Source organism: Ursus arctos, chromosome X (assembly GCF_023065955.2).
Source record: "Ursus arctos isolate Adak ecotype North America chromosome X, UrsArc2.0, whole genome shotgun sequence".
Classification (NCBI taxonomy): Eukaryota; Metazoa; Chordata; class Mammalia; order Carnivora; family Ursidae; genus Ursus; species Ursus arctos.
Genome location: NC_079873.1, coordinates 10,848,798 through 11,425,513, shown reverse-complemented (window position 1 = coordinate 11,425,513; position 576,716 = coordinate 10,848,798). Strand labels below are relative to the sequence as shown.

The window sequence follows — 576,716 nt, the reverse complement described above, 5'->3', positions numbered from 1 at the left end:
TGCTCTGATCCAAAGTCTTGGTCTGAGCTTAGCCCTGGATGGCAGCCGACCTGGAGGGCGGGCGCAAATGGCTGAAGATTAGACAGGGAACGTCAATTACGAGCTGTGTTTGTGGTACTTACATTTTCAAGCAAGAGAATTCCGGCCCACACTGGCAAAGAAAGGAGATTTGCTAGTTATTGTAACCTGAAATTAGTAATCAACACTTTACGAAACAATGCCACATGTATTATTTCACTTTATCCTCAAATAATCCTCTTAGGCAAACTTGGCAGTCCCCGAGATTTCAACAAGGCAAGTGCAGTTCCGAAGGTGGGTTGCCAATGACCATATGGCCACTAGGTGGCGCAGTGGGATTCAGATCGAGGCTTAGGATCTGCTGATCTACTACCCCTCCTTGCCACTCCCAGGTGCTTTTAAGTGAGGATTGAAGTGGGAAGGAGTGAGCAGAAAATGCAGAATAAGATGGTAGGGAGAGAGGAAGACCCTGGCACATTTCAATCAAGGGCAAATTTTATAGAACTGGGTAAAAAAAAAAAAAACAACAATTGAAGGGAAATCCCGAAGAGCAGAGAGGGAGAGGTTGCTGCGGGGATCTGGCTTTCCTGAGGGAGGGCACTGGGAGAGAAAGGAAATGGGGCCACCGACAGGGGAGAATGTTCCAAAGTGTCAGTGCCCCCTCTTCACGGTTGGATCTCGGACTGTCATGCAATGATCCAAGAGACTCTGCCTGTCCCAATGTGCTTCCTACATACGGAGTTCTGTTTGCTTCCATTGACATAGGTCTCCGTGGGTTCCAGTGCGAAAATATGGTTTCCTATTTGCAAAGACAATTGTCTGAAGTCACACAAACCATTTTCAGAACCCAGGGGCTCTGGTCTCATCTCTCATAATAGAAACACTTTCATTTAGAAGCAAAGAATCCAAGTGAGAAAGGGCAGGAAGGAGTCACCCTTTATACTGAATTGTATGAAACGAATTTGGCTAGTCTCCTGAACTTTCCCAGGGCTGCCTTCACAGCTGACGACAGCTTTTGGTTTTCAAGTTTCATTTTGCTTGAAAGGCAAAAAGCAAAAACAAAGCCCCTCTCGTCCCAGAGTTGTAGTCAATTCAGGTTGAGTCTGTTCTGCTACTTCTGTTTTTCTGCCTGTTGATGCGGTTTGTGGTCAGATGCCAGATTAAATAGTGGACGTGCATCTTGAAGATCTCGTAGCTACAGAGAGATTGTGGGAAGATGGAGGAACAGAAAGCACTGGGAAGCGGTTGTGTAAGCCACCCACATGATACAGCATGACTAGGTGAATGGTGTGGCATATTTGATGAAAACCCTTTCCAAAATGAATTGTTCTCTACTCGTCCTGTGCATCTTTCAGGACCGGAGCTAGAAGGCCTGATAGGAAAGGGCAAACCTTAAGAGCTCTTTTGGAGGGCGATAAGCTTGAGAAACATGCAGACCCCTGATGCAGTGCTTGGAAGGCGCTGAGGAGAGGGGAGATCACAACAACACAAAAATCTTGAGGGCTGACCAGGCTGTGTGTGTGTGTGTTGGGGGTACATAGAGGAGACTTCCTTAATCTCTACCCTGCTCTCGAGTGACAAAAGCTGGTGATCCAGAGGCGTCAAACATACGCATGTGCTATAATTTCAGCTTAGAGGAACTCAACTCTTAGGCTAGGAAGCTATTCCAGGGACCCGAGCACATAGATTCACATTAATATACACGTATTCTCCCATCTGCAGGTCTGTCTCCAGACCTTTAGTGTGGACATCTTTACTTATTTTCTTAAATGTATTTGCAGTGTGGGTTTGATGAAGGTGAGCATTTCAGAAGTATTCCCTGAGAAGAATTTTTATATATTTGTCTCACCGAAACTTAGAAAGCTGGTCAAGAGAAAATCTACAAAAGGATGATAGGTCCTTATATACTATGTTTTTGAGGAGCCTTTGGGAACAACTTCCAGTTATTTTTTGAAATTATATCCAGTCATCGGACTATGACCTTTTCTGTTAGCGGTTGCCATCTTAGTTTCCGATTTTAAAACAAAGCTAGTGAGTCCAGAGAGACAGGGAATCTTTCATTGTAACAAAAATATGTGATCCCCTCTCTGCGCCTAACCCTGGGACTCACATTGCCTAAAGCAAAATAGTTTTCTCATTTAGAGTGATTTTTTTTTTCAAATTTCATGAGAAGATTACCACCTAAAATGCTAAAGGATAAAAAAAGCTACACCTTGTGGCTTTTTTAAAGTGTAGCTTTGTAGATTGACATTCTTTCCAATTCCTTTCTATAAAAGGCCGTTGGACCCCGAGCAGAGGTGGGAGGGAGGAGGGCACACTGAGAGGCCCCGAAGGGCAGAAGTCATGATTATATCTTGAGTTTCACGTCAGCAGAGCCCAGGATGACCTGGCACTTGGAAGACTTCCTCATCGGGGCCTCTATTAAAGAAGGGAGGGCATTACCATGTGAAGATTAATTATTTTCTGTTCTATTTTTGTTTCTCAGCTACCTCTTTAACTCTCTAAGTATCGAACATTTTTTTCCTTCTTCCACCTTCTGGAATCCTTTCTCTCCAGCTTCTGTTATGGTGTATCAGGCGCATAGTGCCACAATACTGCTAAGTAACAAACAGCCCCAAAACTCAGTGACTTCAAGCAGTCATCATTTTTTCTCTGTGGTTTGGGTGCATCTAGCCTGGGCGAGGCTGGTATCCAGGCTCCAGCTTCTGAGCTCCAGGTTCCAGACTTCAGGTCCCAGGCTCCGGGTCGAATCTAGTTCTGCCCGGCAGGCCTCTTACCTGCCATGGACCAGAAGTTACCCAGGGCGTGTGGTGAGCTCAGCACATCTCATTCAGGGACCCAAGATGAAGAGGCAGTGTGTCTGTCGGGCGTGTACTTCTCATGACAGGGCACCGGGCTGAAGAAGGACAGCCTGACAGAGCAAGCACACATCGAGCCTCTGGTTGAATCGTGTCTGCTCCCATCCTGTTGTCCCAAGCAAGCTGCACAGCCAAACCCAAAGTCTGGGGTGCAGAGAAGCAACTCTGGCCTTCAAGAGGATTTGGTCAGGGTGAGGAGATATAATGTACCCTCAGAGGAGTGAAGAATTGGGGACAAAGAATTCAATCTTCTGTAGACAGGAAGTGTCACAATGTACAGAAATAGTTTGGTTGCCTATATATCTATTTAATGTGGACTGAGGAAATTGAAGACAGAACCCAATTCTTGCTCACCTCTGAATTTCTGCATCTGGCATAAGACTTGTATTGATCTGAGGTACCAGATAGATTATTCTGGAAATAAATTGCTCAATAAATTATTTCAGAGCCAAAGAAAATAGAAAGGATGGAAATCTTTCACAGCTCCATTTAAAAAGAGAGAAAGTGAAAGAACAGCAAGAAACAGCTATTCCTTTTTTGCTGGTGACTCTTACAGGGCTTTTTTCATTTCTCCTTTATTCATACTTATTTCTTTGGCAAATGTTAAGTTTCCTTGGTTCTGAAGCTATTGGTTACTCTTGCAAAAGCCCATCATGGCAGGCACCGTCCTTACTCTTATTTTCATCTCCCTATATTACCCAACACCTGTGTGGACACTTGCTGGTTTTGTTTTCATAAACCGAACAGTAGTGTTCCCCAGGAAAAGACATTTTTGGTTTTTGGTGAAACTTCTTGAAAATTGGATGGCCCCCTAAAATAAGATGTGATTGTCTTGAGGCTTTTTGTTTCCCCATGAAACGGACAAGAAATGGAAATTCAGGCATTCTGTTTTCCTCTGTGATCCCGGGCCTGGAAACGTGTTAACGCTGACGGCAAAATAGCAACTAGATGTCCCCCTTGATATTATGTATATGAGGCTTTTGCCACAAAGGATGTCAGTTGAATAAAAGGAACAGTTATCTATGCAGCACCTACTTTTTCTTGCCACAAAGTATTCAAAGGCTAATTAACCACATTCATCTTGCAAAGCCCTACCTTTGTCTGGGAGGAAACACCATCAGGGCCCCACATGATCCCCTGCGCATTCGATAATCTTGTGTCACCTGGGGTAGGTATGGAACAGGTAGTCCTCAGATGTCCCTGTGCTCATTTCCAGAACCTGCGAAGGTGTTACCTTACGTGGCACAAGGGACTTTGCCAATGTGGGTTGGTGAAGGACCTTGAGATGAGGTAATTATCCTAGGTTTTCTGCATGGGCCTGATTTAATCACAAAGGTCCTTACTGGAGAGAGTAGGGAGGGTCAGAACCAGGGCAGGAGATCTGGTGACAGAAACAGAGGCTGGAGATGTTATGCTATTGGTTTGGAAGATGGAAGAAGAGGCCATGAGGCAAGGAATCCAGGTGGATTCTCGAAGCTGGAAAAGGCAAGGAAGAATGCAGCCCTGCCAATGAATTTTAAACTTCTGATCTCCACGATAAATTCTCTAAAAGCCTGAGGACTTTTTCTGGCTATGAAAGCAGATTTGTTCACGCACCGGGCCGGCCACGTGTGCCAAGCAGTTGAGCCTCTAAGAACGCCCTCAACCATTGACTGACAAAATGAACACGCTAGCTTCCTTGCCCCTCAGGTAGGATGACTCCAAGACATGTTCTAGATGTTCTCTGGCAGTCTCAACTGGAGAGAGACTGCTATGCCCCTGGCAGTGAACTACCCAATGACCACATTGTGTGTCTCCCCTTTCCTGTCTCCTTTCTCCACTCTCCTACCAGTGTTTCTGGGGGATTGCCTCCCTAATATTTTACAGGTCTCGGAGTCCATTTTTAGGAGATCACAGCCTAAGACACCCACACACATGCCTGGAGAATTAGTAGGGTGGGGAGGAAGGCATGGCCGGGAAAGAGCTTGATAAGACAACTCTCTGAGCCCAGATAGTTGTATGCTTGGGGCCTTGTCCAGTGGGGATGAAGGGGTTTCATAAAAAATCTTCCTGGTATTTTTGGGAGAAGACAGCAAGTTTTCATCTGTAAAAAGTTTGATAAATAGGAAGCTATAAATGACAATATAAGATTAGTTGGAGTGCTTGAAAACGAAATAATTAACTTATTTTAAAATTTGCTCATTAATCTTATGATAGTAACTTACCCCATAAGATTTCTACAAGCCTTTAAAAAAAACAACCCGCCACGCATAGGTGTTGTTTTCTTCATAGGTCAACGAGAAAACAAAAGATGACCCCCAGCTAAGTGAAATAAATGGGCAAAATAGCTGTACTATTCTGGGTTTTCACTTTGCAAGTAAGTAAAATGGAGAGGTTCATACGGAGATTCTGAAGCTGGCCTGTGAATAATAACGTAGGGCTTATGGCCATTCCTGTCTTTTATCTCGGGCAATCCAAACGCTACCTTCCGAAGCACACTTCCTATGGTGCGAGTGCTTTCTCACTCACGGTGCAGGAGTGCTAATGCTACCGAGCCAGGGGTGTGGAGTGTTCCAGCATCTCTCAGAAAAAGCAGCCTTAACCACCATTCTTTTTTTTTTTTTTTGAGTTGGATTTTTTTTTTGTTAAAATAATATTTTTTTATTATATTATGTTAGTCACCATACAGTACATCCCTGGTTTCCGATGTAAAGTTCGATGATTCATTAGTTGCGTATAACACCAGTGCACCATGCAGTACGTGCCCTCCTCACTACCCATCACCAGCCTATCCCATTCCCTCACCCCCCTCCCTCTGAAGCCGTCAGTACCACCATTCTTTCAACTACTTCATCTTGTCAGCAAAAGCAGTTGGCAGCTTTGCTCTTAGCAGGAGAAGTGCTGTCATTATAAAGGGATTTTTCTTATTTTCTTAAAATTTTGGAATGAGGCCCATTGCTTCTTCAGGGTTAGAATATTTTAGCTGCAAAATGTCAGTAGTTTGACATTTAAATATTAAACGACCAAAACATGATAATTGTAAAGCTTAAGAAAGTAATATTTCTATTATTGCACTTGATAGCCATCTAGAAATCTCTCCTGTTTTAAATGGCTGATTTAAATATTTGAGAACCTTTATCAACAGGTTGCCTCAAAGAGTTAGAAACTAATAATTAGAACTTTCAATATGTTATTTTAATATTCACTATAGAGAAAAAGGTACATTTATGTAAATAATTCAGAAGAATAGAACCACCCTTTTACAGAGATAAATGTATTTTTTACAGAGATATTTTCCTTTTGTTGATTTGGATCTCTTTTAAAAGAAAGAAAATAGTAAAAATAGCATTAAATCTCTTTCCCTCTCTCTCATCCTTTTCTCCTCCTCCTTTTCCCCGACGATGGTGTATCTGGTTCCTATAAATGTTTGTATGCTTTTACTTTCATGTATAGGTCCTTAACATAATGTGCCGCTTTGTATGTTTTAAAATGTCCACCAACCATAGTTTATTTACGCAATGATGTTCCTTTATTATAGTTAAAGTGACTAAACTTAATCACTATTCACTTGAAGTATATTTGGAAAACATAATATGAAGTAAAGATAGGCCTTTAGTAGCGCTGTCCAGTGAAACTTCCTGTGATGATGGAATGGTTCTGCGGATGCACTGTCTGCTCCCCCACATGTGACTAATGAGCACTTGAAATGTAGCTGGGGAGATGGAAAAATTCAATTTTTTAAAAGAGGGATAAAGAGCTAGAGTGCCTGTGCACACATACCAGTGGGGGGGGGGGCAGAGGGAGAGGGAAAGGGAAGCAGATTCCAAGAAGCGGACTCCACACAGCACGGAGCCCAACCCGGGGCTCGATCCCATGACCCTGTGATCATGACCTGAACCAAAATTGAGAGTTGGACGCTTAACTGAATGAGCCACCGAGGCGCCCCTGAAGAATTGAATTTTTTATGCCAACTGATTTAAATTTAAATAGTCACATGTGGCTAGTAGCTACTGGCTAGTGAAGTGAGGAGTGCCTGGCACAAAAGAGCCACTCGACCACTACTCATTGAATGAATGGGTCAATCGTTTTGTGTATTCCTCTAAGGAACTTAGAGTCTAATTATTAGACAAAGAAGAGCCCTTTCAGGGTTGTGAGCAAGGAGGCTGACGAGATAAATTTTGCATTTTAGAATGAGCATGCTGGTAGCCAAGGGCAGGAAGGATGCAAGTGCCTGAGAGATCGGGAGATCAGTACGTCCATTCTAGCAATAAAGGGTGCAGACTTAAATTATGAAGACGTTGGGGATGCAAGAAATCCTTAAGAGCTTGGGCATTCATTAAATATGAGGCATAAGGGAAGGAAAGGGAGTTTCCTTGTGTCTCCCCATCCCCTAAAGCAAACGAAGGCTTGGGTGCTAGCAGTATTTGGGAGATGGTTCCAGAAAGTACAAGTGAGGGAGGGGACATATGAGCCTGAGAAGGATGACGAGCCAATAAAGGGTGAACTAGGGATCAGGCTACTGCTGGGGGGCAACTGGGACCCAGTGCCACTGGGACCTTCTGAGGAACTGTGTGGAACCTACCTCACAATTAGATGATGAGAAGGCAGGGGCCTTTACTCATGTCTGTCCCTTATAGAGGGTTTTCCCTGAGGCCGTTAGCTCCCCTGTGCGTCTGTGTGAGGCGTTTGTGGTCCCGTGAGCTCCTCTACCGTCAGAGGACGTGCTCAGACAGAGAAGCAAGATGCGGGGACTCCAGGAGGGACGCTGTCAGCCAGCCAGGAACCATGTCCTTCTGTGGCCGCACCGAGGAATGTAGAAAGGGGCATTGACTGCATCTGTCCCAGATGGTTCAAAAGATACTTTCACAATTCTGAAATGGTGCACTATTCCTGAGATGGGGGGGGGGATGTTCAAGAAGATGGGGAGAACTTAGAAGCAGGTGCCATGCCCCACTTCTTTGGCATTTTCACCCATGTCTCCCCTGCTTCCCAATGGGTGTGGCAGGGCTGGGTGGGCAGTGGCACCATCATGGCCCCATCCCCCAAACTCTCCCTACGGGAGGTGGTTCCAGGATGAATTAGTGTTGTTGATTATTCCCACATCCTCTTTCCTAACATCCAATATGCTTGTATTTAAATAGGGAGATATGATGCATAGAATTCTAAAATGGTCCCTAAGAGTCCCACCTCCTGGTGTCATGCCTGTATAATCCCCCCACCTTTTGAGTGTGGGCAGGACATATGACTTTGATGCAATATCACTGCCACAATTCACCTATGTTATATGGCAAAGGTAAAGAGATTTTGCAGATGTAAAAGAGATCCCTCATCAGTTAACTTTGAATTAATTAAAATTCAGATGACTTTGGATGGGCCAGAGCTAATCAGTGAGCCTTCTAAAAGAGGATCTAGAGATTAGAGTTTCTACTGCTTGCCTTGAGGACATAAACTGCCATGTTGTGAGAGACGGCCACTTGGCAAGGACCTTAGGGCAGCCTCAAGGAGCTGAGAATGGGCCCTACTTTATTTTATTTTTTTTTTTAAAGATTTTATTTATTTATTCAACAGAGAGAGACAGCCAGCGAGAGAGGGAACATAAGCAGGGGAAGTGGGAGAGGAAGAAGCAGGCTCATAGCGGAGGAGCCTGATGTGGGGCTCGATCCCGAAACGCCGGGATCACGCCCTGAGCCGAAGGCAGACGCTTAACCGCTGTGCCACCCAGGCGCCCCGAATGGGCCCTACTTTAAAGCTAGCAAGAAAATGGGGGCCTCAGTCATCTAACATCAAGAAAATGAATTCTTCTAAAAACCTGAAAGAGCTTAGAAGTGGATGCTTCCCCAGTCAAGCCTCCAGATAGGAATGTAGCCTGGTTAACACCTTGATTGTATCTTTTCAAGATTCCAGACGCAGGACCTAGCTAGGCCGTGCCTAGACTCCTGACCCTTAGAAACTGTGAGATAATAAATGTATGTTGTTTTAAGCCACTAAGTTTGTGGTAATTTATTATACAACAATAAAAAAAAAAACTAATATAGGTAGTAATTAAAAGGAAGAGTCTGGCATTTAACCCACTTTGTTTTAATCAAGGACCTTGGGCTGAGAATTTGTGTGTCTCAGTTTCCTCATCCATAAAATGAGAATAAATATACGAGTTACAACACAATTGTTGTAAGTATTAAATTCAGTGCCTGGCATTAAGCCAACGCTCAACTAAGTCAGCTATTATTATGGCATTATTTTTATTATCTACTTTCTTGCTAGGTTATAGATTATCTGACAGCTTAACAATTAGATATTGAATTAAATGAAACTGAATCTAATTGATGTTTTTTTTTTTTTTAGTAGTAAGCTATGGGGGGCTGACCCAAGCAGAATGGAACAACTTTATGTTCGAATTTATGGAAATTAATTAGACATCTACTATGTGCTTGGGAGAGGAAAATGAGTAAAACTAAATCCTACTTAAGGAACATATGGTGAAGATTTATTGAAGAAAAATGTTAGGCAAGGTAGCTTTTACTTACGTATGGAAACATAGCCTAGATGCATAAAACCGCACGAATCCTAAGCATACAGCTGAAAACAAATTTGAGTAAACTTCCATGTAACCGACACCTGGATGAAGAAAACATAACATGACCAGCATCTGGCAGTCCCACCTTGTTCCTCCATCAAGTGATTACCCGAAGGCAACCCTTCTGATTTCTCCTACCACACACTAGTTTTGCACGTTTTGAGCTTTGTATAAATGGAAGCACACAACAAATACTGTTCTATGAACATGCTAAGAGACGTGTTTTAGTGACTCTATATACACATTTCTGTTGGAAATATACATAGAAATGGAATCACACTTTGCGTTTTGAAATAGTAGTATGACCAACCAATATGAACAGCAGTAAAACGACCCAGGTGAGAGCAAAATGGGACATTCAGCAGCATGTCGGCAGGCAGGCAGAAAATATGGGTGGTTGTGTATCCTGCAGTAGTACCGGAAGTCAGTAAAGACTGACCTGGGCGAGCCTGGGTGGCTCAGTCAGTTAAGCGTCTGACACTTGATCTCAGCTCAGTTCTTGACCTCGGGGTTGTGAGTCCAAGCCACGCTGGGTGTGGAGCCTACTTTAAATAAATAGATAAATAAATAGATAGTCTAGATTTAAAAAAAATGAACCGAATGGAGTAGATTACCCCTTCCAGCATGGAAAGAATGGAGACCACACACTAAGCTTCTAGGGACAGACACATAATTAGTGATTGAAAGAGTATTCTCAATATTGAAGGACTTTGAGACATACCTGTGAGTGTGACGTTGGGTGGAACCTATACGAACAAGGGAGAGAAACAAGAAACTTATTGAGCCAAAACATAAAACTCAGCAGTTTCTAGTAGTAGGAGTATGAACTGTGGCAGAGGGCAATCCTTTCTTGACCAAGTACTGTTACTTTCTGGGTACACGGGAAGCTATGTTTCCCAGCCTTCCTTACAGCTCCCTGAGGCCATATGACTGCGTTCTGGCCAATGGAATGTAGGCTTACATGTGCATATTACTTACTGGCTTGGATGTAAAACTTGGTATGTAATCTTCCACTCAGTCTCTTTTCCTGGGACAAGAGTAAATGAAGAGAGTCTCTCCCAACTGTTGTTAGACTGTGATGACAGTGAAAAATAAACCTTTGTTGGAACTGAGATTTTAGGGTTATTTTATTGCTGTTGTGTGGCTTAACCTACCATGATTATAACTGTAGGTAATAAGAGAGGCTATAGAGAAATTTCATAACTTTGAGCTGTTTGAAACCTGGGAGTATTCAAACTATGACTAGACTGCCTTTGACTGGGTCTGTTAAAAATCATCACATGCTGGCACCCCCAGGCCTTTCTTATCACCTGCCCTTCTAACAACTCTGCAAGGTAGTCAAGTAACAGGAGGAAACTCGGGCTCAGAGAAAGCCTGTACCTACGTGGCCGGTTGAAATCTGAGCCAGGGTTGTCCAACACCAGAACCCTTTTTACTTGTTCACCTGTCTTTTTAGGCTTTTAAAAGGTATCTTTGTTTGGGTTCCCTCTGAGACAAGGATTCCAGTACACGTAGCTTATTTGGGAGGTGACCCAAGAAAGTATCCATAAAGAAGTGAAAGGAAACAGAAGGTAGTCCATAAAGGGTATGTTATCAAGCCAGTTACCATTAGAGGCAACTGGGTCTCATTTGGTGAGGGAAGCTCTGGGAGTAAGTGTCGAACACATTCCTCAGGTCTTTTCTCCCTAGGGGTGAGAGAGCTGGGGTATGGATACAGCCCTATTCCTCATTAGATCTGAGGTGGAACTTGATAATTTGCATTTCTAACAAATTTCCAGGTGCTACTGATGATGCTTGTCCAGGGACCACATTTTGAGGACTACTGTTATCATTGTTTCCATGTGGGATTTCTTCCCTGGACTTTCCCTAGGACACATATGTGTTTTTCTGAATTCCAAATTCTAAGATGAACCCATTGGAAAAATGGGGGTGTTATAATTCTCCTGTAAGAATTAAAACTTAACTCTCAATCCAGAGATTTTATGATTTCAAAGGATTCTACTGGTGTTCAGCCAAAAGGAAGAGCAAAAGTGTAAGCAAAAGCTTACTCATGGAGTGAAAGTTTAAGGCCAACATTTCGAGGGACAAAGACAGGAGCACGTGGAAGAGAAGTGGTTATGATCTAATTAGTCTCATATGTATTACCATGTTAAAAATGTGTAGTGTGTTCATACCCCATCAGTTGTTAATGGTATAATACTCTTGCAAATAAGATATTCATAAGTTTATATCAGTGACTACACTTTGTACAAATCCTATGATTTGTACATCAGAATAACATGTTTTAGAAGCAAAATAAGTCCTTAAATTGTCAGTGAAATATGTGATTTTGGGTAGTGCTCTTAACTTTGTTAAGCAATCAGAATATTCAGATAATATTCAAGAAATATGCAATAATTTTGTTGACATGTCTAACCTTTGAATATTCACGATAAGCTATGTTCTTCGTAAATACTACTAAACTTAATATTTATCATTCATTAAAGTTTTTAAAATATCTGTAATAATGAGTAAAGAGTGTGAAGAACATTAATGTCTTTAAAGAATAATTTATAATATGGGGAACTCCTGAGAACTCGCAACTATTTCAATTTATTGTTTCAAATGTTGAAGAATTTGGAAACACCGTTGTACGCAAATTCCCATCCCTTATTATCAGAGAGTATACATAGAGAGAATTAATTATCTGACTTTCCTTCTTGTGGACAGCATGGGCAAATCCAGCTCTCTCAAAGAAAGCCAGAGGAGATACGGTGAGGGAACAGATAAAAGAGGATACAAATATTGGGGGGAGGGTTGGATTGAATTACTTTAAAAAAATAACTTCATTGGTTAAGCGTCCAACTCTTGGTTTCTGCTCAGGTCATGATCTCATGGGTTGTGAAATCAGGCTGCGTGCTCAGAGGGGAGTCTGCTTGGGATTCTCTTTCTCCCTCTCCTGCTACTCCTCCCCCTGCTCTCTCTCTCAAATAAATTAATCTTTAAACAATAACTTTATTGAGGCATATTTGATATATCATAATTTTCAGCCATTAAAAGTGTACAATTTAGGGGCGCCTGGGTGGCACAGCGGTTAAGCGTCTGCCTTCGGCTCAGGGCGTGATCCCGGCGTTCTGGGATCGAGCCCCACATCAGGCTCCTCCGCTATGAGCCTGCTTCTTCCTCTCCCACTCCCCCTGCTTGTGTTCCCTCTCTCGCTGGCTGTCTCTATCTCTGTCTAATAAATAAATAAAATCTTAAAAAAAAAGTGTACAATTTAACGATTTTTAGTAAATTTATAGTGTTAAGCAACTATCACCACAATTCAGTTTTAGAACATTTTTATCACCCTCAAAATATCCCCCATGCCTATTTGCAGTCAATCCCAGTTACCCAGCCCAAGTGCCAAATGACCATTAATCTGTTTGAATTACTTTTAAGGGCTCTGCCAACCCTAAGAGTCTATGAAACTAGAATTCTGCGTCTTGGGCACAGTTACCCTGCGGAAAACGCGAGCTCACTCCAGGGAATTCCAAAGGAATTTGCTTTTCTGAGAACACATGCCTTCAGTGAACTTGCCATTTTGACACTTAGCAGCTTTCCTCGTTAGCACAACCTTTCACACTGAGCAGCCTCAAAGACACCTGTTGATTGTTTTGCTGTTAACTAGGACTTGGCATCCTAGGACTACTGAGGGCAAAGGAGCTCTGTCACATGTTGAAAACATCAGCTGCTTTGTTTATGTAGGCACTTTGCTTCCAGGTTGTTCTTAGATAAAATCAACAGAAGAGAAATCTTTTAAAACTTTGAAGTACCAGATGTTTTCTTCTGGGCTTTCCTTAGAATGCGGTCTTGTCCTGACTTCATAGAAGAAGCACATTTAGGGGCGCCTGGGTGGCACAGCGGTTAAGCGTCTGCCTTCGGCTCAGGGCGTGATCCCAGAGTCTTGGGATCGAGCCCCACATCAGGCTCCTCCGCTGGGAGCCTGCTTCTTCCTCTCCCACTCCCCCTGTTTGTGTTCCCTCTCTCGCTGGCTGTCTCTCTCTCTGTCGAATAAATAAATAAAAAAAATCTAAAAAAAAAAAAAACAAAAAAAAAAAAAACACATTTAAAGCCAGTTCTCTCCATCCCAGTGGTAGAAATTGGTGGTGCGACTAGAGATACCTGGAGTTTGGCTGATCATCCCTAGGAATGTGCACTTAAGTTAGGCAATGAGGTAACCTCTCCAGGGCTGGGAAAATTTTGTTATTGTGTTCTTTAGCTCTCTTAGAAGTCCAGGAGTCCAGTGTGGTTCTGAGAGATAACTGCAGTTGGGTCGGATCCTTGATCAGAGCCCTAGTATCAAATAATTATGACTAGAGAAGTCATAGCCATCAAAATTAAGAAATACATTTCAGTTTCCAAGGTGATATAAGATAGCAAGTTCATTCCCAAATCCTATAAATGAATATATATTTTTCATGAGCCTCGGTTTTCTCATCTGTAAAAATAGGCCCAGTCATAGCGCACTCTCAAGTGTAAGGTCTAAACGTGTTAAAGTTTAAGAAAGTATCTGGAATTGTGCAGAACAGTTAATGTGTAATGCACCCTATTTCCTCTTTTTTGACTTGTTGACATTGATTAAATGATGAGTTGCACTCTGCTATTCTGCATAAGACATAACAAATTACAGATTCTGTTGCATTTCTATCTATGACGGCAAAGACTGAAGCTATAAATTTTTGAAAAATGGATTAGGATGACTTCATAAAGTAGGACAAAAAAGCTTTTGTCAAGAAATGCCAAAAAGCATAAAGAAAGGGGGGGGTAATCAGAAGGGGGAATGAAGCATGAGAGACTATGGACTATGAGAAACAAACTGAGGGCTTCAGAGGGGAGGGGGGTGGGGGAATGGGATAGACTGGTGATGGGTAGTAAGGAGGGCACGTATTGCATGGTGCACTGGGTGTTATATGCAACTAATGAATCATAGAGCCTTACATCGGAAACCGGGGATGTACTGTACGGTGACTAACATAATATAATAAAAAAACACTAAAAAAATAAATAAAAATAAAAAAGTCTTTTAAGCAAAAAAACATAATTTTTAAAGCATTTGATCAATTAGGAAGCATGTTTGCAGCATACATAATAGAGAAGTTAATAGTATTAATATATAAAGGATACTAACAAAACAATTTCAATGAACATTAGAACAAAAAATGTAAATAAGAAATTCACCAAAAAGATGCACCTATAAACATATTTTAAAAGTTCACCCTTGCCAAATTTTAAAAAGTACAAATTGCACCTACAGGAGGATCTTATTTTCCACCCACAGGATTATAAAAAATTGAAAGGGTTAGTAATTTTCAGGGATAAGGACAGGGTAGGTAAATAGACATGCTCATACACTGCTGGTGGGAGTGAAAATTAACACAACCTTTGTGTATGAGGAATTTATTAAACACACTTAAATCTGTTGACCTCACAATTCAATTTCTAGGACTTCTTCCTAAGGAAATAATAATAATAATAATTTTTTTAATCAGGTAAGATTCTTTTTTTGTAGAAAAAAATGTTTTATTCAGCAAATAGTTGTTACATAATTTTTTAAATAATTTTTATTTTGTTATATTCGTCACCATACAGTACATCCCCAGTTTTTGATGCAATGTTCCATGATTCATTATTTGCGTATAACACCCAGTGCATTTCCATGGGTATTAAGGAGGGCACATATTGCATGGAAATAATTATTTTTTATTTTATTTTATTAAAAATTTTTAAATTTCATGGGACGCCTGGGTGGCTCAGTCGTTAAGCGTCTGCCTTCAGCTCAGGGCGTGATCCCGGCGTTCTGGGATCGAGCCCCACATCGGGCTCCTCTGCTATGAGCCTGCTTCTTCCTCTCCCACTTCCCCTGCTTGTGTTCCCTCTCTCACTGGCTGTCTCTATCTCTGTCAAATAAATAAATAAAATCTTTAAAAAAATTTTTTTTTAAATTTCATTGTAATTAACATACAGTGTTATATTAGTTTCAGGTGTACAATATAGTGATTCAACAATCCTATACATCACTCAGTGCTCATCACGATAAGTGTGCTCTTAATCCCATTCACCTATTTTACCCATCCCCCCCCACCTCTGCTCTGGCAAGCACCAATTTGTTCCCTATATTTAAGAGTCTAGTTTTTGGTTTCTCTCTTTTTTTCTTTGTTTGCTTGGCTTTTTCCTTAAATTCCACATATGAATGAAATAATATGGTATTTGCCTTTCTCTGAATAACTTATTTCCGTTAGCATTATATCCTCTAGATCCATCCATGTTGTTGCGAATGGCAAGATTTCATTCTTTTTTATGGCTGAGTAATATTCCTGTGTGTGTGTGTGTGTGTGTGCGTGTGTGTGTGTGGTGTATATATACCACTTCTTTATCCATTCCTTTATTGATGGACACTTAGGTTGCCTCCATAATTTGGCTATTGTAAATACTGCTGCAATAAACATAGGGGTGCATATGTCTTTTCGAATTTGTGTTTAATATGCTTTGGGTAAATACCTAGTAGGAGAATTACTGGATTATATGGTAATTTCTATTTTTAATTTTTTGAGGAACCTCCATACTGTTTTCCACAGTGGCTGCACCCGTTTACATTCCCACCAACAATTCACAGAGCTTCCTTTTTCTCCACATCCTTGCCAATACTTGTTGTTTCTTGTGTTTTTATTTTCGCCATTCTGACGGGTGTGAGGTGATACCTCATTGTGGTTTTAATTTGCGTTTCCCTGATGATGAGTGATGTGGAGCATCTTCTCATGTGTCTGTTGGCCAGCTGATGTCTTCTTTGGAGAAATGTCCGTTCATGTCTTCTGCCCATTTTTAATTGGGTTATTTGTTTCTTTGGTGTTGAGCTGTATAAATTCTTCATATATTTTGGATATTAACCCCTTACTTGCAGATATTTTCTCCCATCCAGTGGGTTGTCTTTTTGTATTGTTGATGGTTTCCTTTGAGGTACAAAAGCTTTTTATTTTGATATAGTCCCAATAGTTTACATTTGCTTTTGTTTCCCTTGCTTCAGGAGACCTATCTAGAAAAATATTGCTATGACTGATGTCAGAGAAATTACTGCCTATGTTCCCTTTCAGGATTCTTATGTTTTTGGGCCTCACATTTAGGTCTTTAATCCATTTTGAGTTTATTTTTGTATATGGTGTAAGGAAATAGTCCATTTCCTTTCTTTTGCATGTAGTGGTCAAGTTTTCTCGACACTGTTTGTTGAGGAGACTTTCTCCCCATTGCATATTCTTGCCTCCTTGTTGTAGATGAATTGACCATATAATTGTGCATTTATTTGTGGGCTCTCTATTGTGTTCTATTGATCTATGTGTCTATTTTTGTGCCAGTACCTTTATTGTTTTGATTACTACACCTTTGTAGTATATCTTGAAATCTGGCATTGTGATACCTTCAGCTTCGTTCTTCTTTTTCAAGATTGCTTTGGCTATTCAGGGTCTTTTGTGGTTCCATACAAATTTTAGGATTAATTGTTCTAGTTCTGTGAAACAATGCTCTTGGCATTTATGTAGGGATTACATTAAATTTGTAGATTGCTTTGGATAATATAGACATTTTAACAATATTCGTTCTCCCAATCCATGAGCATGGAACATCTTTCTATTTGTTTGTATCATCTTCACTTTCTTTCATCAGTGTTTTATAGTTTTCAGAGCACAGGTCTTTCACTTCCTTGGTTAAGTTTATTCCTAGGTATTTTGTTCCTTTTGATGCAGTTTGTAAGTGAGGCTGTTTTCTTAATTTCTCTATTTGCTACTTCATTCTTAGTGTATAGAAATGCAACGGATTTCTGTGTATTGATTTTGTATCCTGTGACCTTACAGAATTCATCTATCAGTTCTAGATGTTTTTTGGTGGTGTCTTTAGAGTTTTTTATATGTAATATCATGTCATCTGTAAATAGTGAAAGTTTTACTTCCTCCTTACCAATTTGGATGCCTTTTATTTCTTTTTTCTTGTCTGATTACTGTGGCTAGGATTCCAACACTATGTTGAACAAAAGTGGTGAGAGCAGACATCTTTGTCTTGTTTCTGATCATAGAGGAAAAGCCTAAGAAAATAATTATAAATATGCATACAGATTTAGCCATTTAATGCTCAAGATGTTCTATATGGGACTTAAAAAAATTATATCTAGAACTCCAGCAACCCTAGATTGTCAATAGGGTGGATGAAGTAATTGCCATAGGCATTCAACTGAATATTATGTAGTAAATAAAAATTACAGAAAAATAATTAATGACGTAGGATGTGTTTTTCTTTAAGGCAGTAACTTAAGTCAAGATGACTACTAGTTCTATGCATCAGAGCATCCCATGTCCACATTCAAGGCAGGAAGAAGAGTGAAGGAGCTGTATCAGAAAGTACTGTTGGCATATTTATTCCTTTATAAAGAAAAAAAGATCTTTTCTAGAAGTTCCCAGCAGACTTCCTTTTCCCTCTAGTTGACCAGATTTGTGTCACATGGATACCTGTTTCTATAGGAGAGACCAGGAATATAAGCTTTTTTTTTTTCTTACCTTTTTAATAGAAAGTGGCAAGGGAGAAGAGGGTTGGCATGGCTATTGTATACCAATTGACACCATCCATCATACTTTATTCACTGTTCTGAGACATTATTCCAGGGCTGCATAACCCTAACTTTAGAGTCTCAACAATTTTCCAGATTTCCAGATGCCTTGAAAGAGGGGGAGGGGTTAATTCCTTTTCCCAGAGAAGTCCTTGTTTAGAACTCCTATGGGCTTATTAATTTAATAGACTTTTCTCACCACTTTTGGATTTTATTTTTCATTTTGTTGGTTTTGGAGTTTATTATCCCAGGAACTATAGTATAACTATAGTGTTGAGGAAATTCTATAATTATTTTGCATAACTGAAACAGACAAGAAAGCACTCCAGAGACTTTAGTTTTTTTTTTTTTTTAAAGATTTTATTTATTTATGTGACAGAGAGACAGCCAGCGAGAGAGGGAACACAGCAGGGGGAGTGGGAGAGGAAGAAGCAGGCTCATAGCGGAGGAGCCCGATGTGGGACTCGATCCCGGTACGCCGGGATCACGCCCTGAGCCGAAGGCAGACGCTTTAACGACTGCGCTACCCAGGCGCCCCTAGTTTTTGATCATATAGTAAAGGCATTTATGTGTCATCCTGTTGAGTATTTTTGGACGGAAGCTATAGGGTGCTATGTTAGCACCAAGTAAGAATTTAAGGAGGTCGGAGCCTTTATTTTTAACAGCCAGCAATGTACTTAGAATATCCAGTTGGAATGGAATTTACTGTGGCTCTACCATTGAAATATAACTGGGCTGTTATTGAGCTCCCCAAATAGCAAACACTGAAAAGAAAGACTCAATTTTAACTAATACCACATCTATACACAAAAGCCTTTTGCCTGACCCTCATTAATACAACTAAAATCTATTTCCACTTACTTGTGGAGAAAAAGATTGATTTTCTCATTTCTTCCTTAATAAACACTGAACTACACCCTGAAAAAATACCATCCACATGCAGCGTCTTTTCCCCAGGGTCCCATCAGATTAAAATTACTCAACTCCCCCAGTGCACACACAAATTTCTCTTGTCAGAACATATAAATTAGGACCAAAAATACAACCTGAAAATTAGAGTAAGTAGTAAAGAACACTCTTGCCCACATGCCTGTAGACAAAGTTCTAAAAATTGGCAGCTCTAAAAATGTTTTCATCCATATATTATGAAGGAAAATGAAAAGACCCAAGAAACAAAAAGAATTTTTACTGAAATTAATTTTATTTTGGAATTTGAATTCATGATTAATTCTTAATTTCTGTGTCTTATTTTTAAGGATACAGAGGAAACTGATGAGCAACCCTTAAGTATATCTGCTTAACATACTCATAGAAATGGAAACCCATCACTTCTTCAATGAGGCCATTTCTATCTATGGCCAACCCATACTGCATAGCAATACCAGTGTGGTTCATTACTGACTACTTCAAAGATCAGTCCAGTTTGTTCCTTGAGAACCTCAATTGTTCCACTCAGTTGGTGACCCATGGTGCTAAGTTGTGACACGATAACTAACACTTATCAAGTTCTTACTCAGTGCCATGCATTATTTTAAGTGTTTTATATGTGCCTTCTCATTTAGTCCTCAGGACAATGCTATAGCCATGTGTTATTATTAATTATGATCATTATATCTATTTGGGGAATTCATACCTTAGTCAGTAGGAAGCAAATGTTTCTAGATGCCCTTCTCCAGCTCTATTTCTTGTCCTTACAAATTGTAAGAAAGGTGTACTCAAGACTAAAGTACCATATACTCACCCACAGATGTGCTATAAGGTGTGGGCCAAGGGTGGATTGGCAGTTATCAAGTACAGGGGTGGGATAGAATGTGGGGCCGGATTAACCTTGTTTTACTTTATTGTTGCCAACTTCCCAAAGGCCCAAATGGGGTATAGGTAGATTTTAAGAGTAATGTAAATAGATTTTATCTATGTGGATTTTGTGATTTTAAGATGTAACACAAACATGTCTTTATTTCAACTTGAAATTCAACATCTAAATCCACTAGAAGAGAGAGTATCGTGTTTTAACAAAATGCCATACAGCCACCAATTAGGGTAGGGGTTTGAGTAGACTGCTTGGGGTAGATTTGACCTGCCCGTGAAGGTGCACCCCACAAGGGTGACAGTCATATCACTTCTCTGTGACAGGTGCGTTATTGTCACTTCCAGCTACTGGCTACTGCTGAATATTAGAGAACAACGTATTTTCTAAGCTAGGGCAACCAAATTCACTGTTACAGGAATTAAGAATCAGGATTCAGAGAAGGAGAGGAATCCTGTGTGTCTGGCTTGAACTGAGGACATGGAGATTTAGGGTCTGTGGAGGGATGGCTCTGAGCACAGAGAAACAAAGATAACCGAGGAAAGAAAGAAAAGAATAAAATACAGAAGCAGGGAAAATCAGTGCCGAGAGACCCTATGGTATAATATGGTAGGAAAAAGGAAGAGACTGCCTTTCTATGGGTTTGGACGAATGTATAATGACGCATATCCACCATTATAGTATCATGGAGAAAACTTTCACTGCCCTAAAAATCTTCTGTGTTTTACTTATTCATCCTTCCCTCTCCCTCACCCTTGGCAACCACGGACCTTTTCACAGTCTGCATAGCTTTGCATTTTCTAGAATGTCATATAGTTGGAATCAAACAGTATATATAGCCCTTTCAGATTGGTTTCTTTCACTTGTTAATATGCATTTCCGTTCCCACCATGTATCTTCGTGGTTTGATAGCTCATTTCTTTTCAGTGCTGAATAATACTCCATCATCTGGATGGACCACGGTTTATTGATCCATCCACCTACTGAAGGACATCTTGCCTGCTTCCAAGGCTTGGCAATTATAAACAAAGCTGCTAGGGACAACCAAGTGCAGGTTTTTGGGTGGACATAGTTTTCAACTCCTGTGTGTAAATACCAAAAAGTGTCATTGGTGGATTGTATGATAAGAGTATGCTTAGTTTCGTAAGAACCTGCCAAAGTGTCTTCCAAGTGGCTAAACGATTTTGCGTTCCCACCAGCAGTGAGAGTTCCTGTTGCTCCACGTCCTTGCCAGCATCTGGTGTTGTCAGCGCTCCAGATTTTGGGCATTCTGATAAGTGTGTCGTGGTATCTCATTGTTTTCATTTGCATTTACCTGATGACGTATGATGTGGAGCATCTTTCTGTATGCTTATTTGACGTTTGGATAGCTTCTTTGGTGAAGTCCAGCTTGTCAATGATTTCTCTCATGGATCAGTGTCTTTGGTGTTGTATCTAAAAAGTCATCGCCAACTGTTGGTGCGGAAACTGCAAGAGCATCCCAGGTGCAATCTGAAACTGGCTCCCACACTCGCAGGGCAGAGGCCAAAGAAAGGCAGGCCGTTCCAGGTTGGTAACTGACAAGTTTAATACGCAGAGGAACTTACCTGCAGGGCTTGTCTTGAGCAACAGCAAGATGAGTAGATCTCCACACCTGCCCGTCAAATCTAAAAAGCTTATATACAGGAATTAACTGGGTGCAGTCATGTATACTGTCTGGATGGTCTTTTTTTTTTTAATAATAATATTTTTTTATTATGTTAGTTACCATACAGTACATTCCCAGTTTCCGATGCAAAGTTCCATGATTCATGTCTGGATGGTCTTAACACCGCGCCACTATCTCAAAGCTGTGCTCTTGGAGCAGCGTCTGGGAGTGGGGAAGGCAAGTGAAATCCACGCTCCAAGGGTAGGGGAAGAGGTGTGGAGCTCACGGCTCAACTGGCGATCAAGTCCTCTCAGTGATTTCCCCCAACACCCAGCCAGAGGGTTTCTCCTATGCTGTCTTCTAGGAGTTTTGTAGTTTTGTGGTTTATATTCAGGTTTGTGATTCACTTTCAGTTAATTTTGGATGTGGTTATAAAACATAAGGCGTCCTTGTACTTGTGGTATTGGAACGTTCTGCATCTTGGCTCTGGTGGTGGATATACAGATCTGCACTTGTGATAAACTGTATAGACTCAATACCCATACAAGTATAAGTAAAACTGAGGAAATCTGAATAAGATCAGCAGGTTATGTCACCATCAATATCCTGGTTGTCAGATTACATTATAGTTTTGCAAAATATTGCCATTGGGGGAAATGGGTAAAGTGTACATGGGATCTCTCTGTATTAGTTCTCCTAATTGCATATAAATCCCTAAAATTATCTAAATAAAAAAGGACGACAGGTTAAGCCCGAATACTAAGCTATGTGGTCTTTGGAATCGCAGAATTAGTGTTAGACTTGGGAAAGTCCTTAAAACAACATTTCCTACGTCAGGTTCTCAGAAAGGTATTTCCATAACATGGTCCGTGAAAAAAAAAAAAGTGAGTTCATGTTCAAATAAGGGAAAGATGCTGTATATTTTAAATTCCCTCCTGGAGATTTACTATGCTTGTGACTTTAATAATGAAAATTCTGAAAATTTCTGCATATTAGTCATACGTGGCTTTGACCATACTGGGTTACAAACACCCACAGGATCTCAATTGCATAAAAAGTAAACAGCTGAGTGGCTGGGGCTTTGCTGATCTAGGGTGGGCTTGGCTAAGATGATCTGCTTCGGTTCCATGGGACTCACATCCTCTTTAACTCTGTGTTTCCCCAAATTATTTCATTGTGCTGGGGGCTGGGAATAATGGTGATCAAAGTAGACAAAACCCCAACCATCTGGAGAGGGGGGCACACAATCACATTATCACAGAAACAAAATATAAATGCTCAGTCTGATAGGTGCTTTCTGAAAGATACACAAGACTCTGAGTGCACACAAAATCGGGATTCGACCTTGTCTGAGAGAGTGAAGTTGATGAAGGAAGGTTCCCAATCGATGTGACATTAGAGCTGATAGCTGGAAGATAAGTAAGCATTAGTCAGGAGAATCATGACGGCAACTATGTCCCAAGCAGTATGAAGCCTGTGGCTCATTTGTAGTCTTTGTGGCTGGAGTGTAGATAGTGAGAAGAGAAGAACTGTGAGGAAAAAGCCAAAAGGAGGGGGGTGCCTGGGTGGCTCAGTCAGTCAAGCATCTGACTTTTTTTTTTTTTTTAAGATTTTATTTATTTATTCGACAGAGATAGAGACAGCCGGTGAGAGAGGGAACACAGGCAGGGGGAGTGGGAGAGGAAGAAGCAGGCTCATAGCGGAGGAGCCTGATGTGGGGCTCGATCCCACAACGCCGGGATCACGCCCTGAGCCGAAGGCAGAAGCTTAACCGCTGTGCCACCCAGGCGCCCCAAGCATCTGACTCTTGATTGTGGCTCAGGTCATGATGTTAGGGGGGTGAGATGGAGCCCTGCATCGGGCTCTGTGTTCAGTGTGGAGCCTGCTTGAGATTTTCTCCCTCTCCCTCCTCCTCTCCCCCACTCACATGCATGCTCTCGCTCATTAATAAATAAATAAAATCTTAAAAAAAAAAAAAAAACAAGCGGCACCTGGGCGGCTCAGTCGTTAAGCGTCTGCTTTCGGCTCAGGGTGTGACCCCCGGAACCCGGGATTGAGCCCCGCATCGGGTTCCATGCTCTGCTGGGAGCCTGCTTCTTCCTCTCCCACACCCCCTGCTTGTGTTCCCTCTCTCGTTCGCTGTCTCTCTCTGTCAAATAAATAAATAAAATCTTTAAAAAAACAAAAATAAAAATGAGGGCTGGGCTGAACTAGATAGAGCCTCAGGGTTCATGGGGGCAGATTCAGGGCTTCGCTGTAAGATGCTTAGGAAGCCACTGAATGATGCTAATTAACAAGGAACACCACCAGTTTTGTGAATCGAGAGGCCCTTTGTGGCCACAGTGCAGAGGTGGGGGGATGAGAGGGAAGAAGGGAAAACCAGTCAAAACACTTTCATTCTCATTTCTTGTAAGTTCTGTAAACATCCCTTAGTGCGTGTTTATAGAAATTGTATAGCAAACATAGGTTTGCTGGTATATCCTAAATTTTTTTTGTAACTACTGCTGTAGAATCATTTGCAGCATTCACAGTCTGGGGATATTCATACTGTGCCCTTAGGCTCGAGGAAAGGACACACATTGGGCTTCCCTCAGGGGTGGGTTAGGGACTGTGTTCTATACTTTTAATTTGCTTTTACATGCATGACAAGATTTCCTCCTTAAGATAAACCTATTATGATTGTGATTTTTCATTTAGTAAAACTTAGAAAAATTAGATTCAGCTGTGATTCTAAATCGGTTATTATTATGTCCTCAAGGTTTTGGAACCCTCTGTGACATCTCAGCCGATTTTTCTACTTAGACTGAAAATTCAAGCATCTGCCATTCTTTGTGGCTGAACCATGTACTAGTCCCAAGAGAATAACTGGGTATGTCCCCAATAAGAGGATAAATAGAAGAGGCACTCATCCAAAAAAAAAAAGGCATTATGAAGGGCCTGACAGAGACATCAGACTGGGTGGCTAGAAATAGTTCCCAGGAAACGCTGGAGGGAGAAACAGCTGGAGCAGGAGGTGAGGTAAGATGGCATCTTCTAAGGGTTGGTGGTGGGAAAATGGCTGCTGAAATGGAAAAGAAATAATTGCCCTCCCCTTGGTTCATGAGCCGACTTCTTCAGAAGAAGAGAAGCTCTCTCACAGCTGAGGTTGCCAGCAACTCTTAGGCGTGTGGGAAGTATAGCACTTCCATCCAGCCCCATCGCTTCTCATTTCTGGAAGACTCAGAACTTTGGGCCGGGCAGGGGCCGGGGGGAGGGGGCCGACCATGGTGAGGAAAGAGCCAGAATGGAAAGGCAACCCATGCGCTCTTATTGATGTAAGGCAGCTCTAACTCTGTAGGCGGCCTAGCTGCTGGGGATGTTGGCCCCTAACAGCTCACAACTGCCCCTTTCTCTGAAGATTTGCCCTCAATTGCACGGCAGCTGCCCCACCTGGAAGTGAAGCCCCCCACCCCCCACCCCCAGAGGCCAGCGCTAATGATTTCTTGGCGTGGGATCCGACTGAAGCTGGTCTTCAGCCAAGCCCACTCCCCCGCACCCCACCCTGTCCTGCTTCCGTCTGTCCCTTTCTCCTTTGATGAAACACATACCTTCAAAATTGTCTCAGGCCTGCCTTCTAGGGAACTGATTCTAAGACGGGGGCTTGGCAGTGATCAAACAGTTACTTAAAATTTTTTTTTGAGAATAATTCACTGATTAACGTAAGTCAGGTAAAAATACCTTCTCTGCCTTTCAAACACATCAACGGCCCGTCTAGAGGTATTTGCCAAAAACTGATGCTATCCAATGAATAAGACATCTGGGCGGCTTGGCTCAGGCACGGGTGTTAAATCTCAATGCCCAGTACCCTGGGAAGGTTACGTTAAAGCCCCAGACTGTGGTTCCCCAGGAGAATTCCTACAGAGCAGGGGTGGGCAAACTACGACCCAATGGGGCAAATCTGGTCCACAGCCCATTTTTGTATAACCCATAAGCTAAGAGTAGTTTTATATTTTTAAATGCCCCCCCAAAATCAAAAGAAGAATATTTGTAGGGTGTGAAATTATGTGCAATTGAAATTTTAGTGTCTGCAAATAGAGTTTTATTGTCCCCCAGCCACACCCATCTGCTTACTTATTATCTGTGGCTGCTTTCCCCTACAGCAGCAGAACGGAACAGGCACAGCACAGGCTGTATGGCCAGCAAAGCCGAAAATATTTACTATCTGCTTTTATAGAGAACATTGCTGACACGGGCTGTAGAGGAACGAGGGGCTTGAGTCCTGCTCTGTTTGACACTGTTTGCTCTGGATAGCTAGTTCCAGCTGTTAGACAATTTTTCTATTTTTTTCTAACAAGTCTGAGCTGAGCAGAGCACAGGGGAGTCGCTGTGTCTGTGGCTGATGGAGTAGGGAGCAGTGAGCCAGAGGTATAAACCCACAGTGAGCACTGCAGCCTTGAGAGGAGACCCACACGCAGTTTTTGTCACTAAGAGGAATGAAGAGGCTGACTTGCAGCAGAAAGGACTTGGAGAGGTGGGGACGATGGCGTGGGCCAGTAGGGAACTCATTCATAGAGCTAAAATAAGTGAAAATTGGTCATTGCATCTGTATAGTGTCTAAGCCCCAGGAGCCCCACTGAAGCAGCCAAAATGGATCGAATCTCTGCTGGGGGGCAAGGCTTGCTATTGATCGCGCAGACCCATCCACCAATCCTGCATCTTTGCAGAAATCATTACTCTCTAAGAAATCCTGTCTAGAAGTAGGCTGCTCCATCTCTTCCCTGATGACTTGAGAAAGCGTTCTAGACAGGATGAAGTCAGCGGGATGGATCCCTGCAAACTAAGCTAAGGAGGGGAGCATGTGTGAAGGTGAGGGGGAGCCCATTCAAATTCAGCTCACACTTGTTCGATACAAAGTTTTTGCGTACGTTATCTGTCCATTATGAGCCCCAATTTGTGGATGAAGAAACTAAGACTCCAACAGTTTTAAAACATTTTTTTGTAGGATCACAGCACTAGTGAGAGAAATTAACTGAAAATACCAATGTTGGCGTCAGGGAGTGAGAAGGGGAAGAGGGAGGTGGTGGGGGAATTCCACTACACACAGGGACCCAGGTGGCCAGCCCTGGAGTTTGGCCTTGAACTCTGTAGATTCAGACCAGTTATCAGAGTGGGCCTGGGACCAGGGTGAGCACATTAAGGAGTCTGGAGACAATGAAAACAACTCATGCTGTAATTATGAGCGAAGGTGTGTTTTCAGGAAAGGAAAGGCTGCATACACCGTGAAAAAGAGCATGGAGCCTGAGACCAGGCTCCCCACCTACTAGTTACGTGAGCTTGGGAAAGTCACTTAACTCCTCTGTGCCACGGTAAAATGAGGCCAACAATAGTACCTATCCCGTAGGGTTGCTATGAAGATTAAAAGGGGTTAATATTTGTAAAATGTAAATATGCCTTCATTACATAAGGTAGATAATGGAGATCATTAGTGCTTGTAAACATTGAACAACCAGTTCTCTAAAAAAATGTTTAAAGAAATCTGATTTATAGCATTTGTTAATTCGTATAGTGTAAGTACTGCCCTGGTGGCAGGTATGAAGCTACTGCTGTAGCATTGCACGGAAAATGGGAAGAGGTAAGTATATTAGCATACCGTCCTATGGTATTTCCAACGTACGGATACAATAGACGTACTTGATCTCAAGAGCACGGTCGTATAATGCAGTACGATAATTAGAAAGTGAGGAGTTTTGTGTATTAACCTTGTTTTTAAAATAATTTAATTGTAAGTTTATGTAATTTAATTTTTAATATAGGCTGTGTTTAACAATTGACTCTCACATCCTGACTTTTTTGGGGGGGGGGAGAGAGAGAGAGAGAGAGAGCATGAGCAGGGGGAGGGACAGAGGGAGACTCTTAGGCAGCCTCCACGCTCAGCACAGAGCCGGATGCGGGGCTCAGTCTCACGATGCTGAGATCATGACTTGAACTGAAATCAAGAGTCGGACGCTTAACCGACTGAGCCACCCAGGTGCCCCTCCTTATCCTGACGTTTTAACAACTGGCCTTCTCAAGCAGGTATGAGGCCAAGTCGACATGGCCGTACTGAATGGCATGTACTTTAGAGGCTGCAGTCTGTGGCGAAGGAGAGGCCTGTAGGATGAGTTGCTAAGTGGAAGAGCCAAACCTCTGTGCTCCAGCGGCCGGGGACATTGGTTAAAATGTGGGGTGCAGGTGACTGCGTCTTTACAGGTAGACCCCTCCTGGTAGCAGCAAGAGGTGCTGCCAACTCCGAACTGTCAGCTCCTGGCCGCCATCCCAGACCACACATCTGCTCTTGCAGCTTCCCCCTTGAAAGGGGGCGGATTTGTGGAAGCCTTTCTTTATTGCGGAACACAAAGGAGCCATGCTGGATTATGCTGGCAGCACAACTGAACACAATGAGGGCTTAGTTTGGGAATTTGGGTAGTGCTTGATCAACACGGGGATAGTTCAAATGTATAAAGACAGGAAAACAAAGCATGTTGTCATCCCATCCATGTTTTCCCCTGCTCTCCTTGTATTCTTCCTGGAGGATTATCAGGATGTTGAATCATTGTCCCGGAGAGGATGGTACAGGATGTGTTAGAGCTGTCCTCGAGGAAAAAGGTCAGCCTCTGAATATAGTTGGAGATTTATTCTGAGAAGTACTTTCAGCTTTCCCATTTCCCTCCTACACACACACACACACACACACACACACACACACAGCATTAGTAGATGTTCAATAAAGTGTTTTTTAATGAATGAATGAATGAATGAATGAATGGAACAGTTTGCCTTAGAGCAAAGATTTTTTTTTCAAGAAAAAGATTTAAACCTTGATGCGAAAAGAGTTCTACAAAACTGTGATAGAATTATCGTTCATGACATACTCTTCCTTTTCCCCACCTCCACTGGAGGAATACATTTTGCTGTTCCACTGATGTTGGGCCTAGTCATGTGACTTACTGTGGCCAATGAGGTGTTAGCAGGCATGATGCAAACAAAGTTTTTAAGCGTACTTGAGGGTTGGGTATGCACACTTGTGCCTCTGCTGTCAAAAGGGCTCGCCCTGGGGAGTTGTACATCTTTAGCCTGGGCTGAAGAATGAAATATATTTGAACGGAACAGAGCCTAGTCCACAGCAAGGCGAGCCTGGCTGGGCCCACAGCTTGAAGCAGAACAGCCTTTTAGAGGCCTATCAGTCCAAACTCAGGCAACTCCTAGACATATGAGTGTAGTTGTTTGTTATGCAGCAATAGCTGACTAATACAGCCAAAGGTGGACCTTAAGGCTAAATGCTTCAGGGCCATACAGTGAGTCATGGTCCTGGTAAGAACCGGATGGGATTAATACCTTTGTATCAAGACGTTATAGGCAGATGGAATGCTTTTTCAATTAATCTCCCATCCATTATCTTTATTGAGAGCCTATCATGTGCTGGATACTTCGTTAAATGCACAAATACAACATGGCATTGAAAACCCAAATCCCACTCTTGAATTCGAAGGACCAGTACTCTACCTTCATATAAGAAGCTTGGGTCGTGGTTATTCTGAATATATGTCGTCCCTGCCTGCATTCTCTCCATTAAGGGAAATATGAACCTCTTGAAATTTTCTACTGACACTTTTTTTGAGAGAGGAAGGGTTGGAAAGGAACTCTTTTCCTCTCTTTGTTTAAAAAGCCACTTGGTTTATGCATCATTTAGGGCTCTTATTGCTGTAAGAGATGGAAACCCAACTCAAAGTGGGTTAAGCCTAAGAAGAAACCTACTAGTCACTTAACTGAAAAGTCCAGAGAATGCATCATGAAAAGATGGACCCAGGGCTTCAATTTATCCATTAGGATTATTTTTCTCTCCATCCCTTGGCTCTTCTGTTTTCTGTTTTGGCTTTATTCCTATAGTCCTTGTGGCAAAAAGATGGCAGCCAAAAGCTCCAGGTCTTCATCATCCCAGATTCAGATCCAGAGGAAAAGATTTTTTTCTTCTGTGGCTCTTACCAAGTCCAGGGATTGACTCTTATTGGGAACTATTGCTTCACTTGAGTCACAAGCATATCCCTAAACCAGTCTATGTGGCTGAGGGAATGAAATGTTCTGATTGGCCAGGGATGCATTACGTATCACGAGTGTGACTTTCTCCCTTAAAGAGTCACAAGCCAAGAAGGAAAAGAGAAAATGGGAGTATTAGAAATAAGGTAAAAGAAAATTTTGTGGATAAAAAAATATATAGGTAGGTTACTTTAAAAAGTAGATATGTTGGCAAATTGATTTTTGACAAGGATGCTACATGTAAAAGAATGAAGTTGGACCCTTACCTCATAGCATATACAAAAATTAACATGAAATGGACCAAAGACCTAAATGTAAGAGCAAAGACTATAACACTCTTAGAAAAATACATGGGACTAAATCTTTGTGGTCTTGGATTTAGCAATGGATTCTTAGATATGGCAACAAAGGCATAAGCAACAAAAGAAAAACTAGATAAATTCAACTTCACTAAAGTTCAAAAAAATTTTGCACTTCAGTGATTATCAAGAAAGTCAGAAGACAACCCCACAGAATAGGAGAAAATATTTCCAAATCACGTGTCTGATGAAGAACTTATATATAGAATATATAAAGAACTCTTACAACTCAGTAATAAAAAGACATAACCCCCTTTAAAAAAAATGGGCTATGGGTCTAAATAGACATTTCTCCAAAGAAGATACACAAATGGCCAATAAGCACATGAAAAGAAGCTCAGCATCAGTAGTCATGAGGGAGATGGAAATCAAATCCACAATTAGATATCACTTCACACCCATGAGGATGGGAATAAAAAAAAAAGACAATAAGTTGGCAAACATGTGGGAAAATTGGAACCTTTATACACTGCTGGTGGGAATGTAAAATGATGCAGCCAGTATGGAAAACAGTGTGGTAGTTCCTCCTACATATATACCTAAGAGAAATGAAAACACATCCCCACAAAAATTTGTATGTGACGGTTCAAAGCGGCATATTCATAATAGCCACGAAGTGGAATCTATCCCAGTGTCTACCAACTAGTGAATGGAGAAGCAAAATGTGGCACATCCATGCAATGGAATATTATTTGACCACAAAAAAGAAATAGTGATACACGCTAGAACATGGGTGAACCTTGAAAACATTATGCTAAGTGACAAAAGCTAGTCATGAAAGACCACAGATTATATATATATATATTTTTATAATGATTTCTTATTATATTATGTTAGTCACCATACAGTACATCCCTGGTTTTCGATGTAAGGCTCGATGATTCATTAGTTGTGTATAACACCCAGTGCACCATGCAATATGTGCCCTCCTTACTACCCATCACCAGCCTATCCCATTCCCCCACCCCCCTCCCCTCTGTAGCCCTCAGTTTGTTTCTCATAGTCCATAGTCTCTCATGTTTCATTCCCCCTTCTGATTACCCCCCCTTTCTTTATCCCTTTCTTCCCCTACTGATCATTCTAGTTCTTATGTTCCATAGATGAGAGAAATCATATGATAGTTGTCTTTCTCTGCTTGACTTATTTCACTTAGCATTATCTCCTCCAGTGCCGTCCATGTTGTAGCAAATGTTGAGAACTCGTTCTTTCTGATAGCTGAGTAATATTCCATTGTATATATGGACCACAACTTCTTAATCCAGTCATCTGTTGCAGGTCATCTCGGCTCCTTCCACGATTTAGCTATTGTGGACATTGCTGCTATGAACATTGGGGTGCATATGGCCCTTCTCTTCACTACGTCTGTATCTTTGGGGTAAACACCCAGTAGTGCAATGGCTGGATCATAGGGTAGCTCAATTTTTAACTTTTTAAGGGACCTCCACACGGTTTTCCAGAGTGGCTGTACCAACTTGCATTCCCACCAACAATGTAGGAGGGATCCCCTTTCTCCACATCCTCTCCAACAATTGTTGTTTCTTGCCTTGTCTATTTTTGCCATTCTAACTGGCGTAAGGTGGTATCTCAGTGTGGTTTTGATTTGAATTTCCTTGATGGCTAATGATTTTGAACATTTTTTCATGTGTCTGTTAGCCATTTGTATGTCTTCATTGGAAAAGTGTCTGTTCATATCTTCTGCCCATTTTTTGATTTGTTTATTTGTTTCTTGTGTATTGAGTTTGAGAAGTTCTTTGTAGATCTTGGATACCAGTCCTTTATCTGTAGTGTCATTTGCAAATATCTTCTCCCATTCCGTGGGCTGCCTCTTAGTTTTTCTGACTGTTTCCTTGGCTGTGCAGAAACTTTTAATCTTGATGAAGTCCCATAAATTCATTTTATCTTTTGTTTCTCTTGCCTTTGGGGATGTATCATGAAAAAGGTTGCTTTGGCCGATGTCGTAGAGGTTGCTGCCTATGTTCTCCTCTAGAATTTTGATGGATTCCTGTCTCACATCGAGGTCTTTCATCCATTTGGAGTTTATTTTTGTGTATGGTGTGAGAGAGTGGTCAAGTTTCATTCTTTTGCATGTAGCTGTCCAATTTTCCCAGCACCATTTATTGAAGAGACTGTCTTTTTCCCACCGGATGTTTTTTCCTGCTTTATCAAAGATTAGTTGCCCAAAGAGCTGAGGGTCCATTTCTGGGCTCTCTATTCTGTTCCATTGGTCTATGTGTCTGTTTTTGTGCCAGTACCATGCTGTCTTTGTGATCACAGCTTTGTAGTACAGCTCGAAATCCGGCATTGTGATGCCCCCAGCTTTGTTTTTCCTTTTCAACAGTTCCTTGGAGATTCGGGGTCTTTTCTGGTTCCATACAAATTTAAGGACTATTTGTTCCAGTTCTTTGAAAAATGTCATCGGTATTTTGATCGGGATAGCATTGAAAGTGTAGATTGCTCTGGGTAGCATGGACATTTTAACTATGTTAATTCTTCCGATCCATGAGCATGGAATATCTTTCCATCTTTTTATGTCTTCCTCAATGTCTTTTAAGAGTGATTTATAGTTTCTAGAATAAAGGTCCTTTACGTCTCTGGTTAAGTTAATTCCAAGGTAACGTATGGTTTTTGGTGCTATTGTAAATGGGATGGATTCCCTAATTTCTCTTTCTTCGGTCTCGTTATTCGTGTACAGAAATGCAACTGATTTCTGAGCATTGATTTTGTATCCCGCCATGTTACTGAATTGCTCTATAACTTCTAATAGTTTAGGAGTGTCTTCTTTTGGGTTTTCCATATACAGTATCATGTCATCTGCGAAGAGAGACATTTTGACTTCTTCTTTGCCGATTTGAATACCTTTGATCCCTTTTTGTTGTCTGATTGCTGTTGCAAGGACTTCTAGTACTATGTTGAATAATAGTGGTGAGAGTGGGCATCCTTGTCGTGTTCCTGATCTTAAGGGAAAGGCTTCCAGCTTTTCCCCATTGAGAATAATATTTGCAGTAGGCTTTTCATAGATGGCTTTTATGAGATTGAGAAATGTACCTTCTATTCCTACACTCTGAAGGGTTTTAATCAGGAAAGGATGCTGTATTTTGTCAAATGCTTTTTCGGCATCGATTGAGAGGATCATATGGTTCCTGAGTCTTTTCTTGTTGATATGATGTATCACGCTGATTGATTTGCGAATATTGAACCACGCTTGCATCCCAGGTATGAATCCCACTTGATCGTGGTGGATAATCCTTTTAATGAACTGTTGGATTCTATTAGCAAGTATCTTGTTGAGGATTTTGGCGTCCATATTCATTAGGGAAATCGGTCTGTAATTCTCCTTTTTGAGGGGGTCTTTGCCTGGTTTGGGGAGACCACAGATTATATGACCCCACGTATATAAAATGTCAAGCGTAGGCAAATCTACAGAAGCAGAAAGTAGTTAGGGGGCACCTAGTGCTGCAGGGAGTGTGAGAATTGGGAGGTGATAATTAAAAGGCCTGGAGTTTCCTTCTGGAGCGCTGACAATGTTCTGAAATTGGGCAATGACCACACAACTCTGTGAATGTACTAAAAACCATTGAATCGTATATTTTAATTTTGTAGTATGTGAGTTGTATTTTAAAAAAATCTGTTACACGAGAGGAGTGAATCTCTATCAACATGAAATCGTCCAGTTTCCTCAAACTAATAGTTTATAATCCCAACTGCAAAGTAGATATTGGAGTTATGTATTCATAAGATAGCTTATTTGATATTTTTCTTCATAAATATTTGAGTATGTACATCTAATTTTCCTTTTTTCCCCCATTTTGTTTCTTATTAAAGTATGTTCTGTATCATGAAAACTTCCTCTTGTATGAAAAATAATAATAAATCATAATCATAACAAAATGAGAAAAAAGTGGACTGATTTGGGAATTATTTCTCAATTTACACTTCTATTATGTTTGGAATTTTAGATTATGCAAGAATGATTGCTATCATTTATTAATAGAATAATCCATATAAAACAATCAATATGTATTAGGTTTGGTAATCTTTTACGGGCATGCCTAATTAGCATTTTCTACTTACATTTCTTTTTTTTTTTTTTAAGATTTTATTTATTTATTTGACAGAGAGAGAGACAGCCAGCGAGAGAGGGAACACAAGCAGGGGGAGTGGGAGAGGAAGAAGCAGGCTCATAGCAGAAGAGCCTAATGTGGGGCTCGATCCCATAACGCCGGGATCACGCCCTGAGCCGAAGGCAGACGCTCAACCGCTGTGCCACCCAGGCGCCCCTCTACTTACATTTCTTAATAAAAATAGAATCTCCTAGCATTCTGAGGATTGCATTAATTTGTAACACATGATGGCACAAAAAGAAAGGAAATTTTAAGTCTTCATTATGGTCTGAAAGAGAGGATAAATAGCAGGCTCATTAAAGTTTCCACTGATACCCAATTAGAAAGTTTTCTCACACTGGGGAGGCCAATAAAGTTATCAAAATAGATCTAGAGAGTTTGAGTTGATGTGGATAACAATCAAACGATGGGGGCTTTAACCAGTTCCATGACAAAGTGATGTGTTTGAAAGAGGTAAAATAACTGACAGTAATATATTTGGAAGGTAGTGTGGCCAAAGAATTACAGAATAAACACAAGCGGAAGTAAACAGTGTGATATAAAGAGACTGTACTCCATATTGGAGAGCAGATCACAGCATAGGAATTTAAATGACCGAAATTGAATACATTTTAATCAAAACTCCACTCAGATAGTGGGTAAGGACTTGGGACCTGGAGTCAACTTGAGTCTCCGTCTCACTTCTGCCATTGACTGGACAAGTTAATTTACCTTATACTTCATTTCCCTCATGTGTAAAATATAGATAATAATTTCTTTTCTCGCAGGAATAAAGAATATAATCCTAACTGAGGAGCCTAGCAGAGTGTTTGGCACCCGGGAACCAATACATGCTAGCAATTTTAATTATTATTTTTATTATTTTATTATTTTAACAGCCTCCTAATGGTTGTTCCTGACTCCTATAACATTCCACTTTGCCACTGAGTGAACTTTCTAATAAACAGATGTGAAACTTATATTTTGGTACTTAAAATGTGTATTGGCTGCACGAAGCCTATGAACCAAAGTTCAGATCATTTGCATGGCCTAAAACACTCTTCAAGGTCCAGCCCCTGTCCTGTTCTCTATCTCTTTCTCCACGTATTTCCCTTTATTCACTCCCCCTTTTAAGTTTACCCAAGCTTTTGCTTCTCTTAGAACCCCAAAGCTTTACATAAACTAGTCCTTTTTCCCAAAATTGGAGAAAAGAAATCTTCTTGTCAAGAATTGTGACGATTCTGTAATTTTTGCCCTACCAGCAACCTGACAAGTTAGCATGGATTTCATGGATGCAGTCAGGAGACAAGAAATCCCTGAGTCAGACGGAGACCTTTATTACTCACAGAACAGCAAGAAGCATGAGCTTCGCACTTGTGCCAGCTTCCCTTGCCCACTGGGTCCCACAAAGGCAACATGGAGGGGCCCAGGTGGATACTGCGTACAGAGTGGGTTCATGTCACAGCTGAGGAACCCTGATCTTAGGAAACAAAAATATTCTGTAATGGGCTGCAAGCAAACATGACTGAATTTTGCCCCAGATGGAGATATTATCTTTATTGTATCGGACAGTAAGTGTCCAAGTATATTGAACAGTAGGTGTCCAAGTGTATTGGACATCCTTGTCTTCCAAGACTATAAAAACATCCTTGCTTGATACCACAGGTCCTAAAACAAACAACAGCAGCCTGTCTTTATTTAAAATTTTGATATTTTTCATCATGAAAATTCTGCATTAATTATGATTTTTAAAATACTGCATTGGGACACCTGGGTGTCACAGACAGTTGAGCACCTGACCCTTGGTTTTGGCTCAGGTCGTGATCTCAGGGTCGTGAAATTGAGCCCTGCAAGGGGCTCCATGCTCAACGTGGAGTCTGCTTAAGTTTCTCTCCCTTTGCCTCTGCCCCTCCCTCTCATGCTGTCTCTCTCTCAAATAAATAAAAACAATATATGGCATTAAAATATTATTTATTTTGATGACTAAGTTTTTTGATGTCCTTTCGAAGTGCCTCACTTCCCTTACCCTAATCCCAGCCTTGCAAAAAATATTCTTTTTCTATTTCCTTTTCTACCTATATTTAGAATATATAATTTATATATCTGTGTATCTAGCATATAATCTTTATAGCAATATTGACACAGATGTAGACACACACTTTTCTTCAGTGACACCAGAGGAATTCATTACATAAGCTGTTCTATACCTTACTTTTTCACTTCATAATATTTTTTCTCCACATTTCACATAAGCACATAAATCTACCTCATCCTTTTAAAGCTCTGTAAAGTTTCTCTCTCTCTCAAGAAAGAAAGAAAGAGAGAGAAAGAAAAGTGCCTGGGTAGCACAGTGGTTAAGCACTGACTCTTGGTTTCGGCTCAGGTTACGATCTCAGGGTCATGAGATTGAGCCCCGCATCAGGCTCCATGCTCAGTGCAGAGTCCGCTTGAGTTTCTCTCTCCCTCTCCCCCTCCTGCTTGTTCTCTCTAAATAAATGAATAAATAAACAAATAAATCTCCATAAAATTCCACAGGATCGATGCATTAGACTTTCTTTAATCGGCACCCTGTTGATGGACTTTGAAGTGTTTCGAGTTCTTTGTCATTCAAAGAAATGGTGTCATCAACATCCTTCTACCTGCGTGATGAGGCAGATGCATAGGACAAATTCTGAGAAAAAAATCGCTGGACGAAAGAGCCTACATAATTCTATATTTGATACATACTACCAAGTTGCTCCCCCAAAACTCTTCATACTCCCGCTGACAATATATGAAAATGCATGTTTCCCCTACACTCTCAAAAATATTGGGTATTAACAAACCTATGAAATTTTTGCTGACTTAATGCATGCAAAATATTTTTACTTGCGTTTTTTAAATTACAATGGAATTTCTGCATGTTTTCACGTGTTTATTGGCTATTTATAATTTGTTTTCTGGAAACTGCCTGTGCGTGTGTGTGTGTGTCTCTCTATATATATTTTAAGCAGGCTCCATGCCCACTTTGGAGCCCAGGGCAGGATTAAACTCACGACCTTGAGATCAAGACCTGAGATGAGGTCAAGAGTCGGATGCTTAAGCAACGGAGCCACCCAGGTTCTCCTCCTGTTCATAAGCTTTTTCTATTTTTCTATTATCTGTTCTGCTTTTTCTTATTAATTAATGCCATAATGTAAATGATGTACATATATTTTATTTTTTATAGCACAACAGTTTATTTTTTTCATATTTTTTATTACATTATATTAGTCACCATACAGTACATCCCTGGTTTTTGATGTAAAGTTCGATGATCCATTACTTGCATATAACACCCAGTGCACCATGCAATACGTGCCCTCCTTACTACCCATCACCGGTCTATCCCATTCCCCCACCCCCCTCCCCTCTGAGGCCCTCAGTTTGTTTCTCAGAGTCCGTAGTCTCTCATGGTTCATTCCCCCTTCTGTTTACCCCCCCTTTCTTCTTCCCTTTCTTCTCCTACATATATATATTTTAAAATTCTTCTGTTTGGAATTTTCCCATGCAGAAGTTTTTTTAGATTTTTTTTAATAGTCAAATTTAATGACCTTTGTCTGGGTTTTGTATCTTTCCTTCAGACTCAGTAAGTTTTTAAATTTGAAATAATACATTATCATTGTCCTCAAGCAATCAATTTTAAAAACCAATTCAAAAAATAGACTTATAAAGTAAAAAGTTAAAATAATACCATACTTCCCACTCCTATCCCCTGTCCTCAGGAGTAACCATTGTTAACTGCCTCCTAGTTGGTGAATTAGGAATAATCCTAGACCTATATAGCAGGGCACACACATACATACACACAGCGCTTATATGCAGAAATATGTAACACATAATATATGATGTATACTATATAATGGCCAGGAACTTACTAATTTTATTAATAATTCTATTACTTTTCTTTTCCCTGTTCTCCTAGGCAAATTACTTCACCTTTTCACCAAGAATTTCCTCATCTTTGGTGATATCTAAAGTCTTTCTCACCTCTGTGGTTTGACATGATTTTTCCCATATCCTACCTTATGGAAATTCAACTCTTATAACACCCAGCTTATAATATTTCCTGTTATTTGCCTTATGAAATTGACATAGCTTCTAGGACACCTCTTTTCTATGATGTGCAGCTCTGATCTCTATCAACTTCCTGTATTTCTGCACCTATTGAATAGTGAACCAGCAAAAATCTATACCTGCACTCCCCAGTGAATATGTAGAATTAAAGTCAGTCGGGTATTTGCTTAATCTATTGATCTATTGCTTCTATATTTTGAGATAACCAATATCCACCTAGAGATAATTTTCGAATTCATGGGGAGGCGATTCTGGTCACAATAGTCAAAAGCCATTGAGATTTCTGAGGACAAAATTTATACTGACAAACTTGGTTCTTTCAACCTTTGTGATATTGTGGGTCATTCCACTGATGCAGTGAGGGTGGGGTGAAGGCAACCTGAGATGGAATGTGAGTATAAAATTGCTACATGAAAAATGGATCCTCTCTCCCTCCCTTCCTTCCTTCCACAATCCCACATAGAATTAATTACAGACACCTAAAAAAGTAAACATGAGACCAGTGTAAATTTCCTGAGAAATCTATACTCCATAGTGCAACAACACGATTGATTTGGGGGAAAATTTTAAATACGTATAAGCTAACCAGTCTCGTATATAACCATTTACTTAATTGCAGGCTAAATGAGACATTTTGCCAAGTGAATATTAAAGAATGCTTAATTCATTTATTTTATTACCTATGTATCTCCAGAGGGAACAGGGCAATGAGAACAGAAACAGCTAATTAAATGTCTTGGTGAAATGGCAAGTAGCTGAAACTTGTTTACCAACTTGGTATACTGCATAATGAGATTGCAATTTGGGGAAGGTAAGATCCCCAAATGCTTAAGATTCTGATTTCTCTCCTTGGGGATAAACCTATAGGTGCATACCATTGGTGGGAAATAAACAGGGCTTACTTTCTGGAAGGAACATGTGTGACACTCGCACCTGGCTTCTGTTCGATAGCTTTCTCCATAACTCTTTACTGTTGGCAATAGCATTATGAAGTCGAATGACTCAGACATTTATAACTTAACTGCTTCACAGGGTATCTGAACTTCTCAAAAGGAAGCCCTTTAGTGTCTTCTCACCCTAAACAAATGCCTATCTCATGAGCCAGCAATGCTATACTCCCAGACATACACGTAAGACAAATGAGTGCTTATGCCCATCAAAAAACAAGAACAAACAAACAAAAACAAAACATGACCAAGGAAGTTCATAGCAGCTTCACGGATAATAGTACCAACTGGAAGCAATATAAATGTCTATCAAGAGTAGAACGAAAAATAAATTATGGTGTATTCATACAATGGAATACTCCACATGCAAAAGAAAGAACTGCTGATATCCACAGCAATATGGAGAACCCTTCCACACACAGCGGTGAATGAAAGAAGCCAGACACAGAGAGTGCGTTCTATACACGCTACTCAGAATAGTGCTTACTGCTGTGGAGTGTAGGGAGGGAGAGGGCTATTGACTGAGGGAGCCTCCTGGGCTGTTGGAAGTGTTTTTGATTTGGGTGGTGGTCACTCAGTGTGTATGTTGGTAAAACTCCTTTGAACAGTACATTTTTGCATACTTTACACAGCTTACTGCGTATGCGTTAGACGTCAGGAAAAAAACACTAAATAAATCCATAAATAAAATCGTACAAGGGAAATGCTTTTTCTTCTTACTAAATAGCACGTACCCGGAGAAAGACCACTGGTATCCTGTGACTCTCGCAGATTTAGCACGTGACCTGGATGAAGCTATGGCCAGATGTCCATGGCTGGGGGTAAACAGAGGCAACCGTGCCCGGAGCTCCCAGCCTCTCCCCTTGTTTTTAGTGCATATCCCTTATCTTCTTTGGCCCTGTCGAGCATCTGAGTAGCTACATCCTATGGAGAGGGATGTTGCAACCGAAAGGTGGGAGGACAGGAACAGAGACTTAGTTTCATAAGCTTAGGTCCTGAGGGGCCTTGGAGCACAGACAGAAACTAAGCTGTGATAAGACAGAGCTAGGCTTCTGGCCAAGCAGACTAGATAAAGACTTGCCAGATAAGGGAGAGTACAAGAGATGGAGGGAAATCAAGGGGTGGGAAGATGTGGGTCCTTGGGACAGGGCTGGTGGCGGTGGGGGGAGGGCTGTTCTTCATGGAACTGCCAGGTAGGATAGTGGGGTCTGAAGGGTATCTTGCCTTGCTTCCCAACCTCTTTTTTCTGAATACTTGGCTGGTTCCCAATTTTCCTTTCCTTATAGACTACGAGTGTTCTCAAATGATCAATCTCGAGTCTTCTGTTTTCCTTTCCCCAGAATCCATTGGGCCAGAAACATAAATCTATCTATTTAAATAGTATCACAAATGAACAAAGTGATTTTGATATTCATACCCACATTCTCCTTATGAAATTTAATTTTCAAAAATTTGGCTCAAAACTCTACCAAAGGTTCTAACACCAAGGATTTTCTCTGGCATAAGCATTCCTTTAAATTTTATGGCCGATTGCTATTATTATCCCAACTATATATTTTCTTTCAGTGAAAGAATAAATTAAAAATACAGATAGGGGAAAATGAAAAAATTTCCTGCTAACAGATATTTTAGTGCTGGAAAGTAAGATAATTTTTGGCTTGCCTATAGGAGACAGTTGGGAGAGTGATTTATTCATCTCTGCTATGATAAATGTCCTCTGTGTTCCATTTGTGCTGGGAGAGACTCAACAGCTTGTTTACAGCATTTGTGTCTTTTGATTTTGGCACCAGAAATAGATAAAACTAGAGACATGGGTAGAGTTTGGTCTTTGCTGAAAGCCTGTTTAGGGAGGCCAACATTTATTGATTCGTGTACCTGAAAGGTTTTGGATTTGGGAATACCGAGGGGAGCAAGCCCAGGGCAATTAACCTTAGATGTGAGGATTTTCCAATGGACCAATTAATGCTGGATTGCGAGACATGGTTATGCTTTGACCTAAAAGTTACCATTTTCTCGGCCCTGTGTTAGCGTTCTTCTAACATTGCAGTTCTCATTTCATTGAGATAATGACAGTGTTGTAACACAGAGCTTCATGTTTGTCTTCATTCTGAAGCACAACATGATCGAATTACACATACGCATCAGGCTGCTCTCGGAGCTCTCGGGCCACATTGAGAGCGTCTCTGCGTTTGTGAAATCCACCGTGCATTTCAGATTCGATACTTCACGCATCATCAAAAGGTTGTCAGCAAGTCAGGAGACACCGAAATTGAGAGCTAGAATATCACATTTCTGCATCCCTGTCAGACTAGTCAACTTTTTGTTTCCCAGACATTGTGGGAAGAAAAGCTTAGTGGTGTGATGGGGAGAAATCTCTGTATTGAAAAGGTATGGCAGTGTTTTCTAGTATTACAGTTAATAGTCAGGTTGTGTTTATATTGTACAAAGTATCTCCACTTGGATATCACAATATTTATGTCTATGGAACCAAAGGCCACATGCTGTTACTGTCGTTTGCCTTCTTCACAAAGTCTATGGAACAGGAGCTGGAAATTTCTAAGCCGGTGACGTGCACATTCTACTCCAAGTCCTAGCCATTGATGTGAATTCTTTTGCAGATGTGGCAGGGGAAAAGTTAACGCCATGACTGATGGAAACCTTCTGTAGTTTAATTGCACGACTATGAGCTAGTAGCTGTTTTTCCTCACCATCTTTTCTAGAATGAGAAGAACTAGAGGCATAACAGTGTCTGTCATGTTTTTGTTTTTGTTTTTGTTTTAAACTGTTGATGTTCGGGAAAGGAAACATCACCTGTTTATTTAGGCACTGTCTACGGCCTACCTATCAATCGTTGCAGATTTATTTCTGGTTAGTGATGCTTACATTTGTATTTCTGATGTATAGGCTTAAAGCCATAGAGTTATTTGTCCTCCTTCTTGCTTCCTGGGCCATCCCAGCATTTGCCATGGCTCAAATCATGGAAAAGCAATTGCACACAAAGACTCATTAAAGAAATCAGTAATGCTGAATTGGTTCCTCTTGGAGACTGTGGTTTCTGATTTTCCATTGTCTGCCATGGCACTAATGTTCAGTGTATAATCTCCGCCTTTGAGGATATAAAGTATCACTAGGAGTACCTTATGGTACCAGAAACCTGAGGGTCTGCTGCTCCTTCCCTTCTGCCCCCAGGAGTCTCCTGGGCACCCTTTTCAGGTCCTTGAAATAGGAAAGGAATCACACTCTTCATGGAATTCCCACCTGCCATTATCTATTTGAGACAGGATCGGGTATTGAAAAGGACCCGGTCTTCGGAGTCTGGGCAGTTAAAGTTTGACTCATGGCTCTGCTTCTTGATCTTGAAGGAGTCAGTCTAACTTTTCTGAATATCATCATGTTCCTCTGAAAAAATCAAGCAGAAAAACATCCGCCTACACAAGGCTGCTGCTGTGACCGAAAGTACTAAAACATTGTGAAGCCGTAATCATCATAGTACATCCTCAACCAATGTGATTCTAAACTTTGTCCGTCTTCACACAAGCTTAACAAACATCAGTTGAGCATCTGTTTGGGGGTTCACTCTGGGGAAGGTCGTAGGGAGAATACACAGATGAATAAGACAGTCTTGTCCCCAAGAAACAAAATTCTAGCATGTTATTTAGCAACCTTGGCTCCCCCTTAGAATCACCAAGGAGCTGGAAAGAATGCCGGTTTCCAGGCCATGTCCCAGATCAGTTAAATCAAAATCTCTGGGGGTGTCACCCCAGGAAGTGTATTTCTTTTATTTATTTATTTATTTTACCAGGCCAGTCATAGAGGTTGTGAGCCTCCTTGCTCACTTTATTTAATTTTTAAATTTCAATGCCAATGTAGATAACATACAGTGTTCTATTCGTTTCAGGTGTATGACATAGTGATTCAACAATTCTATACATCATTACTCAGTGCTCATCACATGAGTGTACTCTTTTTTTTTTTTTAAAGATTTTATTTATTTATTTATTCAACAGAGATAGAGACAGCCAGCGAGAGAGGGAACACAAGCAGGGGGAGTGGGAGAGGAAGAAGCAGGCTCCTAGCAGAGGAGCCTGATGTGGGGCTCAATCCCGTAACGCCGGGATCACGCCCTGAGCCGAAGGCAGACGCTTAACCGCTGTGCCACCCAGGCGCCCCCACATGAGTGTACTCTTAATCCCCTTCTTTCTTTTTTTTTTTTTTAAGATTATTTATTTATTTATTTGACAGAGATAGCCAGTGAGAGAGGGAACACAAGCAGGGGGAGTGGGAGAGGAAGAAGCAGGCTCCCAGAGGAGGAGCCTGATGCGGGGCTCAATCCAAGAATGCTTGGATCACGCCCTGAGCCGAAGGCAGATGCTTAACGACTGCGCCACCCAGGCGCCCCCCCTTAACTTATTTCAACCAACCCCCCACCCACCTTCCCTTTGATAACCATCAGTTTGTTCTCTGTACTTAAGAGTCTGGTTTTTGATTAGTCTCTTTTTTCTTCATTCATTGGTTTTGTTTTTTAAATTCCATGTATGAGTGAAATCATATGGTATTTGTCTTTCTCTGTCTTACTTAGCATTATAGATCCATCCATGTTGCAAATGGCAAGAATTCATTGTGTTTTATGGCTGAGTAATATTCCATTTTATATCTATCTATCTCACCACTTCTTTTTTTTTTTTTTAAAGATTTTATTTATTCGACAGAGATAGAGACAGCCGGCGAGAGAGGGAACACAAGCAGGGGGAGTGGGAGAGGAAGAAGCAGGCTCCTAGAGGAGGAGCCTGATGTGGGGCTCGATCCCATAACGCCAGGATCCCGCCCTGAGCTGAAGGCAGACGCTTAACCGCTGTGCCACCCAGGCGCCCCGCACCACTTCTTTATCCATTAATCTATGGGTGGACACTTCGGTTGCTTCCTCGATTGGCTGTTGTGAATAATGCTGCCATAAGCATAGAGGCACGTATATCTTCTCAAATTAGTGTTTTCATTTTCTTTGGGTAAACACCCAGGAGCAGAATTAGTGGATTGTATGGTAATTCTATTTTTAATTTTTTGAAGAACCTCCGTACTGTTTTACATAGTGGCTATTCCAGTTTGCGTTCCCACCAACAATTCACAAAGCTTCCTTTTTCTCCCACATCCTTGCCAATACTTGTTGTTTCTTGTGTTGTCGAGTTTAGCCATTCTGACGGGTGAGGCGATACCTCGCTGTAGTTCTGATTTGCATTTCCCTGATTATGAGTGATGGGAGCCTCTTTTCATGTGTCTGTTGGCCATCTGGATGTTTTCTTTGGAGAAATGTTTGTTCATGTCTTCTGTCCATTTTTAATTGGATTATTTTTTTTTCGTGTTGAGTTGTATAAGTTCTCTATTTAGATATTAACCCTTTATTGGATATGTCACTTGTGAATATCTTCCCCCATTCAGTACGTTGTCTTGTAGTTTTGTTGATTGTTTCCTTTGCTGTGCAGAAGTTTTATTTTGATGTAGTCCCAATAGTTTACTTTCGGTTTTCTTTCCCTTGTGTCAGAAGACATATATAGAAAAATGTTGCTATGGGCAATGCCAGAGAAATTACTGCCTGTGCTCTCTTCTGGGATTTTTATGGTTTCAGATTTCACACCTAGGTACTTAATCCATTTTGAGTTTATTTTTGTATATGGTGTAAGAAAATGGTCCAGTTTCATTCTCTTGCATGTAGCTGTCCAGTTTTCCCAATGCTATTTATTGAAGAGACTGCCTTCTTTGTCAAAGATTAATTGACCATATAATCATGGGTTTATTTCTGGGCTCTCTATTATGTTCTGTTGACCTGTGTATCTATTTTGTGCCAGTACCGTATTGTTTTGATTACTACAGCTTTGTTGTATATCTTGAAATCTGGGATTGTGATACCTCCAATTTGGTTCTTCTTTTTCAAGATTGCTTTGGCTATTCGGCATCTTTTGTGGCTCTGTACAAATTTATTATTATTTGTTCTAGTCGTGAAAAATGCTGTTGATATTTACACATTCAATTTGTAGCTTGCTTTGTGTAATACGGGCATTTTAACTATATTTGTTCTCCCAATCCATGAACATGGAATATCGTTCTATTTGTTTGTATCATCTTCAAATTCTTTAATCAGTGTTTATCTTTCGCTTCCCTGGTTAAGTTTATTTCTAGGTATTTTATTGTTTTGGGGATGGGATTTGTAAATGGGATTGTTTTCGTAGTTTCTGCTCCTTCATTATTAGTGTATAGAAATGCAACAGATTTCTGTATACTGATTTTGTATCCTGTGACCTTACAGAATTTATTTATCAGTTCTAGTAGATTTTTTTTTTTTGATGGATTCTTTAGGGTTTTCTATATAGAGTATCATGTCATCTGCAAATAGTGAAAGTTTTACTTCTTTCTTACTAATTTGGATATCTTTTATTTCTTCGTGTCTGTTTGCTGTGACTAGGATTTCCGGTACTATATTGAATAAAAGTGGTGAGAGTGGACACTCTTATTTGTTCCTGATCTTAGGATAAAAGCTCTCAGTTTTTCACCATTGAGTGTGATGTTAGCTGTGAGTTTTTCATATATGGCCTTTATTTTGTTAAGTTATATTCCTTCTAAACTTACTTTGTTTTTATCATGAATGGATGTTGTACTTTGTCAAATGCCATTTTTGCATCTGTTGAAATGATCATATAATTTTTATCCTTTCTTTTGTTAATGTGATATATCATTGATTTGAGAATATTGAACCATCCTTGCAACCCAGGAACAAATCCCGCTTGATTGTGGGGATTGATTTTTCAAATGGATTTTTAAAAAATTTATTAAAGATTTTATTTATTTATTCGACAGAGATAGAGACAGCCAGCGAGAGAGGGAACACAAGCAGGGGGAGTGGGAGAGGAAGAAGCAGGCTCACAGCGGAAGAGCCTGATGTGGGGCTCGATCCCGTAATGCCGGGATCACGCCCTGAGCCAAAGGCAGGCGCTTAACCACTGTGCCACCCAGGCGCCCCGGGATTGATTTTTTTAATGTATTATTGGTTTTGGTTTGCTAATATTTTGTTGAGGATTTTTGCATCTATGTTCATCAGAGTATTATTAGCATGTAGTTCTCTTTTTTAGTACTGTCTTTATCTGCTTTTAGCATCAGGGTAATGCTGGCCTCATAGAATAAATCTGGAAGCTTTCCTTCCTCTTCTATTTTTTGGACTAGTTTGGGAAGAATGGGTATTAACTCTTCTTTAAATGTTTGGTAGAATTCATCTCTTGGAACACCTTTTGCTGTATCCCAAAGATTCTGGACCATTATGTTTTCATTTTCATTTGTCTCCATGCATTTTTTTGATTTCTTCTTTGATTCTTGGTTGACCCATTCATTGTTTAGACGCTTATTATTTAGGGGTGCCTGGGTGGCTCAGTCAGTTAAGCATCCGACTCTTGATTTTGGCTCAGGTCGTGATCTGAGGGCTGTGAGATTGATCCCTGTGTCAGGCTCCATGCTGGGCATGCAGCCTGCTTAAGATTCTCTCTTTCACCCTCTCACTCTCCCCCTCCCCTTCTCTCTTTCTCTCTCTTTCTCTCTCTCTCTCTCTCAAAAAGAAGCATGTTATTTAGCCTCCAAGTGTTTGTGGTCTTTCCAGATTTTTTCTTCTGGTTGATTTCTAGTTTCATAGTATTGTGGTCAGAAAAGATGCATGGTATGACTTTAATCTTTTCGAATTTGTTGCGACTTGTCTTGTGGCCTATTTTGTGATCTATTTTGGAGAATGTTCAATGTGCGCTTGAAAAGAATGTGTATTCCACTGTTTCAGGATGGAATGTTCTGAATATATCTGTTAGCTCCATCTGGTCAATGCGTCATTCAAAGCTGCTATTTCCTTGTTGACTTTCTGTTTGGATGATCTATCTATTGACGTAAGTTGGGTGTTAAGGTCTCCTACATTTATTGAATCACTATTGATCACTTCCTTTAAGTTTGTTATTAGCTGCTTTATGTATTGGGATGCTCTCCTGTTGCGTGCATAAATACTTGCAACTGTTATATCTTCCTGTTGGATTGTTGGCTTTATGAGTATATAGTGTCCTTCTTTGTGGGTGTTACCGTCTTTGTTTTAAAGCCTATTTTGTTTGCTATTGGTATTGCTACTCCAGCTTTCTTTTCACTTCTATTTGCATGATAAATGCTTTTCCATCCCTTCACTTGCACTCTGCATGTGTCTTTAGGTCTGAAATGAGTCTCTTGTAGACAGCATATAGATGGGTCTTCCTTTAAAAAAAAACAAACCATTCCATCACCCTATGTCCTTTGATTGGAACATTTAATCCATTTACATTGAAGGTAATTATTGATAGGTATGTACTTATTGCCATTTTGTTACTTGTTTTATGACTGTTTTTGTAGTTCTCTTTTCCTTTCTTCTCTTGTTCTTTTCTCTCATGGTTTGCTGCCTTTCTTTAATGATATACTTGGATACCTTTCTCTTTATTTTTTATGTATCTATTATAGGCTTGATTTCTGGTTGCCATTATATCTATCTTTCTTTCTTTCTATCTATCTATCTATCTATCTATCTATCTATCTATCTATCTTATACAGATAGCAGTCTATATTACCTTGATAGTCCCTCAAGTTTGAACCCATTCTTTACTTGTCTCCCCACCATGTTTTAGGTATATAGTATCATACGTTACATCCTTTTACTTTGTGAATCCTTTGACTAATTTTTATTGATATACTTAATTTTACTGACTTTCTGCTTCCTACTTTTCTTATTCCTACTTAAATATATATTTTCCATTCAAAAAAGTTCCCTTCAATACTTCTTGTAGGGTGGTTTAGTGGTCATGATTTCCTTTAGTTTTTGTTTGTCTAGGAAACTGTTTCTCCTTCTATTCTCAATGATAGCCTTGCTGGAAAGAGTGTTCTTGGTGGCAGGTTTTTCCCTTTCAGCACTTTGAATAGATCATGCCACTCTCTTCTGGCCTGCAAAGTTTCTGCTGAAAATCAGCTCATAGCCTTATGGGGCTTCCCTTACATATAACTATTTTCTTTTCTCTTGCTGCTTTTGAGATTCTCTATTGCTACTTTTTGCCATATCAGTTGTTATGTGTGTTAGTGTGGATCTCCTTGGGTTGATGTTGTTAGGAGTGCTCCGTGTCTCCTGGATCTAGATTTTGATTTCCTTCCCCAGATTAGGGAAGTTTTCCCCTATTATTTCTTCAAATAAATTTTCTGTCCCCTTTTATTTCTCTTCTCCTCCTGGGATCTCTATGATGTGAATGTTGTTATGCTTGATGGTGTCACTGAGTTCCCTTAACCTGTTTTATTATTATTATTATTATTATTATTATTACTCTCTCCTGTTTAGCTTGATTGCTTTCCATTACTGCGTCCTCCAGGTTGCTGATCCATTCCTCTGCTTCCTCTGGTCTACAGTTTATTCCATTTAGTGTATTTTTATTGCATCACTGAATTCTTCCTCTCTTATTGTTTCTTCTTTATGTTTTCTGTCTCTTTGTTGAGGGTCTCACTGAGGTCCTCCACTCTTCTCAAACCCACTGAGCATCTTTATGACCATTACTTTAAGTTCTCTACCAGGCATATTGCTTGTCCCCATTTCATTTAGTTCTCTTGCTGTGATTTTGTCCTGTTCTTTCATTTGGTATATATTCCTCTATCTCATTTTGTCTCTCTGTATTCATTTCTATGTATTAGGAAAGTTAGCTACGTCTCCTGCTCTTGAAAGTAGTGGCCTTCTGAAGAAGAGGTCCTGTAGTGCCCTGCAGTGCAATATGCCCTGTTCGCCAGAATGTGGCGTTTCAGGGGTGTCTCCTATGTGTGTTGCATTCGCCCTACTATTGTGATCGAGCTACTTTTGCCTTCAGTCCAGTCATCTGCAATGGCTCTCCTTGCCTGTTGTGGACAGGGTTTGGTCCCTGTGTTGTTAGTTGGCCAATCTGGGGCCACTTTGGACTTGAGTTGAGTCAAACCAGGTGTTTGCCAGGGATGCAGTAGCACTGGACTGCAGCGTGCTTTCTTGTGTGGTTGGGAAGGACCTGCAGGCAGACCAGTTGTCTGCTCCCAGCCCACTGCTGGGGCTACAGTCAAAGTGGCTTCTGTGGCAGCCCAAACTTCACTGGACTCTGGCCAAGGTATTATTGGGGGGGGCAGGACTGGAGGACTATGGAGGGCTGGGGCACACAGTGTTAGCAGGGTTTGCACAGGTCTGTTGTGGGAGGGGAACTGAAACTGCTTTAGAAAACTCCCGCCACAGGCTGGAGGAGGGGAATCCACAGGAGAGCATGGTGGCAGAGTGTGTGGTACTAGCGAGATCTGTACGTGTCCACTGCACGAGGGGAACTGCAGCTCCCCAGGAGGCTGGCGTTGCAGGGGGCGGACTTGCAGAAGACCATGGGAGTGGGGCATGTGGTAGTAGCAAGGTTTTCAATGGCCTGCTGTAGGGGGAGACCTGGGGCCCAGGCCTGGCTGGAGGGGTGTGTCCACAGAAGCATGCAGAAGCAGGCCACGCCATTAGCATGCCAGGTGGAGAGTGTTGTGTTGTGCTGGTTCCCACAGATGTCCATGTGTCTAGGCTAGTGGGGAGGGAAATGACACCTGCCAGTTCCTTTGTTCCTGGAGAAGTCCCCTAAAGATCTCTGCCCCTGTAGCACATGCTCTGAAATCAGTAAATAAACCTCCTGCCTGTATCCTCCAGATGTTTCTTCAAACTGCTTTCAAAGGCTGGGGACTCGCTTCCCTCTCACCTTCCTGGCTCTCCCATAGCCAAGGCTGCTGATTTTCAAAGTTTTGGGTGTTAAGCCCCACTGATTGTAAGCACTCATAAAATTTGGCCCTTCTGGGTTTCAAAGCCAAATGTTAAAGGGATTCATCTTCCCCACAGGGATTCCCCGTGCCTTGTGGTACTTTGTGGGAAGGTCTGTTTTCTCTCCCTTCTTTGTGACCATGTGTTCCTCCCTCCCTCGGACGGTCCTGCCAGTCCATTTAGCTTCCAACCATGTCTCTGCCCTTCCTACCCTCTTCGATGTACCCTCTTCTCTACATTTAGCTGTGAAGAGTATGCTGGGCCAGTCTTTGGGTCATTTTGGGGGTTATTTATGCTGAGGTGGGTGCTATCTAGTTGTATCATAGGACAAGGTGAATTTAAGATCTTCCTGTTCCACCGTCTTCCCCAGAAGTCTCCAGGAAGAGTATTTCTTGAAAGCTCCCTAGGCAATTCTAACATGCATCCAAGTTGATAATCACTGTTCTAGAGGTAGTTTGTATGTGAATCTTAGAGGTATAAAGTCCAGTTCTGTTTGATACAGAGGATTCAGGACCAGTGGGACGGATAGTACTCAATCGTGGAGCATCTGGTATGCCACCTTATAGAACTTGGCTTTTATCTTAAGGACAAAGGAGAAATCAATGAAAAAATGCTCTGATAAACTCTACAGTGACTCTTCTGGCATTTATGTGAAGGATGTTTAGCAGATGCTGTCCTACCTATATACCTTGGAATTTACCACTGTAGACTTCTGACCAACTGTGTGATGGCCTTCTCTAACCTTATTCTATCCCTGCTCCTTTACACAGCAGACTAGAAATATGGGAGAATTAGACAACTCATACTTTGACTGCTGCAGCACTCACAGATAACTTTCAGTGGTTGATATATAAATACCCTTGGTCCCACACCTCTTGTGTAGGATAATTCTGAGGCATGTGGTCTACACTGTCTCCTAGAGTAGCAGGACTGAGCTATGGTTGCCCACAGCGCTAACTAGCTGGATAATATACTTTTATTTGGCTTCTTTCTCTTCCTTATTTCACTTTCTTATCAACTGCAGGGTGTCTCAACATGGGCACTATTGACATTTGAAGTTGGCTAATACTTTGTTGTTGTTGTTGTCGTTGTTCTTGTTGGGCTGGGGGGGGAGTGTCCTGTGCATTGAAGGAAGTTTAACAACATTTCTGATCTCTGCCCACTGCAGTCCAGTAGCAACCCCCCCAAACGGTAATAAACAAAAATATATTCAGATATTGCCAAATATGCCTGGGGGCCTAAATTGTCACCCCTTGTGGGTTAAAACTACTGCCCTACTGATGTTTTCTGGGTTCACCTCCCCCAAAAAACTATTTGTCTTTGGTTTTTTTTTTTTTAAGATTTTATTTATTTATTCGACAGAGATAGAGACAGCCAGCGAGAGAGGGAACACAAGCAGGGGGAGGGGGAGAGGAAGAAGCAGGCTCATAGCGGAGGAGCCTGATGTGGGGCTCGATCCCACAACGCCGGGATCACGCCCTGAGCCGAAGGCAGACACTCAACTGCTGCACCACCCAGGCGCCCCAAAAACTATTTGTCTTTGAATCCTTGTCTTTGGATCTGCTTCTGGGGAACCTAAACTGTGATAGAGAAGTTGAATAAGGACATACCAGGGATATAGAGACCAACCATGAGATAATTGTGTCAGTCTCAGAGAAGTTAACGATCTGAACTTCAGATGAGGCTGAAGTAATAGGGAGAGATGGTTACACGATACCAAGATGAATATCAATTGATGGAGCTTGGAGCCTCAGTGTCTGTGAGGAGTGAGGCCGAAGAAGAAATGTAGAATGACACTGATGGGGTTATTCAATAGTCCGAAATCCAGAAGAACTGAATTTTACAATAAAATCTGGTTTTTTAGGGGATTTGTGGGAAGATAGTGACGTTCAGTTCTATATGGTATCTCAGCTAGGAGCTGTATAGTAATGTTAGCATTTCACTAACTTCCCAGGAGAAAGGCCACTTTCGATCAGTAGTTTTGAATCTTGGCTGCACGTTGGAATCCCTTGGGACTTTGAGAAGATTCTGATGCTTCGGATCCTATGCTCTGAAACTTTGAATTGGTCTGGAATGTAGTCTTGGCATTAGGATATTTAAATCCCCCCAGGTGGTTCCAATGTGCAGGTCAAGAATCCACTAAAATTTAACAAGATTACAAAAATTGTTTCGAGAGACGATTTCTCTTACACGTGTGTGCATGCACAGACACATACACGCCGCCGCCATTTCATCTTATACTTTCCTTTTACAAATACGGCAATGCTATTAGTCTTCACATTATTAAAATGATGCTACAGGTGATGCTTAAACAGTTAAAAGTATTGAGCACTTCCTCTGTCCAGGTACTTTTCTAAGCACTTCTTACGCTTTAGCTCATTTAATCTTCACAAAAACCTTACGAGGTAGGGCTATTATTATATCCATTTTACAGAGGAAGCAACTGAGCCTCCGGGAGTTTGGCTTGCATAAAATCTGGCGTGCAGCACCAGGGCTTTGTGACTCCAGAGCCTAACTTCTCAGTCATGACACTAGATAATCAGTCCAATTTCCTCATTTTTTGCCTCTCAGCTTATTGGGAAATTCACTTAGCATGTGAATGAGAAGGTTTGTAGGAGAAAATGCAGTATTTTAAAATCCAAGTGGCAACCAGGAGCTTTTCTGCAGGTCACACCAATCAGAAGGCTTTAACCTGATCGGGACAGAAAATGACCGTTACTGTCCCAGGACTAAACATACGTTTCTGCTCTCTCAAATCCACAGTGGAGCACCTGACAGTTTATCTGAGCAAGACTGATTCGGGTAGAATTTTAGAAAGCTTTATGAGATTGTGTTGTTTTATTTAACTTTCTTTTTAGTAGATAAATTGATGACTGTAATCATTTGTTGAAAGTTCTGTGTGAATTTGAGGAGGGGGAGGCTGATAAAGTAACACCTACCCTGTTTCTCAGCCATCGTAGTTTCTAAGTGTCTATACCATCCCATGATGTTTGCAAGCTTCCACTGTCTTTTGGTGTCCAGTCATAAAGAGAATAACTTGACTGGCATTAGACACTTCACTTTTTTTTTTTTAAAGATTTTATTTATTTATTTGACAGAGATAGAGACAGCCAGCGAGAGAGGGAACACAGCAGGGGAGTGGGAGAGGAAGAAGCAGGCTCCCAGCAGAGGAGCCTGATGTGGGGCTCGAACCCAGAACGCCGGGATCACGCCCTGAGCCGAAGGCAGACGCTTAACCGCTGTGCCACCCAGGCGCCCCTAGACACTTTACTTTGAAGCATATGACACATGACCTATTTACCTATTTCTCTGTGCTTTTTTATAGTATCTTTTTTGCAAGGAATGTGAAATACTTCACAGCTATTTATTTTTATTACATTTCTGTGATGTTCAGAGTGGACAGGCGTATTTGAGTTTCCTATTTTCTTTTTATTGCATTGATGTTAGAGAACAAATTTACCAAGCGGCCTTCATTCCTTAAGAAGTATTGAGAATTATGACTTTTATGCTAAATTCTTTAAGCCTGGTGTCCACATTGTAAAAGGTACCCATTTGAGCAAATGGCGTTTACTGCTCTTGTCTCTACATTAGTTTGCGGACCGAGACTGCCAAGGCCAGGGGCCAACCAACTTTTTGTATAAAGGGCCAGATAGTAACTATTTTAGGCCTTATGGGGCCATCCAGTGTTGGCTATAGCTACTCAACGACTCTGTTACAGCATGAGTGCGGCCATAACCGGTCTGTGAACGAGTCAGCCTGCTGGTGTTCCAATAGATTTATTCACGAAACTAGAAGATGGTCTGAATTTAGACTGTGGGGCTGTAGTTTGCTGACTCCTGGCATAAAATCATACAAGAAAGGCTATAATCTTGGGCTTTACAGTTCCTGAGTACTCCTTCCATTCTTCATTTGTGTGCGCCGTTCAAGGCTGTCAGCTAACCATCTCTAAGTAAGAACGGGTAGATGGGGTAAACAAAACAAACACAGCTGCGAAAATTCTATTAGCTTTATCCCAAATGACTTCAACCACCTCGCCAGTCTTTGTTTACTCGGATTCAGCCTCATCTCAGAAACCGGGAGAAAGTTGGGCTAGAAACTTCACCCAAGTGAGGGAGGTCTGAGTGTAGTTTGCTGTCCCAAACAGCAATATGCTTAAGGAAGCCAGATGATTTTCCAGATTCTTCCACCTCCAGCTTTCCAGGGTATGTGTAAGGCCATCCACTCATCCATTACAGAAAAGGACCACTGGCCACCAACACAGCCTATGAGGTGACTGCCCTCAGAACATCACTAATTTAATGCTGATAAGAATAATGGTTACTTTATATTGAGCAATCTGCCATTTTTCTCGTGAACGTCATCAGTACTTCTGAAGTATTCTTATCCCCTTATAGTTAAGGCCACTGAGACTTAGTTTCCCTCGAATCCCTCACCAAGTGAGTGGTGGAATTGGAACCCTGGCCCATGTGTTCTGTCCGCAAAGCCTATATGCTGTTCACCTCGAATGCCCCCTCCCCATACAGTGCTCTGGTAGCAGTAATAGTATCAGCATGAACAACAGTAGCTAATATTGACTGAGCTTACCAGGTGCCTGGCACGGTTTTAAGTTTTTCATAGGTGTGAGCACATGTATCCCTCCGGACAGGTCTGTGTCCTCCTGCCACCCCCATTTTGCAACTGAGGCACAGATAATGACCCAAACGACTGATCTCAAGGCCATTCCTAGAATGGGAACGCACCACTCACTCCAGGTGGAAATGGCCCAGGCAGGAAATGCTTCCTTCATTTTCCAGTGTCAGAAGGGGAAGAACCCCCCCCCCCCCAGGTCTAGAGAAGCAGTTAAGTCCCAGCCTGGCTTTGTATTCTGACCGCATCCCTCTTCTCTCACCCTTTCATGTCAGTTCATTCTGTGCTGATAAATTCCAACCTCCCTGGAGGCTTTACTAGCTGCCAGACGAATCTCACAACAAAGCCACAGTTTGGAGAAGCCTCGCGTGAACAACAGCAGAGAATAGATTTGTCTCTCTGTCAAAGTGTGAGATAAGCCAATTACTGCCTTCTGTCTCTCACTTCCCATTGCTTTGCTGAAAGCCACACAATAGAGACACCAGAGCAGCTCATGCAGCATTTCGGAATCCAGGTATCCTGGACATGTAAGGCACATCACAGAAGGAGAAGGCAAAATGGACTCTACGGATCACCCACTGGGTCAAGTAGCTTCAACTATGAACATGGAGGTACCTTTTCAAAATGTCTTCATGGCAGATATGGGCTTTTCCTTGTTTTTACTGTTGTCAGTGATAATAATGATGACATCAAACTCCAATCTAATCCCTGCTGTGAAGGAAATTTAGATATCCTGGGGATCCTCTTTCCATTAGCGGATTTTGAGGGGACAGGAGTTACCCATCGTTTCTTTCTTTGCAAATTTTCTGCAGTCCCCTGTCTTTCTTCCTGTATTCTGAAGACCTTTTCCCTGCCCGAGGACAAGAGTTGCCAAGCATGGAAGTGCCAGATTAGCTGAGGCCACTTGTGAACTAACCGATAGCTGAACGGAAGTGACAGTTATAGGTTAGACACCACACTCACAACATTGCTCCGGATTACAGTGTCAGACAAAATGCCACTACACAAAAAGGTCTTTTAAATGTTTATTTTTTAAACTTTTTACTTGTAAAAAATTTGGGACATAGAGAACAGCTCCTGGGATAGTACAGAGAGTTCCCAGATAAAGCCTTTACGCAGCTTCCCCTAATGATTACATTTTGCATAGCCATTATATGACAAACCCGGGAAATGGGTGGTTCCTGGGTGGCTCAGTTGGTTAAGTGGTTAAGCCTTCGGCTCAGGTCATGATCCCAGGGTCCTGGGATCAAGCCCCACATCAGGCTCCTGCACTCCCTCCCCGTCTGCCTGCTATTCCCTCTGCATGTGTTCTCTCTCTCTCTGTCAAATAAATGAAACTAAAAAAACAAAAACAAAAACCAAAAACCAGGAAATCGACATTGACACAGCACTATTAACTAACCTACAGCTTTTTTGTGACTTTCTCCAGTTTTGCCACTAATAGCCTTTTCCAGTCCTGGATCTCACATTGAATTTAGTTCTGTCTCCTTAGTCTCTGTGATACAGAATGGTTAAGTAAGGTGCCAAAGGTTTCACCATTATTAAGTTGTAGAGTTGAGGTTTTGAACCCAGATGTCTCCTTATGAAAACCACTTTCTTAATCATAATACCATTATCCTAGGTTTCCTTTTGGCCATTGACTGGACCGTATATGAGTAAAAAATGAGTGTCTAACTCCTATGCCTTTAACAGTTTAAATATTTGTTTCAGTAACTGGCATTATAGGAACTAATATCTGGACCCTCTATGGGTCCATATAGTATAGTATAGTAGTAAAGAGTTATACTAGTAGCTTAATAGTATAGTATAGGATTAGCTAGTACTTTACTATCCTTAACACAAGAAAGCAACATAGGTGTACCTGTCCTTTAATCTAGGCCTTTGTTTTTTATACACCTTCATTTATCTTTGGTTACTTTAAGGACTAATCTATGTTAAAAGTACAACTTTAAAATAAATTTACTTTTCAAATAAAGAGATGTTACAAATACTTTTTTTTTTGATGGCGAAGAGGATGGACTAGAGGTTGTGTATTAGGAAACCCAATATACTTAAAGTATTAGGCACCATCTTATTTCATAAAGGTGGGGAATCTCTATTTTTAGCATATGGTTGAGGCCAAGGATTTTTAGACTTTCTACTATGTGTGTTTTTTAGGTCTCGTATCAGCAGATTTGATAATTAAATTTTGAAAGTTCGAATCATCAATCAACAGAATGAAGCTAGAGCTAGGAAATTTGTGTAGGAGCCAATTAGGGCATAGCCTGTAGGATAAAATTTAATAAAAATTCAACTGTGGGTATAGCACCAAACAGAACGTTTTTCCCAGAAGAAACACCTCATAGAAGTGACTTCATCATTTCTAACATCATGTTTGGTCAAGGATTTGGAAAACAGCCCAATATACTATAAAGGAGCATTTACTAAAACAAAACAACAACAACAAAAAACTTGACCTGTGTAAACATATGGGCCTTTCATTTTCCAAATAGTATTTGGTCATAGACCAAGTACTCGATGAGATGCAAGGAAGAGAAAAGCATCTGAAAAATTGAGAGAAGCATCTGTGAAGTCGGGTTTTCCTTCTGTTTTTTTGTCCCCACGGTGGGCTCATGATTTACGCCCTCAGTCTTCACTGTTTATAGGCTGTGTGCTGCACAGATATCCCTCCATACTCGGCAAACAGGTAGCTGGGCTGCTGTGTAGGCATTGAAGGTGCTGCTGCAGGCCTGTGCCAGCAAATTTATTTACAATTGAATGAAAGGCAGGAATGACTTCACTTATCCTGGTGGCCCTGAACTCACACAGAACCGGGCAGCCCCTGGCAGCTTTGCCTATTGTATTGCTGTAGTGACCGTGAAAACGTACCTCTTAGATCTCCAACTGCAAAGAGTGATGGCCTCAGCTTCTGCGCTCTGAAATCCATCACAGCATTCTATAAGACCTTCATTGCCTACTGCTTCTGAGTCATGATGCTCATTTTTTAAAAATCCCACTCACCATTTATGCAAAAGTTTTTGTTGTAACTTGGTTATTAATTTCCATTTTCCATGATACCAATCACTCTTTGCCAATTTATGAAAATTTTGCATTTACATATATTTTAATGGTCTTAAAAGCCAGTCAGCCTTTGCATTTTAAAGATTTTTTTCGGTTTAGAATATTCAATTTCAAGGCTTTTCTGTATATATTTATGATAATATTTTTATAAGTGATATGCTTATATAATTTTTGGTGGCAAAATACATAAGGCTGGACGTTTTCTTAAACATTTCTTTTGAAAATGCTCTCTCCATAAAATATCTCTGAAAAAAAAATCAGCTGCTTTTCACACTTTGCTAAAATGTTATTATGTACCTTGAAGAGACACATTAGTGCATTAATTTTAAGTCTGCTAAGTAGCCAACTAATGACAGCCACTTGTCATCATGCAGAGCTTCTGTTCTTTCCCAGAAAATGAGACCAACAGGCTTCTTATGACAGAAAAATAATTAACTAAGTTTTAGGTTAGTAACTCTTTCAAGTACTTTGCTGCGAGGTAACCAGTAAATTCTGTAACAAACACAATGGTACGTGTATCATCTTGTTTACAAAGCTTTATAAAGATTCTACCATTAAAGGTCTTGTTTTTATAAAAGAAAACTCGATGACATCCTGTAATACATAAACTGAAATGTCACAAAGTGCCAACGCTGAATAAAAGAGTGCCAGTCCCTCAACATTTTTATATCCCCCTCTTCCTTCGGGACATCTTATGGACTGACTGTGACCATCTGACACATAACTGAATGAACACACTAGTGTCAGCATTTATATAAAATGTTAGTGATGCTTAATTTCTTACATAGATGAAAATAACAGAACTTGTTCTCATATTTCCCATGTATCTCTGTGATGAAAATTATAGTCCGGATGGGAAGCACGTAACTGGCTGGTGGGTAAGGAGGCTCTCAGTCTGGCTAAGCTAAGGGTTTGAATTTTACCACCCATGCAGTGACTGAATATAAGGTCTTCAATTTATGCAAGGCAGATAGATAGGAGGAACCAAAATCCCTGCCTAAAGCCAAGATTTTTACAGGGCTGCATATATAGCGATGAGGTTGAAAAGTTCCATCTATTTTCATAATAAGGCAACAAAGAAATTGTTTTGCTCGTGCATGTGTTTTGGGTAAAAATAAAAATTGTCTCCCTTTAGATTGTATCAATGGCGGGTCTGTATCTCACATGATTTAGGGTTAGAATTTAAACTATTCTTCTGGATCAGGGATTCTGGAGCTGAAAACTAACACCGAACTTGAGTCTAGACCAGTGATACCCTTAAGTCATATGTAGAAAGCAAATGTAAAGCTTCTCTCGATGGGTATGCCCACCCCTCCTAAGCAACAGGAGCTTCTAACACATAAGACAACACTGAACACGAGCTTACAACTGTGCCCAGTGTCCTCCAGTTGTCCCTCTACATCCTGGCTCCATCCTTCTCCACCCTGCTTTGTTCCCCAGTGGATCGACCTTTATATATTGCATTGCCTGGGCTTCCGGGCTTTTCCCTGGGTTCAGTCAGTGGGAGGTAATGGCAGGAGATTGAAGGACAATAGATTAGCAAGGTCATAGTATTTGTTTCTCCAGCCACATCTGTTCAGTGTCACTGGTTGGCAGCTTCCAAAGACCACGGCTCCTGTCAGGCAGCCCTGTCTTCTAACCACAGGTCTGGCAATCACTTCCTCCTTGTGCCACTCATGGTGGGATAGCAACAACTTCATGTTTCACTATTGTTTGGCTGCTCTTAACCATGCCCATACATTTGGAAATTGTCCTTTTATAAAATTCTCCATAAATACTCTATTTGATGTGTCCTATGTTTCCTGCCAGGATTCTGACTGCTCTATAATGAATAGTTTCAAAACTTAATGATAATAATTGAGGACAAAATCCACCACGAGCCAAGAGTCCACAGACCTACCAGATAGGTTTATTAAAGCTCAAAGGACTTGAAATGATAGAATAATTAATGGAAGACTATAAATATATGTTTAACATAATGTAAGACAAAAGAAGTGATCAAAATCAGAAAAAGAACAAGATACTTTTAAAAGAGAACAGACATTTGAAAAATAGCCAGATAGAATTTCTAGAAATTAAAAAATGGTTATTGAAATTAAAAACCCATTGGACAAATTAAACAGTAAACTATATATGGTCAAAGAGAGGCTTAGTGACAAACAAAGTAAATATGACTATATTGATCAGAATGGAGCATGAAGAGATAAAGGGATGGGAAATAAGAAAGAGGGGTTAAGAGACTTTGAGAGATTGGCAGAGAGGCAATATTTGCAGGATAATAACAGAACTTTCCATAATGAATTGAAGACATGATTCCTAAATTTAAAAAAATACAACATGTTCTGGGTAGGGTAAGCAAAAATAAGCCCACGTCCAGACATACGTAGTGAAACTGCAGGCAAAGAAACAAAGAAAACATTTAAAAAGTAGGAGAAAAAGCCAGATTATCACAATACTAACAATAAGACAGACAGTGGGCTTTGCAACAGCAATAATACAGACCAAGTAACATTGGAATGATATCTTCAAAATAATAAGAGAAATTAACTGTCATCTATAATTTTACGCCTAGCTAAAATAGCACTCAAAATTAAGGACAAAATCCAGACTTAGAAAAATCATTCATTTCTTACTAAAACATTTAGGTTATAAAATTTACTTACGGAATAGAAAATATAACCACTAAAGAAGTAGAATCAATAATCTGAAATCTATTTATAAAATGAGCACTAGGCCCGGATGGTTTTACAGGCAAATTTTACAAGGAAAACAACCCCAAAGAGACATGGGCAAAGGATGAGCAGATAATTCAGAGAGGAGAAATTCTCAGTAGTTAATAAGCCATATGGAAAGTTTCTCAGCCTCATTTATAATCAGGGGGATGAAAATTCAAATAATAATGAAATATCATTTCACCACTCTCAGATTGGCAAATATTATTCAAGTCTGAAAACAGCAAATGTTGGTAAGAGTTCAACATAGAGAAACAGGAACACAAAAGCATTGGTGGTGGACTACACATTGGTTTACTTAGTTTGGGAAGCATTTTGCAATCTTTCATAAAGATGCAGTTAAATATAAACATTAACTGGGCAATTCCATTTCTAGAAACTTTTACCCCTGTGCACGAGAAGACCAGTACAAGATCATTTAGTGAAACATTGGAGATAATCTGCCTCTCTCCCTCAACAGAACAATGGATAACTGTAGTATTCAGAAAATACATGTCATACGATAGTGAAGGTGCATGGAGTAGGTCTGCATGTATTAACATGGAGAAGTTTAAAAAACGAAATGTTGAGTGAAAGGATCAAGGCACCCGACAGGCATCATTACATTATTATGTAAAAATTCAAAACAAAAGAAAACAATGTAATTTGCTTATGGACATATATTTATGTTATTAAATTTAAAGTATACAGGAAAATAGACATCAGCTTCGGGCAGAGGGGAAGGGATAGGGTGACTATAGCTGTGTTGGTAACACTTTGTAAAAAAAGAGGTGGATATGTAAATCTAGCTCTTTAATCTCGGTGTATGAACAAAGACATAGGATATGATTTTTCTATACTTTATGTTGGAAAATGTTTTCTACTTCTAGACAAAATAATACCAGTGTGTTCTTATACATCGCCACGATGTTTTTCCTGGGGATTACATTCTTATTATTTTCTTTACACCTGTAGCAGAGAAATAGGATAGACAAATCTAGTGCTAAACAGTTTTACCGTACTTAAAATTTATACTACATACATTAGTATTCAGGGCTATTTTAAATCTGCTTCCTGCCCTCTGGGGTATAAGTAGGGATGAAAATGATTAGCTTTGAATTCGAGGATGAGCAGCTGACAATAAACGTTTCCTGTGAGACTCCGCCAACGCTTGCTGTATAGCCTGTTAACAAGCTTAAAGGAAGCCACAGAATTATCATGTTTCCACTTTCCCCCCTGAGACACTCCTTGCTGTTATTTATTCTGGCTGCTGGGTTTCCAGCCCTCTCCTCTCCTATTAAAATATTGGCTAGTGATGCTAACTTTGAGAGGAGGAAATGTGGAAGGAAATCCACCTGCAACCAATATATGGGTTCTTAAGAACTCCTTTGAGTACATAAAAGTTAGGGATGTTGATTGAACTCAGCTCATTGAATTTCTATTTCTAACTTTTTCTGCACTAAGGAGCCTGTTCTGTGCACACGCTGGCAGTTTCAAACTGCCTTGAAGACTTTGCTACATCCCAGAAGGGGAGGTTGACAGTTGTGTCTGGGAACCTGTTGAAATTCAAAAATGAGTATGAATAGAGGCTTGGACCATTGGGTGAGAAAGAGCCTTGAACAGTATATTTCGTTATATAATACAACATATTTGCTTTAGGGAAATAAAAGTATTCATCTTGTAGGATTGAAAAAAAGTTTACAACCACATTGTCTAAATGAAAAATTGCAACCCACAGATTTTTTCAGTTTCTAGAAAGACACTGTACCAGCACTGGCAAGAAATAGGGAGGAAAAAAGTTGAATAAAGCCATGACTAGATATGCGCTTCCTTCCATCAAGTACTTTCAAACCTGGCTGGGGAAAGAGGACACAGGTATGTAAAACAGAAGAGCAAGCAGAAAACGCGATGGCATTCCCACGTTTGTGTGTGTTAATGTCCAGCTTGTCAGTGAGCTTGTTCAGACAGCACTGATTGTATGCCCATTATGTGCCAGGCATTGAGATAAGCACGAGACAAAAATCAAGTCAAAGTCCTTGCCCTCATCCACAGGTGGAGGCGACGCTGAGATGAATTGTTCAAGATAGTGTGAAATGTGCTAGGTGAAGACCTATTGGGGCACAGAAGAGGGAACAGGGTGGATGGAATCGTGAGACATAAGGAATCTTTAGCCGGGAAAAGAAATTTGTTCTAGACGCAATTAAAAGCACGAGTTGAAGGTTCTGAGGAGGGGAACTTCGTGGTGATGGAAAGAGAAGTCCTTTTATTTTTTCATCTGAATTTTAAACAGTGGCTCTTAAACTGGGGGAATAGAGGGGCGCCTGGGTGGCTCAGTCGGTTAAGCATCTGACTCTTGGTTTCAGCTCAGGTCATGGTCTCAGGGTTGTGAGATGGAGCCCATGTCGGGCTCTGTGCTCAGTGCGGAGTCCCCTTAGGATTCTTTTCCCCTCTGCTCCTCCTGCTTGCGTGCCTTCTCTCTCCCTCTCTCTCTCTCTCTGTCTCTCGTTTAGAAAAATAAATAAATAAATAAAATCTTCAAAATAAAAAAAAGTGGGGAATAGAATGCTTGGAAACACTTTTTGCAAAATTGTGTTCTCCCTTATTCCTGGCACCATAAGCAAGATAAAAGGAAGAGGATAAGGGGATGAGAGAAGACATAATTTCTTTGGCGCTTCAGTGCCTAGCTCATTGGTATGGATGAGCTAAGATAAACGATAGATATATGAATGGACGGATGCATGGATGGAAGGATACAGAACACAGAAGCTTTGTACAAACACGCACACACATCTATATCTAATCTATCTATCTGGAAGGCTTGCTGAATTGAAGTGAACCACTAGTTAACGAGCACAAACTAAACTGTTGTTTACTTCAGTGCTTGGAGGTAAGACAGAAATTGCTCAATTTTATAGGTCCTTCCATCAAAGCTAGATGCCTTATGAGATTGAGAATTTGGAGGCACCAGGTCTACAGGCTCAGACGTTATCTCCGTGTACAGAGGGAAGGAAATTCCCACTCCCTCATCAGCTTACATGTGTGCTGGGTTTCCCGACAGAAACCTAAACTTTTTATAAGTATTGACTGCTCTCAATGCCAAGTATTTCTTTTTTTTTTTTTTAAAGATTTTATTTATTTATTCAACAGAGATAGAGACAGCCAGCGAGAGAGGGAACACAAGCAGGGGCAGTGGGAGAGGAAGAAGCAGGCTCATAGCGGAGGAGCCTGATGTGGGGCTCGATCCCACAACACCGGGATCACGCCCTGAGCCGAAGGCAGACGCTTAACCGCTGTGCCACCCAGGCGCCCCTCAATGCCAAGTATTTCTAACTGTTAAGTTTATTACTTTAAAATTTCATCCTGTGTCTTGGTGCCTGAGGCAAGCTGGGAACACCCACCAAGATGCGGATGTTTCACTCTCATCCAACTTAATTGAGCTGTTTTTCAACGACGTCTCTATACTCCTGACCCCATGGGAACAAAATAATTTCCTTCTCACACAAAGGTGATTTCACTCAATGTATTAATTATTAGATATGTTGACAATGATGTGCCTACATATAAGATCTTTTACTTCCACAGGGTAAAAAAATTATTTGACTTCTCACATTTTGCCTTCTTCACTGCTAATATAATGTGATCTGTCCTAGATCTTCAGTTTCTTTTCTCCTCAGATTACATTCTCTGGTGGACCAAATTTAATTACTTTGGTGAAAGCAGTCTTTGAGTTTTTATACTCTGAAAACATTGATAGTTATTTGCGCTTAACCTGGTTTTGCTTTCTAATTGCTGCTAAGAGGGGCACTTCATAAAATATCGTTTGAAGTTCAGATCTTTAGAGGGCAGAAAAGTCTTAAAAGTAGTGGGAAGAGCTTTGGTATAAGCGAAACTAATTTTAAAATAAGTGTATTTATTTATCTCAATCCTGGGTAACTTCTGCTCCCCCAAAGTAAGGTTATCCTGAAAAGGGGCAAATATCAGGGAAAACCCAGTGTTAGGAGAGCTAGCATGAATCCACATGGCCAGTAAGGAAGTCTTTTTCTGTAGGTAAATATCAGGGTCCAGTCAGGAGACAGAAATCACAGGAGTAATTTTAATAGAATTTAACGTAAGGAATTTTTTTTAAAAGATTTTATTTATTTATTTGACACAGAGAGACAGCCAGCGAGAGAGGGAACACAAGCAGGGGGAGTGGGAGAGGAAGAAGCAGGCTCTGAGCGGAGGAGCCTGATGTGGGGCTCGATCCCAGAACGCCGGGACCACGCCCTGAGCCGAAGGCAGACGCTTAACGACTGAGCCACCCAGGCGCCCCGTAACATAAGGAATTGTTAGCTAGGTATGAAGTGGTAAGTGAGTAACGAGGAAAGGTATTGTAGGGACAGCAACTGCAGGAAGCAGCTACTACCCCTGGGGGAGCAAAGGGAAGGGGTTGGGATTGTGAGATTTTAGACGATTAGAGGAGGAGGGGCCCATGGAGTTAAAACCCTGAGCCCTGAAAAAGGCACGGTGCTTGGCAGGTATGGATGCCTCAAGGTGTTGGTGAGCTGCCGTGAGTCTGGCTCTGCATGTGTTGAAAGAAAGTGAAAACTGAGTTCAGCTGCTGCTACAGGAAGGCCTCACCACTGCCAGGGTAAAGAAGTGAGACTGGGGTGATGATGGTAGAAATAAGAATCCAACAAGAAGCCCATAGGAAGCAAGCAGGAAACAGGAAAAATCAAGGCCCTCTCCCTTCTCTAGCCTTACAGTCTGGTACTGATGCTCCCAGTGGCAGCCTAACTGGGATCGGTGGGCAGCCTAACTGGGATCGGTGGGCAGCCTAACTGGGATCGGTGGGCAGCCTGAGGCGACGTAAAGACATGTTTTATAAAGGCCCAGCCCCAGCATCACAGAGCAGAGAAAGGAAGGCTCGGAGCTGAGTGCCAATAGCTTAGTAACTGACATTGAAGTTTGCAGAAGTCACCTCATCTACAGTGTGAATGCTTATGAAACTTAAGCTCTTCCTACAGACCATCCTGATGGCCATGCTAATTGATTCCACATCATCAATGGTCCCTAATGATTTGTCTGAGCCCAAACCCATACCCCTGGCTAGTGACTGGTATGGAAATGACTTTCTCACATCTTATGTGTAACCTAAGAGTTTTATATGCCTTTCAGCAAATTAATTACATTGTTCCAATGCCAGTATTTTTAATAAGCCACCGCCATTGGCATCAGGGCTTAGATCCAGAGAGATGTGACAGATTTGGTCCATATCAGAGACCTAGAAGAATTTGTCAAGACTTTTACAAAGTCACTTAAACGGAAAAAAATAAATGCTGAAAAAGGAGCAAGAGAAGTTTGGCTGCTTTCACATGCTCAGTCAACATTATTATGGGATGCTTAGCCAGTGTATTTAGACAAGAAAAAGAAATAAGATGTATGGATATTAGAAATTGTCATGATTTGGGGGCGCCTGGGTGGCACAGTGGTTAAGCGTCTGCCTTCGGCTCAGGGCGTGATCCCGGCGTTATGGGATCGAGCCCCACATCAGGCTCCTCCGCTATGAGCCTGCTTCATCCTCTCCCATTCCCCCTGCTTGTGTTCCCTCTCTCACTGGCTGTCTATGTCAAATTAATAAATAAAATCTTTAAAAAAAAAAGAAATTGTCATGATTTGGAGTTTTTATCATTATCCACCTAGAAAAGCTCTTTCAACCAACTCAGACCTTAACAGAAAATTTGAGTTCAGTAAGTAAGCCAGATGTAAGATCAACATATATAAACCAGTAGCTTTCCCCTTCAAACCAGCTACAACCAATTGTAAAACACAATAATGAAAAGAATTTAAAGAGTTTATTCACAGCACTATTGAAAAAGAAATACTATTTAGGATGAGGTAAGCAGAATGAAGAACATTCTTTAGGAGAAATATATTCTCTGGGCTCTTCAAGAATCTTTCAATTTTGAAAAAAGAAATCTTGTAATTCTGTATTTTAAATTCTATGATAATCCATAAAAATAAGTACATTCTGGATCATCTGTACCAGGGTTTAGCAAACTATAGGCCATGGCCAGACTTAGGATACCGTTCATTTTGTAAATAAAGTTTTATCGGAACATAGCCACACATTCATTCATACGTGTATCATGTATGGCTATTTTTGTACAATGATAGAGTTCAGTAGTTGCAACGGAGACGCCACGGCCCACAGAGTGGAAAATATTTATTATCTGGCTCTTTACAGAAAATGTTTGTTGACCCCTCATCTGTTTGATCACCTTATAAATGAGCCCAGTCCATATTTGCATTTGTGTGTCTAATCACATCCACACCTGAAATGACTGTATTTAACTCTTAATACGCTGTCTGATAAGCAAAGCTAACTACTGCCAGGTTAGAATATTCTCAAGTCAAAATAGGCACAACTGTCTTCTGACCATCATCGTGCCCTTGTTAAATTCTGTCAACAGTGACAAGGACAAAACTTATCTCTTGCAGTTATTACTTACATTTATAACACTCTCATAGAATAAGACCTGTTTTATAAGTTATTTAGTAAATTGAAAGTGGCTCGATATAATCAAATCAACATAGTAGAGATCAGGAATATACTACCTTAACTGTCATGAGAGATAAAGAAATATGCAAAAGAGGACTTAGGCAAAATGATGTTTTTGCCCAATAATGTCACAGTGTGTGTCCATGCAAATGACTTACAGTAGGGCTATTCACGAATACTGGGGAAGACCTGGGTCATCGCACGCACGGCAGAACATACTCAAAAACAACCCTATCCTAACGGTAAGCGCCGTTGTTGTTTTATGACCAGGTGGGATGTGAATATCACATTTTTTATACTGACCAACAGGCTTATTTTCAGGAACTATAACACTGAATATGCAATAAATAAGTATTTGTTAAGAAGCCTTTTAAAATAATTGTATTTTGCCTTTTACGTTTTAATGAGTTTCCCTAAGAGGATACAGAACTAATAATTACAAAAACATTTGTGGTGAAAAAGGAAAATTAGCATTAATGCTAATGACAAGGGCTAAAGCCATGGCCCACTGCCTTAAAATAAGATAAAATAAGATCATGTTGACCACCAGGATACCACGAAACACGTGAATGTATCTCTCAGCCATAAAATGTACGTTTCAGCAAAGTTACATCATTATTAACTTAATGTTGTGCAATTAAAGTGTTCTAGCAGCTTGAATTTAATTTTTAAGTCTATTTTGGTCTTATAATTATATAAAGCCCAGATGTACAGAAAGTTTACTTCTATATAATGTTACTTAATTATGTTCAAACATAAAACTGGATATAATTAAAGTCAATACCGGGGCATTGTTAATAATTTTATTTTATTTTATAGAGGTTATTTTACTTTTATTTTTATTTTTTTATTTGAGTATAGTCAACTCACAATGTTATATTAGTTCTAGGTATACAACTTAGGGATCGACAAGTTTCTATGTTATGCTGTGTTCTCCACAAATGTAGCTACCATCCAACCCGTTACATTGCTATTACAGTGTCATTGACTGTATTCCTTATGCTGTGCCTTTTGTTTCCATGACTTATTCATTCCATTAGAGGTGAGTTTATGCTGAGGTAAAGCTATACGTTCAGATGTAGAAAGTATCTAAGATATATTATTAATAAAAAATAAAGCAGGATAAAGAATAATATATGATACCATCTATATAAAAACAGATACAGATATAAAACATATGCTTGTATAAGCATACAAAAACCTAGATGAAATATACAAGTCTTAAAAGCAGTTTCTTAGTTGAATACACCGGGGAGTAATGGATGGGTTGAGGGAGAGTTTTAGTGCCTTTACATCTTTCTGGAACACTCAGAGTTTCTTTTACTGGGTGCATACTACTTTCATAATAAAAAGCATTTTAGTTTAAAAACAAATGAGCGAGAAATAGAGATACTATTGTGCCATTGATTGGCAAAAATATTTTTCTAAGATTTATTTATTTATTTGAGAGAGAGAGAGAGTGTATGTATGGGGGCGGGGGGAGGAGCAGAGGGAGAGGGAGAGAGAAACTTAAGCAGACTCTGCACTGAGTGTGGAACCTGGCGTGAGTCTCGATCTCACAACCCTGAGATCAGGACCTGAGCCAAAACCAAGAGTGAGACGCTTAACCAACTATGCCACCCAGGCACCCTGGCAAAAATGTTTTAAATGATAATATACAGGGGTGACCCAAGTGTAGAAAAGCAGACACTCCCATACCTTGTCAGGGAAGGATAGCTATGCCTCACGTGTGCAACTAAAACACACAAAACAGAATAATGTAGAGTAATAATGGCAACACCTTGTATTTTATTATTTTTTTTCTAATCACTTTGTTTCTGCTTATGAAAGTAAGAAATGCTTACAGGGTTAAGGTTGTCAGATTTAGCAAATAAAAATACAGAATGCTCAAATAAAATTGAATTTCAGATAAATAAATAATGTTTTCATACAGTATACCCCATAAAATATTGGGGACCTACTTATAATGAAATATTATTCACTGTTTAAATAAAATTCAATTGAACTGGGCATCCTATACTGATCTGACAACCTTGCTCAGGGCGAATATTCAATTCTAGAGACAAGTATGTAAAGGACAGTGAGAAGCACCTCTATCCCATCCCCCTGAAAACAATGATTAGTTGTCTGCCCGCCTAACTCTTGGAGTCCTTTGTAACGACTACTCACATCGAGCACTCACTCTGAACCAGCCAATACTTGCGAGAGGCTAAACATTTAGTAAGCAAAGAAAGTGGGGAACCAGAAAACCCTGTTCAAAAGACATGGGGCAAATTTATTTGGCTGAGTCTCCATGCCCAGGAATGGAGGAGCTAATGTCAGAGATTTCTGGTAGGACCAGACTGTTAAGGTCCTTGAGTTCCGGGAAATGGATTTTAGACAAGGAGTCGGTAAACTATGAATCATGGGCCAAATCTGGCCCACTGTCTGTTTTTGGATAGTTGTAACAGAGACCATATAGCGTCAAAAGTCTAAAATATTTATGATCTGGCCTGTGGTGGGTTGGATGGTGACCCCCAAAAGGATATGTCCACATCCTAATGCCCAGAACTTATTAATGTGAACTTATTTGGAAATCGAGTCTTTGCAGATGTAATTAAGGATCTCGAGATGAAATCATCCTGGATTATCTAGGTAGACCCCAAATCTGATGACAAGAATCTTTATAAGAGACAGAAAAGAGGCACAGACACAGAGGGGAAGGCCATGTGAAGACTGGGTGTCGAGATTAGAGTGATGTGGCCACAAGCCAGGCAACTCCAGGAGCTACCAGGCGCTGGAAGAGGAAAGATTCTCCTGTAGAGCCTTGGGAGGGAATGCAGCCCTGCCAACACCCTGATTCTGAACTTCTGATTTCCAGAACTGTGAGAGAATGAATTTCTGTTGTTTTAAGCCACCACATTAGGGATAATTTGTCAATGGCAGCCCTAGAAAACTCATACATGGTCCTTTATAGAAAATGTTTGCTGACCCCCTGGTTTGCATATTTTTTTGGTAGAACAGAGTTTCTAGTAAACTAATCACAATTTGCCAATTGATCTTAAAGCCTTTTCTGGTTGACCTTTACCCTCCTCTCACCCAATACACACACACACACACACACACACACACACACACACACACACACACTATGCTCGTGCAGACCCTCACACGCACATAGTCCACAGGCACTCTGCGTGGGGAGGGAAGACCAGCGAGTAGCCTCTCCTCATTCCTTCCCCTTACTGCCCGCCTAAATAGCTTATATTATCAAGTTTGATCCCAACCCCCAGCCTTTGAGGGGCTTTGAGGGGAAAAGCAACCCAGCGGCTAGCTAGGGTACCCGAATGTATTTTTTAAATAGAGCACATAATATAACTATCACAGTATTATGTGTATTTACAGTCTAGGAAAAGTCTGTTTTAGAAAAAAAAAAGAAAGGTAAGGTACGTTAAAATAAATTACCCACCAACGTCTAAAGCAATGGTTCAAAAACCCCTGCAAATGCTAACTGGGTTTTTTCGCCTGTATAATTTTCTTTTAATGACTACTTAGGTAAGGAAAGAACAGAGAGACTGGTGCTTCCAGAAGAAAGCTACGGGCAGCTTTAGCCAACATGAAATTATACTGTTAGTAGAAATAAAAATAGTTACCATAGTTACCTTTCTCCCACTGGAAAAAATTGAACTGCCTATAGCTATCCCTTGTAGGGGTTTTGTAACAAAGCAGATAGGCATGGTTTGATCTGATAACCGCAGAATAGTTTGGGGTTGTTAAAATGTACTGTGAGTGATGTTGCTATAATGGTGTCCCTATACGCATCCTGTCCTTAAAAGAACAGAAATCTCTCTCTTAAGATCTGTGAGCATCCGGTAACGAATGGAAGGAGCTGATGACACAGAATTCCAACTCCTGATACCAGCGAACCTCTTATTTTGTGAAAGTTCAGAGTAGTGAAACTTCCCTTTGGTTTAACTGACAATTTCTTGGAGGTAAAAGGGACAAAGGGAAAAAGATTTGGTTTAAAATGGAGTTGTGATCATTTTTCATCTCCATCAAAAAGTGCAGTAAATGATGGCAATTGGAGGATCGTGGATGTTTTTCAAGTGAGTTCAGCTCCAGGTTCCTTTAATAGAGAATTACTGACCCAGGCTACGTGTTTATTATTATACCAAATGGGTGAAGGTACTATCCTGTGAGGTCACTCAGGGTGTAATCACTGGTTTCAGAGTGGTTTAATGTACCCATTTGATATTTGGCTGACGGATTTACATTTTTTCACAAATAATGATGCAATTTTCTCTAATTACCTCATTTGCATTTTCATACTGCTAGAAACTTACTTTATTTAATAGGCGCAAAGCGTACAGGCTTTACTTTTAATATTTTTCTGATGACATGAGTAATAGGTGTTCATTGTTGAAAGTATGTGAAAAAATTTTAAAAGCCCAAAGATAAAAATAAACTGTTATCCATAATAAAAGCCCTCAGTTTAACATGTGGGTGAATCTACTTCCAGTGATTTCTACACAATAGCATATATATTCACAATCCACATATATTTAGTTTATCTGTATACGATGTATGAATATGTACAAATTTTAAAAATACAAATGTATTTTGCATGCTGCTTTGTAACTTACTGCTGTCACTCAACGCTAGGTTAACTATTTTTCATGACATTGAAAATTCTATACATCCTCATCTTTTAGTTCCACCTGGTAGTTCACTATATGACTAGACCATAAGTATTTTACATCGTTATTTCTTTTTTTTTTTAATATATTTTTTTTATTTATTTATGTGACAGAGAGACAGCCAGCGAGAGAGGGAACACAAGCAGGGGGAGTGGGAGAGGAAGAAGCAGGCTCATAGCGGAGGAGCCTGATGTGGGGCTCGATCCCAGAACGCCGGGATCACGCCCTGAGCCGAAGGCAGACGCTTTAACGGCTGCACTACCCAGGCGCCCGTTACATCGTTATTTCTTTAACCAAGTCCCTATTGTGAAAAATTTAGGTTGTTTCCAGTTTTTTCCAATTCTAAACAGAGCTCTGAAAGAATGTTGATGCTAAATCTTTGTGTCTAATCATGGTTATTTCTTGACGAGAATTTCTAGAAGGGGAATTGAGGGTCAATAGATGTGTACATTTTGAGTTTAACTGAACCCCCAAATCCTTTAAGTATTCCTTCTCTTTGCAGTATTTTTTAAAGGGTTCTTTACACTGAAGTTTCCAGATCGACATATCGAACGTTTTCAGCCCTCCAGAAGGTTCCTTTATGCCTCCTACCAGTCTTTACCCACTCCCCACATACCCCAGAAGTAACTTTTATTCTGATTTCTATCAGCGTGGATTAGTTTGCCTGTTCTTAAACTTCACATAAACAGATTCATACTTTACCATCCTGTGTGTGGCTCTTGTACTCGTCACTGTGTCTGTGAGATTCGTGTGTGCCGTGTTGTATGTAACAGTACTTTATTCTCTGTAACTGCTACATAGTAGTCTGTTATATGAATTTGTATACCATTTATATATCCGCTTGCCTTTTGGTGGACACGGGGTTTCCAGTTTGGGGCTATCACAAATAAGGTTGCTCTGAACGTTCTTATACATACCCTTTCCTGGACATACACACTCATTTCTCTCGGACTTGCTGGATCAAGGAGTGGGCATATATTTAGAACTACATACTCATAAATGATGGTAGGAACCCACACGAGTAAAGGAAACAATTGGTTAAGGCCCTGAGTACAGGAGCGGATGCTGATAGGTGCAACAAAGAGGGCGATCTGGTCCCGATCACCTCTGTTGCCCCGGGCACTGAGGCACTGGAAGGATGTGTCACGGTGACAGAGTATTCACAAGGTGATAAAGAGCTTGGTCAATAATATCATTACAAGAAAATTGCCCCAGGCAATTTCAAGACAGCCAATTCACTGTAAAATGTATGTTTCTTTGGGAAGCAGAAAGAACATTCAAAATGACCGGGAGGTTTGGAAGTTTTGGAGCAGACTCCCTAGAGTAGTAGCTAGGAGCCTCTGAGTCACTTGTGTCTCAAGACAAGCGAAGTCCCCTTTAATAGTCTTCCTCATAGATGTGAAAGATACAAGGCTCTACAGTCATCTAAGATATTGTCTTTCTAGGAGTCAATGTCGCTTGAGCGCAGGGCTACACGCAGTGCTGACTCACGATGAGATATGAGGCGGCACTAGAATGTAAATCGATACGCTGCTTACTCTAGTGAGAAAATTTGGATACCCCCCCAAAAATTTGATGAATTAAACAGTGTTCTTACTGATGCACTTGATTTATATTCTGGCACAAGCTCCTTATCTCATCAGAGATCAATAACAGTGTACTAATAGGCAGCCACTCTGCAGAGCGCCTAGACTGTGGGGTAACATGATCTGCATTCAAATGGCCGCCGTGCCACTCCCGACGTGCTGTTGCCTACGTTTGTGACCACCTTAATCCTCAGTTTCCTCATCTGTAAAGCAGGCACGATGCCAGTACTGACCGTGTGGGGGCCTATGAGGAATTGATTACAAACATGCAAAGTGCTTGTTACACAAAGGAAGTGTTTCTGTGTGTATGCAGGCCAGGATGTAGGACATGTGATGGGCTCGATCCTAGCTCTTTTTTTTTTTAAAGATTTTATTTATTTATTTGACAGAGATAGAGACAGCCAGCGAGAGAGGGAACACAAGCAAGGGGAGTGGGAGAGGAAGAAGCAGGCTCCTAGCGGAGGAGCCTGATGTGGGGCTCGATCCCATAACGCCGGGACCACGCCCTGAGCCGAAGGCAGACGCTTAACCGCTGTGCCACCCAGGCGCCCCCTCGATCCTAGCTCTTAACCATGCAGCTCAGGCACCGCAAGCAATGGATGAGAACAGTTTTATTTTTTTTCTCTTTTTAAAAAGTTTTTATTTTAATCGCCCAGTGCTCATCATAAGTGCCCTCCTTACTCCCTATCACCTATTTCCCCCATCCCCCTCGCCCCTCCCCTCTGGTAACCATCCTTTTGTTCTCTATAGTTAAGAGTCTGTTTCTTGCTTTGCCTTTCTTTGCTTATTTGTTTTGTGTCTTAAACTCCACATATGAATGAAATCATATGGTATTTGTCTTCCTCTGACTGGTTTATTTCACTTGGCATCATACTGTCTAGCTTCATCCATGTCATTGCAATCTATTCTATGTTTTTTTTTATAATAATATTTTTTATTATGTTATGTTAGTCACCATACAGTACATCCCTGGTTTTTGATGTGAAGTTCCATGATTCATTACTTGCGTATAACACCCAGTGCACCATGCAATACGTGCCCTCCTTACTACCCATCACCAGCCTATCCCAATCCCCCACCCCCCTCCCTCTCTGAAGCCCTCAGTTTGTTTCTCAGAGTCCATAGTCTCTCATGCTTCATTCCCCCTTCTGTTTACCCCCCCTTCCTTCTTCCCTTTCTTCTCCTACCGATCTTCCTAGTTCTTATGTTCCATAAATGAGTGAAACCATATGATAATTGTCTTTCTCTGCTTGACTTATTTCGCTTAGCATAATCTCCTCCAGTGCCGTCCATGTTGCAGCAAATGTTGAGAACTTGTTCTTTTTGATAGCTGAGTAATATTCCATTGTGTATATGGACCACATCTTCTTAATCCAGTCATCTGTCGAAGGGCATCTCAGCTCCTTCCACGATTTAGCTATTGTCCACAATGCTGCTATGAACATTGGGGTGCATATGGCTCTTCTCTTCACTACATCTGTATCTTTGGGGTAGATACCCAGTAGTGCAATGGCTGGTTCATAGGGTAGCTCAATTTTTAACTTTTTAAGGGATCTCCACACTGTTTTCCAGAGTGGCTGTACCAACTTGCATTCCCACCAACAATGTAGGAGGGATCCCCTTTCTCCGCATCCTCTCCAACAATTGTTGTTTCTTGCCTTGTCTATTTTTGCCATTCTAACTGCCGTAAGGTGGTATCTCAGTGTGGTTTTGATTGGAATCTCCCTGATGGCTAATGATTTTGAACATTTTTTCATGTGTCTGTTAGCCATTTGTATGTCTTCATTGGAAAAGTGTCTGTTCATATCTTCTGCCCATTTTATGATTTGTTTATTTGTTTCTCGCGTATTGAGTTTGAGAAGTTCTTTGTAGATCTTGGATACCAGTATGTCTTTTATCTGTAGTGTCATTTGCAAATATCTTTTCCCATTCCGTGGGCTGCCTCTTAGTTTTTTTGACTGTTTCCTTGGCTGTGCAGAAGCTTTTTATCTTGATGAAGTCCCGCAAGTTCATTTTTTCTTTTGCCTTTGGAGATGTGTCATGAAAAAGGTTGCTTTGGCCGATGTCATAGAGGTTGCTGCCTATGTTCTCCTCTAGGATTCTGATGGATTCCTGTCTCACATTGAGGTCTTTCATCCATTTAGAGTTTATCTTTGTGTATGGTGTGAGAGAGTGGTCAAGTTTCATTCTTTTGCATGTAGCTGTCCAATTTTCCCAGCACCATTTATTGAAGAGACTGTCTTTTTTCCACTGGATGTTTTTCCCTGCTTTATCGAAGATTAGTTGCTCAAAGAGCCGAGGGTTCATTTCTGGGTTCTCTATTCTGTTCCACTGGTCTAAGTGTCTGTTTGAGAAGAACATTTTTAAATTGGCTAGGCATTCGTATTACCTTCCTACAGAATAAATTCCACATACTGTATAGCCCACCCAGTGTTGCTTTGCCATCCCATTTGAGAAAATATGCCATCAAATTAGCATATGCCTTCTCCTTATCTCTATGCATTAGGACTATTTATTTACCTGTCTTTCTATGAATTCTTCAAGGTCAAAGGCTTGGATTAATTTTCTTAGTATTTCTTGCACACCTGGCACATGGTAGACAGTCAACACATTTTTATTGAATGTGTGGAATGGCAGATTCCTGACATTATTAACTGGGAACATAAGACAGTACAAGCCTTTGTCTACTGTAATTGGGCTGACCTTTCCAAATGAATAAGTAATTTCTCTGCATTGTTTGGCCTTCCATGAATTACAGTTGTTGGTATTTGACAATTAATTAGGATATGCTAATGTTAAAATGTAAGCACAATTAGGTATGAGTCAAAGAAAGAAAAAGATGGACCGTCAGGAGTGGTACATGATGTATTCAAGATTTAGAATCTCCTACTGCTTCTTTTTCTCTAACCAGGCAGAATTTTGATAATGGATTTCTGCACTATTGGACGACAGCCTGAAGTTTGGTAGAGAAGGATTCTGGACTAAAAGGTACTCCTCAGTGAAGGTGGTAGATCTCACCCAATGTATGCACCTCCCCATTTTCTCTTGACCCCTTCTGCCTTGCCGAGCCTTGGCTGAACCCTGGACAGGAGAGGCCTGCTGCCATCCTATTGGCCTCACCTTCCAACATCGGCTCAGCCTCACTAGCCAGGAGGTCAGGACACGTTGAGCCACTTCAGTGCCTGATGGGACTAGACTAACAGAGGGTCTGACTCCTCCCAGCTCTTTGGAAGTCAGTTGAAGGGCTGTGCCTTGGGAGCTGGGGCCTGGGAGAGTTAATATTCTGTGGGAGAGGTGTTGTGAGGAGACCAATGCATTTTATCCCTTTTGGCTCATAGTTCCATTGTCAACTAAGTTTCAACAATGTAAAAAACCCTGTTATTTGCCCTTTATCCTAAAAGAGACATTTCTTTGTATCTTTGGGTCAAATTTTTCAACTTGAATTTTTTTGCAATGAAGAGCAGAGAGTTGGGGTCGGTGATAGAGATGTATGCAGAAATCACAATTCCAAGCTACTCATTTTAATTCACATTCTCCAGAAACCAGAGTCTATGAACTATATGCCGTAGACTGTCTATAGTGTATATGGGGCACAAGAGTGAAGGGAAAAGTGAGGGGCACCTGGGTGGCTCAGTAGGTGAAGCGTCTGTCTTCGGCTCAGGTCATGATCCCAGGGTCCTGGGATGGAGCCCCGCATCGGGCTTTCTGCTCAGTGGGGAGCCTGCTTCTCTCTCTCCCTCTCCTGCTCCTCCCCCCTGCTTGTGCTCGCTCGCACACGCTCTCTCTCTGTCAAATAAATAAATAAAATCTTAAAAAAAAAGAAAAGAAAGTGAAGCAGGAAATGAGAAAAGACAGCGAGGTGTCACCAGGGGGGTGGTGCAGTGGGCACAAGAGCCAGTTGTGTGCATCTCTTTCCAAAGCCACGTGCAGGGACATCTGCACTGCTCTGCCCGGACCCTGGGTCCCATCACCTCACACCCACCTCCTGCAACAGCTTTCTCTGTGGCCTCCCACCCGCCTCTCCTCACTCCAGCCCAGCCTCCACACCATTGCCAGAGTGCTACTCTTGCAGCTGAGTTCTGATCACGCCCTCCTCAGGCTCAGAAGCCCCCAGCTGCTCCCCACTTCATACAAGTGACCATTCAGCCTCCCCCTCTCACTGCTGAAGACCACCCGCAAGCTGGCCATGCCTCAGGATCCCGGCTCCATCTGACTGCCTGCTTAACTCTGAACCTGGGAACTGTTCTGTCCAGAAACCATTGCTCCCCTTATTCTGTCTATGGGGGACATCTTCTTAAGCTTTATTCCCCCCTTTGTTGACTGCTGAAACCCACTCTCCTTTAGCGAAAGCTCCTGGGTTGTCTGGCCATCTCCACGCAGCTCCGCGTTGCTCTGTGGCTCACGTTCTTTGATCCGGTGTGGTCCGTGTTGGTGTGGCGTTTTGTCTGTACACTATGGCCTTTTGGGGCTTCTAATTTAATGATTTGCAGTCAGCGATGTGTAAAGGAACGCATCTTCCCCGCAGGCTGGAAATTCCTTGAAAGCAGAGATGCTTCCCAGTGATCCCAGTGTCATCTCAGACCGGCACAGTCCCCGGCACAGGTTAAGTGATTGAATTAAACTCTAAGAAATACCTTTGAGATAGGCTAGTGTGATGTAGATGTTTCCTGTGTTACGTGGTAAGAACTAAAGCAAGCACAAGACCACCTCCCTAAGAGCATCCCAACATTGATGAAAGTTTCTGAGCTCAGGAGTAAGAGCAAAGCAAATTTTTAAGTACAGTTTTAAATGCAGTTTAAGTATAAAATGGAAGGTATCCAACTGTCCATGACCAATTCCTTTTAATGAAAGAGGATACTTTCTAGTTCAATAAAAAGGAAAAAAACTTTACAGTGTTAATTAAATCGCTTATCTAGTATCAAGTAGCCAAAACGTTGTATTGTCTGTAGTCATTTATTTTTTTCTGAGCCCTATTGAGTAGTTTTTGTAACCTTGAGGGAAGAAATGCTATGATTTCAATCTCTCCTGTCAAAGTCCTTTAGCATTAAACTGTGAAAACCATTATTGAAGTCAGTCTCCGAGTACTGTCCATTTTCAACTTGGAGCTTAGATTATCTTTTAGAAAAGGAAGCCAGAGGTTGTATTGACATAAAGGAAATGTCATTTGTGAAATCCCTGCATTAGCCGGGCACTTCTGGGAAGTGACTCATGCTTGGATTTCAGAGGTAAATGTCTATCTTTGCAGGGAAATGCACATTTATGTCATGTCATAAAGTCCCCTAACAGTAAGTGACTGAGGATGCCGTCAAGTGATACATTTTAAAGAATCTTTGCAGAAGGGGGTGCCTGGGGACTCAGTAGGTTGAGTGTCTCACTCTTGATTTTGGCTCAGGTCATGATCTTAAGGTCCTGAGATCGAGCCCCTGTCCGGGTCTACACTCTGTGGGGGGTCTGCTTGGGATTCCCTCTCTCCCTCCCCCCTCCCCCTGCTCTCTCTCTCTCTCTCAAATACATAAATAATTTTTTTAAAAAAGGGATCTCTACAGAAGGACACAATCAACATAGTCTAACAAAGAAGTCAAACATCACAACGGAAGCCAGCCTCATGTGGGAAACAATAAGAGTTTATAGGGTTTAATTGGATAGACTGGTGAAATAGTACATTTGGACATTCATTACTTTGGGCAAATAAGGTGCCATGTTTTCCCACTTTGCTATTCTAGTGTTGAATACAAAGCACTTTTGGTGGGATGTTTTCCCTACTGATTTCAAGAATAATCATTGTGGAACTTTTTGGAAAATCATAAAAAGCATAAACAGAAAATGACCTGCAATCCCATCTCTCAAAAAGAACTCTGTTAACATTTTGGAGCGTATCATTTCAGTCTCCCCCGCCCCCACTGGCCCCTTGCAAATACATACTTTTAAAAAGACAATACTATTGTAACTGCCCGTTAGTTACCTGGTTTTTTGTTTGTTTTCCCACTTAAAGCAGTGGGTCTCAGCTCTGCCTGTACACGACAATCCCTGGGGAGCCATTGGGGTTCGTTTGTTTGTTTAATCTTTTTAAAATTTATTTTTCACTTCTATTTTTTAATTGAAATAGAGTTGACATGCAACATGGTGTTCGTTTCAGGCGTGCAACCTAGTGATGACTCTTGGTTTGAACCAGACTCTCTCAACCCTGGGTGCACATTAGACTCTCCTGGGGAGGTTTTCTTTCTTTTTTTTTTTTTTTTTAAAGATTTTATTTATTTATTTGACAGAGAGAGAGACAGCCAGCGAGAGAGGGAACACAAGTAGGGGGAGTGGGAGAGGAAGAAGCAGGCTCCCAGCGGAGGAGCCTGATGTGGGGCTCGATCCCAGAACGCCGGGATCACGCCCTGAGCCAAAGGCAGACGCTTAACCACTGTGCCACCCAGGCGCCCCCTGGGAAGGTTTTCTATCCAGGCCACGTCTGCACCAGTTGTGTCGGAAACCCTGGAGATGGCACCCCAGTGTTTTTCAACGTTCCCCGGGGATTCCAGGGGGTGCTCAGACGTTAAGAACCTTGGCTCTGGATGTGGCCACGCATCGGGCTTTCTTAAAAGTCTCCCCGGTGGTTTCAGTACGTATCTGGGATTAAACACGTATAGAGCCAAGACTTAAAATTTGCTCGGTGCCATTTGAAGCTATGACTGTACGTCGGTCCATCTGCTTGTTCTCCTTTCCACCGAGGTTGGTCCATCATTAGGTCCACTGCCCTACGGTTCCAAGGAGCCTGTGTGGCAAACGCACAAGAGAGGCAAGCCTAGCTGGGGTACGGCGTCATGATAAAATCCACCGACGTGTTGATTCTGCTTCTCGGTTGAGGGCAGTGGATGCACGTTAGATTGCCTGGACCTATAATAGTCCTGTTGCCCGAGGCTGCACCCCAGACCACTTAAATCAAAAACTGTGAGGAGGGGGCACTTAAGCTGCAGTGATTTTCCCACTTCCAGATGATTCCAATGATACATACAGCCATGATGGAGACTCACTCCTTTGCAGCTAGGCTTACCAGAGATGGGTTCCCGAACCAGGAGCCTCAGCATCACCTGGAATGTGGGACAGGTGCCAATTCTCAGGTCTCCCCCAGACCCGCTGGCCAGGGCGAGGCCTGATGACCTGCATTTTAACAAGTCCTCCACCAGATGCTGATGCTCACATCGGGGAACTGCTGGTTTAAAGATTTCCCGTCACGTGTTCTTTAATTTTTTCCTTTTCTAGTTTCCCTGGTCCTCGGGAGCAGAGGTTTGAGTTCATCCTACTCGTCAGCTAGTGTCCCATGGTCAGTGTGTTTTCTTATTGTTTTATTTATTTTATCACCTTTAATCCCATTACATTTTCTCAATGAGCCTGGGATAGGGATAGGTCGGCGTTGTTCTTCACGGATGACAAGAGCTGAGGGTCCAGAAGGATCATTTCTTTCTTTTTTTTTTAAGATTTTATTTATTCATTTGACAGAGAGGCAGCGAGAGAGGGAACACAAGCAGGGGGAGTGGGAGAGGAAGAAGCAGGCTCCCAGCGGAGCAGGGAGCCCGATGTGGGGCTCGATCCCAGAACGCTGGGATCACGCCCTGAGCCGAAAGCAGACGCTTAATGACTGAGCCACCCAGGCGCCCCAGAGGGATCATTTCTGAAGAGAGGTCTCCTGGCCCCTGAGCCTTGGACCTGTCACACCCCGGTCTGCCTTCGAACATGACCAGTGAAAATGCAAGTGCCCAGAGTTAGACTAAGCCTTTCAACTGTTACCCGCCAACATTTCTGGGACCTAGCTGGCATCGCACGTGATGGAGGCTCGCGGCTAGGAGGCAGCAGAGGCAGGACCAAGGGCAAACGTTGCCTCCCTGTGCCATTTTGTTCAGGGCCACTGATGGTGGAGGGCCACTCGGATGCAGGAGGCGAGGTACTGTAGGAGCGGGGAAGATGGGGTGCTAGAGGAAGGTGAGGCGGAGATGGGGGGGCTCAGACCCAAGTCTGTCTCACCTGGCGGCAGCTGCTGTTCCTGGCAGCCTCAGGCCCTTGGGCTCCCGTTGCCACGCAAGGAGCCTTCTGTGTTCTCCAAGAAAGGTCTTTTGGGAACACGCCTGCAGAGGTTTGTGGTGTGTTCTGAGAGAAGAGGCCACTGCTAGGCGGTGGTGTTAGGAACCTAGCATATGGCGTCGCATGGCGTTATCCCCTGCAGTACATGGAAAATACTGAGAGCATAGAAATGTCTGAGTAGTGCTCTTCGGGGGCAATGATTACCCTTGTTAAAGGGGTCTTGAGAACGTGCTATTAAATTTCTAGTTCCAGGGGCGCCTGGGTGACTCAGTCGGTTAAGCGTCCAACTCTTGATTTTTTCCTAGGTCATGATCTCAGGGTCCTGGGTTCAAGCCCTCAGTCCCACCTCCATGCTCAGTGGGGAGTCTGCTTGAGGGCTCTCTCTCCTCTCTCCCTCTGCCCTCCACCTCAAATAAATAAACCTTAGAAAAAAATTCTAGGTTCCATCTTTTTATGAAGCTTACTGTCATTATAGACTTTCGCCTTTGGGTCTACCTGTCAGCACTACATTCACGGCATTGCGTTTTGGTAAAGAACAGTATTTCTCAAGTTGGGGTTCGTCGGTGTCTCGGGTTCTAATATTGGCCTCTCAGGGGAGTTAAGTTCTTGGTAATAACTTATTAAACTCAGGCCTTATTTTTGGTGATAATCTTAACGTTAATGTAGGCACTATGTGGATTATCAGGATAATCACCTTTAAGAAATGTGTTGAGTTCTTGACTGTTTCGAGTTACCATTTTATTTTGGTAGCTATGGAAATGCAGTGAGGCAGATTTATTGTTATCTCCCTTTTGAAAATAAGGTTTGCACAGAGAGGTGAACTAATGTGCTTTGAATTAGTAAAAGGAGGCACCATTAGTAACCTAATCTTGACAATGTTTTAATGCCAATTTCAGTTGTCCTAGACTAATGAGCCAAAACAGAGACTTAACATAAATCAATTACACTTGAATAAAGGCTGATTACATCCCAGTGTGTGGTGATGCACGGTGGAAAATTTAGTGAATCCTAACAGAAAAAGTTTAACCTCAAATTGAGAATTAAGCAAACTGAGTATTCAGTGTCTTGGGTTGCTGGAAAAGTCTGCTAATAGCTGTGTGGAAGAAGGAAGCAGGGCCTTTGTCTCCACTGGTTGGCTTTTGCTTGGTACCTTTTGGTGCCATTATGCTAATTGCCTCTCTGTCAGGGGACACAACCTTGTTACTTGGCACGTCCAGTCACAGATAGTTGGCTTATTGTTTATGTCTTGTCCATATTGCCTGTTATTTCTGACTAATCACACACGTCTAGCAATTAGGGAACGACAGTCCTAAAGACCCTATGCCCTAAATATGAACCTCCGCCGCATGGTAAAGGAACGGCCAGTTTGGGGCTGTGATAAGGTGAGCACTCTAGGAAAGAAACCAGTGGCGTCACTTAGCAACTGAGCTGTGTGTGAAATCAGTCCCCCATTTAGAACCTATGTCTGTGCACCCCATTTTTTCAAACTGGCATTCTCCATCTGCTAGTTCCTTTGTTAATAAGTAATAAACCTTGATGTACTCAGATTAATTTGTTTGAGGAATTTTGCTGTAACAATCCTCACAAGTCACATGGAAGGAGAGGAGGGCCCAACTCCAAAGCGTTAGCACCCTGGGAGTTGACTCCTTATTCATGTTTCAGGTGGCTATTTGACTTCAGCGAAAAGAAAAGGCTCCATATATCTATTACATTTATGTTTTTATATTTTTAATTTGTTCTTTCTAGGAGCTTTTTGGGGCATGTGAATTTGTCTTGCTTCTATCATGCATTGGTTGATTCATTAATCCAACAAACATTTCCAGAGAGCCTACTCTGTGCTAGGCATTGTACTAAGAACTTGGGAAATGTCAACAATGAAACCGGACAAAGTTTCTATCCTCACAGAACTTATGTTTTAGAGTGAGGAAGCCAAGCAATAAACAGGAACACTTTAAGAGAAAGAAATGTGCTGGGTAGAAGAGTAAAGCAGAGGGCAAAGGGGCGATGGGCCCTGTTTCAGACAGGGTGACAAGAGAGACCTCTGGAAGGAGGTGACATTTGAGCAAAGACTTGAATAAAGTGAGGAAGAGAGCCAAGAAAGGGTATAGGAGAGAAATGTTCCCGTTAGAGAGTAGGGGAGAATGTGTGTTTCACTGGAAAATGACTTTCAGCCGGGGGTGAATTTCACCCTCCTCCCTCCGCCATGACATCTGGTAATACCTGGAGACATTTTTGGTTGTCACAAGTTTAGGTGGAGGGTGCTGTTAGCATCTTGTGAGTAGAGGCCAGGGATGCTGTTCAACATGTCACAGCGTACAGGATGGTCCCGCCTACCCCAACCAAGAGTTATCCAGCCCATGTCAGTGGTACAGAAGACGAGAAATCCTAGTTTGAAGCATACCCTTCCATGTTATTTGATTCTGATTCTATGGGGACTCTGTGCCTTTTATTGCCTTTGAGTTTTTGAACAATTCAGTACGTTACAGGTAACTGATAGGAATGCAAAATAACACTGGTCTGTAGACATGTAATAAATTCTTTCTCTTGGAGGTTCAAGTCACTGTCCTCCCCTACCGAGGAAGAGGCTAATTTTGCCTCCATGTGCACATTCATTTCAACATCCCTGATCTATTAATGTGTCTGTCTTTGGGATCCTCATTTGAATTGGTAACATCTTCCTAGTTTCCTCATTGATAATAAGTTCAGTATAATCTGGAGCACCTGTTCATTTTACACCTATATGAGAGTCATGATTTTACCTTTGCTTGAAAACTGTCCTGTAATACACGCAAGTGTAAGAACCCTGAAGTGTAACCTTGGCTTTCTTGGGAAACAGAGGAAGGAGAGCATGAAGCTGAGAAAATAAAGGAGAGACTGGTAGGAAATTGAATCAGAGCAGTAGTCAGGGGCCAGGTAATACGGGTCTTGTCATCCATGGTGAGGCTTTTATGTTTTAGATTATATGCGCTAGGGGCGCCTGGGTAGCGCAGTCGTTAAGCGTCTGCCTTCGGCTCAGGGCGTGATCCTGGCGTTCCGGGATCAAGTCCCGCATCGGGCTCCTCGGCTGGGAGCCTGCTTCTTCCTCTCCCTCTCCCCTGCTGTGTTCCCTCTCTCGCTGGCTGTCTGTCTGTCACATAAATAAATAAAATCTTTAAAAAAAAAGATTATATGCTCTAGTTCTCAGCCACAGGCTGGTTGAAAAACAGGGAAGGATCTTGAAACCATTTCCAATTGATCTTTAAGGATTAGAGCTTATTGTAGTATGATTAGAATATATTGAGCTAAGAGTTCAGTGAAAGAGACCAACTATGAGGCTTTCAAAATGATCTAGGGGAGAGAGAATGGTGGTTTGGACCCAGAGGTATTGATCAAGATGGTGAGAACTGTTCAGATCCAAGATGGTGGATCTCGACTTTTGGGCCAAGAGGACTTACGGAAGCCATGCTGTTCAGTTTGATACCCCCAGTTATATGTGAGTATCAAGCACTTGAAATGTGGCTAATTCCAAATGAGATGTGCCAGATTTTAAAGTCATAGTTAGGAAAAAAGTGTAAAATATCTCATTAATAATTGATTATATGGAATACATGTTAAAATAATATTATTTTGGATATTATCATTAAAATTAATCTTACCCATTTCCTTTTACTCCTTTTCAACACAATTACTACAAATTTAAAAATAACCTATGGGCTTGTATATCTCTGTTAGACAGTGCTCTGCTGAAGAATGGTAAATAGGGTAAAAAGATTGTCTGCAAGGTTGTTTAAACTGAGCAGAATCATTAAAGATAAACAGTTGATCCTAGGTTTTTTTTAATCCTAGTTCTAATTTATGTAGCAGTCACTCTTCCACTGTGGGACAGGGGAGTTAATTGATCCTAGTTTTCATTTGTGTATGATAAATCATAAACACATAAACACGTAACTGCATAAATAAATTTATGTCGAATAAAACTAGGGCATCCCCTAAGAATTTTTAAGGAAGAAAACGGTGGTCACTACCTCACTCATGTTTGAGAGATAAGGGAAAGAGAACTGGGCTGGTAGTTAGAAGACCTGAGTTCTCCATCTTAACTGTAATTCTCCAGTAAACTGCATGACCCTGGAAAGGTTGCTCCCCTTTGTGAAACAGTTCACGCTTTCTCTCTTACCTACCCCACGAGGTCACCCGGAAGTCTTCAAGGACGGGAACTATATCTTATTCAGCTTTGTATCTTCCATAATAACGTCTTGCCTAATTAAAAAGAAACATGGTAGTCCTTCTTGAATTGAAGGAGGTTCAAATGGCAGTCCTGCCCTCCGGGAGTGAATTAACCTCCCTAAGTCTCAGTTTCTTCATCTTTGAGACAGGGATAATAACAGTACATGACTTTCAGGGCCGTTGTAAGCCTTAAATAATTTGTGGTAGGCACTGTCTCAGTTCCCTAGGGTTGCCGTAACAAAGTACCACAAACTGACGGGCTTAAGGCAATAGAAATTTATTCTTTCACAGTTCTGGAGGCCTGAAGTCTGAAATTAAAGTATTGACAGGTCCGTGCTCCTTCTGAAGCTTCTAGAAAAGGAGGCTTCTTTGCCTCCTCTAGTTCCTGGTTGCCTCAGGCATTCTTTGGCTTGTGGTAACTCCCATCTCCATCTCTGTCTTCACGTGGCCATCTTCTGTCTCTGTCTGTGTCCGACGTTTCCTCCTCTTATGAGGAAACCAGTCATATTGGATTAGGCCTTTTAGACCCTATTTCTTTCTTAAAATTTTTTTAAATTTTAATTAAAAAAAATTTTTTTAGACCCTATTTCTAAATGAGGTCACATTCATAGGTATCAGGAGTAGGAACTCAACACATATTTTAGGGAAGACACAGTTTAAACCATAACAGGCATTTTGTGGAGAACCTGCCACACAATAAACACTTTATTGCTATTATTAATAGTCTAGCATGGGGTTCAACAAACGATGGCCTATGGGCCAAATCAGGCTTCTACCGCTTTGTTTACATATTATTTGCAGCTGCTTTTGTGCTGCAAGAGCAGAATGGTGACAAAGACTCCGTAGTCTGCAAGGCCTAAAGTATTTACCATCTGGCCCTTTACAGAATAAGATTGTGCCGATGCTTGGTCTGGAACCTTGCTCTTTAACGTGCGATCTACGGATCAGAGGTATCAGTGTCACATGGAAGCTTGGCAGAAATGTGACATTTCAGGTCGCATCTGAGATCTACTGAATCAGAACCTGCGTTTTAGCAAGATACCCAGGCAACTTATATCAACATTTATATTTGAAAAGCATCGATCTAGAAATGATCTTTTAATGATGTAGTTAGTTGTCGTCAGCCTCTAGTTTTTTAAAAAGTTTTTCATCCTTTTTTTTGTTTGTGGAAGTTGTAATACTTTATACTAAAAACTTCCAGTAGAACAAACAAAATGTAGGGAAAATATATAGAATTCTTTTCTATTCCTTGTTTGGACCCGCAGGAGCCAAACTGTATATACGTTGTTCTGTAGCTCGTTTTACACACAGCAACATACTTTAGAGAGAGTCTCATCAGTTCATAAATTCATCCCAATCTCTCACATGGCTCATGGTGTTCAATGTTGCATAGATACAATATTTAATTGAACCAGTCTCTTTACAAAGCGTTTTCAGTGATAAAACTTTTCATTTACGGAAGTTATTTTTTCAATTTATTTGTTTGAGAGAGAGAGAGAGCATGAGCGGGAGGGGCTAAGGGCGGGGGGGAGGAGAGAGAATCCTAAGCCAACTCCATGCTGAGTTCAGAGCCCAATGCAGGGCTCAATCTCATGACCCCGAGATCACAATCTTCGCCGAAACCAAGCATCAGATGTTTAGCCACCTGGGCCAGGCAGGCACCCTGAAGTTGTTTTTATTATCACTGCTTCTCTTGGAGCAACTTCAAGGGCATCATTGTTTTCTAGGGTGTGCTTAGCCCGAAACATGATCCCTATAGGCTCCCCAACCAAATTGGCGGTTTCACTGAACTCATCGGGAAATCTTACTATAGAATCAAATATGGTAGAACGTAAAGGTGTTTTCGAGTTGTTGAGAGAACCTGAATCATCACAGCTTCACCAGGATCCTTGGGCTGGAATCTTTCCCATTGTCTCTCCAGATCCACATTCCCCCCTTTTCTTTTCTGCTTTCTGCCATCTTTCTTCCAATTTAGCCGATGAGGAGCCCTGAGAGAGGCTGGAGGAGGGGGGGAGAGTGAAATCTGGGTTTTTCCTCCCTGGCTTCTTCCTAGACTTCCACTGAAGGTCAGTGTTCTTCCTTAGGTGGCTTTTTCTGCATGACACTCAGCTTTCTTTATTCTTGTTTTTTAAAGATTTTATTTGTTTTTTTTTTTTTTTTTTTTTTTTTTTTTAAATTTATTTGACAGAGATAGAGACAGCCAGCGAGAGAGGGAACACAAGCAGGGGGAGTGGGAGAGGAAGAAGCAGGCTCCTAGCAGAGGAGCCTGATGCGGGGCTCGATCCCAGAACGCTGGGATCACGCCCTGAGCCGAAGGCAGACGCTTAACGACGGAGCCACCCAGGCGCCCCTAAAGATTTTATTTGTTAATTTGAGAGAGAGCGCATGAGCAGAGGAGAGGGCAGAGGGAGAGGGAGAAACAGACTCCCCGCTGAGCAGGAATCCTGATGCGGGGCTTGATCCCAGGACTCTGGGATCATGACCTGAGGTAAAGGCAGACGCTTAACCGACTGAGCCACCCAGGCGCCCCTCAGCTTTCTGTATTCTTAATCTCACCTCCTCCCTGTAGACCTAAGAGTGTTGTAGGCTGCCCTGCACCCAGACCTGTGCTCTGCTTATGCTTTGTGGTCCTTTGACACCTCCTCCACAACTTTGTAAATAATCTCTTTGTAAACAGATTTTCTCAAATTATCCTAAATTGAGAATTGGATTTCCTGTTGGGTCATTAATACAGTCTCTTTCCCTCCTGCACTCCCCAGCAATGGGAAGTGATAAATGGACTAGGCTTTGCATGCAATTAATCATTTTGCTATTGCAGTTTGAGGGACACTAGAAAATATTTTGCTCTCTGGTCCCAAAGACATTTCATCTTTGACTCCTGAATCAGCTAGGACTTTTTGATTGCAGTAACGGAAAACCAACTCACACTGGCTTAGAACCAAAAAGGGACTAAACTGACTCATGCAAATGAAAAGTGCAAGGGGCATTTTGGCTTCAGGGTCAGCTAATCACTAGGAGTTGCTCCTTTTATATCTGTCTCTTCAATCTGTTCTTCCTTGTATGGGCTGATGTTCAGTCCCCCACCGTGATCAAGTCATAGTGTTCAGAACCACATTCTCCTGTTTTAAGATCAGCAGGAAGGAGTCCTCTCTAAAAGTTTTGACAGAAGTCTTACCCCTCATTCTTACTGGCTTAACTTGGTCATGGGCTCATCCCTGAAGCAAACGGTATGGGCATGATCGTGGAAGAATAATGAACATTAATATTTATTGAGTACTTAGTGTGTGTCAGGCATGGTTCCAAGTACTTTTCCCATGTGATAGGAATAATTTTGGGGGTCTATTTTGCTCAGGAAGAAAATGAGACATAGAAGGACTATGTCCCCGAGCTAATAAGTCGTTTTGCTTCAGCCCCAAATATAAACCATTCTACTCTGTTCTCTCTCTGGCTTAAACCTGGGGCCCATGTTCACCTCGAGAGCTGGGGTGGACTCACCTTTACATAAACCTCAAGGGACTTGGAATCGTGAAAGGGTGCTCACCGAAGAAAATGTTGGGAATTGTTACCAAAAATTAAAAATGGATGCCTGCCAGCTATAATCAGTAAATTTCTGCTTTAACAAGTCACACTATTTTGTTAAAGTCATAGTTCTGATTTTTTCCCAATCAACACACCTTAAGGCTGCTGCATGTCGCCACCAATAAGAATGATAATCATTCACCTTTAGGGGTACCCCCCCAAATACTCTGTGTTAAAAGATACTTTTCAGAAAAAAGTAAAATCATGACTCTTATACATATATAAAAACGAACATGGGCTAAAGATTTCATTTAATTAATTCATTAGGAAACTGCAGATATTAAAACCAGTTTGAAGTAAAAGTCAGAAGAGCACACATTTATATGCAACAAAGAAATGTTTAATTGAATGTGTAAGTGGACGCAAAACTGGTGTTTCCACAAGGGACAAAGAAGTCAGATCTCAATCAGGACGGAATTTGCATGTCTATAAAAATAATTTTCATTGGTATCTCTTAACTACTTTTTACAGAACTGTGAAAAAGCTCAAAGAAAATGACAAGATAGAATCTGATAACGAACGGGTAAGAATGCATAGTTGCTCATTGAAACGACGTGTTTCTATAATTTTTTTTTTAAAATTGTACTATGGTAAGAACACTTAATAGGACATCTGCCCTCAGTTTGGTATGGCTAACTACAGGCATAACGTACAGCAGATCTCTAGAACTTACTCATCTTGCATCACTGAAGCTTTCTGCTGATTAACAACCTCTCGTTTCCCCCCAGCTGCAGACGACCACCATTCATTCCATTCTCTGTGAGTCTGATTATTTTATATACCTCATATAAGTGAAATCATGCAGTTTCTCTCCTTCTGGGACTGGCTTACTTCACTCAGCATAATGTCCTCAAGGCTCCTGCGTGTTGTCACATATTGCAGAATTTTTTCTTTTTAAAGGTTGAATAATATTCCGTTGGATGTGTATACCACATTTATTTATCTATTCAGGACTCAATGAGCATTTAGTTTGTTTCTGTCTCTTGGCTCTTGTGAACAGTGCTGCAATGAACGTGAGAGTGTTAATATCTCCTTGAGACCCTGATTTCAATTCTTTTGGATGAATACCCAGAGAATCCCAGAGGTGGGATTTCTGGATCACATGGCAGTTCTATTTTTTAAATTTTTGAGGAATCTCTCTACTGTTTCCCATTCCTATTGACAGTTTGCAGGTGTTCCAATTTCTCCATATCCTTGCCAATATTTGTTGTCTTTTTTTTTTTTTTTAAAGTAGGCTCCATGCTAGGTGCGGGGCTTGAGATCAAGACCTGAGCTGAAATCAGGGTTGGATGCTTAACTGATTGAGCCACCCAGGCACCCCTCTTTTGTTTTTGTTTTTGGTTTTTTTTTGAAACAGCCATCCTAATGGGTGTGAGGTGATATTTCATTGTGGTTTTAAATTGCATAGTACAGAGATCAGGAAATGTGCCAAATGTAGAGCTTCCATTGCCCTCTCCCCATGGAGTCATGGGCAGTGTTACTTTCCCAGCATTAATGTGTGAAAATATATATGGAGTATCACCAGCCAGGGAAGCTCACCCGAGCTTTGGGGTCTGGAGTTTTTATTGAGGTTTGATCACATACTGATACCTCATGGTCCGAAGCTCCCATCGTAAATCACATTATTACACTGTCTGTTGGCCAAGGTTCCAGGCAAAAAAAGATGTTCCAGTGAGGCATGTTTTCCAAAGGCCTAGCTATCCCCTCCCAGTAGCCAAGAACAAAGGCCAAACCTCCTTTTGGGTAAGGTTAACTCTTCACTGCGTAGCAGGAATAACCAAATTCTTTAAACTACTTTAACTCTCGGGTCTGCAAATTACAAATACGAATAACAATATGAAACACTCTCACACGTTCAGTGCTTACCAAGTATGATACCTAGAGTTAAGACTTCTACATATATTGCTCGCTCTTGGATTGTATCATTCAATTCTAGGAAGCGGGTACTGTTAGCCCTGATTTATGCCTGCGGCAATGATACTCAGAGAGTTCGGGTAATTTGGCAGGGACTCATCGACATTGATAGAATTCAATTCCAGTCTGTTGGACAGACTCCAAGCCCTTTCTTTTAACTACAAGATTCCTTGCCTTCTAGTTAGCATGCTTTGAATGCAATAATTCAGGCTAAAGTGTTGGCATCAAATACATTAAAAAAAACTAATTACACTAGTAAAATGACTTCTCATAGCCTATCAACGTTTGGATGGACAGAAGATGATCCACCGCTAACCACTGTGCCTGGGACGACACAGAAAGCTCGTAGGCATTCGAATATCAGCTTTGTGGGGGAGAGATGAGAAAAGCAGGAAGGTGGGGGAATTGTTTCTTTTTTCTTAAGCTGTTGGCAGAGTCTCGATCATCACAAGGAAGTTGAAATCTAATCTGTCCTATGAGGTAGACATAGTGGGCATTTGTCTGTCTCCATTTGGGAAATTTCAGTGTTATAATTTTCACCTGCCAAACTTCTACAGGGAGATTATGAGAATAAACCATGTGATGTGCAAGAGCTTCTAGCTGTTGTTCGTAAGGGTGAGGAATAAACACAAAGCGTTCTCAGAGAAACTAGTAAATATGCATGTTGCTCAAAGGTGCGTTTGCTCCACTAATTCATGGGCTGGTAGAATTATTTTGGTGTAGTGTCCCTTTGAATGTCATCTGAATAATACATGATTTTGGCACTTTTGCTGTCTGCACAGTTGTGTATCTGAGAGTTTTAAAGGAATGAGATGTTTTCTACTTTTAAAAAAATAGTGTGAAGAGGCAGGCTAACAAGTTGAGCATTCACAAGAATAGATCAGAAATGAAGAAAGCTCATATTTTATTTAAGTGGTACGTTTGGAGAGGATAGAAATGCTATTAGAACCTAAGATTAACGCCCCATACCAGGACATCCTCTCTTTTCCAGAAAGAACAAGTCAAATCCACAATGTCCTTGGAATATTCGACACCCATACCTTAAGCGATAGGCCATTTTTGGGGAGGCCGGCACCATCACTAATGAGCATCACCCTGTTTTAATATAGAACAGTGTAACCCCACATTTTGCTATGATTTGAAACTAATATTCAAATGCTCTCTCTTTAGATATTGATTATTTGTCCATCAAAAGCTTCCTTTCAGTAAGATCTCAAAAGAAAATTGAGCATGTATCTAAAAATAAAGTAGCTGTGATAAGAGTATTAGTGTTATGCTGTTTATGTTGTTTAACTAGGTTTTCCCCAGCAACCCCACTTCTGAGAATCTATCTCATGTGCACACGAGCAAAAATATGAAAATATATGTGCACAAGACTGTTCGTTGCAGCTCTATTTATAATAGCAAAAGAGTAGGAAACCCAAATGCCCATCATTAGGAGGTTGGTGGAATGAACTAGGATGGACCACACAGCAGAGGACAGTACAGCTGTGAAAAGGAATGTGGTTTATCTGAGATATGACTTCGGAATGATGGCCAGGACATGTTACCAAGTGAAAAAAAGCAAGGTATAAAAGGTATATACAATGTTCTACTAACTAAAGAAAGATAAGAATACACATATTTGTTTATAATAAGAAAAATAAAAGCAAAACAAAAACTTTTTAAAAGTATGTTACCCATAAGAAAGAGATGGGAAAAGGAGCAGAAATATAAGCTAGGCCTTGTTTTGTAGATTTGATAAAAATGTAATGTAAAATAATGGGTATGTGGGGTTTTTTTGGGCTGATGGAAACGTTCTAGAACTAGTCCCAAATGAGCCTCACTGGGCTTAAGCCAAAACGTCAGCAGGGCTGAGCTTCCTCTGGAAGCTCTAGGGGAAAATCTCTTTTCTTGTTATTTCCCTGGTCCTGTAGTTTGGTTTGTTGGGATTTTTTTAATATACTGATTCAGTTTCATAGCTGGTAATGAGCCCGTGCCAATTATCTATTTCTTTCTGACTCAGCTTTGGGGTGTCATATGTTTCTAGGAATGTATACATTTCTTCTAGGTTGTTCAGCTTCTTGGCGTATAATTTTTCATAATACTGTCTTATAATTGCTTGTATTTCTGTGGTGGTGGTTGTTATTTCTTCTCTCATTTCTGATTTTGATTTGAGTCTCATTTCTGATTTCACTCTGATTTGAGTCCTTTCTCTGTTTTATGTTTTTTCAAAAAAGATTTTATTCATTTATTTGACAGAGATTTGGTCCCTGTGCTCTTAAGGAGCTAGTGTGGCCCCACCTTGGGCTTGAGTTGGGTCGGACCAGATGTTTACAAGAACAGTGGTTGCACAGAACTGCAGTGCGCTCTCCCTGCATTGTACCTTGAGAGACTCTCATTGGTGGGAAAATCCTGCAGTCATCTCAGATGTCTGCCCCCAGCCCGTTGGGGTTGCCATGACCCCCAAGTACTGGGCTGTCTCTTCGTGCCGCCCCTTGTGAAGTTTTTGTTGATGGGTGGTGCTAGCAGTCAGATCAGATGTCTGTCCCCAGTCCACTGCTGGGGCTGCAGTCTAACTGGTGTGTGTGGTTATCTTCCCCTCTTCCTAAGGACAAGGGTCACTTTGGAGGGGTGCTGGCCACTCTTGGGGCTGCTTGCAGAGTGCCATGCTCTTGGCACTGCTTTGGATGGACTCTTACCAAGTGGGGCAGGTTAGATGGGGTGGATCTGCAAGAGAGCCTAGGATGGAACGTGTGCTGTTAGCAAGGTATGCACTGGTCTGCTTGTGGGAGACCTCGAACCACCTTGGAAGAACCCCTGCGTAGTGGGACAGGTTGGACAGGACACATCCACTAGAGGTGGGGACGTGTGCTCTTAGCAAAGCTGGGTGGAGAGCAGTGGCATTGGGTCCTGCACCAGCCAGCTCTTTTGTTCACGCAGAAGTCTCCTAACGATCTCTTCCCCTTCTGCACATGTTCTGAGATTAGTAAAGAAATCTTCCCGTTATACCCCAGTCATTTTTCAGAGTGCTGCTTCTATGCTGAATCTCAGCGGCGTTGATTGTGATGTTCTTTTTAAAGGTGGGGGCTCAGCTTCCTCTTGCCCTCTGGCATTCCCTGGGTTGATTCTGCTGATTTTTAAAGTTTCCCAATGCTGAGCCCCACTGATTGTGAAAACTCGTGAAGTTAAGCCCCTCTGGTTTTCAAAACCAAATGTTATGGGGATTTGTCTTCCCAGTGTCGATCCTCTGTGTCTGGGGTGCCTGGTGTGGTGTCTGCTTCTCTCCCTTCTCTGTGCCTGTGGTGTCCCTCCCTTTTGTGGCTGATCTCACAAGTTACTTTGGTTCCTGACCGCGTCTCTGTCCTTCCTACCATTTTCAATGTGGCCTCCTCTCTACGGCTAGCTGTGGAGAGTCTGTTTTGCCAATCTTCGGGTAATTTTCTGGTTTGTTTACACTGATGTGGGTGTCGCCTAGGTGTATCCGTGGGACAAGGCAAGATTAGAGTCCTTCTGCTCTGCCATCTTCCCCTATTTCTGACTATTCTTAATTACACTCTTAATTGCAAGTCATGTTGCTTCCATATTCCCCTGAGTGACGTACTTAGTACTGTGAGTAAAGTGCTCAAGGCCGGAGGCATGAGATCTTAATGAAGGCTCTGGGGACAGCTAGGAGCAGAGTGCAGGGGTTAGATCAGGCTTAGAACAGGGGGACCAGAATGGCTTTTTTGTACAACTCTATGACTTGGGCCAAACGTTAACCTCCTTGCACTTTGGCTCTCTCAGCGAAAAGGGAGGGTAAGAACATTACCTACCCCACAGGGTCGTGTGGGAGAAAACGAGATAATCCGTGAAAAGTGCTTTGCATTTTGACACTGCCCGCCATCATTGACACATCCTGGCAAATGCTAGCCATACCTCCCTGAAACAAACTCCATTTGGCTTCCAGAACATCAGTCTTCTGTGTTTTATCCTGGATTCCTGGCCAATCCATTTCTTTTGCTGACTTTTCTTTGGATGCTGGTGCTTGTCTTAGTTTGTGTTCCTCTCAAAATAGAGCCTGAAACAAGAACTCGAGAAAGAGGGAGTTTATTTGGGAAATGTTCCCAGGTTAAGGTTGCCAGATTTAGCAAATAAAAATATAAAATGCCTCGTTAAATTTGCATTTCATATAAATAATACTTTTTAAGTATTTTTAATAATAATAAAAAAACCTGAGAACCCTGCGTGTTCTGTATGTTATCTGGCAACTATCCTAGGAGGTATTGTAGAAGAAATGAGCAGTAAGACATAGAAGAAAATCTGCTAACGGGCATGTTAACCAATCATTAAGACCACTGTTAAACACCTGAGGCTCAGCCCCACCATGGGTCCTCCGAGGGATCGTATAGAATAAGGCTCAGAATTGCCTTTTCCGTGAATGATGGAAGGTAGAAGGTGAGGCTGGTGCATTGCTTTGGAAGCTTGCCTCAAGGGGGACAGAACTCTCTAGCACTCTTCTATTTGGGCTAAGAAACCTCTTGCAGCTTTAGAAAATGCCCTGTTCGAGGTTCCAGATGCCCTTGCATATTTCCTTTGTAGCCTTTGTCACAAATGCCATAAATAATTTTTGTGATTATTTTTTAATCCCCTTATTTCCCTTCATCCAACTAAGCTGAGAATAGGATCTTGTCTTTTTCACTGCCGTAGCCCCAGAGCTCAGCCATGTCAACAGGTCTTAGCAGAAAGACTATGTTTTAGTTGCCATTGCTGTGCAGTGGATGTCGTTGACGTAGGGAGTTTACTCTTGGGCCCCGAGTGATGACGGCAGCGGGTGGTAGCGTGGAGAGGCGCATGAACACTCCACTCGGGGGAAGGAAGGGCTTCTGCTAAGCAGCTGAGTGTTTCAATTCCCCTCCTTTCATCGGCCTCTCAATCTTAATGCCTGTTGTTCTGACTGGTGGGCTGATACAGGCAAGGAATCTGTATAATCCCCTCGAAATTAAATCTGCTGCTGTAAATATCTTTTGAGCTCCTAGACCGAGCACATACCATAGTAGGTGCCATGGGGAGACCACACGTAAGTTGGACGGGGTGCTCCTCCTTGCCTCTACGAACTAACCATAGTATATGAGACATACGTGTGAAGCTTTAACAGGAGGTAGTGTTAAAGCATATCGATGACCTGTCTCTGTCTTTCCTACCTCCCCGGGAGCTTTACGCACCGCTCCCCAATACCTTTGTCAGAAATATTTAGATGCTTCCAGAAGACTTTTATGGTGAAGCCCTTGGAATTCCAGAAGGCCCCAGCAGCTTTGAAATTACTTGGGAAAGAATTGCCGTCTAGTCTGAATTAAAAGGGTCACTCCACGATGACATCTTTCATTATCCTGATTTTTTTTGGGATATGAAACATTGTGTGGCATTTCTTTCTTTTTTTTTTAAAGATTTTATTTATTTATTTGACAGAGAGAGAGAGAGAGAGACAGCCAGCGAGAGAGGGAGCACAAGCAGGGGGAGTGGGAGAGGAAGAAGCAGGCTCCCAGCGGAGCAGGGAGCCCGATGCGGGGCTCGATCCCAGGACCCCGGGATCACACCCTGGGCCGAAGGCAGATGCTTAACGACTGAGCCACCCAGGCGCCCCTTGTGTGGCATTTCTTTCACAAACTAACTCTTTCGGGTTTTACATTCATGTGCAAATATTACACTTTGGAATCTGTATGCAGCTTATCAATTAAATTTTTTTGCAGAGCCAAATTAACTGTGCAAACATACAATATATTTGTAATTTTTGCTCATCTTAATTATGGTTTCAGTCAGCCCTGAACGGCAACATTTGGTTGCCTACCACAGATAGTCTGCAAAGCATAGAAAAGTATGTTTTAACTTGGTCAATTGCATTCACATATTTCCAGGAGGTAGGAGGAGTGTTGTTTTATTCCATTTAAATTGAATGTTTTCTTCTGATAATTTTGTATGGAAAGACATATCCACCATGCTGTTTTAATAAAAAAAATTTTCAAAAATATCTACTCCAAATTACCCCATCTTCCTTCCAGAGAAAACAAGTTTACTTACAGGAATCAAATACTGTAGATTTACTACTTCCTATCAGTTTTTTTTCTTAAAAGCTGAACAAGCATAATGCTTATGCGAAAAGGGAGAAACGTATTTGCTATTATCATTGTTACATCGATCTACTTTTTAGGAGTACCACTTTAAAATGAATTTTTGAGATGTAAATTTCTTATATCATTGTATGAATTATTCTGCTTCTTAAAACGTATACATTATATCCATTCAATATTTTACATTTTTACCTGATCCAAAATGATAAGGTAGGAACATCGACAGATTCAGGCTTTTATGAAATCTGATCTAATATCCATGGACTGGTGACTTGGGTTTAAAAACTAAAACAAAAGGAATCACTATTGTGGTTTCTTTGAAATGAAAACTACTGTTGAAATTTACCCTTACTGGTGTATTGTGTATGCACCCAAAATTACTCTACGATATCCAGGAAAAAGGAAATATATTGAGGTGGAAGATACTTGTAGACTGGTACCATCTTGAGACTGGGTTATAATGGATACAACCTCACTGGGATCCTCCCAGCAGGACGGAGGAGTCCTGAGTTCATCTGGTAGCTTCTATGTGATCTGGGAAATTCAGAGTTGACCAACCCCTCTCCCCCAACATCTGTAAGTAGAACTCCAGAAGAAAAGGAAGGAAGGAAAAGGATGGTGTTACCATCCAGGTTCCTGCCCTCCTTCCTCCACAACCAGTTTCTTTTGTACAGAGAATGAACAGACAGAGCACAAACCCCAAACAAGGCAAGATGGAATTTATAACTTTCCTCTCCCTTTCTGTCACGTGTCTTCCAGCCGAGTCAGAGCCCTGTCCTTAGCACTTAGTGCTCGACTGAAATCATGCTGTTCGGGTGAGAAAGAAGGCTTCCTAAAGCTAGCCCGAAAATCAAGTATGGTTTTCAGATGGGGGTGAGGAGGCAGGCTAGGGGACATGCATTTCCTTCTCAAATGCATCAATCAAAGTATATCTACCTGTCCGAAGGCTCTTTAGATTTAGTAAAAATCAGTAGCCTCATGTGTCCACACCATATTTCCTCATGAGCAAGCTTTCAAGTTTCCTGTGGGCCTCTCCCCAGGCCCCCCTCTCAGAACTTGCATTTTCCTTTTGAATGCACCGTTTCACTGGAAGTCCAGCCACGCGGGAGAGCGTTGCGTCACTCAGGTAACCTCGGTGCCGCAGGCAAAGGCCTTTCCTCTGTTCTGCGATGGGCCCCTCTTCTGCCCTTCCTAGTTAACCCCTCGCCCCTTCAAACTTCAAGTAGAAGTGCTACTACGGATGCTTTTTCCCCTCAGTGGCAAAGAAATGCTGTCCAACTAGTTTATGCGAGGTGTGAAAGGTGGTAGGGAGGCATCACAGAATGATATTTGAGAACCTACGGGTATCTGTATATCTTAGCCTGGGATGTTCCAAAAGCAGAGCCTGAGAAAGAGGTTTGTGTGCAAAGAGTTGATCTGAGACCTGATCCAAGGGTAAAGTAAAGACAGAGGCGGCAGGGAAGCTGCTACATCAGGGAAGAAGGAGGAGCCAATGCACAGATTTGCTGTTGAGTTGGCTCCCAGTATAGGCTCCTTGTACCTGATCACCCAAGACCCTCTCAGGAGATTTATGAGATGCATCTCCAAACTGTCTGCTCGGGCCACAAAGGAAGGAGTCTTTCTTCTTCATTTGCCAACCCCACTGGCCAAAGGGTGGACCTATCTGTATTCATTTCTGGTTGAAATGGTTTGCATTTATATGAGGGCCAAGTGGGTTCCCGTGAGTGGCTGCAGCTGTGGTATCCCCGAAACCTTATGGTAGGAAGCAAGACGTAAGAGACACAACGTGTGGCAAGCCACTGTCAGGCTGCATCTGTGTGAAACTGCTGGATACCACGGTATATAACACGTGACCGAAACATCATGCTTCCTTGGGTTTCTTTGTTATGAAAAGCAAGCTGCTTCCTAAACCTACATCTGTCTCCGCTTTGCAAAACTGTTTTTGTTAGCTCATAAGGACTCTTTTAGAAATTTACCTTAGAAATTTTACAAAGCTATCAAAGAATTGCCTGTAATATAAAACTATCCAATTTGTTCCCATGCCAATAACAATGTTCTGCATAATCTCTATAAAGTACCATCTCATTATGTCCACTGTTGATGAATTCACTATTATTCTGTATTAGGATCTTTCTGGATACCAGCGAGAAAAACATCATTCAAATGAGTGGAGGCAAAGAAAATAAAAGAGGAACTTTGGTAGTTTGCATAATAGTTGAGAAGTCTTAAGATGAAATAATTTCAGGCTCAGCTATACCCAGGGTCTCAAAAGATGCCATCAGATCTCCCTCCTTCTTTCCCCTCTCTCTCTCTTTCCCTCTTTCTCTCCAAGTATTGATAATCTTTCTGTGCTATTCTTTGCATGCTAACTCTACTCTCTAAATGGATGGGAACAGTAGCCAAAGGCAGCCCAAACCTTTCAACCTCATAGCTTGTGATTCAGAGTCTTACATAAGTTTTCTATTTGGCCCGTAGGCCAGTCACTGTGGGGAGGAATATGGGGTACCATGATAGCAAGGCTGGTGTCAGATGGCCACTCTTGCGGTCTAGGTGATATTCTGGACTTGTCCCATCAGAATCATGTAGGCTGGGAGACTAGCAGGTCTCAACAGAAAGAGACGCGCCAGGCATTTAACAGCAATGCAAAGCTTCCAGTAAAGCCTTCCTTTTCAAGCACCAAAGAAAGCGTTCTGTATTTTTACTTTTTATCAAAATTTTTACAGAAATACATAAAAGTATTTACCACGCTCTTATTTTTATGTGTTTGCTCCCCTCACTCCTTTCTTTCTCCCCTCAACCTTTTCTACTCTTTATGTTCTTATCCCCATAGATAACTCATGTTGACAACCTGGTATACAATCCTTCCATGCTTCTTCACGCTCCTGGAACCATAGCAAATATGCACGTGCATACTTAGACACATACAGATACGTGATTCTTAAATAAGGATGAACTTTTGCCCCCGGGGGACATTTGGCAATGCCTGGAGACACTTCTGGTTGTCACAGCTGGGGGGGGGGGGCTCCTGGCATCTGGTGGGGAGAGGCCAGTGATGCTGTCAAATACCCTCAGTGCACAGGACAGTCCCCACCACAGAGAGTGATCTGGCCCAAAATGTCAGCAGTGCTGAGGTCAAGAGACCTTGAGATACATACATGTATATGAGTTTACTTATTGTTTGTTTATAAAACTGAGATCGTATTAAACCTAATTGTCTACATTTCGTTTCTCTCACTCAGTAATACCTTATTAAAATAACTCAATATCCACTAATACAGCACGAATTAGTTCTGCATGATGGTTGCTTAATCTTTCATTATGTGGATGTAATCTAATCTCTTTAACCCTTCACTCACTGACAGATTTCATTTTGTTTTCTGGTTTGGGGCTGTTTTTTTCCTCTGCATCCTTGTCTTAGCTTGGGAATCCCTGAAGCAAACCCCGAGATGATGGTTAAATGTGATAGTTTCTTTTGAAAGCAGAAGGAACACAGTAGGGGAGTGGAAAAGTGAGACAGAGAAGGGAAGACAGCCCGTGAAGGGTGCATCATCCAGGCTGCTATCCCTGTGGACAATTGGAACTTAATTCCATTAGGGAGCTCTCAGAGCCAGGATAGAAAATGTGCTTCAGGATTTTTCTACCCAAGGATGAGGGAGCAGGGGTATTTATACCTCCCCACACCAGTGATTGGTTGTGGGCTACACCTCGTGAGCCCTGACTCCCCAGTACTTTGTAAGTTGGCCAAGTGGGTTCCGGCAACAGTCTCAGGCAAATGTATGCACTGTCTGTTGAAAGACAGATTGGTGGGCACTGATGCAGTGAAGTGAGCGTATAGGGGCTGGCCACGGCTAACTCGCTGCCATAACCCTTGACATACATATCTTTATTTTTAGTACTCTTATTTCGGTGGGATAGTCTTTTAATGAAGGTTTTGCTCGGTGGAAGTATACATTTATATTAATTTTGATAGGTGCTACCTAATTACCTTACAAAATAAATGTCATAATTTACATTTCCACCAGCAAACTTGAAAGTACTCTTTTTCCCACATCCCTGCTAGCAAGAAATGTTATGATCCTTCAAAATTTTTGCCAGTCTGATAAGGGTAATATATAATATCTTATTACTTTAAAAATTATTTTCTGGACTAGGACTTTTGTTTGTTGGCCCAGTGAATTTACCCTCCTGTAAAATATCGTTTCAGATTCTTCATGTATTTTTTGTAGGTTTTCCCCCCTCTTTGATAATTTTTAAGAGTCCTTTATACTAATCCACTGTCTGTTCTCTGTCTTAGAAATATTTTTTCCAAGCCTATTGTTTGCCTATGAAAACTTTATGAAAATATTTTTATCATATAGATGTTTTTATGGAACATTTTCTGGATATACTATATTTTGATGACTCAAAGATGTCAAAAACTCATTATTATGTACCACTAAGAGTGGGAAAAAAGCCACTGTCAATTAATTGCTACAACCCTTTCTCATGAATTGAAGTTTATACTTGTAGAAGGGACATTTTTTGATGTTTAGTATTGAGACTGTCATCTTGTGGCACACTGAAAAACACTGGGTTTTGTTAGCATGGCTTACTTGACTAATTCTCTTATTTTTCCTCTATCAAACGATATGTAGCTGGAAGTTTATCCTCAGCTTCTGTTCTGAGTCAGCAGGAAGTTTCTGACACATTGATTTTCAGCTCCTTCATGATAGTGCTGCATAAATTGGTCACAGTGGCCTCTTCTTCCTTTGAAAGCTCTTTCACTTTTTCCGAGACATGTGGCAATTTCTTCAGTGTCTGTTTCAGGGTTTGGTGTTGATAGGCAATATGTTTCATGTATCTCAGCCACAAAAAGTAATAGAGTGTTACCTGTGTGTGAGAATCTTCCCTGTTGGTCCTACAAAGCGGTTGGCTGTGGCTCTAAGTGAAGTATGGAATCGGTGGCGATTCCTCCAGTTGTCACAAACATTGCTTCCCTAATAGCGGAGTCATGTCCCTATACCATGCCTTGCTGTGTACCAATTAACTTTTCATCTCAATCCCCAATCATAGTGTAAACCTCTGAAGTGATTTAAAAAGTAGCGACTATACTCAACACGTAGAAACCAACAATGCGCGTATGTGACTCCGTCAAAGCAATAATAGTGTGACCAGGTCTGAGCATGGCTTTGACATATGAAACTATGCCACCAATTGGCAGCTACATCCGGGTTCAGAGACATGAAATGGGAGGAAATATGTACATCTTGAAATCAACAAAATAAGATATATTTTCTTGTCTTTTTAAGTAGACTACAACGAGCATAGTTTAAGTCTCCGTGAAGGCCCAGTTTCAGTGAGAACATCTATCTTTGTACTGTATGACCAAACAGAGATAACTTCTCTGAATATTAAGATGGACGATGGTAGCCCCAGGTCATGCCACTTTGGGAATGCTTTGTCTTTTCTTTTTCTATCTTCTTGCTGAGTATCAGGCAATCATGAGTCAACACTGCACGTAGCTATCTACATGGTCTCACTTTTTACATTTACTCTACTGTGGGCTAGAAAAACACGATACCAGGAAAAGCTGCTTTCCAGGCTCGCAGCCTGAGGAAGGACAGTCACAGAATGTGGGTGGTGTAATAAAAATTACAATAGACAGTGGTCATCTCCGAGGGGCAGGAAGGGATGGGCACGGGGACAGGTGAACAGGGACTTTTAAAGCAAGAAGTGTTCACATGTGCTCATCTTTTCGTAATTCTTTATAAGAAACCCCTGTGCCCATTTTCAGTCACTCTATATTTCTCCTAACCCCAGCCCTAGACAACAACTAATTTACTTTCTATCTCTCTGTATTTGCCTGTTCTGAACATTTCATAAAAATGGAATCATGGGCCTTTTCTGCCTGGCTTCTTTCTCGTACCATAATATTCTTAATGTTCATCCATGTTGTAGCATATATCAGTATTTCATTTCTTTTTACTGCCAGATAATATTTCATTACATGGACAGACCACATTTCATTCATGCATTCACTAATTAACGGACATTGAGTTGTTTCCACTTTTTGGCTGTTATGAATAATGCTGCTATGAACACTTATGTACGTTTTTTTTGTGTGGACACATGTTTTCATTTATCTTGGATATAGACCTAGGAATGGAATTGCTGAGTCATATGGTAACTCTCTTTAACCTTTTAAAGTATTGCCATCCCACAAGACATTGAAGGTAACACCTTTAGGAAAGGCAACAGAAGGAAGAGGCAGAAAGACAAGGTGAGGGGGATCAGGGTGTTAGGGTAGATATGAAACAAGACATCTATTGAACACTTCATTTCTTAAATAGTGATGAGCATCTGCCACAGACCAGGTACTGATCTGGGTACCAGGGCAACTGCAAGAAAGGATAGACAACAAATAAATTAGGAAATAAATAACTGACTATTTCAACTAGTGAAAAGTGCCAAGAAGAAAATAAAACAGGGTGGTATGATGACGGTGGGGGGAGCACAGCGGAAGGTAATGTTAGATAGGATGATTAGGGAAGGCTTCTAAGGAAATGTCTTTTGAAACTTAGATCTGAAAGGTAAGATGGGGACCTCACTGCACCTTGCAAAACAATTGCACTAACTTGTTGAAATATTTTATCTTCATTTGAGAATGTAGGGAAGAACAAAAGATGAGCAATGTTATATCATTGCTACCGTCAATTTAAGTGGAAAGTAGGAAATACCTTTTAAAACTTCTTAGAGAGTGGAATAGATTGCCTTTTGGATGCATATTTCTCTCCCTCTTGTTTTCTAGGCACTGTAGTCATTACATTTGGTGGGGCGAGCTATCATGTCTCTCTCTTTACCGTAAAGGGAACTGCATGGTTGCGGAATCCTCTCTATTCTCCTTACTGTGTATGTATCCATGATCTGTGGTTGACATTTTTTGGTATGTTGTTTGTGGAAATTCCCAGTAGGAGAGACAAAATAAACTCTTTCTATAAGTAACAAACTCAGCTAATGAAAATATGATGTACTCTAAGCATCCATTTTTGTCCAGAGATATGGGCAGAAAGGCCAAAATAATTTGAGTGTTCACTAGCAAGGAAAGATAAACTTTGTCCTGGGTAGTTGGTTCTTTTAAAAAAAAGTTAGGTTTCTGCCAGATTACCTTGCCCGACACTGTTGGTGAAATCTTTATGAAATGCCCAGGATGGTTTGGTTAAATCTGGAGCCTCTCGGAAGCTGTGAAACTATTTAGATGTGGAACAGTCTGAAGATAAAAGACAATAAACTGGAAAGTAACCATGACTCTATCTTGGTCTGTCTCACACTGCCTATTTCCGTCCTCTCCTCCCTGCCACCACCCTTCTCTTTCTGGAATTCATTTCTACAAAGAGCATTTTGGGAAGCTTTTGTGACCACACCATGTGTTCATTCATTATTCAGCAAATGATTATTGAACATCTTCTAAATTTCTCCCTACACAGATCTTACATTATTACCATGGTGGTGGTAGGGAATAAACAAATAAACAAATAACATACTTTCTAAAAGATCTCAGATATAAAGGAAGACAAAAAAGAGCAAGATCATGAGGAAGAAATTGAGGAGTTGGGATAAAATTTAGGTTGGCCATGGAAAGTGTCCTCAGCAGTATTAATTGCCCTCACAAGAGCCATACCAGCCTCTTCTTTGCTAAAAGAAGCCTGGTTTCCCTCCCAATCAAGTGGCCGTGTGCTTCAGTGAAAGGCAGGCCCATCTCTACCCCAGCAGGAAAATATTGATTAGTTTGAGCCAATTGTGGTGATTCTGTCGCACTGGCCAGTGATTGGTTTAGGAATGGGACAGGGAGGAAATTTTGGCCTTTGAGATCCAAAGGAAAGTTGGCTGGAGACTATTGGAACCATTTTGCTCCATTTTACACAAGGACATAAGGAAAAGAAATTTTCTGCTTTGGATGTTTGAGAAGTGATGCTTGATGCTGGTGGAGGCTACTCGAAACTGCGAGGGGAACACCTGAAGATGACAGAGCAGAACGATGGAAAGAACCTGGATCCCACGAGTTGTCGAGCACTTATTCAGCCTACTCTGGAGCCCACACTACCTCCAGACTTCCTGTTGTGTCAGATAATACATCCTCTTATTATTTAAGCCATTTGAGTTAGTTTGTCTATTGCTTGTAGCCTGAGGCATCTCAATAGAAACAGCCTCCCTGAGAAGATGACATGTGAGTGGAGATGGAAATGACAGGAAAGCAATCCAACTGGAAATGATCTGGCCTTGCTCTCCCAGTTCATCCCTGTGTGATCTTCTTCCAGAAGAGTCACATGACCAAAATATGGGCAAATTTTCTGTTGTATGACCCTAGGTATCAAGGCAAGTGTATGCTCATGTTTGCCACATGGAGGAATCCTAAGACCTGGAAAGCTTGGGAGTTAAGAGTGTTGAACACGCTTTCAAGCCTAAAGTTCCCTGCCTGATGGCTAACCTCTCAGTGCTATTGGATTTTCAGCTGCTTCCAGGCCAACTAGAGGGGTCCTGTGTCGGGTTTTGAGCAAGCTCCATGAGTTGGGACCAATATCAATTCCCATACAATCATGATGAGCTTTGAGAAATCAGTCATCATCCATTAGCTGTGGGACGGGCTCTTCCATGTGTTGCTTCTGTCATTTAGACCACCAATGGTGCCTTTTACAGGTGAATGACTTGAAACCGCATCGCTCAGCTAACATTGATTTTATACTGAAGTTAAAACTGTTCCCTACTTCATCCTGCCATGATCTTAACCTGTACATGCCATCGTCACCGCCTGGTAAAACTACTCTTGTCCTAATGTTAAATAAAATCAAATGCTGATCTAAGGATAGAGGCCTAGGCTAATGGTACTCAAGTGATTACAAGTATCCGTACCTGAAATTGGAATTAAAGCAAGGTCAGTGGCTACGGCATATGCCGTTAGTGTCTAGGCCAAATCCTTTTGGCCTTTCCTGGGGGTTATTTGCAGAGAATTCCCTTACATATAGAGGACACAACAGATGAAGTGAACAAATGCATGCCGATCTACAGTTATACAAACATGTCTGGATCATTTATTGTATTTTTATTATTCATTATTATATCTAAAATACACATATTGACTACCTCTCAAGAAATACTTAACAAAATTATTGAGTAATAAATGATGAATAGGGATGAAAATACAAAAACCAAAATCTAAGATAAACCTTAGTGGATATACTTCGACGATTGTTCTATGAAACAATGTATCTTAATGTCTAAGATCAGCAAGTATTCAGAGATGTTGCAAATTGCCAAACACATATTTGATTTGGTTAGACGTGTTAAATTTAAGAAATGGAATGCAAATAAGCAGAGACTAAAAGCTTTTGCTGGCTCCGACATAAGGTACTTTGGCAGGGAAAAAACTCAATAGTGGGACTAAAATAAAGAATGCAGTGTAAATTGAAAAGACAGGTCTAAAAATTCAGCTTACATCATCCTTTAACGTAACTCAATCACCCAGAAGAATATGTGTAACGTTACGAAGAGTATGTTGACTTATTACTCCCACTTGAAAATGAAACTCTCCTACAGCAGCCCGGCGTGCCTCATCACTTAGTCCTTCCCAGTTAGCCTCTCGGCACATTGTCATATATTAAAAACTGTACAGGAAGTCATTTAATGCATGTGATGATTTTTATCTTGTTTACAGAAGTTTCTGCCTGCTGCTATGTATAGGTAGTAATCACGATTACAAATGGTGCGGAAATGAAGACAATATGGACTTCAGAAGTTGACACATCTATCAACCATGCTCTGAAAGATGCGTAGTCAGCTTGTCTGATTATCCTTTCTTTTATATGCTAATCTCTCTCTCATTCATTTCCTTCCCATGAACTTTTTTTTAGTATAGTTGACACTCAGTATTACATTAGTTTCAGGTGTACAGCATAGTGATTTGACAAGTTTATAGATTATACTATATAAACCACAAGCGTCACTACCATCCGTCCCGTTACATCACTATTACAATATCATTGACTATATTCTTGATGCTGTGTCTTTTATTCCTCTGACTTATTCATTCCATGACTGGAAGCCTGTATCTCGCTCTCCCCTTCACCCCTTTTGCCCATCCCCCCACGCCCCTCCCCTCTGGCAACCATCAGTTTGTTCCCTGTGCTTAGACGTCTGATGCTGCGTTTTGTTTGTTTCTTCATTGCTTTTTGTTTTTGTTTTAGATTCCACGTATGAATGAAATCAGATGGTATTTGTCTTTTTCGGTCTGACTTATTTCACTTAGCATAATACCCTCTGGGTCTATCCATGGTGTCACAAATGGCACAATGATATATCTGATAAGGGGTTAATATCCAAAATATATAAAGAATTTATACAACTCAACACCAAAAAACCAAATAATCCAATAAAAAATAAGCAGAGAACCTCAATAGACACTTTTCCAAAGAAGACATAGAGATGACCAAGAGACACATCAAAAGATGTTCAACTTCACTAACTCTACGGGAAATGCAAGTCAAAACCACAATGAGCTATTACTTCACACCTGTCAAATCGGCTAAAATCGACAACACAATGAACAAGCGTCGATAAGAGTGTGGAGAAAAAGGAAGGCTTGCATACTGTTGGTGCGTATGTAAACTGGTGCCGCCACCGTGGAAAAAATATAGAGGGTTCTCAAAAAATTAAAAATAGAAATACTAGATGATCCAGTAATTCCACCGTTGAGCATTTACCCAAAGAAAATGAAAACACTAATTCAAAAAAGTATTTGCTCTCCTATGATTATTGCAGCGTTGTTTACAATAGCCACGATACGGGAGTATATATATATATATATATGTCTATATATAGACACATACGTCTGTCAGTGTCCACTGACAGACAAATGAATAAAGATGTAGTATGAACCCACACACACAACAAATACTACACAGCCATGAGACCCTTCCCGTGAACTTTGAAATCTCTCCCTTTTAAACAACAAAATAATCTCTCTCAACCTTTCATCTCACTCCAACAAACTCTAAATTTCCGTCCAATTCCTCATCTCGAATTCCTTGAGCTGTCTGTACTACCCGTACTGCCTGTATCCTCGGGCTCGACTTCTCTCAGCACTCAGCTTCTGGAACAGGTCAGTGGCATCCTAATTTAAGCACCTGGGACACCCCCCGGGCCCCCAGCCCCGAGGGTTCTCGCTGGTGCAGGGTACACCAGAAGTGTTGGGGAATTTGTGTCCGTGGGAACATCCCTCAGCAAATGATGGATGGGAGTTGGAAGATAAATATGAAACTTCCTAGTTCCTAGGTGAGATGAGCGTAATTCTGAGGTATGTTCTGCACTGTGTCCCAGAGATCCCCAGTAGGACTGAACAGAAGTTGTCACAGCAATAAATGCTCAGTACCCCACCTTTTTACGTGCTTCCTTCCCTTTCCTTCCCACTTCCCTTCTCCCTTACTGTTGCTTCCTGGGATTGTCTCCCAAATAAACCACGTGAAGTTAAATCCTGTCTCAGAATCTGCTTCTGGCGGAGCCAAACCCAAGACGTACCCATTTCTATTTCACTACCTCTCATCAGTCTCCAAGCATTCCCCTGTGCATTCGGCCCCATCGGGTCACTGAAGACCTTCATGTCAATGAATACAAAGGGCATTTTCAATTCTTAGTCTCTTCGGGACATTATACAAATTGACTGCATACACTTCTTGAAGCACTCTTGACGGCTTGACACTGTGGTCCTCCTTTTACTCCTCTGTTTGTTTCTGCCTGGGCTCCCTTGCAGGTTCATCCGTCTCTAATTGACCATTAAATGTTAAAGTCCCTCAAGGCTTGGTTCTACACCTACTCTTCTTCTCACTCTATACTCTCTGGCTGATTTCATCCACCTCTTCATCTTCAGTTGCCAACTATAAAGAAATAAATCACATTTGTATCTTTTGCCCAAACCTTTAGTCTGCACTCCAGACTGGCATATCTGTCGAATTTATACCTCTTTGATATCATAAAGGCATCTCAAACTCAACAGGATCCACTGGAAAACATGGCATTTCTTCCAAACATGACCCTATACTGTCCTATTGATCTCTATCTCCGGGAATGTTACCACTATTCATCCGGTTTTAAAAGGGCAAACTCTAGTAATTATTCTCAATGTCTTTCCCTTTATCACCATTCCCCAACACACATGTATAATCTATCATTAGTCTAATCTTTTTATTTTACCTCTTAAATATTTTTGAACCTGTCAGTCTCTTTTGTCTCTCCACCATCTCGTAAACCTCCGCAAATACCTCTTAACTTGCTTGCCCACTTCCTCTCTACCACGATCCATGATCTATTCTCAAAGTCATAAGATTACTTCCACCCTCATCCCCCTCCCCAGATTTGTTTTTTAAGATTTTATTTATTTATTTATTTATTTATTTATTTATTTATTTGGGAGAGAGAGTGCAAGAGCAAGAGAGTGAGTGGGGGGAGGGGCAGAGGGGAAGGGAGAGGGACAAGCAGACTCTCCACTGAGCGTGGAGCCTGACTGGGAGCTCAATCGCATGTCCCTGAGATCACGACCTGAGCCAAAACCAAGAGTCAGATGCTCAACCGACTGACGCACCCAGATGCCCCCCCCCGATGTAAAACACTTTAATTTTAGGGGCACCTGGGTGGCTCAGTCAGTTAAGCATTGGACACTTGGTTTTAGCTCAGGTCATGATCTCAGGGTTCTGGGATGAGACCCCGTGTCGGGCTGCATGCTCATCTGGGAGTCTGCTTAAGGATTCTCTGTTGTCCTCTCCCTCTACGCCTCCTCCCCTCTCTCTCTCTCTCTGAAATAAGTAAATCTTTTTCTTTTTTTATAAAAAAGGATTCTCTCTCCCTCTCTCTCTGCCCCTCCCCTACCACTCATGCACTCTCTCTCTCAAAAATAAAAAATAAACACTTTAATTTTAACATTTAAAAATCATTACTTATTAAATAGACACAAAATCTTTATGCTACAAGACCCTACCTGTATGGCCTCTACCTGTATGTCCATTCTTCTCTGGTCCCCGACTTCCTTTCCATCTTCCTGATCTGGCTATAGTGTCCTTCTTTTGCTCCTTCACACATACTCCTTGACACAGGAGTCTTCTTATATACTGTTTTCTCTCTAAAACACCTTCTCCCCCATTCATTTGTTTCGTATCTACGAATTTTTCAAACGTTGGTTGAATTGTTATTTCCTTAGGTACATTTTCATTCACCTCTTTGGCCAGGCTAAACTCCTAATGTAAGCTTCCATCACCCTATCTTGAATTACAGTTATTGAAATTCACACTTATTTGTTCATTTTATGAATAATTGAAATTTAATGAGTGAATGAAGAAAAGTTACATTCCCAAAGCTAGAAGAATTTTGTTATCTCCTGCTGTGGGCTGAATTCTGCTCCCTTAAGATTCATATATTGAATCCCTAATCCCTAATACCTCAGAATGTGACTGTATTTGGAAATAGGCCTTTACGGAGGTAATTAAGTTAAAATTGGGTCATTGGGGTGGCCACAATACAGTATGGCTGGTGTCCTTAGAAGAAGAGAAGATTACGATACAGCACAGAAGGATGACCATGTGAGGACACAGTGAGAAAGTGGCCATCTGCAAGCCAAGGAGAGAGGCCTCAGAAAAAAAAAAAAAACCCAAAATCCTGCTGACATCTTGTTCTTGGACTTCTAGGCTCCAGAAGTGTGAGAGAATGCATTTCAGTTGTTTAAGCCCCTAGTCTGTGGTGTTTTGTTATGGCGGCCCTAGCAAACTATTACATCTTGGATTTCTCAATGGGTTAGTGTATACTGTCTTGGAATTCATCCATCACGTCTCATCCCTCAAGAACTGTTCTCATATACTTTACCACTATGCCAAATACAGTTTTTGACTCTGCCAAGATGATCCCATCTGCTCTAAATGAGGCAGCATTCATCATTATCCCATGTGTTCGGCTTGAAAGCCAATCTTTATAAATTGAGGGACAAAATGACCTTGGTGTTATGTGCAGTACCCTCGCTATATGGGCAGAAATCAATAGTAATACAAAAGACAAAGTCTTTTTGAAAGCAAGAAGCAGTACTTTTTAAGGAAGCTGCCTTTGAGCTACTCATGATACCTTTGTTGGTAGGGAATTTACAGTTTCTCTCTTTTTAAAGAACATACAACATTTTTAAATAAATCTTGTGGCCAATAACTCTAATATTTTTCCTCTTTCTGTTCATTTTCCTTAGAGGAGGTGTGACAACTCGTAAAGTCTCCTGTTTGAAATGATAAGATGATTTAAGTGGGAAAATGGCATTATTTAGTAGCTGGAGATACGGTGTTGTCTATTTGTTTAGTTTTAGAGAATATTGCACCTTGGTTTATTAATTTTTATATGATAGTACTAATTGTAGGATGATTCTCTTTGAGTATTTTGTATCATTTTATTAAGTAGTGCTGTAAGTGGTTAATGGCCTAACAAAAAAGCTAGGCGTGTTTTCAAATATGATTAATATTTCTCGTTTTCTTAATGCTCCATTAACTAGTGCAAAGTAAGTGTCCCACTGCCAAAAGCCTTTTCCATTAAATGGAAAATACATTTACTCACTTTGTGAATTCATTAAAGCCATATGGAATTTAGAGCAGGAGATTCTAACTTACACATTTTGTTTTAGAGATTTAGAAAATATAGAGCCATTTGTACCCAACAGGACTCCCATATGCTTTCATATCTTAAAACAAAAATACAGAAACAAGTGTTTCAACTTTTTCTCAGTGATCTCAGTTTTCATGTGTATGATTATTTCATGTATATGATCACGTGTCTATGATTCCAAGGCGGATGCGATTGATGGCAATGAGCTATACTATCAAAACCTTTGGATGGAGGGAGATTTTTCAGTGGGTTTTCTCCTGATTCCATAAATCTCTAATATTTTAGAAATTTGAGTATGGGAATGGGGTGCTGGCCACATGGGTAGTTTAGGCGATGGATGGCTATATCCCTAGCCTGAAAGGAGTCATGTGCCTGTTCAGTTGAACAGCTATGCCAAGCCCGTCACACGGGTGGACAGTAGGGAGTCCCACACATGAGAATTCCCTGTTCCAGGATCTGCGCGAAAAGGGACTGTGGTGACATAAGCAATGGAATGTATTGAGAACTTCTGTCCTCTGCACAGACTTCCTTTCTCTTTAGCTCAGTAGCTATTTATTGAGCACCTACTGTGGGCCAAGCACACACAGAGTAACTGAGCTGCATCTCCGCATTATGATGTGGCATAGAGAGAGGTGGCACTGGTCCTCTCTCACCGCTTGCCTCAAAGAAGGCCAGCTCCAGGGCTGATGTCCATTTATGGACATCCTTGAAGAAATTTGCTGGGAGTCACTTGTCTCCAGAAGCACTATTCCCCATCCAACATGAAACGTTTAAGATTGCTTTCACGCATGCAGCAGAATCGTCTGAAGGACTTGCTGAAACAGATCGCTGTGCCTCAGCCCCAGAGTTTCAGATTCAGTAGGTGTGCGGTGCAACCCAAGAATTTGCATTTCTAAGAAGTTCCCCGTTGTTAGTGTTGGGCTCCAGCCATTATTTAAGAACTCCTGGGCCAGGACACAGCCAGTCCCAAGCAGCCAGAGCCCCCATTATTCTTACCCAAACACTACTCCAAGCTCTCTCAGCTCTTCTGTCCCAAAGGCTCCTCCTAAGACGGCTCCTTCACCTCCGTGTTTCACCACCCAAAATGCCCCATTCAAGAAGGAAAAGAGAAGCATCGTCAGAAGGAGGAGGTCTTCTGTTAATGTTTCATTACTAATGGCAGGAATTGTATCTCCATCTTAATAACAACTGGATGAACACTTACTATATGCTAAACATGGTGACCAGACTTTGAATAATAATGAGTTAACTTATACTGAGCACTTACCTGGGTGTTCAGCTCTAGCTATAGTCATTTAAATAGTTGTTTCATTTGATCCTCACTATAGCTCATCTTACAGGAGAGGAAATGGAGGTATATAGAAAATAATAACTTACCCAGGGATGTATGACACAGAGCTAGTGAATAGTGGAGCCAAAAATATGAAACAAGAGAATGTGAGTTCTTAACCATTAAGATATAGTGCCTTTCAACATATATCTGTGTGTCTATCTAAATTTCATTTAATCTTAACAAGAACCCTGAAAAGTAAGCATCGTTAGCCCCATCTGTAGATGAGGCAACTGAAGCTTAGAGACATTAACTACTTGCCCACAAGACTAGGGATGGATGGGAACGCAGGCTAGCTGACTCCTCCGCTCACGCTTCTGACGTATACAGGATTATATTCGCCTTAGCAAGTAGGACAGCTAATATCCTCCCGAAGCTCCTTGTGTACCCTTGGCTTGGCCAGAGCCCCTCTCCAAAGGGGCTGAAACAAAATAGGAAGATGAGTTGGAGCCACCAAAATTCATATCACCTGAACAATGATGTATTCATATCAAAGGGCTGGCGCAGCTCCTCAGACAGATGGTTGGCCGCAATGTCCCTATGTACCAAGAACTTAGCAGCAGCATCTGTTGGGGGTGGCATTGGGTATCGGCCCTTTGGTTTTCCAGATTCAGATGACTGCTCCGTGAGGGACTAACTGGGTCCATGTTTGGATGCATCAATATGCATGGACTTTCTAAGAGCCCAGAGTGTAACTTATTGCAAAATCAGCCACCTCCCAGGACTGCCTCTTTCAGGAAGGAAGTGCTCATTCCTCCTCCAGCTGCTAAAAGAGTTGGTAACTGACAGCTCACCGCCGAGTCCCTCTCCAAACGTTGCCCTTGGCTAAAGAGACCTACCTCATTCACGGTTATGCTTCCTTGGGGGTTAGGAAGACATCCCCTACCTAATGAATGGTTGATGCAGGGGCTTCAAGGCCCAGCCACCTGGTTATAATTCAGGATATCTCAGCTGGGACATCCCAGCTCCCGAGGGCCTAGGGTGACCGACCATCCTGGTTTGCCTGGGCCTGAGGGGTTTCCCAAGGTGTGAGACTTTAAGTGCTAAAACTGGAACAGTCTTAGGCAAACTGGGACATGTTGAATACCCTAAAAGATCCCCTCGTCATTGTCCGAGGCCCATCTTCTCCTTTTGCCCAAGCCTAACTCCTTCCCTTCCCTCACAGGTGATGTTTCCAAGAGCATTTCCCAATAATTTCTTTCATGCTAATTCCCATCTCAAAGTTTGCTTTTCAGGCTTTCCCTAAAATCTGACAGGTTTCTCCTAACAACGGTGACACCAGACTTTAGAGGAGATACTAGAGGCTACTACCACCTCCTGTAATTTCTCCTCCTTCCCTTACCTGCTTAATCACCCATAGGAAGAATCTGGAAAGATGGTGCCAGAGATGATGAACAAAATGAAGCTAACTGGAATTAGAGCCAGACGCTGACTTCACTCAGCATCTCCAGTAGTTTCGATCCATTTGTCAGAGATGAAGTCACAGAACCTGAAACAGACTGAAGTGAAGCTGACTTGTGCTGTAATGAATGCTTCTAAGTTTAATTTGTGGGAAAATCTATTCATATTGAAAGAAATTCTTTTTTTTAAAAGATTTTATTTATTTATTTGACAGAGAGACAGTCAGCGAGAGAGGGAACACAAGCAGGGGGAGTGGGAGAGGAAGAAGCAGGCTCCCAGCGGAGGAGCCCGATGTGGGGCTCGATCCCACAACGCCGGGATCACGCCCTGAGCCGAAGGCAGATGCTTAACCGCTGTGCCACCCAGGCGCCCCCATATTGAAAGAAATTCTTAAAGACTCTCTACCCCGAAGTCTAGTCAGTCTGTCTGTCTGCCCTCCCCTACAACCTTTTTGCTTTTGTCAGGACTACTCCCTTTGCCAGAACTTTTAGCTAATAAAAATACGTTTGCCGAGCCTGATTCCCTGAAGCTGGATGCAACATTATTGAATTCTAAATTTTATATAACGTGGGCTATAATCAAGGTGGAGATCCTTACCAAAAAATAATTAGCTTTGGGGATAGAAAGCTCAACAGAAGCAGAATAATTAAATTGGCTCTCTGTTTTTATTTTATCGGGAACACTAAGCTATATTGATCTTCTTTCAAACCAGATGCTGATTCATGCAGCCCCTTGCAAATCTTTGCTGAAGTGCTTAGGGAAAAAGGAATAAACTTGAGAATTCCACCCCAGTACTCTAACAGATTTTGGAAAATTCCAATACTTGGAGCTTCAACGTGCCTGGGTTGGGGTGCTGAACTCCTTCAAGTGGGATGACTCAAGTGGAAGATGCTGGTCCTTTAACTATCTGGTGGGTCTCCCAAAATGGAGGGGAAATCTAAGAAGAGAAGGTGTGTAGAGTTTTAGTTCTGCAAGATGAAAAAGTTCTAGAGATCTGTTACACAACAGTGTGAATATGATTAATACTCCTGAACCATACAGTTAAAATAGGCTAGAAGGCTCTAGTGAGGAGATCTAGGCCAAGCATGAAGTAGCAGATGACCTCCTTACTGGTTCTGCTTGTAGCTCAGACCTGATCCTTACGGGAGGCCTGAGGAGAAACCATGGAATTCTGAATGGCTGCCACTCTCTCTAGATGATTTCTCCCAGACCCACTCTTCTTCCTAATATTCTGACCTTTTGACCTCTATACTCCCAAGAGTATATCTCAACTGTTACTGTTCCGTTTTTATCCCTCAGGACCACCATGCTCCTCTGCACCTCACTGAATGTGCCCCCTCCCTGTCTAATGGCCTTTCCTTGGCCTGGCATTTACTTTGTGTTGGACCCCCTGTGTCCATCTGTATACTGAGCTAGAGGCTACCAGCAGCTCACGCTTTGGTGCTTCCAGAATCCTGGTCTTTCAGAAGGGGGTTCTCTGCCTGAAATGTCCCCCTCTCATCCTCAGGAAGTTAGACCTACCCTCTGTTTCATTCCCAAAGTCCCATTTGGACCCTGGCCATGTTTCATTCTAATTGTCTGTTCACATTGTATCCGCTCACATTTTTGTCTCCGCAGCTAATACCAAACTGTGAGCAACCCGAGGGCTTCACCTCATATTCAGCTGACTAGAAAGCTATTTTATTTTTATTTCTGTGATAACACAAGTAGTTAATTTTTAATTTCACAGTTTTCGATAATACTGATAACGATGAGTTCACTCTGAGAAAGAATTAGTTGGAGAGAAAAAGATTTTCTTGAGTACTTATCAATTTTCGAAGGCATTGTTCTGATTTTGTATACCATAAGAGTCTAAAACTTATTAAATAATTGCTGTGAGGTAATTTTATTGATTGTACCAAGTGAAAAGTATAATAGTTTTCCAGTATTTATCTACTATGGAAAATCAGGCTTTTAAAAAATAAAAGGCTTGTGTCGCATTAGTATATTATACACCTGAAACTAATATAAGACCATCTTAACTAATCGGCATTAAAATAAAAACTCTAAAAAATAAATAAAAATAAAAGGCGGGCGTTCGTGTAAATAAATTGGCTATGGCATAAAAAGATTTGTTTTACTGTCAGCATGCTTTATTCAGTCTCCTTTTTATTTATGTCGCTCTTACTAAATTTACTTCTTAGAAGAAAACAAAAAACAAATCTATTTGCTGTCACCCTCTTCTAGCTAGTTGTTGACATGAAAGCTGTCAGTTCCAAGGAGAGCGAGAGCTTAGCATTTCAAAGAGTAGAGAATGAACGAGGTAGAGCATAAGGTTTTTTTTAACTTCTACATTTATCAAAGTTACGTTTCGAGGTGCGAAGTTATAATGTGTATAAAATGCACGTTTTTACAGACTTGTATAAAAACCACATCTGCCTTGCCATTTGCCCCCTTCCAGAGAAAAATCACCTTCTCCTCTTCTAAGTTATTTTTATTTAACTATTCTATTTCTCTAAATAACGTGTTTCTCTTAATAATTGCTGCTTCTTAATTTTTCAGCATTTAACATCCTCCCCCTTTCTCGGTATTCTTAGATCTTAGTTCCAGCTAGACCAGTACTGTTCTTTACCTTTTTATGGCTATATAAATACTATACATGGGTGTGCTTTGTAGTCAAATATGATGACTTTTCCTTTTAAACACTTTTGATTCTCCTATGATTAATAATTATCTCATGTTTGCATAGCAATGCTAACTTTTCTACATACTTAGCATTAAACATTAATTAAATTCCATATTTTCTGGCAAGTGTCTGAATCTCCTCTCAAGAGGTCCAGTCACATCAACTATTTTTTGTAATGTTCATTTTTCTTCTAGAAATATCTCCCAGTGCTTTTCCATCTGTGCTACTCTGGATAGGTTGCCTTCTTTGCCTCTGTCTTGCTACTGTGCGGAAGAACATCTTTACCTCTCTCCTGTGTGGGATCTCCTGGGTCCTGTATTTAGAGATTTCTTCATTGGTAAAGCACACCCTGCAGTGACTTCCTAATAAGAGTATGTTTGGTAAGTTTTTTAAAGACTTTTATGTCTTCCCAATTGGCTGATAATTTGGTTGAGTATAGAATTCTAGGTTGGAAATCATTCTTAAAGCATTGTTCCATTTTCTTCTAACTTCCAACAGTGTTGTTAGGAAGTCTGAAATTATCCCAATTCCTGATCATTAGTTTGTGACCTATCTATATTCTCTCCATCTCTATTTATACATCTCTCTTTCTCTGTCTCTGTCTCTCTCAACTTGTATGTAGGACATTTTAAACCCAGGATCCTGAATTACTTGATGATGGGTCCTAGCGTGTGTTTATTTTTATCCGTTGCCCTATTTGCTTTGTGAGTTTTTTTTTTTTAATTTGGAAACCTATCCCTTTGATTCTGAACATTTTCTTGAATTATTTTACTGATGATTTTTGCCTGTTGATTTTTTTCTCTTCTCTCTTTTGGAGCACCTGTTATTTGGATTTTGGACATGCTGGACTGGTTCTTTACTTTTCCGTTCTCTCTTATTTTTCTCTCTTTATTTTTTAAAGTTACTTTCTGGAAGAGTTTTGAAAATATCTCTCCTTACCCAACTATTGAGGTTTTCATTTGTGCTACCATTAAAAAAAATTGAAGAGGCATAGTCATCTTCTAAATGTTCCTTTTTAATAATATCCTGTTCCTGTTTCACACTTGCACTGTCTTCTGTGGTGAGATTAATGATAGACTTCAAAGGTTTTTGTTTTTTTAGTTGTCTTCTCCCTACCTAGCTGCTGTAACCTCTAACTTGCTTTTTCTCTGATGGGTTCTTTTTGGTCTCAGTATTGTGTATTAGAAGCTTTCCTCAGGGCGCCTGGGTGGCTCAGTCGTTAAGTGTCTGCCTTCAGCTCAGGGCGTGATCCCAGAGTCCTGGAATCGAGCCCCACATCAGGCTCCTCTGCTGGGAGCCTGCTTCTTTCTCTCCCACTCCCCCTCTCTCGCTGGCTGTCTCTCTCTCTGTCAAATAAATAAATAAAATCTTAAAAAAAAAACAAAGCTTTCTCAAATCCCTGGAATTCTTGGTGTCTGCTCCTATTTGAGAGTGTGGGATTAAATATCTATTTGGCAGCTCTGGCCAATCAGATTCCCTCATCTCCCTGGCTGAGTGATTAGCTCAGCAATGAGCATATTGTCACAGGCCAACTTAATAAGTATCTTCCTTTGATGTTTAAAAAAAAAAAAACCTACTTCCTATTCCTGGTGTTCCTAAGCTAGGAGGACATGAGTTGACTTACTGGTGTCATCTTGACCAATGCATGGGGAGAACTTTCAAGAGATAGAGAGACATCTACAGAATGTAGATAACATCTCTTAAAGCCCTGAATTTGATTAATTACTTAACTTCTCTATACCTTCAGCCACTATAGCCCCCTGGGGTTTTTTTCTGCTTAAATTATTTTGAGTTGGGTTTCTTTTTCTTTTTTTTTGAAGATTTTATTTATTTATTCAACAGAGATAGAGACAGCCAGCGAGAGAGGGAACACAAGCAGGGGGAGTGGGAGAGGAAGAAGCAGGCTCATAGCGGAGGAGCCTGATGTGGGGCTCTATCCCAGAATGCTGGGATCACACCCTGAGCCGAAGGCAGGCACTTAACCGCTGTGCCACCCAGGCGCCCCTTTGAGTTGGGTTTCTAGGACTTTCAACTGAAAGGGTGTTTTTGACAAATACATTTCACAGTGTTTCTATGTCTGACTGAAAATAATATAATTTGTGCCACCTACAAATGCAAAGGGTCATCAACTATTCATCATTTCCTTCAGCTTTTTCACAATGGCTTATATACCTTGTGAGTACCAATGTCTCATCCAATCCAATATATAGCAACATTGAGAATGGATGATATGGGAACAGTCATAACAATATCATCTACAAGAAACAGTGATGATAAGTTCACATTTTCTCTGAGGGCTATCTCCTCTCCTTCAAATCTCCATTCAGTCCCTGGCTACTTAAATATGGGGAAATTGTGCTGAAGTTTGTTCTAGGGTAGCTTATTTCTCACTTTCATTGATTTCCTCTTGATAGTATGGTATTATATCTCCTTTTTGGAGTTTTTCTGTACTTAGCTTGTTTGTGATAGTGATGTGAGCATCCCTTATTCATAACGCCCTTAGTTCCCAGATGCATCTATTCTTTTTTTTTTTTTTAAAGATTTTATTTATTTATTCGACAGAGATAGAGACAGCCAGCGAGAGAGGGAACACAAGCAGGGGGAGTGGGAGAGGAAGAAGCAGGCTCATAGTGGAGGAGCCTGACGTGGGGCTCGATCCCAGAACGCCAGGATCACGCCCTGAGCGGAAGGCAGACGCTTAACCGCTGTGCCACCCAGGCGCCCCCAGATGCATCTATTCTTAATCTTGAAATTTTTACATAACCATTTTAAAACTCATACTGCTTACACAATTTCTAGTTACTCTTTTTAGCAGGTGGGAAATAACTTCTCAATTTGAATGTTATGTCTGTTATTTAGTAAATTCTGGCTTAGATTCCTCTAAGATAAAGGAGAATTTAGAATACCATAATGACAAGAATACCATAATGATACTCACTTTTCTCTCGAGCCACATCTGAATGTAAAATACCCTTTAGCTTTTCAGTGTTTCTAAAGATCGCTCTCATGAACTTCACATTCCTGCAAAATCAGGTTGCTTTGGAAAGCAGTTACAAGTCTGTGTCTCACACTGCCGTATCCACAGGGCCTGATGCATTTTCTAGGTCCCTAAAAAGAGGCCAGAGAATAATGAGTAATTTTGCTGGGGAGCAGTTTGGCCTGTCAAAAATACTTTCAGAGATTTGTATAATCAATGTGCCTAATTTTGAAAACATCGGGGAAATGGTTTCTCATATTTATTAGTCAGTTCCATCACACGTGAGCCTCTGGGCATGCTTACAAGATGCTAGGGCTGCACGAAAGAGAAAATCGTTTATTGTGTTTCATGCTCTATAGTAAGTATCATAAAGGCAAGAAATACACACTCATCTCAGAGCCAAGAGCTGCTTGTAGGCCCTGAATTTAAAACTAAGGAACCCCAAGAGAGACAATACATTTGGAGGCCCTAGAGGGAAGAACCAGATATCTTTCAAACATTACCACTTGATGGTTAAGGCCCCAAAAGGACTCTTCAATCCTTGCCTATCTCTCCTCCTACCCCCCTCTTTTTCTGTGGGATCCATGATTTTATCCCACTTCTTTTCTTTTTTACCTTTTGTCAATTTTTCCATTTTGAATACTTGTACATGCTCTCTCTCCCAAAATAGGACTCTACAGCTAAACACAGTCTGATTATTTTTTTCTTTGAGCCTTGTCTAATTCGAAAATCCTTGTTAGCTTTTCAGTCGTTTGTTCTGGAGGCAAGTACAGTATGCATCTTAATTTAAGGACAACTTGCTATCATCACTACAGTGAAACGATACATGGAATGTATCATGGAATGTATCATGGAATGTATCAAAGGAATGATACATGACCACAAACACACATTTAATAATTGAGACAGACTCCAGTCTAAAAGTTTCCATTATGGCGGCGCCTGGGTGGCACAGCGGTTAAGCGTCTGCCTTCGGCTCAGGGCGTGATCCCGGCATTCTGGGATCGAGCCCCACGTCACGCTCCTCCGCTATGAGCCTGCTTATTCCTCTCCCACCCCCACCCCCCCGCTTGTGTTCCCTCTCTCGCTGGCTGTCTCTATCTCTGTCAAATAAATAAGTAAAATCTAAAAAAAAAAAAAAAAAGTTTCCATTATGTTTTCTCGAGGATTCTATCTCTCCCCACTTGGACAATATCCAGAAGGTGGAACAATGAGACATTTTAAAAAAATCCATCCCTTCTTCTTCCTCTAGCTAGTGGAAAGGTTTTTACAGAGCGTGATCTATAAAATAACGTCAAATTTCTTCTTTTTAGAAAACAAAATGTCCACGGAGTCTGGCTGCACAAAAGAAGCAGGTTCAGGGACGCCTGGGTGGCTCAGTCGGTTAAGCATCCAGTTCTTGGTTTGGGCTCAGGTCACGAGCTCAGGGTTGTGAGATTAAGCCACACATGGGGCTTGTGCTCACTGTGGAGATTGTTTGGGGCTCTCTTTCTCTTGCTCCCTCTGCCCCTCTCCCTGTTCATGCTCTCTCTTGCTGAAATACATAAATAAAATCTTTTTATTTTTTTTAAAGAAGGTTCATCCACGTCACATTGTTCTTATTTTTCCTAGTGGCCCAAAGGCAGAGGGTTTCTAGTTGCATGATCATGAGGCTACAATTCTAAGTAGATGTTTTCCTTGAAGTGACCATGTGGTTCTTAATAAGAGTGATAGCCTTGTGGGCGCCTGGGTGGCGCAGTCGTTAAGCGTCTGCCTTCGGCTCAGGGCGTGATCCCGGCGTTCTGGGATCGAGCCCCACATCAGGCTCCTCCGCTGGGAGCCTGCTTCTTCCTCTCCCACTCCCCCTGCTTGTGTTCCCTCTCTTGCTGGCTGTCTCTATCTCTGTCGAATAAATAAATACAATCTTAAAAAAAAAAAGAGTGATAGCCTTGGCATCAAAAGGCTGTGTTTCTAGATTTATAAAATTTAGATTGTATCATTTTAAGGTCTTTTCCAGCTGTAATATTTTATGTTGTGTATCAGTAGAGCTGTGCCCTCTTGGAAGAATTTCTTTTTGTCCTTCTTCTTTTTGAAAGAAAATATCTTATTTTGTGAAAAGAGCTTTGTGAAACCCCCACTTTGTAGAATATGATAAGTCCGTGTACTTCAATCCCTCCATTACAGCTCTTTCCTTCCCGGGATAGTGAGAAGGTTAAATTGACTAAACCCTATAATTCTGAGCTTTCTTGGCTTAATATTATTACATGGGGTTAAGAACTCTGAACAGCTCTACAGACACTCTCTCATCTTGTTTTTTTCCGAGAAGATTTTATTCTTGACCTTCAAGAGTTGAAATAATTTGACAATAAAACGCTGAGGATTTAGCAGTAACGATTTCTCTGCACCACAGATAGTTTTCCTCAGTGCCAAGTTTGCATTCGGGAACTTCCAATGTAGTGGTGAACATCCTCACAGACGAACGTTTTGACTTTCGCTCTTGGAACGGTGTATGGGGAGACAGGAGTTGGATTTCTGTTTCAGTATTAGTAGATAAGTTTTTCTGCCATTTTTTTGTCCTTGAGGTTAAAACCACTCTAACATGGGCACTTGAGTTTTATTCATCTCTGAAATCACTCTCATAACCAGTTTATTGAGAAGAGGGTATAAAAAGGATTGGATTTATGTTTCCCTCGATCACTACTTTCAGCCATGTGCTATCGTATCTCCCTTTCATGGAAGAGAGTGAATCACTTAATACATATCTTGGAAGATTCCACTGCCTTCTGGTGGCTTTCAGTCACTTTAAGACCAGCCCAGGTGAAAACTTCAATCTCAGACTTGATTTGTAACTCACTTCCTCCACTGCCCACAACGCAAGTTTAAGCTGGGACAACGACCGCAACTAGTTGGAGGAGCTTAATCAGCCCTGAAACATGGTTTTGCCCACTCTACTCCCAGAACTAACTCTAGAGAAAGGCAGGCAGGAAAGACAAGGAAGAAGACAAGTGCGTCTTGACTTAAAATGGCTGTTGTCATAGTGTCACTGGCTAACACTGTCTGATCATTGATACCCCTGTGGCAAACGTCCAAAGAAGCCAAATACTGGCTCTCTGGTGAAGTGAGTTTGAGGCTATAAGCTCTTCGGGATGGAGGCCTTTAAAAGGTCTCTATGCTGCTGCCCAAGCCCCTGAAGATATTGAGAGGTTTAGCTTCGGCCCCTTCCAGTCTCTCCTCAGCTCCCAGAGCTTCTTGTTCCAGAGGTTGTCTCACTGAGTAGGTAGCCATCTTGGGTGGGATATCAACAGGATAGATCAAATTCACTTATTGTCTTAGCTTGGGTCCCCAGAAGCATACTCTCAGACAAGAAATGCAGAAAAGGAGTTGGGTAGCGAGGCAGAAAAGGGAAGATAGCCAGTAAAGAGTATCTTAGAAGCAAGTTACCCCTTCGGGAAGCTGGAGCTCAGTTTCCTGGGAAACTCTGGGAGCTAGATTAGAATGTGGGTCTTAAGAGTTATCTTGCCTGAGGGGCAAGGGAGAGGAGTGTTCTATAGCAATCCCTTCGGTCATTGGTTGAGGGTTACTCTTAAGGATGTAAACTTCTCAGCATGTTTGGCCTATGAGAAAGCTCTTGGAGACACAGATGCTGGGCGTTGGTAGTTCCCTTCCTGGAGCCATCTCCAATCTCATACCCACAGGTCTACAGTTGGCCAGGGCTGCATTGTTTTAGGCTGCAGATCTGTGGGGTACCGGGAGAATTTCTGTGATACATGCCTTATTCCCTGACTCGGGTTAGAGGGACAGCAGATTTGTGGGCACATTGTCCTCATGGCAGGAATTGAAGACTCACAGAGGGGTGAGCGGAAGCACTCAAGGCTTCTTAAAGCCTAGCCTTTGAGCTCATTCCCTGTCACTTCTGCCCTACTCTTCCAGTGGTCAAGTCCAACATCCATAGGGAGATGGGGGAAATACTATTTCTCCCCTGAAAATAAAGCAGGGGGCAAGGGAAGTGAATATTTGGTAAACAATAATGTCATCTACTATACATGGCCTTCGAGCATGGAAAACAATTTAAGAGCCTCAAAATGGATAGTAACAAATGTCTAGAGAGAACAAAGAAATGGCTATTGCATTTGGTGGTTAAAGATACTGATTACTTTCATGTATATATCTTCTCCAGAACAGAGGAGAGCAAAATAAGACTTCAGGTAGCAATTAGAATTTTTAAAATAATATTAATTTATTATTTAATAATAAATACTTATGTAATAGTACCTGTATTATAATAATTTATGAGTTCCAGTAAATTAGTAAAAAGTAATCACTGAGACAGCTGGTGTCTGCAATTCAGTTCCTAAGAACTCGGCAGTGAGAAAAATAAGGTTGGACAAGAGCCAGAGAAGAGAGCCAGAAAATATCATAGGAAAAACATGTGACTCTTTGATGGAATGGAAGAAAAAACATTATGAAGACAAAAAGAGAGGGTCTAACTACAAAAGAAAATTTCCCCAGGAGGCGAGAGTTCATTCTGCCAAAGAAAACTTTAAGGCCAAAAATAAGAGAATGCCAAATTTGATGAGCAACCTCAAAAAGGGGAAAAAAAACAAACAACCTTTTCTGGGGACATTTTGGGGAAGATCCCAAACTAATTGTTAGTTAAAATAATTATTAACTGTGTTAATTTTGTCATGGGATGAATATCTGGAGTTTTCACTCCCTTCATTTTCAGTGTTCTCTTCTCCTACACTCTTACTTTGACAAATCAAGCCCTGAAATAAGAATAAAAATAATAAGTGTGGTAGGCTGAATAATGGCCCCCAAAGACATTCGCGTCCTAGTCCCTGGAAGCTGTGACTGTGTTATCTTCCATTAAAAGGGGATTTTGCAGGTATGATTAAGTTAAGGCTCTTGAGTTGGCAGATTATCTTGGATCGTATAAGCAGACTCAGTGTCATCACGAGAGTCCTTTTAAGAGGGAGGCAGGAGGCTCAAAGTGGTAGGAGAAAGAAGGGGTATGTGAAGAAGGAAGCAGAGATGGGAATGATGCAGCCAGGAGCCAAGGGATGAGGCCAGGCCTCCAGAAGTTGTAGGAGGCAAGGAACAGATTCTTCCCTGGAGCCTCCAGATGGGTCCATCCCTGCCAACACCTTAACTTCAGCCCCTTAAGACTCATTTCAGCCTTCCGCTCTCTAGAACTGTAAGACAATACATTTGCGTTGTTTCGAGCCACTCCGTGCTAATTTGTTACAGCAGCAAAAGGAAGCTCACACCATAAGTGGCAGTTATTGGGTGCTCCCTGTGTGCCACGCACAGTGCTAAGTGCTGTGAGGTACCTTGTCTCCTCACCTCATGTTACACTGTGGGAACTTGCTGCCTGCTACACAGCTGCTATGTGCTGGGAGCCAGGACTCACATCCAGGCCTCAGACCCTATGCTGTTCCCATCATGTTAAAAGTTAGGGATTCCACTAGAAGTCACTAGAGCTTCTTAGAGAAATTGCGGATTCTAGAACTGGAACAGGAAAGACAAACTAAGACAAGACGAGCATTAGAGCATCTTGTAGTGCCGGAAATCAAGAAGTATTCAAGAAACAAGAGGAGAGAGGCAAGTCAAAGAGACACAGGAACCAACCAGAACATGCTCCCAATAGTCAAAACTGGAACAATTTGAGCAAGAAAATAAGGTCATACAGGATTATAACCCAAAGTAGAAAATAAATAGCCATGCATCCATACTGGTATAAATAAATGATAAAAAAAAAAAAAACAAATGAGAGAGAAAGGACCTACCTTCCTCACAAAAGAGTTGTAAATAATATATTTAGATATCCACCCCCACCCCCATCCCAGTGCGGACTAGGTTTAGTGACTTGTCCTAATGAATAGAGAATGAAAAGGGAAAAGTAGTAACTTTTTGGTGGAGAAACCTAGCAGACAGCACTTTTCCAAATAGTCAAGGTTAATGTAACCAGTGAGAAGTCATGTGGACATCACGTGTGTCCTGATGTGATGAAAAGGGCACTTCACTTCAGAGGTTTTTTTCCTCCAAAATCTGTATCTCCAGGCCAAATCACAAGAAAACATCACATCAACTCAAGCTGAGGAACATTCTACACAATATCTAACCAGTAGTCTTCAAAACCGTTAAGATGAAGGAAACTGTGAGAAACCGTCACAGACCAGAGAGCCTAAGGAGACCTAACGACTAAATGCAATGTGGTATATACTGGATGAGACCGTGGAACAAAAGGACGTTAGTGGAAAAATACAGAACACCGTGGTTTTGTTTATTATTCTTTACAATAGCAACAGCAATTTGATGGAGTAGCTTACCCTTTTCCATATGTCACAGCACCCCAAGAAGTAAAGGAAGGAAGGTTTTATTGTCTTCATTTTACTCTATCATTCAATGCTCACAATTTATTGGGCACAGTCCTAAACAGATAAGATATAATATCATGTACCCCATTTAATCCCTGTGTTGGCCCCATGGAGTAGTTACTATTTTCTTTTCTTTTTTTTTTTTTAAAGATTTTATTTATTTACTCGACAGAGAGAGAGAGACAGCCAGCGAGAGAGGGAACAGAAGCAGGGGGAGTGGGAGAGGAAGAAGCAGGCTCCCAGCGGAGGAGCCTGATGTGGGGCTCGATCCCATAACGCCGGGATCACGCCCTGAGCCGAAGGCAGACGCTTAACAACTGAGCCACCCAGGCGCCGCAGTAGTTACTATTTTCATCCTCATTTTCCAGAGGAGGGTACTGAGGCACAGAGAGGTTAATTGACTTGCTCAGCTTAACACAGCCACTAAACAGGGGAGCCTGACTATGAGCAGAGATGTTTAGCTCCAAGTCTTGCCCATAGCCACTAAGCTTCAGTGCCTTAGGTCTTTGGGTTCAAAGAGGCTAAGTAAGTCATTGGCTCAAAATCATCAAACCAGTTGGTTCAGAACTGAGACCAGCGTTGAAATCCCCTCATTTCCAGTCCACCATTTGCCCCTGTTTCTACATACCGCCACCCACTTGGTTTTCCTTTCCCAAAGCACAATGAAATTCTTAGAATTTCAGGAGCGAATCTGAATGTGTTCTCAATGGCCAAAACAGGAACAATTTAACCAACAAAATAAAGTGGTATTGGATTAAACCCCAAAATATAAAATAAATAGCCTTTCATCCATATTAATGTAAGTATATGATTGAATATATAGACAGAGGAGAAAGGAATCCTTTGACCTTCATTCTATCTTAACAACTCAAAACAGCTAAGAAGTCTCCATGACGGAGACTTGGGGTCCCAAGCTGAAAGCTGAATAGAGAGAAAAATTTTGTCACTGCTTTGGTTTCCTGACAGGATTCTGATGATTGTCTCAGAGCTGATGACACTTCAAAATTTCTTAGGCCTGGCGGATATTAGCGGGACAGTTCTTGACCTTTTTTAACCCTTGAGGTTTAACTTTGTTTACGCTGACTTTATATCTAATATCTCTTGGCTGCCTTTGGAGCAGTACTTCGCGTATGTTCTCTGTCGTTGGACAGTAGTGTTGATTGGCATCAGTTTTCTCCTTCAAAATACTTGGTTTTAAAAGAGAAGAATGACTCTTAAGATTTATAGACTTTAGGGATGCTTTTATGATTTTTTTCAAATTCTGAAACTTTCCGGGTGTAGTATTCAGATCGAATCTGAAGGAGAATGGAGAGTACTGTGATCATATTTTCTTTAAAAATATGTCAATATTGGGCGCCTGGGTGTCTCAGTCAGTTGAGCGTCTGTCTTCGGTTCAGGTCATGATCCTGGGGTCCTGGGATTGAGTCCCATGTCGGGCTCCCTGGAGCCTGCTTCTCCCTCTCCCCCCTGCCCCTCCCCTAGCTTGTGCTCTCTCTCGCTCACTCTCTCTCTCAAATCAATGAATGAATCAATCAATATCTCATAGTTTCTTGGGTTCTCATGGAAAGGGGGATGAAAACTCTTTAATTCAGAAAATCACCAGTTGGAATCATGAATCAATTGTACTCTGGTTTGAAATTGTAAAACCAAGGAAAAGCATTTCCAAATTTAGTAGCAATTGGAATAACACATACAATTTGTAAAGGGCATTTCCATTTCCAAAGTGCTTTTTTTTTTTTGCTTGAACTTTATTCCTTTTTTTAAAATTTTTTTATTATATTATATTAGTCACCATTCAGTACATCCCTGGTTTTTGATGTAAAGTTCGATGATTCATTAGTTGCGTGTAACACCCAGTGCACCATGCAATACGTGCCCTCCTTACTACCCATCACCAGCCTATCCCTTACTCGGATTTTCTCTCTAGAGTCCCACAAAACTCAGTGAGTTTGGTATTTTATTACCTGTCTTTTATAAGTGAAGAAATTGAGACCCAGGTTCACTCAGCTAATTGTGGGCTAAACTGAGATTCCATCATTTTGTGTTACCTTGAATCCTTAAAAAGAAAGGATGGTCGTAGGGAAAAATCTTGCCAGTATGTCAATAATCATTGCTTTGATAAGGACTACATATTAATTGATTCTTCCTAGATATGCCACTTCCATCAAAATGACAACAAAACACATTCACTAGTTTATTAGAGTAATAGAAGATGAAACAAGATCAATACTAATAGTGACCATTTATTATCATCTTACCCACATTTCAGAAGCTGGAAGTGAAAAAGCCATTGTGAGGCAAAAATCTACCATAACATAGTGAGATAATAGATCAAATCTCTCAAGGGTAAGTTTTTTAAAAAGAAAAGACCGCGGTGCCTTAAAAGTGACTAGCTCAAAAATTAGTATTCAGTGTTATTTTTATTAACCAGCGTAAGTAATAGCCACTATTTATTTGGAGAGGTTTCTCTTTTCTTGGCAGAAAAACATTATAAATGAAGTCAGCGTGGTCACCATAGGCTTAGTTCTATCCAGGAAAACCTCGCCTAGACAGAGGTCTGCAACCTCCTAAATCTTGGGGACCAGCATCAGGACTTCACAGGGAACTCGGGGAGCTGTGAGCAGGAAGTCTCCTGCAGGGCAGGAAACTGGCAAACTGATCCTGCGGAAATCCGTACATGGCTCCCCACTGCTCTTACCGTGGCTTTCCTGGCCCCAGCACAGTCTGGCCCCGGGAAGCCCCCCCGCCCCCACTCCATCTCTTGCCTTTGCACATGCTGTTCCTTTTGAACACTCCTGCCCATTCTTTGTATGGCTAATCCTCCCTTATCCTCGGGTCTCATTGTAGAGGTTCCTTCCCCTAAGTTCCTGAATCTGGGTAAGGAGTCCCCTCGGGCGCTCCAGAGCACCCCCTGGTTTCCCTCTCATAGCGCTCACCGATCTGTACCACAGGCCCTCACCGAATGTCAGCTTCTTGAAGGCAGCGGCTCATCTGTTTTCTTCCTTGTTTTATTTCTTTTGCCTGCGAGACCCGGCACCTGGCAGGTGCTGAGCAAATATTTGTTGACTGAATGAGGCAAAACAAGGAAGCAGAAGAGGAAGGAGAAAAAAGGGGATGAGAGAGAGAGAATGACTTTTGAAGGAGCAGGGTGAACTGTCCATAGCAATGATGTTCTACGTTTGAGCGGCGTCATTGGTTTCTGCGCAGAAGCTGTATCATGACATAGCCTTCTTTTCCTGCTTGTAAATTACAAAGATTACACACCTTCAGTTTTCTTCAGCAATAGGTAAGCAGATAATGAGATCCAACCAACAACAGAAGTAACAATAGCCCCTTGCATTTTTATGCCATTTTATAGCTTTAATTTTTTTAAAGATTTTATTTATTCATGAGAGACAGAGAGAGAGGGAGGCAGAGGCAGAAGCAGGCTCCCCGTGGAGCAGGGAGCCCAATGTGGGACTTGATCCCAGGACTGGAATCATGACCTGAGCCGAAGGCAGATGCTTCACTGACTGAGCCACCCAGGTGCCCCCCTTTTCCAGCTTTTAAAGAGTGGTCATGTAACTCTCATATCAATTCTGGGAGTCAGGCAGGACAAGGGTTATTATTACTCTCATTGTATGCATGAGGAAACTGGGACTCTGTGACACATAACTTGCCACTTAACGCATGACATTGGCAGGTCAGTAATTATTTTTTAAATAATTTTTTAAATTAAAAAAAATTTTTTAAATAAATAAATAAAAATTTTTAAAATAAGCGAGGCATGGGTTCGGGTGGGGGTTGGGTTTTGCACTCCAGCCTTTGGGACTTATTAGTTGGGATGTCTAATATCCATGATAAAATCTTCTTTGCAAGGTTGTTGGGATTATTAGGAATGAGAAAATTTATGTCCCTTGCATAATACACTATCTGGCACTCAATAATTGCTATATTTTTGTTGATATACGTATTTTTTGCCTTCGTGTGTTGGTTTTTCTTTACCTTGCCGGTAGTTGCATCGGTGGTCCTCCTGTGGTCCACACAGAGTTGGTGACGTTCATTTAGGATGGTACAATTTATGGGCTTAGAGTGAAAGGTTGATGTAATTTTCTTTTCTTTTTTTTTTTTTTAAAGATTTTATTTATTTATGTGACAGAGAGACAGCCAGCGAGAGAGGGAACACAGCAGGGGGAGTGGGAGAGGAAGAAGCAGGCTCCCAGCGGAGGAGCCTGATGTGGGACTCGATCCCGGATCGCCAGGATCACGCCCTGAGCCGAAGGCAGACGCTTTAACGACTGCGCTACCCAGGCGCCCCATGATGTAATTTTCTTCAGACTTGTGCCCAGGAACATCAGTAAGGTTGGAAAATACCAGGTAGCTATTCCGCGACTTGCCACAGAAAACGGTGAACAGTATAGGAACCTGCAAGCAGGATATCAAGCATCTACCCCCACAATGTTTCAGGAGTGGAAGAAATCTGGTGCCAAGTTGTACGTCACAGGGTCTGCCTATGATCACCATGGATACCACCAATACTGAGCACACGGATGATGTGGGTCTAGTTTATAGTCAGTGGGTGCCCAGAGGGTGAGGGGTATGGTTGGTAAAGACTCATATAACTGTTGTTCAGTCATACATTTACTGAGCATGTATTCATTAAGGACTCAACTGAAGACAATGCAAGATGGTAGGTCCCGTAGGAGTTACAAAGTGGAATGAGATTAGGGTCCTACCTTTAAAGAATTTACGCTCTCTAACATGGATAAGGAACGCTTCTTGTGCTCTCCCCTTGTACCAGGCACTGTTCTAAACACTTTCCATGTATTTGCTCATTTGATCTTCACAACAAATGAATAGGTCACATGGTATGGCTAACAATCTCATTATGCAAGCGGGAAAACTAACGAAGGGAGATGAAGGCGCTTGCCCACGTCCCTAGAACATGCACTCCTGGCGGGGGAGGGAAGCAAAAGTCACAAGTGTGCAAATCCAGCAGTGCCTTCTGCCGCAAATTCGGCACCTTCGGCTCCCAGCCCAGGCCGTTCTACTGACCGGCCAGGGTGGCCAGCAACCCCTCCCACAAGACCGTGGTGGCCGACAAGGAGAATCGTCACAGCCAGACCTTCACCTTTGAGGGCTAGTTCCTCTTCAGGTTTGTTTATATGTTTATTAGAAGATTGTACCGCTGTCTGCTTTTTGAGAATCTATGGATAAAAGCCTCCTTTTCCCTGGAGTAGAGAATATCAGCCTTGAGATTTGTTCTTTCCCCATGCTTGCCATCCTCCAAAGCTTTCAAAATTTATGTACCAAAGAATTACTTGTTTTATGCTCATAAAACCACTTCTTACGCTATTTACTTGGCAATGAATTCCATGCAAGGGAATAGGGCAATAGGGCAGGAGGAGAATGTCTTCTAAATACGATATCAAGGGAGTGTGATAAGTATTGAATCAGCAGGTACTTCAGGTGAAGAAATACATGCCTTTCGAATGACGACGAAAGCCATTTGAAGCAGAACGGTGGCGACAAGTCCGATTTGTTAAACAATCTTAAGCCGTAGAAGTCTGAGTAACACTTCAAACATATTTACACATAGAAGGAGTTTTATTCCAGTAACCATGGTTACGTTCTGTCCTACTCAGGTACTCACAAAGTGAAAGAGATGAGTGAAGAGTGAAGTTAAACGCTACTGAGATACACAGAGCTGTGACTGGTACTTTAACGAAATTTCCTTTTGCTTCGAAGATTTAGATTTGTAGGTACACTGATCTAGTTATTTCTCTGTATGCATTTTACCTTTATCAGGACTATGCTTTGACCAGGTAGATAATAATGTCTTATAATCTAAAGTAGTAAAACTTCTCACAGAACAAAAGTGTACTGACTCTGGTGGGATAATGGGAATCATTTGGGGGGGTATGGATGTGGGAGTAAGGGGGAAATCAATAAAGAGTAGCCTATAAATCCGAAGAAGCAATATAAATCACAGTGTTTATGAGAAGGACACATAATTATAGCGAAGGATAAAAAAAAACAAATACAGGAACTTCTCTCCAGTATAAAGTAATAAGTGAGTCCAAAAAGCTCAGTTGTGTTACTGCATAGTTAAAAAATCATTTGGGACAAGCTTGTGCAGCTAGCTGACCAGGGCTTCCAGGAGCCTGGCTGTAGGAAATGAACCCGTTCTTGTCCTGGCTATGGTTTAACATCACCTGATGGTAGCTGTCTGCTCCATCTTTTTTTTTTAAAGATTTACTTATTTATTTTTGAGAGAGAGAGAGAGCGAGAGGGCGAGCGAGCACGAGTAGGATGAGGGGCAGAGGGCGAGACAGAATCTCAAGCAGATTCCACGCTGAGTGTGGAGCCTGACGCAGGACTCGATCTCATGACCCTGAGATCGGGACCTGAGCCAACATCCAAAGTGGGACTCTTAACTGACTGAGCCACGAGGCACCACTAATTTTCATTCCTTTAGATCTATCACATCTGTCTGTCTCTCTCTGTCCCCCTTGAGAGAGGCTTCTAGGTTCCCATCTTTATTCTTTTGTGGTAAACACATTGTTTCATTCTCACCATCTGTTTCTCACGCTCCACCTTTTAAATAACCGTCTATGTCCATTGCATACCCGTGGGTTTTCTCCCAGTCGCATGGGTCAAACACGTGAATGAGGACAAGCCAGTGAGAACGCGCCATCTTCCTGACCGTCTCTTTCTGGGTGTGTGCATCCACTACGCCTGTTCAATCTGACTGAATCTTAGGAGCTTTTTTGTGAACTCTGAATCAGAAACCCTCTTTCCTTACGGACTCTGTGGTATGCAAATGTGAAGCCTGGAACTTCTGTCACCATTTTGCCACCATGGGGAAAGCCTATCTGGGAAGAATGCGGACTCCTGAAAAAGGGAAGGGCTGCGGGAAGGACAAAGAAACAATACGGGAGCCCTGCTCAAACCACGCACAGAAAGCATGACATTTAGTCAGGTGAACGCTCTTTCTCTCCCACAAGTTCAGCAGATAAGTTTTCCTTTTATTTCAAAGAAAAAATAGAAATTAGATAGCCCATCACCAAATTTGCGAGCCAAATTTACATTGATTTCTTCATTTTCCTCCCATGCCTCACATTCTCATTCCGCTACTTCCGCATGATCAAAACTGCTTTTGCCAAGATCACTGGTGTCCTCCATGTTGCTAAACCCAATCGGCAGTTTTCAGAATTCTACCTTCGCATCTCACCACCTACGTTTGACATAATCGTCCTTTCTTGAAGCACTCTTTCTTTGGTTTATGTACACCGTGCCTTTCTGGCTACTCTAAGCCCCTCTCCTTTTAATCAATTCTTACATGTTGGAGCTCTTGAAAGACTGACCCTGAGTCCTCTTCTCTTAATCTTTATTGTCTTCCTAGATAGGCTCACCAGTCGCTACGGCCTCATTATCATCTGTGTGTCCGTGGCTTCAAACTGGTCCTTCATTGTTTCCCATCCTAGTACATGGCCTCCACAGTCTTCCCAAATGCTGAAGGCAGAAACCTAAAGAGTCAAAATTGGATGATTACCTCACCCTCTCTCAAGCCACGTTACAGGAGCAAGGGAAGGAAATAACCATACCATAGGAGGTTGTGACCTGAGATGGTACTTCAGAGTCCAAGATTTTATTTTTTTAAAGATTTTATTTGTTTGTTTGTTTGAGAGAGAGCACAGAGGGAGGGTGAGAGAGAGAAGCAGACTCCCTGCTGAGCAGGGAGCCCGATGCGGGGCTCAATCCCAGGACCCTGAGATCATGACCTGAGCTGGAGGCAGATGCTTGGCCATCTGAGCCACCCAGGCGCCCCAAGAGTCCAAGATTTTAGAAGTGGAAAAGTTTCAGGCAATGTTATGTTTTAAGAAACAAAACAGATACACTTAAGGGAAGGGAAGGAAAAATAAGACGAAAACAGAGAGGGAGGCGAGCCATGAGAGACTCTTAACTGTAGAGAACAAACTGAGGATGTCTGGAGAGGAGGTGGGCAGGGAACAGGCTAAATGGGGGATGGGCATTAAGGAGGGCACTTGTTGGGATGAGCCCTGGGTGTTGAATGTAAGTGAGGAATCGCTAAATTCTACGCCTGAAACCAACACTACACTCTATGTTAGCTAACTTGAATTTAAATAAAAACTTGAGGGGACAAAAGGTGACTAGCAGCGTAGAAGGCTTAAGTGGATGTGGAAGTAAGGGTCACTAGATTGAGAAGGTTAAGTCAGCTATGAGATTAGCTTATGGGAAGTTTCCACATCTTTCTAGAAAAAAAAAAAAAGCTTAACCATCTGCATACATTTAATCAAAGCACAGGTATTAGTTTTTCTTAATCTAACATTTCCCTGGTGCAAAATGTTGGCCAGGAGTTAGTGAGCACATGGTTCTCAATGACTTCAGCAATATACAAACAAATCCTGAGACAAATAGTGACATTCTATACTGTTAAACGTTAAACTTCCCAATTAGGAGAAAATGAGTTTTTCCTCCAACCTTGCCCTTTGAACTAATTTAAAAGCTGGGTCCCTTAGCAACCATTTCTGATTCACACAATTAGTGTGGATGGTAGATGTGCTTTTCTGAAAAGATTTGAAGTTCCTATCTAAGCTTTCCAGAGAATGTTTTTAAAATATATTTAAGCAGCATATAGCAAGGTATTTTAACAGAGATAAGAGTACTTTCATCTCAGTAGTCATACCCTGCTCATAATCTTCACGACAATTAAATCTATTCCAAGTTTCTTGACTGCCCACCCTTGCCTAGCTATGGTGGTAGAATATATGCTTGCTTGCATTAATTCAGGGATTTGCATTCAAATTTGGTCTTCTTTGCTACTCATGATAAAATTTTACTAAATCGTGACTCATTACAATACTGTTCTTCTAGCCACTATTGTGGCTGATGCACAAGTACATTCGAACTGAAGTCTTACTACCTTGTTCAAGATTTAACGTTTAAACTTCTTAAGTCAAGAGTCACGAACTTGGGGCGCCTGGGTGGCTCAGTCGTTGAAGCGTCTGCCTTCGGCTCAGGTCATGATCCCAGGATCCTGGGGTCCAGCCCTGCACTGGGCTCCCTGTTCGGCGGGGGTCTGCTTCTCCCTCTTCCTCTGCCCTTCCTCCCTGCTTGTGTTTTCTCTCTCTCTCTTTCTCTCTCTAATAAATAAAATCCAAAAAAATTTTTTTTTTAAAGAATCACAACCTTTGTTGAAAAATTTCTTGTCAGACTCAAGGTTATAAATTACAGTAGTAGAAGAAGCTGTCGAAATGGCATGTTAAGCTGTTTGCAGGAAATTTAGTTGTGGCCAAGTGTTTTTTTTTTCCCCGGGCCAGAGATACAAATTCATGAAATTGCTTTTAAAATACATCAGTGAGAGGAAGGTCAAGAGGTCTCAAGTTTGATTTTTGTATCTACCCCATAGGCCCTAACACTTAGGGGCTTTCAAATGGATTGAATTTGATTTCTTTTATTTTCCTCCAAATAATAAATGTTAGAAGTGCTTGGTCAGTAGTTTAAGGAAATTAATGAAAACACTCCTACGGGCAATGTGGACAGAGCACAAAGATTAGGAGAGAGAAGTCAAGCAAGTTTCAAACAAGCCAGAGGATAGAACTCAAATCTGATAGGAAAATTCATTAGCAAATAAAGTTCCTCTCAGAAGAGGTTTCTGGCACCATTTACAGCTTTTTGGCTCTATTCGGTCGTCTACTTTTTTGTTCCTTCCATCTTTAAGTCGCGTGTTTTCCAACCATGTTCCTGTTGATAATTCTAACTAAATAAAAGAAGTGAAACTTCCTTAGTCTGCCTTTGTTCCTTTTTGGCTCACCTGGCTTAAATTATGAGCTCGCTCTCACACAGGCCCAGGTACGCTGTAAGATTTCATTAAATATTTATGGCAGAACCAAACCCATCTTTCTGGAATACCAGTGAAATAAGTTTCTTTAATATTTTATCTTGTGATACAACTTACAAAATGTGCATAAGACACAAATATTTGGTTTGACAAATTACAGATCGTCCTCAACTTATGCTGGGGTTATAAAATATTGTTAAGTCAAAAATGCATTTAATATACCTACCGTATCGAACATCATAGCTTAGCCTAACCTACCTTAAATGCGCTCAGAACACACACATTAACCTGCCGTTGGGCAAAATCATCTAACACAAAGCCTATTTTATAATAAAACATTGACTATCTCATGTAATTTATTGGATACTGTACTGAAAGTGGAAAACAGAATGTCTGTATAGGTATGAAAGGGTTGTCAGTGTATTGGCTGTTAACCCTTGTGATCGTGGCTGACGGGGAGCCGTGGCTTATTCCCGTGGTCCAGCATCACAAGAGAATATTGTACCACACGTTGCTAGCCTGGGGACAAAAATTCAAATTCAAAATTCAAAGTACGGTTTCTGCCAAATGCTTCTAGCTTTCACACCATCGTCAAGTCAAGGAATCATATGTTGCTCCATTGTAAGTCAGGGACCGTCTGTATTGAAAAACACCAGTGTGTCTTCCCTGCAGGTCGAAGCATAGAATGACATCCGCTCCCTTGAAGGCCTCCACCTGTCTCTTCCTGAGCATAACCCTAACCTGCCGCTACCGGTTGCTGCTCTCCTGACTTTCATTGTATTGACGGTTTGCTTCCTGTGGAGTTCTATGGCACAATTATGATATATATAACTATATTATTGTTGTACCGTATAATAACGGTGTCATTTTGGCCTATTTCTGAAATAAGTAACTTTGGGATCATCCAGTATGCAGTCTGGCTTCTTTAGCTCAATCTTGTGTTTAAGATTTATCCGTGCTGTTGTATGGAGGGGTAGTTCATTCATTTTCTTGCTGTATTGTACGGTGCGGACCTACTCCATTTGTTTATCGGTTCTTCTATTGAGTTGTTCTTGTTTGGGGCTTTCTACTAACAGTGCTGTTGGAATCATTCTAGGGCATGTTTCCTGGTGCACGTAAGCATGCATTACATGCATGGGGATGTGCCTGTGGGCTATAGACAGCCAACAATGGAATTGCTAGGTCACAGACTGTGCACTTTCTGCTTTACTGTCAGACATTATTCGGAAGTGATTTTACAACGTATACTCCCATCAGCAGCGCGTAAGGGTTCTCATTGCTCCATAGCCTTGTTAACATTTGGCAAAGCCACGTATTTTTATAATTTTTGCCACCCTGAGACATGTGGATAATCGGACGTTTTATTTTTGTCACTCGGATGCGTATGTAGGCATCTCATGATGGTTTCAAGTGGCATTTACCTAATAGCCAATGAGGTTGAGCCCCTTTCCATATGATTTTTGACTATTTGAATTTCCTTTATTGGGATGTGCCTGTTGGGGTGGTTTTCCTGTTTTTCCCTTACATTGTCTGCCTTTTTTCTTATTCATTTTTAAAGGTTTTTATATAACAATAGGAAGGTTGATCTTTATCGTCTAGTTCACTCTTACCAGAGGCTGACGGCACTACAGTGTACATTTCATCCGTATGTACTTTATGGTCTCAATTTCCTTGGTGATTCACAGTGGGCTACCTGTAACACTGAAAAAGATTAAGATAATGAAACTAAAATTTATTTAATCTTTTTAAAGTAAGCTCTATGCCCAAGGTGGGTCTTGAACTCATGACCCTGAGATCAAGAGTCACATGCTCTAGCAACTGAGCCAGCCTGGTGCCACTAAAATTTATTTACTTTTTTAAAAGATGTATTTATTTATTTTAGGGGGGGAGTGGCAGAGGGAGAAAGAGAGAGAGAAGCTAATCTGCCATTCATGATCTAGTCTTAAAAAATCATACAGCATCACTTTTAATCACATTCCATTTGTCAGGATGGTCCCAAAGACCTGCCCAACTTCAAGAGGAGGGAGAAAAACCCATCTCTTTTTATTTTTTAAAAAGATTTATTTATTTAGAGAGAGAGAAAGAGCAGGGGGAGGGACAGAGGGAGAGGGAGAGAGAATCCCAAGCAGATTCTATGCTAAGCACGGAGCCTGAGGCGGGGTGATCCCAGGACCCCGAGATCATGACCTGAGCAGAAACCAAGAGTCAGATACTCAAACCGATGGCACCACACAGGTTCTCCTAAAGTTTATTTAATTTTTTAACATATTTGCTATTTTAATTTTTTTAAGATTTTATTTTTAAGTAATCTCCACATCCAACATGGGGCTCAGACCTACAACCCCAAGATTAAGAGTCACGTGCTCCACTGAGTTAGCCAGCCAGATGCCCCCTGCTATTTTAATTTTTATGTAGTTCTCTTGTCAATATTTTCCTTCTCTTTTTCATTATTTGTAATAAGTTTACTTAGCAATCATTTTATTCCTTGAAAATCTCAATCAATCCATCTTCTCTTTCCTAAAGACAAATTAAAGTATATTTTTCAAAGGAACCATGTTCGACAGTATGTATAATATTAAAAGTGAGAGTATTCTAAAGTGATTAGCACATAGCAGTAACCCAATAACACTAGTTATTAGACTCTATTTAAGAATATCATTAATATTACCTTCCTGAATCCTGATTCCTTAAAAGTAATAATCTGTATCTTATTAAATTTCTGGGAACCAGAACTTTGATTAATCAGAATACTTTATTTCATCTAAAATATTACATATGTGTACTCACATTCAAAATCTAGAAGAGAAAATCTTTAAATTGCCTTTTATATCTGACTTACAAAGTTCCATTTTAATACACCTTCAACTGTCTTTTATCTTTGCAAACATTCCTTGTATTTTTCCTCCTCTGAGCTCTTTCAAAAGAGGAAGCATTTATCTGAGAACAGTATCAGTCCTCGAGAGGGCTTGGTGTAATATGGAACCCTGCCTCCTGTGGTTACTAACAAATTGCAAAAGGATATTCACATAAATGAAAGCATAACTCAAATTTCAAGAAATTATAAATTTCTGTTCATTTTGCAGCTCATCAGATTGAAAGCTTGCAAGACTAAATATAAAAAATTTAGTATTAGCTGTAGATGATCATTCTTGGCAACTATCTCTGAAGATAAAGAATTCTAATAAAGAGGAATATTTCTGTTTGCTTTAGAACATACTTGGGACAGAAAGCCACCAAGGGCTCCAATTACTGATGGAGTCTCGGTGGCATTATTTGAAACTGTGCTGGAGGAAACTTAGGGACTCCAAAACCTCCTTCTTCAGCAGTCACATCTTAAGGTGCCCTCTTAGGTATTTTACAAAATGTAAATCCTCAGTGCTTTGATAGACACCATCAGTCTTAGAGCAGTACAGGATCCTTTCATCATAAATGGTCTCTGAAAATCAAAGGTTCACCATCCTCAATGTGAAGACCTGTAAGGCTAACACCTAAAGTGATTTAGTAACTTTTTCTAACTTACTACCGTAGCTCTAGGGCACTAGATTTTTTATTTCTCTTTCTTTTCAGAGAACAAATTTTATAATGGATTTAAATATTATAGCCTCATACAAATTCAGCAGGACGGAAAATGTACAGACTCTTAGAAAAGCTTTGAATTTGATGGGATCCATTCATCAACCTTATGGCACTTGATGTTAACAGCATAACCTATATTTTCACTTGGAGCTGAAGAATATATACTATGATTGTATTGGGCCAAACTCTAGTAGGACACAGACAATCTATTAATAAATGACTAAACTGTAAGAAAATATCTTCGCTGAATTTATATTACTATTCTAGGTTTAGATATGATTTTTGTAATTGTGAGAAAAATGGAATGACCCAAATCCTCCCAGTAGTATTCACGAATTACCGACATGGAAACTTAATATTGAGATTATTAATTTAAGTAGGTGTGCTTTAAAAAAAAAACAAAAGAAAACTAAAATTAGGTATTTCATGGTAAATTAACTCACACCTAACCTAACAGCACCTATCAATGTCTCTTTTACTAACAAGCAGAGAACGGCTGCTTATAAAACCTGCCCAGAAGGGTCCACATCTTAAAAAAAACAAGAGGGAGAAATTTTCTCTGAGGCACAAGTATAAGAGTTAAGAGCACAGGTTCTAAGAGTCAAATTACTTGGTATGAATCTCAGTTTCTCTGCTTGATAAGATGGGTCTTCAGGCAAATTATTGTCCTCTGTTATTTTTTCAAAAATATTTTTGAAATACCATAGAGATACATAAAATAATATTAAAATATCATATACTCATTTCTCAAAATATATATTAAATTTTTGCATTTTTTTAATTTAAATGAAACTATGGAGATAAAAATTGAAATCTCTGTTTCCTTCCCCAGGCCATCCCTGTCCCTCCCTCTCCAGATGTAACCATTTAAATGATTTTGATATATATTCTGTTCAAGAGTCTATAATAATATGCTTTTGGGAGGACTATATGTAAAACAACTGGATATGTAAGAATTTGAGTTTGGCATCAAGGGGGCTTTTGAGCTGGTGGATCACAACCTGATGTGAAGAAGTAAACAGTATAGGGGCCAATGTACAGGGGCCATATTTATCTCACTTATATAATAGTGAGTCAGAAAAAAAATCTGTGCCCTTTTCCTTCATTGTTCTTAATCTCAAACATTTTTCCAAAGTGGTTGTTTTCCTTTTTTTTTTTTAAAGATTTTATTTATTTATTTAACAGAGATAGAGACAGCCAGCAAGAGAGGGAACACAAGCAAGGGGAGTGGGAGAGGAAGAAGCAGGCTCATAGCATAGGAGCCTGATGTGGGGCTCGATCCCATGACGCCAGGATCACGCCCTGAGCTGAAGGCAGACACTTAATGACTGCGCCACCCAGGAGCCCCAAAGTGGTTGTTTTCTACATAAAACCCTTTGATGGCTAAGAGCAGGAACTGTGAATTCAATGAGCCTGAGTCTAGTTCTAGCCTTTCTTTCTTTTCTTGTTTTTTTTTTTTTTTGCATGGGAGAAAATATTTTATTTATTTATTTTTTATAATAATATTTTTTATTATATCATGTTAGTCACCATACAGTACATCCCTGGTTTTTGATGTAAAGTTCCATGATTCATTATTTGCATATAATACCCAGTGGACCATGCAGTACATGCCGTCCTTACTACCCATCACCAGCCTATCCCATTCCCCCACCCCCCTCCCCTCTGAGGCCCTCAGTTTGTTTCTCATAGTCCATAGTCTCTCATGTTTCATTCCCCCTTCTGATTACCCCCCTTTCTTTATCCCTTTCTTCCCCTACCGATCATCCTAGTTCTTATGTTCCATAGATGAGAGAAATCATATGATCGTTGTCTTTCTCTGCTTGACTTATTTCACTTAGCATTATCTCCTCCAGTGCCGTCCATGTTGCAGCAAATGTTGAGAACTCGTTCTTTCTGATAGCTGAGTAATATTCCATTGTATATATGGACCACAACTTCTTAATCCAGCCATCTGTTGAAGGACATCTAGTTCTAGCCTTTCTATTCCAGCACTTTCTAGCCATGAGACCTCAGGCAAGGTACATAAACAGTTTACATTTCAATTTCCTTATTGGGAAAATGCAAATAATAATAGTGACCTTACAGGTCTGATGTAAGAAATAAATAAAAGAACATGTGCAAAATATTGGCCCACTGTGAAGAATGTAGTAAGCCCTCAATAAAAACCTATTATTATTTTTATTTTTTGCATATATATAAAAGTTCAACAATATGAAGCTGCCATTTTTGCCAATAATGGTCAAAATCATTACTATCATATAGTTCAACCTAATACACACCATGAAAACCTCTTTGATCTTGGTACCTGGTGGTTTACCCTCCAGCACTTTGACTCAGTGAGCTGGAAACCAGCACCTGTTTTCCTAACTCTTAGCTACACTTACAATTCTTTGAGCCTAAAAGCATTTGTCATTTTGTACTATTTCTTCCATAATTGTGGGCAAGGGTCTTCATGTCAAATACCCCTTGTGAGAAACTGGGCTTTTGCTGAACTTACCAAGGGATGGGCAAACTATAGCCATGAGCCAAGTTGGCTGCCGCCTGTTTTTGTAAATAAAGTTTTATTGGAACACAGCGATGCTCATTCATGTATGTATTGGCTATGGCTGCTTCTGCACTGTAATGGCAGAGTTGAGTAGCTGCAACAAACACCGTATGGTTCATAAAGCAGAAAATATTCACTCTCTGGCCCTTTACAAAGTTTGCTGACCCCTGGTCTAGACTAGTGATCTACCAAATAGAGTATACCTCTCAGGGTTGGACAAGATGTTCTGTTGTAGTGCAAGGGAAAGAACTGTACTGTTATTTATGGTTATTTTCCCCTTTTTAAATAAAGGAACAATTTGATCTTCTAGTATGTCATATATGGGCTCACACTGCCCCCCCCATTCCTTCAATTCCTGTCCCTGAGATATCTGGAGGAAATATTGGTATCCCATTTGGGGAAGGAGTGGACAGTGGCCCCTCTACCCTCATTTTCTTGCTGTCAGTGTATTGTGAAATAATGGGCTCAACGAATGCCTGTTCAGTGTGTCTACAGATTGTATTATCTAGTGGTAACTAACTTAAACCCCCAAATGGACAACTTAAAAAGATACCAGTAAACAATAATATTAATCAGATAATGCTAATAATGCAAGCCCGGGGGGGAAATGAGATCTCTGTTAGTTATGTGAAGAATGAAAACCAATCAAATCTAATTTTTAAAAAATCAACTAAGAGAAATCCAAAATTTCAAGATTACTTGAAATAAAGGTTCTCGTGCACTGCGATTAAGAATAAACTCATATTAAGTATCTGTTGTGTTTAGGATATTGGTAACATAATATAATAAAAAATCATTAAATAAAAAATAAATAAATAAAAAGATACTGGTAACTGAAAATATGAAGCACCTTAATTAGCAAGACTTTTAAGATCTGTTTTTTTCATCTGTGTCATCTTAGGTTTGCAAATTTGCCTTCTTTTTTAACCTATGCACTACATGCAAAATATAATATACACATACAATTTAATAATAAATATATAACCAAGTATATAACAGTAGAATGTACTCGAATTTCCCTTTCTTTCCCCCTTAGAGCTTTGTATAAATGGCAACTGGGTACCACAGTCCAGGCTTCTATACGGTGGAGATCCTTTCGTGAACTACAAGCAAAGACTGTATTCACCACCCTTTCTGTGGGTACCCCTCTCTTTTCTTCTCGTGGCTGAGTTCGTACATATAATCTCCTTGTTCATCTCCTAACCTGTGGAAGTCTCCAGGCGCTACTGGATGATTCTTTGGGTAAATTTTTTACTTTTAACGAATTTCCTCCAGGCTCTATCTTAAATAACTGCAGGGGGAGAAAAAAGCTGTAGCTGGTTGGGAAGCAATGTGTTAGAATAGAAAAGTCATGCAAGTCCTAGGGATATGGTGTTAATATAACACAGAGTTTCCCATCTAGCCCAGTGCCCACATGTGCCAATACACTTGTGTCCCCAGCCTCCAAGGTGGAGAAGAGTCTAGGGCAGCCAGAGACCACAGGTTGGTGGCCTCTGGCCAGAAGTAACCTCTTCCTCTGATTATACCGGTTTCTCTTATACATACCATTTTTCTACTTGTGTCGTGATACAGAAAAAAGGTTAGGAAGCAATTAAAAACCACAGGCAAACTCCTGACCTCATTGAGTTTGCATTCTAGTATATCGCCATACATAAAACCGTAATTTGTATAGTTGTTATGTAGGACTACCTCATTCCTTTTGTGATAAGTGCTAAGAAATCATGTAATAAGGATCTAACCTATCTGGGAATCGGGGAAGGTGGAAAATACTTAAACTGAGAGCTACATAATGAGCAGAAAGTTTTCTATGTTGGGGATGGAGGATGGGGGAGTAGTAAGAACATGAAATACCATGATAAGAGTTTTGAATTTTATCCTAAAAGCAATTGGAAGCCTTGAAAATGTTGAAACATGACCACGTTTGGGTTTTAAGAGGATATCTTTAGAGAAGTGATTGAAACGGGCAAATCATTTTTAAGGAGGACTGGACTGTTTTTGAGCCCAGCACTAGGGTGGGGCAATAGGGATGGAGCAGAGTACGGAGTGTCAGATGCATGACTGTCTGGACTTGGGATATATATGAACGTGAAGAAGGAGGTGTCAGGAGTGATTCCTGGCTCTCTGAGTTTTCCATACTGGGTGGGTAGGTGATGGGGCCATTCCCAGAATGGGGACTCCCTAGGATGAGAGAGCACACACCCAGTCGACAGCATGTTAAGACTGAGATGCTTCTAGGATGCCTGGGTGGCTCAGTCGGTGAAGCGTCTGCCTTCAGCTCAGGTCATGATCCCGGGTCCTGGGATCGAGTCCCGCATCAGACTCCTTGCTCAGCCGGGAGCCTGCTTCTCCCTCTCCCTCTCCCCCTGCTTGTCTTCTCACTCTCTCTCTCTCTCTCTCTCTCACAAATAAATAAAATCTTAAAAAGAAGATTGAGATGCTTCTGTGGCAACTAGGCGAAGATGTGGAGAGAGAGTCAGGCATATAGATCTTTAACCGTGGCTGGGGACGTACATGGATAAATCAAGCCAGAGAATGAATGACATGGGTAAAAAATAGAGGGAAGAAGAATGGGGAGAAACAAAGAGGAGGGACTAGGCTTCAAGGTCAAATAGAGAAGATAAGGGGAATAGGAAGGACCTTCCAGAGCCTTAGAAGTACAACCAAAACACTTGGCGTCATGCCAGCAACATGAAGCGGCTGCTTCTGGAAGGGAGTGGCCATCCGGGTCTCACGATGCCAAGAGCTCAAGAAGAATATGAGCAGAAGTGAATAAATGTTAGGAATAAGTATTGGGAAATGAAGAAATGATGAAAGAAAGATCAGACACAAATTTATTTTAAAGGAAGAGGGAAAAGGGGGCAGTTTCTGGAGATAGGAGGTAAGGTAGAAATAGGTTGAAAGGAGGTTTTCTTTCTTTTTCTCCGGATGAGAGAGACTTGATCATGAATAAAAGCTGAAAGAAAGGTCCTTTGCTCAAAAGACAACTGTGTTCTCATGTTAACGTGATCTTATTCACATCGGGAACACTGACCACCCCCTAAACGGCTAGATTACCGTCACCTGGTCCCTATGTGTTGAAATAGTTAAATAATAGCACATGCTTTCTAATTCCAATTCTCTGTTCATATCTCACATCCATTCACTACTCAGCAAATACTGAGCATTTACTAAGTGCATAAGTCTAACAGAAGCTCAGGTTACAGAGGTCACCAAAATCACCAAGGGAGACAGACTATAATCCAATTAAAATAAATAATTGTATGTATTAAACTATTATTTACAATAATATAATATTTTTATAGTAATATAAAAAATAAACAATGTACTTTTACATAGGGTTAAGTGCTCTGCAAACAATAAAACAGGGTAAAGGTGTAGAGAGACACTGAGATGGCGAGGGTAGGAGCATTTGACAAGGGATGGTCTAGGAAGACGTTTCTGTAAATCGATGTTGGTCAGAGACCTGAACTATAAGAAGGAAGGGGGCAGCCATGGAAGGACTTGGGAAGAGAGCATTCCCAAGAAAAGGACCATAAACGTAAGTCTAAGAAAAGCGAGAGAAGGGAGCAGGGTACGACCTGTGTGGTGCCCCACCCTGTGACACAGCCCGTAAGGCACAATAAGGGCTTTATTATACATGCTACCGGAGGTCCCTGGATGGTTACTGGCAGGAAAGTGACAGAATTTTACCCACACTTCATTATAAACCTTGCTCGGCTTTTGCCAGTAACCCGTTTGCCATGCCAACTTTAACAAAGTATCAGCTTGGTTCCAAGGATCCGGATGTCTGTCGTAGAAGACCTTACGTGGGATTAGAGTCTGGCTTGGCTATTGTTGGTGTGCAAAGCAAGCTTATTGTTGAGTGCAGCCTTGGAAGGAGGAATTACAGTATGTGACGATATCGCGATTTCTGCCTATTTTCCAACACCCACTGAAAGCAGGTGGTTTGAAGGGTGACAGGAGCCACAGGGAACTGCCCTAGTGGTTCTGTATCTGGTCAAGGTGACAGAGGTGCACCGGCAGTGTCAAGATGTCCATCACCTTAGATGTCTTAATTAACTGGTTGGGGGGAACCCTTTCACAGTGTATACATGTATCAAATCGTCACGACACACACCTTAAATATCCTACAATTTTATTTGTCAGTTTTATCTCCATAAAGCTGGGGAAATAAAGAGATACCCATCACCTGCTTGCTAGCTGACACGCAAGGGAGAGAAGGGGACCCCCAGGAAAAGAGTTAAACATGACATTGAATTCAGCTCGAGATTGTATCTGAATTCCCATGAGGGCTAATCAACTTCAAAAGAGACCCCTGAGATTCCCAGGCCAGATAGCAGATGTTTGTAAGAAGCTGACCTCTCACAGAAAGACACTAAACCAGTGGAGTAGAAATTAGACTTGTGGGGTTTGGGCACTTGGAATATGTCAAAACATTTGTAATCATGCCATCATCCCCCTCCCCAACCTGGTTCTGCTGTATTCACTTTGCTTAAAAGGTCGCCTCTCACTTTAGATTTAAATCTGTTGATAGGAAAGGATGGCTCAGAGCTGGCTTCTGGCATCACTGTGCGGCTTTTACAAGGAAACTTCATAGCAATCGTAGTAAAATTTCTTCAGGAAAATTACTGGGTCTGGAAATGACAGAATGGCCCTAGAAATCTCGACAGAATGCGGAGAGGGCATGTGACCACTGTAAGTTCAGCCTGAGACTGCGGATGATGCTTCTAAGACCAATGCCTCTGATTCTCTACACAGAGCAAAAGGGATTCTTCTGGAACCAGGCTCAGGGATAGATGTGTGCTTAATGGTGAAGTTATTCAGTTAGATAATGAACAGGGAATGCAGTGGGTGAGGGAAATGCTTGAGGGGTAATCACCTGTGGATTGTGCAGAAGCTCTGTGTGCACTGGGAAAGATAATGGTTGGCTTCTAACTGATTCTTGAGATATTTCATTGCTCAACTCCAAGACTTCTTAAGGTTACCAGCCTGATCAGTTCATTTCCAAGAATTGCTTCTCTTCTTTCCTGGAAGAGAAAAAGTGCACTTCAGTTCTAATAGTCCTGATCATAGTCCTGGAAAGATGAGTTTTAGAAGTGCACTGCAAAAATCTACAAAAGCAAAGGGGAAGGGTAATTAGGAATCCCAAGAACTAAGGAAGACTTAATATGGCTTTTACCCTGGGGGTGTCTGGTGACCCTCATGGTCTGTTTTAGAGGCTGCATGGGTCCTGGGGAACAAAAAATAAAGCCTAGAGAATGCTAAGGTGGAGACCTTAACAGGAGAATGCTCTATAAAGCTAGGACCCTGAAGAACTTCACCCTTAGAGTTGGGGTGAACAAAAACTCAACCCATAATGCAGAAGAGGCAGCTCAGAAACTTCTCTGCCTCCAGAGAGAGGGATTGGGGGAATTAGGCATTTTGCTATTGTGGAATACGATTCGGCAGATAAAATGAATACACTACAGCTACATGCCCTAACCTGGGTAAATATCAAACATATGACACTGATCGAAAAGCAGCAAGTCATAGAAAAGTACATGTATGACTCCATTCATGTGAAGTTATAGGATACCAGTCATATTGGATTAGAGACCCACCCTATTTCAGTATGACTTCATCTTAACTAATTATATCCACAACAGCCCTATTTCCAAATATGGTCACGTTTGAAGTACTGAGAGTTAGGACTTCAGTGTATCTTTTGAGGGGTATAAGTCAACTCAACAGCGTAGGATGGTCTCCCACAACAAAAGATTATTTCATCTAAAATGTCAATAGTGCTGCTATTGAGAAACCCTGGGGTAAGGCAATAAAGAAAGTGTGGGGGCCGAGGGTGGGCTGCCCCAAGATGGGCCACTGTGGCATGTGGATTATTTTGAGCTGAAGGCACTTGAGACCCTTCAGTCTCAAGAGAAACATTCACCCTCCCTTAACCACATAGACGATACTAAATTGGAGGGTCTTTCCGGAATAAGGGTCATTACTGGAGATAGATTTTATCCCAATAACCTATCTGTATGGCAGGGGAAACATTTGTTTACCAAACATTCAGTCTTTTTCATCTTCCCGTGTATTGTATTCCATCCTTCTGAGGTCCCAGATGCCTCCCCCCTTCTCCTTAGTTCGGAGTGACATGTAGACCTCACTGTGCCTGACTGTCTTTGGAATTTCCAAGTCTGTGTGGATTCCCTGTACCTATGCTGTTAACTTTGACTTTCTCCTTGTGTCAATTTGATTCTTAGTCCAGCCAGAAGGACCTTTGAGAGGGCAAGAGTTCTTGCTCCCCAACAAAAGCAAAGAAATAATTAACATATAATTTTGAATACCTTTTGGAGATGGGGGAGTAGAAAAAGACGGGAGGAGAACACAGGGCACTTCCCAGATCTTGAATGTTATCTATCTTTAGCTTGGTGGTGGGTACACAGATGAGCATTTCATGATCCTCAAATATACGTATATATTACATATACTTTTGGCCTGTATAATTAAACTTTCTCAAGATAAGAAAATTCTAAAATTATGAGGATACGGATAAGTCATAAATATAAGGCAGTAGGCATGGAAGAAATTGAGCCTCTTCTGAGACACACATACATGCATTCATTTAAGGCTTACATGAGGTTCTGTGTAAATGTGTTACTGTGGGTCTCAGCCAGGAGCAATGGCGAGAAATAGCCCATGGAGTTTGCCAGGTGTGAGCCACCTGAGGGCTGCTTATAACGATGCCACATGTGTTGAAGTGTCCCCAGTCGCTAGGGTTCCCTGATTCGGCTAGATCCCTGCTTTCTCTGGCTGCAGTTTCAGTCCCGAGAGAGAGGAGAAACTACAGACACGAGCCTACCTGTCACCGGTGGTTGGACCTTCTCTCCCAGACCCTGGAACAGCACAGGCCAGGGGTTAAGAGCGTGTGATCTGAAGGCAGACTGCTTGGGTTTGCGTCTTGGCTCTGGCACTTGCAGAGTGGTCAAGTTAATCTCTCTGGGCCTCTAGTTTTGCCACTGTGAAATGAAAATATTAACAGTACTTAATGATAGGGTTGTTCTGAAGAACAAATGAGGTAATGTGTATAAAATGTTCTGGCAGCGGTGGCAGGTGTTAAACACTTCATAATATCAGTTATCAGCATCATCATCACTGTTATTATCCCTGCCTTGTCTCCTTGCTGACATTACTTGGACAACGTGTGAATCTCTATTTTCATCATTCTCATTCTTAAAGCCAAGATAAGAAGTAGACTTACGCAATCCCTTTCACTTCTCCTTGCTTCTTCTTTGGCTCCCTGTATCTCTTCTCTTAGCAGAAGGACTCTCCCAAGCCCAATGACAGCAGTCTAACAGCAGAAAGGCATAGAGAAAGGCATCCATGAAGAGGAAGAGAAACTCGACTCCTCCACAAACACCCTGCTCCCCGGGGTGGGATGGGGGCCATACTGTGTGTCCTAAACGACTAATGATTCTCTCTACATATCCCCACCTTCTGCATCTCCGCCAAGGGTGGAGTTGGGATGGTTGCGGGGTATGTTAGTTAAAATGTGACTACCAGCTGTAACAAATCATGAAGGGTAGAATGGCTCAAACACAAAAGAAGTGTATTTCTTCATAAAGTCAAGTCAAAGAGAGGTGCTCCTAATTAGCGGGAAGTTCCCCTTCCTTCTTATGGCCCTGCCACCTGGGACACATGGCTTCCAAATTGCCATGTTCATTTGCCCCAAGTTGGCAGAAGGGAAAGTACTTGAAAGATCACATGGGGAGAGATTTTTATGGGCCAGGTCTGCATGTGACACACATATTTCTACTTACGTTCCACTGGCTAAAATCCAGTCACGTGACCACACCTAACAGCAAAGGAAGCTGAGATAGGTAGACTAGGAAGATGATGGGGTTTGGTGAACGGCCAGCTTGAGACGCAAGAAGAGAGTATGTCATTGACTAACATATGCCCAGTGTGAATCACATATTTTACAGAATTTTGGCACTGGGGGAGAGGGGAATGCCTGATTACTTGGAAAATCATTGGCAAGGCTTAGCCCTATGCACATAATATGGAAGAGTATCCTGTGTGCTGAAAACTGATTTCACCGAGTAATACTAAACATAGGATTGCTGAAGGCTCACTGGATCTGACAGTCCATCCAGAGGGACATACTATGCTATTCTAGAAGATCCTGGAGCCTTTCATAGTAGTGAGGCGAGGTAAGAGAAATGAGGATTTCAGCTTTTCTGGAACTTCCTGGCCTCCTCACCAGAGACAGGATATTAACACTCTCAATAGGGCTGAGTAGCGGATGTTCTGACATTTTCTGGTACTTGCTATGAGTCCAGGCAAGCAGGAGAGTCTCCATGCAACACAACCTTCCCATTTTGCTACTTTGCTTACACGAGAGATACACTGCAGCCTCAGCACACGTGGGAGCCGGTTAGAAATGCTGACTCTCAGGCCCCACCCCAGACTCACTGAGCCAGAATCTGCAGTTCAGCATGATCCCCAGGGAAATCCTATGCAATTTAACTTTCAGAAGTGCTGCTTTGGAACACTGACTCTCGAACTGGGCTGCACATTGGTATCAGCTGGGAAGCTTCCACAATGCCAATGCTTGGGTCCACCTGCAGAGACTGTTGTAATTGGTTGGGGCTGTGGCCCGGGTATGGGGGGGGAAAAAAATTACAAAAGCTCCCCAGGTGATGCCATTTTCCAATTAAGGTTGAGAGCTACCACTTTCAAGGGGCCGGTTCTTTTAAACCAAAGATTCTTCCTTGGTCAGTGTGGGCACGTGTTGAAAGGGCCGTTCCAGCATCTATTTGATATCTAATCCAACAATCCAGATCCGCTGACCTTCGACTCAGAAGGATTAGGCGTATTGTGTGGACCTTGGTCAGCAGAGCGGCAGCTGCCTAGAATGTCACAGCTGGAGGCTAGGTTTTTGCAAAAGGCTTGCGCAGGTAAGCACACATTTCTTGTTTCCCCCCTAAAGGCCACTACAGGTAACCCCGACCCCTCCCCCCACCTTCTCCCTGGTTGCCACAGGCTTGGCTAGAAAAGAGTTTCAAATGCGTTTTCCCCTGTTCCGCTGTATCATTTTCACAGAAAATACAGTTGATAGGAAGCTCTGATAGGAAACAACCCTGTATTTCAGCTTTGAAATCTGCACAGAAATAGGTACTTTACTGGCGATTTTTTTTTTCCATCTGCTAAAGGACATCCTGTGGTGTCTAATTGTGGTGTCTGTCCGATCAGATGGCGGCCTCCAACATGGGGCGATGGCCTGGGCGGTGAAAGAATTCACCCCCTGAGGCAGAACAAAGGAGACAAGTTTATTGAATGCACCTGCAAGGGGGCGGTGGGCAGGACAGGAGAGGGGAAGCTTCCGCAGTGGGTGGGGGCTGTTTTTAAAGGGAGACCGTGAGGCGGTAGGGAACTTCCCCTTTTTTGGGAACTGTGCCCCGGTGTAAGTAGCCCCTTGGTGAGTTAGGGCCTGTGAATATTTGGGGGGGGGGTCACCTGATGGGCCCTTTCTACATTTCCATTGCTCAAGCCTGTTAGGCCTAAAAGCAGCCTCTACACTTCCCTTAATTTCAAGCTCTGCCCCAGTCCCATCATACACTTAATAACCAATGAAAGAAGAAACCTGGGTTGCTTGTGTCTGCTTGGTAAAAACAGAAAACGTACAGGAAGCCCTTGGTGTTTAGAGCTTGGCCTTCATTTGTTCTTAGGTCATGTTGCCCTGTGTTCGTTTTGTTCGCCAGTAATGGAAGATACTGACAAGAAAGGCAGGCGGGGCAAGGGCCCTGTCCTAAGAGGAAGCTACCCTTAAGAGGAAAAAGACCCCATCCTGTTATTCCACACCACGCTGGAAGGAGCCCCCGCCCTCTCCCACGTAAACAACTACCTGATACGTAGATGAGCACGCGGACAAAACCTGACTGGGTGACAGGCTCGAGGGTTCATCGGATTAAAACAGCCCGCCAACAATCTCATAAAAACCCCTAGACTTAAAACTCCAACCGCAACCCTCTCCAGTCCCCTCCTTCTTCAGGTGTGTAGTTTCGCCCAGTAAACCTGGCTTTGCTGCCCACCACTCTTCATCTGGTCTACCTCTTCCTTCTTCCAAGCAGGGTGACTGAGAACGTTGAACACTAAAGGCGGAGAAACCCTGCCGCACTAGAACCCAGATCAGTGGTTCACATGTGGACCTCATCATCCCTGGAGAAACTGCCAGAAACGCAAACTCCACAACCCACTCCACGGAGGTGGGGCGTTGACCACCCCTGCAGGTGATTGCGATGAACGCTCAAGTTTACAAAATGCTGGCCTAGAGGTTAAGAGCTTAACGCAGGAAACAAACCAGGTTCTGCTACCTTCTGTCTCGCTGACTTTGGGTAAGTTTTTCAACCTTCGTGAGCGTCTGCTTTCTTATCTGTAAATAGTAGTAATACTGTACTTGCTCTGTGGAGTTGCTCGGAGTTTTATACGTGATAATGCAAGAAAAGTAACTTTCAGGCATGTAGCCAACATCCTATGTTGATCGCCATCACTTGCTCTTTGTCAGTTAGGTATGTAGCTATTAGGGCTTTTTATAAACGGTTTTCTATTGAGCACATTCCCCACGCCAGTGGGATTATCTTAGGTGATACCAGTGCAAAGTGGGACGAGACCCCATCCTCATCCGCAACACGTTCACAATCTGAAGAGTTAGGAAAAGCCGAGCGTTCCTGACTGGAGTAAATAGGGTTTGGATGGCCTTGGCTTTGGGGAGCCAGGCATGGGTGGAGAAGGGTGGCGACAGGAACACAGGGGTTTGGATAGGTCGTATATACGTGGTGGTGAAGAACATAAAGGGGGGCTGAATATGCCACCCCAGAATATGCTTCTTGGGCATGGGGGTTATTTTGAGCGGATTACTTCGGGAAACAGACGCTGGAGGAGTGCTGAAAGCCAAGTAGAAGTTACACTTTGGTGAAGGCCATTTACGTGGATAAGGGAAATCTCCCCTTGTATGGGCGTCCCCCTCTCTGCACCAAGGAGGGGAGAACGACTAAACCTTTAGTAACCTCATCAGTGGAGAAGGCACTGACTGAAATCGGCAGAATAGCCCTACCCTGGTCACAGTGCTTTGCAGCTCACCTCCCAGAAACGGTTCTCCTCCCCCACATCTCTTGTCTTCAGCTGGAAATGATATTGAAGGTGGTGTCTTGGGCCATTGGGGGGAGTTACTCAGTTTTTCTGAGTTCCTCGCAAGTATAGAGCAGTATACATGTTATTCAACTTCTGTTGGTTTTCGGATGGAAAATTTTTTCCTACCCTGCTAACAAGACCTACAGCAGAAATCCGGAAGCAGAAATTCTAGGCCCGGGTCAGGCCCCGCACCTGGCTGTGAGGCCCCAGAGCCCTTCAGTTATCTCTGGGCATTGGGTTCTTCAGCACAACATGAGGGGGTGGCCCGAGAACATGGCTGACAGTGCTTGTAGAGGCCGCTTTTAGGCAACAGGTCTGAGCAATGGAGACCTGAGCAGGATAAAAAGGCCCACAGTGACCACCGGGCTGAACGCAAACAGGCTTATCAGGCGACCCACCTCAAGAGCCATAAGCCCTAACTGTCCAATGGGCTACGTAAAACCAGCCAAAAAAAAAAAAATTCCGTAGGTCTGTGTACTCCCTTCCTCCCCCGCCCCATAAGTATAGCCCCTCCTCTGCTGTCCTGTTCGCTGCTCCTTTGTTGTGTTTTCAATAAACTTCCATCTCCTTTGTTCTGCCTCAGGTGAATTCTTTCACCGCCCACACCACTGGCCCCCACCCAATTGGGGCACCCCACACTCCTGCTACAGGTACCCAAGTTTTAAGACTCAAAACAAAGGAAACCGGTTGCTGTAACCAAAAGAACAATCCAAAGGACAGACACCTTTCTAGATCAAGAATATTAAAATGTGCAAATGGGGGCTGTTGTACCATCAAGAACTTGGCTGGACTTTGTTCTGGTGGTTCTTGAGAGGTAACTTTGAAACCTGTGGAATTTCATGGTAGAAATGGCTCGGTTGCCTATGGTGGGCCCTTGGACCACACCTTTATGCTAAGGCCATGACTCAGTATGGCGGCCAATTGTGATTAGACTGACCGAGTGATTAGAAGGCTGGGGCTTTGAACCAGGTGATAGCAGACTGGCCTTCCAGATCAGGAACTGAATCGAGTTCAGTTCTGTGGCCTATGTAATGAGGGCTGGACCGCAGACTCTGGGGAGCTTCCTGCTTCATGATGTGGGGACAGGACGATAGTCCCTTCTTCCCTACTAGGTTCTTTGGCTGGTCTAGTAAGTTGACATAGACAGATTAACAGGAGAAAACAAATTTTGTATGTATGGGATGCCTATAAAACTATGGGCCCCACAGGACAGGTAAATGAGACTCCTTAAATAACATCAGGAGCTCAGGAGAAGGGCCAGGCTGTGTGGCTACAAAGGGAAGAAAGGCCGCTCACAGGAATGGAGAGGAGATGTCTGGAAAACAAAGGCTGCCCCATTCAGATAACATTTCTTAAGTGAAAATACCTATCTTTGGTAATAGCTCTCTTTCTGGAACAGGCCCCTTTGCATGGTAAATTTTGGCAGTTGGAGAGGAGGAAAAGAGCTTTTCCTGAGTCTGCTGGGTTTGGATTGCCTTTAGCTCCGGGTAATCATTATGCCAAAGGGACTTACTTTGGGGTGGCGAAGTCTGCTCCCCTTCAGTGAACACCTATGTGTGCTGAAAGGGTGACATTCCCTGATTTCCTGGGGAGAGGACACAGTCGTTCTGTGTTGGAGATCCTCCCAGACCTCACCCTAGGCGTCTGTCTGTTCCTGTGCGGGTCCTCCTTGTACCCTTGACAATAAAAGTGGAATCCTAAGTATAGAAGTTGCTGGAGTTCTGTGAATCATTCTAGTGAATCATTGAAGGTGAGGGCGTAGTGGGACTCGAATTTGTAGCCAATTGGTCAGGTGTGCAGGTGGCTTGGGGACCACCGAACTTGGAGCTGGCATCTGAAGGGAGGACAGACTTGTGGGGACCATGGAGTTGGCATCAGAAGGGTATTGCAGAGAGGTAGAGACAAGTGGTGGGGGAGGGAAGAAGATGGACCCTCCAGAGAGCGAATTTGCGCGTCTGTAGGCAGGAACGGTTTTGTTCTCAGTTGTCCACAGCATAGAGTTGTAGAAGAGTTTGTATAGACTCAGAAAGAGGTAGTGGGGGGGCGCCTGGGTAGCGCAGTCGTTAAGCGTCTGCCTTTGGCTCAGGGCGTGATCCCGGCATTCCGGATCGAGTCCCACATCAGGCTTCTCCGCTGGGAGCCTGCTTCTTCCTCTCCCACTCCCCCTGCTGTGTTCCCTCTCTCACTGGTTGTCTCTATCTCTGTCAAATAAATAAAATCTTTATACAAAAGGAGGTAGTGGGGAAGGGGAAGAGAGAGACGGCGCAGAGCTTCCCAATGAAGCATTCCTTCCTCTACCTGTTTACAGAAAGAAGAAATGGAACTCAAGATATCATTAAATCCATTTTTCTGCATCTAGGAGAGTCTGGGTAAAACCAGTCCTGGCTGACCAATAAACAAGGGTCAAGTCCCAAATGTAAGTCTTCAGGGAAGACAGTCCCCCCCCCCCGCCCCCCGTCCACTGGCACCACATCCCAAAGTCACAAAGCTCTCAACTAGGAAATTCTATCACATGTGTCCTGCAACACAGTCCCGTGCACCCTGTGGTCATTAATAATTATGAATTAGTAAATAACCAGAACTCTCTTGCTCAGTCTCTCAAGGATGGTCTGTCCACCATATAAAAGATGAGCATCTCCTCCACAAAAGAACATTCCTTCATCTTCCCTGTCTCTCCTCACCCCCAGCACACACTTTCTGCATTTAGGGTTTGGTATTTCCCTTCAGGTTCCCAACAGTGTTTCTACATTATTTTTCTTGGCTTGTGGTCAACTGCTGTTCTGCTTGTGAAGCCAGGACTTCCTGTCACACGAGTCCCATCGTGGGCCTCCGGAGTCAGCATCTTCCATGTGACTCCAGATCCTGTGCTAACTTGACCTACTAGGGAGCTGAATATCTACACCCAGCGGTACTGGGTGTAAGACCTCAAAGTCCTGTGCAAGTCATCCTTTAAGGTTAAAAAAAAATACCCAGAGTTCTTCTCAGAGCAGTGGCTCGCAGAGTGTGGTCCCTGGCACCTCAGCATCTCTGGGAACTTGTTAGGGATGCGAAATCTCAGGCCCCACCTCAGACCTGCAGAACCAGAAGCACTGGGTGGGGGGTGTTAACAGGCGCTCCAGGGGATTCTGGTAGTATGAGAACCACCCGTATAGGTTTTTGTTGTTGTTGTTATTTTTAACTTTCCTGGAATTTGAAACAGTCCAGAAAAGCCAGTGCACGTAATGAAATGCAATTGCTTCTTGTCTCTGTTTCTGGACCCGATCGGGAGACACAGCTTTGCAGGCAGAGTCTTCTGAGCCTTGAGGTTGAACATAGCAGAATTGTTTGACTCCCTGGTGTAGGGATCTCTTTACCCCAGGACACACTGTCCCTCGTGTGGGAAAAGAACCATATAGAACCAACAGGAAGTTTAGAGGTTCCAATTTTTCTTAGCCACATTTTTGCTGACTACCCGTCACCGTCAGCATGTGGAAAGAGCTTCCAGTGCGCTCAGCTGGACAAAACCACCAGTGTCTCCCAGATGTTTGAAATGTTTGCTTCCCAATCCGTCAGCCCAAGAAAATCTGGGGCAACAAGCATTCATCCCACTTGTTCGCCTACCTTTAGCCAGGTTCCGAGGGCCCCGTCACATACTGTCCCTGCTATTGACATTCTCCCCCCCCCCCCATCAGAGTGACTCATCTTCTGGCACTCATCCCTTTCAGCAAGAGAATGGACTTCTAATCACAATGCAAAGCGTATGACCGTTATTTCAACTTCCTTTCCAAATCTCCCTAAAGATTGCTACCAGGAGTGGTGGTTCCTCTCAGAGGCTCATTTTGAAACTGAAAGTGCCCTGGAAGAGGGTGGAGAGGAGATTTTTAACTTGGGAAAATGTCTTCCGCTACTGTGGAGTCTGGAAAAGACCGCAAGCAGATCTCTTCAAAACCAGGCTGTATAATTATGCACATCTGATGAAAATGGCAGTCCGCAGGTGGCACGCGCTTTGGAGGTGTGATCACGAACACCAGCCCCCTCAGGAGTTAAGGTAGAGGCAGTTAGTACTCAAATTGGCTTAGCTTTAATTTGCATTTGATGATGGGGTAAAGTTTGCCCACCAGGAGGTCGAGCGTTGATGAGAGTCCCTGTTTTGCATAAGAGCTACTTTCCATTCTGCGCATGTGTAGAACCGGTGTGGCCAGGAATTCCGGGCGTTCGCACAGGAGACTGTGGGCCGAGGTAGGGACCTTCGCTGTGAGAGGGGCCATCTGAGTTTGGAAGACCGCTTTCCCGGTAACGATTCATCTACATTCTCCATGGCACTTGGAGACACGGCACCGTGTTATAGGAGTCCTTAGCCTGGACATGAGACCCGCTCTGCATGACTGCTTCCCTTGAGATAATTCAAAAAGGTACGCGTGTGTACCCAAAGTCAGTTTCCCATCACTAAGTAAAATACCACTTGAGCCATTGGTTTTCACATTTAGCTGAACATCTGAATCAACAAGGATTCTTAAAAATTGCAGTGCCCAGTTTGCGCCCCAGACCAATCACATCAGACTGTTTGGGGGGGGGGGGCAGGACTTGGTATTTTTTGGTAAGTCTCCAAGAGATTCTACTATGCCGCAAATTTTGAGAACCACTGACGTAGTAATTTACACGGCAATTGGATGGGTGGTGAGGAAAGTTCTTATGGGCTCAGAGTAGACAAATCCATTTTGTAAGGGAAAGGGAATATTGTACTGCGCCCTGGTAACGGTGCTAAGTGGAAAAGTTTCCCAGCCCTAAAAGCATACAAAGTAATCCGAGATTTTAGAGAAACTGGAGGGGACTCTCCCCATGCTCTCCTACCTGTGAAGTTTTCTCCTATTATAGCGTTCAGTCCTGAGTCCTAAGTATCTGTGTGGTAAAACATGGCTGGTATCTCTGTGAAAGATAAAGAAGGACGAATGCCTAAACTAGTAGTTTTCAGCCTTGACTATCTGTTAGAAGTACTTGGCAAGCTTTAAAAATCCCCGTGACCTGGGCGCACCCCTCAGAACAATCAAGAACAATCAAGTCAGGATTTTTAGATATCAGGCAGGAGGATATTTAAAATCTCTCCCCCGTGGGCGGGGTGGGGGGGGGGCGCCTAGGTGGCTTAGTTCGTTCAGCGCCTGACTCTGGATTTTGGCCCAGGTCATGATCTCTTCATACTGAGATCGAGCCCCACATGCCCGGCTCCACGCTCAACACTGAGTCTCCTTGAGATACTTTCTCCCTCTCCCTCTGCCCTTTCCTCTGCGTGCACATTGTGGTACGCATGCATTCTCTCTCTCTCTCTCTCTCTCTCTCTCTCTCTCTCTCTCTCTTTAAATAAATAAAATCTTTTTCAAAAATAATAAAATAAAATCTTCCCCAGGTAATTACAACTCACGGGTAAAGTTGAGAACCAGTGACCTAAAACAATGATCCTCAAATTTTTGTTGCTGTACAGGAGGAAAAATAATTTCCCCCATCCTTCTGTGCTCTTAGCAGATAACCATTGTAATTAAACATTAACAGGAGAAACACAAAGTTTATTAACATGTATACCTCATGCGTATATGGGGAATACTCCTCATGCAGGAAAACGAGTAAATCCCCAAGATGGCTTCAGCCACCACCTTAAATACCATCTTTAAGTTAAAGCAAAGTGGGGAGTGGGTGGTGAGGCAGGAGGCAGGGAGGCCAGTAATGGGAGATCACCAAGAGAAGCGAGATAATCTGCATCATCGTCCTTTATTGGCTGGGGTGGGCCCATGTGGCTGACTCACAGGCACTGATAATAAAATTCCTGACCAATTAAGACTGCATTTCTGAATTTAAATTAGGTATTAAGTCCTGATTTAAGGACTTGGCCTAAGTGATGCCATTTTGGACGGGTGGTTTTCTTTTTAACACCTTCATAAAAGATTGAAAAGGAAGTTAATGGGGGAAGGAGAGCTATAATAGGAAAGCATCACAATTTCAGCTACCTGGTCAATTTGCCCAAATCCTGTTCTTTCCAGTGAATAGAAATAGTTGAATCTCTGGCTAGACATTCTGCTGGAATAAAAAACATCCTGAGAACAAGCTGCATTCTCTTATTTGGGGATCGAGTGCGAAGATAATCCTCAATCAGCCCGAAGTCAGCACTTTCCCTCACCTGCCTTCAGGCTCTGTTTTATAAATTCCTATTAAGCTATATTCTTTGTCCTGGAAGAATCGTTCTTGACCTTGGCTGCACATTAAAACCGTGGAGGGGAGGGAAGAGGGGATATTTTAAACTCTGAATGCCCAGGCCATACTCCAGACCATTTTAAATCAAAATCTAGAGGAGTGGGGGGGATGGGAGGAGATGGTGTTAGTACTTTGTTAAATTGAAACTTGTATCTAAGTAATTGTCAACGACAGGCAGTGGTTTTAATTTGCATTTCCCTAATGGCTAATGATACTGAATATATTCGCATTATTTGCCATTTATGTATCCTTCTTGCTGAAATATTCATATCTTTTGCCCATCTTCTGACTCGATTATTTGTATTTTTGCTGTTGAGTTTTAGCATTCCTCGGTTGTCTAGATGTTTCAATAGATAAGGGGTTTGCCGATATTTTCTCTACTGCAGCTTATCTTACCCTCTTCCCATGGGCATCCACAGAGCAAAAGCTTTTGATTTTGATGACGTCTGGCTTGTCAGTTTTTTCTTTTATGGGTCGTATTTTTGGTATGAAGTCTGAAAATTTGCTTCCTAGCTCTAGATCCTGAAGATCTTCCCTGATATTTTAAAAGCTTTACAGTTTTACATTTAAAACTGTTAAAAAAATAATTAAAGAAAATATATGATACAAACCTTAACACTTCAGAAAGTGGACCATCTCCTTATGCTAGAACAGAGTTTTGGAGGATTGCCAAGTGGGGCAAAAGGCAGAGAGCTTTTCTAGGGTAAATAACAAGGAAAAGACAAATTATGTTTGGCTGGGGCCACATAACCAACCTTGTTCGGGGTGAGAGGGCCCCAGGTTGGCTTGGCACTTCAGGATTGGCTGGCTGGATATACTGCATTTTTGGTCAAGTGGAGTATTTGCAAGGACATGGGAGTTATCTAACTTCTGGTTTGCTGATGTGGCAACCTGGGCAGGAGCACTTCATCTTGGGCCTAGAAATGATTTCAACAAACCTACAATCCATTTTGAGTTAACTTTTGTATAATATGTGGGGGTTTAGGTCTAGGTTTTTATTGTTGTGGCAGTGGTGGGTTTTTTTGTGTGTGTTTTGTTTTGTTCTGTTTTTTTGGCCTATGGATGTCCAAGTATCCGTAGTTTTTTAACAGCGCTCTAAGGTGATCTCAATGCGTAGCTACAGTTGAGAACCAGTGGCCTGCTGATCAAAGGACACGTGTGTGAGAAATCTGAACTCTGAGGCTCCTGGGTGGCTCAGCCGGTTGAGCAGCCACCTCTTGACCTTGGCTCAGGTCACGATCTCTGGGTTGTGAGATGGAGCCCTGCATTGGGCTGCATGCTGGGCGTGCAGCCTGCTTAATATGCTGTCTCTCCCTCTCCTTCTGCCCCTCCCTGCTTGCGCGCGCGCGCGCGCGCGCTCTCTCTCTTTCTCTCTCTCTCAAAAAAAAGTAAAAGAAATGTGAACTCTAAGGTCTTTTCTTGAGTATCACAATAAAATTAAAAAAGAATGACCGAAGTATGTTTTTAGAACAGCACTGTCCAATGGTGCTGTTATATATAATATATATATATATATAATATATACCAATATAGGTGTGTATATATATTGGTATAATATACACATATATAATTTAAAATTTTTGGGCAGCCACATCAATTTCACCTATTTTTTATTTTTTTTAATTTTCAGAATGTAATTAACCTGGGGTGCCTGGGGGGCTCAGTTGGTTAAGCATCTGACTCTTGGTTTCAGCTCAGGCCATAATCTTGTGGCTGTGGGATTGAGCCGTGCTTTGGGCTCGGTGCTCAGTGCAGACTCTGCTTCAGATTCTTTCTCCCTCTCACTCTCAAATAAAATTTAAGAAGAAAAAGAATATATTTAACCCAATATAGCCAAAAATTATTTCAACTCATAATCAAAACATTATTATAAACAAATTATTGAACTTTTGCTTTTTTCTGGAATAAGTCTTGGCAGTCCTTTGTGTATTTTACATTAATAGCACCCCTCGATGGGACTCCCCACATTTCAGATACTCAAGAGCCACATGTGCTAAGTGGCTACCAAATTAAAAAATACAATTTTAGATAAGAACACCCCAGTTCTTTCCATGTTTGCTGACTGAATATTTCTATACAGTTTATACCTGGTACAAATGTAATGTAGGACTAGTCCTTTCAAATAATACAGGCTGTATTTAGAAAACTTGGCTTCTGCTTACAGAGGGCTGAAACAAGTTTCTTCCAGACAAATGTGCTCATAGTGCAATGTGCTGCCATAAATATTTACATTGGACTGACATTGATGGGCCCAGAGCCTCGGAGCTATGGTGTCCTCCCCCTATGCTTTGATTCTTAATCTTATTTTCCCACAACTAAAGTTATTAAATTCGCATGAGTTTGCACAGTGTTCGAAATTCACGGGGGCTCTGTTTTATAGATGGAGCTATGCGGCAGTGAGCGTGGGACAAGGTAAATTTTACATGTTATCATTTAAACTGTCTAAGGAACAAAGAACTTGAGTAGGACTGATTTCCATTCCACAAATGAAAGCACGCCAGTTTAAATAAATGTACCCTTAGCCGTATGGCATGGATTAGAACAGGTTTTTGCCTCCTCATCAGTGTTGACATTTTGGATTGGACCATTCTTTGTTTTGGGGGCAGTCCTGCACACTGTAAAATGTTTGGCATCATCTCTGGTCTCTAGTGTCCACATATTTCACAGGTGTGACAACCCTAAATGTCCCCAGACGTTGCCAAATGTCCCCTGGGGGGTCAAAATCATCCCCTTTGATTCACTGGGTTAGAATGAAATAAATTTGATTCATATGTTTGTTTTTCTTTTTTTGGCCTAATTTGAAGTTTTATGTGACTAATTGCATTCAGATGGTTAAAAGATAAACTGAGGCATATTAAAAAATTTAAGAGTTTTTTTTTTTTTTTTTGAGCAAAAATCGATTTGAACCAGACAGTATCCAATTTGGCAGATAGAAAAGAGCTCTGCGGAGCTGTACAAAATGAAAGGCTTTTATAGGCAGGAGGGAGCAGGAACGAGAAAATTACACTGGCAAAAAAGCAGGTTAGTTATTGCAAGGTTACTTTCCCTTAGGGGATGGCAGGGGTCAATCAGGCGTATTACCTAAGTCATGCTGACCGGATGATTCCTGATTGATTTGTTACAGAGTGATCTATCCTAGCCGTTAACTCAGGAAACAAAGGGGTGAGCCCCGGCACTGCCTTGGCTCATCCCCTCTGTCACGGGGAATTCTGAGTGGGCTGGTCAAATCAAAAGCACAGCTTGTGTCTGCGTTTGCCAACACTGTTGCCGAACAAACTCAGATAAACTCGTCGCAAGACAAGCCTGTAACTCAAGAGACACAGGTTTGGAAAAGAGAAAGGGAGAGATTTATTTCAGGTTCTGGCAGCCAGGGGAGATGGCAGGCTCAAGCCTTAACAACAGACCTCTCCTGGCAAGATGGGCACCTAGAGTTTGATAGAGAGAGGTTCATGGGGTAATGTGCAAAAGAGCAGTCAGGGAGCATGTGATCATGGGTGGGGGTCTGTATGTGTTCAGCGTGTGATCTTGGGCAGGGAATGTGGTCTTCTAGGCATTCCGTTGCTTGCAGGGCTTTTCTGGCCTGGTGGTTAGAATGGTCTAGTCATTGTAAAATATCTTTGTCAATGCCTCGAGAAAGTGCAATGACAAATAAGAACACTTGATTTCAGTTAGAGCACGAATTAAGTGGTCTTGTCTTTTTCTGGTTTTAACTGTTGGGGTCTATAGTTGAACAAGAGGGCTCGCTGACAGATTAAGAATCTGTTTTGGGGATGGGGCGCCTGGGTGGCACAGCGGTTAAGCGTCTGCCTTCGGCTCAGGGTGTGATCCTGGCGTTCTGGGATTGAGCCCCACATCAGGCTCCTCCGCTATGAGCCTGCTTCTTCCTCTCCCACTCCCCCTGCTTGTGTTCCCTCTCTCGCTGGCTGTCTCTCTCTCTGTCAAATAAATAAATAAAATCTTAAAAAAAAAAAAAGCTGTTTTGGGGAGAGCTGAATCTTTTTCATTTTAATTAAGTCTCAGTTTGTTGATATAGGGCTTAGCATAAGTTACTCCATTTTGGGCCTGTTGTCTTTTTCGACACTTCAACATTATGAAATATTCTACTCCAACTTGTTTTCTTTGGAGGGAGAAATTGTATTCATAAAAGTGCATGTGATGGTAGGGGGAGGACACCTCTTTTAATTACTGAGAAAATGGCACTGTTTCAGGTCATGGTACATGACCTCCTTGAGACACAGAAATAGGAAAGATTCTCATCTAATCTTTGATAGTGGATTTATCATCAAAATAGGCTTCTGTTCTCTGCTTGATGGATTTCTATTCCACCTGTGAGGCCGGCTCAAATGCCTTCTCATTTGTGAAGACTTTGCTAATGTGGAGGGGGAAGAAATTTCTCTTCTAGGTTCTTTGGCTGGTCTAATAATTGACAGAAGGCAGACTAACAGGAGAAAAACAAATTTTATATGTAGGAGAGCCCCATTAAAAATAGGAGACCCAAAGGCAGTCAGGTAATTGAAGCTTATATAACATCCTGAGCTAAAGAAAAGGGTAGTGGTCTGGGGATGCAAAGGGGGAGAAGGGCCATTCACAAGAACAGAGAGATGTTTACAAAATAAACGCTGCCCTGTTATGCAACTGTGTTTCTTAAGTAAAATATCTTTTATAATAGCTCTCTTCCTGGCACAGGCCCCCTTCCTTCCAAGATCAGACGAGATCAGGCGCGTTCAGGGTGGTATGGCCATAGACCCCCTTTCTGATATAAATTTAAGCAGTTAAAAGGGAGGTGTAAAGAGCTTTTCCTGAATCCTGTTGGGTTTTGATTGCCTTTAGCTCCAAATGGTCCTTATGCCAAAGGAACATATTGGGGGGGGATCTGTTCCTTTCACTAATGTCCCAAGGCAGAAGACTGGCACCTTTATCAGTGGTGGTCTTGGTTTTTGCCAGAGTCCTGCTGAAAGCATCTATTCATGATTGCAGTCATCCCCGCAGAGTGAGTGAGTGAATGGTTACAGGTGACATTACAGGTAGAAGCTGCAGGTTGCGGCACAGCCAACTCTGGTTAAACCAAGAAGCATGTTTCGTGTACACACAGATGACGGACAGACCAAAAATAACTAGTAAGTAGATGCCTGATTGGAACATTGCCAAGGAACTCTACAAAAAAAATTTTGAAGTTAACAGAGGATTAACGGTATCATAAAGGGAACTCCAAAGACCAAAGTAGTTGTGAAAACAGCCATTAGTACTGCTCATACCCTTAAGTAAACTAGAATCCAATCGTAAACTCCTGTGATCCCTGGCTTTCAAGATGTATAAATTGACATTCACAGTGAATGTCCTTTACAGTCAAGAATCTTTGAATAAGAAGTTACTGGATTGATATTGAAATACTCATTTACACAAAACATGACACTATTGTCACCGGATTGAAATTTTATAGTTTTACTTGATCTCACTGCACACCTGGAAGAGGTCTAAATTCTCCAAGTGGTTCTGCTTGGCTAAACTGGAATCTTTGGAAGAACCATATATCAATTCACTTCTACCTGGGATAAAGAACAGGATCCCAAACAAGCCAAACTTTGCTTTAGTAAGTACCAAAGACAAATTCAATTTACCTTTAATAAGAAATACTCAATTCAGTTCATCTCCAACTTGAAGGCACTTAAGAATTTCAGACACTAACAAACTTCCTGATTTCCTGAAGGATTTGGATCCAGGAGCCTGAGTGGGGCTGAATAATCTGCTTTTTAAGTAAGCTCTGTAGATATTATGGCAATTAATAGCTCAGAAAATTGCAGATGCTTCATTTCAAACACCGATCTCGTTGCAAAGGGAATGCATTGTTGCTTCAGATTGGGAGGAGCCCACTTTATTTTAAATATTACTTCCTTAAACATAAGAACTAGGAAGATCAGTAGGAGAAGAAAGGCATAAAGGGGGGGGGGTAAACAGAAGGGGGAATGAAGCATGAGAGACTATGGACGCTGAGAAGCAAACTGAGGGCTTCAGAGGGGAGGGGGTGGGGGACTGGGATAGGCTGGTGATGGGTAGTAAGGAGGCCACGTATTGCATGGTGCACTGGGTGTTATATGCAAGTAATGAATCATGGAACTTTACATCAGAAACCAGGGATGTACTGTATGGTGACTAATATAATATAAAAAATATTATTAAAAAAAATACAAGTCAACAATAACCAAAAAAAAAAATTACTTCCTTAGCATGCATGCCTTTCTGTATCTTCTTTGCTTGCTTCAATGAACTAATTTACATAAAAAAAATCAAAAACACAAGTGAATGAATGAATGAGTGAATAAGCCCTATAGATGTTTCTGATGAGGGTTGGCTTATAATCATTGTTGGAGAGAGAATGATGAACTGTAACCCAGTGGTTTTCTTTTCTTTTTTCTTTTCTTTTCTTTTCTTTTCTTTTCTTTTCTTTTCTTTTCTTTTCTTTCTTTTCTTTCTTATTTTATTTATTTCCTTAGCACGCACATAAGCAGGGTGAGATGGGAGAGGGAGAAGCAGGCTCCCCACCGAGCAGGGAGCCTGACTCGGGGCTCAATCCCAGGACCCTGAGATCATGACCTGAGCGGAAGGCAGATGCTTCACTGACTGAGCCATCCAGGCGCCCTAACCCAGTGGTTTTCACCCGGGGGTGATTTTTGCCCCCTGGGACATTGGCACTGTCTGGAACCTTGGCTGCATTGTGGAATTACCTGGGAAGCTTTAAAAAATCTTATGCCTATGTCTCACCCCCAGAAAGTCTCATTAGTCGGGCCTATAGCTTGCAATGTGGACTCCTACAACTCCTAAGGTAATTTTTAATAAGCAATCAGAATTGAGAATCATGAATGTAGGGCAGTGGTTCTCAAACATGACCATGCATCAAAATCACCAGGAAGATTTTTAGAAACACAGATTGCAGGACCCCATCCTTAGAGTGTCTGACTCGGCAGGTCTGGGGTGGGATAAGAGAATCTGCATTTCTAGAAGATCCTAGGTGCTGCTGCTACTGGTTTAGAAACCACCCTTTGAGGATGTCTTGTGAGGCACGGAAAAGTCACTCTTACTCTTTGGTTTCATTCTGACCTGCCATTTTAATTTGGGGGCTGCTAAGCTTCAAATGGTGCTGATGACATGAAGAGAAGAAGAGGAGGAGGAAGAGGAAGGGGAGGAGGGGGAAGGAGGAAGAGGATGAAGAAGAGGAGGAGGAGGAAAGGGGAGGGAGAAGTCGGAGGAGGAGGTAGGGGGAGGGAGCCTAAGACTTCCCATCCAGGGCTGAACAGCAAAGCTGTTCCAGATTTTTCTTTTCTTTTTTTAATATCAGAAAAAGTAGACTTTTTAAAAAAATTATGTTAGTCACCATACAGTACATCCCTGGTTTTTGATGTAAAGTTCAATGATTCATTAGTTGCGTATAACACCCAGTGCACCATGCAATACGTGCCCTCCTTACTACCCATCACCGGTCTATCCCATTCCCCCACCCCCTCCCCTCTGAGGCCCTCAGTTTGTTTCTCAGAGTCCGTAGTCTCTCATCCTTCATTCCCCCTTCTGATTACCCCCCCTTTCTTTATCCCTTTCTTGTTCCAGATTTTTCTTATAGCCTTCTTGAACTTCAGCTCCCACTATCCCTTCCAGGGACAAACAGGCAACTAGTAATAATGAAAGAGACCACAGTACAGATGTGTGACTGGCTCATGGGATGTCCTCAGGGGCTTCCCAGGGAGAGAATGCATGGTTTTGCAGTTACTGGTTTCAGACCAAACTTAGAAATCACAAAGGGAGAAGATGGGGTGAGTGGAGAAGAACGAATACGTAGGTGACCAGCTTACAGTGTGAGGCAAATCTACAAATACCAACTGACCACTTAATCTGTGAGTGAAACAAGGAGAGGTGAGATGCAGTCTGAAAGATACGGAACTTCATTACCTTAGTTTCCATGTGGTGCTTCTCAGGAAGACAGATGATGGCTTTATTTTTTAATTTTTATGTTATGTTAGTCACCATACAGTACATCCTTAGTTTTCGATGTAATGTTCCATGATTCATTGTTTGCGTGTAACACCCAGTGCTCCATGCGATACGTGCCCTCCTTACTACCCATCACCAGCCTATCCCAATCCCCCACCCCTCTCCCCTCTGAAGCCCTCAGTTTGTTTCCCAGGGTCCATAGTCTCTCGTGGTCAAATGATGGCTTTTGATTTCCTACTCTACTTGACTTTCTTGTTTACGTGACTTTTAACTTGCAAGAGAGGAAGGAAGCTTCTGGATCCCGTGTGCTTGAGTTTGAACTTTAGCCCTGCTGCTTAGTACTTTTATAGACTTGACCAAGTTCCATCACCTCTATGTGCCTAGGTTTCCTCCTGTGTCAAGAGGCAACAACGATAATGCCTATAGTGTAGGTTTGTCACCATGATTAAATGATATATTAATATATCATTAAAGTGCTTAGAACAGTAGCTGGCACATGGTAAACAAAATGTTAGCTCTTATATCAATCAGAACTTTTATTGTGGAATATAAGCTTTATAACCAGCATTTTGGTAAACCACCAAAATAAAACAACCATCTCCTTTCTGAAAAATAATACCAGGCAACAGCAGGAGAAGGAAGATTATTTTTAGGATGGCTTCAGTAAAGATCTCAAAGCCCTCATTTGTATAAAAGAACTCCAGGAAATATGTCGGGTTCAATTTAATTATTGACAGACAGTTATTAGCCCACTTGCCAGTGACCATGTTTATCTATAAATAGCCCAGGTGACCCTGCCAAAATGACAAAGGATCAAGTCATTGAATGAGAACTGAAATTAAATGATTTCTAGTAGCAATGCAAATCAGCATAAACAACAGCAGATACACTGTTTCATATTTTTCTTCAACACTCGTGAGAGCCTGTTCGCATGTGTTTGAAAAGTTATTTTCCAGAAAGGTTGAACAGCAACTGCAAGTCCAACGAGAAGAGTTTTAATTTAATCCTGTAAGAGATGGTGGCCAGAAGGGTCAGCAGAGAAGTTTTCGTAATGTGAATGTCTCAGCATTGCTTTCAGATTAGTCCTAACACACATTCTGAATGCAAGATGGAGAGACCAAAGAGCTAAGTGTCAGAAAAACTGATGATAGGGGGCAAGAGGCATGAGACCCTCTTGCAGCGTAATAATTCTGTTGTGCTTCTCTTTTTGTTCTGCCATTAAGGAATCAAGGGTGTCGGGAGGAAGAGGGAAAATTCTTTGACCTGAAGAAGAGCAGAAAGTTCTTAGCAAACCTAACTATGTAAGCATGTGAGCATGTGATTTTTCTGTTTGTGGTTCTGGTGGGAAGCAGCAGCTCATCAGCTGAGAAGAGGCAAAAGAAAAAAACGTCTTTGGCCATAAACTGGTTTTGGCTTCTGGGTTTAGATCTTTAGATCAGCATTTCTCAGCCTCAGCGCTATTGCCATTTGGGGCCAGATCGATCTTTGTTGTGGGGGTTGAATAGCATCCCTGGTCTCTACCCACTGGATGTCAGGGCAACCTGCCCCAACTCTGCGGTTGCGAGGATGAAAACCGTCCCCAGACATTGACAAATATCCCCTGGGAGGCAACGTTACTCCCAGCTGAGAACCACTAAATTAATTATCTGTAGGGAAAAACAGTTTGGAAGCATGATAAAAATGAATTATTCTTAAAAAGTAAAGTAAGAAAAGGGCATGAAATAGAAGCGACTGTTTTTATGGTTAGAGTCAAATGAAATAAAATTATTCTGTAAAGTGAGCAAAAAGGTTTCCAAGTGCTCAGTCCCCATTTCTGTACTTCTCTCATGTGGACCAATAATGAACAGTAAATGGGCCCAGTCCTGAGTAACCCTAATTTGGGGGACATTAGACTTAGAGAAAGAGAATGCATTAAATCAAGGAATCCTTCCAGCATAGTAAGAAAGAGTCCTTAAGTTTTTATATTTCTTATGTGCAACTCTTGTTAGCTTTAAATTATATGATTAGGTTAGCTTTAGTGGTTTCTCTTGGCAACTTCTATTTAATTTTTAAAAGGAGTATATGCCTTTGGAAAAGCATGATAATTTATAGCTGTCATCCACAGGAAAGCTGGCTATGAAGACTCCAGCTAAGACAGAGCATTTGGCTTGTAAATATCTTGTCATTTCTTTGATTCATTCATTGATTCATTTAACATGTATTTGTTCAGCAAACCACTGTGTCCCGGGCCCTGGGGATCCAAAGATGAGTGAGGGAGAAATTCCACCTGGGAGGGAGGGTAGCGGCATCCAGAAAATCTTCCTGGAGGAGGTGATACCCAGTGGGATCCAAGGTGTGAATAACAGCCCCTGGGGTGAAGCAGGGGAGGCTGAGAGCATGTCTCAGACAGAGGGCACTTCATGGGAGACAGTCAGCAGTTAGTCATGACCCTTCCAGGGAATTGAAAGTAAGACATGGCCAGAGCTGAGTGGAGAGGAAGAGGCAAAAGATGATGATGTAAAAATAACACAGGGGTCCAATCATGAAGCCCTTGTCAGTTCTTGCCAGGCCAGTATGGTAGCAATAGCATCACCTGGGAGCTTTCTGGAAATGCAGACTCTCCAGCCTACCCGAGATCTGTTAAATCAGAGTCTGCACTTCAACAAGAACCCCAGGGGATCCATAAGCTCAGGAGAGCCTGAGAAGCACTGCTCCGAGACCTATGAAAATTACGTCTTCTATTGGCACCTTTATCCCGAAAGATATGGTTAATTATGACAAGGTTTTTAGGCACTGAAGGTTGGCTAAACCCATATCCCGTGGCTCCATATTGGCTTTATAAGACCCCCTTGCAGCTGGAGAAAGGGTAGAGCACCTCGGTGGCAATCTATTCGGGTGATTTTTGAGAAAGCTACTCCTTTCCTGATTAAGATAAAAGGTATAACCAGCAGATCCTTTTGCCACTTCTTTCTGCCTTTCCTGGGGATGTGATTCCCAGAGCTGTGGCAGCCATCTTGATTATGGGAGAAAGGCCAGTGCTAGCCCTGAGTTGTTGGACGACAGGACCTAAACCAGGAGACAGTTCCTCCAGATACTATTTGTTGTCGTTGTCGTCGTTGTTTTTTGTTACTTGCAACTGAAAGCAGTCCTATGACAAGCCCAGAATGACAAATTGCTACTATATCTCTTGGCATTATTTTTGTACAGGACAAAAATCAAAACAATATTTGCTTAAACAAGATACATGTTTACTGCCTTCTCCTCTACAGAAAAATTCAGCAATTTGCAGCCTAGGCTAGAACAGCAGTTACCACAAAACACCAGGAGCTCTGTTTGCTATCTTTGCCATTCTTTTTTTTTTTTTTTAAAGATTTTATTTACTTATTTTAGAGACAGCGCACAGGCAGGGTGAGGAGCAGAGGGAGAGGGACAACATACTCCGTGGTGAGCACAGAGCCTGATGTGGGGCTCGATCCCACAACCCTGAGATCATGTCCTGAGCCGAAAGCAAGAGTTGGACGCTTAACCGACTGTGCCACCTGCGTGCCCCCTACCTTTGCCATTCTTAACTGCAGGACTTCCACGCTCATGATAGTTGCTGAAATTCCGCCCAGCACATCTGCACTCCTGGTCAATAGGCCATGTCCTAGTTGTTGAGAAACCTTCCTTGAAGTTCCATACCACACTGCTACATGTAGTGCACTGGCCAGGACTTGCTACACGTTTACACATTGCTGCAGAGGAGACTATAGTTTTGTTTTGTTTTCTGGTTTGCCATGTACTACGCTAAAAACGACTAAGTGGGAGAGAATTGATATTCGATATCCATATTTTTCTGGAAGATGCCACCACAATCAGGTCTGCATTGCAGGAAGATCATTCTGATAGTAGTGTGGAGAGCAGGTTGTAAGGAAAGAAGACTGGAGATAGGCAGACCAATGGTGAGGCAGAAGAATACTGTAGGAGACGGCAAACTGCAGACTGTAAGCTGCTCTGACTAAATCTAGCCCCCTGTTTACTTTTGTAAATAAAGTTATATTACAACATAGAAGACCATGAACTTAGATATTGTTTGTATATGTGTAGAGATGGAAAATCATCTTCCTTCTACCCTCTGAGTTCTTGGCTGAGAACCCTATAATCAAACACAAACTAATAGGAGAAAAACAGTAGTTTAATAACACATACATATGGGAGAGGCCCAGGAAAACTGAGTAAAACTCACTGAAATGGCCCAAGCCACTACTTTATTTTTTTTTTAAAGATTTATGTATTTATTTGAGGGAGAGACCGAGCCGCACGCACATGAGCACAGGAGGAAGGGGCAGAGGCAGAGGGAGAGAGTCTCCAGCAGACTCTGCACTGAGTGTGGAGCCTGACGTGGAGCTCGATCTCATGACCCATGAGATCAGGACCTGAGCAGAAACCAAGAGTCAGACGCTTAACCAACTGAACCACCCAGGTGCCCCCTAAGCCCCTACTTTAAATACCAACTTCAGCTGAAGACAGAAGACTGGAGTTTGGGAAGGAAGCCAGTCATGGAAGGTTAGCAGGAAAAGCACAGTGAACAATGGTCAGATTTGTGATGCAGATTTAGGTCAGTGCCTTCTCCATTGGTAAGAGTTTCTGGAGATTTAGAATTACTCATCTCTTCCTAGTATGGAGAGGGAGAACTTACAAAACGGTAATTTCCTTTATAAATGTCTATGTCCCTTAGAAAAAGGTTAACATCTGTGTTTCCAGAGATTCTCCTGTGTCTACTCTTGCTCAAAAATAATCAGCTCAAAATAATCCTTATATCAAAGAGGCACATTTGGGGGTGACGAACTCTGCTCTCCTTCAGCCACATTCTCTCTATGACCGCAGAGTTGAGTAGTTTTGACAGAGACCGTCTGGACTTACAAACCCTAAAGTACTACTCTTTGGGCCTTGACAGCAAAAACTTGCCAACTTCTGCTCTCGAGGAGAAGCAAGTAGGGTTGGAGAAAATGAGCGCTTGGAGAAGACATTAGGGAGGTAGAAAGGGCTGGTGATTGCTCCATGTGGGGGATTAGAAGCAGAGTAGAGCTCTGGCTTGAGTGGGCAGAATACTCCTGAAGTCCCAAGCAGTGCCCAGATCACTGCCTAGCAGATACAAGTTTACTTTAATTGAAGTATAATTGAACATACAGTATCATATTAGTTTCAGGTGCACAACGTAGTGACTCAGCATTTATATACATTATGAAATGCTCACACGATAAGTGTAGTTACCATTTGTCAACATACAATGTTATTACAGTGTTATTGACTATATTCCGTATGCTTACTTCTCTGTGACTTATTTATAACCGGAATTTTGTACCTCTCAATCGCCTTCATCTATTTCCCCTACCCCCTCCTTTTCCGTGGCAACCACCAGCTCTCTATATTTATTAGTCTACTTCTGTTTTGTTCATGTGTTGTTGGTTTTTTTTTTTTTTTTTAGATTCCACACATAAGTGAAATCACAGGGCATTCGTCTTTCTCTGAGGTGTTTCACTTAGCATAATGCTCTCAAGGTCCCTCCCTGTTGTCGTAAATGGCAAGATTTCATTTTTTATGGCTGAATAATATTCCATTATGAATATATACCACATCTTCTGTATTACTTCATCTGTCAGTGGATACTTAGGTTCTTCAATCTCTTAGCTATTATAAATAACGCTACCATGAACATAGACGTACACATATCTTTTTTAATGGTTGCTTTATTTTCTTCAGATAAATACCCAGAGATGGAGTTGCTGGATGATACAGGAGTTCTATTTTTAATTTTTTGAGGAACCTCCTACTGTTTTTCATAGTGGCTGCACCAGTTTACATTCGCACCATCAGTGAACAAGGGTTCCCATTTCTCTACACTTTTGCCAACACTGTTATCTCTTGTATTTTTTATACTAGCCATTCCGACAGGTGCGAGGTGCTATCTCATTGTGGTTTTGATTTGATGATCACTGTTGTGCATCTTTTTATGTACCTGTTGTCCATCTGTATGTCTTCTTTGGAAAAATGTGTATTCAGATCTTCTGTCCATTTTTAATTGTATTTTTGTAACATTGAGTTATAGGAATTCTTTATATGCCTTGAATATTACCACCTTATCCTTAGCAAATATCTTCTCCCGTTCAGTAGGTTGCTTTTCTGTTTTGTTGGTTTTCTTCACAGCACAGAAGATTTTTAGTTGGATGTATTCTCAGTTGTTTACTTTTAGCAAATGCAACTTTATGTAGGAGGATTCTTGAGAGACTTAAGGTTTATCATTATTTGTAGTCCATGAACTAAAGAACCAGAAACAATAATTCAGGTTTTGAAATCTTGGCTTTGATGAACAAAAATGAAAGGGGACCAGTGTCCATTTGAAAAGGGAAGAGAATAAACATGGAAATGTGGAGTGTCTAGAACATGTGAGTCATTGTGCTAGAAGTGCATTATGCTACTTGTTAATAGCCCATGACAGTTCATTTTAATTGATGTTTTTTGATGTTTTGTGGTTAAACACATTTTTAAGGTATCAAATAAAAATTATGTAACATAAATTATAATTGTTTTTATTTTGTATCTTTATTAAAAATTTTTAAAAAGATTTTGTCAGAGAGAGAGCATAAGCAGGGGGAACAGCAGGGAGAGGGAGAAGCAGGCACCCCACTGAGCAGGGAGCCCGATGCGGGTCTTGATCTCAGGACCCTGGGGTCATGACCTGAGCTGAAGGCAGATGCTTAATGACTGAGCCACCCAGGGGCCCCAAAGTTTTTAATTAAAACATTTTAGAGACTTCATAAACTCATTTTTAGAAATTGGAAAAGAGAAAAAAAATGAGAAAAAGCCATATTTTACCATTAGATACAATTGCTGTTGATTCAGTGTATTTTCTTATCTTCCTCCCTCACCCCCAAAAATTAAACATTAACTTTTTTTTTAAAGATTTTATTTATTTATTTGACAGACAGCCAGTGAGAGAGGGAACACAAGTAGGGGGAGTGGGAGAGGAAGAAGCAGGCTCCCAGCGGAGGAGCCTGATATGGGGCTCAATCCCAGACCGCCAGGATCACGCCCTGAGCCGAAGGCAGACGCTTAATGACTGCACCACCCAAGGGCCCCTAAACATTAACTTTTAAACTGTATTTTTCATATACTTATTTATACTGCTTTTTCACTTAAATATATTTCAATTTTTTTGTCACTATATGTTCTTTGTATCATTTTGGGTTTTGTTAAAAAAAATTCCACTGACTAAATTTTAAAGATCTTATTGGCTTTTTAAAATTTTTTAAATATTTTAAATTTATTTTATTTTTAATTTTTTTAAATTATGTTATGTTACTCGCCATACAGTACATCATTAGTTTTTGATGCAGTGTTCCATGATTCATTGTGGCTTTTTTAAATGATTGATGAATGGCAGCATCCAGTCTACTAGATAGAAAAGAGCTCCGAGGAGCTGTACAAAATGAGAGACATTTACAAGCAGAAGAGGGTATAACTGAACCAATGTGAGTTCACTCCTTGGTGAGTCACGGATACGCCAGGTGGAATGGTGCACAAAGTGAACTTTATTTTCAGCAAATAAGGGGAATCACTGGGAATAATTTCCAAAGCCATGACTCCTTGAGCAAGGATATACGAGTTCCTTTTATTTAGGGTTAGGATGAATATTTAAACAGGGGATCCTTGTCATCATATGTAGAGGCAGGGATAAGGTTGCCCATGCACATTAAGGGAACATGCCTATACATACATTGTATGTTATGTAAATGAGGCTTGTGCTCCTCCTTCGGTGGAGATTTTATGTATGTATGTTTCAAGCTTTTATTTAAATTCTAGTTAGTTAACTATAGTGTAATACTGGTTTCAGGAGTAGAATTTAGTTGTAACACCCAGGGCTCATCACAAGTGCCCTCCTTAATGCCCACCACCCATTTAGCCCATCCCCCACCCACCTCCCTGCCAGCACCCCTCAGTTTGTTCTTTATAGTTAATGATCTCTTATGGTTTGCTTCCCTCTCTTCGTTTTTTTTCCCTTTCCCCTATGTTCATCTGTTTTGTTTCTTAAATTCCACATATGAGTGAAATCATATGGTATTTATCTTTCTCTGACAGACTTATTTACTTAGCATAATATAGTCCAGATCCATCCACATTGTGGCAAATGGCAAGATTTCATTCTTTTTGATGGCTGAGTAATATTCCATTGTGTATATTTACCACATCTTTTTTATCCATTCATCAGTAGATGGACATTTGGACTCTTTCCATACTTTGGCTATTGTTGATAATGCTGCCATAAACATCGGGGTGCATATATACCTTCAAATCAGTATTTTTGTATCCTTTGGTTAGATACCTAATAGTGCAGTTGCTGGGTCATAGGGTAGCTCTATTTTTATCTTTTTGAGGAACCTCCATACCCTTCTCCAGAGTGGCTGCACTGTTTCCATTCCCACCAACAGTGTAAGAGGGTCCCCATTTCTCTGCATCCTCTCCAACATTTGTTGTTTCCCGTGTTGTTAATTTCAGCCTTCCTGACCAGTGTGAGGTTGTATCTCATCGTAGTTTTGGTTTGCATTTCCCTGATGATGAGTGATGTTGAGCATCTTCTCATGTGTCTGTTGGCCATCTGGATATCTTCTTGGAAAAATGTCTGTTCATGTCTTCTGCCTATTTCTTAACTGGATTATTTGGTTTTTGGGTGTTGAGTTTGATCTCTATATTTTGAATACTAACCCTTTATCAGCTATGTCATTTGCAAATGGCTTCTCCCATTCTGTAGGCTGCCTTTTAGTTTTGTTGATTGTTTCCTTTGCTGTGCAGAAGAATTTTATCTTGATGAAGTCCCAATAGTTCTTTTTTGTTTTTGTTTCCCTTGCCTCTGGAGATGTGTCTAGTAAGAAAGTGCTATGGCTGATGTCAAAGAGCTTGCTGCCTGTGTTCTCCTATAGGATTTTGATGGTTTCCTGTCTTACATTTAGGTCTTTCATCCATTTTATTTTTGTGTATGGTGTAAGAGAATGGTCCAGTTTCATTCTTCTGCATGTGGCTGTCCAGTTTTCCCAATAACACTTGTTGAAGAGACTGACTTTTCTCCATTGGCTGGTTTTTCCTGCTTTGTTGAATATTAGTTGACCACATAGTTGTGGGTCCATTTCTGGGTTCTCTATTCTGTTCCATTGATCTGTGTGTCTGTTTTTGTGCCAGTACCATACTGTTTTGATGACTACAGCTTTGTAATAGAGCTTGAAGTCCAGAATTGTGATGCTTCCAGCTTTGCTTTGCTTTTTCAAGATTGCTTTGGCTATTTGTGGTGGGTCTTGTGTGGTTCCATATAAATTTTAGAATTGAGATACCACCTTACACCAGTTAGAATGGCAAAATTTGACAAGGCAAGAAACAACATATGTTGGAGAGGATGTGGAGAAAGAGGGTCCCTCTTACACTGTTGGTGGGAATGCAAGTTGGTACAGCCACTTTGGAAAACAGTGTGGAGGTCCCTTAAAAAGTTAAAAATTGAGCTACCAGCCATTGCACTACTGGGTATTTATCCCAAAGATACAGACGTAGTGAAGAGAAGGGCATACGCACCCCAATGTTCATAGCAGCATTGTCCACAATAGCTAAATTGTGGAAGGAGCCGAGATGCCCTTCAACAGATGACTGGATAAAGAAGATGTGGTCCATATATACAATGGAATATTACTCAGCTATCAGAAAGAACGATTACCCAACATTTGCAGCAACATGGACGGGATTGGAGGAGATTATGCTAAGTGAAATAAGCAGAGAAAGACAATTATCATATGGTTTCACTCATTTATGGAACATAAGAAATAGGAAGATTGGTAGGAGAAGGAAGGGAAGAATGAAGGGGGGTAAACAGAAGGGGAAATGAACCATGAGAGACTATGGACTCTGGGAAACAAACTGAGGGCTTCAGAGGGGAGGGGGTGGGGGATTGGGATAGGCCGGTGATGGGTATTAAGGAGGGCACGTATTGCATGGTGCATTGGGTGTTATACGCAAGTAATGAATCATGGAACATTACATCAAAACTAGGATGTACTGTATGGTGACTAACATAATAAAAAATTATTATAAAAAATTGTTCTAGTTCTGTGAGGAATACTGGTGGTATTTTGATAGGGATTGCATTTAGTGTGTAGATTGCTGTGAGTAGTATAGACATTTTAACAATATTTGTTCTTCTAATCCATGAGCATAGAATGCTTTTCATCTCTTTGTATCTTCTTCAATTTCTTTTATAAGTGTTGTATAGTTTTCAGTTCTTTTACCACTTTGGTTAGGTTTATTCTTAGGTATCTTATGGTTTTTGGTGAAACCGTATATGGGATCAATTCCTCGCTTTCTCTTTCTATTGCTTCATTATTGTATAGAAATGCAAGATTTATGTACATTGATTTTGTATCCTGTGACTTTACTGAATTCTAGCAATTTTTTTGGTGGAGTCTTTTGGATTTTCTACATAGAGTATCATGTCATCTATGAAAAGTGAAAGTTTGATCTCTTCCTTGCCAATTTGGATGCCTTTTATTTCTTTTTGTTGTCTGATTGCTGAGGCTAGGACTTCCAGTACTATGTTAAATAATAATGGTGAGAGTAGACATCCCTGTCTTGTTCCCAACCATAGAGGAAAAGACCATTGATATTAGCTGTGGGTCTTTCGTATGTGGCCTTTATGATGTTTAGGTGTGTTCCCTCTATGCCTACTTTGTTGTGGATTTTTATCAAGAATGGATGCTGTACTTTGTCAAATGCTTTTTCTGCATCTATTGAGAGGATCATGTGGTTCTTATCCTTTCCTTTAACATGGTGTGTCACGTTGATTGATTTGCAAATCTTGAACCACCCCCGCAGCCCAGGAATAAATCCCACTCGATCATGGTGAATAATTCTTTTAATGTATTGTTGAATTTGATTTGCTAGTATCTTGTTGGGAACATTTGGATCCATGTTTATCAGGGATATTGGCCTGTAATTCTCCTTTGTCGTGGGATCTTTGTCTGGTTTTGGAATCAAGGTAATGTTGGCCTCATAGAACGAGTTTGGAAGTTTTCCTTCCATTTCTATTTTTCGGAGCAGTTTGAGAAGAGTAGGTATAAACTTTTAATGTTTGATAGAATTCCCCTGGGAAGCCACCTGGCCCTTGATTTTTGTTTTTTTGGGGAAATTTTTGATTACTGATTCAATTTCTTTGCTGGATATGGATTTGTTCAAATTTTCTATTTATTCCTGTTTCAGTTTTGATAGTTTCTTTGTTTCTAGGAATTTACCCATTTCTTTCAGATTGTCCAATTTATTGGTGTACAACTTTTCATAATCTCATAATTGTTTGTATTTCTGTGGTGTTGGTTGTGATCTCTCCTCTCTTATTCATAATATTATTTATTTGGGTCCTTTCTCTTTTCTTTTTGATAAGTTTGGCTAGGGGTTTATCAATTTATTCTTTCAAAGAACCAGCTCCTAGTTTCATTGATATGTTCTACTGGGTTTTTTTGTTGTTGTGTTGTTGTTGTTTCTTTTTTTTTTTTTTTACAAAAAATGATTTATTTATTTATTTTAGAAAGAGCAAGCAGGGAGAGGGGCAGAGGGAGAGAGAGAATCCTGAAGCAGGCTCCCCACTTAGCACAGAGCCTGATGCAGGGCTTGATCCCAGAACCCTGAGATCATGACGTGAGCCAAAATCAGGAGTCAGCCACTTAACTGACTGAGCCACCCAGGTGCCCCTTTGTTGTTGTTTCTATATCATTTATTTCTGCTCTAATCTTTATTATTTCCCTTCTTCTGCTGGCTTTAGACTTCATTTGCTCTTCCTTTTCTAGCTCCTTTAGGTATAAGTCCAGGTTATGTATTTGAGATTTTTCTTGCTTCTTGAGGTAAGCCTGTATTGTTATATACTTCCGTCTTATGACTGTTTTTGCTGCATCCCAAAGGTTTTGAATAATCTTTTAAATTTTCATTTGTTTCCATGTATTTTTATTTCTTTAATTTCCTGATTAACCCATTCCTTCTTTAGTGGGATGTTCTTTAACTTCCATGTATTTGTGATCTTACTCAATTTTTTTCTTGTGGTGGACTTCAGGTTTCATAGCATTGTGGTCAGAAAATAATGCATGGTATGATCTCAAACTTTTTGTACTCATTGAGGCCTGATTTGTGACCCAATATGTGATCTATTCTGGAGAATGTTCTGTGAGCACTTGAAAAAAATGTGTATTTTGCTTCTTTAGTTTAAAACGTTCTGAGCATATCTGTTAAGTCCATCCGGTCTAGTGTGTCATTCAAAGCCATTGTTTCCTTGTTGATTTTTTGCTTAGGTGATCCGCCCATTGCTGTGAGTGGGGTGTTAAAGTCTCCTACTGTTAATAAATTATTATCAATGACTTTATTATTAATTGATTTATATATTTTGGTGCTCCCAAGTTGGGGCATAAATATTTACAATTGTTAGAACATCTTGATGGATAGACCCCTTTATTATGATGTAGTGCCCTTCTTCATCTCTTGTTACGGTCTTTGGTTTAAAATCTCGTTTATCTGATATAACTATGGCTCCTCTGGCTTTCTTTTGACAGCCATTAGCATGATAGATGGTTCTCCATCCCCTCACTTTCGATCTGCAGGTGTCTTTAGGTCTAAAATGAGTCTCTTGGAGGCAGCATATAGATGGGTCTTATTTTTTCTTTATCCATTCTGATGCCCTATGTCTTTTGATTGGAGCATTTAGTCCATTTACATTCAGAATGACTATTGATAGATATGAATTCAGTGCTATTGTATTATCTGTGAAGTCATTGTTCTGGAGATTTCCTTTCTCCTTTCCCGTCTTTGTTGCTTTTGGTCTTTCTTTCCCACTCAAAGAGTCCCCTTTAGTATTTCTTAAGGGGGTGGTTTTGTGGTCACGAACTCCTTTAGTTCTTGTTTGGGAAACTCTTTATCTCTCCTATTCTGAATGACAGCCTTACTGGATAAAGTATTCTTCACTGCATATTTTTCCCATTTACTACATTGAATATGTCATGCCGCTTTCTCTGGCCTGCCAAATTTCTACGGATAGGTCTGTTGCTAACCTTATTTGTCTTTCCTTGTAAGTTAGGAATTTCTTTTCCCTTGCTGCTTTTTAGGATTTTTTCCTTATTGATACAATTTGCAAATTTTACTACAATATGTCTTGGTGTTGACTGGCTTTTGTTGAATTTAATGGGAGTGCTCTGTGATTCCTGGATTTGGATGACTGGTTCCTTCCCCAAATTAGGGAGGTTTTCAGCTATAATTTGCGCAAATAAACCTTCTGCCCCCTTTTCCCTCTCTTCTTCTGGTACTCCTATGATACTAATGTTATTATGCTTTATGGAGTTGCTGAGTTCCCTAAGTCTACCTTCGTGATCCAATATTTTTTCCCTCTTCTTTTCAGCTTCGTTATTTTCCATAATTTAATTTTCTATATTATTTGTTCATCTGCTTCTTACATCCTTGTGGTTATTACATCTAGTTGGTTTCACATCTCAATTATAGCACCTTTAATTTCAGCCTGGCTAGTTTTTTATGTCTTTTATGTTTGCAGTAATGGACTCCCTGATGTCTTCTATGCTTTTCTCTAGGCCAGCTAGTATCCTTGTGATTGTTGTTTTAAATCCTGGAACAGGCATATTACTTTTATCTGTTTTGATTAAATCCTTGGTTGTGACCTTTTCTTGTCTTTCTTTTGGGATGAATTCCTCCATCTTGGCATTTTGTGTAGGTCTCTGTCTTCTTCTTTGCGTTAGGAAAGCCTGTTACGTTTCCTGCGCGTGAGTGTAGTGGCTTTATTAAGAAGAGATCATATACTGTCCAGGACCTGGCACTTGAAGTGCTTCTGGTGTATGCTGTGTGCACTCTGCTATTGTATTTTGGTTGCTCTATCAGGTCAGTCCTCTGCAGAGTTTCTCCTTGCCTGCAGTGGGGGGCATGTTTGGACCTTGTCCAGTGTGTGGCAAGTTTTAAGTAGGTGTGCTTTGGTCTGCTTGTTAAAAGAGGCCAGATCCTGTTTCCACTAGAACTGAAGCTTTGCAGCAGCCTATGGTCAGTAGACTTCGTGCATGTGTGGGGTTTGTGCTGGTCTTCTGGGAGAGGGGCCCGCTGCTAGCTCTGGCTCTCAGGCACACTTGCCCTAGTTTAAAAAAAAAAAAAAAGCACCTGCAGGGCAAAGAGGCAGTGTGGCTTGGTGTAAGTGGCTGAAGCCTCCACTGTGGGCACTGTGCTACTCACCGAAGTCTGTCCTTGCTGATTGGGGGCGATAAAAATGGTGTCAGCCCCCTCTTTCTTCCCTGAAGAGGGGAGTTTGTGCCTATCACTTTCCAGGAAGCCCTCACAGGAGAGCAGACAATCACCCCTCGTGCGTCCCAGGCATCCCTCAGGTCTCTGCCTTCACCCTGTCTGTGTCGGGGCTGTCTGCCCACCCAGCAGCTCAGTGCTCCTGTGTTTTGTCTCCGGCATGCCAGTTGAGTTTCAAAATTCCAAATTTTGGGGACCTGACCCAGCACACAGCTGTGCTGATCCTCCAGGGAGGGTCTTGCCATACTGCGGCTGCTGTTGATTTGTCTCAGAAGGGCAGTTGCAAGAACACGCAGGGGCTTGGAGTTTATAGCAAAACGCAGCAAAGGGCCGGTATCCGGGTTAGCCGCGCTCAGCAGCTGTCTCTACCACTGAGCCAGTGAACGGGGCAGAACAGTGTTGCTTGCCAGCTCTTCTGTCTCCTGAGAGACGGTACCACCTCTCCCAAATGCACTCCAAGGATGGGAACTGTCTCCCAGTGCAACCCGGGGAATCCTCAGACCGAAGTGTCCGCTCCCAAGCCTCTGCCCTCCTCCCCAGGAGCACTGCTGGGTCTGCCAAGCTGCGCACCTACCTTGGTGCAAACTTGTAAAACTTTAGTCTTTGAGCCCCATTGCTTGTAAAAAACTTGCAGTAATCAGCCCCTCCCTTTTTCCCAGTAAGTGCTTTTAGAGAAATGTTTTTTCTCGTGCAATCCCCTGTGTGCTGCTTCCTCACTCTCCTGCTCTCCCCCTCTCCTCTCTGGCCCCTTCACCTCCACAGCACCTACAGTTCTGTTCTCTCCCTCATCATGTGTGTGCACCTCAGCCCATCCACAACGTGGCCGCTTCTCTCCCTCTAGTTGTGCAGGTGGTTCTCTCCGCCCTCAGATGGACTTCCTGGGCGTTCAGAATGATTTGATACTTACCTAGCTGTGTTCGAGGGATGAGGCAAACATTGGGTCCCCCTACTACTCGGCCATCTTAACTCCTCTAGCCAAGATTTTAGTGTTATAATGGGGTAGGCAATCGTCAGTCATTCTAGAAGTCACTCCATGGTCCATCTGTGCAGTCACAAGTTGGATATTATGCTCAAACTAGTCTGCGGGGTCTGTCAGAGTAGTCACAATGGCTTGAGGGGTGGTTTTGATTTCCATTTGCTTGAGTTAAGAGAGAAGCTGTAAAGAAGAGCTTATGGAAGAATGTGGGACAAAAGTCAGGGAATATAAGCAGGTGGGCACTACAGGTCAGGTCTTGGGGTCTAGCTAGTGACAAATCCATCCTCTAGTTTTATTGGGCTCGTTCTTGTGGGACACAGCATGAAGGTCTGTCATCTGTAGCTACTTTCTGCTGGACATGGGCGTAGTCATAGGGATCGACTGAGGGGCAGATTTTTACCTCAGCGAGTTTTAAATATGTCTGTAGGTTACCAGGTTCAACCCCAAGCTGCTCATATCCTTGTGTTACTACCATTTGTAGTGTTACAGCCTCCCTGCATTTGGATCATAATACACGCTTCTTAACTGTTTGGTACGATTTGTAAGGTCCAAACGGCAATAAGAGCAGTAGGATTATTAGTGGGCCCAGGAAAGGGAGAAACCATTTAATACCGGGTAAGGCTGTTTTAATAGCCTGCCACACCCCATCAGAGGATCGTCTTTTTTGGTTGAACGTGTATGGCCATACTGACTGGTCAAAGATTTTTTAAATATCTATTTCCACTTCACTTCAAGTATTAATCCAATCGCTTCTTGGCCTTTTGGCTAAGATCAAGTGAAGTATTAATCCGAGTATAGCATGAAGTATTCATTACTGCACATACCCCTCCTTATTGTGCGAATAAGTAATAGAGTGCTAATGGGTGTGTGACACTGTGTTGGCTAAAGAGTTTTGGGAAATTTAAAGATGAGAGCATTTCCTGTATTTTTTAAATGTTTTTTTATTATATTATGTTAGTCACCATATAGTATATCCCTGGTTTCCGATGTAAAGCTCGATGCTTCATTAGTTGCATATAACACCCAGTGCACCATGCAGTACGTGCCCTCCTCACTACCCATCACCGGCCTATCCCATTCCCCCACCCCCCTCCCCTCTGAGGCCCTCAGTTTGTTTCTCAGAGTCCATAGTCTCTCATGCTTCATTCCCCCTTCTGATTACCCCCCTTTCCTTATCCCTTTCTTCCCCTACCGATCTTCCTAGTTCTTATGTTCCATAGATGAGAGAAACCATATGATAATTCTTTCTCTGCTTGACTTATTTCACTTAGCATTATCTCCTCCAGTGCCGTCCATGTTGCAGCAAATGTTGAGAACTCGTTCTTTCTGATAGCTGAGTAATATTCCATTGTATATATGGACCACAACTTCTTAATGCATTCATCTGTTGAAGGGCATCTCAGTTCTTTCCATGATTTGGCTATTGTGGATAATGCTGCTATGAACATTGGGGTGCATATGCCCTTCTTTTCACTACGTCTGTATCTTTGGGGTAAATACCCAGTAGTGCAATGGCTGGGTCATAGGGTAGCTCAATTTTTAACTTTTTAAGGGACCTCCACACTGTTTTCCAGAGTGGCTGTACCAACTTGCATTCCCACCAACAATGTAGAAGGGATCCCCTTTCTCCACATCCTCTCCAACACTTGTTGTTTCTTGCCTTGTCAATTTTTGCCATTCTAACTGGCGTAAGGTGGTATCTTAGTGTGGTTTTGATTTGAATTTCCCTGATGGCTAATGATTTTGAACATTTTTTCATGTGTCTGTTAGCCATTTGTACGTCTTCATTGGAAATGTGTCTGTTCATATCTTCTGCCCATTTTGTGATTTGTTTATTTGTTTCTCGTGTATTGAGTTTGAGAAGTTCTTTGTAGATCTTGGATACCAATATGTCTTTTATCTGTAGCATCATTTGCAAATATATTCTCCCATTCCGTGGGCTGCCTCTTAGTTTTTTTGACTGTTTCCTTGGCTGTGCAGAAGCTTTTTATCTTGATGAAGTCCCACAGGTTCATTTTATCTTTTGTTTCTCTTGCCTTTGGGGATGTGTCATGAAAAAGGTTGCTTTGGCCGATGTCGTAGAGGTTGCTGCCTCTGTTCTCCTCTAAGATTTTGATGGATTCCTGTCTCACATCAAGGTCTTTCATCCATTTGGAGTTTATCTTTGTGTATGGTGTGAGAGAGTGGTCAAGTTTCATTCTTTTGCATGTAGCTGTCCAATTTTCCCAGCACCATTTATGGAAGAGACTGTCTTTTTCCACTGGATGTTTTTTCCTGCTTTATCAAAGATTAGTTGCCCAAAGAGCCGAGGGTCCATTTCTGGGTTCTCTATTCTGTTCCATTGGTCTATGTGTCTGTTTTTGTGCCAGTACCATGCTGTCTTTGTGATCACAGCTGTGTAGTACAGCTCAAAATCCAGCATTGTGATGCCCCCAGCTTTGTTTTTCCCTTTCAACAGTTCCTTGGCGATTCGGGGCCTTTTCTGGTTCCATACAAATTTAAGGACTATTTGTTCCAGTTCTTTGAAAAATGTCATCGGTATTTTGATCGGGATAGCACTGAAAGTGTAGATTGCTCTGGGTAGCATGGACATTTTAACTATGTTAATTCTTCTGATCCATGAGCATGGAATATTTTTCCATCTTTTTGTGTCTTCCTCAATGTCTTTCAAGAGTGATTTGTAGTTTCTAGAATATAGATCCTTTATGCCTCTGATTAAGTGGGATTCATCCCTGGGATGCAAGCGTGGTTCAACATTCAATAATCGATCAGTGTGATACATCATATCAACAAGAAAAGACTCCGGAACCATATGATCCTCTCAATTGATGCAGAAAAAGCATTTGACAAAATACAGCATCCTTTCCTGATTAAAACCCTTCAGAGTGTAGGAATAGAGGGTACATTTCTCAATCTCATAAAAGCCATCTATGAAAAGCCTACAGCAAATATTATTCTCAATGGGGAAAAGCTGGAAGCCTTTCCCTTAAGACCAGGAACACGACAAGGATGCCCACTCTTGCCACTATTATTCAACACAGTACTAGAAGTCCTTGCAACAGCAATCAGACAACAAAAAGGGATAAAAGGTATCCAAATCGGCAAAGAAGAATTCAAACTCTCTTCGCAGATGACATGATACTCTACATGGAAAACCCAAAAGAATCCATTCCCAAACTATTAGAAGTTATAGAGCAATTCAGTAAGGTGGCGGGATACAAAATCAATGCTCAGAAATCAGTTGCATTTCTATACACGAATAATGAGACTGAAGAAAGAGAAATTAGGGAATGCATCCCATTGACAATAGCACCAAAAACCATATGTTACCTTGGAATTAACTTAACCAGAGACGTAAAGGATCTATATTCTAGAAACTACAAATCACTCTTGAAAGACATTTCCTGTATTTTTAGCTAAAGTTTCTCTGGCATCAGTTAGGTTCCTTAGAATGACTTCATGATCTCTAAAACCTCCCCAAGGGGCAGCTAGTCCAACAGCCAAGGCAAGACCAGCCAGATTCACCCCTAGGGCTCTTATTTCCTGATGGGAAGACTGAGTATGATTATGGTGGTTCCTCTGGGGCTCATTAGACCCAAAGTACGTTGTTGAACAAACTGGACATTATCAATGAATACATGAGCCACAGCAAGAAGTGGGGAAAATAAAAGTTCCGGCTGGTGATGAGTCCCTTGGGGGTTTACGATGAGGAGATGCACAAGTAAAGAACATACCCTGGGGGTGCACAGGCTATGTGGGCCTCTTTGGAATTAAGCCAGTTAAGCAGTGTGGGGCCGCAGCTTGGAGTGCCTTTGCATGCAGGAGACAAGGGTCCAGTCCATGTGACTGCACAATTTACTTGAGCCCAGGCCATCATTCTAAATGCCTTGGGTGGTAAATCAGCTCCCAGTATCTCCTAGGTTTGGCCAGCCTGTTCACGCTCTACATTGATTTTTTTCCATGTCCCAGAAGTACTGTGGTATTTCTTCACTGGATACCAATGAGTTTCATTTGGAGAGCGATGATCATTAACATTAAAGGTAAGAGGAACTATAGGAGTTGGGTCTTGGCTATCATTACCTATCTCAGAAGTGCATGGGTAGCACGGCTTTCACTTTGAGGTGTAATTTAAGTATCCTTTTCTTTTCCTCTCTGTATCATTAACAGTTAGAGTAAGATAGACCCATTGAATTTCTGTGTGGGAATGCCTTAGTTATATAGTTAGGAAGGGGAGTTTTCAAAGGTTTTAGGGGAGCTCATAATGCAGTTAATGTTGTAGTCATTTTATATCAGATGGAATACAGGCCATGCAGTTTTGGTTTGCGGGTGCAGGTGGCATATCCAACAGTTCTTCAGTTTGTGTCTCTTTGCTATGATCCTACTGATATTTACTAGGGAATTTATCTTCCAGGGATGCTTTAATGCGTTTATAGTTTCTTGCATCTGTAGGATAATAGTGACTAGGACTAACATCAAGAAAGTACTTATTTTATTTTTTTAAAGATTTTATTTATTTGACAGAGACAGCGAGAGAGGGAACACAAGCAGGGGAAGTGGGAGAGGAAGAAGCAGGCTTCCTGCTGAGCAGGGAGCCCGATGCGGGGCTTGATCCCAGGACCCTGGGATCATGACCTGAGCTAAAGGCAGACGCTTAACGACTGAGCCACTCAGGTGCCCCATCATTTTATTTTTTTTTTAATTTAAAGATGTATTTATTTGAGAGAGAGAGAGAGAGGGAGGGAGGGAGGGGATCCCTGCTGAGCACAGAACCCAACACAGGGCTCCATCCCAGGACCCTGAGACCATGACTTGAGACCATAACCTGAGCTGAAACTAAGAGTCAGACGCTCAACTGACTGAGCCACCAAGGTGCCCCAAGAAGGTGTTCACTTTAAAGTCAGAGCAAGGTGGAGGAGATTAGAACATTATCTATTTGCCATGTACTAACAATAAGTTGTGGCATTTATTGCTGAAAAGTCAGAATGATTTAATTTAAGGGGCCTGGCAGCAAACAGGCGGAAGAAATGATAAGACCAGAAGAGCAGAACTAGTATTATACAGATAGAGATTATTGTAATTTAAATCGGAGAACTCTTATTTAATGAGGCTCTTCTTACCTTGTGAGTGTCTCTGCAACAGAAGTTTCAGGTCAGTGGGTGGTCACAGGAGTTATTTGTTGTCATCTGGTACTGGTGGTGTTTCTTCCTGGGCATCTGGTGCATATGCCTTTTTACTCTAGTCTGGTGGATCCGAGGTACGACTCTCTCTAACTTTAAGAGTGTGTGGTTAGTAGTACTAGGCAGGGCCCTGTGGTTGATCCCGGGGGGACCCATTTTTCTAAGTTTCAATCCCCAGGTCTATATGGCTGAAGCTTAATTTCAGGAGGCAAAAATGTTCATATTTGTTAGAGATTCTATGCTTAAGGTTAGAGAAGTCTGTGGAGGTACGAAGGAGTCAGACTTCTGGGAAGGGCCGCACATAAGTCATTTTAAACGGGCTGAGCTTTTAGTTTGCCCTGTGGGGCAGCTCTAGTTCCAGTGAGAGCTGTTGGCAAGAACTTGAACCAATTTTCCTGCGTTTCCTGGCACAACCTTGCCAGGGTCTTTTCCAGGGTCCTGTTAGCACATTTTTGTCTTCTCAGAAGATTGAGGCCTCCAGCAGGCTCTGTAATCTCAACTTGATATTTAAGGCATTGGCTACCTCGGAAATAATTTCTTTTTTAAGATTTTATTTATTTATTCGACAGAGATAGAGGCAGCCAGCGAGAGAGGGAACACAAGCAGGGGGAGTGGGAGAGGAAGAAGCAGGCTCCCAGCGGAGGAGCCTGATGTGGGGCTCGATCCCAGAACGCCGGGATCACACCCTGAGCTGAAGGCAGACGCCTAACCGCTGTGCCACCCAGGCGCCCCTCGGAAATAATTTTTGGTATGAAGGTCGGCCTGGTATTATTCTGGACTGACCTTCACAATCCACATGGAGGAATTATGTTTTTTTTTTAAGGTCTTCATGATATTATTAGCTCTTTCTGTCCTACGGGAAAAGGCCTCAATCCATGCAGTAAATTTATTTACAAACACCAAAAGGTATTTAAACCCCCCCGGGGCCACTGGCATTACAGTAAGCTGCTTTTCAGTCCTCTCCTGGCCTTGTCCTCTGGATTTGAGTTACTCTAAGTAGAGGGGTAATGGAGGTCCGGTTTGTACAACATTTGTCTGGCAAAGGGTACATTGGTTTGTTATTTTCTTCGTAACTTCTTTCATCCCTGGGGTCCTCATAGTCATTATCAACCATAGGTATAAAGCTGCTTTACCATGATGGGTCGAATCGTGCGCACTCTTAGGCCCCTAGCAGTCTGCTTAGGTACCCAGATTCTCCCATCGTTGTTTATCATCCATTCTCTGATTATCAGAGACCACTGATAGCCCAATTTTACAGCTTCTGCTACCTCCTCCCGAGAGTAGGATGGAATAAACTTATATAGTGGTAGAGAGTGAATTAGTGGTAATTACAGATCTCCCCAGACTTGGCAGTGCTTTTTGTGGCTGCATTAGCCAAATTATTTCCCTTTGTTACTTTTGAATTTCCTTTTTGATGGCCTCTGCAGTGAATCACTGCCACTTCTTTACGCTTATGTACAGCTTTCCGTAGCCTGTGGATTCGTCGGCCGTATTTAATTTCTCTATTCTTGCTATTTAGCGGGACTCTTTCCCTCCCTGTGGCTCCATGCGCATGAATTATGGAGAAGGCATAATTTAGAATCAGTGTAAATGGTTAACACCTTGTCTTTACCCAATTTTAACGCTCTGGTTAGTGCAGTTATTTCTGCCTTTTTTGTCTGGAGTGCCTGGGGCCAGTCTTTTAACCTTTACAAGAGCATCGAGGGATACTACTGCATATCTTGCCCTTTTTAGTGCATTTCCCATGAAACTGCTTCCATCTATAAGCTTCTGCATTGGACAGAGGTTCACTCTGGCGATCTTGGCCACTGGAGTAAATTTGGTCAAGTACTTCATGACTGGGGAGCAGGACGGCAGCTATATCTGGGAGCCATCTGTCAGCGTGACCTGGTATATAACATTCTGTTTTAGGACAGCCACAGTTGTCCCTAGGTTTCCAGAAAACTAGAAATCTGGTGTGGGGTCCAAACAGTTATAGGTTGGCCCATAGTTTTTATCAGAGGCACGTGGCCGCTATAGTTCTTAGGCAAGGGGGCCAACCCCGCACCACCGAGTCCAAGTCCAGTTGTTTAGAATATCAAACTACCATTCTTTTCCAGGGCGCCAGCATTTGGGTTAACACCGCTACAGCTCTTCCTTGCTTTTCCTGTACATACAAATCAAACAGCTTGTCAGAATCAGGTAATGGCAAGGCTGGAGCCTCCAGAAGGAAAACTTGAATTGGCCCATCTTCAATTTGAAGGGCTTCGGGAAAAAGGGCAGTTTTAGTTCCCAATGATTCCAACTCAAGAGAATGAAAGAAAATTAGAATCCTTAGTCCTGGGAGTCATGGTCGGGTATTCGAGGAAACCAGAAGAATTCAGAATCTAGCCCAGTATTACAGGCAAATAACAAACACTGAGACAATCAGAACTAGAATCTAACATCCACTAAGATGTGCTATTGAAACATAAGTTTTCTCTAAAATCACCCTCATTTCTGTCAAAGATTGCCAAATCAAACCAATTTGTTAGTAAAACAAGTCCGGTCTTAGCAAATTGGCCTAATTATTGGCATAAGCTCAGCAAGAGTAGTGATTGACCGTATAAGTTTACTTAATCTGCTTTGCTGGAACTTTTCTTTTTTAAGATTTTTTTTAAAGATTTTATTTATTTATTAGAGAGCACAAGCAGGGAGAGCTGCAGGCAAAAGGAGAAGCAGGCTCCCCGCTGAGCAAGGAGCCTGATGCGGGGCTCGGTCCCAGGACCCTGGGATCATGACCTGAGCTGAAGGCAGATGCTTCACAGACTGAGCCACCCAGGTGCCCCTTGCTGGAATTTTTTTCTTTTTTAAATGTTCAATTAGCCACTGTATAAGTACATCACTAGTTTTTGACGCAGTGTTCAATGATTCCTTAGTTGCGCATAACACCCAGTGCTCATCACAACACGTGCCCTCCTTAAGACCCATCACCATGTTACACCATCCCCCCATCCTCCTCCCCTCTGAAACCCTCAGTTTGTTTCCCCGGGGTCCATAGTCTCTCATGATTCATTTCCCTCTCTGATTTCTCCTCCTCCAGATTTCCCTCCCTTTCTCTATGGTCCTCAGTGCTTATGTTCCACATATGAGTGAAACCATTTGATAGTTGTCTTTCTCTGCTTGACTTACTTCACTTAGCATAATCCCCTCCATTTCCATCCATGTTGAGGCAAGTGGTGGGTATTCATCCTTTCTGATGGCTGAATAATATTCCTTGCTGGAACTTTTATAAGGAATTTCAGATTGAACATTTAATAGCTTCAAGACCACCATATTTGCCTGCAATACCTGTAGATTTGGGTGAATTTCTCTTCCCAGGGTCCCCAAGATATCCTGAAGTTCCTACTTGCCAGGAATTGACATTCTTTACTCACCCAGTAAGGCTGCTGGGAACTCTGTAAGCAAGGTATCAGGCCAACATTTCCAAGGAGCTTTATTGGCTCCATAAAGTCAACCTTAGTTCCTTAAAGCTGTCTGGTCATATCTGAGTCTATGTACATCTCTGTCAAATATGATATTTCAGTCAAAACCTTAGTAATATAATCAATGTTTCCAATGGTTTCCTGTTAAAAGCAGAATGGATTCTCATTGAATTTATGCAAATAATTATAATTGCCATCAAAGGAAGAGTACTCAAAGTTTCAGAATTCTGGAGGGTTCAGGTAGGGAGAAAAGTTAAATGTCTCCATGTGTTCACAGGGGAATATTTGATCAATATTTCTGAAAATCATTGATATCTTAAGAGAAAACTTCCTTAAATCTGGAAGAGCAATCATTAGAAAACCAGCAGTGTTTCAAACAAGAGGTATAAAAACTATAATCATCTTCCACAATTCAGTCAGTCCCATGTTGCTAATTCTTGTTCTGTTTGAATGCAGCTTTTCCATTAGTTCTGGAAACTCTTAATTAGCTTAGTTTAATAATCTTAAAGATATCAAAAACATGTGTTTGTAACAAAGTTCTTTTCATGAATCTCTTGGAAAACAAAACACATTTTGCAATAGCATCAGAGCAATAATTATAAATGACAAAGAAAAACTCAAAAATGGACATGGGTAAAGATATGAGAGTTCATTACAATGCAGTTGACAAGGAAATCAATTACATTTGTGACACAGAACATTTCAATAATTAGAACGTCAAGTGATGGCTTTATGCCAGATCATATTAAAACTTTAGGGATTTCATATAACTTCTAGAATAGTTACAGCATTTACTCACACAAGACAAGCTAAGGTGTATCATCATTTGTTCGACAATGTTTCCCATGTAATCTAATATACCAAGTAAACAAGCCTAGTCAAAAGATTTCATTTATTTTTCCCATTTTTTATTAGGTTTTTAATTTCCAATCCAGTATAGTTAAGACATTATATTAGTCTCAGGTGTACAATGTAGTGATTCAACAATTCTATACGTTTCTCAGTGCTTATCATGATAAATGTACTCTTCATTCCCATCACCTATTGGCATCCATCCCCCCACCCACCTCCCCTCTAGTAACCATCAGTTTGTTCTCTAGAGTTAAGAATCTATTTCTTGGTCTGTCTCTCTCTCTCTTTTTTTTCCCTTTGCTTATTTGTTTTGTTTCTTAAATTCTACATAGGAGTGCAATCATATGATGTTTGTCTTTCTGTGACTTACTTACTGTTATACTCTCTAGCTCCATTCATAATGCTGCAAATGGCAAAATTTCACTCTTTCTTATGGCTGAATAGTATTCCATTGTGTATATATATACCACATCTTCTTTATCCATTCATCTATCAATGGATACTTGGGCTGCTTCCATAGTTTGGCTATTGTAAATAATGCCGCTATAAACATAGGGGTGCATGTATCCCTTTGAACTAGTGTTTCTGTATTTTGGGGGGTAAATACCCATTAGTGTGATTACTGGATCATAGAGTAGTTCTATTTTTAACTTTTTGAGGAAACTCCGTACCATTTTCCACAATGGCTGCACCCATTTGCATTCCCACCAACAATTCACAAAGCTTCCTTTTCCTCCAAATCTTTGTTAACGCTTATTTCTTGTGTTTTTGATTTTAGCCATTCTGACAGGTGTGGGGTGATATCTCATTGTTCTGATTTGCATTTCCCTGATGCTGAGTGATGTTGAGCATCTTTTCATGTATCTGTTGACCATCTGTGTGTCGTTTTTGGACAAATGTCTGTTCGTGTCTTCTGCCCATTTTTTATTTGGATTATTTGGGTGTTGAGTTGTATCAGTTCTTTACATATTCTGCATACTAACATTTTATCACATATGTCATTTGCAAATATCTTCTCCCATTCAGTAGGTTGCTTGCCTTTTAGTTTCGTTGGTTGTTTCCTTTGCTATACAGAGCTTTTTATTTTGGTGTAGTCCCAACAGTTTATTTTTGATTTTGTTTCACTTGCTTCAAGAGACATATCTAGAAAAATGTTGCTATGGCTGATGTCAAAAAAAATTCCTGCCTGTGCTCTCTTCTAGGATTTTTATAGTTTCAGGTCTCAAATTTAGGTCTTTAATCCATTTTAAGTTTATTTTTGTGTGCGGTGTAAGAAAGTGGTCCAGCTTCATTCTTTTGCATGTAGTTGTCTAGTATTCCCAACACCATGTGTTGAAGAGACTTTTTCCCATTGTATATTCTTTCCTCCTTTGTCAGAGATTAATTGACCATAATATGGTGGGTTTATTTCTGGGTTTTCCATTCTGTTCCATTAATCTATGTGTCTGTTTTTTAAATTAACTTTTTGAAGTAATCCCTGCACCCAGAGTGGGGCTCAAACTCGTGACTCTGAAACCAAGAGTCACATGCTGTATCATATGTGTCTATTTTCATGCCAGTACCATACTGTTTTGATGACTACAGCTCTGTTTATAACTTGAACTCTGGAATTGTGATGCCTCCAGCTTTGTTTTTCTTTTTCAAGGTTGCTTTGGCTATTCGGGGTCTTTTGTGGCTCCGTACAAATTTTAGGAGTGTTTATTCTTGTTCTGTAAAAAGGAAAAAAAAAATTGCTGGTGGTATTTTGATGGGGATTGCATTAAAGCTGTAGATTGCTTTGGATAGCATAGACATTTTAACAATATTTGTTCTTCCAACCCATGAGCATAGAATGTCTTTCCATTTCTATGTGATGTCTTGAATTTCTTTCATCAGTGTTTTATATCATAGTACAGGTCTTTCACCTCTTTGGTTGGAAGCTTATTCCTAGATACTTTATTATTTTTGGTGCAATTGTAAATGGGATTGTTTTCTTAATTTCTCTTCGTGCTGCTTCATTATTAGTGTGTACGAATGCAACAGATTTGTGTACATTGATTTTGTGTCCTGCGACTGTACTGAATTCATTTATCAGTTCTAGTAGTAGTTTTTTGGTGGAGTCTTAAGGGATTTCTATATGTAGTATCATGTCATCTGCAAATAGTGAAAGTTTTACTTTTTCCTTGCCAATTTGGATTCCTTTTATTTCTTTTTGTTGTCTTATTCCTGTGGCTAGGACTTCGAGTACTATATTGAGTAAAAGTGTTGAGAGTGGACATCCTTGTCTTGTCCCTGCCCTTAGGGGAAGATCTCTGTTTTTTTGCCATCGAGTATGATTTTGCTGTGGGTTTTTCATATAAGGCCTTAATTATGTTGAGGTGTGTTCCCTCTAGACCTGCTTTGTTGAGGGTTTTGATCATGAATGGATGTTGTGCTTTGTCAATGCTTTTGCTGCACCTATGCACAGGCTCATGCAGTTTTCACCCTTTCTCCTATTGATTTCGTGTATCATGTTGATTGATTTGTGAATATTGAACCACACTTGCATCCTGGGAATAAATCCCACTCGATCGTGGTGAATGATTTATTTAAGGTGTTGACGAATTTGGTTTGCCAGTATTTTGTTGAGGATTTCTATGTGTATATTCATCAGCGATATTGGCCTCTCTTTTTTTGTGGTGTGTTTATATGGTTTTGGTGTCAGGGTGATACTGGCTTCGTTGACTGAATCTGGAAGTTTTCCTTCCTTTTCTATTTTTTGGAATAGTTTGAAAAGAATAAGTATTAACACTTCTTTAAATATTTGGTAGAATTCACCTGTGAAGCTGTCTGTCCTGGAGTTTTGTTTGTTGGGATTTTTTTGATGACTGATTCAATCTCATTGCTGGTAATTGGTCTGTTCAAATTTTCTATTTCTTCCTGTTTCAGTTTTGGTAGGTTATATGTTTCTAGGAATTTATCTGTTTCTTCCAGATTGTCCAATTTGTTGGCATATAATTTTTCATAGTACTCTCTTATAATTGTATTTCTGTCAAGTCAGTTGTTATTTTTTTCTCTCTCATTTCTGATTTTGTTTATTGGGTCTTCTCTCTCTTTCTCATGACTCTGGCTAGAGGTTTATCAGTTTTGTTGATCTTTTCAAAGAACCAGCTTCTGGTTTCATTGACCTGTTCTATTGTTTTTGTTTCTATATCATTTATTTCTGCTTTAATCTTTACTAATTTCTTCCTTCTGCTGGTTTGTGGTTTTGTTCTTTTTCTAGCTCTTCTGGTGTAATGTTATGTTGTGTATTTGAGATTTTTCTTGTTTCATGGGGTAGGCCTGTATTGTTATAAACTTTCTTCTTAGAACTGTCGAAAGACTTCATTTAGAATTCAAATCTTGGGAAGTTTGTTAAAAACCTCAGAAGGTTTTAAAGGGCATGCCTAAATAAGATTACAGGGTATCATAAACTTTATATTTAATCAAGATGGCAATAGGAGATATTACAGAAGGTTATAGAGTTGTTAGCAAAACAGCTCCTTTGATATTAAGAAGTTAGATAATCAAAGACCTGATAAATACAAAGCATAGAAACTTTGGCTTTCTGAGCAGAAAATGAATAGGAAAAAGAAAAAACTTTCTTTACGATTTCTTATCAAGAGCACACCAGTAATCCAAGAAAACTTTGTCTTTTTAATAGAAGAGCCAAATTTCAATCTTATACCAGTGTACTTTTAAAATCCATTCATTTCAATCTTAGTCCTGACCAAACATGAAATTCTTTTCTAAAGTTTTTTGTTCACAAACCTACAATTTTTCTTTTTACATTCAGATTTTGTCCTAAGCCTCCTTTGTCTAAGTAATCATTTTCATTGTAGGACAAAATTACGTTCTTTTCCCTCAACAAAAAATGTATTCCCATTCCTTGTATCTTATCAAAAATACATCTTTCTTTTCTTACAAACAGAGTTGCTTCCCTTATTTCTAGCAGTCTCAATTACATTTATTGGAATTGACTTTTAGAAACCTTAGTCTCAAGTGAAAAGTAAGTAGTAACCAATTGTGAACTGCGTGTTGCCCCAGACAAACCTACATTCAGTAATCAATGCTATCTTATTTGGAAAAGAGTTAAGTATCCAATAAAATCAAACCAATATCTCATTTTACTTAACAAAACTTCAAAGTTTCAGATTGCCAAAGATTTTGAAAGCTATTTAAAAGTTTACCTATAAACCTTTTTATCTATTCAACCTACTTATTCTTAACAATTACCCATGAAAACTTCATGAGACAGCCAAAACCAACCATCCTTTTAAGTCCCTTTTGCTGGCAAATCGCATCAGATACAATATGACCGTAACGAACAAATTCAGGTAGAATAAAGGTTTGCTAGTATATTTGATGTTGATAACTCCAAAAGACAGGTCTATTTTAATTTACCAAAGATTATCCCAGATCATGTGAACTTGAAAAACATTTGGGTTAGTTTTTATCTTTCTCAGTTTCAGAATGACCAATTTTTACAAGCCCTTGTCTTTTACCCAATTAAATATTAGAGCTCTCTCCTGCTCGCAGTTTGTGCTTCCAGCGACCCAAATTGCTACTGCCTCCTTTGTCCGGGGTTGTAAGGGAAGGAGGAGGCGCACAAGGGCCAAGCAGCCAGGGTGGAGATTTAAACAGGGAACAACAGCAAACAGACCAACAGCAGACCAAACAACCAGGTGGGAAGGAGACTCGTGTCTGTCAGATCACTCCCATCTCGCCAGTTTGGAGCGTCCAAGCCTCCGAATAGTTGGATGCTATGATCTTCCCTCCCCTGGGAACGTCTAGATTTGACTCTCACTGTGCTCAGTCCCCCAGAATGTTTACCAGAGGCCCTGCCAATTCTATTATGCCGGCTTGCCCAGACTTTATGAGATGACCCGTGTTTTACGTCTAAAAGCTGTGCCATGGACCTGGCATGACTTAACAGAAATCCTTCTGAGTAAAAGTAATCAGAGTGGCCATTGGATTTCAGGTGAGGACAGAATGCCAAGCTGGCTGTCAGAAATACCAAGAAGGGAGAATTCCCTCCAAAGAATCTGCCCCTAGCCCCGTTAGCTCGAATGGGTTAGCCTGGGTGAGCTGCTACTGCCCATTGCTCCATCCATTGAAAACCCGGGGCAGAAGCTCAGAAGGACAGCAGTCTCATCTGGGTCACTGAATTTGTTACTGATCCAACATGAGTGGGTTCTGTGGTGAGTCACAGATATACCGGAGTTGTGGCATAAAGTAAACTTTGTTTGCGACAAATAAGGAGATCACTGGCAGTAACTTCCAAAGCAATGGCTCCCTGAGCAACAGTGGATGGGTTCCTTTTGTTTAGGGTTAGGATGAATATTTAAACAAGGAGTCCTTATCATCCTGTGTAGAGGCAGGCGTAAGGTTGCACATGTGCCTTAAGGAAACATGCCTATACATACATTGTATGTTATGTGTGTTATGTAAATGAGGCTTGTGCTCCTCCTTGGGCGGAGCGTTTAGTATTATAATGGGGTAAAGGTAATAGTCATTCTAGAGGTCACTCCATGGTCCATCTGTGTAGTCGTGGGTCGGGGATCACACTCAAACTGGTCTGGGTGGTCACTATTGCTTGAGGGATGGTTTTGATTTCCATTGGCCTGAGTTAAGAGAGAAGCTGCAAAGAAGAGCTTAAGGAAGAATGTGTGGCAAAGGTCGGTGAGTATAAGCTGGTGGGCAGTAAAGGTCAGGTCTTGGGGTCTAGCCGGTGATAGGAGTAGGAACAAGGAAGTTATACCAGGCGAAAAAGCAGGCTGGTTATCGCAAGTTTACTTTCCTTTAGGAGACGACAGAGGCGTCTATGAGGAAGTTTACCTAACTAGTACTGAAAAGGCCATTCCTGATTGCCTGGTTTAAGAACGATTCCATTTCTGGGAGAACCAAAGTTGTAATTAAGTCTTGGTTTGGTTATGTGGGGCTTAGCATAAGCAACTCCATTTTGGTTCTGTTGTCTTATTTTTAACAGTTCAAAACCATTCTGAATATTTTTGGGAGGTGCCTGAATTTGTAGACATGTGTGAATTTCAAAGGTCCCATATTCCCTCATCTGAACAGATGAATTTCTGACATAATATTCTGAACATCCCACTGTCTACTCAAAGGGCTTTTTGAGCCAAGAAGCCTTTCCAGTACAGCCCAGCACTTTTGTCATTCGAGAAGAATCTTTGTGTTGGCAGCAAAGCCTGAGAGTTGCTGCTTTTGTTTAGTGACTATTTGTAGAACCCATTCGTAGGTGCAGAGTTGCCCTTTTATTCTCACTCTACGAGTGGCAGGCAACGTTGTTATACTACACAAAACAACTCTTCTTTCGTCATCTGCTTTCCAGTGACATTTCTTTGGGCCTAATCATAATCTATAAGCCCTGCCCTTTTCTCCCATCCTGGGAATACTTGGTCGTTAGCCCTAGTTTCAAGAATCTTTTTTTAATGGAAACTAGAAGAAAACAAGTTAGTGAAGTTATGGTTTATCTAAAGGAGCTAAACAAGAAACAGTGATTTCACAGATCCAGCAAAGCAAAACCCATTTAATTAACACCCAGATGACACTTACGTAATAGGAATGATTGCTGGAGAGAGTTTGGGTAGTACTTTGTTTCCAAGTACCATCCTATTGTGGTGCGAAGTCATAAACAACACCTGTTGAAGTGTCTCTTTTACATGTGCTCTGGAGAGCCTCCGGATGTTGAATAATTGGTCCCCAGAATAAACTCTCCTGTGTTAATGGGTTTCAAACATAAAGTGAATCCATTAATTCTTGGTGAGGCATTAAACATCTGAATTAGTTTTGCAAAGCTAAATATGAAAGTGATTTTTGAAATGAGAATAAACATAGAGCCATTTATTACTAGCGATCACACCAGTAGTTCCAACCACTGAACTCTGCCAAGTGGAGGTCAGGGCCCACCCTGCATTTTTGACTGTGCAAGATGAGCCCTGCACAGGGTATGCTCCTGCCAGCCTGCAAGTGGGCTAATCATTAATGTCTTCAAGACCCATGTAAGGATGTGTTATGGTTAGTGTTTTCAGCTGCTTGCCCTAAGGCATATTTGCTTTTTCATTTATTTAACAAATATTTATTGAGTGCCTCCCCTGCTTCAGATGCTACATTTGCAGGATGGGTTTTGTTAGAATATCAGTTGTATTCCACATAAGCCTCTTAGAAATTTGTCTCCCCATCATCTCAATCCTGAAAAGCGCACACTCTGAACTGCGTGCTTCGTCAGCTAGCTCCCAGAATGACCCGTCTCTGCAAGTGGGAGGAGAAGACTGACCAGCTGATCTGCAATCCAGCCTTTCCCACCCTGGGGACACACACAGGAGGAATGACCTGAGCAAATCTTACAGATTTGCTAGTTGGAATTCTTGATAGTATTTGCTAATGGGGAGTCCTTACCTATGGAATGTTTTTATCAGGAGGTACCAGGTTCATGTAGGATTACTTAATGGAAACTGTACCTGGAATTTATGGATTTCTGGGACATGACCAGCTGGAAAATGTCAGTGTCATCCTTTTAATTATCAAAGCATAAAATGAAGATAGTTTTGTCACAAAACTATCTCCTTTTGTGTAAGCGATGCTTCACGTATTGAATCTGGGCCAAGGCTACCCCACCTGAAAGCTGTGAGTCCCTGAGGCTAGAGAGCACGTCCTACTCCTCTTTGTAACGCTGTGCCCAGCACAGTGCAGAGCACCTAGAGAACATACAAAACACAAGTGGCCACACACCATGTAGCTGGCAAAATTCACAGAAGATCATACAGGTCCTAATCACAACTCTCGGAGCCCAGGGGACAATGGAGAGTAAAAAAAAAAAAAAAATGGGAGGCCCTTAGGAAAAAGGACTTTGGAATAAAGGGTAAGAGTCCTTTTAGATCAGTGCTTTTCAAACTTTAATGTGCATATGAACCACCTGGGGACCTGGGATCTTGTCTACATGCAACTTTGGATGCAGCAAATCTGGAACGGGACTTGAGATGGTCTTCTCTTAACATTTCTAAAGCCTTGTTAGCCGAAGTATGGTCTGGGCATTGCAGCATCAGCATGACCGAGACTGTTTGAAATGCAGAATCTTCGGCCCTGCCCCAACCTTTCCTAACCAGATTTTGGCTCCTTTTTCATCAGATTCCTGATTCTTTTGAACGTACTCTTTGAAAAGGCCCAAGGAGTCCTTATTGATTTCTCCCTAAGGTTACCAGGCTCTACTTCAGAAGTGGTATTTTTTTTTTTGGTGCCTCTACGTCTCCATCATTATCAATTGGCTTTTCTAAGCTCATTGCTAAGGGGCAACCGAGCAGATTTCTATCCCTTGTACCTTTCCGAAGCCATCAAACTTTGAACTTTCAGTGCATTTGATTCAAGCCATGTTTGTTTAGGGACTGCTTGGTGAATAGTCTAATACTATTAAGCGTGCTGTTTACCGGAGGGCAGGAAAATACGATACTGAATAATGAATGCTGTGGACAAGAAAAGCAATGTGGAAATTTTACCTATAATCGAGTCAAAATCTTAGATTCAGTAGGTATAGAAAGATGTGCCGGGGGTGAATGAAGTGCATTTATATCTAGGTAACTCAGAGTCACCCCTTTTTCTCTCCCCTGAGAATCTTTAACAACAACGTGTATCGATTTTAAGCCATGAACTGGAAGAGTTAATAGGTACAAGTAGCCGGAGACCAGTGGCGGCACCACTGAAATTCAAAGACGTAAGTGAAGAAGAAAATACCACTGGCACGAAGCAAGACACTCAGCAGAATTTCTGTTTTCGGAGAAACATCAAGATGGAAAAGAAAACTCAAAAAGGCAGTGCCATTAACACAGACAGAGAGGCAGGGTGAGATGCAAAGGCTCGTATGCAGTTATATCCAAGTCCGCCAGCACTTAGGAAATGCCATTAATTTTAAACATACTTACATTTAATGTCTATAATAGACTCCCCTAGATTAGGATTCTCGTAATGTCCTCGAGGTCTTCTTGGATTTACCCTTCGTGAGGGAAAGGCAGCAAAGGCGGCAGTGGTTCCTGGAGGTGATACCTGCCGACGGTCATGAGCTAGGCCCAAGGCTGTGTGGGTTGGCTAAAATCCTGCTGAGCAGGGAGACGGCCGCTCTCAGGAGCGCCCATCTGAGCGCGTTGCAAACCTGTTGCACATCTTTAACTGACCTACAGAAAGGTAACAGGCAAATGTCAGTGCAGATAGGGATAAGAAGGGAGAGTCAGACATAGGCAATCTGGCCAGGAGTAAAATATAAACTAGCTGTAAGGAGTAAAAAGGAATGTGGAAATGTAAATCCCCAGAAAGGCCTCTGAGATTGAAGGCAGCGTTTTAGTTAAAATCACACTCCACCGTACCTAATTAACTTTACCAATGGAAGTTAGAAAGTGAGACTGTGAAGAGCTATACTGGAGCTTTATCAGTAAATATCCCCTCCTTTGTTTCCGTGTCAGGGCATTTTAACGTCGAAACATCGCCTTTGGCTCCAACTTACATTTCCGCTGCAGGCGGCGCTTACAGGCGTACAGGATGCCTTCAGTATGCGTAAAAACGCTCAGCACGGTGTTTTCCAAACTGTGTTCTTCGGAAACTTAGTTCCAAAATCTGTTGCTTGAAGGGAGGATTCCGTGGTTTCAAAAATGTGGGAAATCCATGATACTTTTAGAGATTTGTTACGCACAGTAGTACACTAAAGATTCTGAGAAATTCTATGGACCAAAACTTTGCTTTTGTTTAACACAGTGTTTCTCAAAGTTATAAGATGATGAGACCTTTCGGCCCAGAGTAAAAGATGGAATCGTAGTCTAAGGGATCTCCTTGGGGAAAAGCAGGCCTGTAGACCTAGAGGGCAGTACTTGTGAACCACTGTGGCGTGGTATTAATGAGCGGTAGTCCTCTCGGCTGTGATGTAAGTCGGGTAAGAAAAGCTGGGAGAAGCTCCCCGCGTAGTGGACATTTGAGTGAGCCCAAACGCTGTCCTGCTCCAGTGAGTCCTTGACAGATGACAGAGGGAACGTCTTGGCGAGGCTTGAAGAGAAAATGGCCCTTCTGACGTACAGTTCCCACCAGGGCTGTAGACCAACTAGTCTAGGTTTTTGTTTTTGTTTTTGTTTTTGAATCATTGTATTTAAAAAATTTTTAATTTTTATTTTTTTATTGTTAGTCACCATACAGTACATCCCTAGTTTTTGATGTAGTGTTCCATGATTCATTGTTTGCGTATAACACCCAGTGCTCCATGCAATATGTGCCCTCCTTACTACCCATCACCAGGCTAACCCAGCCCCCACCCCCCTTCCCTCTAAAATCCTCAGTTTGTTTCCCAGAGTCCATAGTGTCTCGTGGTTCATTTCCCCTTCTGTTTATCTCCCCTTCATTTTTCCCTTCCTTCTCCTATCTTCCTGCTATTTTATACGTTCCATAAATGAGTGACTGCTTGACTTAGTTCACTTAGCATAATCTCCTCCAATCCCGTCCATGTTGCTGCAAATGTTGGGTAATTGTTCTTCCTGATGGCTAATATTCCATTGTATGTATGGACCACAACTTCTTAATCCAGTCATCTGTTGAAGGGCATCTCGGTTCCTTCCACGATTTAGCTATTGTGGACAATGCTGCTATGAACATTGGGTTGCATATGGCCCTTCTCTTCACTACGTCTGTATCTTTGGGGTAAACACCCAGTAGTGCAATGGCTGGATCATAGGGTAGCTCAATTTTTAACTTTTTAAAGGACCTCCACTCTGTTTTCCAAAGTGGCTGTACCAACTTGCATTCCCACCAGCAGTGTAAGAGGGATCCCCTTTGTCCACATCCTCTCCAACATTTGTTGTTTCCTGCCTTGTCAATTTTGCCATTCTAACCGGCGTAAGGTGGTATCTCAGTGTGGTTTTGATTTGAATTTCCCTGATGTCTAATGATGTTGAACATTTTTTCATGTGTCTGTTAGCCATTTGTATGTCTTCATTGGAAAACCGTTCTGTTCAAGTAGTCTAGGTTCTTTGCAAGCCGTCAGTGTCTCTTTCACTTGATATTTTCCCTATAGCATCAGGTTATTTGCTTTGCCTAAGCTGTGTTTGGTAAATGTTAATTCATTGGTGTATATGGGGGGGGGATCTAGAAACGAAGGAGGGGAAGACTAGCCTACAACTTAAGAATAGTCTATTTTTTTTAAAGATTTTATTGAGAGAATGAGCAAGTGGGGGGATGGGCAGAGGGAGAGAGAGAATCTCAGACTCCATGCTGCATGTGGAGCCTGATGAGGGGCTCAAACCCACAACCCTGAGATCGTGACCTGAGCTGAAATCAAGAGTCAGACGCTTAACTGACTGAGCTACCCAGGTACCCCCCAGTACTCTATTTTTTAAACCCCAGGAAGTAATTTCTTCTCATCAGGTAGGCCCCTGCCACGTGGCAGGTATCTGCTAGGTGCTGGAGAAGCAGTGGTGAATACCATCCCTTCCCTTGTGAAGTTTATAGTCCAATGGGGAGAAAGGCATTAATAAGAATCACACAAGTATCAAGTGCTATGAAGAAAACATGCTGGTGTCATGGGAATATCTAATGGGTCCTGATCACAGCCTTCAAATGACAGATACTTTTCTTTTTTATTGAGGTATAATTGAGCTAAAACATTGTATTAGGTTCAGGTGTACAACATAGTGATTTCATATTTGTGTATATTGCAAGACGATCACAGCAAGTTTGGTTAACATTATTGCACAGTTGCGGGTTTTATTTTTCTTGTGATAAATATTTTTAAGATTTACTCTCTTAGTAACTTTCAAATATGCAATACAGTGTTATCAACTATAGTCACTATGCTGTATTATCTCCCCATGACATTTGTTCTGTAACTGGAAATTTGTACCTTTTAACCCCTTTACTCATTTTGCCCAGCCCCCCACCAGCCAGCTCTGGCAACCACCAATTTGTGCTGTGTATCTTTGAGGTCAGTTTTCCTTTGGTTTTTTTTTTTTCTTCTGTTTTGTTTTTAGATTCCACACGTGAGAGAGATCATACAGTATTTGTCTTTGTCTGACTTATTTCACTTAGCAGAAGGCTCTCATGGTCCACCCATGTTGTCATAAATGGCAAGATTTCATTTTTGTTTGTTTACAGATGAGTAATATCCCATTAAACACACACCACATCTTCTCGATCCATTCATCTGATGATGGACGTTTAGGTTGTTTCCGTGTCTTGGCTCTTGTAAATAGTGCAGCAATGAACATAGGGGTACAGATATCTTTCCAAATTAGTGTTTTTGTTTTCTTCAGATAAATAATCAGAGGTGAAATTGCTGGATCAAACGGTAGTTCTATTTTTGATTTTTTTGAGGAACCTCCATACTGTGTTCCATAGTGACTGCACCACGTTACGTTTCTACCAAGAGTGTACAAGGGTTCCCTGTTTCCACATCCTCACCAGTGCTTGTTATCTCTTTGATACTAGCTATTCTGACAGGTATCAGGTGATACCTCATTATGGTTTTGATTTGCGCTTCCCTGATGGCAAATGTTTTGAACATCTTTTTATGTACCTGTTGGGCATCTGTGTATCTTTTTTGAAAAAAATGTCTATTTGGATTGTCCATTTTTAAAAATATGATGGTTCAGGTTTTTGTTTTTGTTTTGCTGTTGAGTTGTGTGAGTTCTTCATATATTTTGGATATTTGCCCCTTATCAGATACGTGCTCTGCAAATATTTTCTCCCTTTCTGTACATGGCCTTTTCATTTTGTTGGTGATTTCCTTTGCTGTGCAGAAGCTTTTTAGTTTGAGGTAGTCCCACTTGTGTATCCTCACCTTTGGCGTCAAATCCAAGAGAAAAATCATTGCCAAGACCAATGTCAAGAAACTTACTGCCTATGTTTTCTTCTAGGAGTTTTATGGTTTCAAGTCTTACATTCCAGTCGTTAATCCATTTTTAGTTAATTTTTATATATAGTATAAGATATCCAATTTCATTCTCTTGCATGTGGCTGTCCAGTAGTCCCAGCACTGTTTATTGGAGAAACTATGCTTTCCTCATTTTTTATTCTTGGTTCCTTTGTTGTAAATTAATTGGTGATCTATGCGTGTGTTTATTTCTGGGCTATGTATTCTGTTTCATTGATTTATGTGTCTGTTTTTATACCAATACCATACTGATTTGATTGCTATAGCTTTGTAATATAGTTTGAAATCAAGAAGCCTGGTGCCTCCAGCTTTGTGCTTCTCAGAATTGGCTTGACTATTCAGGGTCTTTTGCGGTTCCGCACAAATTTTAGGATTGTTCTATGAAAAATGCTGCTGGAATTTTGATAGGAATTGCATTGGATCCTAAGGAGTCCTTTGGGTAGCATCGGCATCTTAACAACGTTAATTCTTACAAATGATGAGTACAACATACTTTCTATTTACTTGTGTCTTCAATGTTTTTCATTAATGTCTTGTTAGTGGGCAGGTTTTTCTCTTTCTTGGTTATGTTTATTCCTAGGTATTTTTTTTGATGCAGTTGTAAATGTAATTCTCATTTCTCTTACTGATTGTTGCGTTTTTATACACTAATAGTGAACTGAGTTTTGTATATTGATTTTGTATCCTGCAACTTTATTGAATTTGTTGATTAGTTCTAACAGTTTTTTGGTGAAGTCTTTCCAGTTTTCTGTAAAAAAAAAAAAAATGTCATATGATATGCAGACATAATGTCATGTCTACAAATAGTAACAGTTTTACTTCTTCCTTTCCAGTTTGGATACCCTTTACTTTTTTTTCTTTTATTTCTTTCTTGCTCTGGCTAGGACTCACAATGCTATGTTGAAAGTGACAAGAGTGGGAAGAGAGATACTTTTTTTTTTTTTTTTTGAGAGAGAGAGAGCGAGCGAGCATGAATGTGCAGTGTGGGGAGAGGGGCAGGGGAGAGAGAATCTTAAGCAGGCTCCATGCCCAGCACCATCCAATCTCACCACCCTGCGATCATGACCCGAGCGAAATCAAGAGTTGGGCGCTTAACTGACTGAGTTACCCAAGTGCCCCTGAGAGAGAACTTTTCGGAGCAAATGATGAGCTGAGAGTCATGGTGAGGGGGTGATGTTGGGATAGAGAATTCCAGGCAGAGATGGGACCTGTTCCATGAAAGGGAGGTATACGCAAAGTGACCTCCAAAGGCTGAAGGAGCAATAAGCCTGAAGAAAAAGGCCGACAAGCCCTGCTTGGCAAGAAATGGTTTACTAAGGGGATTTATAGATAGAAGCATGTCTTGGGTGGCAGCAAGACAAGTAGACCTCCACAGCCTCACTCCCATAAGACCTGCTTTTATAGTCCTAGACGCTGTGGCGTAGGTGCCAGGAGACTGCAGGAGGAGAATGTTTGAGAATACTGTGTACTCCTATCTCCAAGGCAGATCAAGAACATTATGCCCCCGAGGGTATACTTAAGGGTATGGTTTAAATAAAGGAAAGAATGTGGGAGTGGGGTTGTGCTCTAGAAGGCTTTAGGTCTGAGTGGTCATCACAGAGGATTTGATCAAGATGGCATTAGTCTGGTTCATACAGGACCAGACCATAAAGAGGGAGAAAGCAGGGAAAGTGAAGCTGTGAAGTTAGGCAAGAGCCAGATCTTCCAGCAGCTGGTAGGCCAAATAAGGAAGTGTAATCATGGGCTGAGCCATGGAAGCCACTTGAGGGTTTTAATCTGGGGAGTGGTATGATAGGATAGCATTTTCAGTGAGTCCTGAATATCCCTGAAGGCCATATGGAGAAAGGACTATAGAAAGTCAAAGTGGATGTCCAGATATTGCCTGAGATTGTTGCAGAAGTCAAGGGAGAGATGCTATGGATTAAAGAAGGGTGGTGGCAGTGGAGAGGGAGAGAGGTGGAGAGTGGTGGGGCCCTGTGGGGTCAAGGGTGAAGGTCAGGTTTCTAGCTGGTATAAATGGAGGGTGGGGCCATTCATTGAGATGGAGACTAGAAGACCAGGTCCGGGGAAGAGCAGGAGTTGTTTTTGACATTCTGTGACGGACATCTGGAACTGTGGAGTTGACGGTGGATACATGTGTCTCGACTTAGAACAAGAGGTCTGGTTAGAATGTCCAAGGGTTGATGGCTTACCAGTGCTAATTGCAGCCCTGGGTATTGAGGAGATCACCTATGAGGAGAAAGGCAAAGGAGCCCAGTTCTAATACTAACATCTTCAAGACTTGGTGGAAGAAGATAAGTCAGTAAAGGACACTAAGGCGTGTTAGTTCAAGAAGAAAAAGCAGAAACCTGGTAGTCGGTATAGCCAAACGCTGCTGTGAGAACTCACTTCGAACTCCAGCCGAAGCAGGTCCATTGGATGAAGTGACAACAATATCATCGTTGGACCTTAACAAGTACTGTTTTTCTGGAGTGATGCGAATAGAGAATCTCGATGGTTATTCTAGTTTTGAAGACACAGTATGTATATTTATTGTACTATATCCCCTTCCCAGATAAAGCCAACTAAATACTTTATCTGGTATTAAAATGAAGGTTTGGACTCACCAAGATAAGAGTTACTATGTCCATCTCTCTTGTGGCAACTTCCTAATGAATTCTCAGGGGAAATTCTGAGTATAGTCAATTGTACTGTAAGCACTGACTTTAGATAAAACTCCTCTATAAGATACACCTTCACCTTTAATGACTAAGCTCTTCAGTACTTGAAGTGATTCCAGAGTAGTAAATACTGAATTTGGAAAGAAGCTTTGCTTTTTATATTCATTTCCTTTTACCTTACCTTTTTAGCAACTTATTAGTTCAGCTGCATTAAAACAGTTAAATTTTGCTGGGCTATCATACTATTGTTATTGCTCCCAATAATAACCTCATCCCTCTTCACTCCCTTAAAAGGAAGTAGCTTGAGTCATAGAGTTAGAATATTGGAAAAGTGCCCCAAACACGTTTTTGACATTTAGTTTATGACAGAGAACAGTGATTTGGTATTTGACTCAAGTTCCTCCTGCACATTTGCCTGTTAGCAAATGCAATTCAGGGCAAATCTACCTGCAAATAGTAATTGTACTGAATGAATCTGTATGCTAGTATCAGAGCGAGGGCTTGGTGCAGAAAAGGTAGAGGAGTATTGGAGTGGGAAAGACAAATGTTTCGCTTGTTATTGTCCCAGATCCAGCAACATGGGACAGGCATAATATTAGCAGTTTGGTTTCTTGCAGTCAGAAACAAGAAGACCTACGTAGAGAGAAGGGGAAATCAAGTCTGAATTTGTGAGGCAATAGCAAGTCTATGCAGGACGGTTTTAGAGGACTTCCAAAAACTAGTGAGATTTTTACGCGTGCGCGCACACACACACACACACACACACACACAGCTCTAGTATGACCTGAAAATTTGCAGGGAACTTTCTGGAATAATAGAATTCAATGTGCTGGAATTTGATCCAAAGTAAATTGGACAGTACAGATGCTGGGAATCATGATGTAAGTTTCTGTAAGAAAAGAATTTTCCCCTTTTCTTGCAGTTTTAATCTTCTCATGTAGCTACCATCACAGAGCGTATTTATGTCCAAGAAAACTAATTAAACTAATTGAAGTGAATGGGTTATTCTGAAAGAGAAGAGAAAGCTGAAAAACTGTTTTTCACTAGAGCTTTGTTTACAAAAGCACACAATTACTGGAAGTCCCCTTTGCCCTAGCACTGTTAATCCATTGTAAGAATGTGGGGTGTATAGTGAACACATGTTGAAGATACTGGTTACATACTTTCCCTTAAGTTTATTTATGAAAGTCTGAATACATGTGTGCACTGAAGCTAAGAGACTGGAGCAAGCCAACTGGGATAGAGACCTCCTGTCCCCATGCCTGTCAATCAGTGCCTAACACAATTCTAGGCTGTTTTCTTTCACGTGCAGGACATCTGTGAATTCAAAGCAGTTAGACTGGGTAAGGTTGGTTTAGCTTTCTGACCCTCTGTTTCCTGATCTGCAAAATGGTGGGGGGGGGGGGACCAGATTGGATGAGCTTGCAGATCCCACCCAACACACCCTGTGTAACCCTCTCCCCTTGAGTGAGGGCCAGAGCTAGGGAATGTGATGGGATAGCACTCTGACAATCCAAGTTAGCTTATACAGCAGAAGGGATTTTGCAGATGTTAATTAAGGTTCTTCATCAGTTACCTCTGAGCTCATCAGTAGGGAGATTGTCCTGGGTGGGCCTGACCTAATCAGGTGAGCCCTTAACTGAGCCCTCCCTGAAAGAAGAGATTTGAGGCGAGAACAGCCATGTTGTGAACTGCCTATCCAGGAGGCCATTTAGCAAAGACTTGGGCGTGGCCTCTAGGAGTTAAGAGCAGTCCCCGGCTGATGGCCAGCGAGAACTTGAGGACCAACAGCCCCAAGAAGAGGGATTCTGCCCACAACCTGAAGGCACCTGGAAGTGGACCTTGATCCAGGTGAGCCTCCAGGAGGATGCAGTTGGGTGACCGCATAGTCGTAGTGTTGTAAGACCTTGAGCCAAGAACACAGCCCCGCTGTGCCAGGTTCGACACACGCAAACTGTGAAGGTAGTTTGTGTGGTTTTCAGATGGTAGATTTGTGGTCATTTGTTACATGGAAACAGAAAACATAAATGCTCTCATTTTATTGAACACAAGACTCCTTGAGGTCACTAGACTGGCTGAGACAGCTGTGCGCCACACAGGCAGATGCCCGTCTCTGGAGACAAGGCTGAGGGTGCAAGCCCAACCCTCCATCCTAGTCAATAGTACATCAAGCCCTAGGTTTCACACCTTTCTCAAAGTGCGGTCTGTAGCTTAGAACACCAGGAAACTTACTTTGCCAGCCAAGGGCCTTGAGCGGCAATGGTGTCTTGTCACCTCTGCTTCTCTTCAAGAGTTTATCTTCTCTTTTCCTCTCCTGCTGTTTGGTGGAGGTAAGGTTCTCAGACCTGTCCTCTGAACATTTTAAACTATCACCCAGATTGGCTCTGGGTGGTTGTAAAACAGATAAGCATGAGACTAGGGAGACTAGTTCAACTCTTGGCTCTGAAAGCAACCAGCCACACGACCTTGGGAAAGAGAATTACTTCTCTGGCCATGGGTTTCCTCCTGTGTAAAACACAAGACCTTATTACGTATTCCCAGACTGTTCAGGACAAAGGAGCATGGGCCAACTGGTAGAGTTTCAACGACCACTCAAATTCTCCCTTTAGAAAGACTTGGAAATGTGCACCTGTTTTTGCCCCTCTGGGTCAAGATGTTCCTCTAATTCTTGCCTGTTGATCCCATTGTCTCAAATACCTTAACACGTGTAGGAGATTAGTTTTATTTTGCATGGCAGGGGACACCAGCGGGTAGGGACAGGAAGAGAATCTTTAGACAATATAGAGATGTGATTTTATTCCATGGAAGGAGAAAATTACGAAGATGTGAAAGAGGTGGTATTTTTATTGAATTGTTACAAATTTAAGGGAAACTTATGGGTGGAATATTGCAAGATCAATTCCGTGTGTGTGTGTGTGGGGGGGTGTTTTGAAGGGGTGTCGGTGCAGTGGTGGAAGAAAACATCTGACCGAAGTGTTTTGCGGAAGGGATGCCCCTTCAGAGGATTTAAGGCGGCCAGTCATCGCTACCCTTCTAAAGTATATCCCTTGACCTGGGCACTAGAATTAAGAGTGGGGTAGCAAGAAGGCAAGGGTAGGAGTACAAAGCAGGGAAAAGTTTGAAGAACTGATGATTGGCTTTGAATGAGGTGTGATATTCAGTAAGATCAACCCAAGTGTGGAAAGTTCTAGGAAGCTCAGATGGAAGGTGCTGGGGGCAACAGCGGCAAAGCAAGGCCAGCATCTCGAGGGCTGTTTCAAGCGCATTATTCCCCCTCACTGTGACACTCGTCCTGCGCAGCAGCACTAGTATTACCAGCCTCAGAGATGAGAAAACTGAGGCTCGAGGTCAGTTAACATTGCCGTCACACAGGCAGCAGGTGGTGCGGAGGGCAGCTGCACCCAGCTAGCCGGACTACAGAGCCCTCACTCCTAACTGCCTTTGCCTCCAGTGGAACGGATGGGATAACTTCCATTCTGTCTTCCTGGGGTGGGGAGAGAAGGGGAGCCCTAGGCTCCTGGGGGCCGTTGTTGTTTGGACATCAGGGAACTTTGCGTTGTTGAAAACTTAGGGGAGAAAGCAGAAGATAGGTGTAAAGGGACCACTCCTTCCCTAGCTGGAACTTTCTCCACAGGAGCTTTTGTTTCCTAGAAAATCGTATTTTTGAGGAAAGGAGGGCACAGCCTCACAGTCCTAGGTAGATGTGGTGTTGCTTCTCGGTAGGTTGTCATTTTGTCTTTGTAGCTCTGTTCTGAATTTCTCTTATCGTTTTGTATTTTCACCTCTGTTTCAGTTTAGAAGATGGATCTGTCCTATTTTTATGGAGTGGTAGCTGCCACGTGGGGGTTATCTTCCAGTGGTGAGGGGACCGCACCAATAATCCTCAGGCCCCTCCCAACCACACACACACCCTTTGGGTGCCTCCGCACAGGGGCTGCCTTCCAGGGACCCAGGAGCCAGGTGGGGTGCTCTCTCCACAGCCTGCTTCCTGGTGTACAGGAAGTGTACTAGGATTGAGGGGATGTTGGGCAATTCTGACTCATGTGGGGCAGCTCCAGTGAAGGGCTGGTGATAGAGCCCCCAGTCCTGACAGTGAGTCTAGTGTTAAGTTTAGGGAAAATGGAGAAATCCACTGAAGAGTAGCCAGACCCTGACCCGGGTTGAGGAGAAACGGGACACATGAAGGACAGGTTCACCTGATAACATAATTGTAACTCTGGAAGCTTACAGCACTGTCCTTATAAAAATGCAAAGCAGGTCCAAAAGAAATTAACGTGATCTTTGAAAGGTCAGAGTGTGCCTGAACATTGATTTTAAGATGCTTTATCAATTAGAGACCAGAGGTTTTTCCTGATGATATTTATTTCATAAATGTAATTATTTTTCTAAAACATATTAAAATAGAAAACATGTTCTTTTGATCAATTATACAAAGAAAATACCAATATAGTAATAAAAATACTGAAAATATATGAAAAGCACCAGAATATTAGAGAAATTACACTGGCAACAATTCTAGGAATATATTTTTTTTTGCAATTGTACAATAAAGTGCTATTAAATCCAGTCAAAATTAGTGGCAAGATATAAAAACAGTTATGGTATTATGAAATTTGAGGCTAGGTTTAACCGCAATTGCATTTTTAGGCTACTTTCAGATCAAGCTAATGGTATTTTATTAATGGAAAGTCTAATAATTTTCATTCTCATGTGAAAACAATCTAAATCGAAATGTTGATCCTTGGTAATTTGGTCATGAACAGCTAATGACAAGATAAAAAATAAAATTATTATCAGTCCTCAAAGTAATAATCATACAAAGTATGATGAAATAAAATCAAAAGAAGACAGAATAAAATCAAATGTAAATAGGTGATCAGTTAAGACAAGAACAGAAGTTTAGATGCCTTTGATTTTATAGTTAATATTCAGTACTCTTGCATAGTCACACTGAATAGACACACAAACATTAACAAGCTAGGTTATTCAATTGAACTGGCCAGACAGGGAAGAACAGCTTAGCAAGTCAATGTCGTTTTCATTGGAAACATTAAAGGGACACTGTTAGGACAGCAGGCTTCCAATTCTGATCAATGATCTCCTCATTTCTTTGCTGAGGAACAAAACACATACACAAATACTTTGGGGTTAGAAGATATGAAAGCCAGGGATGTGACACAGAAGGGGACACCGCTGTGCACACACACAGGGAGACACTACGGCCAGTACTTAGGGTGTACTGAAGTCACTTTCACGTCTGGAGCTGGCCAACTGCAACAGAAAAACCCAAATTAAGACAAAGTATCAGACCAGTGTCCTTTTAAGGTTTTATTTCTAGGCCAGTCTTGAAGGGACTCATCATTCTTCACGACTCAATTTTGGAATCATCAGCCTCTCCAGATGAAAGCTGCCAGCACTACACTTCAGAATAAAACATTCTCCAAGCGTGGCTCAATCAAAACTCAACATTTATTTAACAGGCAGACTCTTTTTTCTTTCATATTGAGTAGATTTACACGTGAATCAACACGGACTGAAACTGGCTGTATAAATGAGAAAACAAACTCATTTCATCCACCTCTGCCCCTGTGAGTCGTGTCATCTTGGGAACCACCCTGGGGATTACTGTGACAAGGGTCGAGGATCCAGCAAGTCAGCCCCGGTGTGAAGGTGCTACAAGTGGATGGTGAGTTCTACTTGTCACTCGGAAATGGAGACTTGACACTTGAGTTTTGATTTTTTCCCCCCCCATGCTTCTAGATAGATACTCTAGGCTTTTTGTCAAGTTTCCTTCTTGTGGCTGATTTTAACAAGGAACTGAAATGTCAATGAATTCTGCTATGCCTCTAACTTTTCAAAGAAATTTTAACTCCTTTCGTTTGGAAAGGAGGGCAAAGATGGTAGAACGGAGGAGGCCTTTCTAATCACTGAAGCAAATGGGTCAGTGTCTAGCCACCGTGAGCAATGTGAAACCGCATAAAAAAGGCTAGAAAGTGGGACCGAAAGGATTTTTCCTCTCCATGCCACTGACAGAATTCAAGGAAAACCCAACCAAACTTAGTTTCCCAAATTCTACCTAAATGTGAGTGTTCATTAAAAAGTCCAAGATTAATAAAAGGCAGACTTTAAGGAAGACAGATAAGAAACCAAGGCTAAAGGTGGTTTGGCATTAAATAGTTTTACATACCCAAAGAATATTGACTAGCATCTAGAAGTAATTCTCAAAATTACAAAGTCATGTTTACAGAAATTACTCTGTATAAGTATGGTTTTTTTTTCAATATACATGTACTATATACATAGTATAGAAAAGCTAGTAAGTTGGCTCAGCTATAATGATTTTGTCATTAAAAAATAAAAAAAAAGCAGATGACATTTTTTGGCTGCGACAAAGCTTGTTACTTACACTTTTCAGTTCACCTAATGTGTGTGTATATATATATAATAAAACTTAAACTTTAGAAGTCTTCAAATCAAAAGGAAAAAATAAATTACATCTAAAGTATTAATTTACACACGGCTATGCCTTGACTTGGCTAACTACAGCTATAGTCTCTTATAATCAATTTCTCCAGTGTTTCCTTATTCTAACAGACTTTATTTTCAAGACATGTATTTGTCCCCCTCTATGTGTGGCACGTTGCCTTTCAGGAAGCACAGATGTGCGGCACTTTTAGTAGCGTGAAGTTCTGGGTCTTTTTCCACCTAATGAACGAAAGAGCCATGTTTCCTACTGAATGCCACTTCTTTAACTGTACAACAAGTAGAAGAAAGAGATGACAAAAGCAAGCAAGAGCATTGTTAAAGAAAGCAGCAGCTGCTGGAACCAGATACAACGCTGAACTTGGTCTTCAAGCTTCCTATTGCTTTCTAGTAAACGATTGAGCTAAAGAGGGAAAAAGGATGAAAGATTTATATCAGTAAAACAGTACATGAATCATGTGAACGACAAATAGGAATATTAGAAATCCAAACATTTACAGGATGGGGTCCATGTACTCTGAGCAGCTGGGAGCTGGCGACGCAATGAGGGATTACATTGTTCGGTGAATAGCCGGGCGCCCGCTTACTCTTGCTTTGGAAAGGTCTAACCTTCTAGTGGAGAAGGAGCAAAGCAAGTAGCTTCCTGGAGGTACCGAAACCAGCTACTCAGAAAGAGAGCCCCTCTATCTTTTTCAAGTTGAAATGGTACCCCTCTCATGAGATCAGACTCTTCAATACGCCCCAAGGCACCATACACCTTGTCCAAATTAAAATGGCCAGAGCTTTTCAAAAGTGAATAGATCTCCAAAAGGAACTCACCGCTTACGATTTCGGATTTGGCTTCCCCTCGCAAATAGAAGGGCATTTCTGTCATGTCTATGCCAAAGGTCTTCCTTACATCAGTGGGGGGAGAAAGTGGATTTCTAATACTGGTTAGCATTAACAACTCTATTTTAGTTAGGGAGAAAGAACACTTACTTGTAGATAAAGATCTTCACTGGTTTTATCAGACATGTTAAAAGCATTGTCTTTTAATGTCAGAGTGGTTGGTTTACAGCTCTCAACAATATGGCATCTTAACCTATGAAAATCCAAAGGAAACATAACTTCTTAAAATCTTTAATGAAATTTTTTTATAAAAGTAACCTATAATGTGAGAAAAGTCAAATACAGAAGTTGATGTAACTGAGATGAAAGTACTCCTCCTTCTCCCCAGATACACGTAAGGTGGCAGCTCAGTGTGGATCTGTCTTGGAAGTGGAGCACAGCTGGCCACTCCCAAATAGGCCTCTCTGGCATAAGGATTATCTTGAGCCGGTTGTTTCTTAAAAAACAGCAGACCTAAGAAAAGCTTTGAAAACCTTTTGTCAGGGACACTGACATTTACAAGGGAAGTAAATGTCCATCTGTAAGGGTGTCTTCCTCTCCGTGCCAGGAGGAGGGGATGGCAGAAATCTCTAAGAGTTCTTAATGGAGAAGGGACCAGTGGACATCTGCTGAACGACCTTGCTCTTGTTTACTGTGATTTTCCGGACAGCCCCCCACAACGGACTCCCTTACCCCCCAACATCTTGTCCTGAGCTGGAGATGGTATTTAAGATGGTGTCTTGGGCCACTTTGGGGAGTTTCCCTGGGTACCTTCCATATAGACAGGAGGTATACATGGTATTAAACTTCTGCTTTCCTCCTATTAATCTTTTATTACAAGGGGTGGGGGTCTCAGCCAAGAACCTAGCACGGTAGACAAAAAGTTATTTTTCCTCTCCTACATTTTGGCAACCTATGCTGGGACCTGCTGAGACACACGGTACTCGTCTGGGAGCCTGGAAAATCGGCAGAAGCCGGTGAAGGTAAGAATTCTTACCGAAGCCTGCTTTCCTGGATCTCACTCTGGGGCCAGGTCGAGAGAGAAAGGTCAAAATTTCACCTTGTCCCTTCCTTTCCAAATTTAGATTAGCAGAAGAAAATAGGTGAAATGAGGTCTTCCTTTCATCTTGTTCTAGGTCTTGAAAGCTTGGCTTTGTGACCACCAAGGGTATCAGCTGGAGGATGCATGTGTCCACAGACGTCTGGCAGCTAGGGAATAGGCTGGGGATCTGAGACACACAGGGACAGGCAGCATCCTTTCTGTCCAGCTGCGCCAGCTTTCAGGGCAGTTTGTCATTAGGGGCCCCAGTCCGTGAGGGGCCTTTTTCCTCTCAGCTTTTGTGGTTGTTAGTGTTGAAAAGTTCAATCCAGTAAGTCCTTCCCTGATGTCACGGATTAGAGGGTCTTAGACTGGAGGCCTCTCACATTCTTGTGGGAAACTAGAGATAGCATCTTCACTATACCGTTCTTACCACTTGGGGCAATGGAGGCCTTTGCTTTCTTAGGCTAACTCTCGGGATCCTGTGAGGACTGCATTTTTTGCACCGTCTCTGGGGATGCCTCTTTGTGTACATGGTTCAACCATAAAGAGGCCTATTGGCTTGAGTCGCTACTGAGATTAATATAAAATCCTCCTTGTCAATGCCAGACGATGGATCTTTTGAATTGGAAAAGCTTCTCTGTTTAAAAACCTTTGCGAGAGCTCTCATCCTAAACAATTGTCTTACTGGTCATCTCTGAAAAGACCAAATTGGACGGAGAATATGAAAGAGTATGGCCGCTAGCCTGAGGGACTTCCTTAGCAAGATGAAATTATGAAGTTCTTTTTTATCTCCACGTTGAGAAGATACATACAAATATAGAGAAGAGGTAAAAAGATTAGTGGCCATTCATTCACCACCCCCAGGGACCCGGACTGGCTGCTAAGGGCTGTTCTTCCCACCCATGGTTATACTGTAGTTATCAGACAAGCCGCTTGGCCCCCCTGTGGAAAACTCTCCTCACTGGAAACATGACCAGAATTTCTCCTAGGCCCTCCTACAAATGTTCAGGAAATGGATCAGCTGAAAGCTGACGTTTGGGAGCTGCTAGAAGCAATAGTACACGTTTTTTTTCCCCCCTTAAAGGCCTTTGTGGAATACTTTATATAAACTTTTTAAAGGCATTGTGCATTAAACCCTGAAGCTCCAGAACACGGAAATCACATCATTTCCATCTTCGTTGGAAATTTCTCCCCGATACAGAGCAAATGGAATAAAATGTAGTTGCATGGGTGGTATCAGTCCCTTGATACCATTCAGGCTGCAACAGAATGGTTTGAGTAATTAAAAGCAACTGTCTTTGACTTGCAAATCTTTACAAAACGGGAAATGCAACACTGGAAGCAATTCCAAGTCCACCTAACCTTACCAATCCTAAAACCTCCCCCAGTCATCTCAAAATACATGTAAAGATCAGGATGTTGGAAACAGAACTGTCCTGTGCTTAAGAAAAAAGGAACACAGAAATAGAAATTACTCTAGACATCTGATAATAGGCAAATAAACCCCAAAACTCATAGAAAAAAAGATCCTTGATACTTTCTCTGCGCCTTTGAGGTACAGATTTTCTACCCTATCTTCTCTAGGACCTGACAGCTACCTCTTTGAAATACAAACTTTAGGGAAGGGATTCTCATCAGAACGAATAAAGGGAGTTATTTGGGATTTTGGCAAATGAAAAAAAAATAGCAAAATGCTTTTAGCCAGCTGAGCAGGTAAATGACTCCAACTGCCAGAAACACAATTTGAACCTAAATGTTCTTTTATATTAACTAGTGAGTTTTGCGTTACTTTACCTGATTCATGGCTAAAATTCTAGAGCTAAAAGGTCTCTGTATGTGTTTATGTGTGTCTATATATGTATGTTATAGATGTGTAATATTTTTCCACGGTGGGATGTTACTGCGAAAATTAATTTGTAAAAGCTCTCTTTGATTGGCTTAAAGAAAAACAAGCACTTAACTAAATTCAGTATTCCTAAACCTCTTAGAAATACTGAAACTAACCCAAGTGTCTTTGAGTTCATGTGACGTAGATTAATCCTAGGTAAAATAAAAGCTGTTTGTTGGTTTAATTAAAATAGGCATGTCTTCAAAGTTATCAATATCAGATACAGTGCAGACATGCAACTTTTTTTCTTCTGGAGTTTACTATTCAAATAGGCTCATGTTATCTTGGGCACATAATTTGTCAGCATGAAAAATAGCTTGGAATGATGGCTGACTCTGATGTTTCATGAAGCTGTCATGAGTAGTCAAGCACAATTGTTGGAAGCAAGTGATTAAGTTGGATAAGAGTTTTTAGGTGAAGTCTACTTAAAAACAGGTTTTCAAATCTCTTTGGTAACTTCAGTTTTGCTAAGTTAAATGGGAAATTCACTGACTAGATCATTTCCAAGTAAGATAAAATACTGAAACATTAATTACTGAACTTCGGTTTATCTACTTTTGGCTTCTTACTACAGAGGAACTAAAAATATTTAGTCTGTTAGTAAACATATCTTGTGCCACACTGAAAAACTGTACTATGAGGAAGCATATGCCTCTAGAAATTATGTATTCATAAATTTGCCAATCTACAGAATGCTGGTGTTAATAGACCACAATTGCTTACCACTTAGTTTTCACTAGACATCATGGCTTCTAAGGGTTAAGAATTCTACTTCATATATGTAATTACTAGAAATAATAACGGAAGCAACTAACTCCATGTGCAAGGAAAATAGGATGTGTTTTTGGCCAAGTAAAGGTAGGAAGTATGGACATGTACTTTTGTTAAGGGGAATGAAAGTAATTTTCTCTTACAGTAAAGCTGGTTATTTCAGAATAGGGAAGATAATAAAGGACAAACTAAGTGAATATAGACAGTTGGAAAGAGAAAATTTCACTTTGTGTAGTCAAGCTGGCTAAAATTGAATCTGCTATAAGGGTTATAACAAATAAGCTTCAGTATCAATAGTGTACTTATGTAAAACTAAAAATTAATTTCAAAGGACAACCTTTTCTTGGACTATCAGTCAGCTACTGATAAGAGATTGCAAAAGGCTTTTCTTTAGCTTTCAAGTAATCTGCCTAGAAAGAAAAGATGGTGTATTTTATCAGAATAATTTCCTGTGCTCCATGTTCTCAACAGCCCTTTGATTGCTTAGCTCTTTTAATCTTTAGAGACTATTTTCCTAAGTTACTCGCAACTATGTAACTTTCTGTATTTGCCTTTGATATTTTATTGTCACTATGGTTAAATGGATAATTGTTATTTCATGATGATTTATGACCCCATTTAGTAAGGTGTCTAAAACCTTCTGACGTTTTTGAAAAACCCCAACTCAAATTCTAAATGAAGTTTTTTTGACCTTGAACTCTCTCTGCAATTTTTCAGAGGGCCGCTGGAACATATCAAAAGATTTGTTCTCTCTTTTTATAAAACTAATTAGGCTTATTTGCTATGTTAAATTACATGGGACGCACTGTCAAGTAATACTAAACCTTTTTTATATTTGTATAGATATGTTATGAATATAAGTGTTCTAGAAATTGTATAAAATTCCTAGAAATTGGATATGTCCTGGCATAACGTTAAGGTTTATAATTCTAGTTATTATCTCACTATGTTGTATGTCATAGAAATAACCAAATTTCCTTGTCAGAAGCATTACAATGAACTCTCATCAGATCTGTAGCTATGGCCATTTTTAAGTCTTTTTGTCACAGAAGCTATTGTTTTACTCTGATCCTTTTGCAAATGTGCTTCATCTTCAGAGATTCATGGAAAGGACTCTGACAAGTACACCAGAAAACAGGTTTCTAATAACTTTCAGATCATAAAACTGAACTGGGTAAGAACTTCCAGAACTAATACAAAAGCAGGAATCAAGCAGACCAAGAATTAATAACATGGGATTGAATGAAGTGATGACTATACTTTTTTATTGCTGGTTCTTTAATGTTTGGTTTTCCCAGATTTAAGGTTATCTTTTACTCTTTTCTCATAAGCTCTGATTGACAGCAACTTGGTAAACTATACCTTTGTGAGCAGAACTGAAACAATTTTTCTCCCTACCTGATTCCTCCAGAATTCAGAAACTCTTAGTATTCTTTCATGGAAATAGGGGTTTTTTTTTTTTTTTTGAATAATCTGTTCTCCTTGTACCAGGACACAACGGGAAGCATGGTTATATTACCAAGGCTTTGACTGGAATGTCATATTTGAAAATGATATGCATAAAATCAGGTATGACCAGACAACTTTAAGGAACCAATAAAGCCCCTTGGAAAAAATGGACCTGTACCCTTGCTTACAGGATTCTGGACAGTGTCACCAGGTGAGTAAGGAAGGTCCCTTAACCTTTGCAGGCGGAGGGACTTCTAGAAGAGAGCAATTCATCTAAATCTGTATAATAACCTTACCCTGGTTTACTGTGCTTTTCCTGATAACCTCTCACAACTGGCTCCCCCCCACCATTTTTCTTTTGAGATGGTGTTTAAGGTGGGTAGAGACAAAATTAGTTTTCCTTCCTTACCTCTTCCTGCTTCTTTATGTATAATAACACAAGCAATTACAGATACTGCTCAGTAACCTAGGGAAAGTTTTTTTTATATGGTGTTCAATAGAAGTCACCCCATCTTCCTAGTTGAAGGAAACCACTCTTTCTACATGGGAGTTGTTGCTTTACTTGGGCCTTCACTATCAAACCACCAAGTCGCGTTCTGTGAGATAAGTGATCCTCTCTTGACTTACAGAAAACCAAACCATGAGGAATTGATTTTTTTTTTAAAAGACCTGCTTTTGAGGGACTGTTTGATAAGAACTTCAAATCTTCATCTTTTATACCAGTGTTACTTAGTTTTCATAGCCATGCCTTTGACAAACCCTTGGTAAGGAGAAAGGAGACCCTGTTACAATATGGAAACTTAAATATCGAACTACTCCATCTAAAAACAAGTCAAGCGCACCATGAGCCTTAACGTGTATCTGCATTCCTTCCTTCCTGACAAAAGCTGGAGGGACAGGACCTATCAATGACTTACCTTGTTGAGTTGGCTTCTCCCATTGAAAATCCACACCAATCCCTTTGTCAACACCACATTCTTCCTTCTTCCAACAAGCCAAACCTCTAGAACAGTCTTATTACCTTCATTTCTTTAGAACCTGGCTCCTGCCAACTGAAAATGCTCCCTATGACATCAGTGATGACCTCCTTGATGTCATCAATGGGCACTGCTCACACCTCATCCTTGATTGGTTGGCAGCACTGGTCCCTTCCTCTTTTGTCAAACAGGCTTTCCTAGACTTAGGTGACACAGCTCACCTACTCGTTTCCCTCCTGAGTTCCTGCTGGACTGTTCTCCTCTGGCCACTAAATATTCCTCTAGGCTGGGTCTTTTCCCTTTCTTGCTGGGACAACTGAAATAAAGCTTGTCTTCCCAGGCCCACTCCTGTCCTCCTCCTGTCTGCGAACAAGCCTGCAGTGATCTTGTCAAAGGTGACTCAGGTCAGGCTGACGCTCTCCCATGGGTCTCACCATGGTGACCAAGCTCCTCCTCTGGGCCCTGTCCGCCTCTCCAGCTTTCTTCTTACCCTGGATCCTTTCACCTCTGTGTTCCAGCCCCATCTGTATTCTTTCAATTCCTTTTGAAGATTTAACTCAGCCAAAACCTTCACGAGGTTTCCTAGCTTTTCATTTATCAAGGGGGACAAAGAACTACCTACCTCCAAGGGTCATTGTAATGATGAAGTGAATAAATCAGAGTAAAGCACTTAGAACGTGCAGGCTTGCAGCACGCGCTATTTGTGTTAATATCACTCTTTCACCTGTGTCTGCCTACAGTCTGTTTTCCACACAAACCCCAGAATAAGCCTAAAAAAAAAAAAACCAAATCACTTTGTGGCTCTGCTTAGCACCAACTAATAGTTTTTCCTCTCAAAATCAGAAGTCCTCACTATGGTAATCATCTGCCTTCCTACTACCTCTTTGACCTCCTCTCCCACATTGTCTCCCCGCCCCTTACTAGATTCAAGCTCCATCTACCCCCTTGCTGTTCCTTACACAGGCCAAGCACACTCCTTTTTCAGTTGTGGTTCCTTCTACCAAGAAAGCCCTTTTTCCAGGTGGCTTACTCTCTCATTTAGGTTCTTTCCCATTTTTCACTAGTACAAACAATGCTGCAACATACACATTCTAGTACACAAGGTGAGTGTTCTACAAAGGGAACTGCTGGGACAGAGATCTACGTTTGTAATTCTGACACATCCAGATTCTTGCACTGGCCTGTAAGCAAGTCTGCTATTAGCAACTTCCTTGCGAAACTGTAGATCTCCTTCAGCTGGGCACCCCAGAGCCCTGCAGAGCATGAGGTCACACTAGAAGCCTAAATGCCTGCCAAATGCAAGAAGAGAGAGACACCTGCTTAGACCATGCAGGCAGTTCTCGCTTTCTGATCCTTCCCATCACACTTGAGAGTCTGAGTAAAAAGCCTACCTATGCTCCATCACTTTGTTTCTGGGAACTTCTTTCCAGAACTGAGTCAATTCTGCCGGGCCTGTGCCAGATGACTGTTCCATTTCTGCGGCCATTATCAGAAAACGGTCTTGGGCAGAGACTGTTAAACCTGCATTACAAAAGGGTAACTTACTTACTTATTACATAAACAAGAACCTTTACAAAGGGCAGGACATGTAGTTTAAGGTATTATTCTAGAAAACAATGGAAAAAGAAAACGGAAATACCCTAAAGAAGAAAAATGTTTCTAAAAAGGATTTTTTAAAATTCATTTTCAACTGGGACCAGTTTAAACAATTTTAGGTGTTAACCATTTTAGGGGTGCTTGGGTGCCTCAGTCAGTGAAGCATCTGCCTTGGGCTCAGGTCATGATCCCAGGGTCCTGGGATCAAGCCCCGTGTCGGGCTCTCTGCTCAGCAGGGAGCCTGCTTCTCCCTCCCTCTACCTGCCGCTCCCCCTGCTTATGCTTGCTCTGTTGGTTAAATAAAATCTTTTAAAAAACCCATTTTAATGAGACCCATTGACCCATCTCATTTTACACCTGAGAAAATGGATGCCTAGAGTGCAGTGAGGTGACTTGTTGACACTCAGCTAATTTCTAGATTCTAGTCCAGCTCCACTGACTCATCACCTGGCCCCAGGTACCCCAGCACACCTCTGAGGCCATCAGGCCACAACTCACCCCCGTGGGGAGACACAACTATATCAACTGATGCGCCAGGGTCACAACTGCTATTGCTTGGCTTGACTCTGTATTTCTCTGGAGCAGTGGTTCTCACCTGTTTATAAATACAGTAGTCATATAATAAGAAAAATGCTTCTTGGGGTAAAAGAGTTTAAAAAAATTAAGAATAAAGTCTACAAAACAACCGTGGTGGTTAGGCATGGAATGCATCTTTCCCCAGCAATAGGAAAACAGTATCTTAATCTATTTAAAATACTCACTCATAAGTCCAATTGTCACTTAGCCTTCCTTTTAAATAAAAAAAAAAATCTATGAGATATCCTGTCTGGTAATTTCCTACGTTTAATACAAATTAAAAAAAAAAAAACCTGTGTATTAGGACACGTTGTAATAGTGTTCACAAATTAAAACACACTAGCTATTCAAAGAACATCTTAGTGGTTAAACTAAATAATACTTAGAATATGGGGCAGCGGTAAGCTCAGTCATCAGCTTAGTATCCAGTATAAACTGCATTCCAAACTATATCACACTCGGGAAAATGCACTTTTGATTTTTTCAATTATGAATTATTTATATACTGAGGGTGATTTTCCTTGTTTTTTTTTTTTTTTACCACAAACATTAAAGCCTGGGATTAATCTGAATATTAGCCTATTATGGCTCATTAAAGACTGAGATACAGATCCTGGGGAAAATTGTAGATAAGCTATGCCACGTGATTAAAAGTAAAAGGCAGTATAACATGCCTAAAAATATTATAAAAACACTGTGCAAGTTAAAAATTCTCAATCTTTCAATTAAAATGTCTGAAATCACTTCCCATATCAGAGTTCCACATAGAATTTATTATACCTTTCTGATATTTACCTTAAATGCTACGATGTTTTTTGTTACATTTGTCAACACTATTAAAGTTTTCTTCTCTCCAGATTCTGTACTTCCAAAATAAAGTTCTTCTGCTGGGCTAGGTGGTGACAAAAATATAAGGCATTTGTATTATTCAGAATAAATGACAATCTAATCATTAGCTGGAAGATAAGTATTTGGTTAATATTTTCTGCTCATTTGTATCAAGAAATTTCATCAAAAAAAATTACAAAGCAACTAATATAGTTTGCGTTTTTTTTTAAAGATTTTACTTATATAGTTTGCATTTTAATCTTACTAATTCATTGCATGCTATTAAAAGTCCTATGGTTTTCCCCAAGAATCAAAAAAGGACAGGAGAGAGAATTAGGAAGATTCTGAATTAGCCTATAATCAGCACCATCTTACGGCGCATTTAAACTCTTTGGAAGGTTATAGAAAATCAAAGAAGAAACTGCTGCTTCAACTTTGATTAGAATGGGGCATAATTTTATATACTAACAGAAAAGCATAACTTAAATATATCTCTAATGATCTTTCATTTTAAATCACAATAATTCCTTATGTAATTCCTTAATAATAAAGGTTTTTTTCTAAGTAATATGGAATATGAAAAAAAATTTGGGGTGGGAAATATTGGTTAAACAGTAAAATCAGTGAACCTCAAAATGCAAATTTTACTATTACTGGCCAGTATAGTACTCACGACCTAAAATAAAAAAAGACCGAGGCAAAATTTGTGTAGTTTAATTACATTAGTCAAATTGTATCAGGTGCCTCCAAACAATGGGCAGAACAGTGTTTCTGTTTCAGATAAAAAGGTGAATTCTTCACTTTCAGCTATATATGTAAGTAGATTCATTTTATATCAGGAATGTCTACATATCAGAGACATTCATCTGGAGGATACACATTTTTAAGGATGTGCTGTCTGAGAAGGGCTTTGCCCAACTCTGGACAAGACAAATTAGCATGGTTGCTGGCTTCCTTTTAGAACACAGTCTGCAATAGACCACAGAAAAGAGAAGGAGGTCAAAACCGCTCTCAGTAACCAGCACAAAAACCCTGAGACATTGTGGGGAGACAGACATTGGTTGGGTCCCTGAGCCTGTGCAAAGTGCTGTGACGCGCCCGGGGGCAGAGGCAGGCAGTGGCAGAGCCCAAACTGCAACCCTAGAAGCTGCCCTGTTCTCCTCTGGCTTTCTCTCCAGGCAGCTCTTCCAGTCAACCCTCAACATTTGTTAAGGCGAGATCTATGGTTTTCACAGGCTTCCAATGAAAAAAGTGTGTAATTTCTAAACCAGCAAAGGGAAAAATGGAAAACAAACTCCACAGGGGGGAAAATGGCAAAGAAAAACCACAGCCAACAGAATATGCATGTGTTGTCCCCTGCCTCCACCCCCCCATAAACATACACAGATGGTAGAGATAAATCCAAATACAACAGTAATCAAAATATATGTAAACAAACCAGCCTTATCAGTTAGAATATCAGATTTTTAAAAAGTCTGGCTGTACTGTTCGTAAGAGTCATACCTAAAACAGTTACACAGAAAGATTTCAAGTATGGGATGGGAAATGATACATTAGGTCATCACCAAATAAAGTCGGTATGGCAATGTTAAGGCCATATAGATTTACCAATGAAAAGCATCATTAGTGAGAAAGAGATCTTTACATAATGATAATAATTACAAACAACCCTGAATCTGAGATTGAGTAACCCAGAAACAAAAACAGAGATGTACTGAAATCTGGCTTGGTAAAAAACCTCTTTTTCTAGTTCAGCTTTAGCTTTTAGAAGATCAAACTGACAAATGCATGGTTCAGTGTCGATCCTGGCATTGTCGAAGTTGTGCAAGCCCAACAGTATCAGTAAAATGAGAAAAATATGTCATTCAGATTAACTGTTAACATATGAATATTCACTTTTATTATCTGATATTCCATTAAACACATTTAATGGAATAAATAAAAAGGTAGCTAAAATATCTACTATGACTGACTGGAAACCAAGGTGAGCCTTTGGATAACCTTTAATTTCGTATTTCCAGTTTGAAAAACAGTACAGGAGTTTTCTTAATTTTGCAGTTCCTTCAAGATAATCAAGACAGGTTATAAAAGCATAGCTAATAAAATCCTCAACTATCATTACCTGATGTGTAGTAAGGGCCCTTTAAACACGCTCAATGGTTTTTTGAAAGCTTTCATTTTGGAATCAGCCTTTTCATTTTCTTCTGCTTTGGAAGTATGCTCAGTTAGGTTAATCTAAAGACCAAAAAAAAAAAAAAAAAACATATATATATAGAGAAAGAAAAGATAAAGAAAAAGAAATTTAGTTTTATGCTGATAGCTGGGCAGTTCATTAGGTCAAAAAATAAACATTACTGTGATTCAATCCAAATTACAATCTTTAACATAAGTTTAGCACACCTAAATTATGTATTTAACATATATTAACATGACCATGAACATATATTCGAGAGCATACTTAAATAAGTCACTACAGAAAATATAACATGGTCTTTCCCTTATAGTCTTTAAATTTGTTCTAAGTTATATTTATCCCTCTATCAAGCCCCTGATAACTCATACAAAGATAACGAAGTGCTCTTTGAAAACCGAAACAGAAGTAGATATGTTTTAAACTAATTACTTTTATCTCAGCTAAATCAAAAATATTTTCAATAAAACAATTCCTTCAAAGTGCATTTTGCCAATTTTTATACAAATGCATGAAATCAGCCTTTTTAAACACAAAAGCGACACTACTGGTTAGCTAGTACCATCCTTCCTCTTGTTTACAAAGATGTGGAAGGGCAGCAAGTTAAGTGAATTACAGTCACATACCTAGCTAGTTGTAGAATTGTGGACAGGCCACAGGTTTCGACTCCATTTTATTGTTAAAATTACCTTTTTTAGGAGAGCTGTTTGTTCTTCATTCGAAACTGTTTCCAAGGTTTCTTTGCCATCACTTTCTAGATCTTCCTTACTCGAAGCTTCATCCTCACTGGCAATAGGCCCATTTTCACACAATGGTGTTTGGAAGTCATCATCTACTAGTGGTGGATAGCTATACTTGAAGGGATCCTAAGAGAAAGGAATTTTATAACAGCCTGCTAAGAGGTGGGTAGAGAAATAATTGTCTAAGTAAAATTAAAATCCACTCTCCTGGCCAAAAAACAAAAACAGAAAACAAAAAACCACACCAGACTTAATTAGTGAAATTTTTAAAAAAAGGAAGCATTTCAAAACACAAAGGGAAAAGCAGTAAGTGGTGTGGACAACTGGCTAGCCATCTGTGAAAGCACCGAGTTGGGTCTTTAGCTCATTCTTTGCACCAAAAAGAACTTCAGATGGATAAAAACTTGGAAGTATGTATTTTTTTAAGTTTATTATTATTATTATTTTTTAGTAATCTCTACCCTCAACGTGGGGCTCAAGCCCATGACCTTGAGATCAAGCATAGCACACACTTCCGATGGAGCCAGCCAGGCACTCCAAAAGTGTGTATTTTTTAAAAACCATGTAAGCTTTTAAAAAAAAAATAGCTCCAGAACACCACATGGGATTAAAAAACAGAAAACAAAACACAAAACCTAAGTAACGAAGACCTTTCTAATCATAGCACAAAACCTAGCAGGCATAAAAATATTGATAAAAATGGAGCAGACTAAAATGAAACCTCTCTGAATTGTAAAAAAACAAAACCCAACAATCAACCAACCAACCACAACCCCCCCCCCAAGAAAACCCCCTAAAAAACCAAGTTGTTTTTTTCTTTAAAGCCATAACTGGGAAAATTATGTACCACATGTGTTAGAAGCAAGACAGATTTTGTTAATATATACAAATCAACAAAAGTAATAACAGAATAAAAAATAAAGGAATGATACAGAGTTCATAGAAAAAGAAGAGACTACCTTTTAAATCATAAAAAATGAGCAACATCACTTACAATAACAAAAATGCAAAACCACAATATTTTTCACCCAAGACTGGCAAAGATTACAAAAATGAGAGTATGTGATGTTGGCATGGATGAGGTTTAAGGATTGCCACATGTTATTGGGAAATGAGCACAATCTCGTTAGAGGGCTGGCAACAGATAACAAAATTTAAAACTACAAATACCCATTGACCTGATGATTTTACCTCTAGGAGTTCATCTTCTACTTACACTGCTATACCCACGTACCAAGAGTTATTTACAAGGATATTCACTGCAGAACTATTAATAATGGCAAGAATAGGAAACAACTACTAGTCCTTCAAAAGAGAACTGATTAAATACATTATGTTATATCTATACAGTAGAATATTCTGTAATGGTCTAAAAAATCAGGTAGACCTCTAAGAATCAATATGGCATAACCTAACAAGAAACCAGTAAAACAACATATGTGAAAAAATAAAATGGACAGAACATCTCCAGGAGAGAAAACTTGAAAACAGTGACTGACTGCCTTTGAAGAGTGGCAGTGGGCAGTAATGTGGGGAGGGAGACATTTCACTAAACTGTCGTACTTTTCAGTCTTTAGGTACTGCTTGCTTTAAAAAAAAAAGGTGTCTATGTATTACTTTGGGGGAAAAATTATGTTAAAGAATAGAAGTCCTACTATAATTCTGAGTACAGTCCTGAAAAAATACGCCATTAATGACAAAGAAGGGAGATAATCTTTTCTACCCCTAAAAATAATTTTTACTAGATGCCATTAATTTTAACAATTCTATGGGCAAATTATTAAAAACAAATCAAATAGCTCGTTTAACTAAAGGTAGTACCTGAAAATGAACCGTACTGTGTTCTTCTGTTAAAATGTAAAATATAAAGGCTCAAAATAGAAAAGTTGCAAATTTCAAATAAAAAATATTGGTTCAAGTTTCTTCTAACCAAAGAAAACAAAAGGACATGCCAAAACTTTTTATCTTGCTAGTCATTTGATCCTGGTTGAATACAATTTTGCCAGGTAGACAGTATATGAAGTTGATTGTAAAAGACAACTGAAATAGTATCAAGTTAATCCAAAGCATACCAAATCCATAGGCTTTCAAAGTTTAGAAAGAAAAATTATCATCACAGTATGTTTCATTGTTATGTAGTATTAAAAATTTAACATATACCTACTTATTCCTGGTCTCTTGTTTGAAAGTAGCAAAACAATTTCAAAAAAACTTGAAAATACATATTATTTTTTAAATTAAAAAGCCTGTTCAATAGTAAACAAATGGAAGCAAACTAAGGCATGTGAAAAAAAATTCAATAAGTCATGGTTACTAATTAAATAATTTATGGTTCATCTCTAGATACAGGAATACTATTCACCATAAACGAGTAAAACAGCTTGTTATATTGATTTGGAATGATCTCTAAGACATGTTGTAAAGAAAAAAGTAGGATGCACAATGGTGTAAAAATACACTACTTGTTTAAAAGAGATGGGAGGGAGGAAGAATTACATATATATTTGCTTATCTATATTACATATTCGTGGAAATAAATGTAAGAAATGGAATTGGGAAGAGGAAGAGAGTGATTGGGATAGTAACAGAAAGACTTTTCACTGAGTATTGTTTCTGAATTATTTGTGCTGCATATTGAATACTTTTCGGTTTAGAACCATGTAAATACAGAACCTACTCAAAATGAAAACAACTTGAAAACGTACATTAAAAATGTCTGTAATGGTGTTATTTTGGAGTATCTACGATCTTTCTCTGGATGTTAAGATATTGCTTTTTCTTTTTCCTTAAGGAAAGAATACACCCTAATGCACCATGATGCAGTCTTATTTTAGAAACACATTTCAAGGACTATACTTACAGTTCCACCCATGTGGGGAGGCAGGTACTCTACGCTGACATAGTCCTGGACTTCATTTTTACTGGTAAACTTCAACAAACTCACTGCTTCTGGACCAAGCCAGGATTTCACAATTTTGAAAGCAGCTGAAGAAAAAAAGTCACTTCATTAAATTCATTCATCCACATCAAGACATATTTAGGGGCGCCTGGGTGGCTCAGTCAGTTAAGCATCTGACTCTTGGTTTTGGCTCAGGTCATGATCTCAGGGTCATGAGACTGAGCCCTGTATCAGGCTCTGCACTCTGCAGAGTCGGCTTCTCCCTCTCCTTCTGCCCCTCTCCCCCCACTCAAATAAATAAATAAAATCTTTAAAAAAAGACATATTGTAATTAAGATGGCCAAATATGGTGATAAAGAAAAAATATTAAAAGCAGCAAGACAGAGAAGACAGTTGCATACAAAGGGAACCCCATGAGGCTATCAGTGGATTTTTTCAGTAGAATCTTTATAAGCCAGAAAGGAATGGTAAGATATATTCAAAATACTGAATGGGAAAAACCTGCAGCCAAGAATACTCCATCAAGCAAGGCTATCATTCAGAATAGAAGGAGAGATAAAGAGCTTCCCAGACATTCAAAAACTAAAGGAGTTCCTAACTACTACTAACCCAGCCCTGTGAGAAATATTAAAGGGGGCTCTATGTGGAAAGGAGAGACCAAAAGTGAGAGTATAAAGATAGGAAACACTGAAGCAGTAAAAATGAATATTTCCGTAAGCAATCAGTCAAGGAACTCACAAAATAAAAGGATGTAAAATATGACACCCTACACTTAAAATGTGGGGAGAGAGGAACAAACAATGGGTTCAAACTTAAAAGACTACCAACTTAATATAGACTGCTATATGTAGAAGAGGTTATTTATATACAAACATAACAGTAACCACAAATCAAAAACCACTAATAAGTATGCAAAGAATAAAGAGAAAGAAATCCAAGTATACCACTAAAGAAAACCAGCAAAACATGAAAGACTAAAAAAGGACTGGAGAAAATCTTCAGAAACAACCACAAAACAAGTAATAAAATGGAAAAATACATATCTATCAATAATTACTCTGAACGTAAATGGATTAATGCTCCAATCAAAGGACACAGGGTGACTGAATGGACAAGGAAACAAGACCCGTCTATATGCTGCCTACAAAAGATTCATTTTAGACCTAAAGACACCTGCAGATTGAAAGTGAGGGGATGGAGAAACCTTTACCATGCAAATGGCTGTCAAAAGAAAGCCAGAGTATCAATACTTGTATCGGACAAACTGGACTTTAAAACAAAGACTAACAAGAGACAAAGAAGGACACTAAATACTCATAAAGGGGATAACCAAAAAGAAGAAATAACAATTGTAAATATTTATGCACCCAGCATGGGAGCACCCAAATACACAAAACAGTTAATAAGAAACATAGAGGAACAAATCAATAATACAATAGAAGACTTTAACATCCCACTTATATCAATGGACAGATCATCTGAACAGAAAATGAACAAGGAAACAGTGGCTTCGAGTGACACACCAGACCAGATGGATTTAGCAGATATATTCAGAACATTCCATCCCAAAACAGAATACACATTTTTTTTTCAAGTGTGCATGGAACATGCTCCAGAATAGATCACGTATCAGGCCACAAAACACACCTCAACAAATTCAAAAAGATGGAAGTCATATCATGCCTCTTTTCTGACTACAGTGCTATGAAACTAGAAGTCAACCACAAGAAAAAATCTGGAAAGAGCACAAATACACGGAAGTCAAATAACATGTTACTAAACAATGAATGGGTCAACCAGGAAATCAAAGAAATAAAAAAGTACACAGAAACAAATGAAAATGATAACACAATGATTTAATACCTCTGGGATGCAGAAGAAGCAGTTGTAAGAGGAAAGTTTATAGCAATACAGGCCCACCTCGAGAAGCAAGAAAAATCATAAATAAACAACCTGACATTACACCTAAAGGAGCTGGAAAAAGACCAATAAACAAAACCTAAAACCAACAGAAGGAAGGAAATAATAAAGATCAGAGCAGAAACAAATGACATAGAAACTAAAGAAACAACAGGACAGATCGATGAAACCAGAAGCTGGTTCTTTGAAAAAACCAATAAAATTGACGAACCTCTAGCCAGACTTACCAAAAAGAAAAGAGAAAGGACCCAAATAAATAAAATCACAAGTAAAAGAGAAATAACAACAAACACCACAGAAATACAAACAATTATAAGAGAATATTAAGAAAAACTATATGCCAACAAATTGGACAACCTAGACGAACATTCCTAGAAACATATAAATGACCAAACCTGAAACAGGAAGAGACAGGAAATTTGAACAGATCAATTATCAGCAGAGAAACTGAATCAGTAATCAAAAAACTCCCAATAAACAAAGTCCAGGACTGGATGGCTGCACAGACAAATCCTACCAAACATTTAAAGAAGAGTTAATGTGTATTCTTCTCAAACTATTCCAAGAAACAGAAGAAGGAAAACTTCTAAATTCATCCTATGAAGCCAGTATTTCCCTGATACCAAAACCAGATACAGTTACCACGAAAAAAGAGAACTACAGTCCAGTATCTCTCATGAACATAGATGCAAAAGTCCTCAACAAAACACTAGCAAACCAAATTCAACGATACATTAAAAAAATCATTCACCACAATCAAGTGGGATTTATTCTTGGGTTGCAAGGTGGTTCTATATTCACAAATCAATCAATTTGCTACATCACATCAATAAAAGAAAAGAACCATGTGATCATTTCAATAGATGCAGGAAAAGTATTTGACAAGGTACAACATCCATTCATGATAAAAATCCTCAACAAAGTAGGTTTAGAGAGAACACCTCAACATATCAAAGGCCATATATGAAAACCCACAGGTAACATCATCCTCAGTGGGGAAGAGCCTTTCCCCTAAGGTCGGGAACAAGACAAGGATGTACACTCTTACCACTTTTATTCATAGTACTGGAAGCCCTAGCCATAAGCAATCAGACAACAAAAAGAAATAAAAGGCATACAAATTGGCAAGGAAGAAGTAAAACTTTCACTATTTTCAGGTGACATGATACCATATAGAAAACCTAAAAGACTCCACCAAAAAAAACTGCTAGGACTGATAAACGAATTCAGTAAAGTCACAGGATACAAAATCAACGTGGAGAAATCTGTTGCAATTCTACACACCAATAACGAAGCAGCAGAAAGAGAAATTAAACAATCTCATTTACAATTATACCAAATATAACTAGGAATAAACTTAACCAAAGAGGCGAAAGACCCGTACTCTGAAAACTATAAAAACATTGATGAAAGAAGATATTTGCAAATGGTGTATCTTTTCTTTTTTTTTTTTAAAGATTTATTTAGGGGCACCTGGGTGGCTCAGATGGTTAAGCATCTGCCTTAGGCTCAAGTCATGATCCCAGGGTCTTGGGATGGAGCCCCGCATGGGGCTCCCTGCTCGGCCGGGAGCCTGCTTCTCCCTCTCCTTCTACTGCACCCCCGCTTGTGCTCTCTCGCTCTGTCAAATAAATAAAATCTAAAAAAAAAAAAAGTCAGTCCTTTAATTTCATTGTTCTTCTTCAAGATTATTTTTACTACTCTTGGTCTCCTGCATTTCCATGTGCACTTAAGAACAAGCTTGTCAATTTCTGTAAAAAAGGTAGCTGGGATTTTGACAGGGACTGCACTGAATTGGTAGATCAATTCAGGAAGTACTGCCAACTTAACAATATTAGGTCTTCCAATCCATGAACAAGAGATGTCTGTTTACCTAGATCTTCAATTTCCTTCAATGGTGTTTTGTAGTTTTCAATGTATGAGTCTTGAACTTCTTTTATTAATTTTTACTTCTAAGTATTTTATTCTTTGTGATACTATTATAAATGGATTTTTTTCTTAATTTCATTTTTGGATTATTCATTGCTAATGTGTAGAAATACAGTTGAGTCTATATGTTGATTTGTATCATGCCATCTTGCTGAACTCATTCATTAGTTCTAACAGGGTTTTTTTGGTATATGTATTCCTTAAAATTGTACATATAGAAGACTATGTCTCCTACAAATATAAATAGTATTACTTCTTTTCCAATATGGATGCCTTTTATTTCATTTTCTTGCCTAAGTGCCCTGGCAACATAAGTGGTGAGAGCAGACTACTCTGTCTTGTTCCTGATCTTAGCGGGGAAAGCATTCATTCTTTCATTGCTCAGTATCATGTTAGCTCTGAGTTTTCATAGATACAAGTTTTATATAAATGCCCTTTATTAGGCTGATAAAGTTTTCTTCTGTATATTCAAAATTAACTTTACCCAAAGAGAGGTCTGGCCTTTGCCCTCAGCTTCTGGAAGGTCATCTTCATGCCTGATAGGAGTGCCCCTGTTTGCCCGAGGGCCTTGGGTCACACTGAAACAATATGATTTAGGGTGGGGACTTTGGTCACACAGTATGAGTAGACCTCTGGAGAGAATGGAGACTGAGATCAAACACATGATGAATCAGTCAGGTCTATGTAATGGGGCCCTAATAAAAACTCTGAACACCCCGGTTTGGGTGAGCTTCCTTGGTTGGCAATACGCCAGGAAGTACTGCCATCTGTCAATGCTGGGAAACTAATGTGTTCCACGTTTGGTACTTCCCTGGATTCCACCCTATGTTTTTCTTCCCTTGGCTGATTTACATCTGAATCCTTTTCCTGTAGTAAACCATAACTGTGAGTATAATAGCTTTCAGTGAGGTCTGTAATTCTAGCAGCCCTGAGGGTGGTTTTGAGAACCCCTGAACTTACAGGTGGTGTCAGAAGTGAGGGTAGTCTTACATGGACTACTGTGGTCTCCCTAACTTTGCAGGTGTTACAACTCTTTGCACCTCCTATTCCTAGTTTCTTGAGTGCTTTTAGCACGAGAATGTACTAGGTTCTGTCAAATGCTTTTTCTGTGTCTGAGATGATCATGTGCTTTTTCCCTCTAGTCTATTAACATGTTGAATAACATGGATTGATTTTCATATGTTGAAACAACTTTGCATTCCCGACATAAATCCCACTTGGTCATGGTGTATCATCCTTTTTATATGCTGCTAGGTTCGGTTAGTACTTTATTGTGGGTTGGTCCATCTATATTCATAAGGGATACTGGTCTTTAGTTTTCTTTTCCTGTGATGTTAATAGAATGTATCTGCCTCATAAGATGAGTTAGGGAGTGTTCCCTCTTCTATCTTTTGGAAGAGTTTGCAAAGGTTTGGTGTTGAGTCTTCTTTACGTGTTTGGTAGAATTTACCAGTAAAGTCATTTAGGCCTGGACTTCTCTTTGTGGGATGTTTTTTGATTACTAATTCAAGGTCTTTTGTTATACTTCTCTTCAGATTCTTCCTGAATTATTTCTGTATTTTGTCTTTCTAGGAACTTGTCCATTTCATCTATATCATCTAATTTCTTGGCATACAAATGTTCACAGTATTCTCTCATAATCCTTTTAATTTCTCTAAGGTTAGCAGTGATGTCTCTCATTTCATTCCTGATTTTAATCACTGGAGTCTTTCTTTTTATCGGTTTAGCTAAAGTTTTGTCAATTTTATTTAAGTTTTCAAAGAATCAAGGTTTCGTGTTTCATTGGTTTTCTCTATTGTTTTCTATATAACAATTGACTCTGGCAAACACAAATGAAAATGTACATTCTGAAAATAATATTAAATTTACAATCATGTTAAAGTTGATAAAGAGTGTTCTTCAATGCTTTTAAAATAAATTTTTACCAAAAAATATATCATGACTGTCTTATAGAAGGATCATGTGCCTACAGAGATTTGTAGTAAATTTCAGATTCATGCCACCTTTCTCCTCAACCGAAGCCCAGGAGAAAATCTGGCCAACGCCTGTGTTCTGTGACATGCCCAACTGTGGATGACAAACTGAGGCATCTGACTCTAGTTTTACCTGAATGGCTGAACATCCTGATGCTGTTTTTAGAGAAGACTAATGCATGTGCTGCCCAGAGCCTGGGGGTAGAACATTGACCCGGTTTGCTTAGGAACAGCTTTTGAGTGTTCTAGCTCAAGTACACACCAAGCACAGCATAAACATTATTTAAAACCACCACAGAAATATGGCTACATTGGAAAAAAGGAAACCAGACATTTTGTTTTGGCAAAGTGTTAGTAATATACTCACCGTTCATTATCCAAGGCATATCAAAGATCACCATTTTGGCTGAAAGACAAAAAAAAAAAAATTCACTCAATGTGATTTAGTGCCACTATAGTCATATCACTTTTACCTGGTCTAGAAAAAGCTGGTCATCTAAACCTAACTAAAAACTGAGCTAGCTGACTCTGTTCTAATTCAGTGAAGTGTGAGTGCTGCTCGAACCAAATTAACTTCTCACACTGATGAGGGGCACACCCAGGGCAGCTTTTCGGAAATGACCACTGCTTTATCACCGTCCTTTGGCAAATAGCCTGTTCTTTTGTTCGTTTACTGCTTTTGCTGTTTGCAGAAAGGTACAAAAGAAAATAGTTAAATGGGTAAGTGCTGTTTTTGGATGTGGCATGTCATATTAGTGCTGAAGCCCTGTGAACTTTAAAATGATTTCAATGTCTACATGTTAATTGAATTTAAATAAAAAAATAAAATGATTTCAATGTCTAATTTATTGGTTTTGACAATTTTCTAGAGATTTATATTGTTAAACCACTCACATTTTCCCCTCACCCAAACTTTAATACACCATTATGTTTTAAGAAACAGAATTTATACTTTTCTTCATATTATAAACCCCAGGAAGCCAATAATTCCCAAGTATACAGAAGTATTATTTGCATATTTAGATGAAGATGTGAATAACCCTATTAACAATTATGAGAAAGAACCAGAAATCACAAAGGGAAGTTTTGATATCCAATTCACTGTTCTATTCCAAAGGAATCAAAATGTAATTTCATTCTTCTCTGAGCAGAGAACCTCCTAGAATGATTATATTAATGTAGGACAAGTAAAGTAGGTGTAAGAAACAAGGTATCTTCACAGAGGTACCCTGGTGCTTAATACCTCAATCTTCATCTGTGACATGCCTAAAAAGATGTGGACTTAAGGTTTTATGAAATAATGGCTGTGTTTCACGACTGATTTTGAAGCATAATCAGTTTAAGATTCTACAAAACTTAATGTGTGCAATAATGTAGTTACCTAGTTACCTCTAGTTAATTGGAATGTCTAGTGTTCCAATTCATCTTTATACAGACCCATGAATTTATTAATAGTTCTCTCAAAAGAATCTTATATATGTTTTATAAGGTAATCATGATATTTATACTATTTATAAATGGCTCTTCACAAACTTTTAGATATTTCAATAAACAAGTGGATATTTTATTTTCATTCTGTACATAAAAGGAACAAGCTAATAATATGGGGTCGAGATTCCCTACTGACCAATTGATTGGTATGTAAAACTTAATGAATCAGGGTACATGGTAGATCCAGGAAGAATTCAGACTAGCAGATCCTCCAGGTTTCCCAACCAGACATTCTCTTTACCTAAAAAGGTTCATGAATATTCCCTCTGAAGACATGACAGTAAAGGGGCAGCAGTGGCACTGATCCTTGAGATCCTTCATGCCTGCTGTCTGTTCCTTACTTCACATGAATAATAATGGGAAGGCATGCCAGAGTAAGATGATTTAGGGATCTTAAGCTTTAATATCACCTAAGTCAGGAGTCTCAAAAGACCCTAATTGTGGTATTTGCCAGGGCTGTGCCCAGGCAGACCTGTGAGTTTCCATTTTCTGATATCCCTGTTGTCCCTCTTCTGCTTTTTTCACTTTTAGTCCACTGGAGTTAAAATATATGACTGTTTATGTGGGACAGCATCTTGATTTCTCCAGAGGAAAACCACCATATAAATCCAATAAATCAAAAATGAATACATAAGATTTAGGAGTTCTTCATTCAGGTAATTAATGCAAGAATCATAATTAAAAATAAACTCTAAATGCCAGATTTAAATGCAGTGTACGCTAGTCTAATGTGGGTTTTTTTTTGAAAGATTTTATTTATTTGAGAGAGAGCGCGCGCGAGAGAGTGCACGAGTAGCGGGCAGAGGGAGAGGGAGAAGCAGACTCCCCGCTGAACAGGGAGAGTGATGTGGGACTTGATCCCAGGACCCTGGGATCATGATCTCAGCTGAAGGCAGACGCTTAACCGACTGAGCTACCCAGGCGCCCAAGTCTAATGTTTTCTTAATGACAATTTTAAAATAACAATTAGTAACATAGTACATTTTATGTATGAGTATCGCTTATCACACAGTATACTTTATCAATGTTGCTTATCTGTTTCTTACATGTAAGAAGTTCCATATAATAAATATTTTAAATGAGTTTTTTTATTGAAGGATGAATAAAATTGGATAATCTTTTAAATAAAGGTATGTTTTTATGTACCTATATATGTATGTGTGTGTGTTATAGGATGCCACCTATACAGTTTAGAACTGAAATTCTTAAAACTATAAAGGGCAATGATTATGAAAATTTTCCCTTATATCTACTAGGATATGCACTTAAACTTCTATGCACACATTTAAGCTCCTCGTCAGAAAATAACACTTCAGGTATTAAAGTCTATAATAATATAAAGCAATCTTAGCCATTATTTATAGTTTCTATATATTGTATTTTTATAAAGGAGTAAGTTACTTACAGAGGTATTTAGGATAATAAACCTTAAAGCAGTTGATGATAAAGCGTACAAAGTCCATGTCCTAAAACAAAGATTACACATTTAAATCTTTAAGACTATCTACATTAGAGAATTTTAAATTGCACATTTCTAAAGGTGATAAACTATTAAATACAAATGAGACAATTCTTTAAAAAATAAGCTCATATATAAATACATATCTATATTCCCAGGGATCAAGGTTTTAAGTCATTAAGCTACTTATAATAATCAGTCCTAAAATCAAGTAAAAGAAATCAGATACTTAAACATCATTCCTGTTACCTCGAACTAGTGAGATATTCCAGGCTGCTAAAGTAACATGGCATTATAAAGGGGATCTAAAAGCAATCCCTATAGAGAAATTCTAAAAAGCTGTTGAACAATTAAGGAATTATTGAAACAAGTATACAGTTTACAATCTCACTACTTGGAATGATAATACATATATTAATTCCAGTATATTTGCTTTTTAAACCTAATTTCTACACTTCGTCATAGTTTCAATAAGATATGTTTTATCAATTTTTTTTATACAACAGTTAATCTGAACATATTGGTGTGCTGTATCTGCTTTGCCTCTAGCTTCTTTCCTCTTATTTAGGGACCTAGAATTAGAATTTTTTAGTTTATATTCGAGTGTTGTTCACTGACTCCAATTCCTGGAAAACTTTATGAACATAACTGTCTGTTGGTTCTACTGCACTGAACACAGCAACATGAAATTAGGTTATGAGGGTCACTATTCACATGGATCATTTCATCCCATGTTATTCTATGGCTGCAAGCTGAGTTACTAATCCTGATCAGCCATCTTAGAAGGACTGTAGGATGAAAGATAATCAGGCAAACTTAAACCCATCAATTACTGAAAGATGAGCTGTCCAGAGATGAGTCTATAAAGTGATTTCTAGGATGTGAGTTGCAGCATCTTTAATTTCAGTAAACTGAAAGTAAGCATTCCTTAAGTGTCTTCAGTATTTTTTTATGGAATAAATCCTAATATACAATAGTACCTTTATAATTAATTATTATATCCACTGTGCACCGAGTTTAATAATTTGTATTTAAGAATCAAAGAAGTATCTCAAAATAACTAGTTCTATAAAAATTTGGTTACCCAGTATACAATCTGTGGCCCTGAGACTTTGCCTAAAAAGTCTTCATTCAGTATTCTTGTTTTCATCTTTTAACTGAATAGCCTTGCTTATAAAATCCCAACTTACTGCTAATTCAAGTGGATTTCATAGGCTACCACTGGTGTTAAGTATTATTAGTGGGCACTACAATAAAAAGTTCCATTGAAACCTATTGCTCTGCATTCTGTGAGATGTCTTCAAGGACTATTTCTTGTCTTGTAAAACATCCTCCCTTTGGGGACCCATGAGATACTTTTCTCTCTAGTTCAAGTATCAGGAATGAATATAATTCTCCTAAAACACTGGTTTTAAAGTATGACCACTGAAATAATTTTAAATGAATCCATTTCTTTCAGGCAGACAGATGAAAGATTGGAGTCCAATTAGTGGCCCAACTCTAACAAATAGCTTTTAATTTTTTTTGCCTTGCAATTCTGCATACTGTTTATTAGCGAACTTAAATCCTTTGTGAATCATGAGGGAGTCATATATAAAAATAACTCAATTGGGATTCAGTATTTTAAAACATTAATAATGATTTAAATAGTAATGCAAATAAACCTTATTTATAAATTAAAGATAAAGAGACAGCATATAAGTAGTTTGAAAAAAAAACCAGATAGTTCAAGTCAATTCCTTGCCCCTATGTTTGGCAATAAAAAAATTAGCATTTGTTTATGATTCTGGGTTAATAATTAGAAACAATCATATACAAAGGATGACAGAATCATGATTTATTTTTATGGAATACCTATTTATCTAGGTATTTTGATTTAGACTTTGGGTATAAAACAATTTACTCTGTAATCTACAACTCACTGAAATGGCAACTAGATTGAAAAAAATCCAGGGCAATGGACTCCTAAAATATACATAGAGATAAAGATGAAAATAAAAATGTGTGATCCCACCACCCAAAAAAACCTCTTGTTCTCTCCAGGCTATTTTTTGTTTCTTTGTTTGTTTGCTTTTTTGACGTCTAAGAGTTCCTTTTTTGGAGGCTATCGCTAGGACATAATCCTGTCACCTTTTTCATTATTCATTTTTAAAAAAGGTATTTTCCAGTATTACTAGCACTTATTTATAAACACCACTTTATATGGCTACCTATACTCTATCAATTAATACACCATAATTTACCATTTGGCCATGCTGACATTTACATTTTTTCTAAGTTTTCACTATTTTAAATGACACTCTGAAAAAGATACTTGGCACACAATGCTGTTTTCTGTACTCAGGATTATTTCTTTAAAATAGATTTCCAGAACTTAGTTACCAGGCAAAGAATATGAATACGAACACCTTAAGATTCTTAACTACTCTGCCGAGTGGATTTTCAAAAAGCTTTCACTACTGCCCCAGGCAGGTGTGTGAAGGCCACTTCATTGCTACCAAGAGTAGCTAAGATCTGAACGTAAGAGACAACAGCTATAATCAATGTGCCAAAGGATCCCCATTGCTGCTGAAGGGTCTCTAGTTACCAAGGTCACAAGGGCCCAAATTAAAGACTGGTGGGTTTTACTTATTTTTTAAGCTTGACAAAATCACCTGCAGAAAGCCGGTTTCCAAAGCTAACCAAATCAAGCAAACAAAAACCGCCAACAAAATGACAAACTGCCATACATGCAAAAGTCAGGTGAACATCTCACAACTGCCAAACATGGTATGAATCTAACGGTACTACAGAGAGCCTGCATTACTGTCCTCAATATTTCCTGAGTGCATTTCTCTGTGCCAGGCATAGGGTTAGGTCCTGCGGGATGTTAGTTCTGACAGAAGAGTTCAGTGTTGCCACAGCTACTCATTACCCTGCCAGCTTCCATGTCCTACCCTGACATCTTGTGTATCACGAGGGACAATTCTAGGAAACACAGTTTCAATGCCAAATACTGAAGCAAATTTCTTTCTCTGCAAATCCTATTTCATGTCTGACTTGACTCACAATATACATGGAAAACAAGTAAATACCAAACTTGGGATTTGGTCAGCTCAAACGTACAGCAGTATTTGGTTGGGAGGAGTGGCAGGGAGGACATGACAAAAAATAATGCTTGTGAATTAAAGAAATGCTTACTATGCTATTTATTCCAGTTTCCGACAGGTCAAACATCACTGTTACGGGTTTCCCATTTTCTCTTTTAGCATAACGTTCCAACCAGAATGCGATAAGCTTCTTTTTGTCCAACATGGTTTTATGGTCTTTTACGTGATACTTCACCCTGATCCAGACTTTTAACAGAACACAGGATAAAAATAAGAAAAATATCTGTCACTAGAATATTATTTTACACATAGATCATTCCTTTCCCTTAACATTTTTCTTCATTTACAATTCATTTTCTTTCTCAGATTAAAAACATCTCTTCCTTCTTTTAAATAAGAAATAGTGTGCACTTGGGAACTTTAAATAAGAATAGAGTGCAGAAAGGGAAACTCTCTTCCCCCTTTGGAAAATAAACAAAGTTCTCTAGTAAGTAAGAGGGAAAAGAGAATAAAGGTGAACAAACAATATTTGGTAACAACCTAAGAGTACTCTTCATGTGCTTAATAAGAAAGCAAGCCAGTGGTTCTGTGAAGCACTAGAACAAACATCGCATGCGGAGAAGCAGCCTGGACAGAGGCACCAGGGCGGCGCAAGTTGGGGCAGGAGCGTGCGCATGGACAGAGTGCCACAAACCACTCAGAGCAGGGCAGCTAGGGCAAAATGTGGCCAGGGCTGAGAGGAGCAGCTCAGGAGACAAGGGCTGGGCTGGAAAGACTCCAAATCAAATGCTAAGGTGTGATTTTCCTACTTAAGACATTCCTTGGAGGCAGCAGCACGGAGGGGAGAATGGAAGAGGCAGAGAAGGAAACCCAACAGGCTGTGCCCTGGAAAAGCAGTTAGGGTCTGAACTGAGAAGTGCTGATGGAAACGGGGAAGGGGTTCCACTGAAGCTGTGGCAGGGGGGAAGGGCCAAAGTCTGTGGCGTGAGCTGGGTGGTGCGCAAGGAGGGCAGGCGGTGGGATGCGGCCCGGCTGTGCTTTTGTGTTGAAGGTGGCCGGCAATCCATCCAGTGGCACAGTCAAGTGGGTAGCTGGGTATATAGGTGCATGTTCCCTGGGGGTTGAGTGGGGTCACTGCTGTTTGTGGGGAGGCAAGGTCCCTGAGATCACCCAAAGGGAATGTATCAGCTGGAAAGTAAAAGCAGCCAAGAAAGGAATGAAGCCCGGGAAGCGCATGTAAGGGACGGGGGAATGAGAGCAAAGAGAAACGAAGACTGGGAAAGAGAGCCAGCGACAGGGGGGAAATGCTAGGAGAATCCTGTTACAACAGGAATGGACCACAAGGGGCAGAGGGGGCGGGCGAGCAAGCGCTTGGGATGGGGCTCTGACACTCGTGCCCAGTCACAGCCTTGGTACAAACCATGCTGGATTTTGGACAAAGGACAGAGAGGAATAATAAGGGAGTCATCAAGACGGTAGGGATGGTTGTTCCTGGTCCTCCTGCTATCACAGATTTCACAAGAAGCTAAGGGGAGAAGACCGGTGGGGGGTCGGGAGGGACAAGGACATGACAGGAACAGATGTCGATCTTGAAAAGTCCATTTAGCAACCCTTAGCAACTGTTGAAAAGATTTTCCATGGAAATACTGGGTTGAATTCTAGTATCAGCAAGTTAGAAAGAAGATAATGACTCTGAATTACATTATTTTGGCTGTGTTACAGGACGTAGCATTTGCCTTTACCACCTACTTTATCACAGTGCAAACAGTAATGCAACGAAGTGTTTGACACTCCGTCAAGATGGCCCTAACGATCCCCAACTGTAGAAAACTTGATGTGTGGTACATATGGAGAAGGTTCTGCCTATTATTAATTCAGCTGAGATAAATGCATCTCAAAACCTTGAAAAGCCAGTACATCAATTAAATATACTTACACAACTTGTTGCCTTCTTTGTCATAACCATGGAGATAAATACCACCAATTTCCAATAACCATCTGGGAATGGAGGATTCAGTCAGGTCTAAAAAAGGATAAACCTGATGAGTAATTGTAACTTAGGGGCCTTTTAAAAAGAAAACTTACAATGTAAAGGTTAATGTTATATAGTAGGCCTGATATTAAAAAAGATAAGCTTATTCAAATATCTGGAAAGAACCTCTGGCAATAAAAAATGGTGTTTCTTACTAGGTAAACAAACTACATAAAGACATGGATGAGAGAAATGGGAAAAAAATCCATTCCCCTTGACACATCAGCCATTATCACGTGGACACATTTCCACGTTTTGGTTGTGTTTCACATAATAACTTTCACATAATAACTTTCAATAAATACTATCACTATTGGACAATTTCAAGATAACATGCTAGTAAATATCCACATTACAGCCTCAGGATTGATTTAAAAATCACTTATCGTTTCTCTAGTAAAATATTTTTCTACAAAGGTTGATATCCAGTGGAGTCTAACTCATTTTATAATCTTGGGACAAGTGGAAAATACTTCAAAAAAAAAAAGCTAGATCCTTTAGGAGAAGGAACAAAACAAAATCTGTCCAGTCTCTAGTGAGGACACAGCAAGGCAGCAAATGCCAAGGCTTTTGTTTCATTCACCAGTAGTTCCCTGGGAACTTTCAAAGATTCTTTACCTTTCTGCACCACCCTTTTACTGTATCTCGGCCATGTGTCACTGGAAACTAGCAATCTCATATAAGAAAAAAAAACTGTTGAGCTTAAAAGTTCATTCTGTACTTAAAGGATTTATATTTCTTTACTTGATTAATAAATCCTTCAGTTTGTTGAAATGATCTATAGTTTTTACATTTCCAATGAATTTATTTCTTAAATACTCCCCTTTTCATAGATTCTTTCTACAAGTATGAAGACTGGGGAGAGTATCTGCTCTGGATTTATTTGTTGACTTTTTTGTCCTTAGTCTCTAGACTCATTCACTCCAGAGTTTGTAACCCTCGAGGTCAAGGAATCCTTCTTTGTACCTCATCAAAACCAGTAGTTATGCCAGATTCCTCCTGTTAAATTTTTAGAAGAGAGATAATGGGTAACCTTTCCTGTCAAGGGTTCTTCATATACTTGAAGACTGTTAAAAAAAAACAACAACAAAAAACCCTTCCAAGATTTAAAACTCCCATTTTGGGGGAAAATGTCAATCTAGAATTGGGTCTTGAAATCAGTAAGTTAAGCAAAGGCTGCCACAGGCATCCATGGGGATAAGCCTGCTTTTTTAGGGACCCCCGCAATTATTTAGTAATGCTACAGGGGGCACCTATTAGCACAAGGAACTCTGGGGATAAAGACATAAGGCAACAACTGAAAAACAAAACGAAACTGGAAAACAATAATTCCTCCGTATCTGTAGGCCTAGTAGTGACGATGCTGTCTTGCTATTGTTCAATAGTACTGAACTAAGCAAGCACAGATTAAGAGACTCTGCTGAGTGAAAGAATCTGAATGTAATTCTGCACCCTGGTGATCTGATTTCCCTATGAACGATACTACTTTTAAGACATTAGTAAGACGCTCCTTTCAAAGTGTTAGTGGGTTTTTAGAAAACATTGTATTTTGGTGTTTAGGATGATTACCAAGAGTATTTGCAAATACACTATTTGATAAATGTAAAACTAACATTTATGCAGGGGACATTATATTGTCAAGGTTAAACTGAACGCCTTACCGTTGACAGACATCTCTTTCCTCCACTGAAAACTCTCATCAAGCATCTTCAGCGTTTCATCGACAATACTATGTCTCCAAAGTAAGTAACTTTCAACCCAGTTATCATCTTGTTGTAGCCTTTCAACATCACGTGGATCATATTTATCTGGCTTATCTGGGGAGAAAACAGTAATAAATAGCCAAGTCAGATAAATTTAACACAAATGCTGGGAGAAAAAAGAGAGACAAGACAAAGCTCAGCTACAGAAGATAGCTACTTGAAGGATGCAGCTCAGAAGAAAATGCAATGTAAAGGATTGATGGAATTTCTAATTGAGAGGAGAATAAAGTTATCCAAGGATGGCGAGCTTACTTTAAATAAGCCATAGAATTAAAAAAAACACAGTAAAATATTTTTTTAAAAGATTTTTATTTATTCATTTGAAAGAAAGAGACAGAGAGAGCACTAGCAGGGGCGAGGAGCAGAGGGAGAGGGAAAAGCAGACTCCCTGCTGACCTAGGAGTCCTACGACGTGGGACTTGATCCCAGGACCCAGAGATCACGACCTGAGCCAAAGGTAGACACTTAACCACCTGAGCCACCCAGGCGCCCCAAGACCATAGTAAAATATTTTGCATGACCATCTCTATAACTATAAACCAACATCTAGGAAGATTATGTTGCCTGAACTTGAAATCCTTACCCTGGTCAATGAAAGAATGAAGTTTTATATGTAAAGTAAGTTGTACTTAAGAAGACATTTGTTTGGCAATATCATTTTTATTATTTTTTTAAGATTTATATTTTTTTATTTTGGGGGGAGGGACAGAGAGAGTCTTAAGCAGACTCTGCGCTGAGTGCAGAGCCCAACACAGTGCTCAATCTCACAACGCTGACTGAGATCACAACCTGAGCCAAAACCAAGAGTCGGACGCTCAACTGACTGCGCCACCCAGGTGCCCCTGGCAATGTCATTTTTAAAAAATGAAATACAAAATAGAAAACTGACCACGTGTGTAGCAGTCAACATTTCCCGTAACTTATTGGAATAACTGTTTCCAAAATAATTTCTTATCTGCTTACACACAAACTATGGTACTTGATATTCCTCCTTCTGCATCTTGCTCTATTTTTCTGTAACTGAACTTGGACTCCTCACAACCACCTCTGCATGTCCAGATTCTACCATTCTGCAAGACTCCTTTCCAATGCTTCCTCTTCCACAAAACTTCCCTGAGCCCAGAAGGAATTCCTTTCCTCCTGTGAACAGCTACAGGACTTAAACTATGCCTTTCTTAAGGCACTTAGCATGTTTTCCCTTTAATCAGAGTTATGGCATATGTGCCCTAACTTCCCATATAGAGACTGTGTGTGAGAGCACAGTCTATAGGTTTTAGGACTCCTTCAAAGCAGGTTATACTACTGCCAAAGAAAAGGCCTTCAGAATAACTGAATCTGCTCCTTCTCTATTTTTATTTTCTCAGTTAATGGTACCCTCCCAGGGGCCCAAGTGGGAACTTCAGAAAATTCTCTGGCTCCTTCATCACCATTTTTTTTTTGCATCTAGTTAGATGCCAAGTTTTATAGATTCTACCTCCTCTCTACTTCCTCCACCTTATTTCAAGCCATCAGAGATAGCAGCCAAAAGGGCAGGAAAATATAAAGTACAAATATTCTTCATTGAGTCTCCATTTCCTTATCTTTAAACTGCTTTAGATAATCACAGGGTTGTGTGAAGATCAGATGAAAATACATATATGAAAGTACTTGGCAGTTTAAAGCACTATAAAATATAAGATTAGACCATGAATCATGCATTTGTACAGTGTTACCTTGGATATCTGGGCTCTCTTTTTCTAATCTATATGATGACTGATTCTATAGTAGGTAAACCCTGGGAAATGTTTTTTGGCTCTGTTACTCAAAAATTCATCAGTATTCAAAGTACAAATTTTCTTTAATTTATAAACATGAGTTGGGTATAAAAGAGTTGATACTGTTTCACATCAGGAGGGCCCCTGAGAGCACCTGTCCCCTGAAGAAGCACCTTCCAGTCTGGCCACCGCACAGCCCTCTTCGCTCCACCAAGACAGTGTTGTCCTTGAAGTTACAGGCTGACTTCTTCATTTTCAAGAAAATTTCTGCCAAATGCCGAAGTCTGAATAACCACAGTTTACTTGCCACGAAAAATGTGACTAATTCAGCTGGCAACTCAAACATGCCGAAGTGTTTCATGTGTATTGCCCAATTTTGTCACACAGAACATTAAAAGGACATGTAACAAAGGGTCAAGGTTTAGTGAAACTTACTGCTTCATCAGGGGCTTTCTAAAATAAAATTGGCTTCTTCTTCTTCTTCTTCTTCTTCTTTTTTAAACTGAGAGTGGCCACAGTGAGGACTATAATGACCACTAGCTTTGATTTGGGCTGACAAGCCTGCAGTTCTGCCCATGGCTTCTGTGTAATCATGATATGTCAACATGATAAAAAAGGCAAAGGGCTTCTTAGCATTATTATGAAAATAGTTTTGACCTCAGAGGCTCCTTGCAGAGTCCTGGGCATCCCACAGCATCCAAACACTAAACTCGGAGCCACTCACCTAGAACAATATATGGCAAGTGGTAAAAACTCAATAAATATTAGCCATAGTAAGAAGAATAAACCATGATAGTTGTTACTATCATTATAACCACTGCTGGTATTTTCACTAGGGATACCATAAAGAGATGGTGCCTGTTACCACGAAATGTAAAGTGAACTGCTTTTGGATAGCTTTTAGGGATGCAGGTCTTTGAAATTAGAAATATCCATTTATATTAAAATGACTAATTATTGTTATTGTCAGGACATGTACTTATATATGAAATGCCTGTTAAACATTCACCCCTATACACATAGACAAGGAAAGAGAGAGCAGGGAAAAGACAGGGAAGGAGAGGATTGGGGAGGAGGTCCTGTATGGTGGTGGGGAGGGAGGGAGGCATGAAGAAAGTTGGGGCAGAAGAGGACAGGGAGGAGGACTGAGGGTAGGAGAAGGCGGGGGTGGGGAGAGAGAGAGAGACAGACAGACAGACACACACACACACACAGAGAAAAAGAGAGTCAACTGAACATTCATGGCGAGGAATGCTTGGCCAAGTGCAATAAGGGTGCTTATGACAACACAATTTGCTGTTTTCAAGCACAGCCCTCAAGTGTGAGGTGGTGTTCAGACACCCGGTCCTCTGGTAAATCCAGATGTTATATGAATAAACTAAAGAGGTACACTCAAAAGGTAACTAAAGCTACCAAACACACATTTGCGCATGTACACCTCTGCCCCCTCCCACCTACTCACAACATCATTTTGAAAGACTTTACTTCTCAATAATTAAAGCATAAAAACGAGGAAGAGATCAGTTGTATACACGGACATGCATGTATATGTCTATATTCTCTCAATACCTTAACCGTACTACTTTCATCTTGCTGCAAACCAGTGAAAACTTCATTGCAAACCAACATTAATCTCAAGTAATGGGTTTTTAAGCCTCAACTCTGCAGTTCTTCCAAATAGCTCAAAGCTCATTTTGGCCACTCCTTTGTAAGAAACTTTAATGGTTCACCTATGGTTCACTGTCTCTTTCCACTATTTATCTCTTATATGAATTTTGCTGTGTAGATTGGTCCTATACTCACATAGTGTATCACCACCAAACTATACTGAAGTTCAGAATTTGGCAGAGAAAGAACTAAAGATAAATGGCACTGGAGATTCGGCTCTCAGACACAGTACTAAATGTTTCAGGGTAAATATGACTTCTCTCTCTCAGCTTTTCATCTCTTTCTCTTCTGTGTGTAAACACACACACACACACACACACACACATACACCCTCACTCACTCATATACCCTTTCATACTGTCTCTCACATATACACTCCAAAATTTTTTTTAAGTTTTGCAGGATAAATACAGTTTTTACTTGTAAAATGGTGAATTTCATTATTTTCTTTTTCTCCCTTGTACTTGTCAGCTGGTGAAATTACCAACAGGTCAGAACTGGATTTTAAAGGTAACGAATATGAAAAAACATCTAGCCAGATTCAGGATATGGCGCAGAGTGATGGAATCAAAAGACCCATGCTAATAACTATGTATAGAGACTGAGCAAGTCATGCTAGGCCTGATTTTCTTCTCTGTAAAATGGAGATAAGGTCTGCCTACCCACAGTCTTATGAAGATCAAGAACATTCTGAAAATTTTAAATACTATATAAATGAATTTTCATTAACGTAGGGTAGAATGCTATCTATGAATATAAGATTAAATTCTAATTGACCTATTAATCAGTTGAGAAAATCTTAGAAGTATACTGCAGTTATTATAAATGTGCCTAAAATTCAGATAAAGGTTGGAAAAAATACAAAAGTATTCTGATAATGAAAACTAGAGAACAGTTCTTAACTAGACAACATAATGATGTTCAAAAGCAGCAAATATACAACTGTCAAACATTATAGTAATTTGAAACCTCCTAAACACTCTCATTTCTCCAGGATTTGAGCACTGATCCACCTAAAGTCCTGTCAGGGCCCTGGAAGATCATCTGTACTGGCTGGACCATTTCTATTGGCTGGACTGTGTTACTGTCAACAATGGGAATCATCAGGCTAAAATAACAAAATATTCCCTAAAGGACAACCTTAAGGGAATGTTAGTAGGCCACAACCTACCCTAAACCCCCACTTTCCTGTGAAGTCATCTGGTGAAAGACTGAGAGGCAGGTGCTCTTTTAAGATGGGATTAAGCCACTAGCCTATAGCAGTGATTCTCAAAACTTCAGCACCTGTCAATCACCAGGATGGCTTGTTTAAAAGGGGATTACTGGACCCCACTCCCAGAGTGCTTAATTCATGGACGGGAACCAAGAGTCTGCATTTGTAAAAAGTTCCTACAGGATGCTGACTGCTGTTGGTCCAGGGATCACACTTTGAGAACCACTGGTCTATTACAGGTGTTGGAAAACTTTCTGTAAAGGGTTAGATGGTAAATATCTAAAAATTTTAGACCTTGAAGGCCACAGATGGCTGGCGTTGTTGTTTTTTTTTAAGTAATCCTTTAAAAATATAAAAACCATTCTTAGTGCGAGGGCTGTACAAAAAGAAAACTTTGCTGACCTATGAGTTTCTGTAGAGAGGGGAGGTGCTTTTTATTTTAGATGATATAGACCTCCATTTATTTATCCAGGTCTTTCAGTGTTCTTTAGTAACACAATTTTCTTGATAAAAGAAAAACTGCTGCAAATTTCTTCTATTAGATTATGACGCACTTTATAGATATCTGTGTTGCTACATGAGCCAATGATAACAAGAGTGGCAAACTCTATTCCTCTTATTTTCTTTGCCGTACTGGTAACTAGGTTATTTTATACACTGCAGAATTTTAGAAACAATAGTGGAGATCACTGTCTTTCCCTTAACTTTATGGGAGTTATTTTGAAGTTTCACAATGAAACATAACATTTGTTGTAGGTTTTTAGAAGATACTCTCTTAGAGCAAAGAAAGTTTTCCTTGTTTGCGTGAAGTTTTGTTTGTTTTACACGAAGCTGAATTATAGCCAGTGTGGTGTCTGTCTTTGTTGAAATAAAAGCTTTTCCTCATTTAATTTTGTTAATGCATATGTATTTCTATTTGCTCAAGTAAGTATAGAAAAAAGAAAAAGAAAACAAATATGGTTAGCTAAAGAGAAAAGAGAAGGGACAGAAGAGGCACATGAGATGAAAGATTTCTCGATGTTGACCTTTCTTTGTGGTTTTGATTGTTGAATCGGACCTATTCAGAAATGTCATTGAGAAGCACGTTGCTAATGTGGTAAATTCCTCTGCTGCATTTTCTGATTATCATCTTTGTGTTCCTGGGACTAGCCAACTGCTTGGGCCTTATTTATGTGCACATCTCTCTGCAACGGGGACAGTGGTAGGGAGCTATGGCTGCCGACTCAGTCTCTTTAATGGTCATTGATCCAGTTAGACTTTTTACTTCTCATTGAGACAATGTGAGATGATTTTTCTCTTCTCCATAAAGTTTTCCACTTAATGTAAGTTTTATAACTTACTGTGATAAACCTGGTGACTGTATTCTCTTATGATTTTAAAAATCTCTATCACATCTTTAATTACGTCGGCTTTTTGTTCCTCGCATCTTTGCATTTTCCCTTTGCTCTTAATCAGTCAACCTAGGCTTGTCTGTTTCACTAGTCCTTTCAAACAACCAGCTTATGTTTATTGTATTGATCTTCCTTCCTATATCGTGAATATCTGCTCCTATTTGTTTCCTTCTACTTTCTCTGTATTTACTCATGTTCATTTTGTAGCTCCTTGAATTGAATCTATAGCTGATTTTTATTTAGGCCTTGTTTTCAAATCAATGAATGTAAGACCATAGATATTCTGTTGTTCAGCTTTAACTACTTAGTAACTTCCATTGTGATATCCTCTATAACCCATGACTTATTTAGCAGTGTTAAGAATTACACACAATACAGGGAAGTTGTTAACCCGTGGATTATTTAGAGGTGTGTTATTTCAGTTTCCTAACATTTAAGTACCTGTTTGACTTGTTTTTGTTTTTGTTTTTTGGTGCCAAAACCCGGGATTATGACTTCTAATGTAGTTGCTCAATGGTGTGAAAACATGGGTATGATGTAGCTGCTTTGGAATTTCTGAGACTTCCTTTATGACTTAATATGTGGTGAATGTTTGCAAAAGCTCCAAGAGCACAAATATATTTTCTAAAGTATACATATCCCCTATTTGTTGAGCAGAAGGGACTATACAGTCATACATACACATACATATATATCTTTGACCAACTTTGTTTGTTGTGTTAGAATCTAAAATCTTGGGGCACCTGGTCGGCTCAGTCGGTAGAGGATGAGACTCTTCATCTCAGGGTCCTGAGTTTGAACCCCATGTTGGGGGTAGGGTTTACTTAACAAAACAAAATTTTAAGGATCTCTTGCCTGCTTGCTCTGCATATTTCTGAAAGAGGTTTGTTAAAATCATTAAACATGTTTTGTGTATTGAATTTCTCTCATAATTCTGGGAGCTTTTGCTTTATATATGTGAAGGCTATACTGTGAGATGCTTATGTTGTTAGTTCTAAATGGTATACCTTTTCAGGGTTCCATTAATCAACAGTAGAATCCCTTTTTAAATGTACTAATGTTTTTCACCCTAAATATTTTGTCTAACAAAAGTAAAGCCAACACAGTATTACTTTTGGTTAGGACACTTTGTTTTGTACACTTTTTTTCCATCTCCTTATCTTCAACCTTTCTACATTAATTTAGGTTAGTATCTTCTAGGTAGAATGCAATTAAGATTTTTAAAAATCTGCTCCGTTAATAAGTACAAATTTGTCTATATTTATGGTACCTTGATAAAGTTGGGATTATTCCAGCTGTCTTACTCTGTGTTTTCTGGTTACTATGCTGCTTTTTTTCTCCTTTCCTGCTTCCTGCTGGAGAGATGTTTTTTTTTTTTTTTAAAGATTTTATTTATTTATTTATTTATTCGACAGAGATAGAGACAGCCAGCGAGAGAAGGAACACAAGCACGGGGAGTGGGAGAGGAAGAAGCAGACTCATAGCAGAGGAGCCTGACGTGGGGCTCGATCCCATAACGCCAGGATCACGCCCTGAGCTGAAGGCAGACGCTTAATGACTGCGCCACCCAGGCGCCCCGAGAGATGCTTTCTTCATTCACCTTTTCATTCCTCCACTGGCTTGGAAATTAAATAGTTTATTTCTGTATCTCAGTGGTTATCATTATTTGAAATACTCACATGTTACTAACAAAATCTACAGTTAGTATCTCTACCCTCCTTCTAAATAACACAAGTCCTTCCAATCTCTCTACCTGCTAATAGTGTCACAATTTTTTTTAACATTAACATTTAGATTTTTTCTTTACTAATTTGCTTACCTATTTCTTTGCTTTTCATTGTTTCTTGATCTTTCTGTCTCCTTCTGGGTTCTGTATACTTATTTGTGAAGTAGTCAAGTAGTTTTTTATTAGATACAGTGAACTTTGCATATTTGAAAAAATTTACCCTCATTTTTGACTAAATATTCTAAATGGGCAGTTATTTCCCTTGGCACTTCCAGGAAATTATTTCACTGTTATCTGGCATTAACTGTTGCTGAGGAGAAATCAAGTATCAGTCTGATTTCTGTTCCTTTGTAGATAATCTGTCTCTTCTTTTTGGTGGTTTGATTTTTTTTCTTTGTGGTGTTTTCACATTTTCACTATGATATGACTAGGGACTAATTTTTTTTTTCCTTCATGATGTTCAAATCTTATTATGCTTCTTTTTTTAAACTTAAATTCAAGTTAGTTAACATATAGTGTAGTATTGGTTTCAGGACAGGAGTAGAATTTAGTGATTTTTCACTTACATATAATACCCAGTGCTCATCCCAACAAGTGCTCTCCTTAACACCCATCCCCCATTTAGCCCACCCCCCCACCTGCCTCCCCTCCAGCAACCCTGTTTGTTCTCTATAGTTAAGAGTCTCTTATAGTTTGCCTCCCTCTCTGTTTTTATCTTATTTTCCCTTCCTTTCCCCTATGTTCATCTGTTTTTTTTCTTTTTAAGATTTTGTTTATTTATTCATGAGACACAGAGAAAGAGGCAGAGGGAGAAGCAGGCTCCCCATGGAGCAGGGAGTCTGATGCAGGACTTGATCCCAGAATCCTGGGATTATGACCTGAGCTGAAGGCAGATGCTTAACTGACTGAGCCACCCCGGGGCCTCCATCTGTTTGTTTCTGAAATTCCCTGTATGAGTGAAATCATATGATATTTATCTTTCACTGACTTATTTCACTTAGCATAATACACTCTAGTTCCAACCACGCTGTTGCAAATGGAAAGAGTTCATTCTTTTTGATGGCTGAGTAATACTGCATTGTGTGTATTCAAATAATAATTCACTAAATACAAGTTGATATCCTAGAAATGACAGTATACTAGTAACAGACTCTTTAAAGTTGTATATTTCGCTTAACATTCAGGATGAACATATATGAAGAATAGGTATCAACAACTTAAAGAGATAAGTCAAAAAATATTTGCCAGGCACTGATAAAAGTCATTACTGAGAATAAGATTCACAAATCAGCAGGTCTACCAATCCTCTATCCCATCACCAATTTACCACTCAAGTCTCCATGTAAAGTTACAATCTTACATGAATGGATAAAGAAGATGTGGTATATATACACAATCAATATATACAGACATCAAAAAAAAACATGAAATCTTAGCATTTGCAATGTCTAGATGGAACTAGAGGGTATTATGCTAAGCGAAATAAGTCAATCAGAGAAAGGCAATGATCATATGAACTCACTCATATACGGAATTTAAGAAACAAAACAAAGGATCATAGGGGAAGGGAGGGAAAAATAAAACAAGAAAAAAAATCAGAGCGGGAGACAAACCATAGGAGACTCTTAATCATAGGAAAGAAACTGAGGGTTGCTGGAGGGAGGTGGGTGGGGGGATGGGGTAACTGGGTGATGGACATTAAGGAGGGCATGTGATGCAATGAGCGCTGGGTGTTATATAAGACTGGCGAATCACTAATCTCTACCTCTGAAACTAATAATATACTATATGTTAATTAATTGAATTTAAATAAAAAATAAAATCAAATAAAATATAAAAAAGTTATAATCTTATATTCTCTACGACAGAGGCTTGGTATTTCGATATGTAAAATAAGGACAAAAATTGATAGACTCTTAAAATCTTTTCCTCTTGCTCTGATCATGACAACTTTAAAAGGTTAACTGTGAGAATGTTAAAGATGGAACAAAATTTAAGAAAATGCAAGTGTCTGTCTACCTATCTTTTAAAGGCTTCCACTACTGGAGGATAACAACTCATTAGCTTTGAGGACTAATTTATGATCTCCCACGTTATGCTAGTTCAAAATGGAGCTAGGTATTGCAGATGCAAAGATGAATAAAGCCTGAGTGGATCCCTTGGGTGGTTTATAATCTAGAGAGCTTATGTAAAACATTCAATAGTGTAGTTACACTTTAAATGTCATTTTCCTTCTACTCTTCCTCTCCAGAGAGGGCAGTTGATTAAGGACAATCCCTGTTTTATGTACCCTTTACCTACAGAGGTTTCTTCTAGTCACTGCTAATCATCCTGTCCTTGAAATTCTCTCAGAGATCATCCTGGTTCTTCTACTTCTCTAATCACTTTGTCTCCTTCAGCCTAATAAAATGAAGGCACTCTTCAAGGTTAATTGCTTAATGGGGGGAAAAAAAGGAAGACAAAAGAAAGACATTAAAGAATAATCTAAAGGTTATACTTAAGATGAAACAATAATGATCCCAGATGCAAGATGTGAAACTGAAGAAGGGATGGTAAATAAAGATATTAGTAAGTATATGGTAAGTAGACAAACACTAACATATAAAACAATAATAAATGGGGGAGGGGTGAATATGGAGAATGAGGTTATAACTACACAATGACTACGTTTTTCAGGGAGTAGAAAAGAGGAAATGCTCCTAACTCGTTTTATGAAGCCTACGTGATCTTGATGTCAAAATTGCACAAGAAAAATGTAAGAAAGGAAAATTACAGGCTAATTTATGAATATAGATGTACAACTCCTAAACAAAATGTCAGTTAACTGAATACAGCAATGTATTTTAAAAACGTGATTAATAGAATCTACCATATTAACAGATTAAAAAAGAAAAAACAAGTGAACATCTCATCAGATACAATAAATGTGTTCAATAGATGAAGAAAATGCATTTAGTAAAATTCAACCATCAGTCGTGCTGGGAACAAAGCAAACAAAAACCCAACCTAACAAACCAGAAGTAGAAGGAAACTTCTTCATTTTCATAAAGGATATCTACAGAGATCATACTTGATGGTGACATGTTTGAGGCTATCTTTCTAAGATCAGGAACAAGACAAGTAGGCTTTTCTCACTGCTTCAATTGAACAGTGTTCTGAAGTCCAGCCAGTGTAAAGTAAAAGCATTTAAAGTCGTAAGAATTGGGAATTTAGAAAGAAAACTGTCATTATTTCAAGGTGATATCATTGTCTACACAGAAATTCAAAACTAATCTAAAGATAAATTATCAAAATTAATAAGAGGTGGTAAGGTTTTTGAATTCAATATTAACGTAAAAAAAAAGTCAAATGTACTTTCTGTTAACCACAATCAGAAAATTCTTAAGAGATACCATTTAAACCACACACACACACACACACACACACACACACAAAACCCCATGTAAGTACCCGGGAATGAATGTAACAAAAGTGAGTTAACTTTTATGGAGAAAATTATAAATCTTCCAATAAGGTAAAGTTTAGCAAAGATATACCAGGTGTCTGGTTAGGAAGACACAACCCTGATGATGTCAAGCCTCCCAGAATTGGTCCTCTGATTTAACACAATTCCATTCAAAATCCCAACAACAGTTGGTTTTTTGCAGAAACATGATAAGCTGATTCTTTAACTTATACGGAGGAACAACAGGCCAAGAGCCCGAAGAAGTGATTTTCATGGAAGCAGAAACCAAATGGTACATAAAGATATGAAGAAATGCTCAATCTTGCTGGGACTCAAAACAATGCAAGTTAAAACCACAATGAGATATCCCTACACCTTAAATCAGATGGGCAAAAATTAAAAAGACAACAACAAAACACCGCCACCACCAAGTTTTAGAGTGTGGAAAAACAAGGACACTCACAAACTGCTGGTTAAAATAAAAACTGGTATAATCACTTTGGGAACTAGTTTGGCATTACCTAGTAAAGTTGAACATGTGCCTCATCGATGACCCACACATTTCACTGTCGGGTGCAAACCCTAGAGCAGCGATCCTCAAATTTCTTGGTCTCAGGATCCCTTTTACACTCTTAAAACTACCTGAGGACTCCAAAGAGCTTTTTTGTTTATATGAGTTATATTTACCAGTAAGTAGTTATTTTATTAGGTATCAGAACTGAGGAAAGTTTAAACATGAGAACACACAAGCACATATTCTATCAGCTGTCAGAGCAACATCACCACATGCCATGTGACCTCTGGAAAATGCCACTGTATGCTTGTGAGAGAATGACAGTGAAAAAGGAAAATGATGCTTTGGTGTTATTATAAAAATTGTTTTGACCTCTCAAGCTCCTTGAAATGGTCTCAAGGAACTACAGTTCCTAGACCAACTTTGAGAACCACTGCCCCAGAGAAAGTCTAGGCACCAGACATGTTTAAAAAAGTCTGCAGCAGCACTACACATAATAGCAAAGCCTAGAAACGATCCCAAATCCATCAACTGATATTTACATTCCATGCACTACTACGCAGCTATCAAAAGCAATCAGTTACACCTATGTTTGACAATACGAGTGACTCTGAGTAACAGAATCAAGTCATGGAAAAATACATTCAGCTTTTATTTGAAGTTCAAAAACAGCTAAACTTAATAAAGTACTGGTGAAGAACATATCAGGTGGTAAAGCTAATGAAAAGCAAGAGAATGAGTAACACCAAACGTAGGACACACCACTGCCCCTGAATGGCAGTGGCAAGTACATGAGTGTTCACTTTATTCATGTTTCATACAAGTTGTACTTAAAAAATATTTCAAGTTGTAAAAAATAATAAGCCAAGACAAAGCAAAAATTAAAGGACTAGGAAATTATCGGATGAGAGGAAATTATTTAACTTAACGGCAATGAAAGAAACCACAAAGGAATGGGTAGTTTTGACTGCATTAAAAAACATGAAAAAAGTGAAAAAAATCTTTCCAAAGTTTCCACCTTTTCTATGAAGTCTTTTTCTCCCTTGGTGCTAATCCAATCACCTTAACCACGTGATTTTTTTCCTTGTCTTTGACTTCTACAGAAATGATTCTAGAACTCTTATTCCTCTTGATACAATTTGCCTGAATACTAATAGCCCTGTTTTAATGCCTCTACTAGACTGTAGTAGTTCAGGAAGGGGCTCTATCCTTCTTCAGTTCTTTCTCTAATACGGACACACTGCTTCCCAGAATTAAGCACATAATGACTATTTGAGGAACCAAATAAATTACTGTCACAAGGGAGTAGTCTTTTGCCTTGGCCACCAGAAGGAGGAAGAGAGAACGGGAAATGTTTCTCATTTGAGACTCAGCATGGAATTTTTCACAGAAACAATGAGGAAAAAAAGGACCACTTGTAATGCATAAAACAGTAATGAACTTTTATTCTTTCTGACAGCTACAAATCTATCCATAATTGGTAACTTAATTTCTATGGAAACAAAAATGTGCTTGGAATTCCCAAGAACCTACTTCCAAAAGAGTTTTTGGAGTACAGCCAGTGTTAAAGTGACATATTTGCAGATAATATTTTCCTTTAAGAAAAACATCACATTTGTTTGCTTAAGTCAGCCTTAAGCTTCTTCTGAAACATAACATTGTTAGCGACAATAGAAAGGGTGAAATGAAAGAGGAAAAGTGAAGGTTCTCTAAGCACTCGAGTTAATTTCTAAAAAGTAAACTTGAAAGGGTGGACACAGGCAGATCAAAAACCCCTTTTTACCACTTTCCTACTTTACATTTACCTGATGCAGTATCTCAGGAAACAACTCAAACTTTAAAGGTAGAAAGTCTTTGCAGGTTTTTATTTTCCTTTCCTGTGCAAGTCTTTAAATTAATTACATTAGTATTTATAACAGCTGTGCAGATAACCCACTCACACACATTTCACATGTAACCCAAGTGTGAATATTTAAGGACACAACCCTCCCGCTCACACACATTTCACATGTAACCCAAGTGTGAATATTTAAGGACACAACCCTCCCTAAAGTTAATGCCATAGAATGCTTTACTTTGAAATAATGCTCGTCTTCATGAAACATATTGTGAGGGCTACTCTTTGCCAGACTTTGAGGGGGGGTGGGGCAGGGAGCCAGTTAGGACAACTCATAACGCAGACTTGGATTAATCTCCCTACGTATATATTTAAGCATTGCTATATTGAGTATCTATTGAAAACTGTGCTAGGTATACAGAGGTGAGTCAGTCCCTGCCCTCAATGTCTACAGGTTGCCCCAGACCCACACACATTCTACTGGAGGAATGAACAATAAGCAAGTAAACAAATGAACACAATAATTACAGGTTATGGTTAAAAGCTGGAGACAAAATAAAACAAGACAAGACAGAGGCTATTTAGTAATCAGCAAAGGCCTCTCAGATACATTTAAACCAAGATGGAAAAGAAAAAAAGGACCTAGCTGTCCACATTATCTGGGCAAGAGCCTTCCAAACAAAGAGAAGTGGAAAGGTCCCAAGATAAAAACAGATACAGTCTGTTTGAACAACATAAAAGAAGCAGTGTGGCTGGTTATGTTTTTCAAACTGTAGGTCATGTAGGATGTGATGTCAATTTTGTGGGTCATGGAACAGGGAGTCATAGGTTTTAAGAATAAGTATTCTTTAAGGAACTTTTGCTCCAGTTATGTGTGCATGTGTGGTATGTTTCTCACTGTGGGAAGTGGTGAAATCTGTACTAAGCGAAGAAAGTAGGTACGAATTAGGATGGAAGGGTGGGCAAGAGCTACAGCATGCATGGCCTTGCATTGTAGGCCACCATAAAGAACTGAGATATTTATTCTGAACACAGTGGGAATGTATTGAAGAATTTCAAGCTGGGGAGTGACATGATCTAATTCAACATGATGGTGTTGCCAAAAGATTTTCACTGTAGTGAAATTCAGAAAACCAGCCCAGGCCTAGCCATTAACACCAAGGATTTGGAGTAAATCACTTAATCTCTCTACATCTTACTTTCTTCATTTTAAAAATGAGAAGGCTGGACCAAGATAACTTTTATGATCTTACCTATTGCTAAACTTGTCTGACTATACACATACACACATATATACACACACACACACACACACACACACACACACATATCCTGCTTCCTCCATTGGGCATAAGTACCTGACTATTGGGGAGACACTAGCCCATTAGGTCAAGTTCTGGGTTACTTCTTAAAACACTACAAACCATGTAACTATAAGAATTACATTTCCATATGAAGCAATTTTAGAATTATCTTTTTACTAAAACCAGTTATATCATTTAAATGAGATCTCTGGGCTAAAAGTGAATCAAGTGCTTTTGCAACTCTCTAGTGCAAAGTTCGGGATGTGAAGAAAATTGACAGGGAGGATGAAAAGATTTACTGACCAGGTTATTTGGAACACATTTCCTTATTTGTTCTAGGTCATCACTGACATTTAATCTAGGGCAGTCTAAAGTCGCAGAGAACCTCTGCTGAGCACTAAAGTCAAGATGCAGAAGCTTAACCCCTTCCACAGCAACCAAAACGACTTGAAACAAAATACTCGTTGAGAGCCTACAATAGGTTAACCCCATGTTAGACAGTTTGATCTATGTTTTTTTCAGTTAATCCTCCTAACCTTATTATTCATATTACACAGATAAGGAAACAGGGGCTTAGAAAAGACAACTAAGCTATTAAGTGGCAGGGTCAGGATTCAATATTTCATATTTATAATAAATTATCCTGCAGGTTTTTAAAAATTACTGTACAAGCATTAAATAATCAGTTTCAAGTATCTGGGACATCTGTTCAACCATATGAACACATAATGTTCAACAAATAAATCAATTCTGGACTCACAGGTACTTTGGCTAGGTAGAATGTGGGATGAAAGAGAACTTGATCCAGCCCTGGGAGGCCTACTCCGTGGGTAGCATACTGGGATGTATGAAGGGGAATTTAGGCAAAATAGCCAAGGAATTTGTATCCCCAATTAAGTACACGTGAATAGCATTATGGCGGTTTCCAGATTTTTTTTCTCTATTGTTGTCAGCAGCGAAACCGTGCACTGGACAGTGTCACCTGTGCCGTGGGCCTTGAAAGTGTCCTGCAAGTTCCACAAACTCGAGATGCTAGAAACTCACCAATTTCCAACTTACTTTAACCCTTTAGGAAGCAATGGGCGTATCACCTGTCCACTTGGAGCAAAGTGCATGGCGTGTTATGGAGAAGAAAACCTTGGAACGTGCAGGGCATCATCACTGTGAGGGTCGAAATGGTCCCTAAAGCCTCCCACAGACACCTGCAAACACCTTTAGAAAGTTGGGGACGCTCACTGCACACCTGCCTCAACATCGAGAACGCGGTACCCACCTGTCACATATTCGGCTTCGAATCTCCGTCGGGTCTCAGAGATGAGCTTGGCTTTATTCTGGGCGTGATACTGAAAGGGAGACACGAAGGGACGCTTAGACACCACGCGCACCACCCCGCTTCCCTTCAGCCCAGCCCACCTGCACCTGGGCGCACAGCCCCCGAGCTTCAGAGGAAGCTTCCGGGTCTGAGGGGAGGGCCGGCAGCGGTGTGATCACCTCCTCACCTCGGCCATGGTCGCGGTAGTGGACGTGATTTCGATCGCCGTGGCCACTTCCCCACCTGTCCGAATATCTCATCACTGGCCAAGCGGGCCAGTAGGTAGAGAGGGAAGGGCGGGAGGTGGAGACAGTCGCGTGACACCGGGAGGCGGGCGGAAGCGTCGCCGCGTTGTCCAATCCAATGTGGCCGCCTGGGTCTGGAGGCGGAACCAGGCCACAGCCTGGCTTTCCATTAGCTTCTCGTTTGGGCTCCGCTCCCCCGACGTCCCCTGCACTGCGGACCCGCCTCCGCCTACCACCGGATCACGGGAGCTTCCCGCGCGGAGCTCCGCCCGAGCAAGCTCCGCCCGCCCTTCGCTTTCACAACATTCCTTGGAGGCCCCGCCTCCTCAGCCTCTCTGGGCAACCGTCTCTGGGCTGGCTCGGCAGGCTCCGCCTCCTCTGCTTTCGACGCAGCCTCCGGCCCGGATCTCCCAGGATGCAGCGCGCGGGCGGGAGGTTTGGAGCGGAGGGACCCTGCGCCCGCGTAGGGAGTCGGAAACGTGGCGGCTGTAGGACGCAGGGCCTCGCGCGGTGAGGTAGGGCCGTCCAGTCGTCCCTTGCCCTTACCTGGCCTTCGCGGGGCTGGGCGGCAGAGCTGGGTTGGTTCCCTTCTTTGCGGAATAAGGGGACGCAAGCGAGTCTGCCATGGCCATTGTTCATCATTCTTTGGATTTTAAGTGCTTGCTGTATAGGATTATTTCGCTTGAAACTTTCTTCACATTTTGAGTGTGAGAAACTTATAAAGGCTTATATATTTGGAATCCTTAAACTAAAGCAGTTATATGAAGTTAAAAGATATAAAGCATCTTATAGCTTATTAACTACGGTAGTTCTCAGCCTGGGGCAATTTTGTCTCGCAGGGGACATTTGGCAGTGTCTGGAGACTTTTTTCGTTTTCACAGCCGGGATGGGGTCTGCTACTGGCATCTAGTGGGTATTGCTAAATAGCCTGCCACGCACAGGGAGGCCCCTTGACAGTTATCCAGTGCAAAATGACATTAAGTGCCAAACTTCAGAAAGATTTAGGCTTATGAGGCACTGGAACAATTTTATGGTTGTTGGCTAAAATATTGAAAGGAAATAGTTTTGCATTAAATAGTACTGGCTTTTTTAAAAACTGAAAGATACTGAAAACTCCAAAGAAATTGCAGGAAGAAAAGTCCCCATATTTCCATCATCCACAGTCAACCACGATTGACACTTTAGCGTCTTTGGCCGAGACTTTTTTTAATATGCTACAAATTTTTATAGAGAAAAATTGACATATTGTTAAAAAATAATTGGATACATTGTTAAAAATAACGTTGCAGGGGCGCCTGGGTGGCACAGCGGTTAGGCGTCTGCCTTCGGCTCAGGGCGTGATCCCGGCGTTATGGGATCGAGTCCCACATCAGGCTCCTCCGCTATGAGCCTGCTTCTTCCTCTCCAACTCCCCCTGCTTGTGTTCCTTCTCTCGCTGGCTGTCTATCTCTGTCAAATAAAAAAAAAATAACGTTGCAGCTAAGCTAAAGATTCCTCTGGCTCCACTCCCCTACCCTGATACCTATCCCCTTCTCCAGAATAAAGTCTTTGGAATTTGGCATGAACCTTTACAGAATCTTTGCTCTTTAAATTTTCGACAAGGCTGCCTGAGTTTGAATCCTGGCTCTGTTACTTTCTGTTTTTAGGCCTTTGAGAAGATTCTTAAACTCCATGCCTTAGTTTCCTCATCTGTAAAATGGGGTAATATTGCCTATAGCATAAGAATGTAGCGAGGAATAAATGAGTTCAAAGTGCTTAGAATAGTACCTGGCACACAGAAGCACTCAGGGAATGTAGCCTTTGTAGGTAAACAGAAAATATGTAATGTTGTTTTATGTGTTTTGATTTAGATAAATAACAAACTTCAGAATACATTTTTCTGCAACTTATTTTTTTTCATTTGATTTTTGAAATTTAGCTATGGTGGTATACATAGATCTAATTCATTTCTTTTAACTGTAGTATGATATTCCATCTGTATTTATTCATTCCCCTATTGATGGTCATTGAAGTTTTTTACTTTTTTAATATTACAAACAACAGAGTGAACATTCTAGAGCAATGTCTTTGTACATTATTATGTAGGATTATTTCTCTGGGTTCATATCTAGAAATGAAATTGCTGGATATATGCATTTCGGGTGGCTGCCAAACTGCCTTCCAAAGTCACCTCTCCCTTTAATTAAGAACTCATAATTAACTCCTAATTGATGGCTTTGCCTCCATTCTCACCTCACCCCCATTTTCAGCATCGTCACTAGAATCTTTATAATTCAGAAGTACAATCCTGTGATTTCTATTTTTGAAATCTTCCAGTGATGTATCATTGCTTGGAGAAAGTTAGAAGTCCTTAGAATGACTTAGAAAACATTTAACTTCGCCTTCCTAATTCTCTTAGTAGATCACCATTCCCCCATGTTTACCTACATTTCAGATACACTAAGCATTGTTGGAAAAGGGAAAATGGAGCTTGATTCTGGGTAGGCTTCTACAAATGATTTCCAGTTATATAGGTAGAAAAATGTTTTTAACAGCAGACCTATTCTGTAGCCAAGTTAATTTACTTAGGTAAATAATGTCCTATATGTTGTGAAAAGTACATCTATGCGTATTATGCTTATAAAATTATGCTTAATATTCTTAGGTGAAATTTTTAGTTGGGTATCTTAATTCTACCTTTTTTTTCCAAAGATGCTTTCTATTGGTCATGCTTGATACAGTTTCTTAGAGACATTTTTAGATTTTATCTGCAGAAAATATGGTGCTCTTTTTGGATCTTCCTCAACCAGACAGGTAGTTTATTTGAAGAGTTCTGGAATTTATATGACGCCCAGAGGAATTTATTAGCATTTAAAAGGAACATTGTTTTTTTGATAGGAGGTTGGTAGGGAAGAGTGGATGAGGGTGATAATTTATTGCCAACCTACTATATTTCTGTTAGCATGTATTATTTCCCTAGTATACTTATGTATTTTCATTTTATGTACAGAATATATACAGTCAACTTTGATATATGGTAATACAGAACAGGAAAAACACATTAATTATGTAGTATTTTATAAATAATCTGCTTCCAACCCCCTCCCCATCCCATTAGCTGCGATAGGAGGTAAAACTTAACCGGTTTGAGTTACCTATTTTTTTGTTTTTTTTTTGTTTTTGTGTTTTTCTGTTGTAAGGGTGTAAGCCACAACTGTGTAAGCCACTGTTGTAAGGATAAGTAAAAAGTCAGATGACCGATAGGCTGGAATAGTAGGTCTGGTGCTCTGATGATCAGGGTTTGATTAATCAGGGCTTGTTTATATTGGTCTTAGAACCTCTAAATTGATCTTACTTTCAGTTGTTTCCATATTATTTTTATCTAAAAAAAGGAAATTACCATTTGTTCCATAGGCTTAAAGTTTTGTTTTATGAACATATGCTAAGAACTCTTACTCTTAAAACAGATGTTGCATCAGTATAAAATAAAATGTACACAGGTATGTAAATTCAGTAAGCCTTGAGATTATAGAAAGTTTGAGGAAAAAAATTTATCTTCATAAATAAATAAATATATTAATGCCTTCTAATTTTTAACTCTGAAGGTGATCAATTTTAAATAACTTATATTTAAAATGTGCATGGTTTTGCAGTACTATTTAAAAATAAAGACTTTTCATATAACAGCCATTTAAATCTATTTGAATCTAAATCCATGAGAATAAGTTTGCTTTTTGCCTTGAGCTCATGCTAAACGCATGTTGGGTTAGGATTATAACAGGGCTTTGAATGCCATGATAAACTTTATAGCAATGGTTTGCAATCTTTTGTCTCTGTGTCATCCATGTGTTCAATTCACAGTGTTTAGCATCTATCTTTCCAGGAAGTGATTCAAGGATCATACATCTATTGAGAAGGGGGAGAGGGTACATGCAAAGTTTTTGAGGTAGGGGACAGTTACCAGATCAGGTTTGTGTTTTAGAACAATAACTGAGGTAGCATAAATAAATTGATAAGTTGGAGGGGAGAGAGCCTAGAGTAAGGAAGATCAATTTAAGAACCTTTTACGTCAGCCTAAGTGAGAGTTGAAAGCCTGAACTACTGTAGTGGCAGTTGGAACAGAGTTGGAAGATAGTGGTTTCCAAGTTAAGGAACTTGCTGGTAGTATTAAAAGAAGAGAATGTAAGGGGTCTGATTTTCTTAAGTCATATGACTTTATCAAGGTGCAACAATACATACTCTAGAGTTTAGTAAAGGGGGATATTCTGCTGACCTTTTAGCAATCAGATTCTCCTTACTTCTGTCATACTCAGATATTGGTGAACCAGAGCATTGCGTTGATTAAACATTAGTTGTGACATTTAATACTAAAATAACAAATGTTATTATGCTTGATGGAGTCACTGAGTTCCCCACGTCTGTTCTCATTTTACATAATTCTTTTTTCTTTCTTTTGTTCAGTTTGATTACTTTCCATTACCCTGCCTTCTAGGTCACTCATTCATTCCTCTGCTTCTTCCAGCCTGCTGTTCATTCTGTCAAGTGTGCTTTCATTTTGTTTATTGAGCCCTTTATCTCCACTGTGTTATTCTTTATCTCTGTATTAAGGGTCTCACTCATTTTTTCCAAAATCCTTTTCTGTATAGAAGTTCTTTTGGTTGTTTTTAGTACTTAAGAAATCTGAAAAACTTTTCACGTAAATAGGTAGTAAAAGACAAGTTCTTATATCTTTACCTCAGATTATATCATCTTATTTTATTTTTTTAAGATTTTTATTTGTTAGAGAGAAAGCATGAGCAGGGGGAGGGGCAGAGAGAGAAGCAGGCTCCCCGCTGTGCAGGGAGCCCGAAGCCATGCCCAGCTCCATCCCAGGACTCTGGGATCATGACCTGCACCTAAGGCAGACACTTAACCAACTGAGCCACCCAGTCGCCCCTAAAATGGCACCCAGGTGCCCCAGATTATTATTTTAATGCTAAAAGAACAGTGTATCATTTAATGCTGAAAAAGGAAACTTCTTTTAGAAATCTAAGAGACTTGGCATATCTGTGGGAAATTTTAAATAAATTATTATTAATACATTTTGTTGTAATACTATGTTTATTTCCTTTAAAAGTTTCATAAGTAAAAGCCACACCTTTGATTTACCTACGTATCTTCTTTACTAATAAAGCTGAGACTACTTTATGATACCCGTTGTCCCAGATCTTTGCATTAATTGCCTAACAACAAACCAGTAAGCCAGTGACTTCTGCTAATTTGTATTATGATACAGCTTCTCCAGTTACTTCAAGTAATAGGTTTCATGAAATTCTCAAAAGCAGTATCATCAACTTAAACAAATTACCATAGAGGAATGTATTTGTTACTGTATAACAAATTATTCCCAAATTTAGCATCTTTAAACATCAAACGTTGTCTCAAAATTACTGAGGATCAAGAATTTGGGAGCAGCTTAGCTTGGTTCTTCTGACTCAGGATCTCTCCAGGGGGACTGAATCATCTGAAGGCTTGACTGGAGCTGGAAGATCTGATCCCAAGAAGGCTCACTCACATGGCTGTTGGTAAAGGGCCCCAGTCTCTTGCTGACCTTTGGCAGGAAGCCATAGTTCCTTGCTGTATGCACATCTCCATGGGGCTGCCTGAGTATCTTTATAATATGGCAGGTGGCTTTCCTCATTGCAAGTGATCCAAGGAGCAGGTCAACAAGAAAGCCACAATGTTCTATGACCCAGTCTCAGAAGTCTCACGTTGTCCCTTCTATCATATTCTGTTGGCTAGAAGTGAATCATAATGACCGGCCCTCACCCAAGGAGAAGAGAATTAAGTGCCACTTCTTGATGGAAGGAATTTCAAAGAATTTGTGAACACCGTTTAAAACTACAACAAATGATGTATTTGGAAATTAGACAATAAGCCATGGCACCTCCAATTTGAAAGTAGATGCTGACTAATCAAGTCTGCATTTTAATAGAAGTGCCTCTGAATTAAAGTCATTTCCACAAAATGCTACATTAAGTTAAATTTGTAGATGGTTCAGTGATACTTTTCTAATTGGACTCTTGGTAGATTTTTATAATAAAAGACCAAAACTTAAGCCTTTGCAGTTTGTTTCTCATTCAGCAGAGGAAAACATTATTACTTAATTGCAAATGACCTAGTTTTCTGAAATAGTTGAATTTCCTGGTGTAAATGATCCACAAGTAGGAGAAAAGAAAGAGGATGAGTTAGAGTTATTTATGGTGGAGAGGGACCTTTCAGAATTCACAAACTTAAGTATGCAACTGTTCTGATGTTTCAGAGGTTGGGTACTGTATAACCCAGAGCTGGCCATGATGATGATGATAATGATAGTGGTAGCGGCTAAGCTTTATCAAGCACTTTCTGTGTGTCAGGTTCTATTTTAAGTTATATTAGTTAATTTCAATACCTTGTGGGGTAGTACTTCACCCCATTATATGTGGATATGAGGCATAGAGGGATTAAGTAACTTGCCCAAAGTCATACCTCCAGTAAGAGGCAGACCAGGCCCACCATTCACACAGTTCTTTAGGCTCTCCGACCATGTGCAGTTCATAGCATATGCTGAGCTTTCCACAGCTGTTAAAAAAAGTGACTCTGCATTTATGGCCACTGAGTACATATCAACATTTTTCTCTTATTTGTGTGGTCACTGTAAGCGCTGTCCCTTTGTTGTAATTTTGGGTTTTTTGCAGTTAGATTTGGCCTGTGTTCTTTTTTAAACTTTATTTTTACTATTGAAGTAAAATTGACATGTTGTGTATTTCAGGTGTACAGCATATTGATTTAATAATTCTATACATTATTCAGTGTTCACCATAATAAGCATAGTCACCATACAACGTTATTATAATATTGACTACATTCCTTAGGCTGTACTTTTTTTTATAATAATTTTTATTATGTTAGTCACCATACAGTACATCCCTAGATTTTGATGTAAAGTTCCATGATTCATTACTTGCGTATAACACCCAGTGCACCATGCAATACGTGCCCTCCTTAATACCCATCACCGGCCTATCCCATTCCTCCACCCTCCTCCCCTCTGAAGCCCTCAGTTTGTTTCCCAGAGTCCATAGTCTCTCATGGTTCATTCCCCCTTCTGTTTACCCCCCTTCTTCTTCCCTTCTCCTACCGATCTTCCTACTTCTTACGTTCCATAAATTAGTGAAACCATATGATAACTATCTTTCTCTGCTTGACTTATTTCGCTTAGCATTATCTCCTCCAGTCTCGTCTATGTTGCTGCAAATGTTGTGAAATTGTTCTTTTTGATGGTTGAGTAACATTCCATTGTGTATATGGACCACATCTTCTTTATCCAGTCATCTGTTGAAGGGCATCTTGGCTCCTTCCACGATTTAGCTATTGTGGACAATGCTGCTATGAACATTGGGGTGCATATGGCCCTAATCAGTTGCATTTCTATACACAAACAATGAGACTGAAGAAAGAGAATCCATTCCATTTACAATAGCACCAAAAATCGTACGTTATCTCGGAATTAACTTAACCAGAGACGTAAAGGATCTATATTCTAGAAACTATAAATCACTCTTGAAAGACATTGAAGAAGACACAAAAAGATGGAAAAATATTCCATGCTCATGGATCAGAACAATAAACATAGTTAAAATGTCTATGCTACCCAGAGCAATCTACAATTTCAGTGCCATCCCAATCAAAATACCAATGACATTTTTCAAAGAACTGGAACAAACAGCCCTTAAGTTTGTGTGGAGCCACAAAAGGCCCCGAATCGCCAAGGAATTGTTAAAAAGGAAAAACAAAGCTGGGGGCATCACGTTGCCGGATTTCAAGCTATACTACAAAGCTGTGATCACAAAGACAGCATGGTACTGGCACAAAAACAGACACATAGACCAATGGAACAGAATAGAGAATCCAGAAATGGACCCTCAGCTCTTTGGGCAACTAATCTTTGACAAAGCAGGAGAAAACATCCAGTGGAAAAAAGACAGTTTCTTCCATAAATGGTGCTGGGAAAATTGGTCTACATGCAAAAGAATGAAATTTGACCACTCTCTAACACCATACACAAAGATAAACTCCAAATGGATGAAAGACCTCGACGTGAGACAGGAATCCATCAAAATCCTAGAGGAGAACATAGGCTACAACCTCTTTGACATTGGCCACAGCAACTTTTTTCATGACACATCTCCAAAGGCAAGAGAAAGAAAAGAAAAAGTGAACTTGTGGGACTTCATCAAGATAAAAAGCTTCTGCACAGCCAAGGAAACAGTCAAAAAAACTAAGAGGCAGCCCACGGAATGGGAGAAGATATTTGCAAATGATGCTACAGATAAAAGACTGGTATCCAAGATCTACAAAGAACTTCTCAAACTCAATACGTGAGAAACAAACAAATCATAAAATGGCAGAAGATATGAACAGAATATTGTCCAATGATGACATACAAATGGCTAACAGACACATGAAAAAATGTTCAAAATTATCAGCCATCAGGGAAATTCAAATCAAAACCACATTGAGATACCACCTTATGCTGGTTAGAATGGCAAAAATTGACAAGGCAGGAAACAAATGTTGGAGAGGATGTGGAGAAAGGGGATCCCTCTTACACTGTTGGGAATGCAAGTTGGTACAGCCACTTTGGCAGTGTGGAGGTCCCTTAAAAAGTTAAAAATTGAGCTACCCTATGATCCAGCCATTGCACTACTGGGTATTTTCCCCAAAGATACAGACGTAGGCTGTACTTTTCATGTCCATGACTTATTTATAAATGGAAGTATGTACCTCTTAATCCCCTTCATCTATTTTGCCCGTTTCTCCACTGACCTCCCCTCTGGCAGTTTGTGCTCTGTATTTAAGAGCGTTTTTTGTTTGTTTGTTCATCTTGTTTTTTAGATTCCATGTGTAAGTGGAATCCTATAACATTTATCTTTCTCTGAGTTATTTCACTTCATATAATATCCTGTAGGTCCCAGGTGTCCATCAATAGATAAATGGATAAAGATGTCGGGGGTGTGTGTGTGTGTGTGTGTGTGTGTGTGTAAAATGGAATATTACTCAGCCATAAAAAGAATGAAATCTTGCCATTTGTGATGCCATGAGTGTTCCTTTGTTCTTCATTCTACTTTACTAATTCTCTCAGATTGCCTTGCTTATAACCAGTGTTCAGAGTAAGGGGATGCATGCCAGGACAGAGTGGTAGTTTAAAGTGTAGGCTTGGGAGTCAGAGGGCCCCTCTTCCAAATCTAGTGCCATTGCCAATTAGTGTTGTAACCTTGGAAAATTTTCTGACTTTCCTTAAAATAATCAAGTTTTCTCAGTTGAACGATGTGATAATAAGAATGCTTACTTTAAAAGAATAGTTGTAAACGTTAAATGAAATTATATATTGTACCTGGCATATAAACCTGAATAATTGATAGCTATTTAATTCTTGTGTTCATTATAATGTTACTAATCTTCTAGTTTTTTCTACTTGGAATAGGAATAATGACTTTCTTAAGGTCCTAAAGCTGCACTGTTTTTGCAAAAGATTTAATATTTATTTCTGTTATTCCTATATAGGTCTTTTTAAACCATGGCATAGAATCCCGTTTTTCTTTCTGGGCTTTTATTTTGGCCATAGAGTCTGTATGAGCTCCTGTTTCAGGAAAGAAGGACCCCAGGTGCCTGGGTGTGGTAGCACTCAATTTGAGTCATTGAGTACTTAATTGTCATTGTTGAGGGTGTAAGGCTGAGAGGAAAAAACCAGGTTTGAGTCAACAGGGTGGAAAATGGCGGGGGGGGGGGGGGGGATGGGAAAACCAGATTAGGTTGGTAGTTTTGAAAGAGAGAAGTGGAACCCTTAAGAAATCCCCTGAACCAGAAAAAACGTCTTCAGGCACTTTCAATAGACCACCCACAGCTTTTAATAGATGCTGTTAACACATTCAGTTATTGTTTGTGATGTGGTTCTTTGCATTGTTTGCAAACTGTGTTTTTTAACTGTACAGAAATGATATTTGGGATGTGGTTTTTTTGATAAGTGTATCATTGTTAAGATAGCTTAAAAAGCTTAAAAATGTTCATAAAACTTATAGTTATCTATGTGAGAGTTCTCTAGCAGAAATGTGTTTTCTTTTCAACTGCCTACTTGATGGTAGTTTTCCTCATTACATTTTTAGGTTTAAAAGCATCGACTGGAATCAATTTGCATTCGAAAATTGGACCAACACAAAGACTTGATATTGTGGAATGACTAGCAAACAAGCAATGTCATCTAACGAACAAGAAACACTCTTGTGTTATAATGGGGAAGTCCTTATTTTTCGATTGTCTAAGGGAGATTTTGCAAGTAAACGGCCTGCAAAAATACCCATATTACATGTCAGGAGAATGGTATTTGATAGAAGAACAAGAGCATTTGTTCAGAAGTCCACTGGATTCTTTATGCTAAAGGAAGAAAACTCTCATTTAAAAATCATGTGTTGCAACTGTGTGTCAGATTTCAGAACTGGAATTAATCTCCCTTATATTATGATACAATGTAATAAAAAGAATAACATCTTCAGATATTTTCTTCTATTTCTTCACAGTACCAATAAATTTGAAAAGCGTTTGAGCTTTAGACTAAGCCATGAGTTGAAAGATGGTGTAAGGGTCCTTAATGGCCCTTTAGTTTTATGGAGACATGGCAAAACATTCTACTGTATCTCTTCCCAAACTGGCAAAATTATTACTGTGTCTCTTAATTTTTCCTCTGTTGAGTGGGCAGGGGAGATTGAAAATCTAGGTATGGTTTTATTAGGACCAAAGACATGTTTTTTATCTGAGGAAGGATGCACTCAAAAGCTTTCAAAATCAGATTATGCAATTTGGAATACCAAATTTTGTGTATACTCCCTTGAAAATGAAGAAGTAATAAGTGATGCATACATTATCCCTCCTGCTTATAGCAGTGTAGTAACTTATGTGCATGTCTGTGCAACTGAGATTGTCAACAATCAATTAAGAATGTCTCTGATTGCCCTTACTCGAAAGAATCAGCTGATTTCATTTCAAAATGGGACTCCTAAAAGTGTGTGCCAGCTTCCATTTGGAGATCCTTGTGCAGTTCAAGTTATGGATTCAGGCAGAGGAGACCTTTTCGTCGTATCCTTTAGGTCCAGTGATGCTTGTGCCGTTTGGAAAAAGAACTTTCAGGTACAGTACTTATTCTTATAATCATTCAATTGGTGTAGCCTTAGACCTTTAAAGCATTTATATGTTTCATAGGGTGTATCCTGGAGTCTTTTTTCTGAAAAAAGATTTTATTAATTTGGGAGAGAGAGATAGCAAGAGAAAGCATGAGTGGGGTGGGGGTGGGGGGAGGGTAAAGCAGAATCCCTGCTGAGCAGGGAGCCCAATGTGGGGCTCAATCCCAGGACCTTGGGATCATGACCTGAGCCGAAGGCAGACACTTAAACGACGGAGTCACCCAGGCATCCCTATCCTTGAGTCTTATTATCCAAATCAATTTTTAGTGCTGCACTTAAAATCATATATATTGCATCATTCTTATTTCTTAAAGTTATCTGAATACTACCTAATAAAGGTTTTGCCTTGCCGTTTTGAGTCATAAAACCTTCAAATTATTTGGAAATATATAAATATATAGCTACAAGTATTTATTTGTCTTTTAATACAACTATTTCTAATTTTTTAAAAGATTTTATTTATTTATTTGACAGAGATCACAAACAGGTGGAGTGGCAGGCAGGGGAGGGAGAAGCAGACTCCCTGCTGAGCATGGAGCCTGACTCAGTGCTCTATCCCAGGACCCCAGAATCATGACCTGAGCTGAAGGCAGATGCTTAACCCAGTGAGCCACCCAGGCGCCCCAAGATTTTATTTATTTAGAGAGAGAGTGTGAGAGTGGAGGGAGGGGCAGAGGGAGAGGGAGAGAGAGAATCTCAAGCAGACTCCGTGCTGAGTGTGGAGTCCGATGCCGGTCTCAATCTCAAGACCGTGACATCATGACCTGAGCCAAAATCAAGATTCAGACCCTTAACCAACTGAGCTACCCATTTTTTTAGGTAAATCCTTACTTTGTGTATGTGTGTTTCTGTTTGTGTGTGTGAAAATGTCAGGTTGAGATTGTGTTTTATCAGGCTTTGCCTTGTGAATTACCTTCATATTAATAGGGGTTATGTAACCGTATTTAACCTCTGTAATACATACATAACTTAAATTCTCAGAAGAAGGAGCACCTGGGTGGTTTAGTCAGTTAAGCATCCAGCTCTTGTTTTAGGCTCAGGTCATGATCTCAGAGACATGAGATCGAGCCCTGGGTTGGGCGCTGCAATGGGCGTGGAGCCTGCTTAAAAGATTGTCTCTCCTCCTCCCACTGCTGCTCCCCCTGCACTCGCATGCTCTCTCTCTCAAATAAATAAATAACATTTACATTTTTGAAAGAAAAGTAATTTGAAAGTACCCTATTTTATTTTGAAAGCAATCTTTTAAAAGCATATTGTACTTTTATTTGAAGGTTATTTGGAAGGTAACATTTTCTGTCTTTTTCTATTCTCTTTTCCTTTCCAGAAATGGTAGCAGGGAAACATCTAGTATAGCCTATAATCCTTATTGGGGTCAGGGTAATGGAAAAAGCACACTTAACCTGGGTTTGAATCCCAACTGAGACACTTACTAGTCTTACCTTAAGGAATGTGTTTAATTTTTGTGAACTCGTTTCCTATCTTTATGAAATTGGGATCATCCTGCCTCTGAGAGGAAAGAATTAAAATGACATTGTAAAGTGTCTTGCACAGTGCTTGGCACACAGGAGAAGCTCAGTAAGTAGTTATTATTATGTTATACAAGGGCTAGGACTGTCATCATTGACTTGCACCTACCTGAGGTCCCTTATTCACCTGGGTAAGTAAAAACAGTCCCCTTGTGCCTCATTAATTCAGTATAATATAGTCCTCACACACTTTAAGTGGGTCCCCTGCTTGGACACTGTAGAGCTTTGCTACTAACACATTACCCAGAGTGATACTATGCCACTCTCTGTAAGTGAACATGTAAACTGTTGGTTGGCTTTCCTGCCTTGAAATTGTGATCTAGGGTTCTTGGTCTACAATGGACCATCATCCTTTGCACAAATTATTTACCTAAGTAGCTACTGACACACCTCTTAAGCTACTTCTTTAGGGATTCTGTGCGTCTAAGCTGTTTTCAAATGCCCTGTGTTGAAAGCTCTGGAATTACACCCTGATATCCACAAATTAAGTGCTCATAAATTGCTTTGGTAACCTTGCTACTCTGGGAATTTTGCAGCTCTTGCTTTTACCTTGGTGTTACATTTATATTCACCTACTTAAAAAATATATATCTTAGGGTAAAATATGCAATTACTTTAAAAACAGGAATAAAGGGGGAGGAGAGATAACCATGTCAGAGAACCTGGGTTAAGGGAAGTGATCGCATTTGAGGAATTACACTTAGTTTAGTAGTTAGGACAAAAAAACCAAATATAGCAGGTTTTACAACTGAATGGAACATACTATCAAGGGAAAACTTTTTTTCTGACATTGAGTTCTGAGAGGAATTTACTGTTTGTGGTATTATGTAAGAGGTTTTGAATAATAAAGCGAATACATTACTGAATAATAAAATGTTGTCTCTGATAGCAGTTTTGCTCCAAAATGGGAAAAAACAATAGACAGAATCTTCCCTTGGGTTGGCTATGGATTCACCTCCAACCATCCTTTTACTACCTCATTCTATAAAGGAATCAAGGCAGCTTAAAAGACAGGTAAAGTACAAACAAGCATAAATTAGAATAAATACTGAAAATCAAGGTTAGGATGTTATCAGATCAGCCCTTCATAAAAGCCCCAGGTATAATGTTTATTTAATCCAGTGATAGAACTTGAAACAGAGCTGAGTCTAGACAAATGCATGATTAGCTTTTCTCTTAGGTTTTCTCTCTCAAGTGAAATTGCCTCTAAGTTTTGACAGGAATCTATGTAGCAGGTATTTCAAAACTGAATCATTGTCAAGTATACTTAGATATTGGTATGTTGTAGATAGAGGTTAGTATGTTCTAGAGGTGTGCTGTCTAATATGGTAACCTCTAGCCACACGTAGTTATTCAACATTTGGAATGTGGCTCGTCTGAATTGGAATGTGCTATAAATGTCAAGTACACACAAGATTTTAAAGGCTTAATAAAAAAAAGATAAGAAAATATCTAATTTTATTGATAATATTGAAATGATACTCTTGGATATAGCAGATCAAATTAAATATAAAATTAATTTCACCTTTTTCTTTTCACTGCTGCTAGAGAATTTTCTTTTATTGGCTACTGGAAACTTTAAAATTAAATATATATGCCTTATATTGTTGCTCTCTTATATTCCGGACAGCACTATTCTAGAGCTTTAGATTGTAAATGTGTGTGTGCATACATGAGTGCATAGCTCTATCATGTTTGTGTGTGGAGCACATTTTTTTCAAAAAAAATATTAGAGTGCGCACATGAGTGGGGGGAGGGGTAGAGGGAAAGAAATCTCAAGCAGACTCCCCACTGAGCACGGAGCTGATGCCAGGCTCCATCTCATGACCCTGAAATCATGACTTGAGCTGAAATCAAGAGTTGGACACTCAACTGACTGAGCCACCCAGGTGCCCCTGTTGAGCACATTCGTACTACTAATGTCTTCACAAGTTCATTGTACTCCATGATACTCATGGTGGGGGTGGGGTGGGAGGAAGGGAGGATATGGGTATACAAATAAGCTTTTTCCCTGTATAAGTGAAAAATCTTGGCTTTGGAAATTAGCCTTATATGGGAAAGATCGATATTTGGTTATATAGATTAAAGTCTTACTTATAGTCTTGCTCTAATACATGCCACCCTCTATCTAGATGATGTATCTGTACTACTGAGCGGGAGTTTTAGCTTTTCTGTCTGAGGCAGAAGGGGTAGCTGATCTCCATGGTATTAGTTTTCCAGGGGACCCATCTGGAGTCTTTCAGCTTCATGAACTTTTACGAAGTTGTCTTCTATTTTAAACTTGGGATTCCATGTTCTGGTATAAATTGATCAGATCATTCCAGTGGGCTAGGATGGTTGTAGGTGCCTCGCTGGTAGGATCCCTTCCCCTCTGTGTCCCTAGTAATGGCTATGTTCTCTTCCACTAGAGTTTAGTGTATGAAATTCATCTTGACTCTTAAAAGTTATTCTGCTTCGAGAACTTTTGAGTGTTTACCACTACCTTCTAGTTACCTGGAGTTTCCAAAATAGTCACGAGAAGTTTAGGATTTATAAGTCATAATAAAATTTTAATATAGAAATCAGGAATGTGACAGACCCTGGACAAACTGGTAAAATATTAAATTTAAGTATCTTGCTATTTGTAAAACTGTTGTAACTCCTTATGTTTTCTGATCCCCCAGGATCTTTAGTTTTTAGTGTTTACCATTTTTTATTACTTGTTTATAAAATTGAAGAGGACACATTACATCTACACACAACAAAAGGATTTAGTTTATTTCACGTCTGATTTTTTTTTCTTTTCCACTCTCTTTCTTTCAGGTTGCGGCAAAGTGGGAAAAAATTAGCTCAGTACTGATAGATGACTTCATAGGAACTGGAAGTGAACAAGTACTGCTGCTTTTTCAGGAGTCCTTGAATTCAGATTGCCTGAGTTCGTTTACAGTAACAGATCTTGGCTACATAAACTATTCAGTAAGTTCCATATACTTTTTATATATTACTTTAAGAACCATTTTAGAAAGTTGAAGAGCTTTATAGCTTTTGACCCACTGTTTCAATATTTGTAATTTCACACTTACAGTAAACATTTTGAACATTAAAAATATGTAGATTGAATTTTTAAAATTATACATTGAATCTCCTTTCAATAAATGTTGAATTGACTATGCTTTTGTTATAAATTTGGAGTATAGTGATAGTAACACTGTAAATTAACTTTAGTGTTGCTTCTGAAAACACATTTTATACCAGTAAACATGATAACATTGGATTAATTGAGTAAAATAAAGTGAACCTGCTTTATTAAAAGAAGTAACACTTCATAATGTCTTAAGATCTTGGGCAGAAGGGAAATAATACCCCTGAAGTTTCAGATCTGCATAAAATACCTGAGTCTGTGTTTTTCCTTAATAAAATGAAGATGATTCTTATTTTCCCTAGTTGTGGGATTTTATAAAAATCTAGTGAGCTGATACTTTTTGAAGCAGTATATAAATGTTAGGTCGGTGGTGATAGTAATTTTTTCTAGTTGCAAGAAGTGATGGGGAAAATACATCGTTTTTGTTTCTTATCTAATAGTGTGTAACATGGAAAACTGCCCTTTGGATAAACTTTAATTGTATTTTGTTAATCTTATAAATTTTCAATTTATTTCAAAATTTCAGTTTTAATGTATTTTTTTTTTTATTTCTTAGAGTGAAACATCGGATTGCAGTGAAGATGACTTATTTGAAGACAAAGAACAGAATCGTTATTTGATGGTTCCTCCTCTGGAAAGAGGATTGAAAGTTAGTGTCTATGTTTGCTTTTTGTTTTTGCTTTTTTGGGTTAGTGCTATTCTAAATGATGGAAAGAACATTGAAAGAAAGGATCTTAATGTGTAAACAACTCAGTGATTGGGAAAAAATGGTATTTCAAAGGATCTTTGCCTTTTTAATACCTCTGTAAAAACTACTATGACATTACTTATAAATGTATTATCTAAAAATGATACTTTTTGTAGTAGGACTGTAAATTTAATGAGACTCATAAGATAAAATATATGAAGCCCACTTTTGAAAACACATTTTTTCTAGTCTTAAGTATCAGTATATCACAGTATCTCTTTTAAAGGAGCATCAAATATGATGACTCATAACATGTTCCAAACATGAACAGTTTGCCCTCAAATTTTCCATACAAAGCTCTCTAAAAAAGAGTTCTTGGTTTTTTCCAAGTGTATGAAGGTAATGCATATTCCCTGTGAAATACTCAGACTGTACAAAGAAATATTTAAAAGAAACTAATTACCTATGAGTCCACTACTGAGATGTAACCCATTTTAACACTTTGGCGTGTATATTCTTGTAGATTTTTTTAAACGAATACATGCAAATTTATGTAGAAATATGATTATAAGAAGCATGTTCTTTTGGGGCGCCTGGGTAGTGCAGTCGTTAGGCGTCTGCCTTCGGCTCAGGGCGTGATCCCAGCTTTGCGGGATCGAGTCCTACATCGGGCTCCTCGGCTGGGAGCCTGCTTCTTCCTCTCCCACTCCCCTTGCTGTGTTCCCTCTCTCGCTGGCTGTCTCTCTGTCACATAAATAAATAAAATCTTTAAAAAAAAAAAAAAGCATGTTCTTTTGTAATCTGCCTTTTTTCTTTCATAAAAATTTTTAAGTATTCTGAAAAGTTCAAAGAATAGCACTGTAGTTATCTCTAGTCCTCACATGGATTCAAGTATTTATACTTTTTAAAAAAATTCTGTCTTCCTTATCTGTGCTTCTGTGTGCATATGCACGTGTGTATGTACATTTTTGCAGAACCATTTGAAAGTTGCAAATATTATAACTTCACTCCTATGTATTTTAGCAGGGATTGCCTAAAAAATAAGGACATTCTCCTATGTAAACATACCATAGCATTATTACAGTTAGAAAATGAATAATAATCTCTTAATCTTATTTAATATTCATTCCGTATTCATATGTCTTTAATTGCCACAAAAATTTTTTTATAGATTTTTTTTCATGATCTGTTCAAAGTTTACACTTGCACTTGATTATTTATGTCTTATTGGTCTTTTTATCTAGAATAATGCCCCTCCCCACTTTCTTACAATGATTCTAATGAGGAGGCCAGGCCAATTGTCCCTCTTTTTGGATTTGCCTGTTTCCTTGTGTTGTGATTTAACTTTTTCCTGTATCCCTGGCAAACTTTTTTTGTAAAGGGCCAGATAGTAAATATTTGTACTTTGTAGGTTCTTTAAAAAATTTTTTGCAACTATTTTAATTATGAAAGTGAATTTACTAAATACTTATTGAACACAGTTATGAATGTGGGCAATAGATAATAAGATATCATAGTGGGCATAAAACCATAAAGGAAAAGATCAATTACATTAAAAACTTTAGTTCTCTGAACAAAGTAAAATATACAGAAAGACGAGTTATGTAAATAGAAATTGTAACAAGTGACAAAGGATGAATTTCCTTAATGTGAATATGCATTCTGAAACAGTATTCTTGAGAACGTAAAGTGGCTGAACCTCCTCAGAAGGAAACTTGTCATTGCTAATAAAATGTGAATTGGACATATCTTTTTACTCTTGCAGTTTTACTTCTGGAAATCTATTCTAAGGATGTACAGTAAACAAAGATGATTTTATAAGAATGTTTATGTAGTATTTAAGGACAACAAAATTAAGTCATTTTAAGTATCCATCATTAGGAGTTTGGTAGATCAGTTATAATATACTTGAACTATGGAGTAGTATGCAGCTGTCAAAAATAAGGTAGATCTTTATACTGATTTAGAGGTGTTGCCAAAATAATTTATGAAAGCATGACTTTTAGAAATTCCACCTCTACTAATGTGTTACCTAATTTATTTGGACCAACTCTTCTGATCAAAACAAGTTAATATCATAGTTGAAATATGTTTTTAAAATCTCCCTAAAAGCTTCAAAATGCTGAAAATACAAGAATAAATTTTCAGGCCAAACTGTAAAGGCTGAAACCAGAGAACACTGTTGCTACTTTTGCCCTGGGAGCATTTGTGTTTAACCTAAAGCAGTACTACTGTAGGCAGCTGGCAGAAACAAACATATAATCCTCTCTCAAGATACACATTTTATCCTAGGCCCCTTATAAATCTCACAAGTAATTTTTCAAAGAAAATGAATACTCACAGAGTAACTAAGCACATAAAGAAATAAGGCATCATGAGCAATTATTCACAAGAAATAACCAATAGCGACAAATGGGATGACTCTAAAACCTAGCACATACAGAATGACTCCATTCATAGAAGGTTCAAAAGGAAAACACAAAAAACTAAAAATGTTCTTTAGGAGATACAGTGATGGTAAAATTATGAAGACAAACAAGGAAGTTACCTTAAAAGGCCACCTCCATCAGAAAAAGAGAAGTTCGTGACTGGGCAGTGCCCATGGGCAGCTGACTGCTTATGGTTCCTTGGGTGTTGACTTCATTAATAGTTTGTAAACTGTTTTTTGTATTATGCCCTTTTCTGCATGTATGAGAGAGATCACAGTAAAAAGACCAAAAAGCAAGGTTTGGTATCCTGCGGTGCTGTATGCTCCTGTATTTGGTTTGGGATAGGTTTTATTTGCTTGTTTGTAGTGAGGAGAAAGAAAGCATTCCTTAACATACACATAGAAAAGTTCTGGAAAGGTAAACGATCTGTTAGCTATGCAAATGGAATTGAGGGTCTAAAAAGAGAAGTTGAGAAGTATTTTTATGCTGTTTAAATGTTTTATCATATGGTTTTTTTTATAGTTTTATAACAAAACTTCACAACATAGAATATTTAAGTATAGTGATTCACCATTTAGTCTTCGAGGATGCTGGGGGATGTTTTGAGGAGAGTAGGGAAGAGAGAACACAGATAATTTTTGAGGGTGCCCACATATTCCTCTCTTCTCCTCCCTACTCCCCCAGCATTCTCCGATTTGGCTCTCCCCCTCTGAAGTGTACAGCTCCCTTTCCCTAAGTCACAAATTACTCAGCGAATGAGTGTGAATAACGTGGAGCCCACAGAAATAGGTCAAAGATGAAGTTTTAAAATATTAGCTAGACACTTTACGTATTTTGTGCAATGAGGTAAGATATAATACAGTCTTCACTTTCCACCTTCTGTTCACCAATAAAAAGTAATGGAATTTACCTGACTTAAACCATAATTTGAAAGAAAGGGATTAAAAAGCAGATGCGTTTTTTGTTTTCAATCTAGAAAAACATGTTAGATTAAAAGTTGAATTAATACTTAAACAGTCTCAGATATCCATCTGAAATGAAACCACTTCTATCAGTTCAGTGACATTGCTTTATAGTTTCAGTAGCAAAATACATTTCATGAAGGTTTCATCCTTGATAGTGAAATCTGTTTATCTGGTGTAATAAAAGGAATGGGTTGCTCTCTACCCAGTTCAGAGCCAAATTTTGTTTCCTGTAGTTAAGAGTCCACCCAAGAACTGAGTTCATTAGGACAAAAATAAACTTGTGGCAGTTTGGGGGCCATGTGTTATCTTAAAATTTGCCCTAGATGTTACATGAACAGGATTTCAAATAGTATCAAATTAGAATTGACCATTTCTACTCATAATATCTTTGCTTTTCGAAGGAGAAATTATTTCAACAACAAGAAAAGTAGTTTACCTGTGGGGGTAGGAGTGTTGGTAGCCCTTGATTTTTATTCATATTGATTAGACATCCATATTCATATTGATTGATTACTTAGTGGGGAAATGCATGCTAATATATTGGCATTCTCACAGTTGGGTACCTAAACTCTCGCAGTTACTTGCTGTGTTCCTTTCCTTTATAATTACTTAAAACTTATAAAGAAAATAGTTTTGCTCTGAGAAGTATTCTCTGCTTTTCTACAGAAAAATGAATTGATAAGCAAATTTGGAGAAAGTACTTTCTGAATTAACGGTATCATCAGGTTTCATTTGAAATGTCTCTGGCAATGGTTTTTCTTTCTACTTTGCAGGTTGGTTTGGCTTCTATTCAGGAATTGGAGCAGCATCTCTTGCTTAAGGAAAAAATTATTTCAAAATCTTATAAAACTTTAATAAACCTGGTTCAAGGGAAAGATGATAGTACATCAAGTGCAGAGAAGGTAAAATTAATCATGTGACCATTTTATCATTTTATGAATTGAAAATCTACAACCTATTGAAGAGTTACTTAAATTGGAATATTTGGATATATTAGAAAATGCCACTCAATGGATCTAAGAAGCAAAGTGGCAGGGATTATAGTGCTGGACTTTTATGATTTGAAAATATTTGATTAAGGAGCCAATATTTTACCAATTTGCAAATTATTCTGTAGGATATTAAAATCTCAGTTATCAGGAACCTTGGGGAACAAGTCCTCTTGTTCAAAAGATTTAACTATTAAAACTTTTTAATTTATATGATTTGCATAGAAATTACGTATTTTCTTTGAGTTCTGTATTTTCTGACTCTTTAAACAGAATATGCAGAGTATTATTCAACCTTTCATTAATGAATACATAATTTCGTCAGTATTATAATTGTTCTTTTTGTCTGTTGCAATGTTCATTTCTAAGGGTATTTATTCCTCTGGTTAATGCTGCTAAATTGCTATGTTTTTTTAGTGTTTATATCTGCCTTTTATGATTTTACTCTCATTTTCCTTGTGGTTGACCAGCGTAAGAACCTCTTTAGGTACCTTGCAGTTGCTTATGTCAGTACAGTAATGTAGAAAGTTAGCAAAAGCTCCCTTGACTTCATAAAAAAAAGTATTTATGCACATTAATTCCATACAGAGAAAAATAGCATAGCAAAGTTACAAATAAATCAAGAAAAGCTAGCATAAAGAAACTTAAGTTTTTTTCCTTCAAGTCACCTTATGCCTAGCTCTGATTTCCTTCTAGATTGACCATTCTTATAGCAGTCTACGCCTTGTGTCTGTATTTCAGTCTTAGCAATGTGAGGACTTGGGTCCAAAATATAATTCCGGTAATGTAAGAATCATAACAAAAGCGCATCCTATTGCATTTCTGTATTACAGTTCCATTCTCTTACGAAAGCTCATGAAAGTCATTTTTAAAAGTCTCCCTGTTTCCTTTTCTCACCCCAACTATTTTGCCAGTATTATTATTATTATTATTATTATTATTATTATTATTATTATTACTGCTACTACTATTTTAGAGCAAGAGAGCGGAAGGGCAGAGGGAGTGGGAGAGAGAGAATCTTAAGCAGGCTCCATGCCTAGCGCAGAGCCCAGCGCAGGGCTTGATCTCACAGCCCTGAGATCATGACCTGAGACAAAATCATGAGACACTTAACTGACTAAGCCACCCAGACACTCTCATTTTGCCAATATTTGGAAAGGGGAAGAGATGTTTAGAAGTTACTGCACTGAAACTGCTGTGTGCAAGGCACCAGTTGGGGCTTTTTACATGGTTAATTTTAAAAACAATTCTGGCAGGTAGCAAAAATTACCCCAGGTTTCAGATGAATGGCCTATCTCAAAGCTCACAGCTACTGGCAGAAGCATCAGATTCCTAGGAAGCTGTTGAGTCCACTAGAATGTAAGTGCCCATATCTTTTTTCGGTAATTACTGCCCACATAGAGGGGCATTATAGAGTAGTGGTTAAGATAGAGCATGGGCTCTGGAACCAGTTTGCTTTGGTTCAAATCCCAGCTCTGCCACTTGCTAGCTGTGTGACTTCGGGCAAGGTACTTAGCTTCCTTGTGTCTTGTTTTCCTTATCTGGAAAGCGTAGATAATACTATCGACCTAGGGTACTAGGGTTTTTTTTTGTGAAGGTTAAGCAAATTGAATAACGAGCGACATTGAGAACAGTACCTGACATGTAATAAGCATTCAGTAAGTGTTGTGAATTATTATGTTTATTACTCCTCCTCCTCCCCCCACCATTTCTATTGTTATTATAAATCCATATGTGCATGGAAATGAATGAGTATGGCTTGGAGTTTAAGAATACAATTTTAGCCATAACTGATCAGCAGTCCAAAGATAATTCGTTTTATTTGTACAAATTTTACAGTTATAGGTTTCGTAGAAGCCACTTTAATAATGATTGGATTGTTTTCAGCATGCCTGGGACTCATACTGTCAGATGTTTTTCAAAATGGATCCCAAGTTTATGTCTTTGCTGGCTCTGTGTTGGATACCTCATCTTGTTTCCAATCAGGCCATGCTTCTTGATCTGAGTAGATAGTTAATTACATATAAGTTCTATAAATTTTGTTTTAGTGATTTATATATAATCTGCAATGTAAAATATTATAGATGACAATTTATTTTAAGATATGTAAGCTATAAGGCCTGACTAAAAGCTGACTTACATTATTTTTGTAGTTTTGCCACATTTGGTAGTTTTTTTGGTAATCAGTTATTTAACATGTTTTTCTATAAGGCACATCTTGTTACTCTTTGTGGTAAAGAAGAAAATCCTGTCTGTACCTTTGATGAAAAGATACCAGACAATTTTCAAGATTCAGAACAGCTAGTAGAGAAGATATGGTATCATGTAATAGATGACAGCTTGGTTGTTGGAGTGAAAACCACATCTTCTTTGAAGCTGTAAGTATCATGATAACATTATCTTGATGGTCTGGAACAGCACTGTCCAACAGAAATACAATGTAAGCCACATAAGTAATTTTACATGTTCTAATTAGCCATATTAAAATATGTAAATAGAAACAGGTGAAATTAATTTTCACAATATTGTATCCCAAACATTATCATTGCTGAGGGATAAACAATGTTCTATATTAAAAAGCATATTTTATTCAAGTTATTTAGGGGAGTATAAAATGCAGTTTTTCCTTTAGAGTTATTTGCATTCTAAACTATTATCAAAATAAACTCTTTAAAAAATGAGTATTTTTTTTCTTGTTTAAAAAGAAGGGGGGAACCTACCTCAAAAGTAAAATCCACCATTATTTTACCATTCCTTTCTCTTAAGAAAATTATTTTCCTACAATTCAACATATTTGCAATGTTTTTGCTTTCCTATTTCAAGAAAAGTGCTATTACAGGATCTTTAAAAATGTGTTTGGTTTATATACTTGATTTTCTGATATACTTTACATTTGAAATGATGTTTCCTAGGAAAAGAGAGAAATTTTATTATTGTTTGTGTAGCATTTAATCATCTCTTTGCTTTTAAAGAATGAGCTTTTAGACTCAACTCAACTCTGGATTTTTTACAGGTCCCTGAATCATGTGACTTTATCACTGTTAATGGATCAAGCTCATAACTCCAGCTGTCGGCTTATTAAGTGTCAAAATAGGGTGATCAAGTTGAGTAGGGATTTTTTCCCAGCACCATGCTCAGTGCCATGTGGAATAGGATCAGAGGCAAAAAGGATCAAGTTGACTGTTGATAGTGAGGAAGAGGGAGAGGAAGAGGAGAAGGAAGAGGAAAGCTTTGTTTGTGAACAGTCATCTGAGAAAGAGTGTGTACAGGTCATTACTGCTGTAACATCTCTTTCACCACTTTTAGCGTTCAGTAATTTTTGTTGCACTGTGCTGCTACAAATTAGAGAGAGGAAAAATGGTAACTCTTCTGAAGATCATTATATTCAGTGTGGCAGACTTTTTTTAAGTCTAGAAGACCTTTCAAGTAGGCAATACCTGCTGATACTTCCAAAGAAGAATCCTATAGGTAATTTTTGTTGGTACTTTTTAATCATTTACCTAATTGAATTTGAAATTTTTAAGAACTCTTTTTATTTGATAGTGGGTGACAGAGCTTGTGGCATGTTTTTCTTGTAGAACACATGGAAGATCTGTTTGCACTTCTCACAGCGTTTAACAAAACTTGTTTTCAAATCACGTCACCTAGCTATTCTCTGACTTCAATGAAGACATGGCTCCTAAAACACATGAAATGTGAAGAAATCAAAGAATTTCCAGAAATTTGCTTTTGCAAAATGCCAGGAAATTTCTATGGGACACTCTTCAAGTGGAAACAAAAAACACCATTTGAAGGGATTTTAATAGTCTATTCCAGGTAATGCATATAGAATTGGAATATGTCCAGAGAAGTTAGTGCATATGTGTGTGGTCCAAGACCCATATCCACAGTAGAGATCTGTGTCATTGTGGGACATGTCTGGGTCATTGCCTGGTATAACCTCAGTGGAAACTAGAGCTGTTTTAACTTGATGTTTTGTTTTTGGCTTTTTTTTTTTGGTTGATTTATTTAAGATTTCCACTTACCTTTCCCCTACAATGACATTTTAAAAAACATATTAATCTTATTACTCAGAGAAAAAAATTAATCAGGAAGCAAGTGAAGAACATTAACTGACTTGGTATAGGATATGTATATTTCATTGCTGTGGTCTGAATTATAGCAAAGATCACATACATGCATTATTTTATTCATCATGAGAGGATTTATAAATGAGTATTAATTACTACAGTAAGTTGTATACAACTGCTTTGTGCTGTCCCAATTTTTATAATATTGTATTTGGTTTTTTTTTCCAGAAATCAAACAGTTTTGTTCCAGTGCCTTCATAATCTCATCAGAGCTCTCCCTATAAACTGTTTCTTCAAAAACCTAAAATTCGGAAGTGTCGATTTCCTCATTGATCATTTGGCATTAACTTTGGAGAAGGAATTGGTTACCCTTGGTTCTCTTTCTTCTGCCTTAGTTAAGGTTGAAAACAACTTGGTGCAAAGTTGTGAAGCAAGCAAAGAAAAGAGTAGTGGTGTGGCGGCTTTATCAGACAGAGAGGAAAACATCCATCCCTACAGAAAAGAACTTCAGAGAGAAAAGAAGCAAACGTTGGGGACGGACCTAAAAGTGAGTGGTGCCCTTTATAGAGAAATGACTTTGAAATTAGCTGAGGTTCAGCTGAGATCAGACCTTGCTGCACAGAAACTGGCTGGTTTAGAATTATAATCTTAATTTGATTATATTTTAAAATGTTTTCTCTACCAGGACATTTTGGTTCCAGATTCGTTTTCATTTTACATTATATGCCTCCTTTGCAAAAATAAAGATTGAGGCTTATAGAATTGAGGGTATGGGTGCACGAAATAGCATGTCTTAGCGCAGCAGTTCTCAACCGGGGCCATTTTGCTTCTTTCTATCCCCACACCCCCACCCAGGGGCATTTGGCCCTGTCTGGAGACTTTTTTTTTTTTTTCGGTTGTGAGAAGTAATTGGGGGTGGGGAGGGTGAGGTCAGGGTGCTATTGGCATCTAGTGGGTGGAGCCCAGGGATGCTGCTAAGCATTCCACTGTGCACACGACAGCTCCCACAGCAAAGAATGATCCTGCCCAAAATGTCAGTAATGCCAAGGTTGAGAAATCCTGCCTTAGAGTTACCACTTCAATGAAGGCAGAAGTGAGCTAACGGTATTTTGGTCTAAATCTTCAAAAAACTTAAATAGTCCTTTTATTGTATCCTGTTTAGTAAAACCTAGCATATAAAAATTAGCTTCAAAGAGATAAACAAGGTTATTAGGATTCCAAGTTTCTGTGTACATCAAGCGCCTGTGGAAATTGAAATCACAGAGTCGGTGAGACCATTAAAATGAAAGTCTTTGAACCCCTTGTTAATTTAAATTTTATTAGAGAGCTTCTCTGAAATTGTGTACGTCTATAGGAATATGAAAATTTTAGGGCATTTCTCTGAAAAGCCTGTTTCTTTCAAAAAGCTGAGCATACCGCATAGGCCACTATTTGAAAAAAATTGAAAATGCCTTTAAGCCATTTGTAATTCCAGCTCTGGGCAGAGTTAAAATATAGAATTCTAACTAAAGTAACTTAAAGAATATGATGCTCCTTAGAGACAGAGAAACTTAAAAATAAGTGGAAATTCACTTAACAGTGAAAAAGTGATTTTTAAGGGGTCCAGTGAGACATTTCAAAGGGGTAAAAATTTGACCTGTTCTTTTTTTTTGGAAAATAAGAATGCTGGAGTAATAAGAGAATGTCAGGAGAGGGGAAGACACAAAAGGATATGGGCCAGAAGGAATGTTTCTGATTCTTTTTGCTCTAAAATCCTTAAGTGAGATGGAAGTTTTGATCTGAGTTGAAAGAAACAGATGATTATAGCAAGTGGCGTTTCATGCTCACAGCTCTGAAGTGCTAATGCTCGTACCTAATGATCTGGTGTTGCAGGTGGGCTTTGGAAAATACAGGTTATTACTCTTTTGTCTTGCTTTTTGTGATTGTCCATATAATATGCTACGTCTTGTTTTAGTAATCCATTACAAATGGAGATAGAACCGTACAGCTCTATTTCTTTGAAATGTCAATAGAAAGGATTTCAGACTTTCTGGAAATGGAAATGGTATAATTTCAGGATTAATTATGGAGATCTGAAAGCAGTATGTGTCAGTAGGTACATTGAAACTGCCTCTGACATGTTCTGAAACAACAACTGTGTATAAAATATAGGAACTAAATTGAAAAATGGAGGCTGTCAAAAAGTAAACAGAATTTAATTGTAGTAGTTTATCTGTAGGAAAATTAGGATAATACAAAAAAGCATGTTGCTTATTTTTTATCTATAAAAGCAACCAAAAAGTATTCATCTATATACACCAAATAACTTCTTTGCAAGTGAGTTTTGTACTCCAGTATGTTTTTCCTACTTACTACAAACAAGAACAGCCAGAGTTTGAGGGAATGATGCCCTTGCCATTCTCTCATGATTCAGTAGTGTTTGTGTGTACCCATAAGCACATTCCTCTGACCACTGTCCTGGTCATGAATCTGAGGTTCCCCTCAAACACACGCTTCTCCCAAATCCACACTGAAGTGAAAATGAGTTTTGTTTTAGAACATATCACACCACAGTTTTCAGACACAAAACTTTCTGTTATCTTCCTGATCCCTTAACTAAGGAATGCATGTAAGCCAGCTTAGGTATGATGTTATTCTGTTCGGTGACTAGGTTGAGGGAGGGGGGAAGAAATGTAACATTTATTGATTGCCAACTATATGCCAAACAGTAAGCTTGAAATACATAATACATGCAAATATCCGTATCCATAGATATGTATGGTGACATCCTTATAGCAACCCATAAAGTGTAATTATTAGTATTGTCCCCAGTATGGACAAGATGTTAGACCAAATTAAGGGGGTGCACACAAACAAGTTAATGCTATATACCCTTATTACAAAGATTTTCAAAATGAGCAGATCCTTTCATAATGCTAATAATATATAAGTGAATCTTTTATTGTCCTGATAACATCTCTTAATACCATATAAAAATGAATACTCAGTTTTTTTCCCCAGACTTAGAAAAGAAGATCTAATTAACTTCTCTGCCTAGTGTTCCCAATAAAGGCATAAAAGTCAACTGTCCAGGCTAGAAACCTATGTAACATTTCCCCCCTCTCTCTCTCTCTCTCATAAAACTTGGACAGTACCAGATATTGAGAGGTACTCTTTCTCTTCCTTATATTCAAACTTGTGGAAACATTATTTTCCATTCTAAGAATTTGAGAGTGGAAACTATTTCTTAGGAAACCCCATCTGGAGAAAGTTAGGCTTCTACTGCCAAAGCCAGTATGGTGTAATGGAAAGAATGCTGATCCATAAACTGTGTACTTAATTGAATCCTTTGGTTCATTCTGTTTTCCCTTTTTGAATTGCCTGGATCTGTTACTTGAATTGCTTTCTGCCTCAGCAAAATAGCCCTCTCCTACAAAATCCTACCGTGTTGAGTATCTTCACTGTGCCATTGATCTGGCCCCTTTCTGGGATCGTGTTTCAATAATCCTGTCTTGCCTTTTTATTCAGTAGGGTAGCAGGCACTATCAGATAGTGGTCATAGGGGCAGAAAGTCAGAAACCTACTCTGCCCTCACTGTTCCATTTTTTCTGTGCATAACTGAGACCAATGTAGTTGTCCTGAGTTCAGCTAGGAAAATTATTTAGCATCTTAAACTTTATCTTTAATTATCCATGTCCTCACAGCAGCAGTCACTTACCCCAAAAGTACAAGCAGTGTTATGGGCCAGTAAAGCATGCCGTTAGTGATCAGCTAAAACATTTAGCACTAGATTTCCATCCAGTCAGTCAGGAGTGGGAAGGAAGTGTGATGCACTCTGTTGATTGCCTTTTCCACATTGATTTCTTCCTTTTCTTGTACCAGAACTCTCATTTTGGTCAGGAAACTTCTTTCTACAGCTCATGTGATTGGGGAAGTAGACCCTATCCCCAGTTCCAAAGGTTAGTCCTGAATAGTATAAGCCAGTTAATGTAAGACATTTGCCTGGCAGCTGTTACTGGTCTGGGGTGAGCACAAGACCTAAATTGGGCCCAGTTGGACTGAGGGCCTAAAACAAGTTGGGTTTTTGGTGAGGAAGATGCTCTTCTGTCCTACTGGAAATGGGTGGCCCTAATTTAAAAATCACAGGAAATTAGGCATTAGAATGAATGTGACATTACAGCCTGCAAAATTGTTTTATTGTGCCACTAAATCAAACCTAAATCCCACCCTTTCCTGGGACTACTTATTACTTCAGAAAGAAAAAAAATTCCTTCTAACAGAAATCAAGGTTTTGGTTAATTGTGCCTGAAAACATTTCTCACTGCTAGACGTGGGGAAAAGAATCCCAGAGAACAGAACTGAGTGTTGGTCCTGTGGACTCCCAGGACAGGAACAGTTTACTGCAGAAGCAGGATGCTTGTGCTTGCTGAAAGAAGAGTGGGAAAGAGCTACCTATTCCTTGCTCCACACGCACCTTTCCTTTCTGGGCAGCGGCTCCCTGGCTTTCCTGGTTTTTGTTTTCGATTTTTTTTTTTTTAGTTTAAACTCAATTTAGTTTGTACCTGATAGTAATTTATATCTGAGATAAGCTTTAATTTTTAAAAAATTCTTTCTCTTTTCTCTTTTCCTTAGCTTAGCTTCCCTCTGGTATTACACCAGGCCGCTTGGTCAGTGATGCCTTCCTCAGTGGATTAGAGATTTGTGTCAGATTATTTAACCTTTCTCCATGTTTCCTGTTCTATTTTTTAATCAAATTTTGCTTTTGATCTTTAATTTGTAAAAAAAACTTTGAAATATAGTTGACACGAAGGTCAGATTATACATGTAAGGACCATATCTATTGTGTTTATAACCCTAGCTGTATCCTCTCCAGTAGGAAAAGAAAGAAGTCTTTATCAATTTTGGCTTTCTAAGAGTCTTTGTGCTAGGAAAAACAGATTCGGTATTATGGGACTGTTTTGAAATACAGTAGTACTGCTATATCAAAAGAGATCCACAGCGTTATTAATTTAGAGCTTGTAGCTTTTTCAAAGGTAACAAATAAATGTACTAGAACATGAATGGTTGCCTTTTAATATATACTAAAGAACAAAGATAACCCTTTCTAACTTCATTCATTCTAACCTCATTAAAAACAAAAACAATATGATGGGAATTTTTAGTGTAGTTTTTGTAAGCCTGATGAGATGTTTTAAGGTTTAGAATTACTAAGTGATTTGATTATGTCAAGTGCAATAATAAAATCCTCTTATAAGTTACCCAACCAGGAAACAAATATGCTCTTACACTTGGAAAGATTCCAGTAAATGTAGTGAAAACATTGGGAGTGGGGGCAGGCAGTAGCATCTGAAGGGAGCCAGGACCAAATGTATTCTTGATAATCTGCAAAATCATCAGATAAAGTGAACATGTAGTGCATGTGTTGGGCCAAAGAAGGGGTGATGGGGTTTGGTGTGCAGACGGTCTGGTGTTTCCTGTAGCTGGCGCCACCTGGAAGGGGAAAGAATTAGATCAGAATTATAAATAGTAGGAAAAATAATTATAGGTTGTTTAACTTATAAAGTTAGTTTGTAATAAAACAGTGCAATGTCCTCTGACAGTTTTATATTAACAAAACGCACCTATTGTTAAAAAAAAGATTAGAAGATCACATTGAAATTATCTCTGAGGAAAAAAGATTACAAGAAATGTACAATTCGGGGCGCCTGGGTAGCGCAGTCGTTAAAGCGTCTGCCTTCGGCTCAGGGCGTGATCCTGGCGATCCGGGATCGAGTCCCACATCAGGCTCTTCCGCTATGAGCCTGCTTCTTCCTCTCCCACTCCCCCTGCTTGTGTTCCCTCTCTCGCTGGCTGTCTCTCTGTCACATAAATAAATAAAATCTTTAAAAAAAAAAAAAAAGAAATGTACAATTCAACAAAAATATAAATTTGTTCATATAATTGAAATATCAGGGAAAACATGGTTCATGTTATCTTCAGTCCTGTGATGGACAAGTTCTTAGAGTTAATTGATGGCCCCCGCTGTTTTATCTTTTGACTGCTGCCCTCCAACTATATCTAATACCTGAGTCTCTCTTCCCTATTTACTTTCAGTTGTCTTTGTTAGAACCACCTCTCTGTAGAAATATTGCAGTTTACCATTGCTCAGTCATATTTAGGGGTTTCTTAATGAAAGTGTCAGTTCTTTAACCCTTAAGTAACTTCTCTTTGAGACATCTCTAGGAGGTCTTAAAAATCTCTGAAATGTTTGTTGTTGTCAGGGGATCACTGTGGTGGAGAGTGGAATTCCAGGAAAAATTGTAAGCTGTCTAGCCTAGAAAACTTAGATCTTTAATCCATACTAAGTACTATATCACTTGAGAAGAAAAGGAGTGGAATTCTATTTTGTTTTTAACTGTTGCCATGCTCTAATCTTTCCAAATGATGTGCCAATTAGAAAACATTTCACCTCTTTCAAAATATCAGTGGTGTATGAAGTAGAAGGGGATATGGAGATTTTCATTCAGTCATGTCTTTATTGACATTTCATTGAATACATTGTCATGCCCATGTGTGTAAGCAGGTGCTGGGAATATAAAGATGAATACAAAAATTTCGTAGGTTTTAAAGAGCTTGCAGTCCTAATTGGAGAGACGGTGACACCGAGTTGCATGTACACTGAGATAATTCATAAAAGTATACCTGGGGTTCCGTGGAAATACCCTTATAGGGCACTGTGCCCATTAGGGGCACCATCGGAGAGCAAGAGTTCTTAATTCGGGGGAACAGGACTTTCTTGGAATCTGATAAAAGCTAAGGGTGTTCATGTCGTGGGTAGCTGTGGATTAAAGTGATGTTCTAACATAACAGAACTTTGCCTGAATTAGGGATCATCTGCCACACCTGTTCATGCCCCATAGAGAAAGGTACAGAGAGAAGTGTATACACAAAGAAGTTCAAACCAGAGCACTTGGTTCAGTAAAAAGGGGTCTAAAATACTTAAATCATGCAGTTTTGAAATACTTATTGATTGAAAAATTGGCTTTATTATATTGGTGAATCCATAAAATAATTATATCCATGACCCTTTTATTTTTTTTTTAAAGATAGATTTATTTATTTATTTATTTGAATGAGAGAGAGCAAGTGCGAGAGCTAGAGTGAGTGCTAGTGAGGTTGGAGGGAGATGAGGGAGAGGGAGTAGGAGAGAGAATCTCAAGCAGACTCCCCCTCAGTGCAGAGCCCGATGCAGGACTTGATCTCACAACCCTGAGATCAGAACTGAAATCAACAGTTGGACACTTAACTGACTGAGCCACCCAGGCACCCCTCCAAAACCCTTTTAGAAACAAAAGGAACAAAACAAATTTGTTCTGAAAATTAAAATAACATATCCATGTATGTTAAAGCAAATAATTTCCTTAAATTGATTATCTGAGTGATTTTGCCTATTTTATTGCAGTAAACAATAACATTAAATTTACCATCTTAATAATTTTTAATTGTACAGTTCAGTAGTGTTAAGTATATGCACATTATTGTGCAACCAATCTCTAGAACTTTTTGATATTGCAAAATTGAAACTCTGTACCCATTAGACATTAATTCTCCCTCCTTCTTTCCCCTGCCCTTGCTCTACACTAATAATTCTCAGCAGTGATTATACATAGGAATCACCTGAGGACTTCATAGAGCAATTTGCTGATCCTACACCCCACCCCAAAGATTCTGATCCTGTTGTTCTAGGTTCTGCCGTCGGCCTTGGCAAAGGTTTAACAGCTCCAGGTGATTCTGATGTATATTCAGGGTTGAGAGCTACCACTTTACTAGAAGCAACAAATTAACTTCACCATTTCAGGGGCACATCTTCACAGATTTTTCTTTGTCAGTGCATCTTTGTCTTAACAGTGTAACATCCCATTGTTTCTCAAGCTTTCATATACATATAAATCACCTGGAGATCTTGTTCAACTCTGCATTTCTGATTCAGCAGGTCTAGGGTGGGGCCTGAGACTGCAGGTCTAACAAGCTCACAGATGATGTTGATGCCGCTGATTTATGGACTACACTCATAGTCAAGGGTGATAAGCCACTCTATGGTATTGTCAAAGTCAAGGCTTGTATGTTGGGGAAAATTCAAGTTTTCAAATATAGTTTTGTTGTCATTCCATGTGTTCTCACAGTCTCATGTGTTTTTTTGAATGGATAAATACAAAGCAATCCATCTCTGCTGGGATTGTGCTTCCATTGATATAAATTCTGCACAGAAGTATTGCCTTGTGTTATCTGTGTTCCAGAATCTTTGGTGATGAAAGGAAAGCCAAAGGATACATAAGACTCTTACTTTTTTGTTTGACATTTTCCAGTTTAGGTTATCTTCCATGCCTGATGTCCATAATCATTGTGAAAGGGTATCTTTTCTTTAATTCCTAACAGTGAAAAATTACTCTGAACACTGAAACAATGGAAAGATGATGATTTTGCAATGCCTAATGACACCTTTTATCCATTAGGACTTACAGTGAAAGAATACCCGACTCAAAACAAATTTATCAGTGAAAGAGATGTCCTGGTTATTATAACTGGTGGGTTGTATACAGGCTTGAGTCAGATTGATTTAGCAGCTCAGCAGGATATCAAGGACGTTCTCATCTTCATTCTAAGGTTGGCTTCCCACACAGTACAGAAACGCTGCAACACTTCCAGCGTATACATCTGCACATCACTGCATCCAGAAAAGAGCTTACAAAAGAGCGAGGAACCTTCTTTTCCAAAGGAAAATCTTGCCTCATGTCTTACTGCCCACATTTAGTCACACATTCAGTCCTGAAGTGGCCTATGGCCATTTGATAACCCTGTATGGATTGGCTTAGGCCTGGGTTATGAGAGGGAGACTTTTCACTGTTTACTACTGCTTAAATGTTTTTATATAAGCATTTGTTACAGGTTGAATTGTGTTCTCCCAAAAAGATGTATTGACGTCCTTATACTCCACCCCTTTGCCCCAGTACCATAGAATGTGACTTTGTTTGGAAATAGAGTCATTGCAGATGTGATTAGTTAAGTTGAGATGAGATCATACCGGTGTAGGGTGGGTCCCTAATCCAATATGACTGGCATCCATAACTTGTAAGATGTGGAGACACAGGAAGAATGCAGTGTGACATCTGTGACAATGTAGGCAGAGATTGGAGTTATGTAACTGCAAGCCAGGGAATTCCAAAGATTGCCAGGGAAACACCAGAAGCTAGGAAGGACTCTTTTACAGGTTTCAGAGGGAGCATGACCCTACCTACTTCTTGATTTCAGACTTCTAACTTCCAGAACTGTGAAACAATACATTCTGTTGTTCTAAGCCACTCAGTTTGTGGCGTCTTGTTTTGGCAGCCCTGGGAAACTAATACAGGACTTATTATCCATTGCGTTAGTTTTAAAAATTAAAAAAAAAGGGTATTTTGGAAGAAGGAGGGTAGGTCATTGTGAAGGCCATGAAAAAATAGCAAGATGTTTGCATAGGACTAAAGGCAGATGGTTGTTAGTGTTAAGGATTCGGTCAATCCGTCCTCCTAAATCTTTTAATTTCATCGTTTTTCCCCCATTTTCATTGCTACCTCTCTATTCCATGCTACCATTATTTCTCACCTGGATTATTTCAGCAGCTTTCCAACTTGTCGGCAGGGTTTTACTCTTGCTTCCTTCCAGTCCTGTTCTCCAACAGCAAACAATTGTCAAAGCACAAATCTGATCAGAAAAGCCACTTATCATCTTTCCATTCTTTCAGTGTACATTCGGTAGCTTCCTATTACTTTTAGAATAAAATCAGAATCTCTATGTGGCATGTTAGTTATATGGTGTCATCTAGCCTACCTCATGCACTTAGCTAGGATTCCACTTCTGTCCTTGTGGACACTAGTCATTGATACCCCATCATTTCTTCAAGCACAGCGTCTTGCTTTCTACCTCAAACTGTGCACATGCTGTTCCTATTACCTATGCTGCTTTCTCTCCAATCCTACTCTCCTTCACCCCATTTCTTGCTCAGTCACCCTTCAAATCTCAGTTCTTAATTTACTTCTTCATGGAAACCTCTGACCCTTCAAGACCAGGTCAAGTCCCCCTGTATACACTTTTGTAGTATACGGTACTTCTTTCCAGCAACTGTAATTATAATTTAATTGCTAAGTAATTATAAGCAGGTACTATGGTTAACTCCAATTTGAAATCAGGGCTGTTAACTCCAAAATATAAAACCTCCTACTCTTAACTTCCTTATGGGCAAAGTCCATTTTCTGTTTCGATCAACTTTATATCCTGTCTAGCATAGTACTTTGCACATATTGGTATGTAACTAATATTAGTGTAATTTTTTTAAAAAAGAAAACATTAATGAATGAAATATACTTGTAAGAAATTCAAGTAAAGAGCCAACCTTGGTGTGTTTGTGTGCATGTGGTAGAGAGGAGGATTTCCATGTTCCCATGTCACATTGAGAGGCTTCTACTTAATTTTTCAATCAGTGGTTTTTAGACTTTGATCACATAAGCAGGTGTAATTTTAGAAATTGCAGTGACCAACATAGATGTGACAATTTTTGTTTTGCCGGGTAAGGATGTAATGATGACATTCCACTTCAGTGAGGAAAATATGGTCTTAGGAAATCAAACTAGCCACCTGGGGGAGAAAGGGAAGAATGTGCCTATTACCAGGATTAATTTGATATAGATAAAAGTTTCAGGCATAAAAAAAGAAAGCAAAAGCAGATTAGATGAAAACAAGGGATGCCTTCCAGGTTAACTTGGAGTGGGGAAGACTTATCAATCTATTTCACAAAATCTAGAAGCCGTAAAATTTCTTCACATTAAAAGAAAGTCAAAACATCTTTATTTTTTTAAAAAAATCAAAAGACAACACTGGAAAAACATTATTTGTGACATTTGTCAAAATAAAGATGAATATCCATAATACAGAGAAAATGTCTTGAAAATGATTAAAGAAATCAATAGAAAAGGGGGCAAAGAAACTTTAAAATAAAATTAATGGAAAAGGAAATACAAATAAACATTTAACAACGTGTGCAACTTCACACAATCAACAAAACACAAAGTAAAACTGCATTGAAAAAACTGGACTTTCTTGTAACAGTGAAATGAAATAGGTTGCCATAGACCCACTCTCCTATTAGGTGAAACTGGATACATTACAAAGATCACATTTTAAAAGTTTCAGAAAGCTGTGGATACAGAAAAAGGAAAATTGTTCCAAAGTGACTTGATAATTCCAGCCTTTTGTTTATCTGAGGGAAGCCTGTTGATCAGGCTTGGTCCAGGCAAAGGGCTTCTGCTTGGGGACAGAGAAGTCAGCAGTCTGTTAGGAGTTGCATAGTGCTGTCATGATGAATTGAAACATTAAGGAGGCTTAAATACACATAATTTTGATTGTGATATTTTCATAGTTCTGCGGCTGCACCAGAAATGGGGCAGCTAGCACAAAAATTTCTAAAAGGAAAACTGAAGTCTCTTTCAATTGTACAGTCCTGCCAGGGAGGAGCTTTGCTTCAAACACATGGCTGGTTTCCCCTTCTGGACATTAGCCAAGTTTTGAAGCTGAATGAAGTAAAAGGTTTAAAGGGCTAAGCTATAAACTTCTGAAGTTCAGAACCATCTCTCTGTTAGCTTCTAGGGCTGAGATCTGTACTTCCAGAATCTAGGAACAGGAACAGACCAGAAGTAGATTGAGTCTTACTAACCTTGCAGCAGGTCCCCCAATCAAGCTCAATTTCTGATTGGATTGAGCTGATTAGCTACTCAACCTGACTGGCTGATGAAATCAAAGAGAAACCCTCTTTACCATGGAACGTCTGTGGTTCTTCTATACATACTATCTGGCACACAATAAAATAATTTCTACATAAGCAAAGAGGCAAGACTCTATAGTAATTAAGAAGAAAATGCAGATCCACAGGTGTTCCTGATATTGAAGTTAGCTGATAAGAACTCTAAAATACATTATATTCAAAGTAGAGGAAAAGGACAAAATATATGAAAGGATGGAAAATGTAAAACAATTGAAATCTTTATAATCAAATAGATTAGAACTGAAAAATGCAGTATCTGAAATTTTAGGAAGTATGAGTTTAGCAGTAGAGGGGACTTAGCAGAATGTAGAATTAGTGATCTGGGATATGGGCCAATAGAAAATACTCAGACCGAAGCAGAGAAAAGAAGGTGGAAAAAAGAATAGAGTATAAGAGACAGATGAGACATTCTCATATTCATGTAATTGAGTTCCAAGAGGAAAAGGAGAGATTGAGGCAAACACATTATTAAAAAGAGCTGAGAATCTGTTCCAAACTGATGAAAGATATCAACCAAGAGATTCAAGAAACTCAGAAAACTCCAGATTGGAAAGTAGGAAACCACATGCAAATTGTGGAATAACAGCTGATAAGCAAAGATAAAGTCAATTAGAAGATCTTAAAAGTAGTGAAGAGAAGAACAACACTATAACTGACAGCCAGCGGCAACAACTGAAACCAGAAAGCAATGGAGTTTCATTTTTAAACTGCTTATAAAAAATAACAGCTTAGAATTCGATGTGTAGCAAAAATGTGCTTCAAAAAATGAAGATAAAGACAGATTTATCGCTTGCAGGCCTGCTCTAAAATATTAAAAGGATTTCTTCAGGCAGGACCAAAATGAAACTGTATGGAAACAAAAATGCAGGAGAGAATGAAGAACATGTGAAAAGATACATAATGAGTAAATTATACATGAATAAATATTGTATAAAACAATAATTGTCATGTCTTGAGTTAAAATCATTTGTAGAACTTAAATGCATAACAGAGCGACACCATGATGATGGAGCAGGAGACCCAAGTCTCCATCCCCACACAAAGAACAGCAATTAGACAGCTATCCACAAGTGAAAATAGCTCTGGAAGAGCTCAGGAGTCCACTTAAGAAGCTTCAGCAGTACAGCTGCCCTGCACCTGCATGCTGCCAGCCTGACTTCTGTCACCACTTTCCACTGCTCATTGCTCACAGTTGACATGTCTACAGCTAACCCCTGCAGCCATATGAGTGCACAGCAACAGCTGCTTGTGTGCCAGGAGTTGGTCCCGACCCCTGTCATAGGCCTACACCACCTCATGCACTAGCAGCTAGCCCCTGTACTTGTGCACCTGTATGTTGCTTGCTTCAACTCCTATCGCTGATCGTCACTGTTGTGCCTGGGACTAGCCCCTATAGTAGCATGAGTGTACATCAAGAGCCTTGCAGCTACTTGGGTGCCTGGAGCTGGCCCTGTCACAGGCCTATATCAACACATATGCTTGCAGCTAGCCCCTGCAGATGTATACGTGCACATCAATGGCCCTGATTCCTTTCATTGGACCCTGCTGCCATGCGTGTACCTTTGGCTAGCCTCTGCAGTTGTGCAAGGGCATGATAAACACCCTGGGACCCTATAGATGTTTATGTGTCCAGAGTTGGCCCTGGCCTCCGAAATTGACCTTGGCCCTTGCCACTGCTTGTATGCTTGCAGCCAGCCCCTGCCACCACACAGGCACCTGTAGCCATTTCCCACAGCTGAGCATGTGTACACCACCAGGTCTGGTCCCTTGCCTCTGGACCTAGAGGTTCTACTAAAGACCCCAACATCAATTGCAGCCACCACAGACAACTTGCATGTCTCACTACAAAGGATCATACAATTGTCAGTGTGGAAAACAGCTGCCTGTGCTGATGAGACACTATGCCCCCCCGCAAACCCAGAGGTACCACATGCCCCCACACTTGGAATCCCATACTAATAGAACAAGAGCCACAACATACTCCAACATGTCCTGACCCACAGGCAAAGGTTTTTTCTTAACAAAAGTTGATTCATAAAGTCTGGAAGAAGTGATTGTTTCAAATGTGCAGACACATACCACAAGGCTACATGGATTGCTATGAGTCAGGGGAACATGACAACACCAAAGTACACAATAAGCTTTCAGTAACTGACCCAAAAGAAATGGAGATCCACAAATTGCCAGACAAAGAATTCAAAATAATTGTTCTGAAGAAGCTCAGAAAGTTACAGAAGGACTTAGATAGAAATTTTAATAAAATCAGGAAAACAATAAAAGAAAAAAATAGGAAGTTCAACAAAGGGAAAGCACTAAAAAGACCAAATAAATTTTGCGGAGGAATAAAATGACTGAAATTTTAGAAGTGCAAAAGAGAGCTTCAATAGCACACTTAATCAAGCAAAAGGAAAAAAAAAATCAGTGAATTAGAAGATAGGCCATTTGTGAAATTACCCAGTCAGAGGAGAAAAAAAGAAAAGAATGAAAAAGAATGAAGAAAGCCTATGGGACTATAGAACAACATTAAGCAAAACAATATTCACATTATAGGAATCCTAGAAAGAGAATAAAGAAAGGAGCAAAAAGCTTATTTAAAGAAATAATGGCTGAAAACTTCTCAGACCTGGGGAAAGATATGGGCATACAAGTATATGAAGCTTTAAGGTCCCCAAGCAGGTTCAGCCTAATGAAGACTTCACTGAGACCCATTATAATAAAACTCAAAAATCAAAGACAGAGAGCATCTTGATAGCAGCAAAAGAAATTTCTCACATATGAACCTCGGCGCCAGGTTCAAGGGAACCTCCCTATAAGGCTATCAGCCAATTTCTCAGCAGCAACTCTGGAGATCAGGAAAGAGTAGGATGATACTTTCAAAGGGCTAAAAGGAAAGAACCAAGAATACTTTACCCAGCAAAGTTATCCTTCAGAAATGAGGGAGAGATCATTACATTCCTATACAAACAGAAACTGAAGGTGTTCACCATTAGCAGACCTACCTTACAAGAAATGCTAAAGGGAGTTCTTCAAGTTGAAAGGAGAGGATACTAACTAGTAACATAAAACCATATGAAAATGTAAAGCTTACTGGTAAAGGTAAATGTATGATCAAATTCAGAATGCACTAATATTGTAATAGTGGTGTACAGATCACTTATAACTTTAAAGATTAAAGGGCAAAAGTATTGAAAATAACTGTAGCTACAATAACTTGTTAATGGATACAAAATATAAAAAGACGTAAATTGTGACACCAAAAATAAAATTGAGAGGGAGGTAGTAAAAAGTGTTGAGCTTTTGTATGCAAAGTTAAGTTGTTATAAGCTTTAAATAGACTGTTATAAAATGTTTTGTGTAAGCCTCATGGTAACCCAAAAGCAAAAACTTATAATAGATACAGAAAAAGATGCAGAGAAGGGGGAGTCAAAGCATATCACAACAGAAAATCACAAAGGAAGAAAACAAGAGAGGAAGGAGCAAAGAATCTATAAAACTCCCAGGAAACAGTGATCCAAATGACAAAAGTAAGTCCTTATCTATCAATAATTACTTTAAATGTAAATGGACTATAGTCTCAAAAGACAGAGTGACTGAATCAATAAAAAAACAAAAAACAAAAAGCCAACTATATGTTGCCTATAGGAGACTCAGTTCACCTAAGGACACATGTAGGCTGAAAATAAAGGGATGGAAAAAGAGGTGCTCTGTGCAAATGGAAACCAAAAAAGGACAGTGATAACTATACTTATGTCAGACAAAATACAATTTAAGTAAACAATGTAATAAGAGACAAAGAAGGCCATTATATCATGATAAAGGGATTAATTCACCAAGAGGAAATAACAATAGTAAATATATATGCACCCAACCTCAGAGCAATTAAATATATAAAGTAATTATTAGCAGATCTAAAGGGAGAAATAGAGAGTAATACAATAATAGTCAAGGACTTAAATACCCACACTTTCAACAGTTGATAGATCATCCAGATAGAAAATCATTAACCAAACTTTGGACCTGAACTACACATTAGATCAAATGGACCTAACAGACATATACAGAACATTCCATGCAATGGGAACAAATAAAATTCTCAAGGGCTCATGAAGCATTCTTTAGGATAGATCATATGTTAAGCCACAAAACAAGTCTTAACAAATTTAAAAAGAATGAAATCATATCGAGTGTCTTTTTTGACTGCAGTGATATGACTAGAAATCAATAACAGGAGAAAATCTAGAAAATTCACCATTATGTGGAGATTGAAAAATACATTCCTGAATGACCAGTAGGTCAAAGAAGAAATCAAAAGGGAAATCAGAAAATATTTTGATTCATTTCCCCTTCTGTTTACCCCTTTCATTATTCCCTTCCTTCTCCTACCGATCTCCCTGATATTCCTTATGTTCCACAAATGAATGAAACCATATGATAATAGTCATGAACCATGAGAGACTATGGACTCCAGGAAACAAACTGAGGGTTTTGGCGGGGGTGGGGAGTGGACTAGCCCAGTGATGGGTATTAAGGAGGGTACGTATTGCATGGAACACTGGGTGTTATATGCAAACAATGAATCGTGGAATGCTACATCAAAAGCTAATGATGTACTGTATGGTGACTAACATCATAATTTAAAAAAAAGAAAAAGAATTTTGAGACAAATAAAAATGGAAGCACAAGATTCCAAAACTTTTGGGTGCTTGAAAAACGATGCTAAAAAGAAAGTTTATAACAATGAATGTTACATGAAGAAAAAAATAAGGATCTCAAACAACTTTACACCACGAGGAACTAGAAAAACAAGAACAATCTAAACCCAAAGTTAGTAGAAAGAAGGAAATAACAAAGATAGAGACTAGAAAGACAATAGAAAAGATCAATAAAACTAAGTTGGTTTTTTGAAAAGATGAAATTGGCAAACCTTTAGCTAGGCTAAGGGAAAAAAGAGGAGACTCAAATAAATACAATGATAAATGAAAAAAAAAAGACATTACAACTGATGCCACAGAAATAAAAAAGATTATAAGAGTCTACTCTGAACAATTATATGCCAACAAACTCAATAGTGTACAAGAAATGAGTAAGTTCCTAGAAATATACAACCTGAGAAGACTGAGTCATGAAGAAATAGAAAGTTCAAATAGACTTATAGCTAGTATGTGGATTAAGTAATCAAAAAACCTCCCAACAAAGAAAAGTCCACGACCAGATGACTACACAAGTGAATTCTACCAAATATTTAAAGGAGAATTAACACCAAACATTCTCAAACTCTTCCAAAACATTGAAGAGAAGGGAACATTTCCAAACTCATTTTATGAAGCCAATACTATTATTTTATGATGATAATGATGATGATGATATGTTAGTCACCATACAGTACATCATTAGCTTTTGATGTAGTGTTCCACGATTCATTGTTTGCGTATAACACCCAGTGCTCCGTGCAATACGTGCCCTCCTTGATACCTTTCACCGTGCTAGCCCATCCCCCCCACGCCCCTCCCCTCTAAAACCCTCAGTTTGTTTCCTGGAGTCCATAGTCTTTCATGGTTAGTCTCCCCCTCTGTTTCCCACCCCTTCATTTTTTCCCTTCCTTCTCCTAATAATCTCTCTGCTATTCCTTATGTTCCACAAATAAGTGAAACCATACAATAATCATCTTTCTCTGCTTGAATTATTTCACTTAGCATAATCTCTACTATTCTGATATCAAAGCCAGACAAAGACACCACAAGAAAACTACAGGCCAATGTCCCTGATGAACATAAATTCAAAAATCCTTGAGAAAATACTAGCAAACGAATTCAGCAGCACAGTAAAGGGTCATACACCATGACCATGGGATGTGTTCCTGGGAAGCAAAGAATATATGGTTCAGCATATGAAAACCAATTAATGTGATATGCCACATTAATGGGATGATGAATAAAAATCACATGATTATCTCAATGGACACAGAAAATTCAGTACCCTTTCGTGATAAAAACTCTCACCAAAGTAAGAATAGAAATAAATGGCCTCAACATAATAAAGGAGATATATGACAAAGCCACAGCTAACATCATCCTCAATAATGAAAGGTTGAAAGCTTTTTCTCTAAGATCAGGAATAATACAAGAGTTCCCACTCTCACTACCTCTATTCAAGGTAGTACTGGAAGTCCTAGCCAGAGCAATTAGGCAAGAAAAAGAAATAAACAGCATTCAAATTGAAAAGGAAAAGGTTAAATTATCTCTCTTTGTAGTAATATGATCATATATATAAAAAACACTAAAGACTCTACCAAAAAAACTGTTAAAACTAACAAATGAATTCAGTAATGTTGCAGGATACAAAATCAACATACAAAAATCAGTTGCTTTTCTATACAGTAATGATGACTATCAGAAAAGAAGATTATAATAACAACAAAAAGAATAAAATACTTTGAAATGACTTTAACAAGGAGGTGAAAGATCTGTATGCTGAAAACTATAAAACATGGATGAATGAAATGAAGGAAATCATAAATGGAAATATATTATGTGTTATGGATTGGAAGAATTAATAATGTTAAAATCTCTGTTCTACCCAAAGCAGTCTACAGAATCAGTACAATCCCTATCAAAATTCCAATGGCATTTTTCACAGAAATAGAAAAAAAAAAATCCTGAAATTTGTATGGAACCACAAAACACCCACCAAGAGCCAAAACAATCTTGAGAACAAAGTTAGAGGCATTACCCTTCCTGAGTTGAAACTATATTACAAAATTACAGCAATCAAAACTGTATGATACTAGCATAAAAACAGACATTTTCAACAAAGGTGCCAAGAAATATACAATGAGGGAAAAGATAGTTTCTTCAATAAATGGTGCTGAAAAAACTGGATAAGCATATGCAAGAGAATGAAATTGGTCACTTAAACTATACACAAGCATCAACTCAAAATTAAAGACTTAAATGTAAGACCTGAAGTTGTAAATCTCCTAGAAGAAAATATAGGGAAGAAGTTCTTTGACATTAGTCTTAGCAATCATTTTTTGGAATTGACACCAAAAGCACAGGCAACAAAAGCAAAAATAAACAAGTGGAACTACATAAAACTAAAAAGGAAAGCCAAGGAGACCATTAATAAAATGAAAAGTTAACATACAGAATGGGAGAAAATATTTGTAAACCATATAGCTGATAAGGTGTTAATATACAAAATTATAAGGAACTCCTGCCACCCAATAGCAAAAAAAAAAAATCTGATAAAAAGATGAACAAAGGATCTGAATAGACATTTTTTCCAAATAAGACATACAAATGGCTAACAGGTGCATGAAAAGGTGTTCAACATGTTTAGTCGTCAAGGAAATTCAAATCAAGACCACGATGAGATAACATCTCATACCTGCTAAGATGGCTGTTCCCAAAAAGATAAGAGATAACAAGCATTGGTGAGGATGTGGAGAAAAGGGAATCCTTGTTCACTGTTGGTGGGAACATAAATTGGTACATCTACTATGGAAGGCAATATGGAGGGTCAATAAAAAATTAAAAATAGAAATTAATTAAAAATTTAAAAATCATATGGTCCAGCAATCCTCTGGGGATTTATATCCAAATAATATAAAATCACTATCTTGAAGAGGCATCTGTGGTCCCATGTTCATTGCGTCATTATTCACAGCAGGCAAGATACAGAAACAACATAAGTGAGTTCTGGACTGCAACTTCCTCCAGAGAGTTGCAGTGGATTGGTTGTACACTGTCTGGTGTGATGAGGGTAGCTTTCCTTTCCCTTTTGGGGCCTGCCAGGTAAAGCCTTTGTTGGGCCTGAAAAATCACACATAGGTTTTTTGCCAGAAGCTGGATTACTCAGTTTCAATTGTAAAATGGGGACCATAAATGACATTATGCATATAAAATGTTTAGGAAACACCTGACACATAGTAAACACCCAGTAAGTGTCTGTGTTGTTATTTTAATATTAGTATTATTATCTCTGAGTTAAAACTGCTTGATGATCTTGTGATACATAGTCAGAAATATATATATTTGGTCCTTGTCCCCATTTCTGGCACATTTCAGTCCCACGTACTGACCTCCAGGGAGGGGGAGAGGGGCTGTAGATTTAGTTCAGTTACCAATGACCAGTGTTCTAATGAATCGTGCCTATGTCATAGAACCTCCATTAAAACCCAGAAGGACTGAATTCAGAGAGCTTTGGGGTTGGTGAACATATGAGGTTTGGGGAGAATGCAGATAACATGATACTATAGAGAAAACCCTGAAGACTCCACCAAAAAACTACTAGAACTGATAAATGAATTCAGTAAATTTGCAGGATATACAATTAATATACAGAAATCTGTTGCATTTCTATACACTAATAATGAAGTAGCACACAAAAAAAATTAAGAGAACAGTCCCACTTACAATTGCACTAGAAAGAATAAAATATCTAGGAATAAACTTAACCAAGGAGTTTGAAATACCTGTATGCCAAAAACTATAAAAAACATTGATGAAAGAAATTGAAGATGACAGAAACAAATGGAAAGACATGCTGTGCTCACAGATTGGGAGAACCAGTATTGTTCAAATGTCCATACTATCCAAAGCATCTACAAATTTAATGTAATTCCTATCAAAACACGAATAGCATTTTTCAGAGAACTAGAACAAGTAATCTGTATGGAACCACAAAGACCCTGAATAGCCAAAGCAGTCTTGAAAAAGAAGAACAAAACTGGAGGTATCACAATCCTAGATTTCAAAATATAATACAAAGCTATAATAATCAAAACAGTATGGTACTGGCACAAAAAGACACATAGATCAATGGAACAGAATAGAGTCCAGAAAGAAACCCACATTTTTACGGTCAACTAATCTATGACAAAGGAGGCAAAAATATACTGTGGGGGGAAAAACAGTCTCTTCAACAAATAGTGTTGGGAAAACTAGACAGCTACATGCAAAAGAATGAAACTGGACTACTTATCTTACACCATACAAAAAAATTAACTCAAAATGGATTAAAGACCTAAATTTGAGACCTGAAAAATTCCTAGAAGAAAACACAGGCAGTGATCTCTTTGACATCAGCTGTAGAAACATTTTTCTAGATATATGTCCTTTGGCAAGGGAAACAAAAGCAAAATTAAACTATTATTAGGACTACCCTAAAATAAAAGTTTTTGTACAGCGAAGGAAACCATCAAAAAAAAAAAAAATGGAAAGACAACCTACTGAATGGGAGAAGATATTTGCAAATGATGTATCCAATAAAGAGTTAATATTCAAACTATATAAAGAACTTAATCAAAAAACCCACAAATAATCTAATTAAAAATGGGCAGAGGACTGAACAGACATTTTTCCAGAAAGACATATAGTTGGCCAACAGACACATGAAAAGGTGTTCGACATCACTAGTCATCAGGAAAATGTAAATCAAAACAAGAATGAGATATTACTTCACACCTGTGAGAATAGCTAGAATGAAAAACACAAGAAACAATAAGTATTGGCAAGAATGTGCAGAAAAAGGAAGCTCTGTGAATTATTGGTGGGAATGCAAGCTGATGTAGCCACTGTGGAACAGTCTAGAGGTTCCTCAAAAAATTAAAAATAGAATTACCATACAATCTAGTAATTCCACTACAGGCTATTTACCCAAAGAAAACAGAAACACTAATTCAAAAAGATTTGTGCACCCTTATGTTCACTGCAGCATTATTTACAATAGCCAAGATAGAGAAGCAACCCAAGTGTCCATTGGTAGATGAATGGTTAAAGAAGATGTGATAAACACACACACACACACACACACACACACACACACACACACAGTGGGATATTACTCAGCCGTAAGAAAGGATGAAATCTTGCTATTTGCAGTGACATGGATGGATCTAGAGGGTATAATGCTAAGTGAAAAAAGTCAGTCAGAGAAAGACAAATACCAAATGATTTCACTCATGTGGAATTTAAAAAGCAAAAATGAACAAAGGAAAAAGACAAATCAGACTCATAACTGTAGAGAAAAAGCTGGTATTGCCATTGGGGTGGTCGGTGGGGGGGTGGGTGAAAGAGGTGAAGGGGAATAAGAGTACACTTACATTGATGAACACTGAGTAATGTATAGAATTGTTGAATTATTGTATCCATGAAACTAATATAACACTATGTTAATTGAATAATAAAAAGGAAAAAAACCCAAATGCACATGCCTTTTGACAATGAAATTCTACTTCTAGGAATTTCTAAAATTCCTAAGTTATATTTTCAAATATGTGTGTTTATGTGTGTACACACCTCCAAAGTTGTTTACTTTGCTATTGTTTATAATGTCAAAAAAATGAAAACTGCATGGAATGGGTGAGATATATTGCATACATGCATTCAGTGGTGCTCTATGCACCTGTACAAATGGAGGTTGCTGTCTGTACAGTGATAGGGAAAGATCTCGACATATATTGTTCAGTCAGTAAAGCAAGATACAGAACATGTATGGTAAATTACCTTTTGTGGTAGAAAGTGAAAAAATGTGGGTATATTTTCCTATGTGCTTGCATTTGCATATATCTGGAGAGTAGGAATTTGTGGTAGCCTAAGTAATGGCACTAAAGATACACTCACTTCCTAATCTCTGGAATCTGTCATCGGTACTTAAATGGCAAAAGATATGATTACGTTAAGGAGATTATCCTGAATTATGCAGGTGGGCTCTAAATGCCGTGATGACATTTTTATAAGAGAGTCGGTGAGTGATTATAGGCGGAAGAGGTGAAGGCACTGGGACCAGGGAGGCAGCCGATAGAGTGATATGGGCACAAGTCAAGGCATGCCACAAGTAGGAAGAAGCAAGGAGCGAGTTTCCCCTAGAGCCTCTGGAGGGAGTGGCTCAGCTGACACTTTGATTTCCTATCAGTGACACTGAGATCAAACTTCTGGCCACTAGAAATTGAAGAGAATAAATTTCTGTTGTTTTAAGCCACCATGTTTGTGGTACTTTGTTACAGTAGCCATAAGAAACAAATTCAGAAGCTAACAAAAGTAATTACCTCTTTGGAGAATTAGGTGATTGAAACAGAGCTGGGAGCAAGGTTTTTCACCAATTATCTTGTTGATTTTTTTAAGGTGTTTTAAAAAAATAAATAAATAAATGCATTTATGTTTTAAAATGTGAACTGTTAAAAATGAATCTCTCATCCCATTCAGACCTTTCCCCTCTCTTCTCATCTCAGGCCTGGCCCCCAGCTCTGCAGAGCAGCAGCGAGGAAGGGGGAATAGGCTCTATGATGGACCTTCCTATGCTCTGCTGTCCCGGCTGGCTCCTGATGTGGAGGCTCGAGGCAAAGGTCAGTCCCTCTGGATTGGGAGCTGTTGGTACGTCTGTCACGGAAGCAGGTCCTCAATGCAGGGTCTTTATTCCATAGCTTGTGTGTATGAGTTTTTTGGAGATCTCTGTGGAGGCCTTAGCACTGGCACATTTCATGACCAGGGTGAGCACGGACTTCTTAGGACTTCCCTTTAACTCCTGGCTTTTAAACCTTGGGAAGCAGTATCTTTTCCCATACTGAATACTGGATGCCTTCTCTTGCTATTTACATAACCAAAGGAATTCAGTAGATTTTATTGAACGATGAAGATCAGTTGCAAGGACACCACCCACCTGCCACAGGTACCCAGTTTGATATCTGCATTGACAGGCCATCTATCACGCAGGCAGTCACAAAGTTCTGCCATTCTGATGCCAAAATATTTCTCAATTCCATTAATTTTCCTGGCCACTACCTTTTTCGGGCCACATCTTTCACTTGGATTACTGTGGCTGCTTCCTAACACCACCTGCCTTTTATTACTGCACTCCCATCCACTCTCCCGATGATAGCCAGAGTACTCTTTCCAGACACAGATCAGATCCTGTCCCCTCTTTGTTTACAACAAGTGCAGCACTTCTCATTGTCAACCTAGTGAACCCCTTGATGTGATTTTACAAGACCTTCATGGTCTGGCCCCTACTTACTTCTCCAGCTTTACATGTCATCTTCCCCTGCCTTCCCCACTGCCCACTGGTCCCTTTCCTTCTCTCCTAGTCCTATCCTCCCATCTTCCCACAGGAGTTTCTTGCTCCTCCCTTATCCCCCTTGACCTAGTTTGAAGGAGGGGAGAATGTCCCCATGAGAATGAAAAGAAAAACGCCAGGGTGCTCTCATTTCTTCTCACTTTGAAAAATCACCACTCTTCTCATTTTCCTAATAAATCTTCAGTGTTTCTCCTAAAGAAGTTGGAGGTAGGTGATGGTCACTGACCCAGTCATGAGGTGACTACGTCATCACTTGTCTTTAGGATGACGAGATACTAGATACCCGTGGACCTCAGCTTTGGGGTCTTCATGGACCCCCAGCTGATAAGAAAAACCCCATTTAATATCACTTTACATTAGTTTAACTCGGCCTGGTTATGTGACTATATAAATTTGTAGCAGACTAAAAGAGAACTGAAATCATCATCTTTTAAAATAACTAGGTTATATATGTCATAGATTATATTAAATATCTTGTCTTATTCTATGGTATGTTTTATGCCATGTCAGATGTCAGAAAGATAAGTCAACTGTATGACAGGGTTAATCTGTTTGAGGGCAGCATTTTCTGAATATGTATTTTAAAATGTAATGAAAACATGAAATTAGACACTTTCTCTCCTGCTTTACTGGCCTTTATTAAGCTTATATCCTCACCATGGAGCTTTGCTTTCCACAAGATTTTTTTTCTCCCTCTCTTAAGGGTTTTCTGTAATTGAGACACATATTATTAGTGACCTGTGGTACAATTGCAATGTATTTCAACTACACTGACGTAGTAGTTTCTTACTTAAAAATAGTATTTTAGTCATTGTAGACATCATGGAGTTTTGAGAATCAAAGCTGTTTATGGTAAAAATACCTTAATTTTCTATATCTGCTTTTATCTTTACAGTAAGAGGAGAAAGTTATAATAGACCAAACTCATTATGATGTTCTTAGTGATGCAATGAACAGAATATTTTAGGCACTTGGAGTACATATCTGAAATTCTTGATCAATATTAATTTCAGAAAATATTCAATTCTCATCTCTTTGGCTTGACATATTTGTGGAATTATTTTGAAGAGGATTACATAGCTAAGAAGGAGAGAATGCATATAAAAAAAGCATATTTAAAAACTTTTTAGATCATTTTAGATTTCTGAAGGGTTGCAAAAATAGTACAAAGTTCCTGTGTACTATTCCCCCAGTCTCCTTATGTTAAATTAACATCTTTTATAACTATAATAAAATTCATTTTAATAAAAATACTATTTTCACATAAAGATCTGAATAGCTGAGATTATTGCCATCTGTCTTTTTAGTTATCTTTTTTATTTTTATTTTTTTCTAGTTATCTTTTTCAGATTTAAACTTCAAGAATGTAAAATTCAGGTATAATCAAATTTGTACCGTAGCAAAGACTATTTATTACCACCACTCCACACCTACCTAATAGTTCAGTTGCTTTTGATATTATATTTTATTAGGTTTTATTCATTTGTGTGACATTTTTATTCTGTACTTCCTATGGATTAAACTCTTACAAAGTCCTTGCCCTCAATGAACATCCCTTCTAGGTGGGAAACACAAAAAGACAGAACAAGTGAGATGGACGATTACAGTACCAACATGATGGATGTTATAATACAATAAAGTTACTTCAATAGTTAAGGGAGCATACAAGATAAGACTCTAACCTAGTCTTGGAGAATCAGCAAAGACTTTCACTGAAGTGGCTTTAAATTGTGACGTGAAGATAGTAGGAAGTATACCAGTAAAGAATGGAAGGGAGATTATTTCAGGCTGGGGAACAAGAATGGGAAAGGCTGGGAAGTGAGAGATGGGAGAGGGAGGGAGCAGAGAGGAGAGAGGGAGAGAGGGAGAGAGGGAGAGGGAGAGAGAGAGAGAGAGAGAAGTATTTGCCAGAAAGGGAAAGTAAATTAGGAAACAAGGACTAGGAGAGAAGGAAAGGGACCAGTGGGCAGTGGGGAAGGCAGGGGAAGATGACATGTAAAGCTGGAGAAGTAAGTAGGGGCCAGACCATGAAGGTCTTGTAAAATCACATCAAGGGGTTCACTAGGTTGACAATGAGAAGTGCTGCACTTGTTGTAAACAAAGAGGACAGGATCTGATCTGTGTCTGGAAAGAGTACTCTGGCTATCATCGGGAGAGTGGATGGGAGTGCAGTAATAAAAGGCAGGTGGTGTTAGGAAGCAGCCACAGTAATCCAAGTGAAAGATGTGGCCCGAAAAAGGTAGTGGCCAGGAAAATTAATGGAATTGAGAAATATTTTGGCATCAGAATGGCAGAACTTTGTGACTGCCTGTGTGATAGATGGCCTGTCAAGGCAGATATCGAATGGGGTACCTGTGGCGGGCGGGTGGTGTCCTTGCAACTGATCTTCATCGTTCAACAAAATCTACTGAATTCCTTTGGTTATGTAAGTATCAAGAGAAGGCATCCAGTATTCAGTATGGGAAAAGATACTGGAACACAATGCTGCTTCCCAAGGTTCAAAGTTAAGGAGACCTGTAAGCATAGGCCAGGAAGACCTCTTCGAGAACTAGATGGCCAGTGACATCCTGTAAATAGGACTAAAGCAAGGGGACTGCTGAGCAGCCACTGAGACGAGGGTTTTGGAGTTTATGGAGAAGGGCTGGTTTGGGCATAGTCTGTGGCTGGTGCTGGAGGCTCCTTCAGGCCTAACTTCCTGGTGGTGCATGATGTGGCACTCCTCAAAACCAGAGATGGGTGTTTGAGCAGTCTTTCCAGCAGTCAACCGTACAGGACCTGTTTACGACAGCAAAATTCTGTGAGAACTCTGTCAGATACCAGTTCTCTACTTGGTTCTTCACTTATATGAAGAGCCAAAACCATGCTTCTCACCCTGATCCCACTCCTTGGATTGGGTAATCCCTGGAGGTCATGGTCAATTATGGGGAGATGTGAAATAGAGGGAGGAAGTGGACTTGCTGCTACCAGGAGGGGTGGAAGCTTGAATGTATACTTGTTTTTGTCTGTATTGTCCCCAGTGATGGTGAAACAGGTACTACTGGTTCTATTTGGGTGTTAGGAGTGAGGAGAAGGAGGAGTCAAGGATGTTTCTTAGGATTTTGTTTTGGGATCTGGGTCAATAATGACGCATTCCCAGATGTAGGGAATTTATTTCCTATCCCTGTTCTACACTTGGCTAGGCTTTAAGCTTTTATGTCTCTACCCAGACACTAGACAATAACTAACATTTACATAGTACTTTACCATTTATCAGGACCTTTTACAAATATTGTCATATGTGCTGCTTTCCAGTACCCTGAGAAGTCCACCAGGCAATCCACTATTGATCTTTTTTATGATAAGGAAATGAAAGCTCAGAGAGGTGGAATGAGTTGCTCAAGGTAATACAGCTAAGAATTTAAGCTCTGAATCTATTTCTTATAATTTAGTTGAACACTTATTCATTTATATATCCATTCTTTATTTCTTTTTTTAATATATATATTTTTAAAGATTTTATTTATTTACTTGTCAGAGAGAGAGAGAGTGCACACACAAGCAGGGGGAGCGGCAGGCAGAGGGAGAAGCAGACTCCCTGCCTAGCAGGGAGCCTAATACAGGACTCGATCCCAGAACCCTGGGATCATGACCTGAGCTACCCAGGCGTCCCCCATTCTTTATTTCTTACACAAGTATTTATTGGGTACTTCCTAGACCAGTTACTGAGCTAATCTCCAGAGATACAAAGATGTGCATGATATGGGTCCTGTTCCGAAGGATTGGCACAGAGATGTGTTCACATGTAAGAAAAATGCAAGCAGATTTCTCCAAGAGAATAGAGGTGTTGTAAGGGCACAGAGAAATTCACATGAGTCAGCTCCATTTTCCAAGAGGGATATTTCAACTGACACATAGATGACATGTAGGAGATGTCAGATGGAGGGGAAAGAAGGACACTCCAGGCAACTGCTTTTCCTTATTGCACGTTCCGTGGTTCTTTGATTTCAAAATCTTGAATGTCATTGAGAGAAGTGTAAAGTTAATGAGACTGAGTTCTATCTTTTACGAAAAATTTGGGAGGAGAGAGGTAAAGATTGAATTGAGGGAGAGCATTGTTTTGTGCAAATGGTTAGATTTAATGAATAAATTCTTCCTTTAAAGGTCTTTTTTTTTTTCTAAAGTCAGTTATGCAATAGAAGGAAGTATGTTTCTAAAATGGGTAATTTTCTCTATTGTATTTCACAATTTGAACTCAGAATACTACACATTCCTTCACATTACAAGGCAGGGGAAATAGAAGTTTCATTACTAAGAAATATAAAGCTGCAGTTGTTCTCCAGGATAGCATTAAAAATCTGTTGTTAGAGCAGGTGAAAATATGGTGGTCCTTTTGATCCGTAATGGAAAATATTGTGACATTTCTATGGAAAGAGAAGTTACAAAGTTAGACTTTTCTATCCTAATTCAATTTGAGTACTACTCCTTTCAAATATTAAATGGTATAATGTGTCATCAGTTCATATTGAACTAAATGTCTTCTGAATTTTCTTGCATCATAATTTGTGTTTTTTTCTGTACTTCCACACCCATCTTACTGCAACAGCTCATGGGTGGGAGTCCAACACCAACTGGCCTCCCAAAGCCCTGCACAGACTCCTGCACCATCACTACTATATACAGGAAGATGCCTACATTATCCCAACTCTGCACATCCCTAACTTGTCTTTTCCCTCCAAGATAGGAATCTAATTACTTGGTTGCTGTTAAGAAAAGTAAGATCTTCCTTGAAGAGCATTTTTATACATGGCGAATGAAACTTTGAGGAAACAGGATAGAATTTAGACTGATCTATTTCCAAGGCTGGAAGACTGTCGGTGACACTGTACATGACTCCTGTTGTATAGGACAGAGACGCTGCTGCAGGCAGAGCCATCTGGGGTTCAGTCCTGGCTGCGAGCCTAGCAGTGCACTCTTCCAGGGCAGCCCACCTGGCTTGTATCTAGAATGTGAACACCTAGGCCTTTGTCTCAATAAATGTTGGTTGAGTGAATGAGGCCATGGAACAAACCTAACCTGTCTGGTTCAGTCTCTTTGCCCACTAGAAGCATTCCTTTGAAGACTTCTGTGTCCCTAGAAATGTATTGTTCCTGGGGTGGCTCCTGTCTTTTCACTCGAAATACCTCCCTGGGTGATCTCACTCACTCACATGGTTTGATCTGTCATCTATTTATTGGTAAATATTAAACTTAAAACTTATAGCCTCTCTCTCTCTCCTTCTTCTTCTCCTTCCCCTTCTCTCCTGTCTGCTTCCCTCCCTTCCTTCCTTCTTGTTCTCCATAATAATTGACCCATTACATTCCCAGGAATTCACTAGGTATTTCAAGTAATCTGTGAACTCCAGGCACACCTGGTTGGCTCAGTCTGTAGAGCAGGTGACTCTTGATCTCAGGCTTGTGAGTTTGAGCTCCATGTTGGGTGCACAGATTACTTAAAAAAGAAACAAATAAAAGCAGAGTCACAGAAACGTTCTTTTAAAAAAACTGTCCTGAAAACCACTATGGAATATCATTTTCCGTGTTAAATGTGTGTAGAAGATAGAAGAGAGAAAAAACAAATACAAAACAAAATCCCAACATAACACAAAGCAAACAAAGCCCAGGTCCCTCTGAGGTCTTTAGCTGGGGCTCTTCTGTGTCCCATCTATTCTTCAGCCCTGTCAGTTCTTCTATCTAGCAAACAGCTTCTCAGATCCTTGCCTACGCCTCATTCTTTTTTCCCACTTCCACTTCTAGTCTTCATTATTTCACATTTTATTTACTATGATAAACTGTCGGTTTGTCTCCCTGACTTTGTTGTATTTTTTTCTTTTTTTGATTTCTTTATTCTGTTATAGATTAGCCTCCCTGGAAATCTGTTTTTGTCATGATATCGTCTTCCTTCTTGGCAACTAGTATAGAGCGGCTCTGTGCTGTGTCCTAGCTCGTATGCATTTTCCGTCCAGATACTCGAGTCTGCCATCCATGGGCCTTATGTCACCTGGGAACCCGCCTCTAGACCTGCGCAGCCTAACTTGTAGCCACTAGCCACATGTATGATTGAACACTTGAAATTTGACCTGTAGTCCTGAGGAACTGAACTTTTAATTTATTTAATTTTAATTGACATTTAAATTTAAAAACTGAAGCAATTTTGTCAATGTGGATGCGAATATTAAAATGATTTTTGGTATTCGATTCAGTTAATAGAAAACTTTAAGCTATGTTTGAAACAACTTCAGTATGTGAATTCATCTTTTCAGTTATAAATCTTATAGTATCTAAATACAGATCAAATATTTCTAATGAATTTAGCATCCAAATTGAGATATAAGTGTGAAATACACATTAGATGTCAGACTTAGTAAAAGAATGTCAAATATCTCAATAGTTTTTGTATATTGAGTTTTGTATATTGAAATAACATTTTGGATATATCAAATTCTAGTAAATATATTTTAAAAATGAATTTACAGGGGCGCCTGGGTAGCGCAGTCGTTAAAGCGTCTGCCTTCGGCTCAGGGCGTGATCCTGGCGATCTGGGATCGAGTCCCACATCAGGCTCCTCCGCTGGGAGCCTGCTTCTTCCTCTCCCACTCCCCCTGCTGTGTTCCCTCTCTCGCTGGCTGTCTCTCTGTCACATAAATAAATAAAATCTTTAAAAAAAAAATGAATTTACAGTTATACATCATTTTATTGAGCTTCATAGATATTGTATGTTTCACATAGTGAAGGTTCGTGGCAACCCTGCATCAAAAAGTCTGTTGATGCCATTTTTCCGACAGCATTTGCTCACTTTGTGTCTTTGTGACACATTTTGGTAATTCTCACAATACTTCAATCCTTTTCATTATGACGCTATTTGTTATGGTGATCTGTGATCAGGGATTATGACTTGCTGAAGGCTCAAATGATGGTTAGCATTTTTTATTTATTTTATTTTTTTATTTTTATTTTTTTAATAATTTTTATTTTGTTATATTAGTCACCATACATTACATCCCCAGTTTTTGATGCAATGTTCTATGATTCATTATTTGCGTATAACACCCCAGTGCACCATGCAATATGCGCCCTCCTTAATACCTATCACTGGCCTATCCCAATCCCCCACCCCCTTCCCCTCTGAAGCACTCAGTTTGTTTCCCAGAGTCCACAGTCTCTCGTGGTTCATTCCCCCTTCTGTTTACCCTCCACTTCATTCTTCTCTTCCTTTTCGTACCGATCTTCCTATTTCTTATGTTCCATAAATGAGTGAAACCATATGATAATTGTCTTTCTCTGCTTGCAGCAACATGGATGGGACTGGAGGAGATTATGCTAAGTGAAATAAGTCAAGCATTTTTAGCAATAAAGTATGTTTTAATTAAGGTGTGTACTTCTTTTAGACATCATGCTATAGCATGCTTAACAGACTACAGTATAGTGTAAACATAACTTATATACCTACTGGGAAACCAAAAAATTTATTTGACTCACTTTATTGTGATACTTGCTTTATTGTGGTCTGGAATGGAACCTGCAGTCTCCAAGATATGCCTGTAATCTGTTGCATTTTGCTTTTTTTAATGGGGCTACTAGAAAATTTTAAATTACATGTGTGGTATGTATTATATTTCTATCAGACAGTGATATTCTAGAACAGTTGGGCCATTTTCCTTATTCTCCCCTCCCTTCAACTTAGATTGTCCAGGGCAGGCTAAATTTTTAATATTTCCTGTAACCACCCTCTCCCCTATCTTCATAAATAACTCATACTCGTGAGATAACCTGTTCAAATGAATGGTTTAGAAAATGTGATGCAGGCTTCCATCCCCTTCAAGAGTTTTCTAATCTTCTTCTTTGCATCTGGGACATCTTTGTTTTCTTTTCCAAAGTCTATATTATCCTCTGGGTCCAACATGGGTGACCTGTCCCACCTTACCCCTGTGCCATCCTTGACCTAGAGTTGGTTTCCACATCCTCAGACTCATTGCCACAGCTCACACTGCTTTACATCACTCTGGTTTCTTACATGTAAATTGTCCCTTCCCTTCTAGAAAGTTCAGTCACTTGAGTCAGGCATCATGCTTTCTCTCTTCTTTGACACACCTACCAGATCTAAACTATTTTTTTTTAGCAACACAGAGGCTCAGTAAGGACCAGTTGATTAATAACTCAGGCAGGAAAATTCCATATAGTTGAAGTACACCCTTATTGAGTTGCCAAATACTAAATTTGGCAATTTTAATAAGTTAAAGAAATATATTTATATTTTCGGAGACGTGCCTTAGTGGAAAGAGCTTGCCATCAAGTCAGCAAAGTAAAACTTTAGTTCTAGTTCTGCTTCTATGGGCACATGGACTTGGAGAAGTGTACTTTACCTTTCTGTGACTGACTTTCTTCACCTAGACAACAAATTAGCTCATCTCTAAGGTATATTGCAAATCACATAGTTTATAAGTCTGTGCTGGAAATCTTTCTCAAATCCATACACAGTAGTCTGAATTTTTAAAAATAGAACATGCTGAACAGATATTAGCATTTTTTAAAGTGTCAGAGTCATTATTAGGGATGTCAATTATTATGCACTGAGAGTGTAATGCAGCTAAGGGGTTATTGTGATATGTATGGCTGCTTACTCTCCAGAGCATGTGGGTTTTATTTTTTAATTACTGTCTGCCATTTAATTTCCTCTTTTAATGTCAGACTGTCACCTGTCACTTATTGCTGATGCCAGTTCTGCCTGTGTTAATACCTTCCCTCTCTTCATTCCACCTAATTTGGGACTTCTAACCTAAGGTGATTTGGGGAAACCCAGTCATGGTAAGCTCGTTTGACTTATGTCTGAAATTGGTCATTTAGTCCCTCAGCAACCATGCATTGTGTGCCTATACCTATGTGCGAGGCACCAGATGGTGCAGGGGCTTAAGAATGAACAGTCCATAAACTGTCTTAACTCACTTGGGGGACTTCCCAGTGAGAAAAGTATCTGAACGTTGGTGCAGGGCTTCTGCAGGCCGTTTTCTTCACTTCTCATTTTCCAGCCCCCTTTCTGATGGCTGCGTCTCCCAGACAAGTCACCTGTAGGTAATACAGAGCTTAATAGTAACAGTGGTTAATCAACACAGTGAGGAATTCTTCCAGGAATATGCAGAGAGAAAAGTAACACAGGACAGAAAGTGCAGAAATAGATTCCATGTTTATATAGGAACTGGGTTTATACAGAAGTAATTTCCTAAAACAGAAAAGTAGGAGTTTTTTATTATCTCATTTAATGCTTGCAATAAGCTTGTGAACCAGGTAGCATTATTCTCCCCATTTTATAGATAGGATAAAGAAGAGATTCGGAGACTTGCCCAAAGTCTCAGTGGTAGATCTGGGAGAAAGTGTATTCTCTTTGTTCTATTACTACCCGTCCTCGATACTGGGTTATTTTATCACAAATACACATGTGTTAAAGGATCTGAACTCTTCCTAGTTGTCAAAGGAAGCAAAAAGAAAAGGCCTTTTCAACCAGTTCTCAATTTTACCCCCCAGGGATATTTAACAATATCTGGAGACATTTTTGGTTGTGATAACCATAGTGGGAGGGTTGCTATTGGCATCTAGTGGGTGGAGACCAGAGATGCTGCTAAATATTCTAAGCACAGCCCCAAAGAAGGATCTGGCCCAAAACGTTAATAATGCCAAGTTTAAGTAACCCTACAATAGATAAAACTCTTAGTCCTTCACTGGTTATGTGGATTGGATTAAAATAAATAACGTATTTAAAGTCTGTTTTTTATTCCTTTTTGGTGGGGGGGGGTCACACCATACTGAAGTAGGAAACAAGTGGGAGGAAGGTGGGAAAAAGCTTCTTGTGCTTAGAAATACCTGGAGACATTTCATTTTATCTTTCCTATAGGAATACAAGTAAAATCTGAAGATCCGCTCTGTATCTGTAGTAGACATTACTAATATTTGCCACCAAGATTTCTGATCCTCCTTTTTTTGGTTGTGGCACATGCCCTCTTAAAGTTAGATGTAGTCATGTGACTAAAATGTGAGTTATGGATGGAAGCCAGTTTATGATTTTCCATGTTCTCTTCCTAGGCTGCAGCAATTGTGGGAGTATATTTTGGGATGGAGAAACCATAAAATCTAAGCAATGTGGAAAATTGTGCCAACACGTGAGGAACAGCAATCCTGCCCAGTCTCCTAGATCTTCTAAAGACTTTGAGTAAGAAATAATCTTTTGCTGTGTTATAGGAGTGAGAATTTTAGAATTATTACTTTAGCATATTCTAACTTATTCTAATATATCCAAGTTAATTAGCAAGTACTCTGGAATTCTTGAACCCCAAAATTTCTGGGTTGTTACTTTTGCCTTGGGAATCAGGATATATTAATATTTCACATACGTATTCATTCCCACTACTTTGTCAAATTCTGATTCACATTGAGGTCCTAGAGAGATGTTAGTCTCTATAAAACTTCAGTCACTCTGCAGTTAAGCACAGATGTTCTCACATATAGTTGTTGGGTGGGTATGTGAAGGAATATTTTTTTAGGCTTTGGAAATACACCTTATGTCTGAAATGATTTCTTTTGGCATTAGAATATGTTCTGATTTGTGACATCCCAAGCTTGAAGACTTTTACCTGCTTATTATATAAATTCTATTATGTAAGATATAAGGTAGCTTTTATTTAGTTTCCTGAATTTCTAGATTAAAATTGTGAAAATTCTAGTACAGTGGCAATCAACTTCTCCCTCTTCTCTTCCAATCACTTTACTCTTTCTTTCACTGTAATTTGAGTCAAAACCATGTCATTATTTCTCTGACCTTTTGGAAATAGTGCACCTTTTTTTTGTAAGTTAAGGATCCAAAGATGAAAGGCCAGTCTTTTCTATTAAAGTTAGCATCAGGACGTTTGTAACGTTACTTTATCTCTACAGTCCAATGTGATTTTTACTGACCCCCTTCCATAAGTGTATTAATTTTAACTTATACCTAACATAGTTATTATTGCATTTTTTTTATCTACCCAAGGGTATTTATTCACTGCAATCTGATAACTTTGTTGTATGAGCTATAAGTGTAACCCCAGGGTCAACTACTTGGAAATCCCCCAGTCCTTCTGCCTTACAGAGTTGTGTCTCTTTTCCCTTCAATGTCAAATAAACAGTCCTGAGACACAATGCCTCAGGTGGTAGAAAATTTAATGTGCTGATCAAGCGGTCTGGGCAGTTCTCTGCATCTGACTTTCTTGTGGTCAGTCCATGCCATGGCCTCTTTCCCTGTCACCCCCTGAACCCTGGCAGCTGCTTTCTTCTCTCCATACCACCTGTGCTGTCTCCATGGCTGCCTCACCTCTGGCTTGGAGTACTGTTCTGCACCAACACAGAGTGCTACTGGGACAGATTTTTTTGGAGGGTTTAGGGGGAATAGAGGAGTATCACAACTCAGAATAGTCAAGACTCGCCCTATAAAATGGAATCATAGGCACTCCAGTTCTCAAGAATCCCTTGGCCAACCCTCATCACTGGGAATCGCTCAGTGGGTGTCTTTCTTCTCTGGCCGCAGCATGTCCCCCCAATACTGGGCTTTCTTTCATTATTATACCCTCCTGACATGTCCCCTTCCCTCATTTCTCAGGGCCCTCACTCACTCTCTATCCAGTTCTCCTTTGAAACCTGTAATTGCCCTTACTCTAGCATATACTACAGTTTGACTTTCCCAATCTTTAACTCAACCCTGGTCCTGCTTTTTCATTTTATAAACTTCAGCCAGATGTTCTGCCAAACAAAGGCCATCTACTCTGGGTAGACACCCTTCAGAAACATATGCTTTCAGATTAGCATTTTCTTTAATCTGTTACATTGTTAAGAATGAGAGTTCCTAATTTCTTAATGAGGAACAAGCAACATAAAGTATCAAGGCATTTGAGAAGCCTAAGAAGGAGTAGACAACTTTGTGGGCAATAGTAGCAGGTGAGAGCACAGCTAAGTTGTTGAATTGTAGCTGATGGGATCAGAGTGGTCAGAATGGGCCATGTAATGGAGGCTCTTGGGAAATATCATGTGGGCAGAAGGATATTCTTGAAAGATATAAAGGAGCAGAACATCATGCTGAAAGCTAGAACAATCACTCTGGCTTCAGTCAGAGGGCCATAGTCAGTGTGGAATCAGAGAGAACCGTTATAAGACTTTTACTCCAAAAGGAGACATAAAATGCCTAGGCTGAGGCAGGACAAGGGTAGCGGGGTGAAATGGATCTGAAGCTATTAAGAAAGTGGGATTAAAGGGGTTTGGCAGCTAGATGGACAGATCAGGCAGTAGGACCTGGGCTGAGCAGTTTAGGGGATGATGGTATGCCCCCCGAGATAAGGGAACGAGGAAGGAGGAGCACTTTGGGGTGAGGGTGGAGAAAATCAAGGATTCGGATATGCCCGTGGTTAGTTTGAGGTACCATCCTGCAGATGTTGAGTAGGCAGCTGTAGACTCACAGACGCTGGCCCCTACAGATTTATCATACTTGGTTTTAAATATTCTTGAGGGTCATGAGATTGCTAAAGCACAAACATAAATCAAGAGACGAAGGATTGGTGTTTCAGAGTGAATCATGTGGCCCATGAATAAGACTCATACATCTGCTTTTTAAAATTTTTTTAATTTAAATTCAATTTAATTAACATATACTATATCATTAGTTTCAGAGGTAGAATTCAGGGACATCAGTTGCATACAACATTCAGTAAGCACTCTTCCTAATGCCCATCATCCAGTCACATCATGCCCCCACTCACACATCTACTTTTTGCAGGATGAGGAGAATCCAGGAAGCCTGGGCTCGGAGACCAAGGGGAGAAGTCATGGCTAGTAGGGTGAGAAGGTGAGAAGGAGGAGGCGATAAATACAATGGAAACGTGAGGTTTGAGTGGCCAGAGGGACATACAAAAGCCACTAGAAAGTCAGGACTGTGGCTAGATTAGGGAAACAAGTCTAGTGTTTTGCCAAACTGCTGCCTTTGATTTCGTAGCTCTGTTAAATGGGGTGGAACCAAGAAGCAGGCCCTGGCATTTTAAGTTTGCTCTACTTTCTTCAAAGTGCCCTGTTAAAATTGGCAGAGGCAGGTAGCTCTTTAATAATCTGCAAAGGGATGGAGGTGAGTAATACACTTAGAAAAAGGATAAAATCTTATCCACATCGGTAGAATTATAACTTTGTTGTTTCTACATGCTGTGGGTGAAAAACAAGCATGGTATTTGAAGCCAGAAGCATGCTAAATTTTCACTTCTTACAGTTTAATTTTTCTTATTTTAATTTTGCTGATGTCTCTGTGATGTTCCCCACCACCCTCCATCCCCCAGAAATCTTGGCAAGAGCTTCTTCTCCTTCACACTCCTTTGCCACCCCCCACTCCTGTGCCATGTACACACACCCAAAGACTTATTATTAGGTAATTTAACTTAAAAAGTCATTTCAGAATGTAATTTCTTTTTTGGTGAAGAAACACATGGTGATCATTTTAAAATTTTGAGTGGCTAAAGGAATTTCCGAGGTCTTTAAGACAATCGATTAAACTGGAGTTTTGTTCTGCACTAACATATGCCAGCACCAAGTTCATTGCTGAAATCCAAGTACCATCTGTGCTTTGCCCTAACACCCCATACATGCCTATGGTTAGTTGACAGGTCTCAAAATCTCTGGGTGATCTGCACATCTTGTCCTTAGGAATAAAAGTCTCTCCCTTTAGGGGAGCTTGAGTCTGAATTGTTGGTGTATACAAAATCCTTTTGTAACAAAATCCTTTTGGTGTATACAAAACAGTAGGTTTCTTGGAGTCCAGAGACAAATTTGTGAGGTCAGGACCACAGCATGGCCCAACTGACTCTTTTCTACCAATGCAAACATCTTGGCTTTCAAAATGAAGCTTAGTTGTCATATACTGACATGAAAAAAATTTATTCAAGACTCAGCAGTACCTAGATCTGAAGGTACCAGCACTGGTGTCCCAGTTTTTCCAGAATTTCTTGTATTTGGTGCGTACTGAATCCTTTCTTTCTGAAATATCTCTCTAAAGCCCATAGTAGAAACTGTTGCCTGGTGACTTTAAAGGGGAGGGTTGATTGACTGAAGGCCTGTTATTTCTTTTTTTTTAAGATTTTATTTATTTCAGAGAGAGAACAAGAGAGAGAGCACGAGTGGGGGTGGGGGAGGGACAGAGGGAGAGGGAGAAGCAGGTTCCCCGCTGAGCAGGTAACCCAATGCAGGGCTTGATCCCAGGACCCTGGGATCATGACCTGAGCCGAAGGCAGACACTTAACCGACTGAGCCACCCAGGCGCCCCAGAGCCTGTATATTTCTTGGGTTGTTTTTGATTGCACTTCAGCTTAGAAAACAAAAGAAAGAAGGTACCAAATCCAATTATCCTCATTCACCTGGGCGTCCCCAGGCACATTCATTCAATTTGACCCAAACCGAACTTACTGTCTCTGCCCACAGGGTTGCTCTCCTCGCACATTCCTGTCCTGATAGAGAGTACTGCCATCTACCTGGACACCCAACTGAGAAGGATGGGAGTTATCTAAGACATCTCCTGCTTCTTCACCAGTCTCCAGATTCTCTTGGCTCTATCTCTACAATATCTTACTTCCATTCTCTTGTCTGCTTTCCTACCACTTGAATGAAGGTCCCCACCACGTCTTACATGGTCTATAGTAATAGTGTTCTATGGAGCTTTACTGCAATTGGCCTTGTCCTCCTTATAGAATGGCCCTTCTGTGTTGCAAATCTGATTGTTTTATTACAGCTTAAGACCCCTCAGTGATTTCCCATGACTCCAGGATGATGTCTGAGCTCTTTAGCATGATCTCCCAGGTTTTCTCTCTATGGCCTGCTCAGGGCCTTCCTTTATTACTCCAATCCACCATTCTGCTGGGTGACCCAGTGTTTCAGCCGTGTCATATGATGCCCTGTGATGATCCTGTAACACACCCAAGTCCCATGGAGTTGCCATTTGTTTCATGTACCCTGCATATTCCGTTCTCTCTGCCTGGAGTGTCCTTCCTCTTGTCCTCTGATGGGGAAAGTCCAGTATGTGTTTATGTGTATTGGATCATAACAAAACTGTATATCCTTCTGGGGGTCATATTTTTGAAAGTTTGAAAAACATAGCTCTAGAGTATGATCATGATTTCTAAATCCCTTTTAGTCTAAAAATGACCACTGGCCCCTTACACACATACACAAATGTGTGAAAAAACAAGAGAGAAAAAAGTTTTATGAAGTAGTTACCTTTATGACATAGCAGGCATTCTGATATTTTCTATTCAGATTAGTCTATCCCATTCTATTTTTTTAAAAAGATTTTATTTATTTATTGGACAGAGAGAGACACAGCGAGAGAGGGAACACCAGCAGGGGGAGTGGGAGAGGGAGAAGCAGGCTTCCCGCTGAGCAGGGAGCCCGATGCGGGGCTCGATCTCAGAACCCTGGGATCATGACCTGAGCCGAAGGCAGATGCTTAACAACTGAGCCACCCAGGCGCCCCCATTCTATTTTGTTTTTTAAACAATTTTGGTTATAGTTATTCTTGGCCCTACCAAGAAACAACTGTAAGAGGGAGCCATGCATGCTTGGTGGGATCAATATCAAGCTGCTGAAGACAATTCCTTGTATTTTAAAGAACTGAAAAAAGTGTGACAGGCAGCTCAATGCTGACTCTTCCAAGAGCCGAATGAAGTTGCCTGATTAACAGCGCATGAACTCAGAGACTGGAGTGGCGGATGACTATTCAGACCCAGTGTCTTTGTTTTTAGGGATTTGCAAGCCTGTGCTATGGCCCCATCGTTTGAGAATACTTCCAGCAGCCACACCGGGGGTTAGTCACATCAGCGTAGTGCTTCTGCTTCAGTTAGTTCCATTGCTCTGGTTGTTCACTGTGCATATCACACCGACTGATAATTAGCGGCTGAGCATGTAAACAAAGTCCATGCAGAATTGAAAATCCTTACTAATGAACAGTGATGTTTGTCGAGAGAACACTGTTGTTGGATTTCACATGCAAAAATATTATTTGGTATTTTTGCAACCATGGGAGAAGGGAAGATGAAATTAGAGATCAAGTCAGATGCAAACAGGCCAAAATGACAAGTAACATAACTTTCAAATATATCTTACAGTAAATTTTAAATGAAATTATTTAATTATTGAGTTAATGAAATCTAATTTTTTAAAAAATTAGAACATTTATCTTTTGTTCCCTCAGCAGGCGCAGAATATATGTAGTTTCAATGTAAAAGGAGATTTCAGCTTGTCGGTACCTATTTCTAGTACTTCCTGTATTTGCTTCCTAGGGCTGTTGTAACAAAGTTTGACAAACCGGTGGCTTACAACAATAGGAATTTATTCTCTCATGGTTCCAGAGGTTAAAAGTCTGAAAGCAAGACCATGTTCCCTGAAGGCCCTAGGGGAGGATCTTTCCTTGCCTCTCCCTAACTTCTGATGGTTTGATGGCAATCAATGGCTTTCCTTGGCTTATAGACGCATCACTCCAATCTCTGTCTCCTCCATCTTCACATGGAATTTCCTCTTTGTATCTCTGTCCCTCTTGGTTCAGGCTCATAGTGTTTTTGCTGGAATAAAATTCTCAATAATTTGTCAGTTTTCTGGTGAAATTCATGGGAGTCCTAGCCATTGGGCATGAGGGTCCTCCACAGATCCTTCCTGGATGACCGCATCTTTATTCCTGGCTTCTGCCAAGATGGCTGATTGGATCCATAAATCAGGTATCCAATATCTTCAACAAACTATTATCCAGCCACACCCTTGGTGTTCTCTCCAGAGCACATTTTGTCATCTTTTGCTATCTGGATAGGTGAAGAATTTTTCAGATCATCAAGTGCTGGTCCCTTTTTGTTTGACAATTCTTTCTCAATCTGTCCCTTTCTTTTAGCATTTTATTATAAGCAGCAAGGAGAAACCAGGCCACACCTTCCATCCTTTGCTTGGAGATCTCCTCAGGCACATGTCCAAGTTCATCACTTTTAGGTTCTATTTGCCATAAAACTCTAGGATACAATTCAACCAAGTTCTTTGCCACTTTATAGAAAGATCAACTGATTGTGCATGTTAATCACACCTACAAAATACCTTCACATAAACATGTAAATTAGTGTTTGATTAAATTACTAGTTACTCTAGCCTAGCCAAGTTGATAAATAAAACGAACCATCACACCCCTGAAGTCAGACTTGGTTACATTCTGTCATGAATTATCAATAAGTATCTAATCTTTTATAAGATAAGGTATTGCTTACTTATGCTTTAATTTGTGAGTTTTAGGCTTCAAAGTATGAAGTCCCTCGTATTTGTTTTATAGCCTTGTTTTGTAATACATATGGTTTGAAAATGCTAGTTATTGAATGCTCTTCTCATGAATATCATGCCTCTATGTAAAACATATTGCTTTGTTGCATTAAGAAAAGTATTTTGAATTTTTAAAATTTCTTTAATGAAATTGAGTTTTTTAAATCACATGCAGTTTTCATACCTACTTGCTTGATATGGTGCAACATTAGGGCTGGCAAAACACAAATTGCAGTGCTATGTGCTTTCTTCCTAAGGGCATACAGTGTCAAGAGACACAAGAGTGGATCCAGATGATAGAAGGAACACTTGGCTACCTACTAGAATCACTTGGATAACTTTTAAAAATCCCAGACCCATTACATCAGGTCAAGGTGTGGTAGCCAGGTGTAAGTATTTTTTAAAGTTCTCCAGATGTGGTGGTTTAAAAATATACCCTTAAATTCTCTGATACTCCTTTCTTCAAAAGGTGAAAGTTAATTCCTTCCTAATTGAGAGTGGGCTGGACTTAGTAAGTTGTTTCTCACAAGAGCATAATGCGACTATGTGTGACTTCTAAAACTAGGTCATAAAATGATTTGAGGCTTTCTCCTGGCTTTTTCCTTTGAGCCACATGCTTTGGGGAAAGTAGGCTACCATGGTCATGACGACATTCAAACAGCTTTAGAGAGTCCCAGGTTATACGTAACTGTGAGGCCTTCTACCAGTGGTCAGCAAGGAACTGAGGCCTTTGCAATGGTTTATTTTATGTGTTGAAGGGAAGGAAAAATTCTTATTCCACCCTTCAAGGTCTTCCAGTTGGACTAAATTAAATTGACATGAGACAGACTAACAGGAGAAAAAAATCCCAAGTTTTATTACATGTGCACAGAGACTCGATAATTAAATTGAGACCTAAAGACATGACCAAGGCAGGCAGGTTTTATACTTTTTAGGCAAAGAGACAAAAAATCTGGGAGGAACTGACAGGACAAAGAAAAGTTAACTTTGGGATCTTTGATTAGTAAGGGATTCTAAACAGAATTTGGGCTAGGGTTGTAAATTAGTAAAAAAGTAATAAGCGTTGTTTATACAGCTTTCTCGGCTCTGAATTTCCTATCTCTAATGATAAGGGTATCTCTTTACCTCCTGAGACAAGGAGAGTACCTTTCACATGGGAGATTTATTTCTTGCTTTCAGGGGGACAAAGGAGGGTCTGAGTGTCCTTCTTGTACAGGCTATCTCTTAAGTAGTTTTTCCTTAAAATAATCATAAAGTAATAATTTTGGAGCAGCCTGCCCTTGGGCCCTACAGGTTCAACTTGACTGAGGCACAGGGTTCCCTGACATGTGGATAACTATTATTCTGGGTGTGTCTGTGAGGGTGTTTCTGGAGAAGGTCAACATTTGAATAGGTAGGTTGAGTAAAGCAGATTGGCATTCCTAATGTTGGTGGCCCTCATCCAATCCATTGAAGACCTGAATAGAACAAAAAGACTAAGTGAGAGGGAGCTCCTTTTGCCTGAGTGCTTGAACTGGGACATCAGTCTTTTCCTGCCTTTGGACTTGAACTGAAATATGTATTCTTGCATGTCAAGCCTGCGGGCTTTTGGACTGGAACTGACACCATCAGCTCTCCTGGTTCTTAAGCTTTTGAACTTGGACTGGAAGTACAACATTGGCTCTCCTGGGTCTCCAGCTTGCTAACTACAGATCTTGGGACCTCGCAGCCTCTGTAATCATGTAAGCAAATTCCTCATTTTATATATGTTTGTATCCTATTGGATCCTCTTTGGAGAAGCCTGTCTAATACGGCCTTCTGCCAATAGCCATGGAAGACCATCATCTTGGAAGTCCCATTCAAGCCTTCAGATGACTGCAGCCCAGGCCGCAGCAACTCATAAGAACTCCTGAGCCAGAAACCTGAACTAAGCTACTCCTGATCCACAGAAACTGTCTAGGATAATAAATGCTTGTTGTTTTAAGCTACTAAGTTTTGTGGTAATTTGTTATATAGCAGTAGATTAGTACCACGTTAGGTGATAGCAATATACAGCCAAGCTTAAGGAATACCACCTTATTCTTCTGTCAGTAAAAATCATGAAATACTTGCCTGTGAGTAGAGGGATCTTGACCACTTATTGTGTTGTAAGAGATCTATCAAATGTCTAACTGAAGCAGCAGATCTATTGTGCTAACTCCTCTGTACGTCTCAATATTTTCAAGTTTCTCCTTATGTCCACTCAAATCCTCCATCAGTGAGCTTCTTACCTGGACTGTGTTACACTGACCTGGCCCTTTCCTCTGTGCACTCAGAATTGACTTCCCAGCGCTAGTAATTCTGGTATCTCACGTTTGGGTGTAGACATCTTTGTGTTTGGGACAGGGTAAGAGCCCTGTGAAAGACATAATTTTGTTCTAAATTTCTCTGCTTGTGTGAGCCTTTCTTCTTGATTTTCAGAAGAAAATCCCATAAAAAAAATAATAGAAGCCACTAGACACAAATTACCTGAATTTTCTTGTCATCAAACTGCCTTTGTATGCAATCTTTTGTCTCCTCTGGCTATTATTCTTGAGGAGTTAATGTTCTCTTTTCATAGGCTAATGTTTCCACCTATGCTCTGCTTCACATTGTCTCCTCCTCTTCTCGGGGGCTGGTCTGCATCTTCATTGCTTCCCCTCTTCTGGCTTCTTCTCATTGAAACTACTCATGACTTAAGGACTGGACTCTTTCCTCCGTTGAACTCTAGTCTTCTAGAAGGCACGAGCAGTGTCTTATTAATGAAGATTCATTGAATATAGGAGTGAGCACATTAACTGTGAAAATACTGAAACACTTAAGAATAGAGTTACTCTCTTTCCATATATACAACCAAATTTGTATTTCATTTTATTGAAAAGGAAAACTAAAATGAAAGTTAGAGCCTCTTTTCCAGAGATGTAGTAAAAGGAGCTTCAGATATATTAAACTTAAACTAGAACTGTATCTGGCTCATGGTCAACTACCAGTTTGGCAACCTAATGGCCATTTGACAGCATTTAAAGCATTATATTGAAACAAGAAGCTGGAGAGTCAAGATACTTTTTCTCTTATTGACACATGAGGATTCTTGATTTCTCTTTATTTCGCAGAATCAAAAAGGCACGTCCACTCAAAGAGCCTAATGAAATTTTCCCCAGGAAGCAGAGTAACAGCTGTTATTAGGTGTGAGAATCACTGTAGCAGGGTGGCTGCCATCCCTCTCAATCACACCCTTTATTATAGTCCCCTTTTGAAATGTAAACTAAAAACCGACTACCTGCACCCAACAAGATTGTGCCTATTTTCTCCTTATTCTACAGGCCTTTTTTTGGTTTTTGTTTTTGAAAAGTCCGTTTATTGCCATGACTTAGAGAGGGTCAACAAGACACAGAGGAAAGAACGTAGACTTTGTATTTAATGAGAGTTAGTTGAATCCTGATTCTGCCATTTATTAGCTATATGACTTTTGGGAAGTTATTTGGTCTTTCAAAATCTCTTTCAAAATTCAAAAATGTCTTCATCAGTAAAAATAATGTATGGTTCAGAGTTGTCATGGACATTAAATGAGATAATTTTAAAACATTTGTCATGGTGGCAATTTCATTGCATTCCATATCACAGATGACTTCCAAACATATGTACCCCCAGTTTACTCCTTAGATCCAAATCCATGATTACAATTGCATATCTGAAAGGCATCTCATAAAGGTATCTTCAGTACACTGACTCAACTCATTATCTGTCCTTTCATCCTTTCTCTTCTGGTGTTCTCTAGTTTAATTAAGAGCAACATCATTCAGTTATCCAACCTAAAACACCTTTGCATCATCGTGCATCTTTCATCTTCCTCTCCCTCAGTCTTCATCCCCAGGATCTGTCAGTCAGCAAACTGTTGATTTTCTCTAAGGTACTTTATTTATTTTATTTGTTTTTTTTATTTATTCATATTATGTTGAGTTAGACACCATATAGTACATCATTAATTTTTGATGTAGTGTTCAATTATTCATTAGTTGCGTATAACACCCAGTGCTCATCACATCACATGCCGTCCTTAATACCCATCACCAGGCTACTCCACCCCCCCACCCCCCTCCCTTCTGAAACCCTCAGTTTGTTTCCCGGAGTCCATAGTCTCTCATGGTTTGTCTCCCTATCTGATTTCTTCCCCATTTACATTCAGTTTTCCCTCCCTTCCTCTGGTCCTCCATGCTATTCCTTTTGTTCCACATATGAGTGAAACCATATGATAATTGTCTTTCTCTGCTTGACTGTTTTGACTTAGCATAGTACCCTCCTCTAGTTCCATCCATGTCGATGCAGATGGTGGGTATTCATCCTTTCTGATGGCTGAGTATTATTCCATTCTATCTAAGGTACTTTAAAAATATAAGCTGTCCTCTTCCTCCCCATTTCTACTGCTTTGATTCTGATTCTTGACTCTTCAACCTGGCCATTGCGTGGGTCCATGTAAACAAAAGCATGTCATTCATCTGCTTACACACAAGACACATTTGTAACAGTGTCTTAGAGGACCCCAGCAGTCCTTGTAGCTTCTACAGATCCCCCACAGTGCTTGCCAAGGATCATGCATTTGATGCTGTGGACCCCAGTAGCCTGAGCCTATGAATCACTACAACTCACTAGACCCAGAGTCTCCACACACCCCTTCAGTTGGCACCTTGGATCACTAGACCCATGGTCACAGCATACTCCGGTGTGCCGCCACCCACAGGTGAAGGTCTTTCCTTACTAAAGTCAGCCCATAAAGTCTGGAAGAGATGACTCCTTCTTCAAATGTGCAGACACCTATGGAAGGCTACAGTGATCGAGGAAATATGACTCCACTAAAGGAACACAGTAAACTTTTAGTAATTGACCCCCCAAAGAAGTGGAGATACAGGAATTGCTCAACAAAGAACTCAAAATAATTGTTCTGAAGATGATTAGAGAAGTACAAGGCAACACAGTTAAACAATTTAATGAAATCAAGGCAACACTCCAAGAACAAAATTAGAAGTTCAACAAAAAGGGAGAAAACAAACAAACAAACAAAAAACAAACAAATTTTTGGAAAGAAAGACTGGACCAAAATTTCATAGACAACTTCAACATCAGAAGAGGACCAAGAGAAGAAAGAGTCAGCTCAAAGACAGATCTTTTGAAGTTGTCCAATTAGAGGAACAAAAAGAAAAAGGAAAGAAGAGAAATGAAGAAAGTCTGTGGGCCTTAGGGACACCACTAAGAAAAATAATCTATAAATCATTGGAGTCCCAGAAGAGAGGGAGAAAGGGACAGAAAGCATATTTAAAAAAATAGTGGCTGAGAACTTCCCAAACCTGGGGAGAGACTTGGAAATCTAAGTTAATGAAGCTAATGGGCACCCCCAAAATTTCAACCCAAAGCAGTCTTCTCCAAGACACATTATAGTAATAGTCTAAAAATTGAAGACAAAAAGAAGTTTTAGAACAGTAGGAGAAAAAATTCTCTTGTACAACTGACCCAATATAAGGCTAGCAGATTTCTCAGCAGAAACCTTGCAGGCCAGGAGAGAACTGGATGATATATACAAAGTGCCAAAAGGAAAAAAAACCCTGCGAGCCAAAAATAGTTTATCCACCAAAATTGTCCTTCAGAAATAATGGTAAGATAAAGACTTTTCCTAAGAAACAAAAGCTGAAGGAGTTCATCACTGCTAGACCTGCCTTAAAGGAAATGCTGGAAAGAATTCTTCAAGCCGAAATGAAAGTACACTAACTAGTAATATGAAAACATGAAAATATACAACACAGCAGTAAAGGTAAATATTTATAGTCAGATTCAAATACTCTCCTGAAATATGGTGGGGTATTAGCCACTTAACTTTACTATCAAGATTAAAAGAAAAGTATTAAAAATAGCAATAGCTACAGTAACTTGTTATTGGGTGCACAATATAAAAAGATGTAAATTGTGGCATCAAAAACCTAAAATGTGGGGATGGTAATAATAGGAAGGAGTTTTGTATGCAATCAAAGTAAAGGTCTTAGCAGCTTGAAATAGACTGTTATATCTATTAAGATGTTTCAGGTAAGCCTAAGGGTAACAACAGAGCAAAATCCTGTAGTAGATCTGTACAAGATTAAGAGAAGGTAATCAAAGCATACCACTACAGAAAATTATCAGTTTGCAAAGGAACATGGCAAGAGAGGAAGAAAGGAACAAGGGAACTACAAAAAAGCCAGAAAAAAAATTAAGATCACAATAGCAAGTTCTTACCTATCAATAATTACTTCAAATGCAAGTGGAATAAATTCTCCAACTCAAAAGGCACAGAGTGGCTGAATGGATTTTTAAAAAAACAGATCCAACGATATGCTGCTGTCGAGACTACTTCTGCTTCCAGGACACAGAAAGGCTGAAAGTGAGGAATGGGAAAAGATATTATACAAATGGAAACTAAGAGAGCAGGGGTAGCCATATTTATATAAGACAAAATAGACTTTGAGTCAAATACTGTAATGAGAGCAAAGAAAATAATTATATATCGGTAAAGGGATCAGTTCATCAAGAGGATATAACAATTGTGAATACATATCCCCCTAATATCAGAGCACCTAAATATATTAAGCAAATACTAGCAGATCTAAAGGGAGTAGTAGACATAATACAATAAAAGTAGGGGACTTCAGTACTTCACTTTCAAAACAACCTAAGTGTCTGTCAATGAATGAATAAATAAAGAAAATGCGGAATATATGTATACAATGGAAGATTATTCAGCCATAGAAAGAAGGAAATCCTGCCGTTTATAACAACATGGATAGATCTTGAGGGCATTATGCTAAGTGAAATGAGAGAAATACAAATACTATATGATCTTACTTATATAGAGAATCTAAAACATTGAACTTATGGAAACAGAGAGTGAGTGGTAGTTGTCAGAGGCTAAAGGACGAGGGAAATCAGGAGATGTTGGTCAAAGCACACACACTTGTAAGCGTAAAACTAAAAGATGAATAAGTTCTGAGCATCTATTATACAGCATGGTGACTATAGTTAACAATAGTATACCGTATTCTTGAAAGTTGCTATGAGAATAGAGCTTTAATGTTCTCACTATAACAAAAGTAACAACAAGAACAACAAAATGGTAATTATGTGAGATGAAGGTTGTGTTAAGTAACTTTATTGTGGTAAACATTTCACAATGTATACATGTATCAAATCATCACATTAAACTTACACAATGGTATATATTAATTACAACTCAAGGAGGCTTAAAAAAGAAGTAATGAGAAATGCATGTTAGAAAAAGTCTGCAGTTGAGATCCTTATCCAGTAGCCTAGAATCTAAACAGCACATTTCCTTTTTTTAATTTACATAATTATAAATGGAAATATTATTATAAAATGTCTAGATTACTTCCAACTTTTGTGTTTTTAACTCGACAAATTATAACTCCTTTTATAATGAAGCAATATGTTTAATTTTTAAAATCATGCATTGATGCTGAAATCAAGTCCCTTATTTCTATTGGCCAACAGGGTTCAATGTATGTGTTCATTCCAGAAAACTAAGCAGCTTCTGGAAGGGATGAGTCACCCAGGTGGAGAAGGAGAGTCAGGTTCTAACCAAAATAGGGCATGGTAAAGTGACTGGCTTTCATGAAGAGCCTTGCCTTTTCTTCAGATCAAACATATTCAGCATCTTGAAAAAATCCTTTCACTAATTTGTGCACATATTTCTTTTGAGATTGATGCTTTTAGAAGGAAAGTACAAAATGACAGTGTCTGAGAGTAATGCTTTTAGCGAGATATTCCTGACCCAGCTGAAGAATCTCAAATTTCAGGCAAAAACCCATGCTCTCAATTTCCTTGGTAGGCCTATGACACATTTTTAGTGAATTCATTACAATTTTTAAACCTTTTCCCATATAAAATATTATAAATATAAATGTAAGATTTTGAGGTATAACACAGTTGTCATCCATTTTTGTTTGTTTGTTTTTGTCATTCTTACCCTAGAAGGAATGGAGGCTGCTCTGGAAATCAGGCTGTTAAAATATCCCCTGTTCACATGTTAACAAATGTAACTGGTTCATATAAAAGAGGACATGGACTCTTAATGGCTGCCTTAGGAAGAAAAGATATATTAACAATTGAGAGGATAATAGGAGGGTTTACCATTGCCTCAGATATAATGAGCACATAGAAAACACCTTTGGGCAGTGTAGGTGCTAGTTCTAGCCGTTGCATATTATAGCTTTCCCACTCTTTATTTAGGGGGAGCTGAGAAACAACAGGACAGTCTCTCAGCCTCAACATGTCTACCTTCTGTGGACTCTGTAGAAGATGTCTGTAGTGCCCATGTCACCTTTGTTGCTTATTCCTCATTTCTGCCATAGTTGTGTTTCATGGTTCCTTGTGTCGGGAAGCAAGAATGCCTTGCTGCCTTCACAGGGAACAACGGGACGCCTGTCCCCTTCAAGGTCCTTCTAGCTGGATTAAGAATCAAATTGACGTGATACAGGTTAACAGGAGAAAATCAAATTTAACAGGTGTACATACGGGGAATCCACACAGACATGGGAATTTCAGAGACAGGCAAAATGAGGTCTATATTGTCATTCTGAACTAAAGAGAGGGGGTTAGGTGTCTGGGAGTTCAGAGGAGAGGAATGCACTTCACAAGGTGATAAGAAGAGCAGGTGTTTGGTAATTAGATGTTTGCCCTACCATATACATTGGTCACTTGGATAAAATTTATCTCTGTTAATAACCCTTATTCTGAGAAAGACCTCCAATCTAGATTCTTCGGTGTGGTTAAGAGAGGGACAAAAGTTTCTCTTGCGCCCGTAGGGTCTCAAATGCCTTCAGCTCAAAATAATCCACATGCCAGAGTGGCACATTTGGAGGGGGGGCTGTCTTGAACCCCTTCACTTGCACACATAGATTTGCCACAACAGTATCTGTATTAGTTTCCTGGGGCTGCCATAACAAAGTACCATGAACTGAGTGGCTTCCATAACAGAAGTTTATTGTCTCACACTTCTGGAGGCTAGAAATTTGAGATCAAGGTGTTGGCCAGCCACACTCCCTCTGAAGGTGCTAGGGAAGGCTCTGTTCCAGGCCTCTCTCCTAGCTTCTGGTAGTTCCTTGGCTTGTGGCAGCAGAACTCCAATCTTCACATGATATTCTCCTTGTATGCTTGTCTGTGTCCAAATTTCCCCATTTTGGTAAGGATACTGGTCATATTAGATCAGGGCCTGCTCTAATGACCTCATTTTAATTTGATTGCCTCTATAAAGACCGTATCTTCAAATAAGATCACATTCTGAGGTTCTGGGGGTTAGGACTCCAACCTTTGAAGTTTGGGGTAGGGGAACACAGTTCAACCCATAACAGTGTCACACCTTAAACTCACCTTAAGCCCTTGGTTTTTTGTCTCATGCCTTCTCAAACCTGAAGCTGTAGAAATCTTCTGGGCTCTGAAGGTGAGGCTGTTGACACCCTTGGGGCAATCTTCAGTCAATCAGGGATGGGACTCGGTGAAAAAATGCACCAGCCTCCTTTCCTTTGGATGGATTCTTCTGGCAGGTATTTTGTCTTTTCTTAGAAGTCCTGATGAGACTGGTTTCTAATTACTGTAATAGCAACCTCACTAATGCACTGTGACATTGGCTTTCTCTCCTGTATCACTGTCCCTATGTCTTACGACAACTTCTTGGGATCCCCTCTCAGATTACCAACATTCTGCTGAGATTATCTCCTTGTCTCCGATTCTGCTTTTGAGACAATCCAAACAGCTGCTTTTTTTTTTTATCTTCAGTAGAAAAACTAAGTAATGCCCTATAAGGTTGCATCTCAATTCAAGTTATACGTGATAGTAGTAACTATGGTTATGATATGAACTATAAAAAAGTGTATTTTTCTAGTCTCCATAAACATGGCCTGTCTTGCAAGTATGATTATAGTAGACAGATAGAAAACATAACTTTATTGCTGAAAATACCTTTGAGACCCTACTCCAATGTTGACAGGTGAGAGAATTGAAGTTCAGGGAGTATAATTGATAATACAAGAAGTTAAAAGCAGAGATAGAGCTAGAACCTAGATTTTCTGATGTCTAAATTAGCATTTTTCCCACTACACACTTAATTCCTGTTGCCAGGAATACTTCATTTGTTAATAAATGTCATTCCGTTCAGAGAGTGTTTTATAAGCTTTTAAGGTAATGGAATACAAACTTCAAGACAGGGAAGATTTCTGTTTGTATTGTGACAAATGGGGTTAATGTCTCTCATAGAATGGGTGCTAAAGAGACATAATGCTAGCTCTGTAATGGCACAGATTTCTTTTTTACTGAAGTATAGTTGACACAAAATGTTGCATTAGTTTCAGATATACAACATAATGATTCAACAACTTTATACTTTGTGCTATGCTCACAAGTGTAGCTACCATCTGTTACCATATAATGCTGTTATAATACCATTGACTATATTCCCTAGGCTGTACCTTTCCTCCTTATGATTTATTCATTCCATAACTGGAAGCCTGTATCTCCCACTCCTCTTTAATCATTTTGCTGATTCCCCCCACCCCCTCCCCTCTGGCAACCATTAGTTTGTTCTCTGTATTTATGGGTCTATTTCTGCTTTTTTAGTTTGTTTGCTCATTTGTTTTTTAGATGCCAGATATAAGTGAAATCATATGGTTTTTGTCTTTTTCTAGACTTTTAGACTTTACTTAGCATGATACCCTCTAGGTCCATCCACGTTGTTGCAAATGGCAAGTTCTCATTCTTTTTGTGGCTGAGTAATATTACATTGTGTGTGTATGTATAAATATACACACCACATCTTCACATCTTCTTTTTTCACTCATCTAACAATGAACACTCAGGTTGCTTCCATATCTTGGCTATTGTAAATAATGCTGCCATAAACATAGAGGTACATACATTTTTTCAAATTAGTGTTTTCGTTTTCTTGGGATAAGTACCCAGTAGTGGAACTACTGATCATATGGTATATCTATTTTTTATTTTGGGGGAACCTCCATACTGTTATCCACAGTGGCTGCACTGATTTACATTCCCACCAGTAGTGCACAAGTGTTCCTTTTTCTCCACATCCTCACCAACACTTGTTATTTCTTATGTTTTTGATTTTAGCTGTTCTGACAAGTATGAGGTGATATTGTATTGTGGTTTTGATTTGCATTTCCTGCTGATGAGTGATGTTGAGCATCTTTTCACGTGTCCATTGGCCATCTGATGTCTTCTTTGGAAAAATGGCTATTCAGGTCTTCTGCCCATTTTTTTTAATTGGGTTATTTATTTGTTTTTTGGGGTTTTTTGGTGTTAAGTTGCATAAGTTCTTTATAGATCTTGGATATTAATTCCTTATTGGATATATCATTTGCAAATATCTTCTCCCATTCAGTAGGTTGCCTTTTCATTTTGTTGTTGGTTTCCTTAACTGTGCAAAATTGTTTTATTTTGGTGTAGTTCCAATAATTTATTTTTGCTTTTGTTTTCCTTGACTTAGAAGACATGTCTAGAAAAATGTTGCTATGGCCGATGTCAAAGAGATTACCGTCTATGCTTTCTTCTAGGAGTTTTATGCTTTCAGGCCTCACATTTAGGTCTTTAATCCATTTTAAGTTTATTTTTGTGTGCGGTGTAAGAAAGTGGGCCATTTTCATTCTTTGGCTTGTAGCTGACCAGTTTTCCCAGTACCATTTATTGAAGAGACTGTCTTTTCTCTATTGTATATTCTTGCCTCCTTTGTCATAGATTAACTGACCATATAAGCATGGGTTTGTTTCTGGGCTTTCCATTTTGTTCCATTGGTCTGTGTGTCTCTCTTTTTGTGCCAGTACCATACTGTTGTGATTATTATAGCTTTGTAGTATATCTTGAAATCTGAGATTGTGATACCTCCAGCTTTGTTCTTCTTTCTCAAGTTTGCTTTGGCTATTTGGGGTCTTTTATAGTTCATCACAAATTTTAGGATTATTTGTTCTAGTGCTGTAAAAAATACTATTAGTATTTTGATAGGGATTACATTGAGCCTCTAAATTGCTTTGGGTAGTATAGACATTTTAACAATAAATTCTTCCAATCCATGAGTATGTTTGTCTTTCAGTTTGTTTGTGTCATCTTCCATTTCTTTCATCAGTGTTTTATAGTTTTTAGAGTGTAGGTCTTTCACCTCCTTGGTTAAGTTTATTTCTAGGTATTTTATTCTTTTTGGTATAATTGTAAATGGCATTATTTTCTTAATTTCACTTTATGTTACTCCATTATTAATGTGTGGAAATTCAAGACATTAATAAAATGAAGGATAAAAATTGTATGATCATCCCAATGGATTCAGAAAAAGCATTTGACAATATTCATTATTCATTCATGATAAAACTCTGAACGAAATGGGTTTAGAAGGAACACAACTCAACATAGTAAAGGTCATAGATGAAAAACCCATAGCCTACAACTAACATCATACTCAGTGGTGAAAACCCGAGAGCTTTTCCCCTAAGATCAGGAATAAGAGAAGGATGTCCACTCTTGCCACTTTTATTCAACATGGTACTGGAAGACCTAGTCACAGCAGGCAGAAAAGAAAATGAGATAAAAGGCATCCAAAATGTTGAGGAAGAGGTAAACCGTCACTGTTTGCAGATGATATGATACTTTATTTAGAAAATGCTAAAGACTACCAGAAAACTATTAGGAGTAATAAATGAATTCAGTAAAGTTGCAGGATACAAAATTAATAAATAAAAATTGGTTGTGTTTCGATAATGGGTCAGATTTTTGTCTGGTGTGTTAGTGATATATCCCAAGAACCTAGAATAGTGTGTGGCACAGAGTAGGCACTCAACAAACATTTTTTGAGTGAACCAATTAATGTATACATGCTTAAAAGACAAGAAATAATTCTCTTGGCCTTCTGTTAGAGGACCACCTAAAATCTATTAATAGTATAATTATACATATCAAAGAATGTTCTAGATTATTTACATATATCCATGATCTAATTTAATTTTTACAGTATCTCTGTAAGGTAGGGAAACTGGGGCTTAGAGGAATTTTGTAACTATTCCATTATCACAAAGCTAAAGATAGTCCCAAGCATGTCTTAACCATTTGCCTCTGATGAGCATAACTTAGATAGTTGCAGTGTGAATGCTACCAAAAATGAGGACATAAAGAGCTCTAGTCTCTGACCATAAATGAAGCAATCATCTTGCAAACATCATAAGCCAAAAGGTGAAGGACTCATTCCAAGGTATTTCTAAACATTGAATCTGACGGAGTATGATGACTCATCATAAAATCAGAAAGAAACTTTATTTCTCCCTCTTGGGTTGTTGCAAGTCTGCTGAGAGTGAATTTTATTAAACTGAAATTACTTTCACTGTCATAATTCCTTATGTTATTAAGTGCCATTATTATTAGTTTTTTTGTCCAATTCATTCTTTCTGAGAAAAATAATGTTCTACTGAACAATGGCATGCAAATAAAATCTTCTTGTGAAATGTCACCTCCCTTTGATAGCCTGAGACAATATATCCCAGAGGTTAAGTCAAGGGCTCTGTATCAGCTATGTGGCTTTGAAAAGTTCCTTACCCACTCTGAAGTCCAGGTTCTACATCTGTAAGATGGGATCACAAAAGTACTTAGCTCATAGTGTTGTGTTATTAAATGAAATACCGAAATCCAAACGCTTTGCACAGGACCTGACTCTAAATGTAAGTGCTGAATAAAATATTGCCACTGCTACTACCACCACCACCACCACCGTCATCATCATATTGAAGAAAAGTCCTTTTTATAATGGCATAATACTATTACTTGTGTGAAGAAAGATCGCCTTTGCTGGAGTAGGGATGGTTTCTCTGGGTCTGCAGACACAACAGAGAGGGTAAAACTTGCCAAGATGATTTGTGTTCCTTCTAATGTAATTTAGGGCCTCATCATCCTCCACAGCTATTTTGTCCTATGTGGTAGCTACCAGCCTCGTGTAGCTCTTGAGCACTCCAAACATAGGCAGTGCAACTGAGGAACTGAATTTTTAATTTTACTTAATTTTCATATGTTTAAATTGAAACTTAAATGGCTACTTGTGGCTAGTGACAACCAGACTGGTCAGCACTGTGCTTTGTCATGCGGGGGACGGGACTTGGCAAACCTTTGCCAGCTGATGCCCTGTTAGGCTCTACCAGGAGGGGGCACTAGAGGGAGACGTCCAGGTTGGGAGAAGGGCCTTGTTCCTTCCTGTCCACTTCTGATCCTGTCACTCAGTATCACCATGGCAATGGCTCTTCACTCTGACAGTGGCAGTTGGTTTCAGTACTTGCCACACTCCCAGAACTAACCCTATTGTGTCCCTCTGAGTCACCAGGACCAGCTCGGCAGTGCCCCCCCCCCCCCGCCGCCCATGCCCCCAGTGTTCCCCCTCCAAACCTTTCAGTTCCAGTTACCCAAACCGCTCACACAGGGGTGGGTTGCTGTTGCAGGTTATTCCTTTTGTCTTTTCAGTCCACTGACAGCAGTTCAGTCAACTCTCCAGATGAAATCTTTTCAGTTCAAATACTTGGGCTGGTGTCTGTTTTCCTGCCTGGACTCCCGATACGGGCTTCCTGGGATCTCAGTCCACATGAGGCATGTTCCCACTGCTTCGGCCAAATGCAGCTCCAGGCCCATGACTGCTCCTTGGACTTCAACTGGGACTTCACCGCTGACACATCTAGCCAGAGTTTCTTCCTTTCTTTCTGCTAATTCTTAACCTCACCTTCAAACCAAAAAGTTTGCGGTTATATTTTTTAACTGTACCTCCCTCAACTCCTGTTTCTATTGTATTTCTCACTGGGTCTCAGTTTTTTCATCTTACATTTATTAATTTTCCATTTTTCTTTAAATGGTTTTTTCATTATTATTATTTTGTCTTTTAGTTCCTCCTCTCTTTCTCATGGTTTCCTCATTTAAAATCTCATCTGTTTCATTTATTTTTTTCTTTCTGTTATTGATATTGGGTAGGTTTGTAACAAAAACTTTAAAATGAACAAATTAACTTTCTTCTATTTTTAAATTTATAGATTTAAGTCTCTGCTTCTTTTTCCTCATCTCTTCGTTTCATATATGCTTTAAACATGTTTAAAATTGTAGTAAGTAAGATACACTTAACATAAAGTTTACCATCTTAACCATTTTTAAGTGCATGGTTCAGTGGTATTAAATACATTCATATTGTTGTGCAATCATCACCACCATCCATTCCTGTAACTGTTTTCATTTTATAAAACTGAAACTTTATACCCATTAAACAATAACTCCCCATTCTCCCCTCCTCCCAGCCCCTGGAAACCACTATTCTACTTTCTGTCTTTCTGATTTTGACTACTCTAAGTACCTTATATAAGTGGAATCATCTAGTATTTTTTTTGTGACTGGCTTATTTTACTTAGCATAATGTCCTCAAGGTCATCCGTGTTGTAGCATATTGTAGAATTCCCTTCCCTTTAAAGGCTGAATAATATTCCATTGTAGGTATAGACCACATTTTGCTAATCCATTCATCCATCAATGGACATGTGGGTTGAGTCCACATTTTAGCTATCGGGAATAATGCTATGAACATGGGTGTACATCATATATGTTTCAAACGACTTTTCATACGCACAACAAGAACTGAGTGAGTCCCACAGGGCACTGATGAGAGTAGATGGAGTGCCTGGTACCACACCCTGCTCTTGCAGCCTCTGCTGGCTGTTTCCTGCAGGGTGGCTCAGGGGGCCAGCGTTGGGGCAGGAGACCAGCTCCCTGTTTTGGTGTTGAGCCCGTTCACTTCTCAAACATCAGTCTTTCTCCACTTCCCCAGGTCTTGGTTTTGAGAAACAGAGCAGACCTTTTGTTCCCAGGCTTTTTGTGTGTTTGTTTGGGACATGTTAAAATCTTTTTTAAGATTTTTTTTTAGTTGTATCCACACTATTTCTTTAAATGCTGATTTTATTTCTCTGGCTCCCACTAATGGATCCCCCAGCCTAGGTGAGGGATGTTCTTCTAAGAAATTGACCATGTAGTGACTGGGCCATGTGAAAAGTTACCTCTCGTTGGAGTCATAATTCCCGTTTTGCCTTTGACCCATTTTCTTCACAGGAACACTTATGCACTGTGATATTTCACATCATCTAACTCATTATACTCTTAATCTATGGTCTATGAAACATATTATCATTGGATTCTGGACAAATCCTTCTGGTGTCACAAACCCTGAGAACTTGGCACTAGGGAAGTGGCAGCCAAGTCAAGGCTGATTTCGTGGTGTTCTTTTTTTTTAAATTTTTTTTATTATATTATGTTAGTCACCATACAGTACATCCCTGGTTTTTGATGTAAAGTTCGATGATTCATTAATTGCGTATAACACCCGGTGCACCATGCAATATGTGCCTTCCTTACTACCCATCACCACCGTGGTGTTCTGAGGTGGGAACGAACTTCTTGGAACCAGTGGAGGCCAAAAAAGACATTATATTGCCACTTTTTGGGCAGTTTTACCCAGTCTGCTTTCTGCCTACTTATTACGAGGCTATTTCTTTTCACTTTTTTTAAAATCAGGGATGTGGGAAGGCTTTTTGGAGGTACATTTGTCCTCAACTCCCTTTCCTTGCTGTAAGGCCAACGAGAGAATGGGTGAAACAGGAATTAGCACAAATAATGAGTTTAAAAATAATTTATCTTCTTTTGGGGAGGTTCTTCGATTTGTCAGGTTCCATTCTTGGCAACTGATGATATGGAGGAGGATCAGACCCCACCACTTTTACGTAATAGGTCCGACATCCCACAGCTCCCACCTGAGGGTCCGGAAGAGTCATCTCAGCATATCAAAGCTGCTGCGATAAGGCTTTTAAAAACTTTCTCTTACCATAGCCCTTATTGTAGGTGCTTCCCCATTTTTCCTTCAGGACTAAGGCCCCATATTCCCCCACTAGCTGGGTGCTGGTGTTTGACAGTACTCAGTGAGAATTCCTCTTTGGGAATTTCCATGGGCTGAAGAGAGCCACCTCACAAGTGTCACACCCCTTTCCCAGGGACACGCACAGTCATTGGCTGATGCGGGAATAGAAAGATCTGGACCCCTTGTTTCAAGGCAGGACAATTTAAAGGGCAATTCAGCTTGAGAGCTCTCCACTTGGGCTCAACTGAAGGCCATTGTTGTGAAAACATTGCAGTTAACTTCTCTCTGTGCCAAAACCTGCTTTCCTCACACTCTTAGAGATGTTCCCAAGAACACTCCTACACCTAAGAGATTTGGTGCCAGGAGTGATGAGAGGAAGCTCACTCTAAAATCGGATTTGGGAGGTGGATTATCCACCAGTTAGCTGGCAATCAGGGCCCCATCACTGGGGGCTAGGGAAGCATGGACAACCTCTGGCATACTGTAGCCCTGGGATTATTAAAACTTTCAAGAGAAAGAAAAAACAAAACAAACTTTCAAGGGTAGCAAACGGGAATAGAATACTTTTATCTCCTGCGGCCAAATAGGGGATAAACTAGGGTCGTATCACAACATAACCCTCTCAGAGAAGTGCTGATCTTCGGAGAGAGGAAGGGGACTATATCTCAAAGTTGCTGCAGGGTCTAACCAACATAAGCTATTGGGATCCAGAAGAGAACTATGGTACTGAGTCTTGAGGTGCTGGATCAAAGGGGAGTGAGGCAAAGTTGGATCAAAGAGAGGGTATTGATTTGGGAACACTCTCCTGTGGTGTAGGATTTGACATTCTGACAAGGATGCAAGGAGAGACCATGCTGACACGTAATTATGATAACTCTCAGAAGCTTGGAGAAAACAATGGTCTGCACGAAGTCAAGTAACAATGGCAGAATTGCCATAGCAGATGGTGTAAGCAAGAGCAAAAAGGCTCAGAGAAATGGGCACTCTAGCCTGGATATACTATGTAAGACTGGAAACCCCAACAGGGATGATACTCCTAATCCCCCCAGCCTCTGAGTATGTTACTTTACATGGCAAAGGGAACTTTGCAGCTGTGATTAAATGAAGGATTTTGAAATGGAGTAATTATCCTGGATTACATTGGTGGGCCCAGTGTAATCACAAAGGTCTTAATAAGGGAAGGAGGGAAGCAGGAAAGTCCAAGAAGGAGATGTGATGACAGAAGCAGAGGTTGGAGCCATAGGATTGCTGACTTTGAGCATGAAGTAAGGGGCCATGAGCTGAGGAATGCCGTCAGCCTCTGGCAGCTGAAAAGGCAGAGAAATGAATTCTCTCCTGTAGACCCTTCAGAAAGGAATGCATCCTTGCCGACATCTTCATCTTGGCCCAGTGAGACCAAGTCTGAAACTTCCCTCCAGAATTATAAGACAATACATTTGTGTTGTTTTTAAAAGCTTCTGAGCTTGTGGTAACTTATTATAACAAAATAGGAAACTGATAGTAATACAGCCATGTATTGCTAACATAACACATCCGCATCCATTGGCATTTGTAGCTGTTGCATTCATGGTGATAAGGGCCAGTATCCAACCACTCCAGAGTACCTTCTCTTGTAGTTTTGCCCAGCATTTCCATACGGAAATATGTGTTGTTTTGTTGTGAATTATATTCTTTTTTATTCTTTATATACTTTCCTGTTTGGGTTCAAACTCGTCAAGATCTCTTCCCACAAATATCCCTCTGATTTTTGCCCTTATAGTTTAACAAATTCCTAAAGGTCTTCCTTTGTATAAGCCTTCTCTTCCCTAGTTTGGTTCCATACTCAACTCTCCTTGCCTCTCAGGGCCTGCTGGAATCTGATTATGGTTATTGACCGAGGGACAGTGACTGCTGGGGCACACAGTATTACCTTTGTTCTGCAAGGGCACACCCTCAGGCCAGGAAGGGACAGTTTCTCTAAGCAAAGGTAGAGAATTGCTCTGCAGACACAGGAGACCCAGTGGGAAGCACATCATAAGGGGTTGGGAATTTAGGGTACTCCTCAAAGTGTTCCAGATATTTCCATTCAAATTGCTGGAATTGTACCCTTTCCAGGTCAGTGCCTTCACTCACATCCAAGACCTGGCAGGGCTATGAATCCAGCTGACACTGCAATTCAGCAAGCAAACTTGGATTTGGTCAGACTCAAAGTCTGAGTTAGATTTTTGGGTATTTTATTCCTATTGCTGTAAGAGAGAACATTATTTAAAAATCACGTTATAGAAAATCTTTGATTTTAATTGGTGCCTCGAGCTAAAAATTTAGGCAAAAGAAGTTTTCGTTCATGCCTTAAGTTCCACACTGCCATCGGGAGTGGCCATCCAATTTAATTAGCTGTGTCATCCCTGCCTAGTCTGAACCCCTGGGTTCCTATATCAGATTATGGACATAAGGTTCAGTGCATTTGGCATCCTTGCTACTCAGAGAGTATGGTCTGCAAACCAGCAGCGTGGATATCCCCTAGGAGCTTGTTAGAAATGCAGCATCTCAAGCTCCATCCTAGATGACGCTGAATTAGACTTGTATTTTAACAAGAGCCCCAGGATCTATATGCACATTAAAGTCTGAGAAGCACTTTACACTCTATGTCAGCCAAGTAAACAAGACCAGATTCAGAGTTTGGCTTCTTACCATCTCCTGGTTCTGCATTCCCTGAGGTTTTCAGTTTCAATCTTCAAGTGCTGGCTCTAGCCTCAACATACTCTATATCTTTTCATATTTAGGCCTAGGAAGAATGGGCACTGCCCCCTCCCCCAGAAGCCCTAGAAAAAGGCTAATTACCTCTCAGTAGTTCATCTGGGTCACGCACATTATTTCTGAACCAATCACTGGGGCCAGAGAAATGAGATACACTGACCATGGCTGCAGGCTCCAATGCTATAACAAAGAGTGACATCCAGTGCGAAATGCCCAATGAACATTGTTCAAGAGTAATTGATGGGATATCTGAGGAGAATATCTGGGGACTTGATGAGCATTGTTTTACCAGAAAGGCAAAAAAATTCTGGGCACACGAAACAGCAGTTGTGTACTATGCATTTCCTTTTGAGTTTCTGTGATGGCTCCCACTGAGAGTGATTTCTTGTTCCTGATGGGCTTCTCCCCATCACTGCTCAGTTTCAGACAGTGGTAGTTCCCCCTCATTCTCCTGAGTGAAGGATCGGTGCTGCAGGCTGACATGCTATCTTACTGCCTTTCTTCCCAGAGTGAGTTGTTGGGACTCATCCCTTGTTGCATGAACACACTCTTTGTAGGGTCTCTCTGTCTCTCTCTCTCTGTCTCTCTTTCCCCTCTCCTCCCCCTCTTTCCTTCCCTCCCTCTTTCCCTCTCTTCATGTTCCTTTGCTCCTGTTTCCTGGGGCCACCTCCCAAATAAACTACTTGCACCCCAAGCCCTTGCGTCAGCCCTTCTTTGGGGAAACCCAGAATTGGGATACCAGGTTCTTGGATCAAATCCACCCCACTACCTGTTTTTATATAGCCCACTAGTGAGCTAAGAATGATTTTCACATTTTTAACTGGTTGAAAAAAATCAAAAGAAGACTATTTTGTGACACAGAATTATATGAAAATCAAATTTCAGCGTCTATGAAGTTTTATTGAGACATATCTATGCCCATTAGTTTATATATTATCTGTGGCTGATTTTGCATTTCAATGCAAGGTTGAGTAATTGTGACAGAAACTATCTGGCCTACAAGGCCTAAAATTATTACTGACTCTTGACAATAAAAGTTTGCTTACCCATGATCTAGGCAATAAGTGTCACATTAAAATCGAGTTGTTACATTATCTATCAAGTATAGACTAAACTCTAACCTTCTGTGTTACATCAAAATAATTTCTTTCAGAATATTTTAGACATTTAAAAGCTTAGCAGACATTTTTCTACCTGATTATCATTAATAAAACTTACTTTTTAGACCTCAGACTAAGAGTTAATGTTGTAGGAAACCCTCTTCTGGTTATACCTACAGGATACAGCATTTAAAAATCCAAAAATATTTCAATATTTAACTTTGATATTTACTTCTTAATCTATTTAGTGCTTGACACATAGTAGGCAGATAGAGAATATTTAATAATAAACAAATAAAAAGTGACCATAATTTTCTGAGAAATCAAGTAGTTCTGCTGTTTCATGTTAGAAAATTACCTTGTTATAAAGACAAGTGTTTCATTTTGTAAAATAAGTGGTCCCAGGCCACAGGGAAGCAAGCTTCCTTTTTATGGTTGGCCATAATCACAGTTCAAAGTCATTTGATCTATTCATGTATTTCTAGAGCATGAGGCTCCTTTGTACACAGAAAGTAATCAACACCTAAGAATTTTTCATTTTCCTTTATTACATTTTGCTGTACTTGCAAGTTCCCCATTACTTAGTAATGTACTTGGAAAATGTCCAGTAAATTACATTTAGTATCAACTAAGGTTTATTAATGTAGCCAATTCTATTTCATGTGGAATGCTCTCCCTTACTGAAAAAATTGTGAGTAGTTTTCTATTGCTCACAGGCTACATCCAAATTCCTGAGTTAGACTCATCCTGGGTGCAATTTATCTCTCTGACCGTATCTCCCACTATCATCCAGTCAAATGTCCTCTTGCTCTGAGAAGCATCCCCAGCCTCCCTAGCCTCCAAGCTGCCTCTTCTTATGCATTTGGTTTCCCAGAAGCAGACTTGGAGGCAAGGCTTTGTGTGCAAGAGAGTTCTTAAGGAAGTGCTCTCAAGAGAAAATGGTGAGGGAGTGGGGTAAGCAGGATAGGGAAGAGTGTGATTGCAGGTGAGGCCTGTGAAGTGTACCTCAGCTTGATCCCACAGCTGAACTCTGGAGTGGAAGTTACTGCTCAGACCTCTCATGGCTCCGAGTTATTGGCTGATGGCTGCTCAGGGGCAAGTAGAAAACAAGGCACTGGGGGCTTTCCATGCATGCGGGCACACTGGCTTTAGGCATCTAAGGGAATCTTTTGAACAAGGTCATAGGTACAAGCTGTTACAAGCTGTCAATTCCTATCACATTATTTCCTCTAGCATATGCTTGCTGTGTGGCATGTATCACTTTGTACTTGCAAATACCATTGGAAGGAGAGAGCCCTGGGAGTGAATCTTGGATTCCTACCCTACCAAGGGACCTTAGTCATATGCATAAACCTCTTAGTCTCTTAGATTGTGCTTCTTTCTTTCTCTTTTTTTGAGAGAGAGCGCAAGCGCGCACAAGTGTGAGCTCAGGGGAGGGGCAGAGGGAGAGGGAGAGAGAGAATCCCAAGCAGGCTCCATGCCCAGTGCACAGTCCGATGCAGGGCTCAATCCCATGACCCTGAGATCATGACCTGAGATGAAACAAAGAGTTGAACACTTAACTGACTGAGCCACCCAGGTGCCCCTAGATTGTGCTTCTTTAAGTGAGCGTAGTTCTACATACCTCAGGATTGATTATTTTGCAGATTAAAGAAGATACCTGGGAAACTAGTACAAGATAGGTCTTCCATACATGTCAAATTTGAAATCATTCCACTTTGTTAGTCTCTAGCAACCCCTAGCTCTCCTGGCCATAATCTAGAATTAGTCTCTATTGTATGACAGAATGGAATGAGTTATGAGCTTCTCTGCTTAGTACAGTTACACACCATTACAAATGATGTAGGATGTTTAGCAAAATTCTTGACCTCTACCCACTGCATCCTACTAGTGTTCCCTCAAGTTGTGACAACAAAAAGTGTCTCCAGACATGGCCAAATGTCCCCTAGGGAGCAAAGTCACTCCTGGTTGAGACCAGTGGGTTAAATAAATTCCTAAGAGCCTGTGCAGAATTGACTTCAATATTGGAAACCATGTAGCTTGATTAACAGCAGCATCTTTTTAAACATTGAGTCGTTGAACACTTAAAAACAAATGATATACTATATGTTGGCTAACTGAACATAATAAAAAAATAAAAATACGTAGAAATTTTTAAAAAGGATTTAAATTCAATCTAATTAACATATACTACATTATTTGTTTTAGAGGCAGAATTCAGTGATTCATCAGTTGCACACAACACCCAGTGCTCATTACTTCAAGTACCCTCCTTAATGCCCATCACCCAGTTACCCCATCCCCCACCCACCTCCCCTCCAGCAACTCTCAGTTTGTTCCCTCTTATGGTTTGCCTCCCTCTCTGTTTTCATCTTATTTTATTTCTCCTTCCCTTCCCCTATGCTCATCTGTCTTGTTTCTTAAATTCCACATATGAGTTGAAATCATATGGTATTTGTCTTTCTCTGGCTGACTTATTTCGCTTAGCATAATACCCTCTAGTTCCATCCACATTGTTGCAAATGGCAAGATTTCATTTTTTGATGGATGAGTAATAGTCCAGTGTGTGTGTGTGTGTGTGTGTGTGTGTGTGTGTGTATCACATCTTCTTTATCCATTCATCTGTTGATAGACATCTGGGCTCTTTCCATAGTTTGGTTATTGTGGACCTTGCTGTTATAAACATTGGGGTGCGTGTGCCCCTTCAAATCACTATGTTGTTATCTTTTGGATAAATACCTAGTAGTGCAATTGCTGGGTCATAGTTTAGCTCTAACTTTTTGAGGAACCTCCATACTGTTTTCCACAGTGGCTGCACCAGCTTGCATTCCCACCAACAGTGTAAGAGGGTTCCCCTTTCTCCACATCCTTGCCAACACCTTTTGTTTCCTGAGTTGTTAATTTTAGTCATTCTGACTGGTGTGAGGTGGTATCTCATAATGGTTTTGACTTGTATTTCCCTGATGCCAAGTGATGTCGAGCATTTTTTCATGTATCTGTTGGCCATTTGGGTGTCTTCTTTGGAGAAATGTCTGTTCATGTCTTAGCAGCATCTTTTAAATGCCAGAAATATTTTCTTCCTTTCCCTTTTTAAATAATAGAATTTTTATGCTTTTTTTTTTTTTTTTTGCTTTCTTTTGGACATTTGCAAGGTGAAAGGGAGGAATCAGATGTTCTAAATGCAAAAGCTTGAGGAGCCGTGCTTTGAGCAACATGTGGGTCTTAGAAACCCAGATGTCTCACATATGTCTTGTCCCAAGTCTCTGAAGGAATCAGGATTTGAATGCGGACTGCCTTGCTCAATGGGAAACAGCCATTGAAACACTATGATATTGGGTAATAATTGTTTCCTACATAACATTTTATTTGGGATGAGAGGAATAGAATGAGTGTTATTGGATAAGACAGGATGTGCCAATCTCTTATTTAAAAGGAAAGATTTACAGTGTTTTGAGAATGTGATTCTAATGAAGCATATTTAAGAGCCAATATTTCCATACAAAATGCTGTCCAGTAATCTTATCTTTATATGACCTGTGGGTTCCAATTTCAATTTGTTTCAGTCATCCTTGTTAAAGAGAAAGCCAGAGTAATTGAAATCATCAAATTACTATAATTGTGACTTTATACTAATCCAGTAATTATCCCCTGAATTCAGTTTTCAACACTGAATATTTATATCTCTATTAGGAGCAGATAGAATTGAAAAAAACATTGAGTATTGCAAATTGTATTCTCAGGAATTTGAACTGATAAGAAGACATTACTTTTCTATCTTAGAAAAATAATTTCCTATTTTCAAGCTCACCAGAAGTGATGACAGCTAACTGCAGTCTCTCAGCAGGGGCCCTAACATGTAGATCCTTGGGAAAAAACCACCTAATTTACACAATGACAGACCTTTATTCAAGAGGTACAAACTTCCAGCTATAAAATAAATAAGTCACTTTACTTAAGTATAGTATAGCACAGAGAATATAGTCAATAATATTGTATGAACTTGGTATGGTGACAGATGGTAACTACGCTTATCATGGTGAGCATTTTGAAATGTACATAAATGTTGAATCACTATGTGGTACACCTGAAACAAATATATTGTTTGTCAAGTATACTCCAATTAAAAAAGAGAGGGAGGCTGTTGAGCTTCTGGGTTGGTGAACACGCGGAGGTGCGGGAAGAATGGTGTACTCAGAGAGGACATGGAATCTCTGGGCCCTTCCCCCATACCCTGCCCTGTGCCTGTCTTTCACCTGGCTGTTCCTGCGTTATATCCTTTTATAATGAACTAGTGTTCTAGTAAAAAGAGACAGAGGCTTTTGAATCTTCAGGACATGGGTTTGTAAACCTTTAAGTATTTCAGCATTGTAATGATTGGTTTTGTTTTTGTAAAGCTGCTTTTAGATTCAGCAGTGCCTGCCAGGGTCCTAAAACAACCCATCCTTTGTATGTGGTAAAGCAGAAACACCCGCAGAGATCAGTAGACAGGGCCAGCGTCGTCTGACCCATTCCCCTCAAAGCACCTTCCAGTTACTCTGAGCCCACATCACATGGATAGCCAGTAGTTCTTCTATCTTGGTCCCTCTTTCTGCTTCTTCTTCCAGCCTGTTCCCTCAGTTTCATTCCTTTGATGACCCAAAAGCCCACCCAATGTGGTCCAGATGACAGGTCTTCTCGCCTTGTATTATCAAGTTTTATTTTGCCCAGAATCCTTATTCTGTTCAGAGTTGCACACCTACAAGATAAACACCCATTTCTCTTGCAAATATTAATCAGTCCTCACAGATTTACTTTGATTTTTTTTTACGATTAACTATTTTTGTTTGGTTAAGTGATTGGCAAACTTTATTTCAGCAGCCAAGTTTTTCCCTTAAATGAAAATAGCTAAGCAGTCCCTGTATGTGAAACAGACCCGCATCTTGCTCCCGGAGTAGTAGGGCTGGGGCCCCGGGGCCATCTTACCTGGTCTTCACAGCTTCCTTCTCAGTTTAGGCACTCCATAGATGGGACCTTTCTGTTGAATATTCTTTGTCAATCGCTGGTCTAGTTCAACCTCCTTTTTTTGCCCAGAGAGTTAGAGGCACACGTTCAGCGTTTCATTGCTTTTTTCTGACAGGGCCAGTAACCCTTCCAACCATCCTGGCCAGATGTCAAGCAGGTGTTTTTAACAACTTGAAGCAAGCAGGCATTTTCCCAAGAATTAGTCTCAACTATTTGCTTTTATCATTGTTGATGAGCTGAAAAGCGCTCTAAGAAGAGCGCTACATCCACGCAGATCGTGTGCCGCTTCTCATGAGGATGTGAGAACCCCTCTTTTTCTCATTTCCACTTTTCCTGCAACTGCAGAACCCTTGACACCTCCCTGTCTCCCCACCACCCCAGTGGTTTTGAGAGCTATCAGGGTATATAAAAGGTGCCCACAAACAAATCACCAATTGTATTCCCCTCTCCTGATGATCCCCAGCAGGCCCGCTGGTCTCCGGCTCTGCATTCTCCTTGGTAAGTTTGTGGGCACTGGTGACCTGTCCACAGTGTAGCGCTACTCTTGCTTGGAGAACTGGTGTGGAGTGGTTGGACAGTCTCTCTTTTCACTGTCACCCTTGAGCTTTATGGAGTTTTTAATGATTATGACCAGGAATACTCCATAAGGCACAAACATTTGTCCAATAGTAGATGCTCAGTAGAGAGATAACTCTAAATAATTGATTCTGTGAGATACTCAAAATAGCCTCAACCCTCTGATAATTATAGCTGGGTAACTGGATCAAGCTGGTTGTGCAGGACTTTTCATTGTTTTGTTTTAATAAGTTTTGTCCCTGGAGTTCTTTAATTCCTCAAAAAAAGTTGGGGGGATTTCCAGCAGGCTCAACCCACTGGGCCCACAGACATGCCCAGACACTCTCAATTCCCCTTGGTGACCCAGTGGAAGCTCAAGCTGAGACTCCACTATGTTATAAAAAGTAATTCCCACAGCTTAGGATTTGTCTACAAGTTGGATTCTTTTTTGTTTGGGGTTTTTTAAATTTAAATTAAATTAATTAGCATATATTATTAGTTTCAGAGGTAAAGTTCAATAATTCATCACTCGTATAGAACACCCAGTGCTCATTACATCACGTGCTCTCCTTAATGTCCATCACCCAGTTACCCCATCCCCCCACCCACCTCCCCTACAGCAGCCCTCAGTTTGTTTCCTATGATTAAGAGTCTCTTATGATTTGTCTCCCTCTCTGATTTTGTCTTGTTTTATTTTTCCCTCTCTTCCCTTATGATCCTCTGTTTTGTTTCTTAAATTCCACATATCAGCGAGATCATATGATAATTGTCTTTCTCTGATTGACTTATATCCCTTAGCATAGTACCATCTAGTTCCATCCATGTCCTTGCAAATCCAAGATATCGTTTTTTATGGCTAAGTAGTTTTACATTGTATATATGAACCACATCTTCTTTTTTTTTTAAGATTTTTTATTTATTTATTTGACAGAGATAGACAGCCAGTGAGAGAGGGAACACAAGCAGGGGGAGTGGGAGAGGAAGAAGCAGGCTCCCAGCGGAGGAGCCCGATGTGGGGCTCGATCCCAGAACGCCGGGATCACGCCCTGAGCCGAAGGCAGATGCCTAACGACTGCGCTACCCAGGCGCCCCTGAACCACATCTTCTTTATCCATTCATCTGTTGATGGACATCTGGGCTATTTCCATAGTTTGAGTATTGTGGGCATTGCTGTTATAAACATTGGGTTGCAGGTGCCCCTTCATACCACTATGTTTGTATCTTTGGGGTAAATACCTAGTAGTGCAATTGGTGGGTCATAGGGTAACTATTTTCAGCCTTTTGAGGAACCTCCATACTGTTTTCCACAGTGGCTGCACCAGCTTGCATTCCCACCAACAGTGTAAGAGGGTTCCCCTTTCTCTGCATCCTCGCCAACACCTGTCGTCTCCTGAGTTGTTAATTTTAGCCATTCTGACTGGTGTGAGGTGGTACCTCATTGTGGTTTTGATTTGTATTTCCCTGATGCCAAGTGATGTCGAGCATTTTTTCATGTGTCTGTTGGCCATTTGGATGTCTTCTTTGGAGAAATGTCTGTTCGTGTCTTCTGCCCATTTCTTGATTGGATTATTTGTTCTTTGGGTGTTGAGTTTGATAAGTTCTTTATAGATTTTAGATATTAGCCCTTTATCTGAAAAGGCATTTGCAAATATTGTCTTCCATTCTGTTGGCTTTGTTGGCTTTTCCTTTGCTGTGCCAAAGCTTTTTATCTTGATGAAGTCCTAATAGTTCATTTTTGCCTTTGTTTCCCTTGCCTTTGGAGACATGTCTAGCAAGAAGTTGCTATGGCCGAGGTCACAGAGATTGCTGCCTGTGTTCTTCTCTAGGATTTTGATGGATTCCTGTCTCACATTTAGGTCTTTCATCCATTTTGAGTCTATTTTTGTGTTTGGTGTAAGGAAAGGGTCCAGTTTCATTCTTCTGTATATGGCTGTCCAATTTTCCCAACACCCATTTGTTGAAGAGACTGTCTTTTTTCTATTGGATATTCTTTCATGCTTTGTCGAAGATTAGTTGACCATAGAGTTGAGGGTCCATTTCTGGGTTCTCTGTTCTGTGCCATTGATCTATGTGTCTGTCCTTGTGCCAGTACCATACTGTCTTGATGATTACAGCTTTGTAATAGAGCTTGAAGTCCAGAATTGTGATGCCACCAGCTTTGGTTTTCTTTTTCAACATTCATTTGGCTATTTGGAGCTCTTTTCTGATTCCATACAAATTTTAGGATTATTTGTTCCAGTGCTGTGAAAAGAGTTGATGGTATATTGATAGGGATTGCATTGAATGTATAGGTTGTTCTAGGGAGTATAGACGTTTTCATAGTATTTGTTCTTCTAATCCATGAGCATGGAACATTTTTCTATTTCTTTGTGTCTTCCTCAATTTCTTTCATGAGTGTTCTATGGTTTTCTGAGTACAGATCCTTTGCCTCTTTGGTTAGGTTTATACCTAGTTATCTTACGATTTTTGATGCAATTGTAAATGGGATTGACTCCTTAATTTTTCTGTCTCATTGTTAGTGTATAGAAATGCAAATGATTTCTGTGCATTGATTTTATATCCTACCACTTTGCTGAAATCCTGTATGAGTTCTAGCAATTTTGGGGTGGAATCTTTTGGGTTTTCCACATAGAGTATCATGTTATCCTCAAAGACTGAGAGTTTGACTTCTTCTTTGCTGATTCGGGTGCCTTTTATTTCTTTTTCTTGTCTGATTGCTAAGGCTAGGACTTCTAGTACTATCTTGAACAACAGTGGTGAGAGTGGGCATCCCTGTTGGATTCCTGACCTAAGAGGTAAAGCTCTCAGTTTTTCCTCATTGAGAGTGACATTCACTCTGGGCTTTTAGTAGATGGCTTTTAAGATATTTAGGTATGTTCCCTTTATCCCTACACTGTGGAGAGTTTTAATCAAGAAAAGATGCTGTATTTTGTCAAATGCTTTTTCCATATCAGTTGAGAGTGTTTTTGTCCTTCCTTTTATTAATGTGGTGTATCACAGTGATTGATTTGTGAATGTTGAACCACCCTTGCATCCCAGGCATAAATCCCACTTGGTCTCGGTGAATAATCCTTTTAATGTACTGTTGGATCCTATTGGGTAGTATCTTCGTGAGAATTTTTGCATCCATGTTCATCAGGGATATCTGTCTGTAGTTCTCCTTTTTGATGGGGTCTTTGTCTGGTTTTGGGATCAAGGTAATGCTAGCCTCAGAAAGAGTTTGGGAGTTTGCCTTCCTTTTCTATTTTTTTGGAACAGCTTCAGAAGAATAGGTATTAGTTCTTTAAATGTTTGGTAGAATTCCCCTGGGAAGCCATCTGGCCCTGGACTCCTGTTTGTTGGGAGATTTTTGACCACTGCTTCAATTTCGTTCCTGGTTATGGGTCTGTTCTGATTTTCTATTTCTTCCTGTTTCAGTTTTGGTAGTTTATACGTCTCTAGAAATATATCCATTTCTTCCAGATTGCCTAATTTTTTGGTATGTAGTTGCTCATAATATGTTCTTATAATTGTTTTTATTTCTTTGGTGTTGGTTATGATCTCTCCTCTTTCATTCATGATTTTATTTATTTTGGGTCCTTTCTCTCTCTCTCTTTTTTCTTATAAGTCTGGCCAGGGGTTTATCAATCTTATTAATTCTTTCAAAGTACCAGCTCCTAGTTTGATTGATCTGTTCTACTGTTCTTTTGGTTTCTATTTCATTGATTTCTGCTCTAATCTTTATTATTTCTCTTCTCCTGCTGGGTTTAGGCTTTATTTGCTGTTCTTTCTCCTGCTCTTTTAGGTGTAAGGCTAGGTTGTGTATTTGAGACCTTTCTTGTTTCTTGAAAAAGGCTTGTATTGCTATGTACTTCCCTCTTAGGATCACCTTTGCTGAGTCCCAAAGGTTTTGAACAGTTGTGTTTTCATTTTCATTTGTTTCCATTAATTTTTTTAAATTCTTTAATTTCCTGGTTGACCCATTCATTCTTTAGTAGGATGCTCTTTAGCCTCCATGTCTTTGAGTTGTTTCCAAATTCCCTCTTGTGATTGAATTCCAATTTCAAAGCATTGTGGTTTGAAAATATGCAAGGAATGATCCCAGTCATTTGGTATCAATTGAGACCTGATTTGTGACCTAGTATGTGATCTATTCTGGAGAATGTTCCATGTGCACTTGAGAAGAATGTGTATTCTGTTGCTTTAGAACGTGATGCTCTGAATATATCTGTGGAGTCCATCTGGTCCAGTGTGTCATTCAAAGCCCTTATTTCCTTGTTGATCTTCTGCTTAGATGATCTATCCATTGCAGTGAGTGGAGTGTTAGAGTCCCCACTATTGTATTGTTATCGATGTGTTTCTTTAATTTTGTTATTAATTGGTTTATATAATTGGCTGCTCCCATTTAGAGGCATGAATATTTACAATTGTTAGATCTTCTTGTTGAATAGAGCCTGTATTTATTTTTTATTATAATATTTTTTTATTATGTTAGTCACCGTACAGTACATCCCTAGTTTTTGATGTAAAGTTCCATGATTCATTACTTGCGTATAACACCCAGTGCACCATACAATACGTGCCCTCCTTAATACCCATCACCAGCCTATCCCATTCCCCCCCTCTGAAGCCCTCAGTTTGTTTCCCAGAGTCCATAGTCTGTCATGGTTCATTCCCCCTTCTGTTTACCCCCCTTTCTTCTTCCCTGTCTTCTACTGATCTTCCTACTTCTTATGTTCCATAAATGAGTGAAACCATATGATAATTGTTTTTCTCTGCTTGACTTATTTCGCTTAGCATTATCTCCTCCAGTCCCATCCATGTTGCAGCAAATGTTGAGAAATCGTTCTTTTTGATGGCTGAGTAATATTCCATTGTATATACGGACCACATCTTCTTAATCCATTCACCTGTTGAAGGGCATCTCGGCTCCTTCCATGATTTAGCTATTGTGGACAATGCTGCTATGAACATTGGGGTGCATATGGCCCTTCTCTTCACTATGTCTGTATCTTTGGGGTAAATACCCAGTAGTGCAATTGCAGGATCATAGGGTAGCTCAATTTTTAACTTTTTAAGGGAGAGCCTTTACTTATGATATAGTATCTTTCCTCATCTTTTATTACAGTCTTTGGTTTAAGATCTAATTTCTCTGATAGAAGGATTGCCACTCCAACTTTCTTTTGATGTCCATTGGCATGACAAATGGTTTTCCACCCCCTCACTTTCTATCTGGAGGTGTCTTTGGGTCTAAAATGGGTCTCTTGCAGACAGCACATCGATGGGTCTTGCTTTTTTATCCAATCTGATACCCTGTGTCTTTTGATTGGGTCATTTAGCCCATTTACATTCAGAGTAACTATTGAAAGATATGAATTTAGTGCCATTGTATTACCTGTAAAGTCACTGTTTCTATATATTGTCTCTGTTCCTTTCTGGTCTATGTTACTTTTGGGCTCTCTCTTCACCTAAAGGATCCCCTTTCATATTTCTTGGAGGGCTGATTTAGTGATCACAGATTCTTTTAGTTTCTGTTTGTCCTGGATGCTTTTTATCTCTCCTTCTATTTCGAATGACAGCCTTGCTGGATAAAGTATTCTTGGCTGCATATTTTTCTCATTTAGCACCCTGAATGTATAATGTCAGTCTTCTCTGGCCTGCCAGGTCTCTGTAGATGGGTCTGCTGCCAGTCTAATGTTTTACCCTTGTAGGTTATGAACCTCTTGTCCCAAGCTGCTTTCAGGATTTTCTCTTTGTCTCTGAGGTCTGCAAGTTTCATTATTATTTGTCAGGGTGTTGACCTATTTTATTGATTTTGTGAGGGGTTCTGTGTGCCTCCTAGAATTGAATGCCTGGTTCTTTCCCCAGTTTAGGGAAGTTCTCCACTATAATTTGCTCCAGTATACCTCCTGCCCCCCTCTCTCTGTTCTTTTCTCTTCTTCTGGGATTGCAATTATTCTAATATTGTTTCGGTTTATGGTATCACTTATCTCCTGAATTTTCCCCTTGTGGTCCAGTAGTTGTTTACCTCTCTTTGTCTCAACTTCTTTATTTTCCATCATTTTGTCTTCCATAGTACTAATTCTCTCTTCTGCCTCATTTATCCTAGCAGTTAGAGGCTCCATTTTTTTATTGCATCTCATTAATAGCCTTTTTAATTTCAACTTGATTAGATTTTAGTTCTTTTACTTCTCCAGTAAAGGATTCTCTAGTGTCTGCTATGCTTTTTTCAAGCCTAGCTAGTATCTTTATAATCATTATTCTGAACTCTAGTTCTGACATCTTACTTATATCCGTATTGATTAGGTCCCTGGCAGTCAGTACTGCCTCTTGTTCTTTTTTGAGGTGACTTTTTCTGTCTTGTCATTTTGGCAGAAAGTGGTCGCTTCGTATTTGTAGAGATGCAGCTATTCTTTTCTTAGATCTCGGTGTTCAGAAGGATTTGATAGCTATCGAGCTGAATTCCTGGGACCAGACAAAACTAAGGTCTCCTTCTTCTCTGCCATCTTGGACTCCTCCACAAGCTGGACTCTTTTCTAGCCCACTGAGCTGGTTTGGAATAGATACCTCCTTTTCCATGCTGCTTCCTATCAGCACCAGGATTCCCAAGTGTCCGCCCAATATCATCTTCTGACTCAGCCTAAGTCCTTTTGGGGTTCCTCTGCCCCACGCTGACTGGCCAAGCATGGATTGTATTCAAAGGTAGAGTAATGAGGACAAGGGAAGGATTACCAGTAGACAAATCTGCAAGTATAGAAGAGATAGGTACATTTTAATTAGTGTTAAAAAAGAGTTTGCAGTTTATAAAGGCTTTTATGTATACTTAATGCACTTAACCCTCAGCGTTGGGCATTATTACCCTCATAAGGTTTCAATTTCTTTGAGGATACTGTGCCAGGAAAATGCTGTATGTCCTCAGAGAAAACGATATACACTCTCTTTAGTGAAAACCAGGTATTTGTGACCTCATTTTCTCTTCATACCTTGGTTTCTAGGAACCTCAGATTCTAATGTGATGAAAATTTATGGCTTTTATCAACCTTTATAGTTAGCATGCTTTCTCTGATTCTTTCCAGCTTCATATACTCTCTTTTCTTTCTTTTGCATTCATTTCTTTATTTTCCCATATGTACCTCCTTTCAAGACATTTGAAACAGATTATGGAAACTTATACCAAGTGGTACCAAAATAAAAAGATTGGGTTAGAGGAATGGAAATTACAGAGTAGGAATAGAAAAGGGCCCCAAAAGGAAATGTCCTAGTTTATAGACAATAAGGAGACATGGCCAGAGCTTTAGGAATCTGATCCTTAGCTGCCTGTGAAAAGATAGGAAATAAAATATGCATTAGAACATTTGTACTTTTCCTCTGAGTTATATACTTCCCATGAATCACAGGAAAGTTTTCACCACTCCCAGGTAATAAAGCAATTTGCCCATTTTTTAAAAAGTCTTTTTAAGATTTCTGAGTTTTACCTTTATTTATTTATTTTTTTAAAGATTTTATTTATTTATGTGACAGAGAGACAGCCAGCGAGAGAGGGAACACAGCAGGGGGAGTGGGAGAGGAAGAAGCAGGCTCATAGCGGAGGAGCCTGATGTGGGACTCGATCCCAGAACGCCAGGATCACGCCCTGAGCCGAAGGCAGACGCTTTAACGACTGCGCTACCCAGGCGCCCTGAGTTTTACCTTTAAATCACTGATGCATTTGGAGTCAATTTTGCTGCACACTGTAAAGTGTAGTACCAACTTCTTTTTCCACAGGGCTACGCAATCATCTCTACATTTCTTAATAAGTCAACTTTACCCAACAGGTTTGAAATGCTTCTTCTATCATATGCTAACTCCCGTGTGTATTTCTATCCTATATTTCTCATCTATTCAGTTACATTGGCATTTCTCGTTGTACACTAGTTCCATATTTTTAAATTACTGTGCCATTATAAATATGTTTTCATAGTAACACTTGTTATTCTTCATTGCTTTTGTTATTTTTCATGTGTTTGCCTAACTATTCTCATCTATTTTCTCATTTAATTTTACAATTAGCTTGCCTAGTTCTAGACAAAAAATATTGGCATTTGTTGGAATCTCATTGAATTTATGAAATGTAATATAAAATTTTTAATGGCTACTTAATGTTCTTTCATATTGGTATACCCTAATTTATCTAGCCATTCTGCTATTTTGGGACCTTTAGGTTGTGGGCATTGATTGTTTTGTCCAGTTTTATTTGCCCTCTTTCTTTCAGGTAGTTGCTCCTTTTCAGTCTAATCATGTGTTTTGGTTGAAGGCCATTAAACAAAGAATCTCATCACATCCTGATAGTTGATTCAACAGACAGATTGTTGACACAGGCCAAGCCAGTTAGACTCTTTCCCTAGGATCTCTTTGAATGGGGAAGCTCATTGTAGGGTTTAGAGATGTGACGTTTTTAGCCTGCAGTTATAAGCAAGCATGGTTTTGCTTCTTGGAGAACACAGCAAGAAAGAAAAAGGCTGACATCTATAGAGTGTCCTAGTGACATAGATCTCCTGCTTCAGGTATCTCTAACTAGAATCACACTCTTGCTGGTTATGAGAGCTAAGAATCCCGTTTTGTAAAGATAGTTCCCTGCCCTCAGTTTTACTAAGGTATAATTGACAAAATTTTATATATTTACAATGTATAATTAACGATTTACTATATGTATACATTATGAAATGATTATCATAATCAAGTTAATGAACACATCCATCACCTCGCATAGTTACCACGCAGATGTAGTCTCTGGGGCACCTGGGTAACTCAGTCGGTTAAGTGTCTGCCTTGGGCTCAGGTCATGATCTCAGGGTCCTGGGATCGAGCCCTGCATCGGGCTCCCTGCTCAGCAGGGAGTCTGCTTCTCCCCTTGCCCCTCCCCTCCCCACTTCTGTGCTCTCTCTCAAATAAATAAATAAATAAATAAATAAATAAATAAATAAAATCTTCCTTTAAAAAAGATCTATTCTCTTGAAAAGTTCAAGTATACAATCCAATATTATCAACTGTAGTCACCATGCTTATTAGACCCCCAGAACTTATTCATGTTATAACTGAAAGTTTGTACACTTTGACCAACATCTCCCTATTTCTCGCACCCCACAGCCCCTGGAAACTACTCTTCTAGTCTCTGTTTCCATGAGTTTGACTTTTTTAGAGTCCACATACAAGTGAGAATATACAGTATTTCTCTTTCTGTCTGGCATATTTCACTTAGCATAATATACTCCAGATTCATCCATCTTATCACAAATGGCAGGCTTTCCTTCTTTTTTATGGCTAGGTAATATTGCATTTTATATTTATATATATATATATATATATATATATATATATATATATATATATATATATATATGACACATTTTCTTTATTCATTCATCTGTAGATAGACACCTAGGTTGTTTCCATATTTTGGCTATTGTGAATAATGCTGCAAAGAACATTGGAGTGTAGATATCACTTCAACATAATGATTTCATTTCCTTTGGATACATACCCAGAAGTGAGGTTGCTGGATTGTACGGTAGTTCTATTTCTTGTTTTTTGAGGAACGCTTATAGTGTTTCCATAGTAGCTGCACCAATTTACATTCCCACCAACACTGTATAAGCTTTCCCTTTTCTTTATATCCTCGCCAACATTTACTAGCTTATCTTTTTGGTAATAAATCATTCTAGCAGGTAGATAAACTATAAAACTATAAAAATAGTTTTAATTGAAGTAGTACTGAACAATATAAAAGATACTTTCACTCCTTTCCTCCTTCCATGCCTTTGTTTAGATGCGAGCATCTTATTGAGCACTGGGTATCCTCTAAATTTCAGTTATGGCCTTTCCACCGATATCCTATTCTGTTCCTTCCTGCATCCTGCATCCAAACTGCTTTAGGACTACACCTTTGCCGTTCTTGCCTTTGAAACCTCTTCTGGGACTCCTAGGTCCTCCTATTTTCTGATTTGATAGCACTGTTATAATTCACCATTCACAAGAAGCATGTTCAGAGCCTTCACAGGCCCCCACCTTTGCTAAGTTGAAATGCTTGTTCATGTTTTCTTCTGAGCTGAAGTTTTTGTGCAAGATATGTTTGTATCCTAAGGCTAGCTCTTCGGTCATCATGGACATTTTTCATTTCATTCGATTGCTGTTTTTCACAAACACTTTTTAAAATCTCTTCATAAATTACTATATGCTGTATAAGATTCAAGACAAATGGAGGTCAGTGAAAACACACATGACCAGCTAGTTTCATACATTAGCCCAGTGATGCATCCTTTACCTGGCCTGTGGTCTTGTGATAAGTGCTCTCTAAATGTTTGCCTGAAGAAAATGACCCATTACTAGAATTACACAAAGCTTTGATTATTAAGTCAACAGAGTGTTACTTCATTTTTTTCCTGTATTTTTTCTATTTGCATTCAGTATTAACTCAAAATTTTGTTTTTTTGAGGGAAGAACACACATCTGATTCCTCCTCCATATCACTTCCAAGTGCTTACTAATTTATTTAATGGCTGAATGAATTTCTTATACACAGTTTTTCCCAAAGCACCTGGCACAGCAAATCACTCAATAAAAATTTGTTGAATGAAGTATGAATATATGAATGAATATGGAATGAAAGAGTATACAATGGATCAATGAACTAAGTGTTTTCAAAGTAGAAATGTTCTGAATATCAGAGTGTTACATCAATCTGATTTGTCAGTATAACAAAGAATTCAGATGGTCCCGACTTCTGATGGTCAACTTGTGATTTTTCAACTTTATAAGTTGGTGTGAAAGTGATACACAGACTATACTTGGAATTTTGAATTTGGATCTTTTCCCGGGCTGGCAATATGCGATACAATCCTCTCTTGTGATGCTGGGCAGGGCAGGGAGCTGCAGTTCCCAGCCAGCCATGTGATCATGAGGGCAAACAACAGAAACGCTGACAGTCATTCTGTCTTCAGACAACCATTCTGTTTTTCTCTTTCACCACAATATTCAATGAATTACATGAGAAAATCAGTACTTGATTATAAAAGAGCCCTCGTGTTGAGATGATTTTGCCTAACTGTAGCCTAAAACAAGTGTTCTGACCACACTGAAGATAGGCTAGCCTAAGCTATGATGTTCAGTAGGTTAGGTGTAGTAAATGCCTTTTTACCTGATGATAGTTTCGCCTCATGATGGGTTTATCAGGATGTAACCCTGTCATAATTTGAAGGAGATCATCTCTCTCTCTCTCTCTCTCTTTTTAAATTACAAAGCTACTTTTAATACTTCGGGGTAAGCCCCACAGGAAAAAAAACCACTGGGAAGAGGTAACCCCCACGACCCCAGGCGTGGCCCAGGGGGAAAGAGGGTACCTGAGGGGAAGGAAGCACAGAGGGCACCTGCCGCAGACTCAGGGCAAAGGGAGTGCCATCGGGGCTGGGACCTGTGAGCAGTAGAGGAGAAGACGCAAGCGTGGTGGGACGGGCTCCAGGCACGCAGGCGAAGGGCAAGAGGGTTGGACACGAAGCCACAAAGCTACTTGGGTTCCTCCTTCTCTTTGGCCCTTTTCTGCTTCTGCCGCATGAACTCTGAGTCCGTGGGGTAGACACGATGGGGCCCTCCGCTTGCAGGCAGCAGCAGAAAGCCTGTCATCTCGGCGCCTTCCCTTCCCCCAGTCACTCCGCATTTTCATATTCTTCTGGCGGGTGAGTTCGTGCTGATTTCCGCAGGTCATGGAGACGGCAGAGGCTCCGGCCTGCCACTGTTGTGTCCCCTTGTTCTGTCCAATCCTATATTTCTCTTATTAAGCAGGATTTCTCAATCTGACGACATTTTGGGTCAGATAATTCTTTGACGTGTGGGGCTGTCGTGTGCACTGTGGGGTGCTTAGCAGCATCCCTGGCCTCTACTCACTAGATGCCAGGAGCTTCCACCACCCCATTTTGACCATCAAAAATGTCTCCAGCCATTGCCCAGTGTCTGCTGGGGAAGGGGGGTGGTGATAAAATCGCCCTTAGTTGAGAACCATGGGTCTTAAGATCCTTTGCTTTGTTTACTCCCTTCTCTCCAGCTACATGTTTAATAATGTGTAAATCATTTTTAAACGTCTTTCTGTCCCTCCAGAGACAGAGTGGACACTGGCAGATCTCAGTAGTCTAATGCGCATTTGTCGTTCCCCTCTTGGCTTGAGGAACTGCAGGACTTTCTATTTCTAACAGATATCACTTGCCTATCATCAGCATTTTCAGGCTGAATCTAGCTGTCAGGCTTTGTTATGTTGAAGCTGCTGTTGCCAACTTCAGGAAGCAAGAACAACAAAAAACGCCTTCTGACTTCCCTAGCCAGTAAGTCCTGTTTGACAGATTTAATTCACATAGATACTGAGGCATTTCATTAATAGATGATGAGCTGTCATTTCTGAACTGTTTTCTTACTCTTCGGCGAAAGAAGGGGATTTGCTTCTTAAACAATGGAACCATTCTTGATTGTGTCTCATGAAGAGAGAGGCTGATTGGGCAAGGTAGTGGGTAGACAGTTACCTATTGTATTAGTCATCACTTCCTGTGTAATAAATTACTCCCCAAACTTTGGGGCTTTAAATAACAAGCATGTATGGTCTCAGTTTCTGTGGGTCAGGAATTCAGGAGCAGCTGAGCCTGGAGTTTCTGGTTCAGGGTCTCTCCCAAGGTTGCAGTCAAGATGTCAGCTGTGGCTGCAGTCAGCTGAAGTTTTGATTGAAGCTGGGCTGGGGAATCCGTTTCACTCACATGGCTGCTGGCAGGTAGGGCTAGCAGAGTTTGGAAAACAAACAATAAATACCGCAGGATGCCCAGTTCAATTTGCATTTCTGATAAACAATAAATAATTTTGCAATAGAAGTCTGTAGTATTTGGGACATACTTTTACTGTTATTCATTGTTTATCAGAAATCCAAATTTAATTGGCACTCTTTTTTTGAATCCCATAACCTTATTGGCAGTAGGCCTTGCCATGTGGGCTTCTCCAAAGGGCTGTTACAGTGTCCTTATGGTGTAATGGCCAGCTTCTCTGAGAACAAGTGACAAAGGTAGAAACTGCATGGTATTCTCTGATATAATCTCAGAAGTCACATGTTATCATTTCTGCCAATTTCTCTTGGTCACATAGACCATTCTCATTCAATGTAGGAGGGGATTATACAAGGGTATGATCATAGGGTGCCATCTTGGAGGCTGATTCCCACATCTATAATGTGGGATTTGAGGGCTGCTGATAAGATCTCCCTCACTCTCTAAATATTACCTATTTGTGAAAGGCAGACTTCTAAGATAACCCTTAATGAGTTATACCCGTGTATAATACCTTCTCTTTGAATGTGGGCAGAGCCTGGGACTTGCTTCTAGCCAACATAATAAGACAAAGGTGATAAGATGTCACTCCCTTGATTAGGTTATATTATATGGCAAAGGTAATAGGATTTCATTATCATAATTCTTTTACAGTATATGAGTCCCTTTTAGCCTACTAGAGCAAGAGACTCTCCTTGCCTTGAAGGAGCTGCCTTGTTGAGAGACCCGCTAGAGGGTCTGTGTGTGACAAGATGGGTTGACTCTAGGAGTAGAGAGTGGCCCTCAGCCGACGTGAACAAGAAAGAGGGGATCTCAGTTCTACAGTGGCAAGGAACTAAATTCAGCTAACAGCCATGTGAGCTTGGGAGAGGACCTCGGACTCCCAAAAGGAATGCAGCTCTGGTGTCACCTTTATCATACCTTCGTGAGACCCTGAAGTAGGGGACCCAGCTAATCTGTACCCAGGGTTTTGAGGCATAGAAACTGTGAGAGAATAAGTGTATGATGTTTTAAACTGCTAAGTTTGTAGTCATTTGTTACAAAGCAATAGATAACTAGTTCACCCTTCTATCTTTCGCACTATATTGGGGCTGATATCTACCCTTGGGAGAGTATTATTAAATCTTACTCCCTTCTCATGCCCTCTATTAAAATTTGTGCACTTTCACAATGTGCCTGAAAAGATATATAAAGCCAATTTGCAAAACTTGATCCAACAAGTAATTGTAATTAAATGTGGAGAGTTGTTAAGATAGGTGAACAACAGGGGACTTGGAGTGTACAGCAGGATGAGCTAAAATAGTCTAGGAATTCAAGAAAGGGCTTCTGGAGAAAGGGATATTGAAAGTTGGAAGAGCAAGAATTATTTAGGCAAAAAAGGAGGGATGCAGAGTGTGAAGGCAGAGAACTTTTAAAATTGTCAACAACTGTGGTATGACAGGAAAAGTGCATAAATCCTAAGTGTGCAGATGGATACATTTTCACAAAGCGAACACCCATGCAACTGTTGTTCAGATCAAGAAACAGTGTGACCTGCCTCCCAGAAGCCTACCTGTGTCCTGTTCCAGAGAGGAACCTACCCTTCTCCTCTGCAAGGGTAACCCTGTCCTAATTTGTAACATCATAGTTTAATTTTGATTCTTTATACTTTATAAACTTGGACTAATATGGCACATGCTCTTCTGTACCTGGCTTTCCTCCCCAGTGTTATGTTTGTGAGAGGCATTCATGTTGTTACATTTAGCTGTAGTTACTTTTGTCTCATGGCTGCACAGTATTGCCTTTTAAGGGGATACCACGTTGATTCCTGTTCATGTGGATGAACTGGGTTATTTCCCCTTTGGGACTGTTGTATACAGTGCTGCTATGAACATCCTTGTGCATGGCTTTGGTGAACAACAACATATGTTGAACAGATATCTAGAAGTGGAATTGGGTGATAGGATGAAGACATCAGACTTTTGAAATCAAGGAGTGAGGCATCTAATGTGGTTTATAGGAAACCAAGCACTCTAGCACCAGTCTACCTTCCCAAGCTTGGTTTAGACCATTTTCTGAAATACAAGAGAGTAGTCAAAACAGATGGCAGAAAGCTAGGTCAGTTCTAGATGGCTCACTGCCCTGCAAACCATGCTCAAATTTGGACTTTATCCTGAGGAGCCACTAAAAGGTTAAAGTAAGTGAAAGATCAAAATTCATTTTTGTCAATCCTTAAGTATTTAACTCTAATTACTTGCTAAACACAATGCTAGACACTGCAATAACACCCAAAATATCAAAACACAATTCATATCTCTGGCTAAAGTTTGAAGAATGAATTGAAAGGAAGCAAGCCTGGTGCATGGAGACAAATTGACTGCTATTTCAGTAGTTGTGGACCACAGAAGTATTTGATCTTATGAGGGTTTATTGACTCTGGTATTGATGTTTTCTGAAGTGAAGGACCTTGCATCGAATCATTGTTTTTTCCTGGATCAGCCAGAGGACTTAACTGGCACTTTTCACAGAAGAAATGGGAAGGCTGGAGGAGCTGCTGGTTTGCTTTTGTTGGCTATCAGGCACTCCTGCAGTAGTCATGCACTCTGCAAATGCTACTGTAAAGAAAATAAGAAAAGCCTGAGGGCCACTGTCTTAATGGGGCTTTTGACCATAGTAACATTGCTGGCTGGGGAAAGAAGCATGATTCCAACACTTACTTACTTACTTAATTTATTTGCTAGATGGAGGGGGAGGGGCTGAGGGAGAGAATCTTCAAGCAGACTCCCCGCCGAGTGTGGAGCCCAACACAGAGCTTGATCCCATAACCCTGAGATTATAACCCGAACCGAAACCAAGAGTCAGACGCTTAACCTGCAGAGCCACCCAGGTGCCCCTGATTCCAACACTTTAGTATTAGACATGCAGACTCATGCTTGGGCCAAGAGGACATCCTTGATACCCTCTAGTAGACTTGTGTGGTCAACGCATCCTCCTCTATACACTGAGATGGTTCTGTCCAAAATGGCCCTTTCCCCGTGTCATGACCAGGCTTCCGCCATCATGCTGTCTTTATTCATCCCCACTGAGGTTTCACCGTCACATCTACTGCATGCACACATTCATAGTGCCCCCCTGTTCACTCTCTTTAGAGAAAGCTAACTCTCTAAATAGGGATGTGCTCATCCTCTCCAGCAAGGATTGTACCTGCCTGAGACCTGTTTCGTGTCTATTCCTCATGTATCCATCATCCACTTTCCACCCTCCACTGTTTCTCAGCCTTTCATAATCTTTCTCACCACTCTGTATCCATTCACTAAATCCTATGTGTTCTACCTCAGAAAACCCTCTTATGACCAGTTTTTTCTTTCCACCCCTACTGCTGACATTCTCTCTGTTTCAGGCACTCTGCATCTCTTGAATGACCCCAACTGACCTTGCTCATTCTCCCTACCCTACTTCATTTTCTTCATATGACCAGAAAGTAGTGCCTTGTTGACACTGTTCTTCCAGCTGCAATTAGCATTCTTTACAGTAGCATTTGCAGAGTGCATGACTACTGCAGGAGTGCCTGATAGCCAACAAAAGCAAACCAGCAGCTCCTCCAGCCTCCCCATTTCTTCTGTGAAAAGTGCCACTTAAATCCTCTGGCTGATCCAGGAAAAAACAATGATTCGATGCAAGGTCCTTCACTTCAGAAAACATCAATACCAGAGTGAATAAGCCAATTAGAGCTTCTGAGACTGTTGCCGTTCATTCTGTAAAACCTATGATCACTGATCTGGAAAGTGATGAGATGCATGGGCCCAGAATGGACCCACTTTCCTTGGTGTTGGTCAAAAGAGGCAATTGTTTCTTAGCCCTCTAAAAGTTCAGTCTTGGCCCAGATCTCACAGTTGTACTACTAATCCATTGTCTACATACCTTCCCCCAATGTGCAGCTGCTTAAGTTTTAGGACTCCCCTCAGACCTGTTCTTAATATATCACTCAGTGTTGATAATACTGCCGTCTACTTCTCCCGGCACTGTGTCCCCAACTCCTTATAATATCTCACCGTTATATCCAGTCTTGAGCTGCTATCCATTCTGTTTCAAAGCTTATCTCATGGCAGCCTCTTTTCTCCACCTCTTCTGCGATGCCTTAATTCAAACCCTCATCGTCTCTGGAATCATTTGCAACTGACCTCCCTGTCACCATTCCCTCTTCAGTAATTTATTTACAATTACCCAGACTCTTTCTCAAATACTAAACTGCAGTGTTACTCTTAAAAACCTTCTAAGATTACCTCTATAAGGGTATATATTTTGTGGCTATTTAATAATATTCCATGGTATGAGAGGCTACATTTTGTTTATCCATTTATCAGTGAATGAACATTTCAGTTGTTTCTAGCTGTTGGTGATTGTGAATAGTGCTGCTATAAATATTTGTATACAAGTTTTTATTTGAATACCTGCTTTCCATTCTTTTGGGTATTTACCTAGGAGTGAAATTGCGGGGTCATATGGTAACTCTATGTTTAACTTTTTGAGGAGCTGCTGCACTGTTTTGCCAGGGGCTGCACCATTTTACATTTCCACCAGCAAAGTATGAGGGTTCAAATATCTCTACATCCTTGCCAGCACTTGCAATTTTCTGTGTTTTGATTATAGGCATCCTAGTGCATGTGAAGTGGTAACTCACTGTGGTTTTGACTTACATTTCCTTAATGACTAGTGATGTTGAGTACCTTTCATGTGTTTATGTGCCATTTGTGTATCTTTTTTGGAGAAATGTCTATTCAAGCCTTTTGCTCATTTGTCCTTAGGATTGGTTTTTTTGTTTGTTTGTTTGTTTTGTTTTGTTTTTTGTATTGTGTTCTAAAAGTTCTCTTTACATTCTGGATATGAGACTCTTATCAGATATATGATTTGCAAATATTGTCTCCCATTGTGCAAGTTGTCTTTTCACTTTTATGATAGTGTCCTTTCATGCACAAAAGTTTTTAATTTTAATGAAGTACGATAACTACTTTTTCTTTTGTTGCTTGTGCTTTTGGTGCCAGAACTAAGAATCTATTGACAAATCCAAGACTAACTTTTAAATTTCCATTTCCCACCATGAAGCTTTATCCTATGGTTTACCCAAAAATTCCTGGAAAGCCATTTCTCTTCTTTCTAGATCCAATTCAAATACCACCTTGGTGAATTCTCAAAACCCACAGGGAGTGTTACTTATTTAAATACCTCCCTGCTTCAGACAGTGATCCTACCTCTGTACTCACTGGTATGTCTATGTATCTGTGTCTTTCTTTTTCTTTTAAGATTGTGGTGCTTTGAGCCCAGGGATGAATTTTATTTTGTTCTGAAGCCTATGCTTTTAGTAAATGCTCCATGTTTGTGGAATGGATGGATGAACAAGCAGTTATGAGAAACAACACATTCTCTTATTATGTTGCTTTAAAGCCACTCCTTGTAGCCTGTCGGTTTGGGGGGGACGCAGATTTCCCACTGAAAGGGTCAGATAGATGTAAGACTGATTGAAATACATGGCATTGTCATTTGGCACTGAACACCCAGCAAGGTTCTTCTTGTCTCACCTATTCCCTATGGCCCTTTTTGGAGACCTCCCAATTCTCTGAAACTCCCTGTGACCCTCTTTACATGAGAAGGCAGGAGAGGGGAATCTCATATAAGATCTAACTTGGCTTCATATTTGTAAAGGGATATCCCACATCCTATTTTATTTGAAGCTAGGGATATGCTATTAATAAGGAGAAAAAGTCATCATGGGATTTAGGAACTCTTTCACAGGAATATATAAAAAATGAACACTATCTGGCTGCCTGAATTTTAATCTATTCTCTGATTCCAAATGTAGTTGTAATAAGATACAAGACTACCTTTACTTTGGTTTCTTTTTTTTTCCCCTTCTGTTCCTCTTCAGTATCCCATGCTTTCTCTTATTCACCCCTTTTGTCTCAGTATTGGGGCATCAGAGAGACTATGCTTTCAATGAAATACCATTTTTTGGACTTAATGGTTTTTGTAGTTCATGAGGGTAGTAGATGAGGGTTCACATCACCTTTCAGAGTAGCAAGAGCCACCTGTCTGCATTGATAGAGCTCTTCTTAGGTTGAGATGAGAAGTGGCCTTGACTTTCTACTTGGGGAGCCATGATGTCACAGAGGAGCCACACCCCTTGTGGTAATAAGCTCATAGCCCATTGGTAGATAGCATCTATGCCCGCATGAGGCCATGACAGTGTAACCTTTGCAGTGTCCCACATTAGTTCTACACAGTTAATTCCAATAATTCACAAAAGCCCTCACATTCTTAGGGAGAGACAGCCCATGCTCTAGCCACAGTAACAATCAAACCCCAAAACAAGAATTAAAGCTGTCTAGCTGTCTTATCTGAAAGCCAGCCATTCAGTGTCAGTCTCACACTTTGACAGTCACCTAATGGGAAGCCGCTGACTTTGAACATGTTTCCAAGATTGACCACTCCTGTATCTTTGACAGTGTAACCTCAAAACAAACCCATCCCCTAAATCAGCAGTTTGTTTTGCTCAGAGAGACTGGGCCTGACCAGTAAAACTCTCTCTCCCTTAAGAAATAAACTCAGGCTTTTGATTTCAGAAATTGTGTCATGGTCTTATTCTTTGTCAGTTTTCCATTACCTTTGGAAGGTCTGCATATGGCAGTATTACAAGGTTCAATCATCTATGCTATGCATAATATATCATGCTGCAGATGATGGTTATTGAGCTTAAAGGTGTATCCATGCTATGTATATGATGCTAAGTCTTGTAGTTACTGAGCATAAAAAAAGGTACATTTTACATAGTCACAGGTTAAGAGAGAGATTGTGTCTAAGGTGATTGGATAAGCATTTCATTTATCCAAAATTTAAACCCTTTCTGTTCTTGTAGTTTAATTTTTTTGATTGTTGGTTAGACAATTGAGTTTTCAAATGCGTGGTCCTTGGGCCTAATTTAGCATGTGAATGTGCTCTTAAAAATACTTGAAGCAACATTTAGAGAGTCTGGAAATTTCACATTTCAGTCTAGATTTCCATATTTTCTTGAAAAACAGCGGTAAATTTGGGTATTTCAGGGCCTCCGTTGCTGCCTAGCAGTGCTCTGCACTGATGAAGGAGCTGCTCATGTTGTCTGTAAAATGGGTGTACGCTCCCTTCTTCATCACAGTCTCAGGCCTCTCTGTCCCTGCCCCAACAGGGAGAAAGATTGCCAGTGTCCCTTAATCTTTTCTCTCTTGTTCGTCTTACCATAAGGACATACTCCTCTGCACAGAATTCTCTGTCAGAGAGTGAGCATTACACTTCATGTACAGGCTCTTAAATTTGACCCCTTTGACCAATTTAAAAAAGGCAGCTTGTGTTATAGGCCCTTTTCCCTCAGTGGTGTGGCATCCTGATTTCAGATTCTTTCAAGGATATAAATTTTAAGTATTTGTACCTCCCTATTTTGGAGGCTTTTGTCTTTTCTCCTCATTTCTTCTATTAATAGCATATTCTTCCTTAAAAAAAAATTTCAGCCCCTGTGTTTAGCTTCTATGGTAGATGATAAAAATGGCCACAAGTTATTCTATTTTTTCTATCCATGATCTATGAGAGTGTTCTCCCACACTGACTCTGAGCTGGCCTTGTGACTTCCTTTGGCCAATGGGGCATTAACAAATAAGACGCGAGCAAAGGCTTGGGAAATGTTTGTACACTGGGGCTTGCTCCCTTGCTGAGCTTCAGAACCGTGACCACCATCACGTGAATGAGCCCAGGTTAGCCCACTAATGCAGATGATGAGAGACACATGGCTAGGTCATCCTTATCCCCCCAGCTCATATTCATCTAATTGCTAGACACGTGAGAGAGCTCATCCTAGACCATCCAACCCCAGTCAAGCTGGTGCAAACCGGAAGAATCATTTAGCTGACCCACCGAATATTTGAGAAATGATAAATTTTTGTTGTAACAAATTTTTGTTTAAGCTGCTAAGTTTGGGGGTGGTTTATTATATAGCAAAAACTAACAGATACAACCTAAATTAAAGAACATTCTATTACCAAAAAAAGACCTGCATTTTTCAAAAAAAAAATGTCAATATCATGAAAGAAGAGAAAGACCAAAGAACTGTTCCAGATTGGAGGATAACAAAGAACCATGAAAATTAAACGTAATATGTCATATTAGATTGGATCCTGGACTGTGTGGGGGAAATGCTCTAAGAGACATTGCTGGGACAATTGAAAAAATTGTAATGTGGACTATGGAATAGATAATAGTATTGTCTTGAATTTGGTAATTATATTGTGGTTATGTAAGAAAACATCCTTTCCCTTGGGAAATATACACTGAAGTGTTCTGCGATACAGTGGCATGATTTATGTAACTTACTCAGAGAAAAATACTAATAATGATACTCTCAGAGGATAATAATAATAATAATAGGTGAGAGAGAAGGAGGAAGAAGATGAAAGAGGAAGAGGAAGAAGGTAGAAGACAGAATTATAAAGCAACTGTAGCAAATATTAAAAATTGATCAGTCTTGGGGCGCCTGGGTGGCACAGCGGTTAAGCGTCTGCCTTCGGCTCAGGGCGTGATTCCGGCATTATGGGATCGAGCCCCACATCAGGCTCCTCTGCTATGAGCCTGTTTCTTCCTCTCCCACTCCCCCTGCTTGTGTTCCCTCTCTCGCTGGCTGTCTCTATCTCTGTCAAATAAATAAATAAGATCTTTAAAAAAAATAAATAAATAAATAAAAATTGATCAGTCTGGGCAAAGTTATATAGGGGTTCTTTATACTATTTTTGTATCTTTAAGTTTTAAAGTGTTTCCAAAAAAGGGGGCGCCTGGGTGGCTCAGTCATTAAGCATCTGCCTTCGGCTTAGGTCATGATCCCAGGGTCCTGGGATCGAGCCCCGTGTCGGGCTCCCTGCTCAGCCCCACTACCTTCTCCCTCTCCCACTCCCCCTGCTTGTGTTCCCTCTCTTACTGTCTGTCTCTTTGTCAAATAAATAAATAAAATCTTTAAAAAAAATAAAATGTTTCAAAAAAGGTAAAAAGGAAAACTCAACAATTGAGGAAATAAAAAATTAACTGATACAGCTTCCTTCACAAACTTCCTAACAACACTATATTAATACATTTGTTTTAGGCACAAGCCAAGATACTTATTTATGTAGACATCAGAACTTGGGGCTTATTATCGAAATGGGACATGGAGAATGCTGAAACCATGTGCATTTTATGCCCAGTACATGTAAACAGAAGCCTTTTAAAAATATGTGGTATAAAGGGTACTAGGTAGGAAAAAGAAAATCTGGATTTTTGTCTTGGTTCTGCCACAACTATCTTTATATTTTAAAGCAAGTTATTCAATTCTCTTGGCCTCAATTTTCTCCCTAGATTAAATGGAGAGGTAATTTGTTAAGGTTCCTATTGCTGCTAACATTTATAAAATAGTTATAAAACAAAATCACATGTGATGATCGGTGACTTCTAGTGGTGTCATCTTAGTGATTCTTTGTTATTATGTGATAACTACACATAACATATATTTATGGTTATAGTTGGGTGCCTCATTAAATATATGGATGTATAGTGAGCCCAGGCTTGAGTTATCATGTGGTTGCCCCTGTAGAAGCTAGGCTATCTGGGATGATACTAGCAGAAAAAGATTTTTACATGATCATGATGTTGGAAGCCTCCATTGGTGATCAGGGTAAGTGGTACAGATTGTGAGGACTGGGATTGGTAAGGATCAACCCCTTCCCCATATACACACATACATATACCCATAGCTCCCCAAGATGACACAGGAAAGAAGAATCACAATGACAGAAATGACAGGGTGGCATATGGAATAGAAAGACACATTATAATCTGGAAGACATGTAGTTGATTGCCCATAGGGAAGACTTGTATTTTTAGCAGCACTAAAACTTAGCCCAAATAAGAAGGCCCATGTCAGAGTGGAAAAAATGTCCTGGACCCTTTTGTTATTGTCAGGGATTTGGGGCATATAACACAAAATAGCATTTTTAAGACAAGTGGTAGTATCTCTGGCTCTTGGTATCCTCTAGTCTTATTCTGCATCCTCACCATCTCGCCTCCTTCTCTCTGGCTTACTTTCACATTTCACCCCTCCTGCTCCATTTAACTCTTTTTTTTCCCCTTCCAAAGGCTAGTGGCACTCATGAGTAATATTTAAGCATGTTGGAAGTCTCTCAGGGGAAGGATGATATTTTTAAAAACTTTTTTTATTGATGTAAGTGTACAGCTTAATGAATTCTCACCAACTGAATCTGCTCTGTAACGGGCACCTCCCTCCTTCCAAAAGAGAATGTCACCTGCCTCCCACAAGCCATTCTCACATCTATTCCCATTCAATAGCTTCTTCCAAGGGTAGCCGTCATTTTGACTTCTTCTTCTTCTTTTTTTTTAAGATTTTATTTATTTATTTGACAGAGAGAGAGACAGCCAGCGAGAGAGGGAACACAAGCAGGGGGAGTGGGAGAGGAAAAAGCAGGCTCCCAGCAGAGGAGCCCGATGCGGGGCCCGATCCCAGAACGCCGGGATCACGCCCTGAGCCGAAGGCAGACGCCTAACGACTGCGCCACGCAGGCACCCCCGTCATTTTGACTTCTAACGGGGTAGATGAAATGTGTCTGTTTGGAACTTCATATAAATGGAGTCACACAGTAGGTATCTCTTGTATCTTTTGCTCAATATTTGTGAGATTCACCCATACAGGTGCACGTAGCTGTAGTTTGTTCATTTTCATGGCCATGTAGTATTACATAGAAGATACGCTACAATCTATTTGTCCATTCTATTCTTAGTGGGCATATGTAACATTTCTGCATTTTAGTTGTTATGAATAGTGCTTCTTCGATCATTCTGGTACTTAACTTTGGGTAAATATGTATATGCATTGGGTGTAAACCTGGCCATATGGGATGTATGTACTCAACTTCTGTAGATGCTGTGAGGGCGCTATTTTACAAGTGCCTTTTATAGGCCAAGAACTTGCCATACCATCTCGATGAGTCTTCACAAAATCCTTTCAGGATCTTATTATTGAGCTTATGCTGTTGCTGAAGACTTTGAGGTTTAGAAGGGTTAAATAAATTGTGCAAGCCCCATTATTGCTTGGGCTGGAACAGAGATTAAAACCCAGCCTGACTTGACTTCAAAGCTTTTTTTTTTCTTTTTTATGATGTCCTCCCATAAGCTTCTGATCTCTGATTTAGAACCATGCTGGACTATTTTCGTATGATTTAAGGATAAATGGCAGTGGCTTTCCAAGCAATGCTATCTGTTTTATTGGCAACATTTCTAGCTATAAAAACCTTTGATGCATGTATTGCATAGAAATGCTGGCAAAAGGAAAGGATGCAAAATGTTAGAAATCTATGTTCTCTCTTTGTTCTGTGGTGAGGAAGAGATGGCTACCTGTTCCCCAAAGGTTTGAACTCCTTTTTTGATAGTGTTGAGTCATTGCTGGCAAGCCAGGAACTACATTTCATATCTTTCTTGTATCTAGTGGGACCATGTGACAGGTTCTCACCACAGGAATGTGAATGATAGTAATGTGTATCATCTCCAGGGATAAGTAGTTGAAAGCAGGTGTTCCTTGTTCTCTATCTTTTTTCTACACGACAGATACAGAGGATTCAGCATGGGCCTTTGAGCCCATGGTGATGCTTGAGCCGTCAAGGGACCCTCGGTTCCAAATCACCACTTGAAAGAGAGGAAAGCTACCTGCCAATCAGAAATGCCCATTTGGGGGCGCCTGGGTGGCTCAGTCGTTAAGCGTCTGCCTTCGGCTCAGGGCGTGATCCCGGCGTTCATGTCAGGCTCTTCCGCTGGGAGCCTGCTTCTTCCTCTCCCACTCCCCCTGCTTGTGTTCCCTCTCTCGCTGGCTGTCTCTATCTCTGTCAAATAAATAAGTAAAATCTTTAAAAAAAAAAAAAGAAATGCCCATTTGGGGGCCCCTGGGTGGCTCAGTCAGTTAAGCATCTGTTTTGGCTCAGATCATGATCTTAGGGTCCTAGGATTGGGCCCCGCATTGGGCTCCCTGATTAGTGGGGAATCTGCTCCCTCTCCCTTTGGTCCTCCCCCAACTTGTGTGTGCCCGTGCACTTGCTCTCTCTCAAATAAATAAATGAATAAAATCTTTAAAAAAAAGAAATGCCCATTTGGACTTTGCATGAGTGAATGATAAAGCTTTATCGTATTAAGACTCTGAGATTTGGGGGCTTATTTGTTACAACAGCTAGCATTACCTTAATTAATATGTCAGAGAAGTCTCCACGTTCATCCCACCACTTCCTTTTGCTTTCATCATTTGGATTCTGGTACGTCTTCCAAAACTGAAACCTTGAAGATTTATCCTTACGTCTCCTCACTGGCCAGGATCATAGGAATTAAATGCTCTGCTTTGCAGGGCCTTGATCCTATTATCTTTGTGAATCATCCTCAGTCCTAATATTTATTGCATGTGCTGTGACAGTGTTATATAATTTTATGTAATTCAGCCTTTGAACTTCTTTGTTCTTTGTGAAGGAAGCCATTATGGAGAGAGAAAAAAAGGCCTTTTCATGGCAACAATGGACAATTTAGTGGAAACTCTTTTTATATATAACCATGTATTTGTACAACTCTTTCATGCTTTTCAAACTCCAACCCACATAGAAGCTTTGTGACATAGGACAGGCAGCTTTTATTATCTACATTGGGCAGTTGAAGAAAATGAAGTGCACAGAGGTTCAGTCACGCTGGACTAGAAGCCAGACTTGTGACTCTAGTCCACTGTCCTTTTGGCTCCTCTCTGACGCCCTGGTGTCTGTGTCAGGAGTCAGGAAATTATTGCAGAATCCACCAGACCACTTTATGACAGGCTATTACATTTGGGATTCTTCAGTGCAGGTCTGAGGAATCAGTAATTTAAAGAAATCAATGATTTCTCAAGAATTTCTTTAAAGGTGATGTCTTGTGGGCTAAATTTACATGTTAGTTCCCAAAGCCTGATTAGCCTATCACGGACGGGTCTGTGATGTACAGCGGTATAAATTGAACACTACATAACCATATCTGGCAGCTCATACAGTCATATAATGGATAATACAAATGCCATAAGATCCAGGTGAGGGTTTGGTACATCCTAAGCACAGGTCTGAGCCCTGTATCTTTAGGTGTGAACACTTCCTCTTTCCTTCTGCTTCAAGACTATGAAACTAGCAAGTTTCCCAAATTCTGATGCCCACCATCTCTTCTTGCCCACCCATTTTTTCTAGTTCCAGATTCACTCTATCTGCTTGCCATAAAATCTTATGCAAATGTTCCTTCCTTGGTTTGCCCCTCCACCAAGATTTGTCCTCCTTTCTCTGCTGACTTCTCCTTTTTGTAGGTACCATTTCTTTCCAAGGCCTCCCCATCCTCACCTTTCATATGTGCTTCAAGATGATTAACCAAACCATGGAGATCTTGATCCTTAGTAGCCCTCCCATGAGGTAGAGTCCCATCAGTGTTTGTCATGAACCATTCATGTGGAATGCCTTCCCTAATCCCACCCACTGTTCTAAGCCCTTCTCGAGCCTGACTTTCTACATTCAGGATTCCTCCAGCCCTTCTGATATTCCTGTCCTCTAAACACTGTCATGGGATGTCATGAAAGAGTTCTGTAGTGGAAATCAGAAGCCTTGGGTCCTGTCATGACACTTACATAGATCCTATGGCCCTGGGCAAGTAAGTCACTTAGCTCTTCTAAATCTCAGTTTCCATTTCTATAAAATGAGGGTGTTTGGCTGATGACCTCAAAGTTCCTTTCCAGACAGCAATTCTCTAAATTTATGATTGATTTAAACTGATGCAATCCAACCAAGTTTTGGGCACATGCCCTATGTAATTTTCCCATAAACCCAAGCATACTCAGAAAGTCTTGGTCCATTTCCTGGAAGTAAGTACCTAAGGATCCAAATCAGCTGAGCTTTTGGGGGAATAATTAAGTCATGCATTTATCTCTTCAGCAGCATATGTTTGCTGATTGTGTTAGTTATCTATTGCTGCACAACAAATTGCCTTAAAACTTAACAGCTAAATACAACAAACATTTATTATTGCACAGTTTCCATGGGTCGGAAATCTGTGCATGGCTTAGCTGGGTCCCCTGGCTCAGAGTCTCTTACAGGATGAAATCAAAGTGTTGGCCAGGACTGCAATCAACTCAAGGCTCAACTGGTGGAGGATTTGTTTCCAAGCTCATTTATATGATTGTTGGCAGGATTCAGTCCCTCATAGGCCTCGTAGGTCTAGGGCCTCAGTTCCTTGCTGCTTGTTGGCCAGAGCACTCCCTCAATTCCTTGCCACACAGACCTCTCCATAGGGCATTTCAAAACATGGCAGCTTGATTCTTCAGAGCAAGCAAGCAATAAGACCAAGGAAGAGCAAGACAGAAGTCAATCTTTTGTGACCTGATCTTGAAAGTGACATCCTGTCACTTTTGCCTTATTCTTTTTATTAGTAGAGGCCAACAAATAGCCATCTGCTTTTTCCATTGAGTTGTGAGCTAATTGAAAAATCAGAAAAGTAGGTGAGGCAGATGGGAGGCCAAAAATGTCAACATCTCTTGCTTAACACTGGTTTTCTGTTAATGAAATCAGATGTTCCCCACAAAAATGTTAAAGGAGCTCTTTTCCAATTATTTTAAATGGGAGAAATCACCACGCATTACACATCAACCCCAAACCCCCAACCACAACCCAAACACATTAAAATGCCCATATATAAAGAACAAACTGTCATATCATAAGGTAGAATGCTTAAAACATTGCTTTGTTGACACCAAATAATTAATATGGTTGGTAACAAGCAGTTGCTTTGTCTACAGCCATGTCTTTTTTAGTGCCAGCAATATCCTAGCCACAAATCCCCTCTGTTGACACTCTGGAGCACTTCAAAATATCTGTGTGTGCTTCTGATCCATCTAAACTTGATTTATTCTAAATGCCAATTGCATTAGGAATGAAACTGGAGATGTTTCCCGTACACTCTTTTGTTAAAAAATGTTGTATTGATTTTTTAAGGCATAAATGTAATTTTTTAATACAACCCTCATTCCCTTAAAAAGTACTTAGGTGAAGTAGGGATATTAAAAGCCAAGAGGGATTTTCTTGAGAAAACATTAACCAAAGACACATTCTGTGTGGTATATTTGTGCCACTTTTATTGTAAATAGCACTGATATTGGAAAGTGTGATTTATATCTGTGGGCGAGCAAGCTCTAAAATTCTGCGCTCTAGAATTAGTCACACTTGTCTGTTGAGTCATAGATCGTGCTGGAGAACCATGGGCTTTCCCTGAAGGGAAATGTGGAAAATATTTCCTCCATGGCAAACATTTCCATTATGTTGAAAACATATGGCAAGACCAGAGCACAACATGCAATTTTGGAGGATTGGCCATCCCCCAAGAGAAAGGAAAGAGGAGATGGGGGGGCAGGAAAACACCTTCAAACTCCACGATCAGATTCAGTTACTTTTCCTGTCCAGAGAAGGGCAGAGAGGAGCCAGAAGGAATACCCTAGTGGGATCCCTTCACATGTAGAGAAACCACCAAGTTTGGGAAACAAGACCCTTTCCACAAACCCTGTGTTGTAGGTTCTGACAGTTTCCTTGTGTGAGCCTCAAGGTCATTGCAAATCAGGTGCTGCTCTCATTCCTGACATTGTAGGTGGGGAAAGTGAGAATTTAAGAGGGTAAGCAACACATCAAAGAAACAGGAACAGGAACAGAAGGAACAGTGACAGATTTGAGACTTGAACCCAGGCCTTTCCAGTGCTGAAGCCCGTGTCTTTAATCACAGAGTGATAATACCTTACCATTTTGCTTAACTCTTGATTGTAACTGGAAATGGAATGTTACTGAATTTTCAGCTGGTGACATGGTGAATTTTGGTGAATTTTAACTGGTAAAAATGTTCATCCACATTTCTAGGGTCCGTTTTGTTTCCCTCTTTGTCCAGACTAGACGTTCTCCTTTGCTTAAGCTATGTTGAGCAGTAGATGGATCTTGTCAAGTTTCAACAGGAATATTTAATTTCAAAACTTCAGAGATCATCCCTCTTTCATCCTCCTCCTGTCTCTTCTGTGCTCTATAGCCATAATTTTGTTCTGATATGCAAAATCAATTCTGGCTCTCCCCTGCTTAAAACCTTGTAATGGTGTGTCATTACTTAGAAGAGAAATCCCAAGATCCTTTAAGCGGGCATGTGACTTTATCTTTTCATCCCAGCTTTTCTTTCCAGCCTCATTTCTCATTCCCATTCCAGAATAAGATCCAAGCATTCAAAACTGTCTGCAGCTGGTATAGTTTCTCTCTGAAGGAGTATGTGGAATGCTAAAAGTTTTGACTGAATGATTTTGTCAAAATATAACCATAGAATCAGAGATGTCCAAAAGGCCTCAAATGTATCTCCAGCTTGCTCCCCCTCAACCACCTGAAATACCCCTAATAGGAGTTGTTGTTAAGACTGTTTCTTAAAAGGGGCACCTGGGTGGCTCAGTTGGTTGAGCGTCTGCCTTTGGCTCAGGTCATGATCTCGGGGTCCTGGGATCAAGCCCCACATTGGGCTTCCTGCTCAGTGGGGAGTCTGCTTCCCCCCATTCTGCCCTTCCCCCTGCTTGTGCTCACTCTCTCTCAAATAAATAAATACAATCTTTAAAAAAAAAACTGTTTCTTAAAAATCCGGAATCCCCAGTCATAAGTCTCAAGGCTTTTATTTGGTTTGGAGGCAGTTAGGGGCTTTCAGCAAAACAGTGGGTTGTGTGTTTGTCTGACCAAGTGGGAAAGGGGACTGTTGTTTGCAGGATTCTGAACAACTTAGAGGGGAAAGAAGCTGGGGAGGTAAAAAAGCTGGAATAAAAAAAAAAAGCCATCTCCTCACTAGGGCTAGGGAGGAAAGGTATAAAATCAGCCTCAATTCGTTTTCAGTCTGAGATTTGGGGTCCTCTTGCCCCCTCAGTCAACCCACAGACTGGATGGAGCTAGGATACAGACAGAATCTTCAGATTGATTTGCAAGCTAGTGTTGCCTCGCCATTTCATTAACAGCTTGCTAAATCAGTCCCCAGAGCCATTAAGAAAATTTCTGAAAGAGGGAACCAAATAAGAGCACATATTGAATGTTACCTTGATGCCTCCCAGGATCCATTAACAGGACCTTTTTGCTTATTTTGATGTGTGATGTTCAGATATTTGCAGTCTACAGACCCTAACATGTGAGCCCATTTTAATGATACTGGTGAGCAAAAAAGGAAAAAAAATAGATCCATCCAAGGCTTTCCTGAAATCAATACCATAATTACATTTTAGACCCTCCAGGTATTAATCTTCTACTTTCTTTCAGAAAAGCAATTCCATTTTCCTAGCATGGTCTCTTAGAAATAATACTACTTCTCCATGGCTCTTTGAAATTTTTTCCCCTGAGGGAGAAGGAAAGGCAAGCTTTTCCTTTTCACCTTTGCTTCTGCAGCCCTTCTCTCTTTTAAACTGAGTGTTCACTGATGCTCTAAGAAGACTACGCACAGTAAAAGAGCTGATGTGAAAATATTTTATAATATTAACGGCTTGAATGTAACCTGTTTTCAGTGCTTTCTGGCACTCCTTGCTTTCATTATCTTATTTAACAAATATTCATTGTGTTGTCAAAAAATAATGCTAGTAGTATTTGTTGAACGCTTGTTAGGGACTAATGATTATTCTAAGCACTTGATGTGAACTGACTAATTTAAATCTCATTAGAACTTCATAAAATAGGTATTGTTTACACATTAAGACTTCAATGCATAGAGAGTTTGGAACCTTTGCCGAAAGGCTCACTGCTTTAGTAAAGGCGTAACTAAGACTTGACCCCACGCAATCTCATCGCAGCACCTGTATGCTCAACCACTAAGCCAGATCTAGCTGAATCTGTTTGTTCCTTACACTGAGCCAGGCACCTGGAAGGCTGTAAAAAATGAGACACAATTGGTGCCTCTACTGGATTGAATACTGTTCCCCCAAAGTTCATGTCCACTTAGAACCTCAGACCAGACCTTATTTGGAAATAGGATCTTTACAAATATAATTAGTTAAGATGAAGTCATACTGGATGAAGATGGGCCTTCTGAAGAGTCCTTATAAGGAGAGGGAGATCTGTAGACAGACACACAGAGGGAAGAAGGTCATTTGAAGATGGAGGCCAAGACTGGAGTGATGCAGCTACAAGCCAAGAAACGCCCAGGACTGCCAGCCACCAGCAGAAGCTAGGAAGAGGCGAGGAAGGACGCTTCCCTAGAGCCTCTGCGGAAACATGGCCCTGTTGACACCTCGATTTCATGTTTTCAGCCACCAGAGCTGTGAGAGAATACATTTCTGTTGTTTTAAGCCACCAGCTTGTGATGATTTGTTACCACAGCCCTAGGAAACTAATATAGTGCCCTTGAAAGCTTCATAGGGGAAATGGATAAGGAAATGAATAATTTAAAATGATATGATAAAGTCTAAAAATAAATATGCCAAATGTATATTTTATGTATCCAATGTGATAGTTGTGTATATACAACTGTATATAAATATACATCCAACATGATAATTTTTTATACTGAAGAAGCAATATACTCTGGTGACGAAGAGCATGGATTGTGCAGACAGACTGAGTTTGAATCTTGGCTGTGACATTTTATAAGCTGTGTGCCCTCTGCAAGTTACTTTACCTCTCTGTGCCCCATGTTGCTCTTCAATAAAACAGTTTTTGGATACCTTTGACATTTATGGTTTTATTTTATTTTTATAGCAGCCTTGAAAGATGGATAGGTGCAGCAAATACATCATCCTCGTTCTCCAGACATTGCCTAGAGTCACATAGCTAGTACTCTGAAGACTGGATTTACCTCTGTGACAGTAACCAATCCCGTAACTGTGCTAGGTTTCAGTTTCCTTATCCATAAAATGATGACGATGATGGTGGTGATGGTGGTGATGGTTATCATGCACCGAAGGCCTGCTCTGTGCTAGGCTTTCTAATGGGAAACCATTATTCTTCTCCATTACATTACAGGAGAATAAATTCAGGCTACGGGAGAAACTTGCCCATAGCCACAATTCCTATGATCACAGGATAATCTGGCAGAATTTATGTGCAAATGATTTGTAAACTGTACTGGTGCTGCACAAATGTTAATTATATATAGTAAAAGTCCTCATAACAACTTCCTCCTGCTGGCCCTGATTATGCCACCTTAAACTTTTCAAACACTTAAATCAGGAAAATGTTTTTCTTTCTGTATTAGGTCAAAGTGAAACAATAAAAACTTTAGTGTCCCCTTTTACTGAAGAAGTTTGTTCAGACTGTCTCTCGATATGGTCTTCTTGTATTTACTTTTCACTTGTAAATGTTTAGATGATAATTTAAAATTGCAATAGAAAAAAATAAAATAAAATTACAGTAGTTACAGTAGGCCACACAAGAATAGACTCCATTCATAGGTGATAGGTTCAGAATGACATCATTAGTGAAATAAAACATTAATTAAAGATGGGTAGGAAATGAGAACTAATATTTATTCACTACCCATTAAGTGGCAGATACCAATCAGTTTAGTCCTTACCTACAATTGTATGAGGTAGACATTATTATGTTCTATTTTACAATATCTTTAGTGCTGGGACATTAAAGCTTTGCCTAAGGACACCTTACAAATATGAGACAGAGGGAGAATTTGAACTCAGATCTGATTCCACAAACTGTGCCTTTACAGCCATGCCACTTGCCTTCTAGAAGAATGGGCAAATAATCACATGGAAGTGAAAGTAATATAAAGGAGAGAAACTGCCCTTTCTAGCTTTCTCTACCAGGGATACATGGAAAAAAGCTCATGGGGGTGCTTAGAAAGGAACCAGGATAGAATTCAGGGGATTTTGGTTTCTGAGCCCAAAGTTACATTAACATGCTGTGTGATACAGAGCCTGTCACTTTAACGCTCTGGGTCTTGGTCCTGTTAAGGTATGATATTAATAGTCAAATAATATGTAAGCATTAAATTTGAATTGTGACCTGCCATAAAAATTATCTGAAACTTGGAAATAGACAAAAACAAACAAACAAACAAAAAAAACCAAAAACGGTTGCAGGTGCTCTTTCAGTGCAGTGCTGGCCTTGACCTTGTATTGTTTGGCCTATTTTACCGCTCTGTAGAGGCAGAGGTGAACTCGCAGAATTTTGTCCAGTAGAAGTGCAAATAATTTCTGTCTAAAGAAGAAATAATCCCAAAGGTTACTGGTTATGGACCTGTTGGACATCAACCGGCTTTGTGTCTAACTCTGGAAACTTATCTGGAGGTGCTTGTGAATACCTAACTTCCCAAATGCTCTTTGGATTGGTTTTAACATTTTACTGTTTTTTTAAACCAGTTATTAAGTTAAATATAATTTTTGACATGTGTTAATTTTATATTTGCCTGAGCATCATGATTTTATCTTTTTGAAAATTATGCTTTAAGGGGCGCCTGGGTGGCTTAGTCATTAAGCGTCTGCCTTCGACTCAGGGCGTGATCCCAGAGTCCTGGGATCGAGCCCCGCATCAGGCTCCTCCGCTAGAAGCCTGCTTCTTCCTCTCCCACTCCCCCTGCTTGTGTTCCCTCTCTCGCTGGCTGTCTCTCTCTCTGTCAAATAAATAAATAAAATCTTAAAAAAAAAAAGAAAATTATGCTTTAAGACTATTTAGCTACAAAGCCTAAAATCTATGTTTCCTGGAATCTGTGCCTCTGCTTCCTCTAAGACGATAAACGAACTAGAAGTTGAGACTGCTGCCTGACACTTTGGGCTCCTCGTGCCAGCAGACAAAGAAGGGGGTTACTGTACTAGCTGGGGTGACCGATCCTGACTATCAAGGGGAAATTGAGTTGCTACTACATAATGGAGGTAAAGGGAAATATGTTTGAAATGTTTGAGATCCCCTGGGGTACGTCTCAGAAACCCCATGTCTTAGAAGTCCCCCATCCTCTGATAAAAGTCAATGGGAAACTACAAAAACTCAATTCAGGCAGGATTGCTAATATACCAACCCTTAAGGATCTGTAGAAATACGGTTTTTCAGAATACACTTCGGAAAATGCTAATCTAGTACAATTTCTTCATTGTTACAAACCCAAAACCTGCTTGAGTTTTGATAATTTTTATCTAACTAGCTAGTATTAGGTTGCTTACTTCCATCTCCAAGCCTCCCATGCAAACATTCAATTAACTCCTTAATAAGTATGAACTATTCAGTATTCATTGAACAAATACTGTATTGATTGAACACCTACTAAGTGCCAAGCACAGATCTAGAATTAGGGAATACAACAATGAACTTGTGTTTCTACTTTCTCACATGAAACTGTCCTTCAAGTGTGTGTGTGTGTGTGTGCATGCCAATAAACACACGGAAGCTTCAATTGGGAAGTGACAAATGCTATGCAAAACATAAGGCATGAATGAGAAATAGAGTATAATGGTTGCAGGGTACTAGTTTGTATAGGGTGGTCAGAGAAGGCTTCTCTGATAAAAAAAAAACATTTGAGCTGAGGCCTGAATTAAATGAGTGAGTGAGCCCTGAATGTATCTAGAACAGGTGTTGGTAAAGTACTGCCAATGGAGCAAATCTGGCATGTCACCTGCTTTTGTAAATAAAGTTTTATTGGGACACAGCTACACTCATTTGTTGACATATTGTCTATGATTGATTTCATACCACAATATCAGAGTCGAATAGTAGCAGCAGAGATTGTATGGTTCGCAAAGCCTAAACAATTTACTATCTGGCCTTTAAAAAGTTTCGCAACTCCTGGTCTAAGGAAAGAGGGTGCCAAGCAGAGGAAACAGCAAACACAAAGCTCTGAAGTAGAAGTGTGGTTGGTATGTTTAAGCACCTGCCAGTATGCCTGGAGGGACAGGGGGGATAGGAGAGGGTAATGGGAGAGAGGTAGGGAGGTCAGATCACGTGGCCACAATGAAGATTCTGGCTTATTCTGTAAGATGGAAAGCCATTGGAGATTTAAATCAGAGTGACATGATCTGATTTATGCCTTGAAAGGAACTTTCTGCCTAATGTTTTCTTTGATCTCTCTTCCCTTTCTCACCACCCTGCCTCTACATCTTTCTCCTTAGAAAGCAGGGGTAGCTCAGGAAATGATCATCCATTGGATTTGATGAAGTCTCGGGTAGTTCTGATCCTTGCACATGAAGGGTCTCCTAGCTCTTGATTCTATTATTTTTGGGGACCTGGAACCTCTCATGAGGCTTCAGTCTGCATAAGGACTGACCAAGCTATCCATTCCATGACCAGCCCTGGGTCCTACCAGAAGAAGGCCAGTGTTGTACACACTTCAAAAGAGCACCCCAGAGCTTTGCTGTCCTCTTTGAAGACACATTCAATATTTATGAATCACTTGTGCCAAGGTGGTAATGTGCTTTCTAAATGCTGGCTCATGGTCTAAAAGCATCACATACATACTACCTCCAGCTTGGGGGAAACTATAGTGTTGTGGGGTTTTTTTTTAGTTTTTATTTATTTTTCTTGAGAGAGAGCATGCAAGCAGGGGGAGGGGTAGAGGCAAGAGAAAGAGAATCTCAAAGAGACTCCACACTGAGTGCAGAGCCCAACACGGGACCCGATCCTATGGCCCTGAGATCATGACCTGAGCCGAAATCAAGAGTCAGATGCTTAACCAACTGAGCCACCTAGGTGCCCCATATTAGTTGTTATTTTTAAAATGTGTTTGCACCAAAGTAAGAATATTGTATTTTTTTCTTATGTGGGGGCATATGTGACAATGAAGGTCATTTTCCCTCTTTCAAGAATGGAAATAACACCTCCTAAATTGAGTTCTATTGGTCTCTTTTCACCCCTAGGATCTTTTTGACCATTGATTGTGTAAGATATTACTCTCTGTGAGGATATTCTTAATGCTGTATGTAGCATTTCAGTGATTTCTCTTAGGCATTTTCAACAGAAGTCTTCTGTTATATGCCCTCCTTTACCAAATTATTTTGTCATCCATGAGAGTGAGTCAGTGGTACCATGACTTTTAACTTTCTCAGCTTTTATTTTCCTAAACATGGTGTACGTAGTGAACAGATAGAGTCTGAGGAGTTAGGAAACAAATTATGCTAGCTGTTCAACCCCCAATATGACAGGTGACTCACGGAGCTTCTGTTTATTGACCAAAGGATGGATATTGATCCTTTGGATCTGACCACCTTGGACAATTATTAGAATTGAATGCTGTTGTGGACATCAAAACATTTGGTATGTTGAAAGCACTGTAAGAGTATGAGGTTGTGGTGTTATCTTTAGTTCTACTTTGTGATCTATGAAGAGCATGCATTGCTTGAATCATTGAAATTATCCTTAGGAAAACCCAAATTGGTGAAAATAAGAAAAAGTTTAAAGCAGAGGCTAAAGGATTAAAAATATATATTTGGCAGACATATGACTTATACTCATTCCACAAATTGGCTTTGGGCTTAAACTAGGAAATGCATAAATTAAAAAAAATTCTCAATAGATTTTTTTCCCCAAAACTGTGAATCTTATGATAGGGAATTTTGTGCTGTGTTTTGAATAGAACTTTCTTGTTTGATAATAATTGACTGAGCATACTGTAAAATGATACTCATTTAATCTTTATTGGAAAATTTGGTTTCAGAATTTGGCAGTTCTGTCCAGCAGCACAGATGAGGAGCTTAATGCTAACACTAGAAGGATTTTTAAAAATCTACAGCAAGTCTGATTTGTAGCCTTTGTCTGGGGCCAGGGTGTTTGAGAATGCCATAAAGAGTCTTAAGCCTTAAGTCATCTCGATCAGTTGTTAAAACCGAGTGGTAGGAATTGAAAAATGTTTAAAAGACAAATCTCCCAGTAATCCATTATCTGAAAAATGATAGCAGTAGTTGGTTATTTCATGCCATTGCTTTGTTAGGAAAAACTTATATAACTTTGTCAATAGGCACATCATATCCTCCCTCACCAACTTTTTCCTAGCTGTAGTAATAATATTCATTGGGCATTTGAGCTTTGGCAGGCAGTGCAGAGAACCCACGAAAACATAGCCACTTTCTTCCAGAAGCTTCCAATCTAATGAAAACTGATAAGTTCTCTTCCTCAGATCCATGTTTTTATTCTTGAACTATTTTCCTTCAAATACTATTATGAAAGAAAAAATGTCCTAAATAAAACCTCCAATAACATTATAGGGGAGTTATCTATTTTGCCAGAGTATGCAGCACTCAAAAATCTATTCCCTGAGATTTTATCTTATTTATATAACTCAAATCAGTGCACTGAAGAATTCTTTCCACTGAATGTAGATGAGAATCAGAGATAAGTCAAGAATCCCTCTTGCCATCCAGGACATCTTTGCCAACTCGAGTGGCTGGCAGATATGTTTAGAGGTGAATCTTTTAAAATTGTCTGATGTGGGGACCACACCCCCCGAAAATTATATGGTACACACATTGATTAGATTTGATCATTTAGCTTAGGATTATCCCACAAGGTGCCTCCTCATCCCTCTATAAACAACATCAGGTCTCTTCTTAAGATACTTATGGAGTCAGGCCCATGTTTGGAAGGCATTTTAGCCTCAGTTTACTATTTTCTGGTGGGAGGAAGAGAAATGAGACTAATCAAAGACTTCACCTTATTTGTTTGGAAAGGAATGAGCAATAGGATGGCAATGATATTTTAGGAATGATATAAAAAACATAGCATTAATCTTGCCAAGGTGAGGAATTGTGAAGCTTCTTTCCCAGTGGATAACCAATAGTATTCATGATAGTAATAATTTTACTATTATCTATTAGTTATGGGAAATTTACTGTGTGTTACACATGAGCTAATGGCTTTACTTGCAGTTTTCTCAGTTTATTCTCTTAAAACTCTATGAAATAGGAGCTATTCAGAAAAGTCCGGTAACTTATCCAAGATCACACTGTTGTTAACTGGCCAAGCTAGTCTATCTGCAAAATCCTGCTTTTAGCCATTCTACAATATTCCTCTCTATGGAAATGATTCAATATTTGAATAGGTTTAAAAGGCATAAACATCAACTTATAAATCTGCATCTTATCTGAAAATACTATGATGGATTTCTTTGGTTAAGGAAAATCTGCAAGGGGTGAAGGTGAATTTCCTCTACTTCACTGAGGTTTTCAGAATTTGTTTTCATCCTAGAACTCCATTCCTGACAAAATCAGGATGGCTGGGTGGACAGATTGTTCTTTTAAATTTCTTTTCATTTTGCTATTTCATGATTCCTCAATGTTCTTGGAACTTTTTCAGAGCTCATATGAAGTATCCAGCATTACATTCTGCCCACAGTGACTACCATTAGTTCCACATCCCCATTTCTCTGTTTCTACAATGAGAATAATATTTTTTCTTTCTTCCTGGGGACACTATGAGTTACTGTTATATTAGGACATAACATCATAGGTATAAAGTGCTTTAAGTTTTTGAGAAAGACCAGAAACAAAAATCCAAGTTACCATTGTCATCTAAATTACTGACATTGTGGGGCAAAAATGGAAAGACTCTTAGGGAAGTTCTGTGGCACACTTAGCTTTATTGAAATTGAACAAATATTTTTAATAATCCCTTTTACAGCACATGTAAAATTTAATTTTTTCATTATATTTTTACAGGTTGTCTTTTATCTGAGTAAGCAAAAATACGTCTTTTTTTTTTTTTTTCTTACTTAAAACATGTAGCCAGGATTCAAACCACGTAGCTCTGGTACCAAAAAGGCAACGGGTTATGAAAATCACAGTACAATTTTAAAATTCTTTAAGTTAGTTAAGGATATTTAAAACGATATTCACTTGATTGACAGTAGAAATCACGGGTCATTTGACATTAGGACTAGTAGTTACATCTACAATGAGAACAGAAATGGAAAGTTCAAGCTAATATGAGCTACACCATTCAAGACACACCATCTCCATAAATACTGTGGCTGAGAGGTTGCAATGGCTAAGTCACACTTGAGCAGTTAAAGTCACACATAGATATAGCCAAAGCGAAAAAATACAATGTGCTGATCGGGATCTAACATAAAATGGGCATTTATTTTTAAGAGGGTATACTATCAAATCAATTACACGACACACAATTTAAACCCCCAAGTTACATTTAGGAAGAAAAATAATATTAAATTGCACACCTACACGGACAGTAAAGTAGAAATCTGTTCTTTGTAGTTGGTGTTTATTTTCTATTGTTGTTTTTTCAATAAGTAGAAATAATTTACGACCCACAAAAGGATTTCTTGGGTGAAACACTAATTACAGACATTGTAAAGAATGTAGCTCAGAGTACTTGTTTTAAAAACGAGGCAGCATTTTCCTGAAAAAGTTTGGTCCTTGACTCACTATAGGCTAGTCACTATGGTCAGATGGTAAGCATTTTCCGTGTGTGTGTGTGTTTGTGTGTGTGTGTGTGTTTGTGTGGTTTAAGCTAACTTTTCAGTGCCAGAATTAGTCAAAACCAAACCAAACCAAACCAAACCAAACCAAAGACAAATAGCTTTCGAGAACTTGACCTTGCATATCATGTCTAATTAATACATCATCTGAAAGAACAATGCTAAAGACTACGAAGGGAATTATGCTCATGTGATTCTGCAACACCTTAATTTTGTGCAAACATTTTCCTTCATTGCCCAGATAACTTATCTTTATTCATGTAGGTGTCAGGAAACCTGCCCTCATGATCTTCCCGCCCCCCTCCCCCAGTCTCCTCCTCTGTCAAAGTGATATAAAGACAATTTCACTGTGTATTTACAAGCACAACAGTTAGGCAAGAAAGTCGAGGGTCTGAAGGGCACATCTATTTCTTGTGGACATCTTCATGCCGAATGATCTTGTATGTGATCCAGTAAAAGATGTTGAAAATGAGGAAGGCCAATGGGAAGGCAGCTCGAGATATCGTGTCAATCCTTTTTGCCCGGTCCACAAACTTCTTCTTGATGGCATCTGCATCTTTTGGGGGTTGTGGGAGCGGGTTGGCAGGTGTGGCCTTGACAGCTGTTCCATCTTTCACTTGGAGGCAGTGACCCATCCCATAACCACTGAAATTAAAACGACTTTCACGAGTAACATCTTCTTCCTGGGGGAATAAAGAGAGAGGAAGCACAGATTGGTTGTCAGTCAAATCAGATGGAAGATGCTTAAAATTCTTCAGAAGTAAAAGGATAAATCACAGTTAAACTGGTAGTGTGGGAGGCTTTTGGAATGTGGAGTTCTCTTTCAAGTTCAACTCAATTATTCATGGAACAGATACAGTTCATTAACTTTCAGGCTGAGAAATTAAGAGTAGGAATAATGACTTTGTGGTCATTTTAATTAACAAACAGAAACACTTATATTTAGCCCTGACTTTCCCCAAATCTAGTTTATTAATCCATAACTTTGAATGGACTGTTTTAAAGCCAAGCCTCCAAATCCAAATATTATACTCTACATATATATAAAGGACCATTCGTTCATTTACTCAGGCATCATTCATTCATTCAAAAAATCATTTACTGAATCCCTGCTGTGTACCTGGCCTTGAGCTAGGAACTTTTAGTTTTGTGGCCATTGAAAGCCTAGTTCCTTCCATTAACATTGGCTTTAATGTTAATGTTAGACCTAAGATTAACCCCCTAAATGTATACCTGTTTCCCCTCCAGTCCTCTAGTTCATCTCAGCTATATATCAGAGGTTAAACGTTCACTATGTGGTGGTGAATATTTCTACCATGGCTAATTGTCTGGTGTCAGTTTAGGCAATCTAATTTTTTTAATCAAGTGTTTTTTTTAAGATTTTATTTATTTATTTGAGAGAGAGAGTGTGAGCAAGAGAGAGAAGGAGCAGGGGGAGGGGCAGAAGGAGAGGGAAAAGCAGATTCCCTGCTGAGCAGGGAGCCCGATGTAGCACTCGATCTCAGGATCCTGGATCATGACCTGAGCTGAAGGCAGACGCTTAACCGACTGAGCCACCCAGGTGCCCTAATCAAGTGTTTTAGTTTATTTCCAGTATTTTGCGCATACAGTGTTATATTAGTGTCAAATGTGCAATACAGTGATTCAATGATTCTCTACATTACTCAGTGCTCATCATGGTAAGTGTACTTTTAATCCCCATCACCTGTTTCACCCATCCTCCACCCACCTATCCTCTGGTAACCATCAGTTTGTTCTCTGTAGTTAGTCTGTTACTTGGTTTCTCTCTCTCTCTTTTTTCCCCTTGTTCATTTGTTTTGTTTCTTAAATTCCACATATTAGTGAAATTATATGCTATTTGTCTTTCTCTGACTGACTTATTCACTTAGCATTATACTTTCTAGCTCCATCCATGTCATTATAAATGGCAAGATTTCATTCTTTTTTATGGCTGGGTAATATTCTGTTGTGCATGTATATATATCTATATATATTGCATCTTCTTTATTCATCTATCGGTGGACACTTGAGCTTCTTCCATACTTGACTGTTGTAAATAATGCTGTGGTAAACATCAGCGTGCATGTATCCCTTTGATTTAGTGTTTTTGTATTCTTTGGGTAATACCTAGTAGTGTGATTGCTGGGTCGTAGGGTAGCTCTATTTTTAACACTTTGAGGAATCTCCATACTGTTTTCCACAGTGGCTGCAGCAGTTTGCATTCCCACTAGTAGTGCATGATGGTTACTTTTTCTCCACATCCTCGCCAACACTTGTTTTCTAGTGTCAATTTTTAACATTGGTTCTTTTGTTCGTTATTTATCTCGACCATATTTAAACATGGGTCATTTTAACAGATGTCAGTGGTATTTTATGTTGATTGTTTCTGCACGAATTAGATAAAACACTGAAAAAGTGCAACCTCAGGGTAAAGTACAAATAGCCTTAGTAGAGTCAAGTGTATGGAATCTTGGTATATGGTTGGGTCAAAATGGTGGAGTTGAAAAGGTGGGGTTGAAATGACCTGCTTAATAAAAATTTAGTTCTAGGGGTGCCTGGGTGGCTCAGTCAGTTAAATGACCAACTCTTGGTTTCGATTCAGGTCATGATCTCATGGGTCGTGAGATGGAGCCCCGTGTTGGGCCCATGCTCAGTGTGGAGTCTGCTTGAGATTCTCTGTCTCTATTCCTCCTCCCACTCACTTGTGTTCTTACTCTTTGTTTCTCTCTCTCTCTCTCTCTCGTTCTCTCAAATAAATAAATAATAAAAATAAAAATTTATTTCTAAATAGCCATTGATTGAATCTTCTTTTGAAACGAGTTCACTGCCTTCCACAGTACAACCCCTGTGAGTCACCAAAGGCACTGCACTCTTTATTTTGACAGATAATACCAATGCTTATATTTCCTAAAACACAAGAAAACTTGGTATGAATTTTATTTCATCAGTGTTTATTGCATATCGGTTGTGCCTTCAGCCACATGTAAAAGATATACTGAATGAAGTACTTTAACACAGTTTGAATGAGAGCCCAACTGTAATCCAAATGGTACAGCAAGGACAAATTTATGTCAGGAAAATCAGGCCAAAGCACTTACAGTAAAGTAACTGTAAAACTACTCTTATAATAAAGTAACTGTAAAACTACTCCTTTATAAAATCATCTCCCCAGTACTTTTATTTATATGGGATTGTTCTATACAAGTTGATTTAAGATACTCCATCTCATTTTTTAACAAAATGTAATAAAGAATTTTTCATGCAACAATGAATTACTGAGTGTTGAGGTCTATGGCAGGCATTTTGCTAGGTCCTCAGAAACAGTTGATGAAGTTGGACAAGAGCCCTGCTTGCATGGAGCTTTCAGAACCCAGTGGAAGTGTTCAACCTAAAGACATTATCATATAAGGAAGCTGGCTAAGAAAACCCAGCCTGACATTAGAGTACTTTCATGTGCCCAGCTAAATAATATCAATAATAAAGACTTTAATTGGACTTAAATTCAAATATTGAATCTGTTTTCTTTGCCTTAAAATGTGAATGATATATTTTATAGATGCAAAAGTTTTAAATAAGTGAAGTATTTACAAATGTGGAATAAACAGATATATTAATCATTATAGTGTTATCAGAAGACTTATTCAGTACTTAGCAAGAAAGGAAGCACACAGGTCATTAGGGGGAGGGGACTTGGGAGTCACATGGGTTATATAGGCTGTCTTGGACTTTCTATTACTAACCGGTAATTAGATCTCAACTACTGTGTGAGAGAAGTAGAAACAGTGCCAATTGGTTTAGTAAACAGAGATACAGACTAGGAATTTGGGTATTTGGGTTCTAGGTCAGGCTCCAAGGGTTGTAAGCTGTGTTGATCTTAAGCAAGCTCTTTTTTCTTTAAAGACCTCAGGGGGTTGTCTGGGTGGCTCAGTCTGTTAAGCGTCTGATTGTTGATCTCAGCTCAGGTCTCAGTCTCAGGGTTGTGAGTTCAAGCCCTGTGTTGGGCATGGAGCCTACTTAAAAAGAAATGAATGGACTAACATAATATAATAAAAAAACATTAAAAAAAGAAATAAATGAATTAATTAAATTAAGGCCTCAGGGACCTCATACCAAAAATGTCAAGGCTGGACTAGATCTGTGGGTCTCACCTTTGACTGTTGAGAAACTTTTACAAGTATACGCATGCCTGCCTCTCCTTCTAACCCCTTCCAGACGAACTGAATTAGAATTTCTAGGGAGATTTAAAACCTAGTGACTCTAATGCAGAAGGTTGGAAACTAGTGACCTGGATGAGCTTTAACGTCCAGCTCTAAAATGCGGAACCTATTCTATATTATTAAGTCTAAAATTACTTTTTGAATGGGAACTATTCCTCAAAGTACTTTTCCCCTTCTCTGCCTAAATTTACTGTGCTGTTTTTCCTTTCCATATCTGTAGAATCTTGCAAATTGCTGTTCTCTATAAACATTAGAAACTCATGATTAAGCATATAGATCACTGCTTGAGTGAGATAAGATTCTTTTTAAATTCCTGGATCCCTAAAGAAATAGAAAAGGTAGTTAGCTAGTAACCTGCTTTAGCACGCAGAACAAAAGGAAACCTAAATACCCACATCCATGTTTCTTTTCAGACTGACTCATTCATTTAAGTTCTATAGTCTTTCCTCACATGCTGTGAATGGACAGCCGAAGAGATTAACTCATTCAATTAAGTACCAGAGCTAGAGTAGAATGATGCCAGGTTAGGTTATCATTAAGTTGTACATTGCCTGGCAAACGGTGGCTGCTTAATAAACGTTTGTTGAGTAATGAACAAAAGGGGATTGAAAGAGGGTTTTTTTCTCTTCTTGAAAATAGTTTCCTCATTCATTCAACAGTACTTCAAATTCTGCTTCTGAGCATAGTTACAGCTAATTAAATCCATTCTTTAAAATTCTCCACCACAAAGATAAATTTGTCGTAGGTAGAAATTATCTATTTAATTTTTCACATGCAGGAGATATGAATGCTAGTTTAAGGGTCTTCTTATTTACCATTATGACTCATTCAGTGCACTTTAAATATAGAACCTTAAATTATCCACATCAAAGGGTATGGTTTTGATTCAGAAAACATAATTGCAACCAATTTGAATTTTTGTGTTATAATGAATGACTAATTGCCTTTATAGCAGGTTCAGAATAAAATGTTATGGTAATATGGCAAGATTCCTATATGAGGGTAAAATGGAGATGAGCTTGAATCATGGGTAAGCTGAATCTAAAATAAAGAACAATCTGTAGGCACAGCTTAATTGAACATATTAACAGGGAGAGTCGTATCTTCCCAGTAAGGAAAGAATTTTAGGCATATATTCTCCACTTCTTCTAATTAGCCGGGAAACCAATTAGTTAAGTATTGCTACTGACCCACCATCTTCAGTAACTTTGAAAAGTAAATACTTCTAGCTCCCTCTGTGTTGTTATTCACTGATTAAATAGCCACAGAAAATGAATCATCCAAAGCTTCAATACGTTCAATTTCTATATCCCACCTTGAGAAAATCTCCTTAAATCTTGCCCTGCCATATGAAGCACTGTCATGGCATGATGTAATTCATTCGAGATTTGTTATTTTATTTAGTTTATGCCTCCGTTTTACTTACTGTAAAATTTACTCATTCCTGTATTTGGAATAACTCTTGTCTAGATGTGAAATTGAAACTAAAGCTCACCAGAATTGCATTGTAGTGAATTGTTTCTCATAAGCAAACAATTTCAATATAATTAAAGAACATGGTATTTATAAAATGAAAGATTTTAGGGGAGCCCATAGTTCCAATTTTTCTTTTATGCCCTAGAAAGGAGGAAAGAAAAGGATTCTTAAAAACGGGTGTAGGGAAAAATTCTCCCATCACATTTCTCAACCAGATTCTTTGATTGGGTTGAGTCTCTCTTCTTTTGGAATAGGAAATTCCTCAGTTGGAACTCAAGGTTGTAGTGGGCCTCAATCAATGCAAGGACATAATGGAGTCTCTGGCCCTCCTTAGGAAACAGTGTGAGTCCATGGCAGGGGCGGGGTGCACCTAGGGTGGCTCAGTTGGTTAGGCGATCAACTCTTGATTTCGGCCAGGTCATGATCTCAGGGTTGTGAAATCGAGCCCCACGTTGGGCTTGACACTGGGCATAGAACCTGCTTAAAATTCTCTCTCCCTCTGCCCCCCTGCCCTTCCTCCACCTCTTACAAAAAAGGAAACACTGTGATTCCAAACGCAGCAGATTTTCACCAAAAAAAGACCCCTGTTCAAATGAAGGCTGGATAATGTTTAATTGTAAGGCCTGTTGATTTCTATCACCTGGACTTGGGGGGAGCGATGGCCTTGAGAAATTCTCAATTCCTGTGGTCTCAATTTCCTCCTTTTTGTCACAGGGACTTGGGGATTGATATGAATAATAAATAGGAATCATTTATTGATTATAACTATGTAGTAAGCCCTTAAAACTACAGTAAGTCCTTTCACCAAACCAACCGTGGAAATCACATGCTTTCAGGGAGAATTGAGACTGAGAGAAGTTATGTGGCTTTCCATATATCGCTAATAAATGTTGAAGCTGTGATTCAAATTCAGGTCTGTCTGATTCCAAAACTGTCTGATTCCAAAGACTCTGAAAGTCTGTGATTGTTATGAATTTGTCCCTATCAAATCCCAAATCGCTTCATTGAAGATTATGGATGAAGAATCTGACTGAACTTTGTAGAACAACAAATTTGAAGTAAACTAAGCCAAATATAACCCTTTGTTGTTTAATGACATGTGGTAAAATGAATTAGAACTGTCAAAGTATCATTTTGGGCAGACAGTAAATAGCAATTTTTCTGAAAGAAAAGCTTATCATTGGAGCAGCTCTTTTTCAATGTGGTATGTCATTCACGTTAATTTTTGCACGAGGAACTTCTGGTATTCATTTCTTGAGCACTTGCTATTCATGTATTCGTATATCCAACAAAGATTCTTTGAGGACCTGTTATGTGCCAGGTGTGTGGTAGGGATACAGCAGTAAACAAGGAGACATAGTTTCTGCTTTTTTGGAGTTGACGTTCTATTGGGGAAAACAGACAGTAACAGGTAAAGAAACTGTGCATGCAGACACAAACACTTCTGCATATACACACATATATACATATGTGTATACACACAGTACTCCCACACACTTACACAGACACACTCACACATAACTGGATGCTTTGAAGAAAAACAGTCAAGGTAAGAACCTTAAGAGAGATGTATGGCAGAGAAATGGATGTTTCAGATTGAGTAATCAGACAGAAAATGCCTAAGGAGCTGCCAGGCACTGGGCCATTTGCGAGGGATCCAGTGGTAAGCAAAACAGATCAAATTCTTGCCTTCAAAGAATTCACAATCCTGAGATGAAGACAAATGTAAATTAAAATAATCACAGGAATACGTAATTGCTAACTATGATAAGGGCCCTGGAGGAAAGTTATAGGGTGCTATGTGAGCTTATGGCTGGGAGCCCTGGTCTCATCTGGCAGATAGGAGAAGCTTTTCCCTGAGGAAGTGATATTTCGTTACAGGCTTGAAAAATCAAAGGCGTTAAAGAGGTGAAGGCAGAGTTGGGAGACGTCTGAGATGGGAAGGTCTGCTGCGACGGAGAGATGGTGGGGTGGCTCCCAGAATACGGGGGCAAAGTGGGGTGAGACAAGGTTTCACAAGTAAGCAGGGGCCATCTGCTTAGAACTTTATTTTCAGAACCGTGGAAAGCAAAAGATGAATAAGACCTCGGGTTTTTTCGAGGGGGGGCACAGAGAATAATACAAGACACATTCTTGAGATATGTACAAAGGTATATTGGTGGTCAGATGCACCTAGAGTCTCCAGAATTGGTGAGGGTATCCACAGTAATAGAGCTGCGATACACAAGGCAGCGTGCAAATCATCTATGACTGCCGTCATCTGGAAAAGACTCTTTAGCTACTTCTTGGTTTTTAGAATACATTCTCGATTTTCCTTCTTATTATTATTTTAAAATTTTTGCTTCCCAATTATATTAAAAATAGGTAGTCAGGAACTCTGGATTTTGATATATGATTTCCATTATTGTCTTCATTCACTGGGGGGTGAGCTCCTAAGAGTGTGCTAACGTCATCTCCGGAGCCCTATTCCCTGGAACAGTGCTGGTCCTGTGATAGTTATTCAGTAACTGTGCTTGCCAGCATCCTCTTAATTCTGAGTAAAGGCTCAGAAAGGATATGTTCTCTGGGGGAGAGAATGGAATAGTGATTGTCTCTTAGTTGATCTCCCTCTCTTTGCCAATTGCAGTCCTTTCTGCAGCCTCTAAGAACTTCCATCCCTATCCCTCTCACTATAGACACAATAGCCTTGATATTGCAGAGGAGCCGAGGCAAACACCGGAACCGAATCTGAAAGACTTTGGTTGAATTCACGTCTTTACTATCTCCTAAATGTGTGGGTTTAGGAGAGTCCCTCAGATTTTTTGCTCTCCCATGTCCTCATCTTTTAAAGGAGGAAATTAGTCATTTGACCATCTTCTGAGTTTGAGTATAGGACTCTAATGCCGGCTAGTATGTTCCTGAAGACTAATCTCTAGCTGGTTGATATGTTTAAGAGTTTTCTTCACAACCACATACTGGAGAGTATGTGAATAAGGGTCTTAATGTCTTCTTCCTACCCCTGCCCTGATAGTTTCTGCGAGGGCTGGCTTCGTGGGCATCACACTGTGCAGTCACACCCAGACCCAGTGCTTACAAGGGCCCATACTTGGTTTCATGCTTTGCTGTAAGCATCTTAAAATTCATAATATCTTCGAACAAGGGCCCCACATTTTCATTTTGCACTGGGCCCCCCAAATTTTGAAGCCAGCCCTGCTTTCTGCCGTAGTGGGGTTGAGGGAATGGCATTGGCCCACTGCTTCTATTCCCAGACTTCATAGTTTTCAACAGTTTCATCTCCTTAATGACAACTCCCAAGCTCTTTTGCGTGACATTCAAAGTCCCCCATGTCCTGTCCTATACCTACTTCTCTCATGGGGCTCCATGATCTGTGATTTTAGTCAACTGCTTCCCTTCGCATTGAGTACTCCTCACCTCTCTTCACCTGGCAAGCTCCCATGTCCCTTAAGACCCCACTCTGCCATCATCCCATTCAGGATGCCTATTTTTGACCCCTGAGCCTGGGCCATGGGTTTCTCCTCAGAAGCACCTGGTACATACCTCCATAACAGAACTTGCTGCATAGTATTAGAGTCAGCTGTTTACATGTCAGCCTCCTTGATGACCTTCAAGTATAGGGACCCAGTTTCTCATATCTTGATAGCCCCAGTACCTAGAACAATACTTGGCTAAAGCTTCCTATGTCGTGTATGTATATATATATAAAGGAAATGCTTCTTAAATGAATAGTGGAAAAAAAAGTCTTTCGTAATACAAAAAATGCTTTCCTTGCTTATTTATCATGTGGCTTATTTTTGCATATTGAATTGACATAAAATTGGGGCAAATTTAAACTTAACAATGCCACTCAAACACTGAGGTGTTTATGGTCTATTTTTGAAACACTGTCCTTTTTTTTTTTTTTTGGTCCACTTAAGCTAGTGAGTAGCCCAGATAGTGTGAAAATACATAAATTTAGATCAAACCCATTAGCAATCTTAGCAAACAATGTACACTCATTTGCAAAGAAAATAAATGGCATAGACAAACATGCCAGAATACAAAGAAACATTTTTACATTTATGCATCTACTTGCAAGTCAAAATAGCTAGGTAAATGAAAAGACAGTACATATTAGATATATGCAAATATTTCACCAAAAAAATTAGACCTTATCAATTATTACCTATAGCAAAAGACTAAGGAGTATTTGCATAACATTAAGGGTATCTGAGCTCACATGCTGTCCATTTGGGTTTGGGGAACAGAATATAATTCCTGTAAACCTATGGTCATCACCAAACATTGGTTTTATGTCATGAAATTCTTTTTTTTTTTTAAAGATTGTATTTTTATTTATTCGACAGAGATAGAGACAGCCAGCGAGAGAGGGAACACAAGCAGGGGGAGTGGGAGAGGAAGAAGCAGGCTCATAGCAGAGGAGCCTGATGTGGGGCTCAATCCCAGAACGCCGGGATCACGCCCTGAGCCGAAGGCAGACGCTTAACCGCTGTGCCACCCAGGCGCCCCTATGTCATGAAATTCTAATTAATGGAACATTTTCTCCACAAATCTCTTAAAACAAATGAATGCGTGCCCTGTGGTGCCATGCATCATTTACCTATCATTTCACAAAACCTCCTTCCTTCCCTGGGTCACGTATTATTTCTGCAAGACTTCACGTGAAAATAAAAGCCCACAGGGGCTCTTATGGAGGACAAAGCTCACCTCCAGTCATGGGGGGAAATATGTGGGCAAATGCCTTGCAGGGGTTGGGGCCCAGGGATGGCACTGGGCTAAGACTCCTAGTTATCTACAAACACCCATCTCTCTTCTTCCAGTGGTGGATCTTCCTTTAGCTCAGGGTTTTTTAACTGTAGCGCTACTGACATGTAGGACCAGGTGATTATTTATTGTAGGAACCCGTGTTGTGTGTTTCGGGATATTTAGCAGCAATCCTGGCCGCTACCCACTAGATGCAAGTAGCACCATTCCTTCAAGTTGTGATAATGAAGAAATGTCCCCAGACATAGGCAGACATTGCAAAATCGCCCCTACTGAAGAGGCCCTGTTTTAGCCGGTCATACATGTTGCACATGCGGAGACTGCATTTTCTGGCCTCCCTTGCACCTGTGTGGGGCTAGGCAACACATTGAGTACCAGCAAGTCCAGTCAGCCCCATCTCCAAACCAGAATCTAGTCACTTTTAACTACCTCCAATGCTGTATGCTGGTCTGAGTCACCCACGGGTGGCTCATCAGAATCATTCCCACCAGAATTACTGTAATAGTCTTCTACCTGGTGTCCTGGCTTCTAGATCCTTCCTCCCAACCATAAGGTCTGTTCTCAGGACCCCAACTCGAGCGATCCTGTTGAAATATGAGTCAGGGGGATCTTCATCAATTCAAAACTCTCCAGTGGATCTCACCTCACTCGGTAAAAGACAAGTCCTTGCAATGTCCCCTTTACCTCTCAGACCTTAACTCCTGCTGCTCTCCTTCCAGCCCACGTGTCAGCACACCTTTTCTGTGAAGGGCCAGATGGTAAACATCTTAGACGTCATGGGCCATGCAGTCTTTGAAGTGTACATCCTTTCAATGTATACTTGGAGTCTAATTCTCTGAAGTGACATATAAACTTCACTCTGCTTTGGACCACACCTTACCTGCAGTACCATGTTTTTAATGGACTGGAAGTCATTATTTAAAAGTAATTGTTTGACTTCTGGGTCAATATCTATAAAGCAGAAATGTTTTCACTTCATGTCAGCTGTAGTCCTAGAGGGTAGTTTAGAAGTTGATAACATGCTTGTGAGGCTTCGATTCCTCAAGAGCGAAGCAATGCCTTGTGTCTGGAAATTCTTTCCTAGTAATCTCTGTCAATTCTGGTCTAGCAAGAATGCTCAGAAGACACCCGAAATTCTAAGAAGCATGAAGGGGAACATCTTCCATCTGGAGTATGAGCTGTTCGATTATTAACATAGTTTGCCATCTGTTCTGGGTGCAAACAAAGTGAACATTGAGACTGTCTACAGAGCGCAAACTGAAGGGGATGAGTGATCAGAGGATGAGCCCTCTGCCAAACTAAAAACAAGAACAGCCGCAGCAACAAAATCACATCTACTTGCTTTCTGACTTGGATGATCGTGACTGCCAAATTCTCTGGACCGTTATCTGCTCCTGTGTGCGTGTGTGTGTGTGTGCGCGTGTGTGGGCGCACGCGCGTGCACACTTGGTGTCAAAAAGTGGCTTGTTAGGCTAACAGATATCTGTTGTTAGGATTTGCTGTTGTTTACCTGGCACTACCATTCCTGTTGAAGAGCCTGCCTTAAGGCTGGGAAAAACTACACTTCCCACAATTCCCTTCTTGATTGGTTCCACGTTAAGGTTTGTCAGTGAGAAGAATTTGAGAGATTTCAAGGGTGGAAGGGAGGCAGAGGCTATTATATTTGGGAGTCTGTGGATGTCAGATGAGGCTGCTTTGTTAGACATAGTGAAATTCCAGATCTTTCTGTGGGCTCCCATTTAATGATCTCACTTTCCAGGCTGGATATGGTGGCTTCTCAGATCTTCATTCCTGTAGTTACTCTCATATTCATATAACCCCTGATTTCTATATTAAACCCCTTATTCTGGTAGTATGTTTTGTGTGTCTGTTTTCCTGACTAAACCCAGGCAGATACAGATAGTACTCCAGGCTTATAAGTACAAAACACCATTTTAATGCAAGTTACTATAGTTTTATTCAATTAAGACTTATTAAGCATCGTAATGTCCCAAACACTGAAAAGAAATAAGGCATGTAGGGGCGCCTGGGTGGCACAGTGGTTAAGCGTCTGCCTTCGGCTCAGGGCGTGATCCCGGCGTTCTGGGATCGAGCCCCACATCAGGCTCCTCCGCTATGAGCCTGCTTCTTCCTCTCCCACTCCCCCTGCTTGTGTTCCCTCTCTCGCTGGCTGTCTCTATCTCTGTCAGATAAATAAATCTTAAAAAAAAAAAAAGAAAGAAGGCATGTATTGCGTGGAGCACTGGGTGTTACATGCAAACAATGAATCATGGAACACTACATCAAAAACTGATGATGTACTGTATGGTGACTAACATATCATAATAAAAAAAAGAAGGATCAAAAAGACAGAGTCCTGCCCTTGAAGTCACCGGGGCGTTGGGGGAGGGGGTTTAGAACATGTAGACCAGTGGTTCCCAACCAATAGTGATTTTACCCACCAGGAGATATCGGGCAATATCTGGAGACATTTTTGGCTGTCATAAGCGGGGGGGGTGGTGCTGTTGGCATCCAGTGGGTAGAGGCCAGGATACTGTTAAACACCCTAAAATGCACAGGACACTCCACCACAGCAAAGCCTGAATTATCTAGCTTGAAGTCTTAATAGTGCTGAGGTTGGGAAACACTGACACAGACAAATGATTCCAATAGAATGTGATATGTGCTGCGGTAAAGGAATGTACAGACTAAATAGGATACTAGGGAAGGGGTAATGTTAGGCTGGAGTAACTAAGGAGAAGTTAGATGGCATCCTTTCTCTATTAGCACCATGAAATGCACTGCCTCGGGAATACATACATGAGAGTTACAGATATGTTACAGAGAAGTGAGCCATGTCAAGAGGTAGCCTCATTTTGTCAACTGAGCCTACCTTTTAGGGCAGCTACACAGCAGTGCAAAAGCACTTGTCTGTGCCTTTTGGCTGGGAGTTAGTATCTTTTAATATTCCTGTATTTTAATCAGGGAGGATTTGTTACAAAGGACAGAAACCTGCTTCACGGTTGCTTACATAAATGGGGAATTTCTTCAAGAAATTACTATAAAAAATATTGTAAAAAAATCTCATGAGTCTCCAGGGATCCAGGAGCAGTGCCCTGTAAAGGAAAGAAGCCTGGGTTCTGGATCCAGAACTCCTGGTTTCAAATCCTGGCCCCGCCACAAACCAGCGTGGGAGCTGGCCAAGTCACTCAATCCTCTGCGTGCCTCAGTCACCTCTGCAGTAAAAGAGAAATAGTGACAACTTCCTTTAGGGTTTTTGAAAGGATTCAGTGGGATAGAGCACATTAAGGACTTATAACAGTGCCTGGTATATAGTATGGATTCAATAAACGTTAGTAATGATGAGGATATTGATGATGGTGTGAGCAGGGCTCCCCAGACCAGGAACTCCAGTGAACAAGTCAGGAAATGAGATTATTCTCAATCTCTCATGGCTGTTATTCTCTTCCATTTTCGGCTTTTCTCCTTTCAACTTCCTTTACTTACGCATGTTTCTACTGGGCCAACCCAGCCTCAACCCTATGGGGACTTTTTCAACTCAAGTCCTTGCTATCATCTATCATCTAATTGGAGTACTCTTCATTCAAATTCTTGAAAGAGAGAATTTCATGGATATCCCAGCTTATAGACTGTTGTGCTTGGGTCATTGAATAGGAAAAAGGGTGAGAAATACAAACAGAATAGCCTGAGAGCAGAGTAAAGTGCAAGAGTGCTGAATGTCTCCAAAAGCATACCACTTGAGGAACCATAGAAGGAACAATAGAGGCTGGCCTTAGAAACAGATGAGCCTGGCTCATATGACAGGTGTTTTCAAAAGAGTGAAGGGCAGTTGTATTAATGGCTTCCAGCTTGCTAAACAGAAATAATTGGTTGACATTACAGGGAGACAGACATCAACTCACCATGAGGAAGAACTTTTAACAACTCTGCGACTGGACATGGAGCACAACACCTTCAAAGGTAATGAATTCCTTGTTCCTAGAGGTGTTCAAGCCATTTAATCATTTGTTGGAGATGTTGGGTATTGACGTAACATGTCGGTTAAGCAACTAGATGACCATTTCTGTATCTACTAATTGTGGTCATCTCTGATCATGAAAATTACTAAGGTAAGAAGTCTGGGCAGGCAAAATACATGGAAGGTGCTGACCTATGTGCAGGAAAAATGTATTCAATAAGCTGTACCCTGCTATGACCCTCCTTGACCTCCTGGAAGTTTCTTGTCATTCTGATCCCATTTTGAGAAATCCTGCTCTAATGTAATCAGTCCCACAGAAACAGTTTGGTTCAGGTATATTTTCTCGTTCAGTTATCTTTGACTTGCACAGTATTTTATTTCACTATCTCTAAGGGTTTCATTTAAGCAATAAGCCCCTTGCTACTGTTATAATTTTGAAGAAGATTCTAATATAGAATATATAAAATATAGACTATAGAATAATGAAACCCCCCAAATAGTAACATATAACCTCACATTATATGAAGAATTAAGCCCTGAATGGATGTATTTCTGGAGGTCAACACACCATATTCATGGAGTCCTATCTTTATCCCGTTTTGAAACCTAGAGGTCACAAGCAATAATATCAACCTTCCAAGTAGCCACCTCTTCTTTTCCCTCCCACTGCTCAATTTCTGCTGAAAGTTGCTCAGAGGGAGAGGAGGTAATGCTGTGGGCCGTCAGGGTTTGGTGAGATGGTTGCTGCTGCAGGAAGCTCGATAAAACTCAAGAACTGAGAACTCAATCAGTAGGGCTGGATCTCTGGTCTTGCCCTGGATCCCTTCCGCTCCACTTTGAAGAGACAGGTTAACGTCATGATGGAATCACCCAGGCATGACTTGGAGAATCATTAGGAGGCTTTGACAGAGGGCAGTGAGGCATAGCCTGAGGAAAGAGACATCTGTGGGCCATTACTTCATCTTCCACAGCTGCAGAACACATTTTCTGCAGGTGAACAACTAGAAACTTGCTTTCTCTGGCCAGTCATTATTTCCTTCTGAATTTGAATGATCCCGATAAGCTAGGTCTTCCCAAATGAATATGGACTGTTTTATTTTTTTAATTTTTTTCATCATTTGTATGTCTTCTTTTTAAATAATATTTTTTATTATGTTAGTCCCCGTACAGTATATCCCTAGTTTTTGATGTAAAGTTCCATGATTCATTACTTGTGTATAACACCCAGTGCACCATGCAATACGTGCCCTCCTTAATACCCATCACCAGCCTATTTTAAAATTAGCAGTTACTGAAGCATATGAGCTCTGTAAACCATCAGGAGGCACTTTTGTAGTGCTTCTCCCAAGGACATTCAAAGCAGCAAAGTGAACCAGAGACAAAATCTGTGCTCTGTTATTCTGGATTATTATTTAGTTTTGCAGATTATCTATGCCCTAGCTCTCTTCTACCTTCCCTGCAACCATTGGTTCACTAACACTTTGACTATAGCTTCTTGCAAGCAACTTTTGCCAAAAAGAAAAAAAAATAGAAGAAAGAAAATGAAAAATAATAGATAAAATGAGGTTGGTTGGTTGGTTGGTTGGTTGGTTGGTTTCTTTTCCTGAAGTATCTGTGGTGCATTTCCAAGGTCTCCCCATCTCTCTGCTTCATTACTATGGTTACCAGATTTAAGATTCAGACAGAAACTTGTCTGTAGGCCCAGGGGGAAGATTGATTTCAGTAAACACAGAAGACAGAGACCGGGCACAATTTGAAAATAATACCGCTCTCTGTTGAGCTGTTAACCAGTTGAGTTTCTGGGTCATAAAGTGTGTGAAGGTATGGAGCACAGTACTTGGCATATAATGGCGAATCTGCCTCCTTTTCTTTTTCAAAGATGTCGGCACAACAGTCATAATCAAAGGCAAAGAGTAAACCTTATGTGGTTATAAGAAAATATATTTTCATAGAAAATAGACTTAAGTTCTGGGCAGATGCCTTTTCTCCCCTCAGTCTGTGCCTCCTGATAAGGCCGATGTCACAGCCCACTGAGGATGGCAGAGCTCTCACACTGCAGGCACAGGTTACTGCATGATGAGCCCACAGGGCCACAGGCATCACAGTGCTCAGCTAGTGGGTGGATGCGTGCCGGTAAGACAAGGGCCAGCGGCTCGGGGAGTTTGGGGGAGGTGCAATAGTTGGTACAAGGGCCACCTCCTGTCCCTGCCGTCATAGCAACCAAATAAGGGCCCCTGTTACTCGATCTGTGACTGATTCCTAAGTGTGTCTGCAAAGGTTTAAACCAGAGAAGCTCTGGTAAACTCATCTGCCTGGCCTGATACAGGCTGAAGGCACGTTTTCGCCATGACCCAAAGTAGGAAGCCTCTTTTCCACGGATATACACACACATACACTCCCACATACGTTAGTATATCTGAAAGAAACCAAAGTTTCACAAAGTGGTATTGACTTTCCCAAAACAAGATGCACTCTGATATTTTCTGAGTTTTTCCCCTAATCTATATTTTTCAGAAGAGTTGGTGTTGAGCCACTGGACTGGCTTCATGACCCACAAGTCAGTCATACCCCATGGTTTGAAAAGTACTGTGTTGAATGGTCTTAATTGGTTCCATCGCTGTCAGTTGTCATCCTCAAGTATTTACTGAGCATCTAATATATGATAGGCATGTGCCAGTCCTGGGAGAAATCTAAAAGAGAGCCTTCTAAATAAATACATAGGAGAGTCCTGACAAAGAGTCAGCTCTTCTTTTCAAACTCACTGCAGCTGTCATCCGTCATGCTGAAGAAGGCACTGGGCTTTCACAGGAGATCTGACAGATGACCTACTATGTATCAGGCGTTGTGCTAGGCCCTTTACATGTCCTATTCTTTCTGTCCGTTGGTTCTCTTTGACTTTTGTCTGCCTGCTGGATGACAATTCAGCCTTCCATCGTTAGCTCAAATTATAGCTCCCTCCAGAAGGCTCGTGCCTCCTGCTCTTTTGCCACCTGTTTAGCAGGAGCCACACCTTTTTTCTATTCTCTCCTAAATGCTTGCATTTATTAGGTTGGATTTTAATAATACAATTGTGAGTCTTTTATGCACTAAACAGTGGGCAATTAATCAAAATAATACATAGGATCATTTTAGAGTCAGAGGACATTTTACATGAACAGGAGAAGCTAAGCTTACATAAAGAACTTGATTATACAATTGCAGGTAGCTGGCCATTCCTTTTCCCACAGATTTGCACGTTGGGCTAGATGTGAGATGCCAGTGGGCTGGATTCTTAAGAAGACGTAGCTATCTACGTCTGCCGCATGCCATGTAAGAAATGGCATGACTTCTGATGACTTAGTGCTGCCTAGTTTTCCACTTTCGGACTACTGAGCTACAAGCCCTGAGTAGAAAGCAGTAATTCATTCAACAAATATTTCTCAAGTACCTGGTATATACCAGACCGCATGACAGGCTCATCAGATTAAAAGATGAATAATGAACAGCCTCTGCTTGTTAGAAGATGTCTGATAACATTTTCTTGAGGGTTTTTTAAAAAAACAGGTGAAGGGAAGAGAAAGAAAATTGTTGATGAGTGTTGGCTGTGTGCAAGGCACTGTTGTTACATGCATAATCTTGTTTACTTCTAATCGTAATTCCAAGAAAGGGTTTTATTAGACCCTTTTTACCGATGAAGAAACTAAGACCCAGAGTGATTTGATCATGGCTCCAAATCACCCAGCAACTAGAGTACCAGCCAGGATCTGAATTTAGCAAGCTGGACTCCTGGCAGAAGCTCATTTCACTAAGCCATGCTTCCCTCTCACCTCTTTCTTTGTATGATTTGAAGAGAAAAAGGTATATATATTTTTAAAAGGGCAGAAATTCACATGGCAGAATCGTTCTAGAAAAGGGTGGTCTAATGAAACATGTTGACAGGGTACTTGGCTGGGATGAAGCAAGTTGGCTTTATGACAGGGATTTTTATGGGTTTTTTTTCCTTTTATCAATCTGTCCTAAAAGACAGGAAGTGTGAAAGAGCATTCGATGATTCAGTGACGAATTAAGGCATCTAAGGTCTGGCAGCCAGGAATTGGCTGTACGACATTTAACAAACCTCCTAAATTACCTAGGAAAACCTCACTGTTGAACTACTTTAATTCAAAGCATTTTGTGCTTCCCAGAATAAAGTCGTGTGACTACTTAGAATAATTGTTTTACTGCGATACATGTGAGCACAGTTCAATGCTGTTAACTAAGGGGAAACTCTTCAGCCTGGCATGGATTCTGCTGGATGGCATTTCATACTGTCTCCTCCTCATGCATGTGCACACGCAGCTGAGAGGCCACCTTCTCACTTACAGGCAAAGCTGTTGCCTGGGGTTCTCATCGGGTTCCCAATACCAGAAGGATAATCTCAGGCCATGAAATAGCTAGTGCTACTCTGAAGAAAATTTTTAAAAAACCCAAAACAAAACAAAACACCCCACAACATAGGATTAAATTATTCTATGTGTTTAAGAGCTTTCATAATAAAATAGGTAAGATTTACTGAAAAACATAAGCGGCCATAGTGATGAACCTAACATTTCTTGTCAAGTGAAAATTCATTTTATTTTGAGCTTTGGGGCATTTCCCCATGCCTTAACAGTGGGCCTCGTTTTAGAATGTACATATTGGAATATGCGTACATTTTTTAAATTGACTATTTGCAATAGTTTCAAGTTTCAGTGTGCTTGTGAATTTCCTGGGGATCCTGCTCTACTGAAGATTCTGATTCTGATAGTTTGGGGTGGGGCCTGAGAGTCTGCATCTCTAATAAGCTCTAGGTGATGCCGCTGCTCCTGGTCAACAGGCGACACTCTATTAAACAAGCCTCTAGGACAGTGGTTCTCAAAATTGGCTGCACATTGAAATCACCTGGGAAGCCTTTAAAAAATCAAGACGTCTTGATTTGTTTTCCACTCCCCAAAGATACTAACTTAATTGGTCTGGGGTGGCATCTGGGCATGGAGAGCTTAAAACACTCCCAGGTGATGGTAATGTATAGCCAGGATTAAGAACTTTGCTCTAGTGGATTACCTTGTCTCTAGAAAATATGAGGGCTCATTTCTGGTGTGACTTTTGTTGCTCTTGAATAAATCCAGCAGCAGAGTGAAATGAAGTGGGAACATTCAATAACTTAACCTCCTAATGTTTACACTCATGTCAACTTCTTGAAAAGCAATTAAATTATATGCCCAACAAAATTCATACCCCTCTCACCAGTGCAAAGAACCATATTTTGGATCCATTTTTTACTGTCTGGTGTAAATAAAAAAAAACTTACATAAAGAGCTAACTTACTAAAGAGGAAATTCCTAATTAAAACGTTTTTCTGGCTGGATAATCTTTTGGGTTATACTAACCTAATTACTCCTGACAGGAGTGGTGTCATTGTTCCTAAGCAGGTTGCAATCACGAAGCTAAACTTTTTTTTTTTTCCTCTTAAAACTGCAGTTGTCTGTGTGTACAGCATGTCTCTGTCCCTTAGATCAGGGCATCTCGACTGTGGTACTGTTGACATTTGAACAAGCTAATTCTTTGCTGTGGGTGCTGTGTCCTGGACACTGTAGGAAGTTTATCAGCATCCCTGGCCTCTACCCACTCAATGCCAATGGCACAGTCTCCCACCCACCCCCGAAGTTGTGAGGACCAAGAATACCTCCAGACATTGCCAGGTATGCCCCGGGGCAAGGGAAAAATAACCCTTGCTTGAGAACCACTGCCTTAGATCAAAGGAGGTTTTCACACCAGTGACTCTTACTTTCATTTTGAACGTTTCAGTGTGGGAAGCTCTTGGGGTTCACCTGATGCAAATGAGAGGTGTATCGGCAAGGTAGGACGAGGCCATTTTCTGGTGAGCATTAACTGCCACCTTATAGAGCAGAATTTTCATTGCCTGTTTAATTATTTAATTCTATTTTATTTATTCACAATAACAAGATGAGGTTAGAATAATTTACAGTTAACATTCCAAGATGAAATGAAGTTCGCAAATGCCAGTTCCTCCTTGAGGACAACCCCTCCTCATCAGCCGGAAGTACTTTCCCTTCCTAGGAACTGCCACAGCTCCACCTGTAACTGTTACGGTTCTTGACATTCTCTACCCCATATTAGAAAAATTTTGCACTTACTTATTCTTCTTATGGATCTCTACAGCAGCATGGAAACAGGTTTCAAGCAGTTTTCATATCCTCACTTCCCCTTAGCTAAAACAGAACGCAGTACAAAGCAAGCATTCTAAAAAACGCCTGAATAAATGAACTCTAGGGTTTGTCCAGCAGCTTAGGTGAAAACAAAGAAAATAAGGGCTATTTCCATATATGCACTTCTACCCAGCGCCAGAATCATTTATTTTCTAAAAGACTACACTTGCTTGTGACAATTCTTCAATCAGGTGGGAATAACTCCAGCTTAAGTGTCATCCCCAAATGAGCTTGTTACAAAGAATAATAATATTGATAGAAGACAAATTAAAACTGTGATTAGGGAAGCACCAGACTTCTCTCTCATTCCGTTTGATTTTCTTATGAGAGTCCAGTTATGTTGACATGTAACTACAGTTTGCGTCACCATGGAGAATTTATAGCAATTAAGAGCTAGACAGTAAAAGGAGAAGGTTTAAGGTATCTGCCATCATAGCCTTTCTAAGATAGTAGTGGAGCTGAAGGCACAGGCTTGATTTTGGGGACGTAAGGAAATAGAATTGTATTATGAAACCCATCAAGTTCTTTGGAATACCCAGTAGCACAAAATGTTTTATCAATGCCAACTGCAGGTTGCAATAGGTGGAATGCAATTGTTTTTCTGTAATTTGGAGAAATGACGATTCTGGCTTCAGGGATGCCACTCATTGCGCCTTCTAGATCCTTAGCCGTCTGTTTCCACACTTCAGGCACAAAACGTATTCCAGGGTCTGTTTGGTATTTGGTGAGGAGGCAGAGGATGGGGTTAAATGGGACTGTAATTGTCATCAGGCTCCTGGCCCAAAAGGCATTGCACCTTCGTTTGCCTTTGTTCTCTCCAAAGCAACCCGGAGACAAGGATTTGCGTGCAAGTAGTTTATTTGGGAAGTAGTGTGGGAAGTGCAGAGCGGAGTGGGGAAATGGGACAGGGAAAGGAGAAAAGTCAAGAAAGGGTGTGTGAATTGGCAGCAGATTACTGTTGGCAAATAGAGCTCAAACCTCTGAGAGACTCAGACTTAAGCTAGCAAGGAGTGAGGAAGCTCGGTATGCAGCCACCCAGCCCCAGCTGTCATTGGTTGAAGGCCACTCCTGAGGCATTCATCTATGGATGGAATATACTAGAGTGGCCTGCAGACACTCTCAAACAGTTGCAGGAAACCATTGCTGTGTGTGGTGGTGAGAATCATGGCTACCAAAGATGTCTGCGTCCTAACCCCTGGAACTGTGAAAATGTCACTTTACAGGCCACAGAAAGTTTGCAGGTATGATTAAGTTAAGGAATTAGAGATGGACAGAGGGCCCCAGATTATCCAGATGAGCTTAATTTAGTCACATGGCTCTTAAAAGTAGAAAACCTGGCGGCGCCTGGGTTAAGTGTCTGCCTTCAGCTCAGGTCGTGATCTCAGGGTCCTGGGATCAAGTCCCAAGTCGGATTTCCTGCTCAGTAGGAGTCTGCTTCTCCCTCTCCCTCTGCCCCTTTTCCCACCCTGCCCTGCCCCACTCGTGCGCATGCTCTGTCTCTCAAATTAAAAAAAAATCTTTAAAAAGTGGAGAACCTTCCTCAACTGTGGTCAGAGGGAGATGTGACTATGGAAGAAGGGTCAGAGAGAGACAACATTGAGGAATTTGAAGGGAGCTGCAAGTCAAGGAACGTGGGTGGCCTTTAGAAGTTGGAAAACGCAAGAAATCAGATTCTTCGCTAGAACTTTGTTACATAAGTGAGACAAAGGTGGCCGCTGTGTATTGGTCCCTGGGTTGTTTATTTCACTGCGGGCTAAGACCTGTTAGCTCAAAGGCCTGCTGGCGTCTCAGTCAAATTTTACATGTTGAGTAATTTTTTAAATGGTCCAAACAAGCAGATCTTCATCTAAAGCCTGCCTGCTTTGCATACATCATGAAACTGTGTTCAGCATCTGCTGACCAGTGACAAGATAGAGCCTTGTCATTCTGAGACCCTCCCTCGGCTGCTCTGCCTTTTGAAGCTATCTGACACAGACGCTTCTGCATGCTGCTGAATGACATCACCTAGACAGGTAAGCCTCCTCTCCACTGGGAGTCCCTCTGCCCTCTTCCCTTCTGGGTGGCAGCTCCTTGCTGTAAGCCTCTGAACCATCTCATGCCGCCCTGCCAAGGCCCATCCCATACAGCTTGTCGTGTGGTGCTTCCTCTCGTGGGCTTGTCTTTCTCCTTGATCAGCCTCCAAATCGCAAAAACCCCCCACAACACTTCACAAGCAATGCATCCTTGCCAATACCTTCTCTTTTTTGCCCAGTGAGGCCCATATTGGACTTCTAACCTCCGTAACTGTTCTCTCAACCTGAACATCCCTCTTAGCCCCCTTTCACCTGTCCAACTCCTACTCCTGTGTCGGACCCAGATGAGTGGTCACTTCCCAGGTGTTACAAAGTGGAGAACCTGCTCTGTCCTTGGTCCTCAACAAATCTTGCACTTAAGCCTCGCCTGTAGCACACTACATGGTTTCTGCATTGAAACCGTTTGTCCACGAGTCTATCCATCCTAGGCAAAGAAACACAGCACAAAAATGAGACTAGTTGATAAAGTTTTTCTTCCCATTTTAACATTGAATTCCCTTTTAAAATTTTGTGTAGCAAGTCTCTATATGCAAAACTGGAACTTCAGCTAAGTTTGATGATTATAGAAATGAAAGGGATCGTTGATGTTAAAGACCTGAGGTAACTGCTTTATCACAAAGAAAAAAACTGGTGGTAGGTAACTCCTGTACTGTATTGGTCATATTTTCATTTATGTATAAAGTGTTCTCCTTTCATTGTTATTCTTCTCCTCTTTACATTATATCGCCATTGCTACCCCCTCCTGGACCATCACATGAGCCATACTTTTGTCTCCCCATTGCCTTGAGGAAGTCCAAACTTCTTAGCCTGATGCAGAGCCTTTCCTTCCCTGCCCCTTGCTCTCTGGGCTCCTGTCTTGTTAATTAACTCTTAGGGAGCCCAGTTGTTGGTTTGGTGCTTGTCTTAGTTGGCTTTTTCTAGAAGGCCCTGAGATAAGGATTTGAGTGCATATAGTTTATTTGGGAGGTGATCTCAGGAGGCACCAGCAGAGAGAAAGTGAGGCAGGGAAAGAAACCATCTCAATTCAGGGTGTATTGGTAAGCAGGTTAGAGTGTGGGTGACTGGCTCAATCCCACTGGGAATCACTGGGAGCCAGTATAGGACATAACTCAGAGGAATAAGGAAGCTGGGATATTTATCTGTAGTCCCCAGCTATTGTTGGCAGACAGCTGTTCCTGTAGTGAGTCCTCAGTATTTCCAGCTTGCCCTGTACAAGTTGAGCATGCTTCTGAGGCCTAAGATCCCTCCTCTCCACATCATGGCAGAGCAGAGCTTAGAGTGGGAAGCCATCATTGGATATAGAAATGAGCAGTGGCATGGGAATAACGGGTCCAGCACTGACAGCATTTAGCCCAGGGCCCCTCTGGCGTATTCCCATAGCAGTCCTCTGGCCTCTAGCCCAATACATGTCCAATGTACGTGGAAGATGTGTCTGCTTGTTAGTCTGTCTCTCTCTCTGGACTGTGAGCATCCCCAGGGCAGATTCCACTGGACTTTGTGCATGGCTTATAGTAGGTGTGCGCTACATGTACACTGAGTGCATGAATGGATGAGTATAATGAGATAGTCTGAGGAGATGACACTGAGGATAAGGGAAAGAGAAAATGATGAAGAAAACCGGGGATAGAAAAATAGGATCTAGTAGGAAGGCAGGCAAGAAAATAGAGATAATGGTAAACAGGCTGGGATGAAAGAAAGGATTAGAGATACTAAAAAAATGGGGATTTCATCTGCAAGGCTGCTTCTGCACATCACTTCACATTCTGCCTCAGAGCATTCCATACTGCAAGCCCTACAATAAGGATGTCATAATACCTAGCAAAATGGGACAAGCTTGGAAGAAAAGCACGTTACAAACCTTTCCAGCCACTGTATCCCTGACAAGTAGCAGCTCTTCACCCTGGTGGTCTAGGGGAATTGCAAAGTACCATGACATTTATTTATTCTTGCTGGGCTTCACAATTAAGTCCAACTAATCCACACAGGTCTGTTAAAGCCTCATCTAAACTCCTCAACCTTTAAGACAAAAAACAAACACGCTGTCTACCTCCTTGGGGAAGCAGTTACAGCCTTTTCAACATCCTGCTTGCTAAGGAAGCAGTTCTTACCTTAATTAATGATCTACAAAATCCTCTTTAAACACCATGTGCAAACATGTGGCAGAATATAGGGGGAAACGCTAAAGGACAAGAGAGAACGTACACCGTTTCACTGTATTTTTGTTGAAAGGAAAAAAAAAAAGCTAAGACGATGGAGTTTCCATCCCAAGGACAAGGAGAAAGGACACCTGTCGGCATTTCCAGTCTAAAAATGTCTTTATTAAGTACTTATTTTCTGTTTGTTAGTCTTTTCATGGCTAGTTTTTCAACATGGAATCATTGGGGTTAATGTCCTTGACATGATTATGGATACATTAGTACCAAAGGTATGAGGTAATGATAGCATTTTCACTACTGAAGGCCTTTTTAGGGGTTCTTTGGACCCTCAGTACTCAGTGTGGCTCTCCAGACTAGCAACGTCAGCGTCGCCCGTACCTGGCACATGCTTGTTGGAAATGTCCAGGCTTTGATTCAAGCTAGGGGCTGGGTTCCAGGACTCTGTTGGACCTAGGCCTCCAGGTGATTCTCCTGTGTACCAGAGTTAGAGAAGGACTGATCTAGAGCAGGTCAAGAGCCAGCCCATGCTCCGGCAGTAGTCTGCAAGTGGACAAGTGTGTTTGTCATTGGTTCTTCTCAATTCCTGTGCTTCTTTCTGGTCCAAGTAGTGAGGATTCTTATATGCATTGTCACAGTTTTAGTAACCTACCCAATTCAAAAGTTCCCACTAGATTCTTTCTAGAATGGATGAAATTGTGGGTCTCTTTAGCATTGTCCCACCGCCCTCCCTTTCTCTTTAACACTACATATCATTGTGTGTGCCTGTGAACCACACACATTCAGGTGTTAAATTTAAAAATAAGCTTTCATTATGCCTGTTAACACTCCTGAGCATTCCCTAAATAGGTGTGATAAAGAACTTAATTTTTTCCTACCCACATACAAGTATCTTCATCTCCCAGAATTTGGATATTCAGAGTGTGAACTTAAGACTTCCCAGATAGGGGCCCTGCCTTACCTCCTGCTTGAAGCTATGCATAGCATCATAGATTTGTTTTCTTAGGGTGTGTGGTGTGCAGATCCATATGATTCATGTCTCAATGAAGCCAATCAGATGGAGTTTTCTTTCATACTCAGCTGAGTGTGCATTTGAATAAATCAAATTTTCAAAGATAAGCTGCTGGATAGAACTTGCCTTTTTCTAATGTGAGGGAAAGAACTGGCCATCACCCAATGAGCCCCACCTACATATGAGTCATGGAGGAATTGACTCTGAGGTTTGCAGAACTGAAAGCACTCTCCTGACTTAGCGGGCAGATGTAGGCGAACTGTGTCACCCTTGCGAACAAGAAATAGGAAATAACTAGGCTATACTTCTCAATATGAAACAGTCCTAACAATGTTGTAAACCAGGGTTTTCTCTACCATGGCACTATCAACATTTAGGGCTGGATAATTTTTCATTTTATGGTTGGGGGGCAGCCCAGCACATGGTAGGAAATTGAACAGCATCCTGGCCTCTACAGACTAGACGCCAGTAGCATCCCTCCCTTAGATGGGACAACCAAGCCTATCTCCAGACGTCACCACAAGTCTCTTGGGGGCAAAACTGCTCCCGCTGAGAACCACTACTGTAAGCCTTTGGAGAGGAAGAAGATGAGAGACCTTATGCAAGGTCTCAAAGGTCGATCCTACTGGACTTACAGTTCAATGGATTCATTTGCTTCGATTTGTGGGGTTGATTAGGCTTCATGATAGTACATCTGCATTTCAATAGTCGCCTTTCAGAGTCAGTTTACGTTCTAATTGGGTTAGAAGGGTCTTCATGGGTTCTCTACCTTTGGAAAAAGCACCCTTGTACTTAGGAAGTTTAGCCACAGCCCATAACCATGGAAGACAGAATGGAAGAATTCAGCTTGCCCCTAATTTTTTCCACTTCTCTTGTTTAGACACTATAGAGTAGAAGCACGAACTCATTATTTCAATCCTATGCTTATAAAAATCGCTGTACATGGGTCACATCTCACTGTGCAATCTAATTTTCCTTTGTGGAAGAACGACAAGAGGAATGAAAATGGAGGGGAATGAAGCTATTTGAAGATGTTTGGTTTTAATCTGTACAATATGCTCTCCATTAAATTGAGCAAAAGCTTTATGACCCAGAGTCTGGTACCTAGTGGTGGAGAAAGTAGATACTAAAATGAACAATCACTAAACATAGAATTTACCATGTGCCTGTTTTTTTTTTTTTTTCTATGAGCTTTACTCACAGGAACTCACTTTATTCTCACTACAGTACTATGAGGGGAATACTATTAATTCAATTTTACAGATGAGAAAACTGACGCACAGAGAGGTTTTTGTGTGTTTTTAAGTAACCTGCCAAGGTCACAGGACTGGTAAATTACAGTGCCTCCATTTGAATGTTGGCAGTTTAGGCCCCTCGTTTTTGGAGACGAAACCCACAACTCCTAAACTTGAATCCCTCACAGGATACCCATCTCAGACAAGGCTAGACTGAGACCCTGACAAAGTCAGACAAAACAAGGCTACTTCATAACTTAGTCTAAGCACAAACAAAAACCAGGTCACTATACTACCCACAAAATACTCATTATCCAGCTCTTGGTTAAAGTAAGTGACTGCTCTTCCTTTACCAATTATAGTTTTATCCTCACATGAGTCTGCCCTTCTATAGATATGTTACTGAGATACCCAATTATAGAATTTACCCTGCCTTTTTTTTAGAGAGAGAGGGAAAGTGGTGGGGAGGGGCAGAGGGAGAGGGAGGGAGAATCTTAACCAACCTCCATGCCCCGTGGAGCCCGACATGGAGCTTAATCTTACAACCCTGAGATCCTGACCTGAGCTGAAATCAAGTCACATGCTTAATGGACTGAGTCACCCAGGCGCCCTGAATTTTCCCGTGCTTTCTGACAGCATCCAATCTAGAGAAAACCCCTGCTTCCTTAGGTTTTCCCCCCAAATCACCCAATTTACAGGGGACCCTTCTGCTGCTGCTCTCCATGGTGTGTGTTCTTCCTCACTGCAGAATCGTAAACCCACCTTGCTTAACTACAGCCTTGTTTCTGGTCATGTTTGGCTGAGCAGTGTTGACGCTACTTGTCAATGTTACGAAGCTAAAAGTGGTAGCTAATTCCAGATGACTAAATCAGTATCAAAAAGATTAATATAATCTAGAAAATGGGCTGAATCCAAGGAAGTGAAAATTTACAGTGATAAAGTTGTTTATTTAGGTTAGAAAAAAGTCAAGCACTTAAGAGGAGATAACTTGATAGCTACTCATATTAATAACAGGGGAAAAAAGACTTGGGAAATTAACAAGCATTTAGCAAGGTCAAAAAGAGCCAATAGTGGAATAGGATGACTTAAAAGCACTACCGTAATTTAATGCTGTATTAGAAACTGCAGACAAAGAGGGGACATTACTGCTCCTTTGTGTTACGTGTTGATCATGCCTGGGTTATCTTTCAAATTCTGTGACTCATACTTCAAGGTGTTCACTAGCAAACCACAAAAAGGTGATCAGTGTGCTGCGTGGCTATAAGCCACATCATAGGAAGGACTAGGTCTGTTTAGCTCAAAAGATCTGAGAAGTCCTGCCAGCTCACCATCCTTAAGTGTTTGAAGGGATGTCTCCAGGAAGAGAGGAAGGAGATTTTTACCCCTAGTGAGGAGGAGGGCTGGTCTGACTGGAGACGTTCCAGGACTCCGTGGATTTAATAAGCCACTCCAAGATGACTATTTGCTCTGGGTCCTTGTCTTCTGGCTTTCACCAGTGTGGTCTCATGTCCCATTGGAATGCGAAAATCTAAGGCTCTTGGAACAGTAGGGAGGAATTAGCACAGGGCTTCTGGGCCTCCTGGGTGGAGGGACAAGGGCTTCTTCTAAATTGTTTCCCTCCTGGGGGCATTGCATTCAGATTTGAGGCTAAAGCGTGGATAAAAATAGTTTATTATCCTTGTAGGTTTATTTCTATTCAGTAGGTCAATGAGAAGATGATTGGTTGAGAGCAAGATTCAGGTATTTCTAGGTAAAGTGTCCTAAATAATATCTACCAATATCTTTCCAATCTTCTATTCTTCTGTAAACATACGTCACTTTCTACCCATTGTTGTACATGTTTATCAAAAGGAACAAATTGGTTACTAAGGGTGCTTGAAAGAGTGGGATTATCTCAGCCCTGTAGGACCAGGAAATGATCTTTTGAGGAATTAGCAAGTTAGCTAAGAGTTAAAGGATAGACGGGGGAAGAGCAGAAAATCACAACAAAATGAGTACCGAATTCTTACTTTGCCAACTTATTATCATCTGAGACCTTTTGATCAGGGCCTCACATTCTCATCCTATTGTCTGGTCAGGTTGAAGCCCCTTATTTTCTTCCTGGGAGGTTGAAGTCTGAATAATGTGTTAACGTTCCTTTTAAAAGGCTGCTTATGGGGGCACCTGGGTGGCGCAGTCGTTAAGCGTCTGCCTTTGGCTCAGGGCTCGATCCTGGCGTTCTGGGATCGAGCCCCACATCAGGCTCCTCTGCTGGGAGCCTGCTTCTTCCTCTCCCACTCCCCCTGCTTGTGTTCCCTCTCTCGCTGGCTGTCTCTCTCTCTGTCAAAATAAATAAATAAAATCTTAAAAAAAAAAAAAAAGGCTGCTTATGGTGATGAGCACCGGGTGTTGGATGAAGGTGTTGAATGACTATATCGTCCACCTGAAACTAATATAACACTGTAGGTTAACTAACTGGAATTAAAATGAAAACCTTAAAAACAAAGAATTTATCATTAGGTGGCCTAAAACCCATAACTATGTTCTCAAACAGCCACAATTTTTGTTTTGTCGATGAAAATAAAGAAATCGGGGCTCTGTGAGCAACCGGAAATATCTGAAACCCGGCCCAAAGCCAAAAGTCAGGTGTGGTGCGGCCAGATAGTAAAAAGAAAGGAAACAACAACAAAAAAAGGGAGAAACTCAGATGAGGCTTTAAAGTTCTTGTGGGGAAATTGTTATAAATACCACATGGTATGAAAACTTCTTATTGGAGCTGAGGAGGTAACATAAAAATAGGATTTTACCACATAGACCTGGGGCGTCAGCATCTAATAGACTGGGGTTGGCCCAACCATAGGCATTTGCAGATTCTGTCAGCTGAAGATCTGGACTTGATTGTTTCCAAGAAAGTCTGCTTTAGTAAAACTGACAGTGGCTGCTTTGCAAGGTGTAGAAAGGACAATCTAAGCAACTACACCTAGTCACAAACTGCCTGGCCCCTCCTTGAAAGTGACCCCATTTCATAACTTCGTTGTTTAGTGAGCAGCAGGCATTCTTCCCATGCAAGTAAATGCAATCTCAGGCATTCTCTCAATAAATATCTTCCTTGAATAAATCTTAATGCCAGTATCACTTTGGAAAATGATTTGCTCTTGGTTTTTTTCTTATATCTTATAAATAATCAGCCTGTATTGTGCTGCAGAGGTCAGTTCCCCAATGACTTTTTTTCATTGGGAATATTGAACATTTAAAAATGGTGTTTTTTAGGGGTGCCTGGGTGGCTCAGTCAGTTAAGCATCTGCCTTCGGCTCAAGTCATGATCCTGGAGTCCCCGGATCGAGTCTCACGTTGGGCTCCCTGCTCAGCGGGGAGTCTGCTTCTCCCTCTCCCTCTGTTCCTTCCCTACTCATGCTCCCTCACTCGCTCACTCACTCTCTCCCTCAAATAAATAAATCTTTAAAAAAATAAAAATGGTGATTTGTTTTTGTTTTAACTCAGGCCATAACCTATTAGGGTCTGTGAGAATTCAGTGGTTCATGACTAGCTGGGCCAGAACTAGGGCATGGTAAGGCCTCAGGTGCAAAATGTAAGGGGGTGGCACAACCCCAGTGCTCCAGGTCAATGTTTTAATGGAGTATTTAAAAACTTCATTGTTAGTGCAAAAAATCCAAGGTGCACAAAATATCAAAATTTTAAATAAAAACGGGATCTGACTCTGTACTTGTGTGCTCACCTCACTTGCCTTAACCCTAGTCATATTCACATTTAAAAAGCAGAATAGACCATCAGAGTGCATTAGAGGTGTTTGTTTCAAGTACATCTGTGCCTCAGAGATACTGGATCATAATGTATGATCTAAAACGTGAACTCTGAGCAATAGCAGTTCAGGTCAGGGACTCTGGAGCCAGACTTCTTGCGTGTGTGACTTTGGGCATTTTGCTTAACCTCTCTTTGCTTTAGTTTTCTCATCTGTAGGACAGAGATAAGAATACTGCCTTCATTATTGACAGGATGACCACATAATTTATCCAAACAAGGGCAACTTTGAGAGTGGAAAATGGTATTAACAGACAATACAACTCTTTGATGTTATTTATTACAAAATAGAAGTGCATTAGCAAAGTTATCCTGCAAAAAATGACAAAAGCATTCAGTCGTGAACTTTCAGACGCTCAACAGAAAGACTGCTCAGCCTCTGTTTTGTTTTTTGTCCATTGAACCTATGATTTTCCATGTGTTCCACTGATCCCACCAAGTGGTAGCCTAGTGGTGTCATGGGTTTTGTGTGCCATGTCATGGGCCAAGACTGGCATCCCCAAGTGGGCAGCAGGATAGCAGTGTCCCCCCGCCAACAGAGGCCAAAAGAAAGACTCCTCTATCCCCAGTCTCTTGTGTCCAAGTGCACTTCATTTTGATATCAGCAAGTTCCCTTTGAGCTATACTGGAAGGAGAGTGATATAACATGACATTGCTTCTGGAAAGGGTCAAGAAAAGAAGCCGGGGTAGTGATGGTTATTTGTTAGATCTTACTACATGTTAAAGTGAGAACTCGTCCACTGCGCATGTATGCCCCCACCCCAGAAGATGACAGCATAACAGAAATCAGATATAGAGGTCAACCAAACCCATTTCATTTAGTTTTAATGCAACTATTAATAACTTGTTTAAAATGAATAATCCATAACAAATGCTAAATTATACCAAGGCATCAGGACAATATACAAGGCCAGGACTTGCCACAGTAAGCTGGGCTGTATGATCGCACTATTCACCTAGCTGTTGTGGGGATTAAATCAATACTGTATGGAAAGTGCCTAAAACAGCACCTGGTATATAGTAAGCCCTCAATCAGTGTTAGCTCTTATTACCATTTTTTTTTCTTGCCATGGTTCAGACTTAAAAAACTTAGAGTGCTGCCTTAGGGAAAAAGATGCCATTTTCTAAGGGACACATAATTGGAAAGGTCTCAATTTTTTTTTTTTTTTACAGAATTTAATTGTCAATGAAAATAAGAGTCTTGACTGCAAAGGTCTAAGCGTGATTTGTTTTGCTCCCCACCTCCTTCTCACGTCTTAAATTTGTTAATTAATCATTGTATTTCGAATGACCATTTTGAGATGCATAGTTGAACTCCAGAACATCTCCATGCGAAACATCTAAACGTGGATTTCTCAATTTTTTTAAGACAAAGCAGTGACTACCAATGCCAACTGGCATCTCCAAGGAGTCTCCCCTTAATGCCCATCACTGCCAGCCATTTCAGGTGTCCTTCTTGCTCCTCTTTGCAGTGCCCAAACTGTCTTGCTTTCTGCTTACTTAACCCCAGCTCCTCTGGAGCCTCTGAAGTTGAGTTCATTTGACTTCATCACTGGTCTCCTTTATCACTGCTGTCACCTACCAGCCTCCAGCCCTTAGTAGCTGATGACCTTAGGGACTCTTTCACTATCAACTCAATACGCATGAATGCCACCTTTGGTGGAGGGTCTTCAATAACCAAATGGATAACTGGCTCCATCCTTGGCCTTCCAATTCCTGGACTGCCTTGCTGTCAATTTTTCCTCTGTTGGACCTTAGCCATGTACCCGTGATCATACCCTTATCCTTGTCTTTACTTCCTGTGAAATCTTGATTTTTGAGCATTTCTTTCTCCTGCTCACCACTGGCTTGAGTCCTTCCAGTGCAGTTATTTTAACATTCTTATTTCAGCATTTCATCGATCTCAGTAAAATGGCCAGTCCATGAATAATCAGTGTCTCCTTCATGTTCTCACTTTACCTACCTTAGGGTCCCTGGTTCATCATTACCGGTCCCTTGCAAGCACCCTTAACTCCCCTGCCCTCCCTTCCACTTTCCCTTCCTCTCCTCCAACTCCTCCATTGTCTTTTTTAAGCTTACAGTATTTTATTAGTTTCAGGTGTACAATATAGTAATTCAACAATTCCATACATCACCCAGTGCTCATCGCAACAAGTGCATTCCTTAATCCCCATCACCTATTTCACCCAGAACCCCACCCACCTCCCCTCTGGTAACTATCAGTTTGTTCTCTGTAATTGTGTCTGTTTCCTGCTTGGTCTCTCTTTTTTTTCTTTTGCTTGTTTGTTGTTTCTTAAATTTCATATATGAGTGAATCATATGGTATTTGTCTTTCTCTGACTTATTTCACTTAGCATAATACTCTCTAGCTCCATCTATGTCATTGCAAATAGCACTACTTTGTTATTTTTTATGGCTGAATAATATTTCATTGTATTATATACACTACCTCTTTTTTATCCATTCATCAATCAATGGACACTTGGGCTGCTTCCATATCTTGGCTATTGTAAGTCATGCTGCTATAAACATAAGGGTGCATGTATCCCTTTGAATGCGTGTTTTTGTATTTTTTGGGTAAATACCCAGCAGTGCAATTGCTGGATTATAGGGTAGTTCTATCTTTAACTTTTTGAGGAACCTCCATACTGTTTTTCATGGTGGTTGCACCAGTTTACAGTCCCACCAACAGTGCACAAGTGTTCCTTTTTCTCCACATTCTTGCCAACACCTGTTTTTTTCTTGTGTTGTTGAATACCTATTCTTTTCAAACTACTCCAAAAAAATAGAAAGGGAAGGAAAGCTTCCAAATTTATTTTATGAGGCCAATATTACCTGGATACCAAAACCAGATAATGACACCACTGAAAAAGAGAACTACAAGCCAATATCCCTGATGAACATAGATGTAAAAATCCTCAACAAAATACTAGCAAACCAAATTCAACAATACATTAAAAAAATCATTCACCATTATCAAGTGGGATTTAATTTTGGGTTCCAAAGGTGGTTCAATATTTGCAAATCAATCAGTGTGATACATCAATAAGAGAAAGGATAAGAACCATATGATCATTTAAATAGAGAAAAAGCATTTGACAAGGCACAACATCCATTCATGATAAAAAAAAAAAAAACCAAAAAAGTAGGTTTAGAGGGAACATACCTCAACCTATGAAAACCCACAGCTAACATAATCCTCAATGAGGAAAAACTAAGAGCTTTTCCCCTAAGGTCAGGAACAAGACAATGATGTCCACTGTCACCACTTTTATTCAGCACAGTACTAGAAGTCCTAGCCACGGCAGTCCGACAACAAAAAGAAAGAAAAGGCATCCAAATCAGTAAGGAAGAAGTAAAAAGCAAAACTTTCACTATTTGCGGATGACATGATACTATATTTAGAAAACCCGAAAGACTCCACCAAAAAAACTGCTAGCAGTGATAAATGAATTCGGTAAAGTCACAGGATACAAAATCCACATACAGAAATCTGTTGTGTTGTTTTTTTTTTAAAAGATTTTATTTATTTATTTGACAGAGATAGAGACAGCCAGCGAGAGAGGGAACACAAGCAGGAGGAGTGGGAGAGGAAGAAGCAGGCTCATAGGAGAGGAGCCTGATGTGGGGCTCGATCCCATAACGCCGGGATCACGCCCTGAGCCGAAGGCAGATGCTTAACCGCTATGCCACCCAGGCGCCCCTGTTGTGTTTCTATACACCAATAATGAAGCAGCAGAAAGCGAAATTAAGTAATCCTATTTACAATTGCACCCAAAATAGTAAGATACCTAGGAATAAACCTAACCAAAGATGTGGGAGATCTGTACTCTGAAAACTATAAAACACTGTTGAAAGAAATTGAAGATGACACAAAGAAATGGAAAGACATTCCATGCTCGTGAATTGGAAGATTTCTATAATAGCCTCCTAACTTATCTGCTGCTGTTATGCTTGACCCCGTGGACCATCCACTTGATATCCTGGTATTTGCTATGGTGAAACTAATTTGTGGATTCCAGTCAGTTAGAATAAAATCCATTCCTTTATACTGGCCAGCGAAGTCCTGTATGAATCTGAAATTGCCTATTCCTGCAACCTCATCTCATTATCTCCCGCCTGCTTTAGAACTGCCCAGTTTTCTGCAAACTTATAGTATGACTCACTTGGGACTCTCGTGAAAAGTACTAATTCTCAGTGACCTCCCCTTGCAGACTCTGATTCATAGGTTTAGGAATCTGTGCAAGAATTTACTTTTAACAAGCGCTCCATATGACTCTTATGATAAGATATAGATACAGCCTAAGAATCTTCTACATAGCATTCCAAGGAAGTCCTACCAATTATTGAGACTTGGGAAGCAAAATGAAACTCATTTTCCATCTCTGATCTAGGAGAATATGCAGTCGGTGGCCATCTGCTATGCTAAGCCAGGGAATTCTGAGAATACAGTTTATGTGCTGAAATACCCTCACATTCTCATAATTTCTTGGGTGGCCCAGGTGCCACTTTGTGCAGACTCCTGTGGATGAGGTTGAAGAAATGGTTATCATCACCAGGGAGGCAAGGACGAGAAAGTTGAGAAAGGCTTGATACTCAAAGTGTACAGCAAGGAGAATGTGTCTGTTTCTCTACACTATGGTAGGACAGAATGTTCCTAAGAGGTAGAGAAGAGAAACAGGGCAACCAGCCAGATACCAGTCCAGAGTATGTGCAGGAAACGTTTTGGTAGATGAAGTCAGGACTCTGTGAGCTCCAGGCATACGAGCTCCTCAACATAACCAACATCTAAATCACAATAAACGTTTAACTTTGCATCTAGGTATTTGGAAGCATTAAGATTGACAGTGAAACTATGGCTTTAATAGAAAGTTTAATTTCTCAAATTTTAGGAGAACAGATTTTGAAAAGTATCATATCGTATATGTAAAATTTTAACTGAAGTCTGCTAGCAACATTGTTACAGGCACTAGCATCCTCCATATCAAAGGACGTGTTTCTCTCCCAGAACCTGAAACTGAAAACAAGTGTAAGCCTCCTGGTGTCCCGTAATGAAATTGGATTATAAGCCAGAGTAGTGCTTTTCCAACATGGACACACACTGAAATTTCCGGGGGCGGGGGGGGGGGTGGCTTCAGAAATCCTGACTCCCGTGCCCCATCCCAAGACCGGGATTTAATTACTGTGGGGTGTGGCCAAGGTTTGGGGTTTTGGAAAGATCCCCAGGCTATTCTAATGGGCAGGCAAGTTTAGGGACGACGGAGCTACTGATTTGAGCATCTGTTTGAAACCTCAAACCTCTGAATGGTGTAGAATTTGGGTTTATGCCTTAAAGTTTAAGTCGAGACAATGAGATCAGTTTGACTGGATTTATCAAGTTGTGACCAACCTGGGTAGGAACCTTATTTACATACAACCAGAGCAATTGTTGAGAAAGTCAGTCGAGGTGGTTATATGTACACAAAGTCACATACACACAAATTATTAATGTTCAAAACAACAGGATTTTAAAGCAATTTTGTCAAATTGAGTATGTATCTCCAATTAGAGTTGCCCGATAAAACACAGGGCTCCCAGTTAAATCTTAATTTCAGATAAACAAATAGTTTATTAATATAAGTATCTCCCATGCAATACTTGGGACATATTTATACCCAATGCTATTTGTTGATCTAAAATTCAAGTTTAACTTCATGCCTTGTGTTTTTATTTGCTAAATGCGACAACCCTGCCCCAATTTTAAAGGACTGACCTGAGCAATAATTCAGTATAGTAGGACACCTCAGGACAAAAATTAACCTTAGCCTCTTGCTCATTATGTATTCTATTTTTTGAATTCCACTGCCTGGTAACTACCTCAAGCTCTACCTGACTTTGTCTGCGCTGAGGGTCAACAGTACCTTATTCTGTCTCTTCTGTCTTCTCCGGAGCCGCAGGAACTCCTTGTGTTGCCTGGAGACAAAGTTCACTGCTGCATACTCCAGTAAGGCAGCAAACACGAACAGAAGGCACACCGCCATCCAGATGTCAATCGCTTTTACGTAGGACACCTGAAAGAGAGGGAGAGAAGAGGGGTGCACTGTGAAAACTCATGGAGAAATCGGGTTCCTCGTGTTGTGAGAAGCAGAATACCTCATTTTCCTTCATCAAGGATTTTCTATCCTTTCCTTAAGAGAGTGCTTAAGCATTTTCCATTCCACTGTGCAGATTCGGGGCCGAGCAGTGAAAATGACATGCCCTTTGCCCCAGGCCCTTGTTCCATCTCTCTCAGTATAGCCCATCTGCTCGAGTAGCCTCATCCCTGAGACCAGCTCCGCAGATGACTACAAGAATTTCCTTAATGGAAAAAAAGAAAAAAACAACATTTTGAAACCGCTTATTTCCTTCCACTTTTTTTCTTAATATTTAAAAAACAGTATAATTTAGATAATTACAAAACCCGGATGAGAAATAAGCTATGTGTGGCTCTGGGCCCTTCAAAAACCCATTTGTAATTTCCATCAATCTGTTGATCTTGACAATGAAAACACATTTCTAAATGGTTTTAAACTATCACAATTCAAAAATATTCAACCCAAATAAAACATCAGGGCTCTGGTCTTGGGAAGGGATCTGGTTAAAAAGGAAATTTTATAACACTTCAATGGTTAGCTGAGTGTTCAGTATACCTTAAAATTTGAGAATTCAGATTCTGAAAGCAAATAGTTTTTACCTGCAATGGAAAGTGCCCCTCACCTCACCTCATTCCCACTTATTTTTTAAAATAACTAGATGGTGTTGTAACCTACTGGACCCCAGACTACAAAGGATGCTTATCAAACTGCTAGCTGAATGTGTACTATCTAGCTCTAAATTTTTTTTAAAAAAAAGATTTATCTATTTATTTGAGAGAGAGGGAGAGCACACAAGCAGTGGAGGGGCAGAGGGATAGGGAGAGAAACAGACTCCCTGCTGAGGGGGGAGCCACTGCAGGGCTCGATCTCATCACCCTGAGATTATGACCTGAGCCAAAATCAAGAGTCAGACACTTAACCGACTGAATCGCCCAGGCGCCCCGCTCTAACTTTTTTAAAAAAGATTTATTTATCTGAGAGAGAGAGAACGAGCGTGAGAACATGTGTTGGGGTAGGGGTGCAGAGGGAGAGGGAGAGAGAGAATCTCCAGTACACTCCCCCCTGAATGTGGAGTCTGATACGGGTCTCAATCCCTGAGATCATGACCTGAGCCGAACTCAAGAGTCCTACACTTAGCCAAGACATCCCTAGCTCTAACTTTTAAATAGGGTTTCCAATTATTTTGATATCAGACACTGAGTGTTTACCAGGCAGTATTGTAAGCATTTTACCCGTATTTTCTAACCCTTACAACAACTGTATTACCCCCATTTTCTGATGAGGAAACTGGAGTAGAGAAGGGTTAAGTTATTACTCAAGGTCACAGAGCTAGTTAAATGGCAGAGGTAAGATTGGAATTGGATACCAGTCTGACTGGTGGATTTCCTTTCCACACACACACACAAACACACTACTAGGATTATACAGTTTGTGTCTTACATTTCTCTTTGACCTTTAGAGTGAGCATTTCTTACATCATTTAACTTTCTTCTAAATCATGCTTGCATAATGGTCCAGACCATGATAAACCATTTTGTATTACAAGGCATCTAGGTGATTTGTAGTTCTGTTGTTTGCTACTATAAACGTTGAGGCTGTGAACGTTCTTCCCCAAAATATTTGGCTATATCTCTGATTATTTGTCCCATCAGTTTTTAGAGTGGGATTATGGGAAGAATGATAGGAAAACAGGCTTCTGACTTAGAAAGTTAATAGCAACATAGGGAATGTAACAGCAGAGGCTCTAGAGTGAGATGCTCCAATTAGAAAAGAGTGCCCTGTTCCTGACTAACTATGATTTTGCCAAATTGTTAAACCTCTTTCTGCCTCCCATCCTTGTCTGTATAATAGGGACAATAATACCTATCTCAAAGTTACATGGCAAAGATTACTTAATATATGCAAAGTGTTTAGAATAGTATCTGGCACAGAATAAGTGCTATATAAATGTTTGCAATTATTTGTCTACATAAGAGTGTGATTTTGTTAATGGAGAAATTTTGGAATATATTCCAATTATTATTTTTAAGGTTACCCCCTGCTTTATACTGTTTGTCTCGGTCAACCTGAACTACTGGTCAGCCCACATACGCTGTGACAAAGTGGTCCAGCACTTTGTCATCTCCAGCACTTTGAATCGATCACCCTTCCTACCTGGGATGCTTATTCTCATTCTTCCTGATTCACAGACTCCTCAGAATCCTTCAGGACTAGATTCAGATGCCGGCTCACCTGGGAAGCCTCCCCAACCTTCCTACTTTCTCCCAGCTGGGTTAGGAGCCACTTTTCTTTGCTCTCTCATCATTCTCTATTGAACCTGTCCCTTCTTACTCCATGAACTTCCCTGACCCCACCACTAGACAACAAGCAGTTTTGTTTTTTGGTTTTCATTTTTTGGACAGGCTCTGTATCACCAGCACAGGACCTAGCAAATAGTGAGTAAACATTAGATATGTGGGATGGATGGATAAATCAATGATTGAATGACAGAAGGAATGAAGGAAATATCGGACCAGCTTTCCATCTTTGGATTAAATTTCAATGATTCTATACTATGTAACATTATCCACAGTTGCATGTACTTGATATTTCTAGGAGTGGACTGTTGGTGCATTTTAATTCTCTCAGCACACTTAGCATGCCTGGAATGTTTCTTTCCTTAATAAGCAATCATTTGTCTTGTGTTTGCTCTTCTGGAGCAATCCCGTTCCCCTGTAATTTGTCTTACATTTGCTCTTCTAGAGCAATCCTATTCTCCTGTAATAATAGGACATTACCAATCACAGCATTCCCAGTTATATATTATTCAGAAGGCCCGTAAATGTTTTAAGACCCAATAATGAGAGGAATTTGTCAATGCCTGAGATATGTCCATACCAAGAACTAAGTCCAATAGAGCGGACCATCATTCCTCCCCTTCCTGGTGTTTACAGCATTTGGTAATTTGTAAACCTTTTCCCCCATCTCGTTCTGGCCATCAGCAGGCCAAGCACGCATTTGGCTTCTTTTATAGCTGCTCATAAATGAGTCCTTTCAGTCTCTTAATCATTTTGGTTGGTCTCTGAGTTTCCTCCAAATCATGAACATCTTTCCAGCATTGAAGTGCTGGCATTAAATGCATTATTCACACGGATTTAGAGGGTGTCGTGAGACATCTATTACATATGATGTGATGTCCCTTGGTGCTAGTCTCTGAGGATTGGAATGCCTTTTTGTTGCTTTTACCCAGCTCTGATGTCAGATTCTCTCTCTTTGGCTGCTAATCCCTAGATGTTGTTAGCTCACATCTTCCCCTGTCACATTCTTTTTATGATTCTTGGGCCTACATGATTGCTTTCAGAACTACTTTACTACAATCTTGCAAAAAATAGTTTTCCAAGGTAATTAAACTCTCAAAATGCTATTATGACTCACTGAGTTAGTATCTTTCCAGGCATATTTAATTCAGGAAAATAAACATTGAGGGCCTACTATGTGGAAGGCACTGTACTAGGTGCTGGTGGGAGGTGGGGCAAAAGATACAACGATAACTAAGACGCACATCGATACTTGCCGGGTTATACTTCAGAGGACGCTGTTCATGCTGTGCTCCAGAAAGTGTCATTCCCATACGTCACAGAGCAGCAAATTATGGCCTGTGGATCAAATCTGGCCCACCACATGTTTTAAAATAAAGTTTTATTGGAACACAGCCCTACTCGTTCATTTACATATCGTCTACAGGTGGTTTTACACTAAAATGGCACAGTTGAGTAGTTGTGACAGAGCCCATTTGGCCTGCAAAACCTCAAATACTTACTGTGTGGCCCTTTACAGAAAACATTTGCTATCCCCTCACCTAGACTATAGTGTGTGTGCTTTGTCCTGAGGTTATACATCACAGCAGCACTGCTTGGTGCTTGAAAAATTCATGGTCTACTGAGGAGACAGTCAAGTGAACAGCTAACTGATCCAAAGTAGGTGGTCCCCTGTGCCAAGGTAGAGGAAAGACCAAAAGGCTGTTGGAATATGGGGAGGTTGATGTTGACAGGGAAGATCAGAAAAAGCTTCTTTCTTCAGTGATGTGGCATTTGACCTAGGGTTTATGGAAAGCCAGGACTTTGGTGGGTGGAAACAGCTATAAAAGCAAAGCCACGAAGATGGGAGAGGAGGTGGGCTCAGGGATCTCAAACAGCCTCATAACCAGGATATGCTAGGGACCTGGGAAGTGCATGGTGGGGTGTGAACACATAGGCTGGGCCAGCACATCAAAGGCCAGGCCGAGGAGTTTGGGTTTCAGACTGCTCTTAAAGATAAGCTAGTGATGGTTTTGAGGTGGGGTATAGGTGTGTAAGTCCTTTTCTAATTATCCTGTTGTTTTTTGTCTTCAAAAGCCAGAGTCTTAGCAAAAGCAGACATTTCCCCTCCTTACCAAAATTTGCCTTCCTTCCTCTTGCCACTTTTAACTCCACACAAGACCTATTCTCTCCCAAGCTTTCTAACATCTTTGAATCCTTTTATGAATCTTCTTCTGTTTGTAATTTGTGTTCCTTGAACTCTACCTCTTTGATTTTCCCCGTCTTCACGTCCTCAATGAATTCATCTACTCCTATAGTTTTTTCTTGTTCGTGTGTGTGTGTGTGTGTGTGTGTGTGTGTGTCCGTCCTATAGCAGAGATTGGCCAAGTTCTCATGAATCCCACTTCCTTTTCCTGGGATGCCAGTAAGATAGATTTGCCACTTCAGTTGGATCCCCCATGCAATGTGGGCAGAAGTGCTATATGCCACTTCAGGGCCTCTAAAATCTCCCATGATGTCCTTATGATTTAACCCATCTGCAGCCACCTTGGATGTCACTCATTTCAGATGGCAGTGCCCAAAGATGGAAGAAGCCTGGATCCCTGGAAGACCCAGGGCCACCCACTCTATAATGGAGTATAATTTGAGTGAGAAATCAATTTTCATTATATTAGGCCACGGAGGGTATTGTCTTTCCAACACTCCCAAATCCATCGTTCAGTCCTGACCTCTCACCTCTCATTCGTGTGCTAATTCTAAAATGCCTGCAGTTAGTATTTGCAAAATCAAACTCATTAAATCTCCCTCCTTCCCTTTCATTTGATTTTTATCTTTCTTCCCACTAGTGAATGTAGTTTCGCCATTGTTCTTCACTCGCCTTTATCTCTAATACTCAGTCTGTTGTAAAAGCTCAACATTTCTTTCTGCAGTAAAGAAAGTAAACCGTTGGGTTTACTCTTTCCTCTCCATTTTAAAGATGTCACTACAACCCTGGCCATCAGTACTTAAACCTGGTTATTATGACTTCCTGACTGAGTCCCCTACTCCCTGTATTCAGTTCTTCTCCATGGCACTTTATTCGTTTGCTTCTGCGAGATTAAATTTAAAATGCCAATTATAGTTTGCAACACATCAGCTTAAAGAACTGCCGAGGTTGCCTATTATAGGCTCTAGTATCCAAGATCTCTCACAGTATGTGTCCACCCTACTTAATCAATCTTATTCCGCTCTTTCCTAACATGAACCTTGTACTTTGTTTAAGTAATTCTGCTTATCCCTGAGGGGGCCAAGTCCATTCCTACTGAGAACCCCAGCGGTTCATAAATGGGTGTGATTTTGCACCCCAGGGGGCATGTGGCAATGCCTGGGGATATTTTGGGTTGTCACAACCAGGGGGAGGTGCTACTGGTGTCTAGGAGGTTGAGGTCAGGCATGCTGCTAACTATCCTGTAATGCACAGAGCAACCCCCACAATGGAGAATCATCCAACCCAAAATCTCAGTAATTCTGAGGTTGATAAACTCTGAGATGGAGAAAGCAAAAACACCCCAAGCCCAGGCATCTATATCTAGTCCAGTGGTTTTCCACTGGGGACGATATTGTTCTGAGAAGACATTTGGCAATGCCTGAAGATGTTTTTGGTTGTCCCAACTGGAGAGTGGGGTTTTGCCACTGGCTTCTTGTAGTTAGAGGCCAGGGATACTGCTATAAATGCCCAACAACGCATAAGACTGTCCCCATGACCTAGAATTCTCCAGCCCCAAATGTTAATAGTGTTCAGGTTTAAGAAAAACCTGACCTATATATTTCTCCCAGCATAAAGATTTATGCTCTACCTGTTTATTTCCAGATAATTCCTCAAGAAGTAGCTCAAACTCCACCTCCAGAGTGATGCTTTCTCTACCCATTCTAGTCCACGGTGGTCTTGCCTATCTTTAGGATTTGTATTACACTTACAGTTAGGATCATACAGTTTAGTCTTTGCTTCATATATGCATGTTTTATCCACCCAACTAAAGTATATGATACTGGAGGATAAAGACCCAGTAATGTCTTTTGTATCTATGCCACCAAGGACAAGTCTTTGAGCATATCATAAGTGCCCCATAGTTTCTGTTGATTGACAAGTTATCCAAGCCATATATAAATTCAGATTCCTTTCACAATCGATGCTTTATGTGAAGGATCAGCTACCAAAGCAAAAATGAGAACAACTAAAACTAAAAGGAAAAAATTAGCTTCGGTCTCTATAGGTGATGATATCCAGATTACTCCTTATTTATTTGCATTAAGGGAAAGAAGCATACTTACTATTTTCATGACTTTACAATTTATGTAGTTTGCAAACCTATCTGGTGAAAAAGTAGAGCCAGTCAAATGGGTTAGATTTTTGTGGCACTAAATAAACACTGGTCTATATTCGAAAACATCAGTTAGATGGTGGAGTTTAGCTCATTGCTCAGTTGTTTTGGCATCATGTTGACATTTCTTAGAGATATTTTGCATCACTGTTCTTTCAAGACTGTTGGCGTTTTTTGAAAACTTGGGCAAGTTTTCTTGAGTTAAATTTTTTATTAATGATATACTCAGATCCATTTCAAAAGGGAAAATCAAGCCATGAATTTATTTACTTTAGTCCCGTAATTTGTTTTGTTCATATTAAAAAACTACATCATATTCCATGTCATGAAGCTGGTTGTGTAGGGGTTGGGCCATTTTCTACCCAGGGTTTATCCTCTGCACAGAAGAGTGAATCATCATTGTATGAGGTTTGCCTGAATGTCCTTACAGCTTGGATGCCCTCTCCATCCTTCATGGGCAAGACACTGTCCTGTGACAATTTGTCAACCAAAATATATCCACATTCTCAGCTTCTGGGATGACCTCAGAGAGCTGTGATATTCCTCCAACAGACAAGCAAGGAGGGTTAGTTATGAGCACATAGAAGCTCTCTACAGTAGGGAAAAAAATCACAGGTGACTATGATCAACCAAGGAGTATTTTTTTAAAGTAGGCTTTATGCCCAGTGTGCAGCCCAGCTTGGGGCTTGAACTCACCCGGAGATCAAGACCTGAGCTGAGATCAAGAGTCAGATGCTTAACCCACTGAGCTACCCAGGTGCCCCCCAAGTAGTATCTCTTGATAGAAGAGAGACAGAATGGATTCACAGGGCAATCTCAAAATACTAAGATATTTTTCTTTCTTTAAGTGAAATGGTCTCTCACACCCACCTGCTTGAGTCAATGTTTATTCTCAAACTATACATACAAACCATTGCTAAACCAGAACAGAAGCTCTTCTGCTATGTACTTCTTACCTAATTTAGAAAGCAAAGTTTTAATTAACCCTTGTTAATGCAGCTGTTGAACTGAAGGATACCTGTTGGTTACAGTAACCTGACTTGTGCTTTCATTACATGGATCAGAAGCCTTTGGTAACTCCAATGAACTTGTCTTTCATTCAGTGCTATGAAGGATACCCCTACTCTCTCCATCCCCATTTTATGGGAGAAAAAATAATTTTATTAAATGCATGTCTAAATTTTATACAGCTGATAATCAACAATAGAGGAAATGAGAATTCTGGCTTTGATTTTCTGTTTTGACTCTTACCTACATTCAGTCACTGTAAAAATATCATCAGAAAAAATGTAGACAGTTGAATTAATCCTAGTGCCAAAGATTCATGGTGTTGTACAATTTTATCTTTATAATTTCACTGCCAAGTTGCCATTTTTATTGCCTAATTAAAGAGCTCACATCTGCTGTTTAATGCCGGGAAAATCAGATTTCCTTGGCAGAGAGGGATGGTGGCAGCATCAAGTACCTGGCCCATCCCAGTGTCACTACCCCTACCCCATTTTCTCTCCATGTCTTATGCTCTTGCTGGGTTCTGGGTGGAATATTGAGTAAACACTCTTGTGAAGGTGCTGTTTGTAGAAACAGCCATTGGGTGGCAGTGCCTCCTAGCCTGGTATCCACAGGAGGCAACTAGAAAAATGGTAGTCCTTAAATCATAAAACTTTCGTAAGGACAAACTTGAACAAACTTCAGGGACCAATTTGTTTGTTGGGTGGCACACAGGCCTAGATAGCTGATGTCATTTCCAAAGAGGAGTAAGTTTCTCTCCATTATGGTGGTCAGCAAACTGTTCAAAGTAACTTGCCAAAGCCTACTACCTACATAAGATTTTATGGGTGGAGAGGCTAAGAGAAGGGTAGAACCACCAGCCCCAGAATATACAAGGACTATTAGGTGGTATCCACTGTTAGAGGCACCAGAGGGACACCCTGCGACAAGGCACCCCCAAGTCTCTCAGTCTTCTGCAAACGTGAGCATCTGGGGAAGATGCCCAGGTGAGGAGGGACTGGCATCTGGAGGAAGGGGAGGAAGAAGGACCAGGGGACATCTTCCCTGTGTTTGTGTTTGCACATGTCTCCTCACATTCTCAGCTTATGGCCTGGAATACTGATTTGTCCCACAGTCTACTTCCTGTGGCTGTACCCTCAGTGCCCAAACAATGGCAGTACATTCTCAAACAAGGGCAGAAATAAGGAGGGAGTGGGAGACGGGAGCAAATTGCCCACTAGTGACCAAAAAAACAACCCCAATGAAGAAGAGCCAATTGGATTATCTCAGTGTTAGAAAGACAACCACCAGCTTTTGGGGGGGGGGGATAATGAGATGATCCTCCACCTCATAGATATTTGTGTGATCAGTATATGTATGTGTGTGTGTGAGAGAGAGAGAGAGAGTGCGAAAGAGAGGGAGAGAGAGGGAGAGAGAGAGAGAGAGAGAGGGAGAGGGAGAAATTGGGAAGACTGTGAAGATGGGAAGAAAGAAAGGAAAGGAACAGCTTTAGAGCCAGGCCAGCTTGGATTTGAATTCTAGCTGAATGGCCAGTCAACTTGGGAAAATCACTTAAGCTGAGGAAACCTGTTTCCTCAGACTGAAGTAGGGGCCCAAGGATTCCAGTGTCATGAAATCATTGAAGGATTGAATAAGACACTATGTCAATCTTAACACTCATTTGGCAGATTGCAGGCCCTCAGTCACGATGGTTTGCCAGGGATGAGCTCCTGAAGCCATTGTGAAATTCAAATCTTGCATAACTCAAGGCAGTTTTCCCTGGAGGAATAAATGTAAAGTAGAATTTGTTGTATTTCATGTTCTGTGCATGCATTGAGACTTTCCTCGTGTTTTTACATTGCCCTACTTCAAATTCACATAAGCTAAGTTCACATAAAATGGAACCTCATTGTAGTGAGCACAATAAATATGTAGTGACAAAGGAAAATGTCACAGGAGCGGATATGTGCTGTTACCAAAACACGACAACAAACCACCACCATCAACAAAAAGCTTGCAACAACACAGCTCTAGGAGTTATCTCCGTTATAAAGATAAGGACCCTTGAGTTTACTCATCAGCTACCGCGATCTCATGGCCAAAGAATGGTTGAGCTGCTCTTCCCATCTACCTGGCGTGACTCCACACTCCGTGCTTTTTTGGCTCACTGACCCTGTGGGAACCTTCCTCTCTGGGGAGTGAGTCAAGAGAATTACTCACAGGCTGATTTCACCAGATGACAACATCTGGTGTGAAAGAGAGGTGGGAAGGTGCATGCAGTGGGGCAGGAGCCTAAGAAATGGCAGCACAGTCATGCCTGCAGCCATGGAGATACGATGAACATAAATGTTTAAAGATGAGACATAACCACCCTGTTACCAATTTGCTTTCTCGGTCAGCAGATAGTGCTGTTTCCACTTCTTTATTGATTCACTTACCCACCCCACCCAGGTTCAAATTTCATACTTGTGAGCATGGAAGGAGAAGGGGTAAAAGGTTAATAAAGACAGTCCAGTCCTGTTCTTCAGACTAAGGCTGAGTGAAAGGCCTTGGAATGATGGCCAGGGTTTATCGTGATGAAGGTTTTCTCTGGCTTTCCAACTTGTGCTCCCATGGAGGAGGCTTGATGGGAGAGGCAGTGTGGAAAAGCTGAAGCATCCCTACCTCCTAGACTGGGCTTGTTGGCAGTGCTCCCTAGAGTAGGTTGAGGAGGCCAGATCAGGAAGGCAGCCCCGGTCAAACCTCTCACCCTGACCATTTCTGAAACTCAGAGCGTTGGAGCCAGTGGGCAGGCCAGTGCCGAGTACGTGCAGGCTTTTCATCGTCCCACAGCAATCATGATGGCGGACTCCTGATTCACACCCACTTCTGAGACAATCAGTAGGTAAGAGTGGTGAGGAATGGGTGATTCTGGACTGTAAAATGGTGGCAGTCTGAGAAACCCAGTTCAACCCGCAATTATAGAGAAGCCATTTCCTGAAGAATGCCTAGAATCCTTTCTTGACTTCAGGGTACAAGAGACCTCTCCCGGTGCTGACCTTCCCCCCAATGGACCTGAATCCTCTGAGCACTGGCATGCTACATCCTGGGATAAGGATAAGTGTTCTTTTGGTCGAGGGACAAAGACTATTTCACAGCTGAGGACATAGTGTGAGATGATAACTGAATGGCAGAGCCCGTAGTAGCTGAGAAGTTTACCATCCACCTCCTGGCTTCTGGCCTGGTTTAACACCAGCTTTGTACTTGCACGTGAGCTCACAGTGGAGGCAGCAGGCCAGCGAAGATGTCTCCACGAGAGAACCTTGACAGAAACCTTCCCTTCTTGGCTTGAGACTCTGAGCGCTCCTGCCTGGTGCATGCTAACCTAAAGCTCCTGAAATGGAGAAATTCCAGGCCCCCATCAAATTCCAGGTTATGTGTGGGGAGGAGAAAACAAGAAAAGGAGCTACAGGTCAATCGGGGGTGGAGAATTCACTGATACAAAAGCCACTGGCCGGGCTGGTGATTTCACTTTTTGTTACTGTAAATTACCAAAGAGCTGGCCTCTACTATATCTATTTCTTATAGCCTGGCAGCATTTTGATGCGAGTCGGCTCTACGCCTCTCTCCTCACCACAAAAACCAGAAGCACAAATCACCCGCTAATAATTAGATACTTATTTGCAATAGATACTAGCCTGCAGGAGTCTGTTAGTAATTAAAAAGAAATCCTACAGCCTCTTGAATAAAATGACAAAAATAGATGGGCAAGCTCTTTAAAGAAACAAAAAAAAATGCCCTGCCATCAGGAAGCATTATTATTATACTTCAGTATGGAAATGTACAGACTAGTAAAAACAATAAATTGTAAATGTGAAAAGATTTTGGTAGGACTCAGTGAGCACACCAGTTTCTAATATATCAGTTGTATATATCTGCCTCAGAGAGTTACAGTCAATCTCAGTCCCGTGGTGACAATCAATCCTAGAGGATTATAGAAACTAAGAGGAGGTAGCAGGGCTGTGATGGAGAGAGCAATGAGAAAGGATGTGGGTTTTGGCTTTGCCAGTGGCTGGCTTTGCAAACTGGATCACATCACTTCACCTTTCTGGGCCTCAGATTCCTTCTTGGAAATAGAAAAGGCTTGGACGCTCATCTTTAAGGTTTCTGCTAGTCTATGATTCTGTGACTCAAGGGAAATGGAAAGTGATGAGAGAGGAAACCAAGTCAATAGCAGGATGGAAAATATTTATGTGTGCAAGACTGTGTGTGGTAGATGCACCGAATCCACCAGCAAATTCAGTGGAAATGTCTCCTGTGAACGGTCAGCAACTTACCTCAAGCCCCTCGACCCCTCAGCTTTTCTGCCTAAGAGATTTTCCTGGTGCTTTAATAACTTTTTTCTACTTGTATGCAAGGAAACCTAGAACACTCCTAGGGGCAGCTCTCAACCATGGAGGAATGGGAGTTGAGTTGGTAGATAAAGACCTCAGGTTTCCCATTATCGGTGGGACAAGTCCAATGAAAATTCTGTGTGGTTTTTCAGAGGATCCCCAGCAGGACTGAGCCCTAGTTGCCCTCCATGATAACCAGCTCAGTAATACACTTTATTGGCTTTTTCCTTTCTTTGTTACACTCCCCACTCTCTCATTTGTCCTTTCTGAGACCACCTCCCAAATGAACTATCTGCATCTAAATACTTGTTATAGGGCCCACGGTTTAATGAAACAAATGACCCAAACCTAAACTTAGATCAGGGAAGCCTGACACAAATATGATGCCTTCCACATCAAGGACCATTTAGAACCAGGATGCAAACAAACCAACCACACCTCCTCCTGAAAATTCCTTTCTTATTGACAAAAGCCCTATATCTGGCTGGTTTGCACATCAACAATAGGAATGGAGTGTCAACACAGTTCAAAAACCAATCTGGAGAAGTATCAAATCAATTTGGGATCTATTACCCATATCATTTAATACCCATCACTTCCCTTTTTGTTCTACACAGCTAGTTTTGAACTGATCAAATTGGAATTGTGTAACTATAACAAAAACTAATACTTTCTATCAATAATATGCAAGAGTTATTCAGCATGTACTAACCCTCTTGGGGTCAGGGAAATAATGAGAGTACCTTATTTGCAGAAACATAATCTGTTCCATGCTAGGTATGATGTTTATTAGGGAGATTGAGTCACAGCTATATGTTGAGCCTATAAGGATGTACATATTATGAAGGTACAAATTAGTCCTGTTGACAAGACATCAATTAAAAATGTTATCAACATTACACTAAAAGAGCAATGAAGACTTAGTTTTAATAGAGGCCCCCAATGATTCTTGCCTCCTGGTATTATAACCTCCTCCCCTTGACTGTGAGCTGGACCTAGCAACTTGCTTCTAACAAGTACATTATGGCAAAATGATGGGATGTTGCTTTCATTATTACGTTATAAAAGATAGACTTCATCTTGCTTGCACTTTCTTTCTTGCTGGCATGCTCTCTCTGGCTCTTTTCATGTGCTGGCCCTGGTGGAAAGGGCTCCCTGGCAAGGAACTCAGGGTGGCACTCAGCCAACAGTCAGTTGGCTGTCCAACAGCCCAGAAGGAACTGAATCCTGCCAACAACCACATGAGTTGGCTTGGAAATGGATCCTTCTCTAGTTGGGTCTTCATGTAAGACTGCAGTCCTAGCTGACACCTTGATTTCAGCCTCCTGAGAGACCCCGAGATAGAGGTCCCAGCTAAGTTTTGCCTGGATTCCTGATCCACAGAAAGTAAAGATTAAGATCCCAGGGTCTGGGGATTAAGCCCCACATCAGGCTCCCTGCTCAGCAGGGACCCTGATTCCCCCTCTCCTGCTTTCCCTGATTGTGCTCTCTCTCTCTCTAAAAAAGTAAAGATTAAAATGTTGTTTAAGCCAGTAAACTTTGGTGGTGGTGGTGGTGGTGGTGGTGGTGGTATAGGGGGGTAATTTGTTATGTAGTGATAGTTAACTAATACATGGTGTCTTCAGGAGAGAGCAAGAAGAAGAAGAGAGAAGGAAAGGGAGATACATTGTTTATTTTGGGCCTCACAGAGTCAGAATTTGGTAAGATTTTGTAGTTAGTTTTGGACTTTTTAAAGAGGAAAGTTTAGTTAAAAATAATAGCCAAGGAAGGCATGTATTGCATGGTGCACTGGGTGTTATACGCAGTAATGAATCATGGAACTTTACATCAAAAACTTGGGATGTACTGTATGGTGACTAACATAACATAATAAAAAAATTTTATAAAAAAAAGAAAAATTAAAAAAATAATAATAATAGCCAAGGTATCCAGAAGGATATAATTAGCATAAGAGAACAAAAACTATAACACATTCAATTTTAATCTATTCATTCAAGCAGACTCCCTCCTTAAACATATATAAAATAGCTATTCAAAATCAGTTTACCCATGCTGAAGTCCAGGGGTCACCAACTACTGCCATGAGTTAAATCTGTTCTGTTACTTTCTTTTGTAAATAAAGTTTAATTAGATGCAGCCATACCCATTCATTTACATATTATTTGCAGCTCTCTATTTACTACTTACAATGGTAGAGTTGAATAGTTTCAATAGAGCTCTGACAGCTCAGAATGCCTAATATATTTACTCTCCAGCCCTTTATGGAAAACAATTTTGTCGTGAATTCCTGAATTAATCATATGTTGTAATTCAAACTAAACACTACCCAGGGTAGTCTGAGTTAATAAATTTTCTCTATGGTTTGATCAACATAGAAAGTAAAACTGGATAATTCATACTCAAACATTCCATTGTAAGGGTTTTGTTTTTGTTTTTGTCTTTTGGAATTTCTTAAATTCTCATCTCAATTTCTTGTTGCTATTGTGTATACAGATATAGGGTCCCAAAATGCATTGCATATTTTTAGCAGTCAGTCAACAAATCCTTATAAATTGTTCAGTAGTCAATGGCCATGCTCTCTATCCACGCTATGTTGTCATGGTGGTAAAACCCATTTGCACCATTGTTTGACTTTGAGGGTCCAAATCAGGCCTTGCCTCTTTCTAGCTATACACTTTGGGCAAGATAACTTAATCACTCTGTGCCTCAGATTTCTCAGCTGAGAAATGGGGACAATAATGGAGCTGATCTCATAGGTTTGCTGTAACAATTGAGATATACATGAACTAACAACGGGGTAGTGCTTACAACTGGGCCTGGTACTTTGTAAATGCTCAAACGTGTTAACTCTGATCATCACGGTGGAGCTGACCTCTTGTACTCCAATCCTGCCATTAGAGTCAATGCCTTGAGTACTGCAAATGAGTTAGATTAATTAATAGTTTCATCCAATTTAGGATCTTCATTAAAATTAAATGTGGGAGTCAGTCTCGTGTGACTCCTTCCTGGATGGAAGCACTTAAGAGATTTTGGGCAACTGCTGTATCTTGAAATCAATGCTATCAGTGAGTGGCTAATTTTCCTGCCACTATTCTTGTTTTAGAATGACCTTTTGGCCTGAAATGGCTCTGTTTTACCTTTAAATCCCCAACTGTTTATTTTTAGAAAACTGGGCAGAATTATTCTTGTGGAATTTAGATAAACAGAATGCAAACTGTATATTTGCTCAAATTCTATTTAGAGATTCATTTATGCTTCTATAATTCATAATTGAATTTGATCTTTTCCATAAACTTTTTTTGAGCCTTATCCAATATTATGACTCATGGTGGTAATGTTGAAGGCATTTATGAGTAATATTATGAGAATACAAAGTTTGTATAATTTTTCCCAGCTTTCTCTAACATTCTGAAGCATATTATCACCATGAACAATTAGTACTATGTATGTTGTGTAATATACATTGATCTTTCAAAAATATTTCAATATACAATTCATTCTATCCCTACATACTAGAGCTGTGCAGATACTGAGGTCAGAGAGCTTGAGAGATTTCCCTAATGTCAAAGAACTAGTTAAGAGCAAAGCCAGGCCTGGAACAGGATTCTTGGTCTAGCCTTATTTCCACTGTGACATCACCCATTCATTCTAGTTTTAACACTTGGGATATTTTTATTGTACTCTAAGTCTTTTGGCATTGTATTTCTTAGTACCTTAGACCTAACAATTAATTGGAATATTTGATTAATCAGAATGCTTCCTACAATGTGTCTTTCTAGGGGATTTATGCCTATGGAAAGGGTTTGGCCCAGATGGTATCTTAGATTCTTCCTTATTCTTTTATTTGTCTTTGCTCATCGGTAACAGATTTTTGTGTTATTCACTGTTCAGATATTTGTGCCATGCCTCAGTGATGTGGATAGTCAAAGACTGACTATACTATCTCCTCCCCCAATTTGAGGATTGATCAGGTTCAATATTGGCCTTGCTTGTCCTTACTAATTCTCCAGCGGTGACTGAGGTTATTTAGAGTAATTTGCAAGGACTAGATGACAGAACACCAATCACTGAATTTTAGAGCTGAGACAACTTTCTAGATGAGCTAACTAAATTCCCTCATTTTCCAGATGAGGAACAGAAACGAAAAGGGCAAGATTGTCTATGACTGCCTGCTTTAAACTATGCTGATCCCGTGCATTCTGAAAGCATAATTAAGCTTGGAGGTGAAGGTGCTATTCAGAAGAGATAAACAGCAACTAACTCAAGATGTATTTGGATTAGCAGGCTCCCATTTGGGGATGAACATATGTCCTGAAAAATTAAGTTATAGAGTCAGTCACAACTCATTGCAAATTGCTTTAATATAATCAGTACTTAACTGAGACTGGCCTAATTGGCTGGAATTTACATTGCAGAGAGGAAAAAAAAGGACTGAGGAGGTTTCTGAATGTTGGAACTAGATCAGTCATATGAGATCTGTAGCTTCTTCAAGGGCTGGGTACAGAATAAAAGTAGAAAATGCTGGTGATGAACACTGGCCACTTGGCCACTTTTTCTGATGTACTTGGGCTCTTGGTGTGCTACTGACCACAGCTGGGTACCAACGTTGGAGGCTGCCAATGTCTGGATGGGAATCATAGGACTTGTTTAGGATGTTATCTACTTGCCAGACACCTTCAATCTATCCTTAATATTTTCTTCCCAGTATCTCGCTCCCTCTCCCTAGTCTTCTTCTCTAAGAGGAATTCTAAAGGAGGGAAAGCTGTGGAGATACTCATCCATTCATTCCACAAATGATTCTGAGGATCTTCTATGTGCCAAGTACTGGCAGGTCCTGAGGATACAACAATGTACAAGACATGCTCCCTGTTCTCAAGGACCTTGAACGTGTTGACAAGTAAATAAACAGTTATAATACAGGGTAAGAATTGTGAAAATAGCAGGGAGTGCAGGTGAGCAGAGAGGAAAGGCTTAGGGTGTACATGGTTTGAAAACCTGTGTCAGAGGAAATGTCCAGTAAGTTGAAACTTGAAGCGAGCATGAATGGAAGACCTAATAATGTAATTAATGAGGAAGATCTAACTGACATTTTTGAACTCTCTAAATAAAGAATATGCTTTCTTTGCACATACCCATAGAGTGTTCACAAAAATCAACCATGCACTAGACTATAAAGACCATCTCAATAAACTTCAAAAATTGGAAATAGTACAGCAAGCATTTTCTCATAATATGGGAGAACTAGAAATAAACAAAAACAAGAACAATGAAATCCAGAAAATAAGAAGACCTTTCTTTTTGGGGTAAAATGCATTTCTCTTTATCCTTGAATCAAAGAGGAAATATAAACCGAAACCGCGTAGTGTCTAGAAAATAGTAAGAAAATATGTATTGCAATTTATAAGGCCTATCTAGTGCAGTACTCAGAATGATATTTATATTTAATATTGTATCAGTAAATAAAATAGACTATAGGAAAGTAGAAGGGAGAACTTAAAAGTTGTCTTTTATAAGCAGAAACTAATGAGTTAGGAAAAGGAAATCATTTGAAAAATAAATACAGTGAAAAACTAGCTTTTTATAATAAAACAACAAGATAAACTGCTAGCTGGACTAACCAAGAAAGAGAAAATATCATTTCTGATTTTATATGGTTTTAATGGTCAAAAAACAGAAAAAGAAAATTAAGACTACTAAGAGACTACCTTGTTCAACTTAAACATATTTCAAAACCTGGATGAAATGGTAATACTGTAGAAAAATATGATTTACTGAAACTGATCCCAGAAGGAATTGTTTAAAAATCAAAGTAGACCATTTTCCAAGAAAAAATAGAGACATTTATTCAAGGACTACCTTTTTCAGCATACAGATAACCGTATGATTTCCCTCTTTACATAAATTAATATGAAGTACTTTAGCAATAGATTTTCTTAGAGCAAATTATCATTGTATTCTTTAATAAATCCCATTTGGTTATAACTTATTTTTTAATGCCTTGCTGAATTGTTTGCCATGTAGAATTATTGCATCCATTTTTCTAAGTAAGTCTTGTCTGCAGTTGTAGTGTGTGTGTGTGTGTGTGTGTGTGTGTGTGTGTAATCTTCTGGGGGAATTTTGTATCACTATTTGCTTTATAATTTAGAAGTTTCTCTTTCACACATCAGGTTTTGGAATAGACAAACAGATTAGAATTATTCTCTTTCAAGGTATATTAGAAGTCCTCTGTGAAGCCATCTGGGCCCAGAATCTAATGTGAGAAATTATAAGGTCATCTTCTGATATGCTAAACAGATATTTGTAAAATTCAACATAAATTCTTGATAAAATATTCAATAATATTAATTTGGAAACTATGTATGCAAAAGCCAGAACCATGCTTAACAGGGGGAACACTGGTACAATTACAACTAGTGTCAGGAATAATGCAGGGATGCCCACATTACCCTTATCGTGCAACATTATACTAGAGGTAGACATTAAGGCAATTAGCCAAAGAACTTAACTAACTAGAACTATAAAAATTAGAAAGGAGATGGTAATAAAACTGCTTGTGAATCATTTAACAATCTTCCTGGAAAACCCAAGAGAATCAACTGAAAAGTCTTCAAGAATTGAAAGAATTCACTAAGGTAGTAAAGTACAAAATTAGTATATAGAAATCAAAAACTTTTATTCATGTAAGAGTGTAATAAAATAACTTATTCACCATAGCATTAGAAAAAGAATAAATGTTTACAAATATACTTAAGAAATGTGCAAGAACACAAACGTTGATTTAGGAATCAAATGAAAAGACATTCCGTGTACTTGCATAAGAAGGCTCAATACCATATAAGTTCTAATCTTTTTATAGATTAAATTTGTAACTGTGTGTATTCCTGATAAATATGTGAAATGTTTACCTGTTGAGAGGGATACAAACTTAGGAAGTGGGCCTGTGGAAGATGGAGTCAGGGAAGACTTCCTTTTAGTACATTATATGGGCATTCATATAAATATATTGCCTGTTCAGAAAATTAAATAAACATTTTTATAAATCAGGTGCAACTAAGCCCTAAAGCCTGAACATTCATATACATTTTATTTGGGCCCTGGAATTCTTACCAGGATAATGTCTCTATTTTTTAATCAATCACATCTGAAATACAGGTTTTTTTTCCCCTATAGTAACACAAAATTTTTTATTCCTTTTGGTTTAGAACTTTGAAAGTTTTTTTAAAATTTAAATTCAATTAATTAACATATAGTGTATTATTAGTTTCAGTGGTAGAGTTCAGTGATTCATCAGTTACATGTAACACCCAGTGCTCATTACATCACGTGCCTTCCTTAATGCCCATCCCTCTACCCCTTCCCCTCCAGCAACCCTCAGTTTGTTTCCTATAGTTAAGAGTCGCTCATGGTTTGTCACCCTCTCTGATTTCATTTTATTTTTCCCTCCCTTCTCCTATGATCCTTCTGTTTTGTTTCTTAAATTCCACATATGAGTGAAACCATATAATTGTCTTTATCAAATTGACTTATGAAATATAGTTTTGAGACTGAGTTAGCTTAAGTGAATTGTGTTGCTCATCTTTTTGTGCAGTAATATAAAACCTGAAGTTAATGTGAAAAAATATGAAATCGCATCATATCTGCCCCTTTAAGTAAAAGTGTCTTATTGGTTGTGAATTTTCATTAATAAGTATTTGTGTGAGTCTTTGTGTGTATGTGTGTGGTGTGTGTGCATCTGTGTGTGTTTTGTTCTGCTTCATGAATTTTAAAGAGACAGAGATCTTAGAATGTGTAATTCATCTTCATTTATCACAAGTCAACAAAAAGAGTTATAATGACAAACTGGGGAGTATTCAGGGAAATAATAAATCTCAGATGTCCTTGCACTTCAGTTTTACCCACCTAACTATTCCACCCCCTTTATCAAATAAAATCTGAAAATTAAAAGTGATTAAATATCCATATTAGTACTATATTTATCTGGCTAGAATTTCTAATTTTAATAAATCATAGGCTTGAGATATTATTCAGATCAAAAATTAAGTAATCTGTGAAAATATACTCACTTGTTAGACTGGATGATATTGACAAATCTGTTTTAAAATTAAGTTTTAGCAAAGTTATCTACTTTCTAGAATTTATTATATTTCTCTGGGCACAGTTTTCAACTACAGAATTTTTCCCAGATGGGTGAATTTTCCTGCCCTTTTTCTTTGGAATTCATTTTCTCTGATCATCCAGCTTGTTCAGAAATTGACAACTCTTTTTTGATCAACCTGAGTCATTTTTTTATATCAAGAATAACAAGAATTAGGACTGCCAATGTGTTTATTGTCTTCATACAACTAACATGATGGTAATGACTGCCTGCTGCCAAATTTGAAGGTCATGTGTGATCTTTTACCATGATACCTACATGAACACTGCTTCTAGATACTATTAAAGGTAAACTAAGTAATTTGAGGTCTTCTTTCTTCCACAGAAGGAAAATATTCCTTTCTCAAAGTGTGTAAATTGTTCTCATTAAAGTATCTGTCCATTTACCTATTCATTCATTCATGTAGCATCTTTGAATATCAGTAAAATACAGTGTTATCCATTGTGCTCCTGACACCATATTAAGGACTAGAGATAAAAAGATGAATGAGAAAAGGTCCTGCCATCAAAGAATATACAGAAACAAAGAAATGTCATGAGCTATATTCTAATCAATGAAATTTGCATTTTTAGCCAGAACCTTCTATTAACTCCACACTTGTGTATGTAATGCCAACTCAGTAACTCTACTTTGATGTTTCATGGACATCTATACTAACCTGCTGTACCTGAAATCTTTTCCATGGTCATATTAGTTGGTACTTCCATTCTAGTTGCTATGCTAATAAGTTTAACTACTTTTTTTTTTTAATCTAAATTCTATATTCAGTCCATCAGGAAGTTTTGTTGGCTCTAATCCAATATATATCCAGCAGAATGCAACCATTTCTTGTCTCTCCACTGCCAGCCACTGGTCCCACTCTCCATCATCTTTCCTTTGAATGACTACAGTAGCCTCCTAATCAGTACTATCTCCACTCCTTCCCTTGTTCTTACAGAATCCATTATCAACAAAGTATCTGCAGTAATCTTTTTAAAACTTGAATTGTATCATGTTGCTTCTCTGTTCAAAAAATTCCATTACCCATATTTCACCTAGACTATAAGCTGAAATCCTTCCATTGGTCAACAAGGATCTACATGGTACCTCCATCATAATTACTTTGACCAAATCTACTAATTTCCCCTTCATTCTCTACTCCAGACACGCTGTCCTCTTTGTTGTTCTCACCTTAGTGTCTTCACACTGACTGGTCCCTGTGCATGGAATGTTCTTTCCTAAATACCTATGTGCCTTTCTCCTCACTTCATTCAGTCTTTGCTCAATATCCTCTTCTCAATGAGGAGAAATGTTGAGGAAACGTCTACTCTGAAAATACCATTTAAAATTGTATCCCTCCATTTGTGCTCTCAATCTCCCATCGACTTTTTTTTAATCCCACAGCCCATATCTCCTTCTAAAGTACCATATAATTTACTTATTTATTATATGTATTGTTTATTATCTGTCTCCTGCTGCTGCAATGTAATGTATAAAAGCATGGGGGGGGTCATTTCCATTCATAAATCTGAAGAGAACCTGGCTCATAGTAGATACTCCATAAATAATTCTTGAATGAATTTACTGAGTGAAAAAATTTGTCAGAACCCAACTTGCAGCAAATAAATTTACTGAATGACCAATTTACCATATTTAATAAATTTATCAAGTTCTCAAATTCCTTTAAAACTATTTGTGGTGAATTGGCCTGTTTCCAGCCAACTGTTAAGATGTGCTATGAGGTCTTATTCCAGAGTAAGAGTCAGCAAACATTTTCTGCAAAGTGTCATATAGTAATTATTTTAGGTTTTGCATTCTCTCTCACAACTACTCAGTTCTGCCTTTGTAGTGCAAAAGCAGCTGTAGAAACTATGTAAATGAATGACAATGACTATATTCTAATAGAACTTTATTTATAAGACCAGATAGTGAGCTGGATTTGGCCCATGGGCCATAGCTTGCTGACCTCTGTTTTAGAGGACACTAGAGCCCTTAAGAGAGATTGAAGGGGTTAGGTCATGTACCCAGTGTCTGGTCTGGCTAAACTTGAGGGCTTTTATCTATTCAGACTGGATTCAAGTTCTGGATCCATATTTATTTACCTTATCGGATTGGGCGAATGGCTTACCCCTCCTTCTTCATCTTAAGTTAGCAAAAACTGTCACTATTCGTGGACAACATGATTCTATACATAGAAAGTTCTAAAGATTCCGCAAAAAAAAAAAAAAACCAACTCCTAGAAGTAATAAACAAATTCAGTGAAGTGGTAGGGTACAAAATTAATACCCAGAAATTGGTAGCATTTCTATACACTAACAACAAAATTGCAGAAAGAGAAATTTTAAAAAACACCATTTACAATTGCATCAAAAGTAATAAAATACCTAGGAGTAAACTGAACTAAGGAAATAAAAGACGTGTACTCTGAAAACTATAAAATACTGATGAAAGAAATTGAAGATGACACAAACAAATGAAAAGATCTTCCGTGCTCATGGATTAGAAGAAAAAATATTGTTAAAATGTCCATACCACCCAAAGCAATCTAGAGATTGATTGCAATCCTTGTCAAAATAGCAAAAGAATTTCTTACAGAACTAGAACAAATAATACTAAAATGTTTATGGGACCACAAAAGACTCCAAATAACAAAGCAATCCTGAGAAAGGAGAACAAAGCTGGAGGTATCACAATTCCAGATTTCAAGATAAACTACAAAGCTGCAGGAATCAAAACAGTATGGCACTGGCACAAAAAGACACATAGATCAATGGAACAGGATAGAGATCCCAGAAATAAACCTACATATACAAGGTCAGTTAATCTCCAACAAAAGAGGAAAGAATATACAGTGAGGAAAAGACTTCAATGAATGGTGTTAGGAAAACTGGACAGGTACATGCAAAAGAATGAAACTGGACCACTTTCTAACACCATACACAAAAATAAACTTCAAATGGATTAAAGACCTAAACATGAGACCTGAAACCATAAAAATCCTAGAAGAGAGCACAGGCAGTAATTTCTCTGACATCAGCTGTAGCAACATTTTTCTAGATACGTCTTTTAAGGGAAGGGAAACAAGAGCTAAAATAAACTATTGGGACTTCATCACAATAAAAAGCTTTTGCACAGCAAAGGAAACCATCAACAAAACAAAAAGGCAATCTACTGAATGGGAGAAGATATTTGTAAATGATATATCTGATAAGGGGTTAATATCCAAAATGTATAAAGAACTCCTACAACTCAGCACACCCCAAAAAATCTGATTAACAAACGGGCAGTGGACCTGAATAGCCATTTTTCTGAAGAAGACATGCAATTGGCCAACAGGCACATGAAAAGATGCTCAACATCACTCATAATCAAGGAAATGCAAATCAAAACTACAGTGAGCTATCGCCTCATGCCTATTAGAACAGCTAAAATTAAGAAGACAAGAAACCACAAGTGTTGGCAAGGATGTGGAGAAAAAGGAATGTAAATTGGCATAAATTGGCACAGCCATTGTGGAAAACAGTATGGAGATTCCTCAAAAAAAATTGAAAATAGAAGTACCATATGATCCAATAATTCCACTATTGGGTATTTACCCAGGGAAAAGAGAACGCTAACTCAAAAAGATATATGCACCTCTATGTTTATTGCAGCATTATTTACAATAGCTGAGACATGGAAGCCACCTAAGTATTCATCAATAGACGAATGGATAAGAAAAATGCAGAATATATACACAATGGAATACTACATAGCCATAAAAAGGATGAGATCGTGCCATTTGAGACAACATGGATGGACCTCAAAGGCATTATGTTAAGTAAAATAAGTCAGACTGAGAAAGACAAATACTGTATAATTCACATATAAATGGAGTCTAAAAACGAGTAAGCAAAAAGCAAAATCAGAACTATAAGTACAGAGAACAAACTGATGGTTGCCAGGGTGTGGGAGGAGGGGCGGAGAATTGGACAAAATGGGTGAAGGGGAGAGGGAGATACAGGCCTCCAGTTTCGGAATGAGCAATTCACCGGAATGAAAAGCATAGCATAAGGAATGCAGTCAATGGCATTGTAATAGTGATGTAATGGGACAGATGGTAGCTATACGCGTGATGAACATAGCATAATGTATCAACTTGTCAAATCACTAAAGGTTGTATGCCTGAAATTAATGTAACATGGTGTGTCAACTATATTCAGAAAAAAAAATAAAAAAAGATGTAGGGTGACTGAGTGGATAAAAAGAACAAGACCCATCTGTATGCTGCCTACAAGAGATTCACTTGAGACCTAGAGACACACGGAGACCAAAAGTGAAGGACTGGGGAAAAAAATGGCAAAGATTTAGACTCATCTCAGAGGGGATAATAAATTGAGGAACTTATGTGACAAGGGGAAATATAAACACATGGATGGCCATTGTCTTCTCTCTTCTTTTTTCCTTTGCCGCTAAGGCTGCTGCCCCTGTGGTGAGGTCAGCTGATTGAGCACCCGTCCTCTTGGCTATGTGGAATTCAAGCCAACATGAAAAAAGCGTAGAACATAGTAGACTGATTTATCCTGGAAAAGATACAGAGCTTCTCTAGAGAGAGAAAAAAACTGGATTTGGAAAGAAGAGGGAGTTGGGAGGGAGGGAGTGAGGGAAGAAAGTCTATCCTGGGATGAGTTTTTAGGGAGAGAGTTGTGGAAGTTTGGAAGAAATGGGATTGGAGGCAGCTCTCATGCACTGCTTTGTAGGCTGCAGAGATGGTGTGAGGAAGTGGGGAGAGAAGGGTTCTAAGAAGTATTGCTCTGTGTTATGAATGTAATTCTCCTTCTGGAGTTTTTAGAATGCAATAAGGACGAAAACTACAATTTAATTTTACAGTGTAGGACTTGGAATAAAACCATTTTACTGCCTGGCCAGGAGACAGCCTAATTTTATAAGGGTTACGTAAGTACAGCACTAAACATAGAGTCTGACACAGAATAAGACTTTAACATTGTAATTATATAGTTTTTGCTATAGTATTTAGACCTGATGAGAGGGAGGTAAGGGAAAGCTACATGGAGAGTAGACTCTTAAGTTGAATTTTGTAAGCTAAGTAGGTGTCCGTCAAGCACGTAAGCTATATGACAATGAGCTCAGGCTATGGAACCAGAAAGTCTGGAGTCTGGTGGTTGAACTGTAGAAATAAAACCATGACATCTGAAAAAAAAATGGCTCAAGAAGCAAGACAGCAACAAAATAATGGTGTTCTGCTTCTTACCTGGAACCAGAGCTAAGTTCCAGCTCTCAGAAAGCCAGGCCTCTGATCCTGGCTTGCTGAGCAGTTCACAGAGCTTTGATAAGAGGAAGCAGAAGCAGGAGAGTGCCTCACTGGACCTCTTCATCACACAAGAGAGCTGGGAGTGCATCCACAGAACTCGAGGCAGTGTCTAGAGCAGTAAATATGGTCTCTGTTTGTGTTTGGGAACACAGTCCCGTGGATTCCAGAGTAAAACACTCATATATTGAGAAATGAGGTTCAGCCAGTGATGATAATGCTCTGGTTTTTGTTACTTTGCTGCTGCCTCAAATATTTAGATATTTTTACCTTCAGGTAGTTTATGTTTCCCACAAAATGCACTATAGCTCTGATAGTTATGATTCTCCAATAAAGCTACCTGGTCCTTTAAGTCATAGACTCGTGACGTCTACAAAGGATCCTGCTGCAGCCACCCTTGCCTTATGTCTGCCCCTGACTAGTCCTAGCTTGGTTCGCCTCAGGGATTTTATTCTTTCAGGCTGTCTGCCTATGCTTGCCTGGCTGGCTTCTTCCATCATTCAAGCCTCTGCTCAGATGTCCCCTTCTCACAGACCTCTTCTCTGATCACCCAGCTATGCTGCTGTCCCCACACAATCTGCCACTCTCCATCACTTTGCTCCATTTTTCTTCTTAGTACTGATCACTACCTGTGTGTCTATCCTTTATACTTTTGTTTATTTGCTTGTTTGTTATGCCTATCACATTATAATACAAGTTCTATGAGGACAAGAGCTTTTCCTTTCTTGGTTATTTATCACTGTATCCTCAGTGCCTGGAACAGCACCTGGAACAGAATAGGTGCTCATAAATATTGCATGAATGACCGAGTAACTACTAGAATAGCAAGTCATTCACATTTGACCAAAAAGTGGGCTTCATAACAAGTTCAGTGGTCTGCTCAAGGTCAAAGACGTCATGTCTTGTAGAGCTAGGAGATGAACCCTAGCAATCTCTCTCCCACTTTCATACCCCATCAGCCATGAACATGTAAGTGAGTAACCACCATATGCTAAGCCCTGCATAAAGGGAAACTTGGAGGACACATAAAAAATAGAAGATGTGGATTTGGCCTTCAAGGATCTTCCAGTCTAACACTGAGTATGCAACTTGTACAGCTAAAAGGATACAAATCTTACCTAATAGCACTTATTCTGGAGAAGTAGTGTTTCTCAACTGTGGGTGCCCTTTAAAATAGATATGAAACCTAAAAATGATATCAGGGCCCCATATCAAACCAATTAGAATCTCTAGGAGTCGAACCTAACTTTGGTGGTGGTGGTTTTTTTTAAGTTCTCTATGTGAGTAATGTACAGCCCCTGCTTCAGAAACCGCTGCTGTAGCCCAATGTGTCTCAAATTATAATGTGTGCATGAATCACCTAGAGGTCTTCTTACATTGCAGATTGTGATGCAGTAGGTCTGGGACAGGGCCTGAGATCCTACATTTCTAACAAGCTCCCAGGTGATGCCGGTACTGCCGGTCCTCAAGTTCTGTACAAAGGTTCCCAGGTGCAAGAAGTGATCAGTGTTCGAAAATAGCCTACATATAATTATGAAATAAACATGCAAAGTGCCGTGTTCTAACACAGATGTATCTGTGGCATAGACCCCATATTTCATAGTGAGATTCCATTATATCTGGGGAACAATTGAAAAGCAACAATGTACAAAGGCAAGCAACAGAGCCCCGTATAAAATGCAGCCAGCAAGAACTAGGAGGATGCCGAGGGAGGCAATTAAGAAAATATCTTAAGAACTGAAAATAAATACTGAGCTATAGAAACCTCCTTCTGGACTGATTCTGAGAATGGCACAGATCCAAAAGTGCAGCTGCAGAAGCCTCCTTCAGATTCCTCCAGGGAGTAGTGGCCATCAAAGAGTCAGGAGGGGGTTATACAGGAACTTTCAGTTCGGATTACTGTCACCAAGAATAACAGACTTCTCGTGAGAATCTGATCTGGTCATCACCTGTCCAGGTCTACGGCAGGGAGTAAATCAGAGGTGGCTGAAAAAATAATGAAGAGAGGCCCATTCCAGATGTCCTTGCCTGGAGTACAGGAGGGAGAAGGGGAACCCACCACTGCGAGAGTAATAGAGAACCTTGGCAGTGACTCAGCTCTCTGCCCCACAGATGCTCCACACAACCCACACTGGCTCTGAGCTCAACCTGGTTTGTTTTTACCCAGCTTCTCCTATTTCCAAAATGAAACTTCATGATTCCGGGATTTACCCAACTAAGCGCTTGCTTTCTTCTCTACAGAATTCCCAATGTGTAAGTAGCCCCTGTGCAGTGTGGACCTGACACCTGGCTTATTTGTTTCCATCCAAACAGCTCTCATGCGCCTCCATTTTGGAATACCTTGAACATCCAGGGTACCATGTCCTTCACCCCCAAATATTTTTAGCATTTATCATGCTTAGGGCACTGAGTACAAATGTAAGTTCACCAGAGGTGGATGCTGATTTCAAAGACTAAAAATGTGTTAGAGATAGAAACGCCCACATGCTATCTGTGTGTGGAAAGAAAACTCAGAAGGGAGCACACAGCAGTGTCTCTCTCCTCTCTCAAGGACATCAGGATGATTCTCTGTCCTCACTTATGTTCAGTAATCCCTGGTTCAATTTCTGCTCAAGCAAGCGAAGCAGGGCCTAGATGACAGCCTTGAGAAAGCACGCTAAGTAAAGTTAGTCGCATATGTTCCAAGTTAGGTTTGTTCTTTGGAGCTTTACATTTCAACACACCTGATTTTACTGTGGGATATCTGAATACAATAACATGGAGTTAAGCTATAATTGGATGGTAGATATTCTAAAATAAAACACAAATTTATATTTTAATATGTTATATATTTTATATTTTAATATTATAATACAGTTTTATTTTACAATATCAGGCATGATTTTACTTCAAAATCTCTCAACACGCAGATCCTTACATCTCAAAAAGCACACCGTGCCCTATTCACAGGTTTAGAATTGCAAAGTGTGGGAAAAATAGTTCTCTGGAATTATTTAAAAGCTCCTGCTTGAACTTCATTTATTAGCAAATTCTTCCCTCATGAAAAAGTAATACCACTTTCGGAAATGATTAAGGTCTTGCTGTTCTTCAAATTCAACAGGAGAAGAATAAAGAATATATTCACATTTGCATGTAATTATTTCGGAGATGGCATGCTCTACACTGAATACTACTCTGTCACAGGTGGATTGTTGACACACACCTTCTGAAATATAGAGTTACTGATATCACGCAGATGCTAAGCAAAAGGGTATAGGAAAAATTCTTTCTTCTACCTTCCATCTGAGAACGTGCTTCTCAGCAACCACATTCCACAAAAGGATATTCTTTTGATTTTTAGTTAAGCAATATAGCAGAGGGCCCTCCATTCACTTATTCTAGTTTCTAAGTGGACATTGATGAAGTCACTAAAATAATAAAATCCCATGTCAAAGACTCAAGCCTGGGATGCCACAGAAAAGCTTCCTCTAACCTTACAAACAGAGGCAAACGTTGGTCTTTCTGGTTTCTCTTTTGGAGAGGCAAATGCAAATGAGACCCTGGTGCTCTTAAGACCATTGGGGTAGAGATGAGGAGATTGTGATGACATGGAAAGCAAAGGACTAGGCAGCCTTTTTTATAATAATTTAAAAAGTCATGCGCAAGCTGTGTTTTCTTTTTTTGGATCCATGCTGAACAGATTGCTACTAGAATTCCTTCGTGGGTAAAACAGAAGTGGGATCCACTCCTTGGGCCTCAGTGCCCAGGCTCCACTAGGGAGGAGGCTAGGGGGAGTGGAGGTTCTCTCTAATGAGACTGGAGATTTTGTTTTCCCAGAGGTGAAAGGTACAAGAACATTCAGATGTAGTTTCCCTTCCTGCCATATTTACTCGATTAACATGTCACTAAGAACAAAAGAACAGAAGGGAACAAGGGAACAGGGATTTTGTTATTTTTTTTTTTAACGGAGCTTAATTTGCACACAGGAAGAAAAATTTACCCTCTTCTTATGTCTGCTACTCTGTTGAGAGTGTTCTATGCAGAAAATCAATTTCCTTGTCTCAAGTTGGTTTGCCTATTTAATTAACTTAGAGGCTTAATGGAGACAAACATGATTAAAACACAGTTTGAGAAAGCTTTCAAAATTGTCGTTTATTATATATAATAATATTTCATCAGAGATTTTCCTGTAGTCATTATGATGTGTTTAGATTTTGTTTTCCTTGCATCAATGTTTTATTAGTTCTTGAAGGTGATTAGTGCACTAGTCCTGTGATAATCAGAAACTAAAATATTCCTATTATGTTTTAATATATGCAATACAGTACTGCCTGGGCTGGAATATTATGTTTTACATGAATCTGTAACTTGGTGTTTTATTTGGCTTGTCTAGAATTTTTGCATTGAATAATCATTACATATTTGTCAACTAACTGATTCATAACAATGAAAAGTTTTAAAGATCAACTTTTAAGAAATCACTTTTCATAACTGTTGAACATTTTTTAGCTCTACTTTCTTTTTTTTAAGTAAGTGATCAAAATCCACATATTCCTGATGAGAGAAGAAGACAGGAGTATATCTGGGGAATCAGATTAGGCAGGACAGAAAATGTAAATATTAGAGAGAAAGAGGACATATTGCATCTTGGGCTTTATTTACTTTAAAAGTTAATCTCTCAGCATTAAAAATAAAGTATATTTAAGGTTGCCTAAATATTTTTAAGTTATTAGGAGTGAACTTATTCTTCTCATTGTCCTCAAATTTTTGCTAGCTGTGCTTTATCTCTGTTGCCAAAACGTACAGCCATTAGGTATGCTTTCTTTTTTGTAGCCTTAATTTTGTCTTACTTCTACAGATAAATAAGGACCACCAGTCCTTATTCTCTAAAAGTTCTGAGTGTAGATATACTACAGTGTGTTTATTCATTCAGCTACTGATGGCCACTTGGGTCATGTTCCATTTTAGAATATTATGAAGAATGCTACTATGCACATTTATATACAAGTCTGTGTGGACATACATTTAATTTCTTTTGGGTAAATACCTAGGAGTGGGATTGTTGCGTTATATGGTGTGTCTTTAATTTTATAAGACACTGCCATATTATTTTAAAATGCGCTTTTACATTTTGCATTTTTTACATTCTTACCAGCAATACATGAAGATTTCAAAAGCTCCACATTCTCACCACCGTTAGGTATAATCAGTCTTTTTAACTTAACCATTCCAGTGGGTGTATAATGGTGTCTTGTGATTTTAGTTTGCATTACCCTAATGACTAATGATGCTGTCTTTTCTTTACTAGCCATTTATAGATCTTCTTTGTAGTATTTGTTGAAACTTTTTGGCCCATTGTTTTATTGGGTTGTTTGTTTCTCTTGTTATTGACTTGTAAGAGCCCTTTTTATATTTTGGATATAAGCTTTCTGTTCACCTATACGTCTTGCAAATATTTTCTCCCAGTCTATGGCTTGCTTTTTCATTTACGTAAATGTCATTTTAAATTTAATAAGGTCCATTTTAGCATTTTTTCTTTTATGGCTTGTGCTTTTTGTAGTTTGTCTGAGAAAACCTTGTCTAATCCAATATCTCAAAGACTTTCTGCTATGTTTTCTTATTTAATAATTATAGCTCCTACACTTAGAACTGTGGTTATTTGGGATTCAGGTGTTCAAGATTCATTTCCCTTGTGACTCTTCCAGGAAGAGTTTATCAGATCTTCCTTCTGTACTTTCACAGCACCATGTGTACATTTACCTCAGAGTACTTAATTGTAATTATTTATTTAAATGTTCACTTTCCCTGCTAGGCTGTCAGCCACTGAATGCATAGTGATAAGTCTTGCTCATTTATGAATACCAAATGCTTAGACCATTCCTGATATGTAATGGGCCCTCAAATAATACTTGTGAAATGAATTAATAAATGAATGAATGGGTGAATGCAATTATATAATATTACTTAAATCATATGTTTACAAAACAGTTTGGCATCAACATTTCACTAAAATTTCACAACAAACCCATGAGGCTGACAGTGTGTTACCTCAATGTTTATAAATTATTATTGGTTCTCCAAAGCTTATATGGCAGTTAAGAATTAGGCTCAAACTATGTCGCTTGGCATTCCGAAGTGTCCGTGGTATTATCCATCCCCCGGCCCCTGCCAGCTTTATTCTCTGCTATTCCCTTTCACATATCCAGGCAACAATTGCACTGGGCAAATCATTTTTCTTCATTTATGCCATTGATTTCTGCTTTTTTACATTCATTCACGTTGTCTCTTCCACCCTACAATTCTCTCCACCTCATCTCTGCTTGAAAGTATTCTACCCATCTCAAAAAGCAACACTTTTATGTCCCTCCCATAATCTGACCAGGTAAATGACCAGGTAAATGGGAGTGCTTCTTCAGTTATATAGCCGCAAACCGCTATCTAGCTCACCTTAAAAAAAAAAATGGTGTTTGCCCTTAGTTTTTTATCGTTTTTTTCTTAATATCTATCTTCTGGCTGTGGCAGGCTCTCCTCTGTTAATGGGTCCCCCCTGCTCCCCTGTTGCTCCTCTGTTCAGCCTCCTGTAACCTCAGACCAGTAGTCATGAGATCTGGATTTCAACTCTAGCTCTGTCAACCACTGACTGTGGGGCTTGGGCTCTTCATTGTCTCCTTTGCGAAGGAGATCTAGTCCTGCCTACCTTCGAAGGCTGCTCTGGAAATTAAATAATGAGAAAATCACTTGTAAATTTAAGATGCCATGCAAATATAAACTATCATAATCACTATTGAAGTCAAACTTTAGCTTCAATCCATGCATCTTTCAGCCCCACAGTTGAAGGCACATGTGTTTTGGAGACATGTTTTAGGTGTATTTTTGGTATTTCCTCAGAGTGATCCTTGACTCCTAAGTCTCCCTGTGGACAAAGTAAGCCCAGAACAGAACCTTCTCATTCCTCACTGCATTTTGTTTTGTGTTTAATTATATGCTTTCGGATCCCTCTGTGCTTTGCCCACATCTGTTCATACTTGCTCATGTCAGGCTTTCTACAGCTAATGTGAAGAGGAATAATGACTTATTTTGCTTGATTTACTCAGGTTTTTGCAGTTGTGAAAACGTGGCCCCAGAGTGGCTCTCGCTGTCTTTTATGAGGTCCCAGGCATACAGACAGCAGGAAAGGAAAATTGAAGCCTTGAGTAAAAATCTCTTCCCATTTTCAACACCATCAAAAGATGTGCCTCCCTAGGACACACCGAGGTTATGGCAATGGGGCTGCCCACCTTCCTCTGCTGACAGACCCTCCCTACCTTTGCTAAACCTTCCCCTTGGGACCATGTTACTCGCAGTCTTCTGTCACGTGTCTACCTGCACATCCCGCTTACCCTCTTCCAAGCCCTCTGGATTTGTCCAAGACTGAGTCTGGCTCCCTAAATTAAGTTGACTTTTCCATCTCCCTCTCATGGGAAGGTTCAAGTTAGTTATTTAGTGACAGAAGGAGAGGCCACAGTTAAAAGCACAGCCTCTGGTAAAGGTTTTCCAAATTCAAATTCCAGTGTTCTGCCTTACTCCCTTTCTAACGATTGCAAGTTATTGAACTTCTCTTGCCTCAGTTTATAAAGGTGTCAAATGGGCTAACTGACAGCACCTACCTCATTTGTTGTTTGATTAAATGAGTTAATTAAAGGGTTTAATGAGTTAATCACATAAACAATTCATTATGGCGCCCAAGACCAAGTAAGCAGTCAATGCAAGTACAGTATGCCGGTCAGTTGAATTGAAAGGACCTAGAACAGAGCCATAAAACACATGGCTTCAGACTCTTAACTGTCTAGGTTCTAATCTTGTCTCTGCCAGTCACTGGTCACATAGTCTAAGTTGGTAGGCTGAATTTCTTCATCTATCTATAGTAATAGTGACCTTACCATATAGGTTGTATTAAGCATCATGTAACATGATGTGTATAAATCACTTCTAGTACAGTGCTTGGTACATAATAAACATTCAACTCAATTGGCTATTTTTATTTCTTAGGTTACTGGAATTCTCCTCCGTAATTATTTAATCATGGTCTTCTGGAGGACTGTTCATTTGTCTCCACTCATTCCAGAGGGATGGCTTTAATGATATGTACTCTTAAATGTGGGTTGGAAGGTAGAGAAGCTATTTTTGCAGAGACTGATTTGTGATACTTTTCAACTCACAGAGGATCAGTGGAGTTATTGTAAAAGGAAAACAAGGGAACAGGCAAGCAAAGGGGCAGTTTTAATTCACCCAAGAAACAAAAGCCCTTTAATTATTTTTCAAAGCACATCTATCTCACTCTGTGGGAAAACCAGCCATCTAATATTGTACCAGGTCTGGCAAGCCCCAGGAGGATTTTGCTCCAGAATCTGTGATGAGTTCTTGTTCTAGTCTTTCCTGTAGGTTAATTACAAAGAGGCAAGATAATGGATTGAGAGCTGTGTTTTGTTTGGATCTCTGTTCAAAGTATTTTGCTTTGAAAAATGACTCTGCTATTTGCACATGTATTTGCACAGAGTGTCTAATTATGGGTTCAAAGAAGAAAAGACCAGAAAATAGAGTTTACAGTCATTTCTCCATATTTTTTCTCAGTTTCGTATTGTTAAAAGTTTAAGTTAATTCCCATCCCCGAGGAAGAGACTAGAAAATAAAACGCAATAAGAATTAGAAGCACATACAGCCATTAGGATGGAGAAGAGAAAAATGAAGGCACCAATTAAGTGTTCACCTTCACTAGTGCAAGAAAAGGAAGAATATTTATTAGACACTTTTATCTGTAGGTAAAGAAGGTCTATGGCTCAAATCAAGGAAAATATATATTATCCACCTTGCAGTTCTTTTTCCGGTACCCACGCCAAGTAATCAAACCATGAGCGGAATAAGCCAAGAAGTTGCTGTTCACCTTTACATACCTAATCCATTACTATGGATCAGGGAAATTATATCAGTTGTATGAAATCAATATTTCTCATTAATGCCATATACAAAAGTCATTCGGGCCATTTTTATTTATGCCACCACCAAAATTCTACTTCACTTGAAGATGAAGCCTTAAGTGTTAATATATTTTTGAAGATTGAACAATGAACAGTATTTACAACACTCATTAAAGGGCTATGATTAATATTAGAGGTTAGCACTAGAAAAGTATAGGATAAACAAGAAAGGGATTGCTTTTATCAAACTGTAAAGCCAAAAGCCAATACTGAACTGAATTATCTTCTCTCATTTGTTCCTGTCCCTCAAATCAGCATTTAATTTGACAAGTAGGAATGTTTAAGGATAGAGCAATACTTTAAACAGTTTAGAACCACTTACTTAGGTAGGAAATAAAATTTATTGTTTGGTAGACCAAGGAGCCTTCTATGTTTTTTTTTAAAGCATACTAATTAAAAAGATAAATCCATCTTCTGAAATCATATCAGCAAAAGAAACACTGTAAGTTAGGATAATAAAACATATTACCTGAATTTGATGCCCTGGGCTTTTCCTTTTGAGATTTTGGCTGTGGGGAATACCATACTTCTTTTCTTTGCTTAAACCAGTAGGCTTTGAATCTTCATTTCTTTCTACAATTAATTGTCTATTTTTTTTAGAAAGCTTAGAATATTATTTGAAAAAGAGATTTTCCAAATATCTGGATTGCCCCATTAGTTCATTAAAATCTATGACCCTCAATTTCTCTATTCTTAAAAAAAATTCAGTTCATTTTTTAAAAATCTAATTAGTTTATCTAAACTTCAGTTTTCTATCAAACAGAGCAAGACACGTGAGCTCTGTTGAGGAGAAGACTCTGGATTCAGAAAAAAGAGTGTCGTTTGGACAGTATCATGGGGAATCTCTCTGAAAAAAATCCCTTATAAGAATTGGAAGGGCCGCAGAAGGGTAAAGGATATCAGGAGTATAGAGAAAATCCAGCAACGTTGGTGGCACGCCTGGGGAAGCAGAAGCCAATGAGATAAATGTGGATAAATGTATCCTTCTCTTAATAGCTTCTTGCTTTAGCTCTGTGTTAAACACACACAGGACCCATACTCCTGTCTTCTTTTTTTTCCCAAGATTCCTGAATCAGCATATCATATTTTGTTATAATTTTGGAAATTATTTTTATCACCACTTCACACCTTCCACTTTTCTAACACCTTGGACACTGTGTTATGCTGTGTATGCTTTAATAATGGATTTTGTGATAATGATGATGTCAACATGTTCCTGTTTCATTCATGAAGCTGTCATAGCATTCCTGACCTTGGTCGTATTGCTACAGGAATGAGAATGAGTCCTTCTAAATCAAGGAGGAAAGGGAAGCACAAAGCAAAATGACATTCCTGTCATTTTTTCAAATTTGAGGAAAAATGATCGTCAGACCCAGGACCTGGTCAACTCTCTTAGGCTCCCACTGGAAGATGCGATATTCTTTTCCTTATCCCAACTATAGTGTGGTAATTACTGTGAAGATGGGGTTAATTGGAGCCTTTTCTTCTTGAGATGACCCCATAATCTCTAATAATCTGAGTCAATCCCTGGGTGTTTCACAGGTCTTTTAATTTTCTCTACTCAATCCTCATCTATTGCTTGGCCATTTGAAAGAAACCAAAGAGAAGAAACCAAGTGGATTAGTTTTCTCTTGTGTAACATATTACCATAAATCTAGTGGCTTAAAACATCCATTTATTAGCTCATTTCTGTAGGTGCAAAGTTTGGCTCAGCATCGCTGTGTTCTGTTCATGGTATCTCATAAGGTTGGAGTCAGGATGTCAGCCAGATGTGTTCTCATCTGTAGCCTGAATTCCTCTTCCAAGCTCATTTTTATTATTGGCAGAATTTAGTTCCTTGTAGTTATAGGACTGAAATACCTGTTCCTTGATCACTGTCAGCCAAAGGCCTCTTAGCTCCTTATGGCTGCCTATCCTCTCTTGTGGCCTCCTCCATCTTCAAGCCAGAATAGAATCTCTCTTGTGTTTCAGATATCTCTGACTTCATCTTCTGCAACCAACCAGAGAAAGCTTTCTGCTTTTAAGGGCTCACATGATTAGATCTGGCCCACCCGGATCATCTCCCTGTATTGAGGTCAATTACGCCATACAACATAATACAATCACAGCAGTGATATCTCATCACATTCATAGATTCTGGGGTGAAAGGGCATTTTTAGAATCCTGCCCACCATATCAAGTCAATGAACATATTAAAGGGATCCAGGACTGTCTTTCCTTTGAGTAGAAATAATTCTCAAGAATCATTTTCTTAAAATCCATGAAGTAGAGAGTTAAAAAAATAAGCAAAATAAAAATAATTGCTTGGTGGACATATTAATAGTGAAAAATCCATGTCTCCATAACTTGATGAATTGTGCAAAAAAAAAAAAAATCATGACCAAGTGCAAATCGTTGCATTCTTACATGAGCATTTTGGGGAAGCTAACATCCTGATGGCATTAGATCATAAAGGATGTGATTCCCTTCTGAATGTAATGATTCAGCAGAGGAAGGACAGTCAGTCAGCACTGTCCTCTGTCCTCACTGCATCAAATGACAGGAGAAGCTGGGTGACTGAACGATCATACCTGGTTGTGCCTCGGAAGGTCTCTTTCTTGAAAAATTATTTCTGACATGACACTGGCACATGTAAACGGATAGAGATGAAGACTTAGTTTTTCCAGTATTAGGAAGAACAGATTCTCATTAGTAGAAGATCTGCCAGGCACCTAGCCTAGGCAGATGGACTTAATGAGAGAAAAAGCCCATGGCCCTCTTTAAGTTACTGACAGAGAGTAAGCACTCTTACTTAGGCAATTTCTCCCCTGCCACATTTGACTTGTGCTTTCCAGCCACTTGGATGTCCTTGACTATATAACCTTTTTCAGAGTGCATTACAGATTTTACAAAATGATTCTTATGAAACCCCAGTTCCCATTTTTATTAAAGTGCTCCTATGTCTTGGGATGCCTGGAAGGGGAGCTGCTGTTTTTACCCTACATCTTTTAGTTGCTATTCAGAGCCAGACTGAACAATTTACAAGTCATGAATATGTATAATTTGGCCTGGGCCCTCCTAACTCAGGCACCAACGGAGCTATTAGGCATATGCTGGGTCCTCAAAGCCAAATGGACCAGAAAGAACATTTTCAACAGGCTTCAGTGATCATTTCAGTGGTCATTTCAAACAGCCAGTTCTGGAGATTCACACCCAATCCCCCAGTTTTTGTTCAAGTGGTCCAGATCCACATGTGACTGCTTCCCCAATTCATTGGATAATGTTCTAATCTTTTCTTGATTAAACAGACACAGTGGGGGCCTAATCTGGCACCCTAAGTAATGTTTTCAGTAAACAGTACTTCTTGAAGGATTGCTATACACTATACATCACTCTAAGAGCTTTCTATAGGTTAACCCCAGTGCTCTCCCCAGCACTGAGGCAGGCAAGTCACATCATGATCCCCATTATACAGATGAGGTATCAGAGGCATGTAAATATAACCAACATCATATGGCTTGAACGCAGATATCTTGGCTTCAGAGTCTATGCTCTGAACAACTAAACTGTGGGATGGTATCTCACTTCTGATAACATATGCAGAAGAGGAATCCTACCTTATAGAATTTTACACTTGAAAAAATAACCGTTTTGAAATCACCATTTTTGAAAACACCACAGAGAACTTCTAGAAAGACAAAAATTATTACCCATGAAAAACCTCACTAGATTGATTTACAAAAATTATGTAAAATTCAACATACAGTATTCAGATAATAGGGTTCAAATAAAACATTGTGCTTGCTTGATAACATAATGGGCAAAAACTTGGAACAAGCACTTCACAAAAGAAGAGAACTAAGTGGCCACTAAACTTATGACAAGGTGCTCATCATCATTACTGATTAAGGCATGCAAGTTAAAACCCAAATGAGCTACCTCCAAACACCATCTGAATGGCCAGAATGCAAAAGACTGACATTGTTGACACAGATGTGGAGCCGCTGGAACCCTCACACATTGCTAGGGAAGTGGAAATTGTTTTAAGCACTCGGGAATACTCAGACCCTGTGGCCCAGCAATTCCACTCATAGATATATTCTCAGGATAAATGGGTGCATATGTTCATCAAAAGTTATGTGTCAAATGTTCACAGCAGGTTTAACACGTAATAGACTAAAACCTGGACATGATACCATACATCAACAGGAGAATGGTCAACAAAAAGGAACAAATCACAGCTACGCAAACAACATGGATACATCACATAGATACCCAGTTCTGTGAGAAAAGCCAGTCATAAAAAAAAAAATACATAGTATGACATTCCATTTATATGAAATACAGGAAGAGGCAAAACTAATTACTAGTTGAATACATCAGAACAGTGGTTTCCTCAGGGGGGGAATTGACTGTGGAGGAGAAAGAAACTTTCTGGGGGTACTGGAAATATTCTACATTTTGATCTGAGATGTATATATGTGTAAAAATTTGGGGGGCTGTACACTTAACATTAGGGCATTTTATGCATTTTAATGTGTGTATTTTTTTACTCTAATGAAAAGAAAAGATTTGTGCGTGGAAAAATTTTTTCCTGTGATTGAACAGAATGTTTTAGCTCTTTTTTCCTTTCTTTTCATTTGCATGACATTCCTTTCCCTTATGGTACAAGCAATATACTTTTTGATTATTTTTTTAAATGACGAGCTTACCTTATAATTCTAGGCATCTTCCAAACAAAAATAATAAAAAGAGCAAATATAGCAAACAAACAGGGAGCTATTTAAATAGGATTAATCTCTCAAGTTTAGACCGATTTCAGGTCTTTTTGCGGGGTTTTCAGGCACTTATTAAGAATTTAGAATCTTACAAAGGCACCATAGGTCAGAATTGCTAATGAATGTGCGGCATTTGAAGAGTAGAAAGCAGAGGGGCCCAGGGCCCAGAACTGGAGAGCTGGCTTTAACAGTTGTCCCTGGGGTTCCCATACTGACACTGGAATAGAAAAGCATTGTCACTGAATAGAGAAAACCATAAATAATTGCAACACAGGAGGGAATTTCTTCTAAGTATTAAATCGCCTAATTTAACTAATTAATTGTTGAGGATTTCCTCCCTTCTGATGTGGGATTTTCTCCAATGGAAAATTCCTAATCTTCCTTTAGTTATTCACTCACTAAACATACATCAAGCAGCTAGCTCTGTGCTCTGCTGAGTACCCAATGGGTCTCTGCCTTCATGAGGTGTATGCTATATTTCTGTATGTCTGTAATGTCCTATTTCTCAGCATGGGGGATGTGGTTCCCATTAAGAGTCACCTGGGAAAGAAGGTTTGGGTGACTTCCTAAGAAAGACCAGCAGGACTTTGAAGAAGAAAAGAGGACTACCTTTTATGGAATTCACCATGCAAGACTTTACTTGTGGAGTGTGTCATGCGAGACCCCACAGCAACCCTTGACCAAAGACACTTAGAGCTGATAAGGGATTCAGGTCCAAGGAATATGAACCCTGGATGCTTTATCCTGCAGGAAGCTGCCCCACTTCCACCTCCCAAGGATCCTTGGCAAACCTTCCTTTTCATAGTTCTCAAAACATTAAAGAAAGCACACATTAAGTAGTTTTGGTATCCTTTTCCCTACTTGCTCAAAGTGCTAATTCAATAGCCCCTTTCCATTTGAGACCAAGTGCCAGAGTTCAAGGATATTGGATTAGTGGTTAGGAGACATGTAACTGAGACCCTACTCTTTCTCTAGTAAAATCTTCGCTGGTTATCCCTCGCTTATCCATAAAGTCAATAATAGTATTTGCCCTGCTTATGTCCGAGACTTGTTTTGGTAATTAAATAACAGAAGAGTGGTTTGAAAACTAAACATTATGTAAAAACAAGGTATTATCATTAATAGTTTATCCTCCCAAATGAGCATAGATATTGCGTATTTTTATTTCACTGTTTTAAAGGTTTTTCCTTTGTTTTCTTGTATGGTTTTTATTTTTGAGGCTTTTCTTTTCAGAGCTACATAGAAATTGACATTCATGTTCTTCAATATCTGTATCATTATATATGTATCCCTTATATGAAACCCATGGGATCATTAAAGCTCTGTAATTTAGAGTTTTTCAGATTTTATTAAAGTAATACTGTAACATGTACAATTTATTACATATTACTTACTCCTACTGGGGCTTGGGGAAGACCCTGTAATCAAACACATTAGTATTTCTTTGGCAAACAGTGTGCATATTCATACTACATGGGATATGTAGAATGTATAATTAGCCTCCCATCAGTTCAGGACAGGTTTGCTGCCAAATGAGCTATGGAAAACCTTTTGGTTTTTAGAGCTTTGGAGATTTCAGAAGTATGGATAAGGGATTTTGGACTTGTACATTTTCAGAAGTGCTAAATATTTATGTCTTATATTAAGTCTGATTCTCCCCCCACCCCTGCAATTTTAGATGCTTTATGGACATTCCTTTATTGGGTAGGAGCTACCTTGTCCTCCCCACCGCTCTCCACCCTGGGAGAAACTCCTCTTCCTCCTCCTCCTCTTCCCCCACAGGGGAGGGTCTCTGGGCCATCATGTACATACATATATCTGTTCTCTTGATGGCTACTGATTTGTCCAGGGCAAACAAGCAACCTAAGCTAGGTTCATTGGAGTCATTTCCCTAACTCTGACTCTCACAGCTGATGAAAATGGAGGTGAAATCCTGTCCCAAAACAGATAATCCTTTCCTCTGGGAATTTGGCCAGAAAGAGAACAGTCCCTGTTCAGGTACCTAGCATACAACACGAACATTCTGGCACTGTCTATAGCCAGGCTTGCTACCCTGTGGATAAGAAACAAGAGTGAGAGAGAGAACAGAACAAACCAGGTCTCTTATTTAGAGACAGAGAAAGAGAATTTCCCTTGTTCTTTCCATCTCTCTAGTCCAATTTGGATGCCTAGGCACACGTTAGATTTTATAAGACATTTCAGTTGCTTTAAAATAGATAGGAAGATCAGTAGGTGAAGGAAGGGAAGAATGAAGGGGGGGTAAACAGAAGGGGGAATGAACCATGAGAGACTGTGGACTCTGGGAAACAAACTGAGGGCTTCGGAGGTGGCGGTGATTGGGATAGGCCAGTGATGGGTATTAATATTAAGGAGGGCACATATTGCATGGTGCACTGGATATTATATGCAAATAATGAATCATGGAACATTACATCAAAAACTAAGGATATACTGTATGGTGACTAACATAACATAATAAAAATTATTATAAAAATAAATATTTAGATAAATAAATAAATAAAATAGATATTACTTTTTAAATTACTTTTTAAACTTTAAAAAGTTTAGAATAATTATAGATTTATAGAAAGTTGCAAAGACAGCACAGAGAGTTTCCATAAAACCTATACCCAGTTTTTTCTAGTGTTAACATTTTACTTTGGTCTGGTACATTTGTTGTACCTAATGAACCAACGTTGATACCTTATTTTTTACCTAATTTTTTTGTTGTTGTTCAAGGATCCCATCCAGGATACCATATTACTTTTAGTTTTTGTCTCTCCGTAGACTCCTTTTGGCTGTGACAGCTTCTCAGACTTATTTTGTTTTTGATGACCTTGACAGTTCTGGGGAGTACTTGTTAGGAATTTTGTAGAATACCCCTCAGCTGGGCACTGTCTGTTGTTTTTCTTGTGATTAGACCAGGGTTATGGGTTTTGGAGAAGAAGACCACAGAGGCAAAATTCCTTCTCATCACATTGGATCAAGGTTACATACTATCAACATGTGGCTGAGGTCAGTTTTGTCAGGTTTCTCTACTGTAAAGTTATTTTTTTTCCTCCTTTCCCTACTGACCTCTTTGGAAGAAAGTCACTATATACACCCCACACTTAAGAAGTGGGGAATTATGCTCTATCTCCTTTAGGGTAGAATATCTACATAAATTCTTTAGAATCCTTCTGCATGGGAGATTTGTTTACTGTCCCCAACTATTTTTATTCATTTATTTATATCAGTATGTACTCATGGATATTTACTTTATACTATGGGTTATAATCCAGTACTACTTTATTTCATTTAAATTGTTCCAGCTTTGGCCACTGGGAACTCATTCATTCGGCTCCTGTGTCCTTTGACGTACCCCAATCGTTCTGTGTGTGTGTCCCAGTTTCAGTATGGCCAGGAAATCCCAGGAGCAGTGATTCCACCTGGGCACAAGGGGGAGTATCTCTTTGTTCTCAATACAAACCACAGTACATTTGACCCCCACAATTTGGGCTTGGGAGACATATACTCAAAACTCCTCCTTTTTAGGAGTTGTTTCCAGTAGAGGTAACACGAGACACACATCTCACATGACCTAACTAACTTCACATAAAGAACAAATTAACGCTTCTCAGGGGGGGGCCTTCAAAGACCTTGACAGAAATTGTCTTGCATTCTCTTATTTTGACGTGTACATTGTATCTTTATCATACCACCCGTTTTCTTCTGAATAGTGACACAGATTTTGGCCTCATATTTCTCTTGTTTGCTTCTTTGGTGACATTTACTAACAAGAGAAGGTTCCTACTCATAAGCTACCACCTACGTAGTCTCACAGACACACAGGTGTTATATAAACAGATCCTGCTAATGGATGGTGTCACCATTGGCTCCTAGGAAATCTGTACTAAATGGTTCTGGGCCTCCTCTTCTCCCAGCCCCATGTGTGTAGTCAGAGTCCAGTTTTGCTATCTATCTTTCTTTTCTCAGTGGACACAAAGCCGATTATAATTCCGCACTTATTTACTCTCATTGCAATTTAAATGCTAACTGCTTGGTGTTCTTCTTCAAAGAACTGCTCAAAAACAATGTCTTTGTGAAACACTGTGCATTTTACAAAATGATTTCTATGGAGATACTAGCAATTGTGGGAGGATTTGAGAATCTGTATCAGCTTTCCTGTTTTCTCAGGTTAAACTTGCCATAGGCAATTTTGTCTGCTGATGCATGATTAATAGAACACATAAGATTTTTACTCATTTCCTAAGCTTTATTATTCATTTTAATGCTACACTGATTTGATTTTAACCCATTTAAATTATTTATTCCAAATTTCATGGAAAAATGTATTCAAACATAATGATTAATTCACTTAATTAACCTTTTGATTAAAAAATAAAACCCCAGTACTTATCTATATGGATTTTCCCCCTTGAAATAGACTGTGGAGAATTGCAACTTAGAAGCTGTATTTCAAGTGGCTACTAATTACGGTCAAATCTACATAGAAAAGGAATTAAAGGAATTAACCTATGCACGCTGGCATGATTTCTTACCAAAACTGTTGTTGAAAAATAAAGGTGCTGCTCTTGTAATGAGTGAACATTTCTACCCCCTGTGAGTCAGCTAGTCTTTAAACTGTTTCTGCACGGCCTCAGAGTCCAGTTAGTAAACCGAAATGGTTTGGGCTGCAGTGAATGGTTTCATTTATTAACCCCACAAATTTCTTTCCTCTGCTGCTGGGTCTCATCTCTGGCTAGAAACAATGGAGATTCAAAAGCAAACAATATATAATCATTGCCCTAAAGGTGAAGATTGTCTAGCAGAGGAACAAAGAGAAGTACAGAAATGACCATAATATAAGGCAGAATGAGATAAAGGACCAAGGAGAGGAACTTAACCGGTCTAGAGGAGGAAGAAATTTGTCTTGGGGGCTTGGGGAGTGGGGGTGCCCAAAGACCTTACATTTCTTTATTTTTCTACCTCACTCTCGAGTATAATCAACATTCTGGCTAAATAGGATGGCTTTTCCCCCCAAATCTTCAGTGCTTACTCATCTCTGGTTTTTATTTCGGGTCTCCTCCTGTCATTTCTGCTTATTGTAATTCTATCTAATCTTAATACATGAAGTCAAATATTACTGCCTCCATTAAATCATTCACTGTTTTTATAAACCTGATATAAAGATATGTATCTTCCTTCTGTGACATCCTATAGCGCTTGCTTTTGGTCATCTTTGTAATACATACATTGTTCTATGTACATCTCTGCTTCTCCCTATTAGGTCAGGGATTTTATTGGAATATAGCCACACTCATTTGTTTATGTGTTGTCTGTGGCTGCCTTCATGCTACAGCTGCAGAGTTAGGTTGTGACAGAGACCTTATGGCCCACAATACCTAAAATCCTTACTATCTGGCCCTTTGCAGACAATATTTGCTAACTCCTGTACTAGATCATAAATTCCTTAAGGGCGGGGACTATCTTACCATCCCTTCGACCTACTTAATGCCTAACATAACAGGTGTACCTTGAATATTTATTGAATCAAATCAAACCTAAGTGAAGTAAACAACTATGTCATTTAGTAACTGTATCCATGAGGGCAAGCAGGGACCATTAAGAGAAATTGACTTGTGAAGAGGAGTTGCCAAATGGGAGGAAGGTCCCCTCTTCCCAAAGCAGTCTAGAGTGTGTTATAAAAAAAGAATCAAGAATTATCAGTCAACTATAAGCCTAAATATGTTGGAATATGTCACTTTGAAGCAAATCTTTTAATGAAATGTTTTGTAGAGCAAAACGCATTTTCCTATTAGGATATTAATATTCATGCCCATACATCCCAATTATTAATTTCTTTACAAAACATTTGTTCTCGGTCTTCAAGTTCATAGACCATGTATTAATAAATGTAGTCTTCATTGATTAGAACAACTGTACTCTTAACATTACAAGCTAATGCTGGTTCTGATAATTATTTCAATTATCTACATTGTCACATTCGATTTATTTACATCCAATTTCAAATTTTAAAAATAAATCAAGGATTCAAAACCATCGCAGTGACTTCTATTTAAGGCCAAGAGGGAATAAGAGGGACCAGATTTACCCTTCACCCTGAATCACGAAAAAATCTGGACAAAACATGAAAAAAATTGGATTTCAAGGCACTAGACATTAGGCAAAAACGACAGTGATCCTTGAAAGATGGAAAACAGATGCGGTTGGTCCTGCTATTGCTCCAGTGTATTGTTTTGTGAGAGGTTTCAGGTCATGATGCAGAAAGGATGAACAAACTCCCAAAATTGAAGAGATGGAGCTGAGGGTCTGGGGAGTCCACAGAGTCTAGAGTTCACAGGGTAGAGTACCAGCATGGGGAGAATTGTCAAGGGAGATATACAGACAGTGAGATTCTAGATGTCTGAAGAAGATTCCTTTGGAGCAATCAGCAAAGTACTAAGTGCCCACCTGTGAAGAAAGTAACTGAGGGGGAAAGGGAAAGAATAGCCACAGAGAACAAGAGGAAAGAGTATCTGGTGTTCTCACAGGGCCGAGAATAATGCTTGTTCCCACAACCAGATTAGAAAACCTGATCATTCATGGGGCATTACAGTGTTTCCAGCTAATTACATACTCAATATTTGTCACTCCGGTGGGTGTGAGTTCTCTGAAGGCCGGGCGCGTGTGTATTCTGCTTACTTCCCTATGCCCAGTGCCAAGCGTAGTGGCTGGCTCTAGAAGAAGTTCAATACAGTGGGTCATTACATCTAAGATGCCAGTATTGTAAGATGCCCCATTATCTTACGCACCACTGAGAAAGAAAAACGTCTCTAATTAAACTCTGATTTGCCTTCAGTTTTAAGCTGCAACCCAAACTCAGAGCTGTGAAAACAGGAGAAAGTGCATCTCAGAATACAGGCTATACTATGAATATTAAATAAAACTGAACGAGTAAAGACTAGTCCTATATTTCTGTATTTGCAGACCATACTTTCTATGGAGTCCCACAAAAAGAGAAATCCATGCATATGGTTTGGAACCAAGTTTATGGGTAAAGGGATACGGTCTTCTATATGATCCAATTACAAAAAGTTTATTCCCTTTTTTAATGATCTTTTCATTAGGATTACATAAGGCAAAAAACACTGTTAGGTACCAATTTGTTTAATATCCTGGACCTTCATATTCTCTCCAATGACAGAAAGCTGTTAATATCCCTTTCCATAAAAAAGGATCGTTTAGCAAGTGAGCAGGAAACAGCAGTGGGAAGCAAGATAAAGGGTGAGACTGTTCCAGGGAGAAGTGTCAAAACTGGATGGAAAATTCATTGTGATCACTCAACACTGTGTCCCATAATTTAAGAATATGGAAGAAATCTCTAGGTTACCGAATCCTTTGAGTCCAATCAGTCAACCTTCAAGCATATAAATTGCAACAGTCATAAAAAACATCCATTTTAAAGGCTGAAAGGACATTAGTGACTATAAAATGAGAGTAGCATAGTCAGAAAGGAATAGAGTAGGGTCCAATTAAGTTTGAATTCTGGCTTTGGCTCTTATTAGTTGTATAACCTTGAGTTTCAATCAATCTAGAAAATGGGACCAATAATATCTAGCTTATAGGATTGTGGAGAGGATTAAATAATATATGAATGAAAAGCACTTTGTAGCAAGTTTGGAACCTAGAGTCAATAAATATCAGCTTGTTTTTTTATTCTGAAAAAGGAAGAGGATGAAACTGCCTGAAGTCTATGTTTATTCATTATTTGTGCAATCTGGGTTTTTTTAACTTGTTTATTAAAATATTTAAAAGTACCAGGATCAAAAAGAAAATTAAAAAAAAAAAGAATGGCTTTGTGCCGAAACGTTCTTGTAAGCTCATTTGGGGAATCTGTATTTTTTTGCTTTACAAAACAGCTTTTATTCCTCTTTTTAGAAACAAAATGTGCCATTTATATTGGAAACAAAAAAGTACCAGGATCACAGCTGTACAGTTCAGTAAATCACCACAAAATGTACATGCCCATATAACCACCCAGGTCAAGAAATAGAACATTCCTTGACCCCTGAAGCTCAATCCCTCATGGTCCCTCCCAGCCACTAATCTCTCTCTACTTCCCAGATCCCACCATAACTCTAGTTCAAACACCCTAGATTAATTTTGCCTGCGAACATTTTTCTGTGCTTGTTAACTTTTCTTCAACATTGGATTTGAGAGATTCATCTCTGTTGTTAAGTGTGCCTGCAGTTGTTACATTTCTGTACCTAGTATTTTATTGTATGAATAGGCCACAATTTAGTTACCCGTTTTATTGTTGATGATCACCCAATCTGCTTTTGTTCAACCTTTTAATTGACATTAAATGATAGATAATGGCTTATGCCTGGTGGGGCTCTTAACATAATCACACCTGTGAGCTGATGAAAATAGTGGTTAAAATGGCTACAGCTGACCGAAGCAATAAACAGCAACTGCGTTCAGTCTGCTGAGGAGGAACGTGTTAACGGAAGCCTCAGGAACCATTATAAGTTCTTCATAATATGAAAGAGGGCAATCAGGCAAGCATTGTTTCTTCCTCCACATGATGAACAAAGATGCCCACTGCACTGAGTACCCAGTGAATACAATATGCATAGCCACAGACAGGGATTTCAGAGCCTGGAAAAGAACTCCTCTCACAGTCAAAACTTCCACCTGTAATTAGCATGGTATGGACAGCGTGATGGAACTAAAAATTCTTAGTTCTTCCTTCGGGAGGATTTGAATTGACAGGTGGTTTGAATCTTAGTTCTTCACTTGCTAGAAAAATAACTGGACAAATTACTTAACCCCTTTATGTTTCCATTTCCCTACCTGTTACTTGATGATGCAAAATCATTCTTACGTCATCTGTTTGCAGTGACACAAACTATGTGAAGGGTTTAGCACAGGGCCAGGCGCGTAGAAGGAACTCAGCAACTGTTAACGATGGAAGATGGTGTGGCACAGTGATTAGTCATTAGCCTTAAACAGCAGGTTTAGCTCTGTATGAACTTGAGCAAGTTATTTAACTCCTCTGTGTCTTGGTACCATCATCTCCAAAGTGAGGATAATAATAGTATCTAGTTCTGAGTGTTGTTGAGAAGTTCAAATGAATGTATATTCTGGTACATGATAAACACTGAAAACATTTCCCCAGACCGCAACAAAATTCAAAGCCGCGGTTCTCAGCCCTGGCTACACATTAAAATTTTGTTTAAATTCTGATGCCTCTTTTTAGAAACAAAATGTGCCATTTATATTGGAAACAAAAAAGTACCAGGATCACAGCTGTACAGTTCTGGTGTCTGGGCCCCTAGGAAAGAGTATAGGGCTGCACCTGAGGCCCCGAGTGGTTATCGAGAGCTCAGATGAGGAGCGTCCTGGATGCCTTCATCAGAATTCAGAGGCTACCCTTGCATCCAAACAAACTGGAGCAGCAAGAAGGGGAAATGGACACTTGCATTGGCACACTGAGAAACTTCCATGTTGTGACAGTGCCGAGGAAGCAAAACTCAGATAAAAATAGCCTGTCTGCATGCTCTCAGCATCTAAACCATTGCTGTTTTATTATTATTTCTTTGGCTAGATTGCTCTGTAAGAAACAGCTATCAAAAAATGTACATAACACTATTTGATACAGTCAGAGAAGTGAAACTCTAAAATACTGTAATTATGTTACAGTAACATAGGCAATCAGGATTCTCTGTGGTAATGAATAGCCACCCAGTTAAGGAAAGATGGGCCCCCTGGCTATGTGGGTTCCTTTTATTTGTTCTGTATCCTAAAGAAAGTTTAGATGGATTTTGCACAATGACTAGACTTTAGAGATGTATATATTCATTCATTCATTCATTCATTCATTCTATCAACAAACATTTACTGAGCATATATTATAGGCTAGATGTTTTAGGGAGCAAACTAGATCATGATCTTTGCTTCATGGAGTTCATAGTCAAGCTAAGGGAAACAGGCCATATACAGGAAGCATAATCCATAATAGAGTTTTATACAAGTCATTGTTGTTGCTATAAGGTAATAAAGTATGGTGAGAAAACAAAAAAAATGAAAATTTGGATCAGGGTATTGATGAGGGTGTGGGCAAGGTGATAAAGGCCAGAACAGGCTTTATTGAGGAGGCGGGATTTGAATAAAGACTTGGAAAAGGTGGAAAAGTTTATCATGTAAATATCTGGGGGCAGAGCATTCCAGGCACAGAGAACAGTCATTGCAAAGACCCAGGGATGACAGCATGTGCCTGGCATATTCAGGAAACTGCAAGGAGGCCAGTGTGCCTAGAGCAGTGAGCAAGGAAGTGGCAGTTAGCTGGCTGAGATAACTGGGCCACGTGTCTCTCGTCATTCAAAAGGCTAGCCTGGCCTTATTCACGTGGTAGTGTGTATAGGATCCAAAGAGTGGCAAGATAAAGCTAGCTACAATATGCAAGCATTTTTGAAGTCTCTGCTTGTGTCACATTTGCCATTGTCCCACATGGCAAGGCAAGTCACGTAGTCAAGTTGACAATTTGGGAAGGGCCTATTACCCAAAGGGTATGGATACAGAGAGAATCGTTACAGCCATTTTTTTTTGTAAAAAATCTACTGAATTATAATCTATTTTATGTATACATCAGTCTTCTTAAGAAGTTCTGTTTTTTTAAGTAGTGCATGTTCCATAATAGTTGATTTTTCCCCTCAGTGTGTGGCATTTATAAAACCAAAGACATTTAGGCTGTATGACCTACATAGAGTTACTCCTTTTAGTGAAATGGAAAGAGAGAGTTCAAAATAATCCTGTTTTTAACTTTTTGAGAAACCTCAAAAAGTTAAAAATAGAACTACCCTATGATCCAGTAATCACGCTACTGGGTATTTACCCAAAAAATACAAAAGTACTAATTCAAAGGGATACATGCACCCCTATGTTTATTGAAGTGTTATTTACAATAGCCAAATCATGGAAGTAGAAGTAGCCCAAGGGTCCATTGATAGATGAATGGGTAAAGAAGATGTGGGGAATATATATATCTCAGAATATTATTCAGCCATAAAAAAGAATGAAATCTGGCCATTTACAATGACATGGATGGAGCTAGACAATATAATGCTAAGTGCAAATAAGTCAGAGAAAGACAAATACCATATGATCTCACTCATGTGGAATTTAAGAAACAAAACAAGTGAGCAAAGGGGAAAAAGAGACAAAGCAAGAAGCAGACTCTTAATTATAGAGAATAAACTGCTGGTTACCAGAGGGGAGGTGGGTGGGGGGCTGGGTGAAATAGGTGATGGGGATGAAGGAGGGCACTTGTGATGAACAATGGATGATGCATGGAAGTGTTGAATCACTATATTGTATGCTGGAAACTAATATAACACTGTATGTTAACTATACTGGAATTAAAATAAAAAATAATAATCCTGAACCTTAAAATGCTATCCCAAAAAGATTTATGAACCTCATCAAGACTTGAGCAGAAGCAGAGGCTGTCAGCTTCCCTGTAAAGGCTGCCAACAATATTCTAGAACGAAAGTGCCATCAGTGCTCCAGCACTGTCCCAAGAGAATTCGTGCACTTCATCTCTTTGCATATTTTTATCACACACTCACTATATCAACAACTCTTTAATTTGCTGTGTCTCAGGAAATACTGGAAGAGAAAATTTATATAGTCTCCCATATATACAGACATCTGGCTAAAGCAAGCAGACCTGCAGATCAATTTGCAAAAGCTTGGCTTTCTTACTTTTCAACCTTTTACCTGAGAACTAAGTAAAATTCTCCCATTATTACAAAATTTTTCCCATTTTTTTTCCAGAAATACCAGTCTGACCTAGGAGATTCATTCCAATTAGCTGGGGATGTATTTGATTCAAGGAGCAATCATCTTTGTTTTTTAGAGTTAAAACAGACATCAAGACAAATTCTTATTTCAAAACTTCTGTAGGTATCAGCCTTACTCTTTCATAGTTTCTCTTACTGCAGTCTCTAGCTAGAAATGTTCTCATGGGGAATAAATTGCAAGACCAAATATGGTAAGACTATGGCCTCTTTTGTTTTAAATTTCAAGCTGTCCTGGGTTTGGCAGCTGCTTGAAATGGTCCAGCTGGTCTTAGTTGACCAGATGGCTGAAAAGTAAGGGAAAATTTCCTTATATAGGACATAGGGCATCTCAGTTAATAATGGCCAAAGATAATACCTCTGGATTCTTGCTTTAAGGAGTTGGTTAGGGATCTGTCAGAGTCACCTGCACAGCACATCATCCCAACTCTCCCCTACCAACACTGGCTCTCACATCTACAGTCTCTGGGCTGCAGCTACAAATGAAACTCAAGACACACTTAGGAGTGGCTCTAAATCATTCAGCAATAATAGCGAACACAGAGTAAAGGAAAGTGATTGTTTAACTCTGTTTGGCCACACTCAAAGCCTGCTTGATGTCTCACAGCCTTCTATTCAATTCATCCTGGCATTTTCCTGTGGGTCGAAAAGACAACAATACACCCAGCCTTTAGTCTACCACTAGGGGTTTTGTGCTCCAAATAGAACATTACCAGCAGAACAGCTTCTTGGAGGTTGGCAGAGATGTATATTTAAAAAACCAATTTTACAACTTCAAATGGGAAGGCACCTATGGAAGAGATACCATGCTGGTATTTCATTTTCCTGTATTTAGGGAAGAGATTGAACTTTTGAAAACCAAATCAAACCAAACAAAACCAGACCAAACAAAACAAAAACCACAAAAAGCTTTGGTTGGCAGGAAAGCAGGAAATTAACTTGGAATCAACAAACACAAGTTTCTTACTTGAAATGTGTTTAAAATTTGTGAAGCATGTTGGAAACCTGCCCAGAGTGTCTTCTAGAAAAGTCTATTTTATGAGTGTAGCCCAAATATTATGATTCGGAAGTCCCCATTGCCTGGAATGACCTTTGCCACCTCCTGCCTTACTTATTTAATCTGCTTCACAGATTCAGCTCAGGCTCCCTCCTTCAGGCCATTTTCCTAATACTACTTCTCTCCCTCCCTCTTTGGTTCTCTTCCTCCAGCCCCTTTCCTTCTCCTCCATTTCTCCCTACTTCATTTAATAAGTTAGGCATCCTTCTGGATGTCCTTATATTCCACATTGTTTAATAGTCACCATTACAAGTATCTACCTCTGGCATACTAGATGACAAGTCCCTGAGGGCAGGGACTATGTTTTATTTATCTCTGATTTCCCTAGCCCCTAGCACAATGGGTGGCACAGAGAAAACATTCAATAAGTATTAGTTGAATAAATGAACGGATGAATGAATCACCAGTTAAATTACACCTGGCATGCCACTTAACCATAAGTCTTTTTAATACTGTATTTTCATTTACTAACCCACTCTTTGCTGAGCACCTACTATGAGCCAGGTGTTGTGCTAAGTGGTGGGTATGTGAACATGGATGACATCAATGGAGTCATCGCCCTCAAAGGGATAAATCTCTAAAATTAAGTATGTTTATTCATAAGTGTAACAGTATGGGAATAGGATATTCTTGTCTCAGAATGTCAACTAAAGCTTCACTCTGAAGGGAGACTACACATATGCATGAAGGATACAGGACTTGCTAGAAGAAAGCAAATGCTATTTAGTGACCATTACACCCCATACCCTGTACCCTTACAGAAGACTAGACATTTGAAAAGAATTAATTGAAATAATGGGATTTGTGGATATTGACAGTTGCTGTGGCCTTTTCCCTATTCTCCTAAAGATGAGGAGAAAATGGTTTACCCCCACTCTGGTAAGAAAAGAGACTGGCATCTCCTGCACATGTCATGTATCTGCTGAGCTACTGAAATTCCAACAGGTTGCTCCTGGATCAGAGAGTAAAGGTGTTATTAGGAGAACTTGTTATGTATCCTCAGTAGTTTGGGTTTTGTATGAAAAAAGGAACACCAATACTTGTTTCTCACCTGGATAAATTCTGAAGGCAGTAGGCTAGCTAGAATACCCAAGATGGTAGGGTGAAAGCAGGTGCATTGACAGTTAAGTTGCATTTCCACTATTTAGCAAGACAATGAATACATGTTCTTGGTGGTCCAAATAAATGGTGTGGAAGATAAATGTGAATCATCTTGAAAACATGTCAACCAGGAGGGCTATCTACTTAAGTAAGGAGACCCTGGAAGTAAGAAGTTGTATGGGATATGCTGCTAGGAGGTGATAGATAAGAGGAGATTATAAAACGCCAGCCAGAGATTGCATTATTCATCCAGGAATGGTGTAGTGTTCAGGATCCCCAGGAATTACCAAGGAACTCAAGTTCAACCGTCAAGAAAGCCAGCATTTGGAGGCTTGCCATTAGAGAAGGCAAGAGTTCAAATACAATAGTGTCAGTCTTGTACAACTTTCTTCCATCCCCTCTTTCACCCTCAGCCCTTAACAGTAGAGAAGCAAGAAACAGGAGTGGGGAAGAGAATTGGAAAAGCAAGGGTAAGAACTGTGAAAAGCAAGGGTAAGAACAGACAACATGTCCACCTCGCCGGACACCTTCAAGCCAAATTTAGGCCTGGGCTGGGGGCAAGGGAGGGAAAGAGCATTAAATTGGTTATGAGACTGAAGTGCTCATATAGAAATATATTTATAATGATCACACTTAGAAAAGCAAATGATAAAATCCTAAATATCCAAGATAGTAAGATTAATGATGACTAATATACCAGACAGATTATTATGTCATTGCAAATTATGTTCATGATAGATTTTTAATGCTATGGAAATGGCAGATAGTATATAACTGTCTTTTTAGATGGTTTGATCCAATTTTCTGTGTGTGCATGTGTGTGGGTTTGCCTACAAGTGTGCATAGAAAAAAGGCTGGAAGAAAATACACCAAAGTCTTAACAACAGTTATTTATTGGGTAGTTCATGTTAATGATATTTTCTATATCTTCTATTTTTCTATAACAAGCATGTCTTATTTTTAAACTTCAAGGTGCATGCCTCGTCTGTAAAGGGCATTGCTATAGCCTCTGGAACAACTATAAAATCAGCATAGTGGGGCATCTGCTTGGGGACTACAGTGTTTATAAATTAAAATGAGTACGTGTGTGTGTGTGTGTGTATGTGTGTGTGTGTGTGTGTGTGTGTGTGTGTGTGTGTAAGTGTATGGTCAATTCTTTATTTTCCGTGACTCACTTTTTATCCCATTTTCCTTTCTCACTGTTATCCATATGAGTCACATCTCCCCACAGTCAGTTGAGAGCCAACCATGTTTAATAATAGCCTAAGAAAAACATACGTAGGAAGATAAACCTGCTGATGGCAAAAGGATAACCGCTATGAGTTCAGAGCCAAGTATAAAATGACTTTTGATTATACTATCTTTTAGTTTATCTGAGTTCCTGATTGCCTCTACAGACAAAGATCACTGATCAGTGACCATTTATTTAGCAATAGTTTTGACCATTGATGTAGAAACGTAATAGCTAACAAGAATGAATAACAAATTTATTTTTAAAAAACTCCCATTTTGAAATTAAATGACAACTTTTTCATAGCAATGGGAGTTTGGAGGCTATAAATGTCTTCTTTTTTGATATTATCTGCTTACAATTTATTACCAATACTTTGGCTATCTATTAAATTATAAACTACATGTTTTGTGCATCCTGAGGTTTAATGGCATAGCATTAATGGCTATAACTAGTAACTAAGAAGGCATAAGCATTAATGGCTATAACTAGTAACTAAGAAGGCATAGCATTAATGGCTATAACTAGTAACTAAGAAGGCATAAGCAAATGAACCTGTTTGGATTGGGGCACACAGTGGATTAGAATTTTTATTAGGTAAAATTGATTTGTGATTACATAGCTGAAAAGAAAGCTGTTAGTATTTCTGATATCTGAATTTCAATAGAAATGCAGCACAAGTATTTTGTACTATATGTTATTCTAGAAAATTAAAAAGTATCAGAGGGATCTATCCTTTTCTCTGTTAGCATACAAATCTAATATTTATATTTGGAGGCACAGAAGTTGGAAAGTTTATATGACAATTTCCCCAGTATTCAGTCCATCTCCAGTATAGCCACAGACCTCCTCCATATGTCATCTTATCTTCCAACATAGGAGATAATGTGGAACATGATCTAACATATCTCATGTCAAATGCAGCACAACTGAACATAAGCTCAAGCCAGCAAAGACAGGGGATTATACCTCAATTATTTGTTGGAACTAGGTTTTGGAGAGACTGCTCAACCAGTATGAGACAGCGTTCAGTGAATACTAAATTGAACTCACACTCCTGGAAAATTGAAGCCAGCGGCTCAATGTACTCATCGAAAAGGAAAGACACATAGGCACACTTCTGGGGTGCTGGGACATTTCACAAACAGGACATTTATCATTGTTTGCTTAAGCAATATTTACAAATATAGAGGGCCTGCCCTTACATAAAAATAAATTATACAGCTATTATGGATTATTATTTGAAGAGCTACAAAATGTCTATGTGTACCTGTTAATCCATCTCATGCTTCTGTGTCCACCTTCCATGGTTGTCAGAATTTTCAGCATCTTGGAAGACTCCACTGTTCCTTCTCTAGATAACTATGTCACTTGAAAATAATTGTGTATCAGCCATTAAGGCAAATTAAGGAATGGCAAAGATTCATGTATCTGCTTTGCTGCACTCTAATATTTATATTTATTTCGCACATATACTCATTGATATGGCTTTTCTGTGTAAATTTCCAGGAGCTTAATTCAGACTTTTATTACTGTAAAGGACTTCACTGAGCATAAGTATCACAATAGCCTCACCAATAAATACTTGACAATACAGCATAAGTTGTATCTATCTTACTCTAATTCCGGCAAGCTTCATGGCTCACGAACAGCATGAGGTCAAAAGCACTCAAGGACTTCTAAGACATAATTCTTGAGCCACGTTACCACCTCCACTCATTCCTCTTCTCTCTCAACCCTGATTCCCCTCTCCCCTAATTGATCTGATTAGGAAGGTCCCGCATGTCCTCAGAGCTCTAATTCTCTCAAACCCAGCTCTTCATTCTCTTATTGCATTGTACCTCCAACCGTACCACAGGATGGCAAATATTTCTGTCTTCACAGAATTCTCCAGTCCACAAGACCTTTGACAAACCGCCCCCCCAGCCCCCCGTCACTTGTTGTCAAGTGAGACTTCTTACCTTTGGCAGAGATGCCCTGGAACCTGAACTCTGGGTGGTCATTGTTAAGACGGTGGTGATGCCCAGTGCAACCCTAGCAGGGGCTGCATCCATGTTTATCCAAAAGGAGACCCAGGACAAAATGACTATCAATAGACTGGGGATGTACATCTGGATCAAATAGTATCCCATCTGGCGTTCCAGGTGAAACTTAACCTCGATGCAGGTAAACTTTCCTGAAAGAGGGAAATAATGATTTAAAATCCAATTCAAATTTATCTTTCCCATTCTAGCCCCCCACTGTTTAGTTTTTAAGAGTATTACAGGTGGATTTGGAAGATTGCACAAAATGCTCACCCTACATAACCAATTCAACTCTTTTTCAACTCAACCAGTAATGAAATTAACAGTTGTGAGAATGAGTGATCTAAAGAGTAAGGAGTGTCTGGGTGGTTCAGACGGTTAAGCATCTGACTCTTGATCTCAGCTCAGGTCTTGATCTCACGGTTGTGAGTTCAAGCTCTGCATGAGCCTACTTAAAAAAAAAAAAAAAAAAAGAGTCCCTGGACCAAACCATGTGGCATATTTGATTTTCTGAATCTGTGCTTGTAGTTTGATTATTTAGACAGAGCTTCAGAATTTGCAAGACTGTCAGAAACTGACCAGTAGAAATAGTCACATTTTGTGAGGTTATATTATGTAATATATAACATACAGTACGTAACCTGCAGTATGTAAGTATAGCATATAATATAGAACACATGCGACAGCTGAAAATAGTAACATCCTCATGGGACTTTCAAAGTATTTAGATAATTATGTATCTATCTTTGTGCTATCCATAGGAAGAGAAAAATGTACATTTGTATATGCCATGCATATAATCTAGTCATTGTAACAGTTTCCTAGCTTTCTGGGTAATTGCTTGAGGATATTTAGAATATTCCTAGAATCTGTTTACAGTGTTACATTACTTATAAAAAAAGTACCTACAAAGATATTAAAACTTCTAACATACTATTAAGAGACTGATGTTCCTGCCCCTTGCCACTTTTCTTCCTCCTTAATTGGTTTGGAGACAGAACCCTGGAAGGTAATTTGGCTTTGTCCACACAAATTATGAGAGATAGGGTTGGATTCCTCTTGGTCAGGAAAAACACCTTGGAATCAGGTTTTGGTCACTTCATAAGAAGCACTATTGACTTTCGAAATAAGTGCTCACGAACATTCTATTTAGCAGGGGACCTGGAGCAGTCACTGAATAATCCATCCTGTCTAGCTTGCCTCTCCATGATCAGCTTGTGTGGTATCAAGGACTGTGACATTCATAGGAAAAGCCATAAACTTTACTGGGCAGGCATGATCTTCCAGGTAACAACATATGCCCACTTGTTACTGCCACCTCATATTTTCCCCCTGACCCATGTGTCTATCAGCATTACTGACAGTGCATGAATTGAGAGCCAGATGAATTCTCACCAGCTGGTTTTCATCCAAATTCTTATCACTGTCAGGGACTGGAGAGCACAGCAACTTTATTTCAGAGAGTACAAACTGATCTGAAGATCCAATGGCAAGAGTAGATGCCAGGAATGGGCCAGAATTTATACATTTCCTGCGCTATATACAAGGTCTCATACGCATTTCCTCAGACTCATCTGACAGCACATGGTCAGCAAGGGAACAGCAAAAGAGTCCCAAATCTTTTTCCTTCTCTCTCCATTTTGGAGAAATTATCTGTTGTGCTCACTGACTTATTCCAGAGGGTCCAGGCATCTTATCTGTAAAGGGGGTTTTGAGCCCAGTTCTGTGCCTTGTAGCTCTATTTTCTTGGTAAAGACATAGCAATTAAGGTGATGTGATATATAGTCCATGCTGCAGATAGAGCCCACTTGGGTTTAGCAGCTGAAAGTAAACTTACCAGTGTTATAGTGTTTCGTGCAGTAGCCAAGTTCTTTCTCTTCTTTCAAAATAAACTGAGGCAGGGTCAATCCTTCAGCAACTTGAACTGGACCATCGCTTAACCACTCAAATATCAGGTCATTCATCGTGTACCCAACTGGAGTAAACAAATCATAGTGAAAAATTAAATGCATCTTTCCAAGAAAGCTCGAAAGCCTAGCAATGTAAAGAACAAACAAGGAAACCATCTAAAGCAGATACGTGCTCAATCAATTCAAGATCATTTTTAGTAAAGGAGCTATAATTATCATGACAACTACATGTCATTGGAGCCAAAGAAATTGAAGAGAGCAAGGTATTTCTGAATGAGTTTTTTCCATGTAATGGGAGAATGGAATCTATAAAGTCCATTTTCTTCTGCTCTCTTTATTTACTAATCTTTCTGAAGAACAAACAAGTAAATAAGCATAAAAATCCTTTAAAGGTCGTCTTTACTTGAAAGAGCTGTGTCTGTGACAATCCAGTAAGACAATCCAATTCACGGCACTAGTCTTAGTATTTCAAATGAAAAGCATTCTTCTTTTTTATTAAATGAGAATGAATTCATCACAGTCCTGCTTAAAACACTTCCATTGCAAACTTGGACCCTCTTTTGGGTATATTAGCTTTGTTTTCAGAAAGCTTATGTTAGGATCGTAGGGAGAGGGAGGGAAAACTGAATGGGAAGAAATCAGAGACAGAGACAAACCATGAGAGACTCTTGACTCCAGGAAACAAACTGAGGGTTGCAGAAAGGGAGGTGAGTGGGGGGATGGGGTAACTGGGTGATGGGCATTAAGGAGGGCACATGATGTGATGAGCCCTGGGTGTTACATGAAACTAATGAATCATTGAACACTACGTTAAAAAGTAATGATGTATTATATGTTAGCTAATTAAATGTAAATTTAAAAAGGAAAGCTTATATTAAAGTTCTATGGTCAATCCTCTATTATTTTACCAAGTGGGGAAGGTGTAAGCAGGCAACCTAAAAGGAAGTTGTGGAATAATACAAATGAGAATATTCATTTGTGCTAGTATCTTGCTAACTGGGCCCACTCGTCACAATGATTAATATGAAGTAAAACAGACTCTCCATAATGTAAGGTCATATTGTTACATGACTGAATCATCCAAAGTAAGATTGTTATCAGTTTAGTAAGCCAGAGTTAGCTCTTAGTTTCCAAGCTCCTGCTAACTAGGTCAGTATCTGTTAAGTGCTTCTGGATCTTTCTGTACCCCAGAAATGAAGGCTGCTATTCCTTCAGGCATCATTTCTCTCCCTTCCCTCTTTGTGATATTTGAACTCTAAAATGAGAGTGAGGAGGACAAGGGGTATTATGTGAGGTCTTGGTGGGCCAATAACTTCAGCATATGTATTGAGTTTGTAGATTCTTGTTTACTGCAAGATAGTGACTCACCAAAGGTACCCAGAAATCAATGACAAAGTTAATTGGAATCTACTTTCCTCTTTGTTTGAGCCACCTTTTCTATTCAAAGCCAAAAAATAAAACATGGAAAGCAGGGAATTACAAAGAGGAGCCTGTACAAGCATTGATGTTCCACAAAGAGAATGGCCAACCCTGTCTCTTGCACTGCAACACTGCATGAGTACTTGTTGGGTGTCTCCAACCAAGTCGAGAAGCTTATATCCCCATATCCGTGTCATCCCATATTCTTATCTGGTCAACTTCTTACTGGCCACCACAATAACAGTTGTTGTCAGCCATCCTGAAGCCCCCCCACTGGGGCAGACAGACGAGAAAGAGATGGGGAAGGAGGAAGTAAGTAATATGAGAGTAAGAAAGGATGGAATAATTCCCACCCTTCCCATTCAAATTATGGTGAACACTTTGTGGCTGCTTTGGTTTCAGTACTTCTAGGGCCTGCAAGGACCAAGCATATTTACTAATTGGAGTTTTTTAAGTCTTGGAGGAGCCCCAGATGACAGCTATGCTTGCTGTTTTACAGAGAAAATAAATGTTGGGTTGAGGCAGGAGAGAGTTTGGAGCAGTAGAGGAGACACAAAGAAGGAACCATTATATAAGAAAATGTTTTTCTCCACTTTCTTCTCAAAAGAAGGGGCAATAGGGAAAAAAATAAATACATAAAGTCTATTGTAAATCAGAAATTCTCATTTTGTCCCTGACAACTTCTTAAAACAAAGACATTTCATTATTTTGCTTATTTCTGTAGGGAGTTTCAAGGGAAATCTACAGTGATTTTAAGTGATCAGAAGGAAACCCTGTCACTGCCTCTTTTTCAATAATAGTTGATGCATCTTTTTATCTTTATTCTTTTTCTAAACCAAGAAGTTTAAAGTATTTGCTTGCCCTTGCCTCATTAAATCTCCTAACATCCCTGTAGGTCAGTATTGCTTATTATTCTCTCCACTTTACAAACAGAGAAAGTGACAGAACAAGCCAAAAAAATTTTCATGTCTCTTGCCTAAAAATCCCATTACCTTGGAGGCATCAGCAACGTATGGCACATGTCAAAGATTTCAGTGACATCAGAGCTAGGGCATAAAGGGGACAAAGAAGATGGCATTTTTCTATTTCCTTCCCCATGCCTTTGTGGATCCACTGCCCATCTACAGGAAATGCTTTTTCTTCCATATCATCTCTGGCCCCCCTGTTCTTGCATCCTCCTCTGGCTAAGGTCCCTGTTCCTCGTCCTCAAATCAATTATCCCTTCCTGCCAAAATTCTTTTGGGGTGATGGTCTATATGAGCATAAGATAGAAAGAAATACAATTTTCTGACGAGAGAGTGATTCATTTTAGAGATTGAATGACTAATAATCTTAATTTTCCCAGGAGACATTTTCATTTCAAATAAAAGCTACTAAATCGGGTTTGTTTTTTGAGGAAGGGTGAGTTATTTGGCATTTTACTTGAAGGATTGCCTGTGTATGAGACATGCACGCTTGCTTGTCCTTCCATTAGGGCCTTGGGAGTTGGTAATAGGTAGAGAATGAGTCTTATGGGTCCTTTCTTCTTAATGACACACTAAAAGAACCAGGTCATCGGTTAAAACAAGCAGGCAGTCATTTCAACTGGGGGGGGGGGGGGGACTTACAACTCTCCAGCTGCATTGTACAAGTCTGGACATCCATTGGAAAATTCTTCAAGTCCATGGGACAGGATAAGGTCAAGGTGAGTCTTAGCAAAGAAAAAAATTAAAAACAAGTTTTAGTTCTGCAAGGTCTGATTCTTGGGGAAAAAAGTCAACAATAAGTTTGGCATTAAACAAAGTGACACTGATTCATATAATGAAATCTAAGCTCCACGCAGGGCAATGCTATTTTTCAAGTGAACAAGTAGTTATTGTTACATGTTAAGAATATTATAGAATTTCGTTATAACCCCTTACTCTATTTCCCATCTTCCAGCCTCTGATTCCCACCTCAGTGATCTCAAGTTTATTCTAGAATCAACAAGAGCACTGAGAAATAGTATCATATGACAACAATAGGCTCTTACCCACACTGATGTCCAAAAGACATAAAGTCTATACTATTTTAGAGTTGCAGTTTGGGACAGGTGGACTTTGCTTCAAGGACAGTAAATGATGTGATAAGCATTGATTCTCCTGCCATCAAATGGGCAAATGCTTAACTCTTCATTTGCTAATCCACATGGATAGGTTCACAATATATTATAGCACTTATTCTAGAATTTTGACAAATCTGGAGCAAGTAATGTTTGAGTTGAAAAAAACATTTAAGAACAGTAGCTTATACATAGTCTCCACCTCTCCGCACCAAAGAGAGGCTACTCTGTTCCTCCTTTCCTCTTTCCGTAACTTTTCAGAGCGTCAGCCAGCTCTGACCATGACTTTTATCAGGATATTGACTGAGCTGCTATCTCTTCTCCACCATTTCTTTGTTTATTCCTCAAGGAGATGGTGCACACCTCTTCCTCTTCAGTTTTTCTATACCCAGAAATGTAAGGAAGGAAATTGAGAATCAACAGATCTAGGTTCCCTTCCCAATATTTCCTCAAACACTCTCTGTCCCCTAAGCAAGACCTTAAACTCAATAAACATTCATCTATTTTTCAAAGGATGGGATAGGATAAAATGATGTTTATTCCCATTTAGCTCTAACCTTAGCATCCCTGTTATTCTAAAGTTCGCTGCTCCAGATTTTGTTCATTTTCTTGCAGACATCTTTTATATGCATAGAACCCTCTGATGTTTGTACGGTTACCTAAACTTTTCTTACTGTCATGCTCATTCTTGTTCTCCTCTCCTGGTTCCCTTCTCTTTCCTTTCTCTGCTTCATTTTATACATCCCACATAAGCCAAGACAAAACAAAAAGTGTGGCACACTTATGTTAAAGAAAAAAATGTTTGGGATTTGAAGTGAGATTAGGTGAAGAATCTATGCTGACAGTCTTCAAAATTGTTAAAATACAAGAATGATTGGGAAAAGCAAGATATAAAACGGTGCATTGTAATCTCAATTATGTAAAAAAGAGTTTTCAATCTTGGAAATAAACACAACACTGTGTTAAAAGTAAGTATTTCTGTTTGGTGGGATGATTCATCTTAATTCAGCATTATCTGTGTTGACAAGTATAATTTATTTGAAGATGTCCATCTTCACATGATTAAACATGCCTGTCTTCAAACAATAGCTGAAAGGTAAAATTATAAAATTCTGTCTTATTCAGTAATCTTTTGCTTTTTTTATTATTAAAATTGTGCCATAAACATACAATATTTCACCTTCATTGCTAAACAAATTACCTAGCTTCTGTGGGCTGTTCTGAGAACACAAATACCATGTTTTTAAAGGAAAAAAAATAGCTTTGAGTTCTAAACAACTGACTTAAAAATAACATTTTAGACGGAACTTGTAATTTTTTTCGATAGTGGAGTTCATTTAGAGATAGATATAAATGGAGATACAGATATTTAGATTTTTTTCCTACCACAAAAACTTTATTTTTTGGAACACACAATATTGTTGAGATTAATGGCATGAAATTTTTAAGGGCAGAGTAAAAGAATCAAAATGGAAATTTCTAGTAATCAAAACTTTTTAAAACCTGGCACTTTATTGAGGGGGAAAAGACCTCAGCAGGATCTACAGATATGGGTTTTGTTATTAACACAGTGAGAATCTATTTATCGTCTTCTATTTTTTAAAATGGAAATATTTTCATCAAACAAAAAAACATGTTCATCAGACAAAAACAATCAAGAGGTATGTGCATAATTTAAGCGAAAAACCAGAAACTGGAAATTTCATCATGATTTTGAAAAGTTTTCTTTTGCGAAGTTAGAGAATAATAGCGGAAATGAATACAGCTTTAAAAAAATGCAACATGTAATCCAACTGTATTTCGTTTGCTATTGGAAACAACCCAATTTTAATTTTCTTAATCATAGGGTTGCTGAATATGATTCTTTTGTGAAGTGAAATTTTTACATTTATTTAGGGAGAAGAGGCCTCACACACAATTATTTCTGCCTTTGTGGAAGATCTCACAATCCTATAGGGACCCAGAATTCTTAGGGTCAAAACTACGAACAGTATGGAAAACCCCACTGAGGGAAATTCCCAACAAGCATGAAACTATCTCTGAATTCTGTCTCAGCTGAGAACTCAGCCAGTATTTTCCTTCTTCCTCATTTGTTTTTCTAATTTCCTTTCTTGATAGGTTTTGTATTGGAATCCAGTGGGCACTGATACAAGGAGAAAAGTTAACGACTGGTAGTTTGCTAAATCATGTCATTAGCTGAGCAAATGGGAAAAGATTGTAAAGACCTAATCAATCCCTTCATGGGTCACAGAGCCCATAATTTATGATGTCTTATTTACTACATATCTGCCGGCCTAAAATTCAGACTTACCCTCTACTTATTTTTTCCTTTTTCATTGGAGTAAACATTAAACACAGTAAAAACATACAAATCTTAAGTTACAGCATGATGACAGTTTACATCTTTATCCACCTATCTAAAAAGCACCCAGGTCCAGATTGAGAATATATCCATCACCCCAGAGCTTCCTTTGTGCTCTCTTCCCTGGAAAGAATCTTCAAAAGGAACTACCACTGCACTGCTTTTATTTTTAAGCTATTTTTTATTTTTAAAAAATGTGAGTTTTGGGGAGGTGGGGAATTAGCTTGATATTATTTTGGCCATCTCTACTGAGATGTAGAAATTGCACCAAATAAGACTGACACAACATTATACTAGAACATGAATGATTTTTATCTCTCTTACTCTGGCTCTCCATCTATTTTGGTAGGTCTTACAGAATTAAATATTTTAATTGAAACTCAGACTTTTCACTAGCTGGTACTGCCTACAGCATATCAGATATGCTCTCTTCTTCCCTGTGATCTAAAATATTAAGGCCATTGCACCCGAAGGCACTGAGCTGAGGCTACCCATCTTCCTTTTTTTTTTTTTTTAAGAACTCATTTCCTGAAGCATTATACTGTTATTGCGGTTGACATGCATGCATTCAGGGTAGCCTTGCTCCTGTTTGCACAAGGTAAAGAATAAAGTTCCCTTACAGGGGCCCTGTTACTTTACTGAGAGTAAGAAGGCTGAGCACCCATTTCTATTTTAAAGGCAAAAAAATAAAATGAAGCATGGGATTCAGTCTCCCCAAATCTCACGTCCCTTTCTTGTGACTCTCCTGTTCAGTTCACCTTGCCCACAAAACCAGCTCTTGGGTTTATACCTTACTCAAAGTTTAAATGACTGATAGAAGCAGATATTGTAAACTGTTTCAGTTACCCTTACATGCATCTCTCTGCTATTACAATGCAAGATCCACAAAGCCTGGGACTCTCTTTTTTACCATCTAAAACAGTGCCTGGCACAGAGTAGGTATTCAGTAAATATTTGTGGAACAAATAAATGAATCAGCATCCTAAAGCTGTGGAAATGGGAAAGGATTATGGATTTAGAAGAAAGGAACCTGGTCACCAGAGCCCAGAGGGTATTGCCAAATTACAAGACAGGCAAGGGAAGCCAGCAAAGCTTGCTTGCCCCTTCTGTAAGTTGCTACCTGGTCTTACTAGAAGTGAGGCAGCTCAAGCTGAAGGATAGTCAGTAAGCTCAGTCCACCTGTCCTTGAGCCTTGGACAGATAGCTGGGTCCACAGCCAGGACTGTTCTCACATAGCTAGAGAGATGCAAATTAATCATTTAACTTTCCGTTGTTATGGTGGGCAGAAAGCTCCCTGCCTCTTGAAGCAACTACTGGTTCATGAGGAACTCAGTGTTAGAATTGGGAGTTCATTCCCAGTGAAAGATTATTAAGGGGAGAAAAAAGCCATTTCAAGAGAAAACGAATTTTCAGGTAGAAATACAAATTTTAATGAGTGATCTGCTTGCCTGAAGCAAAGACTGCTAGTGTACTATTTTGGGAGAGTTGATTCTAATGGTTCCAGTAGACTGTCTTGTTTGGAGAGGAAGGACAAAGGGATACTTTTGTGTTTTTCAGGAGAAGCAAGAGAGTCTCTGGTATATTACTATTGTTCCTCTGTTAGGGACCACATTTAGCACACTCTGTGTAGCACACTGCAAAACCCCGCTGAGGGGACGGGACCTATGGTGAGGTTTTTTTAGCATTAAAATACTTAATAAGGAAAAAAATATTTAAGTGATGACCATGATAGTATTAATAATCATAATTCTCTGAGCAACTGCTGTAGGTCAAGCACTCTATTATTTTACAGTCATGGGATACCATCATATAAGGCACTGTTCTCTTTGTTTTTGAGATAAGCAAATTGAAGCTCAGAGGTTAAGCCATTTTCCCAAAGCTACAAAACCATTAAGTGACCAAAGTTAGATTTGAACCCAACTTTAATTGGTGTCAGATCCATTTATTTATTTTCCACTCTACTACATTTTCTCCTTAGAAAAAAAAATCTTACTAGTTTATCATCCTCTTTTGTCTGCAAAATCAACAGAGTGGGTTGTAGACACCTTAGTTGCCTTGTACCTACTCAGGGATACCCCTTTCATTCTTCTTCAGGAATCCAGATTTCTCATGATCTATTCTTTTAAAAAGTCTAGCCTCTCCTGGTAGCTTCACAGAGTAGAAGTGTCATTGACTGGGGATCCAGGGACCTAGGTGGTAGACTCAGCTTACACATGAAGAGCTATTTGAGCTTGACTAAATCTCTAGGGTTGTTCTCCACCCACAATCCTATCCTGTTCAAAATTTTTATGATTCTAAACTGTAAGTGAAGGTGACCAGCTGAAAGGATTTCTTCTTATAGGTGAATTTGCATTCTTGAATATAATGAAACTTTAAATGCAAGTAATAATGCTTCTTAAAATAGGAACTTTCTGGCTATCTGGGTATATAGGTGACATATTTATTGCCCCCATTGGGCTTTGTCCTCCAACATCCTAGAACACAATCCACTCTTTTCCCAAGAACATAAGGACAGCCTTATGATACAATGTAGGTTTGTTGAATCTCTCCTCTCAGTTGTACTTTGAAATTTCTGAACCATGTGACATTCTAATGCCAGGGATATTTGACAGGATTCATCAAGTATCAAACAAGAGTATCATCTGAATCCACCGAGACCTTAAGTGAAAGTAGCTTGGGGCAAGTTAGAAGTCAAGTTAAAAGTACATCATTAATACAAGCCACAGATGGGGAGAGGGGAGGGAAGAGTTAGGGAGTCAGTGGATTAAAAGACACTGCCAGGCTGGTTGTCTTATCAGGAAACCCTTTATCATCGTGCATTTTAAACTCCGATGGGCATTAAGTGTCATCTGAAGGGCGTCTGAATGCAGGTTCTCAGGCCCTCTTGATGAACAGACAGGTAATACTGATGTTGCTGTCCTGGAGCACATTTTGAGAACCACTACTTCGGCATGCCTCAATGGATGACTTTACTGTCAACATGACAGATTACAAGGGAAAATTTCAAAAGGGAAATAGGAAGGTTGAGAAAGAGGTCTGCAATTTTTCAGTAATGTTAGCACTCTCTTTGGGAAATATTACTTTCTACTTGAAACCAGGGCAGGACAATTAAGCCCAAGTAAGGTTTTAAGTGATTGTACCAGGAGTTGTAAGACAAGAGGTGTTAATCATGATCCTCAGTCACAGTAGAGAGACATGTTGGTAAAATCATGGCAGTGAAACCAAGGTTAGTTCTTGGCAACCAAGAATATGGTGGGTGTGGGGGCACCTGGGTGGCTCAGTCTGTCATGGACTCAAGCCCCACATCAGGCTCTGTGCTCAGTGGGGAGTCTTCTTGAGATTCTCTTCCTCTTCCCTCTCCCTCTGCCCCTCCCCCTGATCTCTCTCTCTCTCTCTGTCTGTCTCCTCTCTCTCAAAAAAATAAATTTTTTTAAAAAAAGAATATGGTGGATGTGACCAGGAACCTGGGATAGCTGCTAAGAAGGATAGGAGGACAGTTTTCAGGTACAGCAAAGAGGAAACCAAATCCATGTCTATTAAAACACACAAATGTGCAAACGTAGGCAATGGAACTCTACTCAGGGCAGTGGCAGTATATCAGGGCACTGTCCCTGGTCTCTGGACTAGAAAATCAGCCACCGAGAAATTTCAAAGGAAGTTGGGGAGGTGGCTATAACATGCATTGGATGAACCTCAGCTATAAATTTTAAAAATCTCATGGTACTGGTCAGGAAGGAGGACGGAGCACAGAGGAGGACCAGGTCCTCAGTGAGAAGGTATTAGTGTTAAACAGAACTGCACCCGGGTTGTAATCTAGCATATCCATTCAGCAATTTTTGACAAGTATTTACTGGGCGCTGTGCATATCAGACACTTGAAATAACAGTTTCTCTCTTGAAGGAGATCATAGTTTAATGTTATTGTTATTTACATATTACATGATAATATATATTGATTATATATATTTTTAGTGGAATGTATCTCAAGAGTTGTGCATTTATTCTTCAACTTCTTAAAATTGTTTCCAAATCCCCATTTAAAGAATCTTTCCAGATTATGTCAATCAGACATAACTGAACTGAGTTAAGTAAAAGGCTTTTAATTACTCCCTTGCAGCCTAGATAAGTGCTCCCACTGGTTGGGTAGAACAGATAACCGACCCTTACAGACCTAGATCCTGAGAGGGCCCTTTGAGTGTATCAGGGAAGTAGACTTGTAATAATCATTTGATGCTCCTAAATCAAAACCCAAGGTACCCACAAAAGGATCTTGATCTATGAAGAACAAAAATAACTGGTCCAACTTTGGCAAGGCAGGCAAGGAATGAAATTTTTAAACTCATCTTCTGAAAGCTTTGTAATTAAATGGTTGCTTTGAACTCACTCAACATATAAAGCATAGACGAGGGTCCTGCTCACTCTAGCCCTGAGCTATTCCCCTAATCTATGGGCAAGCACAGCTGTGGCTGCACCTAGAAAGGCTTTCCATATAAGTAAAGATTGAAAATTCATGGTATGTAAATTATTAGGAGTTCCAGAAAGATCCCAATGCATATCCTTGTTCAAACACCTTCTAACTCTTAGCTGCTACATATAATTAACTAGCAGACATTTAGCTAAAGACTCCCATGACTGTTAAGATGCAAATCTAGGAAAAGAATAGGGTTTTAAGTACTGTTAGTCATTTCCTCCTTTGTGTATATGAGTTGATGGATTCTCAGATTCCTTACCAACATCCCCAAGAGCAGACTTTGATATCGAGAGTATTAAACGGAAGGATGAAGCTGGATGGAAAACATGGCTCAAAACAGCATGGCTAGGGCACCAGAGAGAAATAATTTTTTCAATACTGTCTAGGGCTGAACCTAAACCCTACATTGGATCTAAACTGTATGGTTAGACTCTCTCCTCTCAATTAATTTCAAAGAAATATAAGACCTTTTTTTCACTGTTGACTATGGGATTTGAAGGAGATGCATCACATCACTGTTGGTTCATTGGCTGTTCTAGTCCTCTCCCTTGACTAAAATGTGAGTGGCTGACTAGGAAGGTCAATGTTTACCAAACATTATAAAGGCATCACAGAAAATACCCATATGCATTAAGCAATACTAGCTGGGAAGGACAAAAATACAATATCTGTTCCCATCTGTGCCTGGTCCTTTCAGAAAAATGTGCACACATATGGTTGGCCCATGTTAATTAAGTCCAAATATGGATTGGATTCAACTTGGAGAGCAACTGATAAATCTGTGGCTAAAACTTTTCCAAATGCTTTGATATTTCCTGAACAAAAATGTTTTGAAGGTGTTGAATAGGAGAGGGCTAGATTGGACACCACCAGAAAGAAGAGCTCAAAGTACCAAAGACTCAACTAATACTGTTCACATTTTAGTTACATTTTACATTTCAAAGTCATTTCGTATCTAGTGTTTATTTATATACCCAGATATTCATCAAGATAAAATGTTATTAAGTCTGCACATTAGAATAATGAAAACTGTCTTGTCCATGGTCACTGGATGTCTAAGAGCACTGTGTGCAATTTTCTTAGTCATTCTGTATCTAAAAGTACTGTATAATAAGTCTTAACATTTTGTTTGGTTTTATTTTACTTTTGGCAAAAGAGAAAGGGAACAAATGCTTGTGAACTGTACCTAGGGTTTTAAGATAACCAAAGTAACTTTGTATCTGCTAACAGCAGAGAGAAAAATTGTGGTACTTTGTTGGTGTTTTACTTCATTAAGACTTCTATTGTGATAACTGGTGGAGAGTACTTGCCACTGTTTCTGGTGGCAAAGGCTGGAGCTAGAACAGAGATGGTTAGATGGTAGGGTGCTCCATCCTTGACTAGGTACCACTTTGAAATCCAGCACAATTCCTCAGTTTACTCTTAACAAGCAGCTAAAGAGGAGACCTGAGCCATTATCTGAAAGAAGATGTAACTATCACTTCTGTTATGAGCCAAATGCATCCCAAAGGGAGGAAACCTAGGGCAAAGAGGATATCCGTCTGCTCGAAACAGGTATGGAAGGCGAGTGGAGCCTGAGTGTAATAGGTACTGAATAAAGAAATGTCCATGTGTATGGGTTTGGGGGAATAGGGAGAGCTGTTTCCCCTCTTTCCTCCCTTTTATCCTACAGCCACCTCAGGGTTATTATGACATTCATTGAACATTTAGTATGAATCTGGAACTGAGAAAAACTGCAGATCAATGAAAGGTTAAATGACTTCTCATGGTCACTTAGTAAGATTGGATTCGAATCCGAGTCTTCCTAAATCTCAGAACTGATCTCAGAACTAACATCTTCCCCATCTCCATAGCATTCTGTCTGTAATCCCCACCTCACTTATTGCTTTTTTTCATCTAAGTGCTCAAATTTAGCAAAATATCCCTACTAAAATGAAACATCAAATAAAGCATTTGTTTTATTGTCCTTTGAAAGGAACCATCAATCAGATAGATATGGGCTGGCCTTACTCTGAGTGTGTGTCATGTGTAGAACTTTACATAATTACATATGTCCTTAATTGTCTTTCAATGACTGTCCAGTGATAAATGTTGTATTCTCTTCAGTAAAGATGTTGGTTTGTAATTTAAAATGCCACAAGCAAAGATAGACTTGTTGGAGAGACTGCTGAGCTTTGAGGATGTAAAAATTTTTTTCCCCATTTTAAAATGGATTGCCTTTCTTTTGGATTATGTGCTATGAGAATGTGCTAAAGTAATTCATGTGTCTCATAAGAGCCATGGTGATATTATATGTATTTATTTTGGGATTGATGCCATCCAGGGAGGCTTTCGAAGGCAGCACTATGGACCAGGCAGAGGCCCATGTCGACATGAGTTGAACAGGCTCACTAGGACCTCTGAATTTCCTTTGGCTTCCTGCCACAAGAAAATTCAAGTAATGAGTAATAGCAGACTAGCCCTTCGACTCTGCTGCCTCAAATATACCATGTAATTTCCTTTAGCCTACATATCTAGTTAATAATTGTCCCAGCCAACCATCTTTGTATAATTGTCTAAAAGTATGTAAACCCATAATTCATGTATACATTCTAAAATAATATCTCATGGATACTCCTGCTGAGTGAATCAGAGGGTATAAATGATCTAATTTGCAATTGGGAAATTTCTCAATAGGGAGTTTAGTATTGAGTATTTGTCATTATGAAAACTATATGTTGAACACAAGGCTGCCTCTTAAACTACAGGTAGTTCAGTATTTCCTGCCTTCCCTCCAAAATCAGGTTCCAGTTCTCAAGAGTTGGATATTTAACTTGTGAGAGAAAGATTCAAAGATCCAAATGTTGTTTGAGATAGGCACCTTAAACTTCAGAATCCTCTCTTCCTTACTCCCAAGCCGTAAGGGACACAAAGGACTCACTCGTATTTCCTCATCCAGAGGGAATTTTATGGTTTGGGAAGGAGATCATTTTGAGTTATAGATGTATGATAGAGCTACAAGGAGCCTCAGATTTTATCTAATTTTTCTAGTTCAATCTCATGTTATGAATGAGGAAACTAAGACTCAGAATGACTGATGGGGTTACAGAAGCAGTTCTCTGAGCCTGGAGGATACAGTAAATGATGCAAGCAAGTGTGGAGTTCCTGATGCCCTGAGCTACCTTCTCAGTATTCTGTTCTTTGCACCATCACCCTCAGAGCAAACTCTGATGAATGTTAATGCAGTGGAAAGTTACCTCCAAAAGGAGGAAAATCTACTGGTTGCTATTGCTAGTCCAATCAGGTAAACGGTCAGGGACAAGTGCTCATGCCAGCTGCCATGTATTTCATTTGCACAATTCCCTCTTTTCCTCCAAACAACAGTAAAATCCTAGCACTGTTGTGTTTGAACCAGTATTATGCCCGTGAGTATATGTGAAGTTCTGAACCCAGTCAAAAGCTTGACAGAGCTTTCCAGCACTTTATGAGAGTCTGTCATATACAGAACACAGTTTCTGAACTCTAAAACTTGTACCGTCAGTGGGGTCTTTTTTGAGGACCACTGCTTCCCACCCTCCCATCCTTGCTTAACTCTAGGAAGAATGGAATAGTGGTTTCCATGGCATTTCCCAGCACTTCTCTGAAGACTCACTGCTTAATTCTGATGTGGGCGCTTATGTTACAGTCATTAATTACTGCATTAAGTCAAGTCACAAAACTAATGAGGATTTGGACACAGAATTGGAAAATGAGAATGTAATTTTGCCTGGATTATAGGATATAAAGATAAATATGGTTCAAATATGCACAGAGACAAGAAATCACAGCTTTTATAGTTGCCTTCTAACAGAAAATGTGGGCTTACATGTCTCATCAAAATTGAGAGTAAGATAATCCAAGTATCACCATTGGTAACATTTAGGCAGGTCTAAGTTCACTGTGCATTTTATTTTCAGCTCTGACATCTAAATAGAGAATTTTCTTTTTTCCTATGCCATAAAAATCATTCTGTAACTAAAGTTAGACTCTTTTGAAGTTCTTGCATCAAGCTCCGGATGAGTCAAGGATAGGAGGTTATGTGAGAAAAGTTGGCCTTTTATGTGTGTGGGTAGAGTCGGTCATTAGACAGGATTATTTGGGGAGCTCCGTTGGATGTCTGTCTAGAAATCTACACTCCACCTACTCTCAGTGGTGCCTTAATCTATCATCAGAGGGAGAAGCATGTCAATCCCCAAGAGTTCTCTATTACAACTCAAGTACTACTGGGAAGGTAGAACACTGAATCCTCCACACCTAGACTCATGAATTGAATCAAAAGAGATTAACAAGCAAATCACCTCCAATACCATAAAAGAATAAGTTTCAGGTCAGATAACGTTTGATGATGAGAGGGAGCAGATATCTTGGTGATAAGGGGTACTGTTGTGGAGGAGCAATCCCATAATTATTTATGGTTTGCAGGACTCTCTGTAGTTGGAGGGTAGCATAGAACACCTAGGTACTTGGTCAGTCAAATAAGAAGACACTGAAGGCAAACAATATTTCCTTACCAACTTTGCCTCAGGTATATCCATTTGGGAGGCATGCAATAAATCTTAAAGCAGAATTGTTAGCAGTTGGAGGATCAGAGCTTCCTTAAGGACCTTTTCCTCTAAACAAACAAATAAACAGAAGAGCTGAATACCCCAGTACAGGAAATATGCATACAGTTTAGGGAGATTCAAGGACCTCCTGGAGTTTTCACCTAACCTTCAGGTTAAGAACCCCTACTCTATAGGGTCACACTCAAGGAGTGGGTCCATCCTATCCTTAATGCCTGGAATTTGTAGGGATCTATCTTGATCAGCTTACTCTTTGTCTTAGAGCCGGGACCAGAAAGCACAATCATTAAATTACAAGAAAATACCAAGGACCCTAGAGTATATGGCAATACCACTTTTGACCTGTATCTATGTAACATATATTGTACTCTACTAATGGTCTTAACAAAATCATCTATTTTTCAAAGCTGAAGAAATAGAAGTTCAGAGAGTAACAAGTTTCCCTAGGTCATTCAGCAAGCTCTGAGGCCAGAGACTCAAGCCCAAGAGTGTTTTACTTGTATACTATAGTATCGGAAAAAACCAGGACAGCATTCAGCATCATAAGTTTCCGAGTAGGAGCCCCAAAGTGTACAGCAAAGTGAAAACTGAGAGCTAAAGAACATCTTGGTGCGAAGTGGAACACACTGTAAAATTAAATTAGCCACATAGTGTTGCTGACCAAGCATATGTCTACCAAATCTAGTGGGACTAAAATGTATGAAAGTAAAAACAGTGAGGTAATTCCCTCCATTCTTCCCCAAATGGTAACCATTTGTTTATCATGTTAACAAATGTAGGGAAAAGCTACTGATTTAAGTTGTAGCAACTGTTATTTAAGTTATATCAGCAAGAATTTCTGCATAATGCTAGAGTAACTTATTATAGGATTCAACGGGAGAAAATAAAGTCTCCTTCTCTGATGGTCTTTAAAACTAGAATGAGTTCTCAACAGGTTGCCTGAAGGTAGGAAAGTTGACTTAATGACCTTAATGGTTCTCTTCAACCCTTTCATCCCTGGGATAGTAAAATTTTTCAGAAAGTAGATATGCTATATTAGCGACATATGCTATGTAAAACTATCAAATCGATATTGACATTTCTGCGCCTTGAATTGAAAGTCAGTTTTTGCACCCTGAATTTAAACAGTCTTTTCAGACATTTGCAAAATTTGAAGATACTTTATGCTCTCATCTTAGATCTTACCTTCTTCCTCCAATAGTTCTTTGAAAAATGAGCCCCAAAAAGGTTGGTTCCAAAATGACATGCCTTTGGAATTGTATTTGTTTGTGCCTTTGGACTTGAGTTGGAGCAAATGAAGAATTAATGTGGGGTAGGAGACGATAGCATTGAAATAGAAGTCAAGAGCTTTGATTCTTGGCCTAGCAGTCCTATTTATGCACTCCATTATTTTACCTCACCTAACTTGCCGAAAGAAGTCACTTCCTCATTGGTAAAACAAGGGTGTTGGATTAGATACTTAGCAACAGAATACCTTCAAATTAAAAAAAATAATCCTGAGGAGGAGTTAAGATGGCGGAGGAGTAGGGGACCCCTTTTTCAGCTGGTCCCCTGAGTTGAGCTGGATAGGTACCAGACCAGCCTGAACAACCACGGAACCAGCCTGAGACGCAGGAAGATACATCTGGATCTCTACAAATGAACATCTCCAGCGCTGAGTATTGAGGTAGGAAGCGGGGAGCCGTGAAACCGCTCACAGATATCGAAAGATAACGGAAGGGGGAGGGAGCTGCCACGTTCGGGCGCCGGGAAGCGGTAGCCACCTACACGGGAGAGCAGGCGGACTTGCGGACCGGCACCTTCGAGAGAGCAGACTGAGACCGTGAGCCGGGAGCACGCGTCACCAGACTGAAACGGAGCTCCGGTGTGCTCACTGGACCCAGACTGAGACCGGGAGCTCCAGAGCGCACGGGGGCGGCTGGTGGCTGGCGGTGTTAGAAACACAAAGGACAGAGACGCGCCAGCCCTGGAAGTGAGGGCTGGGACACCGAGTGTGGGGCGCACATCCCGGGACACTGCAGGGTTGAGCAGCACCAATGGTAACAGAGTTAAAGTGGCCAGAACATCAGTGGAGAACGGTCCGCGATCCCTCTGTTCTGAGACAGAGGCTGAGATTCGGCCACTGCTGCTCTGACTCTCAGAAGAGGCACAGCAGACCACCAGGGAAAGCCGCCAGAGAACAAAAGCCTGGAAATACCGGCTCACAGTGTGCCCATCACCATCCCCCCTCGCAGGGGACACGGAGACTCTACCCAAACAGGGTTGCCTGAGTATCGGCGCGGCAGACCCCTCCCCCAGACGGCAGGCTGAAAAATAAAGAAACCCACATCCCTAAGATCCCTATAAAACAAGGGCGCACGGCCTGGGTCCCGGTCAATAATTTGGGCTCTGGACAACCCCGCAACCTCTCCTCATCAGAATGACGAGAAGGAGAAATCCCCCCCAGCAAAGAAAAGACAATGAGTCTGTGGCCTCTGCCACAGAGCAAATGGATATGGATATAACCAAATTATCAGAAATGGAATTCAGAGTAACAATGGTCAAGATGATGTGTAGACTTGAAAAAAGTATTAACGAAAATATTAATGAGAATATAGAATCTCTAAGGGCGGAAATGAGAGCGAATCTGGCAGAAATTAAAAATTCTATGAGCCAAATGCAGTCAAAACTAGAGGCTCTGACGGCCAGAGTGAATGAGGCAGAAGAACGTATCAGCGAATTGGAGGATGGGTTAGTAGAAGAAAAAGCTAAAATAGAATCTGGACTCAAAAAAATCCACGCTCAGGAATGTAGGTTACGGGAGATTACTGACTCAATGAAACATTCCAATGTCAGAATCATCGGCATCCCCGAGGGGGTGGAGAAAAACAGAGGTCTAGAAAAGATATTTGAACAAATTGTAGCTGAAAACTTCCCTAATCTAGCAAGGGAAACAAACATTCATGTCCAAGAGGCAGAGAGGACCCCTCCCAAGCTCAACCACGACAAACCTACAGCACGTCACGTCATAGTGCAATTCGCAAATATTAGATCCAAGGATACAGTATTGAAAGCGGCCAGGGCAAAGAAATTTCTCACGTACCAAGGCAAAGGCATCAGAATTACGTCAGACCTGTCTACACAGACCTGGAATGAGAGAAAGGATTGGGGGGGCATTTTTAAAGCTCTTTCAGAGAAAAACATGCAGCCAAGGATCCTTTATCCAGCAAGGCTGTCATTCGGAATTGATGGAGAAATAAAGACATTTCAGAATCGCCAGTCACTAACCAATTTTGTAACCATGAAACCAGCCCTACAGGAGATATTACAGGGGGTTCTATAAAAGTAAAAAGGCCCCAAGAGTGATACAGAACAGAAAGTCACAGCCAATACAAACAAAGACTTTACTGGCAACATGGCATCATTAAAATCATATCTCTCAGTACTCAGTCTTAATGTTAATGGCTTAAATGCTCCCATAAATGCCACAGGGTTGCAGATTGGATAAAAAGAAATGACCCATCCATTTGCTGTCTACAAGAGACTCATTTCGAACCCAAAGATGCATTCAGACTGAGAGTAAGGGGATGGAGTACCATCTTTCACGCAAATGGACCTCAAAAGAAAGCTGGGGTAGCAATTCTCATATCAGATAAACTGGATTTTAAACTACAGACTATAGTTAGAGACACAGAAGGGCACTATATTATTCTTAAGGGAAGTATTCAACAAGTGGATATGACAATTATAAATATATATGCCCCCAACAGGGGAGCAGCAAGATACACAAGCCAACTCTTAACCAGAATAAAGAGACATATAAATAAAAATACATTAATAGTAGGGGACCTCAACACTCCACTATCAGAAATAGACAGAACACCCTGGCAAAAACTAAGCAAAGAATCAAAGGCTATGAATGCCATACTCGACGAGTTGGACCTCATAGATATATATAGAACACTACACCCCAGAACCAAAGAATACTCATTCTATTCTAATGCCCATGGAACATTCTCAAGAATAGACCATGTTCTGGGACACAAAACAGGTCTCAACCGATACCAAAAGATTGAAATTATCCCCTGCATATTCTCAGACCACAATGCTCTGAAATTGGAACTCAACCACAAGGAAAAATTTGGAAGAAACTCAAACACTTTTAGACTAAGAACCATCCTGCTCAGGAATGACTCGATAGACCAGGAAATCAAAAATCAAATTAAACAATTTATGGAGACCAATGAGAATGAAAATACAACAGTCCAAAACCTATGGGATACTGCAAAGGCAGTCCTAAGGGGGAAATACATAGCCATCCAAGCCTCACTCAAAAGAACAGAAAAATCTAAAATGCAGTTTTTATATTCTCACCTCAAGAAGCTGGAACAGCAACAGAGGGACAGGCCTAATCCACGCACGAGGAAGCAGTTGACCAAGATTAGGGCAGAAATCAATGAATTAGAAACCAGGAGTACAGTAGAGCAGATCAACAGGATTAGAAGCTGGTTCTTTGAGAGAATCAATAAAATTGACAAACCGCTGGCAAGACTTATCCAAAAGAATAGAGAAAGGACCCATATTAATAAAATTATGAATGAAAAAGGAGAGGTCACGACCAACACCAATGAAATTGGAAGGATTATTAGAAACTTTTATCAACAGCTATATGCCAGTAAATTAAGCAATCTGGAAGAGATGGAGGCCTTCCTGGAAACCTATAATCTACCAAGACTGAAACAGGAAGAAATTGATTTTTTAAACAGGCCAATTAATTATGAAGAGATTGAGTCAGTGATAAACAACCTTCCAAATAACAAAACTCCAGGCCCGGACGGTTTTCCTGGGTAATTCTACCAAACATTCAAAGAAGAAATAATACCTATTCTCCTAAAGCTATTTCAAAAAATAGAAACAGAAGGAAAGCTACCAAACTCATTCTATGAGGCCAATATTACCTTGATCCCCAAACCAGGCAAAGACCCCCTCAAAAAGGAGAATTACAGACCAATTTTCCTAATGAATATGGACGCCAAAATCCTCAACAAGATCCTGGCTAATAGAATCCAACAGTACATTAAGAGGATTATCCATCATGACCAAGTGGGATTCATACCTGGGATGCAAGCGTGGTTCAACATTCGCAAATCTATCAGCGTGATACATCATATCAAGAAGAAAAGACTCAGGAACCATATGATACTCTCAATTGATGCAGAAAAAGCATTTGACAAAATACAGCATCCTTTCCTGATTAAAACCCTTCAGAGTGTAGGGATAGAGGGTACATTCCTCAATCTCATAAAAGCCATCTATGAAAAGCCTACAGCAAATATTATTCTCAATGGGGAAAAGCTGGAAGCCTTTCCCTTGAGATCAGGAACATGACAAGGATGCCCACTCTCACCACTATTATTCAACATCGTACTAGAAGTCCTTGCAACAGCAATCAGACAACAAAAAGGGATAAAAGGTATCCAAATAGTCCTTAAATTTGTATGGAACCAGAAAAGGCCCCGAATCGCCAAGGAACTGTTGAAAAGGAAAAACAAAGCTGGGGGCATCACAATGCCGGATTTCGAGCTGTACTACAAAGCTGTGATCACAAAGACAGCATGATACTGGCACAAAAACAGACACATAGACCAATGGAACAGAATAGAGAACCCAGAAATGGACTCTCGGCTCTTTGGGCAACTAATCTTTGATAAAGCAGGAAAAAACATCCAGTGGAAAAAAGACAGTCTCTTAGATAAATGGTGCTGGGAAAACTGGACAGCTACATGCAAAAGAATGAAACTTGACCACTCTCTCACACCATACACAAAGATAAACTCCAAATGGATGAAAGACCTCGATGTGAGACAGGAATCCATCAAAATCCTAGAGGAGAACATAGGCAACAGCCTCTACGACATCGGCCAAAGCAACATTTTCATGACACATCTCCAAAGGCAAGAGAAACAAAAGATAAAATGAACTCGTGGGACTTCATCAAGATAAAAAGCTTCTGCACAGCCAAGGAAACAGTCAAAAAAACTAAGAGGCAGCCCACGGAATGGGAGAATATATTTGCAAATGATGCTACAGATAAAAGACTGGTATCCAAGATCTACAAAGAACTTCTCAAACTCAATACGCGAGAAACAAACAAATCATAAAATGGCAGAAGTATGAACAGAATATTGTCCATTGATGAAATACAAATGGCTAACAGACAGATGAAAAAATGTTCAAAATCATTAGCCATCAGGGAAATTCAAATCAAAACCACACTAAGATACCACCTTACACCAGTTAGAATGGCAAAAATTGACAAGGCAAGAAACAACAAATGTTGGAGAGGATGTGGAGAAAGGGGATCCCTCCTACATTGTTGGTGGGAATGCAAGTTGGTACAGCCACTCTGGAAAACAGTGTGGAGGTCCCTTAAAAAGTTAGAAATTGAGCTACCCTATGACCCAGCCATTGCACTACTGGGTATTTACCCCAAAGATACAGACGTAGTGAAGAGAAGGGCCATATGCACCCCAATGTTCCTAGCAGCATTGTCCATAATAGCCAAATCGTGGAAGGAACCGAGATGCCCTTCAACAGATGAATGGATTAAGAAGTTGTGGTCCATATATACAATGGAATATTACTCAGCTATCAGAAAGAACGAGTTCTCAACATTTGCTGCAACATGGACGGCACTGGAGGAGATAATGCTAAGTGAAGTAAGTCAAGCAGAGAAAGACAATTATCATATGATTTCTCTCATCTGTGGAACTTAAGAACTAGGAAGATCGGTAGGGGAAGAAAGGGATAGAGAAAGGGTGGTAATCAGAAGGGGGAATGAAGCATGAGAGACTATGGACTCTGAGAAACAAACTGAGGGCCTCAGAGGGGAGGGGGGCAGGGGAATGGGATAGACCGGTGATGGGTAGTAAGGAGGGCACGTATTGCATGGAGCACTGGGTGTTATACACAACTAATGAATCATCAAACTTTACATCAGAAACCGGGGATGTACTGTATGGTGACTAACATAATATAATAATAAAAACATTAAAATAAAAAAAATAATCCTATGCTTCTATAAAAGTCAGAATTTTGGCAGAAAATTCTCAAAAGCAATGGAAAGTAAAGGAAGAAAACAAGTATTAGCAAAGACATTGTGGACAAGTGAGACAAGCTGGTCCTCTCCAAAAATACCTTCTTTTTTCTTTCATATTGCACACCATATGCCATGGTGCTCTGACTTTTACTGCAATCCATTATATTCAATTCAGCAAATATTGTTTGAGCAGTAATATGCACAATACTCAAGGCTCACCTCACTATTCCACTATGGATTCAGGCCTTTTTAAGTAACATGAATTTAGAATTTGACTGTCTCTGAAGGGAATGTACAAAGTGAGATGTGTGTCCTTGTTTATACTTTGGTCAGGGATGATCAATACTTAATGGAGTGGGTCAAGAAAAAAATTAAAAAGAAAACAAAGAGTAAGATCAAATGTATTAAGGAAGTGAATGTCAAAGAAGAAATCAGAAGAGAAGTGGACAAAAATAAATTTGACACTTTTTCATCAGCAAAGACTGTGTCCTGCCATACTGGATAGAAATTTTCTAACAGTGAGCTAATACCTTTGGCTCCTATTTAAAAGATTTGTTTGAATTTTACTAAAGTACCCCAGGTGTTTAGATCTGCAGGACACTTGTGGAGTTCTGGTCTACTGTCCCCTCTTTTCTAAACTGCTGCCTTTTAGGAAACTTCTTGGAAAGTGTGATCTTGCTTGTTATGAAATCAATGGACTGCATAGTTCTCTGTGTGTTGTATTTGGCCATCAAAGCCTTAGGCTTTGGTTTCCATGTGGAGTTAATTTTACTGCTGCTCTTACAAAGCTAAGAAAGCATGGAATTTTTCGTGGATGAAATGCTATCCACTTGTTTTAGGTTTCAGAAAATGCAAGTATAAAACATCACCACAGAACATTATTTTTTTTAAGGTAGACCAGTGTTCAAGTAGTTATTTAAATATGTAAGGTAGAGGCAATTCATGAATTTATCTTTGGTCCTTCTGTTGTATCCCTTCCTTGTACCTTTCTTAACCCTCTTCATCCTGATTTCTCATCTCAGGCATCCAACTTGCTCATTCTCACTATTCTTCCTAGGCATCAAATGTACTATCAGTATGAAATTTTCATATCCGCTCTTTAACAGCTTCGTATTAATTTACATCAATGGATTCCCTCTTCTAGGGGTATTTGCATTGTAAACCTGAGTAGAGGGGAGATCCTTCCTAATGCAACATCAGCAGGAATCTTTCCAGCCCCTTTAAGACATCAGAAACTGTCATCTGCTTGGCCTTAAACTTGAGTCGGACCTGCAGCTGGGCATATATTAGCGCTAATTACTCCTTGTCTTCTAGTTAAATTGAGTCCAGTGACTCAAATAAACAGACATGTAGGTGCCAGCCCCCAAATTCTAACAATATTTGAGTCATGCATGCATTTGCAAACTTAGAGCCACTTTTCTTTTCCTTGTTCCTCATTTATTCCTATTACTTAATTTATCTTATGTCTGCCTGCCTTGTTAGACTGGAGCCCTTCCAGGGCAGGGACGGTATCTTACTCAGCTCTGGATCTCTAGGCCCAGCACAGTATCTGGCTCATTGAAAATGCTTCCAGGCAAATAATTAGATTCCTGTAGTTCAAATCTGCCAAGAGCTGTGTTTCTCTAAAATGACATGCCTAGTTCTCCTACACCAGGGATCTTTCCTCTGATTTCATAGAACACCCACAATGAAGGAAAAATCTAAACCAGCCTGCGACAGGACAAACTCTACCCAATCCAAAACAATTATCAGGGTGTTTCAGAGCTTATAGTATGCTATACTGGGAACAAGAGATAGAAGAATTGCCTCTGGATCTAGGTCTGGGGAACATTATGTTCTTCATGGTTCTAGAATGGAAAGGCCTTCATTGACCAGAAGGGAAAAAACTTGGTTTTATTTCAGCAGTGCATGATGCCAGGTATTTACTAGAGCAAATGCCACCCAAGGCCCAGGGGGTTAGCCGGAGCAGCAGGTACCCTGTGCTGCTTTTTATAACTCTCCTCCCTAGCACCACGGTCCACATATGTCCCATTTCATCAGGTCACATCAACTTAGGTTGTGCCCAATACTGCATCTTACACCAAACACATCACCATGTGAAATATTCTGTGTTTCCTTAAAATTTTTACAAAAATAAAAATAAAAGTAAAGTTCCTTAAAAATCAAGTGGAGGAAGTTTCCTGGTTTTTGTGTAAGCAGTGACTTTGCCAATTTTTACAAATGAGCAGCCTCTTTCATTCCATAAGACATTCGGTCTGTCAGCCATCAGCAAACTGTGAAATTACTAGGTTAAGAATGGAATACACGGTACAGACCTATATTGTATAGAGAGTTGTGAAATGAGGTTTTGATGGTCGTGACTCTACAAACTTTTGAAAATTATTTGCAAGGATACAAGCTGTCCATTTTCTTTTGTAATAAGATTGGAGATAAAGGGGGAATTCTACCAAGGATCTTTAAAATGTGAATATTTGTTTAATGTTATTAAATATCTCTCATATACAGTACATCATCTTGTACCTTTGGGAGGAGTTACAGAAGGTGTGAAATCCAAATGTCTTGGCTTTAAAGAGCTTACTATTTAGAAAGAACGTTAACTTTAAAACACAGACAGCCATCATTTCATTTATTGAATGCATATGCTGTCAGGTACTATGACAAGTATTTTCATATACGCTGTATCAGAGATTGGCAATTATGGCCAAAGGGCCAAATCTCGTCCACTCTCTGTTTTTGTAAATTACATTTTCTTGAAGCACAGAACACTCAATTGTTTGAGTATTGTCTCTGGCTGCTTTTGTGCTACAATAGTAGAATTGAGTAGTTGTGACAAGAGTTGAGACTGTCTGGCCTACACAGCTGACGTTCTCACTGTCTGGACCTTTACAGAAAATATTTGCTGACCTCTACTCTATATCATTCATTCTCACAAGCATACTTAGAGATGAATATAGTGTTTCCCATTTTACAGTTAGGTAACTGAGGGTTATAGGTTATGCAACTTAGTGGCAAAGTTTGCATTTGATTCTAGATGGTGTGATTCCAAAGATCCATATTCTTATGCTAAATTCATATTCAGAAATAGCCAAAATACGAGGTAGGAAGAAACAAGAGCCTTATAGAGTCACAGAGGAACTGGAGTTCAGAAAAGAAAGATATGATTTTGAGATTGGGGTGATAAAAATTCTGGAGAAGATCATATTTGAATGTAAAAGCAAAAATGGATCTCAAGATTTGTCATTCCCAAGCTCAAGCCTAGGAAAAGTTAAGAGATCAAGTTGGTTACATGTTTAGTTAGAAGCATATCTGAGATTAGAACCAGTTTTTCACTTGCCCAGCCCAAAGTATACTGTCGATGACCATGCTGAGCCATTGAATGTTTTTGTATGTGTGGTTACATGTTATAGAATGGCAAAATTATTTGAAATGGAGAATTTGTACATTATGCTCAATGATTAATTGAACTAAAAGCCTGCACTTCTTTTATTGAAGCAATCAAAACTACACGTATGCAGGTATTTACATGATATCCACCCACCATCTTACCAAATATATATATATATATATTTCTTTCCAAATATACTTTTGTTGTGGAGAATCACGTTTCCAAGACCATGGGAACCTGTGGCATTCTCACCAATTTTAAGATTCAAATGATAACCAAGAGACCACAAAAGTCAAATATTTATATACGTCTTACCGTCCGGAATCAGGCAGCCCCAGGCCAGGAGAAAAATGAAGTAAACAGGTGCAGCCAACAGAAGCTTACCTGATACTGTAGAGTACTTTGCCATTTTTTGAAATTCGAAGCAATTTGTTGTCGGTGGTGACATCATGGAAGTTGGCACCCTTCTCATTGGCAAAGAATAAATCTGGTTTCCAAATGGAGTCCAGCATGGATGGGTCCAAGTCCAGGGAATCATCAGGGTACTCGCTGTATGCCAGCCTTGAATCATTCCACTGTTGCCTCAGAAAAATGTTCACTCGGTAGTCCTATAGAAAGCCCATGCATAAGAGTTACTTATCACTCAGTCTGGCATAAAAGGTCTATCCACATTTCCCCTCACTCTTCTCCCTGGTTTGGTAAAGTATTGGTGTCTGTACAAACCAGGCTGTGTATATCTTGGTCAAAATAAACTGCTCAGTTCTATTAAGAGTAGGAACAGAGGGGAGAAAGAAAGAAGGCTCAACCAAAACAGAATGCTAATGGAACAGGTTGAGTTGGTTGAATTTTTTTTTTATGTTTAAATTTAAATCATTCATTCTGGGAGGAAATACTACTAACTCAAGCTGAATTTTCCATAGAAAAAGGTAACCATGAGTACAGAAGTCAGTCTGTGATGACAGATTGTCAAAATTGATTCATTTTCCAAATCAGAAATGACATGATCTCTATTCTCATTTTGCTCAGTTGCTCTGGGCACAAGGAAACCCACTCTGTAATTCTGGTAGTGGAAATCTTATTATAAAACTCTGACATGATGGGGCAATATTTTTTAAATTCATCTACATAAATATTAAGATGCTTCATGTTGACAAGATAATTCCCTCACACTACTTACTTTTAAAATTCTTAAATATTTTATCATTTCTCTGAATGGGTTGTATCTATAGTAGTTGACTTGATACTTCATCAATACAGAGATCTTTTTCATGTTTTCCTAATCTGAGCACCTGACAAAGTGTTCCTCCCTGTAGGAGACTCAGGTACACCCTGTCATTCCCATTTGATCTGGGAATTTACTTCTTTGCCAGCGAATCAGCCTGGGGCAGTGACTTCTCTTCTGGAAATTTCTACTCAAAGGTCTCTGGGTCCATGGAAATTGTTGCTTTTCTTGGTAGAGTGGACCCTGAAAGAGGTTTTAACAGTATTCCCTAGTCAAGCGGGGCTATAGTTCGGAGCTAATAGTTGTTCACTCCTGACACTTATGGTCATTTAGGGTGATACATACTCATACCTTCTTACTCTCTTTCCTTTTCCTTTTTCACCATTTGCCCATTTCCTTTTTTACCATTTGCTCCATCCCCACATCTCTGGCACCTGGATTTTGGTCACTGTTTATTTTACTCTAATGGTGACCAACTTGTTCTGGTTTGCCTGAGAACCTCCCATTTTTAGCTCCCAAAGTCACACATTTAGGGGACCCACTCAGTTCTAGGCAAAACTGGGATGGTTGGTTACTCTACCAGGTACAGTGGAGGATACCTCAGGATGGTCAGTTTTGGTTCATTCCCTCAGGGCCAAAAGAAAAAATATAAGTTATAAAGATTAGGGTATATAGAAAAGAGCTTCATTCCAGTTCCTTCTACCTATTACTAAACTATCCAAATTCCTATGACATTTTTGTCAAACACAGCCATCCTAATTTATCAGGCTGATAGAGTATTTTGAAGGTGGCAGTTCTTGGAAGTAGTGCCCAATGTAGGCTTAAAGAATGCTAGTAATCAAGTAGTTACTAACTTCTGAAAATCAGTCATCAAAACCCAGCTCATTTGGAAAGGCTGAAATATTAAAAGAAATAACCTTAAGATTCTCCATTGTATAACATAAGAACTTTCTGACTTGGAAAATTTTATCAGCTGACTTTTATTTGGGATTTTACCAGGCACACATGGCAAATTTTCAAATCTGAAAGGGCACTGTTGTGGGCCCAGTCAGGCTTCCATCCCATCCTGTTTGCTCACTGACTCCTCCAGTGAGTGAATCAAGGGAATAGCAGAACCTCAAAGTTGTTCCCATCATATAGTTTTGGAATTGTTCAAAGGGACCAGAGGATTGTAACTGGAAAGAGATTACCAGTTCAGTGTTTCATTGGCAACAGGAGTTACTGGAAGATTTGGAATTGTGTGTGAACAAAGAGCAAGGATATGTGATATGTAGAAAATAAAAAAAAAAGGGGTTATTGAAAATAGAATAATCCAACTTACATATAAGTATGAACTAAATACATCAACTGTGAGCTTTCCTTAAGGTTTTCTGATGGGAAAAAAATGCAGCTTCTCCAGTGTTTGGCATCCACCCCTGTTATATATCCCTTGGAGTAAGAGCCAATTTTCCTTAACAAAATGTTGTGGGTTTTTTTGGGGGGGGGTAGGGGGTCTATGAGCTTGTTTCAGTAGGAAGTAGAAGAGAAGAGAATCTCAGAGAATCTCATCCCTTAGACAATTCTGGAGGTAGAGAAACTTTAAGTATGAGAAGTAATGACAGCTAGAAATAATAGAGGTGAATGGGTTAAATATCTTAGGCCATTGGAAAGCCAACGAGGCCCCCGACCCTGCCCAGGAAGCAATTGTAGGATGGGAAAGTCCAGAGAAGCCAGATAGACAGTACTGGGCAGTGAAATCACCAAGAGAACATCACTGCAATCCTCCCTTGAGCCTGAGAATGATTTGAAGCTGTATATTGAGAGACTCTAGAAAATATTACATGATCACATACAATATGAAAACGTTGACCTTTAAAAAAATCTCAATATAAATTTTCATAGCTAACGTACATCTTTTTAAAAAGTCTTTCCCATGAGTATTCTTCTCCAGTGTTTCCTGGTTTTCTACTTTGAATTTTATATATAGAAAATAATAAAATAGATTCTCCCAATAATAGAACTTTAAAAAGAATAATGAATCTATGATATTGCAATAGAACCATTAAGTTAATTTAAAATAAACAAATCCTATTTGTAAGCAGAGGTAAGTAGAAATCTTAGAGGAAAAAATACAGTTTATGCCACAATGACAGGAATTATATGAAATACAACTTTTATTAGATCTTTTGGAAGTATTTGTTCTTTATATAAATGTATAGGAATTAAAATTTTCCGTACTTTTGTTTATAATGATATACACTATTCTAAAATAAATAGCAACCCTTAAAACCTTTTAGAAAAGGACCCCCAAGGAACTAGAGACCTAGACATCCAAAGAAAAGATTTTCTGGGGCTGGACCTCTGTAATTCTCTCAATTCACTATGATTTTCAGTGTAGGGTAAAAATTTGACACATGTGATTTCTCTGTCCATCATCTCTGTTTATTTAGAGATAAGTTTATTTCCTCATGATATTCCAAACCACAAGAGATAGTTATATTCTTCTGTAGTTTGTCTTTGTCTTTGTGTTTACTTCTAGGTTTAATAAAATATTAAGGGCGGAGTAAATATTGAGAGACATACTTAAATGCAGACTGAATTTTCTTTTACACTGCCTTCTCTCTACAGAAACATATTCTACTTCAAATAAATGTCATATTTCCTCGTATTAAAATTTGTTTTCCTATGATTGACTCTCTGGGTATTAGATTAGGTCATGAAAACATTCAAATTAAAAAATATATACATATGTGCAAATATGTATGTATTTTTTCAAATGCTGTGTGTGAGTCATATAATCTTTATTATATTCTTAACACAGGTACTGCAAGTACCTATATTCCATACTATTATTTCACATCGAGTTTATTATTTCTAAAGTTTCACTTTTTCTATTACCTTCTAATGCTATGCCTGTGCCACAGATGGTTTCCTTAAATTGAATTATTTGGGTACTATTGTTTTTGGTCTAGCATTTATGCACAGAGATTGCCACTCTGTCTCATATATACTCGTATTAAACCTTACTGTTACTCTCTTATATTTTTATATGTATACATTTCTCAATCCAATTATGTTACAAAGTCATCAACCACAAGGATATGCTTTGTTGATTCCCCACAGTACTAATGTGGCCCTTTGGTTTTATTTATTTATTTATTTATTTATTTATTTATTTATTACAGTAGTAAATTTTTATTTTGATTTTTTTTATTTTGGGGGGCTCTACTATTTTATTTTTTTATTTTATAATAATTTCTTATTATGTTATGTTAGTCATCCTTTGGTTTTAACCTCTGGCTACACTGCAGTAAAATTTTCATCCTCAGTCTGTGCTAGCTTAGATATGGGAAGTTAGCCTTGAATTTGAGATCATGGGGGGGTGCAGTTGTATTATGATGAATTCAGGCTTTAACATTGCACTGTTAATTTAGAGACCAAGGTCACCTTCTATCTCAGTTTCACAAAATGCCAGGCTTGGGGTAGACTCTTGGTTCTTCCTTAAGAAGTCAGAAATAAGAAATGTAGCTACCTGTTCTTCCTGCTAAGTTAGTATCTCCTCATGAATTGCTGATACAGCTATAGAATGAAAGGGAGCCCACAGTGTTAGTTCAGCAGCTCCGGCACTGCAGGCATCCTCCTAAGGGGCTGTCTACCTCTTATCCACTTCCTCAGAAAGTGATTTCAGATCACAGATAAAAAGCCCTTCACCCTGCAGCAGTAACCAGCAGAGCATATGGAACTTATCTTTGGGGGACAAGTTTGGGGGAGCAGGAATCATATTGTGGAGATACTCTCTGAGGGAAGACATTTATGCATTTTGAGCTCTTTCTCCCCCACCTCAAATCTGTTAAACGAGGAGGGAGACAGGATCTGCTACTGTGGCATGGGGAGTGTTCCAGCACCCACAGGTCCAAGTCATATTCTATCCACCCACATCCTTTGAGACTATCTCTTCTTCATTTTCTGATGGCCCAGCCTTGGGGAGAGCTGCATGCAGATGGTATGCAAATACTCTTGACCTTTACTGACATTATAATATTCCCAAAGCATGTCTTTATATCAGGAAAGTGGGAGTTGCAATACACTCCCCAATCCTCTAAATTCACTTGCCATCAGCAGCTAAAGAAAAGGGGGAAAGAAAGAAAAAGAAATGGTAAACTGACAGTCTCAAGACAAAATATAACCTGTTTCATCACACATCCCTTACTAGTCTCCTAAGTCATTTGGAACCACAAAGAAAAAAATTGTTCTACTGAAATCTCTTAATACAGGGTCAACTAGCAATGACCATCAACAGATTCTCATGACTTTTTATGAAGAAAAGGTTGTATTTTAGGGGCGCTTGGGTGGCTCAGTCATTTAAGCATCTGACTCATGATCTCAACTCAGGTCTTGATCCCAGGGTCGTGAGTTCAAGACCCAGGTTGGGCTCCACGCTGGGCGTGGAAGCTACTTAAAAAAAAAAAAAGTGTGTATTTTGGAATAATGTATATCATCATAATTATTCATAAAAATTTTCCTTGGAATAACACAAATACGTTGTCTTCCAATGACATATCTTCAACACTAACAGATCAGAGGAGTGAGAGGCAGTATCGGGTCTGTAAGTGAGCCTATACTTTGTGGGCAAGTAGTACCAATAATAATTTAGTGAGATAACATCAAACATAAGAGGGGCAAACTCGATAACTCCAGAAGAAAGTCATCCTGAGTTCTTAAAATGGATAGTCATTGTCTCTTATTTAGAAACAAACAAATACCCAAACTGGATCCTTCAATAATGCTATCGGGGTTATAGAGTGAGAATAGGGCATGAGGGAAAAGGCGAAAAATCAACATGTTTAGAAACTCAAAATTCTGAGGCATTCTTGGAAAAACTCATTCCAGAAGACAGAGAGAAAGCAAAATTATTATTGCTCCCCAATAACACTGAGCCCTGTCCTCAGTGACCACATACATTACCGTGCAGAAAAACTCAGGGTCTGATGTTCTGACTTCAATTAAAGACAGTTCAGAGAAAAATCTCGTTCTGTTTCACTGTTTTGACCAATTTTCTTTCAGTCAAAATTTGTGAAAGTGTGGGTCAATTCATGGGTGGTGGAATCTCAAGGTTTGGGTAAGGTAAGCTTGGGCTGAGATGATATTCTGTGGTGCAGAGGGTGGATTCCCAGGCAGGGCCCCACGGGTCTGGCAAGATAGACTCTTTCAAGATGGAGCAACTCTCCTGTTCTTATGAGCATCCGATTAACATCTATTTAAATACTGATGTCTCAGGTCCAGGGTTGGCCATCTATGGCCTGCGGGCCAAGTTTGGCCACAGCCTGCTTTTTGGAGCATAGCCACACCCACTTGCTTACTATTGTTTATGGTTGCTTTCCTGTCCAAAGGGCGAAACTGAGTAGTGGTGACAGAGACTGTCAGGCCCTCAGAGTTTTAAGTACTTCCTGTCTTGGCCTTTTACAGAAAAAATGTTGGCCAGTCCCTACCCTACATAGCATGAGGATTTATTAAGCATGATAGAGTTTCAAAAAGTATTTTAGTTTCACACAAAAGCTTTAATTGAAGAAATGAAAAGATCCTTTTTGAAAGCCACATGAAGTTTGTCATTCCATCAAAAGCTAAGAAGTAAAAGAAGCACAATATGCATCACGCTTCTGACCATGCGTTGCAGTCTATCTCACATGGCAAGATGGGCAGGCTGTTCATTTTACACTTGAGCAATGATTTCAAGTTTTCTCATAGGAAAATGACAAAGGACACCTTAATAAGTGGCCAGGAAGCACCTAAGCAGCCCATTTATTAAACACCTTCAGTAGCTATTAAAGACAGGAAAACAAGGATATCCAAAGTTTCCGTTTTCATCTCCGTGAATGTTTAGCTTTTTCTTGCATTAATAAACATTGAAAGGTGCACATTTACATTTTTGATTGAGGGTAAATGCAATGAGGAGATTTAATCAAAGCAACTTAGGATTCTAATTAATGCAATCAGCATTAGGTCGTGCAAATATCGTCATTGAATGCCATCGTGTAAAGTTGGTGACAGTGATTTGGGCTGCTAGAAGATTTGCCCCTCTGTTCTCAGGAAAAAACCAAGAGGGGAGAGACAGAAACTGAATGCCAAGCCCAGAGCTGGATTAGTCTTTCTATGTTTACCTTTTCTTGTGAGTCATTTAATAACCCTATCAAAACTATCTTATTTGAGTAAAATTCATAATGCACTACATCCTGTCAGAGCACCAGAAGGCTCATTTCTGGACAACGCTGTGTCAGTAATATTAAAATGGGTAGTAGAGTTGCATTATGTCTAATTTTGCCAGTGAAAAGGAATGGTAAAAGCTGAATTACTTTTTCTAGCTCAAGGACACCAAAAAGTACAGTAATTTGTTAAACACAATCCTGGTAGCTTAAAAGAGAAAATTTATAAAGACAAGGAAACACTATTTTTTACTTCTCAATGGCATTATGTTCATTATTTCACTTGAGTGTTTCTAGGACATCAGCCACCATAGTACTTAGTCAAGTTCAACTATATTTTATTTTGACTTAATCCAATAATATGGCTGTATACTTTACATAGTCATGAAAATTAGAACCAGCCAATTGATTTAGGACTTAAAATAAATCATATGAGGACCAAGAAGAAATTTTACCCAAAAGTCAGTCTCCACACTATTGCCTAGCACTGTAAGACTATTGATCTAGTAGGCTATGTCACGGGCAACACCATCACCATGACATTTATAAGGAATATTGGTGGGTTTTATAGTATCTGAAATCTTTTTCATGTACATGAAACATGTTTGCACATACATTATGATGAGCTTATAATTAGTTTTATGTTTATTGAGTTTTTTTGTTGGGGGGTAGGGAGCCATGCATGTGATATAATTGCTATGGACTTGGGACTACTTTCTTTTGCCAACAAGATTGTGTGTGTGTGTGCATGTGTGTGTGTGTGTGTGTGTGTGTGTGTGTGTGTGTATTGTAAGGTCAGCCCCTTTGGCATATATCTTAAATGTAGCATATCTGAGGCTTGACTGTGTTAAAACTTCCATTATATGAAAATGACTGGCTATAAAATATATCTCCCAAACTTTGAAATTCATATTTCTGAAACATTAGAGATAGAAATATTTAAATATCCTTAATGTTACACTCTGCTTATTACTGATAATTCTACCTAAATCCAACCAAATAGCAAGTGTTTTCAAAATTTCTCTGGCATGATGGATAAAATATTATTGAATTTGAAGTAATAAACATTTGACTAGTGACTTTCTAAAGTGAAAGTGTATAAATAATCACTTTCTAAGGTAAGTGAACTTGGAAACTGGCATTCAGTAAGTGTCCCACAATATAAAACAGTGCGTCTTCAATCCCATATCCCATTCCTTCACACGATGGCTTCAATGCTCAGTCCCACTCACCATTGTAGTTTCTGCTATTGACCCAAAGCTGTTGATAAATATGTTGCAGGTAACATTTACAGGAGGCCCTGCAAGTTGAACAATAAATAGAAAATTTGACAGGTTGTGTTCATGGCATAATCAAGTCATGTTTTTCTCTTGCCAGTGGCATTGTAGCACTTACCATGGTGGTTTCTGTGACTGATCCAAAACTGTTGATAAAAATATTGCAAGTAACGTTTACTGGAGGACCTGCAGAATGCAATAAGAATATTGCAATAGACATTGAAGAAAAATACAGCTCCATCAACATCTGTGCAAATGACTAGAAATGTAAACTAAATTAAAATGATGGTGAGATTGCAAAAAAAAAAATCAAAAAACGAAAAGCAAAAATGTTTTACCCAGAGGTTCAGAGTGATAACATTCCCACTAGTATTTCAAATAATGACAGTTAAGCAATGATAACTTACCAGCAGAGTTTTGGATTTAGAAAATACAAGCTGGAGACTATTAAATTGAATTCACTGTCAGTAGCTGCTATCAAAATAGCCTTTTGGGTGGGTGGCTTTCTTCCACCTGAGGCTCATCAACATTGTAGACATCAACAGTGGGTGCCCCACGGTGATGAAACAGCCAGGGTCATGAGTTCAAATACAGCTGCGTTTTGAACTGCGGGTGAGTCAGAAATATCCACATCTTTTTGCATGACACCCTTTAAATCAGTGAGTCTAATTGATTCTCTTGATACCTTTGAATTTACCCCATTCATTCTTTATATCCTCTGACCCCCAGTGAAAAATGATGTACAGAAATACGAAACCAGAGAAAATGAGCTGATTTTAAGAAATAAACTCAGAAATGTCACTTAATGCCCAGATTGTAAAGCAAGGGTTATTCATTCTCAATGTGCTTTCAATAGAGAACCCACTTTTTTCTCCAGAGACCCGGGGCTAGTTCTCTTTTTCTCTTGCCCTTGGTCTCCCACCCAAGCACTAATCAGACCCTTTTCTGCTTTGTGTCTGTGATCAGATGACAACAGGTGTGTTCAGGGGGTATGGCCACAGACCCTTTGCCCTTCAATGATATGTATCATTGTCTAATGATTTCCAGTTTCATGCTGTTCTGGGGAATATATTTATTGCCCTCATGTAGTTACCCCCTAATGCGTTCTGGGATAAGAACACACTGCTATGAACCATCTATTCACTTGCTGCTTTCCCCAGTGGAAAATTGTTTCTCTTCACTTGACACTGTCTCAGCAACCTAGTGTAGTCTACACTCCAATTAGCTCTGTACCCGACAAGCCACTAGGATCTAAGTGAGGAGGAGTTTAGGTTGAGGTCTCCCCCTCAGGCTGGTAGTAAAACACAGCTGTGGTGGCACTTGGGCATCATGTTTTTTAAACTCTACAAGTTGTTGGGTTCTCCAACCCTTTCTTTTGAGGAAAGGAGACTGAGGCTGAATGGCTAATTTAAGTCTCCAGGGAAGAACTTTCAGTAAAAGAGGTGTGTTAAGCTTTTTTCTTTAACATAACTAACTTTTCTGTTTTTAAATGAAAGAGAGTTGTGTTTATTTTTTTAAATATTTGTAGGTATAGAATCACAGGCACCCTCCCATTACCAAAACATTTTTCAGCCTACGTCTTTGAGATATTCCAAGCCTTTTAGTTCATCCCTTCCCCTCTTATTTCAGCATCTGCCAAGATGACCTCTTCTCCAGAGTCACTTTCTACTCTGCTTGATTTGTTTTTCTCTTTTGGTTACTCAAATCAAAACAAAAATGAGTCTCTTTCTTGGCCATAAAATTCTATTCTATAACAAATATATTTTTCTGCTAATAAGAAATAAATTTAGACAAGGTAAAAGCAAGTCATGAGAAATTGTGTATGTTTGCTTTTTTTCTTCTCTTCACAATAAAGTATTTCATTTTAAATAGTGCAACTCAAGATGGAAAACTTTCATGAATTTTTATGTGCAAGATAAAAAAGTGAATGATGAGGGATAAAGAAACAGGAAAAAGAGAAATATCATCTTAACAAGAGGAATTTGAAAATTCAAATATAGATTGTCTTCTGCACATTATCCATTTGTCCAGCCTCCCCAATTGGCTTGCAAGCTTTAGGAGGCTGGATCATACCGTAATATATTTATTTTTATCCTGCCCAGTAAATGGAAGTGTGAGTATATTGCTGGAACTCAAGATATTTTAAAAGCTACCACATATTGACACACTGTATTAAGCACATTTTAAAAAGTATCTAGTTTAGGGGCGCCTGGGTGGCACAGCGGTTGGGCGTCTGCCTTCGGCTCGGGGCGTGATCCCAGCGTTATGGGATCGAGCCCCACGTCAGGCTCTTCCGCTGTGGGCCTGCTTCTTCCTCTCCCACTCCCCCTGCTTGTGTTCCCTCTCTCACTGGCTGTCTCTGTATCTGTCGAATAAATAAATAAAATCTTAAAAAAAAAAAGTATCCAGTTTAATCCTCACAAAAGAGGAATTGTTTTACTGCACCAGTACGTTTTCAGATGAGGAAACTGGGGGTGAGACAGGTTAAGTAACTTGTTTGAAGTCCTGCCACAGTAATTAGAAAAGCTGACACTCCATGCCTTATCATTCCAAAAAAACCTAAACTTTCAACCACTTTACTGCACTGCATTTATTACACTATAACCTGTTTCCCTCCTGACCTGCCAACCGTGGTACTTTCCACTGGTTTATATATTTCTGGGATAATTTGATCCTTTATATCTAACCTCTTCAATCTGAGGCATTGTCTCAAGTTTCATTTGCATTTGGATATAAAATCTTGGAAAGAAGAAAAGGCAGTTTTTTGATGCGGGATTAGCACATGCATATATTAAGAGCTGATACATATTAAAACCTTGCTGTGTACCAGTGAATGCCTTATTCATTCTTCAGTAATTAGGTGCTACCATGTCCCCCATTTTATAGATGAGGAAGCTGAGACACAAAGGTAGTCAATTTTCCCAAGGTTGCAGAGTTCGTAAGAGGCAGAAATTGCCTAACTTTAGGGATGCTTTTCTTAACTGCAGGGATGAAATGTCTGAGGCCAATGGAATTATCTTAATGAGAGAAGCTACTGGGAGTTGGCCTGCTAGTTCTTTGAGTTAAATGATAGAACTGTTTTTCACTTTTATTATCCTGATATGTGCCAGCACAACCTTTCATCTATATTTTATTTTATTTTTTAAAGATTTTATTTATTCATTTGAGGCATGTATTTTAGCCCTGTAATCTGCTAAAGTGTTCTAATTAACAAGGACACATCTTAGACGCGCTCGCCAGTGAATGAATGGGTTCTATAAGCTGTAGAAAGAGTTAAGACTAGTTAACCTCATGTCTTTGGTTTTATCAGCAAAGTTATGATATTCCAAACTGAACTGGATGAGAACTGGACAGGGAAAAGAATTATGTAGACATCTAATATCTCATATCACTGTTTATCCCCTTCCTTCTTTACAAACTTTGTCTCTTCTCTCTCATTTTCCCTCTCTCCTTCCCTCTTTCCCTTTCTTTATCACTCTCTTTCTCCCTTAATTTTTTGCCTTATTCTTTTTTATTATTTGAGTGTAGGTGACACACAATGTCCTATTTGTTGCAGGGATATAGGATAGTGATTTGACAAGTTTAAACACTGTGCTATGCTCACAAGTATAGCTACCATCTATCACCATACATTGATATTTATAATATCATTGACTATATTCCTTATGCTGTGCTTTTTATTTATGTGATTTATTCATTTCATAACTGGAAGTCTGTATCTCCGCCCCCCCCACCCATTTTGCCTGTCTCCCACACCCTTTGGCAACCATTAGTTTGTTCTCTATGTTTACAGGGCTGATTCTGCTTTTGTTTGTTTATTCATTTTTTTTATATTCCACATATGAGTGAAATCATGTAGTATTTGTCTTTCCCAATCTGGCTTATTTCACTTAGTATAATACCCTCCAGGTCCATCCATGTTGTTGCAAATTGCACAATCTCATCCTTTTTATGGCTGCATAATATTCCTCTGTGTGTGTGTGTGTGTGTGTGTGTGTGTGTGTGTGTGTGTGTGTACCACATTTTCCTTATCCATTCGTCTATCGATGGACTCTTATGTTTGCTTCTATATCTTGGCTATTGTAAATAATGCTGCCATAAACTATAGGGCTGCATATATTCAAATTAATGTTTTCATTTTCTTTGGTAAATGCCCAGTAGTGGAATCATTGGATCTTATGGCAATTCTATTTTTACGTTTGTGAGGAACCTCCATACTGTTTTTCACAGTAGCTATACCACTTTGCATTCCCACCAATAGTGTATAAGTGTTCCTTTTTTCCACCACATCCTCACCAACACTTGTTATTTCTTGTCTTTTTGATTTTAGCCTTTCTCACAGGTGTAAGGTAATATTTCATTGTAGTTTTGATTTGCATTTCCCTGATGATTAGTGATGTTGAGCACTTTTTCATGTGTCTGTTGGCTGTCTGGATGTCTTCTTTGGAAAAATGTCTATTCAGATCCTCTACCCATTTTTTAATTGGGTTGTTTGTTTTTATGGTGTTGAGTTGTATAAATTCTCTATATGTTTTGGATATTAACCCCTTATTGAACGTATCATTTGCAAATATCCTCTCCCATTCGGTGGGTTGCCTTTTTGTTTTACTGATGGTTTCCTTCATTGTGCAAAAGCTTTTTTTTGATGTAGTCCTAAATAGCTAATTTTTGCTTTTTTTTCCCTTGCTTTAGGAGACATATCTAGAAAAATGTTGCTACAGCTGATGTCAAAGAAATGACTCTCTGTTCTCTTCTAGGATTTTTACGGTTTCAGGTCTCACATTTAGGTCTTTAACCCATAGATAGACAAACAGACCATGAAGATTTTTCATTATCCATGCAGATTTAGTAAATGAACAGTTTCAATAAGAGCAAATGGTATATTGCACTTTCAATAAAACATTTATAGTATTGAAAAACTGTCTTTTCACTTGAATTTAAACTTTAAATTTATCTTTCTTTCATTGGAAATTTCTCTCAAGTGTTCTAAAATTATTCTTTTTAAAGCCTTATTGTATCTTACTGAAATTCTTATATATTTTAAGGCACTGATTGCTACTAGCAGATTTTACACTATAAATGTAAGTTAATTGTTCTATTTTTCAATGTATGCCATATATTTGTATGAGGAAAGAAGTAAAAAAAAAGACACTTGCTTTTATTTCTTGAACAGATATGTGTGATGCAGATAGGTAACGCTAAATCTAAGCTCATTGGTTATATAATCCACCAAGCCTTTTCCAAAGAGGGAAAGTTTAAGGAGAGGAAGAAGTGCCTTTAAGAATCTAAAAGGAGGGGCACCTGGGTGGCACAGCGGTTAAGCGTCTGCCTTCAGCTCAGGGCGTGATCCCGGCGTTATGGGATTGAGCCCCACGTCAGGCTCCTCCGCTATGAGCCTGCTTCTTCCTCTCCCACTCCCCCTGCTTGCGTTCCCTCTCTCGCTGGCTGTCTCTGTCTCTGTCGAATAAATAAATAAAATCTTTAAAAAAAAAATCTGAAAGGAATCTGACCCAGAAATTAAACCTGAGTTCTGGCCTAGTAACTTGCTAGCATGCCACCATAGATAAATCATATAACCTCCCCAGGGCACCTGGGTGGCTCAGTCATTAAGCGTCTGCCTTCAGCTCAGGGAGTGATCCCAGGGTCCTGGGATTGAGCCCCGCATCGGGTTCCCTGCTTCCCTGGGAACCTGCTTCTTCCTCTCCCACTCCCCCTGTTTGTGTTCCTTCTCTCGCTGGCTGTCTCTCTGTCAAATAAATAAATAAAATCTTTTAAAAAATCAAAAACAAAAAAAAAACATTTTAAGTCAATTTTTTTGTATGGTATTAGAAAGTGGTCTGGTTTCATTCTTTTGCATGTAGCTGTCCAGTTTGCCCGGGACCATTTATTGAAAAGACTTTCTTTTCCTCACTGTATATTCTTGTCTCCTTTCTCATAGATTAATTGACCATATAAGCATGGGTTTATTTCTGGGCTCTCTATTCTGTTCCATTGATCTATGCATCTCTTTTTGTGCCAATACCATACTGTTTAGATTCCTACAGCTTTGTAGTATATCTTGAAATCTGGGATTGTGATACCTCCAGCTTTGTTCTTCTTTCTAAAGATTGCTTTTGCTATTTGGGATTTTTTGTGGTCCCATATAAATTTTAGTATTATTTGTTCTAGTTCTGTGAGAAATGTTGTTGGTATTTTGATAGGGATCGCATTGAATCTTTTTGCCATATTCTTATGAGAAGAATGAAATTGCCATAACTCAAGTATATAATTCAAATATAAAATGGAGGTAGATTTGGTATATGGTAAATAGATGTCAGATACTTTCAGTATATTTGGAAGAAAGGCTCCCTTCCCTGACCCCCAGCACAAAGATGACAACCCGCATCCTATACTGATCCTCTTTGTTGCTATATATCACTCTCTCAGATTATCTTCTTTGGAGTAAGGCACTTGTCTTGGTAGCCCAAGTGAAACTACAGTGATGCTACTTGGGAGAAATAACAGAGTTATCAATTATTGTCTATTAACATCTTCACTTTTGGATCATTTGATCAAATTGGCTGTAAGAAAGAATAGGATCACAATTAATAATGCATCCAACTGTTTTATCCCCTGGTACTCAAACTGTAGTGGGAAGATCAGAATCAGCGCCACCTGGGAGCTTGTTGGAAATGCACACTCTCCAGCCCTATTTGAGTTCTGCTGAAGTGGTCTGCACTTTAACAAGGGAGAATTGTTTCTACAGTTAATTTCTTCTCCCTTTCAAAATCAAGGTCACTTGTATTTTGTTTCAGTCTTCCAAAGCGTTCCTTGAAATGTTAACTGTAGTCCATTAATAAAACTACTAAGGTCAGACAAGTTTGGAAAACACTGTTGTATAAGGTTAGACAAGTTTCTTTAGTATAGGTTTCTCCAAATTTAGGCAACCATTAACCACTATCTATTTCCAAAATTTTTCCATCGCTTCAAACAGACACTTTGTAACCATTAGGCAATAACTCCCCATTCTCCTCTCTCTCCAGCCACTGTTAACTTCTTATTTACTTTCTGTCTCTATGAATTTGTCTATTCAAGATACTTCATTTAAGTGGAATCATATATTTGTCCTTAGTCTCTGGCTTCTTTCACTTAACATAATGCCTTCAAAGTTCATTTATGTTGAAGCATGTACCAGAAATTCTTTCCTTTTTATGACTATATAATCATTGTATGTATATACTAAAATTTGTTTATTTATTCATCTGTTAATGGAAACTTGGATTTTTTTCACCCTTTGGCTATTGTGATAATGCTGCAATGAAGTGTTTGACTTCCTACTTTCAGTTCCTTTGGATATATACCCAGGAGTGAAATTACTGAGTCATATGCTAATTCTGTGTTTAACTTTTTAAGGAACTGTCATACTGTTTTGTACAGTGGCTACACTATTTCACATTGCAACACAGCAATGTTTGAGTATTCCAATTTCTCCACATCTTTGTCAACACTCATTTTCTGTGTTTTGTTCATAGTCATCCAAGTAGGTGTGAAGGGGTATCTTATTGTAGTTTTCATTTTCATTTCCCTAATGACTAATGATATTGCGTATCTTTTCTTGTGATTAGTAGCTATCATTTTGGAGAAAAGTCTATTCAAGTCCTTTGCCCATTTTTGTATTGGGTGGGGTGTCTTCCTGTTGTTGAGTTGCAGGAGTTCTTTATATGTTGTGGATATTAAACCCTGATCAGATATATGATTTGCAAATATTTTCTCTCATGCAGTAGGTTGTCTCTACTCTCTTGATAATGTGCTTTGGTGCACAACACTTTTTAGTTTTGGTGAAGTCCAACTTACCTATTTTTTCTTTTGTTGCTTGTGTTTTAATGTCATCAAAAAAAAATCAATGGTCAAATCCATGGTCATGAAGATTTACCCCTATGTTTTCTTTTAAGAGTTTAATGGTTTCAGCTCTAATATTTAGGCTGTTGATTCATTTTGAGATAACTTTTGTATGTGGTGTGCTATAGAGGTCCAACTTCATTCTTTTGAAATGTGGAAACCTAGTTGGGTATTATGCTAAGTAAAATAAATCAGATAGAGAAGGACAAATACCATATGATTTCTTATATGTGAAATCAAAAAGAAAAAAATGAACATACAAAAACCAGACTCTTCAAAACAAACAGTTGAATTTGTTTTGCTAATATTTTTTTGGAGGAAGTGAGAGAGCATGCATAGGAGGGAGGGCAGTAGAAGAGGGAGAGAATCTAAGCAGGCTCCATGCCCAGCATGGAGTCCAATGTGGGGCTCGACCCCACAACCCTGAGATCGTGACCTGAGCCGAGATCAAGAGTCAGACGCTTAACCAACTGAGCCACCCAGGTGCCCCTTTTATTTGCTTTTATTTGCTAATATTTTTTTGAGGATGTTTGCATCTATATTCATGAAGGATATTGGTCTGTGATTTTTTCTTGTGGTGTCTTTCTCTGGCTTTGATATCAGGGTAATGTCGGCCTTATAGAACAAGTTTGGAAGTTTCCCTTTTTTTTTTTTTAATTCTTGGAAGACTTTGAGAAGCATTGGTGTTAATTTTTCTTTAAATGTTTGGAAGACTTCACCAGCAAAGCCATCTTATCCTGAATTTTTCTTTGTTGGAAGGTTTTTGATTACTAATTCAATCTCTTTACTTGTTATAGTCTGTTGAGATTTTCTATTTCATCTTAAGCCAGTTTAGGTAATTTTTGTGTTTCTAGGTATTTGTCCATTTCATCTAGGTTACCTAATTTGTTTATAATCTCTGATAATTCTTTTTATTTCTGCAAGTTCAGTAGTAATGCACCCACTTTTATTTCTGATTTTAGTTATTGGAGTCATCTCTCTTTTTCTTTGTCAGTCTACCTAAAGGTCTGTAATTTTTGTTGATCTTTTAAAAGAACCAACTTTTGGTCTTGTTGATTCTCTTAATTGCTTTTCTATTTTTTTCTCCACTCTATTATTTACTATTTTGGAGAGCTATGGGGTTATTTTGCTCTTTTTTTTTTCTGGTTCCTCAAGATACAGGATTAGGTTATTGATTTAAGATCTTTCTTCTTTTTTAATGCAGGCATTTCAATTATAAATTTCCCTCTCAGCACTGCCTTCAGTGCATCCCGTAAGTTTTGGTATATTGTGTTTTTGTTTTCATTCATTTCTAATTTCCCTTGTGATTTCTTCTTTGATCCATTGGTTTGTTGTTTTTTTTTTTTATGTTCAGTTAGCCACTCTATAGTACATCATTAGTTTTTGATGTAGTATTCAATGATTCATTAGTTGCGTATAACACCCAGTGCTCATCACAACATGTGCCCTCCTTAGTACCCATCATCCTGTTACCCCATCCCTCCACCTCCCTCCCCTCTGAAACCCTCAGTTTGTTTCCTGGGGTCCGTAGTCTCTCATGGTTTGTCTCCCTCTCTTATTTCTCCCATTTCAGATTTCCCTCCCTTCCCCTATGGACCACCATGCTATTGCGTATGTCCCACATATGAGTGAAACCATATGATAATTGTCTTTCTCTGTTTGACTTACTTCACTTAGCATAATCCCCTCCATTTCCATCCATGTTGATGCAAATGGTGGGTATTCATCCTTTCTGATGGCTGAATAATATTCCATTGTATATATGTACCACACCTTCTTTATCCATTCATCTGTTGAAGGGCATCTCAGCTCCTTCCACAGTTTGGCCATTGTGGACATTGCTGCTATGAACTTTGGGATGCATGTGTCCTTCTTTTCACTACATCTGTATCTTTGGGGTAAATACCTAGTAGTGCAATTGCTGGGTCAGAAAGTGGCTCTATTTTTAACATCTTGAGAAACCTCCATACTGTTTTCCAGAGTGGCTATACCAGCTTGCATTCCCACCAACAGCGTAAGAGCGTTCCCCTTTCTCCACATCCTCGCCAACATTTGTTGTTTCCTGTCTTGTTAATTTTTGCCATTCTAACTGGTGTAAGGTGGTATCTCATTGTGGTTTTGATTTGTATTTCCCCAATGGCTAGTGATGTTGAACATTTTTTCTTGTGTCTGTTAGCCATTTGTATGTCTTCTTTGGAGTAGTGTCTGTTCATGTCTTCTGCCTGTTCTTTGACTGGGTTATTTGTTTTTTGAGGACTGAGTTTGAGAAGTTCTTTATAGATCTTGGATATCAGCCCTTTATTTGTAATGTCATTTGCAAATATCTTCTCTCGTTCTGTGGGTTGCCTCTTAGTTTTTTGACTGGTTCCTTTGCTGTGCAGAAGCTTTTTATCTTGATGAAGTCCCACAAGTTCATTTTTGCTTTTGTTTCTCTTGCCTTTAAAGATGTGTCTTGAAAGAAGTTGCTGTGGCTGAGGTTGAAGAGGTTACTGCCTATGTTCTCCTCTAGGATTTTGATGGATTCCTGCCTCACGTTGAGGTCTTTCACCCATTTTGAGTTTATCTTTGTGTATGGTGTAAGAGAATGGTCTAGTTTCATTCTTCTATATGTAGCTGTCCAATTTTCCCAGCACCACTTATTGAAGAGACTGGTTTTTTTTCATTGGATATTTTTTCCTGATGTGTCAAAGATTAGTTGACCATAGAGTTGAGGCTCCATTTCTGGAGTTTCTATTCTCTTTCATTTGTCTATGTGTCTGTTTTTGTGCCAATACCATGCTATCTTGGTGATCACAGCTTTGCAATATAGCTTGAAGTCAGGCAACATGATGCCCCCAGCTTTGTTTTTCTTTTTCAGCATTCCCTTGGTGATTCAGGGTCTTCTCTGGTTCCATACATATTTTAGGATTGTTTGTTCCAGCTCCTTGAAAAATGCCAATGACCCATTGGTTGTTTAACAGTGTGTTAATTTTGAAATATTTGAGAATTTTCTGGTTTTCCTTTTATTATTGTTTTTTAGCTTCATTGCACTATGGTTGGAAGAGATAATTTTTATGATTTTCATATTTTAAAATTCATTAAGATTTATTTTGTGGTTCAATGTAAGGTCTATCCTGGAGAATGTTCCATGTGCACTTGAGAAGAATGTGATTTATCATATGGTTTCACAAATATGTGGAACATAAGAAACAGTGCAGAGGACCATAAGGGAAGGGAGGGAAAACTGATAGGAAGAAATCAGAGAGGGAGACAAACCATGAGAGACTCTTAACTATGGGAAATAAACTGAAGGTTGCTGAATGGGAGGTGGGTGGGGGATGGGGTAACTGGGTGATGGGCATTAAGGAGGGTACGAGATGTGATGAGCACTGGGTGGGTGTTTACACAACTGATGAATTGTTGAACACTACATCTGAAACTAATGATGTATTATGTGTTGGTTAATTAAAGTTAAAGAAAGAGAGAGAGAAAGAAAAGAAAGGGAAGGAAGGAAGGAAGGAAGGAAGGAAGGAAGGAAGGAAGGGGGAATTCTACTGTTGTTGGCTGGAGCATTCTATATTTGTTTGTTAGGTCTAGTTGATTTATAGTGTGGTTCACGTCCTCTATTTTCTTACTGATCTCTGTATAGATGCTCTATCCATTATTGAAAATGGTGTATTAAAGTATCCAATTATTATTATAGAAGTATTATTTCTCCCATTGTTTCTGTCAAGGTTTTCTTCATGTATTTTGGGGGCTCCATTATTTGGTGCATTTACTTTTACAATTGTTATATCATCTTGATTATTTGACCCTTTTTTCAATATATAATGTAAATCTTTGTCTCTTTTAAGAGATTTTTTACTTATAGTATATTTTGTCTGATGTTAGTATAACCATCTCAGTTCTCTTTTGGTTACTGTTTGCATAGAATATCTTTTTCCATCTTTTCACTGTCAATCTACTTGTGTCTTTGGATCTAAAGTGAGTCTCTTGTAGATAACATATACTTGCATCATATTTTGTTTTATCCATTCTTACAGTCTATGTCTTTTGATTGGGGAATTTAGTCCATTTACAGTGAAAGTAATTACTGATAAGGAATGACTTACATCTGCCATTTGATGTGTGATCTCTATATATCTTACAGCTTTTTTGTCCCTCATTTCCTCTATTACTACCCTCTTTTGTGTTTAGTTGACTTTTTTGCAGTGAATCATTTTGATTCTCTTTTTTTCTTTTTTGTATACTTCTTAAATATTTTCTTTGTGGTTACCATGGGGATGACATTTAACACCCTAAATTAATAATAATTTAGTATGAATTGATACCAACTTAACTTCAATAACATACAGAAACTCTACTGCTATACAAATCTATCCTCCTGCCTTTATATGCTGTTGTCACAAATTGTATCTTTATTCATTGTGTGCTCAATAGCATAGATTAACAACTTTTAAATGCATTTGTCTCTTAAATCCTGGAGGAGATAAAAAGTGGAGTTACAAACCAAAAAACTACCATAACACTGTTTTATATTTGCCCATGTATTTACCTTTACCAGAAATTTTAATTTCATTAGGTTTTGAGTTACTGTCTAGTGCCCTTTCATTTCAACCTGAAGGACTCCCTTCATCACTTCTTATAGAGTTGATCTGGTTGTAATGAAATCTTACAGCTTTTGCTCCTCTGAAAATGTCTTTATTTCTTCTTTATTTGTGAGAGACAGTTTTGTTGGATATCAGCTCCCAAGCTCCCCGTTAACATTTTTTTCCTTCCAACACTTAAAATATATCATTCTATTGCCTTCTGGCATCCAAGGTTTCACTGAAAAATAAGTTAATAATCTTATTGGGGAATCCCATGTAAATAATGAATTGTTTTTCTCTTGCTGTTTTAAAAATCCTCTCACTCTCTTTGGCTTTCAACAGTTTGATTATGAAGGTTCTCAGAAGTGTGGGTCTCTTTGGGTTTTCCTACTTGGAGTTCATTGAGGTTTTTGGATTTGTAGATTTATGTTTTCATCAAGTTTGGGGAGCCACTGTTTATTTAAATACTCTATTCAAGGGACGCCTGGGTGGCTCAGTCAGTTAAGCATCTGCCTTTGGCTCAGGTCATGATCCCAGGGTCCTGGGATTGAGTCCCTCATCAGGCTCCCTGTCCCTGCTCAGCAGAGAGCCTGCTTCTCCCTCTGCCTCACCCCCCTGCTCCTGCTCTCTCTTTCTGACAAATAAATAAATAAAATCTTTTAAAAAATAAATAAATACTCTATTCAAATGTTCTTCCCACCTCTTCCTGTCCCTCTTCTCCTTCTTGAACTTCCAGAATGTATATGGTGGTCTATTTGGTGGTATCACATTGGTGAACTTAAGTCAAATGTGTATTCTACTATTCTTGGGCAAAGCATCTGTTCAGTTTTCTTCATTCTTTTTCCTTTATGCCCCTCAGACTCAGTAATTCAATTGCCCCATCTTCAAGTTTACTGATTCTTTCTTCTTCCTGCTTAAATCTATTGTTGAACTCCTCTAGTGAATTCTCCATTCCTATTACTATACTTTTCAGATCCAGAATTTCTGTGTGATTCTTCTTTATATTTTCTGTCTCCTTATTGATAGTCTCATTTTTTTCATCCATCACTTTTCTGATTTCCTTTCATTCTTTGTTTTGTTTTTCTTTAGACCTTTAAGCATATTTAAGACAGTTATTTTAAAGACTTGGTTTAGTAATGTCTGGATCTCCTCAGTGATAATTTCTGTTAATTTATTTTGTTCCCTTGAATGGAACATATTTTCCTGTTACTTTGTATGCTTTGTGACTTTTGTTGATAACTGGACATTTGAATATTATAATGTGATAACTCTGGATATCAGATTCTCTCCCTTCCCCAGAGTTTGCAGGATGTTTTGATTGTTGAAGGATATAGTAATCCATCTGTTTCCCAAACTCTTTTTACAAAGACTATATTCCTTCTCACATGTGGCCATTGTAGTCTCCTTTCCTCAGCTTGTGTTCAGTGAGGGTTTTGACAGAGATTTCCGTGAACACCAAGAGCTAACAAATCAACCAACCAAACAAACAAACAAACAAATGAAACACACCTCTCCCAGTATGCAGATTGCCTCTGTGCTGGGCATTCCTTCAATACCTAGCCAGTCTTGAACTGAAGCTACAGATCGTCCTAAGGTGAAATCTTAGGCCCTGCTCAGGTCTTTTCTGAGGATGCATCTTGCCCTGAAAATGCACATGGATTTCAAAAATCCCCCTGCGTACATGGCTGATTTGAATTTCCTAATTTCCCTAAGAAAATTTCCTCAGCTTTAGCTCTCAGGCCTTAGATGGTCTATTGTCTATTTCAACTGTAGTCTTTTGCCCCAGGTATCTGAAAGTTTTTAGTGTTTTTTTGCAGTGTTTTCAATCAATACTTGCTGTTTTTTCATCCTGAGTTCCCAGTTAGGTGGAACAGAGGTACGCACTGTTATGGGTTGAATTGTGTCCGCCCCTCCACATTCATATGTTGAAGTACTAACCTCTAGTACTTCAGAATGTATCTGAATTTGGAAAGAAGATCTTTAAAGAGGTAATTAAGGTTATATGAGGTCATCAGGGTAGGCCCTAATCTGATATAAAGGGTGTCCTTATGAAAAGAGGAGAAAAGAGATGCCAGGGATATGTGTGCACAGAGAAAAGACCATGTGAGGACAGAGTGAGAAGGTGGCTGTTAGCAACCCAGGCGGATAGTCCTCAGGAGACGCCAATCCCGCTGACACCTGGATCTCAGACTTACAGCCTCCAGAACTGTGAGAAAGTAAATTTCTATTGTTTAAGATACCCAGTCTGTGATATTTTGTTGTGACAGCCCTAGCAAACTAATACAAGTGCCTTGCATTAGTCCTTCTGGTAGAAGACATTGGTTAGAATAGGCAGACAAAATAATTTGTGAATAATGTTTGTTCTGCCTCTTCCAGAATCAAGGACCAGGGTTCCACACTGAAAATGCAGGTTACCACTAATTCAAAATCCAAACCACTGCTGGGGACAGAATGCGGCAAGGGTGAGTAAAAAATGCCACAAAATTTTCCTACCATTTGAAATCAGCTTTTTCTTAGTTCAGCAGTCTCTTGGTTACAGCAAACTTTTGACTATTTTCTAGAGTTAACTCTGACAAAATTAGTTCTGACAGTTTCTATTTACTTTTTGATGTTTCTGTGGGGGAACAAGAGCTTGGAGCTGCCTACTCTGCCATTTTGTTAACATCAGCCTCCTCCTCCCCCAAACTTTAATATACTACTGTGAATTATGGTGCTTCTGAAGGAGAACATAATGTGTATTGTTGTTTTCCAAATTTATTTGACCATAGGAGTTTTTCGTTTTTTAAATAGAAGACCATTCTTTTAATGAAGTACATTTCAAAGATGGCAAGCATTCTGCACAACATAGTTTTGGAAATGCTGGTCCACGTTTTTCTTTTATTAATTCAGTTAACAAATTCTTGTTGAACAATAAATATGTTAGATGATAATAATAAAACTATGACTAAAACTAAAGGCAATCATAGGGCTATAATAAAACTCTGTGCTCCTGCCAAGGAGGGGATGTTTTATTGGGGGCTGCAGGGTAAGTGCCTGGGATGGAGAGGTAATGGAGAAAGAACAAAGAATCAGTAAAGATCAGCTTAATCTTTCTCAGTTACTTGTCTAAGACTAAATTTATGTAATGATCCTGTGGTCTAGAGATATAACTCAAAGATGCAAGTGAAAAATTCGCTTGTAATCAGATTTGATAAAATGTATTAATTCTTGGATGAGTTCTCTTAAAAACTCAGTGCTCTGGATGATGGGTCAGCAACATTTTTTGTAAAGGGGCAGATAGTAAATATTTTAGGCTCTGTGAGCCACAAAGTCTCTGTCACACCTACTCAATTCTGTTTTTGTAGTTAAAGTAACCATAGACAGTATGTAGGTGTGGCTGTGTTCCAGTAAAACTTTACAAAACAGGTGGTGGATTAGATTTGGCCCACGGGCCAAGTTCGCTGAGCCCTGCTCTGGGCTCAGAGTAGGAGGTTGGTGAACAACAGAAATTGTTGTGGAATTCCATGATTTTTCCACACCTGTGAGTGAGGACTGGCCATTATCATGGAGGAGCATAGGGACTGTCTGTAGGATTATCTATAATCAGTTTGATACTGTGATTTTTGGCATGAGAAAACTCTACTTTGGCAGCAAGGTTGGATAAGAAATGATGTGCTTTGAGCCAGCTGCACTGTTGTGGGTGAAAACCATTAAGTTTGAGTTAGACTGCTATGTTATTACAAGAGCTAGGAGGCAGTATGAAAGAAAAATAAGGCCAGGCCAGATAATGTGGACAATAAATACTTAGTATATTTGACTCAGTCATTATATTTAATATGTTCTCTATCTTGCATATTTAAAACCTGAAAACAATTTTTATAATTTCTACCATGGTAATGAAAATTTTATCTATTATTCTTAGTGACTATATTAATATAAACATATATATATATGTATCTGTATTGACTATATCTTTCTAAGTTAAGAATAAATATTATCTTTTAAAAAGCTTCATGATAGATTCTATTTAAAAATAAGCAGCAGAGACAAATACTGTATGATATCACTTACTTGTGGAAACTGAAAAAAAAGAAATTCACAGAAGCAGAGAGTAGAGTGATAGGGGCTGTGGGTGAGAGAAATGGGGAGATATTGGTCAAAAGATACAAACTTCCAGTTATAAGATGAATAAGTTCTTGGGCTATAATGTACAGCATGGTGACTATAGTTAACAATACTGTGTTATATATTTGAAAGTTGCTAAGTGAGTAGCTCTTAAATGTTCTCACCACGAAAAAGAAATTGTAGTTATGTGATGTGATGGCAATGTTAACACTACCTGGTAATCATCTTGCAATATTAATGCTATGGTGGTAATCATTTTGCAATATATACATGTATAAATCAATACATTATACCTTAAACCTACACAATGTTATATGTTGATTATATCTCAATAAAGTTGGAAGAAATTTAAACAAGGGCTGCAGCAAAGATTTAAAAAATAAGCGTTAGAAAGAATAGGAGATCTTGTGTAATACTAAAACAAGTAGTCACTATTCATTAGTTTTGCCTCAAGAATGTTATTTTCCAACATCATTTTAAGGAGAAAGATTTAAGAGCAGAGGGCATTCTTTGAGTTCCAAGATGAAAATATTATTTTTTTTCTCCTGTCACAAATAGGCAAGAGTGGCATTTTCATTTTGTGTTTTATTCCTAGTAAATAATTTAATGTATCATTAAGTACCATGGTTGCTTTAGTGTAAGACCCTTGGATGGGAATGGAATATTAAATATATGTGCTTGATTTATACAGAAATTAAGTTTCCTTTGGAATAAGAAGATTTTTGTGTGGCAGAAAGATTCTTGCCATTGGCTCAAGAGATAAAAGGGGAAAATAAAGCACACAGAGGAAGCAAGAAGTTGTATTGTTAAGGGTCAGAGCCTTGCTATTTGAACAGGGAGAAGCAATGTTTCTTATGATGGCTTCCTGTGTTGCGTGGTGCTTTGATGCCCATGAAAGAGAGAGCCTTGGAGAACGGGAGGATTGCAAGGGGAGGGAATGGATTTTCATGGTTGTAGCCCCTTTATGAGGGGTGATTTGAGGCATCTAATCTGAAAGAAGGGAGAAGGTTTTCTAAAACATCATGATTGTAATTATAAATGACCACATAAACTAAGTAATCCATTGCGTTATTTTAATCTTCTTGATAATTCACCATGAATGAATTATATACTGTTGATTTGACACATGGTCAAAATGGTTTACCAGTTCTACTACACTTAGTTTAGTTGCTGAAATCTAAGTCTGTGGAAAGGGCAAAATATTTAGAGAGGTAAAGAAGTTGGCCATTTACTGATTCCCACAGCTTATGAGATAGTCCAACAAACCATTTGCTTTGGACCAGCCATGTTGAAAAAATGATGAAATTGCCAGAAAAAGCAATTAATTAGCACCTAAGGTAGCTTAAATATAGAGAACCAAATGAGATGTGCACATAGCTCAGATCCATGTCAGACATGTCCATTCAACCATCCTTGAGAATGTCGACAATGATTTAAAGACAAGGGATAAGACAGGGACCATTATCTCATATAGGGCGATTACTTTTAAGAAAGAAATTGGGTGCTATTGATAATTACACAGAAACACCAAGCATAAACCAGGACTGTCCTGAGAAAACCTGGACTTTGGGCCATACTACTCAGATGTTTTTCAAGTATGGTGACTACAGTCTGTCTTGTTTTTGCCACTAGTCTGCTTATTACCACCTGTGAACTTTAAATGGTACAAATACTCTCTGAGTCCATTATATCTTCTGTCGAATGGGAATAATGATGCTTGCCTTGATGTTAATTGTGAAAATTAGTAGTAATGTATGGAAGGCACATAATAGTTGCTCAATAAATTGTAGTTTATAGTAATACTAGTAGTATTAGTATCATTATTACAGGTTCATTGGATTGTGAAAATATGCCTATGCAGGAGGTGTGTCATTAAACCCATTTTAATATAGAGTAAACTGAACTGTTGAGACTACAGCAACAACTTAGATCTCCTGACATTTTCTGTGCTAATCTTGATGAAATAATGCCCATCTTATCCAATTTTCTTTCTCTTCTCTCTGTAAACTCTGTTTTTTTCTCAGATCTACAGAACTTTTTAGCAAGATCCAATCATCTTTTATAACTTTCTTTCTTCCAGAAGTTATGCATAAACATTCTTTTCATTTGGGCAACCACCTAGCACTATGGGTTTGAGATAATTGCTGCTAGCTTTTTTCTTTAAAATTAAGTTTCTCAACCTTGGGATTATTAGCATTTTAGTCCAGATCATTCTGTGTTGTGGGAGCTTGTCCTGTGCATTGTAGAATGTTGAACAGCAGCCTTGGTTTCTACTCATTAGATGCCAGTAGCTCCCCAGCTTTCATGGTCCCTATTGTAACAACCAAAAGTGTGTCCAGACATTGCCAAATGTCCCCTGGGAGAAAAAAAACCACCCCTGGTTGAGAACCACTAGATTATAAGAAGAAGGTAAAAATGGCAGGATGAGTGGAAAGGTTTTTCAACAAGGATTACATGTTATGTAATAATTAAATGAGCTTCAGATTATTCTGCTTCGCCAAACATATGTTAGGGTCATATTAAAATAGTTTTGATCCTGTGACTTTCTTGTAAGAACTCTCATGAAATATATACTCCTTTGTTGGGTTCAGGAAATTAAATTTGGTGATTCTTTGCAGGCATTTACTGAATTCTGGGCATTTCCACCTTATAAGTCTTCAGTCATTCATTAAATCAACAAACATGTATTGAGTACCCATTATGTGCCTGGTATGTATTTGGTCTTCTACTAATTATCATTTACTGTTAGATGGTGAGTTGTGGGACTAAATATAAGAAAATCAGGCATTACGGACAAGTCAGAAACAATTTGCTGAAAACCCCTTAAATGTCAGGTGGAACAAAAAGTGTGTGCCTATCCAAGCATCACACAGAGGGCATTTTTCTTAAGCCTCCTCATAATAAAAGTGAACTGCTGCTTTTTTGTTCATTGTAGGATCATAGTGACCTTAAAGTGAACAGTTTTTGTTCTGGGAGATTTAGGGCACTTTGCTTGTGGTGACAAAGTTCATTTACTATTTTAAAGATCTCAGAGACTAGATATACACCTTCATGTTGGGAGTAATTTTAAGTGTAATCTACATGTATTTCTGTTTACGCTATCATAAAATGTCATCAGATGGATAATGCTAAAAAAAAAAAGCCATGAGATTCTTGCTATCTTGGGATTAGCGTCAATGATAAATAAAGACCTATTTCGTCTTAGAAGAATACAATTTTAAATGCCATTTGGAATTAGTTTTGAAATGAAGAGATCTGAGAATTTCTCATGAACTCAAATGATATTTCCATTGATTTCAGGAAGTAACAAAAATAGAATTAAAGACAACTTTCTCTCATGTTAATTGGATCCTTTACTACTTTGCAAAATGAATAGCAAGTTCAACAACTTGTTAGGTCCTGACAAATTGAAAATAGATTTGTTTTGCATTAATAATTTTTGAGGAAGGAACTATGCTGTGTTTAGGTTTGTAATAATGGAATTGGTAGGTGCAATCTACCCACATATACATACATGTTTCCAGGTTCAAATCTTCTCATGCTTCAAAGTCTAGTTCAAATGATACCTACTCTGAGTTTTTCCATGATTCTCCCCACTTGAGTATCATCTTTCTTGGCATTTCCATGCCCCACAACCCTTATCCTGTTGTATTATGGTCACGTTTTCATATGTGTCTAATCATTTCTGGTATGCTCTAGAAGAGTTGTGGTTCAGATTTGATTCACTATAATGTTTTCCAAGGCATTTAGTATAGTATTGAGCACATAGTTGACATTCAATAATGCTCAATGAATGTTATTGATCAGAATATTAGCCTTTTTGTGTAGGAAATGCTAGTGGCATCTAAGAAATCCGTTCCATTTCCATTTCATTTCAGAACAACTTTCAATATGGACATTTCAAAATTTAAATCAATTTAAATCAATTGACCTCCATCCCTTCAGCTTCAAAGGGTAGTTCATTCAAATGGTTGTTCGTTTAAATCAATTGTCTCATCCCACTCTCGTGAAATCAGAAGTGAATTCTGTTTGCTGTCTTTCCAGAGCACTCAGCAGAATGAGAAAATTATGACAAGAACGTGACAGTCACCAATGAGTAGCATTGCAACATGGCCCTTTGAAACTATAATGAGCTGCCCTGTTTGAGATGGGGGTTGGGAAACTTCTTGACTGTTTCCCTCCCTCCTAACATCATCCCTCACCAGCACAGCATGAAATAATGGGGGGGAAAGTCATAAGCTCCAGAGCTAGAAGAACTGGATTTAAATCCTGGTTCTGCTATGTACTATTTGTGTGACCCTCTGTAAGCTGTTGAATCACTTTGGGCTCCTCATCTACAAAAGAAATATCTTCACTGAACTCTCAGGTCCATTGAGGGGACTGAATATGATTGTGTGTATGAAATGCCACCTATTTCTTTTTTCTTACCATCTCCTTCCCCTATCAAGAAAAGATCTTCCTCTTAAACCTTGAGACCTTTCCCTTTATTTAACAACCAGATATACTTTTCTCAAGCACTATATCTCTGCCCTACATTGTATATATTCATCCCTACTCACAGTGTTAAGAAAAAGAGAGAAAGACCTGGATTTTAACAGTATAAATAGGCTCTAGAAAAAGAAACATATATATAATCTCCTCTTTGTTGGAGAATCATGAATGTGGGGGGAAATGTGCTTCAGTGGAAACTATGCATTGTCAATAGTACACCCTGCCATGTTATCTGATTCTGATTCTATGGGAGCTATTTTACAGTTCCGTAAATTTTATAACTGATAGCAAGGTGTCTTTTGCTTAGAGACATGTAAATTCTTTCCTGTTCTGTCCTTTAGAAGTTCAAGTGGCTTCCCTCCCCCACTGTGGAAGAGGCTAGTTTCACCTCCATTTGCACATTCATTTCAATATTCTTGATCTATAAATGTGTCTGTTCTTTGGATTTTCTTTTGAACTGGCTATACCGTCTCTCTGGTTCCCTCATTGATTAATGAGTTAAAGAAAATCTTTAACATGTATTCATTTTGTGCCTGCATGAGAGTCGTGATTTTACATTTATAAAAAATTATCTTTTAATGCAAGGGTTTAAAAAAGAGAAAGAAATGATTACCCTTTGGAAGTGTTTGACTCAGAACCAGGCTTTGGAAGCTTAGAGACCTAAATTCTGTTCAAGGCCACTGCACTGCTGGGCAACCCAGCTCTTGCTGTTTTGCTGCCAAAAGAGATCTTAGAGCACCATGTCTGCCAATATATAGTACCTAAGTTCTCATTTCCCTCTGCTGTTCCTCTGTGGCTTCCACAAATAAGGGACTGTTTTCTCATTAGGCATTCTGCACCATTTCTCTGAGGGTAGGAAGGTCACCACTGTACTGTTAGGAAACAGAGGTTTTCTATGTCAGCAAGAGATCTAAAAATAGAAGCCAGAGTTCCTGACATGCACTCTTCTCTGCTAACAACTAGGACAGCCGTTTCACTACTGCAGAGGGAAACCCTGAAATCAGGATGTGTGTTGTGTTTACGTGTGCTCACATTTGACTAATAGGCCCCTAGCACTTATGTAGTACAGTGCTTCCCCATCTCTTATCTCATGCTACACTATGCATCTTTGTAATTCAGTTTATTTAAAAGGACATTTATCAGACTTCTTTATATCGGACTTCTTTATATTGGGTGTTTACTTAGTTTGGGTTACCCTGAAGTCAAGGACTCAGGTGAAAGTAGTTTATTAAAGAGGTGAACGATATGCCAGAGTGGGGAAGTGGGGAAGAGAGACAGAGTAGGGAAGGAAGCTAAGAAAAGGTAGTTTAGCAAGTCCATTATCCTTTGAGGAAAAATGAAGCTTTATCCCATGAGCAACTCTGGACGGCACACTCTTCCAGAACTATGCTACCCAGGGGAGGAAGGAGCTGGGATATTTTATGTCCATTCCCATCAGTCACTGAATGAGAGTATTCTCAGAGGGCGTTAATTCATCTTTACATCTGTTCTGCCACAGGGGTGGGCAAAGTGGCTTAGGTTGGAGAAAGCCCTCGAGCAAAAAATGCAAGTGTTGGCATTTGGAAGTCAGATGGTGCATTGCAGTGATAAGGGATTGGGGATATGGTCTGGGTGCTTAGAGTGGTGCCTGCAAGGCTCTGGAATACCAAAATGTACTCAATCCTTTCATTCAAAAAACTCGCAATCTGTCATGGCACAAAGACATCAATTAGACTAACTGTAATGTAATGTGATAATAAGACTAACAATTTAAGGGAATGTAGCAGAGGAAATGAATCATTCATGGGAATGGAGAAAGGGAAAGAAGAGGAAGGATTCTTTGTAAGAAGGTTGGTGTATTTATATACAGAGGAGGGGAAGATATGGCTGTATTTTATAAAAAGTACATATTATTAGCCAAAGCATAATCAGCAATCGAAGGTTGAACCTGCATTATTGCTCTTTTTATTACGTATCCTCCCTGAAATTGAGAGGCCTTCAAATTCTGCATTGTTTAAGATTTTTTAAAGTTGTGGAGAAACTGTCCTTCATCTGGATTTTAATATCCTATATTTCTACCTCCATCTCACAGTAATAGGATCTCTGATACTGAGTACAGCTGTCCTTCCAAGAATGAAGAAGCTAAGTGGCCTCCTCTCATTCACCACAGTTGAGTTCACATCTCAAGTGGAGGATGTCATTCTCCCATTAGACATCATCACTTTCTGTGAGCTCATGACAAGAAGCAGGAACATCACTTTGGGACCTTGGCAGGATTATAATTTGAAGACATAAGAGTCTGGATGCTTTGCTAAAGAAATACAATGGGGTTTGTACTCCTAATCCTTTCGCTCTAGAGACAAGATTTGTTGAAGCTTTTAAGAGGCTCTAATTTTGTGTGTTGTGCCAAACACAATAGAGCTGTGTTGTAGAAGAGAATCCTTTGATGAGAAATGGTCCCATTCCCAAACTATCAGGTAACGGAGGTAGAAAGTCCCTCAAGTTAAAAGGCAAGAATCTTCCTAAGAGAGGCTTCTCTCTGGGGATTACCCTGAGTTCATGCATGCCTCCTCAAAAGTTCCCTTCCAGTCAGATGCACTGTTCATTTACAAACACAGACACTGGTAGTCTGCGTAGGCTACCGCAAGGAATAGTGTGGTGGGTGAGTGTGTGGGCTCCAACACTAGATAGCCTGAATTTGACTGGCTGCTCTGCCTCTCCCAGCTGTGCCAGCTGGAAGGATTCTGACCATTAGTTTTTGGATCTAGAAAAAGGGAATTAGCACCAGTAATACTTGTCAATTTTGTAGGGAATAAATGAGATCCTGCATGCAATATACTTAACATGTTGCCAGACACATCATGAGACACTCTTTATCTCTGTAGACCCCACCTGTAGTTCAAGTTCCGCCTCTTCCTTATACTTTGGCCATCATCAACTCCCTTACTCAGAACTCCTAGTGTCCATGACATAATTCCGTACACAGCTGCATGTTTATATGGCGAAGAATTGACTTGTGTTGCTCAGACTTGTTTTATGTGTATTATTTCATTTGTTCATCAAGATGATGCCTTTCGAAAGGACAGTTACCATCCTGTTACTGCTTTCAGTAAGCCCCCAAAGTACCTAGAAGTTAGGCCCATCATAAGTCTTTCTTCCAAAAACTTTGTGATTAATTTTTACCTTGCTACAAAGTAAACTTGACTTTGTACATAAGCAGCCCCTGTTTCTTCTGCTTAGGGAAAGACCACATACATTGCTTCAGAGAGCAGTGTCCTTAGTTCTTATAGAACACTATTCCAGCAAGCAGCTCATAAGTCTTCCCTCCCCTGCTATCTTTGCAAGCTTGGGCTCTTCATATATGTTGGAAAGTTATCATAAAGAGAATCGAATTGCAGACTTCAGGTCCCAGACTTAGCATTTGTTCCCACTGTGTCCAAATGATTGAGATTATTAAAAGAAAACGTTCCCAGAGCCCAGATAGTAAACTGCACTCTGAAGGAGGCTATCAGACTAGAAAAAATGCCAGATGCTTTTGGTATGTCATAGTCAGCATTTTTCTGGGACATATTTAAATATATCACAAATTTGTACTGAAAGATGTAAAAAATGACTACAAAATGCTGTTAGTCAGAGACAAAAATCACAGAATGTGTAACCTGTGAAGAAGCAGTCACTGTATCTCTTCTTTCCTCAGCCACTAGCTGTCTCCCCTCCCCCGTGATCTGCAAGCTAGTTCCAGTATATTCCAAGCAGAAAGCTGTTGGGTGATTGGAGAGAAATCAGCTTTGCTCATTCATTTAATCATTCATCAAATATTTATGAAGGATTAATAATGTGCTCGAATTGGAAGATATAAGGTTGAATAATAAACAGATTCTGAGGAAAATGCTTCAAAGCCTCTTGCAAGCCTCCATACTCAAGGCCCCCAGGATGGCTGTGTAATTAAGAAATGCACGCAGGTCTAACTCATGAACTTGGTGTACAACAACACAGATCTTCTAGGCCTTTACTATCCTACTAGTGGTAAAAGGGTGGACTCATGTCACACTACCTGGGATAGAAAGCTAGCTCTGCACCCTTACTAGCCGTATGACTATGAACGACCACTCTCTCTTTTCTCAGTTTCCTCATCTGTAAAATAGGGATAATAACAAAGTGAATAGGGTATTGGAAGGACTAAATGAATAAATATGCAAAGTGCTTAGAAGAATGCTTGACACATGATAAGGACTCAAGTAACATAAACTATTATTATTAACTCTTTCTGGGCCCCTGCAATGAAAATGGTGTGAAATACGTGGATAGATGCAGCAAGGAATAAAGGGTTGGCCAAGAAGGCAAATGATGGATATCTTGGACACTGAGCCCCTTTACTTCCCTTATCTTTTGTCTGAGTATTGCACATAATACCTTCTCGCTTCATCTTCTGGGTCTCATGTTTAAAATGTATTTTAAAAATCTCCCTACTCAGTAAGCCTACAGATAAGTGTATTTTTAGTAGAAAACTCTGTTTTTATGATGTATTTAAATTTTACAAAAGCTTCCTGAATGTCCGGGTGGACTTCCCTGATGGTAAAGAAGGCCATCAAGACAAATCATCATGGGGCACCTTGGTGGCTCAGTTGGTTAAGCATCTGACTCTTGATTTCGTCTCAGGTCATGACCTCAGGGTTGTGAGATCAAACCACGTGTCTTGAGATTTTCTCTCTCCCTCTCCCTTTGTCCCTCCCCCTGTTCTCTCTCTCTCTAAAAAAAGAAGACAAAACATCAAGAATCTGGTGCTCCTTTCCAGCTTAATGGTGACTATACTCAGGACCAGTCCATGCCAGGGGCAGTGACTCCTCTGTGGGAGGTGACGGAGCATGACTTCACCAAGAAAACAGAGGCCGTTGGATATGAACTTACCCTGACTACCTTCCTCTCCACCTGTAAAACTTACTGTTGGAGTAAGGAAGTGATATTTCTCCTTGAGTGCATGGATAGTCTCTCCATCTGTTCTCATGACATTGCTCCTTTCTGTCCTTTCCAGAACTCTCCTTCATCAATTACCTTCTATATCTCTTGTACTTTCAATCTACCTTTCCCTTATTTCACAAAAGCATTCTTTTCATCTTAATATAAAAACGAAAAACAAAACAAAACAAAACAAAAGCCTCCCTTCTCTCAAACTTTGTAAGCCAATATCTGATCTCCCTTTTTCTCCCTGGCATTAGTCTTTTAAATGAAAAGTCTACACACTCTTTTCTCTGCTTTCTGAAATGTCATTCACTCGACAACTAGATACAGTCTAAGCTTTTGTCTCCCTATTCTAGAGAAATTTTGCCTTGCTAAGGTCAAAAAATATCCCAGTGACAAAATCCAAAGGTCTATTTCCTCGCCTCTTTCTATCCAACATTCTTGCTGCACTTGGCATGGTTGATTTCCTCATCCACAAAACTCTCTCTTCCTTTAACCTCAGTGACTACATCTTTTCCTGGTTCTTTTCCAGATTTTCTGACCACTGTTTCTCAGTACTCTTTGTTGAGTCCTTCTCTTCCCCTACTCCCTCAATGTCCATGTGCATGAAAGTCTCATCCTTATTCCTCTTCTCTATTCTTTCTACACTTTAGCACTGAATGATCTTAGTTGATACTGTAACATTCTCATGACTCCCGTTATTACATTTCTAGCCCTGACATCTCTTCTTTGCTTTAAATTAACATTTTTAACTGCAGGTTAGACATCTCTGTGTGGATTTGTAACAGTAATCTCAAAAACATGCCCAAAGCTGAACTCTTATTACCTTCCTCCCTCAGCGTCTTCTTCCTCTTACATCTCCTCTTTGGGTAAACAAAATCGCCATCTGCTCAATTGCCTAACCAGGAACCTTGAGTCAAACACTATTCTTTCTGTTGTACCCTCCATATGTTATCTAATGCAATTTGGCCTTAAATTTGTCTTGTTAATCTGGCTCCTGCTTTCTAATCCCATTGTCCCTGCCTAAGCCTAAACCTTCACTCTTTCTCTCTTGTGGGTGATTGTCATGGCACCCTGATTCCCCCTCTTTCTAGTATATCAATTGAAACACATCTTGAGTTATCCTCTTAGAAACCGCATATAATTATGCACCTTCTCTGTTTAAAAACCTTGATGCCTTCCTGTTACCTACGGTTAAATTTCAATTCCTTAATAATCTCCTTAATACTCTGGCCCTAACTTCACTCTCTAGCCACATCTTCTATGACCCCCCTTCTTTTACATCCTCTAGGTATACTCATCTTTTGCTATCCCCCAAGCTAGCCATTTTCTTTCTGGACATCAAGTGTTCCCTATCTGAAATTCCCTTTTTCATTCATTGAATACCTACTCATCTCTCAAGACCCAATTCAAACATCTCCTCTTTTATGAAGCCTAGAGCTACTTTTTTTTTCTCCTCTGTAGACTGGCCTCTCACATATAAAGGACTCTCCAAAGAAATATAAAGATCATCATTAGTAGTAGGTGCCTTATTTGGGCTTCCCATGCTTTGTGAAAATTTTTTGTCCATTGCCTCATAATCTGGGAGAATCCTACACCTCGAAAGCCACTCTTTGATTTTTGATGAAGCTGGAAGACGAGGCTCAAAAGGAGAATTTTAGAGGAGAATCAACCACAGGCTCACTGGTTGGAAGGAGTTATGGGCTATAACCCTGAAGGAAATCTGATATTACTTTATTAGTTGAAATTTACTGGTAATTCAGGTATATTGAATATTCACAATGAGTATCATTTGGGTACATGGGTTTTATTTACTAAACACTGCAAGGGGCACCTGGGTGGCTCAGTCATTAAACCTCTGCCTTTGGCTCAGGTCATGATCCCAGGGTCCTGGGAGTCATGATCCTGGGGTCCTGGGATCGAGCCCCTCATCGGGCTCCCTGCTCAGTGGGAAGCCTGCTTCTCCCTCTCCCACTCCCCCTGCTAGTGTTCCCTCTCTTACTGTGTCTTTCTCTGTCCAATAAATAAATAAATAATCTTTCAAAAATTAAAAAAAAATAAACACTGCAGACACTGGGTAAGAAAGTTGCCTCAGGCCAGTGGATCCTATTTGGGTATGTTTGATGCCACCATACATCCCTGTTCAGAACTGGGCATGGAAAATAAAGCATTTTATACATGCGATATTGACCCTGGAATAGTGGTAAAGTAGAAGGAGGTGGGATAGAAAAGTTGGAAGTTAGAATGCTGGCGAATTAACAATTCTCCTTTTAATTCTCCTCTACTTGGTGCCTAGCACAGTGACATATGCACAATAAATGCCTGATATGTATCTATATGTGAGTGAATCCACTCACTCAACATTAAACATTTATTAAGCTCCTACAAAGACAGGAAAGGCATGAAAACCTGGGACTTCAAAGATAAGTTAGACTCACCCTGTAATAAAAAGGGGGGCAGTTATGTTAAAAATACATTCAATGTGTACATACTTTCTCTCTCTCTCTCTCCCCCCCTTGTGCCCCCTTCTCAAATAAATAAACAAATCTTTAAAAAAATACGTTCGATAAAGTATTGCAAATTGAATGTCTTTATCTTCATTCTTTAAATGATGACGTACATTCTACTCCATCCTAGGTTTTTGGGTTTGTTCTGTTTTGTTTTTAGATTTTATTTATTTATTTGACAGAGAGAGACAGCCAGCAAGAGAGGGAACAAAAGCAGGGGGAGTGGGAGAGGAAGAAGCAGGCTCCCAGCAGAGCAGGGAGCCCGATGCAGGGCTTGATTCCAGGACCCTGGGATCACGTCCTGAGCCCAAGGCAGACGCTTTACAACTGAGCCACCCAGGTACCCCATCTTCCTAGGTTTTATATACCTGGAAAGGCTGTGTTGATTTAAGTCGTGTCTGGCAGCAAAATAACTTTTTTCTTCCCCCTAAATAACAAGTATGGTAAACAAAATTCCAGCTGTTTTCCATTCTGAGAAATGCATAAGGAGTCAAATGAGATACCGTAGGGGGGAACTTCATGCATTTTAAAAGAATCACAACTATTACCAGATAATAATTTATTATTTTAGTTCAATTGTTCACACCCAACTTTGCTTTAATATAGATTCTAGGAATAAAGATTGGTATTGTAAGTTTTTCTATACATCTGATAAATGTTTATTGGCCTGACCTACTGTCAGAATATATTGGGGGTACAGTGGAGAATGAGATAAGCCCAATCTCTGGCCTCCTTGAACTAGTCTAGGAGGGAAAGACACAGGGAAGCAGCCAGTCACAATAGAGATTATAGACTGAGCATGAAGGACAGAATGGACTTAGTAGTTGAAGAGAGGCTTTCTAGAGGAAATGATATTGATGCTGAGGTCTTTTTTTTTTTTTTTTAAAGATTTTATTTATTTATTTGACAGAGACAGAGATAGCCAGCGAGAGAGGGAGGGAACACAAGCAGGGGGAGTGGGAGAGGAAGAAGCAGGGTCACAGCAGAGGAGCCTGATGTGGGGCTCGATCCCACAACGCCGGGATCACGCCCTGAGCCGAAGGCAGACGCTTAACTGCTGTGCCACTCAGGCGCCCCAGATGCTGAGGTCTTTAAGATGAGTAGGCATTAGGCTGATGGCAAGGCAGGCACAGTGAAGGTAAATGAAAGTACAAAGCACCGCAGATAAAAGGTTTGAGGAACAAGAAACAGGGCATTGAGGCCGGAACAGAGTGGGAGGGCATGGCTGAAAATATGAACGGTCAGGTTGAAATGGACGATACTGATTCTCCACCCAGGTTCCTTGGGTCCCATTTATCGTTTTGTGCCTCTTACCTCAGTATGCTTTTGCTTCCAGTAGCCAAAACCTGTGGCCTTTCACAGAGGACTGTCCTGGGGCTACCGGAGGTCATTTTGCCCATGTGAAAAGAGATAGAAGCATTTGGGAAATTTACTCTCCCCACCCACCTAGTACACCCTGAGGGCAGTCTTTGCTCAGTAATTGACAGAGGAGAATATGAAAAGCCAGCTCTCTTGCCTCCAGTCAGGAAAACCCTGGGATACAGCTTACACTGAAGAGTTTCCCCAGAAACTCTGGGGATCACGCCGACCCCCGCTCTCTGTTGGACTTTGCCTGAGATCACACTCATACTGGGTTCCCCGCCCCATTTTCTTCTGATTTTATCACTCTTTTATGTGCCTCTTCTGCTCACTTATCCTTAATAATTATTTGCATACAGGGTCTGCTTCTCAGAAATCTAACGTCAGATAGATGTAGTCAAAAATCTAACCATGAAGATCTTTATAAGCCATGTGCAGGTGTATAAGGAAGTGATAAGTCCCAGGAGAATTTCAAGAGTCATGAGAGGCCTAGAACATTGAGGATACTAGTATTTTGAGCTCTGCACTCTCTTGGGTGACAGCTCAGCTTGCTTTTCCTGTGCATTCAGATAAAGATGTAGCCAATCAGGCACCCCAGAGCAGCTGCACTATGAATTTTCTAAAAAAAGTATAGGAGTTTATTTCTGATCTTAGCTTGCCTTTAGAATCTATTTATTACCAATTCTCTATTTCTTTGCCTTTTTTTGCACCTGCCACATCACCACTCAGCGGTAAATAACTTTTTTCAAAGGTGTCATTTTGCAATTTATATGGCATATTTCATGATGTCACTGATGGACACTTTTTGTTAGTACCTTCAACTGTTTTGCTCTATCGCTGAAGCAGATAATTTATTTTGACATTTACATGAAAAGTTAGACGCTGAGGGATACCTGCTCACTTGAGACTTTACATATGCACAGTTTATTATGGTACATATTGCTAGCACCTTATGTAATAATGTTCTTTTAATGTATAGAGGAAGGAGAAAGGTCCCATGGTAGAGGACTCATAACTCAATCATGGAAGCTTCACATGTCAATCCACTTCCACTGAGCTCCGCAAAGATTCCTTCACCTAAGCTATATTGCTGTTAACTATACACTGACACCTCTAAAATGAACTCAGTTGGGGTGAGTGGTTGCTATGGAAGACTCTTGACCCAGGGGCCCTATACAAACCCGGTTTCAAAAGTAGGCAGGAAATAAGAAATGTGTGTGTAATTATGCTATTTGCAGAGTCTGTTTGAGAAGTAGAAATGTGCAATTTTTTCCTTGCGATAACTGTGTTCTCTTGCTGAGGAAATCCTTTTTTTAATGGGCTTTAGGATATTTGCCCCAAGTCACAAATTCACACTTTGCTGAAAGCCCAGCATTTTATAAACTTGGTTGGCATCAGGAGATCTATGGAACAGAAAGCTACCTGCTGGGTTTTAAGTGGGTATATTTGTTCAGAAGATGTGAATAAAGGATGATCTTAAATGAGGCATATGTGCCTAATAAAGAAATGCGAATATTGGAAATCTAGGTAGTACTTGGGGGAAAATAAAAGGAACAGGTATTCCAAACTGTGGGTAATTCCTCCTATTTTTGGAGACCTGGAAAAAATAGGCCTGCTAATATACGGTTAATTTAGTAAGGATTAAGTCGAGTATGCCACTGGTCACACAGTGGTCCCTAACTCCAGAAAATGAAATAGGGATATTCCAGAGAAAATAAATTCTGAATAGTACAGCAACTTTGTTGCTAACAAGCTATGATCTCAAATTTTAGAAGAAGCAGAGTGGCATTTTATCTATCAAAAATCCTCCTAAAAAAATGGAAATTTTTGTGTCAGTTTTCCTATTTATAAGACATGGCACTGGGCCTATGTGACATTTCCTTTCAAAGAGGCATGATCTCTTCTTAAATTTTTATATTTTGGGAAGATACTATATACTTCATTTTGAAAGCAAATCTCAGAATCCTGGAGAAAATGTTATCTTCTTGTTCGTATTCCCTGACTTCTGTAAGGATTCAGCAAAGCCATCTCCTCGTCCCTTAATATCTAATGCCACTGTCTGCCTCCTACAAATGGAGAAGCAACAGTGACATCAGAAGCAAATGATAGCAAGGAATTTGAGTCAGGCACCCAGGCTATATAAAACAAAATTGAAAGACAAAGTAAGCAAAGTGTGTGTAGGCTAAATAACTTCATTAATCTTCACTCAGTTCCTCTCCAAGGTGCCGTATATCTAAGACTGCCAACCCTCAGTCACCAGAAAAGCTTAAAAATTGGTATCGCATTATCTGTGAGTTGTACAGTGGAATGTTAGCAAGGCTAAGGCCATCACGGTGGATACCTTGAAGCAATGTTTCAAATAAAGGACTAGTCTCATGCAGAATGTGTAGTGGCTCTTTCATCAATGTCTCTTCATCTACTGTATGAAATAAATGACATGGATCAGGAGCCATTGGTTCAATCTAAGGTAGCTTTAATATTTCCCATCCCCTAATTTGTTCTCTATATTTTCCTAAGATCCTGGAGTAAGCAACAGGAAGAAAAAATTATACTTGGTTATTTGACAAACTCTCTCAGAGAAAGCATGGGGGCAGAACTAGTAATAAAGATATATATCTTTTCCCAAGACATTTAGTGATTATTTCAAAGACATTTCTTTCTGCATCATCTTTATTGAAAACAATTTTCAATAGTTTTTCCTGGGAATTTACATATCTAAGTATGAAACATGATTAATTTTGAGAAGACTAACTTAGAATATATTTTATTGCTAATAAATTAAGACCTTGATCATAAATCTACACAAATTATTTCAGATAAATCTTGCATAATTTCATTTTTTTTAATGTGGGGGTTGTTTTAGTATGGATTCAAATTTGAAAAATTTCATTTCAAGGAGGTGAAATGGAAAATGGGAAAAAATTCTAAACAAACAGTTGGATGGAAATTGTACAACCATAAGATTTATCCATCTTGGAATACTGCCTGAAAGAGAAGATGGCACTCCAAAAGGAAATTCTTCATACAGGCATGAAACTTTGTTATAGCCTGCTGAAGAAATGTCTTTAGTTAAAGGTTAAAGGTCCCTTGTTTAAATGTGTATTGGTCATTCAGCATTCAAGAATCATAAAGACTGGGGGGGGGGGCGGGCCTGGGTGGCACAGCGGTTGGGCGTCTGCCTTCAGCTCAGGGCGTGGTCCCGGCATTATGGGATCGAGCCCCACATCCACATCAGGCTCCTCTATTGAGCCTGCTTCTTCCTCTCCCACTCCCCCTGCTTGTGTTCCCTCTCTCTCTGGCTGTCTCTATCTCTGTCGAATAAATAAATAAAATCTTTAAAAAAAAAAAGAATCGTAAAGACTAAAACAGAAGATGATTATCAGATCAAAGTATTTTGCTGTATTGACTAATGTCTTTTCTTTTGTCTTCAATGTTTGTTTTTTTTTTCAAAATGCCACTGTTTGCTCATTTCTTCATGTAAATGAAGCAGGAGATAAATAGCCTGCAATAATATCTTAATTTGTAGAGTAATTCTCTTGTGGCATCAGAATGCTAATGTTGACCATGTATCAGAATGAAAGCCACATTTACTGAATGCAGAGGCCTTCTCTTATGGATATTATCTTTCCAGCAGAGCATCGTAGGTTTCCCATCATCACCAACATCATCATCACCATCATCATCATCATCTATTTTCAGGGCAAAAATGTAATTTAGATTTATGGATTTTACCAAGCCCACATTTTCCAAAGTGTATTTCCTGAAACACCAGTTCCCCAGAATGTTATTCATTTAAGAAATCCATGATCACCTAAGTATAGGATAAGCCCCTGTGTAAAAAAAGTTTTAAAAATATTTATTTGTGTATTTTTACTGCAGGTTTTCTCTAAACTTTTACTATACTAATGAATATTGGCAGAAGATGTTTTGTAGAATTTCCTATTCTTATTTTCCATTTTCTCATTTTAAACCTTTTATCTGAGAATATTTCGTGGGGCTGTTTTGAAAAACATTTTTGGCCAGATGCTGAACTAAAGAAACATGGCAGCTACTTTTCTCAGAAGCAGCCTCTACCCATGAATTTGCTACCTCCAAACCAAAAGCAAGACAAAATTGTAAATGGCTGATTTCTTCAGTAATCCCCTCACAAGTTTCCAGAGTCTTCCTGTAGAATAATGATCATCCTTGAAATATTGGAAGTTGAAATAAGATACGGGCAACTGAAAAAAATCTGGACAAAATTAGTATTTTACAGAGGAAAGACAAATTCCCTAGGAAAATTGGATGTATCCAAGCTCTTCTGTGGGTAAATTAATAATTTCTAAAAGCACATACTCCAGAATTTTAATTTACAATATAAAGACCGGGACTATCAAAGTCGGGAATGATATAGACATCTTGGCCTCAATCCTTTATTTTTGGAGATGACAAAAATGAATCCTAGAAAGGTTAGGTGGCATGCTCCAGGTTACGGCTGACAAAACTGGAGTTAAAACCAGGCCCCATGAGTATCAGTTTAGACTTTTTTTCTCCTGTGGTATTTCCCTCCCCTTTATTTGGTAAGGCAATCCCTGGTACACAGTATTTTTGTGGAAAATACTACAAGAAAAGTATTATCCTTCAGATACAGGGGCAAAAGTTTCTCATTCTGGTCCTGTAGTGCTTAAGTTGCAAGGAGTTATGAATTTGTTCAAGTGAATATTTTAAGATCCCATTATTCAGGAGTTCCGGAGGGGTAGAGCTGGAGAAGTGTGGGACCCAGGTATGTGCCTTTTCAACAGGACTCAGGTGGGTCTGGAGCAGGTGTTCCAAAAAGCGTCTTTTGAGAAAGACATCTGGTTGGTTGCTCATTTGGTTTAGTATTAAGTCCTAAATCCTTTGCCTTCACATAGTCTGTACAATGCGGAAGTACTAAAGCAAGAGTTAATTCAAAGGAAAAAGTAGAATATAAGAATTCCATTGTGAGCATTGCACAGTGTATTTATAAATTATCCTAAATCACATCATCTAACGAGTCGCTACAGTGTGGTTTGCCACATGTGTGTATCATTCGCTTTTCAGAGACTTTGCGGTTCACAGCTAAATACATTGACCCCTTGTTTACTGAATACGTTATTTTGGGCAAAGAATGCTTTTTCTAAGAGAAAGCCTGATAAAAGAAATCTCAACTGCCTTGTTAGACATGAAGTGGTTCTTAGAAATCAACATTTTGAAGTATTTAAATGTAAATAAATCAAAAAATGATAGATTATATTACCTTCTATATACACGTGGGTTTTAAAAATGAAAGAAAAATTATGTGGTAAAGTGGTTCTGAGATTTTCCCGAAGTAGCAGAATTGCCATGATAAGTAGCTGTATTTCAGGTGCAGTAATCAAACCACCAAGAAGTGGAAAACAAGGAACTGTTCCTTCAGCCTTGCCATTTCTTTGAAATGCACACCACTCTGCTCCTGGTCTTTATGCTCTTCTAAACACCACCCAATCTTTTCTTCTTCTAACTCTCTACAGCTCAATGTAGAACAGACGAGCACAAAGGGAAAGAATGTGTCTAGAAATGCTGCCCCAAAGAGACTTGGCATTAAGTCTTGTGCTCAAATTTAAGCCCACAACACACCCCAGCATAAGGAGCCTGGAAGGGGTTGCCATGGGGCAAGCACAACAATGCAGTATTGGCAAACATAGAAACATATCAGATAAACAGAAAACTACATTATTTTCATATACTCCACAGAAAGCTCTTTCACTCTCTCTCTGTCTCTCTCCCTGTCTCTCTCCCTGTCTCTCTCCCTGTCTCTCTCTCTCTCTCTCTCACACACACACACACACACACACACACACAAGCACACATACCAGTCCATTGGTTGTGCCTCTTTCAGTTGTCTGTTTAGGAGAAGGAACTATCACCTTACATTATACTTCTCTCTCTTCTCTGCCTTTGGAGGTATCATTTACTATTGGGATAATTTATCCAAACAATATCCCGCTCTCACTTCCCTTCTTTCCCAAGATTGATAAAGGAAGGCTTACTAAACTAGTTATCAGTTTTGGAGATATCTGCTCCGCCACCTGAAGGTTGAGGGATGCCTTTGTTCCTACGTTTTCTCTGTGTTGATTATCTTCCATTTCCCATCCAGAGACATTCTCTTCTCTTTTCTGTTCTTCTCTGTACCATGGGAAGCTGACCTTTGGGGTTTGCATTTTTGAGCTCCCTTGCCCTCTGACTTCTAGTTGGATTTGGCCAATGAGAGACTCCCACAGGAAAAGGAAATACAGGAGGAAAGTGAGGTCAAAATATTCTCTAGCTTTCTCCCTGCTAGGACAGCACAAATTGACTACATTGCTCCACAGAGCTCATTAGATGGCCTGTCTCTATAGCCACATTCTCTACTTTCTGATGACCACTCCCTCCCTTGCCTCTTCAGGTCTATCGTTGATAGTCCTGGAGTACTACACTCTTCTTTTGGGATTGGTTTTCCAAACCCTCTCACACCCCATTGGAGTGTGCCATTTCTTTCCTGCAGAGGTCCTGGATGATACGACATTCAATTTACAAATTATATTCCAGTTTTTAGTGAAGTGAGAACTGACATTTTACAGCTTAAATTTTGTTTACCACTGTATACTTAACAAGTAACGTGGCACCTGGCACATAGTAATTACTATTTAAGAGGAACAAAAAAATGAATTGTGTGTTTAAACTCCAATATAAAGATGTAAAACCATTACATGTAAATTTTTGGGCCCACATAGATGCTCCCTTGCCACAGATTTATTCTATTGCTTTGAAAATGCATGGGCAGATATAGCTTATTTTTCCTCAAGAAAATATGGCCCCCTCCCATCAGAAAAAAAAGAAGAAATCAAAAACAAAACTTAGGGGACACCTGGGTGGCTCAGTCGGTTAAGTGTCTGTCTTCAGCTCAGGTAATGACCCCAGGGTCCTAGGATTGAGCTCCACATCGGGCTCCCTGCTCAGCGGGGAGCCTGCTTCTCCCTCTCCTGCTCCCCCTGCTTGTGCTTTCTCTCACTCTCTCTCTCTCTCTAATAAATAAATAAAATCTTAAAAAAAAAAAACTTAGGCAGTCACATTTGTGATAATTGCCTATTGACTTTCCATAGTTTGACTTGATCCAGGATTTTCTTTTGCCCTCTTAGATAAATGTGTTAAAACAAAGACACCATTTAGTATATATACTCATGTTCATAAGGAAATGGTGGGTACACAAGCTAGGGCATGAGTCTAAGACAGTGTCCATCTTTCCTCTTGTACTTGCCCCATGACCACACTTGGTTGGCTACCCAGAATAGACTCCAAGAGGGTAACCCAGTGGCTGTATTTTTAAATGGCCTGCTCACTTAAGAATACCACTTAGACCTATTCCTTTTGTGCAGGTCCTTCCTTTAGTGCATTTCACACAGCAAAAAATGTCTGCAATCAGTCACAAGTGTCCAGAGTAGCCCTCTCAAGAAAGAAGTCAATGAGCAAATGCTTGTATTACAGTCAGGACAGCCTCATAGGTGTTAACTCCAAAGAGAACCCAGAATGCTTCCAAAGACCTTATTGGTATGAGGTTTGATCAACTATATTTCCATTTTTAAGACCCTATTCCAAACATGTGTGATCCAACACACCAAGAAAAATGTTCAACACCACCAAGAACAAACGATGATTTTTTTTTTCTCATTCTAAACCTGATAGCTCTAACTGGACACATTATAATGTCCACTCATTAAGTACCAAGATAGCCTGATATCAATGCTTTTATCTTTTTTATAAAAAATGAAATCTCAGATTATCAGTAAAATGGATGGAATTGTCCTTCAAGATGGACCAGCAAACACTATAGAGTTTAGGATAAAATGTTTAGGCTCTTTCAATATTGAAAATTAAGGATATGAAGTTACCCAGAATCAACCAAGCAGTGTGCAATACATTCTCAAAAACTAAATTATGGGCTTCCATTCCTGTTGCTCTTAACCTCCATGTTGTAGAGACCAAATATTCTCTTCAAAATATGTATTCTAAAATAAGAAATCAATTCTGCACACTTGTGCAGTGACCCTTGCAAGTGAAGTAACTGGACAAGAAAATACACAAGAAATGACAGTCAGTTAAATTTAGGGTCCTTCTTTCTAGGAATAAGTAAAATCGGTTCTTTCTTTTACTTGGTTCATTTAAAAATGAGTCCAAGAAAATAATCAGGATGGGATTTGAATGGATAAAGATAATTCCTTCACACAAATGACTCCCTCTTTGTTTCATATTTAGGAATATGAAAAGGTTCTTTCAGGTTGGAGATCTACCCACCAATTGAATAAAAGGAGAACAAGCTGAGACACATGGTGTCTATGTTCTGATTAGAGCACTAGGACTCAAAGGTACTAGAACTTCTCTGACTTGTTTTTTTTTTTTACCATTAAAAAAAAATCAAGCAATCATAAGACCCCAACCACCATAGAGGGTTATCTTTGACAATATATCATCAGTGCCAGTTAAAAAAGAGAAATGAGGGACTAGTAATAGGGACTGATCATTCAAATTATTTGCAATAAACTTAATAGTTAAAAGCATATCAGTCAGATGCATGATCTCATTTGATGCCCAGAACAACTCAAATGAAATGGGCAAAGGCAGAAGAAAACCTAAAGCATGGAGAGGTGAAGACACCTTTTCTCAAAAAGGACATGAACATGGGTTTTCTGAATCCAAGTCTAGGACCCTTTCCACTCTGCTTCTCTGTCACCATGAAATGGAAAACATATACTTTGCCAGAGTCTATTAGAATATTGTAGATGTCTCCTTCCTGATGTCATCTCAAATCCCTGACAAGCACCTTGTAGGCCTATAGTAGCAGCCTAGTATATACAAATGTGTTGGTTGTTGTCCATACAGCAGAGAAAAACTAAACTGTGACACAGTCAATGGATTTCAGATGTTCAAAAATCTTCAACGTCATTTTTGAATAAAACTGTCATATATAAATTGTCTTTTGTTACCACCAGCCTTTCATTTCAATAATACTTTTCCCCCTTTTATCTCCTATTGTCCTGTACTAAAATGGCTGCACTCTTTCTGCACCTACCTGCACTCAAGTCAAATACTTCTGATACTTGCAAGCATTATTTCTTTTTCTCAGATTCCATAGTAATATCTGATGCCCATATCTACCAGGGTGATCAAAGAAATAGTCATGCTGGGGCTGCATTATCACTAACTGAGAGAATCACCCTTTCCAAATGTCCCTGCTGGACATTTGTGCTCAAGCCACCCCCTACAGGGATTGGCAAGCACAACATTTGAGCTTGAGTTCCACTTGGCTCAAATTTCCAAGGGGAGAAACCTGAACCTCTAGTTTTTTTTTGAAAGTGGATCTATTTCTACTCGTATCTGAAACACCTCTTGAGCTGATAACTCCTTAGAAAATGAAGGAAACCATATTGCATGCAAATGTAGGTTTTAATGTCACACATCACACTTTCAAATTTAGGTCTCCAGACATAGAAAAAAATTAGTGTGCATGGCATGCACAAAGAAGTGGAGTGAATAATTATCTCTTGGCATTATCCATTCCAGATCCTATTCCAAAATGAATGCTATAGTGGAATGTATTTTTTCACATTGGGATAAAACTTAGGATATAACTCTAAGTTAATTTTATTTTCAAAGAAAATTTCATTAAATTAGATAAAGCCTTTGTTTCAAAGAGACAGAATCAGAACTAATGCATTTTGCCCAGGTTTGAGCATTTCATTTGGCCTCCTTAAAAGCTTAATGTTTAAAGTGGCATTCTCAAGATACAATAACATTGACAAAGGAGTATCTGATAGGATGATGGAGTAACACCATGATAAATCAACTGACAATGAGACAAATCACCCAAGTGGGGAAAGTGGCCCCTCTGTCGACATAGAATCAATATTTACCATGGTTTTGGAACCAGGTAATTATGAATGGACATAGCTGGTGTTTTCATCTGAACTGAAGATTTTGAAAATTTTTGTTTTGACAAGATTTGACCCAGGTCTCTATGGATCTTATAGATGGAATGCATTTGGCAACTCTGACTCATGACTTTGTTTATACACTTGTGCTTCAGCACATCAGAAAAGCTATTTTTTTCCCTGTAGTTTCTAAGAATGGCTCTCAATTACAGAGCCTAAGTCTGATTCATTTCTGGTCCCCTTTTCTAGCTTACGTCCATTTTCCTTCTTGTATATGTGCCCATTATGACATCTTTCAGAGTCCATCAGGGATATAGAATAGACATGAAATATTTTACTGACTTAAAAGTATGCAAGAAAGATTCCTTCCAATAAGAAAAATTATGCATATGCATTTCCTTTTCCCTTGCCAATGTATGGCAGCAAGGAAAATAGAGAAGAACTAATATTTAATAAGACATCTAGAAAAGCCATTCCCTTTACCTCAACAGCCCATATTTTGCTCTTGCTTTTATTTTTGTGATCAAACCTTGTGCTTCTGTCTTCGTATTAATTACTATTATTGTTGTTTTCAACATCATCATCATCATCATGTTTATTGTTATCATAGCAATTTGTTTTTTAGCATTTAGTGTACCTGTCACTATTGCAGATACAGTCACATTTCCTAATCACCCTTCATTTCTACCTACTGTATAAAATTTCTCATTGGCGTATTGCTAATCAACTATAGTAAGTTACAGTAAGTACTATAGAGTTCTTCCTAGCCTCCTCACTGTTACAAGTTCCCTATTATCTCTTTTATTTCTTTCTCCTCAGCTCAGCTAAGATCATCTTTGCTAGTCACTGTGACCACTAGTTGGTTCCTCAAAAGTTCTTATGCTCAGTTTCTACTACAACTAATTGAAAGCACTAATTTCATAATTGATCTACATTTTCTTCTCTTTCTCGGTCCTTATTTCCTCATTCTGGAGAAAAAGATGACTTCTTTTCCCTACATTGTGTATGTGTGCATGTGTGTGTGTGTGTGTGTGTGTGTGTGTGTGTGTAAATCTCTCTCTCTCTCTCTCCATATAAATAAATATATATAAAACTCTCTATATAACCCTGCCCCCTCAGATGCAGTGTGGGGTGGGTTGATAAAACATAAATATGCAAAAGAACCATATTAGACACATAAAGTTTCATGGGAATATAAGAAGTGAAATTTATTTTACTCTAAAATAATGGGGAATGTTTTACATCCAGGAAGAGCCAAGATTCTCTGAATAAAGAGAATTGTGGGACCTGTGAGGTAATTAATCTGATATAAATGGGTCATGTAAATAAAATTTATGGAAGAGGATCAGGGTTCATTGAGGTGGAGAGTTAAAGGGAGTGGGAGACAAAACTCAGTGAAGTCCATTAATGTTCGAGTCTTAAAGGATATCTACCCCATTTCCCTTTTATAATTCTTTAAAACATCCTGTGCTCAGGTCTTTAAGCAGTGGAAAGATCTCAAAAACATGACCATGCTTTCCTATACTTGATATTCTCTCCATTTATTTATCCTTTGGAATAATGAGAACTGTCATTTCCAAAGGGTGACATCCACAGAAGAACTAGAAAAAAAGCTGTGTGAAAATGATTGCTCATTCTACATGGTCATTTAAAGTAGCAATGGCAACATGGGTGTTTGTTTTATTACTCTGCTTTTCTCTCCTTTTGAAAAGTGACTTGTAGAAAATAATGAATAATAGCTGTTATTAAACAAGATGCTCATATACTTGAAACAATTTTCCATCTCTGGACCTTCTCTATGAAACCTTCCATGAGTAGCTTAATAGGAAATCATCTCTTCATTTGTTGGAATCCTGTAGCATTTTATCTGTACTTCCTAATGTTACTTAACTATTAACTACTTAACTATTTCTGTCTCATAATACATATTAATTTATAACTATTCATGTAACATCTACTCTCCCCACTAAAATTTTTGACAGTTGCACCCAAACCTGTTTCATCTCTCAACTTTTCAATGCATGCAGTAGTTGGTATTTCCCATATAGTTCAGACTCAGAAGTTATTGAATGACTAAGTGAATAAATGTAGGAATGAGTGGTCCCATTGAAAGCTCATTCTCAACTTGTTACTCATAGGATTTTATTTCAAATATTGACTTCCAAAGCAATGACCACAAAATTAGTATGAAATGGGATGAGCATGAAAATTATTTTCAGGAAAATCGAGCTTTAAACTTAGTTCTGTTGTTTCTTTTGGACATACTCTATAAATCAGAAATACTTTTTTGTCAAAATTATGACATAGCTCTTTATAAAATGTGCCCTTAGCTGGGTATATTCAGAGGTGTAGCATTTAAAGAAGAAATGAATCTAGAATTTAGCTTTCATGCTCATATTTGCCAATAATAAAAATTAATCAAAACTCAAGGAAAGCAATCCAATTAAATCGCTAATAAGCAAAACCAAAGCAATGGAATTACAACATAATATCTAGAATATTATAGGATTCTTCTTTTATAAAATAATATAAACACTCCACAGTGCATTATGTTAAATTACAAGATAAAATGCAATTGTCATTTAAAAATGTATTTAAAAATTAAAGCATCAAAATAATTCATTTATTAATAATTGGTTCTTATTTAGGATAAAAATAAACCAAATAGATGAAAAGTAATTTCTACAGATGAGTAATAACATTTTTATAACATTAAATAAACAAAAACATCAAACTTTTTGGTTTGTTTCTAATTGAACAAAGAAAGTATCCACCATCTTTGACATGTGCACTTTACAATTCTATGATCTTTGGTAATTTTAGATAAACAATTTCAAATGAACAATTAAAATGTTTAAACACAAGGAAACCAAAAATTTCTGATGTATTCAATTAGAGTCTCTTGCCACAATGTTGAAAAATGAGAGAGGCCTGAAAGTGTGTAAAATGGCTTGTTTTATACTGAGATTTAAACTTCACTTTGGGAGTAGGTATTTGAAATGAAAACCAAAGATTTTGAATAATCATTGAATCTTGTATGAATCCTGGTAGACACTCATATAAGTCAAATCCATCATTTACTCTTGGATTCATTTCCAGTCACACTCCCACTTAAGATAAAATAGGGAATGTAGCAATAATCTCTCACGTTAGTTTTCTTTGTGGAATAGAATACAAATGAGGAAAGTTTTCAAAAGTGGCAAGCAATATATAAAATTTAAACTATTAAATTGGCTAGCTGAAAAGAATGCCAAAATGAAATGAATACTATACCATTTTATAATAAAAAGCCCTTAAAACTTATTTCAGATTATTCAAACATCTAGATTTCCCACAGGCTTCATGTAAATTTAAATGGAACCTACCTTTAAAATTTGGCCTGATTCTTGCATCGTATCCTGATGTCCTTCCCATTAATTTGTCCAAGAAATCTGAAGGTGATAGGGTCTGCGAAGGTTGTTTTCCAGACCTGGAGTCATGGTCTTTGCATAAAGCCGTCCTAAACATATCATTAACTTTTTTTAGCAACAATTCCATTCTCATTGCCTGAGAACTAAGGCTCACTGTATGTTTGACATCATATTTTGTTAATATATGTGATATGTTAGTAAGAAGAAAAAGAAAATTACAAACTCTTTGGTCAACTTCTGAATTTGTACATTCTCTAAAGTTAACTTTAAATGATGAGAGTTAGAAATCCTGAGTCATATCTCCCAGATGTCCAAACTATAGCCATAAAGATGTTTAAGATGATACAACATGCATAGCTTATGTTGTAGATTTTACGGACATATAGTTAAAGCTGTTTCTTTCTAGACTCATCAGAGAAACGAAGATGATAATGTCTAAAATGTGATTGTCTTAAAATCATTCCCCCATGACTCTCAAACAATTCTTCCAGCATTTTAGCCCTTAATATAAGTCCTCTACTTTTTATTAGAAATATATAATAAGATGGGCAGAACAAAGTAAACAGTGAACTAATTATTCCATTGCTTATTTTCTCACCTGCTGGATTCTATTCCAGCTATCAGCTATTAATAATCTTCCATGCGTTGTCTAAAAGAAAAGCTTCAGTTGGAAATTTAACTTCATTCTAAAATAGGTCAACAATAAGTGTGTCTGTACTTCTGTTATTTTATCAGATGTTATTTATATATTAGCATTTAAATTGTTCACTCTCCAGTAAAGTATTCATGAAAAAGAACTTCTAAATCATTTTCTCTTCTGCATTATCAAAACCACTAAATGTTGATTGGAAAATTTCTCATATTTTCATTTTCCTTAAAGGGCTTATAAAAAGAGCCTATTTGGTTTGTAGTGAAATGAATTCTTTCACAATACATAGTGGTCGACTGTCAATTTCTTCCCTAAAGCATAATATTTTACAAGCTTTGTTTTTAATAGTTTAACAAATAATCTTGTTAATTCTATCACTGAGAAAAACACCCCATTTTTGCCAGTTTTTCAAAGTAGTATTCAATACAAAGTATTAAGTACAAAGAGGATTTAAACATTTGGTAGGAGTTAAAAATGGATACAATCATCTAAAAATACTCACATTCCCATATGCAGATTCACCTGATTAATCAAGTATTATTTAATTATGATGGTGGTGTTGGTGGTAATAAAGGTGATGATGATGATGATGGTGATGATGCTTCTAATGAAACCCAGCCTACAGTTTTTCTTAATCATAGTAGGTGTGAACCTGAAAGGAAAATAGTGGGTTTTCCCAGTACTCATAACATTAGCTATATGTTCCATTTCTCTTGGTTCTGTGAAAAAATACCATAAAATTTGGTGAAAATTAAATGAAGAGTCCTACACTTTGTTGTATGAACATCTCCTGTCTCTATGTTGTCTTAGAACCTCTGCCATTAGGATGGCTATTTCACTTACTGGTAATCATCTGATACTTTGAAGTATAAACTGATTCGATAATTTATAAACTAGGTAGAAAATGCACACATGCAAATAATGATTTCCTACTTATTTTAATTATGCATAGTCTGTTTCTCATGCATAGATAAATACAAAGATGTCATATTAATTAAATTTTGGTAGACATTCAGTTTCCAAATATACTGAGCAGTGGAACATAGTGGTAAAATGAGATTTTAAATATTTTTGATGTTTCAAGAAATTTCCTGAATTGTAGTGCTCATAGTATACATCTAGTTGCTGAAATACAATAGAAGTTTCAAGTTGACTAAGAATTAGGGTTCTTTTATATTTTATATAAAATGAGCATGCTCCTTGTAAATTAATCCAATCACTTGCACCATATGAGAAGCACTGCATCCAATAATCATTTTAAATGACTTTAAGAAGAATTTGAAAGCAAAAAAAAAAATCATTATATAGAAATGTAAAGAGCATGCAACTCATTAGACTTCCTTAATATCACATTGCCTGTGAAAATGTGTTGAAATACATAGAGTGGGGTTATGGATCAAAAAACTTGCCTTTGTGAAAATTAACCACCCTCCCACCATAATTACGCCTTTTAAAAGAACAAAAGAAATCTAACTCACCTCTATAAAATTAAAATAATATGGTTCGGGGCATAGAAAAATAGATAAAAAATGTATAAAACGTTCCCTTTTAAACAGTTTTCATGGGGAAAATATCAGCATGCAAAGTCGTTTCACCTACCTGAAGTGGTTTGTCTCTAAGAAAAATGCAAACAAGGCTGTCAAAATGTTCACTAGCTGCCGGTTCATTCCTGTTTCTGTGATGATTGTGGAAAATATCCCCGAAATTATTCCAGAAAGAAGCTAGGACAAAGTATCTATTTATCGTCCAGATTCGAAATCTGGCAGGAATCTAGTTTCCTTGAAAATCAAAAAGAGATTTGGGTTTGTACAGTTTGCTGAGAAAAAACAAGAAGTGCCAGTCCTAGGCATCATGGTCAGGTCAAACCGGGGCTCAGGACCATCAGTGAACCAAGGAAAGACAAAGCCTTAGAACTGATGGATTCCCCAGCTGCTTTTCCTGAATAATAAAAATGCCGCTACCTTAATCGCATCACCATGCAAAGGGGGCTGGTGACAATGCCATGCTGGAAGTCGGGTTGCTGTGGCTTTTGTTTTATGTCCTTTCTGTTTAGCAAATCCCTTTTCTCTAGAAAATGTTCTCTTTTTAAAAGAAGTTGTAAATGAGAAAAAAGAAAGGACTCTGCGCGCTGGAGTGGGCACGGGGGAAGAGGGCAAAATTGCTGAGATCCTGTGCTGGAATGAGAGCTACAGAAAGAGACGGGAGACGTGATCTTACCCAGCCTATAAATTTCAGCACTCGGACAGCTCCTAGCTCTGAAGTGCGCATGTTTCCTTTTTCAGTCGCTTGGGGCGGGGGTCGGGGAGAGGCATTCAAGAGGGGACAAGCCTGATGTTCAAAGGCAAAGAGTGGCTTGCTGTTCAGCGAAAGAGTGCTAAAGGGAGATGCGATGACAATCAGGGGAGAGCAGAGGTCAGGGTAGATGAGGAGGGTGAAGGAGGTTAGGGACTGACCCTTAGAAATGAGAGTCTGTCGGTGGGTGGGCGGGACGGAAGTTTGAAGCAGAAAAGGGAATACGGTCAAGGAGTGGGAAAGGGAAGTTGGGGGAAGCAGAAAACAGAATCCAGAGTACTGAAATTATAATAGGGGAGTGGGTAGTTCACTCCTTGTCATTGGAGCCTAGAGGCAAAAGAGGAGTCCTGTGCTGAAGAGGAGGGGACATTCCCTTGGCATAGACAAGTCCGTGTGCAAAAAAAGGTTCATGAGGATCAATAATTTAATTTAGAAGCCCTTTATGCCTTCTTCGCCCCTTGTGTGTTTTCGTTTGATTTTAGCCGCCTGTTCCCCAAGGATCTCTACCTCTCTACTAGGGAAAGTCCCTTCCGCTGAGCTTTCTTCAGTGGCTCAAAATCCTTGGGCGTCCTGTTCAAGTCAATTTGTAGAGGAGGAAAAATACAACAGGCCAGCAGGGGGCAGTAGCAATCTTTTTCTGCCTTGATTAAAGGTTGGAGTAGGGCTTCGTGTAACAAACAGAGAAAGGAAGGGTGAGATTGAGGGCTGAGTTTTCATCTGTCCATTCCAGATATTAATCACCACGGAGGGCCATGCAATGAAGTGTAGATGTTCTCCTAAACTGGCTAAGGAGACAGAAAACAGTGAAAGTTTATAAATCCTATACAAAAGCATGACAGGTAATCCTGCTATTTCAAAGTAAATTTACAAATATTATTATTACTACAAGAGGAAAAGTAAATAGTTCAATGCAACTGATTGGCAGCTTCTGGTAAGGGGAAATGAAAAATGCATGTTCTACCATGAGTTGGGTGAGTAACCTGTAAAATATATCTCGTTAGTCACCTTGGCACTCTACTGCAGGTCTTAATTTTAAAACAAAATGATTAGTTTTTAGTCCATAAATGACTAATCTGCCCTTGGATTAATTAAATAGCAGAGTAACAAAGGATTCTATATTTTTAAAAAAGTAGGTTCTGAGAAAAAAATTGCAAGTTCTTTTCACCTTTTAATGTTAATATAAATCACCTGAGGATCCTGTTAAAATGCATATTCTGATCTAGTAGGTCTGAGGCAGTGCCTCAGATTCTGCATTTCTAACATTCCTAACTGAGGTTGATGCTGCTGGTCCACTTATCTCACTTTGAGTAGCAATGATCTATATGACCTTTTATCAGATTTCTGTCCTACCAAGACAGTGAGAATATAGGAACCTCTCTTTAGATGAAAAGCAGGAAGTGCCCAAGCATTCTGCTTACATACAAAATCAATTCTTTGGATGTGTTCTTTTAGCTCTCAAAGCCCAGAAAAGGTGATTCAATTTAAAAGGAAAATAGTATAGTGTAGTGTGAGACATCCCTGGACTGTAGCTTCGAGTCTGTTCACTTCCAAATTCATCCACATGGAAACTCTAGACCTGATTTTATCCCTGCAGTCCTGACCCAAAAAATAAAACCAATTCTTGGAAATATATTTCTTCAACTGATGCTGTGGAAAAATCATATAAGAATTTTTTGTGCTCAAGATTCTTTTCAAAAGAAAAAATATATATGTAAACGTAGAAGAGAATGATTTGTCCCAAGTTTGTTTGATTGTAATGATGCTTAAAGTAATATGGTCTTTGCAAATCATTACTTTCAATGGCAGAGTCTTTTTATTAACTAGGAGTAGGGTGAGTAGGGAAACCTGTGACAAAGAGAGGCTCTGGCCAACAGCATGAAATCACAGCATTTACTATTTTAAAGTTGGAAGGGACTTTAAAGAGGACCTAGTCTAGCCTCCTCATTTTTGTAAAGATTTTTTATTATATTATTTTTATTATTTGAGAGAAAGAGAGAGAGTGTGTGTGCGAGCGAGGTGAAAGGCAGAGGGAGAAGCAGACTCCCTGCTGAGCAGGGAGCCTGATACGGATGCGATGTGGGACTCTATCCCAGAACTCCAGGATCATGACCTGAGCTGAAGGCAGACACTTAACCAACTGAGCCAGCCAGGCATCCTAGCCTCCTCATTTTACTTTTCAGCTCTTTTCAGTTTGGATTCCAGCTCTATCAATCCACAGAAACAGCTCTCACTAAGTCTTATAATGAATTCCTTGTAACTAAGGCCAAAGGATTTTTTTCTGTTGTCATCTTACTTGACATTTCCATGGCCCTTAACATTATTGGTCTCGTTTCCCTTCTTTTTTAAAAATTACTTTTATATTATTGTGGTAACAACACTTAACATGAGATCTATTCTCTCAACAGATTTTTAAGTCTGCAATACAGTATTAACTGTAGGCACAATATTGTACAGTGGATCTCTAGAACTTATTCATCTGCATCACTGAAACTTTGTACTCATTAATTAGCAACTCCCCAACTCCCCCCTCTTCTCTGTCCCCAGCAACCACCATTCTGCTCTCTTGAAGCACCTTCCTCCCTTGACTTCGTGATACAGTGTACTCCTGTCTTGCCTCCTATTCTGTCTTTTTGGCAGGCATAGCCTACTCTATCTGGCTTATAAAAGTTAGATTTTCTAAAGGCTAGATTCTAGGTACTCTCTTCTTCTCATACTATACTCTCCTAGACAATATTTTGCATGCCCATACCTTCTATTACCCTCTTACACAGATGGCACGCAAATGTATATTTCTATCCAAACCTGTACATCCAGTTGCTTCCTAAACAATTCCTGCTGGATGTCTCAAAGGCACCTCAAATTCCCCATGTCAAAACCAAACTTTTAATACTTCCTCCAAATCCATTCCTACTTTACTGTGCATGTTTCATTGTTGCCGACCAAAAGCCAAGGCATCATCTCTAAGACTCCCTCTCCATCACCCACCATATTTAGTTCTTCACCAAACCCTATTGATTTCATCTCTCATATGTTTCCAAAATCTGTCCACTTCTCTCCATCTCAACCTCCACAACCCCAGTTGAGCCTTCCTATTCCTTCTTTGTATTGTAGCAATAGTTACGTTACTAGTCTATCTGAACCAACAGCTGATCCTCCTCCACCTCATTCTATACACTCTAGCCAGAGTGGTTGTTTAAAAATCAAAATCTGATTATATCATACCCCTTGATTAATACTAACACTATGACTTTCTATTGATCTTTGGGTAGAACAAAAAAACTACTTAATGTGACCTAAAGTTCCACATGGTCTGGCCCATGCCTACATTGTCCTGCATCTCGTCCCCTACTCATCTCATTTCTTCTCCTATAGCTATACTGGTGTCTTTTGAGTTCCTCATGCTTGCCATGTTGCTTAATCCCAAGGAATGCCTATGCCTCCCATATTTCAACTTATTTTTCAAATCTCTGCCCAAATGTTATTTCCTCAGGCCTTCCCTGACCTGTCAACTCTCCCTATAATAGTCTTCCTTAGCACTCAGCAACTCTGAGTCAAAGAGCTTGTCACCATTGCATGTATACATATGTATGGTTAATTGCTTAAATAATGAGCTTTGTAATGGACAAGGATAGCATCTGTATTAGACCATCATTATATCCTCATACATTCACTGATAATACACTGACAATAATCACAACGGTTTTGATGATGATTAGGATACAATTCTTAAAATGCATCCACAAGTGCTGCTTAAACAAAACAGTATACTTAAATATGTATTATTTTGTCAAAAATTATTTGTCACAGGGAATCAACAAATGAGGAACTATGATTATTTGAAAGGAAACCAAGCTCAATGGCTAATGAGTCTATAGCATGAGATGAAAGTACAAGTAAGAGACTAGGAATCTGATATCCTTGATTCCAGTTCCAATTCTAACACTGATCAATTATGTGATGTTGGGTAAGCCATTTAATCCCACTGAGCCTCATTTTCATTATATGTAAAATACAGATGATAATATTATTGTGTAAAATACTACTATATGGAATACTCTTGAAAGTCATATGAAATCATAGCTGAGGATGTGTTTTTAGGCTCTAATCTCAGTTCTTAACATCTATTGACTGCTAAAATTCGTGTTTTGACTTTATCCCTTGGGCAGTTCCACTTTCAAACACAGTAAGTCTCAGGAGCTTAGAAAAGGTCTTTTATGCAATGCAACAGAATCCTGAAGTTGAATGTACCTATGCTTCTAAATCACCAAATTACAACTAGTTGAGGCATGTGGCACCCTCGTTTTGTACTCTTTTTATCAGAGCAGTGAGAAGATTCTGACCCATCTGATAACGTCATAAAGATCAATATACAATATTTGGTCTGTATCATGCTACATATTAAAAATCCTAAATAGATATAAACAAATAGAGACATGTCTTATGAACATCATTGTTTGAAAATCAGTATCATTTACTAACACTGACAAACTTCTAACATACAATGCTTAACAGTTTTCAAAATACGTATACTATATGGTAGGCAGAACGATGATTAATCACCATTTTTTTCCAATGAGGAATCTAAAGTTCATGTACGTTGATCAATTTTCCCACAGTCACATGATTATTAAGTGACAAAGTCATACTTTCTATATTTACTACCCAAGTGAGCAGACTTATTTCTCATCGTATGTATGATTGATCTTATCTTTGAAGTCACTGAAAACCTACTATATACCTATGTTTAAACTACTTTTAATCACTACATTTATTATTCCATTGTAGTAAGTGTCCCTTTCTTGAGGGCATTTGGTCTCCATTATATTGAGTTACCCACAAATGACAAATGAAAAGTCCATTAAGAGTCTCAAAGTTGATTTCCTTAGGGAAAGAGTTCAAAGATGTCTAATATATCAATATCCTACATCAGGTTTCCTTGTGAACTCTTATGGGTCTTCCTGCAGAGAGATGATCCTCCTCAAATGTGGACGTTTTTTCCTTCACTTAACTAGAGATTAAGAAAGGGTTTGTTAATTTACAATTGACACCACCCAAGAAGCAGAGGTTTGAGGTAAATTAGGGCAAAAAGTTGTTTTATGAAATCTTTACTTTCTTGAGGATGCTTCCTCACAGAGAACAATGAAGTAAATTTCATCTTGATAAAATGCACCTTCTGAATTTTAACAGAGTTCTCTTGCTCTATACAGACCCTTTCTCACTATGGGACCCTGGATCAGAATGAATTTCTGGATCAGAAAATCCTATGACATGAGGACGTGTGGTCTTTATGATATCTGTTAAATCATGTTGCTTGTGAGATTAGTGATTGCCATTGTTTGACTATATATAATATCTCAGGGATCAGGTAGAGAGTCTATCTCTTAAGTCCGATCTCTAAGCTACCACTGCAGGGTCAACAAATGGCTCTCAACTTTCATGCTCACTCACTGGCCCGTATGTTCTTTATCCCCTTGCAATGGTTGCATTAGAAATGTAGGGGCTCTATAGCCCACTTTGTTGGATTAAATAATTTGCTAGGAGGATGGGCATTTAAAATGGAAGGTGAAAACCAAAGCATAGTTCATGTTGATTTGTGCAGGCTTCCAGAAGCACTAGTACTGATGAATTTATAGCAGTTTTCAATGGTCAGCATTATCCACAGAGCAAGGATGCCAAAGAGCTGATTCGCCCTGCATTTATTCTCTTTCATTTTTAGAAATCCATTTTGCTTCTCTCTTCCTTATCTTTTGGAATGGATAGATGCTCAGCATGCAGAGAGACAAGCTTCAACGCCATGAAGTTTTAATATGGAATCACTTTTCTTCCAGGTTCCATGCAGACAGTTGGATGTCTATCCAGAGCATTTCTGGATTAAATTACTTAGAAGTCAGAAAAATTGTTTTAGGATTGGAACTCTCCTGCTTATTAGTGTTCAGTGTTCACAGACCACAAATGTGTCCAGCACTTGAAACAATTCTATTTCCAGCGATGATTCATACAAGTGATTGCTTCTCTGTTGGCTAATGTGAGAAATGCAGCATTTCTTTTCATAAACATCAAGAGGGCAAACAATAATTTGGAGGATAAATCAAATGTAATCTCACTTGAATGTATTAGAAAGGTTCTTCCTTTGCTACAGTTCCAAAAATGAAAATAATGAATAATAGTAAGATTGACTGTTACAGTATCACTTGTCTTAGAATCATCTAGGTTCTGCAACTGGCATGAAAACTGCCTCAACCCCACCTTCATTATCATGATAACCTTGCTGAAAATGTCCTTCGAAGAGTTCTCAGAGTTTAAAGTTTTGTTATTGATTTTATTAAGGTTTATCTCCCCTCCCCATAAAATGCCTCTTGGTTCACAGAAGGCTGAAAAGAAGCTGATCTTAAAAGAGTGAATTATTTTAACTTGAACGATAGCAATAGTTTTACATCTGCGGATAACTAGCATTTGGTAGTTGTAGGGCAGTTCCATTCGTTATATTCAATGATGACATTTTTATTATTGTTGTAAAGCATAGCATAGATGCTAACAGGGTAGCGCATATGTAATCAGCAGTCCTGCCAATCATCCAGTCAACAAATAATAATTAAGCATTTACTATTTACAAAGTACTGTATATGTCTATGAAGATGAGGTAAAGTAATATAAGATATTATTTCTGCCCTCTGGAGACTTATGATGTATATGTGAAGATAAGAAAAATAAATACTATAGAAGTGGGTCTCTCGGTCAGGGTATCATCTGAGGAAATCAGCTTACTGACACTCAAGAGCTTCAAAAGGTAACCTTCACCTATGTATTCTTCACAGTATAGACTCTGGTTCTTACCTTGGCAGGTCCACAAAACTAATCTTGTCAGTGCCCCAAGTATGTTACTAATTAGGGAGGTGACATACTAACTCTATAACACCTAAGAGCCTGACATACACACCA

General features: G+C 39.7%; 3 protein-coding genes, 1 long non-coding RNA gene and 1 pseudogene across 7 annotated transcripts; 2 read left to right on the top strand and 3 right to left on the bottom strand.

The window, feature by feature from the left end:
• The first annotated feature begins 151,635 nt into the window (after window positions 1–151,635).
• Window positions 151,636–230,379, top strand: LOC130543358 (uncharacterized). Its single transcript, XR_008958677.1, has 3 exons — window positions 151,636–152,617; window positions 220,495–220,663; window positions 230,152–230,379. It is a non-coding gene; the product is annotated as an uncharacterized LOC130543358 (long non-coding RNA).
• Window positions 212,297–262,576, bottom strand: MOSPD2 (motile sperm domain containing 2). Of its 2 annotated transcripts, none has more exons than XM_026478101.4 (15): window positions 262,267–262,576; window positions 262,041–262,110; window positions 245,814–245,969; window positions 244,057–244,143; window positions 242,212–242,366; window positions 238,978–239,038; window positions 236,449–236,487; window positions 230,221–230,345; window positions 227,310–227,486; window positions 226,552–226,664; window positions 224,397–224,493; window positions 223,524–223,620; window positions 222,821–222,950; window positions 215,414–215,516; window positions 212,297–213,223 (listed from the first exon to the last, which is right to left on the bottom strand). In XM_026478101.4, the coding sequence occupies exons 1-15, from the start codon at window positions 262,273–262,275 to the stop codon at window positions 213,182–213,184; spliced, it is 1,461 nt and encodes a 486-aa protein (XP_026333886.1). In that variant the 5' UTR covers window positions 262,276–262,576; the 3' UTR covers window positions 212,297–213,181. The 2 variants fall into 2 exon arrangements, with proteins under 2 accessions (XP_026333886.1, XP_026333885.1); XM_026478100.4 differs by having other exon boundaries at window positions 212,297–214,838; window positions 262,267–262,553.
• A 129-nt stretch (window positions 262,577–262,705) lies between these two features.
• Window positions 262,706–538,545, top strand: FANCB (FA complementation group B). 2 transcript variants are annotated; one of them, XR_008958663.1, is made up of 13 exons: window positions 262,706–262,839; window positions 272,488–273,505; window positions 277,887–278,039; window positions 278,762–278,854; window positions 283,061–283,189; window positions 285,488–285,654; window positions 286,290–286,744; window positions 286,855–287,092; window positions 287,575–287,893; window positions 310,389–310,502; window positions 321,319–321,445; window positions 408,545–408,622; window positions 538,460–538,545. XR_008958663.1 is itself a non-coding variant. In XM_026478105.4 (9 exons), exons 2-9 carry the CDS (start codon window positions 272,558–272,560, stop codon window positions 287,990–287,992), a joined length of 2,601 nt encoding a protein of 866 aa, XP_026333890.2. In that variant the 5' UTR covers window positions 262,707–262,839; window positions 272,488–272,557; the 3' UTR covers window positions 287,993–299,524. The 2 variants fall into 2 exon arrangements, 1 of the variants encoding a protein (XP_026333890.2); XM_026478105.4 differs by lacking the exons at window positions 310,389–310,502; window positions 321,319–321,445; window positions 408,545–408,622; window positions 538,460–538,545 and having other exon boundaries at window positions 262,707–262,839; window positions 287,575–299,524.
• Window positions 366,366–366,637, bottom strand: LOC113240814 (small EDRK-rich factor 2-like; annotated as a pseudogene).
• Window positions 394,613–569,152, bottom strand: GLRA2 (glycine receptor alpha 2). 2 transcript variants are annotated; one of them, XM_026478106.1, is made up of 9 exons: window positions 569,085–569,152; window positions 566,792–566,925; window positions 523,756–523,823; window positions 515,344–515,567; window positions 492,612–492,694; window positions 489,513–489,650; window positions 487,613–487,827; window positions 431,018–431,167; window positions 394,613–394,891 (listed from the first exon to the last, which is right to left on the bottom strand). In XM_026478106.1, the coding sequence occupies exons 1-9, from the start codon at window positions 569,150–569,152 to the stop codon at window positions 394,613–394,615; spliced, it is 1,359 nt and encodes a 452-aa protein (XP_026333891.1). The 2 variants fall into 2 exon arrangements, with proteins under 2 accessions (XP_026333891.1, XP_026333892.1); XM_026478107.1 differs by lacking the exon at window positions 523,756–523,823 and adding an exon at window positions 523,593–523,660.
• Window positions 569,153–576,716: the final 7,564 nt, after the last annotated feature.

Coding starts and splice junctions, on each gene's coding strand:
- MOSPD2 (XM_026478100.4), bottom strand. Junction 239,039..242,211: donor AAACTGGAATAAATAGCATA/GTAAGCATTTCT, acceptor TCTTTGTTTTAG/GACATGGACTTTGTACGCTT. Junction 214,839..215,413: donor GTGAAGATCTTTATCTACAA/GTAAGTGTTCTT, acceptor TTCCCTCTTTAG/CTCAATCGTTTACTAGAAAG.
- FANCB (XM_026478105.4), top strand. CDS start 272,558: ATGACTAGCAAACAAGCAATGTCATCTAACGAACAAGAAACACTCTTG. Junction 278,855..283,060: donor CTCTGGAAAGAGGATTGAAA/GTTAGTGTCTAT, acceptor TCTACTTTGCAG/GTTGGTTTGGCTTCTATTCA. Junction 286,745..286,854: donor TCCAAAGAAGAATCCTATAG/GTAATTTTTGTT, acceptor TTTTTCTTGTAG/AACACATGGAAGATCTGTTT.
- GLRA2 (XM_026478106.1), bottom strand. CDS start 569,152: ATGAACCGGCAGCTAGTGAACATTTTGACAGCCTTGTTTGCATTTTTC. Junction 492,695..515,343: donor AAAGTACTCTACAGTATCAG/GTAAGCTTCTGT, acceptor TTCTTTGCTAAG/ACTCACCTTGACCTTATCCT. Junction 489,651..492,611: donor TACAATGCAGCTGGAGAGTT/GTAAGTCCCCCC, acceptor TGTTTACTCCAG/TTGGGTACACGATGAATGAC.